The 559,050-nt window shown below is 50.0% G+C and overlaps 17 protein-coding genes, 1 long non-coding RNA gene, 1 other non-coding gene and 2 pseudogenes across 65 annotated transcripts; 13 read left to right on the top strand and 8 right to left on the bottom strand.

Moving 5' to 3' along the window:
* Positions 1 to 1,634: 1,634 nt before the first annotated feature.
* On the bottom strand, positions 1,635 to 2,689 carry LOC101051825 (aldo-keto reductase family 1 member B1 pseudogene; annotated as a pseudogene).
* Positions 2,690 to 36,588: 33,899 nt separating this feature from the next.
* LOC120367065 (small nucleolar RNA U13) lies at positions 36,589 to 36,702 on the bottom strand (annotated as a pseudogene).
* Positions 36,703 to 63,420: 26,718 nt separating this feature from the next.
* Positions 63,421 to 74,198, top strand: TMEM92 (transmembrane protein 92). 8 transcript variants are annotated; one of them, XM_074388620.1, is made up of 10 exons: positions 63,421 to 63,518; positions 64,350 to 64,431; positions 65,438 to 65,511; positions 65,641 to 65,763; positions 68,222 to 68,474; positions 68,694 to 68,788; positions 72,160 to 72,185; positions 72,963 to 73,037; positions 73,199 to 73,394; positions 73,592 to 74,198. In XM_074388620.1, the coding sequence occupies exons 6-10, from the start codon at positions 68,720 to 68,722 to the stop codon at positions 73,712 to 73,714; spliced, it is 489 nt and encodes a 162-aa protein (XP_074244721.1). In that variant the 5' UTR covers positions 63,421 to 63,518; positions 64,350 to 64,431; positions 65,438 to 65,511; positions 65,641 to 65,763; positions 68,222 to 68,474; positions 68,694 to 68,719; the 3' UTR covers positions 73,715 to 74,198. The 8 variants fall into 8 exon arrangements, with proteins under 8 accessions (XP_074244721.1, XP_003931316.2, XP_074244727.1 ...); XM_074388625.1 differs by lacking the exons at positions 63,421 to 63,518; positions 64,350 to 64,431; positions 65,438 to 65,511; positions 65,641 to 65,763; positions 68,222 to 68,474 and adding an exon at positions 69,487 to 69,579 and having other exon boundaries at positions 68,709 to 68,788; positions 70,451 to 72,185; XM_074388622.1 differs by lacking the exons at positions 63,421 to 63,518; positions 64,350 to 64,431; positions 65,438 to 65,511; positions 65,641 to 65,763; positions 68,222 to 68,474 and adding an exon at positions 69,379 to 69,579 and having other exon boundaries at positions 68,716 to 68,788; positions 70,451 to 72,185.
* A 66,479-nt stretch (positions 74,199 to 140,677) lies between these two features.
* Positions 140,678 to 155,563, top strand: XYLT2 (xylosyltransferase 2). 2 transcript variants are annotated; one of them, XM_039476809.2, is made up of 11 exons: positions 140,678 to 140,886; positions 148,343 to 148,835; positions 149,111 to 149,286; positions 149,558 to 149,760; positions 150,182 to 150,262; positions 150,461 to 150,677; positions 150,806 to 150,982; positions 151,235 to 151,497; positions 151,786 to 151,981; positions 152,661 to 152,934; positions 154,401 to 155,563. In XM_039476809.2, the coding sequence occupies exons 1-11, from the start codon at positions 140,752 to 140,754 to the stop codon at positions 154,721 to 154,723; spliced, it is 2,538 nt and encodes an 845-aa protein (XP_039332743.1). In that variant the 5' UTR covers positions 140,678 to 140,751; the 3' UTR covers positions 154,724 to 155,563. The 2 variants fall into 2 exon arrangements, with proteins under 2 accessions (XP_039332743.1, XP_039332742.1); XM_039476808.2 differs by having other exon boundaries at positions 152,661 to 152,994.
* A 1,959-nt stretch (positions 155,564 to 157,522) lies between these two features.
* On the top strand, positions 157,523 to 161,708 carry LOC141581860 (uncharacterized). The gene is made up of 5 exons (XM_074388619.1): positions 157,523 to 158,736; positions 159,322 to 159,434; positions 160,150 to 160,236; positions 160,513 to 160,683; positions 161,016 to 161,708. The coding sequence occupies exons 1-5, from the start codon at positions 158,340 to 158,342 to the stop codon at positions 161,133 to 161,135; spliced, it is 888 nt and encodes a 295-aa protein (XP_074244720.1). The 5' UTR covers positions 157,523 to 158,339; the 3' UTR covers positions 161,136 to 161,708.
* Positions 161,709 to 162,232: 524 nt separating this feature from the next.
* Positions 162,233 to 168,183, bottom strand: MRPL27 (mitochondrial ribosomal protein L27). The gene is made up of 4 exons (XM_003931271.3): positions 168,105 to 168,183; positions 165,114 to 165,245; positions 164,721 to 164,788; positions 162,233 to 162,665 (listed from the first exon to the last, which is right to left on the bottom strand). Exons 1-4 carry the CDS (start codon positions 168,142 to 168,144, stop codon positions 162,459 to 162,461), a joined length of 447 nt encoding a protein of 148 aa, XP_003931320.1. The 5' UTR covers positions 168,145 to 168,183; the 3' UTR covers positions 162,233 to 162,458.
* EME1 (essential meiotic structure-specific endonuclease 1) lies at positions 168,175 to 176,482 on the top strand. Of its 2 annotated transcripts, none has more exons than XM_074388618.1 (9): positions 168,175 to 168,251; positions 170,205 to 171,003; positions 171,086 to 171,213; positions 173,662 to 173,748; positions 173,841 to 173,962; positions 174,118 to 174,274; positions 174,503 to 174,618; positions 175,349 to 175,538; positions 175,800 to 176,482. In XM_074388618.1, the coding sequence occupies exons 2-9, from the start codon at positions 170,229 to 170,231 to the stop codon at positions 175,974 to 175,976; spliced, it is 1,752 nt and encodes a 583-aa protein (XP_074244719.1). In that variant the 5' UTR covers positions 168,175 to 168,251; positions 170,205 to 170,228; the 3' UTR covers positions 175,977 to 176,482. The 2 variants fall into 2 exon arrangements, with proteins under 2 accessions (XP_074244719.1, XP_003931318.1); XM_003931269.3 differs by having other exon boundaries at positions 168,177 to 168,251; positions 174,157 to 174,274.
* Positions 176,272 to 192,553, bottom strand: LRRC59 (leucine rich repeat containing 59). The gene is made up of 7 exons (XM_003931268.4): positions 192,201 to 192,553; positions 190,257 to 190,316; positions 188,048 to 188,206; positions 187,706 to 187,810; positions 182,794 to 182,866; positions 179,838 to 180,011; positions 176,272 to 178,266 (listed from the first exon to the last, which is right to left on the bottom strand). Exons 1-7 carry the CDS (start codon positions 192,303 to 192,305, stop codon positions 178,019 to 178,021), a joined length of 924 nt encoding a protein of 307 aa, XP_003931317.1. The 5' UTR covers positions 192,306 to 192,553; the 3' UTR covers positions 176,272 to 178,018.
* Positions 192,554 to 210,721: 18,168 nt separating this feature from the next.
* Positions 210,722 to 257,499, top strand: ACSF2 (acyl-CoA synthetase family member 2). The gene is made up of 16 exons (XM_003931272.4): positions 210,722 to 210,898; positions 243,094 to 243,289; positions 243,658 to 243,786; positions 244,049 to 244,102; positions 244,547 to 244,665; positions 244,782 to 244,947; positions 245,530 to 245,625; positions 245,766 to 245,923; positions 246,181 to 246,272; positions 246,582 to 246,658; positions 252,958 to 253,065; positions 254,342 to 254,493; positions 255,567 to 255,708; positions 255,796 to 255,906; positions 256,100 to 256,168; positions 256,401 to 257,499. The coding sequence occupies exons 1-16, from the start codon at positions 210,771 to 210,773 to the stop codon at positions 256,449 to 256,451; spliced, it is 1,848 nt and encodes a 615-aa protein (XP_003931321.1). The 5' UTR covers positions 210,722 to 210,770; the 3' UTR covers positions 256,452 to 257,499.
* On the bottom strand, positions 225,891 to 226,009 carry LOC120367028 (5S ribosomal RNA). The gene has a single exon (XR_005581528.1). It is a non-coding gene; the product is annotated as a 5S ribosomal RNA (ribosomal RNA).
* CHAD (chondroadherin) lies at positions 246,854 to 250,874 on the bottom strand. Its single transcript, XM_003931276.4, has 4 exons — positions 250,014 to 250,874; positions 248,049 to 248,212; positions 247,650 to 247,795; positions 246,854 to 247,405 (listed from the first exon to the last, which is right to left on the bottom strand). The coding sequence occupies exons 1-3, from the start codon at positions 250,785 to 250,787 to the stop codon at positions 247,654 to 247,656; spliced, it is 1,080 nt and encodes a 359-aa protein (XP_003931325.1). The 5' UTR covers positions 250,788 to 250,874; the 3' UTR covers positions 246,854 to 247,405; positions 247,650 to 247,653.
* Positions 257,500 to 257,584: 85 nt separating the features above from the next.
* Positions 257,585 to 267,022, top strand: RSAD1 (radical S-adenosyl methionine domain containing 1). The gene is made up of 9 exons (XM_039476803.2): positions 257,585 to 259,929; positions 260,548 to 260,681; positions 260,799 to 261,003; positions 263,168 to 263,533; positions 263,733 to 263,796; positions 264,392 to 264,539; positions 264,749 to 264,803; positions 265,496 to 265,599; positions 265,796 to 267,022. Exons 1-9 carry the CDS (start codon positions 259,795 to 259,797, stop codon positions 265,911 to 265,913), a joined length of 1,329 nt encoding a protein of 442 aa, XP_039332737.1. The 5' UTR covers positions 257,585 to 259,794; the 3' UTR covers positions 265,914 to 267,022.
* Positions 267,023 to 287,872: 20,850 nt separating this feature from the next.
* On the top strand, positions 287,873 to 311,272 carry MYCBPAP (MYCBP associated protein). Of its 6 annotated transcripts, none has more exons than XM_010341893.3 (19): positions 287,873 to 288,085; positions 295,988 to 296,115; positions 296,723 to 296,882; positions 297,012 to 297,115; positions 297,977 to 298,160; positions 298,410 to 298,525; positions 299,042 to 299,189; positions 300,480 to 300,595; positions 300,686 to 300,804; positions 301,335 to 301,443; positions 302,278 to 302,467; positions 302,927 to 303,114; positions 304,219 to 304,365; positions 305,480 to 305,866; positions 306,873 to 306,994; positions 307,722 to 307,837; positions 308,236 to 308,381; positions 308,554 to 308,727; positions 311,106 to 311,272. In XM_010341893.3, exons 1-19 carry the CDS (start codon positions 288,043 to 288,045, stop codon positions 311,205 to 311,207), a joined length of 2,799 nt encoding a protein of 932 aa, XP_010340195.2. In that variant the 5' UTR covers positions 287,873 to 288,042; the 3' UTR covers positions 311,208 to 311,272. The 6 variants fall into 6 exon arrangements, with proteins under 6 accessions (XP_010340195.2, XP_003931327.2, XP_010340194.2 ...); XM_003931278.4 differs by having other exon boundaries at positions 287,976 to 288,314; positions 308,557 to 308,727; XM_010341892.3 differs by lacking the exon at positions 287,873 to 288,085 and adding an exon at positions 288,163 to 288,314.
* An 89-nt stretch (positions 311,273 to 311,361) lies between these two features.
* EPN3 (epsin 3) lies at positions 311,362 to 323,338 on the top strand. 4 transcript variants are annotated; one of them, XM_074388614.1, is made up of 11 exons: positions 311,362 to 312,719; positions 316,046 to 316,253; positions 316,336 to 316,746; positions 317,700 to 317,818; positions 318,469 to 318,549; positions 318,769 to 318,897; positions 319,805 to 319,892; positions 320,350 to 320,619; positions 320,795 to 320,905; positions 321,036 to 321,266; positions 321,412 to 323,338. In XM_074388614.1, exons 1-11 carry the CDS (start codon positions 312,621 to 312,623, stop codon positions 321,741 to 321,743), a joined length of 2,079 nt encoding a protein of 692 aa, XP_074244715.1. In that variant the 5' UTR covers positions 311,362 to 312,620; the 3' UTR covers positions 321,744 to 323,338. The 4 variants fall into 4 exon arrangements, with proteins under 4 accessions (XP_074244715.1, XP_074244716.1, XP_074244718.1 ...); XM_074388617.1 differs by lacking the exon at positions 311,362 to 312,719 and adding an exon at positions 314,247 to 314,326; XM_074388615.1 differs by lacking the exon at positions 318,469 to 318,549.
* A 3,717-nt stretch (positions 323,339 to 327,055) lies between these two features.
* On the top strand, positions 327,056 to 335,077 carry SPATA20 (spermatogenesis associated 20). 3 transcript variants are annotated; one of them, XM_039476329.2, is made up of 17 exons: positions 327,056 to 327,206; positions 327,665 to 327,712; positions 328,228 to 328,398; positions 328,499 to 328,563; positions 328,771 to 328,925; positions 329,004 to 329,147; positions 329,249 to 329,450; positions 329,936 to 330,066; positions 330,165 to 330,269; positions 330,481 to 330,555; positions 330,651 to 330,860; positions 330,941 to 331,133; positions 331,470 to 331,638; positions 331,913 to 332,124; positions 333,473 to 333,672; positions 334,457 to 334,537; positions 334,718 to 335,077. In XM_039476329.2, the coding sequence occupies exons 1-17, from the start codon at positions 327,130 to 327,132 to the stop codon at positions 334,886 to 334,888; spliced, it is 2,409 nt and encodes an 802-aa protein (XP_039332263.1). In that variant the 5' UTR covers positions 327,056 to 327,129; the 3' UTR covers positions 334,889 to 335,077. The 3 variants fall into 3 exon arrangements, with proteins under 3 accessions (XP_039332263.1, XP_039332261.1, XP_039332262.1); XM_039476327.2 differs by lacking the exon at positions 327,665 to 327,712; XM_039476328.2 differs by lacking the exon at positions 327,056 to 327,206 and having other exon boundaries at positions 327,621 to 327,712.
* Positions 335,078 to 340,032: 4,955 nt separating this feature from the next.
* On the top strand, positions 340,033 to 407,501 carry CACNA1G (calcium voltage-gated channel subunit alpha1 G). Of its 19 annotated transcripts, XM_074388593.1 has the most exons (38): positions 340,034 to 341,198; positions 348,420 to 348,540; positions 348,736 to 348,869; positions 349,247 to 349,344; positions 351,551 to 351,710; positions 352,549 to 352,849; positions 353,017 to 353,109; positions 355,499 to 356,282; positions 358,165 to 358,541; positions 370,740 to 370,891; positions 371,711 to 371,896; positions 372,014 to 372,128; positions 372,211 to 372,366; positions 375,282 to 375,350; positions 376,862 to 376,946; positions 377,030 to 377,223; positions 380,208 to 380,639; positions 381,453 to 381,553; positions 381,789 to 381,912; positions 383,584 to 383,652; positions 383,797 to 383,981; positions 384,941 to 385,067; positions 386,653 to 386,778; positions 387,959 to 388,048; positions 388,883 to 389,075; positions 390,848 to 390,901; positions 396,025 to 396,176; positions 396,952 to 397,061; positions 398,109 to 398,242; positions 398,539 to 398,609; positions 398,728 to 398,806; positions 398,902 to 399,023; positions 399,352 to 399,705; positions 400,370 to 400,513; positions 402,342 to 402,476; positions 404,564 to 404,732; positions 404,987 to 405,156; positions 406,400 to 407,501. In XM_074388593.1, exons 1-38 carry the CDS (start codon positions 340,966 to 340,968, stop codon positions 407,132 to 407,134), a joined length of 7,134 nt encoding a protein of 2,377 aa, XP_074244694.1. In that variant the 5' UTR covers positions 340,034 to 340,965; the 3' UTR covers positions 407,135 to 407,501. The 19 variants fall into 19 exon arrangements, with proteins under 19 accessions (XP_074244695.1, XP_074244694.1, XP_074244698.1 ...); XM_074388594.1 differs by lacking the exon at positions 390,848 to 390,901 and having other exon boundaries at positions 340,033 to 341,198; positions 398,064 to 398,242; XM_074388597.1 differs by lacking the exon at positions 375,282 to 375,350.
* Positions 407,502 to 415,158: 7,657 nt separating this feature from the next.
* ABCC3 (ATP binding cassette subfamily C member 3) lies at positions 415,159 to 472,163 on the top strand. 4 transcript variants are annotated; one of them, XM_039476302.2, is made up of 31 exons: positions 415,159 to 415,276; positions 435,214 to 435,390; positions 436,071 to 436,196; positions 436,417 to 436,554; positions 437,460 to 437,585; positions 437,837 to 437,898; positions 438,636 to 438,767; positions 440,300 to 440,491; positions 443,042 to 443,219; positions 443,312 to 443,473; positions 444,164 to 444,256; positions 446,888 to 447,091; positions 447,198 to 447,344; positions 447,767 to 447,854; positions 448,195 to 448,261; positions 448,487 to 448,613; positions 448,723 to 448,872; positions 452,906 to 453,073; positions 453,392 to 453,581; positions 454,655 to 454,769; positions 454,923 to 455,067; positions 455,164 to 455,371; positions 455,561 to 455,871; positions 456,997 to 457,196; positions 457,345 to 457,471; positions 459,291 to 459,392; positions 463,756 to 463,902; positions 464,199 to 464,357; positions 464,979 to 465,145; positions 468,169 to 468,363; positions 471,560 to 472,163. In XM_039476302.2, exons 1-31 carry the CDS (start codon positions 415,232 to 415,234, stop codon positions 471,666 to 471,668), a joined length of 4,557 nt encoding a protein of 1,518 aa, XP_039332236.1. In that variant the 5' UTR covers positions 415,159 to 415,231; the 3' UTR covers positions 471,669 to 472,163. The 4 variants fall into 4 exon arrangements, with proteins under 4 accessions (XP_039332236.1, XP_039332235.1, XP_039332238.1 ...); XM_039476301.2 differs by having other exon boundaries at positions 448,696 to 448,872; XM_039476304.2 differs by lacking the exon at positions 447,198 to 447,344 and having other exon boundaries at positions 448,696 to 448,872.
* A 1,489-nt stretch (positions 472,164 to 473,652) lies between these two features.
* ANKRD40 (ankyrin repeat domain 40) lies at positions 473,653 to 487,950 on the bottom strand. Its single transcript, XM_003931309.4, has 5 exons — positions 487,555 to 487,950; positions 481,235 to 481,383; positions 480,371 to 480,856; positions 477,950 to 478,131; positions 473,653 to 476,535 (listed from the first exon to the last, which is right to left on the bottom strand). Exons 1-5 carry the CDS (start codon positions 487,686 to 487,688, stop codon positions 476,389 to 476,391), a joined length of 1,098 nt encoding a protein of 365 aa, XP_003931358.2. The 5' UTR covers positions 487,689 to 487,950; the 3' UTR covers positions 473,653 to 476,388.
* LOC141581858 (uncharacterized) lies at positions 487,170 to 498,840 on the top strand. The gene is made up of 3 exons (XR_012514637.1): positions 487,170 to 487,272; positions 490,074 to 490,218; positions 498,756 to 498,840. It is a non-coding gene; the product is annotated as an uncharacterized LOC141581858 (long non-coding RNA).
* A 2,920-nt stretch (positions 498,841 to 501,760) lies between these two features.
* Positions 501,761 to 543,725, top strand: LUC7L3 (LUC7 like 3 pre-mRNA splicing factor). Of its 7 annotated transcripts, XM_074388589.1 has the most exons (12): positions 501,762 to 502,017; positions 522,561 to 522,627; positions 525,925 to 525,964; positions 527,060 to 527,204; positions 527,615 to 527,689; positions 530,278 to 530,382; positions 531,185 to 531,346; positions 532,849 to 533,132; positions 533,862 to 534,022; positions 538,101 to 538,241; positions 538,347 to 538,452; positions 539,804 to 543,725. In XM_074388589.1, the coding sequence occupies exons 1-12, from the start codon at positions 501,919 to 501,921 to the stop codon at positions 539,865 to 539,867; spliced, it is 1,449 nt and encodes a 482-aa protein (XP_074244690.1). In that variant the 5' UTR covers positions 501,762 to 501,918; the 3' UTR covers positions 539,868 to 543,725. The 7 variants fall into 7 exon arrangements, with proteins under 7 accessions (XP_074244691.1, XP_074244690.1, XP_010340205.1 ...); XM_010341903.3 differs by having other exon boundaries at positions 538,347 to 543,725; XM_010341904.3 differs by lacking the exon at positions 538,347 to 538,452 and having other exon boundaries at positions 501,764 to 502,017; positions 538,101 to 538,294.
* Positions 543,726 to 544,824: 1,099 nt separating this feature from the next.
* ANKRD40CL (ANKRD40 C-terminal like) lies at positions 544,825 to 552,767 on the bottom strand. The gene is made up of 5 exons (XM_074388591.1): positions 552,698 to 552,767; positions 551,967 to 552,106; positions 548,935 to 549,015; positions 547,857 to 548,032; positions 544,825 to 545,703 (listed from the first exon to the last, which is right to left on the bottom strand). The coding sequence occupies exons 2-5, from the start codon at positions 552,004 to 552,006 to the stop codon at positions 545,560 to 545,562; spliced, it is 441 nt and encodes a 146-aa protein (XP_074244692.1). The 5' UTR covers positions 552,007 to 552,106; positions 552,698 to 552,767; the 3' UTR covers positions 544,825 to 545,559.
* Positions 552,768 to 559,050: the final 6,283 nt, after the last annotated feature.

The following is a 559,050-nucleotide window of genomic DNA, read 5'->3' as shown; positions in this document are numbered from 1 at the left end:
GAGATGCAAACAGGGTGCCAGCTGGAGTCGGGGGGTGAGGGGAGGTTTGGGAGCAGGAATCTCTCTTCGCTTCTGCCTGCATTTGAATCACATACTCATATCTATTCTTTTTTTTTTTTTTTTTTGAGATGGAGTCTCGCTCTGTCGCCCAGGCTGGAGTGCAGTGGCTCAATCTCAGCTTACTGTAAGCTCCAGCTCCTGGGTTCAAGCAATTCTTCTGCCTCAAAGCTTCCAGTGTAGCTGGGACTACAGGTGTGTGTCCCTGCAGGCTAATTTTCCGTATTTTTAGTGGAGACGGGCTTCACCATGTTGGTCAGGCTCCTGACCTCAGGTGATCCACCCACTCGGCCTCCCAAAGTCCTGGGATTGCAGGCGTGAGCCTGGTCTCATATGTATGCTTTATCACTCCATTTCAGATCTCCTTCCGCATGTGGCTCATGTGTCTCTATTTGTCTGTCTCCTCTCTTTCCCTGTCCCTTCACTGTTTTTCAGCTGCTATCAGCCCCTGTGGGGACAACAGATCAGAGCTTGGTCACCAACATGGACATCCATGTCTGAGCCGGGCTCATTGCCCGGGGGCCCGTCAGCTCCATCCCAGCACCTTTCACACTGGCTTTCTCTTCACAAAGGACCACAGGTCCCTCCTCAAGCCTTCCCCGCAGGCTCTCCTTTTCCCTGAATACTAACGTCTAAAGGTCAGCCCAGCTACCACCAGTGTGCGTGTGACGTGTCCTGCCTCCCCTTTGGATGAGAAGAAGAAGCTGTGTCCCTTCCATCAGACAGAGGGGCTCCTCAAAGCTGGGCATTGTGTCCGTGCATTCAGACAGAGAGCTCTCTGAAGTCAGGGAGTGTGTCTCCCAAACAGATCCGGGTTCCTTGAGGGTATAACGTAAGTTTCCCCATCAGACTGGGGGCAGGCCTGTGTCACTTCCTTCCTCTGGATTCTCCTGGTTTCCTGCTTGGGCTCTGCTGGAAAGTACAGGAAGTATTTAGCATGATGCCCTCCCCACCATCCATCTCGCGATCCAAACCTGTCCAAACTGGAACTTTGACATTCACCCCCAATCCAGTAAGCCTAACTTCCTTGAGTCCCTCTTCAGTTCTGTCCGCTCTTTCCCAGATGGGTTCTGCTTCCCTAAGGCTGCTAGCAATGAGGAAAGACAACAATATGACTACCCAGCACTCCACAAAGAATCCTACAGGCGAGGACCTTGCCCAATCACCAATGCCCCGTATCCCAATTCCACCCAAGATTCAAGCTTATTTCCTCCTGAAAGACTTTCTGAACCAGGAAGTCTTCCATCTCATCTCTGGATGTATTTGGTTCTCATTTGCCTGACGGTTTTTGAATGCTTTTTTTTTTTTTTCAAGCTCACAAAAGCACTTTTTATTTGAGGCAAAGAGAAGTCTTGCTGAAAGGATGACAGTTCCAAGCAGTCCAAACTCAGCTGTTAGTGGCACCATTTTGACCTGATAGATTTTGCTTCTCTTTGGTCAGAAAAGGGTATTTAGGTTTTACTTTCCCCAGCGGTGCAAAAAGAAGGGCACAGCAAACTGGAAGAGACTTCTGCTCTACTGACAGACCTCTTCAGATTCAACATCAAGCCAGACACGCCCTTGCCGGCCACTCTACAGGTTGCTGTCCCACTGCTGAGTGACACAGGCTATACTACCTTTGCAAGGAAAAAAATGAGGCAGGAAACACAGGCATAGGTCACTTAGGGACGAGCAGGCATCCACAGCTTCAAAACTCTTCATGGAAGGGGTAATCCTTGTGGGAGGCACAGCTCACCAAGGCACAGACCCTCTAGTTCCTGCTGTAGCTGATTAAGATGGTCAATATCCTCGCTGCTCAGTTCAAAGTCAAAGACCTTAAAGTTCTCAGCAATGCATTCTGGTGTCACAGACTTGGGGATCACCACCAAGTTCTGGGGAACTGGATCAGGACCTAGGCTGTAGTTTTACTGTGCTTGTCTGCGATTGCCTGGATCCTGGGATCCTCCAGGAGAGAAGGGTCCTTGGGCTTGGCCCAGGATCTGTCGGGAGAGCCGAGGGGGCTGTAGGTGGTCACCATGATGCCTTTGGACTGGCAGTACTGGATTAACTTCTCCTGAGTGAGGAACGGGTGGCACTCAATCTGGTTAACTGCAGGCTTATACTTTAAGCCAGGTTTGTTTAAGATCCTCTCCACCTGGAGATGGTTGGAGTTGGTGATGCCAATAGCTTTCACCAGCCTTTCATCCACCAGCTCTTCCATGGCCGCCCACGTGTCCAGAATGTTGGTGTCTCTGGGAACCACGTTGCCTGACTCATCCAATGGGAAAAATTCCTTCCCAGGCTTAAAGCCAGTCGGCCAGTGAACAAGGTAGAGGTCCAGGTAGTCCAGCTTCAGGTCACTGAGCATCCTCAGGCAGGCTTCTTTCACCAGGCCTTTCTCATGGTACGTGCACCACAGCTTGCTGACCATGAAGAGCACCTCACGCTTCACCACCTGCTCCCGGAGCTTCTCCTGAATGGCCACCCCCACCTCATTCTCATTCTGGTACACATGGGCACAGTCGATGTGGAGGTACCCAGTGTTGATGGCCACCTTCACAGCCTCAGTCTCTTGCCTGGGGGGGGGCCTTCCAGATGCCCAGCCCGAGGATGGCATCTTGGCGCCGTTGTTGAGCACGAGGTGGCTGGCCATGGCTGCTGCGCTCCCCAGACCCCCGCCCGGAACCATCTTGAATGCTATTTTTTTAAACCAACTTTTACAGTTTGGGTTTAATAATTTTAGATTTACAGTAAAGTTGCAAAGAAAGTACAGAAAATTCCCATATATACCTTATCCAGTTCCCTTAATGTTAACATCCCACATCATCACGGAACATTTGCCAAAAGGAAGACGTCAACATTAGTACTACGTTACTGTGAGCTAAACTCCAGACTTTATTCAGATTTCACGAGTTGTTCTCCTGAGGTCCCTTTTCCGTTCCAGGATTCCATCCAGGATATCACATTGCATTTGGTGTTTGCGTCTCCTTGGTCACCTCTGGTTCTTGAGAATTTCTTAGTCTCTCCTTGTTTTTCATGACTGACAGTTTCAAGGAGTACTGGTCAGGTATTCCTCTCCCCAGCTTTTTTTTTGAGACAGAGTTTCACTCTGTCACCCAGGCTGGAGTTCAGTGGCATGATCTCAGCTCACTGCAACCTCTGCCTCCCGGGTTCAAATGATTCTCCTGCCTCAGCCTCTTGAGCAGATGGGGCTACAGGCATGTGCCACCATGCCTGGCTATCTTTTGGATTTTAGTAGATACAGGTTTTTGCCATGTTGGCCAGGCTGGTCTCGAACTCCTGCTGGTCAGGTATTCTATAGAATGTCCTACTGTTAGTTTTCAGCAGTAAAAGGCTTTCCTCAAACAAAACCTTCTGCAGAGTCCTGGTCTGTGAGCAGATAACAATGGAATTGCCCTGGTGACAGCAGTGATGAGAGAGAATCTCCTGAATATGAATCTCCATGAAACCCCCTGAAAATTATAAGAAACTAGATACCATGGAACCCAGTTTGAAAGTCATTAATTTAGGCCAAGCTCTATTCGGTACTTGGTTTTGTGCTATAAAACCCTAGACAGGGAATTATAAACTAAGTCTCACATACTTCTGGTGACAGGGTTACCACAAATGTTCTTTCTCTCTCTCTCTCTCTCTCTCTCTTTTTTTTTTTTTTTTTTTTTTGAGACAGAGTCTCACTCTGTTGCCCAGGCTGGAGGGCAGTGGCACGATCTCAGCTCACTACAACCTCTGCTTCACAGGTTCAAGCGATTGTCCTGTCTCAGCCTCTGGAGTAGCTGGGATTACAAGCGTGCACCACAGCACCTGGCTAAGTTGTGTATTTTTAGTAGAGATGGGGTTTCGCCATGCTGGTCAGGCTGGTCTCAAACTCCTGACCTCAGGTGATCCACCTGCCTTGGCCTCCAAAGTGCTAGGATTACAGGTGTGAGCCACTGCGCCCAGCCCACAAATTTTCAAGAAGGCTCCAATGGCTGGAGAGATCTGTGAAATCTGCCTTTCCTCAGCCTGTATTGTGGGGGTCCCTGCAGGACTGTAATACCCTTTTCCCCTGGCTGAGGGGGAAGCTGGAGGCCACGGCCTTGATATTCCTCCCCAAGTATCCCCCTCAGGCAAAGGGAGTCCCAAGGTCTCGGGCAGGACAGTCATCCTAGGGCTGGTTGTTGTGAGGGTGTAAAAGCCTGACTCCTTGTCTCAAGGCAGGGACAACTCCCAAGGGCTGCCTCTGCTCCAGAGCGCCTGTGGGGTCAGCTGAGGCCTTTGTTGTGAATGCACTGCAGTGAAATGTGTGTTTCTGCCCGGTCCCACTGCACTTGCTCCCTCCAAAATTTCTGCACATAAAACTCCATCTTAGAGTCTGTTTCCTGGGGACCTAACCGGACAGCTGGTGCCAGGAGTGGCCTAAAGAAGCAGACTCTGGGCCAGACATGATGGCTCAGTCCTGTAATCCCAGGACTTTGGGAGGCCAAGGTGGAAGGATAGCTTGAGCTCAGGAGTTTGAGACCAGCCCGAGCAACGTGGCAAGACCTCATCTCTATTAAAAACATAAAAATAAAAAATTAGCTGGGTGCGGTGTCTCATACCTGTAATCACAGCACTTTGGGAGGCCAAGGCAGGCAGATCACTTGAGGTCAGGAGTTCAAGACTGGTCTGGCCAACATGGTGAAACCCCACCTCTACTAAAAACCCAAAAATTAGCTGGATGTGGTGGCATACACCTGTAATCCCAACTACTCGGGAGGCTGAGATATGAGAATCTCCGACCCAAGAGACAGAGGTTGCAGTGAGCCAAGATGGTGCCACTGCACACCTGCGTGGGGGACCAAAAAAAAAGGTTAGTCAGGTGTGCTGTCACATGCCTGTAGTATCAGCTACTCAGGAGGCTGAGGAGAGCGAGACTGCAGTGAGCCGTGATCATGCCACTGCACTCCAGCCTGGGTGACAGAGCGAGATGCTGTCTCAAAAAAAAAAAGAGAGAGAGAGAGAGAGAGAGACAGAAGCAGAATCTGAATCACTGACCAGCCAGCTTTATACTAAGTGCAGTAGAAATGCTAGAACTGTCATAGCAGATAGTAGAAGATGGGATCAAAAAGCTCAGAGAAGTGGGCATGCTAGAGCGGATACATTAGGTAAAAACCAAACATTCGCCAAATAGTTTCTAGAGGATGACAGCGGACCAGAGCAAACACAACGGAGTATTAGCCCGCTGACATCTGCTGCGCCAGGTGCTGTGCCTTTGCTAACACAGAGGAACATGCCTCAGGTGCATAGTATGTGGGCATTGATCTGGGAAATGCATTCTTTCATTCTTTCTCATCCTTATTGGAAAGAAATAGAAACAATTTGCATTCACTTGGGAAGGACAGCAGTATACATTTAAGATCTGTTTTAGAGTATATTAACTTTCCCACTCTGTCGTAAAAGTCTGAAGACACCTGGAGCATCTCGACATTCTGCAGAATAGTGCGTTGGTCTATTCTTCTTCTTCTTATTTTTATTTTTTTATTTTTTGAGATGGAGTTTCACTATCATTGCCCAGGCTGGAGTGCAATTGTGAGGTCTTTGTTCACTGCAACCTCTGCCTTCTGGGTTCAAGTGAATCTTCTGCCTCAGCCTCCCAAGTAACTGGGATTACAGGTGTATGCTACCACATCCAGTTAATTTTTTGTGTGTATTTTTTGTAGAGACGGGGTTTCACCATGTTGATCAGGCTGGTCTTGAACTCCTGACTGCAGATGATCCACCTGCCTCAGTCTCCCAAAGTGCTGGAATTATAGGTGTGAGCCACGGTGCCTGGCCACTTTGGTCTACTCTTGTGATGACATCATGTTAATTGAACCAGAAAAGTGCCACGGAGCCTTGGTAAGTACATGCATTCCAGGGGATGGGAAGAAAAACCCCCTACAAAGATTTAGAGTCTTATTAACGTCAGTGAGTTCTTTAGTGGTTTGGCAGAAGCATGCCTAGATATCCACTCCAAAGAAAAGGAGAAATTCTTGGCCAAGAGATAAGAAAGCACATCTGGGCTGGGTGCAGTGGTGCACACCTATAATCCCAGCACTTTGGGATGCTGAGGGAGGCGGATCATGAGGTTCAAGAGATCAAGACCATCCTGGCCAATATGGTAAAACCCCATCTCTACTAAAAATGCAAAAATTGGCCAGGTCTGGTGGCTTGTGCCTGTAGTCCCACCTACTCAGGAGGCTGAGGCAGGAGAATCACTTGAACCCAGGAGGTGGAGGTTGCAGTGAGCCAAGATTGCTCCACTGCACTTTAGCCTGGCAACAGAGCAAGACTCCATCTCATAAAAAAATATAATAAAATAAATTGCACATCTGGTAGGCCTCCTCAGACTCTGGAGAAAACACGTTCTACATTTGGGAATATGTTTACAGATGACACTGAAGGCTGTCAAATTTGAGTGGGACGCAGAGCAAGAAAGAGCTGTTCAACAGTTGCAGATGAGGTGCAAAGGAACCTGACACTTGGACCCCAAGACCCACAGACCCTTTGCATTAGGGGTATTTGTGGCATCAAAAAAGACTGACACCACAGTAGGGGACTCACAATGCAGACCTCTAGAGCTCTGGAGGACTATTCGCTAGTCAGAAACAGCTTACTGCGTGCTACAGGACCCTTGTAGAAACAGAACACCTAATCAGGGGACATCACGGGACCAGAGCTGCCTGTCACCAGCTGAATCCTGACTGACTCTCCGTCTTCCCATGAATCTCCTCCAAACTGAGCTGTCCACTTAAATGTCCTGGATCTCTCTGAATGCCCCTTATGTGTCTATCAAGGTCCCTCACACTTAACATGTCACTTGGCCAGGGATGCACTCTTCCAGCTATAGGTGGCCAGAGACCAGGGCAACAGGACAGTTTCCCCTACCCGACTACATTTCGTGATTCAGACGACCGACTTAATGGCTATACAATTTTCCTAAATCATGGTTCGTGGACCACTGGGGGTCCCTAAAGGTACACAGGTGTCCATGGGAAACCTCTGAGGAAAAAAGACGGAACTGCTCTGCTCACAAATCCGAAATGCAAAATTGATTTAAGATTCTCGCAACAGTCCCATCTTGTTTGTTTGTTTGTTTATCTATCTCTCTCTCTCTTTATTTTAGAGACAAGTTCTCACTCTGTCACCCAGGCTGGAGTTCAGTGGTGTGATCACAGCTTACTGGGCTATGTGATCATAGCCTTGAATTGAGCTCAAATGACCCTTCTGCCTCAACCTCCTGAGTAGCTGAGACTACAGGCACACGCCACTACACCCAGCAAATCTTTCAATTTTTTGTAGAGATGAGGTCTCCCAATGTTGCCCAGGCTGGTCTTGAACTCTTGGGCTCAAGCAGTCCTCCGGCCTCAGCTTCCCAAAGCACTGGGATTCCAGGCGTGAGCCACTTCGCCCAGCCCCATTTTGTTCTTAATAACTGTCACATTCTCCAACATTGTGCATCTCTAATTTGAATGTGGCTGATCTAGCTTGGGTACATCATCTCCAGAGATATATTTTCATGTCACTTATGGGTTTTTGGTTATTACTTTTGTGATGTGTAATATCCTCAACCCAAATAATAAACCAACGATTCAAAAGTGGTTAATTACAGCCTAAGAAGAGTGATGAAAATAGTAACCTAAATACTACCCCTGAGAATCATGTTATAAAAGTAAATAGGTTGTGTCCAGGCATATGGCTGGGCTTAAAAAAAGAAAGAAAGAAAGAAAGAAAGAAAGAATAAAAGTAAATACTTAGTGAACAAGAATCTAGTTCAAAAATATGTAAATCTCTAAGAACTGGGACACGTCTGACAATTTCATACAAGCAGCTGAAAAAGTATAAATAGTGAGTATGATGTTGACGATCTGAAACTAAACTTGCTGGGCTGGTGATCTATTCCATTTTAATCCCCAGTGAGTTGTGTGTTATGAAACTTTGTCAAATAGTGGCATAAAGCCATCAAGATTTTCACATCATTTTCAAACACAGCACAGTGACCTTTCTGGTAAATCATCAGAGACTTTTTTTCTTTTTTTTTTTTCCAGAACAAGAGCAAAATAAGCTTTCCAGGACAAAATTAATGGATTTTCCCCTAGTAAATGCAGGAAGAAAAACAGAAGGACAGAGGCAGTATTTAAAACTGCACTCCTCTTAGTGAAACACAGCTACAAAGTAATGCTATCTGAGAAGATTGTCACACAGCGGGGTTATTAATGATACACATTCCTCTCAGAGAGAAGAAAAAACCAACTTTTGGCAAATTTCATTTATCAAATGACAGTGTTGGCTATCACATAGTATCAATTGCAAATATGAGAAAATAGTTTGATTTTAATAAATCCGGCTATCTTATGCTTCTCAATTAAAAACGTAAGCTTTTGCCCAGTGATAATTTGTGTAATACCAAAATTTTTAAAAAGGTAATAATATTTTGTTACTCTAAGGTGAGGTTTGAACTCTCAGTTATTACATATATTGTCATCTGAGCAAGCTGTTTAAGATCTTAGAATCTATCTTCAGTGGCCTAGTCCATGACTTAAGGAAACGGTTTCATTTCATCTCTTCTCAAATATTTTTGGGGTCCCATGTGAAGTTGGCTAGAAATCAGTAATGTGCTGCTGAGTCTGGTGGCTCATGCCTGAGATTCCAGTATTTGGGAGGCCAAAGTGGGTGAATTGAGTCCAGGAGTTCAAGACCAGTCAGGGCAACATAGCAAAAGCTCGTCTCTACAAAAAGTGCAAAAAGAATTAGCCAGACTTGGTGGTTCATGCCTGTGGTTCCAGCAACTGGGGTGGGGTGGTGGGGAGCTGAGGTGGGAGGATCACTTGAGCCTGGGAGGCGGAGATTGCAGTGAGCTGAGATCATGCCACTGCACTCCAGCCTGGACAACAGAGTGGGACTCTTTCTCAATAAACCAAACCAAACCAAACCAAACCTCCCCGCCACATTTCTTCTGAGTCCACTCAAGACCACTTCTGAGATCCTGAGTGGCTCGCTCAAATGGTAATATATTCAATCTCTGTATTGTACAGACATCACCCATGACGATGTTTACTGTGGAGGAGCAAGTTAGCAGAATTTCTTAAAACCAAACAGCGGTATGACTGCTACATTATGATTTTGATTCTTTCTCAGCACTTGGTGATTTTGTTTCTGAGCAGGAGAAAGGAATCGGTGACATATTATTAAGACTATTTAAAAACCACATCCAAACATTACATCAGAACTTAAAGAATTCTTTCCGGAGTCAAATTCAACCAAAGAAAAAATACGGCTCTGCTTGCTCCCCCCGACCTCCTCTCTCGGTGAAATCCTGAGTCTTCTGGCTTTTGGAAGCGTCGTACCTGTTGGCCTAATATTCGAGAGAGGGGAGAGCAGTTTTCAGGAGGACACAGGTTTGTGATTTCTGAATTCTTCTTTGGTCTGAACCCAGAACCATCTGTCAGAGCCGCCAAACATTTGCTGCCATTTCTAAAGACCTGTAATTGTGGTTTAGGATTTTTCTAATTTGGTACAAATAAGGAATAAGAAAAGAAACTGACAGGATATGAAATCTCTTTATGGCTCCTACTGTCACACACGGCGCAGAGGTACTGGCGGAAATTTTCAGAGGGTATCATCACCCTCCCTGATATGTAACAATTATCCTTCATGTTACTTTCTACACAGTTGCATTTCTAAATGATTTTAGAATTACACTGTTCTTTTTAAGTTTGTTTAAAGTGGGTGGTTGGTATGTGAGCTCAGTGCCCTGTAAGGGCTGCTGATGAGTGTGAGAAACACTCCCCTTGCTGCGGAGGCTGCATTCCACGGCAGATAAAGAAATCCCACAGGGAATCCAGGGAGGCCCCTAGGATCCTGTGAGCCCTGCTTGTCCAGCGCAGCCCTGCGGCGTCAGCTGAGCTGACCCAGTCATAGCCTCCTGGTGGGTCCCCAGCTCTTGCTCACACAAGAGCAATGCTCTGCTCAATGTCCAAAAACTCTGTCCCAGCTGTTCTGCCCAAAGTCCGGTAAGGGAAATCCTAGTGTCCTTATTTTACAGATGAGGACCCAGAAGCTCAGAGAGTTTCTCCCCAAAGCCGCCCAGCTTGGAGAGGAGAGGCTAGGAGGGGAGGCAGCAACTTTGCATGCCCCTTGTCCCAAAGACGCTTTCCCCTATACTTAGATGTCTGCAAAACAGCCTAAAGGACGAGTCCAGAACGCTCCGGTTTACTTAAGACTTAGGTCCAAACACCTGCTTATGCTGTCTCAATCTTCACAACAATCTTCACAGTGAGATACATGGGTCATTAGCTCCACTTTACAGACGAGGACACTGAGGTTCAGAAAGGTTAAGTCACTTGCCCTTGGTCCCGTTGCAGATGAGTGGCAACTTCTTCAAACTGAGGTCTGGCAGCCAAGTGTGAGTTGTTAACTCCCCTCTGCAAAGTGGCCATCAAGTGGGGTTCTCCCTGTAAAATCTCTCCATCCGCGGATTCTCCCTGAGCTGCCTTCTGCCTGCCTTGCAGCCTCTGCGAACTCCTGCCACAGCCTCCCAGCTCCTCTCCCTGCCCCGTGCCTCCTCGGATCCAAATCCTCCGAAAGGCAGCAGACAGGGTGGTCTTGCCACCGGTGCCTCATCCTTCCTCCCCACTCTGCCCCAGTCACCCCCAGGGCCTGCCTGCCCGCTCAGGGCTAGCGAACATGCGGTCGAGCTTTGTGGCCGGTACTCTCACTTCCCTCGGGCCTTCCAGCCGCCTCCATCCAAGGCCAGCAGTATCCGCCCAGTGCGCACCCTGCCCTGTTCTCCCCATCTCCACCTACCATCCCACCCCGATTCTCCCCTTCCCTGCTCTTCAAAGACTCCCCTTGGGTCCCTGGCTGTGGGCTGTCTCCCGGGCTCCGATCTGTCCCTCCCAGTGCCCTACTCTGCCTAGCTGCCCACTCCCATCCTGAGGACCGGAGTACGACTGTCAGGTTCATCCCGGTTCCTATCACAGTGCCTGGTGCACAGAGGAAGCGGTGCAGTTGTGCTATGAGAGCTTGGCCCGCGGGCTCAGACTTCCAGTTCAAATCCCAGCTGCTCCTTTTCCCAGCGGTGTGACTGTTGGCAATTTACTTCCCTTTTCTGTGCCTCAGTTTCCTGATCTCTAAAATGGGGATCATAGATCTTGTTCATAAGGTTGTGAGAACCTAAAGTAGGTAGGTTCACACCGCATCCCCCACACCAGGGAAGCTGCTCCATCTCCCAGCCCTAGCTCCAAAATTCTAAAACTTAGAGAGTTTCAGAAAGAGCTCTGGACTTGGAGAGAAAAGCCCTGTCTCCTGGTCCTGGCTCTGCCCACCAAATAGCTGTGTGACTTAGGACAGATTGCTTGACCTCTCTGAGCCTTACTTTTTACTACTCTGAAATAGTAATGGTCCCAGCCCCACCTGCACCATAGGGTTGTTCCGATGCTCAATCGCACAGTCTGGAGACAGGGTGATTCGTAAACTAAGGCAGGATGAAGAAATGCAGGGCCTGGTGACCACAGGGTTGGAAGGAAAGACCAGGACCAGGCCTGCAGACTTCTGGTCAGGGATGTGCCAAGGGTGTGGCCATTGGGCTCCGGGCTGGGTAGCAACTGTAATGAGGTGGCGCTGATTGGGAATAAGCCTGGTCCCAAGCTTTGTCCAAAGTCACACAAAGACTTCTGCTGGTCACTGTCTCCCTGCCACCTGCTCTCGCCACTTCTCCAAAACACCTTCAAGTGCTTCTCAGGTCCCCAGAACTCCCGCTGGATCCTGATGCTCAGAGGCCCTGCCAAGTCTGACCGTCAGCCACAGCTCTCCCCACCCCCTTCCCACTCTCAACTCCAGCCCAGCTGAATTAGGAATTTCCTAATATTAGTCATGATGTTTTCAGTTGCAAGTGCCAACAGCCTAACTCAAAGTGGCTTAAACAGAAAATTGAAGATGTTTGGCTTATTTAACCAGAAAGGTCAGTACCGTTGGATCTATGGGCTAAAATCAGATCAAGAAGACTCAGTTTCTCTATCTCCTCTTTTGCTTTTCTCTGAAATAGCTTTTTTCTTGGACAGCTTGGCTCTGTTTGGTGGTCTCAGGCAGCTGCCTCGGGCTTATTTTCTAGAAGCTAAGCAACCCCAGGAGAAAAACAGAACCTCTTTCACAATAGTTTCAAGGGGAGAAAAAAAAAATCCCAAGATTTGCCAGGAGTGTTGGTTCATGCCTGTGAACCCAGCATTTTGGGAGGCTGAGGCAGGAGAGTTCAAAACGAGCCAGGCCAACATGGCAAAACCCCATCTCTACTAAATATACAAAAATTAGCCAAGTGTGGTGGCGGGCACCTGTAATCCCAGAGACTGGGGAGGCTGAGGGAAGAGAATCGCTTGAACCTGGGAGGTGAAGGTTGCAGTGAGCCGAGATTGTGCCCCTGCACTCCAGCCTGGACGACAGAGCAAGACTGCATCTCAAAAACAAAATCCCAAGATAGGCCCGTATTGAACTGACTTAAGTCATGTGCGCTTGACCATGGCCAGCGGATGAAATATGCTGGTTGACTTGGGCATGTGCCCACACCAGCAACGCATCGACCAAGAGTGGGGGAAGGGCAGTTCCCTAAAATAAAGTCTGGGCGCTGTTTCTAGAAGAAGGAGAAATAAATGCTAAGGCAGGTAGAAATACTCAATATCCAAAACATTTCACCCCTTGGCTGCTAGCATATATACACACACGTACTTTTCCCATACACATACTTTTTATAAGCTTTTTTGTTATTTTTTCTTTTCATTTGGAAATAATTTCAAGTTTATAGAAAGGTTCCAAGAGTAGTGCAAAGAAGTTGTGTTTCCTGAAGCATTTGATGGTAAATTTCAAGTTTATAGAAAGGTTCCAAGAGTAGTGCAAAGAAGTTGTGTTTCCTGAAGCATTTGATGGTAAATTGCCAACATGATGTTTCATCACCCATGAATACTCTTGTGTGTAAATTCTACAATAATGCTCTCCTAAACAACCACAATGCAACCATAAAAATATAAATACATTACTACAATTTATTTATGTTTTGCCATCGGTCCCAAATAGCCTTTGTCACAAAAAGGCCCATTTATCTGAAGTCTTTCCTTGCTGGTCATGACCTTGTAAATTTTGAGGATCACAGGTCATGATTTTGTTTTTTTTTTTGAGATGGAGTTTTGCTCTTGTTGCACAAGCTGGAATGCAGTGGCATGTTCTCGGCTCACCGCAACCTCCGGGTTCAAGTGATTTTCCTGCCTCAGCCTCCCAAGTACTTGGAATTGCGGCATGCACCACCATGCCCAGTTAGTTTTGTATTTTTAGTTGAGATGGGTTTCTTCATGTTTGTCAGGCTTGTCTCGAATTCCCGACCTCAGGTGATCTGTCACCCTTGGCCTTCCAAAGTGCTGGGATTACAGGCATGAGCGGCTGCACCCAGCCCAGGTCATGATTTTGTGGAGTGTCTCTTGGTTTGGATTTGTCCGATATTTCCTCATGATTAGATTCAAGTTATGAATTTGGAGTAGGAATATCACAGAAGTGATTCTCCTGCCTCAGCCTCCCAAGTAGAGTAGCTGGGATTACAGGCACATGCCACCACACCCAGCTAATTTTTGTATTTTTACTAGAGATGGGGTTTCACCATGTTGGCCAGGCTGGTCTTGAACTCCTGACCTCAAGTGATCCGCCACCTTAGGGCTCCCAAAGTACTGGGATTACAGGCCTGAGCCACCGCACCCAGCCTGCACCCATTAATTTTAGAACCCATTAAGGGCTCTTGCCTGAAATATTTTTTTTTAATTATATTTGTTGCTGTTTTAGTTTGGACTGCTACAGCAAAGTACCATAGACTGGGTGGCTTATAAATAACAGATGTTTACTTCTCATGGTTCTGGAGGCTGGAAGTCTGAGATCGTAGTGCCAGCATGATCAGGTTCTGGTGAGGGCTCTTTTCTGGGCTGCAGATGGCTAACTTCCTGCATCTTCACATAGCAGAAAGAGAGATTGAGAGCTTGAGAGCTCTCTGGGGTCTCTTTTATAAGGCACTAATCCATTAATGAGAGCTCCACCCTCATGACCTAATGTATTAGTCCATTCTCATGCTGTTAATAAAGACATGCCCAGGACTGGGTAATTTATAAAGAAGAAGAGTTTTAAGGGACTCACAGTTTCACATGGCTGGGGAAGCCTCACAATCACGGTGGAAGGCGAAGGAGGAGCAAGGTTTGTCTTACGTGGCAGCAGGCAAACATCCCTTTATAAAACCATCAGATCTTGTGAGATTTATTCACTCTCATGAGAACAGTAAGGGGAAAAACCTACTCCCAAGATTCAGCTACCTCCCACCAGGTCCCTCCCACAACATGTGGGGATTATGGGAACTATACTTCAAAATGAGATTTGGGTGGGCAGCCAAACCATATTATTCTGCCCCTGCCCCCTCCCAAATATCATGCCCTCACATTTCAAAACACAATAATGCCTTCCCAACAGTCCCCTAAAATCTTAACTCATTTCAGTATTGACTCCAAAGTCCAAGTCCAAAGTCTCATCTGAGACAAGGCAAGACTCTCTGCTTATGAGCCTGTAAAGTCAAAAGCAAGTTAGTTACTTCCTAGATACAGTGGAGGTACAGGCATTGGGTAAACACACTCACACGAAATGAGAGAAATTGGCCAAAACAAAGAGGATACAGGTCCCATCCAAATCTGAAATCCAATAGGGCAATCATGAGTTACAAAATTATCTCCTTTGACTCCATGCCTCACATCCAGGGCATCCTGTTGCAAGGGGTGGGCTCCCATGACCTTGGGCTTCTCCACCCCTGTGGCTTTGCAGGGTATAGCTTCCCTCCCAGCTGCTTTCATGGGCTGGCATTGAGTGCCTGCAGTTTTCCCAAGTGCATGGTGCAAGCTGTCAGTGGATCTACCATTCTGGGGTCTGGAGGATGGTTGCCATCTTCTCACAGCTCCATTAGGCAGTGCCCCAGTGGGGACTCTGTGTGTGGGCTTCAACCCTACATTTCCCTTCTGCACTGCTCTAGCAGGGGTTCTCCATGAGGGCTCCACCCCTGCAGCAAACTTTTGCCTGGACATCAAGGCATTTCCATACAGCCTCTGAAATATAGGCGGAGGTTCCCAAACATCAATTCTTGACCTCTGTGCACCTGAAGGTAAAACACCATGTGGAAGCTACCAAGGCTTGCAGCTTGAACCCTCTAAAGCCATAGCCTGAGCTGTACCTTGGCTCCTTTTAGCCACAGCTGGAGCAGCTGAGACACAGGTCACCAAGTCCCTAGGCTCCACACAGCAGGACATCCTGGGCCCAACAAAACCATTTTTCCCTCCTAGGCCTCCAGGCCTGTGATGGGAGGAGATGCCACAAAAGTCTGACGTGCCCTTGAGACATTTTCTCCATTGTCTTGGTAATTGTCATTCAGCTCCTTGTTACTTATGCAAATTTCTTGAACTTCTCCCCAGAAAATGGGTTTTTCTTTTCCGTTGCATTGTCAGGCTGCAAATTTTCCAAACTTGTATGTTCTGCTTTCTCTTGAATGCTTTGCCATTTAGCAATTTCTTCCACCAGATGCTCTAAATCATCTCTCTCTAGTTCAAAGTTCCACAGATCTCTAGGGCAGGGGCAAAATGCTGCTAGTCTCTTTGCTAAAGCATAACAAGAGTCACCTTTGCTCCAGTTCCCAACAAGTTTCTTATCTCAGATCGTCTGAGACTGCCTCAGCCTCGACTTTATTGTCCATATCATTATCAGCATTTTGGTCAAAGCTATTCAACAATTCCAGAGTTCTGCCCACTGAGAAGGCTTCAAAGTAGTGATGTTCCGATGGCAATGAGCACCTAGCATCTACATTTTGTTTTTTAGGTATTATTTTCCACTAAAAGGAATTAGAACCCTTTGGAGAACTGGCTGGTTTTAAGGCTGGGGCAGGGAGTGTACAAAATGACTTTTTTTTTTTTTTTTTTTTTTTTTTTTTTTTTGAGATGGAGTCTTGCTCTGTCACCCAGGCTGAAGTGCAGTGATGCGATCTCGGCTCACTGCAATGTCCGCCTCCTGGGTTCAAACAATTCTGCTGCCTCAGCCTCCCAAGTAGCTGGGACTACAGATGGCTGCCACCACAACTGGCTAATTTTTTGTATTTTTTTTTTTTTTTTTTTTGAGATGGAGTTTCGCTCTTGTTACCCAGGCTGGAGTGCAACGGCGCGATCTCGGCTCACTGCAACCTCCATCTCCTGGGTTCAGGCAATTCTCCTGCCTCAGCCTCCTGAGTAGCTGGGATTACAGGCACGTGCCACCATGCCCAGCTAATTTTTTGTATTTTTAGTAGAGACGGGGTTTCACCATGTTGACCAGGATGGTCTCGATCTCTCGACCTCGTGATCCACCCGCCTCGGCCTCCCAAAGTGCTGGGATTACAGGCTTGAGCCACCGCGCCTGGCAATTTTTTGTATTTTTAGTAGAGATGGGGTTTCACTGTGTTGGCCAGGATGGCCTTGATCTCCTGACCTCGTGATCTGCCTACCTTGGCCTCCCAAACTGCTGGAATTACAGGCAAGAGCCACTGTGCCCAGCCCAAAATGACATCTGATATATTGCCTGGGGCATCTTGTGACAGAAAGTAAGGAACTGCTGAAAGAATGACGGTGACTATCTAAGTCAGCTTGAGCTGCCACAATAAAACACCACAGATGGGAGGCTAACATAACAGTTATTTATTTTCTCACAGTTCTGGAGTCTAGAAGTCCAAGGTCAAGGCGTTGAGAGGGTTGGGTTCTCCGATGCCTCTCTCCTTGGCTTGCAGATGGCAGCTTTCTTACTGTGTCTGCAGATAGCCTGTCTCTGTGCTTACATACTCCTTGTGTCTCTTTCTCTTCTTATAAGGACACTAGTCCCATTAGATTGAGGTCAGACACATATGGCTTCTTTGAACGTTAATTACCTTTTTTAAAGGCTATATCTCCAAATACAGTCATATTGGGATTAATGCTTCAATAAGAATGTTGGGAGGAGGGGGCGTAATTCATTCCATAGCAGGGACGAATAGAAAAGACAAAGAAGCCAGCTCGAAGAGGCTTTCACCAGCTGCATTTGAACAATTTGAGCATTAAAATAATGACCTTGATACTGACAAGAAAGACAGAGAGAGAGGAAGAAAGAAAGAAAAAGTAAGAAAGAAAGAAAAAGAAAGAAAGACAGAAAGAAAGAAGGAAGGGAGGGCCGGGCACGGTGGCTCAAGCCTGTAATCCCAGCACTTTGGGAGGCCGAGGTGGCTGGATCACGAGGTCGAGAGATCGAGACCAACCTGGTCAACATGGTGAAACCCCGTCTCTACTAAAAATACAAAAAATTAGCTGGGCATGGTGGCACGTGCCTGTAATCCCAGCTACTCAGGAGGCTGAGGCAGGAGAATTGCCTGAACCCAGGAGACGGAGGTTGCAGTGAGCCGAGATCGCGCCATTGCACTCCAGCCTGGGTAACAAGAGTGAAACTCCGTCTCAAAAAAAAAAAAAAAAAAAAAAAAAAAAAAAAAAAAGAAAGAAAGAAAGAAGGAAGGAAGGAAGAAAGAAATGGAGGAAAGAGAAAGCTTTTTCAGTAAGTAGAATGACCGAAGAAATGATGTTAGATAATTATCCTTTGGGGCTGGGCATAGTGGTTCATGCCTATGTAATCCCAAAGTAATCCCAGCACTTTGGGAGGCTGAGGTGGGTGGAGCACGATCACCTGAGTTCAAAAATTACCAGCCTGGCCAACATGGCAAAAACCCATCTCTACTAAAAATACAAAAATTAGACGGGTATGGTGGTGGGTGCCTGTAATCCCAGCTACTTGGGAGGCTGAAGCAGTAGAATCGCTTGAACTCGGGAGGCAAACTCAGTGAGCTGAGATTGCACATTGCACTCCAGCCTGAGTGACAGAGGGAGACTGTCTCAGAAAAAAAGAAAAAAAAAAAGGTAATCATCATTTGGCATCTGTCATGGACTGAGTATTAGTGCCTCCCCTAATATCCGTCTGTTCAAATACCAACTCCCAAAGTGATGGTATTGGGAGGTGGGGGATTTGAGAAGTTATTAGGTGATATGGTTTGGCCGTGTCTCCACCCAAATCTTATCTTGAATTGTAGTTCCCATAATCACCACATGTTGTGGAAGGGACCCAATGGGAGGTAACTGAATCATGGGGGCAGGTTTTTCCTTTGGCCTTTTCATGATAGTGAATAAATCTCACAGATCTGATGATTTTATAAAGGGCAGTTCCCCTGCATATGCTCTCTTGCCTGCCACCATGTAAGATGTGCCTTGTTCCTCCTTCTCCTTCCACCATGACTGTGATGCCTCCCCAGCGATGGGAACTCTTGCACTTACACCAGTAGGTTTGCCAGGGGCTCTCGAGCCTTCAGCCACACACTGAAGGCTGCATTGTCAGCTTCCCTACGTTTGAGGTTTTGGGATTTGGACTGGCTTCCTTGCTCCTCAGCTCGCAGACAGCTTATTGTGGGACTTCACCTTGTGATCATGTGAGTCAATGCTCCGTAATAAACTCCCTACCATATGTACACCTATCCTGTCAGTCCTTTCCCTCTAGGGAACCCCGACTAATACACAAATACATAATTCTATACATATTCACAGCTACATTTCTGTATTTACCTGTATATATTAAAAACTATGGACTCCTACAGATGCCTCCAATTCCAGTCCAAGACCACAGTTCATTCTAGTTTTCTCCCTTTCCCTGTTTGTACCTTCCTTCTCCAACAATGAGAAACCTGGCTTCTCTTATCCTTAATATATATACTTACTTGATAAATCCCCCTCTTTGGAACCACTCTCCACCACTCTCCATCTCTGCTGCCACTTCCTTTCCAGCTAGATGCCCTCCTTACTATTCTTAGGCTCTGGTGCCCGCCACTCCCACCCCTACATGTAGAATCCTTTTTTTTTTTTTTTTGAGACGGAGTTTCGCTCTTGTTACCCAGGCTGGAGTGCAATGGCGTCATCTCGGCTCACCGCAACCTCCGCCTCCTGGGCTCAGGCAATTCTCCTGCCTCAGCCTCCTGAATAGCTGGGATTACAGGCACACACCACCATGCCCAGTTGATTTGTTTGTATTTTTAGTAGAGACGGGGTTTCACCATGTTGACCAGGATGGTCTCGATCTCTTGACCTCGTGATCCGCCCGCCTCGGCCTCCCAAAGTGCTGGGATTACAGGCTTGAGCCACCGCGCCCGGCAGAATCCTTTGCTTGTTTGTTTGTTTGTTTGTTTGAGACAGAGTCTTGCTTTGTATCCAGGCGCCAGGCTGGAGTGCAGTGGCACGATCTTGGCTCACTGCAACCTCCGCTTCCTGGGTTCAAGCAATTCTCCTGTCTCAACCTCCCAAGTAGCTGGGCCTACAGGCGCATGTCACCATGCTCAGCTAATTTTTGTATTTTTTTTTTTTTTTTAGTAGAGACGGGGTTTCACCATGTTGGCCAGGATGGTCTCAATCTCTTGACCTTGTGATCTGCCCACCTCGGCCTCCCAAAGGGCTGGGATTTTTTTTTTTTTTTTTTGAGACGGAGTCTCACTCTGTCACCCAGGCTGGAGTGCAGTGGTGCAGTCTCAGCTCACTGCAACCTCTGCCTCCCAGGTTCAAGTGATTCTTGTACCTCAGCCTCCCAAGTAGCTGGGATTACAGGTACACACCACCACACTCAGCTAATTTTTGTATTTTTGATAGAGACAATGTGTTGCCATGATGGCCAGGCTGGTTTTCAACTCCTGGCCTCAAGTGATTCACCTGCCTGGTCCTCAAAGTGCTGGGATTACTGGCATGAGCCACTGTGCCTGGCCTAGAATCCCTCTTAACTCTACTTTGGTTCCGATTTCCCATGCCAGGCCATCCCCACATAGAGACGTGCTCCTCAACTACTAGGGTCTGATAAACTGCATGGGACCCTTCCAATGTGTGGATGCCCTCACCTCAGTCAAGCTGACTGACTGTACCAGATGTCCCCTCCCCTCCCTCATTGCCCGACTGTGGCTCTCGTATCTTGTTCTGGGACACTGTGGCTCCCACTATCATCACCACGGGTGCCAGCCTCGCTCTGGCCTACCTAATGACTTCAGGGCTGAGCTGTTCCAGTAAGGAAAGAGGGAAGAGTAAGCAAAGGAAGGAAAGGGAAGGGAAGGAAAGAGGGAAGGAGAAAACGAGAGGAAGAACAATTTTTTAACCCAGATATATCATACTTATTATAAAGTGTACAGTTTTTTGTTTTTGAGACGGAGTTTCACTCTTGTTGCCCAGGCTGCAGTGCAATGGCACAACCTCAGCTCACCACAAACTCTGCCTCCCAAGTTCAAGTGATTCTCGCCTCAGCCTCCCGAGTAGCTGGGATTACAGGCATGCGCCACCACTCCCAGCTAGTTTTGTATTTTTAGGAGAGACAGGGTCTCTCCATGTTGGTCAGGCTGGTCTTGACCTCCTGACCTCAGGTGATCCGCCCACTTTGGCCTCCCAAAGTGCTGGGATTACAGGCATGAGCCACCGTGCCCAGCCTAAGTGTACAAATGCTAAGTGCATATTAAGCGCATACCTCAACAAACCTTTACAAAGTGAACAATCCGTGTGAGAGCCAACCAGATGAAAGCATGGAACATCCCCACACCCCACACATCTCTGTCAGACCCCATCTCCCAGATAACCGGCTTCTATCAGTATGAAGTAAGTTGGCTCGTTTTTAACTTTAGAGACATGGAAACACTTAGTATATTCTTCCATTTGGGACCGGCTTCATGGTGTTTGTGAGACCCGTCCATGCTGTGGCACGTGGTGGTGGCTTGTCCTTTGCCACATCCTATTCCATGGAATGAACATACCACAACCTATTGACGCATTCTATTGCTGATAGCCCATTTGATTCTTCAAGTGTTTATTTTGTTTTTTGTTTGTCTGTTTAAGAGACAGGGTCTTGCTCTATGGCCGAGACTGGAGTATAGTGGTGCAATCATATTTCACTGCAGCCTCAACCTTCTAGCCTCAAATGATCCTCCCACCTCAGCCTCCCGAGTAGAAGGATCACAGGTGCATGCCACCACACCTGGCTATTTTGTTTTTTTTTCTTGGTAGAAACAGGAGTCTAACTGTGTTGCCCAGGCTGGTCTCAAACTCTTGGCTCAGATGCTCTTCCCACGTTAGCCTCTCAAAGTGTTGGGATTACAGGCATGAGCCACTGTGCCTGGCCTGCTTCAAGTTTTGTGATTTATTTATTTATTTTTCTTTTTTGAGGCAAAGTTTTGCTTTTGTCCCCCAGGCTGGAGTGAAGTCGTGTGATCTCGGCTCACTGCAACCTCTGCCTCCCAGGTTCAAGCCATTCTTCTGCCTCAGCCTCCCGAGTAGCTGGGATTGCAGGTGCATGCCACCATGCCTGGCTAATTTTTGTATTTTTAATAGAGACAGGGTTTCACCATGTTGGCCAGGCTGGTCTCGAACTCCTGATCAGCTGATCTGCCTGCCTCGGCCTCCCAAAGTGCTGGGATTACAGGTGTGAGCCACTGCTCCTGGCCTTTTTAAAAAAATCGTTAGAAGTAACATAGTTGCAAACAAACTCGCACATGCTGCTTTATGCATATATGGATGCACTTCTATTTGGCATATGCTGGAAAGTGAAATTGCTGGATGGTAGAGAGTGCATATGTTCAGCTTCAATCATTATTACCAGAGTTTTTTCTGAAGTGGTTGCACAGATTTACACTCCTCCTATCCACATGAGAGCCCCAGTGGCCACATCCTTATTAATTGACTTGTTGGTCTTTTAATTTTTAGCCATTCTAGTGACTGTGTAGTAGTAACTCACTGTGGTATTTTCATTTTCTGATGCATACGTTGACTACCTTTTCATATATTTATTTAGCCTTTTGGATATCTTCTTTTATGAAAAGCATATTGAATCATTTGACCATTTTCTTAAAAAATTGGATTGTCAATCTTTTTTTCCTTATTTTATAAGATATTTTAAATATGTTCTGGACACAAGTCCTTTGTTAAATACATGTATTGAAATGATCTGCTGGGCGCAGTGGCTCATGCCTGTAATCCCAGCACTTTGGGAGGCCAAAGCGGGCGAATTGCTTGAGTCCAGAAGTTTGAGACCAGCCTGGGCAATATGGCAAAACCCTGTCTCTACTAAAAATTAAAAAAAAAAAATTATCTGGGTATGGTGGTGTGTGCCTGTGATCCTAGCTACTCAGGAGGAGGTTGTGGTGGGAGGATCACCTGAGCCCAGAAAGTTGAGGCTACATGCAGTGGGCCATAATTATGGCACTGTACTCCAGCCTGGGCAACAGAATGAGAACTTGTCTCAAAAACAAGGAGGGAAGGAAGGAAGGAAGGAAAGAAGGAAGGAAGGAAGGAAGGGTGGGAGGGAGGGAAGGAGAAGGAAAAGGAAAGGAAGAAGGGAAGGAGGGAGGGAAGGAAGGCAGGAAGGAAGGAGAGAGGGAAAGAGGGAGGGAAGGATGGAAGGAAGGAGAAAGAGAAAGAAAAAGTAAGCAAGCAAGAAAAGAGAAAGAAGGAAAGAAAGAAAGAAGAAAAAGAAGGAAGGAAGGAAGGAAGTATCTTGCATTCTGTGGCTTGCCTTTTCACTCAGTGATGTCTTTTGATGATAGATGTCCTTAATTTTACTGAAATCCAATTTATTAATATTTTCCTTGTGGTTAGTTGCTTGTGTATGTGGGTCTTGTTAAAAACTATTTCGTGGGCCGGGCGCGGTGGCTCAAGCCTGTAATCCCAGCACTTTGGGAGGCCGAGGCGGGTGGATCACAAGGTCAAGAGATCGAGACCATCCTGGTCAACATGGTGAAACCCCGTCTCTACTAAAAATACAAAAAATTAGCTGGGCATGGTGGCGCGTGCCTGTAATCCCAGCTACTGAGGAGGCTGAGGCAGGAGAATTGCCTGAACCCAGGAGGCGGAGGTTGCGGTGAGCCGAGATCGTGCCATTGCACTCCAGCCTGGGTAACAGGAGTGAAACTCCGTCTCAAAAAAAAAAAAAAAAAAAAAAACTATTTCGTACCTATAATCCCAGCACTTTGGGAGGCCAAGGTGGGCGGATCACGGGGTCAGGAGTTCAAGATCAGCCTGGCTAACATGGTGAAACCCTGTCACTACTCAAAATACAAAAATTAGCCAGGTGTGATGGTGCGTGCCTGTAGTCCCAGCTACTTGGGAAGCTGAGGCAGGAGAATCACTTGAACTCGGGAGGCAGAGGTTGCAGTGAGCCAAGATCACACCACGCCACTGCACTCTAGCTTCGGCAACAAGAGTGAAACTCTATCTCAAAAAAAAAGTGTTTGTCTAATATCAAGATCATGAATATATTCTCCTTTGTTAGTCTCTGTATTCTAAAATATTCTTTTTTAAAAAAGATGTACTTCTAATTTTTACCAAAGGTATATGTGTGCATAATTTACATGCCAGGATGGGGCAAGTTAAAAAAAGCAGTAGTCCCATTCTCCTTCGTACTATCTCCTGCTCCCCAGCGCCAGTGATCTTCAATGCAATCAGCTATTTTTTAGACAGATATTTTCTATATCTCTAAATAACTTGTTTTCATTATGACTTCTTGATTTTTCAGTTTGGGGAATCATCTTTTGACTTCCCAGTATGAAAGATGATGATTTAGTTCTCGTTCTCTCTCTCTCTCTCTCTCTCTCTCTCTCAAGACAGTCTTGCTCTATCGCCCAGTTGGCTCACTGATTTAGTTCTCTTTGACTCCTTACCTTTAGTCACACTTCCAGTGGCACCAGCCTCCCCTGTGTTTGCATGATAATTTTGGTTAGCCAGTACTCAGTGTATATCATACTATAACTACATAATTGCCATTCTTATCCGAGCTGTGCCGTGTGCTATGATCAGTTTTGCTCTTTGTTCTCCTGGAATGAGTACTTATGTTGTTTTGCTGTTGCCGATGTTCATTTAGTTTTCCATGTAATTACCACCACTTCAATCTCAGCGGTCCACATCCCTCGTTAGAATGTTCAGACACATCAAGAATTCTGTTCGTTTCCTTTTCTCGAAGCAATCTCTTCTGAAGGCTTACGATCCACCTAAATCCCAACTGGTTGCAGCCCAGGTGAACAGCTTCCAAGCTGTAATCTCCTGCACCATCCTCCCAAGATCGGATTCCCCCGTTTCCTAAAGCCCATGTCTTCCTCTTTTATGTTTTATTCTCTTGTTTCTTAGGAACTCATCCCCTGATAGATTTGTGAGAAGGTGTCCATCTAAAAATGTCTTTAATCTACCCTTACATTTGAATAATAATTTTACTGGGTATAAAATTTTAGGTGACAGTTTTTTTTAAGAAATTTAAAAGTCTGTTTCCATTGTTCTTCACATTTTGATTAATGATCTACCTAGAACTAACTTTTTTACATGGTCTAAGGTAGTCGTCAAAGGTGATTTTTTCCCATACGAGTATTACATTTATGCAGCGTCATTTATTGAAAAGGTCATTCTTTGCTTATGTCATTTCACTGGACCATATAGATGTGGGTCTGTTTCTGGACTTTCTGTTATGTCCCATTGGTGTATTTGTCTGTAAGTTTGCCAGTAACAACTGTTTTCACTGCTGGGGTTTTGTAATAAGTCTCACTAATAGATATTTTAAGTCTTCCAATTTTGCACTTAGTTATGATTCTTGCTTTTGGCCTTTTGCATTTTCCTGTAAATTTTAGAATCAGCTTGTCAAATTCCACCAAAATTTAAAAGCCTTCAGCTGCCAGACATGGTGGCTCATGCCTGTAATCCCAGCACTTTGGGAAGCCAAGGCACATGGATCACTTGAGGTCAGTAGTTTGAGACCAATCTGGCCAACATGGTGAAACCCCATCTCTACTAAAAATACACAAATTAGCCAGACACGGTGGCAGGCACCTGTAATCCCAGCTACACAGGAGGCTGAGGCGGAAGAATCTCTTGAGCCGAAATTGTCCCGCTGCACTCCAACCTGGGTGACAGAGAGAGACTCCATCTCAAAAAAAAGAAGAAAAGAAAAAAGAAAAAGAAAATAACCTTCAAGGATTAAATTTCTTTTTACAAAATAGATTTATTGAAATGTAATTCCATTATCACACAATTCACTCATGTAAATAAGTGTATAATTCAATAGACTTTTAATATACTTACAGAGTTGTACAGCAGTCACCACAATCAATTTTACAAAATTTCCATCACCCTCTAAGAAAACCTCCATGCCCATCAATAGTCACTGCCTTTTCTCTCCCACTCTACCACCAACCATAGACAACCACTAATTCTATTTTTCTGTCTTTATAGATAAGCCTGTTCTGGATCTTTCATATAGATGGAATCGTAAATATGTGGTCTTTCGTGAGTGGCTTCTTTCACATGGCATAATGTTTGTAAAGCTGACCTATGTTGTAGCTTCTGTCAGTACTACATTCTTGTTCGTGGTTCAGTAATATTTCATTCCACAGATATATCACATTTATTTACCCGTCTGTTGTTTCCACATTTTGTCTATTGTGTGTAATACCACTTTGAACATTCATGTACAAGTTTTTGTATGGACATATGTTTTCATTTATCTTGAATATATGCCTAGGATTGAAATTGTTGGGCCACAGGTAACCTTATGTTTATCCTTTGGAGAAAATGTAAAACTGTTTTCCAAAGAAGTTGTACCATTTTACATTCCCACCAGCAGTAAATGAGGCTATATTAGGTTGTATTGAATCTGTAGGTCAACTGAGGTGAGAACTGACCACGTTGTAATGTGACACTACTGATCTATGAACACAGTGTATCTCTATGTATTTTTTAAAAAGATCTTTGTCCCCTTTCAGTAATATTCTATAGTTTTCTGTATAAAATAATGAGCGTAGGCCAGGTGTGGTGGCTCATGCTTATAATCCCAGCTCTTTGGAAAGCTGAGGAAGATTGCTTGAGCCCAGGAGTCTGAGATCAGCCTAGGAAACATGGTGAGACCTCGTCTCTAAAAAAAACAGAAAAACAAAAAAAGGCCGGGCGCGGTGGCTCACACCTGTAATCCCAGCACTTCAGGAGGCCGAGGCAGGTGGATCACGAGGTCAAGAGATTGAGACCATCCTGGTCAACGTGGTGAAACCCCGTCTCTACTAAAAACACACAAAAAAATTAGCTGGGCATGGTGGTGCATGCCTGTAGTCCCAGCTACTCGGGAGGCTGAGGCAGGAGAATTGCTTGAACCCAGGAGGCGGAGGTTGCGGTGAGCCGAGATTGCGCCATTGCACTCCAGCCTGGGTAACAAGAGCGAAACTCCATCTCAAAAAAAAAAAAAATGTTCTACTTACACAATCATGTCATCAATGAAGAGCCACAGTTTTATTTCTTTTTTTTTTTTCAAAAACTTTACATGTTTTATTTCTTTCTCTTGCCTTATTGCACTGGCTAGGACTCCCATACAATATTGAAAAGAAGTGGTGGTGGACATCCTCAATTTGTTCCAATCTCAAAGGGATCATTTTCAATACTTTATGCCATAAAATGTAGAGTTTGCTGTGGGATTTTTAAAAATTCACTATCAGATTAAGCAAATTTCCTTTTATTCTTACCTTGCTGAGAATTCTTATCATGAATAAATGCTGAATTGTTATCAAATGGTTTTTAAACATCTACTGAAATATTATTTCATTCCTTTATACTTTTAATGCGGTGACTTACGTAACTGGTTTTCAAATGTGAAGCCAACCGTACATTTCTGGAATGAATTAAGATTTGTCATGATGCATTATCGTTTTTTTATATAGTACTGGATTTGATTTGCGATTATTTTTGTTTAGGATTTTGTATCTATGTTTTGACAGAAATTGTTCTGTAACTATCCTTTGGTGTAATGTCCTAGTTCGGTTTTAATATCAAGGTTATGCTGCCCTCATCCAAAAAGTTAGGAAGTGTTCTTTCTATTCTCCGTAAGAGTTGTGTAAAACTGCTGTTATTTCTTTATTTAATGTCCAGAGGAATTAAGCAGACAAACTATCTGGAAGTGTTCTTTGTGGGAAAATGTTTAATTGCTGATACAATTTTTCTAATAGATACAGGACTATACATGGTGTTCCATAAGATTTGCTGTGTTTTTCAAAAGTTTTGACCATTTCATCCAAAATTTCTAATGTATTAGCACAGAGTCATTATAGTATCATAACATCTCAGTTGCCTATAGGATGTACAGTGGATAGATTCACACCAAAACTGCATAGCAGGGTTTTTCTGCCACTCCTGGGGCTACTTGTGTGCTCGTTTGCTGAGGACCTGGTACCTCTTTTGTGAAGCAGCAGCCGGTGCTCGCCAGGACCAACAAAAAACCCGAAGAAGGAGCAAGACTGAGAACAATAATCATATTAATTTGAAGGTCGGTGAGGGGGCAGGAGGGTTCTGAGGTGCAGTTTGTGATGAAGAGGCATACAACACTCAGTAAACTAACAAAAGCCTATTGTGAAAGACAGAATTGTCAATGAGGCAGATCAGATCTGATTTGCCAGGCAACCAGTCAATGAAACAGAGACACCTGCACAGTTGGAAATGGAGGCTGAAGATAGAATTGATGTGTTCCAACAGCAGACGGGAGGGGTCAACTGTGAAGGGAACCTGCTTCTTTACTCCAGAACTCAGTTCTTTAAAGACCAAGATTACAAGATTACATTCTCAATTAGAAAACTGCAATTTGGTTCCACCAAGTCCTGACTATTACAATATAGTTTTCCCTATTCAAATTTGATTTCCCACTTCCCCATTCCTTTATTGTACATGAAGTAACGGTATATGTGCACAAGCACACCACATTTTTAAAAACTAAACAGCCAATGGTATGTTTTGATTGGCATCAAACAGAGACAGGATGGGGAAAATACCAATTCAGTGAAAATAACCCCTTTCTCCATTAGCAGCATGCTCATTCAGCTCTTAGCTCTATATATTCCAGTAAGTTCTTTTGCTCTAGCTGTTTTAATAACAAAAACAACATAAAAATCCCTGTACATCTTGTTCAATTGGAGAGGTTTTTTTTTTTTTTTTTTTTTTTGAGACGGAGTTTCCCTCTTGTTACCCAGGCTGGAGTGCAATGGCGCGATCTCGGCTCATCGCAACCTCCGCCTCCTGGACTCAGGCAATTCTCCTGCCTCAGCCTCCTGAGTAGCTAGGATTACAGGCATGCGCCACCACGCCCAGCTAGTTTTTTGTATTTTTAGTAGAAACGGGGTTTCACCATGTTGACCAGGATGGTCTCGATCTCTCGACCTCGTGATCCACCCGCCTCGGCCTCCCAAAGTGCTGGGATTACAGGCTTGAGCCACCGCGCCCGGCCCGGAGAGTTTTAATGTTTTTCATTTATCATTGTAAAACCAAGGACAATTTTATAACTTTTTTTACATAACTGTTACATGGAGCGCAATCTGGCTTTAAGTAGGGATAAATTACCAAAAAAACCCCAAAAAACAAAAAACAAAAAACAAAACCACGTAGTTTCCCTTTCAAGTCAAGCACTTTGTTTAAATAAACTTCTTGTTAGTTTGTTTGTTTGTTTTTAAAGAACTGAGCAGAATGCACAGATATTTTCCATAAACCCCTTGTTTCCACATAGTCTCTGCTACTATCAAATTAGTACATTTGGACCGGGCAAGGTGGTTTACAACTGTAATCCCAGCACTTTGAGAGGCCGGGGTGAGTGAATCATCTGAGGTCAGGAGTTTGAGACCAGCCTGGCCGGTGTGGTGATATCCCATCTCTACTAATAATATAAAAATTAGCCAGGCATGGTGGTGTGTACCTATAATCCCAGCTGCTCGGGAGGCTGAGGCAGGAGAATCACTTGAACCTAGTTTGGTTTTAATATCAAGGTTATGCTGCCCTCATCCAAAAAGTTAGGGAGGCAGAGGTTGCGGTGAGCTGAGATGGTGCCATTACACTCCAGCCTGGACAACAATAGTGAAACTCTGTCTCGAAAAAAAAAGTACATTTGTTGCAATAGATGAACTCATATTGATACATTATTATAGACCATAGTTTACATTTGGGTTCACTCTTGGTGTTGAGAATTCTGAGTTTGGACAAATGTATATGATATATATCCACCATTGTAGCATCATACAGAATAGTGTCCCTGTCCTAAAAATCCCTGTGCTCTGCCTGCTCATCCTTCTCTCTCCCCACCCCTGACAACCACTGATCTTTTACTATCCCCAAAGTTTTGCCTTTTCCAGAATGCCATGTAGGTGGAATCATACAGTAAGTAGCTTTTCCAGATTCGCTTCTTTCGCCTAGTAATATGCATTTAAGTTCCTTTCATGTCTTTTCACAGCCTGATAACTCATTTCCTTTTAGTACCGAAAAACGTTCCATTGTATGAATGCACCGCAGCTTACTTATCCAGTCACATGAGAAAGACATCTTGATTGCTTCCATGTCTTGGCAATCACAAATAAAGCTGATATAAACATTCATGTGCAGGTTTTTTTTTGTGTGTAGACATAAGTTTTCAACTCATTTGGATAAATACCAAGGAGTAAAATTGCTAGATCGTGTGATAAGAATATGTTTAGTTTTGTAAGAAACTGCCAAACTGTCTTTCAAAGCCACTGCACCATTTTGGATTCTCATCAGCAACAAATGAGAGTTCCTATTCCATATCCTTGCCAACATTTGGTGTTTTGGATTTTGGCCACCCTAATATGTATGTAGTGGTATCTCATTGTTGTTTTAATTTGTAATTCCCTAATGACATGTGATGTTAAGCATTTTTCTCATGTATAATTGCCATCTGTACGTCTTTTTTGGTGAAGTGTCTGTTTAGATCTTTTGCCCATTTTTTAAATTGGATTGTTTGTTTTCTTATGGTTGTGTTTTAAGAGTTCTTTGTACATTTTGGATGAGTCTTTTATCAAATATGTCTTTTGCAAATATTTTCTCCCAGTCTGTGGATTGTCTTCTCATTCTCTGAACAGCATCTTTTGCAGAGCAGAAGTTTTTCATTTTAATTAAGTCCAGCTTATCTATCTTTCCTTTCATGAATCATGCCTTTGGCGTTTTATCTAAAAAGTAATAATCATACCCAAGGTCACCTAGGCTTTCTCCTATGTTATCTTCTATGAATTGAAGATTTATAGTTTTGCATTTTATTTTTCTTCACTTTTGAAGGATAATTTCACAGGTCACAAAATTCTAGATGGACGATTTTTCTCTCACAACACTTTCTAAATACAATTATGCATCACTTAGCAACAGGGATACAGTCTGAGAAATGCGTCATCGGGTGATTTCATCGTTGTGCAAACATTGTAGAGAGAACTTACACAGATCTAGATAGCAGAGCCTGCTATATACCTAGGCTATGTGAGAGCGCCTGTTGCTCATAGGCTGCAAACCTGTACAGCATGTTACTGTGCTGAATGCTGTAGGTGACTGTAACACGATGGCAAGTGTTTGTGCATCTAAATATAGAATAGCTACAGTGAAGGTACGGTGTTATAATCTTATGGGACCACCGTACAATTGTATGTGGTCTATCGTTGACCAAAATGTCTTTATGCAGTGCATGACTCTGTTTTACTCCACTTTGTTCTTGCTTACGTGGTTTTTGAGGAGAAGCCAGATGTAATTGTTATCTTTGCTCCTCGATGAGGAAGTTTGTCTTTTTCCTCTGGTTTCTTTCAAGAATTTGCATTTATCTCCGATTTTCTGCAGCTTGCATAGGATATCCATATATATATATATATATATATATATTTTTTTTTTTTTGCCTTTATCCTGCCTCCTGTTCTCAAATTCTTCCTGGATCTGTAGTTTGGTGTCTGACTTTAATTTGGGAAATTTGCAGTCATTATGGCTTCAAATATTTCTTCTGTTCCTTTACTTCTTCTCCTTCTGGTATTCCCATTATGTGTGTATCACACCCTTTGCAGTTGTCCCACAGTTCCTGGATATTCTGTTCTAGGCTGTGTGTGTGTGTGTGTGTGTGTGTGTGTGTGTGTGTGTGTGTGTGTAATGTACTTGTATGTGTGTATGTGTATGTGTGTATATATGTGTATATGTGTGTGTGTGTGTGTGTGTGTGTGTGTGTGTGTTCAGTCTTCAGAAAGAAGACTGTTTTCTCTTCTGTTCTGGGAAGTTTCTACTGACATATCCTCAAGCTCAGAGATTCTCTCCTCGCTGTGTCTCGCCTACTAATAAGCCCATCAGAAGCATTCCCTGTTTTTGTTACGGTGTTTTTGATCTCTAGCATTTCCTTCTTTATTTTATTTATTTATTTATTTTGAGTATCACTCTGTCTCCGGGCTGGAGTGCAATGGCACCATCTGAGCTCACTGCAACCTCTGTCTCCCAGGTCCAAGCACTTCTCCTGCCTCAGCCTCCCTAGTAGCTGGGATTATGGACACATGCCATCACGTCCAGCTAGTTTTTTTGTATTTTCAGTAGAGACAGGGTTTCACCATGTTGGCCAGGAAGTTCGCGATCTCCTGACCTCATGGTCCTCCCACTTTGGCCTCTTGAAGTGTTGGGATTACAGGCGTGAGCCACCACAGCAGGCTTCCTTCTGGTTCTTTCTTAGAATTCCCATCTCTCTGTCTACATTGTCCATCTATCCTTGCACTCTGTATGCTTTATCCATTAGCACACTTAGCATATATATTTTTTGAGATGGAGTCTAGCTTTGTTGCCCTGACTGGAGGGCAGTGACGCAATCTTGGCTCATTGCATCCTCCACCTCCCGGGTTCAAGCGATTCTCCTGCCTCAGCCTCCTGAGTAGCTGGGATTACAGGCATGCACCACTATGCCCAGCTAATGTTTGTATTTTTAGCAGAGACGGGGTTTCACTGTGTTGGCCAGACTGGTCTCGAACTCTTGACCTCGTGATCTGCCTTCCTCAACCTCCCAAAGTGCTGGGATTACAGGCGTGAGCCACCGTGCTCTGCCCCATTAGCATATTAATCATAGTTATTTTTAAATTCCTGGTCTGATGATTCTAACATCTCTGCCACATTTGAGTCTGGTTCTGATACTTGCTCTGTCCCTTCAAACTTTTTTTTTTGTCCTTAGTATGCATGTCTCGTAATTTTTTGGATAGCCAAACATGATTGATGTGCTAAGCAAAAGAAAGTGCAGTGTCTTTAATAATGTGGTGGTAAGGTGTGGGAGAGGGGAAGCGCTCACTAAACCTATGACTGTCTCAAACTTTTTAACAGCCTGTGAAATTTTAGGCTCTAAAAAAAACAAAAACAAAACAAAAAAAACCAATAGTTGAGGCTCTGGTAAAAGAGTTCCTCTTGAGGGCAGGCCTCATAAAGCAGAACAGAACGCTCTGGCATTTTTCATATGAGAACCTGGTCAAACCTCCTGGAGGTAAGTAAAACTCACAAAAGTGTGTGTGTGTGTGTGTGTGTGTGTGTGTGTGTGTGTGTGTGTCCCTCCTGTAACTAGGTCCCCAGGATATTCTTTTTTCTTTGAGATGGAGTCTTGCTGTGTCACCCAGGCTGGAGTGCAGTGGTGCAATCTTGGCTCACTGCAACCTGTCTCCTCTGTTCAAGTGATTCTCATGCCTCAGCCTCCTGAGAGCTTGGATTACAGATGTGTGCCACCCCGCCAGGCTAATTTTTGTATTTTTTTTTTTTTTAGTAGAAGCAGGATTTCACCATGTTGGCCAGGCTGGTCTAAAACTCCTGGCCTCAAGTGATTCTCCTGGCTCAGCCTCCCAATGTGCTGGGATTACGGGCATGAGCCACCACGCCTGGCCTCCTCCTGGAACTTTTAACTCTCAAACTTGTTCACATTGAGCCTCCAATAATTCATTGATTGCAGTTCAGGTCTGATTCCCAGGGAGGTTTTGTTCATGGATTCCTTCTGCTCTGGTAAATTGTGATTCTCTATATTCACCTATTTCTCCAATTTTGAGTGCAGCAGCTTGCTCCGTGATAAATCCAAGAGGAAGTTATTGATTTTTCAGTTGGTTCAGCTTTTTACTTGTTGGCAGAGTGACAACTTCCAAGTTTGTTACGTATCATAATGAAATCTCCTCCTCTTGCTTCTCCTTCTTGACAGAGTCTCACTATGTTGTCCAATCTGGCCTCAAACTCCTGGGCTCAAGCAGTCCTCCTGCCTCAGCCTCCTAAGTAGCTGGAATTACAGGTGCATGACACCATGCCCAGCTTCTTCGTCTTTTAGAGAATATTTTCACTTTTCTAGTTTGCCAGTTATTTTACAGCATTTCAAATATATAATTTTATTTTGAGACAGAATCTCACTCTGTTGTCCAGGCTGGAGTGCAGTGGCATGATCTTGATTTACTGCAACCTCCACCGCTTGGGTTCAAGCAATTCTCATGCCTCAGCCTCCCAAGTAGCTGAGATTACAGGCGCCTGCCACCATGCCTTGCTATTTTCATATATTTAGTAGAGTTGAAGTTTCACCATGTTGGCCAGGCTGGTCTTGAACTCCTGGCCTTATATGATCCTCCCACCTCAGCCTCCCAAAGTCTGGGATTACAGGTGTGAGCCACCGTGCCTGGCCTTCAAATATATCATTTAATTGTCTCCTGGTTTCCATCATTTCTGTGGAATTACTAGACGCCAATCTTATGTCTAAAAGACAGCATAAAGTTGAGTCTTGTTCTTTGTTTTATTTTATCCAGTTTGATAATCTCAGTCTTAGAGTATTTAGATAATTTACTTTTGATGTAATTATCAACATCATTGGGCTTAAATCTACTATCTTGCCATTCGTTTTCTATTAGCCCCATATGTTCTTTATTTCTTTTTCCTATTTACCTGCCTTTTGAATTAATTGAATATTTAAAAAATATTTCTTTTATGTTCACTAATGTCTCATTATCTATAGGGCTTTAACATTTTTTAGTTTTTGTTCTAAGGCAGTGTGGTAAGCATATGGCCCATGAGCTGTGAATGCTGGTTTTTTTTTTAAGTAATAAACTTTATTTTTAGAACAGTTTTAGATTTACCGAAAATCACAACATAGTAGAGCCTTATATGTCTTGTATTCAGTTTTCCTTATCATTAGCATAGTACATTAGTTACAATTAATGGATCAATACTGATACATTATTATTAACTAAAGTTCATACTCTACTCAGATTTCCTTAGTATTTTGTTTGTTTGTTTTTTGAGATGGAGTCTCACTCTGTCGCCCAGGCTGAAGTGCAGCAGTGCGATCTCAGCTCATTTGCAACCTCCTTCTCCCAGGTTCAAGTGATTCTCTTGCCTCAGTCTCCCAAGTAGCCAAGATTACTGGTGCCCGCCCCAGTGCCTGGCTAATTTTTGTATTTAAGTAGAGATGGGATTTCACCATGTTGGCGAGGCTGGTGTCAAACTCCTGACCTCAAGTGATCCACCCACCCCAGCCTCCCAAAGTGCTGGGATTACAAGTGTGAGCCACAGCACCCGGCCTGATTTCCTTAGTATTTTTTAAACTGTGGTATAATACATTTAACATAAAATGTACCGTCTTCACTATTTGTAAATATAGAGCTCAATAGCATTAAGTATATTCACACTGTTGTGCAACTAATCTCCACTTTTTCATCTTGCAAAATTAAAACTCTATATTATTAAACAATTTCCCATTTCCTTCTCCCTCCAGCCCCTGGCAACCATCATTCGATTTCTGTTTCTCTAGACATCCTGGTTGCCTCATATAAGTGGAATCCTAACAGTCTTTGTCTTTTTGTGACTGGTTTGTTATTTCACATTGCCTAATGTCTATGTTGTAGCATGTGTCAGAATTTCTTTCCTTTTTATTATTTATTTATTTATTTATTTCATTTTTTGAGACAGAGTCTCACTCTGTCCCCCAGGCTGGAGTGCAGTGGTGCAATCTCGGCTCACTGCAACCTCCACCTCCTGGGTTCAAGCGATTCTCCTGCCTCAGCCTCCTGAGTAGCTGGGATTACAGGCCCATGCCACCACGCCCAGCTAATTTTTTTCTATTTTTAGTAGAAACAGGGTTTCAGTGTGTTGGCCAGGCTAGTTTCAAGCTCCTGGCCTCAAGTGATCCTCCCGCCTCAGCCTCCCAAAGTGCTGGGATTACAGGCCTGAGCTCCCATGCCGAGGCTCCTTTGTAATACTGAATAATGTTCCATTGTATGGATATAGCACATTTTGTTTATCCCCTCATCTATCAATGAATGGACACTTGCGAGATTGACTTAGTTTTAACGTAATGCCCATTTTCTGATCCAGGATCCCGCACAAGATAGCACGTTTATTTAGTCCTCATCTCCTCAGGATCCTGTAGTCTGTGACAGTTTCTCAGACTTTCCTTTTTTTATGACCTTGATGGGTTTGAGGAGTATTGATTAAGCATTTTATAGAATGTCCCTCTATTGCAATTTACCTAATGTTTTTCTCATGGTTAAACTGGGGTTGTTGGTTTTATGAAGGAAGACTACAAAGGTGAAGCGCTGTTTTCATCGTACTGTATCAATGATACATACTGTCAGGCTGGACTCTGTGGCTCACGCCTGTACTCCCAGCACTTTGGGAGGCCAAGGCAGGTGGGTCACTTGAGGTCAGGAGTTCGAGACCAGCCTGGCCAACATGCTGAAACTCTGTCTTTACTAAAAATACAAAATATTAGCTGGGTGTGGTGGAGCAAGCTTTAGTCCCAGCTACTTGGGAGGCTGAGGCAGGAGAATCATTTGAACCTGGGAGGCAGAGGTTGCAGTGAGTTGAGATCACAGCACTGGATGACAGAGAAAGACCTTGTCTCAAAAAAAAAAAAAAAAAAAAAGTACATGCCAACAACCTGACTTATCATTGTTGATATTGACTTTGATCACCCAGCTGAGGCTAGCATTTGTCAGGTTTCTCTAAATTTACTCATTTTTCTCCCTTTCCACACTTAGTCTTCGGAAGGAAGTCTTTATGCCAGCTCACATTTAAGGAGTGGGGCGTTATGTGCCACTGCTTGAGGGCAGACTATCTGTGTAAACTATTTGAAATTCTTCTGCCCCAGAGATTTGTTAAGAATAGTTTTTACTTTTTTTTTTTTTTCTTTTTGAGACAGAGTTTTGCTCTTGTTGCTGCTCAGGCTGGAGTGAAGTGGTACAATCTCAGGTTACTGCAATCTCCTTCCACTGGGGTTCAAGTGATTCTCCTGCCTCAGCCTCCCGAGTAGCTGGGATTACAGGTGCCCGACACCACCCTTGGCTAATTTTTTTTCCCTTCTCTTTTATATGGAGTTTCACTCTTGTTGCCCAGGCTGGAGTGCAGTGGCGCCATCTCGACTCACTGCAACCTCCTCCCCCTGGGGTTCAAGCAATTTTCCTGCCTCAGCCTCCTGAGTAGCTGGGATTACAGGCACCCGCAACCATGCTTGGCTAGTTTTTGTATTTTTAGTAGAGATGGGGTTTCACCATGTTGGCCAGGCTGGTCTCGAACTCCTGACCTTGTGATCCTCCCGCCTCAGCCTCCCAAAGTGTTGGGATTACAGGCGTGAGCCACTGTGCCTGGCCTAATTTGTACTTTTTTCCCCTGCACATTGGATCATCAGGTGGGTAAAGTGCTAAGGTCCGCATTATAACAGGGTTGGAGGGAGGTGGGCGCATCTTCCACATGACCATGAATACCTTCTCATCATTCTTACAAGCTGCAGAAGAATCTCTGTGTTTGTTTCTAAGACAAAGTCTCACTTTCTTGCCCTGAGTGAAGTGCTGTAGAGCGATCAGAACTCATTACGGGCTCAAACTCCTGTCCTCAAGCAATCCTTTCACCATGGCTTCTCAAAATGCTTTACATTTTAAAAAAGTTGAAATGGCCCTCAGGGACAGTGGCTCATGCCAGTAATCTCAGCACTCTGGGAGGCCAAGGCAGGCAGATCCCTTGGGGCCAGAAGTTTGAGACCAGCCTGGCCAACATGGTGAAACTCTATCTCTACTAAAAATACAAAAATTAACCTGGTGTGGTGGTGCACAACTTAGTCCCAGCTACTCAGGAGGCTGGAGCATGAGAATCACTTGAACCTGGGAGGCAGAGGTTGCAGTGAGCTGAGATTGTGCCACTGCACTCCAATCTGGGCCACAGAGTGAGACTCTCTCAAAAAAAATTCTTTTAAGTTGAAATCAAAAGAATAATATTTTTGTGATATAGGAAAATGGCATAAAATTCAAATTTCACCAACTACAAATAAAGTTTTATTGGAAACAGCCACGCTCATTCATGAAAATATTGTCTACAGCTACTTTCTTGATAAAATGGCAGAGTTAATGTGTTGCAAAAGAGATTGTATTGCCTTCAACACCTGACATAGTTACTATCTGGCCCTTTAAAGAAAAAGTTTGCCAACCCCTGCTCTAAGGTTTATCACAGTTTTCCTTCAAATAATCTTGTATCACATCATATAAAATTTAGCAACTTAAGCTAGCATATTTTCCCCCTTCTATGCTTTGTGGCATTGTTATCATGTATTTTATTTCTACATATGTTTATAAACCCCATAACATGTGTTATTCTTTTTCTTCAAGCAGTTGATGATCCTTTAAACAAAATTTTAAATGAGAAAAATATATTTTACATTTACTAACATATTTTCCATTTCTTGTTCTATTTATTCCCTTGTGTAGATCCAAGTTTCCATCTGGTATCATGTTCCTTCTGCCCGAAAAACCTTCTTTAACGTTTCCTTTTTTTTCTTTTTTTTTTGAGACAGAGTCTTACTCTGTCACCCAGGATGGAATGCAGTGGCGTGATCTTGGCTCACTGCAACCTCCACCTCCCCATTTCAAGCAATTCTTCTGCCTCAGCCTCCCTAGTAGTTGGGATTACAGGTGTTTGCCACCATGCTTGGCTAATTTTTATATTTTAGTAGAGATGGGGCTTCACCATGTTGGCCAGGGTGTCTTGAACTCCTGACCTCACCCGCCTCAGCCTCCCAAAGTGCTGAGATTACAGGAGTGGGCCACCACTCCCAGCCTCTTTAACATTTCTTATAGCCTAGGTCGACTGATGGTGAAGTCTCTCACTCTTTGTGCGTGTGAAAAAGTCTTCATTTCACCATCATTTTAGAGATATTTTTACTTGATTTAGAGATCTACATTGAGAGTACTTTTTTTCTCCACAACGTAAACAATTGTGTTCTATTACTTCTGGCTTACATAGTCTCTGACAACAAGTCTATGATAATTGTTACCTTTGTCCCTCTCTATGCAATGTCTCTTTTTTCCCTCTGGCTTCTTTTAAGATTTTCTCATAGTCTCAGATTTTCAGCAATTTGATTATAATGAATCTTGCTGTCATTTAGTATCTTTATAAAGATGGTATTGAGATTCTTGGATCTTTGAGTTTCTAGTTTTCAACAAAGTTGGAAAACTTTTGGTCACTGTCTCTTCAAATATTTTCTGTTTTCTTGTTTCTCTTCTCTTTCTGAACTTCAACTACAAGTATGTCAGAGCACTTGATATTACCCCATGAATGACCATGGCTCTGTTGCGTTCTTGGTTTTTTCTCTCTGTATTCTTCCTTTCAGAAGCTTTCTGCTGATAATGTCTTCGTATATCTTCATGTTTACTAACCTTTTCTTCTGTGATATCTCATCTGCTATTAATCCCATCCATTCAAAATAAATCTAAATTATATTTAGCACCAGGCATGGTGGCTCACACCTGTAATCCCAGCACTTTGGGAGGCCAAGGTGGGCAGATCACCTGAGATCAAGAGTTTGAGACCCATTAGGCCAACATGGTGAAATACTGTTTCTACTAAAAACACAAAAATTAGCCAGGTTTGGTGGTGGGCAAGTATAATCCCAGATACTCAGGAGGCTGAGGCACGAGAATTGCTTGAACCCAGGAGGCGGAGGTTGCAGTGAGCCAAGATCGCACCACTGCATTCCAACCTGGGTGACAGAGTGAGACTATGTCTCAAAAAAAAAAAAAAAAAAATTATATTTAGATTTTGTGATTTTCATCTCAAATATAATTTCAGTTTGTCAGTCTATGGTTGATTTTTTGAAGGAATGTGCTTTTGTTTTCGTTGTGCTTTCCAGATTTTTCCTTTTGAATTTAGTATTTTGCAGTTTAACTATCATGTGCCTATGTATTATTTCTTTATATTAAACGTGTTTAGCTTGATGTCTCGTGTTAGTTATAGAAAAATTTTGGCCAGTAATATTGCCTCTACCCCATTCTCTCTCTCTTCTCCTTTTTAGACTCTGGAAATACATATGATTGAGCTTTTTATTGTGCTGCATGTAATGTTAATGGCATTTTTGTGTTCTCCGTCCTTTTTCTGTCTATGCTACAATCGAAGTATTTTCTACTGACCTGTATTCCTATTCATTAATTCCCTCTTTTGGCTGGGCTAGGAGGTGAAAAAAAGTAAAAGAAAAAGAAAAACAAACAAACAAACAAAATTCCCTCTTCTGCTCTATCTAATTTGCCTTTAGTCCTGTAAAATAAATTCTCAGTTTTAGTTATTATATATTTTTTCACTCTAGGATACCACTTGATTCTTCATTTTTTATTAATTCTAATTATCTGGTGAAACTATCCAACTTTTCATCTGTTTTCTTATACAAAGTAATTATAGTTAGCTGAAACTCTGATACCTCCAGTATCTGGATCTCCTGTGAGGCTGTATTTTCTATGGTTTGCTTTTCTCTTGGTTTTCAGGTATTAGTCCAGTTTCTTCTTCATATGCAAGAATTTTTTTTAAATCCCTTCTAAGCCATAGATTTTTTTTTTTTAACTTTGCAGCAGTCTCAAATGTACAGAACGATCACAACTATAGTACAAAGAACATTTTTTTCCTGGAACCATTTGAGATTAAGTTGCCATCACTTAATTAAAAAGAAAGAAAGAAAGAAAAAAGTTGCCATCACTTCTCAGACACTTCAATGTGTAATTCCTATGAACAAGGACATCCTCATAGATAACCATAAAACCACCATCAGGCTGGGCACAGCGGCTCATGCCTATAATCTGAGCACTTTGGGAGGCTGAGGTAGGTGGATCATGAGGTCAGGAGTTCAAGACCAGCCTGGCCAATATGGCAAAACTCCGTCTCTACTAAAAATACAAGCATTAGGATCCAAGATGGCTGATCACTAGCAGCTCGGGATTGTAGCTCCCACTGAAAACGCAAAGAACGAGAGGACGCCACACCTTCACATGAATTCTTGTTGCTCACGCACCAGGAGATTCCCAGCAGAGGAGCCCCACGGGTCGCCAGCGCGACTCTTGTGACCGGCGAGGCGGTTTTGCCGGAGACTCGGAGCGTCGGTTCTTGGTGCAGAGTCAGAAAGGCACCATCCATCTTAACGCCGCTGATTGAGTCGGCGCAGTGGGTTGCTCAGATTTCGGCGCTGAGAATCAGTAAGTTGGACATCCACTCAGAAGCCCAATTACAAAGACGGTAATTATAAAGACCACAGATGGATAAATCTACAATGAAGGGAAGAAAACAGCCAAAAAAGGCTGAGAATACCCAAGATCAGAGCGCCTCTCCCTCAGCAGGGGATCCCAGTTCCTCATCAGCAACGAAACAAGGCTTGATGGAGAACGAGTGTGCCCCAATTACAGAAGCAGGCTTCAAAACGTGGATAATAAGAAACTCCTGTGAATTAAAAGAACTTATGGTAACACAATCTAAAGAAACTAAGAACTTTGAAAAAAGGTTTGACGAAATGTCAACAAGAATACAAAATTTAAAGAGGAAAATAAGTGAATTGATGGAACTGAAAAACACAATACGAGAACTACGTGAAGTATGCACAAGTTTTAACAGCCGAATTGATCAAGCAGAAGAAAGGATATCAGGGGTCGAAGACCAACTCAATGAAATAAAACAAGAAGACAAGATTAGAGAAAAAAGGATAAAAAGGAATGAGCAAAGTCTCCAAGAAATATGGGACTATGTGAAAAGACCTAATCTATGCTTGATAGGTGTACCTGAATGTGACGAAGAGAATGAATCCAAGCTGGAAAATATGCTTCAGGATATTATTCAGGAAAATTTTCCTAACTTAGTAAGGCAGGATAATATTCAGCTCCAGGTAATACAGAGAACACCACAAAGATATTCCTCAAGAAGAGCAACTCCAAGGCACATAATCGTCAGATTCACCATGGTTGAAATGAAGGAGAAAATACTAAGGGCAGCCAGAGAGAAAGGTCAGGTTACCCACAAAGGGAAGCCTATCAGACTCACAGCAGATCTCTCAGCAGAAACCCTACAAGCCAGAAGAGAGTGGAGACCAATATTCAACATCCTTAAAGAAAAGAACTTTCAACCAAGAATTTTACATCCAGCCAAACTAAGCTTCATAAGTGAAGGAAAAATAAAGTTTTTTGTGAACAAGCAAGCACTCAGAGAATTCATCACCACCAGGCCTGCTTTACAAGAGCTTCTGAAAGAACCACTACACATAGAAAGGAACAAACAGTATCAGGCTTTCTAAAAAGTACCAAAAAGTAAAAAATATCAATATAATGAAGAATTTACATCAACTAATGGGCAAAATAGCCAGCTAATATTAAATGACAGTATTAAACTCACATATATCATCATCAATTCTAAATTTAAATTGACTAAATTCCTCAATTCAAAGACAGGCAATTTGGACAAAAACCCAAAACTGTATGCTGCATCCAGACCCATCTCACATTCAAGGATACACAAAGACTCAAAACAAAGGATGGAGATAGACTTACCAACCAACCAGAGAGCAAAAATAAATAAATAAAAAGCAGAAGTTATAATTTTTGCCTCTGATAAAATAGTATTTAAAGCAACAAAGATCAAAAGAAGCAAAGGAGGACATTATATAATGATAAAAGAATTAATGCAACAACAAGAAGAGTTAAAGGTCCTAAATATACACGCACCCAGTACAGGAATACCCAGACATACAAGACTTATAAAGAGACTTAGACTCCCACACAATAATAGTGGGAGACTTCAACATTAATATTAGACAGATCGATGAGACAGAAAATTAACAACGATATCCAGGACTTGAACTCAGATTTGGAACAAGTAAATGTAATTAACATTTATAGAACTCTCCACTTTACACAAAATATACACTTTTATCAGTACCACATCATATCAACTTAGAAGTTTAAACGAAATGTTGGTTGGCTCCTTGTTTGTTACTCTCTTCCCTCATTTTCTTTCATGTCTCCATTATTAAGGACAATTATAGGCATACCCATATTTAGACTGCATTCTAGCCCGGGCAGCAAAGCAATACCCCCATTCTCTCTTCCTCTTCCTCTTTCTCTTTCTTTCTCTTCTTTATTCTTTTTCTTAAAAAAAAAATACAAGCATTAGCTGGGCATGGTAGTGTGCACCTGTAGTCCTAGCTACTTGGGAGGCTAAGGCAGAAGAATCAATTGAACCTGGGAGGCGGAGGTTGCAGTGAGCTGAGATGGTGCCACTGTCCTCCAGCCTAAGCCACAGAGTGAGACTCTGTCTTAAATTTAAAAACAAACAAACAAAAACAATCAAAATCAGGAAATTAACACTGGTAGATTACTGGCAGCTAATCCATAGCACAGACTCTATTCAAGTTTCACCAGTGTGCCTAATAATGTTTTTATGGCAAAACGATCGGATACAGAATCACCTATCACATTTAGTTCTGTTATTTCTGGTCTTTTAAAATCTGGAACAGTTCTTTAATCTGTTCTTAACTTCAATTGCACTTTTATAGATTATGAGCCAGTTACTTCCTAGAATGTCCCTTAATTTGGGCTCATTCAGTGTTTCCTTGTGATTAGATTCAGGTTCTGCGTCATGTGCAGGAATATTGCAGAAGTGATGCTGTCTTTCTCACTGCATCCTATAGGTGGTACCTGATTCTCATTTATCCTGTTGCTGTTGACATCCACTTTGATCACTTGATTAAGGTGGTGTCTGCTATGTTTCTAAACGGTGAAGTTCCTGATCTTCTCTTTGTAGTTACTATGTGTTTTGTAGAAAGGTGCTTTGAGAATATGTGAATAGCCCATTCCTCAACACCCCCCCCACCATGTATTCATTTATTTGTAACAGTATAGAGTCATGGATTCCTATTTCATTCTGTAAGTTATAATCCATTAATATTATTATTTATTTTGATGCTGAAACTTTCCAGCTCCAGCCGGTGGAAGCCCATTCTAGCTGGTTTTAGTTTTTTTTTTTCTGAGACGAAGTTTAGCTCTTGTTACCCAGGCTGGAGTGCAATGGCGCGATCTCGACTCACCGCAACCTCCGCCTCCTAGGTTCAGGCAATTCTCCTGCCTCAGCCTCCTGAGTAGCTGGGATTACAGGCACGCGCCACCATGCCCAGCTAATTTTTGTTTTGTATTTTTAGTAGAGACGGGGTTTCACCACGTTGACCAGGATGGTCTCGATCTCTTGACCTCGTGATCCACCCGCCTCGGCCTCCCAAAGTGCTGGGATTACAGGTGTGAGCCACCGCGCCCGGCCTGGTTTTAGTTTTGTTTTGACATGTCTCCATCACTCATTCTTTGAGCACTTTGTTTTTGAACAGCTTTATTGAGTTATAATTCATGTATGTTACAATTCACCCATCTAAAGTGTACAATTCAACAGTTTTAAGCATATGCACAGCTATGTGCCACCATCACCACAGGCAATTTTAGAACACTTTCATTACCTCTAAAACAAGCCTTGTAGCGTTCAGCTATCATGTCCCTACCCTCCCAACCACTCTAGTTCCTGGTAGCTACTAATCTACTTTGTGTCTCTGTAGATTTCTTTATTCTACATATTCAATTTAAATGGAATTATACAATACGTGGTCTTAGGTAACTGAATCCTTTCACTTAGCATAATGTTTTCGAGGTTTATCCAGGTTGTGGTATGTACAATTACTTCATTCTTTTTTATGGCTGAATAATATTCCACTGTATGACTGTACTAGATTTTGTTTATCCATCCATTGCTAGACATTTGGGTTGTTTCTAACTCATGGCTATTATGAATAATGTTATAAAAATTCACGTGTAGGTATATCTCAGAGATATTGCTAGTTCAGTTCCAGATTGCCACAACAAAGCAAACGTTGCAATAATGTGAGTCACACAAATACTTTGGTTTCCCAGTGCATATAAAAGTTACATTTGGCCGGGCGCGGTGGCTCAAGCCTGTAATCCCAGCGTTTTGGGAGGCCGAGGCGGGCGGATCACGAGGTCAAGAGATCGAGACCATCCTGGTCAACATGGTGAAACCCACCCCGTCTCTACTAAAAATTAAAAAATTAGCTGGGCATGGTGGCGCATGCCTGTAATCCCAGCTACTCAGGAGGCTGAGGCAGGAGAATTGCCTGAACCCAGGGGGCGGAGGTTGTGGTGAGCCGAGATCGCACCATTGCACTCCAGCCTGGGTAACAACAGCGAAACTCCGTCTCGCCAAAAAAAAAAAAAAAAAAAAAAGTTACAATTGGCCAGGAACAGTGATCCTGGCCAAATGTAATCCCAGCACTTTGGGAAGCCAAGGCCAGCAGATCACTTGAGGAGTTTGAGACCAGCCTGGCCAACATGGTGAAACCCTGTCTCTACTAAAAATACAAAAATTAGCCAGATGTGGTGATGTGTACCTGTAATCACAGCTACGCGGGAGGCTGAGGCAGGAGAATCACTTGAATCCAGGAGCAGGAGATTGCAGTGAGCCGAGACAGCATCAATGCACTCCAGCCTGGTGACACAGTGAGACGCTGTCTCAAAAAAAAAAAAAAAAATTTATAAAAAAGTTATAAAAATATTATGTGGGAGGATCACTTGATCACTTGAGCTCAGGAATTCAAGACCACCTTGGGTAACATAGTGAGAACTCATCTCTATATTTTTCAAGAAAAATAAAGAAGGAAAAATATGTTATTGCCAAAAAAAAAAAATGTTAACAATCACCTGAGCTTTCAGCAAGTCATAACCTTTTTGCTGGTGAAGGGTCTTACCTCCATGGTGATAGCTGCTGACTGGTCAGGGTCATGGCGGCTGCTGAAGGTTGGGTGGCTGTGGCAATTTCTTAAAATAAAAGAATAATGAAGTTTGCCACATCTATTGACTCTTTCAAGATAATTTTTTCTGTAGCATGTGATATTATTTGAAAGCATTTTATACACAGTAGAACTTCTTTCAAAATTGTAGTCAATTTTCTCAAACCCTGCTGCTGCTTTATCAGCTAAATTTACAAAATATTCTAAATCCTTTGTTGTTTTCACAATGTTCACAGCATCTTCAGCAGGAATAGATTCCACCTCAAAAAAGCACTTCCTTGGCTCATTCATAAGAAGCATTTCCTCATCTGCTCAAGTTTTACCATGAGATGGCAGCAAGTCAGCCGCATCATCAGGTTCCACTACCAATTTCAGTTCTCTTGCTATTTCTACTACATCTGCAATTACTTTCTCCACTGAAGTGTTGAACCCCTCAAAGTCATTCATTAGGATTGGAATCGACTTCTTCCAAACTCCTTCCCCCATGTTATTGTTTTGACCTTTTCCCATGAATCGTAAATGTTCTCAATGGTATCTAGAATGGTGAATCCTTTCCAGAAGCTTTTCAATTTACTTTGCCCAGATCCAGCAGAGGAATCGCTATCTCTGGCATTTCCTATAGCTTTAGGAAATAAATTCCTTCAGTAATAAGACTTAAAAGTCAAAATTATTCCTGGTTTTGTGGGCTGCAACGTGGATGTTTTGTTAGCAAACAGGAAAACAACACTAATCTCCTTGTGTATCTCCATCAGAGTTCCTGGGTGATGAGGTACATTGTCAATGAGCAGTAATACCATCAAAGAAATTTTATTCTAAGCAGTAGGTCTCAACAGTGGGCTTAAAATATTCAGTAAGCCATTCTGTAAACAGATGTGCTGTCATTCAGGCTTTGTTCAATTCCTAGATTACAGGCAGGGTAGATTTAGCACCATTCTTAACAAGCCTAGGGCTTGGGGGTTTTTTGGGTTTGTTTTTTGTTTTTTGAGACAGGGTCTTACTCTATTGCCCAGGTTGGGGTAGAATGGTGTGATGTAGGCTCACTGCAACCTCTGCCTCCCAAATTCAAGAGATCCTCCCATGTCAGCCTCCCCAGTGGCTGGGACTGCAAGTGCAGGTCACCATGCCTAGCTAATTTTTGTATTTTTTGGTAGTGATCAAGTTTCCCCATGTTGGCCAGGATAGTCTTGAACTCCTGACCTCAGGCAATCTGTCTGCCTTGGCCTTTCAAAGTGCTGGGATTACAGGCATGAGCCACTGTGCCCAGCCAGCAACCCTAGGGTTTCTACAATGGTAAATGAGCATTGGCTTCAACTTAAAATCATCAGCTGCATTATCCCCTAACAAGAAAGTCAGCCTGTCTTTGAAGCTTTAAACCAAGCATTTTCTTCTCTCTAGCTATGAAAGTCCTAGGTAGTATCTTCTTCCAATAGAAGGCTGTTTTTATCTACACTGAAAGTCTGATCTTAGCTGGATCTGAATAACCTGCTGCAGCTTCTACATTACCAGTTGCCTCTTTGCCTTGTACTTTCACATTTTGGAGACAGCTTCTTTCCTTAAACTTCATAAACCAACCTCTGCTAATGTCTAATTTTTCTCTCTCTTTTTTTTTTTTTTTTTTTTTTTTTTTTTTTTTTTTTTTTTTTTTTGGAGACAGAGTCTCACTCTGTCTCCCAGGCTGGAGTACAGTGGCTTGATCTCTCCTCACTGCAACCTCCGCCTCCCAGGTTCTAGCAATTCTCCTGCCTCAGCCTCCTGAGTAGCTGGGACTACAGGCACGCACCACCACACCGAGCTCATTCTCTTTTTTTTTTTTTTGTATTTTAGTGGAGACAGAGCTTCACTGCACTGTCCAGGCTAGTCTTAAACTCCTGAGCTCAGGCAATCCACCCACCTGAATCTCCCAATGTACTAGGATTACAGGTGTGAGCCACTGCACCCGGTCACTTCTGACTTTTCTTCTGCAGCTTCCTCACTTATCTCGGTCTTCATGGACTTGAAGAGGCCTTGTCCTGGATTAGGCTTTGGCGTAAGGGAAGGTTGTGGCTGTTTGATCTTCTATCCAGACCACTAAAACTTTATATGAGCAGCATAAGGCCGTTTCAGTTTCTTATCATTTGTGTGTTCACTGGAGTAGTACTTTCAATTTTCTTCAAGAACTCTTTCTTTGCATTCACAATTAGCTAACCATTTGTCACAAAAGGCCTAGCTTTTGGCCTATCTCGGCTTTCAACATGCCTTTCTTAATGAGTTTAATAATTTTTAGCTTTGATTTAAAGTGAGAGATGTGTAATTCTTCCTTTCACTTGAACATTTAGAGGTTATTGTAAGTTTATTAACTTGCTTGATTTCAATAGTGTTGTGTCTCAGGGAAAGAGAAGGTCAAAGAGAGGGCGAGAGATGGAGAAATGGCCGCTTGATGGAGCAATCGGAACACACACAGCATTGATCAATGATGAAGTTCACCATCTTCTATGGGCATGGTTCATGGCACTCCAAAACAATTACAATAGTAACCTCAAAGATCACTGATCACAGGTCATCGTAACAGACAGATACAGCACTAATGAAAAAGTTTGAAGTATTCTGAGAATTACCAGAAGACACAAAGTAAGCGCGTGCTATTGGAAAAATGGAGCCAGTAGGCTTGCACAATGCAGTGTTGCCGCTAACCTTATTTTTTTTTTTTTTTTTTTGAGATGGAGTTTCGCTCTTGTTACCCAGGCTGGAGTGCAATGGCGCGATCTCGGCTCACCGCAACCTCCGCCTCCTGAGTTCAGGCAATTCTCCTGCCTCAGCCTCCTGAGTAGCTGGGATTACAGGCACGCGCCACCATGCCCAGCTAATGTTTTGTATTTTTAGTAGAGACGGGGTTTCACCATGTTGACCAGGATGGTCTCGATCTCTCGACCTCGTGATCCACCCGCCTCGGCCTCCCAAAGTGCTGGGATTACAGGCGTGAGCCACCGCACCCGGCGCTGCTAACCTTCTATTCGTGAAAACTGCAGTATCTCTGAAGCACACTGAAACAAGGGGCCGTGAAACAAGGTAAGCCTGCGCAAGCTTTGTACGAACATGTGCTTTCATTTCTCTTGGGTATCCTTAGGAATGGAATTGCTGGTTCATATGATCACTCTGTTTAATCATTTCTGAGCACTTTATTTTCTGGCACAAGATGATTCAGGTTTACCTTCTGCTTTCTCTGCCCTATCCCTGTAATTAGCCATTTCATCAAGTAGCCCTGGTTTCTTCCAGAGGATGATGGTATTTAGACATTAAGACTTGGGTGTTATTGGCTGGGCGTGGTGGCTGACGCCTGTAATCTCAGCACTTTGGGAGGCCGAGGCAGGTGGATCACCTGAAGTCAGGAGTTCGAGACCAACCTGATCAACAAGAAGAGGCTCCATCTCTACAAGAAGAAAATACAAAATTAGCCAGATGTAGTGGTGCATGCCTGTAATCCCAGCTACTCGGAGGCTGAGGCAGGAGAATCGCATGAACCCAGGAGACGGAGGTTGTGGTAAGCCAAGATCCCGTCATTGCACTCCAGCCTGGGCAACAAGAGCAAAATTCTGCCAAAAAAAAAAAAAAAAAAAAAAAAAAAAAGACCTGGGTGCCATCAAAGCATGATGTAGACTGATTTAAAAAAAAAAAAGAGTTGGGTGCTAGCTATATTCATTACTATTAAGGTGTCATGGTTCCCAGGCCCTCTCAATGGATAAAGCTGGGAAATATCTGTATGTAGATCCATAAGTGTACATACATTGATGCATGCACACACAACATAAACACATACATACATGAATTTGCCTCAATATTTATTTCTACACCTGGCTATTTTATTTATTCTTGCTTTGTAGAGATGGGATCTCACTATGTTACCCAAGATGGTCTCAAATGCCTGGCCCCAGGTGATCCTCCCACGTCGGTCTCCCAAAGTGTTGGGATTATAGGCATGAGCCACTGCACCTGGCCTCTACTTCTCTCCATGTATTTTGGAAGTAATGAATTCTTCCCGTTACCTCCAATTCTAATCCGGGCGTAGAGGGTTACAGGTGGGAACATCACAGCATTCATTCTTGCCCCTCCCCTCCTCTCTCTTCCCCTCCCCTTCCCCTCTCTCCTTTTCTCTCTTCTCCTCTCCTCTCCCCTCTTGAGATAGGGTCTCACTCTGTCACCCAGGCTGGAATGCAATGGCCTGATCATGCCTCATCTCAGCTTTGACCTCTTGGGCTCAAATGATCCTCCCACCTCAGCCTTCTGAGTAGCTGAAACTACAGACACATACCCCTGCGTCCAGCAAATTTTTTATAGTTTTTGCTGCCCAGGCTGGTCTTGAACTCCTAGGCTCAAATGAACCGCCCATCCTGGCCTCCCTGAGTGTTGGGATTACAGGCACAAGCCCCTGCACCCAGGCTTCTTTTCCATGTTATAATCCTCTTTGCCAACAGTGAGAAATCTAGCTCACTTTCTCACTGGGTCAGTCCCACTGTATGTAACTGTTTTGCAGTGGGCAGGTCCATGCAAAACTATCCACAAAGGCTGAAGAAAAAGGCTGACAAAACCCGTTTCTCAGAAAGAAACATTTAATAAGGAATTAGAAAGAGAAGCCACGTCTGACATTAGCGGGACAAAATGGCGATCCTCACACTGTTGCCCCCAACCCCTGGACTTGTGTACCACAGGGTGGCAATGTAAGGGCAAGATTTAGTTGACAGTAGTTAAAGCAGAAATCTTAGAGGCATCCCTGGAACTGGGGTTACTCAGAAGTCAACATGGTGGATTAATATCCAAGATGGATTTGCTTTAGCCTCCACGGCAACCAATACCCCATGCCCTCCACCCCGCCCAGACACTCCTCAGCTCTCCTGGCTTTGAGACCCTACCCTGGGCCAGCCCACCACATGGATGGCTGTTTGTCCCTGAGACTCCAGCATGCCACCTCTCACGCTACACCGAAGCAACCCTCAGCCTTCATGGGGTCCAACACTCAGCCTCAGGCCACCCTACCCCCAATTCCCCACATGTGCGTGCTCCTCCCTCAACAGGCTCTGACATCCCACATGGAGCTCCCCCCAGGTGCCCTGCCCACTCCTGCAGGAATGTCCTGCTCATCCCCCTTGAACGCCACTTCCTGGGGCTTGGGCAGTACCCTGGCCAGATGCCCTCTTCGCCGTTCTCATGACCCACTCGCCCTTGCTGAGCTGCGCCCCTAGTAGAGGCCCTCCTTCCCTTGCTTGGCTTTTGACATCCCATACCCGCTGCGCTCACACTTGATGTGCTCCTTTGCGCCTCTTTCTCCTGCTCTGACCATCCCCACATCAGAAACACCCTCCTCACTTCGCTTGAGCTCCAGAACCATTTGCTGAGCCGCTGCATTGCCCATCCACCCCGCCATGGGGACCTCTGCTTGCTCCACTCTCCCTAATGTCTTCTGGACTGAACTGTTTTTTTTGTTGTTGTTGTGTTTAAAGTCAACCAGAAGACTGAATTGTTTTTGAAGGGACGGGAAGGAAAGGAAACAGGAGAAGAAAAAGGAGGAGGGGAAGAAGAGAAGGAGAAAGAAGAAGGAAGAGGAAGAGCTGCCTGGCCAAGTTCTGTGGAACGGTGGCTGTTGCAGTGATAGCCCAAAGTGCTGGGATTAGAGATTGCAGAGGCTGTGGCTGATGTCATCTTCTTTCGGGGAGAATTTGATTGGCTTCTGGTAGCCAGACAGCGTACAGGGAAGGCATCTTGATGCAGTGAAGGTGGGCCCAGTTTGCCCTTATTCTTGGGTGTGGCTCTTTCTAGGGTCTCACCTGTAAGCCACATTGATGGAAGTAGAGACCGTGTTTGTAAAAAAGTGAGGCTGGGGTGGGGAGGAGAGAGCCCAGAGGTGATTTTGGGGCTCAGGAGCGCAGGGTGGTGAGGGCCGCTAGTGTGGGTTTGTGGGTGGATGGGAAGGAAGTTCATCAGGTGGGAGGTGGGCGGTGGAACAGGAGGGTAGAGCCCTGAACCTGGGGGAGGGTGGGGTGCGGTGGGGGGAAGCCAGCAAGCTTGCTCGTTGGGATATGGGGTTTTGGGGACCTGTGTGCCTCCCTGTGGAGTAGCTGGAGAGGGGCAGCCCGGGTGGTGTGGGCAGAGTGGGGAAGCGATGGGATGCAGGGCGGAAGGAGGAGCCGAATGGGGGGAAGAGGCTCAGTAGAGGGAGGGACCCTCCGCGGGGACAGAGCTCAGTGAGGAGAGCGCGAGGCGCCATAGACGTCCCATCTCTTTATCTAGCTGAGGCCATCTGAGCAGAGACTGCACCCCCGTCCAACTCTGTCCCTCCCCCAAAGCATGCAGGTCCAGCCCAGGACTTGCATGGGGAGTCGGGAGGCAACCTTTGATGCTCATTCTTGTCCCAGGCTGGGGTGGGGAGCAATAAGCCCCCGGGCCCTCAACTTTCTGCCTCAAGGTGGGTGTGGGCCAGTGAGGTCCCACGCCCAATGCCCACCCCCAAACCAGGGGGCTGAGACTTTCGCCCCGGGGTGCTGGTGCCTAGGAAGGGAGGCAGGGAAGGGGCTGGGGCTCACTCCCCTCCACCCGCGCGCGCTGCAGGGGCAGGCCTCGGACCGGCAGTCGGGCTGGATTTGTTTCTCATTTTGCTCTTGGCTCCTCTGGTGGAAAAATCGAAGCGTTCCCCCTGGTACCGCTGAGGCGGAGAGGGTGAGCGTGGCGGGGAGGCTGTCCTGGCAGGGAAGTCCGGGGGGGCGGGGCCTGGCCTGGAGCGGCTGCCCCTGCTCAGAACCCCCTTTCTAGCCCCCTTGCTCCGACGTGGCTCTCCGGGCCCAGTGGGAAGGCCTGCCTCTGCTGAGGTGGAGGGGCCGGGCCAGGGAGGTCGGAGGAGGCTTGTGTTCGGCCTCAGGCTCACAGCACCCTCCCTCCCTGGGCCTGTCCCCAGAACAGTCTCCCACGGGTGGTTTAAAATTCCCCAGGGGTCCTCTGAGGAAGCCTGTAGAGCTTCGGGAGGACGGGAGGGCGGTCCGAGTCGGACCTGGGACAGGTTTTCTCAGCATTTGGGCTTCTACCTAAGGGGAGGGGAGCTGCGTGTGAGGAGGGGAGGCGTCACCTGACAGCTGCTGGGTACTTCCTGAACATCCGGGGACGTGAGAAGCCCTTTCTGTATATCATCCCATGTCGCCCTCACAGACCCCCCAAGGTCAGCATTAGCTATCCCATTTATTTATTTATTTATTTATTTATTTATTTATTTATTTATTTTTTGAGACGGAGTTTTGCTCTTGTTACCCAGGCTGGAGTGCAATGGCGCGATCTTGGCTCACCACAACCTCCGCCTCCTGGGTTCAGGCAATTCTCCTGCCTCAGCCTCCTGAGTAGCTGGGATTACAGGCATGTGCCACCATGCCCAGCTAATTTTTTTGTATTTTTAGTAGAGACGGGGTTTCACCATGTTGACCAGGATGGTCTCGATCTCTTGACCTCTTGATCCACCTGCCTCGGCCTCCCAAAGTGCTGGGATTACAGGCTTGAGCCACCGCGCCCGGCTTATTTATTTATTTTTAATACACAGAGTTTTGCTCTGTTGTCCAGAGTCCAGTGTAGTGGTATAATCATAACTCAAGGCATCCTCTAACTCCTGGACTCAAGCAATCCTCCTGCCTCAGCCTCCCAAGTACCTAAGACTACAGGCACATGCCACCATGCCTAACTCATTTATTTGTTTGAGGAAGGGTCTCATAATGTTGCCCAGGCTAGTTTCAAACTCCTGGTCTCAAGTAATCCACCCAACTCAGCCTCCCAAAGTGCTGGGATTACAGGCGTGAGCCACCATGCCTGGCCCCATCCCATTTTACAGGTGAGGGACTTGAGGCTCCACGAAGTCAGGTGGCCCACTCAAGGGGCTACCCAGCCTCTAAGTGGCAGGGCTGGGATTTGAACCCAGTTGTGCCTGGTTCTTTCCCGAACACTGGAAATAGGCAGGCCTTCTTCCCCTTCACCCCAGGGCCCGGGAGCCCCTGAACAGCTCCTGGGTGGGGCTGGCCCGCAGGGAGACAGACTTAGGGAAACCCAGGAGGTCTTTGGGCTGTGGCCTACCTCTGCAGCACAGTGGGGTGCCTCGGGAGATCTCCCTTCCACCTACCCTCTTCTTGTGAAGTTGGACCCACCCCCACCTCATTTTTTCAGAGGGCCCCCTCTCGGGCCCTCTCCATCCCGAAGGAAAGAGGAGCCCAACCACTTTCCCTCTGGAATCCGCTGCCTCGGCTCTCCAATGGAGAGAGCATCTGGAGTGCATTATGGGCAGAGGAGAAAGCCGAGAGCAGGAAAATGTGAGTTGGCCCCAGCAGCTCCCGTCTGCAGGGGGGCAGCGGGGGCTCCACACTCTTCAGGGGATGGGCCAGCAACTGCCTCCACCTCCCCAGTCCCTAGAAGGAGCAGATCAGAGATGTGCTCAGGAGAGGGTGGCCCGGGGAGGGCAGGGCCCAGGCCTCCAACACTCCTGCAGAGCCCAGTTTGAACCTGTCCATTTCACAGAGGAGAAGACTGAGGCCCAGAGAGAGGTAGTAACTTCCCCAGGGTCACACAGCAAACCTTCCACGAGCACGCACGCACACGGCAGCAGGCATTGAAAGTCCCCAGTGTTGGGGTAGGCGCAGTTAGTGCTGGGAGCGTGAAAGGGGCCCCGCGTTTTTCTCTCATCAGCTTCCAGAGTAAAGGCACAAAGGCCGACGTGAACATTGAACATCAAGGAATGCCTTCCTTGTTCTGAGGTCTCCCTTCCTAGCCTCCTAAGCCCACTCCCTGCCCCAAGTGCCCCCTTCCCTGGCGCCTGATCCCTGAGAAAGCTGGGTCCCTGGGTCCCGGGGTGGGGACCTCCGGACTCTTCCTCTGGGTCTCAGGAGCCCCCTCCTCACTCCCTCTGTGGCCCCAGCTCCAGACGTGGCAGAGTGAGCATGAGTGAGGTTTCTCTGCTCCCTCCCAAGTGCTGCGCTGGCAGCTCCCGAAATAAAAATCAAATGTGGGCTTGGCAAAGGGAGCGGGGTGGGAGAAGCAGCAGCGGCAGCAGGGCTGGGGCTTCATTCTTTCCATTGTAACTTCACCTCCTAACCTCTGGCATTTTAATTACGTCTCCTACAGAGGGTGAGCTCACCAGTTCCTCTAGCCTGGGAGTGGGTAGCCACTGCCTGGACCCCCCAGTGCCCGGCCCACTCCGAGGAATCTGAATCTGGGTGGGGGCCACGCTGGAGGTGTCAGCCTCAGGCTCCCTCCAGCTCCCCCAGTTTCAGAGGGGCCTGGAGAGGGGCCCGGCCCCCAGGCAGCCACCGGCACCTCAAGTTCCATGTGTGAATCATGAGTTTTCACACCCACTGCTCTGTTTAGTGGTGGCCACCATCCTAAGGCGAGGCACAACAGGCTCACCAGCCCATTCTATGGACAATTTGTCCATCGTCATCTGCAGGGCCAAGCCTGGGCCCAGTCCCATCGCTCCTGGTTCCGTGCTCTTTCCAAACCCAGAAAGAGGCAAGAATAGCTCAGACTCGATAATTTGTCTCGTCTCCTTGAGTGTCCATTTTTCCCAATGGTAAGTGATGGAAGGCGTTATTTTGATGCTAAAACATACAAGGACATAGCATGGGGTAGGAAGTAAAATGCCTATGAATGCTCAAGGTAAGAAATATCCTCAAGGAAGATCTCTTGGGCTGTCTGCAGGCTCTCGGGAGTAGCATCCTTCTCCTTGGCATGGCTGTAGACTAGAGTGAGATGCGGTCGTATGTGTTTGTAGCCGGTTTGTGCAGACTCAAGGCTGCTTCGGAAGATGCCAGTGGGTGTTGGCAGGCAGCCGTGACCCATCCCAGGATGCAGAAGCTCCTTCCCTCCAATGCCCACAGTGGGAGTGCGGCCGACTCTCTCCGTCTCCTGGGGAGGGAAGCCTCCATAGGACAAGCAGCCTGGAGGGTGCAGGCGACCTCCACGGACAGTGCAGGCACAGGGCAACCTTGACCAGGAGCCAGCACCCCAACCACCCCAACTGAGGCTTCCTCTCCTTCCCCTGGGAGCTCCCCCGTCCCTGCCCACTGCCTCAGAGGCCCAGCTCCTCGAGAAAAGTCCTCAGTTTTCCTCTCTCTTGCCCTCCCAGTCTCCTGAATGCATGTTCTATCAGCAAACTCTGCCCCAGGCCTGGCTATGGCCTCGGCTCTGGTGGAACTTCCAGATGAAGAGGGTGAAGTGCTATTCATCATGCTGGATGCTGTGATGGGGGAGATTAAGGTGACAGCAGCTCCCGGAAAGGGACTCCTGACCAACCTTGGGTGTGAAGGACAGAGAAAGCTTCCCAGAGTGAGGGATGGCCAGGAGGAGCCCGCGGGAAAGAGCCTGGAGGGCCGAGGGAGCAGCATCTGCAAGGTCCAGAGGCGAGAGAATGCCGAGTGCGGGAGCTGATAGGGTGCATCTTAGGAAGATTTCCAGGCATGGCTCAGAGGATGGGTTGGAAGGTGCTCAGCATGGAGGTGGGGTGGCCTCTTAGAAGGCTGCCACAGAGGCCCAGGTGAGAGGTGATGGTGGCCAGACCCAGGCCAGTGGCAGCCAGGTGGAAAGAGGTGGCCAGATTGATAAGAGATTTAAAAGGCAGACGTGACCAGGCGCGGTGGCTCACACCTGTAATCCCAGCACTTTGGGAGGCCAAGGCAGGCGAATCACAAGGTCAAGAGAATGACACCATCCTGGTCAACATGGTGAAACCCTGTCTCTACTAAAAATACCAAAAAAAAAAAAAAAAAAAAAAAAAAAAAAAAAAGCTGGACGTGGTGATGAATGCATGTAGTCCCAGCTACTCAGGAGACTGAAGCAGGAGAATCGCTTGAACCCGGGAGGCAGAAGTTGTAGTGAGCCGAGATCGAGCCACTATACTTCAGCCTGGCAACAGAGTGAGACTCTGTCTCAAAAAGGAAAAAAAAAAAAAAGGGCAAAAGCCAGAGGACTTGATGACTGATGGGCAGAAGGATGAGGGCCAGATTGCCACTCAGGCTGGCTCCTGGGCCTCCGATGAATGAATGAATGAATGAATGAACTGAGAAACAGCACCAGATCTGAAAGCCCCAGGTTTCAGCTTGATCATCGTGCTGGGGAGTTTGCTGCTGCACTTCTGTTTGGTATACCTGCAGGGTATCCAGGTGGAGGTGCCCATGGGACACATGGCGGTGCTCTGGGGAAGGTGGAGAGAGAGGAAGGCGGCATCGCCTGCAGAGGCCGAGGCTCCACAGGAGAGTCTTAGACAAGGCACAGCCAACAGTGCCAATGGCTAGAGATGAAGCAGATGAGGCCCAGGAAGGGACATGTGTTCTAGGGACCCAGAGGCTTCTCCCTGCCCCCCAGCCTTCCCTTCTGTTTGTCACCCAACCCTTGCCCACCCTTCTATGCTCCCTCCTCCTCCCCAGGGCTTTCTCCATAGCGCTTTTCCCCTCGGTACCCTCCTCTTTTCTGACTAGAAGCTCAACATCTAAGGGAAACTTTATGCTACCCCCACCCCACTGGGGTCCTGGTTGCCCTCCCTGGCTTCTGAATTACCCGTGACACCCCCAACAACCACCACGAACACCTTTCACCGTAGACTCATCCAGCGCTTCCAGAAGCTGGGGCAGAAAGGAGCACAAACGACAGACCGCCTGCCTCCTGGGCAGTTCACACTTCCTCCAATGGAGCCCCCCCACCCCAACCCCGCAAGGTACCAGCCTCCAGGGTAACTGCAGGCGATCCTGGTCCCCAGGCTCTTATGGCCTAAAGGGAAGAGAAGCCATGAAGCCATCAGGCCCATGCAGAGTGAGAGAAGAGGCTCAGAGAAAAAGCTATGGACATTTATATCCAGTGGAGGGATTTGAGCGGGCTTCCTGGAGGAGGTGACTCTGCATAGGGCACTGAAGGACCGTCAGGATTTAGTCACATGGCAATGGGAGCAAAGGCAGTTGCAGGAGGAGGGAGGGTGGTGAGCAGAGAGGGGAAGGTGGGAAAGGGGGCTGACACCAGGGCAGACTGCTCATAGTGGCTGGTGGCTGAAGACTGTGGCCAGAGGGGCGGGAGGCAGCAAGGTAGAGGGCCATACCACAGAGACTGGGATGCGGAAGGACTTTAGACTTTGTCCACTGCCGCCTCTTGACCCGGGGCTTTCAGGCCTGGTGCTGTTTCTCACTCAGTTCACTCATTCATTCATTCATTCATTCACGCAGGAAATATTGCCTGCTTGGTGCTGCAAGTGCTGAAGATGCTGTGAGAGGCAGATAGAAGTCTCTGCTGCCACGGAGCTTAAGTTCCAGGAGGAGACACAGATATAGAGCGGTGAACAAATAGACTAAAAATTAAAATCATGATGGGGGCTGCCATCATGACTGGCCACTCTGAAGGTAGGGCGTGTGTCCTGTCTCCGCTCAGACTGAGGGCTCCCTGAGGGCAGAGCCTGTGCCTCCTCCATCAGACAAAATACAGCCAGCTTCTCCATCAGCTGGAAGCACCCTGAGGCTTGGGGAGAGGCATGCAGCATCTGGGAACAAGAGCTGAGGTGTCCCGGAAACCTCCCAGGAATGGACCCTGGGAGTTGGCAGGGAACTGGGGAAGGACCCCCTTCCCAGCCAGTCCTTCCGCATCCCTCTCCTCCTCCACCCCATTAAACCTTTAAATTAACTTCAGCCCCACCCAGAGCTACAGAGAATGCCCCAAAATAAACCCTAAATTGCATGCTGCTTGGGGCAACCACAGTTCTCCTTCTTCCCTCTCCAGCAGGCAGACCCGCCTGAAACCTGCTGGGGGAGCGCCCCCAAAACGGGCTATTTATACGGCTCCTGCTCCCCTGTGCGCTCTCTGGCCCTGTTGTCCTTGGGTGAGGCCCAGGCAGGTTACACAGCTCTCCTGGAAGGCTAAAGGGAGTGGGAGAGGCTGTGAGCTTCTCCAGGGTCTGACTGGCCATGAGGGGTATAATTTTTAGTCCAAACTAGGGTGCGTTCGGTGCTCGTAGCAGTGACACCCAGGCAATGCCATAGATCCGAACTGTATCCGGTCACCCAGGGATGGAGCTCAGACTCCAGCCTCTCAGCCACGCAGAGCACTGCCTGGGGCTCCCAAACCACCTGGCAAGGCAGAATGGGCTCTGGCTTCAAGGATCCCCAGACACAGGAGGATCTGAGCAAAGAGGCAGGGAGCCAGATGTGGCTGTTTCGAGACCACCACTGCTTGGGTCAAGGGCCTCCATCTCCCTGGACAAAGCCACCTTCCATTCTGGGAAGCTGGCCCCAGATGCTGGAGCTGCTCCCCTCAGGGAAAAGAGAGAGTGGAGGGAAATGGCAGGAGGGGAGAAGAGACTGGGAGCCCGAGAGAGACAGGCACACAGAGAGAAGAGGCAGGGCACAGAAAGGGAGCAGGGGACAGAGACAGAGACAGAGGTGGGTAATGACAGAGTAGGGGGAAGGGGCGCTTCCAGAGCCCCAGGCTGGCAGCACCCCCTCCCTGCCCACAGGGCCCACTCTCTCTGCTCTCAGCCCCACCGCAGTGACGTGAGGACAGGGCCTCTGGCCTGCCGGCTGCCCAGGAGGACACCCTCCCGCTCCTCCGCTGCCTCCCTCCTCAGGACGGGCAGTGGATGGCTGGGCCCAGATGTCCGCTCCCCGCTGCCGGCTGCCAGCGGGCTTGGGCGTGGGCAGCACGTCCTCCTGCTCCCTGCCATCCCTTGCACGCCCCTCTATTTCAGGCAGTCCGGGTCTAGCCTCTACCTGCCTGCTCCTCCCGTCCCCCTCCCCCCAAGGGGGCTTTGCTTCATGAGGGTGGAGCTAGGGCTCCTCCTCCCTGCGGGGTTGCCCTCGGGGTAGGAGCCTGGAGGGGAGTCGTCAGAGGCCCGGCGGAGGAACCAGAGGCTCCTCTCACTCTGAGTCAGCCCCAGGGAGAGGACAGGGGGCAGCAAGGAGATGGACTGGGAAAGGGCCAGAGACAGAGATGTCCGGGAAATGGGACAGGACTGGGTGGCGGCATCGTGGCGTCTGGATTGCCAGGTACATATCCAGGTGCTCACTGTCACGCGGTGATTTGGAGACGGTGCTCAGCCTCTGCGGGCTTCAGCCTGGATTGTGAACAGAGGGGCCACGCAGCACAGGACCAGCTGGCCGGATCCCAGCCACCGCTTGTTTGCACTCAAAAGTAAATTAGTGCCAAGAACCTGGAGCGGAGGGCTGGCGGGTGTGAGTATGAGTGTGTGTGCGTGTCGGGAGAATAACAGCGGTGTCAACCAGTGTCACCCAAGAAGGGCAGGACCCCGCAGCACTGGGGGCGGGTCACAAAGGCCTTCCCCCCCTTAGAGGAAGCAGCATGCCATCTTCCCAGTTCCACCTGATCATCCATCGGCTCAGCAGCCCCATGACTCCTGCCTCCCCGGAAAACACTGTTTATGGGGCCTGGGGCATCAGGCCTGTCATTTAGCTGGAGGAGACAACCCAAGCCACAACTGGGAGCTAAGCCCTGTGTGGAGAAGCAGTGCCCAGCCTGAGGCAGGCACCAGCCCAGACACTTAGTGCCCTGTTTACCCTGGCAAGGGAGGCTGGCACAGGTGGGTCTCTCCAGGGAGCCATTAGTGGCCCTGCCAGCAGACCCTCCTGCAAGCCAGAGAGGAGGCCAGGACAGCGGCTTTCCGGCGTAGGGAGGGAGAAGCTCACCCGCTGCACACCCTGCACTGAAGTTTGCAGGGTGCCTGCCTCTGAAGCTCAGGGGTCTCCCCAACTGACCTGCAAGGGAGACCATGTGGCCCAGGGCTCAGCAGGAGAAACCACAGCTCCAGGGTGCTGGACACTGGTCCCCAAGGCTCCCCAGGGGAGGCTGAAGGAAGATCCAGGTCTTTGGGGTCCTGGTCTGGCAGGCCTAGATGCCACTCAACTCCCCAGATTTGCAGGACCCACCCTCTGCATCCAAAGGCACATGTAACTTGGCATAAACATACACCCCTTCCCACCACAGCCCCTCACTACACAGTCGCTGTCCTCACAGCCTTTTTCTATCACACAGATGGCATAGAACATGCTCTTGCACCCTGTCACCCAACAGACACACTGTCTTCCAGCACCCAGCTCACAAACACAGCTTACATCCCCAGACACACAACGCTCACCCAACACAACGCCTTCCCCACCCGTGTAACCTCCACTCCAGCATCGAGCTCTCTCTCTCTCTCTCTCTCTCTCTCTCTCGCTCACTCTCTCTCTCTCTCTCTCTCTCACACACACACACACACACACACACACACACACAGAGTCCTCTGCACCCATACACTCGATGGGGCCCAAATAGGGGCCACCGTTTCCATCCTAGGCTTCTCCCTGCACCTCCCACGCTCCGTCCTCCCTCCCACTCTTGGCCCTCCTCCACCTCCTCTGCCTGCCTTCCACTTTCTCCCTTTCCCTCTCTCCTAGCTGAGCCCCTGGCCCTGAGGTCTCTTTCCCAGCACACATGGTGGGACACTTGCGGGCCACACATCTGGGCAGCTCCCAGCAGCTATTAAATACCACTTCGCCAGCCTCTGGGGTTTTGAGGGGCTGCAGGTTCCGGAGGACAGGAGGCAGCAGCTGGCAGATGCTCAGGACCTCACATCCCTGCTCGCCATCCCCCCATGCACCGCCCACCCCTCCCCATTCCAGGCTGAGTCATCCCCACTTCTGGAATCTGCACATCTGGAAGAGCTGAAGCCTGTGCAAGTAGCTCCACGTAGACACCCTCCCCCCACCGCTCCATCTCACCCCCATCCCTACTAGGAGTCAGGGGCCAGCATCCCCACCTGGAGCAGGACCTCGGTCACCTAGCAGCAGGTACCCCCCAGCCAGCCTTGGGGGCCAGGATTGCCCACAGGCCTCTCCCCAATAGCAGTAACAGTGGCATCTCGGTGCCCACTGCAGTAAGCAGGCAGGGCAGTGCTGGCCTTGGAGGAGGCCAGGCTCAAAGCTGGGGAAGGCAGGAGAGCCAGGCAGGGAGGAGGCAGTGGTTTGGCCCAGCAGGCAGAAGGAGTTTATTCTGGCACTGGGCCCTGAAGCTAAACATCCTCCACGAACCTCGCAGACACATCAAAGCCTGCATGGAAGGGGCCCTTCAGTAAAGGAAACCTGCAGTCCTGGAGGCCTGACAACCTGACTCCGGGTGCAGGACCACCCTGCCCCACTCGGCAACCCAGGCTCAGGCTGGGCACAGCAGTCCTGGAGGGGACGGTCAGAAGACGACATTTCTACCTGGAGGCCCTGTCCCCTCACCCCACCCATTCAGCACTGCCACAGAGTGGGGTTTTGCCCCCATGAGGGTGGCAGAGTTGGCACCAGATCTTAGCTTTGGCCCCTAGTATGGGGCTCCCTCCCAAACTGCACCCCCTCCCCCTCCCCAGGCAGGGAAGGCTGATGGGGAGGGGTTCGCTTTGTGTGAGCCCCAGCCTGGAAGAGAAGTTGTGCTCAGTTGTGGGGGGAACCAACTTCCTCCCCCAGGCTCTGATGTCCTGCAGAAAACTCCTCCACGTGGGCAAGGGGGAAATGGAGAGGGCAGGGGGGTTAGGGGTTGGGAGGAAAACCAAGCTTCGAAAAGTAGAAGCTGAAGTGGAATCAGAAGGCGAGAACTGGGCTGCGAGCCACAGGGCCTCTCTCTGGGGGGACAGCTGGGGCTGGAGGAGGAAAAGGGGTTGTGAGGCGCTAACAAGGGAGAGAGGAGGTGCTAACAGGGCCACTGGGGTGAGGGGATCCTGAAGCCAGCCCCCTAAAGGCTGGCCTGGAGATAAGAAAGCCAGGCACTGGTGCTGGGTAAGGGGTGTGAGTGGGAGCTGCCAATCAACACAGGAGGCTGGGACGCTCTGCATCCACACACGTGCACATCATAGACATACATGCACACAGGCATGTGTGCACACAACAGAGCCAAGCCTGTCCTCAGCTGGGAGCCAGATGATGTGGCTGCTTAGAGGAGCTCTGATTTGAGGAAGAATGTGATCTCTGCCGGCCGGAACCCCTCACCCACTGCTCATGCTCATTCTCTGCCTTTACGGCTTCAGGGGTCCTCTCAGGCTGTGCCTGTGCCCCACTGCAGTCTGAGCCCCCATCCCATGGAAAGAGCTCAAGCCTGTGCAAGCAGCTCCACGTAGACACCCCCCAGCCGGCTGCTCCATCTTCCTATGGCTGTCCTGAATCCCTGGCTCCTTTGGATCTGAAAAGTTCTTCCGGGTCTAACTACAACCCCAGTAACATTTGGGTCAGAAACAAAGGCACCCACAAACAGGGTGCAGGTGAATCCTCTTTTAAGGAGCCAAAAAGAACAGAGCTAGAAAGTGGGGATCCCAAATTCCTTTCTTTCCTCTGACTACAGGATCCTGTCTCAGAGAGTAGACAGTGAGGGTAGGCATGGGACTGAGGCTGCAGACTGAAGGAGGGGGCTCCAGGGGAAGGACGCCAGGCATGGGGGCTCTCAAGACCCTCACCCTAGTCTGAGCTCAGCCTCTCCTGCCCACGCCTTCATGGCTCTGCTCCATCTGCCACCGCAGAAGCCAAAGCTCATCCACTCGACCTCCCCCCGCCCCTCCCTACCTGACACCCAGCACAGCTTGTTGAGGTATTTTCCTCTCCATCCCAGCCTGTGCCCCAGAAACCTACACTTTGGAAGAATAATGGCTCCCAAATGCCGTTTTTGTCTCTGCTAAGCCTCCAGGAAAGGGAGCATCAGTGAGTCCCTCCAACCTACTGGTCTCCGGATAATAAGCGCCCTGCACTGCGCATTCTCAGGTGGTTTGCTCTCCCTCCGCCCCCGGGTCCGCAGGTTCAGGGCTTCAGACTTGGAGCTGACTCCAGAATTGATCTCCTCCACCCAGAAGCCCATCACCCCAAGAATGACAAAGGGGCTGGTGGGCTTCAATTTCCAAAAAAAAAAAATGTTGGAAAGGAGACTGAAGTTCCCATCCCACGGCCAAGAAGTCCTATTCTTGGACTCTGCCTCCTCCAGGAAGGTGGACGGTAAACCCAGCCTTCCTTGCCGCACACCCTTAGGAGGGTCCATCCATCGGGAGCGTCTTCCTCACTTGCTGATGGGGGAGTCACAAATCTGAGCATACCCTTTGGAGGGGGTGCGGGAAGCAGAGGAGGTGGATTCCGCAAACCACGCAGCTCCGTCGGTCTGGACTCCTCCGACGCCAACCACAAGTCCTTCCCCAAGGACTCTGGAGATGAATTCTCTGTCCCCTTGGAGAAATCTGGCCCCTGACCCAGGAAGGCCCCTAACCAGCTTGGATTCAGTGACAACACAGCCAGTGTTTACTTGGAACAAAGCGCCAGGGGAAAATGCATGCTGAATCAGAGCTGGCCAGCCCCCGCAGCAGCCGGGTGGGAACACTAGGACATGCCCACACGTCTTCAAGGGAAAACAGCCAAGGGCTGTTAGAGAGGCCTGGGGAAGAGGCCTGGGTAGGGGAGAGCAGGGAGCAGACAATCACTTCCTGAAGGAAGATCCAAGTCCAGGTAGGCTTTCTGGAGGAGGTGGCATTTGGGCTGAGCTTTCAAGGACGGGGAAGGATGTGTTCGGTTTCTGGGAGGGGTTTGGGGGAGAAACTGGGTGGAAAAAAACTGCCTGGGCAGCGGCAAGGAGGGCAAGGAGGGAAGCTGAAAGAGTGAGACGGGGGCTGGAGAACATGGCGGGGGAAGGGGTCAGGTGGGGGACTGGTTATGGAGGACCCTGAAGGTCTCTCCGAGACGGGACTTCATTCAGGTGGCAGTAGAGAGCCACTAAAGATTAGGGAACAAGAGAGTGGTATGCCCCAACACAGCAATGAGGAGACTAAGCCTTGCTGAATATGATTATGACAGTCCTGACTAGCCAGGCTGCACGGGGGGCCGATGGCAGTGGGTGAAGGGAGAGGACACCCGTGGCAGGCACAGCCTCCAGCCTCCACGCACTCTCAGCCCGCGTGGAGAGGCGGGCCTCCTCTGTGAAGCAGACCCAGGCAGTGCTCAGCGGGCAGTGCAGGAGTAGAAATGGGAGGCAAACTGGGAGTGGAGGGAATGGCATCTCCAGTCCCAGCGCCACGGTCAGGAGTGGTCGGCCCCTGGGCATCCTCTGGGATCTGTCACCAGCCCCACCTTCTCTGGCCTGGCTGGCCCTGCAGTAGGGCCCAGTGGACAGCAGAGAAGTCTAGTGAGCAAGGCATCCTGGGGAAACTGAGGCTGGACTCCTGCAGCCCACCCATGGGAGTGAGCCGTGTCTGACAGCAGCAGGACCCTGCACTCCTTGGCACTCCGCCCGCCTCCGTGTGAAATGCAGAGAAGGAACTGTGGGCCCCTTTTCTCTACCAGGAATGACAGCTGGCATTTACTTGCCATTACCATATGCCAGACACTGAGCAGCCGGTTTCATCCTCATGGCCTGTGTAATGAGGCGGGTACCGTTATCCAACTCCTCCCTCTCCTCCCTTTTGAGAGAGGCCCAGAGAAGTTCCATTTCTCGTCTAAGGTCACACAGGACAATCTATTAAGTGGCACACTGACTAACATGACACAATACTGCCCCTACAGGCAGAGGCGGGCTAGAGCAGAGCATCCTGCTGGCTTTGAAAAGCGTTCCCAGCCCAGCGCCATCAGCCATTACAGATATTAGTGTCCACCAAAGTATGGGGGCGGGGGGCGGGGGGCGGGGGTGGGAGGCCAAGTAAAACAGAACTCGGCCTGGCTATTCCTCTTCACCCAGGCCTGGCCCCCTGGGCTGGGCTGAGTCAGGCCAGGCGAAGCCACTCGCCCTGAGAGGTCCTCCATCCGGACCAGTGGAGCAGGGCTCCCCAGGCCCGAGGTGAGTGCCACCTGTGCCGGCTGTGGCGCTGCGTGGTTCGGATCCTGACTCAGCCCCTCATGTCCTGTGTGATCTGGACTTCCTGCCCTCTGGGCCCCTGCTGCCTCCTCTGAGAGGGTGTAAGTGGGCCGGCTGACCACGGAGGCCCTTCCTTCCAGCCGGCCCCGGCGGGATGCACAATCAGCTCATTCTTTAGTGAATGCACTGGGGGGCCAGCGAGCGCATATGAAGACATTTAGAAGCGGCTGCTCTTGGGAAACCCCATATGGAATTTGGCGTGGAATCCAGGGGGACCGCTGCTGACTGCGTGACGCCTCTGGGTCTCCGTGCTTGTGCGTGCTTGGTCACCTGTGCATGATGCCCTCCTGATGACAGATGACAGAAGACACTGGCCTTGTCCAGGACCCTCCATCCTCTAGAACAGCCCCCTCTCTGCTCAGTCTAGCGGGGTCCATGGTGCTCCCACCCCCTTCTGACCTTACCCACCAACAATCCCAGAGCCCCGGGGCCATGATGAATGCTGATAACAGGCCCTGGTGTTCTTGGCCCGGGCTGGGACCACCCACCTCCAGACTCCTTGTCTTGTTCCCATCTGCAGGAAGGAACAGTTTGGTGTCATAGAAGGAACTTGGGGCCCAGATTGGGTCTTGAGAGCCCTTCAGACTCTGCCTGGTGAGTCAAGTGCTAGGGACCTCACTTCTCCATTGGAAGACGTGGGGTGCGGGTGGAGTTTGTTCCTATGACATTGTAGGGATGTGGATAGCATTGCCAGGTTTTATTTTGTTTTGTTTTTCTTTTTAGAGCCAGGGTGGTGCTCTGTCACCCAGGCTGGAGTGTAGTGGTGTGATCTCAGCTCACTGCAACTTTGAACTACGAGGCTCAAGTGATCCTCCCACCTCAACCTCCAGAGTAACTGGACTGCAGGTACATGTCACCACACCCGGCTTAATTGCTTTTCTTTTGTTTGCAGAGACGGGGTCTCCCTATGTGGCCCAGGCTTGTCTCAAACTCCTGGGCTCAAGTGATCCTTCTACCTCAGCCTCTCGAAGTGCTGGGGTTATAGGCATGAGCCACTCTGCCTGGCCTGGTTGCCAGTTTTAACAAAGAAAAATACAGAACATCTAGTTAAATGTGAATTTCAGAGAAAACAGTAAATTTTACCATAAGTATGCCTCAAATATTGCACGGGGTCAGGTGTGGTGGCTCAAGCCTGTAATCCCAACACTTTGGGAGGCCGAGGCGGGCATATCACTTGAGGCCAGGAGTTGGAGACCAGCCGGGCCAAGGTGAAATCCCATCTTTTCTAAAAATACAAAAAAATTAGCCAGGTGTGGTGGCACACGCCTGTAATCCCAGCTACTCAGGAGGCTGAGGCATGAGAACTGCTTGAGCCTGGGAGGTGGAGGGTGCAGTGAGATCGCGCCACTGCACTCCAGCCTCGGTTCTCAAAAAAAACGATATATATTGCACGGGACATCATTATGCTAAAAGAAAATGATTCCTGTTGATCTGAAGTTTGGATTTACTTAGGCCTTCTGTCTTTTCCCCGGCCACCCTATATCTGGCTCAGGTGGATGCCAGAACCCCGGAGAGCAGCCACACCAGCCTCCTCCCCTCCTCCTGCTCCTCTTCAGGGCACTGGTGCCTGCCCAGTTCCCTCACTCCCACCCCTGCTGGCCCCCCACATCTGCCCTGAGAGTTCCCCACGTCCTTCTCAGCACCCTCATTTGGATACCCCCAGGGTATCCTCCTCTTATAAGCTCAGCCATTTTCCCATTTCCCTCTCCCATAAGGGCCACAGCTCTGCAGGGCTCCGGGCCTGGGCAGGATAGCAGGGAGTGTGGGGTAGAGACCCCAGGCCTTGCCGGTGGTGCCGTGGGGACAAGAAGACCCCCAGAAGCTCACCTGGCAACGACTCAAGAAGCGGAGGCTCCAGGACTCTCAGGACTAGGTCCCCCTGCCAAGGTCCACCTGCAGGGGAGGAGGGGGAGGGCGGCCCCTTTCCTTCTCCAAGCTCACAATCACTTCAAACACAGAGGGGCCGGACCCCGGTTCCCGAGACTGGAAGATTATCTTCTTAAGGGCCATCAAGGGCTAGGAGATCATGGGAAACAGGGACAGGGAAAGGGGGAGAGAGCAGGAAACGGCGTAAGAAACAGCCCGAGAGACCGAGGGTGCGGGACCAAACCACGGACAAGGGAGAAGGGACCGGAGAAACCGAGAAAAACCGACGCCTCCGCCGAGGCGGACAGAGGTGAACAGAGACGAGAAGCAGACGGGAGAACAGAGGGAGAGGCAGGGAACGCGAGAGAAACGGGGTGCAGACAGATGGGGAGAAACCGGGACAGAAAAACAGGCTGGGAGGAACGAGGAGAGACACGGAGGGGTTAAATAGAAGGCAGAGAGCGTGACTGGGAGAGAGGAGGGAGAAGGGTGAGAGGCTGAGCAAGGGGAGATTTCTCAGGGGTCGGGACAGATTGGCGACACAGTAGGGGGCGCCCAAGGACCAGACGCGGAGCCTCTCAGGGTTCCCCCTTCGCCGGAACAGGGAACAGAGCCCCAAGCGCCATCGCCCACTCGCCCCCTTCCCGGGGTCCTGGCTGCACCCCTCCTGCACCGCCCTGGCCCAGCGCCCCCCGCCCACCAGCTCCGGCCACGCCCCTCCCGGCTCCCGGGCACCCGCGCTGGGCGACGCTGCCATCTGCCGGCCGCTCCCGGAAGCACCGCGCCTGCAGTGCAGAGGCGCGGAGGCGGCCGCGGGGGGCTCGTAATCCGGCCGCTCCGCACTGGGGTGGCCTCCGCACTGGGGTGGCCTCCGCTAGGTCTTTCCAGGAATGCGGATGGGCCTCCGCACCCCGGCCAGCCTGGCTGAGGACCAGCCCCAGCTGCGGACCCCGGGGCGAGTCTAAACCCCGGGGCCTTGATTTCCTGTTTTATCAAAGGGAGGAAATACACCGACACCTCCCCTTAGGATTTCAAGAGTGGAGGGCACGCGAGGGTACCCAAGCTGTGCTCCTGGTCTTTATTCCTCGACCGGAAATCTCAGGTCACTCTGAAATCAGCCAGGCTGCCCCCTCTCTCCCTTTCTGGCCAAAACCCAACGGGGTGATATCCCCCTACCATAACGCCGCAAAGTCTATCCTAGAACGTTCGCCTTCCGCCTCCCTCCACCTCTGCCCCCATGTGACTTCTCACCAGACCCAGAAGTCCAGATGAGAAGGAACTTCCTTGTCCGTCCCCCCACCTCTGCCAGGCCCTGTATCCCTCCCCGGAGTCTGGGACACTTAGGAGTGGAGGAGTTGCGGTTAGGAAGGCCCAGCTCAGCAGTGTTGAGTTGACCCCACCTCTTGTTAAATTTAGGTTATTTTATTTATTTATTTAGAGATGAAGTCTCTCTAACGCCCAGGCTGGAGGGTATTGGCACAACGTCGGCTCACTGCAACCTCCTGGGTTCAAGCGATTCTCCTGTCTCAGGCTCCGGAGTAGCTGGGATGACAGACGCCCGCCACCACGCCCGGCTAATTTTTGTATTTTTAGTGGAGACGGGGTTTCACCATGTAGGCCAGGCTGGTCTCGAACTCCTAATTTCAAGTGATCCGCCCTCCTCCGCCTGCCAAAGTGGTGGGATTACAGTCGTGAGTCACCGCGCCCGGGACTTCTTTTTTAAAAAATCTGTTAATCTTTTCCGCCTCCCAATTCCCAAAACCCAACCGAGACCTCCGCGCCTCGCTTCCTCCTCCCAGGCCCTCCCTGCCCGGTGTCCGCCCCTCCCGGTGCAGCTCCGCCCCCATCCCGAGGCGGGGCCCCGAAGGTGGAGGGAAGTGGGAGAGGTCGCAGCCCCACCTCCTCTACAGGAAAGCTCAGTGGCCCCCATGCCAGGATGTCCCAAGCTTGGGTCCCCGGCCTCGCGCCCACCTTGCTGCTCAGCTTGCTGGCTGGCCCCCAAAAGGTGAGACTTGGGAGGTAAGGTTGTTGAACTTTCCGGTCAGGAGCCTGCTTTGGGAGCCTGGTCGCTACCTTCCCCTTGTCAGGATTTCCTCCTGACCACACGAAATTAGCAACTTCCTTTCTCTTTGCTGTGGAGGTGGAGGTGGGGGCAGCAGAGGAGGCCCTGGGAGAGCCTGGGTTCTCCCACCTCTGAGGGGGGTCCTGTGGTGGGAATTGGCCGCCGCCTACCACCTGTCTGACACCTAGCACCTCACTGTGGATAGGGACTTTGGACTCCGTATTAGTCTCAGCTCATGCTTCCAGCTCCTTCCGCCCTTGAGGTCTGGACACCTGCGCCAGCACAGAGCCCCAGCTCTCTTCCTCCAGTCCTGGGTGACCCTGGGGATGTCCCCACCCTCTTTGGGGCTGTTTCTCTACTTGTTCCCTAGGGGAGAGGAGGCTCCGTCATCCCCTTCTAGGAGTGAGTAACCCCAGTCTGTGGTGGGATTTGACCTGGCTGCCTGACCAAGGCTGGGGTGACCTCTGAAATCTGTGGTTTGGCGAGGGAGGTGTAGGGTTTGAGCGCCTCTTCGGTCCTTCTGTTCCTCCCAGGTAAACGCTACAGGTGATGGCGGAAGGCAATCCAGTCCTGGTATGGGTGATTGTCCTAGGAACAGAGATGGGTCTAGAAAACGCATTTGTGACTTATTTCCATTTAAGAAGCAGACGGAAGTCAGGACCTGCTCCCAGAACAGCCTAGATAGCTGAGCTTTCAGAGTGGCTCTGCCAAAGCCCTTCCGTGGACCCCAGTTGGTGAGCACCGTGCTCCTTCTGAATCACCGGGTGGTCAGTGTGTGTCCATGCTGGGCTGGGCACCCTCCGCTTTACCCCTCCTACCCACCCCCGGGGCGAGGTGCTGTTAATGCCCTCAATTCTGGAGTTAAGTAAGCTGAGAATTACTCACTCCTAGCCAAGACCACCCTGCTGCTCCATAAAACTCAGCCTCTGAACCACCCCAGACAAGACTACCCCATGGTTAAAATGTGAGGAGGCAGTCTGGGAGAAGAGCTCCTCCCCCTCCCAAACCGGACCTTGAGACTAATTTACTAAACTTGTTACTTATCCATCACTTCTTAGTTGGGGTCCGAGAGGGATGGGGGACAGAGTGAGGTCTGAGGGGGAAGGGGTGCTGCTGAGTGCCTGGATCGACCCCCTTGATTTGTCTCCAAGTTCTCTCTCTCTCTCTCTCTCTTTCTCTCTCTCTCTCTCTCTATATATATATATATGTGTGTATATATATACATATATATGTATATTATATATGTGTGCATGTGTATATATATACATATATACATTTATATAATTTAAATATATTTAAATTGTATATGTGTGTGTATATATGGAGAGATTTAAATTATATACTTATGTGTATGTATATATATATACACGTGTGTATGTGTATAGACATATATATATATATATATATATATATATATATATATAGTTTAAAGAATAAAGATGGAGCCTCACTATATTGGCCAGGTTGGTCTTAAACTCTAGCCTCAAGCAATCTGCCCACCTCAGCTTCCCATCATGCTTAGGATTACAGGCATGAACCAGTGAGCCCAGAGCCTGTCTCCAATTCTGTAGTCATTCTTATGTGCTGTGTGATTTGGATTCACAGACTCACCCTCTCCGGGCCCACCTGCAGGGGTTCATTCCTGTTCCTGTCCCCACAAGGGTACAAAGCCTATGAGAAGATACTCAGCCTGTAACTGAACATGGAAAAGGGGAATCACCCCAACTATTATTGGCTATCACTGGTATTCTTATCTTTACTGTTGTGACTTGCAATTGAAATGTTATTCCCAGCACTTTGGGAGGCCAAGGCAGGCAGATCGTGAGGTGAGGAGATCGAGACCATCCTGGCCAACACAGTGAAATCCCTCCAGTGCTGGGTGACCCTGGGGTTGTCCCTACCCTCTTTGGGGCTGTTTCTCTGCTTGTTCCCTAGGGGAGAGGAGGCTCCCTCATCATCTTCTAGGAGTGAGTAATCGCAGCCTGGGACTACATGGTGGCATGCACCTGTAGTCCCAGCTACTCAGAAGGCTGAAGCAGGAGAATCGCTTGAACCCGGGAAACGGAGGTTGCAGTGAGCCGAGATCGCACCACTGCCCTCCAGCCTGGGAGACAGAGAGAGACTCCGTCTCAAAACAAAAACAAAAACAACAAAACAACAAGCAAAGGATAAAGATAACAGTGGTTCTGCCAAAGCGGGCTTCCTGTTTTTTAGCCTTGGTTGTTTGTCCCAGGAGGCTAGGGTGAGGTGACAGATACCTTCCCCCACCACCCATTTCCTATGTTCCAGCACCTACATCCCTTCCCTACAGTCTGGGAGCAGGCCAAGATGAAATGAAGCCAGGTAATTGATGAATGCTTGTTCATTCATACTGGACTATTGGGTTTTCAACAGTGATGCAACAAAAATCCCTGCCCTCGTGGAGTTTGCCTTTTACGCAACTGATAGACAATTAAGATAAAGTATGTTAGTTGTTCATAAGAGATGTGGAAAAAAATTAAGCACACTGAAGGGAAGGAGAGTGGTTATCATTTTAAATAATGCAGTCAGAGTGGGAGGGGGCGGAGCCAGCCCTGCAGCCATCTAGAAGAGTGTTCCAAGTCAGTGTAGCCTTGACATATAATTGTTATCAATGGAGTGAAATTCTGTAAGATGCCCTGGATGCCCAGCAGACCTAGTACAGAAGAGGGAGGTTTGGGAGGCGGGGTCCTGGCAGCTTTGCAGAGCATGGAATCCCCTAGGCAGGGATCTGAAGGATGAATAGAGGCTCAAACAGGTGTAAAACACCCAGGTATGTTCAGGAAACTTTCAGCGGGTGTGTGTGAGAGGAAGAGAAAGGGGAGGGAGTGGCAGCTGCTCGCTGTACCCCAGGGAGCCACCGAAGTGGGCTTCCAGCAAGGTTCTTTGGTGATGAGATTTACATTATAGGAAGAGTCCTTCTGCCCACAGTGTCTTCAGTGACTGAGGGTGGCATAAGAAAAGTCGCCAGTGCCCTGGGCCATGGATGTCTCGGCAGAAGGCAGGTTGGAAGGGTGGTCAGAAAGGATGGGCTTATAAATGTGTGGTGAGGGAGTGGTTGGGAGGGGAGAATGATCAGATGTGGTGAGAGAGGAAGGGGAGCTGGGGCCAGCCAGGGGTCAGCTGGGCTCCAAGCACTGACCTGGGAACATGGTGGTGAGGTGAGGAGTGGCTTACAGGAAGAGGCTGAGTCTTCTGGGGACCTGCTGGCTGTGAGGTACCTGGGCAGCACCTGAGCAGAGACCCCACCCCAGCTTCCCCAGTTTATGACCCCTGACCTCTCTCTTCTTCCACAGGTTGTAGCCAGATGTGGTCTCTTCCTGTAAGTCTGGAACTTTGGCCGTAACTGCCAATCTGGGGATGGGGGAGGAGCAACCCAAATCACACACTGCATGTCTTGGGGGTCTGGGGGGCCAGAAACCCCATCCATCCTCACCCACTCCCAATCCAGCGAGAAACAGTCCCCCCACTTTCCCAGCCAAAGAGGGAGACCCCACCCTCTCCCTGCACCAACGAACTCAGGACTTCCACACTTGGGGGCAGGTCTGAAGCCTGACCCGTCCTTTCTACTGCAGGGCCAGATCGTCTCCCCTCTGAGGGTCCCCTGGGTTGGAGGCAGGGGGCTAACCCTAATATAGATATCCCAGAAGCCTGAGCACAAGGGGTGGGGCTGGGGTAAGGGTCACTGGGCAGAAAAGCGTTTCCATTAGGTCGGCACCGGGTGTTCTGAAAGCACCTGTTCCCTGATCCCTCATGCTCCACGGGTGCCAGCGATGCCTCAAGGCCTGCCTCCCCGCACCTCCTTAGAGTGGCCACTGCAATGCCCCATCCCCACACCTGCCTGCTGAGGTCAAAGGATACTCCCTCCACCCGTGTTACAGAGGAGGGACGTGGGGCCCAGTAGGGAGCTGTACTGGGCACGAACGCGCAGGCCTTTCCCCAGAGTCCTGCTGAGCTCAGAGGGGCCCGGACGCCCTACCCCACTAAGGGGCAGCTTATGCCATGAGCATATGGTGTATTTTGGGGAGGCTAGGATCCTTCTGCCTTTCCACTCTGGTGCCAACAGCTTCTCCTTCCCCTTTCTGTGCCCTCCAACCAGCACCTGCCCCAAAGGATTCAAATGCTGTGGCGACAGCTGCTGCCAGGAGAATGACATCTTCCCTGGCCCTGTGAGGTGAGCCCAGGGCTGGCTCCTCTGGACATAGTCCTTGGAGGGGCCTGGTCCACACAGGGCCAGGCTGGGCACCTGCTGAGGGAGCGGTGTGGGTGGTAGGAGCAGGGAGGTGTGGCAGGTGGCCTGGGGACTCAGGGTGTTCTTGGTGGTCCTCACCCCAGGATCTTCATCATCACCTTCCTGGTCGTCGTGTCCCTCTTTTGCATCTGTGGCCTGGCTAAGTGTTTCTGTCGCAACTGCAAAGAGCCGGAGCCAGACACCCCAGTGGATTGCCGGGGGCCCCTGGAACTGCCTTCCATCATCCCCCCAGAGAGGGTCAGAGCACCCCTCTCTGCATCCCCACCCCCCTACAGTGAGGTGGGTGTCTCATCCCCATCCCTACCTTGCTTCTGGCTGGCTGTGCAGCAGGACAGTGGAGGGCCCTACGACCCTGGGGGACACTCTGCACCCAGCATTGGGCCACCTCTTTCCCTGGTAACCATGCCTCAGCTGGCAAGGAGGAGTAGTGGCCAGGGCCAGGGCCCAGGAGACTGAACTCCCTCTTTTCCCTGCAGGTGATTCTGAAGCCCACCTTGGGCCCAACTCCCACAGAGCCACCCCCTCCCTACAGCCCCTACAGCTTTAGGCCTGAAGAATATACCAGGGACCAGAGGGGCATTGACAACCCAGCCTTCTGAGTCATCTCCTGCCTGGAATCCTGCCATCAGCAGCCTTCTCCCCAGTGGACCCTGGATCAAGCCAGAGACTGCTGGCACCCCAGGAGTGCCCCTGCCCGACCTGCCACGTCTCCGTTCATTCTCGGATTTAACTTACTGCTTTTTCTGCTTCTGTTTCCACCCCAGCTGCCTCTCTTGTCCTAAGGGTTAGGCTGGAGTGACAGTATCGGCCCACCCCCCAACCCAAGAAAGAGGCTGCCAGGAGGAGAATGCCAGCCATTGGAGGTGCCCAACAGGAGAATGGGCTACTCTGAGGGGTAGTAAGAGCCCCATTTCTGGAGGCATGCAAATCTTGACTGGACAGCCAGCTCTGAGATTTTATCAGGGCACTTCTCTACCTGTGGGAGATTGAACTGGATGAGCTCTGAACCAGCTTCCAGGACTACCTGAATAGAGAACTCATTGTACCCACCCCAACACATGATAAACACATGTCCTCACTGAACGTCATTGATCTCGGCTGAGAGCCTGCCTCTGGTTGTGTGGGGAGGTGCATGGAGAGGTGAGCCCAGGCACTGCTGGAGGGTGTGGCAATGGGGTTGCTGTGCCGAAATCCTACCACTGATGAGTCCTCCAGGTCTGGAAGGACAGCCCATCCATGGGCCGCCCCTGGGGAAAGGCTCTTTCTAGATGCCTTAGCTGTCCGTTTTTTGATGTCTCTGTGTGCCAAAGAGCCTGGAAGTGAGGTAGGCATGTCCCTTGTGTGGGTTTCCCAATCCCTTCTGCCCAAGGCTTTCCTGGGAGACATGGAGCCCAGCTCTCTGGCTGTCTTCCATGACTTGGTGAGAAGTTGACTGCGAGGGGTTAGATCCAGGAAGCAACCCTGGAAACCACCTGCTGGGAGAAGGTGGGGGTAGGGAGGAGCTCAGGAGAGAGCAGTGGGTGGGGCTGGGCATCTGTGGAGTGGGGCTTTAGGAGACCTTGAACGGCCCCACCCTGGAATCTATAGGGAGGGGAGGAGATGGCAGATTCCACCCTTCTGTACCAGCCCTGCCTGTGGGAGTTAACCTCCAGGGGAAAGAATGTTCGCCCCAGCACCATGGGAGAGTCTTCACTGGGGTTCAACCCATGGGGGCCTGATGTGGTCATGCAGAGTGGGGCGAGACAGTGCTGGTGCCTTGGGACTCAGACGGGGCTGGGCGCCTCCACCCTTATTTTTGCCTTTGCACTGTGCCCCCACAGCCCACTCAATGCTAGTCTTCTTCTCCAGGCAGAGGATTCCGAGTCAATGCTGACCAAATCTCCCAGAACGATTGAACTGGCCCTGGTGTGCCAACAGGGGTGCCTCATTCAGTGCTCTCCCGATAATGCCCATCGTCGGGGCATCAGGATGCAGGCAGGTGGCAGAGCTAGGGATAGCATGATGGCACAGGTAGCCCCAGATGCCGGGAAAAGGGACCGTCTGTCCAGGTGTGGGTTCTCTGGAGATACGGCGCCAGAAGGAGTGCAGCATTTGCTGACAAGATAGTGCCCGGGTTAGTGACAAGATAGTGGCCATAAGAGAATGAGCCCAGGTGTAAGTGAAAGTTTCCCTTCAGTTTCAGGGCTTGGTCAGGGGTGGCAGAAAACATGGGTTTTTGCGTAGATGTGTCTGGTTCCAATTAGAGAAGTCCCAGAGCTGATACTGCCCTCACCATGATAGCGGGAGGATGTTGAGCAATGGGCTTGGGAGACCTGGGGGGGAAGTTACCCTCGGCCTGGACGTTGCCTTCCTTTCATCACAGGGCCTGTAACTCCTCCTGTGGAGTAGCAGAGTAGCCCAAGGGAAAGTGGCAGTCCTGAAACCTAGTTTTGCTGTGACCTGGTAACAGAAATGGAGACTTCTGTGGCTTTTCTGGTCATCCTTGCTGGGAGTGGAAATGCTATCAGCTTTCAGAGGGCCATCTGGCACCATGCAGTCATGCCACAGATCTTTACAAAGCTCCTGCTATGTGGGAAGCACTATGTCTGGCACTGGGTATCCATTAAATGTAAAATGCATGTGGCCTGGCAATTTCACTTCTAGAAATGAGCCTTCACAAGTGCTCATGCAGAAGAGCTCAATATAAATACCATGCACTAACCCATTGTGCCACCAGTGCGGAGCTCTCGATGCAGCCTTTTAAACTAATCAAGAGCCAGCCTGACCAACCTGGCAAAACCCGGTCTCTACTAAAAATACAAAAAAATTAGCCAGGCATGGGGCGTGCACCTGTAATCCCAGCTACCCTGGAGGCTAAGGCAGGAGAATTGCTGGAACCCTGGAGGCAGAGGCCAAGGTCTCACCACTGCACTCCAGCTGCCTGGGTGACAGAGCAAGACTCCATCTCAGAAGAAAAAATAAAAATAAAAAGGATTTGTAGCACCAACCCTGCAAAGCGTCCATTACTGTTAGAGAAAAGGCAAGTTGTGGAATAAAAGCCTATGATCTCAGTTTGTAAGGATATCACCCATACATATTTTATTTTATATATATATATATTGCAAAATACAGATAAGATCTAAAAGGATGTGAACCAGTCACTCCCCACACTTCACTTCCAACAGTTGTTGGCACCAGGAGTGGGATGTCGGTGGCGGATTGCAAGCGGAGATTCTTACTTTGTATGCCTTGGCATTGTGTGTTTTTACAATCAGCAAGCATTGCTTTTGCAAATTTAAAGAGATTTGTTTCCTGGAAACTGTAGGCAACTTTAGAAGTTTATGAAGATTCGCTTTGTGAACTTTGATCAATGGCAACTGATAAATTAATCAGGCCTGGTATGCGGAAGAAGGTATGAGAACTTTAGACTTGTGGTACCCACCTGACATGGATGTGACCCAGGGGATACACACATGATGGACATGGGAAAGCCTGGACACCTGCCAGACATATGAGGAGCAGGGGAAGCTCACACGTCAGACCTCTGCAGGACTTATGAGGTGTATAATGAATGAGAGAAACAGTGAGCTGGTTGGTTGGGTGAATAAGCAGTTTCACAGTGACTTGAGAATTCATCCCTCGGCTGGTTTAGTAGCTCAAACCCAATGAGTGAATAATGAAAGATGGAACGAATGAATGAAGATTACATGAGTGGCCAGATACAGTGGCTCACACCTGTAATCCTAGCACTTTGAGAGTCCGAGGCGGGCAGATCATGAGGTCAGGAGTTCGAGATCATCCTGGCCAACATGGTGAAACCTTAGCTGGGCATGGTGGCGGGCACCTGTAGTCCCAGCTACTCAGGAGGCTGAGGCAGGACAATCCCTTGAACCCAGGAGACGGAGGTTGTAGTGAGCCTAGACCATGCCACTACACTCCAGCCTGGTGACAGAGCAAGACTCCCTCTCGAAAAACAAAAAAACCCCAACCCCGCAAGTCCCACTCGGGCCCTCGGCTCCTCCTCCTCCTTCACAGCCTCACTTCCTCGCTCTTAAAATGACTAATTTCATATCTTCTACTGCAAATCTCCGCACCCCCAGCCTCAATTTCAGCGGGCAATGCCACCACAGGCTTCAGAGAACACGGATGCAACCACACAAGCACACCACATTGCCGCCCCCTGCTGCCCCCTACACTTGCCGCCCTGTATCCGCACATGCCTCCTTCCCCCACAGAGCACAGTGGAAGCCCCGTCACTCTCCTCCAGACTGCACTGGGCCCCAGCCCTACCCTTCCTTAGGGCCCAGCCCGGTTCCTCCCACCCCCGCACCCCCCGACCCCAGCACCCTCCTACCCCCGCCCCGCAGTAGCCTCTGCAGAGCCTTTCTCCCCGTCCCGGATCATTATCATCGCTTATAACATGCCCCGCCCTCCATCTGTTCGAAACTCTCCTGAAGGCCCCCAGCACCTCTGACCTCTGCTGTTCCACCGCCCTCCTCCCCACTCATCCTGTGCAGCTCCAATCAGCCCTTTGTCCCCACCATGACAGGCGATGACTCTCGTCCAGATCGCCAGGGACCTTCATGCGGAAGCAAAGGTCCCTTCCTTCCCCGGCTGTGTCTCAGTGGCATTTGACACACTTGGCCACAGCCTCCTTGTGAGTTTCTCCAGCGTCTCTGACTCCACCTTCCCCTATTTTCCCTCTTCCACGCGGCCTTCTCCTTCCCCGGAGCCTTCACTTCCCGCTCTTCCTCCGCCCTCTCTGGGGGATGGCTGCCTTGGAGGTCTGTCTCTGGGTCTCTGGTGGTCATCTTTGTCCATTCCCATAGTGGCTGTCATCCCGATCTGCGGCTTCTCGAGGCTTTCTCTCCTGCCAGACTTCTTCCTGCAACGCCAAATCCACGTATGTAACCACCTCACGCCTCCTCTCGGATGCCTGATGCGCATCTCCCAGCCAAAAGCAGGCTCTAATTTCCCTCGGTGGCCCCTCAAATCCAGTCCTTCCCAAAGTGTCCCATTATAAAGAGATGGCGCTCTGCATTCACTCAGCTGTGCAGGCTAAAAAACTAAGCGACTGTGATTCCTCTTTCCCTCACCACCTCATCCTGACACAGACCCAGGCCCACTTATTACCGTTTCAGGACTATGGCCCTCGACCAAGCCACCCTCATCCCAGGCCCAGCCTATCCTAACCACCCTCTACTGGATTTCTGCCTCCAGGCTTGTCTCCATCTCGCCCCCTGCAGTTCATCCTACACACTGCACTTAGGGAGATCTCCCTAATGCACTGACATGTTATTCCCATGCTTAAAATCCTCCAATGGCCGGGCGCCTTGGCTCACTCCTGTAATCCCAGCAGTTCGGGAGGCCAGGGTGGGAGGATCGCTTGAGCCCAGGAGTTCGACACCAGCCTGGGCAACATAGAGAGACCCCGTCTCTACAAAAAAAAAAAAAAAAAAAAAAAAATCACTGGGTGTGGTGGTGCGAATCTGTGGTTCCAGCGATTCAATGGCGGCAGGAGGTGGGGTGGGGGTGGGGGTAGGTGGGCCAGGAGGAGACTGAGGTGGGAGGAATGCTTAAGAGATCAAGACATTAAGGCTGCCGTGAGTGTGATCACACCACTGCACTCCAGCCTGGGTGACAGAGTGAGACCCTATCTCAAAAAAAAAAAAAAAAAAAAAAGTTGCTCCTTGCACCTGGAATAAACCTCAAACCCGACTGTAGCTGGCAGGACTTGGGCAGCGTGGCCCCTCCCTTTCCCTCCAGCATCTCCTACTTCTCCCTCCCTTCCCACTGCCTGGCAGCCACAGTTGCCTTCTCTCTGGGACTTGCCTATCCCAAATCCTGGCCTGGCCCAGGGCCTTTGATGGCTTCTCTGCTTGGAACTGCCCTCCCTCCCAACCGCTTCCTACCAGTCTTCATAGAGGTGCTATATTTTCACCATTCTGGTTCCCAGAGGGGCCAGCATGTGCAAAGGCCTGAGGAGAGAAGGAGCTTGAGGGCCAGAGAAGCTTAAAAGAGACCCCTCCTTCCTTCAAAATCCCCTCAGATTCTGCCAGCCGAGGTGGCACGTACCTGTAGTCCTGAAGCAGGAAAAGGCCAGGAAACTCCCTGCAGGGAGTCTCCGAAGGGCTGGGAAAACTACATGAAAGGCCGTGCCGGTGGCCGCCAACCAAAACTCGCTTCCCGGTCAGGGAACCAAAAGAAGCACGAAAAGGCCAGGAAACAGACCCCTTGAACACTGAAGTGGGAAGGAAAGGGGTGATTTATTCGGCCAGGAGCAAGGTGGCAGAGCTGCCCAATAGCCAAGCCCGAGCTCACAAAGTCCCTGCCCTTTTAAACGCTCACAACTCTAGAAATTACACATGAAAGGGTCTTGGGCTTACAACTCTATAATTTACATGTGAAAGGGTCTTTGGCCATGGAGTAGGTTGGGGTACAGTGACTTAAGTGAGGGTTCCATCATGTTTTTGTTTTTGTTTTTTTTTTTTCTTTTTTTTTAGATGGAGTTTCGCTCTTGTCACCCAGGCTGGAGTGCAATGGTGCGATCTCGGCTCACCGCAACCTCTGCCTCCAGGGTTCAAGCAATTCTCCTGCCTCAGCCTCCTGAGTAGGTGAGATTACAGGCACGCGTCACCATGCCCAGCTAATTTTTTTTTGTATTTTTAGTAGAGACGGGGTTTCACCATGTTGACCAGGATGGCCTCGATCTCTTGACCTCGTGATCCACCCACTTCAGCCTCCCAAAGTACTGGGATTACAGGCGTGAGCCACCGCGCCCGGCCCGGTTCCATCATGTTTAAGTAAAACAATGCCTTCCTCTATATCACACCTGGAAAGATTCCTCCATATCACGCCTGCGATCTATAGGAGCAACATAAAAATATAAAAACCCTTGTTAGGGCACGGTGGCTCAGGCCTCTAATCCCAGGACTTTGGGAGGTTGAGGCAGGAGGATAGCTTGAGCCCAGAAGTTTGAGACCAGCCTGGGCAACAAAGCAAAACCCCATCTCTACAAAAAATAAATTTAAAAAAGTACTCCCAGGGTCTTAAAAGAGGGTTACATAGCAAAGAACCACAGACTGGGCAGCTTAAAACAACAGAAATTTCTTATCTTTCAGCTCTGGAGGTCAGAAGTCTGAAATCCAGGCATGGGTAGGGGTGCCTTTGCCTGACTTCTGGTGGCTACTAACAATCCCGGTTGGCCCTTGGCTTGTGGCTGTCGTCCAGTCTCTGCCTCTGCAGCACACAGCATCCCTCCCTCCCTTTCTTCCCTCCCTCCCTCTTGCCTTTCCCTTTCTTCCTCTTTCTTTCTCTCCCTTCCCTTCCCTTCTCTTCTTTTTTTTTTTTTTGAGGCGGAGTTTCACTCTTGTTACCCAGGCTAGAGTGCAATGGCGCGATCTCGGCTCACCGCGACCTCCGCCTCCTGGGTTCAGGTAATTCTCCTGCCTCAGCCTCCTGAGTAGCTGGGATTACAGGCACGCGCCACCATGCCCAGCTAATTTTTTGTATTTTTAGTAGAGACGGGGTTTCACCATGTTGACCAGGATGGTCTCGATCTCTTGACCTCGTGATCCACCCGCCTCGGCCTCCCAAAGGGCTGGGATTACAGGCGTGAGCCACCGCGCCCGGCCTAGCCTTCTCTTCTTCTCTCCCTTCCTTCCTTCCTTCCTCTCTCCCTTCCTGTCTCTCTCTCTCTCTCTCCCCTCCTCTCTCTCTGTCTTTCTTGCTCTATCCCCTTGGCTTGAGTGCAGCGGGAATGATTATAGCTCACTTCAGCCTGGAACTCCTGGGCTCAAGCGATCCTCCTGCCTCAGCCTCCCAAAGCGCTGGGATTACAGGTGCAAGCCATCAGGCCCAGCCTGTAATTTTCTTCTGTGTCTATGCCTGTCCTCCTTTTCTGTCTCAGATAAGGACACTCTTCACTGGATTTAGACTTCACCCTAATCCAGGATGATCTCATCGCAAGATACTTATCTTAAAGAGACCTTTTTTTTTTTTTTTTTTTTTGAGACGGAGTTTCGCTCTTGTTGCCCAGGCTGGAGTACAATGGCGCGATCTCGGCTCACCGCAACCTCCGCCTCCCGGGTTCAGGCAATTCTCCTGCCTCAGCCTCCTGAGTAGCTGGGATTACAGGCACACGCCACCATGCCCAGCTAATTTTTAGTATTTTTAGTAGAAACGGGGTTTCACCATGTTGACCAGGATGGTCTCGATCTCTTGACCTCGTGATCCACCCGTCTCGGCCTCCCAAAGTGCTGGGATTACAGGCTTGAGCCACCGCGCCCGGCCGAAGAGACCTTTATTTCAGATAAGGTCACATTCTTAAGTTCTGGCTGAAGAGACATAACATGACATAGGATATATTTCTAGGCATTTTTATCTGGGAAGGACTCTAAGGCAGGAGGACCTCAGAGATTACCTGAAAAAGCGCATCTCTAAGCACATTCTCTAAAAAAACTAGTTTAGGGGATTTTTTTTTCTAGAGTTTTTTTTTTTTTTTGAGACTGAGTCTCTCTCTGTCACCCAGGCTGGAGTGCAGTGGCACGATTTTGGCTCATTGCAACCTCTGCCTCCCAGGCTCAGGCGATTCTCCTGCCTCACCTCCTAAGTAGCTGGGACTACAGACGCATACCACCACACTGTTAATTTTTTGTTTTTTTTTTTTAGTAGAGATGGTGTTTCAACAAGTTAACCAGGATAGTCTTGATCTCCTGACCTCATGATCCATCTGCTGCAGCCTTCCAAAGTGCTGGGATTACAGGCGTGAGCCACCGTGTCTGGTGAGGATTCTTTTTTTTAAGGATGAGGGGAGCATTCTGTGTTCAGATAAATTTGGAAAACGCTGCATACACCTCCCACACTAGAAGATTCACAGTTCACCTGAGTGTATTAAAGGGCCGAGAGTTCACAGTAAAGAAGCATTATGTATTTATATAAAGCAGGCGTCCCCAGACTACAGCCCGGCCCGAGGGCCGCATACGGCCCCCTGAGGCCATTTATCTGGCCCCCCGCCGCACTTCAGGAAGGGGCACCTCTTTCATTGGTGGTCAGTGAGAGGAGCACAGTATGCGGTGGCCCTGCAACCGTCTGAGGGACAGTGAGCCGGCCCCTGTGTAAGAAGTTTGGGGACGCCTAATATAAAGCATAATTTCCCTAGTTTATTTCACCACAAAGCCCATTTTCTTTCTCACAATCTCCATGGCATTTTCAGTTCGTATCAGCCTGTGGAAACTCAAGAGGAATGTTGATGTGGCCCAACCTTGTCTTCTGTGGCTGAGAAGATCAACATCCAGAAAAGAACAAGTGACTCATCCAAGGTCAAACTGCTGGGGGGTGGGGGGTCGGAAGTTGACTTAAAATTCAGCCTCCTCAAAATGACAGCAATGGAGACACATTAGTGGTTGACAGGGAGAGAGTGGGCCTGACTACGCAGGGGTCCCACCAGAGAGATCTGTTTGGTGATAGAGCAATTCTGCATTTTCCTTGAGGTGGTAGCCGTTACACAAATTTGCATGTCATAAAACAACACAGAGCTAGGCACACATATTGTACCCATGTCAGTTTCTTGGCTTTGTTACTTTTCATAAGATGTAACCCTTGGAAGGCTGTGACTTACGCCTGTAATCTCAGCACTTTGGGAGGCCAAGGTGGGTAGATCACTTGAGGTCAGGAGTTCCAGACCAGCCTGGCCAACATGGTGAGACCTCCTCACTACTAAAAATACAAAACGTAGTCAGGTGTGGTGGTATGCACCTGTAGTCCCAGCTACTCCGGAGGCTGAGGCAGGAGAATTGCTCGAACCCAGGAGGCAGAGGTTGCAGTGAGCCAAGACTGCACCACTGCACTCCAGCCTGGAGGTCAGGAGCAAAACTCCATCCCCTCAAAAAAACCCAAAAAACAAACAACAACAAAAACGACAGAGAGAGCTGTAACCCTTGGAGGATAGGTGCCTCATGCCCGTAAACCCAGTGCTTTGGGAGGCTGAGGCAGGAGGGTTGCTTGAACCCAGGAGTTCCAGACCAGTCTGTGCAATATAGTGAGGCCCCCGTCTCTATAAAAAATTAGCTGGGCATGGTGGCAAATACCTGTAGTCCCAGCTCAGGGGCTGGGACTGTGGGACTGCTTGGGAGGCTGAGGTGGGAGGATCGCTGGAGCTCAGGTGTGCAAGGGTGCGGTGAACGATGATCATGCCACTGTACAGCAGCCTGGGCAACGGTGCAAGGACCTGTCCAGAAAAAAAAAAAAGTGAGAGAAAACTTGGCAAAAAAAAATTGGGATCTTTTTGTACTATCTACCTAACTTCCTATGAATCTATAATGATTTTAAAATAAAAAGTTTGAAAAATCGGTTTCCTGTCTCCAGGTTCCAGAGCTTTTAACACTGTCAAAGGTCGTTAGATCAAATTTAGGTTTATGCTATGCTGTTCATATGCTTCTAGTACCCAATAAAAAGCATAGTTTATGGGCGGGGCACAGTGGCTCATGCTTGTAATCCCAGTGCTTTGGGAGGCTGAGGCAGGCAGATTACCTGAGGTCAAGAGTTCAAGACCAGCCTGGCCAACATGGTGAAACCCCATCTGTACTAAAAATACAAAAGTTAGGCATGGTGGCACACACCTGTAGTCCCAGCTACTCAGGAGGCTGGGGCAGGAGGAGCACTTGAGCCCAGAAGGTTGAGACTGCAGTGAGCTGTGATCACTTTGGAGGCTCAATAGGACAATTTTGTGTTTTGACCCAGCAATCACAGAACATTCATCAACAATTAGATTCAGAACAGGTTACTCTGTACGTATTTTTGCCACAGGCCCACCATTTGGCTTTTCTTGGAATTGTCTCAACCTGTCCCCACCCCCAACCTCATTCACGTAATGACTGTGGAACTGGAGGCAGCCATTTTCATTTTGTGCAATATGATTCTGCTTCTCTGGCTACAGCTGACTGGTTCAGGGGTGGGCACTGATCCAGTCTGGGCCAATCAGAACCCTTCCCTGAGAATTTTCAATTTGGAGCTCCGGGAATCTGTCCAATCCTAGATTGCTCAGGTAGTGAAAGTGTGAGATGGAGAAGCTGGGGTCACTGGTGGCCATGTTAGCTCCTTATGTGAAAAAAACCTGAATGAAGCCAACATTCAAAGGAATGAATCTAACATTCAAAGGAAAGTGAAGACAGGAGACAGAGAGAAGGTCCTGATAATCTGGTGATGCCTGGTTCTGTTTGTTTCTGAAATCAAGCTGCCGTGCTATGCCTGGCTACTCTTCTCTTCCTTGGCTACCAAAAGCTAACACAGCTCTCATTCTGGGGTATGTGTGTGTGTGTGTTGTTTTGTTTTGTCTTATTTTCAGTGTTTCAGACAGGATCTTTCTCTGTCACCCAGGCTAGGTGTGCAGTGGTTTGAACACAGCTCACTGCAGCCTTGACCTCCCAGGCTCAAGTGAACCTACTGCCTCAGCCTCCCCAGTAGCTAGGATGACAGACACAGGCTACCAAGCCTGGCTAATTAAAAAAAAAAAAAAAAAAAAAAAAAAATTGTGAGCCAGGTGCGGTGGCTCAAGCCTGTAATCCCAGCTCTTTGAGAGGCTGAGGTGAGGCAGATCACCTGAGGTCAGGAGTTTGAGACCAGCCTGACCAATACGGTGAAACCCCATCTTTAAAAAAAAAATAAAAAAATAAAAAAAAATTATGTAGAGATGAGGTCTCACTATGTTGCTGACTGCCTAGAACTCCTGGGCTCAAGCAATCCTCCTTCCTCACTCTCCCAAAGTGCTGGGATCACAGGTGTGAACCACAGTACCCAGCGCCATCTCTTATTTTGCTTAAGCTAGTTTGAGTTGGTTTATCGTCACTTGCAATTTAAAGAGCCTAGAGTAGCCTATAGACCAACTCCCTCATTTTACAGATGACAAAATGGAATCTGAGAAAGTCCATGACCTCCCTAAGGCTGAGATCAGTGAGTAGCTAGGCTAGAATTAAATTGCAAATATCCTGGCCGGGCGCGGTGGCTCAAGCCTGTAATCCCAGCACTTTGGGAGGCCGAGGCGGTTGGATCACGAGGTCGAGAGATCGAGACTATCCTGGTCAACATGGTGAAACCCCGTCTCTACTAAAAGTGCAAAAAATTAGCTGGGCATGGTGGCACGTGCCTGTAATCCCAGCTACTCAGGAGGCTGAGGCAGGAGAATTGCCTGAACCCAGGAGGCGGAGGTTGCGGTGAGCCGAGATCGCGCCATTGCACTCCAGCCTGGGTAACAAGGGCGAAACTCCGTCTCAAAAAAAAAAAAAAATTGCAAATATCCTGATGGAAACACTTACTTGTTTTTGCACATCCGCTGCTCCTGCCATGCCATGTGACATTTCCAAAGCCTACCAAGATTTTCAAAGTCCTCAGTTGGAGGCAAATGCACCTGGACCTCCTCTTATCCACAAAACAAAGGGGATAGGATAAAAATAGAAGACCCCTGAAATATAACAGGAGACCTGGGACCTGGAGGATTGGTGCAGGAAGCTGAGAATGGAGAGAACAAAGTCAGATTTGTTGGAGGTGAAAACTGAAAGGACCCTACACTCTATTTGTGGCTGAGCTCTCACACAAGGAAGACAGCATCAAAGGAAGTCTTCATCTCTTTGCAAAACTCTCATGCGGGATTCAGATTAAACCGAGCCAACAAATCTCCTCCTAACCGAGGCTAAAAAGAGATCAGAGACCTACTCCAGTGCTGGCTGCCTGTGAGTCCCCAAACCTCCCAGCCTTCCGCGGTCACCTTTACCTTTAATATAAAGCCGGGTGCCTCAAGGGAGGATCCAGATGCTTTTCCTGCATAATTGCACAGTTCCTCGCCAGTCCCCTGGTCTCCTGCAGCTGACATTCTTCTATCCCCCGCACCCCAGCCCAGACACAGAGTTCTTCCTGCTGCACACCGCCCCCACCCCCACCCACAGGCACTGCTAATCAAGCTGCTGTGTGGATCTGACTTTTCCTGAAGTTTCAGGGTAACAGAGAGGGGCGTGATGGGCGCTGGCAGGTTTTCAGGAATTTTGGTTCCTCCTGGGCCACATAATATATAAGGCTAACAGAGTGAGGCTGAATCAGACTGGTGCCTGCTAAACAGATGACTCAACATCCTGGAAATGTGTAGCAAGATGGTGTCTGTAGCCAGCCAAGACCCCATCTCTTGAGAAAAAAAAAAAAAAAAAAAAGCTGAATTCCTGTATAGCCAGGACACACTATTTTCATAAACCTGCCTGCAGTTCTAGAGTGTGGCTTGAAGGCAGAGTCTAAATGTGAGGTCATGGGGCCCAGTAGCTGCTGGATAAAATCAGGGATCTATGAACTGAAACGGAAAAAACGTTACCTCTTGATTTTCATTTTCACAAACCTCTAACTGAAATTGATCATCTCCTTCAGTATGAAGGTAAGCAATAAGCCACAGCGATGTTAGCAGTGCCTGTGGATTTATCACATAGAAACCACGGATACTTTAAACAATTGTTTACATTATTATTTATTAAAGATGGGTTTTCCTCTGTTACCCAGGCTGAAGTATGGTGGTGTGATCATAGCTCACTGCAGCCTCAAACTCCTGGGCTCAAATGATCCTCCCACTTCAGCCTCTCGAGGAGCTGGGATTATAGGTGCAAATCACTACACCCAACAAAACCACAGATATTTTTTGTCACCTTATAGTTGCCCCAAGTTTCTTAAAATATTATTCACATTCCAAACTCGGCTGGGCCTAGTGGCTCACACCTGTAATCCCAGCACTTTCGGAGGTCAAGGTAGGCAGACTGCTTAAGGTCAGGAGTTCGAGACCAGCCTGGCCAACATGGTAAAACCCTGTCTCTACTAAAAATACAGTACCCTGTCTCTACTAAAAATAGCTGGACATTGTGGCAGGTACCTGTAACCCCAGCTACTCTGCAGGCTGAGGCATGAGAATCGCTTGAACCTGAGAGGTGGAGGTTGCAGTGAGCCAAGATTGCATGACTGCACTCCAGCCTGGGGGACAAAGCAAGACTCTGTCTCCAAAATAAATAAATAAATAAGTTTTTAAAAAGTGTTTGGGCATTATTCTGAGAAGGGGTCTATAGGTTTCACCAGCTTAACAAAGGAGTCTAGGGCAAAATAAATAAATAAAAATTTAAAAAATTACGTATTCTTGTAATCTGGGGAGTGGCTTCAGGCCACATAATAAGAATATTATGAGGGGAAAATCTACTTTTTTTTTGTTTTTCAAGATAGCAAGACTGAATAAATAACAAAGAAGACTCAATTACATGCTGCCACAAGAGACTTGCTCCACCTTTAAGGAGACACGTAGCTGGGTGTGGTTGCTCATGCCTGTAATCCCAGCACTTTGGGAGGCCAAAGTGGGTGGAATCACCTGAAGTCAGGAGTTCGAGACCAGCCTGGCCAAGATGATGAAACCCCATCTCTATTAAAAATACAAAAAAATGCCGGGCGCGGTGGCTCAAGCCTGTAATCCCAGCACTTTGGGAGGCCGAGGTGGGTGGATCACCAGGTCGAGAGATCGAGACCATCCTGGTCAACATGGTGAAACCCCGTCTCTACTAAAAATACAAAAAATTAGCTGGGCATGGTGGCGCGTGCCTGTAATCCCAGCTACTCAGGAGGCTGAGGCAGGAGAATTGCCTGAACCCAGGAGGCGGAGGTTGCGGTGAGCCGAGATCGCGCCATTGCACTCCAGCCTGGGTAACAAGAGCGAAACTCCGTCTCAAAAAAAAAAAAAAAAAAAAATACAAAAAAATTAGCTGGGCATGGTGGGGGGGCACCTGTAATCCTAGCTACTCAGGAGGCTGAGGCAGGAGAATTGCTTGAACCCAGGAGGTGGAGGTTGTGGTGAGCCGATGTGGGGCCATTACGCTCTATCTAGGACAATAAGAGCGAAACTCTATTTAGGAAAACAAAAAGGAGACACATAGACTGAAATTGAAGGTATAGAAAAGATATTTCATGCAAATGAAAGCCAAAAGAAAGCAGGAATAGGTATGCTTAGATAAAATAGATTTTAAGCCAAAAATGGTAAAAAGTGACAAGAAAGTCATTCATTACATAATAATAAAAGAGAAGAGAGCCAATTCATCAAGAGGTTATAACAATTATAAATTATATGCACCCAACATCAGCTCATGTAGATATATAAAGCAAATATTAGTAGATCTGAAGGGAGGGATGGACTAATACAATAATAGCAGGGGACTTTAACACCTCACTTTCAGCAATAATGACAGATGGTCCAGGCAGATAATCAATAAGAATACATTAGACTGAAACTACACTTTAGACCAAACAGACCTAACAGACAAATACAGAACATTCGATCCAACAGCAGCAGAATGCACATTCTTCTCAAGAGCACATAGAACATTCTCCAGGATAGATCACACAAGACACGTCTTAACAAATTTAAGGAGATTAATATCATATTAAGTACCTTCTCAACCACAAAGGTATGAAACTAGAAATCAATAACGAGAGAAATTTCAGGAAATTCACAAATATACATACATCAGGAAAACATACAACACGGTCTTGAACCACCGATGGGTTAAAGAAGAAATATAAAAATATCTTGAGACAAATGAAATGGACGCATAAGTTACTAAAACTTACGGGATGCGGCAAAAGCAGTTCTAACAGAGAAGTTTATAGCTATAAATGCCTGTATCACAAAAGAAGAATTGCAAATAAATGTCATAACATCATGCTTCAAGAAACTAGAAAACTACAGGCCGGACGCGGTGGCTCAAGCCTGTAATCCCAGCACTTTGGGAGGCCGAGGCGGGTGGATCACGAGGTCAAGAGATCAAGACCATCCTGGTCAACATGATGAAACACTGTCTCTACTAAAAATACAAAAAATTAGCTGGGCATGGTGGCACGTGCCTGTAATCCCAGCTACTCAGGAGGCTGAGGCAGGAGAATTGCCTGAACCCAGGAGGCGGAGGTTGCGGTGAGCCGAGATCGCGCCATTGCACTCCAGCCTGGGTAACAAGAGCGAAACGCCGCCTCAAAAAAAAAAAAAAAAAAAAAAAAAAAGAAACTAGAAAACTAGAAAATGAAAAACAGGCCAGGCGCAGTGACTTACGCCTGTAATCATGCCACTACACTCCAGCCTGGGTGACAGAGCACAAGACTCCCTCTCAAAAGAAAAAAAAAAAAAATGGAATAAAAGGAAAACAAACAGAAGCAGATAGAAGTAAATAATAAAAATCAGAGCAGAAATAAAGACTAGAAAAGATCAATGAAACTGACTTGGTTTTGTTTTTTGTGACAGAGTCTCAAAAAAAGAGTGAGGTGGTGCAATTTCGGCTCACCGCAACCTCCACCTACCGGTTTCAAGGGATTCTCCTGCCTCAGCCTCCCAAGTAGCTGGGATTACAGGTATCCGCCACTCTGTCCAGCTCATTTTTGTATTTTTAGTAGAGACAAGGTGTCGCCATATTGGCCAGGCTGGTCTCAAACTCCTGACCTCAAGTGATCTGCCCACCTTGGCCTCCCAAAGAGCTGGAATTACAGGCATGAACCAAACCTTGCCTGGCCAAATTGCTTGTTTGAAACAGTAAACAGAATTGACACATTCTAAGCTAGACTAACTAAGGAAAGCAAAAATGTTTTGTTTGGGAGAGGCATTCAGTTTGTGCCTGGAAGTCTAGGCATTCCTAAGGAGTTGCGAGGACCCTGTCTTTCCGTGTGCCTGCCACCTGTCCTGCCTGGGTCAGCACGAGCCTGTCAGTGGACTCAGCTTGTGCCTTCACATTCCCACTGCATGTCTGGGACAGCCTGTCACTTTAAGTCTATGAGTGTCTACACGCGCCATTATATGCTCCCTTCAAAGCTCTGCTGTGTGTCTGTCCAGGGCCTGCCACATGTTCCCCACATGTCAGCTGTATGTTCACCTATGGATTTCATGTGTGTTTCATTTATCCATGGAGTAATATTGCTGTCATAGGTCCTGCATGTTTTTGACACGTAACCATTGAGTTAACTCATGGATCCATTCATTCATTCGTTATTGAGTTTCTAGTACATGGTGGTCTATGTTTTAGGTTCTACAGATACAACAGTGAATAAAACAAACAAAAATACTGTCTTCACAGAGCCTATATTCAAGACATTAAATGTAATGACAAGGTCGGGCACGGTGGCTCATGCCTGTAATCCCAGCGCTCTGGGAGGCCAAGGCAGGTGGATCATGAGGTCAGGAGATTGAGACCATCCTCACCAACATGATGAAACCCTGTCTCTACTAAAATACAAAAAAATTAGCTGAGTGTGGTGGTGCACACCTGTAGTCCCAGCTACTCGGGAGGCTGAGGCAGGGAAATCGCTTGAACCTAGGAGGCAGAGGTCTCAGTGAGCCGCGATAGCACCGCTGTACTCCAGCCTGGGCCACAGAGAGAGACTCTGTCCCCCCCCCCCAAAAAAAAGTAACAATAATAACAATATAGTGGGGGCCAGGTGATTCATGCCTGTAATCCCAGCACTTTGGGAGGCTGAGGTAGGCAGAGTGCTTGAGTTCAGGAGTTCGAGGCCAGCCTGGGCAACATGGCAAAACCCTGTCTCTATAAAAATACAAAAGTTAACCAGGCGTGGTGGCGCACATCTGTGGTCCCAGCTACTTGCGGGGAGTGCTACGGAAAAAAACTGGGTGAAACAAGGGAGGTGGGAGGTGCGGGACACACAGGACAGTGCCCTTGTGAACATTTAAAAGAAAAAAGAAAGAGCAGCAGGCAGAGAGGATACAGTTATAAACAGGGAGGTCAGGTAGTCCCCTTAAAAAGCTGTCTGAGAGTAGACTTGAAGGCAGTAGGTGAAGTGAGCCTTGAATATGGAGGAAATGCTTCTAGGCAGAGCAACAGCAGGAGTGGAAGCTGGAGACAGCAGCTTGTCCGGTGTGTTGGAACAATGTGGAAGCCAGTGTGGCTAGAGTGGAGTAAATTACAAGAAGTCAAACAGGCGCAGTGGCTCACACCTACAGCTGGAATCCCAGCACTTTTTTTTTTTTTTTTTTTTGAGACAGAGTCTTGCTCTGTTACCAGGCTGGAGTGCAGTGGCATGATCTTGGCTCACTGCAACCTCTCTGCCTCCCGGATTTGAGTGATTCTCCTGCCTCAGCCTACCAAGTAGTTGGGACTACAGGTACTCACCACCATACCCAGCTAATTTTTGTATTTTTAGTAGAGACAGGATTTCACCATGTTGGCCACTGCACCCGGCCAATCCCAGCCTTTGGGGAGGCGGAGCGGGGTGGATGACTTGAGGCCAGGAGTTCAAGACCAACTTGGGCAACATGGTGAAACTTCAACTCTACGAAAAATAGAAAAATTAGCCGGTATGGTGGCATGCACCTGTAGTTCCAGCTACTCAGGAGGCTGAGGTGGGAGGATTGCTTGAACCTAGAAGGCAGAGGTTTCAGTGAGCCAAGATTACGCTGGGGCTTTCCAGCCTAGGCAACAGAATGGGACCCTGTCCAAAAATAAGTAAATGAAAGAAGACACACAGGACTTGAATCAGTTTATCTTGGCCTCAATGCATTTCAAGTTTTCAGTTTTCCTCAACCTTTAATATGGTTTAGCATAAACCCATCTGTGGACAACTGTCCTGGAAACCACTGACCACTGTGTCCTCAGGCCATTTTCAAATACTCTGAGTTTAATCTCAAGGAAAACAGAAACAAACCCATCTCCATGTAAAGAGGAGTAGGGCAGCTGGGTCAGAAAATGAAAACTGTGTCACCCAGGGGAGGGAGAGTGGCGGGGGAAAGAATTCAGGTTTTGAGTCCCAGCTCTGCTACTCAACAAGCCGAGTGACAGTGGTCACTGCCAGCCTCGACAAATCTGTTTCCACGTATGGAAAATGGGGTGAGACCCCCACAGGGATGTGCACGTAGAATGTAAAATAATCATTCAGCCCCCAGCCCAAGCCTGATTCTCAAGCCAGCTCAGCCCACAGCCACTGCCTCCCTTCCTGGGCCTGAATGCTTAATGTGCTTCTCCTGTGAGCTTCATTGTCTTGAAACTATAAATGCAGCACCTGAGAGTCAGCTCAGGTGGCAGGTAAAATCTTTGCATGGTTTCTGATGTACTCGCTCTGCGGCCCAGGCTGGAGTGCAGTGGCGCGATCTTGGCTTACTGCAACTTCTGCTTTACAGATTCAAGTGATGCTCCTGCCTCAGCCTCCAAAGTAGCTGGGACTAAGGCACATGTTGCCACACCCGGCTAACTTTTATATTTTAGTAGAGATGGGGTTCACTGTGTTGCCCAGACTGGTCCCAAACTTCTGAGCTTAGCAATCCACGCCTAAGCCTCCCAAAGTGCAAGGATTACAGGTGTGAGCCACCGCGCCTGGCCTCTGATGTACATTTTATCCTGAATTTTCCGTTATAGCGTAGGGCTTCCATTCTTGTGGGGAAGGGGGTGGAAATGCTGGAGTCTAGATTCTAAAGAAATAAGAATGTGAATCTGAATGGCATGGTTCATCTTGTAACAGATTAAATGGACACTGGAAGCATTTATAAGTGCCCACCTGTCACCAGGAGTCGGTAGGTGGCCGCCCTCTGGGACTCCTTGTCTTCTGCTGCCATCGCCTGGAGAGAAGAGGGACTGCAGGGACATAGAGGGACCGAGACCTACAGAGGTGGGAGCAGCCTCCTGGGAGAGCTAAGGCCACCCTGGGGAGGCCGGTGGCTCACCTTTCATGAAAAGGCAGGTGGAGTGACTTGAAAAGCTGGTTTCCTGGCAGAGTGTGGTGCATCACACCTGTAATTCCAGCACTTTGGGAGGCTGAGATGGGAGGATCACTTGAGCCAGTGATTAGAGACCAGCCTGGGCAACAAAGCAAGAGCCCCATCTCTACTAAAAATTAGCCAGGCCAGGCATAGTGGCATGTGCCTGTGGTCCTAGCTACACCAGAGGCTGAGGCAGGAGGATCGCTTGTGTCCGGGAGGTTGAGGTCACAGTGAGCTGTGTTTGAGCAGGTACACTCCAGCCTGGGTGACAAAGAGACCCTGCCTCAGAAAAAAAAAAAAAAAAAAAAAAAGGAAAAGCTGGTTTCCTGGCACATCATTGGCCTAGAAGGCTCCGTGACAAAGGAGGGAGTTTTAACAACTACAGCTCTAGTCTCACCTCCTCCTTCAAAAGGGGAAACAGAGCACTGCCCTGCAGTGAAGTGGTTTTCCCAAGGCAAAGCCACGCTGCTTCCTACAGAACGTGACTGAGGGACAAAGCCGCATTCAAAGCCAGGCTCTGAGGCCTAATTTCAGGGTTGCTTTACAGCCCAGCAGCCTCGGGTCAGCTGGGAGCTTATTAGAAATGCAGGATCACAGGCCCCACCAGCAACCTACTGAACCAGGTTCTGCCCTTCACCAGATCCCCCGGGAAATCCTGCTGTGAGTCAGAGCCAGCGTGAGAGACTGGTTTAGAAGTTTCTAGAAGGCACGTGAAGATGGTTTTATTTCCCCAAATGGAAGTCACAGCGTTGTTTTTTCCTTTTCTTTTTTGAGATAGTGCTCTGTCGCCCAGGCTGGAGTGCAGTGGCGGGATCTCGGCTCACTGCAACCTCCACCTCCCAGGTTCAAGCGATTCTCCTTCCTCAGCCTCCTGAGTAGCTGAGATTACAGGCACGTGCCACAACGCCCCACTAATTTTTTTTTTTATTTTTTATTTTTTAGTAGAGACTGAAAATGTAAAATTCCTGACCTCAAGTGATCCACCCATCTCAGCCTCCCAAAGTGCTGGGATTACAGGTGTGAGCCACCACACCTGGCCACCTCAACAGTTTAAAACAACAAAATATGTATTATCTCACACAGTTTCTGAGGGTCAAGGTCTAGGGGCAGCTTGGCAGGACAGTTCTGGCTTGGGGTGCCTCAGGACACAGCAGATGAGCTCTTGAGTGGGCTGTGGTCATCTGAAGCCGGGAGGGTTCATTGCTAAGTTCACTCATGGCTGCTGGTGGAAGGCTGCAGTTTCTCACCATATGAGACTCTCCATGAGCTGCCAGAGTGTCCTCTGGACATGGCAGCAGGCTTCCCTCCCAAGTGAGTGATTCAAGATAGAGCTGAAGTCTTGATAACGTTTTATATGGTGATATCAGATCATTATTGCCACACTCTACCGGTCTCACCCACCAACCATATGCGGGAGGGAAGGAGGGCACCTCACGAACGTGAGGATACCAGACGCGGGGGTCGCCGGGCGCCATCTCGGTGGCTCTGTCAGTGGGAGACTGCACCAACAGGAACGTGGGACTCAAAAGGAAGTTAATATCAAGGAGTTGCTTGATTAACTCCTCCCAGGGACTTGCACAAACCACACAGTGGGACGAAGCCACCTTACAGTAACAGGCAGGACCCTCCCACCACACTCTCACTAACATACAAAAGCCTTAATACGGCCAGTGAGGTCCCGCACAATCTGACCCCAACCACCAGCCCTCCATGAGCCATCCAGCCTCAGCTTGCGACCTATCCTTCTGACTCATGCAACTACTGTTGACTCAGGAGCCCTGTGGACCGTCACCCATCCCTTTTGCCTGCCTGAAATGCTCCTCTGCTCACCCATTCCACCCCTCCCTCCATCCTCACCCAGTCACTCCCATCCATGTTTAGGCTTGGCCTGAAATGCCAGCTCCTGGGGAGGCCTGGGGACGTCGAGGCTAGATCCCCCTGGGGTTCACTCCTCTAGTGTCCTTTATTTTCTCCTTTGGAGACATTTATCACAAATTCATGATGTTTCCACTTGAATAAGCGTTTGCTGATGTCATTCTTGCATGCAAGCAGGATGTGTATGTCTTGGGGCTTGGGGACTCCTCTGTGCCTAGCACTTTGTACAGAGCCCAGCACACAGCAGGTGCTCAGAACTTGCTTCTGACAGGATGAAGTGAAGCAGGGGATGCTGCGGGTCCTCAGTGTGCCCTCTGCTGGGGTTTTTTTCTATTATATCATGTCGATCAAGCTCTGATTCAGAGCTGCTGGGCAATTGAAGGGCTCTTTGGGGCACTGCCTCTCTGCAGCACCGTTGCACAGAGGGATTTTCTAATCAGAGAATTAGGAAGAGCTTGCCGCAGGATCTGGTACACAGAAAGCACTCTGCAGGCTGGGCACGGTGGCTCACGCTTGTAATCCCAGCACTTTGGGAGGTTGAGGCGGACGGATCACCTGAGGCGAGGAGTTTGAGACCAGCCTGGCCAACATGGCGAAACCTCTCTACTAAAAATATAAAAAAATTAGTGAGGCATGGTGGCAGGCCCCTGTAGTCCCAACTGCTTGGGAGGCTGAGGCTGGAGAATTGCTGGAACCCGGGAGAAAGAAGTTGCAGTGAACCGAGATCATGCCACTGTACTTCAGCCTGGGCGGCAGAGCAAAAAAAAAAAAAGAAAGAAAGAAAGAAAGAAATTTAAAAAAAAAAGAAAAAGAAAAGAAAAAAGCAAGCCCTCTCCGCAGTGGCAGCTCCTTGGTGGCGGTGTGGAGGCTGGCATGGGTGTGCTCCTGCTCGCTCCAGCTTGTAACACCCTCATGTTAAATTCCATGTGTCTTTCCCTCTTTCCAGAGAGGCTGCACTGAACAGCACATAACGGCACATACACCAGACACCAGCAGGGAGATGGTGCTGTGGGGTTACTTCACTGTTCACTAAACGGACTGAGAACTACTCATGTGCCAGGTACTGTTCTGACCCTGGGCCCACAGAGGTGGTAAAAACAGAAACTCTGCCACAGTCACTCACAGCCTAGAAGCAAGGAGACCAGTCAGTCCAATGCGGTGGAGTGCATGTCATGGTAGAGGTGAGTTCAATGCCAGGAGCGGGGAGACCACAGAGGCAGTACTGAGCTGATACTAAGCCCTTCCAATGATTTGTTTTGTTGTTTTGCTTTTTGTTTTGTTTTGTTTTGTTGAGACAGAGTCTCACTGTTACCCAGGTTGCTGGAGTGCAGTGGTGAGATCTCCGCTCACCACAACCTCCACCTACCAAGTTCAAGCGATTCTCCTGCCTCAGCTTCCCAGTAGCTGAGATTACAGGCATGTGCCACCACGCCCAGCTAATTTTTATATTTTTAATAGAAATGGGGTTTCACCATGTTGGCCAAGCTGGTCTTGAACTCCTGTCCTTGAGTGATCCACCTGCCTTGGCTTCCCAAAGTGTTAGAATTACAGGTGTGAATCACCACGCTCAGCCAGCCCTCCCTTAAAATCCATCCACAGATTCCCATATCTCTTAAAATAAAATAATAATTTTTAAAAAGGTATACAATGTTGGGGATGGCCTGGCCTCTGCTGACACCCACGCCGTCACCTCCCGGCCTTGTCCTCTCACTCTCTGTGTCCAGCCACATCCTCATTCTCTCAGCCCCGCCCATGTGCCAGGCTGTCCCACCCGGAGGTCCTCACAGGGACTGGTGCCTCTGGCTGGAACCCTCCCCATGAGCACATGCTCGTGACTGTGCATATACACACATGAGGCTGCTAAGCAAACCGCTTTACTCCTCCAGCCTTCCAGCCTTCAGTGCCCCGTAGAGGGTAGGCCGTCAATAAATATTTGCTGAGCAGACTATCTTTCATTGCTCCTATTCGTGGCAAACAGTTTCCCTAGATTGTGGCTTGCCCTTAAATTCATTGTTTCTTTAACCTTCAGAGGTTTTAACTTTTTTGTCATCAAATCATCCAGTCTCTCTCTTGGGGGGTTTCTCTGCTGCTTTACACAGGGAAAGTTTCAGAGATTTCGTAAGAGCTGGTGCCTGAGTAAAGGCCCACGTCTGAGGGATTCGAATCAGGAGGAACAGGAAGCTAATGACCTTGGTGGAAGCTGACAACCTTGGTGGAAGCTGGAGGGAGTTGTGCAGCAACACCAGGTGCTATGGGCTTAGCCTGTCTTGGGTGTGGCGTTCTGGGTCAAGCATTTTCCTCATGATGTTCACCACCTCCCAAATGGGCAGGAAAGTATTAACACCCTGGCGCATGTTAAGGAAAAGCAGGTCAGAGCCCACTGTTTTCTTTTTGTTTTTTTTCTTTTTTCTTTTTTCTTTTTTTTTTTTAGCCCACTGTTTTCTAAGGCACTGTGCTAAGCACTGCAGAACTGACTTTTTTTTTTTTTTTTTTTTTTTTTTTTTTTTTTTTTTTTTTAAGACAGAGTCTTGCTCTGCTGTCCAGGCTGGAGTGCAGTGGCTCAGTCATAGCTCACTGCAGCCTCCAACTCCTGGGCTCAAGCAATCCTCCTACCCCAGCCTTCCAGGTAGCTGGGACTACAGGTGTGTGCCACTACACCTGGCTATTTTTTTTTTTTTTTTTTTTTTTTTTTGCAGAGATGGAATCTTGCTATGTTGCCCAAGCTAGGGAACTGACTTTAAAAGTTAGTCAGGCTGGGCACAGTGGCTCATGCCTGTAATCCCTGCTATTTGGAAGGCTGAGGCAGGTGGATCACCTGAGGTCAGGAGTTCGAGACCAGTCTGGCCAACATGGTGAAACCCCATTTCTCATAAAAACACACACACACAAAAAATTCAGCTGGGTATGCTGGTGCACGCCTATAATCCCAGCTACTCAGGAGGCTGAGGCAGGAGAATCGCTTGAACCTGGGAGGCAGAGGTTGCAGCAAGCTGAGATTGCACCACTGCACTCTAGCCTAGGCAACAAGAACAAAACTCCATCTCTTAAAAAAAAAAAAGCAAGAATCAGAGAATAAAGTAGTAGTTTATTATATTCAAGCTGTGTGTGTGTGTTTATTATATGCAAGCTGTGTGCATGCACGCATGCATGGTGTCTGGTAGGGATTCTAGACAGAGGAAAAAATATCTGTGAGGAGTCCAAGGTGGGATATAGTCAGATGGTCCTCATTAAATCTCAGAGGAGGCTGCAATTACCAGCTCTCTCATTCAAAACTCAAAGAGAGGTTTTGAGGCAGGGCAAGGAGAGGACATTGTTGACATGACGTCATGACGTGTGGCCATGTTCCCGAGGGTCTCAGCCCAGCCCCAGTTGCCATAGAGGACAGGACCAGGCCCTTCAGGAATCGAGATGTTTAGGTGACTGTCCCCTGACATTGTAATGGGAGGTTGCTTCCCATAGTCCCAGCTCAGGAGTCCTGGGCGGTTTTCATTCAGCTCATCCACATACGGCTATCGCTCTTGGTCGAAAGCCACAGAAACCCAACTCAAATTAACTTAGTCAGCAGGAGAAATTTAGATACCATGGCAAAGACACTACCCAGAACTTGCCCTGCCCAAAGTAAACTCTCCATGTATCTAGTGGGGCTGGGTTAGTATCAATCACAAAGGACCCTTTGATTTTTTTTTTTTTTTTTTTTTTTTTTTTAATAGAGCCTGGGTCTTGCTTCATTGCCCAGGCTGTTCTTGAACTCCTGGGCTCCTGGGCTCAAGCCATCATGTTGCTTCAGCTCCCCAAAGTGCTGGGATTGGGTCCTTTTATCTTGATAAGACGATAGAGATGACGATGCCTTTTATTTTGTTTGCTTGTTTGTTTTGAGACAGGTTCTTGCCCTGTCAACCTGGATGGATTGCAGTGGTGGGATCGTGGCTCAGTGTAGCCTTGACTTCCTGAGCTCAGGCCATCTTCCCACCTGAGCCTCTGGAGTAGCTGGGACCACAGGCATGCACAAGCACACCCAGCTAATTTTTGTATTTGTAGTAAAGATGGGGTCTAACAATGTTGCCCAGGCTGGTCTTGAACTCCTGAGCTCAAGCAATCCACCTGCCTCAGCCTCTCAGAGTGCTGGGATTACAGGCATGAGCCATGCACCCTTTTATCTTTTCCATTGTTTGAGGAGTTGGGTCTTAATCTAGGAGGGCGGCATATCTCCCCAGTAACACAAGTTCAAAAGCAGGTTATTTCCTCCTCCTCCAGCCTTTCATATCTTTCCTTGTTAAAGGTCCAGTTCCCTCAACTTATCTTTGTGAAGTTGCCAAACCCGACTCAGGCAGTTGAGTTGACTCGTAGGGAGGGTGAGTTTGATGCTCACACATGCCGCAGGGAGACAGTGAACTGCCCCTCAGTCCTGCCAGGCTAGATCTTCCCCTCCATGGCTGGAAACCCACCCAGGCCCCCTGACAACCCTGGCCATCTTTTCTCCAGTCCCTTCAGCCACAGAACAGAGTCAAGTGAGTCATTAAAAGGTCTCTTTCTGCAAAAGAGTAAAAACATCCATTCCCCTTGCAGAGATATGTAGGAGACCAGAATATGCCACCCCAAAGTATGCCCCTTTGGCATAAGGGTTATGTTGAGCTTAAGACAATTGAGATGAAGCAGATATAAGGAGCCCTCTGCTGTCCCACTATTTGCCTAAAAGTAGGACATAAACTTACAAAGGGGCCCTCCTCCCCTCTCCACCAGGAAGGACAAAGGTTGGTCACCAGAGACAGCTTTAGGCCCTTATCAGCAACAGAAGAATCTGCATAACAGACCTTATTAGCTAGCCTCTATGTACCATTTATTTGCCTTCTCACAATCTGCCACCCTTAAGATTCCAAGTCCTTTACGCCGGTCTTGTTATTTGTCTAAAAATTTATCGTGGCCGGGCGCGGTGGCTCATGCCTGTAATCCCGGCACTTTGGGAAGATGAGGTGGGTGGATCACTTGAGGTCAGGAGTTCAAGACCAGCCTGGCCAACATGGGAAACCCTGTCTCTACTAAAAATATAAAAATTAGCCAGGCGTGGTGGCATGCCTGTAATCCCAGTTACTCTGGAGGCTGAGACACAAGAATTGCTTGAACCTGGGAGGTGGAGGCTGCAGTCAGCTGAGATCACAGCACAGCACTTCAGCCTGGGCAACAGAGCAAGACTCCGTCTTAAAGTAACAATCATCATCACTGGTTGAGAACCGCTGGGTCAGGTGATTAGAAAGACAAGAATGGGCTCCTCTCCTAGATGCCACAGCTGGAGGAGTTAGGGGAATGCACCCCACCTGGAAAGGAAAGGGCCAGAGGTGAAAGGAAGAGTAAGGCTGTTTCTCCCAGAGATAGGTGTGGTGGCAGGGAGTTAGTGGCAATGCGTGAGTCTATCACTGGGTGGGCAAAGAGGAACACATGTGGCAAATATGTGCTGAATAAGTCTGACTCTGAAGGACGACTGAGAAGAGTTCCATGATGGAATAATGTATACCATGTGGGTGGCATTTAGGAATACCAATAAGGGGCAGGGGTGCACCCTCAGACCAGCATCCATGGGGGGTTCTTGCCTCCACCATGCCTGAGGGCAAGGGCAGGGGGCAGTCCGAAGTCTGTAGAAGAGAGCCTCTGGGCAAGAGCTGTGGCCCTTGGGAAGAGAATGCAGCCACTGCTATGGCCAGCCTGTCTAGTCAAATCAATATCCCACCTTACTTCTGCCTACCCTCTGATCTCCTGATGGTGCCTTTCAAAGACCAAACCCAACTGAAAGGAGGGAAGTGGGCCCTGAGGGCAGATGAAGATTACTTAGCACACACATCATGGAGTACTTTGCAGAGTTGGGAGCGATGGGTTAGATGTACCCAGGGCCACATGGACAGATCTCAGAAATATAAGAACGGGTGCAACAAACAAGAAACAGAATGAGATCTATAACCCGACAGTATTTGTGAACATTTAAAATATATGCATAGAAGGCCGGGCGCGGTGGCTCAAGCCTGTAATTCCAGCACTTTGGGAGGCCGAGGCGGGTGGATCACAAGGTCAAGAGATCGAGACCATCCTGGTCAATATGGTGAAACCCTGTCTCTACTAAAAATACAAAAATTAGCTGGGCATGGTGGTGCGTGCCTGTAATCCCAGCTACTCAGGAGGTTGAGGCAGGAGAATTGCCTGAACCCAGGAGGCGGAGGTTGCGGTGAGCCGAGATCGTGCCATTGCACTCCAGCCTGGGTAACAAGGGTGAAACTCTGTCTCAAAAAAAAAAAAAAAAAAAAAAAAAAAAAAAAAAAGCATAGAAAAAAAAAACAAAACAGCAGTACTCCCTTTACAAGAATACACGCAAGCAAAACATTCACAGAATATTAGCCTATGGCGGGGCACGGTGGCTCATACCTGTAATCCCAGCACTTTAGGAGGCCAAGGCAGGCGGCTCACTTGAGCCCAGGAATTTGAGACCAGCCTTGCCAACATGGTGAAACCCTGTCTCTACAAAAAATACAAAAATTAGCTAGTCCCTGCTACTTGGTAGGCTGAGGCAGGAAGATCACTTGAGCCTGGGAGGCAGAGATTGCAAGAGCCACGATCACGCCACTGAACTCCAGCCTGGGCAACAGGGCAAGACCCTGCCTCAAAAACAAAAAAGAACATGTGTCTATGATGGCGGGGAGGGGTGGAGACTGGGATAGGATATGTGGGTAAAAGAGAATTAATAATTACAAACAAGAGAGGGGATTTACATGGACTAGTGAGGAGAAAGTGTCATGAACTAAGGCGTAGGATTAACTAGCTCAAATGTCTGCACCAGAAGTTTAAAAACAGCAGGGAAAGAAAAGGAAGGAAGAAAGAAGAGGGAAGAGAGCCCATTAGCTCTGTCCAGCATGTCCGGGAAGGGAGGGGAGCAGGTTGCGGGGAGCCACTCAGGGGTGCTCAGTCTGTGGTCCAGAAGGCACAATCCCAGATGGGGAAGGAGTTGCCTCACGGGACCTCTCAGAACCTCTTCATTTTTATAAAAATGGGAGACACATCAAGAGATTGTATAAGGGCAAATGCCGTCCGCATTTTCCAAAATGATTCTAGTATTTTAAACCACCAATCTTGACACCTTTGATTTTGGAATGAATTCAAGTCCAAAGACCCGAATGCAGCCCCAACTTTGTAGCCGGCCGGGTATGAATCATCCAACAGATGGTGGGTGCACATTTAGAAAGCAGCCCGGTGAGCCCTTGGAGACAGGCTCCTGAGACAGCCCTGCCAAGCTCAGCTGATGTTCTCTTCTGACACCAGAGAATTTGTTGGTTCTGCTCTTTCTGGCTTCAGGGATTAGCTGTGACTCCACAAATTCAAATCACGGGGAGTGGGGAGATGGCAACTGTCAGAACAGGAGAGCAAATGCTCGAGGCTAGCTGAGCCTGAGTCACATGTCCACCCTGGAGCAGAAGCCAAGTGGGCACTGTGATTGACAGCATCCTCACCAGGACTGCAGGGAGGTGGGTGCACTTGCTAATAGCAGAAGGCTGAAGAGCACACAAAACCAATCATGTGACAGCCCTCTAGGGTCCCCTTTGGAAGTGGGAATGAAATGTGGGGGAGGGGAGGAATAATTTCATCTTTTTTTTTTTTTGAGACGGAGTTTCGCTCTTGTTACCCAGGCTGGAGTGCAATGGCGCGATCTCAGCTCACCAAAACCTCCGCCTCCTGGGTTCAGGCAATTCTCCTGCCTCAGCCTCCTGAGTAGCTGGGATTACAGGCACGTGCCACCATGCCCAGCTCATTTTTTGTATTTTTAGTAGAGACGGGTTTCACCATGTTGACCAGGATGGTCTTGATCTCGTGACCTCGTGATCCACCCACCTCGGCCTCCCAAAGTGCTGGGATTACAGGCTTGAGCCACCGCGCCCAGCTTCTTTTTTTTTTTTTTTTTTTTTGAGACAGAGTCTTGCTCTGTTGCCCAGGCTAGAGTGCAGTGGTGCAACCTCCCAGGCTCAGCTGATTCACCCACCTCAGCCTCTTAAGTCGCTGGGACTACAGGCACGCACCACCGCACCCAGCTAATTTTTTTTATTTTTCGTAGAGATGGGGTCTCTTTATGTTGTCCAGGCTGACTTGAACTCCTGGGTTCAAGTGATCTGCCCGCCTTGGTGTCCCAAAGTGTTGGGATTACAGGCGCGAGCCACAGAGTGTACCCCTATTCTTACTTTGTAACAAAACAGGCATTTTTGGTTATTTTCATCTGCCATTGCCTTCTACGCTGGATTTCTGTCACTCACAATCAAAAAAATCCTGACTGTTGTAGAAGCAGTATGGGGGAAATCATCTTTACATTTAATGTCAGTATCCATGTGCTTTGTCATAGATGTTTTTAAGAATTTTAAGCTATTTTAATGTATGGTTTATTTTTTTCAAAATTTTGGTGGTTAATTCTTAATTATGACATGCATTTTAAAGACACGCTTTCCGTGGTTTATCATACATTCTCTTTTCCACATCAAACTTTTGAATTATTTATTGGCAAATGTGACTCGTTTAAAGTGTTAATTTCATGCGTTTGCAGGTGCACATTTAGAAATGAGCACAGTGAGCCTGCAGAGACAGGCTCCTAAGACAGCCCTGTCAAGATAAGCTAATGTTCTTTTCTGAGACCAGGGAATTTGTGGGTTCTGCTCTTTCTGGCTTTGGGGGGACAGTCTGACTACAGAAATATTGGCCACCTGAAGAATTTAGGTCCTTGCCACTCGGACAAGTGTGACCTGCCCCAATTCCCACAAAGAAACGTCCATCTTGCTTCATGTCATGGACAAGTTTGCATAGTTTCATTTTACTTTCAAGTACTTGTCTGAGCAAGTCTGTGTTTTCATGGATGGCTGAAAATGCTTTATGAAGACGTACACTTCACAAGATTTAATAACAGAAAGCACTGTGTCAAAACCCAAGACGTAAATACAATTAAAGTCACATTGTATTTCCTGTTGGTTGTTGAAGCAGACATTAAGAAAGTCTTATCTTTAATAGTACATTTAGAATTCCCTGTCATAGAAAATTATCTTTCAATGATAGCTCAGAAAAGAAATACAAAAAGCTCTCGTGCCATTTATTATTAATGTGATTTATGTTAAGTCTCTCAGTGGAATGCTGAAAATGTGCCAATAAATTAGTTCAAGAAATGATACAAAATTAAATATTAACGAAGTGCTCAAACAAGCACCAATATACACTGCAGTAAATATTTCCATAAGCAATTCCCACTCTGTATTCAGACAGCACTATGGAGCAAGAGAAGAACCATCATTAATTTATCCAGAAATCTTTTTTTCTAATACATTTTCCAAATCATAAATTTAATCTTAGCTTCTGATTTTCATTACTTTATTTTATTTTATTTTGAGACAGGTTCTTGCTCTATCGCTAGGCTGGAGTGTGGCGCAACCTCGGCTCACTGCAACCTCCTCCTCCTGGGCTCAAGTGATTCTCTGCCTCAGCCTCTCAAGTAGCTGAGATTATAGGCTCATGCCACCATGCCCGGCTGATTTTTGTATTTTTAGTAGAGATGGGGTTTCACCATGTTGGCCAGCATGGTCTCGATCTCTTGACCTCATGATCTGCCCATTTCGGCCTCCCAAAGTGCTGGGATTACAGGTGTGAGCCACTGTGCCTGGCAGCTTTTGATATTTAAAAAGGCAATAAGCTGTTTAAGTCTGTACTTGGATTCATGGATACTTTTTTTTTTTTTTTTTAAGAGATGGGGTCTCATTATATTGCCCAGGCTGGTCTTGAACTCCTGGGCTCAAGTAGTCCTCCCACATTGGCCTCCCAAAGTGCTGAGATTACAAGCATGAGCCACCATATCTGGCTTTTTTTTTCTTTTTTCTTCTGAGACAAGGTCTCACTCTGTCACCCAGGCCGGAGGGCAGTTGTACAATCATGGCTCACTGAAGCTTTGATCTCCTGGGCTCAAGTGATCCTTCCACCTCAGTCTCCCGAGTAGCTGGGACTACAGGCATACATTGTTATGTCCAGCTGATTTTTTTAAATTTATGGTAGAGATGAGGGCTCGCTATGATGCCCAGGCTGATCTTGAACTCCTGAGCTCAAGCAATCCTCCCTTATCGGCCTCCCAAAGTGTTAAGATAACAGGCCTGAGTCACCATGCCCAGCCCATGGATGGTCTTAATGTTGGAAGTGATAGAAAGCCCGATGCAGATGGTTTAAACACGAAGAATTTTCCTGCATGCTTTAGAGAAAAGTGCAAACGAAATTCTGCTTCAGGCAAGGTTTTATCCAGCAGCAGAAAGCCCAACTCACATGGCTTAAACAAAGAGAACTTGCCCACATGCTTACCTGAGAAGTCTACTTGCAATGTGGCTTCAGGCAAGGTTTCATCCTGCAGCTCAAAGGATGTCACCAAGAACCTGGTATCTTTATGCCCTTCCTCTCTGCCTTCTGCTGGGTCAACCTCTTCCTCAGGGCAGTGGCTTTTAGAGTGCACCACCTCTCTCCCCTTCAAAACCAGAACACTCACTCCCCAGCTGGAGGGAGGATTGGCTGCTGATGGCCCAACGCTCTGCAGCTGAGCCTCTAGGAATTGTTTCATGTTCGTAAATGCCCAGGCTTTATTTATTCCCATCCAAAGACTATCCTCTGCCTAGCCCAAGCTTTATGTGGCCTCCCGGTGATCGGTCAGTGCAGACGTACAAAAGTATAGTCCTCCTGCCTAGATTTGAGACAATTCTGAAGGGTCACCTCAGGTCCAAAGCTCCCTGTAGCATCCATTGAGGCTCTGCTTCAACTGCAACCCGGTTCCACTTCTCCCTCTGCTCAACCTGCCTCATTTATTCCCTTCCGAGTATTGCTTCTGAGACCATGTCCCAGTAAACTTCCAGCATGTAAATATCCATCACAAATCTGTTGGCAGGGAGGCACCCAGACATGAGGCAGCTGAGGCCAGGAGTAATTTTTAGGAAGCAGATTCTAAAATAGGTGTTTGGAGCTGGAAGGTGGAGCACTAACAACCACCGGCATTCTGGAGTGGTGCACTTGTCTGAACCTTCACTGGGGGTGTACAGGGACGGGAAACTGATGGAAGGGAGGCCCTGGTGGAAGCAAATTCCCAGGCATTTGAGAGGTTTGAGTGAACTAGTAATACAAGGACTGTGGAATCAGATGGCTCTGGGGCTAGCAATGCTTAAAGGAAGACAGTGAAAGTTTGAGAGTACTTAATCATCAGTTTGAGACAAAGTGTGAAAATCTCTTGGCAGCACATAAAGACTCTGTAGCTGGAGGCCAGAAAAGGCTGAGGATCAGCCCGAGACTTCATAAGAAGAGTAAAGCAGCTTCAGAGAGGTTAGATTCTCAGCCAGAGCACGTCTGTTCTGTCAGGTCATACCTCAGTAGAGAAGGATCAGAACTCAGAGACATGGGATGTCACATCTGGGTCAATGCACTAAAAAATTCTTGAATCTCCAGATTCCACGGAACCCACGGGGCCTGCAGAAGTGGCCCCTGCCCGCTGTTAAGGGCTAAAGCTCCCCTCATGCTTGAAGATGGTGCAGGGCCTCTGTTGCAAGATGACGTGCGCCTCCCTCCTGGCCACCAGGAAAATAGCTGTCAAGTCACAACAAAAACCTGGCAGGGTCTGCTGCTAAGGAAGGAATGAGACAGTTCCCTGGAGGAGCTGCGGGAACTTGCCGACATGTGCTGACAGGATTCAGGAGAGCAGAGATGGAACGGATTCTGAGATGAGGATCAACGGGGCAAAGCATAAAGCTTGATAGGAAAGAATGTATTGACTAGGAGTGTGCTCCTGCGAGGCAAGATTGTACCCCCTGGCAAGGAGCCCAGGAGAAGGTGCTAGCATGGCTCTTGGAAACCTGGAAACAGCACCGGCCCAAACTAAGTGAAGGAGAAAAGTTCAAACAGCATGGCAGATGGCAGAAGGGATCAAATGGATCAAAGGAGAGGGCTTGCTCGACCGGATCAGCCCGTGTCTGTGTCCGGGCCTGCAAATTCCCCAGCCGACTACGTTCCCTGGGAGAGAGCTCATAAAACACTCTTTTACCAAAGCAATAAAGAAGGCTCGGCCGGGCGCGGTGGCTCAAGCCTGTAATCCCAGCACTTTGGGAGGCCGAGGCGGGTGGATCACGAGGTCAAGAGATCGAGACCATCCTGGTCAACATGGTGAAACCCCGTCTCTACCAAAAATACAAAAAATTAGCTGGGCATGGTAGCGCGTGCCTGTAATCCCAGCTACTCAGGAGGCTGAGGCAGGAGAATTGCCTGAACCCAGGAGGCAGAGGTTGCGGTGAGCCGAGATCGCGCCATTGCACTCCAGCCTGGGTAACAAGAGCGAAACTCCCTCTCATAAAAAAAAAAAAAAAAAAAAAAAAAAAAGAAGGCTGAGGTGGGGCAGGAGCAGCAGCTGTATCGAGAAGTCTATCACTGGCCATCCTGGGTTGGGGGGTAGTCCATGAGGGTGGGAGATGCTGTTATAGAGCAGGGGATCCCTGAGAGTAATGGGAATAAGAGGAGCCCAAAATAATCAAGGCCAAGTGGCAGGGTTACAGGAAAGGGGTCCTGATCCAGACCCCACAAGAAGGTTCTTGGATCTCTCACAAGAAATGATTCAGGGCGAGTCAGTAGAGTGAAAGCAAGCTTATTAAGAAAGTAGAGAAATAGTCTGGGCACAGTGGCTCATGCCTGTAATCCCAGCACTTTGGGAGACCGAGGCAGGCGGATCACCTGAGGTCAGGAGTTCGAGACCAGTCTCACCAACATGGAGAAACCCTATCTCTACTAAAAATACAAAATTAGGGCCGGGCGCGGTGGCTCAAGCCTGTAATCCCAGCACTTTGGGAGGCCGAGGCGGGTGGATCACGAGGTCAAGAGATCGAGACCATCCTGGTCAACATGGTGAAACCCCGTCTCTACTAAAAATACAAAAAATTAGCTGGGCATGGTGGTGCGTGCCTGTAATCCCAGCTACTCAGGAGGCTGAGACAGGAGAATTGCCTGAACCCAGGAGGTGGAGGTTGTGGTGAGCCGAGAGCGCGCCATTGCACTCCAGCCTGGGTAACAAGAGCGAAACTCCGTCTCAAAAAAAAAAAAAAAAAAAAAAAAAATACAAAATTAGCCAGTCATGGTGGTGCATGCCTGTAATCCCAGCTACTCAGGAGGCGGAGGCAGGAGAATCACTTGAACCCAAGAGGCGGAGGTTGCACTGAGTCAAGCTCGCACCATTGCACTCCAACCTGGGCAACAAGAGCGAAACTCTGTCTCAAAAAAAAAGAAAGAAAGAAAGTAGAAGAATAAAAAAATGGCTATTCCATAGACAGAGCAGCCCTGAGGACTGCTGATTGACCATATTTATAGTTATTTCTTGATAATAAGCTAAACAAGGAGTGGATTATTCATGCCTCCCCTTTTTAGACCATATAGGGTAACTTCCTGACATTGCCCTGGCATTTGTAAACTGTCATGGCACTGATGGAAGTGTAGCAGCAGTGAAGATGACCAGAGGTCACTCTCATTGCCATCTTGGTTTTGGTGGGTTTTGGCCGGCTTCTTTACTGCAAGCTGTTTTATCAGCAAGGTCTTTGTGACCTGTATCTTGTGCTGACCTCCTATCTCATCCCGTGACTTAGAATGCCTGACTCTCCAGGAAAGCAGCCCAGTGGGTCTCAGAATCATTTTACCCACCCTCCCATTCAAGATGGAGTTGCTCTGGTTTAAATGCCCCTGATAGTAGCATTTATCTGTCAGAAGGTAGGCATGATTCTCATACTGAGCAGCAAGGTCAGGGAGGCAGCCAGAGGTTCTGACTGCAGAGAACTAAGGAAATTGTGGGGTTTTTTCTTTCATTTTTAAGATATAGTTTTAATAGTAAAGACAAGGTTTCACCATGTTGCCCAGGCTGGTCTTGAACTCCTGCACTCAAGTTATCTGCCAGCCTTGGCCTCCCAAAATATTAGGATTACAAGCGTGAGCTACAGTGCCAAGCCATAAATGGTTAAAAGAATATAGTATTTGCCGGGCGCAGTGGCTCAAGCCTGTAATCCCAGCACTTTGGGAGGCCGAGGCGGGTGGATCACGAGGTCAAGAGATCGAGACCGTCCTGGTCAACATGGTGAAACCCTGTCTCTACTAAAAATACAAAAAATAAGCTGGGCATGGTGGCGCGTGCCTGTAATCCCAGCTACTCAGGAGGCTGAGGCAGGAGAATTGCCTGAACCCAGGAGGCGGAGGTTGCGGTGAGCCGAGATCGCGCCATTGCACTCCAGCCTGGGTAACAAGAGTGAAACTCCGTATCAAAAAAAAAGAGAATATAGTATTCTTAGTGGTAAGATAGATGGGCAGCCAAAGAGAGCTTATTTTAAAACATCAACCACCCAATACAGCAGAGGTTGCAGTGAACCAAGATCACGCCACTGCACTCCAGCCTGGGCGAAAGAGCAAGACTCCAACAACAAAAACATCAACCACTCAATAAAAAGTCGTGATCCCTTGTCCAGTTCCCAGCCCAACTTAAGATCTAGAACCTACCGAATGAAGAAGGATGCTGCATCAGCTGGCACATGGAAGGACAAGGCTCCACCAGCCCTTCCACAGGGAGAACTTGGGTAATTACACACTGCGGAAAGAATGCAGATATTTTTAGAACTGCTGAACATAGAGTCCAAACTGACATTGATATCAAGGAATCTGAAGCATCATCATGGCACCTTGTTATAGCCATGACCAGCTTTACAGTAGGTCCATGAGGTCCACAGACCCACCTGGTAGTCATTTTCCTGTCCTCTCTCTCTCACACTATTTTTTTTTTTTTTTTTTTTTTTGACAGGGTTTTCCTCTATCACCCAGGCTGGAATGCAGAGGTATGATCTTAGCTTACTGCAACTTCTGCCTTCCGTGTTCAAGCAATTCTCCTGCTTCAGCCACCAGAATAGCTGAGATTATAGGCAGGTGCCAGCATACCTGGCTAATTGTTGTGTTTTTAGTAGAAACGGGGTTTCACCACATTGCCCAGCCTGGTCTCAAACTCCTGGCCTCAAGTGATCCACCCACCTCAGTCTCCCAAACCGCTGGGAATATAGGTGTGAGCTGCCACACCTAGCCCTGGTCTTTTAATCTATAACTAGAGTCAACATAACCACTCTTCCAGTGGTTCCTTGGCCTGTGGGGCAAGAGCCATCATAGTGAGGCCAGTGAAATGGAAGCCTTTCAAATGGCCTGCCATCCCAGCCAATCAAAAACCATATCACATCCTGGGGGATGGCAGAAAGTAATGCCACCCTTGCAGATGTAAAATGTGGTTCCCATAATTTCCTCCATTTAATTCCTCAGTCTGGCCCCTTAAAAAACCAGAGAGATCCTGCAGGACAACAGTGGACTACCACAAGCTCAGTCAGGTGGTGGCCCCAATGGCTGCCGCTGTGCTGGGTGTGATCTTGGCCAAAGCAGATTCACACTGACTCAGGTGCCTGGCATGCAGCTGCTGATCTGGCAAGCACATTCTTTTCCATCTCTATAAAGGAAGATCTTCCCTTTTATTTATTTATTTATTTATTTATTTATTTATTTATTTATTTATTTTTGAGACGGGGTTTCGCTCTTGTTACCCAGGCTGGAGTGCAATGGCGCGATCTCGGCTCACCACAACCTCCGCCTCCTGGGTTCAGGCAATTCTCCTGCCTCAGCCTCCTGAGTAGCTGGGATCATAGGCACGCGCCACCATGCCCAGCTAATTTTTTGTATTTTTAGTGGAGACGGGGTTTCACCATGTTGACCAGGATGGTCTCGATCTCTTGACCTTGTGATCCACCCACCTCGGCCTCCCAAAGTGCTGGGATTACAGGCTTGAGCCACCGTGCCCGGCCCCTATTTATTTATTTATTTATTTATTTTTATTTTTTTTGAGACAGAGTTTCACTCTTGTTACCCACGCTGGAGTGCAATGGCGCGATCTCGGCTCACCGCAACCTCCGCCTCCTGGGTTCAGGCAATTCTCCTGCCTCAGCCTCCTGAGTAGCTGGGATTACAGGTGCCCACCACCACACCCAGCTAATTTTTTTGTATTTTTAGAAGAGACAGGGTTTCACCATCTTAGCCAGGCTGGTCTTGAACTCCTGACCTCAGGATCCACCCACCTCGGACCCCCAAGGTGCTGGGATTACAGGCGTGAGCCCCCGCACCCGGCCAGTTTGATGAGTATTTTAAATTAAAGGCCATTAGAGATCAATAGATGTTAGAAGACACTTTTCCCTTGTCTACATAGAGACCAGAGAGACCCACCTAGGAGAACAATTATTTTCCTCCCCTCTCCCCGCTATTTCTTAATCCTCTGATCACTTCACTGACGTCATGGTTTCCTGAATCTTTCTCGGGTATATCTCCCCCTCTCCAGAGCACGTTTTAACCAGGGCTTTAACGTGTTTGCCATTTTTCACTCATTTGATTGGATTAACATGACGTGATCAATATTGTAGTGAACTTGAAATGTTGTCCAGAATGCCCAGAAAATGCTGGTCTCTCTTTTCTTTTCTTCGCTTCTCTTTTCTTTTCTTTTCTTTGCGTGTGTGTGTGTGTGTGTGTGTGTGTGTGTGTGTGTGTGTGTGGTGTGTGTGTGTGTGTGTGTGTGAGAGAGAGAGAGAGAGAGAGAGAGAGACAGAGGCTAGCTCTGTCACCCAGGCTAGAGTGCAGTGGCCTGATCTTGGCTCACTGCAACCTCTGCCTCCCTGGTTCAAGCAATTCTCCTGCCTCAGCCTCCCAAGTAGCTAGGATTACAGACATGTGCCACGTGGCCAGCTAATTTTTTTTTTTTTTTTGTATTTTTAGTAGAGAGGGGGTTCCACCATATTGGCCAGGCTGGTCTCGAACTCCTGATCTTGTGATCTACCTGCCTGGGCCTCCCAAAGTGCTGGGATTACAGGCGTGAGCCCCTGCACCCAGCCCTTGGTCTCTTTTCTTAATCCTCTATTTCAAGCTTGTCCAACCCATGGCCCCTGAGGCAGCATCCAGCGTGGGACAGCTTTGAATGTGGCCCAGCACAAAGTCGTAAACTTTCTTTTTTTTTTCTTTTTCTTTTTTTTTTGTTTTTAAGTCGTAAACTTTCTCAAAACATTATGAGATCTTGGCCAGGTGCCCTGGCTCACACCTGTAATCCCAGCACTTTGGGAGGCCCAGGCAGGCACATCACCTGAGGTCAGGAGTTCAAGACCAGCCTGGCCAACATGAGAAACCCCGTCTCTACTAAAAATACAAAAATTAGCCTGTCATGGGGGCTCAAGCCTGTAATCCCAGCTACTTGGGAGGCTGAGTCAGGAGAATTGCTTGAACCTGGGAGGCAGAGGTTGCAGTGAGCTGAGATCATGCTGCAACCCTCCAGCCTGGGCGACAGAGCAAGATTCCATCTCAAAAAAACCCAAAAAACATTGTGAGATCTTTTTGAGATTTTTTTTTTCTTTTTCTTTCTTTCTTTTTTTTTAGCTCATCAGGGATCGTTAGTGTTAGTGTATTTAATGAGTGACCCAAGACAATTCTTCCAACGGGGCCCAGGAAAGCCAAAAGATTGGACACCCCTGCCCTATTTCTTTTAAAACACAGGCTAAAGTTCCCGTATCTGCCTGAAATCTGGACCCACCAACGAAGAAAACAATTACCTCCAGTCCTTTCTGAGTTTGTATGAACTGAACCCATATCACAGGAAGTAAGACTAAAGTCTGTCAACAAACGGGGACAGACTTTTGTCACAAACCATTGTCCCCTCTGCGGGCCCAACGGACTTTGCCCCAGATTATTATATATTTTTCAAGCCCATTGAATTCCCCTAAAAATTATTTACCATCCCCCTAAAATCACCCACACTTCCCCATCTCCCCTTCCCCTAAGAAGTAGAGTATACAAGCATCCATACCCTGTTAGGGTACGGGGCACAGTAGTAATGCATTTTTAAAGCCTTTTCCCTTACTCATCTGCCTTATTGTGAATTGATTTTTCATTGAACCTTCTGACGGCGAGGGGAAAGTTTTCCCTTGGTCCCTACAAGTACAAGCAGCTCTGCCATTTGGACCCTATGACTCACAGTAGTCTATGGGACTACAGATATCTGTGGGATGAAAAGACGATGTGTGAAGTTTACGGAAAGCACCAGTGGGAGAATCACAACTTAGATCCTTAGGGTTCTGAGCAAGGCTATACCATCCACAGTGGAGAACTACATGTCAGTTGAAAACCAGCTCCCAGGATGCTTCTGAGTCTTGGAAACAGAGCATCTGTATTAGTCGGGGGTCTCCAGAGAAATGGAACCGAAAGGCTATACAGAGATATAAAAGAGGAGACCTCTATGGGCATTGGCTCATGCAGTTAGGGAGGCTGAGAAGTCTGCAATGCTTCTGCAAGCTGGAGAATTAGGAGAGCCAGTGGTATAAGTGGCTTGAAAGTTACACCACTGGCAACCCTGCTTCTCAGGCTTTCAAACACAGTCAGTTACACTGGTGTAACTTCCAGTCCAAGGCCAAAGGACTGAAAACCCTGGCGGCTGCTGGTATCCGTCCTGGAATGCAAAGACTCAAGAGCCAGGATCTTCAATGTCCAAGGACAAAAGAAGATGGATGTGCTAGCTCAAGAAAAGGGAGGTTGGGTGCAGTGGCGTGTGTCTGTAATCCCAGCACTTGGGAGGGTCCAGGTGGGAGTATTGCTTAGGCCAGAAGCTGGACATCAGTGTGGGCAACGTAGTAAGACCTGTCCTAAAAAACCAGACAGACAAACATGGCCAGGCGTGGTGGTGCAAACCTGTAATCCCAGCACTTTGGGAAGCCGAGGCCAGTGGATTGCCTGAGCTCAGGAGTTTGAGACCAGTCTGGGCAACATGGTGAAGCCCCTTCTCTACCAAAAAATACAAAAAATTAGCAGGGCATGGTGGTGCAAGCCTGTGGTCTCAGCTGCTTGGGAGGCTGAGGTAGGAGAATTGCTTGAGCCTGGGAGGTGAAGGTTGCAGTGAGCTGAGATCGCGCCACTGCACTCCAACCTAGGTGACACAGTGAGACTCTGTCTCAAAATACACACACATTATATATACACATATGTATATATATTTAATTATTATTTGTAATTGTATATAGAACTGTGTAATATTTGTTATTACACAGTTTCAGTGCTACCTGCAGGACTGGACACAAGCAGGGCCAGCAGGCGCAAGTGAACTGCATGAGCAGATGTCCACACCCCTCTGTCATCCACCGCTGTTGAATCCCTGCCCCTCCTTAGATCACGTCTATAGCCACCTTGGGGTAGAGGGTCAGGGGCCTAGAACCAGCTGATGGAGGACAAAAGCCAAGCAGGTTTGCCTAGGGGATGAGTCGGCTGGGAACGGGGTGGAAGCCACAGACGGACTTCTGCTGCTCTGTGGCTCTACTCAGGCCAGCCCTGGAAGCACAGGGGCAGAGTTTCAAGTGGAACATGTGGTTGTCCACTGTGTGTGCAGAGAGAATGGCTGGCGGTGAGAATGGCCGTGGACGCAGGGGTAGTGGCAAGTGGCTGGGCTGGATGCTCAGGGACCTAGAAGGAGACGCAACAGATTAGGGAGCAGAAAGTCTGGGGAAAGCCACGTGGATGGGCCCACGAGGGAGGGCACAGAGTGTGAAGATTTGTATCTCACGTTAATGTGATCAGTGAAGCCCATCCAGGGGCTGGAGTGAAGCCAGTCCCACCCAGGCCAGAGAGAAATAAAGAAACAGTTTTGACAGAAGGGATAAAGTGTTCTCGGAGGCGGAAACAGCAGATGTCCATTACGGTGATGAATTCTTTTTTGGAACAAGTAGCCAAGAAAAATTTCCCTAGATCTTTCTAGATAGAGTTGATTGGTCCAGTCTCTCACCAAAAAGATAATTAACCTGCCTCCGTGTGAACAGTTTCAAAATAGGATGTTTATTACCTGTAGAGGCAATGTGTGTCCCTCGAGGATATTTGCCATCGAGTCAGGCTAGGGTTTTCTCTCCTCTCTAGGGAGATGCTTTTACCCTCCCATCTTAGGCTCACACCAAGCAAGGATATGGAAGAAGGGGTTTTTTTGTTTGTTTGTTTGTTTGTTTGTTTATTTTTATTTTGAGACAGAGTCTCCCTCTGTCAACAGGCTGGAGTACAGTGGTGCAATCTGGACTCACTGCAGCCTCTGCCTCCTGGGCTCAAGCCATTCTTCTGCCTCAGCTTTCAGAGTAGCTGGGACTACAGGTGTCCACCACCACACCCAGCCAACTTTTGTATTTTTAGTAGAGACGGGGTTTCACCATGTTGACCAGGCTGGTCTGGAACTCCTGGGCTTAAGTGATCTGCCCGCCTTGGCCTCCCAAAGTACTGGGATCGCAGGTGTGAGCCACCGCGTCTGGCTGGAAGAAGGTATTCTGATAAGATAAGGAAAAGTGACAGATGCTTTGCTAGCAGAATAATCTAGTGAAGTTACACAGCAGGAAATGATCTATTTTAGTAAGAGAATGAATGGTTTGGTAAATGTTTCACTCATGGGTGGAGGGTGGGGACTAAAACTCCCTCCATAACGCAAAACCACCTCTACTTCCATGGAAAGAAAAACCAAAAAAATCATTTGGTGAGAGCTTGTGACAGGGTTGCAAATGGGTAAAATGAGCCGGGGACTGGGATGGGAGTTGGGGGCGGGGTCTATGGGGGAGAGGGAGGAACAAGGAGAAAGCAGACGGAGATTTGCTGAGCTAGTCTCTATACCATGCTTGAGGCTCTGGCTGCAGTAGTGCAGTGGTGTGATCTCAGTTCACTGCAACCTCTGCCTCCTGGATTCAAGCGATTCTCCCGCCTCAGCCTTCGGAGTAGCTGAGACTCCAGGCGCTCGCCACCATGCCTGGGTAATTTTTGTACTTTTAGTAGAAACAGGGTTTCACCATGTTGTCCAGGCTGGTCTGGAACTCCTGACCTCAAGTGATTCACCCGCCTTGGCTTCCCAGAAGTTCTGCGACTACAGGCAGGAGCCACAGCACCCAGCCTCCCCTTTTAAATGGTAAGGGTTATACTTACTTGTAGATGAAACCAGTACTAATTACTTCTGAGTATGATCCAGATGTCTCCTGGTGGAGCCACATTAAGAGGCAGGCCACGGACATTGGAGTGAGCCGAGATCTCCCAGCTTGGGCTACAGAGCAAGACTGTCTCTAAAAAAAAGAAAGGCAGGCCAGCGTGGCAGCCACCTGGGGCAAGCCCTTGGGATTAATCAGAAAGGTTTCCACCTGGGCTTCCTCACACAAGGGGTGAGATGTTAACTATCCCTAATCCACCAGAGTGGGCAATGCCCTGGAGTGGAAATCTTAAAATACTCTTCAACCGCCCCAAAGGGTTCCTTTGGAGTGTTTTCATAGAAAACACGTACATCACGAAGTGCGGCCATGGGCCGGGCACCAGCTTCAACGCTGCCGGCGACGCCGACAGGCCTCCCAAAGTCAGCAGCCACTGAAATGCCAAAACCAAATCACACGGGGGAACGCTTCTCACACCAGAAGGAGAGATTTACTGTGTTGTCTACTATTTAAAGAGTTTAAAATCCTCGCAATAAACTGTCCAGTTCAGACAAGAGGATGTAACAAATGCCTGCAGTAAATCCCTCATTTTTAACGAGAGGGAATATATTTCGTTTTTATTAGCAGAACATCTGTTTCTCTCCATCTCCACTTAATAGGTGTTTAAGCATATTGGTTTGAAGGGTCTCCTGCGTTTTTCAGTCCTGAGCCCTGGCCTTAATAGCCTGTGAGTGCAGACGAGGCCACGTTGTCACTGATGTCCAGCCACAAAGTGCTTTGCAGCACCCCTCTCCCCAGCATCTCTGCACCGGCCTCCCTGTCCCCAACAAGTCTCCCTGTCCAAGCCTCCTCCCCAGCCAGTTGCTACCCATGTGCTTCCTCATAAGGGGCCGAGTACTGCCATGGATTCTGAAACCATGCAGCTCCCCGGGCCTCTGCTGGTGCCACAGGCCAGCTGCTCCGTGCTGGGGGCACCCAGGGCCCTTGGGCCATGAAACAGCTTTCTGTAGTGATCTGGAGGTGAAGCAGAGGGAGAAGGGCTCCAGGCAGCTCCATACCACCCACTGTCACTTGGACTTTGAGGGGCAGAGGTGTCCAGAATGTCCCCACATCCTTCAGCTTCTGGCCTGACCCTTGTCTTCGTGAGGATCCCCAACCTGTTCCCCAGGCGGGTCCAGGAGACAGCCGCTGCATTCCCTACCTTTTCCTCTCCCACTTCCTCTCTCTCCCTCCTGGATTTTCCTCTTTGCTGGTGTGTGTGTGTGTGTGTGTGTGTGTGTGTGTGTGTGTGCGCACTTATGCATGCACATGCACTACTATAAGTTCCATGAGGTCAGAAGTTTTTTCCCCATTTAATTCACCATTATATCCTTAGTGCCCACAACAGTGCCAGTGCCTAGCACATAATAGATGCTCAGTAAGTTCTGTAGACCAGTTGAACAAAAAGTGAATAAAAGAAGTACTCATGCCTCCTCCTTCCATGTAAGAGCCCAAGCCCCTCTATGTATCATTTCAGATAAGCAGAACCCATGGGGTCCCCAGTCCATCAGCTCTACAGGTTGGGCTCATCTAGGAAACCTCCTCTATGGGATGCTGCTATTACCAGCTCGCCCTGGCCTCACCAGCCGGGCTCTACCCAATGGGCACAAGTCCTGAGGGCTCCGATTCGCATTCCACTCAACTCTAGGAAGCCCAGCCTTCCCCAGTACTCCTGGGACCCACTGGGCGCTACTGACCTGTTCCCTGAGCTATCCTTGTGCCTGTGCCACCTCATCCAGGCCTCTGCCCCTACTGCCCCCTCTGCTCTCTCCTCCTACTGCCCCCTCTGCCACAACCCATCCCCGCCTCCTTCCTGGCACTGGCTCAGACCCTTCCACCATAGGAGACGAGGTTCTAACCACTAAGGACTACTGTAAGTTTGAGGTTAGAGGAGGAAAACAGAAGATAGAGAAACACACGCGACAGCCTCTCAGCAAACCTGGGCTCATCCTCCAGGCCGCTGACATCATCTTGACCACCCAGACAGCTGTTATGCGCAGGGTGGTGGCCCTCAAGTACAGGATTTCTCCTTTGCTATCACTCTTCCTTCAGGTCCGACTGCTCCGCTCAGCCCTTCCGTCGGCAGCCCCTCGAGCCTTCCTTCTCTTCCAAGAATGCACCAGACTCACTCCCGCCGCAGGACTGTGCTCGTCCTGGGGTGCACACCCCCAGGGCCTCAGCCTGGCTGGCTCCTGGCTGTGACTTTCTCTCCTCCTGTTGCTGCAGGGGGTGCTTCTCTGAGCACACTGTCCACACTAGCCACCGAGACCTTCTCCATCGCTTCAGCCCCTTTATTATCCTCACTGCGCCTGCGACAGTCTGCCTCACTCTGACTCATTCATTTCTGCTTATCCCCATCTCTCTTTGGCAGACTGTTCTGTCCTGTATCCCAGTGCTTAGATTAGTGCCTGGCCCAGGCGCAGTGGCTCGCACCTATAATTCCAGCACTTTGGGAGACTGAGGTGGGAGGATCTCTTGAGGCCAGGAGTTTAAGATCAGCCTAGTCAAAATAATGAAACCCTGTCTCTGCAAAAAAAAAAAAAAAAAAAAAAGTTTTAATTAGCCGGGCCAGTGGTGTGTACCCATAGTACTAGCTATACAGGAGCTGAGGTAGGATCGCTTGAGCCCCAGAGTTCGAGACTGCAGTGAGCTATAACTGTTGCACTGCCTTCCAGCCTAGGCGACAGAGAGAAACCTTGTCTCAAAACAATTTATTTATTTATTTTTTGTTTTTGTTTTTGTTTTTTGAGACGGAGTTTCGCTCTTGTTACCCAGGCTGGAGTGCAATGGCGCGATCTCGGCTCACCGCAACCTCCGCCTCCTGGGTTCAGGCAATTCTCCTGCCTCAGCCTCCTGAGTAGCTGGGATTACAGGCACGTGCCACCATGCCCAGCTAATATTTTGTATTTTTAGTAGAGACAGGGTTTCACCATGTTGACCAGGATAGTCTCGATCTCTTGACCTTGTGATCCACCCTCCTCAGCCTCCCAAAGTGCTGGGGTTATAGGCTTGAGCCACCGCACCCGGCTAATTCATTTTTTTAAAAGAATGGTCACTGGCACATGGTGGGTGCTCAGTTCAAATCCACTGGGCGATGAAAGCGGAATATCCTCTCTACTCGGAGTCCTGGGCCAACAACAACCCGGCTCAGAGAGGAGAGGCTTTCCCTCCTCCCAGCTTTCGGCGCACCTCCCAGGTTCTGATATTTCATGATGGGACCTAGGTCTTCCCAGCACGCCTGGTGGTGGCACCGCTGACCCTCCTCTAGGGTCACCAGGGATGTGGCCCTGAGCCCCAGTCAACCCAGACAGAACTCCCCAGCATCAGGACTTCTCCTGGCAATAGTCATTCAGGGTTGAAGACCACTCTGAGGAGGGCAGCAGTGGTGGCATCGAAGTTAATCCCTGGCCAATCCAGGCCAGTTTCTTTTCCATGAGTCAAAGCGAAAACTGAGTCAGGCCTATGTGAATAATTAGTGTCGAGGTCCAGTTCTGCACAGCATGATCCCATTACCATGGGGGAACAGGCCACTTTCTTCATCACAGGATGACACTGGATGGCCATGACTCAAGGGTACTCTCCAGGAAGGATGTCGGGGCAGGGAATGGCTTGTCATCCACGTAACTCGACCCCTCCGGGTGCTTTGCCTGGAATATGAATCGGCCTTGGCACAAAGGTGAATTCAAGAGTCCACTGCAATTGCTTACACTTGACCTTTTTTTTTTTTGGAGACAGGCTGTTGCTGTCACCCAGGCTGGAGTGCAGTGGCGTGGTCATAGCTTACTACAGCCTCAAGCTCCTAGGTTGAAGCAATCCTCCTGCCCCAGCCTCCCGGGTAGTTAGAACTATAGGTACGCAGCACAGCCAGCTAATTTTTTTCTTTTTTGGTAGAGACAAGGTCTTGCTATGTTGCCCAGACTGGTCTCGAACTCTTGGCTTCAAGCAATCTTCCCACCTTTGCCTCCCAAAGTGTTGAGATTATTAGTGTAAGCAACTGAGCGGAGCCTGCTTCCACTTTTCAAAAGGCCACGTCTCCAGATCTAGCCCTCAGTTTCCAAAGCCCCCCTCCCCCACCCAGGCCCTTGAGACGCCCCATCCCAGCACTTCCCTGGCTTTCTGTTCCCAGAGTGCTTTCTCCTGCATTATCTCCTCTAATGCACAAACACCAGGGAGGCTTGATTAATGGGGAATGGCTTTAGTTGTTTGAGTCTCTCTATGATAATTTAAAATATGTTAAAAGCACAGAAGATGACTCTTGAAGTGTTTCACAATCAGAAATCAAAGTAGGGGGGAGCCTTTTAAAATCAGAACAGACCAAGAATGGAATACGTGCCTCACGTATGGGTAATCGCGCTGATGGGGAAGTGGGGGCACACGCACCGGGAATGGGGCACTTGTGGTCAGCCTGGCCTGGAGGAAGAACGGGATCTTGAGCTGCACTCAAATGAGATTGTGTGTGTGCCAGGTAACAGCTGGTGAGTGGTTGAGAGGGTGTCCAGGCCTGTGCTCTGCCACCTGATACTGTTTTCATGCAGAAGCTTCCGTCTTCAGAGCCTTTGACCTCAGAATATTGTATCACAGTTACCAGGAAAAAAGGAATCAAAAAGCCTGGAAGGTAGAATATAGAATGTTAAGAATAGGAAGCTCCAACGTGGGCAATGTGGTAAAAACCCCATCTCTACAAAAAATACAAAAATTAGCCAGGCATGGTGGGATACATGCCTGTAACTCCAGCTAACTCGAGAGGCTGAGGTGCACACCACTGCACTCCAGCCTGGGCAATGGAGACCTTGTCTAAAAAAAAAAAAAAAAAAAAGAAAAAAAAAAAAAAAAGCTGTGGTGGCTTACACCTGTAATCCAAGAACTTTGGGAGGCCAAGGCAGGTGAATCACAAGGTCAAGAGATCGAGACCATCCTGGCCAACATGGTGAAACCCCATCTCTACTAAAAATACAAAAATTAGCTGGGTGTGGTGACGAGTACCTGGAGCCCCAGCTACTTGGGAGGCAGAGGAAGGAGAATCGTTTGAATCCAGGAGGCAGAGGTTGCAGTGAGCCAAGATTGCACCACTGCACTCCAGGCTGACAACAGAGCAAGACTCTGTCTAAAAAAAAAACAGTGTTATAAGTAAAATTTCAATGCCACAAAAGAAATAGCACTCGAAGATAAATCCTCTTAGCAAGGCAAATTTACATCTATAAAAGGGTGCAGCCCAGGGATAGAGCAATAGTGGCTGCAGCTCGGACAAGGAGGGAAGGGGTACTTATGCCTGATGGGGTCATCCCTACTGCTGTGTCGTTCCCCTATTGGCTAGGGTTAGACCACACAAGCTATGCTAATCCTGATTGGCTATTTTAAAGAGAGCAGGGGTCTGAGCTGGAGTGGCAGGGTGGGTGTTTTGGTGGGAAGTATGGTTAAGGGCGGGTCAGAGCAGGGAGCCAGGGGTAACCTAGGTCAAAGAAGGTGACCGGAGCAGGCGACTGAAGCAGGTGACCAGGATGAGTCAGGACAGAGCCAGGGGCTGGGAGAACAGATGTGAACTAACGATTAGAACCGGTGGAGAAGGTTGCTTACTGGAATTACAAGGAAGTTAAACTTTAAAATAAAGAATTAAAGAATAAGAGAGCTGAACACACTGACATACTGATTCTTTGAAGAGAAACTTGGGATTCACTCTAACAGAAGTAATTAAGTTTTCTCCTTTTCAAAGTTTCAAGGAGATATGATAACTGTGAATACGTAACGCTTGACTGGAAGCGCCCGACAGACAGGTGGCACAGACACAGCCCCCTGGATATTGTTCTTGGTCTCCCCTGATTCTTAGCCCAACAAAACACCCCTGAAATGGTCGTCTGAAAACGGGAAAACCTTGCAACAGAATTGAAAACTAGCCATCCACACCAAGGAAACTGGAGAATGTCAATGGCACTGTGCTTATGGGGCCCAATAAAAGGCATCATTGAGAGAAAACAAGCTGCCACCTTGTGTGCTCAGGTCAAAGCTGGAAGACCAGGTGTGGTGGCTCACGCCTGTAATCCCAGAACTTTGGGAGGGCAAGCCAGGCAGATCACCTGAGTCAGGAGTTCGATACCAGCCTGGCCAACATGGTGAAACTCCGTCTCTACAAAAATACAAAAATTAGCCGGGCATGATGGCAGGTGCCTGTAACCCCAGCTCTTCGGGAGGCTGAGGCAGGAGAATCGCTTGAACCCAGGAGGCGGAGGTTGCAGTGAGCCACGATTGTGCCATTGTATTCCAGCCTGGGCAACAGAGCGAGACTCCATCTCAACAAACAAACAAACAAACAAACAAACAACAAAACAGGAGATGACAGCTGCCCTAGAAAGTACCCTGCACTCAAGAGCGAGGACTAGAGGCCAGGGCAGCTGGAGGGATGATGAGGCAAGGGCACACCACAAGCTTCTTTCCACTCTGTATCCCCGCAGTTTTCAGACCACCCCAGGTGCACCGTGGGTGCACTTTTCTCTTTGAGAACAAAGCAAAGCAAAGCTCACAGGATCTGGAGAAAGATTCTGTAGCTTGAAAGATAAACATCCCTGAAGGTTCAGAGGAAGCTGCCTCTCTGTGGGGGAGTGGATTTACTACAGAGCAAGTTCCAATTCTCAGTAAGATTCCATGGGGTGCTGGAAAAGATCTAGAAACTAGAAAAGATCCTAATAAAGAGGGAGACATCTGAGAGCAGGAAGTGTAGCAAGGAGACAGAAACCACAACAGCCTGGTCGGAAACCATGATGGAGGCTGTAAATAGCCGACCAGACATGGAGAAAATAAAATTAACATGGTCAAGGGCAAAATGATAAAAAGACGAAAAGAAAGAGGCAGGCGGTCAGACATGGGGGATATAACCTGGGAGTAAGCGGAATTCTGGAGAGAACAAAACAGATGTAGGGAAAGCAGTGTTCAAAGAAATGGGAGGAGAAAACTTTCCTGCTAGAAAGAAAGTACTCAGTTGGAAACAGAGCACGTTCTGACTTCCCAGCAAAGTTAATGAAAAGAGGGCCCCACTTAGGCGCACTATGATGGAATTTTCAAAGTTAAAAAAGTTAAGAAAATTGCCGGAATGTACACACAGACACACAGACACACCCTTGAAATAGGAAACTGAAAGGGAAGAGAGATTTCACTCTACTTTTTCATTTTTATTTTTTGTGACAGAGAGAGTCTCTCTCTGTTGCCCAGGCTGGAGTAAAAAGTTGCAATCTCCACTCACTGCAACCTCTGCCTCCCAGGTTCAAGTGATTCTTGTGCCTCCCCAGTAGCTGGGATTACAGTCCTGTGCCACAACACATAGTTTATTTCTGCATTTTTTTTGTAGAGATAGGATTTCGCTATGTTGCTCAGGCTGGCCTCAGACTCCCGGCCTCAAGTGATCTGCCCGTAAAGTGCTGGGATTACAGGCATAAGCCACCACGTCCGGCCAGAGATTCTACTTTTCTATCTTTTGTTCTGCGGGCAGTTGCTGTTGTTGTTTTAATACCATGTGCATGTATTTTAAAAATGATTTTTAAAACAAGTTTAAATGCAGGAAGGGGCAGTGATAAATAAGGATCTTACAAACAAATGGGGAAAAAAAAATAACAAAGAGCTTAAATTAAAATGATCTCAGACTTCTCCTGAGCCCAAGTGTTCGAGGCTGCTGTGAGCTCTCCCTCCTGAATACACTTCTTGAATAAATCACTTGTTGTCTCAAGACTACAACATCCAAAAGAAGAAAAGGTGAATTTCTTTTTATCTCACATCATCATTAGAAATACATTTTACTTTGGGCCAGGTGCAGTGGCTCACGCCTGTAATCCCAGCTCTTTGGGAGGCCGAGGTTGGTGGATCACGAGGTGAGGAGTTTCAGACCAGCCTGACCAACATGGTGAAACCCCAACTCTACTAAAAATACAAAAAGTAGCCGAGCAAGGTGGTGCACACCTATAATAATCCTGCATACTCAGGAGGCTGAGGCAGGAGAGTCGCTTGAACCCTGGAGGTAGAGGTGGCAGTGAGCCGAGATGGTGCCACTGCATGCCAGCCTAGGCGACACAGTGAGACTTCGTCTCAAAATAAGAAGAAATACATTTTACTTTTAGGCCAGGTATGCTGAGATTACAGGCATGCTGGGATTACAGGCGTGAGCCACTGTGCGGGGCCTTGTTTTTCATGTTTTGCTGAGACAGGGTCTCACTCTGTCACCCAGGCTGTAGTGCCGTGGCATGATCATAGCTCACAGCAGCCTCAAATTCTTGGGCTCAAGTAATTCTTCCACCTTAGCCTCCCAAGTAGCTGGGACTACAGGTGTACATCACCATGCTCGACTAATTTATTTTTATTTATATTTCATTGAGACAGGGTCTCACTCTGTCACTCAGACTGGAACGCAGGGACATAATCACTGCTAACTGCAGCCTCCACATCCCAGACTCAAGCAATCCTCCTCTTCAGCCTCCTTTTACAGGCATATACCACCACATCTGGCTAATTTTCTTTTTCTTAAGTAGAGATGTCCAGGCTGTTCTCGAAACCCTGAGCTCAAGCGGTCCTGTCCACTTTGGCCTCCCAAAGTGCTGGGATTATGGATGTAAGTCGCCATGTCCCACCCCCATTCTATGTTTTTAAAAACATAGCGGCAATCCATTAAATTGGGTGGGTTGTGACCTGTAGTTTGAACTACACTGATCTAGAAAAACCTAAAGGAAAGGCCCTGTTGTCATTCCTGAACGAAGGCAACAAAAAGACCTCAGGAGAGGAAGTTACTTTAAAAAGAAACCCTTCTGAATACTCTTCTGGAATAAATCACTTAAAGATGTATGCTACTATGCTAGGACAGTAGGGAAAAAATCAGATGTAAATACTCAAGAATCAGAAAAAAATCTAGCTTGAATCACCCGCTTAGAGGTTTAGGGGAAGGAGAGTTTTCATGTCTTCTCAAGACTACAGATGCTAGCACTTTTTGCAATGTTCTGGCAATATATGTATTTTTTTTTTTTTTTTTTTTTTTTTTTTTTTTTTTTTTTTTTTTTTAGACAGAGTCTCTCTCTGTTGCCCAGGCTGGAGTACAGTGGCATGATCTTGGCTCACTGCAACCTCTGCCTCCCAGGTTCAAGAGATTTTCCTGCCTCAGCCTCCTGAGTAGCTGGGATTACAGGCATGCACCACCACGCCCGGCTAATTTTTCTATTTTTAGTAGAGACGGGGTTTCGCCATGTTGCTTAGGCTGGTGTCGAACTCCTAATCTTGTGATCCACCCACCTTGGCCTCCCAAAGTGCTGGGATTACAGGTGTGAGTCACCACACCTGGCCTCTGGCAATATCTTTTAAAATGGAAATGTACATACCCATCTCGCTCTTGGAAATCTTTCATGCAGAAATAAAGACACGTATCAGGTGATATGAACTAAGATGCTTCTTGAAGCCATATGTGTAGGGGCAAAATAACTAGCAATGACCTCAGTGTCCAGTAACAGGTGAATGACTTAATAAATTATGGTGTATCTATACTAAAGTATTACGTATTAATCTGGAGGGGTATCCATGATAAAATGATGATTTATTTAAAACACAGTGTTGGATAATTTCTATATGATTTTACTTCCGTAAATCATGGAGTGGAAACCTACCAAAGGGTTGACATCTGCATATGAGATGAGCAGAGAGAAGACCGTGGAAGCAAGAAAGCAAATGGGCCAAGCTGGTTAATTCTAAGTAAGGAGCAGAGGGGAAAGAAAGGGAGACCAATGGCTGTTCTGAAACACTTTTGAATTAACTTGTTGCCTTATTTTTGAAATTTTTGAACTATTTCTTTCTTTTTTTTTTTTTTTTTTTTGAGACAGAGTCTCACTCTGTCGCCAGGCGCTAGGCTGGAGTGCAGTGGCACAATCTCAGCTCACCGCAACCTCCGCCCCCTGGGTTCAAGTAATTCTCCTGCCTCAGCCTCCTGAGTAGCTGGGATTACAGTTGCACGCCACCATGCCCAGCTAATTTTTTGTATTTTTAGTAGAGATGGGGTTTCACCATGTTGGCCAGGATGGTCTCAATCTCTTGACCTTGTGATCTGCCTGCCTCGGCTTCCCAAAGTGCTGGGATTACAGGCTTGAGTCACCGTGCCCGGCCCGAACTATTTCTTTTGAGACAGGGTCTTGCTCTGTCACCCAGGCTGGAGTGCAGTGACAGGATCATGGCTCACTGTAGCCTCACTCTCTTGAGCTCAAGCAATCCTCCCACCTCAGCCTCCTGAGTAACTGGGACTACTGACGGTAGTCCCACGTCTAGCTTTTTTTTTTTTTTTCTTTTTTTTTTTTGAGACAGAGTCTCAATCTGTTGCCGGGTGCCAGGCTAGAGTGCAGTGGCTCGATCTCGGCTCACTGCAACCTCCATCTCCCGGGTTCAAGCAATTCTCCTGCATCAGCCTCCTGAGTAGCTGGGACTACAGGGGTGTGCCACCATGCCCAGCTAATTTTTGTACTTTAAGTAGAGACGGGGTTTCACTGTGTTTGCCAGGATGGTCTTGATCTCCTGACCTCATGATCCACCTGCCTTGGCCTCCCAAAGTGCTGGAATTGCAGGCGTGAGCCACTGTGCCCGGCCCTTAATTTTTGTATTTTTAATAGAGACGAGGTTTTGCCATGTTGCCCAGGCTGGTCTTAAACCGCAGGCTCAAGCTATCTGCCTGCCTCAGGAACTAATTTTTAAAATCATCTACTTGGTAAAGGGCATTGAACAAGTTAATATATATGCATTACTCTAAATATTTTTAAATAATCTCAAAACCGAAGATTAAAAAAAAAGAGAGAGATTATTCCCTTAAAAGAAATTAGCTACCTTATAAACCAAAATGATAAAGTTCATAATCCCAGGTGAACTATTTTATTTATTTATTTATTTAGACGAGGTTTCACCTTGTTGACCAGGCTGGTCTTGAACTCCTGACCTCAGGTGATCCGCCCGCCTTGGCCTCCCAAAGTGCTGGGATTAACAGGAGTGAGCCACCGCGCCCGGCTCCAGGTGAACTTTTCACAAGTGAGAGTGATCCTTGTTTGCATAGCAGAGAGAGAAAAAAAGTAGGGATGAATAGGGAGAAACTAATTTTCTACAGCGGGAAATAAAAATTACAGTTCTTTGTGGATTGTGATCATTGAATATCTGTGAAGGCCAAAGCAACCACACATTGGATGCTGAGCAGCCATGATGACTTCCGATTAGCCCCAGTTTTAGGAATGCCTCTAAGATTTCCAGTCTCTCTATTGTTACCTGTGTAAGAACAGGTACTTACCTCCCATAGGTCAAAACAACCTTGAAGCTATCGTACTTCAATTGTCCTTCACATGCCTTCTGGATCACATATACCCCTTCCCTGTGGTAGATAAGCCCTGGGTCTTGGGGGGTAACATCTTGTCTCCCTGCCATCCTCTGCACAAGACACAGATCTGGCTTCTGTTTCGAATTCCCTGTTGTTTCTTCTAAGAAACTGAACTTGTCAGACTTTTTCTTCAGCCTCTCAGTTTCCTTGGACTTTGGGGGCAGGTTTGCACAGGCCTACCCACTGAGAAACATGTCACATTCAAATTATCTGAAAAGCTGAAAGTACACACAAGTAGAATTTTAGAAAGAATTCTAGAGCTAGGCACATTGGGCACCTGTAGTCCCAGATACTTGGCTGAAGACGGAGGATTGCTTGAGCCCAGGAGTTCAAGGCCAGCCTGAGCAATATAGTAAGATACCCCTTGTCTAAAAAAGGAAAAAAAAGGGAAAAAATTTTTTTTAAAAAACAGAATTCTTACCTTCTAAATTATTGCGGAACATTATAGCAGATAAACAGTCTATATAGCCCTAAAAGGAAAATTAACAGCAAAGTGAGTTTAAGGCCTAAAACTCAGGCCCAATATTAATGTTGACTTTTATATGTGGTGAAATTGGAAGGCTTTGACTGGCCTAACTGCAGGTTCACCTCCTCACGCTGCTCCCTTGGATAAGGTCCCCCAGTCAAACAACCCCCCTTATCAAGGGGACCAGGAGTACTTCCCGGTTACTCCTGAGTAGTGGGTTTCAGTTTCCTGCCATCCTGCTGCCTGCATTAATTATCCTCATAAGTCAGTCACATCCTCCTGCAGAAACTAGGGACAGCTCATCCTCTTGCTGCTACAAAGCCTGCCCCCCACAGCCCTTAGGTGCTCGCTGTCTCTGACTGCAACCCCTGTGTGGCCCTGCCTGGTGTGTGGTATCCTCCCCTGGGCTCTGAGAATATGTGACTGATACACTGCTGTCAATCTCATCTGCCCAGAATCAAATATTGTGTGTTTGGCTATCTCTGTAAACCTAGGACAGGAATCTTTCCCTCTTCAATGGACTGAATAGCACAGAAAATATTAATCAAAGCCATCAAATAAGCTGATAAAAGCAGTACTAACCCTGGTGCTGCTGGAAGAGAAAAAGGAAAATAGAAGATTTTTAATCAATTCAACAGAATATAGTAAACGGAAAAAAAGTGGAGAAAGAAGGCAGTGAGCAGAAAATACGGAATAATCATAATCAAAGAAAATCCAAATAATCCATTAATGGCACTAAATGTAAACTGATTAAAGAAACAGTAAAAAAATGACATGTCAGATTGAATGAAAAAAATAAAAATCCGGCCGGGCGCAGCGGCTCAAGCCTGTAATCCCAGCACTTTGGGAGGCCGAGGCGGGTAGATCACGAGGTCAAGAGATCGAGACCATCCTGGTCAACATGGTGAAACCCCGTCTCTACTAAAAATACAAAACATTAGCTGGGCATGGTGGCACGTGCCTGTAATCCCAGCTACTCAGGAGGCTGAGGCAGGAGAATTGCTTGAACCCAGGAGGCAGACGTTGCGGTGAGCCGAGATCGTGCCATTGCACTCCAGCCTGGGTAACAAGAGTGAAACTCCGTCTCAAAAATAAAGAAATAAATAAATAAGGCCGGGCGCGGTGGCTCAAGCCTGTAATCCCAGCACTTTGGGAGGCCGAGGCGGGTGGATCACGAGGTCGAGAGATCGAGACCATCCTGGTCAACATGGTGAAACCCCGTCTCTACTAAAAATACAAAAAATTAGCTGGGCGTGGTGGCACGTGCCTGTAATCCCAGCTCCTCAGGAGGCTGAGGCAGGAGAATTGCCTGAACCCAGGAGGCGGAGGTTGCGGTGAGCCGAGATCGCGCCATTGCACTCCAGCCTGGGAAACAAGAGCGAGACTCCGTCTCAAAAAAAAAAAAAAAATAAAAATAAAAAATAAATAAATAAATAAATAAATAAATAAATAAATAAAATAAAAATAAAAATAAATAAAAATTCTCTTGTAGGTTACTAATATTTTCCTTGAATTCTGAAATAATCTCAGCTATCATATCTTCAATGTTATTTCCTTGCCATTTTCCGACTCTGCAAATCCTGTTATACATAGTTTTAAGTCTTTCAATCGATTCTCCTGCTTTTCAAACTGTCATTTTTGCATTCTGTGTCAATTCTTTAGAGCTATCTTCCAATTCACTAATTTTGTCTCCAACCATATCCAGTCTAAAGTTCACCCCATCTTTTGAAATATTTTTATTGCTTTACTACATTTTTATTTCTGAGATATATAATTATTTATATTTCATGTGTATATGTTCATTTCATTTTCATCTAAATTTGTTTCATAATTTCTTGTTTGTCAGATGATTTCTTCATTTATTTCTTTGAGCATCCTTATATTCAAGTCTTTGTCATATGAGTCCAAGAGATGAATTTCATGTGGAGAAAGTTCATATTTCAGTTGTTGAATTGCTTGGCTATCTTTTTTAGCATTCCATTTCTTCACATCCTTTGGAATTTGGGTTTACGGGCTCATTATAGTTGAGAAGTTTTGTTTTTGCTTTGTGCTTTTCACTCTCTCCTTTTTTGACTGGTGGGTTTTGTTCTGTCGTGGCATCCACTGTGCCCTAGTCCAGAAACAGTTTTGCGATGGCAGTTGGGAACTCGTGCTCTTCACTGATATTGGGAGGCGTGCAGATCCAGTGTTAGAGGATAGCTTGACCTGAGTCTTGGTTGTGAGGCTGTTTTTGTTCTGCAGCCTTCCTAGGTCCACCGTTTGGGCCATAACTCCTGAGATCTGGTCATCTGCACTTTTTTTTTTTCAGTCTCCTTTCACAAGCAAGATGGCCTCACTTCGGTTCGTGGCTGCTGCAACAGTCTGGTTCTATCCTCCATTCCCTGTGCAACATTTTAGCTCCCATTACCCCATAGGCCATTGGCTTTGGTCCAACTCACCACCTTCCAGTTTGTCCTCTTTTTTTTTTTTTTTTTTTTTTTTTTATGAGACGGAGTTTCGCTCTTGTTACCCAGGCTGGAGTGCAATGGCGCGATCTCGGCTCACCGCAACCTCCGCCTCCTGGGTTCAAGCAATTCTTCTGCCTCAGCCTCCTGAGTAGCTGGGATTACAGGCAAGCGCCACCATGCCCAGCTACTTTTTTGTGTTTTTAGTAGAGACGGGGTTTCACCATGTTGACCAGGATGGTCTCGATCTCTTGACCTCGTGATCCACCCGCCTCAGCCTCCCAAAGTGCTGGGATTACAGGCTTGAGCCACCGCGCCCGGCTTGTCCTCTTTCTTATCCACTTAGATGTTTATCCTGTTTTTAAGCCTGTATATATCTTATCAATACCTTGAAAAACTTTATCTCTCATTGCTGTGTTTGGAGAATAGAGAGTGGGTCAAAGCATGAACTTTCCAACCTTCCTTTCGTTATTTTATTTATTATTATTATTATTTTTTTTTTTTGAGACAGGGTTTCGCTCTGTTGCCCAGGCTGGAGTGCAGTGCTATGATCTTGGCTCATGGTAACCTCCACCTCCGGGGTTCAAGTGATTCTCCTGCCTCAGCCTCCTGAGTAGCTGGGATTACAGGCACGGGACACCATGCCCAGCTAATTTTTGAATTTTTTTTTTTTTTTTTTTTTTTTTTTTTTTTTTTTTGAGGCAGAGTTTCGCTCTTGTTACCCAGGCTGGAGTGCAATGGCACGATCTCGGCTCACCGCAACCTCCGCCTCCTGGGTTCAGGCAATTCTCCTGCCTCAGCCTCCTGAGTAGCTGGGATTACAGGCATGCGCCACCATGCCCAGCTAATTTTTTGTATTTTTAGTAGAGACGGGGTTTCACCATGTTGACCAGGATGGTCTCGATCTCTCGACCTCGTGATCCACCCGCCTCGGCCTCCCAAAGTGCTGGGATTACAGGCTTGAGCCACCGCGCCCAGCCAATTTTTGAATTTTTAGTAGAGCCAGGGTTTCACCATGTTGGCCAGGCTGGTCTCGAACTCCTGACCTCAAATGATCCTCCCGCCTTGGCCTCCCAAAGTGCTGGGATTACAGGTGTGAGCCACCGCGCCTGGCCTCATTAATGTTTAAGTCACTTGGAAGGGAGTGGAGACAGAGTTTCCGCTTCTCACAGTGGAAACATACTAGCCGATAGAATCTGGGGGTGAAAGAGCTGAGCACTGAGACTGCAACCCTGGGAGTTCAAGTAAGGGGCTTTTTTTTTTTTTTTTTTCTTTGTCTAGGCTTAGCAAGTAGGTCAAGGATGTGTATCAGAGCAGTGAAAGCCCATATGGGCAACTTCAAATTATGGACCAGCTTCCTATAGCGACCCCATGTGGCAATAAGATGATTTGCAGGAGCAGAATGCTCCATCAGTAGTGCTCTTCTGCTTGGGTGTGGAAACCCAGGTCATATTCCCGTGTGAATTGCACGCGCCCACCACAGGCTTTTTAGACAACTAGAGGATCAAAGAGGAAGTGAATATTGCATATGGGCTCTCAGCTGGCTAAACAGAAAAATGAAAGAGATGCGGACCTTTCATTTTTGGAATGCTTCATACTGTTTACATACAATATAAATAAAATAACTGCAAAAGAAAAATAAGAGAGACGAAGTGGAGTGTTTATATTTTTCTCTAGAAAATCATTAATAATAATAATGTTGATTCTGTTAAATAAGAATTATAGAGGCCATTGTTTTCTTTTTTTCTTTTTTTTTTTTTTTTTGGCGGAGTTTCCGCTCTTGTTACCCAGGCTGGAGTGCAATGGCGCCATCTCGGCTCACCGCAACCTCCACCTCCTGGGTTCAGGCAATTCTCCTGCCTCAGCCTCCTGAGTAGCTGGGATTACAGGCACGTGCCACCACGCCCAGCTAATTTTTTTGTATTTTTAGTAGAGACGGGGTTTCACCATGTTGACCAGGATGGTCTCGATCTCTCGACCTCGTGATCCACCCGCCTCAGCCTCCCAAAGTGCTGGGATTACAGGCTTGAGCCACCGCGCCCGGCTCGAGGCCATTATTTTCGACTGAGTTCCTGCACTAGGCTACAACAGACCAGACTCGAAATCAAAATGGATTCACTCATGCTGGGGTTTCAAAGTTGATGTTTTGTCCTTTAACACTTCTAATTTTTTCCCCTATTGGTTATTGGTCCATTCAGAATTTTGTGCTTTTTTTTTTTTTTTTTTTTGGAAGGGGATTGAGGGGATGGTCAAAGGTGAAAATTACAACAAACATAGTTTAAAGAATTTAATTGGCTTTATTTGGGATTCTAGAATCAAGCAACACTTCATCCATAAAATAGAAAAGTGTTCCAGCGAGCCCAACAGAGGAGGTGGAGCTTACAGACAGAGAAGGGCTGAAAAAAAGTGGATGCAATGAGCAAAGAGCATCTTCATTAATTTTCAGTTACTTTTTTGTTGTAAGGCAGGAACACAGAAACAGAGTAAAAGAAAAATAGCTGATTTGTGAACATCAGGTTACTTCAGGCTACCTTTGTAATGTAAGGATTAAAGCAGAGTGAACTTTATTATGCCAATTAAAATTTTAAACTGGCCCGCTTGGCCATTATTTCTCTCTTGATTTCTCAGAAGGTCAGTGACTCCATTTTGATTTTTAGTGTGGTCTGTTGAGGTCTAGGCCATATATATATGGTGGGGTTTTTGGGTGTGTGTGTGTGGGGGGGGTTTGGGGTTTTTTTTGTTGTTGTTGTTTGTTTGTTTGTTTTTTAGATAGGATCTTCTTCTGTTGCCTAGGCTGGAATGCAGTGGCACAATCATAGCTCACTACAGTAATCCTTCTGGGCTCAAGTAATCCTTCTGTCTCAGTCTCCCTAACAGCTAGGACTATAGGCATGCACCACCATGCCTGGCTAATTTTTTTTTTTTATTTTTATAGAGACAAGGTCTTACTATGTTGCCCAGGCTAGTCTCAAACACCTAGGCTCAAGCAATCCTCCTGCCTCAGTTTTCCAAAGTGCTGGGATTGCAGGTGTGAGCCACACAGGCCATGCCTGGCCCTTGTATAATTTTTATTTAACAGAAGTTACCAAAGAATTAGCTCTCTAAAGGGTTCCTGTTAGATGCTTTTGCTAGCAAGACTTTTCAAATGCTTAAGGAATACCAGTGTCTATTGTTATATAAATTATTTCAAAAACAGAATAAAAAAAGAATGCTCCTCAACTTATAGACTGGAATAACTGATTCCCAAATCTACCAAAGCTTTAATAATGAGAAAAGAAAACCATAAACTAGGAGTGTCTACAAGACCCAGAAAATAACATAGATAGGTGCAGCCGATAGGGTATGAAATGAAAGGGAAAGGTGGGAGCTGCAGGCACTGGTCAGTGTGCCTGGTCACTGGTCACCCCTTCTTCAGGAATTCAAACTCAAATGCTTCAGAACCCTGTGCTGGTCAAATAAACAAGTCCTGCAAGTCACTTCTGTGATTTTGCAGCCTCTGGTATATCTCCATTACAAACATAGATGTAAACATTCTTAGGCCAGGCATGGTGGCTCATGCCTGTAATCCCAGCACTTTGGGAGGTCAAGGTGGATCCCTTGATCCCAGGAGTTCAAGACCAGCCTGTGCAATATAGTGAGACCCTGTCTCTACCAAAAACTTTTTTTTTTTTTTTTTTTTGAGACGGAGTTTCGCCCTTGTTACCCAGGCTGGAGTGCAATGGCGCGATCTCGGCTCACCGCAACCTCCGCCTCCTGGGCTCAGGGAATTCTCCTGCCTCAGCCTCCTGAGTAGCTGGGATTACAGGCACGTGCCACCATGCCCAGCTAATTTTTTGCACTTTTAGTAGAGACGGGGTTTCACCATGTTGACCAGGATGGTCTCGATCTCTCGACCTCGTGATCCACCTGCCTCGGCCTCCCAAAGTGCTGGGATTACAGGCTTGAGCCACCGCGCCCGGCGCCCAAAAACTTTTAAAAATTAGCTGGGTACGGTAGTGTACCTGTGGTCTCAGCTTCTTAGGAAGCTGAGGTAGGAGGACCACTTGAGCCCAGAAATTCAAGGTTATAGTGAACTATAATCATGCCACTGTACTCCAGCGCAAGTGAGAGAGTGAGACCCTGTCTCAAAATAAATACATAAGGCTGGGTGCGGTGGTACACGCCTGTAATCCCAGCACTTTGGGAAGCAAGGCAGGCAGATCACAAGGTCAGGAGTTCGAGACCATCCTGGCCAACATGGTGAAACCCTGTCTCTACTAAAAATACAAAAATTAGCTGGGCATGGTGGCAGGTGCCTGTAGTCCCAGCTACTCGGGAGGCTGAGGCAGGAGAATTGCTTGAACCCGGGAGGTAGAGGTTGCAGTGTGCCAAGATCATGCCACTGCCACTCCAGCCTGGTGACAGAGCAAGACTCCATCTAAATAAATAAATAAAATATTAATAAATCCAGCTGAGCTTATATTGCAATGGCTGGGCATGGTGGCTCACACCTGTAATCTCAACACTTTGGGAGACTGAGACAGGCAGATCACGACGTCAGGAGTTCAAGACCAGCCTGACCAACATGATAAAACCCTGTCTCTATTAAAAAATACAAAAAGTAGCCGAGCATGGTGGTGCGCACCTGTAATCCCAGCTACTCAGGAGGCTGAGGCAGAAGAATCACTTGAATCCCGAAGGCAGAGGTTGCAGATCATGCGACTGCACTCCAGCCTGGGTGACAGAGTGAGATTTCTTTCTTTCTTCTTTTTTTTTTTTTCTCAAAAAAAGAAAGAAAGAAAGAAAGAAAAAAAGAAACAGCTACTAAGACCAAGTAACATTCACTCTAGGGATGCAAAAATGTTTTAATATGTGGAAATTATTTTTTAAATAATTCATAATCTCAATAGGTCATGCTAGAAAAACCCATATGATCCAGGTGTTAGAACTTTCTGACAAGCAGGAACCCATGGATCCAGAGCTGGCATGGGTGTGGGCTGGCAGAGGGTACCCACAAAGGTAGCATCCAGAGGGAAAGCCAGGATCAGGGCCACAGCAGACAGCCTAGTAAAGTGTCAGTCGGAAGGAACTGGACGGATAAGCTGAAAGCAGATAAAGGCCATGGGACAGAGCCTGGGGAGATGCTTGTAGGCACAGTCTGGAGGTTTTCCTGCAGGGATCTCCATGCCCACTGGTGTTGGGCCAAATCCAGACTCTAGCTGCTGCAAATGCATTTGAAAACATAAAATAGCTCTAAAAACGAAGACTATAAGGATCATTCTTTCACATGAGAAAGAATATATCATGCAGACCACCCAATTATAACTAAAGAATGCTTTCCTAGTCTGCTTTTCTGAACCATTTTGTATTTTCAAGACCTTTTACAGTAAAAGAAAAAAGCACAATGGAATTTATCAGAGAACCTGAAGAGGAGACAGAGGGGAACAGTGATTCCCGCATTTTATATGGTCAAATCTAAACTAGTCTATGCACGCTATACCTCAGTAACAAATTTGGGGTTTGACTTTCAGTTATTTTTTAGTGACATCTTGCCATGTTTCCCAGGCTGGTCTCAAATTCCTGGGTCTCAAGTGATCCTCCTATCTCAGCCCCCTGAGTAGCTGAGAATTACAGGCACCACCATAACCAGGTAACAAATTTGTTTAAAAAAAAAAAACAGTGAAGGTAGGCCAGGCCGAGCGGCTCATGCCTGTAATCCCAGCACTTTGGGAGGCCAAGGTGGGAGGATCTCTTGAGCTCAGGAGTTCAAGATCAGCCTGGGTAACATAGGAAAACCCCATCTCTACAAAAAATAAATGAAAAGAATTTAGCCATGTGGTCCCAGCTACTCAGGAGGCTAAGGTGGGCTGATCAACGGAGCCCAGGAGGTCAAGGCTGCAGTGAACTGTAATTGTGTCACTGCACTCCAGCCTGGGCAACAGAGTGAGACCCACACAAAACAAAACAAAAAATAATAAAGGCCAGGTACAGTGGCTCACACTTGTAATCGCAGCACTTCGGGAGGCCGAGGTGGGAGGACTGCTTGAGGCAAGGAGTTTGAGACCAGCCTAGGCAACACAGTGAGACTGTCTCTACAAAAATAACAAAATTGGTGTGGTGGCATGTGCTTGCAGTACCAGCTACTCAGGAGGCTGAGGCGGGAGAATCACCTGAGCCCTGAGGCTACAGTAAGTCCCCTTGTGTCACTGTACTCCAGCTTTGGTGACAGAGAAGGCTGTCTTAGAAATAATAATAGCCGGGCGCGGTGACTCAAGCCTGTAATCCCAGCTACTCAGGAGGCTGAGGCAGGAGAATTGCTTGAACCCAGGAGGCGGAGGTTGCGGTGAGCCGAGATCGCGCCATTGCACTCCAGCCTGGGTAACAAGAGCGAAACTCCGTCTCAAAAATAATAATAATAATAATAATAATAAATTAAAAGTCTAAGTAGATACTGATAGAATGACTGAGAATAAATGTTAAATAAAGACTCCCCAGCCCCTATTTCATATCATTTAGAAAAACAAATTACAGCTGGATTAAAAACTTAAAATGTGGGCCAGGCATGGTGGCTCATGCCTGTAACCCCAGCACTTTGTGAGGCCGAGGAGGGTGTTGAATCACGAGGTCAAGAGATCGAGACCATCCTGGCCAACATTTAGTAGAAACCCCGTCTCTACTAAAAATACAAAAATTAACTGGGCTTCACGCTGTAATCACAGCTACTAGGAAGGCTGAGGCAGGAGAATTGCTTGAACTTGGGAGGCAAAGTTTGCAGTGAGCCGAGATTGTGCCACTGCACTCCAGCCTGAGTAACAGGGTGAGAATCTGTCTCAAAATAAATAAATAAATAAATAAATAAAACTTAAACGTGAAAAATGGAAAATAAAATTTGTAGCAGAGAACACATCAGACTATATACATCACAGAGAACTGAAGACATCTACCAAACCCAAGTGAGAAGCCATGAAAGAGAAGAGGAACATATGTGATTACAAAAAAGTTCAAAATTTTAGAATGTTCTTAAAAAGTCAAAGTGCAGTAAATTGAGGGAAATTTGGATAGCTAAAACTCTAAAAATTGCTAAGACAAATAATACAACAGCAATAGATTAATTTGTGGAGAATGTGTAGAGGCAGTTCCAGGAGAGCAAATCCAGTCAATAAACCAATTAACAGACACTGCCCAGTAGAGAACTGCAAATGAAAAAACAAGAAGGCCGCTCCTCACCTATGAGATGAGCAAAAATAAAAAATGGAATAACATCTGCTGCTGGAAGAGATGCAGGAAAACAAAACCCTCAAATACTGTTGTTGGAAACTTGAATTGTCTTTGGGAAGCAATCTGACAATATCAAAATTAAAGGTTCCCTAGCCGGGCGCGGTGGCTCAAGCCTGTAATCCCAGCACTTTGGGAGGCTGAGGCGGGTGGATCACGAGGTCAAGAGATCGAGACCATCCTGGTCAACATGGTGAAACCCCGTCTCTACTAAAGATACAAAAAATTAGCTGGGCATGGTGGCACGTGCCTGTAATCCCAGCTACTCAGGAGGCTGAGGCAGGAGAATTGCTTGAACCCAGGAGGCGGAGGTTGCGGTGAGCCGAGATTGCGCCATTGCACTCCAGCCTGGGTAACAAGAGTGAAACTCCGTCTCAAAAAAAAAAAAAAAAAAAAAAAAAAAAAAAAATTAAAGGTTCCCTTTTCCTTATTCCTGGGAAACTCTGCCATAGAAATAAAAGTATCAGTGCATAGGAATAAGCATGGAAGCATGTTTCTTACAGCTGTGTGGCAGGGGCAAAACCCCAGAAACCAAGCGAATGTCCATTCAAGAAAGGAGTGGAATATTATGCAGCCATTAAAAAGGATGAGTGAGACCTGTTCCATCCAACTTAGAGGAATTTCTGTTATGTATTTACAGTTAAGGGAGAAAAGCAAGCAGCAGAGAAATGTGTGAAAATGATTCAACTTTTTAAATGTAACACCCCCAAAATTTAAATTAAACGACTCTCCAAAAATTTAGAAAGAAAACCTATGGGTGTGAATTGTTATGGAGAAAAGTGGAAGGAAGGAAGTTAGGAAGAAACCAAGTGAGGCATGCCAGGCTGTTAACATCGAGGAGAAGAAAGAAATTCTTTAAAAAGTTTATATATTTTAAAACCATGTGTGTGACATGACCCCAACCATGCAAAATTATGTACACATAAAGAAATGGGGGAAAGGGCCAGGTTTGGTGGCTAACACCCGTAATCCCAGCACTTTGGGAAGCTGAGGCGGGCAAATCATGAGGTCAGAAGTTTGAGACCAGCCTGGCCAATATGGTGAAACCCCATCTCTACTAAAAGCAAAAATTAGCCAGGTGTGGTGGCCGGTGCCTATAGTCCCAGCTACTCAGGAGGCTGAGGCAGGAGAATCGCTTGAACCGGGGAGGCAGAGATTGCAGTGAGCCGAGATGGCACTACTGCATTCCAGCCAAAGCAACAGATTGAGACTCTGTCTCAAAAAAAAAAAAAAAAAAAAAAGAGAGAGAAATGGGGAAGAGGATAGCCACCAAAATGTTAATGATAATTATCTTAAGCAATGAGATTGTAGGTAACTTTTACTTTTTTCTTACTTGTTTAGTGTTTAAATATTATATAATCAATATTTATTACTTATATAATCAGTGAAAAATAAAGCTATTTTCATTGTTGTGGGGGGAATTATTGGCAGGTAGAAGTCCCTAGAGGACCTGATTTAATGAGCTCGAAAGATCAATATTTAATTAACATATCAATTGCTGTCGTGTCAACTGATGTTTTCCAAATTCTTTCAAGTGTAGGTTCTCTTAAGTAGCCAAGCTGTCCTCAGAAACATTGTTTTCAATTCTCCGATTTAACAAAGCGGCGGAACAGAATGATCACAAATGCTAAGGCGCAGGAGATGATTAAAGGAGGTTTATTTTGTGCCATCGAATGCCTGTGCATATCCTGTAGACATCAGCTTAGAATTGACTCACCAACCCAACCTTCTGACAGCTTCCAAACCCCTAAACCCCTCCATCATGCCCTTCTAGCTTTTCAAACTTTTTTTTTTTTTTTTTGAGACGGGGTTTCGCTCTTGTTGCCCAGGCTGGAGTGCAATGGCGGTGATCTCGGATTCACAGCAACCTCTACCTCCTGGGTTCAAGTAATTCTCCTGCCTCAGCCTTCTGAGTAGCTGGGATTACAGGTGCGCGCCACCACGCCTGGCTAATTTTTGTATTTTTAATAGAGACAGGGTTTCTCCATGTTGATCAGGCTGGTCTCAGACTCCCAATCTCAGGTGATCCGCCCACTTCGGCCTCCCAAAGTGCTGGGATTACAGGCGTAAACCACAGCGCCCGGCCTCAAACTTTTTTTTTTTTTTTTTGTAAGCCACTTCTCTTTCCAGACCTCCCTGTAATGGTTCCTAAAGTCTTCCCTTTAAACCTTCTAACTCGTATTTGCTATTTTTATGACTTCCTCCTTCTAGTGTCTGGCTTCTCCAGCTGGGGATTCACCTAGCTTTGATGGGCACTGTTTTGCTCTTCTCGCCTCCCCTGTCTCCATGGGCCTTCCATGCTCAGGGGAGGCCGCAGGTGCTTAGACCTTGTCCAATGCGGTGCTTGCACAAGCCAGGCTCTCAAAAAAATGTTAGGGACAGCCAATCAGACAGAAAGCTGGGCCTCGCCTGCTTGCTTTCCACAACATTTCTTGAGCATTGCTGGGTATCCAAGGCAGGGCATGATCCCAGTGCAGTCACGACCGGACGTGTGATTGGTGCTCACTGCACAGTGCTGGGGACGCAAGGGGGGATGTCACCGATGGCGTAGCGGGTGGGGGTGGGAGTGGGGGACAGTTGCTAGGACTTGGCAGAGGGACCAGCACGTGTCGAGGTCTACTGGTTCTGCAAGTTTGGTCCCTGAGCAACGGCGTCGGCATCACCTGGGAACTAGCTGAAAATACTAATGCTCAGGCCCCACTCCGGACCTACCAAAACTACCAACACTGTGGGAGGGAGGAGAGGCCCTAAAATCTGTTTTATCAAGACCTCCAAGAGACTCCGACGCACGCTAGAGTAGTTTGAGAACCACGACTCTGGGAGCGGCCTGAGGATGCTTAGGATGAGCGCCGAGCGGAAAGGAAATTCTTGAAACCTCTCTGATGCCTATCAAGGGGTAAGACTTTGCCCCACAGGTGCGGCCTCCAGGTTTTTAAGCAGAGGCCTGTGGCTCTCACAAGCCCTCTCCCAAGGCGGCGTCTATGGGATCCCTGGCGTTCCCGGGGCCCGCGGGCCGAGAGCTTACCCGCGTGGGACTGAACTCGCTCACGAGCCCCGACACCGGGCAAGAGAGGTTGTGCCGCAGACCCTCCACTCCCCAGCACCAGGCGCTCGCCGTCCAGGTAGAGGGGAGCACACGTGGGAACCAGGGGCACCGGCGGAGACGCGAGCGCGGAAGGCAGGTGCTCAGGCCCACGCCCGCGGCTGCCCCGGCGGGAGGCGCTGCGAGCCGGGCTCCACCCCTAGCCTGCGGGGCGCGGCCCTTTGGGCTCGCGGGCCCCGCCCCCGGCCCCGCCCCGGAGCGCGCCGGACCCGCCTCTCCGGGCGTGTGTGCGGGGGGGTGGGGGGGCCTCAGCCCTGAGCCCGTGCGCGCGCTCGCGGCCGGGTTGCAGGGCCGGGCGCGCGCCCCGCGTCCCGGGCAGGAAGATGGTGGCGAGCGCGCGAGTGCAGAAGCTGGTGCGGCGCTACAAGCTGGCGATTGCCACGGCGCTGGCCATCCTGCTGCTTCAGGGCCTGGTGGTGTGGAGCTTCAGCGGCCTGGAGGAGGACGAGGCGGGCGAGGTGCTCCAACAGCCGAGCGGGCGGGCAGGCCGGGCGCGGGGGCGCGCGGGGTCCTGGCGGGGCTGCGGGCGGCCCCAGCCTGGGAAGTGGGGCACGGGCCGCGTGCGTGCGTGCGGGGCCCCGGCGGTCGCCTGGAGCGGAGCATCCGGCCCCCGGTACTCCCTTCCCCATCGGGCCTAGGGAGCTGCGCGCGGGGGCAGTGCGTGGCCTGGAGACCCGGGCCCTGGTGGACTGGGGGCCGGGGCGGGAGCAGGTCATGCTGGGGTGGTCTCCGGCCCGGGGAGTGATGAAGGTCAGGCGCGGCGAGCGGGGCTGGGAGACTGGGCTGGACCCGAACCTGCTCTGCTCGGAGGTGGGGAGCCCCAGGCCAAACTTTCCGAAGTTGGGAGGGGGCGGGAATGTGCGCGCCGTGGGCGGAGGAGTGGGGCCAAGGGACCCAGGGCGTCCTTGCCCAGCTGATCCTGAGGGGCAGTGGCCGGTGTGGAGCTCAGAGGTGGAATTCAGGCCTGGGACAAAGTGTGTACCCGGGAACTGAAGGAACAGGAGTGACCCCGACGGAGAGAACTGGAGTGTTCCCGAGCTGTGGCTTCCTCAGCCGGGGGTTTGAAGAACCTGGATGGGTCTCCGGAGGGCAAGGGGAGGAGGAAGTGAGCTGGTGAGTTGGCCTCAGGACCTTAGGAAATTAGGGAGGGGCCCGCTGGCTCTAAGAGAATGGGACAGCAGTAGAGTCCCAGGCCCTAGTGTAGGGGCAACAGCCGACCCAGCCCCCAGGTCCCTGCCTCGAGGGTCTTTCTCCCTCTTGGCCGATGTGGTTACAGCTGGAGGCTCAGACACCCCAGCGGTGTGGTGGGGAAGGGTCCAGTGGGTCTGAGTTCATGCTGCAGAGGTGGAAAGGACGGTCCTAAGCTGTGGCCCAGAGTCAGGGCCTCCCTACCTCCAGCACCCTGTTCTGCTGCCTCCAGGGCCCTGGGTCAGAGGCTCTGCCTGCTGCTGTCCTTGGGGACAGGGTGAAGGCCAAGAGAGCCCTGATACCCACGACCCCTTACCACGTCTCGCCAGTCTGGAAAGCCTGGTGTGGAGACAGAAGAACTGCCCTTGCCCTTTTTTTGGGAGAACCGAGAGGGTAGGATGGTGAGGGGGGCTGGAACAGAGTCACTTGAGACCATAACTCCAAAAGGAGGCGGGGGCAGGAGGCGGCCGGCTCTGTGACATCCTCGGGGATTTAGCTCCTGTGTGCACCTACAAGTAGGACGAAGAGGAGAGTGTTCCAGGCCCAGCATAGAAAGACTGGGCAGATGGGACGTTCCAAGATGGTTGGGCTGCGAAGGCAGTTAGGGAGCCCTCTGACCCTGGAATATGTGACCACTCTGGGACACTGCCCCCCCCCCCCCCCCCAGCTTCCTGGCTGAATGAATAGGGGAAACCTGGACCGGAATGTTTGAAAAAGCTTGTGCGGTCCAGGCACCCATTGCTGCTTGGACCCCTCAGCAGCTCCCTCACCTGACTCTGGGGTTGCCAGGCAGCATAACGGGGTGCTTGGGAAAGTGAGTGCTGAAGCTGGACTACCCACTTCACCACTCTCTTCCAGCTCTGCCCCTGAGGAGCCCACCAGCAAATCACTTCACCTCCTCCCTTAGTATCCCTCCCCAAGATGGGGATATTAACGGCACCTCTCGTGTTGGGTGATTATAAAGATTAAGTGAAAATCATGCCTGTGAAGCACTTGCAGGAGTTCCTGGCACATGCTAAGCTGTCAGTAAATAACTCTTATTATCTCAGTACTGTGCATTGGGAATACAGTTCATTCATTCATTCATTCATTCATTCAACAAATAGGTATAAAGTCCTACTTAGTACTAGACACTGTGCTAATACTGGGGATAAAAAAATAAAATAGATGAGGTCTCTGCCCTCATGGGTAGGTAATCTACAGGGAGAGACAGACAGTGAAGAGGAACTCAATTGAATGACAGAGGGGTTGGGTTAGATCAGGAGGTCAGGAAAGGCTTCTCACAGGAAGAGGTGGGCGAGAGTTTGGGCAGAAGGCCCTGAGGAGGATGGGCTTAGCTGGGCACCCTTGAGGAATGGACAGGAGGGTGTGGTGCTCTCCCTGGAGGAAGGTTCCATCCTGCATGGCTGAAAGGACCACAGCAAGGGGCAAGGGTTTTATTCTAAGTGCAGCGGGAGAGCACTGAAGGGGTCTAAGCAGCACAGGATTCAGTGTGCATTTAAGATGTGTGCTCTGCCCATCTATGGAGAGGCTGAGAGTGGATACCAGGGATGGTCACTAACCTCCAAGGAGCTGCTCGATAGTTTCCAAAGCTTTCACAAACACCATCTCACCGCTTGTTTTAAATGCAGCCTGAGTAGTCAAAGGAGGTGGGGTACAGGGGGAGCATTTCAAAGAAGGATGCCAAGGTGGAGCTACAGAGCCAGGAAGTGGCAGAGGATTTTAATTGCCTCCTTGGAGGGCAGGAAGGAGTCTCCGAAGCCAGAACGTATCTAGGCAGGAGGTCAGAGGACCATTCCCACCCTCAGTCATCAGAAGGGCTCCCGACCTCAGGGGCTGCTGGGAGCAGCCTGCGAGGGGCTCAAGGCTGGGGCTGTGATAATGCTCCTTGGACATGCCTGGAAGGGACAGAGGTGGGGGCTGGCTGCCCACCGGGGCCTCTCTGTTCCCTCACTGCTGCCTCCTCATCCCCCAACCTCCTCTAGGATTGTCCTTCTGAGGGTCAGCCAGCTCCCACTGCAGTGCAGGGACCAACATGTTCATTCCTCCCACATCCCGGTCCCCACCACAGCCAACCTGGCCCCATGCCTCATGTCCTACCCTCCTGACCAGCTTCCTGACTCACTGATACTGGCTTCCACCTGGAGAGCCCACAGCGCTCTGCCATCTCTACCCACCTAAGCTTGGGAATGTCTCTGCTTGCTGTGTGGCCAGGTCAGATGTCACCAGGCTGATGCGCACAGTTCAGTGGGGCTGCATTCACTTTTCTTAGGGGGTTCCCCAAACTGGAGTGCCCTCCCCAGTGTGGTTACAGAATAGGGTCTGCTGCCTCCTCTTGCAGGTATCTCTTCTTAGATGGGGATGGCCGCCCCCAGCTCCCACTGGCCACCTTTAAGAGATCAGAGGGCAACCAGGCACTGTGGCTCACATCTGTAATCCCAGCACTTTGGGAAGCCAAGATGGGAGAAGAGCTTGAGCCCGGGAGTTCAAGACCAGCTTGGACAACATAGCAAGACCACATCTTTATTAAAATAAATAAAATAAAAAGATCAAAAGGCTGGCTGGGTGCTGGACACAGAGGGCATGGGTGTAGGGATGGGGCTCTGGCCTGAAGGTGGCTGTCAGCCTGACAGCATGAGGTTCCTGATATGCTCAAACAGCGTGTACAGGAATCAGGGGAAGTCCTGGGTAGGTGAGGAGCACAGAGAACCCAACCCAGCCAAGTACAAGATGTCGAGGGTCTTGGGCCTCTCTTGACTTCACGTTTGACTATTTCCTCCTCTCATCTGAGTAAACATAATGATAAAGATGGCAGCATTGGGCCAGGTGTGGTGGCTCATGCCTGTAATCCCAGCACTTTGGGAGGCTGAGGCGGGCAGATAACTTGAGGTCAGGAGTTCAAGACCAGCCTAGCCAACATGGTGAAACCTGGTCTTTAATAAAAATATAAAAAGTAGCTGGGCATGGTGGCACATGCCTGTAATCCCAGCTACTTGGGAGGCTGAGGCACAAGAATCCCTTAAACTCGGGAGGCCTATGTTGCAGTGAGCTGAGATCATGCCACTGCACTCCAGCCTGAGCGACAGCGAGACTCCATTTCAAAAACAACAACAACAACAAAAAGACAGCAGCATTTATTGAATGCTGTGCCTATGGCAAAAGCTTTGCATTCATTCATTCATTCCACAAATACTAAGGCTGGGCATAGTGGCTTAGGCCTGTAATCCCAGCACTTTGGGAGGCCAAGGTTGGTGAATCACTTGAGGTCAGGAGTTCAAGACCAGTGTGGCCAACATGGTGAAATGCTGTCTAGTAAAAATACAAAAAATTAGCTGGGCCTGATGGTGCCCACCTGTAATTCCAGCTCCTGGGAGGCTGAGGCACGAAAATTGCTTGAACCCAGGAGGCAGAGGCTGCAGTGAGCTGAGATCACACCACTGCACTCCAGCCTGGGCAACAGAGCTAGACTCTCAAAAAACACTTACTGAGTGTATACCATAGCCAGACACTTTCCTAGGTGCTAAGACTACGTCAGTGAACAAAACAGCAAAAAGCCCTGCCCTTGGGGAACTTATAATCAATCTTCTGAGGAGAAAGACATAAAAACACAATGTAAATAAATGGTAGGATGAGAGGAAATGTTGTGCTATGGGAAAAAGACAGCAGAGGAGGAGGGTGGGCTGGCTCTGTAAATCCAGTGGTCAGAGTGGCCCTACTGAGAAGATGCCATCTGAACAAAGAATTGAAGAGGCAGGGAATGAGCTGTGGGCCCATCTGGGGCAGGGTATGCCAGGCACAGGGGATAGTGGATGCAAGGGCTGGAGCCAGGAGTGCCAGGGGGATGAAGGGGTACGAAGAAAGCCACTGTGGCTGCAGGAGAATGAGCATGACAAATTCCCAGATGAGGTCAGAGAGGCCTGGGTGGAGAAGGGGGCAGCTAGACAGCTCAGGAGCCTCTGTAGGCTCCTGTAAGGGCTTTGGTTTTTATCCTAAGCGAGGAAGCCACTGGAGGTTTAAAGCAGGGGAGTGGTGAAATGGGGCTTGAAGAGTTGTAACAGAAACACAGCTGCTGTGATGAGAAAAGAATCCAGGGGAACAAGAGTAGGAGCTGGAAGACCAGGGAATCTACAGGGATGGTGAGGGAGGTGTTGAGAAGGGATCGGATTCCAGACATATTCTGAACGTGGCCTCGACGGGATTTACTGATGGAGTGGATGTGGGGTGTGAGGGAAAGAGTCAGAGATGACTCCTGCCGGGCGCGGTGGCTCACACCTGTAACCCCAGCATTTGGGAGGCCAAGGCAGGTGGATCACGAGGTTAGGAGTTTGAGACCAATCTGGCCAACATGGTGAATTTAGTACCCTGTCTGTACTAAAAATACAAAAAAAAAAAAAAACCAAACAAACAAACAAACAAAAAAACAAGACTTCCAAAAGTTTTTGGCCTGAGCATCTTGAAAGATAAAGTTGTCATTAACTGAGATTGGGAAGGTGAAGTAGGAGCAAGCTGAGGGTGAGGGAGGTAACTTTTGGGCTTGTGGCTCTGAGAGGTCGATCGGGCTCCCACGTGAGATGTCAAGGAGGCTGGTAGTTAAATGCCTAAAGGTTCGAAGGAGCTGTCCGGTCCAGAGAGATCAATCTGTGGGAGGGAATGGAGTTTAGAAACCCAAGCACTAAAGATCACTTAGGAAGTGAAGGTGCAAGGACAGGAAGGGCCCCGGATGTGCCCTGGGAAACAAAGAAACACCAAGAAGACTGTAAGGAGTGGCGGTGAGAGAGGAGAAAAGCCAGGTGGGTGTCCTGGAAACCAGATGCAGAGGGCACTTCAAGCAAGACAAGAGTGGTCCGTTAACCACTGAAAGGTCAAGAAAGAAGAGGACCTGGCTGGGCATGGTGGCTCATGCCTGTAATCCCAGCACTTTGGGAGGCCAAGACAGGCAGATCACTTGAGGTCAGGAGTTCGAGACCCGCATGGACAACATGGAAACCCCATCTCTACTAAAAATACAAAAATTAGCTGGGCATGGTGGTGGGAGCCTATAATCCCAGCTACTCGGGAGGCTGAGGCAGGAGTATCCTTTGAACCCGGGAGGTGGAGGTTGCAGTGAGCCAAAATTGTACCATTGCACTCCAGCCTGGGCAACAGGAATGAAACTCCATCAGAGAAAGAAAGAAAGAAAGAGAGAAAGAGAGAGAGAGAGAGAGAGAAAGAAAGAAAGGAAGGAAGGAAGAAAGGAAGGAAGGAAAGAGGGAAAGAGGGAAAGAGGGAAGGAGGGAAGGAGGAAAGAAGGAAGGAGGGAGGGAGGGAGGAAGGGAGGGAGGAAGGAAGGAAGGAAGGAAGGAAGGAAGGAAGGACGGACGGACACGCTCAGAGAAGTTAGGCAATTGCTGGTGAGTTGGAAGAGCTGGGCCCAAAGCCCTGGAGACTCCAGAGCATTCACACGGTGGCCCCTATTCCTCTGTACATCTCATCCACCAGACACCAGCTAGGTGTCCCCTGTGTGCCAGCTGCTCTGCTGGGCCCTGGGGAGATGGAGCTGACATGTCTTTCATCAAGGAGTTCACTGCTAGAGGAACATCCAGGGCCTCGGAGCTCAGCCCATCCCACTGCAGGGCCAATGGAATGGGTGCGTGCCAGGGGCCTTGGAGCTGGATCTGAAAAGATGGATGGGATTTGGTCAGGAGGGTAGGTAGGATGGCAGGAGGAGGGTAGACATGCTGTTCCATCACCACCATGCCATCTAGGGAAGGGCCTGGATCTGAGGAGAAGCAGCAGGTGCCCGAGCACTCAGAGCCAGGAAGCAGGGTGCAGCAGTGGTAGAAGTGCCCCGGTGCAGGGATCCCTTCAAGGAAGAACGTACTGCACATGCGGTGAGGTGACAGCCTCCAGCCACGGACGCCTCCAGGCCCTGCCCCAGCTTTCCAGCCAGGGACTGAGTGTGGAGGTGGCTCAGGACTCACCAGCCCCAGGCAGTACGTGTGCAGGAGTGTTCCCGGAGCCAGCCAGGACTTCCTCGAGGCTGTGCTGGAGGCAAACGCTCTTCGCACCCCTCCCCTTGCATGGCCGTCTCCTTTGTGGTCCAAAGCCTTTCCCTGCCAGCTCCTGCCCCATTGCTCACGAGGTACCTGCAGTGACCCTCCTGTACTCTCACTTTGTCTCGATCTGCTTCCTAGAGGACCCAAGCAGTATTGGGGTCTCAGGCTTCACCTCCATTCATCCCCACGGGCACTCCTCCTTCATTGTGTGGTGGGCTCAGTCTTCCCACATGGAAATGCTTTGGATTCATCTGGAAGTCAGAGTCTTCTGAAGACCGCTGTCTCCTCCCAGCCCTCGGTGGGAATGCTCGGTCTTAGGTGGACACTTGTGTGTTCGGTGGGGTCTTTGTACCCTTTCCTTGGGACACGTGGATATTTATTTTAATATCTGCTGAAAAAGAAAGTGGTGTCTGAGTCCGGAGCAGAATATCAAGCACAGCGCCATGTGATCTGAGAACCAGTGGGGATGGGGGTGTTGGTTTGATGGAGGGAGGACCAGTGATCCCTCGGTGGCTGGCCAGGGAGGTGGCCCCGTGGTGGTGCTGATTGAATCCTTAGGTGAAAAGTGCTTCTCTGGGTAAAAGGTGGGCAGGAGCATCTAAGTCTGAGGTTGCCCCCAGCTAAGATGGAGGTCAAGGAGCAGGAGGCTTTGAGGGGTTACCCTAGTGACGTGTCTACATATCTCTTACAGAAAGGAAGGCAGAGGAAGCCACGGCCACTGGACCCTGGTGAGGGTTCCAAGGACACAGACAGTTCAGCAGGGCGACGGGGCAGCGCAGGCAGAAGGCATGGGCGCTGGCGGGGCCGTGCTGAGAGCCCAGGAGTGCCCGTAGCCAAGGTGGTACGGGCGGTAACCAGCCGGCAGAGAGCCAGCCGCCGGGTCCCACCTGCCCCACCCCCGGAGGCCCCAGGCCGCCAGAACCTGAGCGGGGCAGCAGCCGGGGAGGCGCTGGTAGGGGCAGCTGGCTTCCCACCGCATGGAGATACAGGGAGCGTGGAGGGTGCTCCCCAGCCCACGGACAACGGCTTCACCCCAAAGTGCGAGATCGTGGGCAAGGATGCACTGTCTGCACTGGCCCGGGCCAGCACCAAGCAGTGCCAGCAGGAGATTGCCAATGTGGTGTGCCTGCACCAGGCGGGGAGCCTCATGCCCAAGGCTGTGCCCCGGCACTGTCAGCTGACTGGTGAGGGACAGGAGTGCTTCCAGGCCGGGGCAGGGAGGTGGCATGGCCCAGATCCTCACTCCCATCTCTCAGAGGAAGAAAGAGCCGAGAGGGGCCTCTCTCCCAGCCTAAGTCTTTGCCCGGTGTATTTACTAAGTGGTAGAGGCAGAGTGGGGACCTGGGAGCGTGGGGCTCCAAGTCTAGGCTTCTTTGGAAGACAGGCAGCCCCTCTTCCCATCCCACCCCCGCCCTGTGACTTAGGGTGGGCCTCGCCAACGCCTGTTCTCTGCTTTCAGGGAAGATGAGCCCCGGCATCCAATGGGATGAGAGCCGGGCCCAGCAGCCCGTGGCTGGCCCCCCGGTGCGAATCGCCTACATGCTGGTGGTTCATGGCCGCGCCATCCGCCAGCTGAAGCGTCTCCTTAAGGCCGTCTATCACGAGCAGCACTTCTTTTACATCCATGTGGACAAGGTACTGTGGTGGCGAGAGGCCAAGGAGGTCTGGGGTGAGCAGAGAAGAGACAGAAGGTTGCAGACAGATAGACTCTCTGACCTGGTGCAAGTATCCTAGAGAGGGAAACTGAGGCCTGGAACGGGGGCAGCCACACGAGCCGGCTCAGCTGCTTAGTGGCTGGAGCCCTGCCCTGTGCTTTCCCCGTCTTGTGTCCTTTGCACTCTGTCCTGGGGTGGTATTGGGGGTGGCGATAACGCTGGGGGCCGGCTGAGTGTCTCCTCCCCACCAGCGTTCCAACTACCTGCACCGGGAGGTGGCGGAGCTGGCCCAGCGCTATGATAATGTGCGGGTGACGCCCTGGCGCATGGTCACCATCTGGGGCGGGGCCAGCCTCCTGAGGATGTACCTGCGGAGCATGCGGGACCTGCTAGAGGTGCCTGGCTGGGCTTGGGACTTCTTCATCAATCTCAGTGCCACCGACTACCCAACCAGGTGTGGGGATTGGGCTTGGAGTCCTCTGGATGGGAGGGGACCCCTGTCTGGGTACCTGGGGTTGGAGGGCTCTGGTGGACCTTCACCCCCAAGCCTCACTCTGGGATCTGCCCTACTCAGAGATGGGCCCCAGGGCCCCAGCCATGTTTTAGGGGAGGGGTTGGCGTAAGATGATCTGAGAACTGAGCGTGATAGGCAATGGAGGGGAGGAGAAGGCAGAGGTCTGTACCTGGTGTGCTGGGTCAGAGAGCAAGGGGCAGAGGAAGGATGGGGTGGTCTTCCTCAGGGGCCTGTGGTACTCACCACCCCAGAGCATCAGCCAGGGTAGGGCACGTGGCCAGACAGCTCTCAGGGTGAGAAGAAAAGCCAGGGGACTGAGCAACTATCTCACATGGCTGGCTGCCACCCATTTCTTCACCAGGACCAATGAGGAGCTGGTGGCATTCCTCTCCAAGAACCGGGACAAGAATTTCCTCAAGTCACATGGCCGGGACAACTCCAGGTGAGAGGCTGGAGAAGGAGGTCCTGGCCCCAGTGTCTTGTCCCAACCCCTCCCACACAGTGGGGCTCGGTGGCCCCAGCCCTGGGTTTCAAAGCCTCCACACCAATCACAGGTTGAGGGGTGTTGGCTGCTGGGCAGTGAAAGAGCTTGGACCCCACCCTGCAGCATCCCCAGCCGTGGCCTCTCTGACCCCCGCAGGTTCATCAAGAAACAGGGCCTGGACCGGCTTTTCCATGAGTGCGACTCACACATGTGGCGCCTGGGTGAGCGGCAGATCCCGGCGGGCATCGTGGTGGACGGCGGTTCTGACTGGTTCGTGCTCACGCGCAGCTTTGTGGAATATGTGGTGTACACAGATGACCCGCTTGTGGCCCAGCTACGCCAGTTCTACACATACACACTGCTCCCAGCTGAGGTGGGTGGCCTGGAGGGCGTGGGCTGGGCTGCCTGCAGCTCACCTTGCACCCAGCTGAGGTGGGTGGCCTGGGGGGCGTGGGCTGGGCTGCCTGCAGCTCACCTTGCACCCTCCCTTGCTGCCTGCAGTCCTTCTTCCACACGGTGCTGGAGAACAGCCTGGCCTGTGAGACCCTCGTGGACAACAACCTGCGAGTCACCAACTGGAACCGCAAGCTGGGCTGCAAGTGCCAGTACAAGCACATCGTGGACTGGTGCGGCTGCTCCCCTAACGACTTCAAGCCGCAGGACTTCCTCCGGCTGCAGGTGCTTGCCCGTAGCCCCAAGGCTGCCCCTTGCTAGGACTTCCCCGCTCGGCTTTTCACAGCAGAACGGCAGGGTGGGCCGGTCAGACAATCTGGGGGGCCTTGGCCTGGAGCAGCCCTCAGAGGTCTGGGGCTACAACAGAAGGAGGAAAAGCCGCAGGAGGCTGAGCCCTAGGCAGTGCTGAGGGGCCAGCCCCGCCATGCCCTCTGGGGCCCCCAGAGCCCTTCACCCGCCTTGCCTCTCCCGCTCCAGCAAGTCTCCAGACCCACCTTCTTCGCCCGGAAGTTCGAGTCGACTGTGAACCAGGAGGTACTGGAAATCCTGGACTTCCACCTGTACGGCAGCTACCCTCCAGGCACGCCGGCCCTCAAGGCCTACTGGGAGAATAGCTATGACGCGGCCGACGGCCCCAGCGGGCTCAGTGATGTCATGCTCACCGCTTACACAGCCTTCGCCCGCCTCAGCCTGCGCCATGCCGCCACCGCTGCGCCCCCACTGGCCACCCCACTCTGCAGGTGAGTCCCCCTTCTGACATACAGCAGGCCCTCGGGGTGCGGTGCCCTGGGGGAGGCCAGCCAGCGAGTGACGTCCCCTGCCCACAACAAGGCCCCAGTCTGAGGCAGGGAAAAATGCAAATGGCCAAAAGAAGGCAACAGCCAGGCATGTAGGCGCCACAGCACCCACGTGTGAGATCTGGGAAAGGAAGTGCCTGGGGATGGGACTCCCCAGAACCCCCTCCCTGGGACTCCAGGCCAAGTCAGGTATGCTGATGGCATCTCCCTTTCTCCCTGCTGGCACCTTAGGTTTGAGCCCCGGGGCTTGCCGTCCAGCGTGCACCTGTATTTCTATGACGACCATTTCCAGGGCTACTTGGTGACGCAGGTGGTGCAGCCCTCAGCCCAGAGGCCAGCAGAGACGCTTGAGATGTGGCTAATGCCCCAGGGGTCGCTGAAGCTGTTGGGGCGCAGTGACCAGGACAGCCGGCTCCAGAGTCTGGAGGTGGGACAGGTCCCCCCCTCGCTTTCTCCCAGCCCCCAGCAAGACTCGGGGTAGTGGGAAGAGAGGGACAGACACCAAGGGAGGGGTAAGGTTTTTTCCCGGTAACGGCAGCCACGGCGGTGCCCCATATAGATAATCCTGTGTCACTCCCCACCCGTGCACACTGAGGAGCAGCTCCTGGTTGGGGCATGCAGAGGATGTGAAGTGAGCAGGGAAGGAATTTGCAGTTCTACTGCGACACAAGCCCAGTCTTCCAGACTACAGAGATTTCTCCTAGAGGGGCATGGACATTCGAGTTAGGCTGTGAAACTCGATGAAACTAAGCTTCTGAGTGGCTCCTCGTGGTCTCTTTCTTAGAGGCTTTGGCTTCATGTGGAAGTGGTCTCTGGGCAGGGCTTTGAACCTCATCCCTGCCATATTGTCCGCAATGAGGACATATTGTCCCCAGTAAGGAGGACTGACCTCCACTGCCTGGCAGTCAGAATGGAAGCCTAGAATGAATCTCAGAGCTGGGAGAGATATAAGATCTCCTAGTCTGACCCCTTCATTTTGCAGATGGGGAAACTGAGGCCCAGAAAGAGAGAGTGACTGGCCTGAGATTACACAGTGAGAAGCAGCCTCAGAGGAGGGAGAAGGACCTTTCTCCCACACTCCTGCCCAGCTGCCTCTCTCTCTACAGGTTGGCACTGACTGGGACCCCAAAGAGCGTCTTTTCCGGAACTTTGGGGGGCTACTGGGGCCGCTGGACGAGCCTGTGGCCATGCAGCGCTGGGCCCGGGGCCCCAACCTCACAGCCACAGTGGTCTGGATTGACCCAACGTATGTGGTGGCCACATCTTACGACATCACAGTAGACACAGAGACCGAGGTGACACAGTACAAGCCCCCACTGAGCCGGCCCCTGCGGCCAGGGCCCTGGACTGTTCGACTCCTTCAGTTCTGGGAACCACTGGGTGAGACCCGCTTCCTTGTGCTGCCCTTGACCTTCAACCGCAAACTACCTCTCAGGAAAGGTAAGGGTGCAGTTCTCAAATGAGGCCCAGAAGCCAGACAGAATAGGACTTGCCAGAGAGGTGACCCTGAGAAGCCAGCTATCAGAGCCGACTCCCATCCCTGGAGTACGGGCAGCATGGAAGGGCTGGGGCCCTGGTGTTCTTTCCTGTAGTATGCAGGGTCCTGCGCTGCAGTGTGGTGGAAAGGGGAGCTTTCTAGTCAGGCAGACTTGGTGTGGAACGTAACTCTGATGGTTTCGTTGGCCTTTTGTCCTTGGAAGTTACCTGGCCTTCCTGGGCCTCCGTCTTAGCACGTGAGCCAGGCACAGTATACCTATCAGGGACCTCCTGGTGCATGTGACACAAATCCACTCAACCTAGCTTGAGTTAAAAAGGGAAGAAGACTGGAAGAATGCAGCGCTGTCCTTCACAGAGCCTAGGAAATGTCTCGGGCCTCACTGTGAACCAGAGGTGCTCTCTCCATCTCTCTGGGACCATCTTGTTCCTCACCCTGCCCTGTCTCTATGCATTGTCTCAGGCTCTGGCTCCCCAGCCATGGCCTCTCAGTGCAACAGACACTGACCAGGGACTTTTAGTCCCCAGGCTCTACATTCTTGGGACAGCAAATCTGATTGGCCATCCCAGTCCACTGTCTGGCCAGGTGGGCAGGGTCATGTGGCCCTCTGCCCACTTGGCTGAGGCTAAGAGAGCAGGCTCTGAACAGAGACACAGGCTGGGCAAATTTCCTGCAAAGGAGGGCCTGGTATAAGCAACTTCCTCTGAGGGGTGAGAGGGATGAGCCTCTGGAGGGAAGGTGGCTGATATGCAGGAGGTGATAATCGGTAGGGGTCTCCTTCCCCCACCACATCCTATCACAAGAAGTGGGTAGGAGGAGGAGGTGCTGGTGGGGCTGCAGCAAATCCAGGGCAGGGAAGCTGTGTGTCCCGCACACCTGGACCTCCCAGTCAAGAGAAGAATGGTGACAATGCACAGCAGGTGGGGACAGGGGCTGCACCTCAAGGACAAAGTCAGAGAAGGTGCTCTAAGCCGAGGGGATGAAGCTGGCCAGTGTCTGCGCATGAAGGGCTGAAGGGCCTGAGTACGGGCTTCTGAGGGCTCCAGGAGCCACCGGTGATGGTCAAGAAAGGGTGTGGGACACAAACCAGACTGTTCCCTTCTTTTCTAAAGTGCCTTGAACCCACTGCTTTACTGTATCCTACAGTTGGGAATCTAGGGCTTATTGCCTTGATTTCATAAAACTCAGTTTTACAGTCACAGAAAGTCCCTTGGATTAGCCCAAGGTCACTCAGCAAGCTGTGACTCAGCAAGCTGTGACAGGAACTGGGGTACCCAGACCCAACTCCCAGGTCTGGCCTCCATGGAGTCTGTCAGGTAGGATGTACTTACTGCCTGCTCTGCCCCCCCAGATGATGCCAGCTGGCTGCACGCGGGGCCACCCCACAACGAGTACATGGAGCAGAGTTTCCAGGGCCTGAGTAGCATCCTGAACCTGCCTCCACCAGAGCTTGCGGAGGAGGCCGCCCGGCAGCACACACAGCTCACGGGCCCTGCACTTGAGGCCTGGACAGATGGGGAACTGAGCAGCTTCTGGTCCGTGGCCGGACTGTGTGCCATAGGCCCCTCTGCCTGCCCCTCCCTGGAGCCCTGCAGACTGACCAGCTGGAGTTCTCTGTCCCCCGACCCCAAATCAGAGCTGGGGCCTGTCAAAGCAGATGGGCGACTCAGGTAGCAGGGCCCCAGCCAGCACCCGTGGAAGACCCAGGGAGTTGCACCTTACAGACAATGGAAGACTGTCCCCTCCCACAGGCAAGAACCAGAGGCTCAGGCCGCACACCCATTTCAGCCATGGAGAACCCACACAGACGGCAGGGAAGGTGGACACAGTATGAACTACTGCTGATGTCTTTGCTGGGGATCAGAGGGCTGGCGGGAACGTGAGAAGGGCGCCAGCAGCATTCCATACCCAGCTCTTCCTCGCCTTCCTCTCTAGTTTGTAATTTTTTTTTTTTTAATTTAAAAAGGAACATGGGTGGTGGGGGGAGAAACTGGAACAGAAGATGTGCAATAGGGCTCGGAGCAGCCCCAGGAAGAGGGCCGTGTCTGTGGGGACCAGGGGCCTGCTGAGCCCACCTCCTGTTCTGGATGAGGCTGGGCCTCCCTCGCTCTCCAGGGCCTCGTCCCCCAGCCTGGGCCTGTGGTGCTCGTGGCTGAGTCTCCGCAGGGGTGCAAGTGCCCTGCCAGGCTCTGAGGCCCGAAGAACAGGTGACTAGGGGGTACTGCAGAGCTGGCTCTAGCAGGACAGTTCTCTTGTAGCCAGGGGACCCTGGAGGGAGTGGGGCTGGCTCCAGGGCTTTCCAGCATACCCTGCCCCTGGATGGGAAAGGCAGGGCATCAGGGGCCACTGAGACCAATGCAGAATTTCCCAGGTACACGCTGGAAGGGTGAGGTTGCACAAGCAGCGTGGAAGAAGACTGTTGAGGCTCTCAGAAGAACCTGGAACAGCATTGTGCCTGAAGCTCAGCGTGAATTCTGAAATATGCAACAGAAGAAATATATCCCTATCTCTCTACTCTGGGCTCTGTGCTTTTCCTCCTGGGTGTCGGGAAGCTATCACTATTCATTGGGCCTTCTCTAGAAGTCTTAGCTGGTACTTTGGTAGCCTTGAGAAGGTTAAGATCTCATTTCCCCAGATTGAGGAGTTTAGAATCCTCCACCCAAAAGGGACTCAAGAACCCATCTAGCCTGGGTGCAGGGTCTCACGCCTGTGATCCCAAACTGGGAGGCTAAGGCAGGAAGATTGCTTCAGGCCAGGGGTTTGGGACCAGCCTGGGCAACATGGTGAGACCTCATCGCTACAAAAAAAAAAAATTTTTTTTTATTAGCCAGGTGTGGTGGCACACACCTGTAGTCCCAGCTACTCAGGAGGCTGAAGCAGGAGGTTGAAGCTGCAGTGAGCCAAGATTGCACCACTGCACTCCAGGCTGGGTGACCCTGTGTTTAAAAAAAAAAAAAAAAAAAAAAAAAAAATCGAATCCAGTTCTTTCTTTTTCTGAGGGATAAACAGGCCCAGAGAGGCTTGAAGACTTCCTCATTGCCATGCAGCAGGCTAGGTGACTAGCAGAACTTGAGCTTAGTTTGAGAGCCCTGACCCAGCACTCCCACCCCCACCACTGGGCCAGGCTGCAGCAGATGCTGGCTTCTCTGTCCCTGGCGTTACCAGGGCCCATCCTAGAAGCCTGGCCCTGCCACATGGGGCACCTTCAACAGAGGCAATCCAGCCATGGCCTGGTGATTATGATTGGAGCTTTTTCCTTTAGGGGCAGGAGTAGCAGCAGCCTAGGTCCCTGGTCACTGTCCTAGGACTCATGTTGAAAAGGGTTGCCCATCCTCCCTCCCTTTCCCAAGCCTCCTCTCCCCCTCCCGCTCTCCTACCATTGTCAGCCAGGGCTCAGTATCAGTCCTTCACACCTTACTTAATGTGGGAGCAACAGTGAAGGTTTCTAGACTTCTAAAGTCACCCTATCGGTCAGCCACCCTGACTTCAGCTCAGCTTGGGGAACAAACTCCTGCCCAGGCTGCCACATGTCAAGTTCTAGTTGCCAGGAGGGGGCACTCCTGACAACCGATTACCAGCATTGGGGTTTTTGTCAGCTGCCATGGTGCTGGCCACGGCTGCAGTATCTCAACCTTGCAACTTGCCAGTATCTCAACCTTGCAACTTGCGGAGGGAGGCATTTTTATTATCATTATTTAGCAGATCAAAAAGCGGAGGCTTAGAGCTGTGAAACGACGAGCCCAAAGTCACAGCTATTAGATGGTGGCAGCAGGCTTCAGAAAGAGGCAGGAAGCCTTCAGAGCCACTCAGTCCCTACACTGTTCTGCTCGCAAAACAGCCTGGCTGGGCAGGAAGGAGCTAACGGCAAGAATTAGAAGGAAAGGGTGCTTAGGTTCAGAGGCTAAGATGATTCATTTTCTCTGGCTCCTATGTTAGTGAACATCCGAAGCTATACCCTGGTTCTCTAGAATGTTGGGGTTTTTGTTTCCCAATGTCAACTCTCAGGTCAATAAAGAGAAAAATTAACAACTAGATTTAGCATATTAGGCACAGGCAGTGAATATTAGAACATTTAGACTGCTGCCCGAGAGCTCACAAACTAGCCTGTGGGTTTAACCTGGGCTGTGGCTGCTGTGTTAGACCAGAACAAAAGTTTTCAAAGTATTATGATCACTTTTTGTTTTAGAGACAGGGTCTGGCTCTGTTGTCCAGGCACAATCAAGATCATAGCTCACTGCAGCCTTGACCTCCTGGCTCAAGCCTAAGTAGCTAAGACCACAGGTGTGCACCACTATGCCTGGCCTTTTTTTTTTTTTTTTTTTTTTTTTTTTGGTAGAACCAGGGGTCCCACGTTGCCCAGGCTGGTCTCAAACTCCTGGCCTCAAGCAATCCTCCCACTCCAACTTCCAAAGCATTGGGATTACAGGCATCAGCCACTATGCCTAGCCTCAAAGTACCATTAAAAAAAAAAAAAAAAAAAAAACTTACGTAGATCACTTCTTGGCCTTTTGTCTAAGATCAAGTGTAAAAAACCTTAGGTAAGACATGCACTTGCTGCATCCTCGTCCTTCTCCATCATATTAGATCAGGTCTTAGTTACCATTATTGTCACCTGCTGTAAACATTTTTGAGTTTACATTCAACTCAGTAAGTCACAATTCTAAAAGAGGATTCTGATTTAATGGCAACCCACTATGGTGTGCTTTTAAAGCTCCTAGGCCTTTCTAACGAGTCAGAACTAGGGAAGCGTAGCCCCACCCTCACTGCTCTGGCAGGCCTGTCTTGGCTCCACTGAATTTGAAGCACTGCAGGACCCAGGACCAGGCTCCAGGACTCCTCTTGACAGGTTCAGAGGCCAGGTTTGGGGGTGGATGCGCTCCTCTCCCATTCTCTCCAGTTCAGGTCACTGAGGCAAGCTTCACTGCTTGAGTTCCTGGCAGAGTGTTCTCTACCCACCACCTTTCTGTAGGGTGAGCTCACCCTGGAGGTTTGGGTTTTTTGAGGTTTCTTTGAAATCCTCTCCTGGCTGGGCCCCTGGGGTCAAGATCAGGATTTGGGCCAGGCAGGATACGGAGTGGGGGCGGGGAACGGGCGCAGGCAGGCTGGGCCCCCAGAGCTGCACAATAACTGCTTTGGAGGGAGGAGGAGAGCCTGGGCAGAGAGGCTTTTGTATTTCGTGGCCTGGCGTACCCGGTTTCCAGGGCAACCATGGACACCAAGGTTCTGTTAGAGGTGGAAGCCAAGACCAGAGGACAGCCAATTGACATCCAGAGCCAAGCTACCTGGGCCAATGGGAAGTGGAGGTGGGCAGTGGGACTGGGAGGGATCGGAGACTGAGAAGTGCAGCGATCTGGGCGAGTTGGAGTTCCACTGGCTGTCAGGTTCAGCAGAAGCAGGGCCTGTTCCCCGCAACTCCTGCTCAGAAGATTGTAGCAGGACCCTCATAGCTGCCAGGTCTGCAGAGGCAGGAGAGCCTGGAAAGCTCATCACAGATGCCCCTGCTCTGAATGGAGTTGCTCCGGACCAGGGTTCCCAGGGAGGGGTGTGGCACCTTGGGGAGGGTCAGCCCTGTGGCCCTGCTGGCTGCCCTCAAGGCCGATGCCCTTTCTTGGCATCCCCTGTCACTGCTTCTCCGTGTGCAGAAATCACCATGGACAACAGCCTCCTAGCCATAGTTGTGGCCACCGGTGAGTACCTGCTGCCATTACGAGTCCTAAGGGTGGGGCAGAGGCACCCTTGGCCCCTCACCATGGGCAAAGCCCAGATAGCACAGCTTCTTCATCTACAGGGTCACCTTAAGCAACAGCCATCCCCAGCCAAGACTTGAAATATGCTGTGCTTGGCTGGTCCGGTCCCTTCCCTGTGCCAGGTCCTATGATGCCACAGTCATTGATAGGAGAGGGGCTGGGCCCCAGGGGCTGTTGAGCTGGGCTCTTGGGTCCTCTCCTGCCTCCTCAGAGCCACTGTTTCTCAGGGTATTTGCTCCATCCCCTCCCTTTATCTCTCTGTAAATGTTCCCTTACACACATCACCCCCTGGGCTGAAGACAGGGAAGGGACAGGGCTACTCTGCTCCCCCTCACAAATCCGCCCCAAGGACAAGGCAAACAGGGAGCTGCCCGCACCAGTTTGCCTTGCTTGTCAAGCTGGTATCAGTCCCAGCCAGGTCATTCCTACACCAGCTTCTGGAGCGAATTCCTATCTGGTGAGGAGATGGGCCCACGTGTGCTGGGTCCGGGCTGCCCCCTGACGGTGCCTCTTGGGGGAGGGCAGCCTCATCCGCAGTGTTCATCATGGCCATCCTGCTGCTGCTACTGCATCAGCGCGAGCCCCAGTGCTGCCAGGTCCTCTGCACCTGCCACTTCTTCCGGAGTCCCAGCCAACAAGTAAGCACCCTGACCCACCAACCCCTTGCCTTCATGCCTCCCACCCCCGACCCAAATCCTGACAAAAGAGCACCAGTGCTCTGGCCAAGGAGAAACAATTATTCAGTATGGAAAGGGCCTTTGGAATCCCTTCTCTGCAGCATCCAGCCTGAGTTCCCTCTGAGTCAGGGAGCAGTGTGGAAAGAGTTAATAAGATCCAGGCCCCTCCCTGACCATTGTTAACCATGACTCAGTGCAAGGAGCTGCTCCGTGAGACAAGGTCTTTTCCCAGCTCCCAAGGGAAAGTGCAGAGCCACGGCACTGTGGGAGGGGGTAAGTGGCAACCACAGCGCTGTCAGTCCTCTCCCCAGGGACAGGGTGCCATATGGCATCCTGTATAGAAAGGAAACAAAATCTTCTGACCTGTAGCCCCCCAGGCTCTGACACCCTTCCCCCACTCTGGGCACCAGGCAGAGGTTTTCTCTGACTCTCCTGCTGAAGGTCGTCAGAGCTGGCTACAAGACAGTGACAGAATGAGCTAGTGCCCAGAAAGGAGTGGAACCTCTACACCCCAGTGCATTTCAGAAATGGTCAGGGTCTGAGCTCTGTGCCTTGGCCCAGGTGGACAGGATTAAGGGGATGGAGAAAGGGGCATGGAGGAAAAGAAAGGGTTTGGAATCTGCTGTCTTGCACACTGACCGTGAGCTTCACCCCGAGTTGTGCTTCATGATCCCAGAACTGCCCGCCTCCCTACTCCAGCACCATGGGACACCATGCTGAGGTCCAGCCAGTGGAAAGGAGCCAAGAGTTCCAGGGGATACAGGTGAGGGAGGAGCCCTGGGCCTGCCAGGGCCTGCCAGGATGGGGAAGAAGTGTGTGCTGGGGTTCTGAAGCCAGGCAAGGGACCTAGTGTGGTTGAGGGGACTAAGAAGAAGGCAGGGGAGGGAAGGATGGGATGAAGACTGGAGAGGCTTCTTGGAAGAGAGGGAGGAGTGTTGTGTGCCTGAACTTGAGCTTGCTCTGGGGAAAAGGATCCAGCCCAAAGCTGAGTAACACTGGCGCATGCCTCACTGGCTCCCTTGACTTTTCTTGGTCACAGGGCCACACTCATGGAGGTGAGGTATTCTGTGTGGGGCTGCCCAGGAGCCACCAGCTGCCCCTGTGGCAGCCAGCTCGTCTGCCCACCTATGAGAGTGTTCGGAAGAAGGACCGGCAGCAGCATATTCACCAGCTGATTGCACAGCGCTTCGGGCTCTGGGCCTGCAGAGAGGTGAAAGTCCAGCCTTCTCAGCCCTGGAGTGCCCTGGGGGAACTGAGCTTTTCACTTACTGCATTTTAACACACAATACCCAATTAGAGGCCCTGGGGTCAAGAAAAGGGCCACTCGTGGAGAACCCAAGGATATGCTGGAGGCCCCAGTTCACATTTGTGTAGATGGTGCAGTCCCCAACCCTGGGAGGCCTAACTAGAGGGGTTTCCACGGAGCTAACATCTCCAGCACCCACCGGGTGATGCAGAAAGCAGCAGTCCAAAGAAAGGGTGTTGCATATATGCGGGGAGGGCAAGCAAGTGGCTAATGCCTTTGCTCTCCCATCTCTCCAGCTGCCGCCAAGCTATGAAGAAGCCGTAAGGTCACTGCCTGCACCAGCGCCCAGCTGTGGCTCCACTTGGCCATCCCAGGAAGCAGCCACCTGCCCTGCTCAGGGAAGCACCACAGTGTAGGAGGGAGCAACCACCTCTGTCCTGCCCTTGCCCTTTCTCCAAGGGACTGGAAGGGAGAGCACTGAGCCTGTGGAGACAGCCCTCATCAATCTCCCCTGCCTAAAGACTACCCCGGCTGGGCCTTGGTACATGATGTCCCCACACAGGGTGCCAAAGTAAACCCCACAAATCCCAGTCTCCTCTGCCAAGGATCTGCAGGAGGTGGGGAATCCAGGGTCATGTCCAGGGAAAACAAGATGACAAGTTCAAGACAGACCTTCAGAACTGGGAGGCTTCTCTGACCTCCAGCCCTGGAGTGTCTGCCTTCAGGGCAGAGTCGAGTCCCTGAAAAGAAGCCACGGGACCCACAAGCCCCTCTCTGGGGCTGTAGCCAATACCACCTACCTCCAACAGCCAGGAGTGACCATCTAAAAATGCGATTTTCTTCCTGGCCCCTCCACTCAAAGCCAAGCCTCTAAAGATCCTGGCTGGGATGACAGCGAAGGCCTGGCCCCAGCCCACTTTAAGCCCTCACAAAGTATTCCTGAAGCCAGATTCTTTATCGTTTGAGATAAACCAAGAAGTAGAAAAGAATGTGGGCTTGCTACGCCTAGCTCTTCAGGTGAGCGGGAAGAAGCCATGTTACCTACTCTGTCCTGCCACTGGAAGGACCTTGGTAGTCCAGGGCAGATGGGGCCTGACCGAGCCTCTCAGAAGCATCTCCTGCCATCCCATAAGCTCTCTCTCTGCCCTGGACCTGGAGAGGCAGAGTCTTCCCTGTGGCCATCTCTGGGGTTGCAGCCCCAACTCCCTTTGTTTGTGGCTACAGGAGAACTCGACTGTGTAGCTTCCTTTACTGGCTGCCCCCACCCCTCTTCCCAGGGCCAGTCCCTGGTCTTTTCTGGGATCTAGGAGGGGAAGCAGCAATGACACCCTCAAGCACAAGCTCCCCTCCTTCCCCTCTGGAGGACAGTGCCAAAGCAAGCCCCCTCCTGCAAAGTGCCCCCTTCTTATTTCCTCACTCGGATATGCGCTTTCCTGCTTTGAGGCTCCCCACTGGTGTGCCCTAGAGAACCCGGGTAAGGACCAACAAAGCACCAGGCAGTTCCATCCAGGTGTCCCTGAATAGCATACGTTCATGACTGTGGTTCACTTTATTTTTGGCCCCAGGTCAGGTCTCCCAAAGGGTTTCCCAGCAGTCACTTCAGAGTCTCCTGCAGAGTCACCATCAAGCAGACATCTTCCTCAGGCGGCTGTGTCACTGCCCCAATCCTTGACTTCTGGTATCACCATCTCCTGTCACTTGGGCTCCAGTGTCTGTCCAATGACCTAATAAACAGGACTTCAAAGCATAGCTACCAGTTTGAAGGTGCCCTCAGGCTTGGTAGGAACCACGTGGACAAAAGTCTTGTAGAGCACAGCACCCTTGGGCAGCTTGGTGATGAGATCCACAGCCTCCGTGTTTTTGGGATGAGGCACGTAGACATCCTTAGTGTAGCGGACTATCCCCTCTTCCAGGGCATATAGACATTTTTTCCTCCCAAGACCCACCTGCAACACACAGAGCTGGTCAGCTGGTCAGCAAGGTGGTCTGTCCCAGGGTTTTGGGACATAGTTCTCACACAGAGTCAAGCCCTGGGGCCAAAGAGAGGGATCAGAGAGCTTCATCTCAGGTTCCCTTTCCCACTGGCTGGCACGTTCATACCTTCTGCTTCTTTACTGACTCATAACAAAGGAGGGAAAAGAAAGCTCCAACAGCCAACACGGGTCACTGCTCAGTCCCAGGGGAGCTGTCACCTGGAGCCATGTCTATGCAGCTGGTCAGAAGCCACACTGGACAAATCCTAAAACCCAGGAAGATGCCCTAAATCTTCATTTAGACTTAAAAACACACTAGAACTGTCACATTAAAACACTAGTTTGATGTAAATTTTCACCTAAATAGTTTAGGCTATCTATCAAGTTTAGGCTCTATGGAAAATACAGACCAAAGTTATATATGGTTAATGCATATGCTAATAATCATACTATTGCATCAGCGAATTCCCATGCAATGAAGTCATTTAATCCTCACCTTGTGAAAGAGGTATTATTTCCAACATCATTTTTCAGATGAGAAATATGAAGCAGAGAGGTTAAACTGTGTTGTATATACAGTTTTTTTGTTTTTTTGTTTTTTTTTTTTTTGAGACAGAGTATCGCTCTTGTTACCCAGGCTGGAGTGCAATGGCACGATCTCGGCTCACCGCAACCTCCGCCTCCTGGGTTCAGGCAATTCTCCTGCCTCAGCCTCCTGAGTAGCTGGGATTACAGGCACGCGCCACCATGCCCAGCTAATTTTTTGTATTTTTAGTAGAGACGGGGTTTCACCACGTTGACCAGGATGGTCTCGATCTCTCGACCTCGTGATCCACCCGCCTCGGCCTCCCAAAGTGCTGGGATTACAGGCTTGAGCCACCGAGCCCGGCGCGTATATACAGTTTTTAACTGTATCTTTTAGCTTTTCCTTTAAAACTTCAGGCTGGATGCGTAGCAAATTTTACCCAGGTAGTCCAGCACCATTGTCTGTCTCCCCCTATTAAAAGAGTGGGCTCTGGAGCCAGGATGCCTGGTTCAAATCCCAGCACTGCCACTTACTCCTGCGTGGTCTTAGGTAAGTTACTTCACTGTGCCTTTATTGTTTCATATGTCAAATGGGGATAATATTAATTACTTCAGAGGGTCATTTTGAGGATTAATGGTCAACACTCATAAAGGGCTTAGAATAGTGTCTAGCTGAAAATATGTTAGCTTTGATTGTTGTTGACATCTAGAAATCTAATGTCTTAAGTTTTAAAAGGCAAAGCTACTATACATATAATCAATTCACATATACAAATTGGCATCTCTGAAATAAATACAGGTTACTATCAGACTTTTTGTACCTACTAATATTATCCAAAAAGGAGCAGGGGAGGGGAAACTGTTTACAAAAGAAACTAATATTTAAAACAATGTGAAAAGTTCAGTATCGTTCTGTCTCTGTTACAAAGAACTGTCCTGCTCCATAAAAATGATGCCAACTTGCTGAAACTGAAACCCCTACCCGGTATGGACCTAATTTGTGGCACACCGAATTCTATTTCATTAAATTCAAGCTATCTTTCAACCTTCGACAAGTAAGTTTATGCAAAGGAAGAATTCTTAGACATAATGAAAAACTAATAAATTGAAATTATTTTTCAAGACTAAAAAAACGTTTTAAATCACCAGGTATCTTGTCCTCCAAGAACTGAGGGTTAGAAAGGAGAACCAAGAATATCAGGCCGATGCGATACCAAGGCAAAACACAGAGATCTGGGAGTTAGGCAGACCTGGTGCAAATCCCAGCAGCCACTTGCTCCTCCCACCCCTGCTAAGTCTCTGGCATTTCACCTGTAAAATGGGAACAATACCCACCTCACAGGGATGTGGTAAGGAAGAAATGAGATCATGCAGGCATGGGAATCTGCACAATGCTTGCCATTTGGGAAGCATCCAGTACATTCAACTGTTATTACCATGCTTAGGGGTAAGGAGAGGTCATCCTTGAAAAAGAAAAAGGGGGGCAGCAACAGAGCAACTCACATGGGCACCTGGGTGCCAGCGGAAATGGCGCTGTGTTCCAAGGATGTTCCCAGCATGAACATAGTGTCCTAGAAGAGAAGCCCACAGTGATTGGGGCAACGTAGCAAACTACCAAGAAAACATAATGGCCCAAAGGCTGCACACCAACCTCCAAGCCTGCCCCTGGCCAAAAACAACTCCCAGACAGTCCAACACAGGAAGTACAGGATCTGCTACCCAGCAGCTCTTATCTCTAATCACATGGCTGTGGCTCACAGCCACCCACCTGATGACCTGTCCTCAGATCTTATCTGTTCCTTTAATCTGGAGCCAATTATGATGGTGAGGAAGAACAGGGCCAGGCACACCAGGGCAAGGTGCAGCTGGGAAGGGGAAGCCAACGCACGTCCTCACCTTCCATTTTCTTAATGCCTAGGCGTCTGCCTGACGACTTTCCACCGAGGTTTTTGGAGCTACTACCCGTCTTCTTGGAAGCATATCTGACAGCAAGAGCTGTAGCCGGAGCGGGGCTCAACAAGGATGTAACTGCAGAGAAAACAGAAACATTGTTCAGACAGACAGGCTCAAACTCCTTCTGCCTCGATGGGCCACTTGCTGAGAGGTGAGAGGCAGTGGGGAGATGAGAAAGATGTGTCAGGGGAGCAGAAGTGTCACTGAGTGTGTTAAGGAATATAAGTCCTTGGCCTTCTCCTTTTGGGGGAGGTGGGGGGAGCAGTGAAACATAAATGGAAAAAAATAAACATCATGTGTTCTGGGTCCTGACACATTCAGTCTGAATGTGCTAAGGAGAAATGGACACCACAGAGCTGCCTGCTTCAGAAGCTCACTCACCCTCATGCACCCTGGAGGGGCCAGAACAGGCCTGGGGAGCCCAGCACATCCAGAGAGACTTCTGCTTCAGCCTTACCCATGACTTTTTTTTTTTTTTTTTTTTTTTTTTTGAGACGGAGTTTCGCTCTTGTTACCCAGCCTGGAGTGCAATGGCGCGATCTCGGCTCACCACAACCTCCGCCTCCTGGGTTCAGGCAATTCTCCTGCCTCAGCCTCCTGAGTAGCTGGGATTACAGGCACGTGCCACCATGCCCAGCTAATTTTTTGTATTTTTAGTAGAGACGGGGTTTCACCATGTTGACCAGGTTGGTCTTGATCTCTTGACCTCGTGATCCACCCGCCTCAGCCTCCCAAAGTGCTGGGATTACAGGCTTGAGCCACCGCGCCCGGCTACCCATGACTTTTTTTTTGTTAGAGTTTTACTCTTGTTGCCCAAGCTGGAGTGCAATGGCGCGATCTCGGCTTATTACAACCTCCGCCTCCTGGGTTCAAGCGAGTCTCCTGCCTCAGCCTTCCAAGCAGCTGGGATTACAGGCACGTGCCAACACATCTGGCTAATTTTTTGTATTTTTAGTAGAAATGGGGTTTCACCATGTTAGTCAGGCTGGTTTCGAACTCCTGACCTCAGGTGATCCCAAAGTGCTGGTATTACAGGCATGAGCCACCATGCCTGGCCTCACCCACAACCTTCTTAGCTACTCACTCATCCACTGCACACCAAATACTAGAAAACCAAAAGGGCAGCTGGTCTAAGGGTGGCTCCCACAGGGTCCTGGCCATTTCAGAAGGCTGGGCCCTTTCTTACCAAAGTCCATCAAGCAGAGGTCCAACCATGACCCACACACTGCCCTTGTTAATCTGACCTCTTCATACTAATTCCGAAGTGCTCAATGCCATTCATTTGAAAAAGTAAAATGAACTAAAATTCATACTAAGATTGTAGTCTCCTGCTGTATGATAAGCCTAGGGGTGGAAGTCCTTTGCCCGCAGAGGTCTCCAGACACTGCCATGATTTAAGGCCCATGTCAGTGTCTTCAGAGTAGCCTTGTGGGTCTCTGGAGCCTGTTAAGTTCAGAGGTTCCTGAAGCCTGGGTTTCTGACATTTCCATGACAAAGAGACTAGCTGGGGCAAAGGACTAGAGGTAAGGACTTAGAAAGACAACAGGTTAAATGTCCAGGACCAGGATATACCTACCTCTAAACATCTATTCATTCATTCATGTACTTACTAAGCTCAGGAACTAGGCTTTTACTTTACTTACATTATCTCATTCACAAATCTTTCATCCTACTCCCCATTCTCCTCCTCAAAGCAAATGGTGCCACCATCCATCCAGTTGCTTGGGCAGAAACCACAGTCACTGAAGATCCCTTCTCTTTGCTGACCTCACATACCCAGTTCACCAGCAAGCTCTGTGGATGCTACTAACTCCACAGTAGTAGTAGCATCCATTTTCAAATTCATCCATTTTCCTCTCAGTTTACTGCCACCACAAACACCTTGGCTAAATCATCTCTCCCCATAACTACTATTATAGCTTTCCATCTGTTTTCCTCATTTCTACTCCTATCCCCTTTAAATTTACATAAAAGCAATTGTTCGCATCTCAAAACATAAAACTGGCTCAAGTCACTCTCCTGTCCCTCACTCTACACAAGGCTAACTGTCCTGTAATTTTATTTTGTTGTTGTTGTTGTTGTTTTGAGACAAGGCTCCATTCTGTCGCTTAGGCTGGAGTGCAGTGGTATGAACACAGCTCACTGCAGCCTCGACCTCCCGCCTCAGCCTCCTAAGTGTCTGAGACCACAGGCACGCATCACCACACCCAGCTAATTTTTGTATTTTTTGGTAGAGACGGGGTTTTGCCATGTTGCTCAGGCTGGTCTTGAACTCCTGGGCTCAAGCGATCCGCCTGCCTTGGCCTCCCAAAGTGCTGGAATTACAGGCATGAGCCACTGCACGCCTTCTGTCATTCTTTAGGTCTTAAATGTTATCTCCTCAGAGGGCTTCCTTCACGGTCCAATCTAAAAAAAGACACACACACACACTCTTTCTTCACAGCACTTGCCAGTTTACAACTATTTTATGTGTTCATTTATTGGCTTATGCACCAGAGGGAACCGTTCGAGAGTTAGAGGCCTACTGTCTTCACGTTTTCTGCAGATTATCCGAACACCTACCTCTGTGTCTAGCACAAAGTAAGACATCAATCTGTGGAAATGATCAGATTAACTTTTTCAGCCCCAGTGTGCCAGTGTTACTAATGCTTCTACACAGAAAGGAAGGATCCACCCAAACCCCCAACCAACAAGGAAGCCGTCCATGCTCCTGAGGGAGGGAAAGGACAAGTGCTCCTCAAACTCCCCCACCCACGGCTTCACGCAGGATGTGTCACGTGACCAGCGACAGCCGGCTTCAAACCTGGCGTGCCCCACAGACTTCCCCTTGCATTCGGGGTCCTCCGCAGAGATTAATGTCACCTCCTTCCCTCCCTGCTGGATCTCCACTCTGCCTCCCCTGCTCGCCCCGCTCTGACTACCGCGTCCCATTACCAGCTGTCCGGATCCTCAGCACCAGCACCGCCAACGCCATGCTTGCGTTCACCAACTTCCGGTCCCCAAAAGGTTCTACTTCCGCTATCAGCAGCTCTACTTCCGGGTCCTGCGTGGCAGTTGAAAGAGCGGCGGGAGAAGTCGCAGGTGAGTATTCCCGGTCGCAGGCCTGCGGATTGGGCAGGGCTTCCCTCCTAAGTACCGCTCTGCAGCGTCTTGGTGGCCAGGGCGTCCAGGAGTCTCTGCAGCGGACTGCCAGCCTGCGAGGCGCAGAGCTTATCGGGCAGGAGCCCGCTTGTGCCACTCCCCTCATTTGCAGATGTCAGCAGAGCCCAAGCGAAGGGTCAGACAGGAGGCTCCCTCCTTAGTCATTCAGCTTACTTTACTCAGCCAGCTGTGTGCCAGATACTGTACTAAGCGCGGTGGATGCATTATTTCATTTAATTCTCACCACCTTATAAAATGGGTGCTGTTATTGTTCCTGTTTTACTAAGAAAGAAACTGAGACCTAGGCAGGTTACGTGTCTCCTCCTGGGTCATACCTGCAGTGCTAGTAAATGTTGAAATAGTGATTAGCTTTGCACATGACCCAGCAATTCTACTCCTAGGTATATACACGCAAGGGATTTGAAAACATACCCCCCACTAAAACTTGTACATCAATGTTCATAGCAGCGTTATTCATAATAGCAAAAAAAAAAAAAAAAAAAAAGGAAACAAATGTCCCGAGTGATTAGTGGATAAACAAAATGTAGCATATCCATACAATGGAATATTAGTCAGTTATAAAAACCGGTAAGTACTGATACAGGCTACATCATAAATAAACCTTGAAAACATTATGCTAAGTGAAAAAAGCCAGTCATGAAAGGCCACATATTGCGTGATTCTATTTATATGAAATATCCAGAATAGGCAAATGCACAAAGAGATTTATGGTTGCCAGGAGCTGGGGAGAGGGAGGAAATGGACAGTGACTGCTTAATGGGTGCAGGAATTCTTTTTGAGGTGATGAAAATAAATGACGATGAATATTGTGAATATACTAAACATTGTGAATATACTAAAAACCTTCTGAATGTACACTTTTCAAAGGATATTATGATGTGCGAATTATATGTCTTTTTATTTTATTTTTCTTTCGAAGCAGGGTCTCACTCTGTCACCCCAGCTGGAGTACAGTGGTACAATCACAGCTCACTGCAGGCTTGACCTCCCAGGCTCAAGCGATACTCCCACCTCATCCTCCTGAGTGTCTGAGACTATAGATGTGAGCCACCACATCTAGCTGTATTTTTTTTTTTTTTTTTTTTTTTTGTAGAGACGAGTTCTCACTATGTTGCCTAGGCTGATAGGCAACGCCTGGGCTCAAGTGATCCTTCTGCTTTGGCCTCCTAAAGTGCTCAGATTATAGGCATGAGCTACCATGCGCAGCCTTTATCTCAGTTTAAAAAACAAAAAAACAGCTTTTGACCATGTGCAGTGGTTCACACCTGTAATCTCAGCACTTTGGGAGGTCAAGGCTCGCAGATCACCCGAGGTCAGGAGTTCAAGAACAGCCTGGCCGACATCGTGAAACCCCATCCCCACTAAAAATACAAAAATTATCCAGGTGTGGTGGCACATGCCTGTAATCCCAGCTACTCAGGAGACCAAGGCAGGAGAATCACTTGAACCTGGGAGGCAGAGGTTGCAGTGAGCTGAGATTATGCCACTGTGCTCCAACCTGGGCAGCAGAGTGAGACTCCATCTCAAAAAAAAAAAAAAAAAAAAAGGGGGGGGTAACTTTTGACATCTCCGTTTCAAATGTGGAGATCAACAAGAGGGTGGAGATGTTAAATCTTGTTACTAGCCCCCATTAAAATTTTGTAATGGTAACTCTACTTTGTTTATATATCACCTGGAAAGAATTTGAGGAGGATTCCTGTTAGACTACCATAAGTTAGAGTTCCAGATTGAATGTGTTGGGGCCATGTCATATTTCTCTGTTTCTGTATTATCTATATCTTATATTTTTCTTTACAAAGCTTGGCTATGGAGCACAGCTAGTGGACTGAATTGAATACTCCAGTCTGTGTTGTATGTCTCTTCTCCTTTTAGGGAATGATTTGATAGCACATACTGATGGCTCTGAAGAAGTCATCACCCTCACTGGATTCTGGTGATAGTGACTCTGAGGAGTTGCCAACATTTGCCTTTCTGAACAAGGAACCTTCAACAAAGAGGAGACGGCCTGAAAGGGAAGAGAAGATTGTAGTGGTTGACATCTCAGATTCTGAGGCCTCCTGTCCTCCATCACCAGGCTTGAAAGATTCACCACCTGTCCTAGACACAGCTGAAACTGTCACACAAACACAGCCAGTCAGTTTGCTAAGCAGTGGAAGTGAGGATGAAGAATCTATTCCTCTAGCTCAGAGACTTATATGTAAGTTTCTAACCCACAGGCAACTGAGCCCTGAGAACTCTAGCTCCCTAATTAAAAGTGTTTTGGATCATCAAAATAATGAAGGTGTGTCATGTGACTGGAAAAGGCAGCCCTTTTCAAAGATCCCTGAAGGTCGCCTCCAGGATACTCCAGAGAGGAGTGCATTAGATAACACGGACCCAATCTTAGATTCATGCCGTCAGCTTCCAGCCTACCAGTATACCTGCCCTGGCCAGAGCAGCAGCTTGGCAGTAACCAAAACAAATTCTGAAATCCTCCCACCCCAAAAGAAAACCAAACAGAGTCAGAAGGTCCAGGGAAGAGGCTCACAGGGATGCCAGCAGCAGAGACAAGCAAGGCAGAAGGAAAGCACCCTGAGACGACGGGAAAGACAGAAAGCAGCACCGGTAACCAGGATGAAAGCCCAGAGGCCAGAGGAATGCTTAAAACACATCATCGTGGTGCTGGATCCAGGTCCTCGCATGTGTCTTTGTCCTTTGCTGAGTTATCTGCCTTCTGGACCACCCACTGACAGTCCCTTTTCCATCTGTTGCAGTGCTTTTACAGATGGAAGGTGGGGGCCAGCTCCTGGGAGCACTGCAGTCCATGGAGTGCCGCTGTGTGATTGAGGTGCAGGCCGTGCCTTGCAGTGTCACTTGGAGGAGAAGGGCTGAGCCGTCTGAGGTAAGGGTTTTCCAGCTGACGTTTCCTCCCCGTCCTCCCCTTACAGTTACAGGATAAATATGCTTTTTTAAAAAAAATGATACTTATTAGTCAGGGCCCCAGCAGGAAAACAGATGGCACATTCAACTCAGGGTAATTGAAGAAAGATTGAATAAAGGGACTGCTTGACCAAGGCATGGGCAGGGTACAAGGAAGCTACCAGGGACAGCATGGTACCTCAGGGTAACAGCACAACTCAGGGCTTTTTGACCTCAGTATTGTTGGCATTTTAGATCGGAGAACTCTTTGTTTTGGGGGCTGTCCTGTGATGTGCAAAATGTTGAGCAGCATCCCTGGCCACTGGCCACCAATATACCCCTCTCAGTCATGACAATAACAAATTCTGCAGGCATTGTCAGGGGTCATTTGTGGGGAAAGAGCACTCCTGTTTGAGAACCACTGGCACAGCTGTGAATATTCCTATGCCTGAAGGGATGAGCGGTGGGAGTGGTTAATAAAATCCAGGAGAGAGAAATGGAGAGAGGGCCACCTTGAGAGAAGCTATGAGCTGCCCCAGAGGGGGACAGCAAACCTTAGGTGACTCCACTGGGAGGGAGCCAGGGAAAAATACCCTGACTTCACTTTCTTCCTTCCTACTAGTCCTCTTCTAGGGTTCTCCGTTGGTGAGACCCAGCTGGGAGCCAGAAGGCATGTGGGCCCTGTGATTTTTGTAGAGATCAGAGAGCAGAGTGGAGCTCGTATTTTTGGTAGAGATGGGGTTTTGCTATGTTGCCCAGGCTGTTCTTGAACTCCTGAGCTCAAGCGATCTGCCTGCCTCGGCCTCCCAAAGTGCTGGGATTACAGGTGTAACCCACTGTGCCTGGTGCTAAGATTCTTTTTTATCTCACCAGAAGCATCTTGTATAAAAAAAGAAAAGATTTTGTTTTCCTCTCTTTGATTTATTTTTTGGACGTGAAAACTTTCTCAGTAACATAGGACAGTTACCCACACTTTTTACTCTGGGGTAGTATTAGCAAGCCTTTATATTCATAGAGCAGCTTACCCTCTCAAGGGACTCCCACATCTTGTCTTTCCATCAGTCATCCTATAAGGTAGGACTTCTCCCCACATCACAGGTGGGGAAACTGGAGCTCAGAAAAGTTAAATGCCTTGTTGAGGACCACAGTGGGAACGAGAACCCAGAGCTCCTCCCACCTACACTTTGCTGTAGTATGCGTCTTGATTTTGCTTATAGGGACCCAATCAGGAAACTTTTTTTTTTTTTTTTTTTTTTTGAGACGGAGTTTCGCTCTTGTTACCCAGGCTGGAATGCAATGGCGCGATCTCGGCTCACCGCAACCTCCGCCTCCTGGGTTCAGGCAATTCTCCTGCCTTAGCCTCCTGAGTAGCTGGGATTATAGGCACGCGCCACCATGCCCAGCTAATTTTTTGTATTTTTAGTAGAGACGGGGTTTCACCATGTTGACCAGGTTGGTCTCGATCTCTCGACCTTGTGATCCACCCGCCTCGGCCTCCCAAAGTGCTGGGATTACAGGCTTGAGCCACCGCGCCCGGCCAGGAAACTTTCTATAAAAGTCCTGCTCCCCAATTACTCTATAATACTGTACTGCTGGAGGATTGTTGGCCTTGAGGCAGTCTTGACTTTGATTATGCCCTACCTGTGATAAAGAGGAATTGCTCTCATAGACTGATGTCTCCCTTATGACTCTTGTCTTTGTCACACACACACAAAAAAGCTATGTGATCGTAAGGGACACTCAGCTCATAGCATCTACCTTCAAACCGGAGTCATTTACTTGTACTAAATCCTTTGGAAGAGTTTCCCTTCCCTCCATCCCCGTATTCAAAATGTACAGAACAAATTGGCAATGACTTCCCAGCCCCTTTCAACTTGCTATGTCCCTTTTTTTTTTTTTTTTTTTTTTTTTTTTTTTTTTGAGACGGAGTTTCGCTCTTGTTACCCAGGCTGGAGTGCAATGGCGCGATCTCGGCTCACTGCAACCTCCGCCTCCTGGGTTCAGGCAATTCTCCTGCCTCAGCCTCCTGAGTAGCTGGGATTACAGGCACGTGCCACCATGCCCAGCTAATTTTTTGTATTTTTAGTAGAGACGGGGTTTCACCATGTTGACCAGGATGGTCTCGATCTCTCGACCTCGTGATCCACCCGCCTTGGCCTCCCAAAGTGCAGGGATTACAGGCTTGAGCCACCGCACCCGGCCAGCTATGTCCCTTTTTTATTCGCTGTCTCTGAGATGCAGGGCACCGGGACTGAACAATTGAGAAGTGGGAGGGAGTGCATCATTGTTTCTTGCCATGGTGACTTCATTCCAGAAGAAAGGGATAATGCACAGGGGTGGGAGTTAGTTCATTCACCTGGAAGCCCTGGGCCACTCTCACAGGTGCTCAATACCTGCTGACCTCCCTCCCTGTGCTGTGCTCCTGGGGCAGGATGGAGAGGACTGGGCAGAGGAGCCAATAGTCCTGGTGCTGCTCCGGGCAGAGGCATTTGTGTCCATGATCTACAATGGAAAACAGGTGGGCAGAGCCAGAGGGTGGGAGGACATGGAACAGAGGGCCGACTCTTACTAGGAAGCAAGAATTAATGCAGTTTCTGCCCCTTCATGCAGGGAAGCCTGGACAGCACTAGGAAAGAGAAGGAAACATTTCAGGGCTTTGTAACTGATATCACAGCAAGGACAGCAGGGAAAACTCTGTCACTGGTGATTGTGGATCAAGAGAAATGCTTCAGGTTTGGATTTGCCCTGATGATTTCATGTTCAAAGGGGCAGCTCTTGGGCCAAGAGGGGTGGGTTTATTCATCACAGATTCTGCAAGGTAGCCCATATCTAACAAGCTCAGCAGGATGCTCTGGGCTAGTCTTCTTGCACATCTGCCTGAGCTCAGCCTGGAGCTGCTGTCCTTTGATTTCCTCCCCTGCACCAGTGCTCAGAATCCTCCGAGAAGAGGGAAACAGGGAACAAATAAACAGACGAAGGAGAAGCAGCAGAGACAACCAGAGGCCAGCACAGGGTCCATGGTATCCAGGGTAGACGTGGAAGAGGTAAGAATATCCTGTTGCCTGAATCGGGCTGGGTACTCACTGGTCACCTAAGGAGATTTGCTACCGATAAGAGAACAAAATGCCTGCTGCATACTGCTTTCTGCCCTGGCACTGAGTAGGAGACAAGGTGCCAAACGGAGCCAAGGGGCTGGGGTATAGCTTCAGTGGATAGTGACTTACAGCTAGTCCCTCCACCCTTCCAGTCCATCGTTGCTTTTGGGTTTCTAGGCATTGGTGGATCTGCAGCTACACACGGAAGCCCAGGCTCAAATTGTGCAGAGCTGGAAAGAGCTGGCTGACTTCGCATGTGCATTCACAAAGGCTGTGGCTGAGACGCCCTTCAAGTGAGCACCCCCAGCAAGTCCAACCTCCATGCGGGGCCTTGTCCTTTACCATGGCTCTTGCAGTCAAAGCAAATGTCCCTTTCTCCTCATCTCTGCAGTCAGCCCATTATCTCTCAAGCTTGAGGCAGAAGGAGCTGACCTCATGCTGGGGATTCTTGGGAAGAATCCTCAAGCCCAGCCCCTTTTCAGATATTCTCCTTTTGCTTATGTGTAAGCGTTCTGTTCTGCAGGTTGGTATCATAGGCCAGGTTACCATAGGCCAAGTAACCAGGATTAATTACAGGTCAGATCACAATGTTATAAACACTAGGAAAGCAAATTTTTAGCTTACTTAGTTCAAGGAATGTTCACTGTCAGAATTTAAAACGAGTAAATGACCTCAGAGACAATCCCATCCAAGTCCCTTATTTTATACTTGAGGGAACTGAGGCCTGAAGAGATTGACTTGTCTAAGCTCCTAGCAGTTAGAAGAACCAGAAATAGACTCCAGATTGCCAAATATTAAAAGAATCTGGTACCTCTTCTACTAAAATGGACTAGATGTAGTTTTTAAAGGAAATCAGCAACTGGCACTATACCTGGGAACAAAGTGAGCAAATTGTCAGAGGCACAATAGGCCAGTTGTAACATGGTGCCCACCTCTTCCAAGGTCAGTTTTTCAGTTCCTACTCGAGGCAACAGGTGCAAGAGAATAAGGAGCAGCTTACAGCCTCCAACTGTGCTGTTGCAGGAAGCTCCGAGATGAAACTACCTTCTCCTTCTGTGTGGAGAGTGACTGGGCTGGAGGGGTGAAGGTGGACCGTGCTGGCAGGGGACTCTCACTGGTCTGGAGGAGACAGATTCAGCAGCTGAACCGAGTCAGCCTGGAAATGGCCAGCGCAGTTGTGCATGCCTATCCCTCCCCACAGCTTCTGGTACAGGTATGCCGCTCCAGGGCTCTGGGGTCACTGCCCATTGCTGGTGGGCTCTGTGGGCCCCCAGATTTCCTTGGATAACTACTGAGGGCCCATGAAGGCCTCACAGGTCAGCAGCGCAGGTCTGCTAAGATCAGAGTTGTTAACACTGACTCAGGGAGGGAGGACAGGTTCTCATGCCCCAAGCCAAGTGTAGCACCCTCCATGCTCATGGAGAAGGGATCACCATGGACGGTACCATATTAAGAGGTCATCTGCCACTTCCAGGCTTATCGGCAGTGTTTTTCGGAGCAAGAACGCCAGAATCTGCTTGCAGACATACAGGTGCGCCGTGGAGAAGGTGTGACATCCACCTCTCGCCGTGTTGGACCAGAGCTATCCAGGCGTATCTACCTTCAGATGACTGCTTTACAGCCAGATCTCTCTTTAGATAGTGCTGACTGATTCTAGCCTTCAGGGATGAGGATGAAAAGCTGGAGACTTCCACCTCCCCAACCTCAGAGCCTGACTGCAGTGAAGAGACTGGCAGCACCTGGAGCACAAGCCTAGGTGAGGCCCAGTCTCTCCTGGGTATTATTATTTGTGACAGTCTCTCTGCCCATCAGCTGGAGCAGAGACTGAAATACTGCCACCCACCTTTGGCATTTAATGTTCCTCTCCTGGCAAAAATTAACTGCCACAGACAAACCACCCCTACTCCTACCCAGCCAGCCCTCAAAACACAAAGGAACAAAGACCGTCCACTCAGACACGTATTTAATAAGAAATCCAAAAGAATTAGCATCAAATATCGAAGTCGTGAGTGAAGCTGCGGATTGGCTTGACTGGGCTCAGCCACTGAGCTGCCTCAACTGGCCAAGGAACAGGATATAACTATGTGGACTTCTATGTTGTCTTAATCTCATTGTATGTATTATGTATTTAGTTTCAATAAAGCATTTGTACCAATGGCTCTGGAGCTCGAAGGAAGACTAAAGGAATGTGTAGTGATTCTGAGTATGGTGTAGACCTACGCAGCAGAGCTATGGGGGAGAAGATTAACAAAGTCCTTTCTTCCAGTACCAGGACGGTCATGAGTGGCAGTCCCATCCAAACAGGTCACTAGGGCTAGAAGGCTGGACCCTGCCTTCTCTGTCTCTGAACTATGATGGCTTCTTGCTCCCTCCGGGGGAGGCAAGGAGCTTGCAACTGGGAGTTTTCAGTGAATGAGCACCATGACACAGTCATTGCTGATCCCTCCATCTAGCTGTTGTGAAAAGATGAAGCAAAGGAGGCAAGAAAATGCTTAATCTAGCAGACAAGGGAATGGACAGTGCGATCCTTGTTTGTGCTAGTCACTGGGTGATGCACCACATTTCGACTCCATGATGCTACTTGTTTCCCTTCATTTCCTCTGTTCCCATTTATTCCCTTCATTTATGGTCTAGAATAAAACAATTCTAAACCTCAGTGTCTTATGAAGCTGACACTTCAAAACCTGCAAAAGCAGGATGCCTTTGAGGTATTTAGTCACACCAAGTACAACTAGAGCTGTCATAGACAGTGTAGGTGTGCAGAGATCCACCTCCTTGCTTACTGGCAATTAGGGAGTTAATGCTCTACAATTGAAGCAAGGAGCCTGGACTGTTGCCATTTTATGGAAGCCACATAAGTTGGGCAGGACTCCACAGGAGCTGCCCAAGACCTGATGATGACAAGAGATTTCTATGTCTGAGTCATGAAATCTGTCTACTATGAAAGATGCTATGCTCCACCTGAGAAATAATTCTGGTGTGAGTTCTCGTCTCTCAGGACATTACGAAGGAGGGAAAATGATGTAAAGGAAAGAAAGAATGTCAGAGTGGGAATCCAGTTTTGCCTCAAACTAGCTGGGAGACTAGGCAAGTCATGGAAGGCCTCAGTTTCTCTACGTGCAAGTGTGTTATATTGGACTGGATGGCCATGAAGTCCCTTTCACAGCCAGATATTTTGTATGGCTGCTAAAATGCTTACATCTCTGAGGTCCTAAAGAAAACAGGAATACCCCTCCCCACCATTTAGACTGGATTTACTGAGTGTGGTGTCCCAGTTCCCCAAAACTTCTGATCTGCCCTGATTGCCCAGGGAGGAATGAAAGAAAGGGTTTGTGACATACAAAAGTATAAATGTAGTGACAGCTGACCATTTAGTAGAAACGAGCCTTGCCTTTACACAGCTTTGTAAAACAACTAGAAAAGGCTATGTTTTCTCTCTCCCCACCCCCAAGCCTACTCCTTTAGGCATGCAGGTAACTGCCCCCCCACCACCTCCCATTTCTCCTCATTCCACCAGGGAACCCTGACTAAGGAATGAAGAAGTCCTACAAAGAGGAGGTCTCATGTACCAATCTGCAGCCATTTGATGATGGCAGGTAGGTCTGATGCTAAAAAGAGGTTGTGTCCAGCAGAACCCAATTCCATAGGAATCCAAGCTCCAAGGTTGGGAGGCAGCAGGTGCTGGGGACAAGCTCACTGCTGAGAATCGGTCTGGAGGACCCACTGGAGGATCTCATGGCGGCGTAGACCCTGGACCGCATTGTCATAGATGGTGTTCACACTGGTGCAGAGGGGCTGCTGCTGTAGCTCTGTCACCCGACAAGCAACCAGCCCTCCCGCCACACAAAATAGCAGCAGCAGCAGCAGCAGCTTCAGCACAGCCCAGGAACGAGTGTGCTTCCGGGGTGGTGGCTTGCGAGGACGGGAGCCGGACTTAGATTCTGGAGGAACAGTCACAGTAGACAAAACAAGTTCTGTCAGTTAGACCTGCTCTATGCCAATCTCTGCTAGTCTCCATGCAGATCTACCTACACCCCTTTCTCAAACAAAAACTCCCCAGGCCCTGAAGAGAAAAACTGTCTCCAGAGACCGAAACAGAAACACCTTTTCCCTTGGCTCTCGAGGGGCTACATTTGAAACTGGGACTCATTCTGCATGTCTCGGGTCGCTCACAGCCCCCAGGGTCCTAAGTTCTTGGTAACACAGTGATCCATGCCCGTTGGGATCACAGAGAGAGGGGCTTATCAGGAGGCATCCAGCGCTGACAGAGTACTGTCCACTTGAGGAAACAGGGTCAGGATTTATCATTATTGTCATTATTATGATATAATGTGTATATAAAAAGAAGCCCAAAAGGTAATACACCATATTGTAAGCAGTGATGACTGCCAGGAATGGGGGAGTACAGGTGATTGCCATTTTCTGATATATGTATCTATATAGATACCTTTTCTAAATTATTTGCAATGAACAGATATTTTTAATTAGAAAAAAATCAGTTTTGAGATTTTTAGACAAAATTTTTAAAAACTCAACTAAACATCCACAATGCCAGGAACTGCATGATCCTATTTCCTCATTTAATCCTTATTACTACCCTGTAAGTAGGTATGATCTTCATTTTCAACAAGGAAATTAAAAACCAGTTAGAGCAGGAGGATGGAGGCCTGTGGCCCTGTCCTGCTCCAGACAAGGGTGAGTAGGGGCAGGGCCACAGGCCTCCACTCTCTGTGCAGAGATCCTTCCCTCACCTGCCTCTCCCTTAAGGGTCCCTTTTCACCCAGAGGGCATCTGATCCTCCGCAGCACATGGAGCCACGTCACTAATGAAATTCAACTACACATATTCAGGTAAAACACAAAAATGTGTTTTCTGTACAATGTGGCTCCCTGAGTGCAGGCCAAATAATTCCTTCAGTGTTCAAGCAGAGAGGGGTCTCACTGTTGCCCAGGCTGGTCTTGAATGATCCTCCTGCTTCAGCCTCCCAAGTAGCTGGAACCACAGCTGTGTGCCACTACACTTGGCTAATTTTTTTAAAAACTTATGTAGAGACAGGGTCTCTCTATGTTGCCCAGGCTGGTCTTGAAATCTTGGGCGCAAGTGACCTCTTCCCACCTTAGCCTCCCAAAACACTGGGATTAAAGGCCTGAGCCACAGAACCTGGCTGTGAGGGCCCTTTAAGAGTAAACTTGACCATTTGTGATCTTTGCATATCTCAATGGTTTTAGAACCTCACCTCTACAAAGAGTAAGACTCTATTCCAGGAATGCTCCAAGACACATCTGACCAAAACAGAAGTACGTGGGCACTTGGGAAAGAAACCAGCTGGACACTAGCTCCCTATAGGAGAGTCCCCCATTTGCTGTAACCGAACCCTCCCATCCACTCCCAGGCTTCAGTGTAATTTATCTGACTAAGGTGTGCAGGGCTGCTCACTCAGTCGTCTATGCCTGGAAACGTGAGTGTCTCCACTGCACCCCTGCTGGAACCTTACGACAGGCAGCAAACTTACTTGGGGCCTGATTTGCTTCCTTCTTAGGTTTCTTCTCCTGCTCCCGCTTGGCTGCTTTGAGGGCGTCATACTCCTTTCTCCGGCGCTCCTTCTCTTCCGCCTTCTCCCGCTTCCGCAGTTCCCGCTCCTGGGCTTCCTTAGCTCGCTGCTTGGCCTCGCGCTTCTTCTCTGCCTCTACAACAAAACACACCAACACCTGACTTCTCTTCCACAAACACTCTGGCAGTTTGCTTTCCCAAGTGATTAAAAGTATAGATTCTGCCACCTTTACCCTGGTGCCATGGATCACATAAGAAATATTCAAAGGAAAAAGCCATCTTTCTGCTCCTGGAAGTAGCCCTCCCTAAAAGCAGCTGCTCTCTGGGTTTGCTGAATGGATTCTGATTACGAGGTTCCTATCCTCAAGCAGCAGAGAAATTAGGGTAAAATAACAAGGAGGCCCTAAGCAAGGCATGGAGGGTAAGTGGTGCTCCTCTAGAATGAGGCACGAACTCAGAACTCAGACAGCAGCTGATAGCCTTCTAGAACTCAGCTATGAAGAGAAAAAAACATGGCATGGGGGGGACAGTGAGAAGAGAAAATGAACACTCAAGTTTACGGTTAGAAACAATGAGGCCAGGAGCAGTCGCTCAGGCCTATAACCCTAGCACTTCGGGAGGTGAAGTTGGGAGTATCACTTGAGGCCAGGAGTTCCAGACTAGCCTGGGCAACATAGCAAGACTGTCTCTACAAAAAATGAAAAAATGAGCCAGGTGTGCTGGAACATGCCTGTAGTCCCAGCTACCTGGGAGGCTGAGGTGGGAGGACGGATTGAACTCAGGAGGTAGAAGTTGCAATGAATGGTAATTGTGCTATTGCACTCCAGCCTGGGTGACAGAGTGAGACTGCCTCAAAAAATAGAAAAGAAAAAAAAAAGTAAAAATGGCAACGTTGTTCTAAAAAAGTGAGTCTGCTTTCTTACTACTGCACAGACTGGTTTGTTTTGCTGTGTTTTTTTTAAGGCTAGTCAACTGAAGGACTGGGAGTGAAGATGGAAGAAGGAAATCTCCAACTGGTTGTGATCAATTAGTTGTAAACACCACTGCACTCAAACCAGCCAACATTTGACTATTCTTAAAAAACAAATAAGCCTAACAGTTTGTCAGAGTAGCCTCTAGACTTGAACTCATGAATCTGAGAACTGAACACAGGTACACATTCAGATTTACTCAGCAGTTCAAGCATGTTTACAAACTTCCAAATTACAACCTCCAAATTATTGGGTTCTAAAATTGCCTTTTCAAATTAGTTATTTGGAAGTCTGAAGTACATTTTTCTAAAGCCAGAATGCCACAAATGACGGTTAAATGTCCTTTTAGGGTTTAATAGCCTATCTGAGCCATAATGTTGCTGAATAGCAGTACTGTAAGTAAGACTGTAGCTTTCCACTGCTTCTCCATGTAGAAACAAGCTCCAAGTTCCAGCTGGGCACCAGGAATGCCAAGAACACACACTACCCAGCCTCTAGGGAGCATGGGCCACTGGGAGGTGAAGGCAGCAGGGGTCAGAGGAAACAGCCATGTCTTGCCACAGTGGCCATGCCACATAAGGGATCTGGGCATCGTGACCTCAGGGACTGCCTGTAATCAGTACTGTACACATCCCTTCTTGAACCACAGTAGTCCTCCAGTGAGGGGCTCAGAAATCAGCCAGCCAGTCAATATAGCACCTACTATATGCCAGGGGTTATTCTAAGTGCTTGAGAAGCAGCAGTGGAGAAAACAGGCCACGTTCCAGTGTCTCTCTCATTTACTTTCTAGAGGAGACACACAATAAACAAGTGAACGTAAAGATGACAGTGATCTGTGCCATAAAGAAACTAGCAGAGGGGCACCTGCAGTCCCAGCTACTCAGGAGGCTGAGGCAAGACAATGGCATAAACGCAGGAGGCAGAGGTTGCAGTGACCTTAGACTGCACCACCGCACTCCAGCCTGGGAAACAAGAGCGAAACTCTGTCTCAAAAAAAAAAAAAAAAAAAAAAGAAAGAAAGAAAGAAAGAAAGAAACTAGCAGAGAGTATGAGAGTGACAGGTAGGATGGTTACTCTCGTCCAGCTGTCTGAAAGCATCACAGTTAACCTAAGGCAACGCTTGTGCAGACATGTGGGGTTATGAGGCCAGCAGGTAGGGACTAAGGGAAAAGAAAACCCAGCAAAGCCCCCGAGACTGCAGCTGGTGTATTCAAACTGACTGAAGTTAACGGCACAGACTCACTTGTGTGTGCAACAAGGCTGGCGGAGAGCAGGCAAACAAGTTAGGGCCAAGGTGGGTTTCACTGGCCTTGTCAATGAATATGATTTTATTCTAAGTTCAGTGGGATGCCACTTGTTTTAAGAAAGTAGCAGCATAATTATTTATGTTTTAAAAAGGTCTCCCAGACTGTTGGGAAGACAATGAGTTTAAGGAGACGGCACTGTCATGGAGACATGTTGGAAGGTGCTGTGGCGGTCCCAGAATGGTGGCTGGTTAGAGATGGCACTGGAGGTGGACAAACAGTCCCATATGGGACTTGCTGACAGACTGGGTATGGAAATTACAGAAAAAAAAAAAGGAGTCTTAATATCTTTTCCTACTTCAGGCTTGAATAACTACAGGAAAAGTAATCTACTACAGGCAACACTGGGAGGGACTGAAGCGCAATCAGGAATCTGCTTTGGCCACGTTTCACAGGAATGCCTATCAGCCCTCCAAGCAGAGATGAAATATAAGCAGCTGACTGCCCTAGAGCTCAGCAGGGAAGCCAGGACTGGAGAGAGATTCATCATATGAAGATGATACCATCTACCACAATGCTGTCCCCCCACCGCCCACCAACTGTTCTTTATGACTCTTCTACTGGATTCCAACTCTGGAAGCATGAGAATCCACTGGCTGGGATGAGGACCTGGAAGGTAACTACAAGAGGGACAGCCACTTACCACGTTCTACTTCTACCCGCCGCTGCCTCTCCCGCTCCTGATCCGCCTGCACAGCCTTCATGTGCTGTAACACCTGCAAAGGGAAAGGAGGAAAGTAGTACTTTTCAGTCACATTTGCACAGGGAAGTCTCAAAAAATAGACTATTTTCAAGCTCCCAGATTATCATGGCAGCAATGTAGTTAGGCTGGATGTGGTGGCTCATGCGTATTATTCCTGCACTTTGGGAGGCTAAGGTGGGAGGACTGCTTGAGCCCAGGAATTCAAGACCAGCCTGGTCAACATAATGAAACCCCATCTCTACAGAAAAATATAAAAAATTTGCCAGGCACAGTGGCACATGCCTGTAGCCTCAGCTACTTAGGAGGCAGAGGAGGGAGGATCACTTGAACCCAGAAGATCAAGGCTGCAGTGAGCTGTGGTCACGTCACAGTACTCCAGACTCTGTCTCAAAACAACCACCACCACCAAACTGTTGTAGTTAATTCTATCTTTGTATCCTAAAATTGCTGTGCCCACCTTAGTCGGAGAAGAGTGATAAGAGCCCAGGTCATTAACTGTCAGAAAAAAGGGAAACAATGCCAGCTCGAATCTGTAAGTTCTGCTGTTTACACTCAGTCTCACATGCATGATTCCACATGATCCTCAGCAACAACGTGGGGCCAGCATTTCCTCCAACACGCTTTCCTGACTGCCCCCACCAAATCCCCCTCCACCTACTCCTTTGGAATTCAACACAGGACATTGTAACCACTTGCTACCTATCTGTCTTGGTCATAAGATGGCAGATTTCTTAATGGCAGGAATGGCTGTCTGGTCTGTAGGTATCCCACAGGAGCATGGCTAGCACAAAGTTTAGCTAATTGCAGGCATTCAACACATATATGATGAATGGCTGATTGGATTCCCATTTCAAAAGGAAGAAAACCAAGACTCATATGGAGATTTGTCCACTGCACATGGCCAGAAAGCAGCACAACTAAGACCTGAGCACAGTCCCCTGTGTTCCTAGGGCAGAGCTTGTTACACGCACTCTCACTGTATGCAGAGGAAAGGTGCAAGAGAGAGGCCTACACACAGCACACTCGTACTGAGCACTCTGAGCTCCCCAGATCCGCATCAAATTGTTCACGGATGACCTCTGACCATACAACCACAAAGATTCTCGATATGATGGGTGGAGGAGGTTAAGGACCTTTTTTTTTTTTTTTTTTTGAGACGGAGTTTTGCTCTTGTTACCCAGGGTGGAGTGCAATGGCACGATCTCAGCTCACCGCAACCTCTGCCTCCTGGGTTCAAGCAATTCTCCTGCCTCAGCCTCCTGAGTAGCTGGGACTACAGGCACGCGCCACCATGCCCAGCTAATTTTTTGTATTTTTAGTAGAGACGGGGTTTCACCACGTTGACCAGGACGGTCTCGATCTCTCAACCTCGTGATCCACCCGCCTCGGCCTCCCAAAGTGCTGGGATTACAGGCTTGAGCCACCGCACCCGGCCGGTTAAGGACCTTTTTTATCTTTTTTTGGAGCTGGGATTCTTTGGCTGTAGGGGACAGAGTATAAGCTTGGGGTCCAATGTAATCCTGACTACCCTTTATTGTATAACCTTGGCGAGTGACTTAACCTTTCTGAGCCGATTTTCTGCTCTGGAAAACAGAGATAAGATATACTTCTAGCGAGTGCTCTGGAGAATAAATCACATAACTTGTATTGGCTGCCTTGGATAATCCCTGGCACTGTATGTGCTCGATAAGTACTGCTGCTTATTTTCTTTACCACACAGTAAGAAAAAAGAAGAAAACCTAAACGATTAGCAAAAGGGCCTTGTTTCACTACTGCACTTAATAATTACATCTGAATATACATGCCCGTGAGACAGACCTGTATATTCAAATATAATTCTTAATTCTAGGAAACTCCAGACACACGTACCCCCAGACAAGCACACACCCATCATAAGAAGTGTTTAGAAGCAAACCAGCTAAAGGATCTTCAAAAGTGTGGTTGGGGCCAGGTGCAGTAGCTCATGCCTGTAATCCCAGCACTTTGGGAGGCCGAGGGGGGCAGATCACTAGTTCAAGACTAGCCTGGCCAATATGGTGAAACCCCATCTTTACTAAAAAAAAAAACAAAAATTAGCTGGGCATGGTGGTGTGCACCTATAATCCCAGCTACTCAGGAGGCTGAGGCAGGAGAATCTCTTGAACCTGGGAGGTGGAGGTTGCAGTGAGCTGAGATTATGCCAATGAACTCCAGCCTGGGCAATAGAGCGAGACTGTCTCAAAGGAAAAAAAAAAAGAAACCAGGTCTGGAACAAGTGTTAGCGCTCAGGGCACTCAGGAATTGGGGAAGTCAAGGGTCCTGTTGCCATGATGCAAGGAGAGTGTAAAAAGTGAGAATCTAGGGTGTTGGCTGAGGAAGAGGAGTAAGGTGAGTGGATCACCTGAGGTCAGGAGTTTGAGACCAGCCTGACCATCATGGTGAAACCCTGTCTCTACTAAAAGTGCAAAAATTAGCCAGGGCTGGTGGCATGCCCCTGCAATCCCAGCTACTTGGAAAGCTGAGGTGGGAGAATTGCTTGAACCCAGGAGGTGGAGGTTGCAGTGAGCTGAGATGGCGCCATGTTCTCCAGCTTGGGCGACAAAGCGAGACCCCATCTCAAAAAAAGAGAAAAGAAAAGTTAACTATCTGAAAATACAGGCAATGCAGAAATGGGACAGAGTCTCCTAGTCTAGAGTCTGTGAGCTCCTGGAGGGTAAATTTTTGTTTAGCTAACCTGAGCTCACAGCATACAGTATCATTTTTAAAAGGTGCCTTAATATGTACCAAGCTGATTAAGACTAACCCATAGACCCACCAGGATTTAAGTCGTACCTGGTCAGTGCTGGTAAGACCTAAATAAATTCCTGCAGACAAGTGACCTGATTCTGACTGACCCAGGCCATTTCCCTACAAAGCCTAAAGGTGTGCTGCAGCTCTAGGACAGCAGTGCCAGGGGCCATGGCTTTAGTTACCACATCCACTGTGTTGCCTGGAGCTTTATGTGAATGAGATATGCAAATACAGAAGGCCTTTGTACTCGATAAAAACAATTTCTATATGTCAAAAACTGTAGAATATCATCAATTTCCTATGGTTCCACATATTATCTACTGAATGCATGGATGAATGGATGGATGGATCAAAGGTGTGTATACGCTGAGGGTTTCTTGTGTCAGAGAAATGAAAGTAATGCCAACTCCCTGGGGCTCTGAGGATTGTGAGACGGTGCATGGAAAGCATCCAGGACAAGGGAAGAGTCATCAATGGTAGCTACTGTTGGCCTTCAGGGTGGACATCACTCCTACAACATCCAGCTTTCTTTTTCTTTTTTTTTTTTTTGAGATGGAGTCTTGCTCTGTCACTTAGGCTGGAGTGCAACGGCGCAGTCTCGGCTGACAACCTGCACCTCCTGGGTTCAAGCGATTCTCCTGTCTCCCAAGTAGCTAGGATTACAGGCGCTTGCCAGCACGCCCAGCTAATTTTTGTGCTTGTAGTAGAGACGGGGTTTCACCATGGTGGCCAGGCTAGTCTCGAACTCCTGCCCTCGTGATCAGCCCTCCTTGGCCTCCCAGTGTTGGGATTACAGGCATGAGCCACTGTGCCCAGCCAGCACCCAGCTTTCAAAAGGGGATTTCATCGCTCACTTACACTGTTCTCATCTAAGGGAAAACTCTTGCCTTAACTACTTGGTTGTTAACTTTGTGCTTGAATTCTTGTAGCAAGAGATGATACAGATGATGAGATTATATAAGAAGCCCTGAGCTAATGATAAGAAGTATCTTACTCTCTACTTGAAACAGTAGAGACTCATCATTCACACATGTAACTTACATTAATTCTAGTATTTAAAGTTAAGTCTTTTTTGTTCAATATGCACCTCAAATATAGCCAAGTCATTCATCTGGTGCTCAGTTGAAGTAGCAGCAATCTGTTCCAAAGCTGGAGGGAAAAAATGTCTACAGCTTAAGTTATTAAGAAATGGGTATAATGGTATTTTTAGTAGGCAGGGTCTGGCACCTTCAAGGTTAGTGGCCACAGACAATGGCTGCCTTGCATGCTGCCTTCAGCTCCTCACTCCTATGTAAGATGACTCAACTGGAACCCAATACCAGGTATGCCCAGAATGTGTCTGCTTACAGATATAAACTTCCAGCTGTGACACCTTTATTATCACTTTTATGATCGACATTCCTATGACTGTGCCTCAGGAAGGCCACAGCCCCTAACCCTCTGGTACTGTTAAAACAACTGTCCTGAGTACAATGATGTGGTAAAGAAAATTAAACAAACAAACAAAACAACCGACCACACAGTGTCATGTTGCATCATGCAAGGTCCTGGCTTCTTGAGAGAGGAAGTGCTACAGTAAAGCAGAAGGCAATCTTGTTCTGCTACTTGTAAAGTAAATGCAGGGTGGGCTCGGCTCATGCCTGTAATCTCAGCACTTTGGAAGGCCAAGGCGGACAGATCATTTGAGGTTGGGAGTTCGAGACCAGCCTGGCCAACATGGCAAAATCCCGTCTCTACTAAAAAACACAAAAATTAGCTGGACATGGTAGCAGGTGTCTGTAATCCCAGTTACTCGGGAGGCTGAAGCAGGAGAACTGCTTGAACCTAGGCGACAGAGATTGCAGTGAGCTGAGATTGTGCCACTGCACTCCAACCGGGCAACAGAACAACTCTGTCTCAAAACAAATAAAAAACAAAAAATTAAAGTAAACGCTTTCTGCTTAACAGAATCACAGTGGACGTATTTCACTGGGACCTGAGTGCTTAACTCCACACAAAGCTCCAGGTGCCCTAGGAGGGAAAAACAGGCAGAGGAGAAGTCCCAGGGGAGAGTGTGAGGAGCCCCCAGGAGCTTTGTGCTCACCTTGTTTGCACACTGCTTACACTGCTTCTCATCCAAGCAGTCACCTGCCACCTTGGCCAGGACAGGATCCAGGGGGTTATCCTTCAGGTCCAGCCACTTCAGGTTCTAGAGAGATGGGCGATGGGCAAAGAGGCTCGTTAAGTCCAAGTTCACACACACAGTCCCTCAGGGTGGAACAAAATGAGCAGGAAGAATGCCCCTCTGTGTTCCACCTATAGGAAGAGCCCTCTGAGGCAGGACCAGCAAGGGGGTACTTCGGTCAGCCTTTCTCAGCGCCATGCACCAGAGTCCCTGAGATCTCTGCCACACCTGGCCATGAAACACTGGTTCATGAACTGTTACCTTGAGCCGAGCAAAGCTGACAGGCAAGGTGACCAGCCTGTTGTTGAGGAGATCCAGGTGCTGGAGGTTGACCAGGCGGCCGAAGTCTGCTGGCAGCTGCTGCAGCTTGTTCTTACTCAGGTCTAGCTTCACCAGGTGTGTGAGGCCACAGAAATCCGACTAGGATCCAAAGAGAGAACATCTAAGCTAAGCTTGTCCAACACGTGGGCCAGGACAGCTTTGAATGTGGCCCAACACAAATTTGCAACCTTTCTTAAAACATTAATTTTTTTTTTCCTTTTTTCAGCTCATCAGTGTATTTTATGTGTGGCCCAACTTCTTCTTCCCATGTAGCCCAGGGAAGCCACAACAATGGACACCCTCATCTAAGCCTTGGGCTCACACACTTTGGTCTAACTGTCTGGAAGCCTTCAAGTCAGAGGTATCCCTGAAAAAATCCTGATTCTACTGTTAGTAGCTATTCTTCCTCAAATGAAAATAGGAGAGAACACTCGCCACTCCTGGTGATAATTGCCAAGAAGAGTATGGAAAAAGGTTTAGCACAAAGTAGGCACAGAACACTATTCCTTCATCCTATCCCTTCATCCGCAGTTCTTGCTCCAGCCCACCCTCCATATTGCTCCTGGAGTGGTGGGGAACCCCTTCTGTCCTTCCACAGCACCCTATGCTCACCTTTCAAAGGATCTGTCCAAACAGCATGCCTGTCCATTTTCTTAAAAAGATTAGGCCCTCCTGGAGTACTCAGTCTGATTCTTGTTATTTGCAGCGCCTTGCACAGTACTTAACGTAGGTGCTCAATGGACATTCTGTGACTAACTGAACTGGCTGGGGCCCATCCTACCCATGTCCTGGCTCTTTCTCAGCACAAGTCAAAACATCCCCCTGACATTAAACCTTTGCTAAGCACCCATCTGAAACTGATGGTACAACCTCAGCTAATGAGGCACTATTCATGATCTCTAGGGACTTGGAAATGCCAGTGGATCTGCAATGCAGGGTGAAATGCAAGTGGTCAGTACAGACAACAGAACAAACTCAGACTGCAAAGTGCACTTGGCTGAAGGACCATCTGGCAAAAGTGTACAGAAGGAGTGGGGCTGCAAGGAATTGCCACCCTGCTTTTATTTTTATTTTTTTAGAGGTAGGGTCTTGCTATGTTGTCCAGGCTGGTCTTGAACTCCTGGGCTAAGTGATTCTCCCACCTCAGCCTCCAGAGTTGCTGAGGTTATAGACAAGAACCACAGCTCCCAACATATTCTTTCACTCAACACAAAATACTTCCTGGAAGAATGGGGATCTTCCACTGGAAGAAGTGGGATCTCAGACGTTTTTGACTGTTAGAAATAGTTTTTGATGAGCTGTGGGAAGATACTATAGACAATGAGCAAGGCCTAGCACAATACTGAGAGGTGAATGGACTAATGATCCGATGAAGGCATTTTGCCAACTTCTGAACTTGATCGCTGAGCCAGAGCCAAATAGAAAGTTACTCTGGAGTACAGCAAGGAGTGGCACGGCCAGAGTGATGGGTGGAAGAGGCAACAACGACACACTGAGGCCTCCTCCGTGCAGGAGCAGTGCTTATAGAGGAGAGGCTGAAGGGCTGTATGAATCCACTGTCTACAGGTGAAGCTGAAGAACTAGCAGACACTGTGCAAGAAGAATCAAAAGGATCTGCTCATCGACTGAATATGCTGGCCAGACTGAGCAAATCTCGAGTAATTCAAGTCCTCTGGGAGAATAATGATAAGACAGTCCCCTAAGATCACATTTTCTCTTGCTCCCCATCAAAAGACGCACAAGGAAGCTGTTCACAGCTTTCTCCCTGGACTGCAGAGCAAGTTACAGAATGGTCTCTAGCACCCTGTATGCAGTAGCGAGGTAAACTATCTTTTGGAAGAACAAAATAATGTAGAAAAAAGATGAGCCCAGTAAGTTACTTAGCATCCTGTTGACTTTAGTTTTCTGTGGCGTGACTTTACGACTGTTCTGAAGAGTGAAGCCTCCACCTCAATTCCGTTTCCACTGAGACTAACCACCCCACTTCACTGTGCCTCCCCTACACACTCAGATTTAGCTATAGCCTGCCTGCAGGCCTACCCTGAAATTATGTCTGATGACACCCTCACACACCCCCCATCCACCCCCGAAACAGGAAGGAGATGCATCCAAGATACCAGAAGGAGTCATGGCTGCTTGCCAATCTTACCGGTAGAGTAGTCAGTTTATTACAAGACAGATCCAGGATGGTGGCCTTTGGAAGGGCAGCCTAGGAAAAAGAGAATGAGAAAAACCTGTCAGACCAACACCTGGAACGATTCAGCGACATCTGTTAATGAAGCATTTTCCAGAGAAAGTTCCCACAATTAGGAAAGGCCTTTTTAAAACCGCAGTAAAGGGTGACGTTCCTGGGAATAAGAGGAAAAATGAGCCAGTCAACTCTGATCTAAGGAAGAATACAAACAGAAGGGATGTGGCTGTAGAACATTCAAGAAAGGAAACCTCAGGCGAGGCACAGGGACTCACACCTGTAGTTTCATAGTCTCAGCTACTCGGAAAGCTGAGACAGAAGGATTGTTGGAGCCCAGGAGTTTGAGGCCAGCCTGGGCAACACACTGAGACCCTGTCTCAAAAAAAAAAAAAAAAAAAAAAGAAAGAAAAGCAAAATTTAGATTCTTAGACATTATTCCTAGCATTTTGAAAATAAATATTACCCTGTGTCCCTCTTATTAGGTTTCAGGGCAGGGAATGTGTCTAATAAAGCGTCTCAATTTCCATTTTCCCCAGTTCAGGGCCTTCCCCAGAGCAGGTACTCAATACCCATAATGTTCCCTGAATCATGATTGATCGGGTAAGTAGCGGAGTGAATAATGAAGTTAAAAAAACAAGGCCCACACAGCCCATCTTTATTTTCCCACGGTGTCCAGGCTGGACAGGCTCAACAAAACTTTCTCCCTGAGGTTAATGCTGCGCTGTTCAGATGCCTGGAGTAAATGGTTTCAGAGAGCAGGCCTAGGGCAGGGTGAAATAAGGAGGGGCATCTTCCTGGGGTAGAAAAGGAGGCAAATATTCAGTTAAGGGTCCTCTGGCAACCTGCACTTTTTCTGTCACGAAGTCCTAAGAGTCAAGTGTGACCACCTATAAAAGTTTTGAATACTACAGTGGGAAAAACAACACAATAACAGCTACAAGTATCAGTATTTGCTACCTTCCAAGCATTTTTAATTACAATGGTATTTAACTTCGCAATAAGCATGAGATAGAAACTATTATCACCATTGTATTAATGAGGAGATCTAGGTATAAAGGCTAACTCGCTTGCCAAGGGCACTTAGCTATTAAGCAATGGAGCTGGGAGGGGCTGGGAACCCGGTTCTAACCACCATAATACCAGTCCACAGTGGAAGAAAGACTGGGCCCAGCGCCCAAGGCTAATGTAATTTATCAACGGCAAAAAGCAAAGTGTGGGTCACCCAAAGAGAGGCTAGCAGGGCGTTGGCGGGAGTAGGAAACGCAGGGATGTGGGAACTAGCTCCACGTTGACAAAACTAGATGCCTAATCTCCCTAGGGCCTTAAGCCTCAGTTTACAGGGGAAAGATGTGGAAGGGGAGCGATGGGGACTCCCACCAGTTTCAGCGGAATTGGGATGAGACTTTACCAGCCAAGCAGTGAAGAGTTCACTTTCTTCGAAGTAGGCAGCCTCAGGGCTCGGGCAGCCAGCTGGAATTGCCAGCTTCCTAGAAAAGCCAGGTTCTGGGCCACACCCAGGTCTACGAGGAGGCCTACTCTCTCGGAACAAGTCACTCATTCATTCTCGAATCTATCCCAGTAACTACTCCGTGGGCTCCTACTCTGGGTCGGGCATGAGTTGGGCGCTGTGAAAGCCCCAAAAGGTGACAGATTCGCTTCTTGGCCTGTAAAAAGCCTAGGGCCAGAGAAGCAGAGCTTCCCTATCCTCTGGAACTGCGCCAAAGTGACACGTGTACATCCCGGGAAGAACCTTGGGCTGGACACGGCCTCCCAGGGAACTTAGTCCCACCACCCCGCTTCTTGTTAAAGAAGAGGAAACTGATGCTTGGGAAAGTAGGCGGCCCACGTAGGGGCCAGCGCCCGGCGAAGGTGGACGCCTAGGCCTCGCGGGACGATACTAACCAGCTCCTTCACCGGGACTTCATTCAGGTCGCTGAGGCTCAGGTCCAGTTCGTTACCGTCCAGCTTGTCGCGGAGGTTCCCGCCCTTGCTACCGGCCTTGGTCATGGTGATGCCGGCTGAGCGGGCCCCGGCTCCGGGGTTCCGACTGGCGGGGGAAAGGAGCTGAAATGCCGCTTGTCAATTCAGCGGGCCCCCACCCAAACGACAACGCCTGAGCCCTCCGTCGCCGCCGGTGCGAGACCGCCTCCGCGAGGCCGCCTCTGCCTGTCCGCCCGCCGACCGCACTCCGAGCCCGGCGCCTGGCTCCCACCGGTGCCGCGACGACGACCACTTCCGTGTCCACGTCACCTTCCGCGACCACTGAGATGGGCTGGGCCAGAGCGCCCCGAGCCTGTACGGGAACGTCCCCTGGTGTCCAGGGTGGTGCACTGCACGTCGCCGCCGCCGGAGGGGTGGGGTTGGAGACTACGTGCTCAGTTCCCCGGTGACCCGCGGGCATCATCGCTGGCAGCTCCAGGGGCAAAAGGGCACGGACTAGGTACCAGAAGACTGAGTTGGCATCCACAACTGACCTCATCAGATCACCCCAGCCCCCCTGATTAGGAGCAGAAGCTAGGTGTCCTCTAAAATTGCTCCCCGTCCTCTGCTTAACCCCCGAATAACCATCATCGGGAAAACTCGACTTCCTGAATTTCCCCTCTCTCCTCCCCACTCACTGGCTCAGCGCTTGTCTCTGTCCTTCCATCCACTTTCACCCAGCTCCCCGGCGGTCTTTCTAAAAATCTGGCCAAGTCTCTCCTTCGGCGTAAAACCCTTCAAACTTCCAGCTACCTCTAGAATCCGAACCACTTTCCTTTTGAGGCTGGGTCCTGCCTGCTTCCGCAGCTTCTCACAAGCTCCAGGCCCTGTCTGGCCTGAATGCTGTGTAGATTTCCGGGAGGTGGCTCCCACGTCTGGCCCTCCCCTGCGATGGCCCTGCCTTCCCCCACTCACCTTCCCTGCCTAGCTAATTCTTTAGTTCTTCAGGCAACACTGTGAATGCCAGACTTGAGTTAGGGGCCTCCCCTAATTCAAGAGGGCCCCATGTGCTACCTTGTCATCCCAGACGGTAGATCCTGATGGCCAAGTGGGACCTCTGGCACTAATACCCATCAACTGGGTATTCACCCTGGATCTGCCACTTGCCACTTATAAAACCATAGACATCCACCAGCTTTAGTCTTATCTATGAATCAACCTACGAGAAATGTAGCTAACAGAGGTCAGGGAGGACTGCTAAACACACAAGGAGCTTACAGCACTCACTGGCACTTAGTAAGTACCCAATAAATATTATCTACAATTCATAATCCACCTTGTAGTATACTTATCTTTATGTGTCTGTCCTTCATTCTGGACTGTGAAGACAGGGGATTATTGTCTTAATCATCTTTGCATGCCCAGAGTTTGCCTATCGATGCAGGGTAGCTGCTCATTCAGATACCTGTTGAATAAATGAATAAATGAAGCATTTTACCCACTCCAAACCTCAGTTTGCCCTTTTTTTTTTTTTTTTTTGAGATGGAGTTTCGCTCTTGTTACCAAGGCTGGAGTGTAATGGCGCGATCTCAGCTCACCGCAACCTCCGCCTCCTGGGTTCAGGCAATTCTCCTGCCTCAGCCTCCTGAGTAGCTGGGATTACAGGCACGTGCCACCATGGCCAGCTAATTTTTTTTTTTTGTATTTTTAGTAGAGACGGGGTTTCACCAAGTTGACCAGAATGGTCTCGATCTCTTGACCTCGTGATCCACCCGCCTCGGCCTCCCAAAGTGCTGGGATTACAGGCTTGAGCCACCGCGCCCGGCAGTTTGCCCATTTTGAAATGGGGACATTAAAGCTTATCTCAGAAGGGCAGGGCAGGGTAGCACACACCTGTAATCTCAATACTTGGGAGGCCAACGCGGGAAGATTATTTGAGGCCAGGAGTTCAAAACCAGTCTGGGCAACATAGCAAGACCCCAACTCTACAAAAAAAAATTAAAACTAAAAAAGCTTGTCTCAGAGGGAAACTATGAAGACCAAATGAAGTAAATGCAATGGCCCACTACTCATTTAATATATCCTTGCTGCGCACGCCCCAACCCATCCCCAGCAAGGTACTGTGCTGGGCTTCTGGGAAACAGACAATTGGATAAGACATACATTAGCATTTGGCAGTCCCTAAATCCTTGAGCATCCATTATCTTATTTTGATAATGCACATGAGGACACCGTGAGGTGTATTTTATTGTACTCCCTCTGTTAGGAAGGAAGAAACCAAAGCTCAGAGAGGAGAAGTCACTTGTCCGCACCATTGGTTGAGGGGCAGACTTTTTAATTCGAAATCCTGTTTCTTTTCACTACACCCTATTTTTCCTACTACAAAGGAGCCTGCAGTCCATGCAAATAATTATTATACAAGGTAAAAGGACAAGTGCCTACACACAGAGAGAGGAAATCTGTGCATGAATGTATAGGGCTGTGTGTGTGATGTGATAACATCAGGCTGACGGGTGCAAGAACATTCTTTGTGCCACAGACTGTGCTTTAACTCGGCCTTCACCACAGACTTCTAAGGCAGACATTATATCAGTTTTACAGGTGAAGTGATTGAGGTTCAAAAAGGTCAGCTATCAGCTGGGCACAGTGGCTCATGCCTGTAATCCCAGCACTTGGGGAGGCCGAGGCAGGTGGATCACCTGAGGTTGGGAATTCAAGACCAGCCTGACCAACATGGAGAAACCCCATCTCTACTAAAAATAAATAAATAAATAAATAAATAAATAAATAAATAAATAAATAAAAATTAGCCAGGCATGGTGGTACATGCCTGTACTCCCAGCTACTTGGGAGGCTGAGGCAGGAGAATCGCTTGAACCCAGGAGGCGGGGGTGTCGGTGAACCAAGATCGTGCCATTGCACTCCAGCCTGGGCAACAAGAGCAAAACTCCATCTCAACAACAACAACAACAACAACAAATCAAAAAGGTCAACTATTTAATGACAATCACAGCAGGAAAGTGAATGCATTCCAAGAAAAATGGGTGCATACCCAGCATGGTGGGGAGAAGGACCCTATACGGAAGAGAGAAAAGGCTCCATGGAGAAGGTGACATTTAGGTTGGGCTTTGAAGGATTGGTCAGATCCAGACAGGCAGAGACGCAGCCCAGGGAAGCAAAGAGGCAGAGTGAGGAACTGACCACAGGTATTGACTCTGGGGAAGATTTAACTCCCTAAGGCTGGAGGCACACAGCCTTGTGAGAAAGTGAAGGCTGTCATCTGTTGGCAGCCTTTTTCTTGGAAACAACAGGCTGGTCCTATGGCGGGTTTTGGGGCTGAACCCCCACAAACCAAATGCCACCTTGTGCTTGGATGTCTGGTTTGGGGAGCTGCCAAACAGAACACAAGTACCAGCAGCCACTGAGAAGCCCAAGATCAAGACCAGGACAGGAGTCATCAGCTGCTTGAAAACCCTCGGGCGTCAGTCCAGTGCAGCCACTGCTAACTCTGGGGCAATCTTGGCAAGCATGTCACACAGCTTCAGTTTCTCCTTCTGTAAAATGGGCATTATAGCCAGGTGCAGCAGCCCCTGCCTGTAATCCCAGCTACTTGGGAGACTGAGGCAGGAGGATCCTCTAGGAGTGTGAGGCCAACCTGGGCAACATAGTGAGTGCACTGCACCCCCTCATTCTAAATAAATAAATGTTTAAACATTGAAAAAAATGGGTATAATAATATGAAGTAGCACGTCAAAGATCCACAGAGAGACAGGTGAGAAAGAGCCAACAGCACCATGCGGCAGGAATCAACCTGAGGGCAGCTGAGTCCCTTCACAGTTTGTCCTCATAGAGGGAGGTGAGTTGAAAAGAAAAGAAAAAGGCGGCCGGGCACGGTGGCTCTCACTTGTAATCCCAGCACTTTGGGAGGCTGAGGTGGGTGTTCAAGACCAGCCTGACCATCATGATGAAACTCCATCTCTACTAAAAATACAAAAAATTAGCAGGGCATGGTGGTGGGTGCCTGTAATCCCAGCTACTCCAGAGGCTGAGGCAGGAGAATCGCTTGAACCTGGGAGGCAGACATTGCAGTGAGCCGAGAGCAGGCCATTATACTCCAGCCTGGGCAACAAGAGCGAAACTCTGTCTCAAAAAAAAAAAAAAAAAAAAAAAGGCAGGCCGGGCAGTGGCTTATGTCTGTAATCCCAGCACTTTGGGAGGTCAAGGCGGGCAGATCACCTGAGGTCAGGAGTTCAAGATCAGCCCGGCCAACATAGCAAACCCCATTGCTATTAAAAAACAAAACATAAATTAGCTGGGTGTAGTGGCATGCACCCGTAGTACCAGCTACTTTATACGGGAGGCTGAGGCAGAAGAATTGCTTGAACCCAGGAGGTGGAGGCCGAAGGGAGCCAAGAGCACACCACCTGCACTCCATACAGCTTGGGCCAAGGAACACGACTCCATCTCAAAAAGAAAAGGCAGTCTCAGGCCTTGAGGATGTGAACCTCCAAAGTATATTTTAATATTGATCTGTGTTTATACAATTTATTTACTAACATAAATTTGCTTTTTTCAAGACAGAGCCTCTCTTTGTCTCCAGGCTGGAGTGTAGTGGCATGATCTCGGCTCACTGAGGCCTCCACCTCCCAGGTTCAAGTGATTCTCCCACCTCAGCCTCCCGAGTAGCTGGGATCACAGGTGTGCACTAATTTTTGTATTTTTAGTAGAGATGGACTTTTGTCATGCTGACCAGGATGGTCTTGAACTCCTGGCCATAGGTGATCTGCCCACCTCAGCCTGCCAAAGTGCTGGGATTATAGACATGAGCCACCACACCTGGCCATAAATTTGCCTTAAATACTTCCACATGTAGAGAGATATACCATGTTCCTGTAAGTCAGCTCTTCCCAAGGTAACCCTCAAATTGAAGCCAACTGCAGTCAGAAATCCTAAGATTTTTGTTTTGTTTTTGTTTTTAGAACTAAGTAAATATTATCTTTTTGTCTCCTTGTTTGAGATAGAGTCTTGTTCTGTTTCTCAGCTGGAATGCAGTGGTGTGATCACAACTCATTGGAGTCTCGACCCCCCAGTGCTCAAGTGATCCTTTCCACCTTAGCCTCCCTAGTAGCTGGGACCACAGCCATGGGCCACTGTACTCGGCTATTTTTTAATTTTATGTGGAGACAGGGTCTCCCTATGTTGCCCAGGCTGGTCTTGAACTCCTGGGCTCAAGAGATCCTTTCACTGCCACCTGGCAAAAGCGGTGGGATTATAGGCAGGCCACTGCACCTGGCCTAATATTATCTTAAAATGCATATAGAGGGACATGACAATAAAAGTACTTTTTTTTTTTTTTTTTTTTTAAGACGGAGTTTCGCTCTTGTTACCCAGGCTGGAGTGCAATGGCGCGATCTCGGTTCACCGCAACCTCCGCCTCCTGGGTTCAGGCAATTCTCCTGCCTCAGCCTCCTGAGTAGCTGGGATTATAGGCACGTGCCACCGTGCCCAGCTAATTTTTTTGTATTTTTAGTAGAGGCGGGGTTTCACCATGTTGACCAGGTTGGTCTCCATCTCTCGACCTTGTGATCCACCCGCCTCGGCCTCCCAAAGTGCTGGGATTACAGGCTTGAGCCACCGCGCCCGGCAAAAGTACTTTTTAAATAAAAATTTTTTTTTTTTTTTGAGACGGACTTTCACTCTTGTTACCCAGGCTGGAGTGCAATGGCACGATCTCGGCTCACCGCAACCTCCGCCTCCTGGGTTCAGGCAATTCTCCTGCCTCAGCCTCCTGAGTAGCTGGGATTACAGGCACGCGCCACCATGCCCAGCTGATTTTTTGTATTTTTAGTAGAGACGGGGTTTCACCATGTTGACCGGGATGGTCTCGATCTCTTAACCTCGTGATCCACCCGCTTCGGCCTCCCAAAGTGCTGGGATTACAGGCATGAGCCACCGCGCCCGGCCTTAAATAAATATTTTTAACAAAAGAAGGCACATAGAGGGAAAAGCCAAGTTCATATGGCAAAATAAATGTGCAAGAATTGCCATGAAGCTGGGGACCATGGCTCATACCTGTAATTCCAGCACTATGGGAGGCCAAGGCAGGAGAATTACTTCAGGCCAGGAGCTTGAGATCAACCTGGGCAACATGGCAAGACCCATCTCTATTATAAAAAGAAAATAAAATGAAGCCTGTAATCCCAGCACTTTGGGAGGCCGAGGCAGGTGGATCATGAGGTCAAGAGATCGAGACCATCCCGGTCAACATAGTGAAACCCCGTCTCTACTAAAAATACAAAAAAATTAGCTGGGCATGGTGGCGCGTGCCTGTAATCCCAGCTACTCAGGAGGCTGAGGCAAGAGAATTGCCTGAACCCAGGAGGCGGAGGTTGCGGTGAGCTGAGATCGTGCCATTGCACTCCAGCCTGGGTAACAAGAGCGAAACTCCATCTCAAAAAAAAAAAAAAAAAAAGAAAGAGCTGGGCGCGATGGCTCACGCCTGTAATCCCAGCACTTTGGGAGGCCGAGGTGGGTGGATCACGAGGTCAAGAAATCGAGACCATCCTGGTCAACATGGTGAAACCCCGTCTCTACTAAAAATACAAAAAATTAGCTGGGCATGGTGGCACGTGCCTGTAATCCCAGCTACTCAGGAGGCTGAGGCAGGAGAATTGTCTGAACCCAGGAGGCGGAGGTTGCGGTGAGCCGAGACTGCGCCATTGCACTCTAGCCTGGATAACAAGATCAAAACTCTGTCTCAAAAAAAAAAAAAAAAAGAAAAAAGAAAAGAAAAAGAATGTCTGTGCACTCTTTACCCAGATCTCCCATTTTACCATTTTACTACGGTTGCTTTATCCTTCTCTCTCTCTCTGTCTACACACACATGCATACACACACACACACACATACACACACACACACACACTTTCTAAACAGTTTGAGTATGCTGCAAATATGATGCCCTTTTATCTCTAAATATATCAGTGGATTTTTCCTAAGTACAAGGAAATACATAATCACAGGACAATTGTAAAAATCAACAAATGCACACTGATCGATACTACTGTCTAATCTATAGACTTTATTCTGATTCCATTAATTGCCCAGCATGATTTTTTTTTTTTAATAAAAATAGCTAGATTTAAGGCTGAGTGAGGTGGCTCACGCCTGTAATCCCAGCACTTTGGGAAGCCGAGGCAGGTGGATCACCTGAGGTCAGGAGTCCAAAACCAGCCTGACCAACATGGTGAAACCCCATCTCTACTAAAAAATACAAAAAAAATAGCCAGGCTTGGTGGTACATGCCTGTAATCCCAGCTACTCTAGAGGCTGAGGCAGGAGAATCACTTGAACCTGGGAGGCAGAGGTTGCAGTGAGCCAGATCGTGCCATTGCACTCCAGCCTGGGCAATAAGAGTGAAACTCTGTTTCAAAAAAAAAAAAAAAAAAAGAATAGCCAGACTTAATGGCTTACGCCTGTAGTCCCAGCTACTTGAGAGGCTGAGGAGGAGAATGGTTTGAGCCGAGGAGTTCAAGTTCAGCTTGGGCAGCATAGCAAGACTTCCTCTCTTAAAAGACAAAATAGAGGGACTTCGGTCGGCGCCGCCTGCGAAGGGCTCCGCGGCCGGCAGAGACGCGGGCGGCCACCTATGGCTGCGGAGCGGGGCGAGCTGGGGTCTGGACCTTGGAGGCTGACGGAAGGCGGTGACTGAGGAGAGGCACCTCTGGTCGAGCTCTCGCCGTGTGTTCTGCACCTGCCTTTCCTGCCGCCGCCTCCCATTAAGATGGAGTTTTGCTGTTGCTGCCCAGGCTGGAGTGCAATGGCGCAATCTCAGCTCACCGCAACCTCCGCCTCTCTGGTTCAAGTGATTCTCCTGTCTCTGCCTCCCGAGTAGCTGGCATTACAGGCATGGGCCACCACACCTGGCTAGTTTTGTATTTTTCGTAGAGACAGGGCTTCTCCATGTTGGTCAAGCTGGTCTCAAACTCCGGACTTCAGGTGATCCACCTGCCTTGGACTCCCAAAGTGTTGGGATTACAGGAGTGAGCTACCGCGCCCAGCCGTAATTGTTAAATTTTAAAGTGGCCAGCATTCTGGGTCTTCACTGTGCAGTAGAAGTATAAGCCAGCCACAGATTGGTCAGCGAGATATGTAATTTAAATTGATTAAATTGTTAGCCTTGTTTAAAATAAAAATTAAAAAAACAGGTAATGTTAATTGTAAAAAAAAAAAAAAGACAAAATAAAAATTATATATATATGATATTAACAGTATGATATATTAATATATAGTACATAAAAGAGATAAACATGTTTGTATGGGCCTAGGAAAATGTGTAGATGAATATCCATATTTTTAACCTTGTTCGCCTTGAAGATTTGCTAAAATGAGCTTATTACTTTTCTAATAAATTATAATTTAGGAAAGTTAATTACAAATAGATAAGCAATGAATGAATGAATAAATAAATCATCATATGTTGAGATGGAACTGAGATCAAATCTGGTTCTACGAACACATTACCTAATCTCTGCAATCCTGGTCCTCAGTCATAAATCTCCACCGACAGAAGAAGCTATTTTGTTTCTTTGCTTATTTAAAAGTTTTTTTTTTAGAGACAGAGTCTCACTCTGTCACCCAGGCTCAACTCACTGCAACCTCTGTCACCCAAGTTCAAGTGATTCTCCTGCCTCAGCTGACTGAGTAGCTGGGATTACAGATGCATGCCACCATGCCCAGCAAATTTTTGTATTTTGGGTAGAGATGAGGTTTCACCATGTGGCATGACTGGTCTCAGACTCCTGACCTCAAGTGATCTTCCAAAGTGCTGAGATTACAGATGTGAGACACTGAGCACGGCCTGTTATTTTTGTTTCTTTGTCTGTTTTGAAACACGGACTTGCTCTGTTACCCAGGCTAAAGTGCAGTGGTGGCGTGATCAGTTCACTGCAACTTTTTTTTTTTTTTTCTTTTTTAAACAGAGATGGAATTTCACCATAGTGACCATGCTGGTCTTGAACTCTTGGACTCAAGTGATCTGCTCATGTCAGCCTCCCAAAATGCTGGTATTATAGGCCTGAGCCATGGCACCCAGCCAGCTTACTGTAACTTCAAACTCCTGTGCTCAAGGGATTCTCCCACTTCAGCCTCCTGAGCAGCCAGGACTACAGGCATGCACCACCATAGCTGGCTAGAAGCTATTTTTTCATAAGGATTAAATGAGTTCTTAGTCCATAGAAGGCACTCGAAAAATCATTCCTGTAAGACTGTTCAACTCATCTCTTCTTTATTCCCACCTTCTCCCCTCTGTTCATTCCATTTGGCTTGGCATGCCCTCTCCTCCCTTTCCATGGTCACCTCCTTTTCATCCTTCAAGGTCCAGTCCAAATGCCACCTCCTCTAAGAAGTCTTACCTGATCACCCTGACCAAAAGTGAGCTGTCCTGCTGATGCCCTGTGGTGTTTTTGGCCACATCATGGCCCACAGCTCTATGTCCCACTTTGCATTAGTTGTTGGCATGGGTAGTAGTGATAGCAGTGGAGCCCGAGGGGAGTCTGCTGGGGGTTTCCAGAGAAAGGCTTTCCTAGCTCATCAAAGGCTGACAAGCTTCTTTGCTGGTTGTGCCTGGATGTGGTGCCTGGAGCTGCCATCTGAAGACCATGAAGGAAGGTACTACCTATTCCAAAAAACATAAAACAAGGAAGGCAGAGGGAGATCCTATAAAGGAGGAGGCAATGTGAGCACAGAGGCGGAGGTTAGAGTGATGTGGCCATAAGCTAAGGAACACTGTAGCCACCAGCCGCTGGAAGAGACAAGGAGTGGATTCTTCTCTGGGGCCTCTCGGAGGAACCAGCCCTGCCATCACCTTTATTTTATTTGTTTGTTTAATTTTTTTTGAGACAGAGTCTCACTTCGTTGCCCAGGCTGGAGTACAGTGATGTGATTGCCACTCACTGCAGCCTCTGCCTCCCAGCTTCAAGCGATTCTTGTGCCTTAGCTTCACGAGTTGCTGAGATTACAGGTGTGCACCAATATGCCTGACTAATTTTTGTATTTTTAATAGAGACAGGGCATCGCCATGTTGATCAGGCTGGTCTCGAACTGCTGACCTCCGGTGATCCACCTACCTCAGCCTCCCAAAGTGCTGGGACTACAGGTGTGAGCCACAGCACCCAGCCAACACTTTAATTTTAATCCCATAAGACTCACTTCAGACTGCTGGCCTCCTAGGAAACTGACATATTGCTGCTTTCCCAGGTCTGGGTGCAAACTTCCAAGAGACTTTCTGTAACTCACCTCGGGTAGGTGCCTCTCCCCCAGCCTCCCTCACACAGCACTGGCCACAGCAGACCACTGTCAGTCTCAGGGTTGGTATTTTCCCTGAGACGGTGAGCTCATTGAGGGCAGACGCCATGTCTCATTCGTATCATGCTTGTCAACATGTAGCCAATGAATGAATGTTGAAACATTGAATAAATAAGGGAAGTTAAATTAGATTTGGTTTAACACTGGGTCTTTATCCAAGACTTCACAGTTGACTTTAGTTCTTGACTTTGACCCAAGAAAAATAAAATATTACACCAGCAAAGAAATAGTTTATCTTTTCCTCTTACAAAAGCAAGACTTTCACAAGCTTTTGGCAGTTGCTGGGATTATGGCTTATTTAGGTTTTCAATTTGGAGATATCAGCAAGAAAATACTGATCATTTGAAAATACATCTACCTGTGTGATCAAGATAATTTTACTCAGCTGGTGTGGTGGCTCCTGCTTGTGAATCCTAGCTCTTTGAAAGGCTGAAGCAGGAGGATCACTTGAGCCCAGGAGTTCAAAATCAGCCTGGGCAATACAGTGAGGTCCTCGTCTCTACAAAAAAAGAAAAATTAGCACAGCATGGTGGCATGCACCTGTAATCCCAGCTACTCAGGAGGCTGAGGTGGGAGGATCACTTGAGCCCAGGAATTCAAGGCTGCAGTGAGCTATGATTGCCCTACTGCACCGCTCCAGCTCCGTCCCAGGTGAAAGCGAGACTCTGTCTCTAAGAAAACAACAACAAAAAAAGATAACTTGACTCTACGAAGTAGTTCAGAGCAAGTTCATTATTTTTACTTTCAGTTTGAGAATGAGAATCATCCATTTTTAGAACAATTTTTTTTTTTTTTTTTTTTAGACTGAGTCTCGCCCTGTCACCCAGGCTATAGTGCAATGGCGTGATCTCGGCTCACTGCAACCTCCACCTCCCGGGGTTCAAGCGATTCTCCTGCCTCAGCCTCCCGAGTAGCTGAGATAACAGGCACGTGCAACCACGCCCAGCTAATTTTTGTATTTTTAGTAGAGATGGAGTTTCACCATGTTGGTCAGACTGGTCTTGAACCCCTGACCTCGTGATCTGCCCACCTTGGCCTCCGAGAGTGCTGGGATTACAGGTGTAAACCAACACCCTTGGCCCAGCATTTTTTTTTTTTTTTTTTTTTTTTTTTTGGTATTGGCTACAGGATCTAATTGGCTTGACTAGCAGAATATACGCATTCTGTTCCAAGTCATATCAATCTCTTTGAAAATTGAAACTTCCTTCCTCATCTCCCTCTCCCTTCTTTTTTCTGTGGCTGTCGGTGGTCTCTTTTTTTTTCCATCTCTCCTTCATGATGACTGTATTTCTTTCTTTCTTTCTTTTTTTAATGGAGACATGAAAGAAAATGAGGGAAGAGAATAACAAACAAGGAGCCAACCAACATTTCGTTTAAACTCATAAGTTGATATGATGTGGTACTGATAAGAGTGTATATTTTGTGTATTTAAAGTGGAGAGTTCTATAAATGTTAATTACGTTTACTTGTTCCAGATCTGAGTTCAAGTCCTGGGTATCGTTGTTAATTTTCTGTCTCATTGATCTGTCTAATATTAATGTTGAAGTCTCCCACTATTATTGTGTGGGAGTCTAAGTCTCTTTATTAGTCTTGTATGTCTGGGTATTCCTGTACTGGGTGCGTATATATTTAGGATCTTTAGCTCTTCTTGTTGTTGCATTGATCCTTTTATCATTATATAATGTCCTTCTTTGCTTCTTTTGATCTTTGTTGCTTTAACGACTATTTTATCAGAGGCAAAAATGGTAACTTCTGCTTTTTATTTATTTATTTTAGCTCTCTGGTTTGTTGGTTAATCTTTCTCCATCCCTTGTTTTGAGTCTTTGTGTATCCTTGAATGTGAGATGGGTCTGGATGCAGCATACTGATGGGTTTTAGTTTTTTATCCAAATTGCCTGTTTTTGGATTGGGGGATTTAGTCAATTTAAATTTAGAATTAATAATGATATATGAGAGTTTAATACTGCCATTTAATGTTAGCCGGCTATTTTGCCTATTAGTTGATGTAAATTCTTCATTATATTGATGTTCTTTACTTTTTGGTATTTTTAAGAAAGGCTGATACTGTTTGTTCCTTTCTATGTGTAGTGGTTCTTTCAGAAGCTCTTGTAAAGCAGGCCTGGTGGTGATGAAATCTCTGAGTGCTTGCTTGTTCACAAAAAACTTTATTTTTCCTTCACTTAGGAAGCTCAGTTTGGCTGGATGTGAAATTCTTGTTTGAAAGTTCTTTTCTTTAAGGATGTTGAATATTGGTCTCCACTCTCTTCTGGCTTGTAGGGTTTCTGCTGAGAGATCTGCTGTAAGTCTGATAGGCTTCCCTTTGTGGGTAACCTGACCTTTCTCTCTAGCTGCCCTTAGTATTTTCTCCTTCATTTCAACCCTGGTGAATCTGACGATTATGTGCCTTGGGGTTGCTCTTCTTGAGGAATATGTTTGTGGTGTTCTCTGTATTACCTGGAGTTGAATATTATCCTGCCTTACTAGGTTGGGAAAATTTTCCTGAATAATATCCTGAAGCGTATTTTCCAGCTTGGATTCATTCTCTTCGTCACATTCAGGTACACCTATCAAGCGTAGATTAGGTCTTTTCACATAGTCCCATATTTCTTGGAGACTTTGCTCATTCCTTTTTATCCTTTTTTCTCTAATCTTGTCTTCTTGTTTTATTTCACTGAGTTGGTCTTTGACCTCTGATATCCTTTCTTCTGCTTGATCAATTCGGCTGTTAAAACTTGTGCATACTTCACGTAGTTTTCGTATTGTGTTTTTCAGTTCCATCAATTCACTTATTTTCCTCTCTAAATTATGTATTCTTGTTAACATTTCATCAAAGCTTTTTTCAAAGTTCTTAGTTTCTTTGGATTGGGTTAGAACAAGTTCTTTTAACTCACAGAATTTCTTATTATCCACATTTTGAAGCCTGCTTCTGTAATTGGAACCCACTCGTTCTCCATCAAGCCTTGTTCCGTTGCTGATGAGGAACTGGGATCCCCTGCTGAGGGAGAGGCGTCCTGATCTTGGGTATTCTCAGCCTTTTTTGGCTGTTTTCTTCCCTTTGTTGTAGATGTATCCATCTGTGGTCTTTATAAATTACCGTCTTTGTAATTGGGTTTCTGAGTGGACGTCCGACTTATTGATTCTCAGCGCCGAAATCTGAGCAACCCACTGCGCCGACTCGATCAGCGGCGTTAAGATCGATGGTGCTTTTCTGACTCTGCACCAAGAACCGACGCTCCGAGGCGCTGGCAAAACCGCCTCGCCGGTCACAAGAGTTGCGCTGGCGACCCGTGGGGCTCCTCCGCTGGGAATCTCCTGGTGCGTGAGCAACAAGAATTCATGTGAAGGTGTGGTGTCCTCTCGTTCTTTGCACTTTCACTGGGAGCTACAATCCCGAGCTGATCAGCCATCTTGGATCTCTCTCCAATGACTGTATTTCTTATTAGACAGCTCAGTTCTCAAACACACAGTGAAGGAAATTCTTTAAAAGGGCCATTTTTCACTTGTTACTTGGAGACACTCAATTACAACAGCGAGCTATAAAAAATTACACCAGAGAAAAGAGATTTGCTCAAGGTCATTGACAGGAAAATCACTAGGGTTGGAATCTTTCCAGCTCTGACACTGAAGCTGACTCCAAGCCCAAGTAACCCCTTTGCACTCGCTTGTTTACAGTGAAGACTTCATCAAACACATTTGTTCCCGTAATGATTGATAGTGCCAATCAGGAAGCCTCCCTCAGGCATGCTAATAAAATATTTTATTAAGAGAAATCACATACACCATCTTAGAAAACAAAATAAGAAAGCAGCTTTTTTTTTTTTTTTTAATTTAAATAAAAGCCTGTTCTGTGTCCTCACTCTTCCTCCCACTGCCATGCCCCGAAGAGAAGCTTTTTTAAAAGCTGTGGGGAAATGGACATAAATATATCATTTTAGCCATTTTTAGGGGTACAGTTCAGTGGTATTAAGTACATTTACATTGTTATATAGCCATCACCACCATCCACCTCCAAAACCCTTTCATTTTCCTAAGCTGAAACTATTCCCAATAAACAAACTAATAACTCCCCAGACACCCACCACACCCCAACCCCTGGCAACCACCCATCCACTTTGTCTCTATGAATCTGACTACCCTAAGTATCTCATCTGAATAGAATCCCACAGTATTTATTCTTTTGTGTTTGGCTTATTTCACTTAGCACAATGTGTTGAAGGTTCATGTGGATTGTAGCATGTATCAGAATTTCCTTCCTTTTTTGAAGGCTGAATAGTATTCCATTGTATGAATATACCACAGTTGTTTATCCATTCACTCATTGATGAATATTTGGGTTGTGTCTGCCTTTTGGCTATTGGGAATAATTCTGTTGTGAACACTGGTACACAAATGTTTGTTGGAGTCCCTACTTTGAATTATTTTGGGTATATACCCAGAAGTAGAATTGCTGGATCATGTAACTCATTTTTAATTTTTTGAGGAACCACCATGCTATCTTCCATTGTGGTGGCCTCATTTTATATTCCCCCCACCAATGCACACATGTTCAATCTCTCCACATCCTCACTAATACTTGTTATTTTCTGAGTTTTTTGTGTGTATTCTTTTTTTGGGGGGAGAACAGGGTCTTGCTCAGTCACCCAGGCAGGAGTGCAGTGGTGTGATCTCAGCTCAAAGCAGCCTCAGCCTCTCAGGGTCAAGCGATCCTTCCACCTCAGCCACACACCACCACACTCGGATAATTTTTGTTTTTTTTGTACAGACAGTTTCTCACTTCATTGCCCAGGCCTGTCTTAAAATCCTGGACTCAAGTGATCTGCCCACCTTGGCCTCCAAAAGTGCTGGGATTACATGCATGAGCACCTGCGCCCGGCCTGTTGTTGTTGTTTTGAGATGGAGTTTTGCTGTTGTTGCCAGGCTGGAGTGCAACGACATGATCTCGGTGCGCTGCAATCTCTGTCTCCTAGGTTCAAGTGATTCTCCGGAGTAGCTGGGATTACAGGTATTGGCCACTATGCCCAGCTAATTTTGTATTTTTAGTAAAGGCGAGGTCTTTCTTTGTTGGTCAGGTTGGTCTTGAACTCCTGACCTCAGTTGATCTGCCCGCCTCGGCCTCCCAAAGTGCTGGGATGATAGGTTCGAGGCACTGTGCCTGGCCTGTTGTTGTTTTTAATTAATAGCCATCCTAATGGGTATGAGGATGGTTTTGATCTGCGTTTCCCTAATTTCTGGTGATGTTGAGCAATTGCTCATCTGTGTATCTTCTTTGGAGATACATTTCTTTGGGGAATATATATATATATATATATGTATATATATATATATATATGCATGTATGTATTGCATATATATGGTGAAATATCCATTTAAGTCAAAAGAGAATCATTTGAACTATTGTAACTATTTTTGTTTTATCTTCTGCTACTTGCCTCAAAATAAGTAACATATTTATTTTGCCATTTCTAGATTTTCTGTTTGATAAGTAGGGATTATCGCCCATCTCTCTTCCCCAAGTCCTTCTGGTATAGTTTTATTATTATTTTTATACATAATGACATACTCCTTTATTTTTATTTCATACTCCTTTATTTTTATTTTATACTCCCCCTGAGCCCCTTCCCTCTCAACTGCTGTCAGATGTAACTTCCAAGGCTAGTGCTATTACATTTACATTCTGTTCTGTTAACTGTGACTAGGTCTTCTGGACTTTATGCATAGGTTGATGTTAACAATGAAAAAAAAAATCAATAAATGGTGTTTACATTTTGAGCCTGCTTTTGGAGCTCAGAAGCAGGATATTGGCAAAGGTGAGCGAATAAGGGCTTTCTCATGGTAGCCAGTGGCATGAGCCAAGTTACAAGGACTATAAATCATGCAAGTCATGCACAGTACAAAGGAGATGTGATGGCGCAGGCAGAAAATCCCTCGGGGAGCCATGGGGCATTGAATTAGTTAAAGGGAAGGAAAGGGAAGGGAAGCTGGGGGGCCTGGGTGCGCCATATGCCCTGCTCCCCGCTTCCCTATACTGGCCCCAAAATGCTGAGTCAGCATAATCTCCCCACCATGATTCACGGACTCCCCCACCAGCCATCTTGACTTTCTCCCAGTCCTCCGCCCATCCACAGAACCAGTGCCTACCAGGATTTTGCAGAAAGAAAATAATTCCCCCTCCTAAAAAAGGTTTGCAATTCCTAACAGAGAAAAGTCTTAGCGTGAAGACAAGAGAGGAAGGAAAAGATGGAGAAGAAACAACCACTGTGAACTGGCCGGCGACCGGTTCTGTGCCACCTACTCAATTCTTACCTAAGCCTCTGTGTGAAGCTGGTATTATTATCCCCATTTGACAGATAATGCAGCTGGAGAGGCCCCATGACTTGCCCAAAGCCACAAAGAGACTACGGGCCTAGCCTTGGCCTTTGTTTCAGAGGCTGAACCTCTTCGGGACTGTTTCTTCAAAAAAAAACCAAAGACACATTCCAAGCATGCCTGTTCCTTGCAAGGTGTTTTTGAGGGTCAGAGAAAAATGTCCTAAGAGCCTGGCATGTACAAGACATCCTGAAATTGGTGGCTAAGATTACACCATCTGTGGTCAGGAAAGCCCAGTGTCTTGAAAAGCCAAGGCTGGAGCTAAGTTCAAGGAGGAACTCTCTTGTCTCCTGCTCTACGGCTGACCCTCAAACTAGCCAGAAGAGTGGACAAACCTACAAGATCAGAACCTACCCCTCACTTCATAGGCCCAGAGAGGGGCAAGAGTTTACCTGGGGTCACCCAGCAAGCTAGAGGTTGAGCCTGCCAGCCAGGGCTGGGACTCCAGACTTTCGAATTCCCCAGCACTCCCTATTACCTGGTCCACTATCAGAGACAGTCCTTGCAGGCCCAGCCTTGGGTGATCTCTTTGTTCCTCTGTCTCTTCCTGCCCCAACCCCACAGAAACTGAAATGTGGGGACCCTCCCTAGGAGCTGGGGCTCCAGGGGGGATTTGAGGTCACCCTCAAGATCATAAAGAGGCTCAGGGTGGACTCCTTCTCATGATCAAAATGGAGCCATAGTTCCCAAACAAGGGCAAAGGTCCTGTCAAGGCAGGCTCCACCCCCAGACACCTCCTCTGCCCTGCAGGGTTTACTTCATCTCCCATCAGGAGAGGGGAAGGCCCTACCCTTGTTCTTCTCCAGCTCCTTCTCTAGAGAAAGGGTCATGGCTAGGTGAGGCAACGCGGATCTGGAACAGGTATACACCGTGCTGCCCTTTGGTGCCCAGTGCCACCTTTCTTAGCCAGGATCAGAGCGGGACTATCGCCTTCTCTGTCCTGCAGCTCTGCCCAGGTCTTAGCACGCCACCCACCCCTGGGCCTCAGGAATCCTAAGGAGAGGCATAGGGTTGCTTTCTATTCACACCTTGGGTAGCACAGGGAACTGTGCCACAGGTCCCAAGACAGGCAGATGGGGGATGAAATACACAGGTCCCAGTCCCTGGGGCCACCTTACAGTGCACCGCCCCCAACCCTGTGCAGAGGGTCAAGGCAGAGGCGCCCAGGAGGGAGGGGAGGATGCCTCCTGTGAGATGGGGTACCAACTGGTGTCCCTTCTGAAGCTGAAATCTGGCCTCCCACACCAGCAGGCCCGGTGGCGGCTCACCGTCGGCACTCTTTGTCACGGCTGCCTCCCCACACCAGCGGGCCCTGTGCTCCAGTTGGCATGCCTCAAGAGCGCTTCGCGCCTGCTCCTTTGGTCTCTGGCTCGCAAGCAGCCGGGCCGGCACGTGACCCGAGAGCTAAAGTGGTAGGGGATGGACGGATCTTGACCTTGCCATCTGGCCCCACACGGATGTGCGGCTGGCTCTCCCTCTAGGAAATCAACAAACTTTTGCGCCTCTAAAGTCCAGACCCCTGAGGATGGTCGCGAGAAAGATCTGTCTCAGGCTGCAGCTGGAGCCTTCAGATCCAGAGGAAACCAAGGCCATTCTTCGAGGATGGGAGGGGGAGGGCCGCGGGGTTCGAGGGGAAGGTGGCCCCGCGCTAAGTCTCCACCGCCGCGCCTCGCCACGCCCCACCCTCCGGGACCGAGTCCGCCGCACCCCATAGGCAGAGGCCACCCTCCCCGCCTCCCCGCCTGCTCCGCCTCCGCGCCCGGCCCGCCTCGGCTCGGCTTTAAAAGTTTTCTCCCGCCGGGACGCTGGGCGAAGCGAGCCATGGCTGTCTACGGCGGGATGCTGCGCCTGGGGAGACTATGCGCCGGGAGCCCGGGGATGTTGGGGGCCCGGGCCGCCCTCTCTCGGAGATGGCAGGAAGCGAGGTTGCAGGGTGTCCGCTCCCTCAGGTACGGGGCCCGGGAAGAGGGGGGACGGGGCAGTTCTCCGGGAGAGGAATTTGGGGGTCCCGCCGAGCTTAGGAAGTCCCATCTCTGGACCTCTGCAACGAGGGGGTAGGTACCAGCCCCTCCCCCGCCCTCCACCGCACCTAGGCAACAGGAAAAGCCGGCTTGGCCTGATGGACCGGGGCTTCAGCTGCTGGCTGCAGGGACTTGGAGTTCTGGTCCAAGGCTCTCGATTCTCTTCTTTATGAGCACAGAGGGCAAGGACTGTGGGCTTTCAGGAGACTATTCCGATGGGGAGGAGCAAGGGCCAAGGCCTGGGCTGGACCCCCAGGACACTGCCTCTGAGTTCTGGACAAACTTGTCCCTTCATGGGCAAACTTGGGGATCAGCCCCAGTCTCCCTGACCCAGGCCACTAAACTTAGCAGTCTCCTCTCTCCTTATGAGCTGCGGAATAACTTAACTTTCATTCTTTGCTGCTTACTCCTGGGCCTGTTTTCCTCTGTCCTCAGTGCGAGGGGGGTGGGATGGAAGCTGCAGATAGAGGAAGTGAGTTCCCAGCAGCTTCGCTGCCTCTGCAGCAGCACAGTAAGTAAAGCTGCCTCCCCGGTGTGGCCAGTCCTGGGGGGACCCCGTGAAAATGCATGAGTCACAGAGAGCAGGCCACCGATGCTATCAGCGCTATTAGCTTCAGCATCACCATGGGGGAGCCCGGTGCACCGCTGAGCCTGTCCTACCACTCAGCTGGGCCAGATACTAAGTCTGTGGCCAGGACACCACTTTCAACATCAGATGGAGTGTGGACCCAGACATGGAAAAGGGAGAGGAAGCCAGAACAAAGCTGTGTCTCAGAGAACTACATTTGTTTTTGTTTGGAAAAAGGCTAAGAGGGAAGAGTTGGAGGGACACGCAGACTCTTTTTTGGCTGGAATCCGAAATCACACGTTTTGAACTTGCTGGTTCCTGAATGCTAGAAAGCATGCAATCACTGCCTAATTTGCTCAGAACACTAAGTGGAAGAAGGCTGGTCAGCAGATGGGATTGAGATGAAGACAGTGCAGTCCTCTTCCCAGTGACCCTGGGAAGTCACTCACTACTTCCTAGGGTCTCCCTAGGCAAGTTCAGCCTTCCCCTGACCCCCTAGTCGCTAATCCTCTCCCCTGGATTCATGGGTGCCCTCTCAGGCTGGGAGGACTGTAAGGAAAGTTACTCTCCAAAGTGTATATATTTTATCATACCCAGTCAGGCCGCAGGGGAGTCTCTCGGCCTACTCTAGCTCTGGAGTCTGCCCAATACAAAACAAACAAACAAATAAACAGTAAGTCCCGCCACCTGGCAGTATTTCTGACCTTTGACTTTTTTGTCTATGTAAAAAATAGGTCACTTAACCTGCTGCAGGCCTGTGACCTCTGAGAGCACCAAGCTTCAAAGAAATTCTTATTGCTGTGTCAAGAAAAGACCCATTTATCCAGAGAGATGATTTTCTGAGTGTTTGGCCTAACTGCTTGCCATTCCTTCCACTCCCTTGTGCTTGCACCGTTTTTGGCTGTGGTGGTTTTACCTGATTTCTCTCCTACTTTCCCCTTCAGAAGCCTTGGGGCTCAGGCCAGACATGCTGGTTCCAGTCTGTAATCTCAGCACTCTGGAAGGAAGAGGCAGTAGGATCACCTGAGCCCAGGAGTTCAAGGCTGCATTGGGCCATGATCATGCCACTGCACTCCAGCCTGGGTGGCAGAGCAAAACCTAGATTCAAAAAATAAAAATAAAGGCTGAGTGGGTGGCTCATGCCTGTAATCCCAGTGCTTTGGGAGGCCCAGTTGGGTAAATCACTTGAAGTCAGGAGACCGTTTTGGCCACCATGGTGAAACCCCATCTCTACTAAAAATACAAAAATCAGCGAGGCATGGTGGCATGTACCGGTAATCCCAGCTACTAGGGTGGCTGAGGCAGGAGAATTGCTCAAACCTGGGAGGTGGAGGTTGCAGTGAGCCAAGACTGCACCACTGCACTCCAGCCTGGGTGACAGAGCGAGACTCTGTCTCAAATATAAATAAATAATAAGAAGAAATAAAGCCTGAGTGTGGTGGCTCATGCCTGCAATCCTAGCTCTTTGGGAGGCTGAGGCAGGTGAATCACTTGAGGTCAGGAGTTCAAGACCAGCCTGGCCAACATGATGAAATCCTATCTCTACTAAAAATACAAAATTAGCTGGGCGTGATAGGACATGCCTGTAATCCCAGCTACTCTGGAGGTTGAGACAGGATAATTGCTTGAACCTGGGTGGCAGAGGTTGCAGTGAGCCAAGATTGCACCATTGCGCTCCAGCCTGGGCAACAAGAGCCAAACTTCGTCTTAAAATAAACAAATAAAAATAAAAATAAAAGAAGCATCAGGGCCGAAACCTTCAGCAAACATTCCTGAGAACAGATTCTGTGTCGTGCACCTAGACTGCTGTGGATACAGAGGCCACAGAACTCAGTTCTCAGCCTGCCAGGAACTTGCATCCTCATGGGAGGGGAAATAAATCAAGGTGAGCACTACTGGGCATTGTAAGTGCCGTGGTGAGGAATGCACTTGGACTTTTGCCCTGTTTTCTCCAATCTGCTCACAGTCTGCTGCCCAACTCCCAGGCCCATTACTTATCAGATGCTAGTTTTGCCTGATAGAAAAGAGCAAGGACTTTGAAGTTAGACTGTCCCAGATGACACAGCCCTGGCTCCTCTATCTGTTGGCTGCCTGACCTCAGCATGTTACCTAACCTCTGAGCTGGTTAGTTCATCACTCATGCAAAGGTTTCTCTTCTCAGCCTTTCCTTTGAGGCAGGGCTGGTCCCTGGAAACACTTGACTGGTGTCTGAGTGAGAATTCTGACTGATTTGAAGGTAGGAGAGGATCCCCTCCTTGGTGGCCTCTTTCTGGAACCCAATTCTTTCTCCTAGCTGGTCACCAAGGTGCTGACTTCCGTCCAGCTACATGTCCAGTCCTTGGCTCTGATGGGCGTCCTCCTCTTCATTTGAGGCAGGACTGTCCAGAGTCTTTTTCTTCTTTCTTTTCTTTTCTTCTTCTTCTTCTTTTTTTTTTTTTTTTTGAGACGGAGTTTCGCTCTTGTTACCCAGGCTGGAGTGCAATGGCGCGATCTCGGCTCACTGCAACCTCCGGCCCCTGGGTTCAGGCAATTCTCCTGCCTCAGCCTCCTGAGTAGCTGGGATTACAGGCACGCACCACCATGCCCAGCTAATTTTTTGTATTTTTAGTAGAGACTGGGTTTCACTATGTTGACCAGGATGGTCTTGATCTCGACCTCGTGATCCACCCGCCTCTGCCTCCCAAAGTGCTAGGATTACAGGCTTGAGCCACCGCGCCTGGCCTTTTTTTTTTTTTTTTTTTTTTAGGCAGCGTTTCACTCTTGTTGCCCAGGCTGGAATGCAAATGGCTCGATCTCCGGTCACTGTAAACTCTGACTCCAGGTTCAAGCAATTCTCCTGCCTCAGCCTCCTGAGTAGCTAGGATTACAGGTGTGTGCCACCCTCCCAGCTAATTTTGTATTTTTAGTAGAGATGGGGTTTCACCATGTTGGTCAGGCTGGTCTCAAACTCCTGACCTCAAGTAATCCACCCACCTCAGTCTCTCAAAATATTGAGATTACAGGCGTGAGCCACCATGCCTGGCCCAGAGTCTTTTTCCCCAGAAGGAAAGAAAAAGCTGTCCTTTGCTCTCTAAAACTCCTCACCACCAATGACTTCCCCTTGTCCACATGCCTCCCTCCCCAAGGAAGGTGGATGGGTTAGCCTGGGGCTTCAGCGAACCTCCAAGGAAGGACATCTAGGAGAAACCTGGGCTAAGCAGGCTTCCTCCAGACCTCCCCTAAAGCTGGCCTATGAGGCAGCTGCATCCGGGGTGTTGAGAACACTCAGAACCGAGAAGGCAGAGAGATCAGTGGCGAAAGCCTCTCAGAATTGGGTGTGATGCTCAGAGCTAGGGATCCAGTGACTCAGTGCTGATGGTAGGAACGGAGGACATAGGCCCAGGCTTCGTGGACCACCCTCCCGTAGGGTCCAGCCCTGCAGAGTCCCGTGAGCCCCTCTACAGTTATGGAGACAAGAAACTGTGGAAATAAAAGACACAAGACACCAAGAAAGAGTTTGGGCCGGCCGGGCGCGGTGGCTCAAGCCTGTAATCCCAGCACTTTGGGAGGCCGAGGCGGGTGGATCACGAGGTCAAGAGATCGAGACCATCCTGGTCAACATGGTGAAACCCCGTCTCTACTAAAAATACAAAAAATCAGCTGGGCATGGTGGCATATGCCTGTAATCCCAGCTACTCAGGAGGCTGAGGCAGGAGAATTGCCTGAACCCGGGAGGCGGATGTTGCGGTGAGCCGAGATCGCTGCCATTGCACTCCAGCCTGGGTAACAAGAGCGAAACTCCGTCTCAAAAAAAAAAAAAAAAAAAAAAAAGAAAGAGTTTGGGCCTAGGGATCCGCTGCCAACCAAAGCACGGAGTGTGGCAGTGGGCCCGAGTGCCTGGATGCTCTGACTTTTACTGGGTACAAAGCAGGGGGCAGGAGAGGGCGAAGCATTGGTGGTCAGCGATAGGGTCAAGTAAATCACGTGCCTTGGAGATAAGCGAGGAGAAAACTTAACGCATCAGCGCTTTTCTCATACTTGTCAAAAATATCACGGGCATTAAGATTCATGTTACTATGACAAATTCTTATCTTCTAAGAAAAAGAGGAACCAGGTGCAGAAGCGGAACATGAAAGTGGACACGGAACGTGACCGCTGAAGCGCAGCATCACGTAGAGACATTTCAGCCCCCCGAATGTCTGTGGGCCTCCCTGACAGCTGTCAGGCCTACCGCAAGAGCTTGGAGAAGCGGAGTTTTCTCCTAACTCCCCCAGGAAGGAGACGTCTCAGCCACTTTGGACGTCTCCTTCTCTAGCTGGCTAAACATCGGGAGCCTTCCCAGTGCTGGTGCTGCCCACACCCAAGGCGCCTTCCGGCAGCCCTGATGCGGGCGTGACAGAGGGCTTAGAGCATCTTGCCTTAGGATCACTTTGTTCACAATGTCACCTCAGTTCCATGCTTCATTACCTGATAATCATTAGTAAAATTAAAAGGTTATGTTAAGTATATATATATATATATATATATATATCTTTTTGAGTATATGTGAATAACTAAATTATTATATATGATTATTATAGTAATAACTGTCTGCTTATATTTCTAATTATTTTCTAATTCAATATTCATATGGGAACAGGCTGAGGCTTCAGACCCTTGCCTCGACACTTGTGGGGTTTCCCCCCGACACCCTCCGTGGCAATGGCTATGATCATATGAGACTGTAGAACTAAGGGAAAAAAGCAAGGCAAAAGTTATTTAAGTAGAGAGTTTATCTGGGCCAAGTTTGAGGACTGCGACCCAGGAGCATTGACTCAAGTTGCCCTGAATATATGCTCTGATCAGCAGCAGTTACAAATGGGTTTTTAAAAGAAAATAAGAGGCAGTTCCTAAGTGACTTACCAAGAATGTACATTAAAATGACATAAGCTATTGATTCGCTATACCTTGTTGTTTATATCACAAATTTCGTTAACATGAAGGTAATGGGTGAAGCAGCTAGTCAAGAGCAAAATGCCTTTAAACAATTACCCCTGGGAAGGGAGGGAAGTCCCACACTCGTATCTCTCTGGGCTTGATAAGTTTCGCACACTTCACATAGCTCAGACAGCTCTGAGCTGTTTTTCTGTTCTTGTGACCAACGACTTAAACACACATGGAAAACTACAAAATGCTGTCTCTATTAAGCCTGGAAGTGATTTGGGTGGTAACCATAAATAGTTACAATAAATAGATTGTAAGTGATTTGGTACTAAATGATTTGGTAACAATATACCTACGCATTCCACTGGGGATCCTCCAGTCTAAATGTAGCAATAGAAAATAACTCTGAACTTGGCTGCTGGATCAGTGAATGGTACACATCTGTTTTAGTTACCCTCCTCTACCTGAAATGCTGTAGGCTGTTGCAGTTGACTGTGAAGGTTGTAAAGGTGATAAAAAGATGAATGAGCTTGTTTTCACTAATAGAGCTATTTTCCTAGAAGGAGTCTACAGGGGAAGACCGTAGGCACACTGATTTAAGGCAGAATGTTTGCAGTACCATTAAGGATGTCAGTCAAAGGAGGAGGAATCTGATTTGTGGAAATGGGAGAAGGAGACTTCTCAGAGAGGCTGGGTTTAATCCAGACTCCTGAAAGGTTAAGTCTGCAGCTTGAAGCTTCTGTACTTCCATGAAATCTCACTGGTACTTGAATTGCCAGGTGCAGTGGCTCACTCCTGTAATCTTTGCACTTTGGGAGGCCAAGGAGGTAGATCACCTGAGGTCAGGAGCTTGAGACCAGCCTGGCTAACATGTATTTTTTTCTACGAAAAATACAAAAAATTAGCCAGGCATGATGGCGTGTGCTTATAATCCCAGCTACTTGGGAGGCTGAGGCAGGAGAATTGCTTGAACCCGAGAGGTGGAGGTTTTAATGAACCAAGATTGTGCCATTGCACTCAAGCCTGTGCAACATCTCAAAAAAAAAAAAAAAAAAAAAAAGAGGGTAGGCGCGGTAGCTCACACCTGTAAGCCCAGCACTTTGGGCAGCTAAGGTGGGCAGATCATGAGGTCAAGAGATCAAGACCATCCTGGCCAACATGGTGAAACCCTGTCTCTACTAAAAATACAAAAATTAGGGTGAGGGGGCAGGCACTTGTAGTCCCAGCTACTGGGGAGGCTGAGGCAGGAGAATTGCTTAAACCTGGATGGTGGAGGTTGCAGTGAGCAGAACCCAGGAGGTGAAGGTTGCAGTGAGCAGAGATCATGCTACTGTACTCCACCCTGGGTACAGAGCAAGACTCCATCTCAAAAAAAAAAAAAAAAAAAAAAAAAAAAAAAAAAAAAAAAGAAAAAGAAAAAGAAAAGAAAAGAAAAGAAAAGAAAAAAAAATCTCACTTGTGCTTGAATCATTATGAACCTTGGTGTGATCATAGTTCACTATAACCTCAAATTTCTGGTCTCAAGCCATCCTCCCATCTCAGCCTCTGTAATAGGACTACAGGCAAATGCCACCATACCCAGATAATTTTTTTTGACACCTGTTATTGAGATTTTTAAATTTTTTATAGAGATGAGGGTTATGCAGTATTGTCCAAGTTGGTCTCAAACTCCTGCCTCAAGCACTCAAGTGATCCTCCTGCCTTGGCCTCCTAAAGTGCTGTGATTATAGGTGTGAGCTGCTGAGGACAGCCTCTATTTTACTTCAATCTGCAGATAGAAACTTTGAAGGCAGGCAGGTCTGGATTCAAATGAACCACTTTCTAACTGAGTAGTTTTTTACTTAAGTTGAACTTGATTTGTTTTTTCTTCTTTTTTTTTTTGGTTGAGACGGGGGTCTCACTCTGTCACCCAGGCTGATTGCAGTGGCACAATCACAGCTCACTACAGCCCCGAACTCTTGAGTGATCCTCCTATCTCAGCCTCCCCAGTAGCTGGGACTACAGGCATGCACCACAATGCCTAGCTAATTTTTTTATTTTTATTTTTATTTTTTATTTTAGAGACAGTGTTTTGCCATGTTGCCCAGACTGATCTTGAATTCCTGAGTTCAAGTTACCTGCCTGCCTCAGCCTCCCAAAGTGCTGGGATTACAGGTGTGAGCCACCACACCTGGTCTTGACTTTTCTTCTGTGTAAGTAGTGTGTTGTGAGGATTAAATGAATGAGCACATAAGAAAATGCTGAACACACACTTTGATGCCAAGGACTCATTACCTGGATCAGTGAGCAACATGTCCTAGTTGTGACATATTTTATGGGAATGCTTGTGTAAGGATAGCTTGGCCCATTCTTACATCGACACCAACCAAGGCCCACAGCATAGTAACTGTGTCTGGGAAGTGGGAGGGAGAAGGTTCCAGCAGAGGAAACTGCCTAAGCAGAAATGGGGCTGCTGGAGATGGGAGGACAGGCCTGAGCTTAGGCTGAAGATGGGAATAAAGCTGGTCGTACATTCAACAAGCCAACATGCAGGCTGTAATTTCATCTGGGTTGGCCTTGCCTGTGGGAGTGTCCAATGATGAAGGGTGTGAACAATTCTGCCAGTGCCTCTCCCTTTAGAACTAAACATATTGTATTTCTAGCTTACAAATCGTGCTTTGTAAACCCCAGTGATACGCAGGTTTTCCTCTATTTGGGAGGTAGCGGACAGGAACCAAACCCCAGGCCTACCACTGCTAACTCAGTGTGGCTTTAGACAAGTTAACCTCTGCGGACTTTAGTTTCTTTGTAAAATAGCCTGTTTGGACAAGATGTGCTCTCCCTTTCTGGGAACATTCTGTGATTTCTAAAGAGGCTGGAGTTTGAGCCTGATCCTTTAACCAACAGGGCTGTGATTTGAAGTATACAGGCTTCTTACCTGTATGAATTTCACTTGGTTTCTTATGAATTCTGAGTATGCAGCCTTCCTAACTTTCTGACATTCTGTAATTCTGTAGTCCTCTGAGCAAAGAGAAACGTCAAGTTTTGTTTTACACACACACACACACACACACACTTAAATACATTTTTCTTTTTTGAGATGCAGGTTTTGCTACATTCCTAAGGCTAGTCTCAAACTCCTGTAGTCAAACAATCCTCCTTCTCCAGCCTCCTGAGTAGCTGGGATTACAGGCACACACCATCATGGGCACTCCACTACATCAAAGGTTTTCATCCTAGAAAACCAAGATCTAGGCTTGTATGTATTTTAGTAATCCTATCAAGGGACAAGTGTCTTGAATCAGCCCCCATCCCTGACTCCTGGGCACTCTTCTCCTGTGGTCTCTGTCCAGCTATTCCAAAGAAAAACCTGCAGCATGGATGCCTCCTTTCAGGCTACTCTGTCTCCCGAGCTGGAGTGCAGTGGTGTGGCCAGGGCTCACTGCAGCTTTGACCTTCCAGGCTCAGGTGATGTGCCCACCTCTGCCTCCCAAATAGCTGGGACTACAGGTGTGCACCACCATGGCTAAGTGTTTTTGTTTGTTTGTTTGTTTTTTGTTTGTTTTTTTGAGACGGAGTTTCGCTCTTGTTACCCAGGCTGGAGTGCAATGGCGTGATCTCGGCTCACCGCCACCCCTGCCTCCTGGGTTCAGGCAATTCTCCTGCCTCAGCCTCCTGAGTAGCTGGGATTACAGGCATGCACCACCATGCCCAACTGATTTTTTGTATTTTTAGTAGAGATGTGGTTTCACCATGTTGACCAGGATGGTCTCGATCTCTTGACCTTGTGATCCACCTGACTCGGCCTCCCAAAGTGCTGGGATTACATGCGTGAGCCACCGCGCCTGGCCAAAAAAATTTTTAATCCTTTTTTGTTTTTTTTGAAACAGAGTCTCACTCTGTGACCCCAGAGCTGGAGTGCAGTGGTACAACCACGGTTCAGTGTGGCCTCAACCTCCCAGGCTCAAGTGATCCTCCTGCCTCAGCTTCCCAAGTAGCTGGGACTGCAGGTGCATGCCACTGCACCCAGCTCTCAGTGGGTTTCTTTGTTATTTGTTTGTTTTTAATGGATCATGTATTTGATGTCAAGTCTAAGAACTTTTTGCCTAGCTCTAGATCCAGATGATTTTATAATTTTTTTTAAGTTTTGCATTTTACACTTAAGTCTGTGATTCATTTTATTTTTGCTTCTATAAAATGTGAAACTTACTCAAAGTTAGGTTTTTTTGTTTTTGTTTTTTTTTCTGAGATGGGCTTTCACTCTTGCCTAGGCTGGAGTGCAATGCAGTGATCTCAGCTCACTGCAACCTCCGCCTCCCGGGTTCAAGTGATTCATTTGCCTCAGCCTCCCAAGTAGCTGGAATTACGGGCGCATGCGACCATACCCAGCTAATTTTTGTGTTTTCAGTAGAGATGTAGTTTCACCATGTTGCCCAGCCTAGTCTCAAACTCCTGACCTCAGGTGATCCACCCACCTCGGCCTCCCAAAGTGCTGAGACTACAGGTGTAAGCCACCGCGCCTGGCCGTTCAATTTCATTTTGAAAGCCTCACTGGCAGCTAGCTAGTATGGTACCCTCCCCAGGAAGCAGTGGGTGGCCTGGGGCTGTTCTGCAGTTCTCTGGGCCTTTTACAAGTCAAGATTCTGAGTCCTTGATCCTCCCTCCCCAACGGCTCCTGAAGAGGCCTTTCCCAGGGCCTGAGGCAATTCCAGTCCCTGGAAGGGGCAGCACCCACCTGTGAACCTCTGGTCCAGGTTCCAAGAACCTCCACCCAGCAGGTAATATGTAACGGGAGGCAAACAAACAGCTTCTCCCCTGTAGATTCTCCATTGCAGACCCGTTTGCACAGGCATTTGCAAGCCTCCCTGCCAATCAGGGCTCCCTTCCTGCTAACCAGGGCTCCCACAACCACAGGTGTGCACCACCACATGTGCCCATGGTCTCTATCAGACCGTGTCAGAACTATGCAATCCACAGTGACCTCTAGCCCCTGACTTTAGTTGCCAGTCCTGAGCGTCACAGAATGCCACTGCTATTTCACCTGCATTGCCCTGAACCAGCCGTCTCATGTTTATTACTCAGTTCCTGCTGGTAGGCAAGGCTGGGCTGGGCAGGGCTAAAGCTGGGGCAGGAGGCTTTCCATGTGTGTCCGACCAGGTGGCTGCACAGGTAGGGCACAGAGCCACTATGGGTTGGTGCCAGGAGAGGTGAGCTGGCTCACGAGAGCAGAACAATGAGAGAACAGGCAGCAAAGGAAAACAGATACCACAGGGAGATGGTGGAAGAGTCAGTGTGTGCTCAAGGGCTGCCAAGGGGAAGGCCAAGTAGGGACGGCTGTTGAAGGGGCTGTCCCAGGAGAGATTCCCCAGGGGCCGGAGGCACTCAGAGGGCTCCCTGCCAGCCAGTTCATGCCAGCAGTGCTTGAAACAAAACTAAACTAAAGGCCAGGTGTGGTGGCTCATGTCTGTAAGGGCCCACAGGGCAGGCTGAGGAGGGGCTGCAGAGCAGAGAGCAGTGCACCCAGAAATGCGTCCAGGTTTGCCATCCATCAGGGTCAGAACCTTAGGAAAATGAACCTCTTGTTTCTTTACCCTTAAAAAGAAATGGCTCGAGAGTAATGTGAGAATCATATGAGACACCCAGGCTGGAGTGCAGTGGCACGATCTCTGCTTACTGCAGCCTCGAGCTCCCCAGGCTCAGGTGATCCTCCCAACTCAGCCTCCCCCGTAGCTGGGACCACAGGTAGGCATCACCATATCCAGCTAAATGTTTTTTGTGTTTTTTGTAGGGATGGGGTTTCACCATGTTGCCCAGGCTGGTCTCTAATTTCTGGGCTCAAGCAATCCACACACCTTGGCTTCTCAAAGTGCTGAGCTTACAGGCCTGAGCCACCATGCCTGGCCTGGAGGTCCTTTTAAGTCAGAAGTCTTAAAAGACTCGTACTGCGCTGGGGTCTTGGGAGCCAGACCGTCCTGGGTTTTAATTCCAGGTTGGCTGTTTACATGCTCTGTGGCTTTGAGGGAGGCGCTGCCTTTCTTGGAGCCTCATTCCCTCATCTGTTAAATGGGTCTGTGTCTTGGTCAGGGAGTGGTTATGAAGATCACGGTAGATAAGGCATGCAGGGTCTTTAGAAGAGAGCTGGCATCAGGACACAGAAATAAACATCAGCTCCATTTTTCTGAAATCTGCTTTTTCACCCACAGTACATTAGACTTTTTCCATGTCACTAAATATAGTGTCTCCTTTTTATTTTATTTTATTCTTCTTGAGATAGGACCTTACTCTGTCTCCCAAGCTGGAGTGCAGTGGCATAATCATGGCTTACTGCAGCCTCGACCTTGTGGGCTCAAGCAGTTGTCCTACCTTAGCCTCTCAAGTAGCTGGGACATAAGCACCCACCACCATGCCCGGCGAATTAAAAACATTTTTTGACTGGGCCAGGTGGCTCACGCCTGTAATCCCAGCACTTTGGGAGGCCGAGGCGGGTGGATCACCTGAGGTCAGGAGTTCAAGACCAGCCTGGCCAACATGGCGAAACCCTGTTTCTACTAAAAATACAAAAATTAGCCTGGTGTGCTGGTGCACACCTGTAGTCCCAACTATTCAGGAGGGTGAGGCAGGAGAATCACTTGAACCCCAGAGGCGGAGGTCGCAGTGAGCTGAGATCTATGAGATCTGAGATCACTGCATTCCGGCCTGGATGACAAGAGTGAAACTCTGTCCACAAAAACAAAACAAGACAAAACTTTTTTTTTTTTTGGTAGAGACAGGATCTGCCACATTGCCCAGGCTGATCTCAAACTACTGGAATCAAGTGATCCTCCTGCCTCAGTCTCCCAAAGTGCTGGGATTACAGGCATGAGCCACCACTCTGGCCTTTTAGTTGAGTTTTGTTTTAGAGAGAGGGTCTTTCTCAGTCACCCAGGCTGGCATGCAGTAGCACATTCATGGCTCACTGCAGCCTTGACTTATTAGGCTCAGGCGAACCTCCTGCCTCAGTCTCTCGAACAGCTGGGACCACACGTGGCTGTTTATTTTTTTGTAGAGATGGGGTCTCAATATGTTGTTCAGGCTGAACTGAGCTCCCGAATTCAAGCGATTTGCCTGCCTTGGCATCCCAAAGTGGTGGAATTATAGGCTGTGAGCCATTTGCCCGGCCACGACTTCATTTTTTAATGGCGTAGTATCGTATTGTATATGCTCTCTAATTTAGTTATCTAATCTCTTACTCATAGGAGTAGTTTTTTCCCAGTTCTTTGCTAAGCAGCAATTAATGTCTCTAATCATACCTCATACCTTTAGGCATTTTTTAGGCCTGTTGGTTTGTTTGTTCTTGTTTTTCAGAATAGATCCCTAGAAGCAGAATTGCCAAGTTTTCAAAAGGTATGCGTATTAAAAATGTTAAGAGATATTATCAAATCAGAAGGGATCCAGATTAGGTTCTGAAGCTAGCACAGTTTGGGATGCCCTCTTTCTAAACAAGAATAAAAAAACCCCTTAAGTATCAGATTTTGTGCAAACTGAAGATGGATTTGGAATAAGAAAAGAATTTGCTGCAAATTGCTTGGAGCTTGAAGATTCTCTTTTGAGCTCTCTTTAAGCGATTTGTCAGAAATGCTGACAGATGAATGCTTCTTGATTTGCAGCCAGCCTTCCTTCTCCAGTTTCCAGGAACTCCCAGCACTAGGGTGGTAGGCAGGGGCCAGGCTGGGAGGCATGCTGAAGTGTAAGTTTCTTAGGCTTCCTGCTTCTGTACTTACTGTCTTCTAAAAAATCTCATACCAATTTACACTCCATATATTTCTCCACATCCTTGCCAACATTCCATATAATCAGTAACTCTTGTTTTTATGTTGAAATTCATAGCTGTTTTATTAATCTTCTCTACTTGGGGAGCTTTATTTAGGCCCTATTGAATGCAGCGTGATAATCTAGTGCTGTAGTGTATCCTAAAATAACCTCTCCCACTGACTGCATAAAGCCAGCACAAACACGAACTTATGGGGGTTATAAGAATGAACTCTTACATAGATGCAACTGCTTTCTAGTACTGCCTATTCTTTGACAAAAGTGCCTATCATGGAAATTTGAAATTAAACTTAGACTCCTCTAGAAAGACAGCAATCTTTGGTTTGGGTAGAGGATTACTGATTTATTGTATTTTCTCTTCTCATAATGTGTCATTTATTACAGTGTCAGACAGGTTGAATTATTATATATATATATATATTTATGTGTGTGTATATATATGATTTTTGCAATAGCAGCTTTTTGGCCCTGGTAGTATAATAATTTAGATAAATGATCAAAAGGAAATGACTTTGAAATATCAGCTACTGGCTAGGCACAGTGGCTCACACCTGTAATCAGCACTTTGGGTGGGCGGATCACTTGAGGACAGGAGTTTGAGAGTAGCCTGGCCAACATGGCAAAACCTCATCTTTACTAAAAACACAAAAAAATTATCTGGGTATGGGGGTGCATGCCTGTAGTCCCAGCTACTCGGGAGGCTGAGGCAGGAGAATCATTTGAAGGGGAGACAGACGTTGCAGTGAGCCGAGATGGCGACACTATATTACATCCTGGGCTACTCAGTGAGATTCTGTGTCACAAAAAAAAAAAAAAAAAAAAAAAAAGAGAGAGAAAAGAAAAGAAATATAAACCACTAAAAAATCAGATATCTTCCTCAGCCCCCACACTTTCTCTCTGTAAACACACACACACACTTTTGCCACCATTTGAAAATAAGTTGCAGGCATCATAATATCCATATTTTACTGGTCATATGTCTTCCATCTTCTGTGACTTTGTGGCAGATTTGGTCATTATTGTCTTCTTTTTTTTACGCTTATTTTTTTTTTTGTCTTTTTGTTTTTTTCCTTTTTGTGGAGAACGGGGTCTCGCTATATTGCCCAGGCAGGTCTCGAACTCCTGGGCTCAAGCTATCCTCCCGCCTCTGCCTCCCTAAGAGCTGGGATTACAGGCGTGAGCCACAGCGCCCGGCCTCATTATTGTCTTCTGTGTGTAAGTGTCACTTTGTCTGTTTTAGTGAAAAAGTGTTTGCAATGATGATGTGGGCTTTTTTGTTTTTAAGAGACTGGGTCTCACCCTTGCCCAGGCTGGAGTGCTGTGGTGTGATCATAGCTTACTGCAGCCTTTAAGTCCTGGGCTCAAGTTATCCTCCTGCATCAGCCTCCTGAGTAGTTGAGACCACAGGTGCATGCCACTACCCCTGGCTAATTTTTAAATTTTTCATAGAGACAGGATCTTACTGCATTGCTCAGGCTGGTCTTGAACTCCTGGACTCAGGCAATCTTCCCACCTCGGCCTCCCAAAGTACTGGGATTACAGGCATGAGCCACCATGTCTGACTTACGTGAGGCTGTTCATCAACCTTTTTAGCAATGTCTTGGACCAGTTGTTTAATGTTTTCGTCTCAATGTTCTCCATCTTTTTTTTTTTTTTTTTTTAAGCCTACGGCACCCGGTATTCCCAGGCAGTCTCCCACCCAAGTACTAACCAGGCCCGACCCTGCTTTGCTTCCGATATCTGACGAGATCGGGCGCTTTCAGGGTGGTATGGCCGTAGACAATGTTCTCCATCTTTAAAACCAAAATAAAAGTCCATGTCTCCTGCAAATTGCTGGGACAATTTGCCTTGAAAACCTGTATGATCGCATTGCAGAGTAGATACTCAGTGTTCTTTTTCTCTTCTTTTTAGATACCCTGCAATGTACCCATCTCTGCCTTTCCCTCTGAGAGTGCTTATCTTTTTCATAAAGCAGACTCATTACATTTTTGACTTGTCATCAGATGTGTCTACAGGCTGGGCATGGTGGCTCACGCCTGTAATCCCAACACTTTGGGAGGCCAAGGCAGGAAGATTGCTTGAGCTCAGGAGGTCAAGACTAGCTTGGGCAATATAGGGAGACACCCTGACTCTACCAAAAAAATTTTTTTTTAAAAAATTATTCAGGTCTGCTGGTGCATGCCTGTGGTCCCAGCTACTCAGGAGGCTGGGATAGGAGGATCGCTTGAAATTGGGAGGTCGAGGGTGCAGTTAGCTGTGATCACGCCACTGCACTCCAGCCTAGGCTTTCAGGACAAGACCCCATCTTTAAAAAAAAAAAAAATATATATATATATATATATATATATATATATATATATATACACACACATACACATATTATGCTGTGAACATGGCAATGCAAGTGGTCTGAGCATGCGGGCTGTGCTCTGTAGCCTGTGCGCAGTCCTGGCACCTGCTGCGCCCTGCCTGCTGAGGGCCTGGCAGCTGGGGGCTGGTGTCATCCGGATGCTGTTCTTGGGACTGGCTCTGCTCTCGGCGTGTAAATTCATAGAGAAACATGAATGGACAACAACAGAAAATGATATTGGAACAGCGGGAATCAGCAATTTTGCACAGGAAGCATTGGGAGATGTTGTTTACTGTAGTGTGCTTGAAGTTGGGACAAAATTGAACAAACAAGATGAGTTTGGTGCTTTGGAAAGTGTGAAAGCTGCTAGTGAGCTCTGTTCTCCTTTATCAGGAGAAGTACCTGAAATTAATGAAGCTGTTGCAGAAAATCCAGGACTCGTAAACAAATTTTGTTACGAAGATGGTTGGCCGATCAAGACGACACTGAGTAACCCTTCAGCACTAGATGAAATTATGAGTTAAGAAGCTTATGAGAAATACATAAAATCTATTGAGGAGTGAAAATGGAACCCCTAAATAAACTAGTATGAAATAACACAACCCAGCAGTGTTATCTTAAATTAGTGGCAGATAGAAGACTTAGAATAGCAACTTTGAGCATGACTGATGGGGGAAAAAAAACCTGCTAAAAAAAACTCTACTGGCCAGGTGCGTTGGCTCATGCCTATAATCCCAGCACTTTGGGAAGCCAAGGCAGGTGGATCACCTGAGGTCGGGAGTTCGAGACCAGCCGGACCAACATGGAGAAACCCTGTCTCTACTAAAAACATGAAAATTAGATGGGTGTGGTGGCACATGCCTGTAGTCCCAGCTACTCGGGAGTCTGAGGCAGGAGAATCGCTTGAACCCAGGAGAAGGACGTTGTGGTGAGCTGAGATCGTGCCATTGCACTCCAGCGTGGGCAACAAGAGCAGAACTCCATCTTAAAAAAAAAGAAAAAGAAAACTATACTAAAAATACAAAAATTAGCTGGGCATGGTGGTGGGCACCTGTAATCCCAGCGACATGGGAGGCTGAGGCACGAGAATCACCTGAACCCAGGAGGAGGAGGTTGCAGTGAGCTGAGATCATGCCACTGCACTCCAGCCTAGGCGACAGAGTGAGACTTTGTCTCAAAAAAAAAAAAATTATAAAAAATTACGTTGTAAAGCTGCCCTCTGGATCTTGCTAGAGCCTTGCATTCGGTAAGCCATACTCTAAATGAGAAATTCTGTGTCATCAGCTGCTCTGTGCTCCTGAACCTGCAGAGTATGCATCCACGTCTGAGACAGGTTGGCAGGGCTAACAGTCAGATTGTACTGTGACTGTCCAGAGAACACATCCTCAGGAAGGAAAAGCCCAGGACATTCAATAGGACTGTTTATTTTCTTGAGTAATTTAGATATCATGAACAGATGTGTTTTCTCGGCTTGCCCAGCTTGATTCATTAATGTATATAATTTGCACAGACATGCTATGTGCTGCTTTTGTCTTTCTGACAGAATGTTGAATAGATGCTACAATCTTGTAAATTTAGTTTATTAATTATGACTATACTGGAAGTAACTTAAGCCCTAGAAGGTTTTTTAACCTCGTATTGAAGTATATGACAGATTCAGAAAAGTATAGCGGTTTTTTTTTTTTTTTTTTTTTTGAGACAATCTTAGCTCACTGCAATCTCTGCTTCCCGAGTTCAAGCGATTCTCCTGCCTCAGCTTCCCGAGTAGCTGGGATTGCAGGCACATACCACTATGCCTGGCTAAATTTGGTATTTTTAGTAGAGACGGGGTTTCACCTTGTTGGTCAGATTGGTCTTGAACTCCTGACCTCAAGTGACCCACCTGCCTCGGCCTCCCAAAGTACTGGGATCACAGGTGTGAGCCACCATACCTAGCCAGAAAAGTACACATATTTTAAGGCCCACTGGATGCACTTTTGATAAACTGAATACACCCACATAACCAGCACTCAAATCAAGACACAGAACATGAAAAGAAACCAGGAGTTCCCTTGTGACTTCTTTAAGTCACTGACTCACACCACCTGACCACTCTCCTGACTTCTAATAGCATAAATTAGTTTTACCTATTTGGTACATATAAATGGAATTAGACAATATACCTTTTAAAATCTGCCTTCTTTCATTAAACGTTATTTTTATGAGATTCATTCACATTTCTGGGTGTAATCATAGTTCCTTTGCTCTCATTACTGTATAATTACAAAGAAGTCACCATTTATTTCGTTGTTGATGGACATTTGGGTAGTTTCCATATTGGAAATGATACAAATATCCTAATACCTGTCTTTTGGTGAGCACATGTTTGATTTCTGTTGGATATATGCCTAAGAGTGGTTTATGTGCATTACTTTTTAAGTGTACATTCAGTGGCTTATAGTATATTCATTTTATTTATTTATTTTTTTGAGACGGAGTTTCGCTCTTGTTACCCAGGCTGGAGTGCAATGGCGCGATCTCTGCTCACTGCAACCTCCGCCTCCTGGGTTCAGGCAATTCTCCTGCCTCAGCCTCCTGAGTAGCTGGGATTACAGGCACGTGCCACCATGCCCAGCTAATTTTTTTTATTTTTAGTAGAGACGGGGTTTCACCATATTGACCAGGATGGTCTTGATCTCTTGACCTCGTGATCCACTCGCCTCGGCCTCCCAAAGTGCTGGTGCTTCTGAGATGGTTGCAGTGTTTATCATTTCTAGGAATAATTAGTGTTGTGTTATTTTGTGCCTTTGGTGTCAGTGGTTTCTGTACCTATGTAGGTTCTGTGAGCTAAACATCGGTAACAGCTCTGGCTGGTCCAGACACATCCTGATTCATATCTGAAGGCTGGTTGAATGCAGCGGCTTGACAGACCTGTTCATGGTTGTGCCAGCTCTGGGCCCACAGGCAAGCACACTCACCTCCTGCTGCTGTCCTCAGGGTGTGTAGTAGAGTGAGACCATCTTGCCCTTCTTCTTTTTTTTTTTTTATCTCTCAGCAAATTTTTAGAAAGATGCACTTCTTTCTTGACCAGTTTAAAGCACTCTCTGAAATGTAAAATTCTGGCACTGTCCCAGGCAGCTCCGAGAGATCCTGAGCTCTGTGAGATCCTGAATGGTTGCGTGTGAGCAGGAGGAAGTAGGGGCTCAGGATAGACCCAGAGGGCCTCAGCAGAAGGGGAAGAGCCTGAATTTGGAGTCTTAGCCAGTCCTGGGCAAGTCTGGGCCACAGGCTGAGTCTTCCAGCATCATCTAGGAGTTCTTTCTCTCCGGCCTTCTGAACCCTCTTCCCACTGCTCCTCAGACAAGGCAGGCAGAGCCTTGTTCAAGCCCACCACATGGCCCAGCCAGAATAAGAGCTTGGCCTGAGGCTGGTGGAGGCACATGGCCTTTTCTCTAGTTCTTTCTGTGTCTGATGGACCAGGTGACAGCCTTCTGGCCAGATAATAAGTGAAGTGGGAGGAAGTCAGTGGATGGGGGTGGAAAGCACCCAGTTTTAGGAGGCAGCTTACTGAGGGAGGCCACACCCACCCCTAGGTGTCCTTGGCTTCAGGAAGTCCTCGATGTCATCTGATGCTTGTCATCTGTCACTTCCTGGCCTGGTCACAGTCCCTGCTGAGGGCAGCTAGGTGCTTCCATCATGGAGCACTTTGTCCCGTTTTCAGTAGATTATCTCTTCCCAGCTATCCACTCAGATCTGGGGTGTTGAAATAGAAAATGCCTGAAGCTTGGAGTCAAATTCAAAAGACACATTAAACTTCAGCTCTGTACCTTGTGCTTTGGGGCAGGTCTTCTTCAAGCTTTGTAAAAATGAGACTTGTGGCCGGGCGCGGTGGCTCATGCCTGCAATCCCAGTACTTTGGGAGGCCGAGGCAGATGGATCACTATGTCAGGAGTTCAAGACCAACCTGACCAACACAGTGAAACCCCATCTCTACTAAAAACGCAAACATCAGCCAGGCATGGTGGTCTGCACCTGCAATCCCAGCCACTCAGGGGGCTAAGGCAGGGGAATCACCCGAACCCGGGAAGCAGAGGCTGCAGTAAGAGTCAAATTCACTTATAGTATATTCACAGATATGTACAAACATCACTATAGTCAACTGTAGAACATTTTCATCACTGCACAGAGTTACCCTATGCCCTTGTAGCTATTATCTCTCTGTCTTCTTATCTCTCTCTGCCCTAAGCAACCACTTAATCTGCTTTCTGTCTATAGAATTGACTATTCTGGACATTTCATACATATGGAATCATACTGTCTTGTATGATTAAAATAAGGATGGCCAGGAGTGGTGGCTCACTCTTGTGATCCCAGCACTTTGAGAGGTTCAGACAGGTAGATGACTTGAGCCTGGGAGTTCAAGAACAGCCTGGGCAACATGGCTATATGCCACCCATCATAAGCCCTGTCTCTACCAAAAATACAAAAATTAGCCGGGTATGGTGGTGCCCGCTTGTAGTTCCAGATACTTGAGGGAGCTGAAACAGGAGGATCTCTTGAGCCCGAGAGACAGAGGTTATAGTAAGCTGAGATCATGCCACTGCACTCCAGACTGAGCCACAGAGTGAGACTCTATCTCAAAATAATAACAACAATAATAATAATGAGATGATCAAAGTATGATTTCACGAATCACACGGTTTATTGCCATACAAAGAGATTTTATCGTTGTTGTTGTTCACATTCTTAAAGCGGGCAGAATGAGAAAACAAATACATTCAATGGAGGAGGTCCCTTAGCCACATAGTGAGGGAGTTCCAATCTGCTGGAGTCCAATTATTAAAGTTTGATTGCTCACTTAGGATGAAAGCAAGCCTCCGTGGGAAGTAAAGTCTAGCTGAAGCTTGAGGCTACCTTTAGAGGAGAGATTCTCCACTAGATTCTCCGCTAGGTGGCTTGACTATGCTAGAGGGTGTACCAGAGTTGGTTGAAGCTGTGGAAATTAGCTCAAAGGTTAATTGGGTGTGTCCTTAGCGCAGCCTGAGCTCTCAATCTTCAGAGAAGCACTCAGACAGCGTGTAGCCCTGCCACAGCCCAAGGTCTCAAAGTGTCTGTCAAACTCTTGGGTTTATCTGTACAGTCATGCAATGCTTAATCTCGGGAACACATTCTGAGAAATACTTCGGGTGATTTTGTCATTGTGCAGACATCATCAAGTGCGCTTACACAAAGCTAGGTGGTAGCGTCTACTACATACCTAAGCTATGTGGCACTGCCAATTGTACCTAGGCTGCAAACCTGGACAGCATGTCACTGTCCCAAATCCTGTAGGCCATCGTAAGTATTCGTGTATCTGAACATAGCTAAACGTAGAAAAGCTATAGTAAAAATACAGTATTACAGTATCTTTTTTTTTTTTTTGAGATGGAGTCTCACTCAGTCACCCAGGCTGGAGTGCAGTGGCATGATCTCAGCTCACCACAACCTCTGCCTCCCAGGTCCAAGCGATTCTCCTGCCTCAGTATCCCGAGTACCTGGGACTACAGGCCACCACGCCCGGCTAATTGTTGTATTTTTAGTAGAGACAGGGTTTCACTGTGTTAACTAGGATGGTCTCAATCTCCTGACCTTGTGATCTGCCCACCTTGGCCTCCCAAAGTGCTGGGATTACAGCCATTAGCCACCGTGCCCAGCCCAGTATTCCAGTATAATCCTATGGGGCCGCTGTCGTATATGCCATCCATCATAAGCCACAACATCATTTTGCAGTGCGTGACTGAATTTTAGAGTCCAGTAGTTGAGGTCAGTAGCTCACAAATGGGGCCTCAGGAAGTATGGTGGTGTCACATTCTTAAAGGGAGAGAAGTACATCCCATGTTCTTGTCACAGCAAAATATGTCACTCCCATAGCAAACGTCAACATAAATAACAAATGGAAAAAAATTCTTCAGGTATAATGAGTTTAATCGGGAATAAGCAACAAGGAATATGCATGCCACAGTAAACTACGGGCATATTCAGGGGGGCAAAGAAAGATAAGGATTTTTTTTTTTTTGAGATGGAGTTTTGCTCTGTTGCCCAGGCTGGAGTGCAGTGGCATGATCTTGGCTTACTGCAACCTCTGCCTTCTGGGTTCAAGCGATTCTCCTGCCTCAGCCTCCTGAGTAGCTGGGATTACAGGCGGGTGCCACCATGCCTGGCTAATTTTTGTATTTTTAGTAGAGATGGGGGTTTCATCATGTTGGCCAGGCTGCTCTCGAACTTCTGACCTCAGGTGATCCACCTGCCTCGGCCTCCCAAAGTGCAGGGATTACAAGTGTGAGCCACCGCGCCCAGCCAGGAAGACAAGGATTTTTAAAGGTAAAATGAGGGTTACATATGTTGTCTTGAAATAGTCATCCTCGGCTGCAAGGATCAAAAGCAAGGGTGGCAACCATCCAGGGCTGGACAGGCAGTTGCTGCGCAGATGTCCGCACAGAAGTATTTTTTTGTGTAAGACTGAGGTGACCTTTGTGCAAGATTGTTGTGGTTTTGGCAAAGTCTTTTATGATATCTTTTTTATCAGGTAGTCATGCATGAGAACCCTCCCTGCACGGTCTTACCTGGCTCCATTTTGTCAGGGTTTGACACAAGTGACTCCATTTTGATTCTAACAACTTCTTCACAAACTGTGTATGTGTTTGGAATTATTTAAAAGCTTTGTAACATACACAATACGTAGTGGGTTTTTTTTGTTTTTGTTTTTGTTTTTTTTTTTTTTTTTTTTTTGGAGATGGAGTCTCGCTTTGTCACCCAGGCTGGAGTGCAGTTGTGCAACCTGGGCTCCCTGCAACCTCCGCCTCCTGGGTTCAAGCAATTCTCCTTCCTCAGCCCCCCAAGAAGCCGAGACTACAGGTACCTACTACAATGCCTGGCTAATTTTTGTATTTTTTTTTTTTTTTTTTTTGAGACGGAGTTTCGCTCTTGTTACCCAGGCTGGAGTGCAATGGCGCAATCTCGGCTCACCGCAACCTCCGCCTCCTGGGTTCAGGCAATTCTCCTGCCTCAGCCCCCTGAGTAGCTGGGATTACAAGCACGTGCCATGATGCCCAGCTGAATTTTTGTATTTTTAGTAGAGACGGGGTTTCACCATGTCGACCAGGATGGTCTCGAACTCTCGACCTCGTGATCCACCCACCTCGGCCTCCCAAAGTGCTGGGATTACAGGCTTGAGCCACCGCGCCCGGCCCAAATTTTTGTATTTTTAGTAGAGACAGGGTTTCAGCATCTTGCCCAGGGTGGTCTTGAACTCCTGAGCTCAGGCAATCTGCCTGCCTTGGCCTCCCAAAGTGCTGGGATTACAGGCATGAGCCACCATGCCCTGCCCAATATGTAGTCTTTTGTTACTGGCTTCTTTCACTTATAAATGTTTTCAAGGTCCAACCATGTCATGACATGTATCACCACTTCATTTCCTTTTTAAAAATTGCTTTATTGTAGTAAAATACACATACCATGCAATTTGCCATCATAATTAACTATTGAAGTTTGCGGTTTGTGGCATTAAGTACAGCACACTCACACTTTTGTACAACCATCAGCACCACCCACCTCCAGAACGTTTTCATCTTTCCCAACTGAAGCTCTGTACCCATTAAATGATAAGTGGCCATTCCCCCTCCCTAGTCCCCAGCAAACAGCATTCTACTCCTAGACAACTTTTACGTTCAGTTTCTTCTTTCACTTAATAAATGAGAGGGTCCATTGCTGACTAATGGGATTGCTTCTCTAAGTGGAGGCCTTCTTGCGTATATACAATGGAGTTTATCATAAAGAAGGGTACAGAAAATGTGGTTGTAGAAAGACAACAGGTGGAGACACAAACTGGCCAAGGGTTTTCTTTTTTTTTCTTCTCTTTTCTTTTTTTTTTTTTTTTTTTTTTTTTGAGACAGAGCGTCACTCTTTCACCCAGGCTGGAGTGCAGTGGCATAATCTCAGCTCGCTGCAACCTCTGCCTCCCGGGTTCAAGCAATTCTCCTGCCTCAGCCTCCTGAGTAGCTGGGATTACAGGCACACGCCACCACACCCAGCTAATTTTCCAATTTTATTAGAGACAAGGTTTCACGATGTTGGTCAGGCTGGTCTCGAACTCCTGACCTTGTGATCTACCTGCTTCGGCCTCCCAAAGTGCTGGAATTATTGGTGTGAGCCACCACGCCCAGCTGGCTGAGGGTTTCCATACTGGGCATCCTGTCCACAGGCCACAGCAACCCTGCTGCAGATCCGTCCAATTCTTTGACATCAAGAAATTGATCCAGGCCAGGAGTGGTGGCTCATACCACCAGCACATTGGGAAGCCAAAGCAGGTGCATCACTTGAGGTCAAGAGTTTGAGACCAGCCTGGCCAACATGGTGAAACCCCATCTCTACCAAAAAACACAAAAATTTAATTAGGCATGGTGGTGCACGCCTGTAATCCCAGCTACTCAGGAGTCTGAAGTGGGAGAGTTGCTTGAACCCGGGAAGTGGAGGCTGCAGTGAGCAGAGATCACGCCACTGCACTCTAGTCTGGGAGATAGAGTGACACCTTGTCTCAAAAAAAAAGTTGATCCTGTGAGCCATTTCCATGTTGTGGGTTTCCTGGCAGGTTTCATAGCTCTCCTGCTGTCACTGTCAGCATGGCTTCTCCTAGTACCACCGATGCTTAATGTCCTCAGTGAGTCCCTCCGTGATGAGGACTCTGTTTAGGGTCCTGAATGTGCCTTCTGTATTCCCTTCCTGTGCCATCCTAAGTCCTGGCAATGAACTTCAGGTTTTAAATCCACGAGCTTAGATATAAGTCTCCACTGGCAGGCCTGATGTTCCATACCCAGATGATCCCTGTAATCGATTCCATTGTTTAGATGGATATACCACATTTTGTTTATTTATTCATCTTTGCTGGACATTTGGTTCGTTTCTACCTTTTGGGTATTGTGAATAGTGTTGCTGTAAACATTCATGTACAGGTTTTTGTTTATTTATTTATTTTATTTTTTTGAGACCGAGTCTCACTCTGTCACCCAGGTCAAAGTGTAGCCGCAACATCTCAGGCTCCAGTGATGCTCCTACCTAGGCCTCCAGAGTAGCTGGGACTACAGGTGTGCACCACCATGCCCAGCTGATTTTTAAATTTTTTTGTAGAGATGGAATCTCACTATGTTTCTTAGGCTAGTCTCAAACTCCTGAGCTCAAGCAATCCTCCCATCTCAGCCTCCGAGAGTACTGGGCTTACAGGCATGAACTACTGTGTCTGGCCTGAGTTTTTGTTTGAACACATGTTTTCAGTTCTTTTGGGCATATATTATAACTAGGAGTGGAATTGCTGGGTTGTATGCTAATTCTATATTTAACTTTTTGAAGAACCACCACACTATTTTCCAGGCAGCTGACTCATTTTACATTCCCACTGGCAATATACTCCCATGCTTGCCAACATTTTTTTTTTTTTTTTTTTTTTTTTTTTTTTTTTGAGTCAGAGTCTCGCTCTGTCGCTAGGCTGGAGTGCAGTGGCGCAATCTCGGCTCATAGCAACCTCCAACTCCATGGTTCAGGCGATTCTCCTGCCTCAACCTCCCGAGTAGCTGGGATTACAGGCATGCGCAACCTCACCCAGCTAATTTTTGTATTTTTAGTAGAGATGGGGTTTCACTCTGTTGGCCAGGATGGTCTTCATCCCCTGACCTCGTGATCCGCCCGCCTCTGCCTCCCAAAGTGCTGGGATTACAGGCATGAGCCACCGCACCCGGTCAACATTTGTTATTTTGTTTTTTGATGTTTGTTTTTTGAGACAGAGTTTTGCTCCTGTCACCCAGGCTAGAGTGCAATGGCACGGATCTCTTAAGCCAAAGTGCTGGTATTACAGGCGTGAGCCATCGCACCAGTGAGCAGTAATCGTGCCACTGCACTACAGCCTGGGTGACAGAGTTAGTCTCAAAACAAAATGAAAGAACAGAAAAAGAAGTAGTGGCTTGGAGGGTGGGGCAGAGGGAGGGAGAGCAACAGGATACATAGCTAATGCATGCGGGGCTTAATACCTAGGTGACAGGTTGATAGGTGCAGCAAACCACCATGGCAAACGTTTACCTATGTAACAAACCTGAATGTTCTGCTTATGTATCCCAGAACTTAAAATAAAATTTTAAAAAGAGAAATAAAGAAATGGGCTGGGCATGGTGGCTCACATCGGTAATGCCAGCACTTTGGGAGGCCAAGGCGGGCAGATCATGAGGTCAAGAGTTCGAGACCAGCCTGACCAACATGGTGAAACCCTGTCTCTAAGTAAAAAAAAAAAAAAATACAAAAATGAGCCAGTGTTGTGTCTGAAGGCTAAGGCAGGAGAATTGCTTAAACCTGGGAGACGGAGGTTGCAGTGACCCAAGATCGTGCTGCCACTGTCCCTGGGCAATAGGGCAAGACTCTGTCTCGAAAGAAAGAAAGAAAGAAAGAAAGAAAGAAAGAAAGAAAGAAAGAAAGAGAGAGAGAGAAAGAAAAAGGAAAGAAAGAAAGAAAGAGGAAGGAAGGAAAAGAAAGGAAGAGAGAGAGAGAGAGAGAGAGAGAGAGAGAGAGAGAGAGAGAGAGAGAGAGAGAAAGTGGCCACCTGTGTGCCCAGACATTTGGGATGTGGTAAGGAAGGAGAATTGGTTTGTTGTGCTCCCTCTTTCGAATTGATGGGTGGTTCCTACATTGCATTGATGAGTTTGTAGAACTCTTAATTCTTGGGAAGAGCCACCTGTTTCCAACTCAGCCCTGCCCTACCCTAGTCTCAGTTTCTTGGAATCAGTTAGCAGAAATTGCAGAAAAATAAAATTGAGGCTGTATTATCTCTGATGATCAGACAGGAGATAAATTCCAAACCAGAAGGAACAGGAATCGCCTTTCTCCCAGCTCTGAGGGCGGGGAGTGCGCAGGCATGGCTGTAAGGGAGGCAGGCGCGGCGGGTCCTCTGCTCCTGGCTCGGGCGTTCATCAGCCATGTGAGCCATTTGACCACTTGGCACTTCAGCTTCTTTACCTGTGGAATGGGAGTTCATGATTCTCACCTGCATTAAAATATATATATATATATATATATATATATATATATATATATTTTAATTTTGAGGTGGAATCTCCCTCTGTTACCCAGGCTGGAGTGCAGTGGCGCAATCTCTGCTGACTGCAACCTCCACCTCCTGGGTTCAAGTGATTCTCCTGCCTCAGCCTCCTGAGTAGCTGTGATTACAGTCGCCCACCACCACACCTGGCTAATGTTTTTGTATTTTAGTAGAGACAGGGTTTCACCATGTTGGCCAGGCTGGTCTTGAACTCCTGACCTCAGGTGATTTACCCAGCTTGGCCTCCCAAAGTGCTGGGATTACAGAAGTGAGCCACGGCGCCCGGCCTCACCTGCATTTTTTTGTAGGATTAGATTAGTGTGTTTCAAAGAAACCCAAACTGAGAGTCACTGAAAGAAGATGGGGCAAGGCAATGGCTGTGTGTCTTAACTATTATCAATATCAACATCCTGGCTATAATATTGTATTATAGCTCTGCAAGATGTTAATACTGGGAGAAATTGAATACTGATGGTGAAGGGTGCAGGAGATATTTCTGTATTGGTTCTTTTTTGTTGCTTTTTGTGGATTTTGTTGTTTTGGGGATTTTTTTTTTTTTTTTTTTTAAGAGACAGAGTCTTGCTCTGTTGCCCGGGCTGGATTGCAGTGGGCATGATCAACCTTGAACTCCTAAGCTGAAGAGATCCTCCTGCTCCAGTGTCCTGAGTAGCTAGAAGTACAGCTGCATGCCACTATGCACAGCTAATTAAAAAAAAAAAATTGCCACCCTTGGGAACATGGCAAAACCACATCTCTGCGAAACATACAAAGCAATAGCCAGCCATGGGGTCATACACTTATATTCCCAGTGTGAGCCCTGGAGGTCAAGCCTGGGAGGTCGAGCCATGACTGCACCACTGCTCTCCAGACAAAAAAAAAAAAAAAAAAATTCAATTTTTTTCTGTTCGGCTTTTGTCTCAGTTGTGGCATATACCTCTACAAATTTAAAAAAGTGTGTTTTTTAAATTTATTTTTAATTTTTTTGAGATACAATCTTGCTCTGTTGCCCAAGCTGGTCTGGAACTCCTGGGCTTGAGCAATTCCCCTGCCTTGGCTCTCCAAAGTGCTGGGATTACAGGCATCACCTACCGTATCTGGCCTCGATATTATTTCTTACATCTGCATATGAATCTACAAATATCTCAAAATAAATAAATAAATTTTCAAAAACAAAAAAAAGAAAAAAGAAAAGGACGGGAGTTTCTTTGTCTGGGAGACCGCCAGTCTGGGACTGGTGTGGTAGCTCCTTCCATCCAGTGCCAGGCTCCTCTCTGGTTGCTCTGTGGCGCCTCAAAGCACTATGTGGTCCAAAATGCCATCAGTCTTTTCCCATCACAGACAGGCAGCCTTCCGGCCTAAGGAAGAAGAAGAAAAAAAGAAATGTCCCCTCCTTTAAAAGTTTCTTGGAAGTTTCATACATGACCCCTCTTTAAACCCCTCTGGGCAGAACCTCACCATCTGGCCAGACTGGCAGCCTGGGATGCTTGGAAACCCGGTCTTAATTCCACACAGTGTGGCCAGCTAGATGTCCGAGGGTGCGTCATGAGAGAAGAAGGAGCTATTGGGGTCTCTGTCATACCACCTGTCAGAGTACAGTGAAGGCGCAGGAGAAAACACATGTGCCAGCTGAACTGGATGTTTGTTTGTTTCCCCAGAAATCAGCCTGTTGACTTCCCAGCTAGAGTTTCCAGGAGGCCACTATTTGGTCTGCAAATCATGGCAAATAATGGAAAACCAAGTTCCAAACTAAATGGGACTCCTGGTCGTTGTGAGAATGGGAGGCTTGTCGTGAGGCTGAACAGCTGTCATCCCCGCTGGAGTGCAGTGGCACCATCTCGGCTCACTGCAACCTCCACCTCCCAGATTCAAGCGATGTTCCTGCCTCAGCGTCCCAAGTAGCTGGGATTACAGGCATGCGCCACCATGCATGGCTTATTTCTATATTTTTAGTAGAGATGGGGTTTCACTATGTTGGCCTGGCTGGTCTCAAACTCCTGACCTCACGTGATCTGCCGGCCTCAGCCTCCCAAAGTTCTGGGATTGCAGGTGTGAGTCACCATGCCCGGCCAGTTATCAGACTTTATAGGTGGGGAAGGTGAGGTCTAGAAAGGAGAAATCCTGTGTCTTAATTTGAATTCCCCTGAGAACAAGGATTCGGGTGCAGGTAGTTTATTTCGGAGAGTGATCCTAGGAAGTAGGGACAGGAAGTAGAGAGAGAAAAACAGGGATGGGCAGAAGCCAATGAGGGGCATGTTATTAACATCATCACCCTAGGCAACAAGAGCTTCATTCACCTGGACCTCCGAGAAGGTACTGATACCGCCCAGAAAAGGGGGGACTTGAAGCTCTAGCCCCACAGGGTTGAGGGCTGTCCTTAGAGGAATGAGCCTCTCCTCTTTCAGGCTGGCTTCCAGTCTGGGCTGGCCTGCAGAACCAGGGACTCCTACATTGAGGAGGTTCCTGAAATGATTTGTTTACAAACCTTTCTCTTCCTACCACACTGTGACTTCTTAAAGGGCTGTGAGCAGTGTCTTATCCATCCCTGTATCCCTAGCACCTGGCACAGGGCTGGCACATAGTAGGTGCTCATTAAAGCCTGCTTGAATAGATGACTCAAAGGCAGTTGGGTGGCTTAGATTGCCAGGAGAGTGGTCATGATTCATGGACTCCTTCTCGCCCACTCCCACATCAGAATCACATGGAAGTCCGTTAAAAATTCAGATTTTCCCGGTCCACTCCCCAGAGGCTCTGCAATGAGTAGGCGCTGAAGAGGCCCAGGAACTTGGATTCTTTGTGAGCTCCTGAGTGATTCTGAAGCAGCTATCCTTGGACCACATCTTGAAAAACTGTCACTTGGGGGAGGGAGTGACACTGGTTGAGAAGGTTTCATCTGGTGTCCCTGAAGGGACAAGGGAGGGATCAGCCCGTAAACATAGATCCTGGATCCAACACCCATCCATCCCTCTTCACTTCATAAATGGTGTGGAAACACTTAGGCCCATGGGTGGAGAAAACCCCAACCCCAGGACCTGGAGTTTTGGGGCCCTCGTCATTCTTCCAGGCCCAGTCCTCTGCTCTGGACCCTTTGGTTTCAGCTGGCTTCACGTTCCAGTCCCCACTCCTGTTCTCACAGCACTCCCTCTCACTTTCTGTGCTCCAGCCACAGCGACAAGCTCTTCTCTGCTGGAAATGCCCTCCTCTGCGGGTTAATACCTCCTCACCCTTCAGCTCTCAGCTTAAGCATAACTGTCTTAGGAAGTTTTCCTTGGACCCCTAGGTGATCGCAGATTCCCTCCTACAGGTGCTCATAGGACCACGGCTCCTTCCTTATCCCCACTTTCTAAACGTACATTCCTCATTACTAAGGTTGACGGCACCCCCCCTCTTTCCCACCAGACTCTCAGCTCTGCAGGGACAGGGACCGTATTTGGTTTTGTTCATTTTTTTAGCATTGAGCCTTCGGTGTGGTGGGTGTTTCCTAAATATTTGTTGGAGGAATAAATGTTGGCTAATTACTCTGTAGGGCTGAGGAGGCCATAGTGTGGGTGGCCCCAGGGCCCAGCTCTAAGAGAGGCTTCCCTAACCCAGCTTTGAGGGGACAGAGAATGGGCCTCAGATGGGGTGGGATTACCCCCACAGTCTGCCTCATGGCTCCTATTTCCTGATTTACCAGGCTGTTCCCACCCACGAAGAGCTAATGTTTAATTCCCCCGGAGACAGGGAGTATCTCAGAAGAAGGGCCATGGCTTGTTCTGTCTCTAGTCCTAGCATAGTACTTGGCACATGTAGGTGCTCACTGAATGTGTGTTGAATGCATGGTCAACAAATGCCGTAACAGACGGTAAAATGCCAGTCGATTACAGAGCACTTCACCGTTCCCAAAGCACCTTTGCAGGCCTGTTCACACTTGAACCTCATGGTCCCCCTACGGAATAGGCAAGGCCGTCTATTCATCCCCTTCTGGCCGGAGAGTAAGCAGGTAACTTGCCAGGTCCCACTGGGTTTTGTTTGTTTGTTGTGTGAGACAGGGTCTCTCTCTGGGACCCAGGCTGGAGGGCAGTGGTGCATCCATGACTCACTGCAACGTCTGATCCTCCCACTTCAGCCTCCAGAGTAGCTGGGACTACAGGCATGCACTCCCATACCTGGTTAATTTTAAACTTTTTTTCATAGAGACAGGGTTTCCCTATGTTGCCCAGGCTGGTCTCGAACTCCCGGGCTCAAGTGATCCTCCCGCCTCAGACTCCCAAAGTGCTGGCATTACTTTACAGGTGTGAGCCACTGCGCCTGGCTCAGATGCCACAGTTAATAAAAGGTGGGGAAGTTGGATGGAGCAGTAATGGAAGTGCAGGTTCTCCTCCAGCTTGACGTGCCCTCACTTGGGGATCGCCTCTTACCTGGTAGGGTTGGGAGGAGATGGGGAGTTTCTGGAAGGAACTTCTTTCCGGTGGAGAAAAGTGAAAAGTAGGTTACTCCTGGGACTGCCTAGGCCTCTGCCCAGACCTGTTTCCACCTGTGCCCTGAGACGGACAGGCAGCCGCAGGTGAGAGGTGAGGAGTCCCTGCCCCAGACTAGAACCCGAACTAGGTCCTGAGCTGGCTGCGTCCTCCACTCGACATCCCCAGCTTAGTACTCTCAGGCTCTCGGTGCCCCTTCCTTGTTTGACATCTGGCCCCTTTGCCTTCATTGGCTGCTTTCAGCCAGCTTCTTGATTCCCTGGAGACAGAAACTGCCTGCTTTGTGACATTATCTGAGAGTGGGAACTGGAGCCCAGGTGCCATTTGGCATCTAGGGGCTTTCTTCATCCGCAGGTGCCCGGGATCTTGCAATACTGAGCACTGGGCACCTACAAGCCTGAGGAATAACCGGGGCCTCCCAGCTGCCTCTCTTAGGGCCTCCATCCACCCTCTCCTTAATTCCTTTCCTATTCTATCTTTGGCTTTCAGGCCCAGAGGAGAAAAAAAATGGCCCACCAGGGAGCCTAAAATCCTAAGGCCGTGGATTCCAGCACTGGGTCCAGCCGTGGCTTCACTGGTTCCTCAGGAAGGACCCCAGTGACCTGTTTATTTTCTAGGAGGCGGCGGCTGGGGGCAAAGGCGTGCTTGTGCTTTCTAAGACCTGTCTGTCTGTGCAGCAGGCTCTCCCGGCCTTCCCTGGGGCATCTCCTCTTTCCCTGGAAAGTGAAGGAGGGCCCTTTGCCCCAGCTTGGTGTAAGCTTGTCCCTGTTGTTCTGCCTTGGGATTAGGCTTGAGGTTGGGAAACAGGTCTGGGAGATTTTAGGCTTACAAGAAGATCTGGAGAGAACCTAGTGGTCTCTGACACATTGTCGGCAGCCTGCCCCCTGGCTTGGCTGGGTGTGCCACGTCCTCGGTTCCAGGGAGGCTGATCTGGGAGTGTCAAACCCATAGCTCCTCTCCCCACAGTTCCAGAGAGGTGGATCGCATGATCCCCCTGCCCATCGGAGGCCTCAGCTACATTCAGGGGAACGTCAAAAACCAACTTATCAGCAAGACTGTGGGCCAGTGCCTGGAGGCCACAGCACAGAGGGTCCCAGAACGAGAGGCCTTGATTGTCCTCCATGAAAACGTCAGGTTGACCTTTGCCCAGCTCAAGGAGAAGGTGGGTCCTGACCTGGAAACCACAAAGTGGGCAGGTGCTAGCTCCCAAGCTGCCCTGGCTGGGCAGAACCAGGAGCATGGGCACCTGGCTATGGGGTAATGTGCTAGGGCTGCTGGAGAACCCAAGGGGATGGCAGGAGAAGGGGACGGACTAAGGCCCAGGGGCCTGACGCCTCCTGCATCAGCAGCTCCTGGGGCACTTGTTAACTATGCAGGCTCCAGGGCAGACCCACTGAGGCTGGGAATCTGCCACCCCTTTGTTCCCAGTGATTGTGATGAGAACCCCAGGGCAAAGGGCTGAGGGTGGGAGCTGAGTGCCCCTTCCTGCTTGCCCCCGTCTCACCCCTTGCACCCCATCTTTTACACCAGGTGGACAAAGCTGCTTCTGGCCTCCTGAGCATTGGCCTCCGCAAGGGTGACCGGCTGGGCATGTGGGGACCCAACTCCTATGCATGGGTGCTCATGCAGTTGGCCACTGCCCATGCGGGCATCATCCTGGTGAGGAGGGGCTTGCCTGGCACAGCTGGGTGTGTGTGGGGAACATCATTCAAGGGGAGCCCCTCAGGCCTTCAGCCCCAGAACCAAACCAGTGCCTGGTTGGTTTCTAACCAGGTGGTGCTTTCTCCCGGCTTGGTGGACACTCACCAAGGAGGCCTCCAGGGCCGAGGGAGGTGTAGAGTCTACACCTCCTGGGAGTGGAGGGCCACAGGAGGGACAGGGTCTGCCCAGAATACTGACATGCTCTCGCCACTTCCTCCAGGTGTCTGTGAACCCAGCCTACCAGGCTATGGAACTGGAGTATGTCCTCAAGAAGGTACAGCTCATTTGTCCTGGAGGGCCCGGCTAGGGCCTGGCACAGGGGGCTGCACAGACTCTGCTTGTCAGAGTCTGATGGTGTGAGCAAGGGTGTGCATGGGTGGGTGACAGGCAGAGTGTTCTTCCTTAGGCCATGTGTGGTTGGAAGATGGCCCCAACTCCATGGAGAGAGTGGTTGGTCAGACACGAGCCTGGCGTGAGTGTGCAGGGGAAAGTGTGTGTCCTTGTATGTGATGCATATGTGTCTCAGGACGTGGTGTGTGTGTCTTGGGGCTGGTACATGTGCGCATTGGTCTCGGGTTGTGGTGCCTGTGAGTATGCTGGAGGTGTGTGTGTCAGATGTGGGTGCATCTGTATGAGAGCAGCTGATTAGAGAGGACTATCCCAGAGCTCTAGTCTGGGGCTCCCTCCTGACTGCAGGTGGGGGACTCCCTTTCCACAGGTGGGCTGCAAGGCCCTTGTGTTCCCCAAGCAATTCAAGAGCCAACAATATTACAACATCCTGAAGCACATCTGTCCGGAGTTGGAGAATGCCCAGCCAGGGGCCTTGAAGAGTCAGAGGTGGGTGTGTCCTGGGTTAGTGGGGGTGCATCATTCAGCATCACTGATTCCTTCACTTTCTGGCCACCCTACCCCATCCCTCAGCCCCTGCCTCTCACCCTCCTGCCCACCCCCAGGCTCCCAGATCTGACCATGGCCATCTCAGTGGATGCCCCTTTGCCGGGGACCCTGCTCCTGGACGAAGTGGTGGCAGCTGGCAGCACACAGCAGCATCTGGACCAGCTCCAGTACACCCAGCAGTTCCTGTCCTGCCATGACCCCATCAACATCCAGTTCACCTCGGTAGGGCAGAGGTCTCCAGGCCTCAAGCCCAGGCTGACACGTGCCCCCTGCCCCTGTGACGCTTCCTTGGGGATGGGGAGACAGCAGAGGAGGTCAGAAAAGCATGCATTCTTTCCTGGGACTGGCCTTCAGCTGTCCTCTCTGCCCTGGAAAATATCAGCACCTGGTGTCCTTGTCACATTCCCTGCCCTGGCTCCCTGCCCTCTCCACTCCAGGCCTCTTGTTCCCGGTGCAGTGGCAGATTCAATGAACCAACACAGGTAGGAGCCGGGTAGAGGCTGCCCCTCATTTAGCTGATGGGGAATCAGAGGCCCAGAGAGGGAATTTGCCCAAGCCAGCTAGTGGGTGTCAGAGTTCTCTGGGCCATATAGGTGGCATGAGAACAGAGACCTTAACTTCTGCATTGCTGGACCCTGACACCTGGCATCACGGTAGACCTTTTGCAAATAAACTGAATGAACAGATGGATCTGGGGCAACAATCCCTGTCTCCTGATTCCCGGTCCAGTGCTCTTCAAGGCAGTGGCCCAGGGTGGGAAGGAGATGAGAAGGAGGCCAAGCTGTCCCCCACTTGCCTTGTCAGGGGACAACAGGCAGCCCCAAGGGGGCCACCCTCTCCCACTACAACATTGTCAACAACTCCATCCTGATAGGGGAACGCCTGAAACTGCATGAGAAGGTGAGGCGCACTAGGCCCGGGGCAAGGCTGCAGGAGGAGCGGCTCAGGCAGGGGTGGAGGGTTGGCTGGGCTCCCCTTGCCAGCTAGAGGAACTGGCTTCCGGCTCCAAGGCAGACCCAGCCTCCTGTCTCCATCATCAGACGCCAGAGAAGTTGCGGATAGTCCTGCCCTGTCCCCTGTACCATTGCCTGGGATCCGTGGGAGGCACAATGGTGTGTCTGATGTTCGGTGCCACCCTCATCCTGTCCTCTCCCATCTTCAACGGCAAGAAGGCACTGGAGGCTATCAGCAGAGAGAGGTGGGCATTGGTGGCCTGTGGGCTGATAAAACCCTCTTGTTCCTCACTCCTGGGCCTTGATACCTTTTGAAGCTGCCTCCTCCCTCCAGCCAGGAGACTGGGGATGGGGACAGTGGATGACCCCCAAGAGAGGACCAGTTCCTGTCTCAGGAGCTTCTCCTGCCTGTTCTCTTGCTGCAAGTTCATGGCGGGGGTGGGTGAGAAGAGGGAGTTCCTTTCCACTTTCAAGCCTAATTTTGAGAACTCCTCTTATACAGAGGCGGCTTCTTATATGGTACCCCCACGATGTATGTGGACATTCTGAACCAGCCAGACTTCTCCAGTTATGACATCTCATCCATGTATGGAGGTGGGGTGGGGCCAAGGGCAGCCAGGTATGGGGAGGGGGCTGCTTCCCCCACAGTAATGGCCTGGGTGACTTAGATATGCTCCCAGCCTTTTATTTAGGGGACAGGAAGGACACTGTCAAAATATGGGTGGGAGGGAGGGAGATCCCCAGTGTCCCTGGACACCAGCCCAAGGCCACCTTGCCAGGTGTAGGAAAGGCTCGGGGTCAGGGGAGAAGAGGGAATGTTCCTCTCTTGAGTGAGCTGTAGGTGAGAGGACTCCACAGGGCTTGGAGAAGTGGGAAGCTGGGTCAGCCCTCTCTCTGATTCAGGTACGATCGGTGGGTCCCCTGTAGCTCCAGAACTCGTCCGAGCCATCATGAACAAGCTGAATATGAAGGAGCTGACGGTGAGTGGTGACCGGGGCCCAGGCTGTGGGCAGGCCAGGCCTGGGGTGACAACAGATTGGCAGACACGGGGATGAGCCCAGACCAGATGTTCCAAGGAGACCCTGTCAGCAAGCCCTCCTTCCAGAAAGTAGATGTGAGGAAAGATAGTCTGACCTCATCAGCACCTGGTGGGTGAAGGAGCAAGGTGGCAGGGGAGTAAATATCATACATACATACATTTATATTTATAGAAATCTGAGGGAGAATTGCAGCATGGGCAGATGGGCAGCAAAGCACCGATGTCCTGCTAGAGTGTCCTGGCAGGTGGGGGCTGGCAGAGTTGGGGCATGGGCTTAAAACCCTTTCTGGAAGCAAGGGGCGGGGGCAAGGGTCTGATGATTTTTCCATGTGGCAGGGAAAGAGGAACAGAGGAAGGATGATTCTGGAAGGGTAGCCATCCTGATGACCAACCCATTCTGGTTCTGATTGACTTGAGGGGTCTCAGCAACAGCTTCTCTGAGAGGAGCTGGAGGGTGGGGAAGGCATGAAGTTGGGGAGGGGCTCAGCCTTCCTCCTCCCCAGGACACCGCCGAGTGGAACTGGGTTGGTAGTTGAGTGCCCGAGGCCCCCTGCCAGGACGTGTCTAGGTGTGGGCAGCTCTGTGCATCAGCAGAGGCTGTGTGGAGAAGGTAGGAGTGGAGGTGGGTGGTCAGTAGTCTCTCCGGTGGAAGGCAGAGGCCAGTCACCAGGACTGGCTGGGTCAGGACCTGCAAGGAGACAAGGATTGACTCAGTACTCTATCCAACAACCCAGATGATGCGTGGAGATGCTGGGGATCCTGGGCAGGACCTTTTCCTCCCTTCAAAAGGGGCCCCAGTCCTCCCCTCTTCTCTCTCTAAAAATGGAGGGTCTGCCTCCTCCTCCAGGGGGAGGGAGTATTCTGGAAGATACCAGCTCACTTGCTGGAATTGCCAAAGAGGAATGTGGGGGACCTGTTTACCCAGCCCCCACCTGTTTAATGGCGGCCGGCTTTCTTGGACCTCTTGGTGGGGAACTTGCAGTTTCGGAAGGCGTCCGTGTCACGGATGTGCTGGCCCTTGAACTTGGCAGGAGAGGCACAGGTGGCATCTGGGCGGGAGGCCTTGGCTTCCAGCCACCTGGAGAGACAGAAACTTGCTGGGGCTGGAGGAGGGGGTGGGAGTGCTGGGGAGAAGGGCAGTGAGCTATGGGGCCAGGACTGACTTGGCCGCAGGATAGTCTGAAGCTGTCATCTTCATTTTACAAATAAACCGAGGCTCCCAGGGTCCCATGCCTATTAGGTAGTGGACCTAGGATGCATGTCCCACATGCCTTAGTGCAGGGCTAAGTGCTTAGTGGTGGGCTCTGGGAGTGACACGGGGGTGTTCTCACCGCCGAAGGCCCCGGAGCTGGCAGGTGCACTTCCAGGGGTTGTTGGTGAGGGTGAGGGTCTCCAGGCTGTCGAAGGGGAAGTTGGAGGGCAGCTGGTTCAGGCGGTTGTTCTCCAAGTGGACATGTTTCAGCGTGGTCACACCCAGGAAGGCACCATCCGAGAACTGGGGAGCAAGACGGCTATGAGTGAGCACCCCAGTGCCGGAGGGGCAGGGTCCTTTCCTGGACTGAGCCACGGCACCTGGAGGAGTTGCCCAGTTTTCAAAGCAGTGTGACCAAATGGTCTCAGATGATCCAATCTACACAACCCCCTTTGAGGTTCGTGGTGTTAGTTCCAATATGCAAATCGAGAAATGGAAAAAGTGCTGTCCTTTGCCCAGGGTCACAGCAGTGGGTAAACAGTAGCCACAGGACCTCACCCAGCTCCTCTCCCCCTGGCACCGCAATCCCTGCACAAACACTGGGACTGTGCAGCAGCCAGTTTGGCCCCAGCAACCCAAACTGGTACATGGTGAACTCGATCTGTGCTTGGTGGGGTGGGCAGTGGGCCCAGGCTCCCCACAGCCCCAGGGTCCTGGGACTTCCCCCAGCGCTGTCCTCACTGCGCCCCCACTTCCAGCCAGATGCTATTTGTGAAGCCACCTTGGTAGAGCCTTTGGCGAGGTTGGACGGCTCCAGGGGAAATGTTCTATTGGTGCCCACATCTTTGCCCTGACGCCACAATTCCTGTCTGGCCCAAATCAGCCCCTGATTCACTGCTCTGCTGCCCACTGAAAGACCACTTTGGCACTGGTGGGCCACAGGGGACTCCAACTTCAGCTGGAGAGAGGCAGGGCTGAAGAAGGGCAGGCTTGAGCAGGCTCCATCCACCTAGACAAAGGTTGGCTGCTGCCCAGGTAGGACTCTGCCCGCATCTCCATGCCCCTGTCCTCCTCTCCTGTGGTCCACATTGAGGTATGAAAGTCTCCAGTAGCCAGACTGTCCTCTTCCTTGTTGGTCCCCACCCAAACCTCCTGGCTGAAGCCCCTGTAACCAGGGTGACTTTTCCAGTCCCAGAGAAGGGAGTCTGCTCTGGTTCCAGGCAGCCCCACCTGGCCAGACCCTGGGCACCCCAGGGGAGAAAGGAACCAGTGAGGATACAGACAGGAGATGGATCTGGTGACAGAGGAGGGCAAAGGGCAGTCAGCAGTCTGGAGACACTGAGGCATGCCAGCCCTCTCTGTGGGGAGACACCTGGGGTCTTGTGCCAATGGTTGACAATGGTGGTCTTGCTTTATACCTTCATGGACCCAATGGACACCATGCTTGCAGCCTGGGGAAGCCCTTGGTCCCATGCCTGCTCAATTGAAGTGGACCTGAGAAGGCAGTGGATTGTATGGATGTGGACTGGGCAGAGCCGTCCACCCGGGCCTCTGTGGGGCATGGAGAATGTCTTCCTCAAGCATTTGCTTCCCCTCACTCCCCAGCCCCACACTCCACCTTAGCACACATGCACAGCCCCCACCAGGAACAGGGTCTCTTTGTGGGCCTGATCTGCCCAGCTCCTCTGGAAGGCTCCTCAATAAACAAACCTTCCTTTATGGGATGGTAGGTTTACTGGAGACAGGAAACACAGCAGAGGAGGGGTGGAAGGCCCGACAGGAAGAGGTGCCTGCTGCTCACAGTGGGGAGTTTGGGAGCACTGGTGATGGCCCTGGGGGGGGGGCATTTGTGGGGCCAGGGCAGCCCCACTCCTTTCATATGTGGGAATCCTAGGAGGGTGGTGGTGAGACTGGCAGCAGGACAGGGATTAGGGTAAGGATGTGACAAGGTGAGGAAGAGAGGTGGCAGAGCTGCTTGCCTTGGAGATAGTCAAAGGGACAGGGAACCTGGGGACAAGGGATGGTGCCAGCAGTGGCCCTGGCTCCTGGGGCCTCCAGGAAGTGAAGAAGGAACCAGGGCAGAGCCCTGCAGCTAGAAGCTCACCTTCTCCAGGTTGGTGTTGTCCAGCCAGAGGGTCTCCAGGTATCTGCCGAAGGACTGGAAGGCATTGTCAGGGATGCTTTTCAGGGGGTTGTGGGACAGCTTCAGCTCCTCCACCACCCGTAGCTTGCTCAGGGCAGCCGACGGGTAGCTGGACAGCTGGTTCCTGTCCACGTGGAATTTGGCGAGATTCTCCACGTCGTCCAGGGCCCCAGGCTGCAGGGAGCTAAGCGCATTTTCGGACAGGTAGAGCCAGCGCAGGTCCTTGGCGCCCTGGAAGGCGCCTGCGCGCAGCTCTCGAATCTTGTTGTTGTTGAGCTGCAAGATGAAGAGGTTGACCAGCGGGGAGAGCAGCCCCCGGGGCAGCTCGGTGACCTTGTTGTGGTCCAGGTAGAGGTAGGTCAGCTCGGTCAGGTCGTCGAAGGCGCCTGCGCGCAGCACGCGGATGTCGTTATGGGACAGGTACAGGTAGATGAGCTGCTTGAGGCCACGGAAGGCACCGGAGGCCACCTCGCGGATCTGGCAGTGCTGCAGGTGCAGCGACACGAGGTTCGGCATGGCCCGAAACGAATTGGCAGCCAGCACCGGGAAGTTGTTGCGCTGTAGGTTGAGCAGCTTGGTCTTTTCTGACACCTTAGGGATTTTCTGCAGCCCCACCTTGTCGCAGATGACGTGCTGCAGGTCGCCGTGGCAGTGGCAGTTCTGGGGGCAGGCGGCCAGCGCCGGCAGCAGACCGGCCAGGAGGCCGAGGCTGAGCAAGAGCGTTGGGCGGACCATGGCCGGGGCGCCTGGGGCCGGGGCTGGGGGCAGCAGCAGCGGCAGGGCGCGGGCAGCGGCGAGTCCTGGGCGCTCGGGTCTGCCGCCCTCTTTATACGGTGGCCCCGACCGCAGCCGGCAGCCGAGCCAGCTCCTACGTGGAGCATCGAGGCCACTGGGCTTAACTCCCTCGCGCCCAGAGATGCGCCCCCGCCCTCCACGGGGAGGGGGGCGGGGCCCGTCCCCCAGCCAGCGACCGTGCCTGTGGGACTGGCACCTTGTCCCCCGAACCCTGGCTCCAGCCCCCTACTCTCCTATGCTGCTCCTCTCCCTACCGCCTTTCCGGGGCTTTTCTGGGAAGGGGGAATGGGTGTTACTGGAGCCCTGAGTTTACATCGGAGAGAGGGAGGTGTTCCCTGAACTTAGTTGTTTGCTCAAGTTTGAGCCTCCACGCCGCGCCGTCCACACGCGTTCGGCTGGGTGCCCTGGACGCCAGGCGGGAGGAAGCAAGGCCGGACAGCCCGACACGTCTCCCCGCGGTGGGCCAGCTGGCGACGTCGGCGGAGCGTGAGAGCCGCCCCAGAGTCGGTCTCCCACTTCGGGCTGGAGGTGCCAAAGCTGGCCCTGGGGAGACCCGAACTCCTTCTATACCCTCGGGTGCACCCCGGCCCCTCTCTCCCAACCCCGTTTGCGTTGCTGTCCCCTGTGCCCCCCATCCCCTTTTTCCACCGCCGAAGGCTAAGCAGAAAAGTGGGAAGTGGAGGAGGGTGGCCCACGGGAATGGCAAACACAACTGAAGACCACAGGCCTCAAGCACAGTCGCGCCATCCCCCTCCTTCATCGCCCGGAAATATCCCCATCCCTCATCCCCAACCCCAGTGGTCAGAACCCGCCCCTGAGGGGTCTCAGGGTGGCGGCTGAGTGGCGCCGAGGTGTACTTGGCAGAGGCCACATTCGGGCAGTGGCCCCAGGACTGCAAGGACGGTTTCAGGGGGAGGAAGGGGGAGGCAGGTTGAGGGACCAGCCCTGGACGGCTCAGGCTGCCAGACCCTAAGTTCTGTGGGCAGTCCCGCCCCAGCCCGCCAGATTTCTCTGTGCCCACTTGCCAGCCACGATGTCCGGATTCCTGTGGAAAGAGGAGGGTGAGCAGGCAGGGTCACAGCTCTGGCCTCAGGGTGAGCTCCAGGCTGCCTGGCACAGGGTATTGTCTGCAATGAGGGGTGGAGGAGAAACTAGACCCCACATTGAAGCAAACCCCAGCTGTGCCAGAGCCAGACCAGCTGATATGGGGGAAGCTTGGTGCAGGGAGGATGGTTGAGATCTGGTGACCGTAGATTGAAGGGGACCTAGGATATGGGGTAGCTAGCCCCTCTCCCCTTACCCCATGTGTTGTGGCCTGGTTTCCAAGGCCTGCCTTTTCCCCAAACCTCTCTGCCCCTTACCTCTAGGATAGGGGGGATCATACTTGGCTTAGAACATTCCTTGATGGTACTTAGGCTTCTCCAAGGCTGGCTTCCAGTTTTTCTGTCGCTCAGGGTTTCCAACCACTGGAAATGGGGAGGGGGGAAGGGTGCCACTGGCTTTTAAAATCACTGCTTTGGTTGTTTTTTATTTTGACGGAAATGAATTCATGGGAAACTCTCCAGAGCCTGGGAGACGCCTGCCCCAGGGCCAGGCACTTGTTCAGGGTTTGTGGGATGCAAGGGCGAGGTTGTCTATGTCACTCCTAGCTGGGCCAAAGCAGGCTGGCTTTCTCATCAAGCTTTTGGGGCCTTCAGCTTGGAGGGGAGGGGAGGGGCAGAGGGTGTGGCCTGAAATCAAGAAGGAGGGGTTGAGGCAGCCAGGGGATGGGGAGAGAAGTGTGGGGTCTTGATAATACTGGAGCCACAGGCACAGACAGGTGGCTGCTCCAGGGAAACGGGGTACTGAGAGAGCCCCAGCTGGAAGAGAATGGTGTGTCCCTGCACTCAGTTTTCTTTCAAATCTGGGGCGCTTCAGAGACCTAGCCTGCTCACTCCCAGCGCCTCTGCCCCCTGACCCCTGGCCCCTACCAATGATGTCTGTTTCCACCATTCGGCTGCCCTCCACTTCCCCTTTTCCTTTATGAATTCCTCCCCATTTCCCCAGGTAGCTCACCCAGTCCCTCTGCAAGCGCTGAGCCCTCTCCAAACACCCTTTCTGCCCCCTCTAGGTTGCTTATGGAACCACAGAGAACAGTCCCGTGACATTCATGTGCTTACCCGAGGACACTGTGGAGCAGAAGGCAGAAAGCGTGGGCAGAATTATGCCTCACACGGAGGTGAGCCCTTCACAAAGACCCCCAAGCCCCACCTCCCAACACCCACCTGGGGTGCACCCATTGGGGACATCTGTTGCTTTCAGTGAGAGAGCCAAATGGCTCACTTAGGATGCGGAGAGCCCCCCAGCCACAGGGGCTTGCTAGACCTGGCCCGGAGCACTCTCTGTGGGCTAAGCATGAAAGGGGAAGAGCTGGAACAGTGGCCATGAGCAGCTGCCAGCTGAACCTCTCCGCAGCCTCCCTTCCTGTCTGAGGTGTGTTTTTGCCAAGCCCACTGTCTGTTTCAGGGCAGCCAGGGTAGCCTCGCAGAGGAGCCAAAGCACAGAGATTTTTCCTACACAGCTTCTTTTCCTCCAGTGGTCCCTGCCTCTCGCTTTAGCAGAGTTCCTCTTCTTGCTTGGCGTAAACACTTTATTTCTCAAACAGCCTATCCCTCTGGGGGTCCCTTTGCCCCTCAAAGACTGCCCCAGAGTGCATCTCAATCACAAACACCCGGCCATGCCTCTTCTCCTGCTCCAGCACCGGGGCTTGCCAGCCAGCTCCTGATTTCCCTTGCGCTTCTGCTCCTGCCCCTGGGGGATCGCTGCCTCTGGGCGCAAGCAGCTGCTTCCCCTGGGCCTGGCCACTGTCCTGGTGTGAATCTGCCCTGCCCTCCCGCCGGAGCAGTCCTGCACCCCGGGAGTGAGCGCAGATGTGAGCCCCCTCCCATGTGTCCTGCAGCTGCACCGCCACTCTCACTAGGATGCCCACCTGGAAGGGAAACGGGCGGGCATCATTTGCCCCATTTCGCAGATGCAGACATTGAGGCACACAGAGGCTCAGCTTTCCTTGGCACAGCAGCCACAGCTCTTTTCTCTACCAGGCTTTCAGACTCTGCCTCTCCTATTCACATGGTGTTGTCAACGACACCCTCTTTGGTTATTTGCTGCTTAATGGGGAGTAAGAGGAGACTCCCTTCTCCTCCACACCGTTTACCATTCTTCGGCTGGCCCCGCTCCACAGACCTCTTTCTCTGCAGCAGCTGCCTGCCCGCTGTCTCCTCAGCACTCTCAGCCTGGGTCCTAGCTGTTCTTTCATGCCCAGCTCAGGTCTCTGACTGGCACTGGGTTGACTCCAGCCTTTGTCTCCCTTCTCTGGATGGGGATAGGCAGAGCCAGAGATTCTCATTCCTGGGGGGTAGAGGGTTGGGGGGAGGCAAAGCTCTCTCCATTTCCAAGGACTACCTATCCTGAAACAAAAGGGTAGGAAGCCCCAACTTGAGGCTGTCCTGTCCCAGGCCCGGATCATGAACATGGAGGCAGGGAAGCTGGCAGAACTGAACACGCCCGGGGAGCTGTTCATCCGAGGGTACTGCGTCATGCTGGGCTACTGGGGCGAGCCTCGGAAGACGGAGGAAGTAGTGGATCAGGACAAGTGGTATCGGACAGGGTGAGAAGGCAGGGTGGGGTGGAGGCTCTGGCTGCTGAGGGGAGGCTGGAGGTCTTGAGGCTGAGCCGGGAACATTAACCTGGCACAGGGAGGATGCAGGTACCAAGATGACTCCTCACAGGCTGGAGACTTAATTTCCAAAATGTACATAGTAGGGATGATCATACATAGCACAGAAGAAAGCGACTGGGTCATTGCCCTATACCAGCGGTTGCAAAATCTGAGTCCAGATTCAGTCACTCATTGGTTACCCCAGCAAATTCTTATTAAGATTCCCTATGTGCTAGCACTGTTCACGCCGCTGGAGGTCCAGAGGAAAGTAAGGTGAGAAGGATCCTGGTTTTTGGAGGAAAAGAGACGATTTCCGACATCGATAAACACCAAGTAAATAAGCCGGGCGCAGTGGCTCATGCCTGTTATCCCAACCCTTTGGGAGGCCGAGGCCGGTGGATCACCTGAGGTCAGAAGTTCGAGACCAGCCTGGCCAACACAGCAAAACCCTGTCTCTACTAAAAATACAAAAATTAGCCAGGTGTGGTGGCACATGCTGTAGTCCCAGCTACTTGGGAGGCTGAGGCAGAAGAATCGCTTGAACCTGGGAGGCAGAGGTTGCAGCAAACCGAGATTGCGCCACTGCATTCCAGCCTGGGTGACAGAGCAAGACTCCATCTCAAAAACAAACAAGCAAACAAAAAAAAAAAACACCAAGAAAATAAAATAGGGTTATAGGAGAGAAAGTGGCTGTGGTGGGGAGGGGAGCTTCCCTTAGAATGGATGGACAATGATGTCTGGAAACATTTGAGCTGAGACCCAGAAAGAAGCCAGCTGTGAAGAGCATATGTACAGATATGTTGAGAGAGAGAATATGTTATAGGTATTGGCTGGTTTTTTTTCTGCCTTCCCTCCCTTTACTAGACTATTATTCCAGAGACTGTGTCTTGTTCCTGCTATGTCTCCCAAAGTCTAGAGCAGTAGAAGACACATAGTAGGTGCTCAATAAATGTTTCACGAGTGAGCGAGCCAGTGAGTGAACAAGGCAGAGGTGACAGGTCGCCCCTGGGCTTTCTTTACAGAGATATTGCCATGATGGACGAACAGGGCTTCTGCAAGATTGTGGGCCGCTCTAAGGATATGATCATCCGGGGCGGTGAGAACATCTACCCCGTGGAGCTCGAGGACTTCCTTCACACACACCCGAAGGTGCAGGAAGTGCAGGTGAGGCACCCGGCGCAGGGGAGTCCCCAGAAACAGGGACCACACATGAACATGGTGATGTCTGATATTTTTCCCTGGCCCTGGAAGGTGGTGGGAGTGAAGGATGATCGCATGGGGGAAGAGATTTGCGCCTGCATTCGGCTGAAGAGCGGGGAGGAGAGCACGCCAGAGGAGATCAAAGCTTTCTGCAAAGGGAAGGTGGGAGTCTCCTCCCAACCAAGCTGATGCTGCCGGGTTCTTCGCCCATCCCCTCCTCTACCAACCAGCCCGGGGCGGGGATTGCTCCTCCCTTAACGAAGCTGACTCCCAGCCAGGCGAGCCCTGGTCCCCTTCCCGCAGCCCTGTGAGCTTGCCCAGCCTCACGCCCGCCCTCCCTGCCTCTGGTCCGCAGATCTCTCACTTCAAGATTCCGCGCTACATCGTGTTTGTCACAGAGTACCCCCTCACCATTTCAGGAAAGGTGTGTAAGGTGGAGGAGACTGGGAAGGGCAGCTGGGCTCTGGGGGCCCACGGGGCCCCAACTCTGTTTCCTTCAGCAGTGGGTGTGGAGAGGCTGGCAGTAGGGTGACCGAGTCACCTAATTCTGGTTTGCCTCGGGACTTGTCCTGTTTTGGCACTAAGACGGGAGAAGCCCCTCAGTCTTGGGCAACCCAAGATAGCTGGTCACCCTAACTGCTTTTCCTTTCTCCTAGGTCCAGAAATTCAAACTTCGAGAGCAGATGGAGCGACATCTAAATCTGTGAAGAAAGAGGGAGGAAGGATCCACCCCGGCCCTCCTCCTGTCCATCCCCCACACTCCCCTTGTCGGTCCTTGTGATTTGGCACAAAGAGCTTCTGTTTTCTTTGGCCTCTTGCTGGTGGGCTCTCTTGGCAGCTGCTATGGGTTGGAAAAGAGAAGACACCGAAGGGAAACTAGCACGTTCAGACGTCCTGTTCCTTGTCACCGAGAGTGCAGAGCACCTTGATGTGATTTGGCTACTGAATTTAACCCTCACCTTTGGTATTCCATTGAGATACCAACCCATTTTTTTAAAAATTTGAGACGGAGTCTCGCTCAGTCACCCAGGCTGGAATATAGTAGTGTGATCTCAGCTCACTGCAACCTCTGCCTCCCAGATTCAAGTGATTCTCCTGCCACAGCCTCCCAAGTAGCTAGAATCACAGGTACCCACCACCACCAACTAATTTTTGTATTTTTAGTAGAGGTGAGGCTTCACCATGTTGGCCAGGCTGGTTTCAAACTCCTGACCTCAAGCGATCCACCTGCCTCAGCCTCCCAAAGTGCTGGGATTACAGGCATGAGCCACTGCATCTGGGCCTCGATTTTTTATTTTTAAGCTACTCTAATTTAATTTTTCTTCACATTGTTGCCAGATTAACAAGAAGTATTCTTGTTTTATGTAACAGCTTGATTGAGACATACTCACATACTATCCAATTCATACCCACACCCCCGTTTTTTAGAGACAGGATCTCATTCTGTCATCTCTGCTGGAGTGCAGTGACATGATCATAGCTTAATGCAGCCTTGAATTCCTGGATTCAAGCAATCCTCCCACCTCAGCCCCCTGAGTAGCTGGGACTGGAGGAATGTGCCACTGTGTCCAACTAATTTTTAAACTTTTTTAAAATAGAGACAGGATCTTGCTGTGTTGCCCAGGCTGGTCCAGAACTCCGGGGCTCAAGAAATCCTCCTGCCTCAGTCTCTCAAAGTGCTGGGACAATCCACCATTTAAAGCATAGAATTCAGTGGTCTTTAGTATATTCACAAATAAATATGTGTAACTATTACCACAGTCAATTTTAAATATTGTCATCGCCGAAGAAAGAAACCCCATACCCTTTTACTACTATCTCCCATCCCCCAAGAAATAAAAACAGCTGAGTTCCAAGAGGTGCAGGTTCCCAGTTCACAGGAATGGAAACTCTGGCCTACCTGCACCCTTCCCTCGCAGTGTACCTGCCCGCAGCCGCAGCCTCCTCTTCACTTTTTAAGATACAGACGTAGGTTTAAGACGCTTTCAATACCAGCCTCTACGCTAGGTACTTTCACATAATTTTCTCTCCAAATCTTCCCAACAATCCTATCAAGTAGCCGTTGGTCCCACTTCACAAATGACTCAACAGAAACTCAGGGAGATTCAGTATCTTGCTCAAGGTCGCACAGCTGAGTCAGAACCCAGTTGTCTAAGCAGGTTCACCGCGCACTGGGTACCAACTTTTCTGAGTCCAGTGAAGCAAACACCCACAAATTCCAGTGAGGCAAACACAAGTGACGTGGAGCATGTTTATTACCTACAGGTAGGCAGTCAGGGACAACAGAAGGCTGGGATTCATTTGGAGCTGGACCCCCAAGACTCAGGAACGCCGCCGAGGCAGATGGAGGATGGACTCTCATCTGTGCATGCCCGACTCGTTTTCTGTTGTTGTTGTTTGTTTTGAGATGAAGTCTCGCTCTGCTGCCCAGGCTTGAATGCAGTGGTGTGAACCCTGGGGTTTAAGCAACTTTCCTGCCTCAGCCTCCCTAGTAGCTGGGATTACAGGCATGCACTACCAAGTTCAACTAATTTTTTTTTTTTTGTATTTTTAGTAGAGACAGGGTTTCGCCTTGTTGGCCAGGCTTCTCTCAAACTTCTGACCTCAGGTGGTCCACCTGCCTCAGCCTCCCAAAATGTTGGGATAACAGGTGTGAGCCGCCGCGCTTGGCCAGCCTGACTTGTACTGAAGCTGAGAGACCCCAGAAACTAGCCGCCCTGGGTTTTATACCCTGGGGCCATGTGACATGTTGGGCTGAAGTGCTGAAGGACATCCTTTTTCTAGGGGGACTGGAACAGAGCCTAGCCAGTCCCTCCTTCCCTCAGGATGTTGCATTTTCTGCACACTCCAGAGTTATTATTATTTTGAGATGGAGTCTCGCTCTGTCCCCCAGACTGGAGTGCAGTGGCACAATCTCTGACTGCAACCTCCACCTCCAGGTTCAGATGATTCTCCCTGCTCAGCCTCCCGTGTAGCTGGGATTACAGGTGTCCTGGCTAATTTTTTTATTTTTAGTAGAGACAGGGTTTCACCATGTTGCCCAGGGTGGTCTAGAACTTCTGATCTCAAGTGATCTGCCTGCCTCAGCCTCCCAAAGTGCTGGGATTACAGGCATCTACAGTTATTCTTGAGAATTATAAGCAAAAAAGGAGGGGAGAACCAGGTCAGTTCAAGGCCACTGGGAGAACTGTCCTGCACCACCTGACTCTGAAGCCCATGATGTTTCTGCTCTGTGGGACAGTTCTTCAGATGCCTGCTTCCCTAGGCCTTCCCCGGCGCTCTGTCTCTCCTGCACACACCACCTGACTGTCCTCCCAGCATGTGCACCTCCCGATGCGTGGGTTGGCCTGACCCACAGCAGTCTACTCTCCCGGCCAAGCCAACTGCCCCTGGGATTTTCTGCTCCTCCAAGATCCAGCGCATTGCCCTGGTGGTGGCTCATGCCTGTAATCCTAGCTACTCTGGATCCTGAGGCAGGAGGATCGCTTGAGGCCGGGAGTTCAAGACCTCCCTCCCTTCCCCCAAATATTTTTTAATGAAATTAAAGGAAGATCCAGCCCAAGTACCTCTTCTCCCCCACTGACTCCCACACTCTTGTAACAGACGACCTCACAACAGCACTGAGCGCACAGCTCTGGTGTCCAGCAGGCACGGTATTAACACGCCTTGCCTCGCTCCTGTCAGACTGCAACCTGGCTTCCTGCACCTGGATGTCCTCAGCACGCAGTTCTGAGGCAGGCACATAAAATGTCAAGGAATTGACTGAACGAACTAAGAGTTCCTGGATGGGTCCGGGAACTCGCCCGGGGACAGGGTGCCAGAAGGCAGGCAAGCCCGTCCCGCGGTCTGGGGAAGAATCGCCAGGCGGCCGCGGTGAGCGCCCGGGCGCCCAGCAGGTGGCGCCGCAGCCCCGGGCCGGGCCCTCTCGGCGCGCGGTCACGCAGCTCCTCTTCCTTCCGCCGCGGCGGCCCCAGGGTCCGGCTCCGCGCTCACCGTGCGCCCCGCGCGCGTCTCCGGCTCGGGTCCCTGCCCCACGCCGCGCTGGGCGCCATGGCGCTCCCCGGAGCCCGGGCCCGGGGCTGGGCGGCAGCAGCCAGAGCGGCCCAGAGGCGCCGCCGCATGGAGGGAGCGGCAGGGTCCCCGAGTCCTGAGCCTGCGGGCCCGCGCGCGGCGCTTTACGTACACGTGAGTGGGGGCCGGGGTGGAGCCTGCGGTGTGTGGCCGTAGCCGTGGCCGTGACCGTGGCTGTCCAAAACCCAGTTGGCGGCTTGTCACTCTATGAACCCGCCTGCCGTGTTTCCGTGCCCCCGTATGAGGTCTAGGATGGGACCCAGTGCCCTGGCAGGGAAAAGCCTTGGTCCAGAAACCTGACGCCTCTGCTACTCACCAGCTCGGTGACTTTGACCAAGTGGTTCAAATTTCCTAACAGTTTTCCTCTTAGCAAGACAAACTTTTTGTACAGAGCAATGGTCTGATTCGGTAGCTGGGAAAATGACTCACAGGAAAGTTGTATGAAAATTCTATGATCCCAGAAAGAGCTTGAGTTGAGTTCCGCCGTCCTGACGTCTGTTGGTTGGAAGAGGCAGCGTAACAAAGGAGTGAGCCTCAGATTTCTCACATTGAAGTGCTTATAATAACCCCAGTGCGACCTGTCGTGGGGAGTTGTGTGGCTTAGATGTCCTGCCTTCTGTGGAAGGACCTTGGTATGGGGGTGGGGATGGGGATGTGTGCAACTGAACCCTGGAAGTGGCCAGGGCAGCTCGGAGTCTCCTCTCACCTCGCGCGTGCACTCACTGCCCCCAGTGGCCGTACTGCGAGAAGCGCTGCAGTTACTGCAACTTCAACAAGTACATCCCTCGCGGCGTGGAGGAGGCTGCCATGCAGAAGTGTCTGGTGACTGAAGCGCAGACATTGCTGCGGCTCAGCGGGGTGCAACGGTGGGTAGTGGGGGCTGTAGGCCGCGTTTTGGGAATTATTTGGAGGAGTGGTGGGGGATAGGTGCAGGCATCCTAGAGAGCTCCCCCAGGTTTCATTTCTCCATCCTCTTTCCCCAGCGTGGAGTCTGTGTTCTTTGGTGGGGGGACCCCCAGTCTAGCCAGTCCCCACACAGTGGCTGCTGTCCTGGAGGCTGTGGCACAGACAGCCCACCTGCCTGCAGACTCGGAAGTCACATTGGAGGCTAATCCCACTTCAGCTCCAGTCTCCAGGCTGGCGGAGTTCGGGGCAGCGGGGGTCAACAGGTTGTCCATAGGCCTCCAGGTAACCCATGGCACCCACCCCATCTCAGTGCACCCCACCCTTCAGTGCTCTCTCCCCTTTGGTGACATTCGTTCATTCAGCATTGACTGAGCTCCTTCTGGATGCCAGGGACACTGTAGGGCCTGGTGTGACACTTTTGTAGCTCCTTGTCTGCTGCTGTCATAGACAACAAACTTCATGAGAAAGGGATCAGACATGGCTTTTTCTATTTCAAGCACCCACCATAGTGCCTGGCACGTGCTCAAAAAGGATTTGCCACATGACTGGAGACATGGGGGAGGCAGACATGTAGCTACATCATTGCAGCATGGTGAACGCTGCCTGTAAAGGGGTCTCTGTAAAAGGCTTTCAGAGTACAGCCTGAAGGGAGCTCAGTCTGATGAAATCACTGAAAATTCCTGGAGGAGGTAATGTTTGAATGAAGAGGAAGAGTTCCCCAGGTGGGGGCATGTGGGGGGAAATGACACAGGACATGGAAGAGCCTGGCATGTTTTAGGGGAGTCATTCCTTGTGACTGAAGAGGCTGGAGACAAGGCTTCAAGGTAGAGTCCAAAATCTTTGGTGCCTACTAAGAAGTTTGGGTTTTTTCCTAGTAGTGATAGGGAGCCATTGAAGGTTTTTAAGTAGGGAGAAACCTATTCCTCTCAGGTTGACCTCTGATATTTCCATAGGGCTTCCGGGTTGTGGGCTTTGTTCTGATGGGATATACTGACAGAAACACATCATTTCTAAGATATACTTACCCCAAAATGCATATCTTGAATCTGATTGTGAGGAAACATCGGGTAATCCTAAATGAAGAGACGTTTGAAAAATTATTGCAGTAAGAACAGATAGCATGAGATCTACCCACTTAACAGATTTTTAAATGTACAGCAGTGTTAACTTTAAGCAGTGTTGTGCAGCCAATCTCTAGAAATTCTTCATTTTAAAAAACAACTGGCTTGTATTCTTCAAAAATGTCAATGTCACGAGAGACAAAGAAAGGCTGAGAATCTGAAGGAGACAAGAGACTGCTGACTGCAAAATGTGGGCCCTAACTGGGGAGGAAGGGAGAAATTACTACAGTCGATGTTATTGGGACAATTAGCCAAATTTGAATATGACTATGGATTACGTAATGGTATTGTGTCAATGTTGCATTTCCTGAACTCTGTAATTGGATTGTGGTTATGTAAGAGAGTGTCCTTGTTCTTAGGAAATACACACTTAAGTATTTAGAGGTTAGGGAGTATAACATCTATAACTGCTATTCAACATAGTGGCCACACTACCCACAGACTAGTGAACGTTTGCAATGTGGTAAATCAGTTTAATTCAGTTAAATTTAAATAACCACATGTGGATACTACCTATCATATTGGACAGTACAGCTATAGAGCATTTCCACCACTGCAGAAAGTTCTTTTGGACAGTGCTGGTTTATACCTTACTGCTAAATGACTCAGCATAATAACATGTATGTTTAAAGAGACACAAATCTGGACAAATATTGGTGAATCTAGATGAAGGTGTTTTTTGTGATTTTCTTTCAAGTTTTCTGTAGGTTAGAATTATTTAAAAATGAAAAGTAGGCAAGGCATGGTGGCTTATGCCTATAATCCCAGCATTTTGGAAGGTCAAGGTGGATGGATCACCTGAAGTCTAGAGTTTGAGACCAGCCTGGCCAACATAGTGAAACCCCATCTCTACTAAAAATGCAAAAAATTAGCCAGGCATGGTAGCAGGCATCTGTAATCCCTGTCTCATCCAGCTACTCGGGAGGCTGAGGTAGGAGCATCGCTTGAACCCGGGGGGTGGAGATTGCAGCGAGCCAAGATCTTGCCACTGTACTGTTGGATTTGGAGTCAGACAGCCCTAAATTCCAGGTCGAACTTTGCAACTGTATGGCCTTGGGCCTTAACACCTCCGAACCTCAGTTTTTTCATCTGTAAAATGGAACTGATAGTGGAGGGTTACAAAGATTAAACATTGCATAAACGTGCTTGGCACATAGCGACCCTTCCGTGAACAGCAGCTCTTGGGCCAGCTTGACCTTCCCCCTCCTGCCTTCCAGCTGCCTGCCACATGCTGTGTTCTCCCTGTATCTGTGTCTACAGTGGGGTGGAGCGTTCTGGTCTATTTCTGAGCTGCGGGTATGCTTATACGCACCCTCTTTTCCCAGTCCCTAGACGACACTGAGCTCCAACTGCTGGGACGGACGCACTCGGCCAGCGATGCTCTGCGAACGCTGGCAGAGGCCAGGTGCCTCTTTCCCGGGCGCGTGTCCGTGGACTTGATGCTGGGGCTGCCAGCCCAGCAGGTGGGACCGTGGCTTGGGCAGCTACAGGAACTGCTGCACCACTGTGATGACCACCTCTCCCTCTACCAGCTGTCCCTGGAGCGGGGCACTGCCCTCTTTGCCCAGGTGCAGCAGGGCGCGCTTCCAGCCCCTGACCCGGAGCTCGCGGCTGAGATGTACGAGAGGGGCCGGGCCGTCCTTCGTGAGGCTGGCTTCCGCCAGTATGAGGTCTCCAACTTTGCCCGGAATGTGAGTCCTGGGGCTTATGGCTGGAGGTGGAGAATGGGCAGACTGCGGTGTTACCGGGGCCTTGTGACCTTCTGAAGAGAAGGATCCCGACTGGGCACTCTCAGACCTGAGATGGTGGGATACTCTAACCTGGGGGCCCCTTACCTGAGCAGAAACGGGCCCGCCGTCTTCACTCTGCACTATTTCCTCCTCCCTGCAGGGGGCGCTCAGTACACACAATTGGACTTATTGGCAGTGTGGTCAGTACCTTGGCATTGGACCTGGTGAGTCCCGTCAGCTACAGAAAGGATGACTCAGGAGAGGAATGTCGTGGCTGTGAGAACTTGGGCCACATTAACCTCTCCGGGCCTCTGTTTTCTCATATGTAAAATGTGGCAAAAAGTAATACCTCCCTGTAGAACTGTTGAGCATGAATTACAAGGGACTTGATGTCACGCTTTGCACTGTGGTTCTCAGCCTTTGGTGTGTGTGAGAGCCTCCTAGAGGGTTTGTGAAAACCCAGGCTGCTCGGCCCCACCTCCAGAATTTGCAATTGGACAGGGCTGGAGGAGAGCCTAAGAATTTACATGTCAGCATTTGGGGGTAGATGATAAAAAAGAAAAAAAAGGGAGGGGGTGGTGTCACGTGCCTCTAATCCACACTGCTTGGGAAGCTGAGGTGGGAAGAGCGCTTGAGCTCAGGGGTCCAAGACCAGCCTGGGCAGCATAGTGAGACCCCATCTCAAAGAAAAAACAAAAGGAAAAGAATTTACATTTCTAGCATGTTAGAGGCAGTTGTTCCAGGAACCACATGATTTAAATCTGGTGAGCACATAGTATTAGCAGCTGTTAATGTGGGGATGGGTGTTGATGTCGTCAGGGGCCCATGGGCGCTTTATGCCCCAGGGGGCTGGAGGCCACACCCGGGAGGCTCGGATCCAGACACTGGAGCCTGACAACTGGATGAAGGAGGTGATGCGGTTTGGCCATGGCACCCGGAAGCGTGTGCCCCTGGGCAGGCTGGAGCTGTGAGCATCCAAGGGCAGAGGTCTCCCCTAGGGGCCCCACCACCTCCACCTGTGCTTGTTTTATTTCCTGCCTTGCCCTGGCCCTGCCCTGCCACATACTGACTGCATGGTCCCTGTTAGCCTCCTCTAAACGCATCCCAGGGTAGAATGTGAAGAATGGGAGGAGCACAGGGCTCCTCTCTAAGACTCCTTGATGATTTTTCTTTGAGGCTGGAGGAAGTTTTGGCCCTGGGGCTACGCACTGATGTGGGGATCACTCACCAGGTAAGGAGTTGGGATTCCTGCACACCACTCCCTCCTAAGTCGTGCAGAATCAATTCTCCCTCCCTACCATCCCCCCCCACACACACACACATATACACCTCTAGTTCCTGTGGGATTGGCAGCTAGAATTGGGGCCTGGGTCTAGCTGAAGCCCGATGGGCAGAAGCAGTGGGCAGTGTGGTGCATAGCTAAGAACCCTAGACCAGGGCCGCAGAGACCCAAGTTCCAGGCCCCATTCTACTGCAGCCTTGGACACAAATCCTTCCACCTCTCTGAGCCTCAATTTTCTGAGCTGTGTGAAGCAATAGATAGATAAAGCGTTTCCAAATGTTTTTAAGGAGCACTGAGACCTCTCATAGGAAGCACAGTAGATAACGATCAAGCAAACCCAGAGCAGCTCCGGATAAAGTCAGAGCCATAAAGCCCTGGCTGGGGGTGGCTGAGAGGAGAAGGAAGAGAGGGGTAATAGAGGAAGGCCTGGCTTGCCTGGAAGCTGGGTTCCAGCCTCAGTGGAATAGGCGTGAAGGTGCTCACCTCGCTGCTGGCCCATTGGCCTGGTTCTGGTTTCATGCATGTCAGCTGCTGAAATCTCCATATTGGACCAGCCCCTCCCCCATCTCATACCACCACCCAGCCATGTGGCCTGGAATAGCCAGGCCAGCTCCCTACCTCTGACCCTCTGGCTTCCCCAGCACTGGGAGCAGTTTGAGCCCCAGCTGACCCTGTGGGATGTGTTTGGAGCGAACAAGGAAGTGCAGGAGCTGCTGCAGCGGGGCCTACTGCAGCTGGATCACAGGTGTGTGGGGGTGCTGGGCAGAGGGGGCTGAGGTATCCCAGGGAGCCCTGACTACAGCTTCACAGACCCAGGAGAAGTAAGAAAGACTAAGGAGGTTAAGGAGGGGCCTGTGGGTGCTGGGGACTTGGCCCTGGTGGGGGATGGACTTGAAATTGGTAAGATGAAGTAGTCACCTTTGGGCCTCTTGGTTTTCCAGGGGTCTTCGGTGTTCCTGGGAGGGTCTAGCTGTGCTGGACTCTCTCTTGCTGATCCTCCTGCCTCAGCTCCAAGAGGCCTGGCAGCAGAGAATCCCCTCCCCCGTGCTAGGAGGATGACCAGATGTTCCTGTGTTCCAGGGTAATGCCAGGTGGGCTTTGAGGGCTGGGTCGGCCCTGCAGGCATCTCTTCTCCATTGTTGGGAGCCATCTCTGCTCCATGTGGCCATTGCGCAGCCCTGGCATCTCCAGGGGCATGGCAGCAGTGAGGTAGATGGGAGGACGTTTCTGGTCCGGGAGCTTGCATCCCATTCAGCATCTCCAGACTCGCAGGCCGGCGTGTGTTCCATGTCTGGGAGTTGCTTACCACCCACGTCAGCTTCTGTTTACCTTTTGGCATCAACGAATGAACAGTGTTTGGAAATCTATCTACAGGCAGTTACCTCCTGAGGCGAAGCCTTCCTTACTTTGGAGTAAGGTCCTAAGACAGCTGGATGAATCAGGAAAACCATGTCCCCTCTAGGTATTATTAATATAAGCAGGAAGGATCTACTGTAGGAGTGAAGTATTTATAAAACCATCGAAAGGGACAGAGAAATGAAAATTAGAGAAAGCCAGCAGCAACTGTCAGAAATCAGCAACGTGCAGGAGGCACAGAAAACTCCTGCTGATGGTCTCAGCTTCCAGCAACACAAAAGCAGATGATGTACAGGAAAACGCTCAGAAGATGCTGCAGAACCTCATGCCTCCTGCCTGCCATGGCTGGAAACGGAATCGTGGTTTCTAGAAGTGCCTCTCGTTAGTGGACTTTAAAGCAAATCCTGGCTGGCAGGAAATGCTGAGGAATGTAGTTCTTAGGCTTCAAGCCTGGACCGTAAGGGAGAGAACACAGAAGGACTGATGGATGCTGGTGGATCCACGTGTGTCCAGCACAGCGGCCTGCTGGACTCTGAGGACTGGGAAAGATCAGAGCAAGCCTTGCCTCTCATCTTTGGGCAACCGGAATATGTTTGGGGTGTCAGGAGCCACACAGACTCTCCTCAGTCCCCTCACCCACTCCCTTCCCCCTGTGTCTTTCCCTTGAGAGTGAAGGCGGGTGGAGTTGACCAGAGAAAGGGGAGAGAATTCGGGAAAGACCCAAAGTGTTTGTAATTCTTCTTTGTCTTTTTACCTACAGAAATGGTCACATGGTTCTACTTAAATAGCCTAATAAACACATCTGGAGCCTGCCTTGACTGTGGTCCCCTCCTTTGTCTGAGCTCCTTCTTAGAGCACGGAATCCTGATTTCAGGACTAGAAGCTTAGTCTAGGGTCCTTCCTCCACTCCCTACATTTTATTTTGAAAGATTTCAGACCTGCAGAAAAGATGAAAGGATAGTTCAATGGAGACCTTATATTCTTTTTTTTTTTTTTTCAAGTTGGGGTTTCACCATGATGGCCAGGCTGGTCTTGAACTCTTGACCTCAGGTGATCCACCCACCTCGGCCTCCCAAAGTGCTAGGATTACAGGCGTGAGCCACCGCACCCAGCCTGAAGACCTTATATTCTTTGTCTACTATGTATCTAGAAAGTCTGGAAATAGGTAATTTTTCCTAATGCCATCAGAGACATCTTCAATCTATTGAAAAATATGATAGGCCAAACAGAGTGTCTCATGCCTGTAATCCCAGCACTTTGGGAGGCTGAGATGGGAGAATCACTTGAGCCGAAGAGTTTGAGACCAGCCTGGGCAACATAGCAAAACTCTGTCTTTACAAAAATTAAAAAATAAAATGTTTCCAGACTCTGTGGTCACCCTGTAGATTCATCAATTGTTAATTTTTGGTCACATTTACATCATCTTTAGATGGATATGTGTGTATAATTTTTTTTGACTGAATAATTAAAAAGTTGTAGACATGAGGCTGGGCACGGTGGCTTATGCCTGTAATCTCAGCACTTAGGGAAACTGAGGTGGGCGGATCACTTGAGGTCAGGAGTTCAAGACCTGCCTGGCCAACATGGTGAAACCCCATCTCTACCAAAAAAACATAGAAGTCAGCCGGGCGTGATGGCATGCACCTGTAGTCCCAGCTACCTGGGAGGCTTAGCAGGAGAATCACTTGAACCTGGGAGGCGGAGGTTGACAGCGAGCCGAGATCATGCCACTGCACTCCAGTCTGGGCAACAGAGCAAGACTCCGTCTCAAAATAAATAAATAAATTCATTAACCGCATAATCATTATAGGTAATTTTAGTCTTTCTTTCTTAGAAAAGAGCTTTCCATTTTTTGAAGGGCTGATACTTTTTGGGCGGCGGGGACAGGGCCTTGCTGTGTCACTGAAGCTGGAATGCCATGGCATGACCACAGCTCACTGTAGTTGTGACCTCTCAGGTTCAGGTGATCCTCCCACCTCAGCCTCCCAAGTAGCTGAGACTACAGGTGTGCACCACCATGCCTGGATAATTTTTTAATTTTTTGTAGAGATAGGGTCTCCCTATATTTCCCAGGCTGGTCTCAAACTCCTGGGTTCAAGTGATCCTTCCGCCTCAGCTCCCGAAGTGCTGGGATCCAGATGTGAGCCACTGTGTCTGGCGAAGGGCCGATACTCTTAACCTGGACTTGGTGTGTTGTATGTGTGAGACAGAGGGAGTGGGAGGGGCATTTTCCTGGGAAGAGGCTCCGTAAGTTTCATACCTTATGTCACGGGGTACCGCGATGCCAGAAGTAATCTAGTACCACTGCCAAATGAGGCATGCTAAGCTCAGCCTCTAGCTGGGTGACTAAGGATGGGGCTCCCCACCTCTCAGGTAGGCACGTGCGTTTCCCATGTGCCCAGTGGGTGTGAATATCAGTCCTTCTCTGACCCTGTGGTAACATGGTAAGTGTTACTACCTCCCCTTTATTCATGAAATATTAAGCAAGCACAAATGTTGTGCCAGGGGCTGCACTGGGTATGCAGGGAGGAACAAGACCTGTCCTGGCCCTCGAGGAACTCGCTGCCAGGTTGATAGATGTGTAAAGAGATTAATTCCAGACTTGTCCGTCAAGGTATGCAGGCAGGTCATGGGAGCCAGGGGCACATTTGGTTCTGAGGGGCTAGGAGCAGGACAGGGGATACCATTTTCTTACCACCTCCATTGCCCCTGCTGACCTGGAAAGCCTGGCCCTGGGGCAGCCTGTGGGGTGACCCGTGCTGCTTGGGGAGCTGCTTCCTGAGACTTCCTCTGATCCTGACATTCAAGAAGTGAGCACGGGGCCGAGGCAGGTGCACCATCAGATAACCTGGGACCACTCAGGTTTCTCCCCGCTGCCAGGGCTTGTGCCACCTGAGATGTCCAGGCCTCCCTGCTGGGACACCTCATGAGACCTGTGCAGAGGAGCTGGGTGGGAGCCAGGGCCAAGTGGGGGTGGCACAGATCACCTTCTGTGACTCAGTCTGGTCTTACCCTCACCAGATGAATCAGAAGCTCCTGGAGGTGGAGCCCGGGAATCTAGTTTTTCAATGCTCATATGTGGCCCTAATGATCATTCCCTTTTGGGAATCCCTGATTACAATCATTTCTTGCCTTCCATCCCAGGAGGCTGGGGCAGGAGGAAAGGGAGATATGTCTATTTCCAGTGTCCCATGACAAAGTAGGAAGCGGGTCCTTCATTTCAGGTCCCAGCCCTTCCACCGCTCATCCGTCAGGGGGCTTCTCCTTCCCCATTGTGGGACCTGGGTTGTCATCTTTTCACCTGCCCTACACGGACACAAGTAAAGGGGATGAACAACGCCCCTTGCTGATGAAGTTGGGGACATATAGTACGTGTGGGTATGTGGTTACAGCTTGAAGCACCAAACCTTCTGCGTGCAGGTAGAGCGCTGATCATTTTAAAGCCCATGAGCCACCCCTCCCTATTGCTGAGTAGTGTGAAGTAGACAGGACAGCTGTTTTTGTTTCCATTTTACAAAGGCACACTCACAGAGGTTCCCTAACTTGGCACAACACTTCTGGGCATCCAGAAGTTTCTGTCCCATCACTGTTTTATCCTTGTTGTAGGTAAAGTTCAAGTGACTTGCCTCTTAAATTAGGCAAAGTCCAGACCTCTCAAATTTGGGGGTGGGGAGAGTGAGAGTCTCACTGTGTCTCCCAGGCTGGAGTGCAATGTTATGATCACAACTCACTGCAGCCTCAAACTCCCAGGCTCAAGTGATCCTCCCACATCAGCTCTCCAGCCCCTTGTAGCTGGCATTATGCCTGTGAGACCACTCACCTCTCCTCTCACCCCCTTCTGCGAAGAAAAGAACTTTAAATAATAGAATGAAATAACGTGTGTGGTAGATTGTATTATGTCCAAAGCGTTTGCTACCCCTCCTTGGCACGAACCTCACCTGAGGGCCTTGGGAGGATTATATGCCCCGACCTTGTTGAGCCTGGAGGGGCCGTGGAACTTGCCTGGCACTGGTTGTCAGAGCCGGTGGGTGGTCCATCAGCTGTCTGTTGCAGCGACCTGCAATGTCCACACGGAGACTGTTTTGTCAGCCCAGATCCCAGGGTGAAGAAGGTGGTCAGAGCAGCCAGCCACAAGAGACATGAACAGCAGAGAGAAACGAACCTCTGCCATTGTAGACCAGTAGGCTTCCCAGTTGTTGCTGCACCATAATTGAGCCTAAACTGCCTGATTCAGTTTGTAATCCCACCATTCAAAGATTAGCCATTGTTAAGATTCTGGCATATATCTTAGCCGAAATTCTGATATACAAATGAATGTATTTAGATACACAATCTTACAAACATGGGATAATATTACCTCTTACTTTGGAGCTTTCTTGTCTTATCTAACATGCAGTGAGTGTCTTTCCATGGTAAAGTTATATCTATATCCAGTTTTTCAGTGTTGGGATCACAGCGTTTCTCCATTGTTACTAATGCATGGTTATGCCAAAAAATATAGTTTCCCCAGTTTCGTTTCTTTTCTTTTCTTTCTTTCTTTTTTTTTTTTTTAGACATCTCTGTCACCCAGGCCAGAGTGGAGTGCAGTGCACAGTCACAGCCCACTGCAGCCTCAACCTCCTGGGCTCAGGCAGTCTTCCCACCTTAGCCTCATGAGTAGCTGGAACCATCACGCGCAGCTAATTTTTAAAGTTTTTGTAGAGACAGGTTTCTGCCATGTGACCCAGGTTGCTTTTGAACTCCTGAGCTCAAACAATCCTCCCGCCTTGGCCTCCCAAAGTGCTGGGATCACTGGGGTTACAGGTCTGAGCCACCACACTCAGCCTCCAGTTTCTTTTCTTCTTTCTTTCTTTTTTTAAGACAGAGTAATGCTCTGTCACCTAGACTGGAGTGCAATGGTGCGGTCTTGGCTCACTGCAACCTCTGCCCCCCCAGGTTCAAACAATTCAACATCAACCTCCCAGGCTCAAGTGATCCTCCCACCTCAGTTCTCCACCCCTTTGTAGTTGATACTACAGATGCACACCACCGTGCCCAGCTAATTTTTAATTTTTTTTCTTTGAGATGGAGTCTCACTCTGTCGCCCAGGCTGTAGTGCAGTGGCACAATCTCAGCTCACTGCAACATCTGCCTCCCAGGTTCAAGTGATTCTCCTGCCTCAGCCTCCTAAGTAGCTGGGACTACAGGCATGCACCACCACTCCCAGCTACCTTTTGTATTTTTAGTAGAGAGAGGGTTTCTCTCTACTAAATGTTGGTCAGGTTGGTATTGACCTCATGATCCACCTGCCTCAGGCTCCCAAAGTGCTGGGATTAGAGGCATGAGCCACCGTACCTGGCTAATTTTTAAATTTTTTACAGAGATGCAGTCTCACTATGTTGCCCAGGCTGGTCTTGAACTCCTGGCTTCGAATGATCCACTCACCTCAGTCTCCCAAATTGTTGGGATCACAGGCATGAGCCACTGTGCCCAGCTTAATTTTTGATAAATATAAACTCTTTAAGTTATTGCTAATATATGTGTGTGTGTATATATATATATATATACTCTGTGATGAACATGTTATGTAAATATTTTTGTACACTGGTTTGATCATTTTCTTAGGTTTAGGATAAATCCCATGAAGTGGATTTGCTGACTCTAAGGATTTGCACATCCTTTGTTTGGATACACAATGCCAAACTACCCTCCAGGAAGCCTGCCCAGTTCACGCTCTTGCCAGCCTGCTAGTGCTCTTTTCTCTACAGCTTCATCAATAGCAAGCATGATCAATTTTTCTAGATGATTCCAACTTGAAAAGAATTTTTTTTTTTTTTTTTGAGATGGAGTCTTGCTCTGTCCCCCTGGCTGGAATGCAGTGGCTTGATCTTGGCTCACTACAACCTCTGCCTCCTGGATTCAAGTGATTCTCTTGCCTCAACCTCCTGAGTAGCTGGGACTACAGGTGCACGCCACCGTGCCTGGCTAATTTTTTTTTTTTTTTTAAGTAGTAGAGATGGGGTTCCGACATGTTGGCCAGGCTGGTCCCAAACTCCTGACCTCAGGTGATCTAGCTGTCTCGGCCTCCCAAAGTGCTGGGATTACAGGTGTGAGCCACCATGCCCAGCCTGAAGACCATTCTTGATCCTAGCTTTATCATCAGTACTGCCTTGGCAACTGTTTGGTTCATCTGATTATCACTGCCAAGTCATAAAGCAAAGGGAATACAACCTCTGGGACCATCTAGGTAGAAGACTGAGCTGGAACTCAGTCTAATTTCCATGTCTTGTACATTACCTCTGAGTTCCTCTGACTCAGTCGTCCCCCTCCTGGGAGAATTCCAGATCTCCCTTTTATCCTTCTCTCCCTGCTGGCCCTTCTCCCTGAGGGAATTTTTGAAGCCATTTTTAAAATTATTATTATGAAACAACAAAATAGAAATATTGGACAGAATTCTAAATGAAAAAGAAAAAAGGATCAGCCGAAATCAGTGGTCCCAGCAAATTACACCGTTTTTATTTGCCTGTGTTCCCTTCCAGTCCTAGTCTAAATGCATGCCATATTTTTACCCAGATGTGACCCTGGCCCAGATCTAATTTTGCATTCTGCCCCTTTCAGTTCTCATTGTCCTAAGCAGTTTTCCACATTGCTACATGGTCATCATCTTATTCTAATTGTTGCACAATGTTCCAATGAGTGAATAATTTAATCTTCATTACCCTAATGTAAGTCACTTACATGGCTGCTTAGTTTCCCTATAATAAATACTGCTGTAGTGCATGTTGTTTGTGGATATGGCTTCTTCCTTCATTTGAATTATTTCCTCAGGTCAATTCTCAAGAGTGAGATAGGTCAAAAGGTATGAAGGCTTTAGTGATTGAGGGCATGAGAACTGGAACACTGTTTTCCAAAGGGTTTTTCTTTTGTTTATTTTCCTGCTCAAAAGTTAATACATGCTATCTTTCAACCATCTAGAAGAAAGTAAAAATTCTACTACCCAGAAATTACCACTACTAACATTTGGCCAACCATTCCCTCAGGCATCTCTGGATATACATACCCATCTATATGTATAATCTGCATAGATATACATATAGATGTAGACATAAAAATAATTTTTCACAAAAGGGATCACATCCTCGTGCCAGTTTTGCAACCTGTTTTTTTACTCAACAACATGTCCTGGGTTTTTCTAATTGGTTCTGCCACCACCAGTGCCTAGGTGGTAGCAAAATGTAGTTACAGCAATGGCTGTAAGCCATGCACCATACCAAGAATTTTATGCACATTAGCTCATTTCAGCTCTGCAAGAACCCAGGAAGTTCTATTATCATCATGCCCATTTTACAAATGAGGAAACAGGCTCAGAGAAATTGATGGCACAGGGTCACAGAGCTAGGGAGTGGTGGGGCTAGCACTCCAAAACAGACAGACAAGTAATACTCAAACACATTTCTATTGTAAAAAAAATAATAAATGCAAGCAAGAGCATAGCATAGAAACCAAGGCGTGAAAGTTGCATTTACACTTCCACAGAAGTTTGGTGTGTGTATCAGTTAAGTTTAGGTTCAATTGCATATAACAGAAAACCAAAATAGCATAGGCTTAAACAAGATAGGATTTATTTTTCTGCACATTAAAGAAGTCTAGACCTCACATTTCAGGGCTAGCATGGTGGGCTCATGCTCATTAGTCATGAAGAGCCCACTTTCAATTTATGGCTTCATCCCTAAGCTCTCCACGTGGACTAATATTGTCCCTGGAGCTCCAGCCCTCATGCCTGCATTCCAGGCAGCAAGGAGAAGGCTGGAGGGGCAACGCCATGGTTTTTCCCAGTTGAATCAGCCCCTTTCTAAAGAGCTTTCCCTAAAGCCCCCGTACCCTATGATATCTCTTTGTTTCTTTTTTAAAAAATTATTTTTTTTGAGATGGAGTCTAACTCTGTTACCCAGGCTGGAGTGCAGTGGCATGATCTCGGTTCACTGCAACCTCCGCCTCCCAGTTCAAGTGATTCTCCTGCCTCAGCCTCCCAAATAGCTGGGACTAAAGACGTGAGCCACCATGCTCAGCTAATTTCTGTATTTTTAGTAGAGGCAGGGTTTCACCATGTTGGTTGGCCAGGTTGGCCTCGAACTCCTGATCTCAGATGACCTGCTCACCTCAGCCTCCCAAATTGCTGGGTGTATAGGCGTGAGCCACTGTGCCTGGCCTGGTATCAGTTTATTTCTAACTGGCCACCCTTATCCATAGGGAGGCTATGCAGTGTAGTTTTTAAACCGAGCATTTTGCAGCTTCTCCACCCTCTGTTCCCCCCATAATACAAGTGCTTGGTTAATTTTTTTTAAGGGGAAAGAATAGATCTTTAGAGAAAATTAGACAGTTCTGCCACCATGTATATCCTTCCCAATCCTTTCCTATAAATTTAAATATGTATACACTGTGAAAGGTGATCGTACAAATTGGGTCATTCTTGCCATACTCAACTCAATCAGAGTCAAATGCGTTGGGGAAAAAGCACCTGGGGCACATAACAGCGCTCCAGGGAGTAAATTTTCCACAAGCCTGGCTGCTGAAACTGCCTGTTGTAACCTGAAACTAGTTTTATCGAATGGCTTTTGAAACAACCTGCTGCGACTCTAAGACTAGCTTTACCTACCACTTTCACTCACCAATCAGCACTTGCCAGCTCTCCCAAACCTTCCTAGCACCAATGAACTGTCTTTAGAAACAATTCTCCTTTTCGTAAAACCCCCAAACATCTCTTTGTTCTTTGGCTGTACCAGAGACCACCAAGTCTGTGTGCATGCCCCAAATTGCAATTGTTGCATCCGAAATAAAATGTTAGAGATTCATTGCTCCATTTTTATTTTGACTTTGACAGTGTGTACATATATAATAATATAGTTTTAATTTACATTTTAAAGCCTTACTGACCAGATTAAACATTCTCCATTAAGTATTTGTTTCCTAATTATTGTGTTGTATGCACATGTAAGTTCTTTGCTTATTTAGCCAATTACAGCCTTGAAGATTTCCTGATGGAGTTGAATGGACTGTCAAGGTAAAGAGATAAAAGATAGATGGACAGATGATACAGAGGTGTTACAAGTAAATTAAGTGTTTTATTTGCTGCAAATATTGCTTCTAATATGCTATCCTTTTTATCTTTAATAGATTTTTGTCTTTTTGGAAGTGAGTTTTCCAGAAATTTCAACTACGTTAATATATTTCAGTCCATCTTTTGCCTTTGGATGTTTTCTGTTAGTCCCAGGCCCAGACATTAGTTCCACCTCCAGAGATGTGGTTGGTGTTGAAGCTGGCCTTCTCCTCCCGAGAGAGGCAGTCTCATGTTGGTGGCTAGGCCTGCCTGCATTTGAATCTGAATCTTGACTGTCACTTCCCACTATACAACTAGGAAGGACACGTCTGTCATCTGAGACCTAGTTTTCTTGACTGTTGGTGAGGGGGTTGGACCAACTCCAGGTTCTTAAGAGTGTCTATGCATCAGAACAGTCAGAGGCTCCAAAATGCTCATTCTGGCCCCCACCCCCACTCCACCCCTGCACCTCGGCTCAGATCTACAGAATCGCTGGATCCAGGAGTCTGTATTTTTTAAAACGCTCCCCTGAGCCTGACATTCAGACATGTCCAGAATCACCGCACCAGCCAGGGTCTGAGAGTGGCTCGTAGGCTGGACTTTCTGTGCAAGCGGTGAGAGGAGGGTGGCGGTTCTCGGCCACTGTGTCTCCCGGAGCCAGTTGGCCCTGCCTTGTCCTTTTGGGTCGGAGTTCCCATTTTACATCCAGCTTGAGCAACAGTCCATTCTCCCTGCTTTCTCAGGGCTGGAGCTGGGGGTGAACGAGTGGCAAGGATCCTGCAGTGTGAGTGGGGTTGGGGGGCTGCCACAACAATGCCCCTAGGAGGGGGCCAGTGTTCCTTACTGGCTGGCTACCCTAGTTAAGTTTCTCACCCTATGAATCTCCACCTATTTACCTCTGAGAGCAGGACCAGGACCATGCCTTCCCTGCAAGGCAGTTGTAAGGTCTGCGATGATGGATGGATGAAAAGAGCCTCAAACAGTTCCTGCCACAAAATGTGGTAGAGATTACTATTAGTGCTTTTTTTCTTTTTTCTTTTTCTTTTTTTCTTTTTTTTTTTTTGAGGTTGAGTTTCACTCTTGTTGCCTAGGCTGGAGTGCAATGGTGCGATCTCAGCTCACCCCAACCTCTACCTCCTGGGTTCAAGTGATTCTCCTGCCTCAGCTTCCCAAGTAGCTGGGATTACAGGCATGTGCCACCACACCCAGTTAATTTTTGTATTTTTAGTAGAGATGGGGTTTCACCATGTTAGGCTGGTCTCAAACTCCTAACCTCAGGTAATCCACCCACTTTGGCCTTCTGAAGTCCTGGGATTACAGGCATGAGCCACCATGGCCGGCCATCTACTGTCGCACATGACCACCTACTGCTTTTAAGAAACAGAAGAGGCTAGGTGTGGTGGCTCAAGCCTGTAATCCCAGCACTTCAGGAGGCTGAGGTAGGAGGATTGCTTCAGCTTAGAGGTTTGAGACCAGCCTGGGCAATATAGTGAGACATTCATCACTATAAAAAAAATTTTAAAATAGCTGAGTGTGGCGGTGCACCTGTGGTCCCAGCTACTTAGAAGCTGAAGTGGGAGAATGAGTTGAGCCTGGGAAGGTCAAGACTGCAATGAGCTATAATCATGCCACTGCATTCCAGCCTGGGTGACAGAGTGAGACCCTGTCTTAAAAAAAAAAAAAAAAAAAAAAATTAAGAAAAAAGAAAAGCAGAAGGAAGGTTCACATGATCTTCTTGCACCTGCTATTTTTCAAATGCTTTTAACTCAAAATAGTCAATAAGCCAGAGCAGCAGATTCTGGGGTAGCATGTTCTTAACTCCTTCAGTGCCCTGGGCATGCTGGCTCCAGAGAACACAGGTCTTGAACAGGAATTCCTGCTGCCTGACAAGACAGAGAGAGACCTGTTATTTCCCTGTGTTGCTGAAACTTCAGTAGGCAACCTTGACTCCTAGAAAATTTTCCCTCTGGCTCAGCATAGAACTTGTCACCTCCTGGGTGGCTGGGAGGCTGTGCCCCATGAGGCCAGCTGGCAGCTCCAGGCAGCAGGCACTCACACGGTGACTCCTCACACCAGTGCTCCTTGCCTTCTCCCAGCAGGTCAGGCAGGAGTGGCTCCATTACTCAAGTGGCTGACTAATCCAGGCAGGGACTGCCCCACCTGCCTCCCATATGCCTGACACCCGGGACACCCCGGAAGGTGCCTTTCCTCTGCCCTCACTCTAGATTAGGTCTCTCTTGGAGCCCTCCCTGCAGACAGGGCCTCAGCTCAGGGAGGCTGCTTTATGTCCTTGGGGAAGTTGCTGAGGAAATGTGCCCCTTCTCCCAGTCCCCACCAAGCATGGACCCTTTAGATTAATCCATGAAAAATAATAAAATGAGCTGTGGGCGGGGTGTGGTGGCTCACGTCTGTAATTCCGGGACATTGGGAAGCTGAGGCAGGAGAACCATAAGGTCAAGAAATTGAGACTATCCTGGCCAACATGGTGAAACCCCGTCTCTACTAAAAATGCAAAAAAATAGCTGGGCATGGTGGTGTGTGCCTGTAGTCACAGCTAGTTGGGAAGCTGAGACAGGAGAATCGCTTGAAACGGGAAGGTGGAAGTTGCAGTGAGCGGAGATCGTGCCACTGCACTCCAGCCTAGAGACAAAGCAAGACTCTGTCTCAAAAAAAAATTAGTAAGAATTTAAAAAAAAATGAGCTGTGAAAACCATCAGGCTGGCAATCCTCAGCTTGAGCAGAGTTCAAAGGTTGCAGGACAATTTAAGCATCCTGCCCACACATCCTACATCGAGCACAGGAGCCCTGGATGATCCCACCTGGGTCCCGGAGTGTGCATGCTGTATTCAGATCCCAGTTCTGCTGCCCACTCACTGCTTAATCAGGGCGGGGTACTTAGCCCTTCTCTGCTTCAGTTTCCTCGTCTGCAATATGAGAATGCTAATGATATTCTCTACCTCATGTGGTTGTAAATGTTCAGGAAGTTAGCACCCATAACTAAAACAACCAAAGAAAAATAAATACATGATTTCATCAGAACTTGTAAAATTTTATACATCAAAGGGCACTATTAAGAAAGTAAAAAGAAAACCCACAGAAAGGGTGAAAATATTTACAAATTATATATCTGATAAGAGTTTTTTTCCACCAGACATCCTCTGAAACTGATAAGAGTTTAATATCCTCAATTTATAAAGAACTCCTACAACTCAGCAATGAAAACACAAACAACTCAATTTAAAAATGGGCAAAGGGTCAGATGCAGTGGCTGACTCCTGTAATGCCAACACTTTGGGAGGCCGAGGCAGGCGGATCACTTGAGGCCAGGAGTTTGAGATCAGACTGGCCAACATGGCGAAACACTTCTCTACTAAAAAGACAAAAATTGGCTGGATGTGATGGTGCGCGCCCGTAATCCCAGCTACTCAAGATGCTAAGGCATAAGTATTGCTTGAACCTGGGAGGCAGAGGTTGCAGTGAGCCAAGATCATGCCCTGTACTCCAGCCTGGGCAACAGAGCAAAACTCCGTCTCAAAAAATAAAATAAATAAAAATAGGCAAATAATTTTAACAGACGTTTCTCTAAATAAAATATACAAGTGACTAAGAAGCACATGAAAGATGCTCAACACCATTAGCCATTAAGAAAATGTAAATCAAAACTATGAGATTACCACCCCCAAACCCACTAAGATGGTTATAATAAAAATAATAATAATAACAAGTGTTGGTGAATACGTGGAGAAATCAAAACCCTCATACACTGCTGGTAGGGATGCAAAATGGTGCAGCTGCTGTGGAAAACAGTCATGCAGTTCCTAAAAACGTTAAACCTAGTGTCACTGTATGACCCAGCAACTCACTCCTAGGTATATGCCCAAGAGAATTAACGACGTGTAGTCATATAAAAACGTGTGCACAAATATTCATAGCAGCATTATTCATAATAGACACAAAGTGGAAACAGCTCAATGCCCATCAGTTGATGAATGGATGTAGAAAGTAAAAAGTTCCTCTTCAAAGTTTCCCTTCTTGTTAAAAAATAATAAATAATAAATTTTAAAAATAATAGTCTCTTTTAAAGACTAACTTTCTTCAAAGCCTTCTTGCTTTTCATTAGTAACTCTTCGTTAAGCCCTATCCTGCATAGCTGTTAGGTATAAAGGAGTAAGTACATTCTATGTCCTTGTACTTTAACCAAGATATTTATGTTATTACTTTTCTAAGTCCTTTCACAAGCAACTTCCTCTCCCTTCCTTATTTGGGCTTCCTCTTTTCCTTTGTTCTCCATTGCCTTTACCTATTTAGAAAGTTTTAAGTTGTTAGCCAATCAGGTTTTAGTTCAACCAACAGAGATCAGACACAGCAGCCAGGACCCAATGCGTAAGGAATAAATATGCCTAGCTTTCCTTTGTTCATTGTACTCTCATGGCAAGACTGTCAACAAGGAGTACCCTTTCTGAAGAAATTCAGAAAGTAAAATGGCCTTGCTGAGAGATCCTTTGTCTCAGTGCTGATTTTTCTTTGCAGCACCTATCATGTTTCCAACAACTGATAAATAAAAGATGGCATCTTCATATAATAAAATATTATTTTGCAATGAAATGAATACATGAAAACATTATGCTAAGTGAAAAAAAACAGACACAAAGGACCATATATTGTATGATTTCATGTATAGAAAATGTCCAGAATAGGCAAATTCATGGAGACAGAAAGTAGATGAGTGGTTTCCAGGGATTAGCAGGTAGGGAAGAATGGGGAGTGACTAGTGGGTACAGGGTTTCTTTCAGGGTGATGGAAGTGTTCTGGAATTGAACAGTGGTAATGGTTGCATGATCTTGTGAATATACTAAAAAAACCCCATTGAATTGTATCCTTAAAATGGTGAATTTTATGTTACAAAAATATTTTTATGTAAATTATCTCAATTTTATTAAAAAAGTAATTACTACACATAAAATGATTAGTAGGCTATGCAGGCCATGATACGCCTTCAGTACGATGAGTTATCATTTAGTTTGTAAATGCCACTGAATTTGTGGGTTGGTCCAGATCCCCAGAAGGGAAAACATAAAAGGAACATCATCTTTAGAAATTGAATTTGCATAGTTAATATACATTAAAGTATTTATTTGCATGTAGTTTCTTCTCTAATTTATTTCATACTCAGTCTTGATTTTACATGCTTTATATATGTGCATACATAATATATAAGCATTTATTTGTGTATTGTTTTTACATTTTATTTTCAGGATCACTTCTGATATTTCTGAGGTGTGTCCAAGGCTTAAATGGCATTTGTTTTTGAGGCCTCAACTGGATTGAGTATGACTGCCATGTAGCTCAGAGAATATACTTACGGTTGGGCCTCTGAAACAGTAGGATGCTCATTGACCTTGGGCTGAAAGCCTGAGATGGAGGCTTAGCTCTGTTGCTTACAAGCTATGTGACCTGGGACAAGACTAAGGTTGTCAGATTTAGCAAATAAAAATACAGACACCCAGTTACATTTGAATTTCAGATAAACGATGAATACATTTTTTGTGTAAGCACATCCCAAATATTATATGGGACATACTCAAAAAATATTTGTTTTATCTGAAATTAAAATTTATCTGTAAGAGTTTTCGAGGGACTCATATGTAATTCCCTCGAAAACTCTGCTGCCCTTTCCCATTTTTGTCATGGAAGAAACTGACTCGGAGAGGTTAAGTAACTTAGCCCAAGGTCATCCAGCTAGAAAATTATTGAGCTGGGATTTGAAGTTGGGTGTCTCAACTGTAGCACGCTCTGCCGCTGGGACTCGAGACAGATAGGCAGTGACCTACTTAATGATAGCCTGGGAGCCATGAGCTAACTTGGTAAAAACAGAAGCTTTCATGGACTGAGACGGACTTCTGAATAGGAGTTAGAGAATTATATCTGAAAGCGTTTCTATGACCCTGTCTGTGTTAGTTTCCTGTTTCTGCCCTAACGAATGACCACATATTTAGTGGCTTAACACAAATTTATCTTGCAGCCTCTGGAGGTCAGAAGTCTGAAATGGTCCAGGTGCCAGCAGAGCTGTGTTCCTTGTGGAGGCTCTAGGGGAGAATCTGCCTCGTGCCTTTTCCAGCTTCTCAAGGCTGCGGCATGTCTTGGCTCAGGGCCGCACACTCTGACCTCTGCTTCAATCAGCACATCTCCCTCTCTGACTGTGACCCTTCTGCGGCCCTCTTGTAACGACCCTTGTGATTACATGGGGCCCACCGGATAATCCCGGATCATCTCTGAATCTCAGGATCATTAATCACATCTGCAAAATCCTTTTTGCCTTGTAAGGTAACATATTTACAGCTTCCGGCGATTAGGAGGTGGACATCTGTGGTGGAGCCGTTATTCTGCCTATTACACTGACAGAGAAATGATCTGGTTGACTCGAGTGTCCCAGGCCTTAACTATAATCCCTTTCATCTGTATCGTTTTCACACACATTCTTTTTCCACCTTGCATCCATCCTGGAAAGCAGATGAAGGCTGTGCCGAGCCCATTCTGTAAGGGAGGAAGATGAAACTCAAAGGGGAGGCATCGTGCCGGGTGACACAGCTAAAAAGAGACTCGGGCCCAGGGCTTTTGATTCAGCATCTGCCCCCGCAGTTCCCAGTCATGCATCACTACAGCAGTATTCTCACTGGCGGAGCAGGACCATTCCTCAGCTACCCCACAATTTAAGATGAAGTCCCCAGGGTGGGGTAGGTCCCTCAGCCCTGAATCTGCCCTCAGAAAGCGGCCTTCTGCCCAGAACGAGGAAGGAAGGGTGCAGGCAGACAACCGTGTTTTTGGTGGAGGTCTACGGGACAGAGCCCAGAACTCATCGTCCATCCATCTTGGGCGTGACCTCCCCAGCAGCCCAGGCCGACTGGACCTGCACAGGATCTCCTGCATGCCCGGAGGGAGCCCTGGTTCTTAGAGCTGCTTTCCTATAGCAGTCCTCTTAGGAGCATGTCACCATGGTTTGTGGATCTGCCCCTGGGTGCTGCTGCATGGGAGGAGCCAGCTCTCTCCCTGCCCTGCGGATCATGGAAGGCAGTGACCATGAGCCCACTGACGCTCCTGCAGGCTCCCCCCACCCATCCATTAGGATGGCCCACATGTGCCAGCCAGGAATGGGGACACAGCCATGAATCCGACAGGCAAGGCTCCTGCACCCCTGGCACTTGTGCATTAGTGGGGCAGACAGATCCCACAGAAGTGTATATGTAAGGGTTCTGAGGATGACGAAGAGGATAAGGCAACAGAAGGCGCCGGGGACCATGTGAGACAGGCACTGTCCCCACTCTACCACTCTATGTTTGTTCCTTTGGGTTTTTTTGAAACAGGGTCTCGCCCTGTCGCTCAGGCTGGAGTAGTGGTGTGATCATAGCTTACTGCAGGCTTCATCTCCGGAGCTCCAAGCAATCCCCCTGCCTCAGCCTCCTGAGTAACTAGGACTCCAGGCACGCACCACCACCACACCCAGCTAATTATTTTTATTTTTAGTAGAGACAGGATCTCACTATGTGGCTCAGACTGGTCTCAAACTCCCGGGCTCAAGCGAACCTTCTGCTTTGCCCTTCCAAAGTACTGGGATTACAGGTATGAGTCACCACGCCTAGTCCACTCTCCCCACTCTAAAGCCCCAGTGTGGGCAAAGTTGTGAAACAAACACATATTTTACTCCAAAGCCTCTGAAAATCCCCTTGTGTCCTTCCTCAGAAGGGTCCCAAAGTCTGTGTCATTGCTGAAGCTGAAGTCATTCCATTCTGGGAGCAGAGTCCAGCTGCGTCCTGTGTTTGAGGCTAAGAAGAATGCAAGATTTCTGCTGAGTGTGAGCTGAGCGAGATTGTAGTAAGGAGGGGAGTGATATGATGCATCGTTTAAGGGGTGCGGCTGCCAGATGTGAGTAGGTGAGGGCAGATGTGGGGGACAGGAGCCAGCTATGTGTGGGGTAGCCAGACCTGGTGGGGGGGCACAATGGAAACAATAGGGGAGCGGCCCAGATGGGTGTGCGGAAGTGAGGCACAGTGGCAGGATGAACCGGGAGGGGTCCAGATGTGAGGACTGGAGAACAGATGACCCCCAGCCTCAGTCTTGCGGAGTGTGGCTGTCCCTGGGGAATGGATGATGCAGGCAGTGGAGGAAATGCGATTTCTATTTAGGGATGCTGTTGAGGAGGAGCTGACGACATGCCCAGCACCTGGATGGGTGGAAATAAACAGACATGAAGCAATCATTTATGCTGTGTCCTCTGTCAACCTAGCCACCACCTCCTCCTCCCTGGGCTCCAGGAAGTTGCTCAGAGTTGTGGCGCTGGGAGGAGACTGCGGGAGCTGTGCTGGGGAGGCGATGCTGTCATCTGAGCTTGCGCTTTACACGTTCTGGGCTTTTTTTTTTTTTTTTTTTTTTTTTTTTTGAGACAGAGTCTTGCCCTTCACCCTAGGCTGGAGTGCAGTGGCACAAAGCTCAGCACAGCCTCAACCTCCCAGGCTCAAGCAATCCATCTACCTCACTCTCTTGAATAGCTAGGACCACAAATGCATGACATCACACCTGGGTAAGTTTTAGAATTTTTTATTGTAGGGACAAGGTCTTACTATGTTGCCCAGGCTGGTCTCAGACTCCTGGGCTCATGTGATCCTCCTGCCTCAGTCTCCCGAAGTGTTGGGATTACAGGCACAAGCTACCATGCCCAGCTCCCTCCAGGCCTTTGTACCTTCTCATCTAGAGTACCTGCCCCCCTGAACTACCCATTGAACTCTTAATTTAGTGGCCCACCTCATGCCACCTCCTCTAAGAAGGCCCCCCTCATACCCAGTCTGTGGTTCCTAAATTGCAGCTAATCACCACCTCCGGAGCTCACACATCAGAGTTAGAAATCTACTTTCAAATGATCTGACCTCATCCTACCCCCACCCAGGAGTACATGAATGAGCTTCAGGGAATCCCTGGAATTGAATTCGAAGTCATGTGCAAAAACAAATGTGCAGATGACTGGATAAACACAGCATACCCGTAAAATGAAATATTATTCAGCCATGAAAGGGAACGGAGTCACTGACAGGTGTTAAGTGAAAAAAAAAAAAAAAAAAAAAAAAAAAAAACAGACAGAAAAGGCCAAGTACTGTATGATTCTACTTATGTGAAGTACGAAGAATAGGCAAATCAATAAAGAGAAAGGAGCTTAGCAATTGCCGGGGGATGGGGGTCAGGGCCTGGGGAGTGACTGCCTCTGGGTATTGGGTTTCCTTTGGGGCTGATGAAAACATTCTGGATGTAGATAGTGGTGATGGTGGCACAACATTGTGTATGTACTAAATGTCACTAAATTGAATATGTTAGGCTGGGCACGGTGGCTCAAGCCTGTAATCCCAGCACTTTGGGAGGCCGAGGTGGGCGGATCACGAGGTCAAGAGATCGAGACCATCCTGGCCAACATGGTGAAACCCCGTCTCTACTAAAAATACAAAAATTAGCTGGGCATGGTGGCATGCGCCTGTAGTCCCAGCTACTTGGGAGGCTGAGGCGGAAGAATTGCTTGAACCCGGGAGGCAGAGGTTGCAGTGAGCTGAGATTGTGCCACTGCACTCTAGCCTGGGTGACAGAGAGAGACTCTGTCTTGGAGAAAAAAAGAAAGAAAGAAAAGAAAAGGAGAAAAGAAAGTCAAATGCACATTTCCCAGGAAAAAGCTCCCAGATTTGATTGGATTCTCAAAAGGCAAAGCAGCTCTGATCTGGTCTGGACTCCTTCATGATGCAGACGTTGATACTGGGACACAGAGAGGGGTGAGACCTGTCCAAGGTCACTCACGGGCTGGCAGCAGAGCCTAACCAGGTTGCATGACTGCCTGACCACATACTCTCCCACCTGCTCCTTCCCTTGTCCTCTGATCTCCACTGAACCTTCCCTGCACAATCCCCAAGGCTCCGTCCTGCTCCCAGCCATGCTCCCCACAAGCTGTGTAACTCCCCAAAGTTAAAAGACCTTCCTCCTAAAACCGGGTGCATGGATTAGAGTTTCATGAGCATTTGTCTTTTGCTCTAGAGTAGACTCTGAGCTCCTAGAGGGCAGGAGGAAATGTTTCTTATTTTCCTCCATATCTTACAGAGCTTCTGGGACAGCCACGGAGGTGAGCCATTCCTGTCTCTCTTCAAGAAAGAACTTGCTCTTCACGGGCAAGGAGGGCAGTTAGCTGACAGCTTTTAACAAACATTCCTTGCCCAGAGGACACGCTGGGTTGGCCAAGACTTTGTTAGATCCGCAGCACAGTCTGAGGATCTCCCAGCCCTGTCCTGATTCCTCCCCTTCACTGGCCTTGCCACTACTACGTCTCCCCACAATAAACCTCTTGCACTCCTATGTTCATCTCAGTGCTTGCTTCCTGGAGGACCCACATGGTACAGCAGCTAGCCTGCTGTATCGTAAGTGCTCAGTCGTGAAGTAAACGGAACTGGGGATCCTCTAGAGGAGAGAGAGAAGCCAGTGCCTGAGCCTCAGAGAGCAGAAGAGGGGCTGTCCATGGAGGATGCCTCAGTCATAAGGAGAGCAAGGTCCCCCAGGGTGGGGCCTAACACGGGGGAACACACAGGGAGCTCAGGGATTCACCAATCCTGCTGGCATCCTCTCTAGCTCCTCTGCTGTCTGGTGCAGCTGTTGCAGACTCAGCAGTGGTCCAGGAGACAGGGTCCACAGAGCCCTGGCCTTGGACTTTTGAAAACCAGGTTTAATTTGTGCTCCCACTAGTCAGATGACTTTCCACCCTTCTCTCCAGAGCTCAGTTCCTCCATCTGTAAAATGGGTACAAAATGTGTCCCTTCCCTTCAACCCCAGCATGATTTTGAGAATTGACTGAGAATATACTACAGTTTATGCACCCTATTGGGTAATTTAAATGCACAGTCAAGCCAGGTGACGTAGCTCATGCTTGTAATCTCAACACTTTGAGAGGCCAAGATGGGAGGATCACTTGAGCCCAGTAGTTCAAGACCAGCCTGGGCAACAGAGCAAGACCCTGTCTCTACAGAAAATTTAAAAATTAGCTGGGTGCAGTGGCACATGCCTGTAGTCACAGCTACTTGGAAGGCTGAGGCAGGAGGATCATTTGAGCTCAGAAGTTTGAAGCTACAGTGAGCTATGACTGTGCCACTGCACTTCAACCTGGGCAATAGAATGAGACACTCTAAGAAAAATAAATACATACATACTCATTTAACCCTTGCAGTGGCCTTGTGAGGGCAGCATTATAACCTCCATTTTATGTATGTGTATATATAAATGGATGAATGGATGAGATGGGGGTCTCACTTTGTTGCCCAGGCTGGAGTGCAGTGGTGCAATCAGAGCTCACTGCAGGCTAGACCTCCTGGGCTCAAGCAATATTCCTGCCTCAGCCTCCCGAGTAGCTAAGACTACAGGTGTGGGCCACCAAAGCCAGCTAATCAAAAAAAAATTTTTTTTAGGCCAGGCATGGTGGCTCACACCTGTAATCCCAGCACTTTGGGAAGCCAAGGCGGGTGGATCATGATGTCAGGAGTTCGAAACCAGCCTAACCAACATGGCGAAACCCCATATCTACTAAAACTACAAAAATTAGCAGGGCGTGGTAGTGCAGGCCTGTAATCCCAGCTACTGGGGAGGCTGAGGCAGGTGAATCGCCTGAACAGGAGAGGTGGAGGTTGCAGTGAGCTGAGACTGCACCACTGCAATCCAGCCTGGGCAACAAACGGAGACTCCATCTCAGATTTTTTTTTTTTTTTTAAGAATGGAGTCTCCCTACGTTGCTCAGGCCAGTTTTGAACTCGTGGCCTCAACCAATCCTCCCTCTTCAGCCTTCCAAAGCACTAGGAGCCACTGCGCCCGGCAGAAAAAAACGGTGGCTCTGTAGGTCAAGGAATTAGCTCAGGAACGCACAGCTAGCAACCCGGCACAACTGGGATTAGAACCCAATTCTATCTGGCTCTAGAACCCCTTCACTATTTGAGATACAATTTACTATGTGACTACTGGTACTAAACTTTAGGGTGGGCGGGGCCTGAGGCAGCCCCTGCTCTCCTACATTGAGAGTGAGTATGACAGTAGGCAACTACATTAAAAACAACAACACAAAATTCCAGAACGCGTCAGAGCTCCAGGGAGAGGGGAAAATAGAGGGTTCGTATATAAACTTAAAATAATCAGAGGCAGCATCTCCAAGGACTGTGAGGATGCCCCAAGTCGGGGCAAAAGTTTTGGCTGGTTCGGGAAGTGATGAAAGGCCAAAGCGGCTGCAGCGAACGTCGACCCGACCCGGGAGGTCACTGGGCGCGTTGGGGCGGGTGGGGAGGCAGGCAGGAGCACCTAGACCCCACGGGAGGCCACGTAGGGGGGTTCAGCAGGTCCTGAAAGGCCCGATCCCCCTGGACCGCTGTGACGGGCAGAGGGAGGTCCCTCTCACAGGACAGGGCCTTAGACGACGAAGGCGGGGGGCAGGGGCCGGCACCCGCGACGCCCCACCCGCCCCCCGTGGCCTAGCAGCAGGGCGGGGCGAGGCGGGACACGCACCCCCACCCGCCATCCGCTCCCACCCAGCCCTCGGCTCCCGCAGCTCGCGGGGGTCCTTGCCCCGGCCCCCCGCCCCGCGCGGCTGGTGACGTCACGGCGCTCGTCGGCGCCGTCTATGGCGTCACGGGCCGGGCCCACCGGGCGTTCCAGGGGTCCTTAGCTGGAGGCGTCGCCGGCGGCGGGCGCGCGCGCGGCGGGATGAAGAAGGTGGTTTCCAAGCAGTCTCCGCCCAGGTTGATCGGTGGGTGCGCGCCCTCGCGCGGGGCGCTGGTTGTTATGGACACGGCGGCGGCCGCTGGCTGGCGGGCGTGCGCGGGGTCGCCGCGGGTGCGGCGCAGCCTCGGTGTCTCCGGGCCCGGTGGTGCAGGGTCACGCTCACCGCCCGGGCGGCACCATGAAGTCTCTAAAGAAGGAATCCCGCCTCAGAATAACTCCAGTCAAATTATTAGAAGCCGCAGAGAGCTTCAAAGGTTGGCGCTGGCTGCTTTAAAAGGGCGCTCAGGAGAACCCGACAGGAGAAGCGGTCCCTGGGATGAGTTCAGGACACGGGGCCTAGAGGATGGGGATGGTACCAGGGATGGAGGAAAGATCACGGGAAAGTGAGGGACTGGATACAGGACTCTTAGAGGTGGGGGCAAGGCGGGAAGAGCCTACAGCGGCACACTGGGCCTTGGGGATGGACCATAGGAAGAGGGAAACTGACAGAGGGGCCTCAGGGACCACTGGCTGGGAAGATGGCCTTGCGCAGGTAGGGGTACCTCTACCTCTAACTACATCTTAGGGTGGCTTGCGGGAGGCAGGATCCCTGGACTGGATGAGGTGCAGAAGAGCCAGGAAAGAGTTTAAGGGTGGAAGGGCCAGGAACTGGGGTCCCTGGGAAGAGGAAAGAATGCAGTGGTGAAACCAGCCACCTCGATGGGGTTCTTTAGTGGAGGAGGATGGGGTCAGGTGTCACTTAGGATCCCTGCTGGAAAAACCCAAAAGAAAGGCCTTGCTTGGCTAGTTCTGTTTTTGACTGCCTTTTCCTGCCACGTGCACTTTCCAGCTGGATGACACTTACCCAGCTCCTTTAGCCTGGTAAGAGTTGCTAGATGTGACTGCATCCTGGCCTCTGCAGCTTTCTTCTGGTTGCAGGTGGGAGAGCCACAGGGCGTCTGATAGCAGACTCTGCCATGGATATGTTCCCATTTGCAATCCACCCCACTTTTATCCTTTTTGCTGTTTCCATTTATTTATTTTTAAATTTAATTTTTAGCAATTTTGTGGAAACAGGGCTCTCGCTGTGTTCCCCCAGCTAGTCTAATTCTTGGCATCAAGCGATACTCCTGCCTCAGCCTCACAAGATTGCTGGGATTCCAGGCATGGGCCACTGCACCCAGCCTATTTTTGTTTACTGAGAGCTTGTTATGTGTGGTACTGTGGCTCACAACAAGGGTATCAGTGTTAACTGTGTGACCCTGGTCCTCAAGAAACTCAGTCTCGTGAACAACCAGAGGATTAACCAGACAAAGGTGGAAATACAAATGCTGTGATGAAGGTGCCCATCGGGCTTTAGGGGCCCCAGAGCACCTGAGCCAGACCTGGGATGGTTGTGGGGGGACGTTTTCTAAAGAAGGTGACATCTATGGCAGACAAGAAAAAAGAGGAAGGTTTGCTCCTCCGGGTCTAGGAAGCAGCATGAGTTTATGGAACTGTAAATGTGGGAGCCAGAAGAGGCTGCACAGGTGAGTAGGGCAGGGGCCAGACCATGAAAGGGCTGTGTGTGCTGAGTCAGAAAGCCTGGATGCGCTTTTGCAGGCCCTGGGGAGACCCAGCCTCAGAATTGTGAAAGCTCGGTGTGAGGAGAGGGGACGCTCAGAAAACGAACAGGAGCTTAGTTGCTTTTCAGTAAGGCTTTATGTTTCATCATGTATAAAAGTCCAGCGTTGAGCCGGCCATGGTGGTGCACATCTGCAGTCCCAGCTGCTCGGGAGGCTGTGGCAGGAGGGTTGCTCCAGGCCAGGAGCTCATGGCCACACCTGTGAATAGCGACTGCATTCCAGACTGGGCAACACAGTGAGACCTCCATTATTAAAAAAAACAAGTCCAATGCTGTTTTATGACATACTTTAAATATATGTATATTTATTTATTTTTTGAGACAGGGTCTCCCTCTGTCACCCAGGATAGAGTATAGTGGTACAATCAAATCATAGCTCACCTTGAACTTCTGGGCTCAAGCAATCCTCCAGCCTCAGCCTCCCAAGTAGCTAATTACGGGTACACACCACCATGCCCAGCTAATTTTTACACACACACACACACACACACACACACATATATATATATATATGTTTTTTGTTTGTTTGTTTGTTTTTTGTAGAGACGAGTTGTCCAGGCTGGTCTTGAACGCTTAGGCTCAAGCAATCCTCTCACCTTGGCCTCCCAAAGTGCTGGGATTATAGATGTAAGCCACTGTGCCTAGCCCATGACATACTTTTTTTTTTTTGAGACGTAGTTTCACTCTTGTTACCCAGGCTGGAGTGCAATGGCGCGATCTCGGCTCACCACAACCTCTGCCTCCTGGGTTCAGGCAATTCTCCTGCCTCAGCCTCCTGAGTAGCTGGGATTACAGGCACGTGCCACCATGCCCAGCTAATTTTTTGTATTTTTTAAATAGAGACGGGGTTTCACCATGTTGACCAGGATGGTCTCCATCTCTTGACCTCGTGATCCACCCACCTCAGCCTTCCAAAGTGCTGGGATTACAGGCTTAAACCACTGTGCCCGGCTTGACATACTTTTTATTAGTTGAGAGAGAGGGAATATCAGTCCCCTTTCCCAAGGACAGTCAAGGGCTTTCCTAGCTACTGCCTCCTCCTCACATAGTTTCTGGAAGATCTTATCAGATTTGAACTACTGTAAACAAATCAAGGAAAGATTTATTACTGCATATTTATTTTTAATAAGAAGAAAATTTAGTATGTTAATTAACCCTTGAGTTAAGCACATGCACCAGAGTGAGGAGGGAAAAAACGAAGTGTTTAGCATGCAAGATGTCTTTTTAAAGATATCTCAGGGACGCCTCTAATGTTGTAGGGCAGCACTCTCCCCCAGCCCGCTTGTAACCTTGTGTGATGTTTCTCCAAAGTCTCTGACTCATAAGCAAAAAGGAAAGCAAAAACAGTGACTTAAATCTGCTTCCGGACCTGAGAGCCCTTTGAGTCCCAGTTCCCCCCATCCCTGTCTTGCTTGCTTAGAAACCAAGAACCCTCCCAGCAGCATTAGATTCCCCTCCCCAACCAATTAAAGCCCTGCCCTGGTAGGGACAGCCCCTCCATGGTTGATTAAAGACTTTAATCAACACTAAAACTGAATAATACTGAGATAAAACAAGAAGCAGAAAAATCGAGTCCAATTTTCTTCTCCCTCCATAGTTCACCCCTCCCTATTTCTCTTCCTACCCCCACCTGAGCAGCTTGCTTCCAGCCCTCTGGTCCAGCTCCAACAGAGACTTGACTGATTACCCCATGCAAGGGGGGGCGGTCTCTTTTACCTTCTCACTGTCAGCATCAAGGGAGAATTGTCAGCTGGGTGGCTCACTGGGAGCCTTAGTTTGGGATTCCAGACCAACGAACCAGAAAGAGTGGGGCCTCTACAGGCTCAGTAGTCTGACGTACCTCAGCCCTGTGGCGTCTTCCTGCAGGTCCTGAAATGCTCCCTGGGGCTCATCCTTCCCTGGTCTTTTCCCAGCTTGTCTGCCCCTCTGGTCCATCTGGCTCTCCTCATCTGATGAATCATTCTGAAATGCACCTCTCACCAACTCACTCCCCTGGACCAAAGATCAGATGCCTGAGCCATGCTTTACAGAGCTGGCATGCCCTGGTTTCCCTCTCATCCCTAACATCAGCACCTCCCCACCTCCCCAGCAAGTTTTCTGTCATCGTGCCACACACATGCTGTGCTCAGCCTTGCCCCTAGCTTTGCTTGGACTTCAACTCACCTGGAGCACCTCGGTTTGCTGCTGTACCTATGCAAAGCCTCCCTCTCCTTCCCCAGCCTATGGAGCCACCTCTGCACCTGTTCCTCTGAACCCTTCTTCAGAGCCCTGAACTGTGTAATCCACATGGATCCATGGATCTGTTCCTTTTTTGATGTGTAACCAAACCTATTGCCTGTATCAAGAATGTAGGAACTCCTTGTTATGATTGGTGTGTGTTCCCATCTGTTATATTTTTCAGTCCCTCAAGAGAAGAAGCCATATCTTAACCTTTTATACCATCTTTGTAGTTTATAATACATAGAAGGTGCTTGGTAAACACTCTCTAGGAGCAATTTAACTTTAAGATGTATGTATTGCTGGGACAGTGGCTCACACCTGTAATCTCACTTTGGGAGACCGGGGCAGGTGGATCACCTGAGTTCAGGAGTTTGAGACCAGCCTGGCCAACATGGTGAAACCCCGTCTCTACTAAACATGCAAAAAATAGCTGGGTGGCTGGTGTGGTGTTTCATGCCTGTAATCCCAGCACTTTGGGAAGCCTAGGTGGGTGGATTACCTGAGTTCAGGAGTTCAAGACCAGCCTGGCCAACATGGTGAACCCAGCCTCTACTAAAAATACAAAAAATTAGCTGAGTATGGTGGCATATGCCTGTAATCACAGCTACTTGGGAGGATGAGGCAGGAGAATCGCTTGAACCCAGGAGGCGGAGATTGCAGTGAGCCAAGATTATGCCATTGCACTCTAGCCTGGGTAACAAGAGTGAAACTCCCTCTCAAAAAAAAATCTCAAAAAAAAAAAAAGAAAAAAAGTAGCTGGGCGTGGTGGCACATGCCACCTGTATTCCCAGCTACTTAGGAGGCTGAGGCAGGAGAATTGCTTGAACCCAGGGGTGGAGGTTGCAGTGGGCCGAAATCGTGCCATTGCACTCCAGTCTGTGGGACAGAGTAAGACTCCGTCTCAAGAAAAACAAAGAAATATATATCATTTTAATGAATATTTTATTAACTAGGACATACCACTCCCTGAATATAGGCAGTAACACAGCATTTGTTGGATTACGTTAAAGATAACTTTCTCAGAATAACCTCAGACCAGAGTTTTACTGTTTCAATCTAAACCAAACATGGAAGGTGAGCTTCTCTATCACTGAAGGAATGGGAGCTTTGGCCCCCGGAAATCTTCAGCAGTGTTGAAAGTTTGTATTGACATGTGCTAATTATGTACCCACCGGTTAAAAACACACATCTGGAGATGTTCAATCACTTGGGAAGATGTCAAACCAGCCAAGGTTATGGATAGAGGAAGCAAATGTCCTGAAAAATTCAGATAATACCAAAATATTTACAAAAGCAGACCTTCAACTGATCTCATTGCTCATAGGCTGCCACCCACTTTGGTGAGTTTGTGTAGAGGGAGAGGGGAGGTAGAAATCAAAACCCCAAGGCAGCATCTGCACACATGGCAGGAGATGAGACTGGAACTTGGGGTTCAGCCGTCAGCCCTGCATATGTGCTTGTGTGCACAGAGCCATGCACTTAACAGACGGATACTCCCGAACCTCTGCTGACCCCATTACAGAAACAGACTGTGGATGATAGGCCAAGTTTATTATTTTTTCTAATAGAAAAAACAAATTTTTTTAAGGATGGCGTCTTCTGTGTTACCCAGGCTGTTTTGAACTCCTGGCCTCAAGCAGTCCTCCCATCTCAGCCTCCCAAAGTGTTGGGATTACAAGCATGAGCCACTGTACCCCACAATAGGCTGAATTTAGAACTATGTTTGGAATGATGTTGGTGTGGGGTTTTTTTGGCCACCAACTCTATGGAAATTTCCTTAGGAAAAAAAGTTTGATTTTGTTAACCAGAACACCTACCTTTATGTTTTAGTGATGCTGCCTCTCAAAGATTAGGGTGCTGTGAGAAGCAGTGGATAAAACCAAATTTTGTTTTAAACTCCCTAAAGGCAGGACTTAGGTTTTCTTTTGATTGTTTTGTGTAGGGCCATACATCAAACCATTCTGAACCAGAGGGAAAAAGACAGGGTTGACCAGCCAGAGAAATGAGATGTGTTTGAAACTGTTAAGCCATCTCTGTGGAAGGAAGGCAGGGAGTATGTCCTCATTGGAGAGTGACCCATGACCCCCTCCTTCTGCCCCGTGTGTTGTCAATGTCATGCTCTGGCTGCCACAACAGACTCCTAAATACATTTATATGCTCATCTTTGGTCTTTCGAGCCTTTTTTTTTTTTTTTTTTTTTTTTTTTTTAAAGGCAGGGTCTTGTTCTGTCACCTATGCTGAAGTGCAGTGGCACACTCATGACTCACTGCAGCCTTGATCTCCTGGGCTCAGACGATCCTTCCACCTCAGCCTCCCAAGTGGTTGGGACTATAGGTGTGTACTACCATGCCTGGTTAATTTTTGTATTTTTTATAGAGCCCGGACTAGCGAACTCCTGGGCTCAGGCGATAGGCCTCCCTTGGCCTCCCAAGATCTTGCAGCTCTTAATCCATTCCTTGGCATGCCATTGCCCATGGGGTAAGCCTTCACACAGCTCACTGAGCTATTCACGATACGGCTCCTGCTTCTTTCTCTGGGCTCTGCCTCTTCCCTCCCACCTCACCACACTCCAGCTATTTAAAAACACATGCTTTGAGTTCCAGGGATGTGCCCCTTTCTCTTGCCTCTGTGCCTCTTAATGTTATTTTCTTTGGAAAGCCTCTTCCCTAGACCGCTTTCCTTTCTCCAACTTCTTTCTTCAGCTCTGTTTAAACATCCCCTTCTTAGGAAGCCCTCCCTGACCACCCCCCTGCCCCCCACACCAACTCTGGGCTGGGTGTTCCTCCCCACCGTGTTCCTGGTTCAGTCTGTTTTACAATCTTGTTTCCCACTGGGCATGTCCTCTTTAAAGACAAGCTCTGACATGTATCTCCAGAACCTACCACAGTGCCTGGCACGTAGAAGCTGTTTAACAATCTTTATTAAATGAAATAGTATGCAATAAATGGCCAGTGGTGAATGTTCTGCTTCCCCCACAGAGATTCTGCATTTTAACCAGTGTCTTATGAAACCTGATGCCTTCACCCAGAAACCTGGGTCAGTGCCGGCACTGGAGGAAGCTGGCAAAACATCCAGTTCAGTTGTCCCAAACCACTGTGCATCAGAAACACCTAGAGAGTTTAAAAAATTACAGCTCCCTAGGCCCTGGCTCCATGCAGCAGCCAGGAAGCTGTATCCATAAAACCCCCGAAGATGCTGAGGCCGACATTGGACTAGTATTTGGGAACCACTGACTTAGTCCAACTGACTCTTTCTACACGTGGGAAGACTGAGGCCTAGAGAGGTTAAGTGATGTGTGCCCAAGACTGTCCAGCTTAGAAATAGCATAGCCTGAATGGAACATCTTTTTTGTATATTTTAACAAAAAAATCTTGTTTGTGCAGATGGAGTCTCAACTATGTTGCCTAGGCTAGTCTTGAACTCCTGGGCCCAAGCAATCCTCCTGCCTTGGCTTCTCAAAGTGTTGAGATTATAAGCATGCACCACTGCACCCGAAATTAAACATCTTTTTGTTTTGTTTTGTTTTGTTTTGTTTTGTTTTTGAAACAGAGTCTCACCCTGTTGCTCAGGCTGGAGTACAGTGGCACAATCTTGGCTCACTGCAACCTCCATCTCCTGGGCTCAAGTGATTCTCCTGCCTCAGCCTCCCGAGTAGCTGGGACTACAGGCATGGGCCACCACACCAGGCTAATTTTTATACTTTTAGTAGGGATAGGGTTTCACCGTGTTGGCCAGGCTAGTCTCGAACTCCTGACCTTGTGATCCGCCTGCCTCAGCCTCCCAAAGTGCTGGGATTACAGGCGTGAGCCACTGCACCTGGCCTGAAATGAAACATCTTCTGACCTCAATTCTGGCTACAGAAGACTTCGTCACTGTAGTGAGCCAGGGGGTGTGGGTAGGGGGACCCTCCAGAGAGAACTCCCATTGTCCCAGCAAAAAGTGCTGCCCAGGCCACCTTGGCAGCCTCTGCTGTCTATCCAGCTGGTCAGCTCTACCCCCCACTATGGAGTCTAGTATATACTTACATTTTTATTTTTATATTTATATATCGATATGTACAGAAGGAGCTCTTTAAGGACTTAATCACTTTGTGCTTCTCTTCAGAAAAGAAGCGGGCAAAGGGACCTGAACAACCCACACCCCCAATTCAGGAAGAGCCTGAACCTGTTAGCAATGTCCTCCAAGGAGATGACATTCTTGCCTTGGCCATTAAGAGGGAAGACTTGAAGGAGGTGAGGATGAAGCCCAAGCTGCCCTTACTGTGGAAACTTCCCTGCCAGCAGCCTCACTGGTCTAGAATGCCAGCCATGTCCACTCTTCTCCCACCGTCTCCCTACTCACGGGGAGTGGCTAAGCCCATGGAAAAATCCACTGAACACAGATTCGTTTCACTTTACCACCTAAAGAAATTCACTGTGTTGTCTGTTTTAACATTGCTGAGATTTGTGTAGAACTACGGGGGGAAATGGGTTGATGAGGTATCTTGTTTCCCATAGAGGTAGGTGCCATCATTCCCATTTCACAGAAGGGAGGACGAGTTTAAACAGCAAAGGTACAGCTGTGGGTAAAGCTGCTAAACCCCAACCCCATGCTTTATCTGGGAGAGTCAAGCCACCTCTCACCTGAACTGTCTGGAGGCATGGATGTAATTTTTTCCCCTCCAGGATATTACTAAGTCACATGTCTGTTACACAGGCGTTTCCTCGACAGAACATATGGACAGAGCTGAAGAAACAGATCTGTCAGCCTTCAGGAATTCACCCAGAACTAGAAGAGAGGAGATGGGTGGTACTCCCCCTCCTCCCACCACAGGTGGAATTCTCCTTTGTTTCGTTTCAGCAACACATTCCTCGCCTTACTGAAAAGGAAGGTAAACCTGTCATTACCCAGAGATGTATCATCCGTAAACTCAAACCCACGGACCCTAGGCGGAAGGTCTGCCACCTCATAGCACGCCCTGCGAATTCCGATGCGGCCACAAAGCCTCTGGACTACTCTGGTATGCCCAGTCTCGGCCCTGGCTTCCCTGTGGTTGAACTCATGGGTCAGCCTCGAGAGAAAGCCGGTCTCCATCAGAAAGTTGCCCACCCACAGCTTGTCTTTCCCCTTTCTTTGTTTATCCTCCCAGGTCCCGGTGACAGCTTCGATGGCAGTGAGCAGATCCTGCCCCACCACATCCTGGGGAGTCTCCAGGACTTTAAGAGAATTGCGCTTGCTCGAGGGAACACCCAGGTTTGTTTGCACTTAACTGCCTAGCTAAGAGAAGTCACTGCAGTCATTTCGGTCCCCTACCTGGCAGAGTCAAGCAGGACTGGGGTTAAAGAGACCGTCTAGTCTCTAGGTTTCGAGTCTGAGCTGATGAGTGACCCTCTCCCAGAATACTTAGACACTTCAGTTGCAGGGCACAGAAGGTAGTTAAAGCTGGCTTCAGTCAAGTCAGAGATTTACTGTAAGGATTCCAGAGATTGCCTCATGGAACCCAAAGGCAAGAATACCTGGGTCTGAGTAGACTGCACCCAGAAAGGCATCAGGACTCAGGGCCTAAATGCCTCATTTTCCTCTGCTCTTTGCACTGTCTGGATTTTCCCTTCTCTGGAGATGAGCCTGTTCTCCTCAGTCCACATGGCGGAGGAAGGTGGCTTCCCACTGCTCCTTGGGCCACGGGAGGATTTTGCGTCTTTCCAACCTTCCCATCAAGCTGTGCTTCTCCTGTCTCTTTCCCTGGCTTCCCTGGTTCCAGGCTGACTGATTGGTCAGGCACTAAGGGTCCTAGGGCCATGTAAGAATGCTTCCATTTGCACATGGGTGAAGGTGTCAATCAACGGCAGCGGTGAGGAGGACAAATACACTAAAAGGTGTTGACCGTAATCTTGAAACAGAGGTTCCCTTTCTGAGGGAGAGTGGACTGACAGCTGCGTTCAGGGCCCCTGGTTCTGGAGTTTCTTTTCTGTCACTGGCTACCCTGGAGTCCTGCAGAGGAGGGATTCTCAGCACAGTGGGATGACAGCAAGGGTTTAGGTCTCAGGAAATGTGTGCTCAGCCCCTTCCAGAGCCATCTCACTGCCCTCCACGTGCCCGTGCTGTACTTTTCAGCTGGCTGAGCTGATACCTACCTCACCCTGTCTGATGACCCTCATCTCAGCTAAAGAAGAGTCAAAGCAAAAAGCCCCAAAGGAAGAGAAGAGACCTCCCTGGGCCCCACCTCCTCAGCACAACTTTCTGAAAAACTGGCAGCGTAACATAGCCCTGCGGAAGAAGCAGCAGGAAGCCCTCAGCGGTGAGCAGAGCAGACAGGGCTCCCGCCTGGCCTCCATCTGGCAGCCAGGCTCTGCTGCTTTTTTTCTCTCCTCCAGAGCCTGGCCTTGGGCTGACCACATTAGTGCTGTTCACTCCCGAGAGCGTCTCACTCTGAAGCTTCAGTGGGTCCTGAAATCAGCCCCGTGATGGGGGCTGCCCGATGCAGAGTGCCAAGGCCCCTGTTGGTTCTGGTTTGGCAGAGCGGCTGCAGTCTTGCCTCTCTCCCTAGAACACCTGAAGAAGCCGGTCAGCGAGCTGCTCATGCACACTGGGGAGACCTACAGACGGATCCAGGAGGAGCGGGAGCTCATCGACTGCACACTTCCAACCCGGCGTGATAGGAAAGTGAGGATACCTGTCCTAAGTGCTGGGGGCAGGGGGGTGCACAGAGGAGGGGGGCCGGGCTAGGGGTCTGGACACAGGGATGCTGGTCTCAGGTGGCACAGCTGGGGAGATAAAAACCCTGTCCATTGCAAAGCATCATTAAGCCCTCAAGGCTTTTACTAAATTGCATTGTTAGTAAAGTCATTTAGTTATTAGAGTAGTCTTAGTGTTTGTCTCCTAGAAGCTTAGACTGAGTGGAGCCCACACACTAAGGAGAGAGGCTGAAGAGGCCCCCACCTTTGTTCTGGTATACCAGTGCAGTCTGTACCAGCCCACACCCTCTGGCTGGGGGCAGGTAAAGATGACAACGGGGCCTCCAGAAAACACGACAGTGGGTACTTCTCTTCTGCGGCCATGGCAGCATTGAATTCCCCAGAGGGAGCATCTGTAGCCTGTGGTACTCTTGTCTTCCCATGTCTCTACCAGCATCTGACCGAGGTGTCCTGGTGATCTGACTCCCCTGTCCTTCCTTGCCAGAGCTGGGAGAACAGTGGGTTCTGGAGTCGACTGGAGTACTTGGGAGATGAGTTGACAGGTCTGGTCATGACCAAGACAAAAACTCAGCGTGGCCTCATGGAGCCCATCACTCACATTAGGAAGCCGCACTCCATCCGGGTGGAGACAGGTGAGGTACAGGGCCGTAAGCCAGCTGGCATCTTGTGCCTGGCCCAGCGGTGGGGTAGTGTGGCAGCGGCTAGCGTGGCTCTACAGTGAAACAGGCCCACGGCCAAATCCTGGTTCTCTGTGGCCTTAGGCAAGTCCTGGAGTCTTCCTGAAGTCTGGTTCCCTCTTCAGTAAAACGGGGAGAGAGATAGGAAACCAGTGCAGCCGTAGGACCACGCTGTCCAGTGTGGAGTCTTGAGCCGCGTGCCACTGGTGAGCGCCTGGACTGTGGCTGCCTTGCACTGAGAAGTGCCGTCAGTCAACTGCACCCTGGCTTTCCAAGAGTGGTGTGAAAATATGTTTTATCCATCATTTTTATATTGATTACATGTTGAAATGACAAGATTTTTGATACATTGGGCTAAATAAACTATATTACTAAAATGAGGCTGGGCATGGTGGCTCATGCCTGTAATCCCAGCACTTTGGGAGGCCAAGGTGGGTAGATCACCTGAGGTCAGAAGTTCAAGATCAGCCTGGGCCAACATGGTGAAACCCCCATCTCTACTAAAAATACAAAAATTAGCCAGACGTGGTGGTGTGCGCCTGTAATTCCAGCTACTCGGGAGACTGAGGCAGGAGAATTGCTTGAACCTGGTAGGTGGAGGTTGCAGTGAGCCCAGATCACACCATTGAACCACAGCCTGGGCAACAAGTGCAAGACTGTCTCAAAAAATAATGATAAATAAATAAATCATATTACTAAAATGAATCCCACCTCTAGAATTTTAACTTTTTCAGTGTGGCATCTAGAAAACGTTCAGTGACACATGTGGCTTGTGTTTATGGTTTGCATTATATTTCTCTTCGGCAGCACTGATTTAGAGCCTACCAGGCTGCCTGGGTTCAGGTCACAGCTGTGTCATGTTAGTGAACCCCAGAGTGGTTGAACCTCTCTGGCCCACAGTCTCCTCATCTGTAAAATATGCACAGGGTTGTGATACGGCTAAATGAGATGTGAAACGTATTAAGAGGTTCTGGCTTCTTGTTAAGCCCTCAGTGAAAGGTAGCTGCTGTTGTTATTTTTATTATAATCCAGAGATTTGGCTATTTGGAAGCTAATATTGCAGGAGTCCTGGGTAGGGCGAAGGTATGGGACCGGAGGACTGGAGTCTAGCTGCGGCAGGGAAGCTGTGTTTTTCATCCTTCCTAGAAACGGTGTTGGGATAGGCACTCTCAGAGCCCTTGAGAAGTGGGTGAGCAAGGGGGCATGGCAGCAGTCTGTGCTGAGGGTCCTTGGACTTCGTGCTAGGATTACCAGCCCAGAGGGATGCTTCGTACCGCTACACCTGGGATCGGAGTCTGTTTCTGATCTACCGACGCAAGGAGCTGCAGAGAATCATGGCAGAGCTGGATTTCACCCAGCAGGTTGGTATGGCCTCCGTGCCTCAGTCTGAAGCCCCTTGGGGCAATGCCTGTCTTCAGTCAGCTCATCTTTCCTTTCTTGGTCTCTTGGAGGATATTGATGGCCTGGAGGTGGTGGGCAAAGGGCAGCCCTTCTCAGCTGTCACTGTGGAAGACTACACAGTGTTTGAAAGGAGCCAGGAAAGCACTTCTGAAGAAGATACAACATCCTTGTGAGTGCAGCCCAAACCCTAGGGAGAGAGGCTGAAGAGTTCTCCAGTACCTACCAGCACTAAAGAGCAGGCTTCCCTCCCTGAGATCAGGGTCCCTCCAGTCCAGCTGCTCTCCAGTGGTTGCCACCCACTCCTCAAACCCATTCCAGCAGCTGTGCTGGCTTTCCCACTGCCATCTGCTCCTTTCCAACAACGAACTCCTAATGGGGGTTTCCCAGACGTCCCCTTGCTGGTCTCCGGACCCTCCCACTGCTGTGCCATCTTGAACGCCTCTGGCATGAAGAGTCTGTGTATTTCTGTGACTGTGAATGGCTCTGGCAAGACAGCTTAAAGAGTGTGCATTTCCAAGAACCTCCCACCTAGAGGAAGGGGTCAGGAAGAAGCTGAGCAGGAGAGGACTTGATCACACTCCATTGCAGGGCGGAGCCGGTTGTGTTTCTAGACTTCCTGGTGACCATTTCCATGGGGTTCCACATGGCATGAGCGTGGCAGTCTGAGGGAAAGTAAGTCATTGGTTTTTTTTATTACAGAAGCTCATTGGCCAGTTCCTCTGATGTCCCCATGCCTATTCTCGGCCCTTCTCTGCTGTTTTGTGGGAAGCCAGCTTGCTGGATCAGAGGCAGTAACCCACAGGACAAGGTAAAAGTGCCTCCACCTGCACCTGCTGGGAGAGCCTCCCTCGGGGGTGCAGCCCCGAGGTGACTGTGGCAGTTACAAGCAGCCTGCACAGTGTTCTGTCTGGGTTTTTATCTGGTCGTGCATTCAGCATGTCTGAAAATGGTGACAGCTATACCAACCTGAGCAAGAGTAAAATCACAAGGCTGCAGCGTCATCAGCCGCTTGGCTCATACCCTGTCCCCGAGCATGTAAGCAAGCAGACTCTCTCAAGTAGGTATGGCTCTACAAAGGTTCTAAAATATTTCTCAGATGCCAAGGAATAGAAATGTTCATTGGATATAAAATGTGTTTTATCTGGCCGGGCAGGATGGCTCATGCCTGTAATCCCAGCACTTTGGGAGGCTGAGGTGGGTGGATCACCTGACATCAGGAGTTCGAGACCAGCCTGCCAACACGGTGAAACCCCTCTCTACTAAAAATACAAAAAATTAGCAGGGCATGGTGGCTGGCACCTGTAGTCCCAGCTACTCAGGAGGCTGAGGCAGGAGAATTACTTGAACCCGGGAGACAGAGCTGAGATCGTGCCACTGCACTCCAGCTTTGGTGACAGAGTGAGACTCTTGTCTTAAAAAAAAAAAAAAAAAAAGTTTTCTTTTCTCTTCTTACTATTGAGGGTGACCTCAGAAATGGCCACATTGGAGTAGGATACTACTCTGTGTGACAGTGGCCAAGCCCTGGAGGCCTGGGACGCGAGACTTGCAGTGCTAAACCCAGAAAAGTCCTGGGCAGCCCAGAAGAGTTGTTTCCTCTTGACCATGGTCTCCAGCAAAGAGACCATGTCTCTCCTCCTTCCAGAGGCAGATCGGGATTGCTGTTCACTTGACCTTTGAAACCCTAGAAGGGGAGAAAACCTCCTCAGAACTGACTGTGGTCAATAATGGTACTGTGGCCATTTGGTATCACTGGCGACGGCGGCACCAGCAGGACACTTTCCAAGACCTGAAGAGAAACAGGATGCAGCGGTTTTACTTTAACAACCGGGAAGGTACTTGGGAGAAGCCACCCTATGCACTGGCTCCTGTCTGGGGCTGGTTTTGTCCTCAATGAGACGTCAAAGTGTAAGCCATGGCCCAGCTCCTGCAAGCTGGAGCCCCTCTCCCCTGCCTTGTCCCTCTCATTCCTTCCTTGAAATATGTGGCCTGACTATTCATGTCTGTTGAGAGACTGAGGGAACTTGAGAACCCGGGGAGGTGAGCCACCAGGGAGCAGAAACCTTCTAGGGGCCCAGTTATCCAGATGCACAGGCCTGGGGCTAGGATGGCCAGCTGTCTCTGTTTGCCTGGGACTTCAGCACTCAGAATCTCACATTCCAGGAAACCTCTTAGTCCTGGGTAAAGTGGGATGGTTGGCCACCTGACCTGGGGCTCAGTTAACTGCATAGGAACACTCAGGCCTGGGGCTCAGCCAGCTCCTGCATGTAAACCTCGGTCTCTGTCCCTCTCAGGTGTGATTCTGCCTGGAAAAACTAAAAGCTTTACCTTCTTCTTCAAGTCTTTGACTGCTGGGATCTTCCGGGAATTTTGGGAGTTTGGAACCCATCCTACTCTGTTAGGAGGTGCTATGCTGCAGGTCAATCTCCATGCAGTCTCCCTGACCCAGGATGTTTTTGAGGATGACAGGAAGGTACTGGAGGTAAGGGACCCAGGACCATGGCCCCTGTGGACATCAGGTAGGGTATCCTGGCGTTCTTCCTGGCAGTGCCTACAGGGATCGTATCTCTCACAGCTTAAGAGGCGAATTGAATTTTTCACAAACAGGTAACTGCTTTTTCTCCAGAAACATTTCTCAGGGCTTGTGCTGTAGAAGATGGGTGCACTGGCTAGGCAGGCGAGGACTAGCTTGCAGCAATGCTATGCATGGCCTCGCTGAGTTAGAAAGAAACGAGACTGAGCCTTAAGAGGCAGATTGGATAAAGTACAAACAATGCATGGCCCTGTGCACTGGTATGTTTTGTTCCCTGCTGTCTAACACTACACAGTGGAGTTGCATGTAACCGACAAGACTTCAAACCCAGGGAGAATAATGTATTAATAAACAGCAGGGTGAGTCTGCCCACCATCCTACTCAATCAGCTGACAACTCTGGAGGGAGTGTGAGGTGGCAGCCAGGAGTTTTTTTCAGTGTGGCCATTTGAGCCGTGCATCCTGGGATTTGGCAGAAAGCTGTGCTTCTTTATTCATTGTGGCCCCAAGCACAAGGCCGGCTCCTTCAGCTGGGGCTCAGCCAGTGGTCGTCAAAGGTAAATTTGACAATGTCATGCTTGCTTTACTCACTGACTGTAGGACTGATGTCTCACACAACGTGCCCCTCCCCTGTGTTTCTATGACAGTGACTGAAGCCTGATGAAGGTTCACCACTATCCTCAGGAGCACCCCCCCCCACTGTGTGCCCCGCCCCATCTTGCTAATCTGGTGCCATGCTAACTGTGTGACCACCAGACCCCATGCAGCAGCAGCCTTCCCCGGAACTGGCCTCCTCTGGATCCTTTTCATCCTTCTTCAGGGAACAAGGATCTGGAGAAACTCAGAGGTTTTTGGGTCTTAGAACAAGGTTTTCTGTGTGTGTGTGTGTGTGTGTGTGTGTGTGTGTGTGTGTGAGAGAGAGAGAGAGAGAGAGAGAGAATGGCAGAAGCTCAGACCCTAGGAAGGCACAAAGTCCTGAAGGCTCCAACTTCCTGAAGGATGCATGGGTTTTGAGAGCCTGGGCTGCCATCCTCTGTCACCTTCCCTTTTGCAGAGCAAGCTGACTGCCCATGAGGCAGTCACCATCGTTCACGGAGTGCTGCAGGAGCTGCTGATGGGGATCTTGACCCCAGAGCGCACACCATCACCTGTGGACGCCTGTCTCACCGAGGAAGACTTGTTCCGGCACAGGAATCCTGAGGTGAGGCCGAGCGCCAGCCCCTGCCCCTTTGTGTGTGCCCCACAACAGGGGTCCCCAACCCCCAGGCCACACAGCAGGAGATGAGCAGTGTGTGAGCAAGCATTACTGCCTGAGCTCCGTCTCCTGTTAGATCAGCAGTGGCATTAGATTCTCATAGGAGCTCAAATTCTATGGTGAACTGCGCATGTGCAGGATCTGGGTTGCACACTCCTTATGAGAATCTAATGCCTGATCATCTGGGGTGGAGCAGTTTTATCCTGAAACCATTCCCCCACTCCCTGCCATCTGTGGAAAAATTGTCTTCCAAGAAACCAGTCCCTGGTGCCAAAAAGGTTGGGGACCGCTGCCCTAGGTGACAGTAATAGCAAACTTTTATGTGCCAAGACCTGTTCTGTGTATCTTCCATGAGTAACTCACTTCTCCTCACAGCAGTCCTATGAGATGGCTACTACTTATTTTTGTTTATTTTTTTTTTTTAGAAATAGTGTGTCACTTGTCACACTCCAGGCCCAAGTACAGTGTCCCACTCATAGTTCAAACTCCCCAGCTCAGGTGATTCTCCCACCTTAGCCTCCTGAGTAGCTAGGACTGCAGGCACGCACCATCATGCCCAGGTTATTTCTCTATTTTTTTTTTTTTGGTAGAGATAGGATCTCTCTATTTTACACAGGCTGGTTTTGAACTCCTGAGTTCAAGTGATCCTCCCGCCCTGGCCTCCCAAGGCACTGGGATTGCAGGCTTGAGCCACTGCGCCTGGCCCTGGTGCTATTTATATCCTCATTTACATGGAGGAAACTGGGGCCCAGAAAGATGAAGTAATTTGCGCAGGGTAACTTTGCTCAGAAGTGGATTCCTGGTGAGAACAGAGCTTCACAACTCCTTCATTCAAACCCAAGCTTCCTTGGAAGCCCAAATGCAAAAAAGCTTCAACTTGGAGGTTCCCGGGTTGAAGAGGAAGTGGGGAGCCCCTCTGGCCGCAGCCCTCCTGCTGGCTTCCTCCCTGTCTCCTCCATCAGTGCTCTCCAGAACCAGAAGAAGCCAGGGCCAGCTGCCATGGGCTCTGGTGCCTGCACCCCAGCCTCCCCCTCACAAGCCTTCCCTTCGTCTGTTGCAGCTGCATTACGACCACCAAGTGGTGCAAAGCCTGCACGGGCTGTGGCACCAGTATGTGACTCTGCCCTCAAAGGCTGAAGAGGCCAGGTCAGGGGACGAGGAGCCCCTCAACCCCACAGCCACAGAGAAAACCTCCAGAAATGCCGAGCTCTTACCACACCTTAGGAGCCCCATCTCAGAACCTCAAGTGTCCCGGCCCGAGAACGAGGCCCTCAGGGAATCTGGGTCCCAGAAGGCCAGAGTGGGGACCAAGAGTCCTCGGCGGAAGAGCATCATGGAGGAGATCCTGGTGGAGGAAAGCCCAGAAGTGAACAGTGCCAAGAGCCCCTGGGAGCCGAACGGGCTTCCCCTGCTGGAGTGGAACCTCTGCCTGGAGGACTTCAGAGAGGTGCTTCCAAGACCCTGGAAGGCGTGGTAGAGAATGCTCCTGCCTTGAACCAACAAGGGAGGCCCCAGCAGCCCCTCTTGCTCCACGGGCAAAGAACCAAAACCTGAGAGCTCAGAGAAAGTGATCTCTTGGGTTGTCTTTTTTTTTTTTTTTTGAGACAAAGTCTTGCTCTTATTGCCCAGGCTGGAGTGCAATGGCATGACCTCGGCTCACTGCAACCTCTGCCTTCCGAGTTCAAGTGATTCTCCTGCCTCAGCCTCCCAAGTAGCTGGCATTACAGGCATCTGCCACACCCAGCTAATTTTTTTGTTTGTTTGCTTTTTTTTTAGACAGTCTCGCTTTATCGCCCAGGCTGGAGTGCAGTGGTGTGATCTCAGCTCACTGCACCCTCTGCCTCCTGGGTTCAAGCGATTCTCCTGCCTCAGCCTCCCGAGCAGCTGGGACTACAGGTGCCTGCCATCACACCCAGCTAATTTTTGTATTTTCAGTAGAGATGGGGTTTCACTATGTCGGCCAGGCTGGTCTCAAACCCCTGGCCTCGTGATCCACCCACCTTGGCCTCCCAAAGTGCTGAGATTACAGGCGTGAGCCACCACACCAGGCCAATTTTATATTTTTAGTGGAGATGGGGTTTCACCATGTTGGTCAGCCTGGCCTTGAACTCTTGACCTCAGGTGATCCATCTGCCTCAACCTCCCAAAGTGCTGGGATTACAGGTGTGAGCCACCATGTCTGACTGGGTTACCTGTTTTTGTCTTGGGTGCCCAGGAAGTGGGCCCACTCTCTGACCCTGGCAAATCTTGGAGAAGGGGTTCATGGGTACAGATTTCTGAGGTCGGCCCTGACTCCCACCCAGGGCACAAGGCACCTTAGACAGCTCTCTGTGGCTGCATCCCCTGCTGGTTTCCTGGTCCCCTGCCATTCATCCCCATGTCACCATACCCTTCACTAGAGGACACAGAGAGCCTTGGTGTCCTGGTGCAGAATGGTGCCATGACCTTGCCAGGCAGTGATGGTGCTCCCTGATGAGAACCAGAGAGAGGATGCGCTGATGAGGCTCAACAGAGCAGCCCTGGAGCTGTGCCAGAAGCCAAGGCCACTGCAGTCCGACCTCCTGCACCAGATGTGGTAGGCACCCTGCTGGGAGAGCCGCCCCGTCGCCTTCCCTCTGTGGCATCCACAGGGGTCCTGGGCAGGCAGTCCTGGGACTCCAGGGGTTGGAGCTTCTCTTGAGCTCGCGTTCCTAGAGCGTGCTGCAAACATTCCACGTTCTGGAACCCGGCAGTGCCTGCTGCTCACTGGAGAGCAAAGACCTTATCTTTTTTTGCCTTCCTCTTTTTCCCTTGTTCCTTCTCAATGAGCAGAGGAATGAAAAAAGAAAACTCCAGAGGGCAGAGAGAAGAGAGAGGGGGGCAGATTCCATTAAAAGCTTCACTTTTCTGCTGTCACCCTCCCCAGAGCCTGTTTGGAACTTGCTTGTTTAGGCGTGGTGTCTTTTTGAAGGCCCTCAGGACAAGCCCCAGGAGCCTTATGCTGGAAGTCTCATGCAAGGTTCAGCCCCTCCAGTGGGACTGGGCCCAAGTCTGGCCATGGCCTCCAGCCCTCTGAAGTAGGACTGAGTTCATGCAGGTCTCCTAACCTGGGCCATGTTTTTCTTGGCTGCCACCCAAGGCAAGCCAGAACCCCGTCCAAGCACTTGCCCTGGCGGGGAACAGTGACGATGCTGGCTGCTCGGGTGTGGCATGTCCGTGGCAGCTCCTGGCACCAGGGTCTTTGAAAGGAGGGACCCAAGCCTCTGCAGGTTCAAGGACAAATGAGGAGTGACAGCATTTCTCCACTATGTCTTCCCCTCTAGTTTGCAGCTGTGGCGAGAGGTGATTGACAGCCTGGTGAGCCATTCCCTGTGGCTGAGGGCTCTGCTGGGCCTGCCCGATAAGGAGACCATCTATTTGAATGTGCCCGAAGAGCAAGGTCAGCTCTTGTGTAACCGACCACACCTCTGCGTAGCCCTCCCCCTCTCTCTGCATGGACGGCAGCAGTGCCTGGGCCAGTCATACTCATGGTGGAAGCTCTGCTAGGTTGAGACCATGGAGTGGGTCCTCTCCCCACTTCTATCGGCTGCCAGGATGTGGTACCCAGAAGCTACCCTTAGTGACCACATGGGTTTAGTAATCCCAGCAGTTAAATGACTTATCCATGGCCATTCATGGCAAAGCTCAGACCAGAACCCAGGTACCACAGTCCTGTTTCATGAAGCCACGCGCCTGCCAGGGCTCAAGGCTATTACCCTGTCTTTGCTTTCCACCTCCCCCCGAGCCTCCTCACTAGGCTGGGGGCCTGCCACATTTTCTTCCACCCACCTCCCTTAGATCAAAAGTCACCTCCCGTCATGGAAGTGAAGGTGCCTGCTGGGAAAGTTGGGAAGGAGGAGCGAAAAGGAGCAGCCCAGGAAAAGAAGCAACTGGGGATCAAAGACAAAGAGGACAAAAAAGGAGCCAAGCTGCCTGGGAAAGAGGCAGGCCGGGGCGTGGCCTGGGCCAGGCGGGGCTGGGGAGGGCACTGGAGGGGCGGCGGGGGTGGGGGCGGCGGGGGTGGGCGTGTGCTCAGGTTCTCCCAGTGAGCTTTTGTTGAGGATGTCCTGGGCCTACCTCTGGAGCTCCTGAAAGCTGTGTGTCTCCCTCTCCCAGCAGGACCGTCCCAACAGCAGGAAGCACAAGGCAAAGGATGACAAAAGAGTCATAAAATCTGCAAGTCGGGACAGGTTGTCCTTGGAAGACCCTACCCCTGACATCATCCTCCCTTCTCAGGAACCCATAGACCCCCTGGTCATGGAGAAGTACACCCAGAGGCTGCACACTGAGGTGAAGGGAAGTGCCCAGCAGCCACTCCCCTGCCTCCCACCTGCCTCATTCATGCCTTTAGTCTGCACACAGTAAGTGCTCACTCCATCACGGTGGAGGCAGAGCTGCTTCAGGAAGGGCATCCTCAGGCGTGAGGCAGACCTTATGAATAAGGAATGCGCCTAGCATGGTAGGCGATGGGCATGGTGGGAAAGAGAAGATAGACCAGGTTGGGAAGGGAGGCACAGAGGCCTCAGTGAGGAGGGGACAACCCACAGAGACTTGAAGGGAGGGGTACGTGGCCAAGTGGACATCCAGTGAAGAGTGCTCTAGGCAGGGGGAGCAGCTGAGGCAGAAGAATTGCTTGAACCCAGAAGGCAGAGGTTGCAGTGAGCTGAGATCCTGCCACTGCACTCCAGCCTGGGTGACAGAGTGAGACTCCGTCTCAAAAAAAAAAAAAAAAAAAAAAATCGACATGTTCTGATAGGCTTTAGAAGGTGGCTCTGGCTGCCCTTTGGAGACCAGACTCTAGGGGAACAGAAAGGAAGGAAGCCCTTCTCTTTCTGCTGCTTCCACTTCCTCCCCATTAGGTGCATCCTGCCAGATGCGTTCCTTGGGAGAACACCACGTAGGGTGCATTTTCCTCACTTGTAAGGGTTTTGAAGGACTAGAGAGACTTCATCCTAATCTGTTCTTAAGTAGCAGGTCCTTAGAGATTCACCCAGGTTTTCCTTTCTGTTTTTTGTTACTGTTGTTTATTTTGGAGGGGAGGCCCACAAAGCCATGTTCAATACGTCAGTGTGTCTAATGGCGACGCCTGTCTTCTTCTAATGTGGACAGCTGGGGATGTGGGATTACATCAGGCATTGTGGTTAGCTACAGATCTCATTTCATCAGAAGTTCATTTGCCACTGGTGACATCACTAAGATACCTGATGGTTGATGGGGTCTAGAAAGCAATTAAAGGGCTCTGAGGAGCCCTGGAGGTCAACTCTTCCATAGCTCTTTTGATATTAAGAATCAAATTGCTGGCGTGAGGTGGCTCATACCTGTAATCCCAGCATGTTGAGAGGCCAAGGTGGGGCAGATTGCCTGAGCTCAGGAGTTCGAGACCAGCTTGGGCAATGTGGTGAGATCCTGTTTCTACTAAAAGTACAAAAAATTAGCCAGGTGTGGTGACGCATATCTGTAGTCCCAGCTGCTTGGGGGGCTGAGGCACAAGAATCGCTTGAACCCAGGAAGTAGAGGTTGCAGTGAGCCAAGATCACGCCACTTCACTCCAGCCTGGGTGACAGAATGAGACTCTTAACTCCAAAAAAAAAGGAGAGATAACCAACTTGCTGGCCAGGCAGTGGTGGCTCATGCCTGTAATGCCAGCACTTTGGGAGGCCAAGGCGGGTGGATTGCTTGAGCCCCGGAGTTCAACACCAGCCTAAACAACACAGGGAGATCCCATCTCTACAAAAAAGTACAAAAAAAAAAAAAAAAAAAAAAAAATAGCTGGGTGTGGTGGCGCACACTTGTAGTCCCAGCTACTCAGGAGGCCGATGTGGGAGGCTCATCTGAGCCCAGGGAGGTCGAGGCTGCAGTGAGCTGTGATTGCACACTCCAGCCTGAGCAGCAAAGTGAGACCCTGTCTCAAAAGCAAGGATCAGCTTGCCTGGGCTTGTATGGTCCAACCCCATTGGAGAGCTCAGTCCCAGAGACCTTTCAGTATGTGAATCTGTTATCTTACAGGAAGGAAAATTGGTCTTCAGGAGGCCAGAGTAGAATTGGAGCTGAGCCCAGGCCTACCCCAAAGGGCTAAGTGGACCCTACTCCATAGGCTCCCTGGAGTTGCCCCTTTAACAGCTCAGCTCTAGTGCCTCAATATATCAAAGGTGCCAGTACAGGGCCACCTCCCCAGACTGGTTTGAATAATAAAACTGCAAAAGCAGGCTGGCTCACGCCTTTAATCCCAGCACTTTGGGAAGCCAATGCAGGTGAATTGCTTGAACCCAGGAGTTCAAGACTAGCCTGGGCAATGTGGTGAAACCCCATCTCTGCAAAAAATACAGAAAATTAGCCAGGTATGGTGGCACACACCTTAGTCCCAGCTACTTGGGAGGCTGAGGTGGGAGAATCACCTGAGCCAGGGAAGTCAAGGCTGCAGTGAGCCATGATACACCACTGGACTCCAGCCTGTGTGATAGTGAGATCCTGTCTCAAAAAAAAAAAAAAAAAAAAAAAAAAAGTCTGCAAAACCAAAAATTCATTCACAAGAACTTTGGTTGAACCTGTGAAATTCTTTCACAAACAACCTGGGCTTTTCCCCCTCTCCAGCTGTTCTCTCACGGCACAGTTGATATATAGGAGCTTCCCACAGAGCAAACCCTGCCTGTAATGGCCTGTTCTTCTAGGTCCATGGGCTGCTGGACACCCTGGTGACCAACCTGATGGTCCTAGCTGACGAGCTCAGCCCCGTAAAGAATGTCGAAGAGCATTTGCGCCTCTGCACATGACTCGGGCCCAAGCAATCTTCTGGAAAATGGGTTAATAAATAAATCTGTTGTGCCTCTGTGTCTTCCATGTTGGATCCTGGCTAGGTCAGCTCCTGGCCCGGGTCCTCTCGTGTCCCACCTGCCCTCAGATCCCCTCCTGCCAGCAGCTGCCAGAGCCCTCCAGCAGGAGGAGAGACAGACAGAGCTGGGGAGGTGAGGTGTGGGTTGCCGAGCAGAAGAGCAGGTGGTAGCAAGACAGGGAGTGAGGCGGGTGACGGGACACCGCGTCACCCCTGGTAGTCTCTGCCTCTGGCTTCCTTGGCCCACACTTTTAGGGTGATGCTTCCTGGAGCCAGGTCTTCCCGACGTGTCATCACCAAGTATGACAAAGTGTGAGACGAGGAGTAGAACTAGACCCATGGGACCTGGCTTCCTGCCATCTCCCCTCTTCAGCTGTGTCCCAGGGCCCCAAGTCAGTCCCTGAAGATCATGCTGACTGCACCTCTCCAGCTCCAGAGGCCACATCACCTTGTTACTTCAGGGTCTAGGCTGCCTTATCCCCCTCCTCATCTCAGACCATCTGGCCTTGGGCCATCTTTCTGCCTTAAAAACAGCTGCTGATCTTCATGCCACCTCCCTTGCTCAGGGGAACAGGAAACAGGCTGGAAATGGCTCTCAGAAAGGACGGTATTGTCAGCTCAAACTCAGACCCGTCATTGCCTCCTGTCAGTCATAACCATTTGGGGCTGGGCTCCCCGTGTGAATGGCACTCCAGGCTCCCAGAGTTTGAAGAACAACTTTGGTTTTTGGGTGGGTAGGCGTCCTTAAGTGAGCCTCAGGCATCTTCCAGTTGAGACGCAGGAGGAGGAGGAGGATGGAGAGAGCAGGACTCTGACTCCCTGTGGGAGAGGCCGGAAGGGAGATGTGCTGGAGTCCTGACGCCCTCCTCCCCTAGAAGGCAGGGGCTCCACCAAAGGGCCAGTCCCAGGAAATAGCCCTGCCCTCTCCTTTAACATCCTTCTGGCCCAGAGGAGGAAGGGGAGGGTGTGGTGGGGGTGTTGGAGCCCCCCTTCTTTCCTGCCGAAGAGGCAGGGGAAGGATTAACTCAAAGCAGTGGGTCCCCAGCACTGGCTCCAGATCTGCACTTCCTGGGGGCAGCCAGGAGGCAGGCCTCCCACGTCTCAATGCACGACCTGCCTGGCCAGCAGGAAGGGGTTAACCTGCCCTGCGCTTCCTCCTGTGTCCTGTTACTGCTGAGGCAGACCTGCCGGGCCAGCTGAGCAACTTTCCTCCGAGTGCTGCCAGGCGCTGGCTAGGAGGCAAACGCACGCGGGAAGAGCTGCTACCCATTCCAGGGACCCTGCTGCTGCCCCTCTGAGGGGTCCACGCCACCTGGGAGCAGGTGGGGGTCTCTGGGACAAGGGTCCACGGTGGATGGCTCTGGAGACGCTCCCGAGGCTGTGCAGTTCCCCTGCCGCACACATCAGAGGGTCACCGCAAAGGCTACTCAGGCGGAGGGAGCCCGCACTGGAGGTAAGCTTCCTCCCTGGACCCCTCCCTAGCAGTGGCGGCCTGAAGGTGGGGGTTGGTGGGGAGCAAAGAGTGGGCTTGGGGCTTAGTTTCTTTCCCAGGTGGAAGGAAGGAGGCTGAGCTGTAGAGGACCTAAGGGCTTCTTTCCTGCCACCCCTCCCTCCCTGCAGCGCCCGGAAAGGGGACTCGGGGCCCCCTCCCCATCCCATCCTGGGACTCGGGATCTTTGGTGGCATTCCTCTTAGATTCCTTCTGCACATCTCTGCGTTTCCTCTTCCTCAGCCCTTCATGCTTATCTCTAGCCTCGGGGACACCCCCTCCCCCGCCCCACACCTCCCATGCCCCCAGGATGCAGCTATACCAGGGCTGATAGAGTGGCCAGAAGCTTAGAGCTCAAGCTCAACTCCTGTCCCTACAGCGTTAATAAGGGCACTGTCATTCCCTACTGCTCAGGCTGGACTTGATTTGGGGGCAGGGGCTAGAGCCCGCCTTAGCAGAGGACGGGAAGGGGGTGCGACCGGCGGGTGGGTGCACAGATTTTGCACAAACTCAGGCACGTGTGACTGGACAGATCTGGTTCTTTCCACGTCTCTGAACCCCTCGATGGGGATGAGCGAGCTGCATTTTTCGGTCCTGACTTTCGGGAAACACTCCAGGTCCCCCCATCCTGCAGGTCCTGAGAGGAGCAGCCCCTCCCCACTACGCAGTTCTCCTTGGGACCCTGTATGTAGAGAGAGCTGATACTCCGTGCCCATCCCACCCCTGCTGGCCCTGCTCCCATCCCCCCAGCCTCCTCCCTCCTCTGCCCTCTCCCTCGTCTCTGAATTGGCCTCTCACGCCCTGCCTTCTCCGTTCCTTTCCCTCCACCTGACAGGGTCTGGCTCAAGGTCACTGCAGTAATTCCATACCCAGCTGCCCAGGGCTGCCGCTGCTACCGCCACCACTGCTGCCTTATCAGCCACTGGGTTTCTGTTTCACTCCCTTTTATTTCTGGGCATATTGTGTTCGATAAAACCCTTTGCTTGTAACACTACTGGCAGCGCTCCCAGCTGCTCCCTCTCGCCTTCCTTTCCTCCTCCCCTCCATTCTCTGGCAGCCTCACTTTGGCCCCTCTTGCTCCTTGTCCCCTCAAACTCCGGAGACGGAAAGTCAAGGTGCCTCACTTTGTCTCTGACCCCGCCCTTCCCCCAGCTCCTGCAGGGGTGTGCAGAGAATGCCCACCTTCTGGGAGAAAGGTTCAGGCAGGGCCGCTGGGCCCACACCAAGAGTCCCCTCCCACTGAGGCTGGTGCTCCCACCAGGGCCAGGCAGGAGGGCCAGGGCAGCCAGGTCCAGGTAGGGCTCTGGTGGAGTCACAGTGCCCAACTGGTTCTGCTAGTTCCAGCGGCCAGCAGATAGGGGCGGCCAGCAGGGAGGGGCGTGTGCTGGGCGGGCTTTGCTTCGCACTATTTCCCATCTTCACTCTGCCACCCCCAGCCACGGGTTGGGGAGGTGAAGGCAGGTCTGAGTCACTAGCAAAGGGGGAGGGCAGGAGTTAAACAAATTGTGGCCGTGGCATCCCCACAGAAGGCCCGCCACCCGCTGGAAGGAAAGACAGACGGCAGACAAAAGGTAGGCCAGGCTGTGGGCCACGCCCTCCACTGCGCTGGCTCCCATGGGCTCCTATTCTCTGGGCTCCCAACAAAACCTGCCAAGGCCTGTGGGGCTGCTTTGAACGGAGCCCAGCACTGGCCAGGCCGGAGTGGAAGGAGCGTGGAATTCGGTGGGGGAGGAGAGTCTCCTTTAGATTCCTGCTTCTGGCAGCCTGGGGACCAGCTGGGCCATGGGCTGGGATGGACAGTGGGGCCGAGAGGTGTTTGGTGGTTGGGGGCAGTTCACGGGTGAAGTGAGGCCCAGCTAGTGTGTGTCACACACGCCAGTGCGAGCCAGGGAGGAAGGACACTGGCCAGGGCCTTGGGAGGACCTTGGCCTGGGGTTGCATTCAGCAGCCAGCCTGGACCTGCAGCTGCGGGGAGGGAATTGGGCTGGCCCAGCTCCTCTCCCTGCTGGGGTCCCAGAGGTTCACCATGTGTTCAGGGCTTTGGGGCTTTGGAGAACCCAGACCGTTCCTACTCTCAGGGAGCTTCCATTTCAGCTCAGAAGGTGGGACTGAGACAGTAAAGCAATCCGATGAATTAATGACCAAACTGGGTAACACTGACAGTAAGCATTGGATTAGTCTTCTGGAGACCTAGATGTTAGTCAAGGCTCTGCCACCCTAGTGACATGGGACACAGGCAGGTCCCATCCCCTCTCTGGCCTCAGCGCTTTCGTGTGTACATGGGGGTGGCACTGGTAGTGGCAGTGGCCAGATCTCTGAGGGGCAGCATTCTTCAAATGATCTTTGCTCTCCTGCCTTCTGGCTGAGCTCACAGCATTTCTTCCGAGCTGCCTTCCTCGACTTGCTGGTTCACTCCTCCTCACTCTTCTCTTGGATCTTGGATCTCAGCTCTGCCACCACCTCCTCCAGGAAGTCTCCCCTGATTTTCCTGGCTTGGGTCTTCCTGTGCTGCTCTGCACTCCCACACTGGACTGTGATTTTCTGTACCCTCTCAACTGAACGTGGGTGGACCAAGGCGTGTGTTCTGTGCCTGGCATGGTGCCTGGCTCAGAAAAGGCCTCCAGGAAATAGGTGTTGAATGCATCAAACTACAAAAATTAACAATATGAGAAAAGTGAGCTGGGGAGCTGGAAAGGATAGGTCTTAAGCTAGAGCTCGCAGAAATAGAGGAGGTGGCCAAGCAGAAGCAAGGCAAGCGGGTATTCCCAGAATCCTGTTAGTGTGCCCCCATGAGGCCGTGCCCTCTTAGGTGGGGCTTCCTGGGATCATCCCAGTCCCCCACGTAGCAGCTCTGTGATCTCGGACAAGTCACTTAATATTACAGGATCTCAATCTGTTGCCCAGGCTGGAGTGCAGTGGCATGATCACGGCTCACTGTGGCCTCCAACTCCTGGCCTCAAGCAGTCCTCTTGCCTTGGCCTCCTGAAGTCCTGGAAATACAGGCATGAGCCACCATGCTGGGCCCATTTAATACTCTTTGAGCCCCACCTTTCCCATCTGTGGATGGAGATAACGATAATAGCATCTTTGTGGTGTGACCGTGCAGATAGACAGATGAGCATGCACGGCTACAAGTGCCTGCTGAATTATAAGTGAAATAAGAACGTGTGCTGCTGAAGGCTTTTCCTGGATGCAGGAACACTCTGGCCAGGCCTCATTTAGTTGGTCAGTAGCTGAGTGACCCGTGAGGTAGGCCTGTGCCCCTGAGTTCCAGGCTCTCTCTTCCTCAGCCCCATGTGGAACCCAAGGACACAGCTGCTCTGCTAAGAACACGGCAACCCATCCTTCGAGGCCGTGACCTCGCCACGGTGGCCCTCAGCCCTCCACCTCCAGCGGGGGCGAGGGCTGCCCACCTCCAAGTCTCCAGCTATGACGACCTCCGCGCTCCGGCGCCAGGTGAAGAACATCGTGCACAACTACTCCGAGGCGGAAATCAAGGTGCGCGAGGCCACCAGCAATGACCCCTGGGGCCCCCCGAGTTCGCTCATGTCTGAGATTGCTGACCTGACCTTCAACACAGTGGCCTTCACTGAGGTCATGGGCATGCTGTGGCGGCGGCTCAATGACAGCGGCAAGAACTGGAGGCACGTGTACAAGGCCCTGACATTGCTGGACTACCTGCTCAAGACGGGCTCCGAGCGGGTGGCCCACCAGTGCCGCGAGAACCTCTACACCATCCAGACGCTCAAGGACTTCCAGTACATCGACCGCGATGGCAAGGACCAGGGCGTCAATGTGCGCGAGAAGGTCAAGCAGGTGATGGCCCTGCTCAAGGACGAGGAGCGGCTGCGGCAGGAGCGGACCCACGCCCTCAAGACCAAGGAGCGCATGGCACTGGAGGGCATCGGCATTGGCAGCGGGCAGCTGGGCTTCAGCCGCCGCTACGGCGAGGACTATGGCCGCTCCCGGGGCTCCCCGTCCTCCTACAACTGTGAGTGCACCCCCTGGCATTTGGCTGGGACGGGGAGGTGGCCTGACTTCCGATCCTGGCTCTGCAAGCCGAGCCATAGTTCATAATACCTATTACCTCTGAGGGGTGTTACGAGGATTCAGACATAAGGAATGTAACATGCAAGGCACAACATCCGGCACACGGGAGGTGCTCAACATGTCAGCTCAGATAATAATGTTGTTGATTCATTATCATTTGTTAGCTGCCTGATAGGATGGGGGATGGTGGAAGCATGGGCTTTGGAGTCAGATAGCATTCTTTATTCTGCTTCCTCCAAGGTGTGTGACCTGGGCAACCAGTTCTCTGAACCTCAGTTTCCTCATATGTACAATGGGGATAAGTTCACCTACCTCCATTGTCTGATCTGAGAATGAAATGAGACCAGACAAAGGAATTACCTCTACCCCGTGCCCAGACACGTGGCCTCCCTCTTCATCCCCTATCTGAGGGCAGCTGCCGGACAGCCCCTGACTCTCCTGCCCCCAGTGGTGGGGGCTTCCTGGATCTGAGGAGTACTCAGAATGGCCCTCCTTCCATAAAGCCCTTGACAATTTGCTGAGGGCTCTGAGCCTGTGACCTTGTTGGACTACAAGCTCCTATCCTTGCATTCCCTTTTCCCCTCAAGCAGGATGTGGTCTGTCTGGAAGTCCAAGAGCTGGAGTCAGGAAACCTGAGTTCAAGTCCTGCTTCAGGACCCTGGTCCGGTGCCCTGTGGCTGCCTGTGCATCTGCCAAGGAGGGACTGGAGCCATCCCACTGGGGAGGGACGGGGAACTTACAGTGGCCGGCACACTGCCTGGCCCACGGGGGCCTCCACGGCCTATTGCTCCTTTCCTCTCAGTTCTCCTCCTTGAGCCTCAGCTTCCTGGCAGGCAGGGGGTGTGGGAGCCGCTGGGTAATGGCCTGGTCACAGAGCCATGATGGTCATTGCAGCCTCCTCTTCGTCACCCCGCTGCACCTCCGACCTGGAGCAGGCCCGGCCTCAGACATCAGGGGAAGAGGAGCTGCAGCTGCAGCTGGCCCTGGCCATGAGCCGCGAGGAGGCGGAGAAGGTGAGGCTACATGGCTCCCAGCTGTGGTGGGGAGGGGATGGGCTAGGAGGGAGAGTGCCCCTCAGCCTTGACTCAGGCTCTGTCACCTGAAGCCTGACTCTTGCTCCCAAGGACAGCACAAGGCCCACTAGTTCCTTTGGTTTGTCGCAGGCAGGGACTGCCTCCCTGCCTCTAGTCCTTTCCACTGGACCTGGGAAGAGTGGCGAGTGTGCCATTAGGGGCATATGGCATGTCTTGGGGGGGTCTGCTACCACCTCATGGTGGGGGAGTGTGCTTAGACACTGACATATGCTGCCCCCCCAGCAGCTGTCCTTTTGGGGAGACAAGGACGGGCCCCGATATCATTATCTTTGCCGTTACCTCTGTGGATCCAGGAAGACAGGGCAGGAGGCAGCTGGGCCCCACACAGGAGGGCGGTGGGGATCTCTCAGAGGATTCAGAAGCTAAAGACCAGTCTTCTTGATCTTTAAACTGCATTTCAGATGCAGGCAGGGAGAAAGCCACACTCACCCTGCTGAGGGGCAAACCGCCCATGCACAGTCAGGGTGGGCATCTGTCTCTCCATCCCCACCACCCAGGCAGGGCTATACTGCCCTTCCGGTCCCAGGGTGGGGGTACAGGGCCAAGCTCACCCCTCTCTTCCTCCGCAGCCTGTCCCCCCAGACTCCCACAGGGACGAGGACTTGCAGCTGCAGCTGGCTCTGCGCCTGAGCCAGCAGGAGCATGAGAAGGTAGTGGCCAAGCCCACAGGGCCTCCGGTGCTGCTGCCGCTGCTGGTGGAGGTGCTTCCGGGCACTAACAGGCTCCTCCCACTGCACGCGGTGGCCCTGCTGCTCCTAACCTCTCAGCTGCCTCCCACCCTGCACTCGCTCCTCGACTCCAGCCTCAGGTGCACAGGTCCCGGGAGTCCTGGCTGCTCATGCTCCTGACTCCTTCTGTGCTTTCTGCAGGAGGTGAGGTCCTGGCGGGGTGATGGCTCCCCCGTAGCCAACGGTGCAGGGGCTGCTGTCCACCATAGGCAGGACAGAGAGCTCGAGAGAGAAGAGAGAAAGGAGAAGGAAAAGCTAAAAACCAGCCAGGTAGGGAGTGGGCTGTGGCGCATGGTGGGACAGGGCCTAGGAGATGGGCTGAGTATTTGTAAAGAGAGAGCAGAGCAGTGCTTGGCATATACTAAGCACTGAAGTGTTTATGAGATGAAATGGGGGTGGGGTGTAGCAGCCCTAGTCCCACACTGCAGGGGCTGGGGACTGAGCTGACAGCAAATGATCGGAGACCCCTGGATTGGGTTCTGGATTTGCTGTCACTTACTCTATGACTTGGGGCATGTCACTGTCATGGCCGCAGTTTCCCCTTCTGCACAGTGTGCTTGTTGGATAGTTCCAGCTCTGACATGTGAGGATTATGTGATACTGTCGATCAGGACTAGGGTGGCCCAAGCACATGGTGCTGAGCACACCTTGGGCTCATGGACGGATTTTCCCTGAGTTGGGGGCAGGCCACTACTGAGTGCACGGCTGCCCTCCTGAGCCGCCCCTGCTGCGCCCAGGTGCTGTGGTCTTCTTTCCGCCATGTTCACTGTAGCCAGTTTCTCTTGGACACTGACCCAGGGAAGTAGGCTGGTTGAAAAACATCTGCCTTTGTCCTTCCTGCTCCTTCCTGCTGGCCTGAATTCTATCCCAGCTCTGCCTCTCCCTGGCTGTGTGACTTCAGACAAACCCATTCCACCCTCTGGGCCTGGGCTGGCTCATCTATAAAATGGGTACATCACCTGCCCTACCTACCTCACAGGGTTGTTATGAAAATCAGGTACTCTGTGGATGAAGAAACATTATAAACTGTAAAGCACTGTGCAGAAGAGAGGGATTGTGACTAGGTATCTGTGGAATGAATAAAGAGAATGAGCTGCCATTAGGCTGATGGGTCAGGGCCTGCCCTCCCTCCGAGCCCCGCCCACTTCTGAGCCCTGGCTGCCTCTCCCCTCCGCAGTCCTCCGTCCTGGACTTGGCCGACATCTTCGTACCTGCCCCGGCCCCGCCCTCCACACACTGCTCTGCTGACCCATGGGACATCCCAGGTGGGCATGCAGGGCTGCAAGAGACTTCCAGGCTGGCCCCAAAGCCCTCTCCTTCCCAGACACTTGTTGGCAAAGCACCTCCCCCCAACACCTGTCACCGGGCAAGTCGCTCACCACCATGCGCCTCTGAGGCCCGTGGGACAGGCTTTTGTAGTGCGTGCTGGGGAGCGTGTCTGAAGAGCTCAGCTCCTAGGAAACGCAGCAAATGTTCTCTCGCTGCACTCACTTGCTCAGCCCGTCCCTGCCTGGGAAGGTGGCCTGAGTCACCCATGCCTGCAGGTCCCAGCTTCTGGGGTCACTCGCCAAATACGGGCTCCAGCCTGCTGGGTGATTCTGAGGCCGCAGTCCCTCTGTGACATGGATCCCCTGACTCCCAGCTCGGGCTGGGTAACTGGGAAGGGCCCTGGGCGAGGGCTAAGGGTGGGCCTGGGGTCATGTCTGTGCTGTTCCATTTCAGGTCTTAGGCCGAACACAGAGACCAGTGGCTCCTCCTGGGGTCCTTCTGCAGACCCCTGGTCTCCAATCCCCTCAGGAGCCATCCTATCCCGAAGCCAGCCGTGGGACCTGACTCCCATGCTATCCTCCTCTGAGCCCTGGGGCAGGACCCCAGTGCTGCCTGCTGAGCCCCCCACCACAGACCCCTGGGCACTCAACTCTCCCCATCACAAACTCCCCAGCACTGGGGCTGACCCTTGGGGGGCCTCCATGGAGACCTCCGACACGCCTGGTAAGAAGAGGGCCAGAGGGTGTGAGTGAGGGGCTGGGGCACTTCCAGGTCGCCTTCCCTCCAGGGCCAAGGGGGCAGCAGATGCCGTTATGAGGGCAGCTTCCCTGGAAAGGGGTCAGACCAGTACCTGTCCTCTTTACCATCCCATCTCCTCTCCCTCTCTCTCTTCGGCTAGCTGTAGGTGATGCCTCGGCCTTTGACCCATTTGCCAAACCTCCAGAATCCACAGAGACCAAGGAGGGTCTGGAGCAGGCCCTGCCTTCCGGGAAGCCCAGCAGCCCTGCGGGTGAGCAGGACAAGGGGATGGAGCGGCTCTGGAGAACTAGCGGCCCACCCTGGCCGGCCTCTATCCTCTTCCTCCCACGTCGGACGCCAATCCCTCTCCCCACCAATGAGCTCTAGCATTTCTATTCCAGAGCTGGACCTGTTTGGAGACCCCAGCCCCAGTTCCAAGCAAAATGGCACGAAGGAGCCAGATGCCCTGGACCTGGGCGCACTGGGGGAAGCACTAACCCAGCCAAGCAAAGCGGCCCGAGCTTGCTGGACTCCCGAGTCCTTCCTGGGCCCGTCGGCCTCTTCCTTGGTCAACCTTGACTCGTTGGTCAAGGCGCCCCAGGCTGTGAAGACCCGGAACCCCTTTTTGACAGGTAGGACATCCCCCTGACCCAGGGCCCCTGCTTTCAGAGCCCAGCCTCAGCGGGAGAGCTCCCTCTCCTTTCCCACTTCCAAGACTTCCTGGTATAGGATAGCGATCGGTACCCCGGGCCGCTCCAAGCCACTCTCGTTCTGCAGGTCTCAGCGCTCCGTCCCCCACCAACCCGTTCGGCGCAGGCGAGCCGGGCAGGCCGACGCTGAACCAGATGCGCACCGGGTCGCCGGCGCTGGGCCTGGCAGGCGGGCCCGTGGGGGTGCCCCTGGGCTCCATGACCTACAGCGCCTCTCTGCCCCTCCCGCTCAGAAGCGTGCCAGCCGGCTTGACCCTCCCCGCCTCGGTCAGCGTCTTCCCGCAGGCCGGAGCCTTCGCGCCGCCCCCCGCGGGCCCGGGGCAGCCGCTGTTGCCCACGCCCAGCTCAGCCGGGCCGAGGCCCCCGCCCCCGCAGAGCGGCACCAACCCCTTTCTCTGAGCGCCGCCCCGCGCCGGGCCGATCTGCGCCTGCGCCGGGCACCGCGGCCCCGCCTCCGGACCGGGACTGGGCGGGGCGGCGGGGCTCGTGGATCGCGGAGCCAGTGGCGGCTGGATTCCCGCGGCGGCTCCGGAAGCTGGACGTGGACCATGGCCCGGGAGCTAGAGACTGATCGCTCCCATAATAAAGACTGGAACGCTCGTTCTCAGCTCTCACCGGGTGGACTTTTTGCGGGGTGTGGCTGCTGGGTCCGGACCACAGCGTGGATCACCAGCTGCCGAGGATACTGCAGCTGCACAACGTGGGGTGCAAAACTGCCCCCACTTCCTTTCCAGCTTCTCTCAACCCTCACCTCCATCCCCCGTCACCCTGGCACCTTCGCTTCCAGACGCTTCCAGGCTGTCACTCATTCGGTCATTTCATTCATTTATCACACACGGGCACTGGGGCTGAGCTAACAGCCAGAGACAATAGGCCTTCGTTCCTATTTATTGGGTACTATTTACGTGTTAAGCAGATCAGTTTATTTAATCCTTGCAATGACTCTCTGAGGCAGATAATATTGTTAATTCCGTTCAGGACCCCAGCTACATCATTTGTGGGGCTCAACACAAAATGAAAATGTGAGGCCTCCTTGTTTAAAATCGGGTGAAGATTTTCAAAACAGGGACAGCAGGGCATGAAACCAAGCGCAAAGCCCACCGAAGTGCGATGGCACAGGTCTCCCACCCCTGCAGCTGGCACTACTCCCATTTTTCAGGCGAGGAAACCGAGGCTCAGAGAAGTTAAATGGCATGCTCAAAGTCACAAAGCTGGCATGGGGCGGGGCTGGAATTCAAAGTCAGACAGTCTGGCTCCAAGGCCAGGAGCTCCCAGGCTGGGCCTCAGATTTAATTCAGCAAATATTGACTGACGGCTGCGGACAAAGTGCTCAGCTCACCTGGGAGGGATCCAAGAATTGCTAAGCTAAGCTCGAGCGCAGCAGGGTAGACAAGCCAGGGGTTTGTGATGCGGCTGTAGCAGGAGCCAGGTGCAAGAGCTCTTGGGCGCCTTTGCTTTACTGAGTCACCTTAAATCTAACTACCCTCTCCCTTGCTTCACCAAGGCTGGCGAGAAACTCAGTCTCAGCCACGCAGAGGGAGTCGGACACCTTCTGGGGGTTTATGTGGAGTCTGAGAAGCCAAGGGTGGGGTGGGGCTTGGTACTCAATCCAGGAGGGGCCCCTATGGTCACTCTCACCTCTTTTTCTTCTCAATGCTCCCTGATCACTGGACCACTGGACACTGATGTGTCCTCAGTGCTCAGAGTCTGGCTCTACAGGCAGCCTGCAGCTAGCCCCCATCCTCCTTTCAGGGACAAATGGCCTTCCACCAAAGTCGGTGAGTGGAAGGACACAATGGCACTCCCCTTCCTGAGGTGGGGGTAGGGGAAGGGAGCCCCACAGTGGCAGTTACAGACAGGATGGACAAGAACACCTGCTCAGAAGTCAGACTGACAGGGTCCAAAGCTCTGTTCCAAGGTCTGACCCTGACAAGAACCACTCAGTAATAAGTGGTTATGCTCTGTGACCTTGAGTAAATTCCTTACTCTCTCCATGTCTCTGTGCCTGTGTTTCCTTACTTGTCAAATGGGATCAGAAGTTTCTTCCACATGAGATTGCTCTGTGGACGCCCCCAGGCCACTGTCCACTCAGCTCAGGGCCCACCCTCTTCAGAGACTGACCATGAGGCACGGACCCATCGTGCCTTTCAATCCTGGTTTTGCCAGGCAATACCTAAGTGCAGCATCCATCTATTAATACCTCTGCCACACCCAAACCTGGGGTGAGTCCATCCTTCTTGGGCCCTGACCCATTCTTTTTGGCCCTGCCACCCAGGCTCTCTTCTTCTAAACTGGATCCCCTGAGGACTTCCAAGGGGAGAGCTGCTTTGTCTCCCACAAAGAAGAGGTTGGGGCCAGGTGATGTGGCTCACGCCTGTAATCCCAGCACTTTGGGAGGCGGAGGTGGGTGGATCACAAGGTCAAGAGATCGAGATTATCCTGGCTAACACAGTGAAAACCCATCTCTACTAAAAATACAAAAGAATTAGTCAGGTGTGGTGGCGCACACCTGTAGTCCCAGCTACTTGGGAGACTGAGGCTGGAGAATCGCTTGAACCCGGGAGGTGGAGGTTCCAGTGAGCCAAGATCATACCACTGCACTCCAGCCTGGACAACAGCTCGAGACTCCATCTCAAAAAAAAAAAAAAAAAAAAAAAAAAAGAGGTTGGTAGCCTTAATTCCTGTCTCCCTTCTTGTAAGACCCCTTCTGCTGGGAGGTTTGGTGCCATAGGTCATTCTGTCTCCTCCCTGCCTGGGGCTGCCACTCCACCTCATTTCTGGAATGCTTCAGTCTTCTCTCTCCAGCTCTTACCTCAATTTCATGTCACTCCATTATCCAAGGACTTTCCTGCCCCTTGACCTCTCAGTGACCCTCAGCATGGTCACACTTGGAGGCTTCTCATCACCCCAAATTCCTCTACATCCAAGGCAAGCTTCCAGCTCTCTGAACTTAACCTCGTTCCTTCTACCCTGAACATGTTCCCTGGAGCACCCGCTGGACCCTCTGGCTAGCCAACCCATCCAGTGACACACCATACCCCACATTCTCAGAGCCACCCAAAACCACCATCTTTTCTATCTTGATGGCTTCCAACACTTTTTCTCAAATGAATCCTTCCCATCAAAATGTATCTTAATTAGCTCCATCCATCTTGGCAGTGTCTTCCCATCTTTCCCCTCGTGTCAAGCCCCCATCATCCCTCCATCTCCCCTCCCTTTCCTCTTCCTCCTCAGCCCACCAGTCGACTTCTGCTCTCAGCCTGACTTCACTGGAATAACGCCCGCTGAAGCACACCAATGGCCTCCATGTTGCTGAAGCCAATGGACGTTCTTCAGTCCCAGCCAGGCTGGTCCCTCAGCAGTCTGACATGTAGACGACACTCTGTCCTTCGTCTCTGGGGTGCGGCCCCGTGTGGGTTTCCTTTGCACCCTGTCTGCTCCCTGTCTGTGTCTTTCACGGGCTCACTCAAGCCTGGACCTGAGCCCTCTTCTCTGCTCCGGCTGCACAGTATCCCTGGATCAGCTCCACACCCAGATGGTCTCCAGAGTCAAGACCCCCAATTCTCTCTTCCAACAGCCCCTCCTCTGTGCTCCAGGCAGTGTCATCTCTGTCTCCATGTGCACATCTCAAACCCACAGGTCCAACAGTGAACCCCATGTGTTGTCCCCCTACCCCCACACCATGCCCTCTCTTCAGGGAATGGCCCCACCTTGCAAGTCACCCTGGACATCGCCCTCTGCATCACTGTCAATCCTGATGACGCTTCCTCCTCCACCGGCCTCCAGCCCATGCCCTTTTCTGCATCTCCACTCCCCCATCTCCCTGGGTGCTGCTGGAGCCTCCTATCTGCCCCTGCTTTCACTCTTGCCCCCTTCCATTTCATTCTCCACTGGGCGGCTGGTGGGATCTTTCCATAATGCAGATTCAGCTGGGTCACCCTCCTGACTAAAGCCTCTCAACAGCTTGCTTCTACTCACATCAAAAATCCCCTTCTCTGGCTGGGCTTGGTGGCTCACACCTGTAATCCCAGCACCTTGGGAGGCTGAAGCGGGCAGATCACTTGAGGTCAGGAGTTCTCGACCAGCCTGGGCAACATGGTGAAACCCCATCTCTACTAAAGTTACAAAAATTAGCCGGGCACAGTGGTGTGTGCCTGTAGTCCCAGCTACTTAGGAGGCTGAGGCACAAGAATCACTTGAATCCAGGAGGTGGAGGTTGTAGTGAGCTGAGACTGAACTACTGAACTCCAGCCTGGGCAACAGAGCAAGACTATGTCTCAAAAAAAAAAAAAAAAAAAATGGGTTGGATACAGGGGTTCAGGCCTGTAATTCCAGCACTTTGGGAGGCTGAGGTGGGTGGATCACCTGAGGTAGGAGTTTGAGCCTGGCTAACATAGTGAAACCCTGTCTCTACTAAAAATACAAAATCTGAGCTTAACTTTGTTCTTTCTAGCCAGAATATGTTCTCTGGCTAGGTATGTACCACCATGCTAATTTTTGTTTGTATTTTTAGTAGAGATGGTTTTTCACTGTGTTAACCAGGATGATCTCAATCTCCTGACATTGTGATCCACCCACCTCGGCCTCCTAAAGTGCTAGGATTATAGGCGTGAGCCACCGCCCCCGGCCCCAACCTCTGGCCAACATGGTGAAACCCTGTCTCTACTAAAAATACGAAAATCTGCTGGGTGTGCTGGAATGCACCTGTAATCCCAGCTACTCAGGAGGCTGAGACAGGAGAATTGCTTGAACCCAGGATGCGGAGGTTGCAGTGAGCTGAGATTGCACCACTGCACTCCAGCCTGGGTGATAGTGTGAGACTCCATCTCAAAAAAAAAAAAAAAAAAATTCCCCTTTTCACAGTTCACAAGTCCCTCCAAGACCTTGTCCCTGCCCTCATCTACTCCCTGTCTTCCCTGCTTCTGCGGCTGCTAAGCCCAGACTCACGACAAGCCACGGGGCCTTTGCACAAACTGTTCCTCTGCCTCCTTCCCCAGCAGTCCTCCTGAGCGCCCTCCAAGTTCCCTCCCCTCATTCTCTGTGGCTACACAAATGTGATTTCCGCAGGGAAGCCTTCATCCCTCGCCCTTTCCATCAAATCAGGTCACTTGTTACATGGGTGTTTGTATGTTCATCACTTTGGGTGTTGAATTAGCTTCCGGCGCTCTCAACAGACTGTAAGCCATGTGAGGGCAGCAGCCTTGTGTCTCTCTGCCCACCATTGTATCCCCAGTGCCTTGCACAGTGGCAGGCAGCGGGCGGACACTTAATAAATATTGGCTGAATGTAGCCAATGAGGTCACGTGTAACCTATGAGACGTAAGATAGGTACATCAGTAACATTCGAGGAAGGCTTCCTGGAATGGGTAGGATCTGAGTAGGACCTAGCGCTGAGGAGGCTGCAAAAAGCAAAGCTCCTTAGCTGGTGGACCTGGCCAAGGCATGCCTTCGTCTTGGATTTCATTTCTTGTTTGTAATATGGGCAGGGGTTGAATAAAATGAACTGAAGCTCTGGCATCCCACGGCCCTCCCTATTCCCACGAGAAGGGCCATCCTCCCTAGACAGGGGCAGAGCCCCATTTTATGCACAGAATGGGTCCCCCCAAGCCCGGGCTGCCTGATCTGCAATTCTGCGCTCGGCCGCAGGGCGACGCTCGGAGACCAGCCACTGTCCCGAGTTCCAGCGAAGACCCGCCCGCGGCTCCATGGGTGACCGGCCCGCCCCTCGCAGCCTCCTGCCCGCCCTTCCTGTCCGTGGCGGCCGGGCCTACTGCCCCGAGCAGCCATGCTGAGCGCGCGGGCCTGGCTGGGCCGCCTTCTTCTGCTGCCCCGCGCCGGTGCAGGCCTCTCCGCGAGCCGCAGGTACGGGCTGGCCAGTGGGCCCCTAGGGCAGTCCCTGCGCCTGCCTGTGGCCCCAGTGTAGGGTCTTCCGGACACCGGTCCCCAGTGTCTGCCTGGACCACCCCTGCATGCCTGGTCTTCCCCCACCCCACCTCCGATCTGCTCGAGAGCTGGCCCTGGCAGTAAACCCCTCTTCCCCTCCCCTTCCCTCCTCTCCCCTCCCCTTCCCTCCTCTCCGCTCCCCTGCCCTCCTCTCCGCTCCCCTGCCCTCCAGTGCGGTGCCAGCTCCCCAGACTGCTGACACCACCTCCAGGAAGCCTTTCTTGCACCTCAGTGCTGGATACTGGGTCAAGGGCCTTTCTCCAGTAGCACCCTGTGCCCTGTTACAGCCCTTTATTGCGGCATGGAGCTTTTGTCATTTAGGTCTCCCCACAGTGCCCACTTCCAGGCTGAACTCCCTGAGACCTCTGACTGCCTAGGTGTCCCAGGGTCTGGCCCCAGACCTGGCCCCACAGGAGTCCCAGCAGGTGGGCATTGAGTGAGGAAGTCCCTGTGTCTGGTTTCCTTTGTTTGTCCCTCACCTGGTCCAGTCCCAGACCCTACAGATCTTGGCCCGTTCAGCCACCACCACTAGGCCACCTTCTGGTGGGGCCACACCCAGGCCTGCCAGACAGATGCCTTCCTGCAACTGCTCCAGGAAGGGCCCCGGGAGGGGCCCAGGGAGGGGAAGGAATGGAGCCCCAAGAACCATTCTGCCCATTGTGACACGCCCTGACCTCACAGCCACCATTCCCATCGCCAGGCCCAGGAGGTTGGGGGAGACTAACCTGGCAAGGAGCCCCCAATGAGCCACCTCTCCTCACCCCCCAAAAAACATAAGGGGGAGCACAAAGGCCACAATCCCCCCCGTGGTTCAGAAAGGTGGGTTGGGCTGGGCGCAGGGGTTCTACAGGGGTGCTGAGTGGAATGGGGCAGGTGCTGGGGAGCCTGGGCGAAGGTGGGTGGAAGCCCTTGGCTTGTCTGACCCAGTGGTCCTCACCAGGGGTAGCTCCTCCCGGGACAAGGACCGAAGTGCAACGGTCAGTAGTTCAGTGCCCATGCCTGCTGGAGGGAAGGGAAGCCGTTCTTCCTCTACACCCCAGAGGGTCCCCAACCGCCTGATCCATGAGAAGTCACCATACCTTCTACAACATGCCTACAACCCCGTGGACTGGTGAGCACCAATCCTGGGGCCCTGCCTAGAGTTGCTGGGGTCCTAGGTCCCTCCCAGACCCCTTGGGTTACTGAGTGATGCCCCACCCTGCTGGGCCTAGGTACCCCTGGGGACAGGAAGCCTTCGACAAGGCCAGGAAAGAAAACAAGCCGATTTTTCTCTCAGGTGAGGCTCTCATCTTCTCTGATTGGGGGGTGGTGGGTTTGGTGCGGTGTGCACAGGGAGTGGCAGTGGATGGGGAGGGTCCCCTGGGCCTGGTGGGTCTCCCAGGAGACCAGAGGCCAGGACCTCTTCCATCCAGCCAGGGTCACTTGGCCAGCCTCCCTCTGACCCATCGCTGGCCCCCTGACTTCTTCCCGTGGTCCTGTTCAGTTGGGTACTCCACCTGCCACTGGTGCCACATGATGGAAGAGGAGTCCTTCCAAAATGAGGAGATCGGCCGCCTGCTCAGCGAGGACTTTGTGAGCGTGAAGGTAGACCGAGAGGAACGGCCCGACGTGGATAAGGTGTACATGACGTTCGTGCAGGTGCGCAGCCCTTCTTGGGAGTGTGCGTGCCATGAGAGCTCAGGGCGGCTTCCCTCACCCTCGCCCTCTCTCTGCCAGGCCACCAGCAGCGGTGGGGGCTGGCCCATGAATGTGTGGCTGACTCCCAACCTCCAGCCCTTTGTGGGGGGCACCTATTTCCCGCCTGAGGATGGCTTGACCCGAGTTGGCTTCCGCACGGTGTTGCTGAGAATACGGGAACAGGTGCGTGTGCCTCAGAGAGTCGGGAGGGACCAGGCTGGGGGGCTAGGAAACAAGAGCCCCTCCCCTCGGCTGACCTCCAGGTATGCCCCTACTGCCCACAGTGGAAACAGAACAAGAACGCCCTGCTAGAAAACAGTCAGCGTGTCACCACCGCCCTGCTGGCCCGATCAGAGATCAGCATGGGCGACCGCCAGCTGCCACCCTCTGCGGCCACCATGAACAGTCGCTGCTTCCAGCAGCTGGACGAGGGCTATGATGAGGAGTACGGTGGCTTCGCTGAGGCCCCCAAGTTTCCCACACCGGGTCAGTGCCCCATGCCTGGCTTTGGACTTCTGATTTCTGCACTGGTCAGGGACTTTATGGCTCCTGGCTTCACCTGTAGCTTCCTGTCCTCCTGACTGGAAGCGACCTCCTTGCCCCTAGACTGCCGGTGGCTATCAGTGAAGACCTGACTGCCGGTCTCAGCAGTGACCCTCTCACCTTGACCTAGATAATGGCCTTCTGTCCTCTGACTTGGTCACTGACCCAGTGACCCTGGCTTGACTAATGACATTTTGGGCTCTGGGGTGACAAGTAACTTTCTGGTTCTCTATGAGCCAGTGATATTTTGACCTCTGGCTTGGGCTGTGACCTTCTGTCCTCTGGGTTGACTGCTGACCTCTCAGCCTGTCCAGAGACTGCCTGTTGAGTAAACTCCTGGCCTTTGCCTGGCCCAAGGCCTGCTGCCCACCCCCGATTTCCGTTCTGACTTCGATTCTCTCACCCCCATGTTCTTGGTGCCCGCACAGTGATCCTGAGCTTCCTGTTCTCCTACTGGCTCAGCCATCGACTAACTCAGGATGGCTCTCGGGCCCAGCAGATGGCCTTGCATACCCTGAAAATGATGGCCAATGGGGGCATCCGGGACCATGTGGGGCAGGTGACGGGCACTGGGTGTTCCCTGGAGGGGCAGCAGGAGGCCGTGGGGCGGGACAGAGGCTGGGACCGGCCTCCAGCTTTGCATCCTACCTGGCACAGGGCTTTCACCGCTACTCCACAGACCGCCAGTGGCACGTCCCTCACTTTGAGAAGATGCTCTATGACCAGGCACAGCTTGCTGTGGCCTATTCACAGGCCTTCCAGGTGATCCCTGATCCCGGCCCAGAGAACAGCCTGGCTGTCTCTCACAAAGCCTTACTGGTGATGGTGACTCTTCTTAATCTGCACCCCCAGTTCTCTCCCATGCACTCATTACCCAGGCTCCCCTCCCCCACCTGTCTCGGAGAATGTTGCCCCTTCCACCTGGGCCGCCCCAGTGACCGATTTTCACAGCCTCCCTTCTTCCCTTTCTTAGATCTCTGGTGATGAATTCTACTCTGACGTGGCCAAAGACATCCTGCAGTACGTGACTCGGAGCCTGAGCCACCGGGTGTGTGTCCATGGAGGCAGGCGAGCCTGGCTGCGGGAGGGGTCGGGACCGCCACTGCCCTGCGGGCCGGGGCAGCCAACTCTCCCCTCCCACAGTCCGGAGGCTTCTACAGCGCGGAGGATGCCGACTCGCCCCCAGAGCGGGGCATGCGGCCCAAAGAAGGCGCCTACTACGTGTGGACGGCCAACGAGGTCCAGCAGCTCCTCCCAGAGCCTGTGCTGGGTGCCACCGAGCCGCTGACCTCAGGCCAGCTCTTCATGAAGCACTACGGCCTCACGGAGGCTGGTAACATCAGCTCTAGTCAGGTGAGGACTTCTGGGGTCACCGGACGGGCCCTGGTGCCTGCCAGTCTTCTGAGCTCGCAGACAAAGGCCGTTCTCCCCAGGACCCCAAGGGGGAGCTGCAGGGCCAGAATGTGCTGACCGTCCGGTACTCGCTGGAGCTGACCGCTGCGCGCTTCGGCTTGGATGTGGAGGGCGTGCGCACCTTGCTCAATACGGGGCTGGAGAAGCTCTTCCAGGCCCGGAAGCATCGGCCCAAGCCGCACCTGGACAGCAAGATGCTGGCCGCCTGGAACGGTGGGGCTGCGCGTCTGAGACCCGGCCTGTCGCTCGGATCCCCCTTCACAAAGCCCCCGTCTGTCAGGCACCTGCCAAACGCTCACTCTCCCTTTATTGGGGTTATTATTCTCAGTTGACAGAGGCTTAGGGAGTTTGCATAACCCGCCCAAGGTCACACACAAGGGCTGAGAAACCCGCCGTGCCTGGGAACGCCCACCGTGCCTGGCTCTGAAGGCCAAGGTCTTAGGGCTCAGCCATGGCTCCAGGGAGGTGTTGGGGCTTGCGGTGTCAGGGTGGACATGCCGGGAGGGTCCTGGCTAGCTTCTCACCACTACTTGTCTCTCCTGCCTCCAGGCTTGATGGTGTCAGGCTATGCTGTGACCGGGGCAGTCCTGGGCCAAGACAGGCTGATCAACTATGCCACCAATGGTGCCAAGTTCCTGAAGCGGCACATGTTTGACGTGGCCAGTGGCCGCCTGATGCGGACCTGCTACACCAGCTCTGGGGGGACTGTGGAGCACAGGTTGGGGGCTGGGTAGAACGGGAGGGTCATCTCCCCACGCGTCCCCAGCCTACCTCTGTCCGACTTCTCCTCTCCATGTGGACTCCAGTCCTGGCTCTGCCAGGTGCTTGCTGTGAGTTCGTAGCCTCCCTGGGCCCATTTCCTCATCCGGGAAGTGGGCTGATGGTGCCTGCCTGGGAGGGTTCATCGGGAGGATTCAGGGAACACATGCATGAAAGGGCCTCCTCTGGGAAAGGGCCTCTCCCCAGCCCCTCCCCTAATGCCTGTCCCCCAGCAACCCCCCGTGCTGGGGCTTCCTGGAGGATTATGCCTTTGTGGTGCGGGGCCTGCTGGACCTGTATGAGGCCTCACAGGAGAGTGCATGGCTCGAGTGGGCTCTGCGGCTGCAGGACACGCAGGATAGGCTCTTCTGGGACTCCCAGGGTGGCGGCTACTTCTGCAGTGAGGCTGAGCTGGGGGCTGGCCTGCCCCTGCGTCTGAAGGATGGTCAGTGGGGGTGCAGGGCTAGTCCGGGGTCCTGGGAGGTGTGAGTGCAGCGTGGGTGATGGGATGGTGTGGGCAGGAGCCCTCCTGGCTTCCTGTCTCTGCTACTTATTAATGGTGTGATTTTTGGCTGCTGTGATATTTCTGAGTCTCAATTTCTTTTTTTTAAATAGTGACAGAGTCTTGCTATGTTGCCCAGGCTGATCTTGAACTGGGCTCAAGCGATCCTTCCACCTCGGCCTCCCAAAGTGCTAGAATTACAGGCATGACCCACTACCACTCGGCCTGTTTTATTTCCCTTCTCTTTTCTTTTCCCTCCCTCCCTTCCTTTCTCTCTCCTTTCTTTCCTTCCTTCCTCCCTTCTTTCTTTCTTTCTTTCTTTCTTTCTTCTTTCTTCTCTCTCCTTCCTTTTTTTTTTTTTTGAGACAGGGTCTCACTGTCACCCAGGCTGGAATGCAGTGGCACAATCTTGGCTCACAGCAACCTCTGCCTCTGGGGCTGAATCAATTCTCCAACCTCAGGCCCCTGAGTAGCTAGGACTGCAGAATTTTTTGCGGAGATGGGATTTCTCTATGTTACCCGGGCCAATCTCAAACTACTGGGCTCAAATGATCTGCCTGCCTCGGCCTCCCAAAGTGTTGGGATTACAGGCGTGGTCCACCGTGCCTGGCCATTTTTTTTTTCTTTTTTTTTTTTTAAAGAAAAGAGATGTGGTCTTACTATGTTCCCCAGGCTAGTCTCAAACTACTAAGCTCAGGTGATCCTCCCGCCTTGGCTTCCCAAGTGCTGGGACTATAGGCATGAGCCACCATACCTGGCTGGCAAGGAGGTTTGAAGCAGATTGTGGCCTGTTCTGGTGTGGGTTTAAGGTTACTCTGACCACTGGTGGAGAGAAGGTGGGTAGGGGAAACAGGTGGCCAGTTAGGAGGCTGTTAGTCATGCTCAGCCCAGGCAGGCACTGGTGAAGGCTCAGGCCACGTGGAAGTATGAGATGGGGACATGTGGTGGGACTTGGATCTCTTCTGACTGCAGCCCTGGCAAGACTCATAGGTGGATTAGAAGCAGAGGGAGAGGGAGAGGAAGGGGACAGGATGATGCCACTCGAGCTGGGTGGCTGGACAGAGGTATCAGCAGTGAGGAGGGAGCCTGACTGACAATTGAGGCGAGGACAGGTGACGTGGAGGGTGTCATAAAGAGAGCAGCATCCACAACCAGAACGGGGAAGGGCGGGATGGCCGGGGCCTTTTCTCTGTCCCATCCCCCACGTGGCCCTGGATACGATCCTGGGACAGGGTCCTGGCACTCAGTGACCTACCCTTACCCATACTCCCTGCTTCCCTGTGTGCTGCAGACCAGGACGGTGCAGAACCCAGCGCCAATTCTGTGTCAGCCCACAACCTGCTCCGGCTGCACGGCTTCACGGGTCACAAGGACTGGATGGACAAGTGCGTGTGCCTATTGACCGCCTTCTCCGAGCGCATGCGCCGTGTCCCGGTGGCACTGCCCGAGATGGTCCGTGCCCTCTCAGCCCAGCAGCAGACCCTCAAGCAGGTGGGGGATGAGGGCACCTGAGTTGAAACCTCGGGCAGGAGGGAAGCTGAGGCTGTGATGGCAGATGGGAACAGGGGGTGGGATTCCTGGGCTGTCCCCAGAGCTCAGGTCTGTGTGTGTGCATGTGCGTGGATGTGCCTGTCAGGGAGGCAGAAGTTCATGTGAGTCTCTGGTGGCTGGTGAAGTGTTTCTCTGTATGTCTTGGTGTCAGTGTAATTGCTTCTGTTTGTACTCTATTATTGGTGTGTGTGCATCCGGGTGTGTGTGACCCTGGAGGTGTATGTCTATGCACTTGCCTTTGAGGGGGGTGCTGGTGTGTTTGTCATGTGTGTTTGTCTGTCTGCGTGTGGATTCCCCCATCTGCAGGTTTGCCTCTGTGTCTGCCTGCATGCATGTGTCTGGGGTTTGTGTGTGTGGTATCTGCCTCTGTGTGGGCATCTGCTGTGTGTGTGTGTGACTACTGTGTGTCTCTCTGGATGGATCTCTGTGTGCTCCGGGTCTTCTGGGTGTGTGTCTCCCCATGTTTGTATCTGTATCACTGTGTATATGTGTGACATTGCCACTTTGGTATTCTCGTGTGTGTGTGTGTGTGTGTGTGTGTGTGTGTGTGTGTGTGTGGTTTTCCCACTTGCCAAGCATTAACTCATCCTGGCAGCTGAGATGAGTCCCTGTTCTTTCTTAGGGCTATAGGGTGGGGTGGAGGGAGGATGGGGAAGCCCTGGTGGTCTAGGGCTCAGCTGCTCCCTCCCCTGACATAATGGCGTGACCTTTCTATTGCGGTCAGATCGTGATCTGTGGAGACCGACAGGCCAAGGACACCAAGGCTCTGGTGCAGTGCGTCCACTCTATCTACATTCCTAACAAGGTACCCCATCTGTGAGCCCCACTTGCCATCTCCCCGGAGCTGCCCCCTCCCATCCTCAGCTCCTCAACATCTCCTTCCCCTTAGAAGGTTGGGAAGAGGAAAATTCCCTGTGGGCCTTGCCGATGGACAAGAGGGAGAGTCACCCCACTGGTGAATCTCCCTGCTCTGCTGCTGCCCTAGGTGCTGATTCTGGCCGATGGGGACCCCTCGAGCTTCCTGTCCCGCCAGCTGCCTTTCCTGAGTACCCTCCGACGGCTGGAAGACCAGGCCACAGCGTATGTGTGTGAGAATCAAGCTTGTTCGATGCCCATCACTGATCCCTGTGAATTACGAAAACTGCTACATCCGTGACTGCCCCGACCCCCTTGGGCTGGGGCAGAAAGTGGAGCTTCCCAGCTCACTAGAGACTCAGGCCCTGCAGGGTCCTGTAGAACCTGTGGCCATCCCTGAGACCTTGCCACCAGGTGACCTCGGCCATACTCACTGCCCCCCTTGGGTGCCCACTCACCCTAGAATAAACTTAACACTGTCCCGCGGTAACCTCAGGGTCTCAGCTTTCTGGGAACCAGTAGCTCAGGGTCCCTTCCTCTGGGAGCCCACCTGACCCCTCTGCCTTCTCCCATTTCTCCTTTATCCTCCAGGGGTCAGCAGCCTGACCCTGTCCCATCCATGGTCATTGCAGCCTGAATGAATTTACTCCTCTGAACTGAGGTCAGGGGACTAAAACCAAATAAAGATGCCCAGTGGTGGGCATGGAGGTGTGGACTGGCCCAGGAGGGAGAAAGCCCAATCCTTGCCCTCAGAAGAGGTTAAGAAGGGAATCTGGGCCGGGCGCGGTGGCTCAAGCCTGTAATCCCAGCACTTTGGGAGGCCGAGGCGGGTGGATCACGAGGTCGAGAGATCGAGACCATCCTGGTGAACATGGTGAAACCTCGTCTCTACTAAAAATACAAAAAACTAGCTGGCGTGGTGGCGCGTGCCTGTAATCCCAGCTACTTAGGAGGCTGAGGCAGGAGAATTGCCTGAGCCCAGGAGGCGGAGGTTGCGGTGAGCCGAGATCGCGCCATTGCACTCCAGCCTGGGTAACAAGAGTGAAACTCCGTCTCAAAAAAAAAAAAAAAAAAAAAAAAGAAGAAGGGAATCTGCCCTCCCCTCCCCATTGTCTTCTTGTGTTGAGCTGGAAAAGGACAGAGATGCTTTATGTGAACTTTTATATTTCACAGAATGGTGACTTTGCATATGCCCTGGTGCACTGTGGGAACTGATACTGCCAGGACTCAGACATTTCTTTTGGGGTATCCATCTAGCCCCAGCCTCGAAAGGATGGAAGCAAGGCCTCCTTGCAGGAGGCCATACTGTCCATTCGTCTGCTTTCACACAAGCTGGTCCAAGGAAAGAGTTCTCTTTCATTTGGAGCATCTTTTGGGTTGGAAGTCCTTCCCCAAATCTATCTGAGTCCTCCTTGCTGCAGAGAAAGCCTTCCTGTGACCTCATCCTTTTCCCTAAATGTTGGGAGACGTTTCTGAGCCCTGTCCTTGGCACATACAACTTCTCAGGCTCCAGAAACCCCATGTAGCTTCCGTGGGTTGAGGGATGGGGACTGGGACACATGGTTTGGGAAGGGCAGGTGCAGAGTGATGGGGCTGACGGAGGTGGGGGAAGCGGGGGGAGGAACTGTCCCTCTGAGCCCTTTGGGACTCTGCTGAGCCAGGCATCCTCATAGCCCCCCAGCTAAGCAACACAGAGAGCTGAAAGAGGCTGCTAGAGACAAGAAGGCCTTCATGGGGCCGCCGCTTGCGGAGGATGTCAGCAGTGGGGAGGAGTGAAGCCGGAAGGAACCAGGAGACTGGATGGAGTTGCTCCCTGCACACGGTCACACACAGCCACACATGGTCACTGGGACCAGAGTCAGCTCTGTCTGGGCAGCCGGGCCCTCAGTGCAAGCCACCGGCCCATCTGGAGGGGATTAGTGCTCTGGCCAACAAGGTCAGCTGGCCCCTTTCTAGCTGGAGCCCACTCAACCTTGCCAGGAAGTGAGAGCTGGACAAGTGGAGCCTGGCCTGGGGAGGAGGCAGGGAGGGAGGATGGAGCATGGTGAAGCACAGGTGGCCTTTTTGGCAGCCCCAGCCCTGGCTTTGGAACAGTCTGGGCAGCATGCCAAGCCCTCTTGCCACCATCGTCCCATTGACCCTCATGAATGAGTTGGCAAGGCAGGTACCTTCAGGCTCGTATGTATGATACTCAAGGCCTAGAGAGGGTAAGAGACTGGCCTTCGACCCCTCAGCACTTCTGGTTCTCTCTAGGGTCTTCAGGGTACAATAAAGAACCCTAAGGCTTCCTATTCTCACAAGAGGTCCAGGCACCACTGTGGAGGAGGTCTGTCCCCGCAGCGAGTCTGCTCGGCAGCTCCTCTCTCCTTCCTTGGATGAGATGTGCACACGATGATGGGATTCTGTAAATGGGTTCGGAAGAAGGAGTTACCTCCTTAAAAGGGTTCGTTCTTCCAGGAGCGCTCAAATTTCTGAAGAAGGCAGGGTCCCACGTAAATCTCGCTCAGATGCAGGATTAAGAGTTCCTGCAGCATCCCTTCTCCTTTGCTGGTCCCTCGTGCGTGTGCACTGGTTCTCCCAGCAGAACAGCTGTGGGCCAGGGTCACTGGAGACAGGGCCATACTGTTTGGGCAGTCACTTAGGTAACTTCGTCTTTCTGAGCACCCCCCTTCCTTATCTGAAAAGTGGGGTCCACCCACCCAGTTCTCAGGGCTGTTAAGGTAACTAAATGGGAATAATGGTTGTATCATCCCTGAGCAAAGGGTATCACAGATGGGAAGATTATCTCAGCTCCGCAGGGAGCCAGATGGGCTGTGAAGGAGGGGTAAAAGCGGGGCTGCAGGGGCTGGCTGAGCAGGGTGTATATGGGGGGTTCTTCCTAAAACCCAGAAAAGCTCTTAGACAGTTAGGCTAAGCGTCTTTGTTGGGAAACTGAGGCCCAAAGAAAAGAATTTCTTGTCCCTTTGTTTCCCTTTCCCTGCCTGAAGTCATTCATTCACCTAACAACTTTGTGCCGACACTACACGAGGCCCTAGTGAGCAAAATGAACATAGCCCCTCTGGGAACACAGAGCCTAGATGGGGAGACAATCATTTCATTACTGCAAACACAAACATATAATCCCAGCCTGGGTTAAGAGCTGTGAAGTTCCAGACTTACGTCTGGCTCGGTGCTGTATCCTGAGCACCTTGGCACTTAAGAGGCATTGAAATACTTGCTGGAAAGAAGGCTACTCTGAGGAGGTGATGTCAGAGCTGAGGCTTGGAGGGCTGGAGTTAAATAAAGATGGTTTCAGGTGTTCCTTTGCCTTCCCTGTGGCTCCTGCCTCTGCCTGCTCTCTGGCACTCAGGCAAAGGGTAAGCATCTCCGACTGGCCATCAGCCCCAACATGCCCAGTACAGGGATGAGATCCTTTCTTGTGGAGCCAGTCTTCCCTAGGTCCTGAACCCAGGGAGGTACACGTGGATCTCTGTTTATCCAGATGGTGCTTTTGTGCCTGCCCTCCTTTCGGTCATATTCTAGAACAGAGTTCAGCCCACAGTCCAGGGGTGGTCGGGATGATGGATGGGGTGTGGAGCCTGCTGACCACCAGGGGACCTGATCATTGGGCTGGGTCAGTCTTTCTGGCCTCATTTTCCCCTCTGCAAAGAAGGAGTGATGAGTGTCCCTACTTCTCGCGCCAGCCCCTGGACCTCTACCCTGGCGGGAAGGGCAGGCCGACCCGGCAAACTGCCGACTCACGGGAGGGAAGAAGGTGTCAGACGCGCGGAGCAACCATAAATAGTCCCCCTCTCCCAGAAGACGGCACGGAGTTCAAGACTCTGGCGCTGCATACTCAGAATGAGAGCAGAGACTCCCGCCAGGAAAAAAAGGCACTTAGGGGATCTGCTCGTTAGCATGAAATGCAAATGAGCCCGCCCGGCCTCATTTGCACAACTCGGTGCGTGGATTCAGCGAAAGGGCAACCAGGGAGACGACGGCGCAGCAGCCACTCTGCCACTTCCCCCATCCCCTCCTCCCATCGGCCGGGGCGGGAGCTGAGACGACCCAAACCCCCTGCGGTGGCGGTGGCGGGAGGTGCGCAGGGCTGTGTGGGTGGCGCAGCCTTAGGAGAGCGAACAACGCCCAGGAGTGGGGGATGAGGGGTGGTGATGCAGGTCATCCCGCCCATCCCTCCGCTTCTCCGCAGTGCCGTAAGCGCCCCAAAATCTCCGGAGAGGGAGCTGATTGACCCACCAGGTTTCGCCGTGTCTACCTCTCGAAAATGCTGGGGAAGCGCTTCCCGGCGTCGAATCCTCGATGTTCCCCACTCCACCGGCGCCCAGCATACCCGCGGCGCTCCGCTCCCGGGTACCCACAGCTTTCTGGAGTGGCGCAGGCGGCAGGAGAGAACTAGAGTCGACTGAGCCCCAGAACTCGGGGAGGTAGGCGGGGCAAGGGCCGGGGTCTGCGCTTGCGTGTGCGAGCGTGGAAAGGACAAACCCACGAGGATCCGCTGCCGGTAGGGTGGAGGTGAGCGAAGGCGGCAGGCCCGCTAAGTTCCAGTTCCGCGGACACTCTTTCCCTAGACACATTGGGACTTAAGAGAAACTGAGGCACGACGTTGGGAGATGGCGCTGGTGGGGACTTTGAAGGTCGAGTCGAAAAAGCCCAGCTCTGTGCTTCTGCCCCTCCCACACACTCGAGACCCCCACAGGTTTCTTCTTAGGGGTCCTTGCTCTGCTCCTTAGCCGCTCCTGGGGATCCGGGCTCTGCAGTCCAGCGCGACATGCCTTAGGCCACGTGTTTCAGCACGAAGCCCCTGCGTGGAGTCCACGCCCTTCAAAACACCCCTAGGGGCAAGGAGATGAAGCTCAGAAGCGTCAACCTGAGGTCAGGTCCAGCGGGTTAGGGTTACGAGGTCAGGGTCAAAGTCTCAGAACTGGACTTGGGAGCACGACCAATAAGCCCAAGAGATTGGTGGAGGCCACGCCCAGACCATGCCTACCCGAGCCTTTCCCGAGCTCCGCCCGTTTCTCCAAGACCAGCCCCCTCCAGCCTGAAGCCCCACCCCCGGGACGTCCAGCTCCGCTCCTTCCCTTCCCAAGTCCCGCAGCCAGGCTCAACTCCGGGGTAGGAGATTAACCAGGTGGAGACCTGGGAAGCTCTGAGACCCTGGTCACAACCCTCAGCCCCGTGCCGCCGGCCTCCTTTCTTCCCCAGGCCCGCCCAGAGCTGAGCTCCGCCCTCAGGCTGCGGCGCGGATCTGGGGTCGTGGACAAAGGATACCCGGGGCCTGCGGCGCCAAGACAGGACCCCGCGCCGAATACTCTGATTCTTCGGGCTCCCTCCAAGGGAGTCCCAAAGACCCCAACGGCCAATAGGAAAGTGGGTTCGGTCTGGGCAGCAGTCTGATTGGCTCCAGCCTTCGGGAGCGGACCCAGGGGCAAGGGGAGGGGAGAGGGGCGGTCCTGGGTTTTGGGGTGGGAATCGGATTCCAGCTGTAGTTCCCTCCCGGCGCTCCCGCCCGCACTGCCACGGCGGCCGGCCAATGGGCGCGCGGCTCGGGACCGGCGGCGTGCGGCGATTGGCTGCGGGGCTGGCTGGGGGCGGGGCCGAGGCTTGAAGTTGGAGTGAGGGATCCAGCTGTGGTGAGCGCCGGGCTCCTCGCCGCCGCTTTCGCTCGCTCGCTCCGCGTCTCGGCCGGAGGAGGAGGCAGTGGCGCCGGCGACAGCTACGGCAGCGGCAGCCACCGCGGCGGCTGCGGCGGCGGCATCTCCGCCTCCACTCTCGCCCGGGACGGCCCCCAACCGTCTCCCCGCCCCTCCCGGACCGTGAGCCCGCCGCGGGGCGGGGGAAGAAGCCGCCCCCACCCCCTCCAAGCCCACCCCTAAAGAGATCCCTCCTCCCCTCCCCCGCCGCCTGGCGCGGAGCCGGGACGATGCTGACCCCTTAGATCCGGCTCCAGCTGCGGCGCGGGAAGCGGGGGCGCCCCTCCCCGGACCCCCGCCCTCCGCCGCTGCCCCCCTTCTCTCTCGCCCTCTCGGGACCGCTTCGCCGAAGGTAGCGCCGAATCGGGCAACCGGAGCCTGGGCGCGAAGCGAAGAAGCCGGAACAAAGTGAGGGGGAGCCGGCCGGCTGGCCCGGGGGAGCCCCAGGGGCGCAGGGGAAGCGGGACTCGCGCCGGGCGGGGTTTCCCTGCGCCCCGGCGCTCCGCGGGCAGCATGCCCCTGCGGGCAGGGGGAGCTGGGCTGAACTGGCCCTCCCGGGGGCTCAGCTTGCGCCCTAGAGCCCCCCAGATGCGCCCCCGCCGGGGCCCCCGGGTTGCGTGAGGACACCTCCTCGGTGGGGCGCCGCTTGCCCCTCTCCGGACCGCCCGGGGCCCCGGCTGGCCAGAGGATGGACGAGGAGGAGGATGGAGCGGGCGCCGAGGAGTCGGGACAGCCCCGGAGCTTCATGCGGCTCAACGACCTGTCGGGGGCCGGGGGCCGGCCGGGGCCGGGGTCAGCAGAAAAGGACCCGGGCAGCGCGGACTCCGAGGCGGAGGGGCTGCCGTACCCGGCGCTGGCCCCGGTGGTTTTCTTCTACTTGAGCCAGGACAGCCGCCCGCGGAGCTGGTGTCTCCGCACGGTCTGTAACCCATATCCTTCGGGGCACGACGGCCAGGCGCGGGGTCTGAAGGGGGACGGGCCGCACCGCCCGGGGTCGGGGGGTGGAAGAGAGGACCCACCGTCAGGCGAGTCGGAGAAGTGAGCTCGGAGGGTGGGCGGACGAGAGGGGGGCTGCCAGGGAGGGGAGGTGGCATCAGAGTGGGAGCAGAGACGCGAGCAGGTCTCGTCGGTAACCCGGGCTTACCCCACCTCCATACACACACCTCAGTCCTCCTGGGTGGGGGGTGGGGTGGGATCCAGGCCAAGAGAAGAGAGCTGTGCCCCGCTGGTTCGCAGCTGGACGCCCTCCAGATGTGAGCAGGGGAGGGTCGTCATCCTCCAACTGTGGGAAGCTTCGGGAGCCTGGGAGCTGTACTCTGCCCGCGCCGGTTAGCGAGCTGGGTTTGGTTTCCGAGTTTTGAGGGGGGGCGCGGTGGGGAGGAAGCTGCGGGGACGGAGGAGGGGGAACCGCAATCTCCTGGGTTTCCCTCCTTCCCCCGCCCCAAAGTTTGCGGCGGATTCTAGGGTCGGATCCCCCCACCTGGTCCTTGAGGCTGAGGTTTTCACTGACCCAGAGGGAGATGTTGGGGGGGCGGGGACCAGGTCCTGGCCCACCTCACCCCCCACTCACGGGTTGGAGGCACAAGGAGATTCCGGCGGCGGCTGATGTCAGGGGCACAGAATGAGAACAAGATGTGGTGGAGGGGAGCTGTCTGCCCCCAGAGCTGGAGTGAAGCCCCTTTCCGCTAGAGCTCAGTGCCGCGAGTGCCTCCTTCCACCCGATCTCCATGCGATGCAGGGTGCTTAAGGTTGGGTTGGGGAGTTTTGTGCTGGATTTTTCTTGTGAAGGGAAAGACTGTGGCAAGAGCTTTTTTAGCAAGTGGGGGATGGGATTTTGCTGGTCCAGGTTACTCCTCCCCTTTCACAAATAAAGAGTGCTCCTGTAGACCAGGTATGGGGGGCTGCAGGCCTGCGAAAGTACTGGGGGGATCGTGAGACTCTAAGTGCATTCGCTAAGGAAGACTCGGGTCCATCACCCCAGGGTAGAGAGAGGTTTGGGGAATGCAAGCCCCAAATTCGAAAGAGATGGATTTAGCACTGCCCCCATCTGCCCAGGCTGGAGTGGTAGGGGAGACCCCCAGTCAGCCCCGAGCACAAAGTGCCCCTTGACACATGCCTGGCCCCAGGCTCCCCGGTGGGTCCTGCCACCGAGGGAAGGAAAGGTGGGATGAGGTTTTGCTGCCGTCCCGGGTCTGGACAGCTTCTCCTGGTTCATTCCTTCCAGCTCAGAGGTTCTTATAGACTGGGGTGGGAGGCCCCAGGTCTGCCTTGCAGCCCCTGTGAGCCTAACCGGGACTCTGCTTTGGGGAAAGGGGGTTGGAAGGTTGGTGCCGCCCTCACTCTCTGCAGCTCTGCTGCCTCTAGTGCGCAAAGCAGGGATGAGCTTGTGCCCCCCCCCGCCCCCCATCCTCTACACGCTGTGGGTCTCCGGGAAGCTCCCCTCGTCACACCCTCTCCTCATCCCCTGCCCCTTCTTCCTTTCTCTCTGAGATGCAGAAAGAGGGGTGCAGGGCTCAGAGGTCTGTGGTCCTGCTGAATAGGCACAATCTTGAGGTCTGAGCCCCCTTCCCCAGACCCCTTTCTCCAAGGCAGGGATGGAGATGGAGAACGGATATGGCTGGAAAGGATGGACTCTGAGCAACTCTCCTCTCTGCCCCTAGCCATTTACCCTTTCCATGAATGGGAAAAAGCATCAACCTCTATGTCCTCCTTCTCAAGGGTCCCAGGGGAGAGAGAGAGAGAGAGAGAGAGAGAGAGAGAGAGAGAGAGAGATATCTTCTGTCCCTTCCCCCTGAAAACAGACCTCTAGGCTAGCATCTTTTCTCACCTGCCTTCTCTCCAGGTGCTAGTGGAGGCTCTGAAGGCAGACTCCTTCGATCTGAGGTATGGATGGGGGCAAGTGTTGAGGAATGACCTGAGAGAAGAGAGGTGGGAGGCCAGCACTCACCTTGGGAGTCGTGAGCAGCTTCCCACAGGGGAGTGGTAGTCTGGGGTGTGGGGCATCAGCATTACTAGGTCTGGAGGAGCAGCTAAGCCTGGGTTGCCTGAGGATGGGTTGAGAACAATTTTTTGGCAGGGGGCTGCCTAAACTGTGGCCCCTCAGCACTTCCGTCCTGCCCAAGTGCCAAGAGACACCTGATTTCTGCTGCCAGAGGGGCTCTGAACTGCCTCCTGGGCCTCCCTCTTTCTCTTTGTGGTATCTGTGACTCCCCCAAGGCTTCAGGAGGTCCTTCTACACCTCTGAGCCTGAGGAACATGACACTCCCCTCTACCCCCCAACTAACTGAAGCTAGTTAGGCTTTTCTCAGACCATTCTACTCTTGGTCCCTCCTTTTTAAGAGACCAGGTTTCCTAGAGAGGAGATCTAGACCCAGGTAGGAAGAGAGTGCGTGTGTGTGCGCGCGTGCGCGCGTGTGTGTGTGTGTGTGTGTGCGCGCGTGCGTGTGTGTGTCGGGAAGGGAGGGCAACAACAGGCACAGAAGTGCAAGTTTTGGTGTGGAGAGCAGGGTACTGGCAGACAGTCACCCCTGCGTCGGACGACGAACGTGCTGGCCTTTCCAGTGAGTGTTCCTGCGAGTGTAGGGCGCGCACTCCCCTCCAGGGGAGGAGTTCCTCCGCATTCCCTCTCTGGCTGTTGTGTCACATCTGGAAGTTTGTGTAGGAGTTTCTCCAAGCTCAGAGCCCAGCACAGCTTTTTCTCATTTGGAAATCACAGGCTGGCATTTGGGATGCCGAGAGAGGGGGAGTGGGACAGGGGCCAGAGGGGGAGAGGGGAGCCTGCCAGGAGTCGGGGGAGGAGAGGGGGGAGGCCTGAACGGCAGGAGCCCTAATGGCTTCCAGAAGTGAGTGTGAGTGAGTGACTGTGCGTCACTCTGTGTGTCTGAGTGTATCCCTCTAGAGGGGTGGGGGCATCACAGTTTCTGGAGCCTTCCTTGCCACACTGTCCCAGTGCCCCAAGTCGGCCTATTTCTCTTACCTAGGGAGAAGTCTCCATTTCTGTCCTCAGAGGAAATGGTGGTGGGTGGGGGGGTGTTCTTCCTGTGTCTTCATCAATTCCCTCCTCCAATTTCCAAAGCCTAAGCTTGCCGGAGGAGATTCTGGGTAGAAGGGCTGGGGCTGGAGAATTGAATGGAATTGAGGGGGGCCAGATCACCCCTTGGCATGGTTCCTGCCCCAGGCCCACTTTCCTTCTGGGACACACACACACACACACACACACACACACACGCCTTCCCACCCGCTCTGCTCCACCGCTCTGCTGGGGGACTCCCCATCACCCGTAGTGCCAACTGGAGCCATTCCTGGGATTACCCCCACCACATAGCCCCCCCTCACCCTCGCCTGCTCCCACCCAGCACTCACCCCGCCCTGCCTGCCTCAGCCAGGATGGCGACAGACACAACTGCTCACACGCAGACATGCGCATGAGCGCGCACGCACACATACACACACACACACACGCACACACACACACAGAGTCACAGACGTTTGAATCAGATTTCTGGCCTATTTCCTCTCCCAAAGATTCCAGCGGACCGTCTCTCTTGTGTCTCTACATCTCATGTCTCTGTCTCTGGGTGGGGCCGGCTGCCGTTCTGTGAGCTTCAGTTTTCAATTCAGCTGGAAGCCTCTTTCCCCCTACACCCACGCACTGGATCATGGTGAAGGGGGAACCACAGGGAACTAGGCTTGTAAGAGTCTGGGCTCTGCTGGGGGAATCCCCCTTTGTGCTTCAGAGCAGGGTGGAGCTCCTACATCCCCTGTAACCCTAAGGACTGCCAACAGACACCAGCCTGTCTGTGGGATGGGTGAGGCAAGGACCTGCTCTCCTGCTGCCTCACTTACTAGAAGGCCAGGACTCCTGGGTCCAGGCCCACTTTCTCCTCAACATTCCTTAGTCTCACATTTCCAGGCTCCTAGGAGGGAATGGGGCGGCTGGAGGGCTTGCTGCCCTTCTCAGCTCATGCTCAGAGCCCCGGTGCCCCGGGAGGCGTCCTGGCCACCCCACTCCTCTCCCTACTTCTCTCACCCTTGCAGCTGCCAGGCTAAGCCAGGGTTCTATCTAGATAAAGCCCCACAGAGAGGACTCATTTGTGGAGATAACATGCTCTAGTTCTCTCTCCCAGGAGGGAGGAAAGGAGGAGGGATGGAAGTGGGGTTCCTCTCTCTGCCGTTTCCTTTTTCTCTGCTTTTGATGGTGGGTTGTGGGGAGAAGAAAGAGCCTCCCCTCTCCTACCCCCTCTTTGGGATCCACTCCAGCCTGGACAGTCACCATAGCAACAGTAGACATGTGACCGCACAGGTCTCTCACAGTCACTATGGCAACCAGTGTCCCCCGTTCCCTTGGTTACCATGGGGATCTGTCACATGGTTTCCCCCCCAACCTGATAACCTGTGTGTCTCCCTGATTCTCCTCCCCTGCCTGAGGATGAGACAACAGCCTCAGTAAGGGGAGATCATGTGAGAGGGGTCTTTTTAATTACCATGACAACAAATCCACACCACCTGGTGACACATCCTACTGTTGTTAATGGCAACAGAAGAACATCACACAGTGACATACTGCCATGTTCCCAAGGCAACGAGTCCTACTCTGAGAAGGGTGAAAGACTCCCCCCCCCCCATTAATTATTCCTCTATTCAGATTGTCCCAAATTGTCTTGTGCCTTGGTCTCTTCCCTGTCTGTTTATGCTTACTTGTCATGGAGGGAGAGGTACAAGGGGGACAGGGCGCTACCTGGAAATAGGCTGAATTGCCAAGGGGACCATTAAGTCATTAAGCAGGGGCTGCCATGGTCAAGAGCTGCGCATGGGGTTATTTAGGGGCATCCTCTGCCTATAAGAGGCCTCCATTCTGAGCCTGTTTAAGGTGGGGACGGAAAGAGGGACAGCTCCTCTGTGGAGTCACTTCTGTACCTTCTCCCACAGTTATAATCAATTCACCTCTATCAAGGGAAACAAGGTAGGAAAACCTGAATGGGGAGACACATCTGGCTTCTAGGCAGGGAGATTGATTGATTGTTTGATTCATTCATTCATTCGTTCAGTCTTCCCAGGTATTGATCATCTGCTCCGTGCCAGGCACTGCAGCAAGCTCCATAGGGGATCTAAAGACATATCAGAATGCCCCTGCCTGTCAGGAGCCCCAGCCTGGCAAGTGCACAGATGACTAATATGGTGGAACTGTGCCATTAGAGGGGTCCAAGCAGATGTCCTGGGAGCCCCTCTTCCTCAGAGAACTACCCCCTCCACATAGCGACATTCACTCACATGGGCTCCTTCCAGACCCCCTTTCCCCTGCAGAGGAGGGGAGGAGAGCTGCGTGGGGAAAGCAGACCAGTTTTTAAGGGTAACTGTGTCTTTCTCTTTCCAAATGATGGCTCCCTTCCTGTCCCCCTTTTTCCGGGGTGACCCCTGGCTGACCCCCATTCTGGGGAGAGATCCACTGCGCTACAGCTCTGCTCAGAAAAACAGTTCCATGGAAACAGAGCATTCTTTTTATTTCCTCCCTCCCATCTACTTACCCCCCAAAACCTAGAACTTAAAAAAAAAAAACAAAAAACTCTTACTCTTGTAAGGGGGTGGCGGTTAGGGAAACTGCTGTGCCTTAGGACTCTCGGGGTGTCACAGACAGTGGCGAGCAGGGATGTGAGTCTAGGGGAAAGAGCCTGGTGGTGGGGAGGAGAAGGGGGCTGCCAGGGGCTTGAGAGAGTCATGGGCTGCGGGGTAGGGCATGTGGGCCTGGGAGTCAGAACAGAGATGGGCTCTGGCTGGGACCAGCTGGGAGGAAGGTCCATAGGTTCCTGAACATTCCTTAGGGCCTCTTCATGCCTGGCCAAAGCCTTCTCATTCCAGAAGCAATATTTCACCCACTTGGGGCCCTACAGAGTCTGGCTTGGTGGGTCATGCCAGGAGCTGCCCCAATATCTCTCCCATCCCCATCCCCAGGTGGTCTCTGGTCTCCTTTCCCCAATCCGCTGCTCTCTGCGAGTTTCTAGCCTCTACTCTACCCCACCCTTCTCATATGTTCCTTAAGGAAAACAATATACTTGGTCATTTAACTGTGAGTCTAGTGCCTGGAACCTTCTAAGGTCCAGAGGCCGTTTTGTACATTTTCCCGCTGATGGGCTGGAAAAGAGTCACTCCATAGGATCCACTGTGTGGAAAGACCCAGGGTTTAGAAAGAACCCCTCTCTCCTGCTTGCTGTTTTGGCTGGTCTGGGCTGGCAGCCACAAGCAGGTGTGATGGCAGCACGGCCTGTGGGGGAGGGGGTGGACATTGTCCACTCTGCACCACTTGGGAGCTGTGCCTAGCATCGCACCTGACACTTAATGAGTCCTCAATATTTAAATGTGTGAATGTGCCTAGTGGTCAGGTGAGGGTGTTGAAAGGTTGGGAGGCCGGTGATGGAGGAGGGAGCCTTGGGCTCTGGTGCTGTGGCAGGGGGCACTGCAGCTTTGGACCTCTGCCTTCCACCTAGTGCCAGGGCAGTCATGATGGCCCCTTTCTGCCCGCCTGAGCAGCTAGGGTGTGCAGAGGAAAGTATCATAGCTCAAGAGTTGGAAACCACCGTCCCATTCTGGCTTCCTGGGTGACCTTGAGCACATGACTTTGGCACTCCTCAGCCTCAACTTCCTTGAGTTCCGGGGAAGTAAATGATCTACCGTGGATACCTCGTAGGGCTGTTGTGAGCATCAACTGTGGCATTGTGTGAAAGTGCTTGGTAAACTGTAAGGCAGGCATAATCCGACTTTAGGTTTGTATAACACATTCACATACAGTATCTCATTTGCTTCTCACATCTACCCTGTGAGGTAGGGAGAATAGGATTCAGATTCTGCAGCAAACTCAGAGTGTCTGGCATTTCCACAGGCATGATCGATTCTATTCCCCAAATGGCTTGTGCAAATAGTCAGGGTATTTGTGGCTTGTCTTCCTTTACAGATGAGGAAGCTGGGTCCAGAGAGGTGAGATGACCAAGGTGGGACTCCCCTTCTCGGATGGGGAGTCTGGAGCAGGGGGCGGGTCAGGCCCCTGGTGCCACACTTGCTTAGCCTCAGATGGAGTAAACAATGAGGAGGTGTCAGGGCGGGCCTGGGGGCCAGCCTCAAGCTCCAGCCTTGGCCAGCTGTTTCCTTGACTGCCAGTACCTGGTTTGAGCGCATCAGCATGTTGGTCATCCTTCTCAACTGCGTGACCCTGGGCATGTTCCGGCCGTGCGAGGACATCGCCTGTGACTCCCAGCGCTGCCGGATCCTGCAGGTGAGTGAGTGTGTGTGTGTGTGTGTGTGTCTGTGTGTGTCTCTGTGTGTGTTGGGGGTGGGCCCTTCCTAATCTTAATACCCCCTACTCCTTCTCTGCAAGAGGCCCTGACACAACTGGTGGGGGCTAGGATGGGACCAGAAGGTATTCCCTCACTCGCTTCTCAGTTTCAGCAGCCTCTTGTCCCCACATCAGGCCTTTGATGACTTCATCTTTGCCTTCTTCGCCGTGGAGATGGTGGTGAAGATGGTGGCCTTGGGCATCTTTGGGAAAAAGTGTTACCTGGGAGACACTTGGAACAGACTTGACTTTTTCATCGTCATCGCAGGGTGAGGGCCTGGGCTGGGGTGGGAGAGCAATGGACCAGATCGGTCCCTTCCCCAGGGACCTCCCGGCTCCAGCCCAGTTATAGCTCTGATTTCTCCCTGGCTATCTCCTGAGGGTCTGAGACTGCCCTGCCTCTAGCACTGTGGCCTATATTCTAAATTCCAAGGCCCTCTTCCTAATTCTGCCCCCTTCTCTGATGGGCAATCTATCCTCGTCTCGGGGGTAGCCTTGCTTCCCAGACAGAGGCAGATCTTCAGGGTCCCTTGGTGAAGGAGAAGAGGTTGTCCCGCTGTCCGTAAAGCAGGGTTCCTCACTGACCTCTTTTGACCCCACGGTGGCCTCCGACTCAAAGGGCCTCCCTTTGGGCCCCTCCCTGCAGGATGCTGGAGTACTCGTTGGACCTGCAGAACGTCAGCTTCTCAGCTGTCAGGACGGTCCGCGTGCTGCGCCCGCTCAGGGCCATTAACCGGGTGCCCAGTGAGTACCCCTCGGCCCTCAGCCCCTGAAGAGAGTCCCAGGAGCAAATGTGGAGATGTCAGACCCAACCTCTACCACTGTGTCCTCACCTGACCCTTCACAGGCCCCGCCACAGAAGGGCTTAGCGGGGAGCTGGGGTTGCTGGAACAAAGTGGAAGTCCTGACCACGGGACTGTGGGAGTTACCGGGGAAGACCCCTCCTCATTTTAGCCTGGCTTTAGGCCAGAGTCTCAGAAACATCTCAGCTGACCCTCTCCCTTCAGCTAGATGATCACTCACCCCGCCCTCGGAGGATGGGGAGTGGGGACTGGAGAAGCTGAAAGGCAGGGAGAAGATGCAAGGTGCGAATGGCCTTTTCTAGCCAGAACAGCCTCTCATGCAATCTGGTTCTCGCTGGTGAGCCACGCTGGCCATGCTGAACATGACTTCTCTCAAGACAAGGCCACTCCATGTCTCACCCTCTGCCTCTGTCCCCTTCCTCCTTCCTGCCCCCTTCCAACAACCCATTGCAGTGACTGCCGGGCCCATTATCCAAATTAAACTGCATTGGTTTCTGGAGCCAGAGAGGCTTTGGCAGCTCTCGCTCCCCCTACATCCTGCCCCCTCCTTCTGCTCAGGCCCCCTTTGCAACTCCCCAACCTACACGAGCTGCACATGGTCCCTGCTGCGGTCCCAGGAGTGGGGTGATGGAGGGTGAATGCATGTTTCTGGGGCTCGGTACCTGGCTGTGTACCTGATGTAGCAGCAACCCCCTGTGCTGTGCATGTGCGTGTGTGCGTGCGAACGCGTGAGTGTGCGTGTGCGTGTGTGGGGGTGTGTGTGTGTGTGATGTGTGCTGCTGCCCCTGGGAGGGCAGAGCTGTTGAATGTGTCCTCTGGGGCTTGAGGCATGTTGGTGTTAACAGTAGCTCCAGAAGAGAGGCGTGCCTTGCCTCCTCTCCCGCCCCAGGTGATGGCTGGCAGATTTATAGGCCTCTGTCTAACCACCGGTGTAATTCCCTTAATGCAAACCCTGAGGAATTGATCTCAGTTGGGGCACAGAGAAGCTGAAGGGGGATGGGGTAGGAGGAGGGGGAGGGAGACGGAATGAGAAGACTGGGCTGGCAGGGGCGGGGCTGGGTGCTGCAGTCACCAAGAGGGTTAATTAGCTGCTGCTTGGCAGCTTTTGCCCTGGAGGGGGCAGGGGGTCATAGATGGCAGTTTGGGGGTGAAACCAGCCATTAGAGATCTGTCTGCTTGACGAGGGCTTGGTGGACTGGGGGACGGTTCAGACCATCCTGGCTGGTTGGGTTCTAGACCTGGAATGGGGAGAGAGGGAAGTGACCCTAACAGGGCTTTCTTTTGTTGAGGGAGGGGCTGTGTTTCAGTGGCTTTCCCTATGGAGGGGGTTGTAAACTGATGGACTTCTGAGAAGACAGTATTGTATTTCTTCAGATCCTGATTTGGGGATCTGGATCAAGCAGGGAACAGATTCAGGACAGCGGGGCTCAGAGCTCTAGGGAAGCACAGGGCATATTGGCCCCTGCTGCGGAGCTGGCTCTCAAAATGAGATTCCTGCCTGCTGATATTCCTCCTGGAGTTCCCTGCCTCATTTTCCCTAATGACTCCAATGGTGATAACAAAAAGGTCAAGTGACCACGGCTGGTTAGAGAAGGAAATAGGTAGGGAGTGTGCATGTGGGTGTGTGTGGCTGTGGGTGTGTGTTGGAGAGAGTGTGCATGTGGTGTATGTGTGGCTGTGGGTGTGTGTTAGAGAGAGTGTGCGTGTGGGTGTGGGTGTGGCTGTGGGTGTGTGTTGGAGAGAGGGATTGGGTAGCCCAAAGCCTGGGTTCAAGGTCTGGTGCCTACACTTAGTAGCTGTGTGACAGTGGGTAAGTTAAGTCATTTGTCCGAGCCTTAGACTTCTCGTCTGTCAATTGGGGTGATATTATCTGCATGTGACGATGTGGGGCCACAGTTTTCCTGGCTCACTGTTGGTGGTACTGTGCAGATTACTATGGGCAAGCCACAAGGGGCAGTGGGTCGGGGTAAGGGGCTGCAGGGCCTGTCTGGGAAGTTAGAGGTGTCTGTTGGTCTCCCCTCCAGCTTGAGCCGGGCCGTCTCAGCCTCAGAGTCCCCGGTGGGGCCCCTCCGGGATTACTGCCGGGCCATGGCAGTCAGCCTAGCCCGGCCAGCCTGGTGTCCCCAGCGTGGCTTCTGCCCCCACAGGCATGCGCATCCTCGTCACGCTGCTGCTGGACACGCTGCCCATGCTGGGCAACGTCCTGCTGCTCTGCTTCTTCGTCTTCTTCATCTTTGGCATCGTTGGCGTCCAGCTGTGGGCAGGGCTGCTTCGGAACCGATGCTTCCTACCTGAGAATTTCAGCCTGTGAGTGGTGGACAGGGGCCGGGGAGGACCCGGGAATGGTTGTGGGGCTGGGACCTCCCCTAGTTCCTTACTTCTGGTTGCTACTGGCATATCTGTTCTAACATCTGGGACATATCTGCTTCTCAAACTTGGCTGCTCATTGGAACCACCTGGGGAGTTTTTTGAAAAGTACTGATGCCTGGGTGCCACCTCCAGACATTCTGATTTCATTGGTCTGGGGCTCAGCTTGGATGTAGGGACTTTTTTTTTTTTTTTTTTTTTTTTTTTTGAGGTGGAGTTTTGCTCTTGTTGCCCAGGCGGGAGTACAGTGGCACGATATTGGCTCACTACAACCTCGGCATCCCAGGTTCAAGTGATTCTTCTGCCTCAGCTTCCCAAGTAGCTGGGATTACAGGCATGCACCACCATGCCTGGCTAATTTTGTATTTAAGTAGAGACAGGGTTTCGCCATGTTGAACAGGCTGGTTTCGAACTCCTGACCTCAGGTGATCCACCCACCTCGGCCTCCCAAAGTGCTGGGATTATAGGCATGAGCCACCAAGCCCAGCCAGATGTAGAGATTTTTTAAACCCCTCCGGTGATCCTAATGTGCAGCAAAATTTGAAAACCACTATTCCAGCATGTGACCATCCAACATCCTGAGTCTGGAGTTTTCCCACTCAGGCCTCACGGTCCTGATGCCCACAAATCCTTGCCCAGCCCAGTCCCTCCCTGACTCTCGGTTCTGCCCTGCTCACCCTGTGTGCCTCGAGCACTGACGCCATCTCCCCCTTCCTGGGCCCTCTCCCTGGAGAGCCCACTTCCCAGCCTCACCCCTGTTCCCCTTCCCATCCTGCAGCCCCCTGAGTGTGGACCTGGAGCGCTACTACCAGACAGAGAACGAGGATGAGAGCCCCTTCATCTGCTCCCAGCCTCGCGAGAACGGCATGCGTTCCTGCAGGAGCGTGCCCACGCTGCGTGGGGAGGGGGGTGGTGGCCCACCCTGCGGTCTAGACTATGAGGCCTACAATAGCTCCAGCAACACCACCTGCGTCAACTGGAACCAGTACTACACCAACTGCTCCGCGGGGGAGCACAACCCCTTCAAGGGCGCCATCAACTTCGACAACATCGGCTACGCCTGGATCGCCATCTTCCAGGTGGGGCAGCCTGGGCCCCAGGAGAGTCCCCAGAACAGCAGCCCCAGCACACAGCCAAGGGGTGGAGTGGTCGCTCTCAGGGTTGGGGTGGGGGTCAGGGCCTCTGGAGGAGACTGGAGGAGGATTTGGTGGGCCTAGAGTCAGCCTGCCCCTCTGCACCCCTCTAGGTCATCACGCTGGAGGGCTGGGTCGACATCATGTACTTTGTGATGGATGCTCATTCCTTCTACAATTTCATCTACTTCATCCTCCTCATCATCGTGAGTGACTCCTCAGATCCCTGTGGGGATGGGCGATCCTGGGGACACCAGTGGTTGCAGTCCAGAGAGGGGATAGTTGGTTCCGTCTGAAGTTTCTAACTCAGACAAGTCCTGTAGAGAGGGCATCTGTCATATAGTAGGAGGGACCCCATACTCGGAGTCAGGAGGAAATTCGAGGTCAAGGCGGAGCTCGCTGCTATTGCCACCTTGGGGGAGTCATTCCTCACGAGGCCCCCAGCCCCGCTCTGGACCTCTGTCTCTTCATGGGTAAAATGGATGGTTCTCAACATGGGATGATACCACTTCCCCCAGAGAGCATTTGGAACTGGGAAGGGTGGTTCTGGTTTTGATATTTTTTAAAAATAGCTTTGTTGAGACATAACTCACATATCATTCAATTCATCCCTTTGAATGAATCCAGTGGTTTTTCAAGTATGTTCACAGAGTTCTGTTTTTTTTTTTTGCAAGCACAAGGGGAGTGCTATTGGCATTTTTTGTTGGTGGAGGGGAGAGAAGCTAAACATCCTGAAATGCTTGTGAATAAAGAATTATTCCACCCAAAGTTCTGATCAGTGATCAATTGGTGTTAAACACTGCCTGATCTTTTATTCCTGCCAGTTCAGAAATTGCAAGACTTTACGAAGGCGGAAGACAGAGGCAAAAGCAGCAATATTTAATAGTTTTAATCACTACCATTCATAGTTAATAGCTTCATTGCTACCACTTTGAGCTAATATTTATTGAGCACTTACTATGTGCCAGCCCCAGATCTAAGCACTTTTAATGTGCTGGTGCATTTAATCCTCACCGTGATCCTCTCCATTTTACAGACAAGGAAACCGATGTTTCCTCATTTATCTGACCCTACCAGGCTCTTTGCCTATGCTGTAGATTAATCTCCAAGGGTGGGGCATCGCTGCTGACGTGTGCTGTAACATCTGCTGCCTGTTTAATCCTTGCCATACCCTGTGAGATGCCAGGGCAGGGATTGTGGTCCCCATCTCTTAAATGAGAATGCAGTACCCCAGAGGGTTGGTCACTGGGCCAAGATCACACAGAAAGTAAATGGCTGGGGCTGAGAAATTAGTCCTAGGCTGACGACTCCACGTTCAGCCTTTTTCCGTGCCACCAAGAGGCCAATGACAGAGTCAGTCAGAGAGACAGATAATGAGAGAAAGAGATTAAGAAAGATTAAGATCTACTCAGGACCTAGGACTAGCTCCAGAGAGAGATGAAGACAAAATGAGGCAGCTCCTGGTGAGTGAGAGACAGAGGGTAGGCCCTGAGAAAGAGCAAGTCCCCAAGGCCACCCCCTCCTGCCTGCGTAACTTCCCCTGGTGCGGAAGAGTGGGCAGGCTCGGGCGAAGCCTGGCTGGAGGCCCGTTCCCAACCCCGGCCACCTCTTCAAGGGTCGAGGCCAGTGCTTCAGGGAAGTGGGGTCTTCTCACCATGTGGCCCCCGCCCCCACTCCCCTTCCCTCCTGGGCTTGAAAGAGAGGGAAGGAAGCAGACAGGGAGCTAAGGGGCCTAGTTTCCACCCTCCCACACACCCCCTGAAAAATCTTTCCTAACAGCTCTCTGGAATCACACTAGTGAAGCTAATTATCATAATTACTAGGACACGATCTAGAAAAAAAAATCTGCTTTGTCACCATAAATATTCATTTCCCTCATTCGGGATTGTTGTCCAAGCAATGGCTGTTCCAGAATTCTGGGGAAACTGAGGCATGGAGCTGGGGACTGGAGCAGTGTGAGCAAGTCAGGTGGCAGCTTGGCTAGTCTTATAGGGTCTAGGGTTCAGGGAAAAGGAGGACAGGAGAGGCCATTGGTCCCTGTTTTCAGATGAGGATATGAGGCCCCAGGACTAAGGGTCTCTTGCCCAAAGTCACACAGCTAGAATTGGGACTAGAAGGAGGAGTCTTGTGAATGATGTTTTTGTCAAGATCTCAAGGTTCAATACAATTTGAAAACCCCATGACCTTGATATTGCATTCATTTCCACAGCATTCTCTACTCCTAATGGAAATTGTGGAAGGGGTGCTGCATCTCTGCAGGTGTGCATGTTTGGGGACAGGGGATTTGAGAGATTGCAGGGTAACGCCATGCGCAATTGCAACATCTAGCTTGGTTCCAGTCTTAGCCTTTCTCTGAATTAGCTGAGTGATCTTGGGCAAATGCTTTGACCTCTCTGGGCCTCAGTTTCCTCACCTGTCTGTTTGGAGACTACAATAGCATCACTTCCTGAGCCTGTCTTATGAATAAAATGAGATAATGCTCGGAAAATAATTGAGCGTGGCGCCTGACACTTAGGAAGTCCTTTGTACCTGACGGCTGGCATTGTGATTTGCTTTTCTTCAGGACATCTCCTCTTCCTGTCCCCACCCCTACAGGTGGGCTCCTTCTTCATGATCAACCTGTGCCTGGTGGTGATTGCCACGCAGTTCTCAGAGACCAAGCAGCGGGAAAGCCAGCTAATGCGGGAGCAGCGCGTGCGGTTCCTGTCCAACGCCAGCACCCTGGCTAGCTTCTCTGAGCCTGGCAGCTGCTATGAGGAACTGCTCAAGTACCTGGTGTACATCCTTCGGAAGGCAGCCCGCAGGCTGGCTCAGGTCTCTCGGGCAGCAGGAGTGCGGGCTGGGCTGCTCAGCAGCCCAGCACCCCTTGGGGGCCAGGAGCCCCAGCCCAGCAGCAGCTGCTCTCGCTCCCACCGCCGCCTGTCCGTCCACCACCTGGTGCACCACCACCATCACCATCACCACCACTACCACCTGGGCAATGGGACACTCAGGGCCCCCCGGGCCAGCCCGGAGATCCAGGACAGGGAGGCCAATGGGTCCCGCCGTCTTATGCTGCCACCACCCTCGACACCCGCCCTCTCCGGGGGCCCCCCAGGTGGTGCAGAGTCTGTGCACAGCTTCTACCATGCCGACTGCCACTTAGAGCCAGTCCGCTGCCAGGCGCCCCCTCCCAGATCCCCATCTGAGGCATCCGGCAGGACTGTGGGCAGCGGGAAGGTGTACCCCACCGTGCACACCAGCCCTCCACCAGAGACGCTGAAGGAGAAGGCACTCGTGGAGGTGGCTGCCAGCTCTGGGCCCCCCACCCTCACCAGCCTCAACATCCCACCCGGGCCCTACAGCTCCATGCACAAGCTGCTAGAGACGCAAAGTACAGGTGAGAACTCTGGGTGGAGGCCTGTGGGTGCCTTCGTCTGGGGACTGGAGTCCCAGAGGGAACTAAAGGGTCTGGAATCAGAGGGACCAGGGCTCATATTCCCATGCTACCTCTCATGGCCTAGGCACCTTCAGCCAGCCACTTCCCTGCTTTGAGTTTGAATTTTCTCATCTGCTAAAGTGGAAATCACAATTCCTACATTGCAATAGCAATAACTGTCATTTCATGAGTACCTGCTTCATGCTGTTTGCCATCATACCTAGCAATTGCTGCACACAGCAATGGCTGTGTGCCTGGCACATGCTTTGCAGGCAAAATCCTATTGGATCCTCTACTCGTTAGGTGATAGGCTTTCTTATTATCCCCATTGTGTGGATGAGACCCAGGAGGCTTGGAGGGGTTGCATGACTTGCCAAAGCTTTGCTGTTGGTGAGGGGCAGACTCAGGACCCACACTTGGGACTCCTCATTGTGAGGCTCAGAGAGGAAATGGTGTGTGACTGTCCCCAGCTTCATGCCCTGCTGGCTAAACCTGAGTCTCATTCCGTCTGCACAGGGAGACCCAGTTCAGGGAGCTGCTTGTCTGATGAGTGGAACTCCCAGTGTCGTGGGGCCGATGAGACACATAGGGATGTCGGGCTCTCCCCAGCAGACAGGTTCACTGTAGCTGCAGCCCACGGCCTGTGTTTCAGGAAGGATGTGGCACGTGGGGAGCAGCGGGATATTCGTGGGGATGTTACGTGGGAATGTGGGCTGGGACCAGAAGGTGCTATCACAGAACCCAGAGCGAAAGGTTTCTATGCCAGCTCCTCCACTACCCTGCCACGGGACGTGGGCCAGTCACATGCACCCACGTTTTTATTTCCTCCTGTGTAAAAGGCAAGGCTGGGCCCATGATTACTGTCAGTGGGTGCTTACTGACTCCCTCCTGTGTGCAGGTGCAGTCAAGGGGGAAATGTCACTAAGAGCCCACCTGGGGCCAGGCCCAGAGCTGGGGGCCTCTACATCCAGGCTTTACCTGGTGGTCTCTGAGGTTCTCATATTCTGTGTTTAAAGCTGGATTTAAAGGGACAATGATGTCTTGGGCTAGGTCCCTGAGTGTGTGCACACGAGTGCATCTAGTATGCTTATATGTGTCTATGTCCATGAAGGGGTTGACTCTGTGTGTGTGTGTGTGCACATGTGTGCATGCATATGTCTGGTGTTCATGTGCTTATGTGTGCACATGCGCTTGATGTGTGTAGGTGCATGTGCGGTATGGAGCTCTTTCCTTGGTCTGTGTGCATGCATATGTCTGCATGTGTCTGGCATATGTGCTGTGTGTGTTGTGCACACGTGTTAGGTATGTGCGTGTATGTGTGCCCAGATGGTGGCGTGCAAATAGTATGTTTGTGTACACAAGCATGTACATCTGGAGCACGTGTGCATCTGGAGCACGTGTGCATGTGCACGTGTCTGTTGTGGGTGTGTGTTTGAGTGCACGTGTGTGGACGGGTCTTAAGGATCCCTTGGAAAGTGCTGCTCAGAGCAGTGTTGATGCAGACCTGGCCTCTGGGAAGGGGAAGGGGAGTGAGACTCCTTGTGCAGGCGCCTAGGATATAGGAGCTGTCCAGGACCTCAGAGGACATCCAGGCCACCTCTCTGAGCCCTAGGACAGTCAGCAGTGACTGTCAATGAAGTGCTGTTGACATTAGGACATCTTGTGCATCAGGACTGCCCACCTTGCAGGGCATTCAGCCCCCTTGGCCCACTAAGTGCGTGGCACCCCATCACTGCAACAACCCCAGACTCCCTGACTCATTTTATACATACTCTGAGGGCGGGGTAGCCCCAGGTACAAGACTCTGGAGCCTCTTACCTCTACCTCTACTCTCCTGTTCCAGGTGCCTGCCAAAGCTCTTGCAAGATCTCCAGCCCTTGCTTGAAGGCAGACAGTGGAGCCTGTGGTCCAGACAGTTGCCCCTACTGTGCCCGGGCGGGGGCAGGGGAGCTGGAACTCGTCGACCATGAAATGCCTGACTCAGACAGCGAGGCAGTTTATGAGTTCACACAGGATGCTCAGCACAGCGACCTCCGGGACCCCCACAGCCGGCGGCAACGGAGCCTGGGCCCAGATGCAGCACCCGGCTCTGTGCTGGCCTTCTGGAGGCTAATCTGTGACACCTTCCGAAAGATTGTGGACAGCAAGTACTTTGGCCGAGGAATCATGATTGCCATCCTGGTCAATACACTCAGCATGGGCATCGAATACCATGAGCAGGTAGGGGTGTGGGCAGAGGCAGGGCTCCTGCCAGCTGCTCTTCCCCTGGGGCTGGGGCCTTCTACCTCCCACCGCACCCCTCCTGCTGTGCTCAGCTTCCTCTCCATGCTGCTAGCCTGCCGGGCAGGGAGGAGGGGAGGTGGGTGATGGAGCAATGCATGGAGATTCTCTAGACGGAATGCGAAAAGTCTCTGAGTATGGAAGTCGCTCCGGGCAGGCCAAAGGGCATGTTCTACCCAGGAAGGCTTCTCAGGCAAGGCTGGCTTTGAAGGATGTGAACAGTGGTGAGCATCAGCGTGTGGGGAGATGCGTCACTGGGAGAGGTTTGGGTTTTTGGAGAAGGCATAGTGGGGAGAAGGGGGTCCCCTAGCATCCATCTGACCCACTAAGTCAGGGTATGACTGATCGGAGGCAGGAGGGGCAGTGTAAACAGGGGTGCAGAGGTGGGGTTTGGTGCCTGCGCCGGGTGGAATGAAGGCCTGTTGGGGTCAGGGAGGGAGGCAGTCTTGTCCTGGCCTCCCGTCTGGGAGCTGTGCTGTGAACCAGGGCAGCTTAGGGTGGATGAGAGTGCCCAGCATGGCAAGGGGACTTGAAGCCATTGCGTTTGAGGAATCATTCTAAGAACCGGGATGTTTAGTGAGGAGGAGAGAGGGCTCAGCAGGGACAGGCCAGCTGTCTTCAAATATTTGAAGGGCTGTCATGTGGAAGAAGGAGCAGGCTTGTTCTGTGGAGCTGATGGCTGCACGCAGTAGGCTCAGGGCTGAGGGAGGAAGCTGTTCTAACCCTCGGAGCTATGCAGAGACAGAAGGATGGCCTGGGGGACCCCACTGATCCCCCACCATGAGCTGGGGCTGCACGCTTGTTGGAAGTCCAAGCAGGCACCATGGGTCCTCCCAGCTGGGTTTGGCTCCCTCTTCCACAGGGTTCTTTCTGGAAGTCGCACCCCCTCCCTCGAGTCTGGCCTTCTAGGTCATCCCCGTGGCTGATTCTTGGGAAAGGAGGGAGGCTAGTAAGCAGGTGCTGCGGCTCACGGTCCTCTCAGGCTCTTCTCGCCTGGGTGTTCTGGCCTCCCTGGGGTAGCAGGGAGGGCACTGGGCCATCAGAACCCAACCTTCCCTGGTTTGGAACGAAGGCCATGCATCTCCCCACCTCTGCACCCTCCCAATCAGGAGCGGAGGCTGAGGGGGCCAGAGGTATGGAGGGCCCCTATGCCAGCACAGCACTCTGTGGGAGGGGCATCTCAACCAGGTGGTACAGGCAGGGTGGCACAGGCATGCCGGGAGGTCTGGGTTGAGGCTGAGGGCCACAGGTCAAGCTGGGTCTGGAGCAGACAGTGAGGTGTTCACTTTTCCTGGGGGATTCGAAGCCCCTCCACCTGCAGTATTTCCAGCACCTGCAATATTTCCAGCACCCAGCTCTTATCCAAGACTGCCCGACCTGGCCAGGCGCCCCCTCCCCATCACCGTCACTGCACAATGACACCCCTTCCTCTACTTCCACAGCGCCCCCTTCAGGCAGCCATGCAGTGGAGAGGGAGCAGGACCCCAATGCAGTGCCAGTGGGTGGGCACGCATGACACCATAGTGGGCGTGTTTTGTCTGGGCTGCGTGGGTGTGGGTGTGTGTGCACATGCCCACTCTGCCAGCTTCCCAGGGAGAGATGCTCCACTCTTCGAGACTTGTGACAGTGGGAGGTGGGCAGCATTTTCTGCTTCCAGGACCCACATGGTGACAGCCCCTCACCTCCCGTTAGTCAGGGTCCCCGAGCCTGAACCTCAGCCTCCTTTCCCTCACCCCTGTCCTGGCCATGGTCAGGCGCCCCTCCCCCACGGGGCACCTTCTTAGTGCTCTCTCCCTATCCCTTGGGGGGGTGCACCCAGCAGTCCCTGTCCAGCCAGATGCTGCGGGTGGAGGCTTTGATGACACTGGGAAGAAGCTGAGTCACACAGACCTAGGGCAGATGAAGCCTCGGCAAGAGGGCTTTCAGTTAGATGTCAAGAAGGACACTCCTTTGGAGAGGAGGTGGCAGCCATCAGCCAGGGGTGCCTGCAGCATCTCCTTGCTCAGGTTCCTGAGGAAGGGCGGGGACAGCCCAGGGCTCCCCCTAAGTCCTCAGCAGCAGGGAGGTCTCACTCAGTGGCAGCAGTTTCTGCTCCAGGGAGGGTTATGTCCCCATAACTGGTTGCTGAGGGCCCCAGGGGGTGAGTGGGAGTCCCCAGCAGGCTGGAAAGATGACTGACAGCTGCCCAGCGGGCTCAGGGGCACGGAGTGTGAGAAGTCCCAGAAGCTGCCATGGCCCTGTGCTCGCAGGCACTGCGGCGTGAACGTCCCGCCATCTGGACCCTGGAGCCTGAGCAGCCTGGGGGCGGGGGTTGCCAGGGACGGCAGCGAGGAGATGTGGGGGGCTGAGGCAGAGACATAGAGTGGGCACAGAAGGGGAGACAGATACATGAGGGGATGGGGACACAGAGGGAGACAGAGAGGAGACTGATGGGGGCGAGACAGAGGCACAGAGGGCAAGATGGAGACGGGGGAGGAGGGCAGGGAAGAGAGACATGCAGGCAGGGGAGAAAGCATATGAAGGCAGAGATGAGCCACAGTGGAGTCAGACAGAGACAAATGGAGCAACAGAGACACATGCGAGACAGAGACACAGAGAGGGAGCTGAAGACAGACAGAGTCCCAGATGCAAATGAGGACAGAGATGGGGCGGGATGGGGAGACAGAGACTCCCCTGGTGCTGGCTGCGTGAGGTGGTGCTGCGTGGAGGGAGAGCAGCTGCTGACAGAGGAGGCTCATGGCTTCCCTGCGGTGCCCTTAATGAGGCAATTGTGTCCATTGATTCTGGAATCGATCAGATTGGAGGGGCACTGGAGAGGGTGTTGCTGGCGCTTCTCCAGAGGAGGAGCCCCTGCCCGCCTTCCCAGCCGACAGGCTTCCCTCCGCAGGCCCTGCCCTCCCCCAATACCACCCCGTGCCCTGGCTGACTCCTCCGGTTATCCTGTCCCCCGTCCTGCGCTACCCCACCATCCCCCTGACTGAGGAAGCACCTACATGTCATATCCCACCCCACCTGTTTTGGAGCTGTATGCTAAAGTGTTCTCTTGTTCTTTGAGGCATTCCCTGGCTCCAGGCTCCCCCAATTCCACAAACAAGGGGAGCATCTCCTGTGCACAGCACACTAGAATCGAATACTAGAATATCAGGGGGCTCGGGGCTGAGCCAGAAACACCCAAGAAATGTAGGTACTCGTGGAAAAGTCGTTCTTTCATGGATGATTATTACCACCAGCTGGAGGAGAAATGGCAGGCTTGGCTTGTCCAGAGGGCTGGTGAGGAGGACAAGACCCCAGGAGACTGAGGAGGGAGCTAGAAAATAACTTGATGTCAAAGTGTGATGTGATGTGGGGCCAGCCTCCGTGTGTGCCCCTTCCTCTAGGGGCGGTACATGGAGCCCAAAACCTTTTTCCAATTATCCTTCCGTTTGTGTCAGAGTTGGGTCTAAGCAGTGGTGTGCTGATAAATGTTTAACAACCAGCCCTTCTAAAACAATAAAGTCCTGATCTGTAGCATTTGCCAATTTCCATGGTGTAAATACTCCCATCATAGCTGGTTTGTAGCTACCAACACAATTCCACCGAGTGTGGGTTGGGAAGAGACGTGGACAGTTGGTTCCCCCGAGCCAGTGAGAAGCCGCTCCAGCACACCGCTGGGCCCAAGGCACTGTCCTTCTTTTTAAAGAGACCACCAACAAATAAACAGTCATATTTGCTTGATGTGGCACATGCTCAGAGAGGGATGTGTGGAGGAAGAGGCCGTAACCCAGACTGGAGAAGGGATTCAGGGAGGGCTCCGTGTAGGAGGTGACCTCTAGGCTGAGTTTGAAGGAAGGGTGGGACATGGCCAGTGAAGGTGGAGGGTAGGGCACAGTATGAGGGCTTCTGCAGTGGTCCAGGCAGTTTGTAATACATCTTTTATCCCTGGAAACGGAGCAGAGGGCTGGGGAGAGCTGGCTGGAAGCTGGATCCGCAGGCCTCAATATCAGTTGAAAATGTGGGTTGAGAGGAGGCAGCAAGGATGACTTCTGGGTTCTACCTGGAAGGGGGGGAAACCTGACTGTCCCTGTGGGAGCAATATGGCTTGAGCAGATGTGGGCTGGGGGACATGTTGCAGGCGAGGTGCCTGTGGGTCACCCTGGCCATGTCCAGCAGACTGTCAGAGCTCCGAAAAGAGGTGGCCTTCTCTTCTTGTCCCCCCTGGGTCTGCTCTGGGGCCAGACTTCTCCAGGAAGAGGGGACAGTGCAGGATTGGGGCCTCGGGGACACAAGAGCTTCCTAACATCTCCTTCCTGACTCTGAGTCATGGTGGGGCGGGGGGCAGGAGCTAGTCTCATATTCTAGAAGAAGGACAACAGCATGTGGGGAGAGGGGACAGCAGGGAGCCCAGTGGTCTCCTGGGCTGTCGATGGGGAGAGGCGGGGAGGGACCAGGGTAGATGGCCTTGCAGGCCAAGAGAGGACAAGGCAGGTGATGACTCTGCTCATTGCTCACACTCTGGGCCCATCCTGTCACTCCAGATACATGTCCAGAGAGGGTTTCTATTTATAAGTGAATGAGGTTGGCTGTACAAGGCGAGAGAAGCTGGGGGTGGGGCAGGGGGAGGTGGTCCAGATCTGGTAAGTCTTAACTTTTGAAGGAGGTCATAGACTCCTTTTCAGTTCTGCTGAAGGCTGGGGACCCTCTCCCCAGAAAATACACACATGCATGGACACCCTAAATGTGGCCTTTGAGGGCAAAGATTTATTGATACCTCACCCCGGCCAGTCCCTTGGTCTCCAGATAGAAGAGCGATGGCTGAAAAGCTGGGGCTGAGGGCCAAGCAGAGCTTTGGGGGATGGGCCTTCATAGCTGACTGGCCCTAGACGTTCAAAGGCTCTCTGGTGTGGGAGGGAGAGGGCAATTTTTGGAGCTGTCTGCTAAGGTGTTCTCTTGTTCTTTGAGGCATCCCCTGGCTCCAGGCTCTCCCAATTCCACAAACAAGGGGAGCATCTCCTGTGCACAGCACACTAGAATCGAATACTAGAATATCAGGGGGCTCCGGGCTGAGCCAGAAACACCCAAGAAATGTAGGTTCTGTGGAAAAGTCGTTCTGTTTCATGGATGATTGTTGCCAAATGCCGAAAGAGAGGCTTCAGGGGACAAAGGAGAGCTGCTCATCCCCGGCTCACCTTTGGAAGGTCTTCATGAAGGTGGTGACTTTTGAGAGGAGCCTGAAAGATGAATGGAATTGACAGTGGCTTGGATAGTGGGGTCGGGGGAGGTAGGCGATGGGGTAGGGTGGATAGGAGCAGAGAGATCTAGGTGGAGGGATTAGGGCAGGGGCCCAGGGTGGCACAGGATGCTCTGAAGGACAGTCAGGTTTTCCTCCCTGCCCTGGCCTCAAGGTGTCTGAGCAGGGAGTGATGTGAGCCCAGCGGGGCTGAAGGAGGCCTGTTCTTCACGTAGGTGCAGGCTGGGTAGGGGAGGGCCTGGAGGCTATTTCTGTTGTTTAGATCAGAGGCAACGAGGGCCCCAAGTAAGGCCACAGCTACGGGAACGAGGGGGTGGGTAGGACGCAATTTCATTGGCAGGTTCTCTGGGCCAGGGCACCTCAGTGTCCAGAGGGATGACGGGCGGGCAAGGATCCTAGATAACCCGAAGGTTCTAAGGCAGAATCCCGAGAATGATGGCGCCGCTGGGAAGGAGCAGGTTTGGGAGAGGAGGTGAGAGGGTTTGTTTTGGATGTGCTGAGTTTGAGATGGCTGTGGGCCATCCCGGGAGGGAGATCAGGCAGACTCTGGATCTCTGGATGAGAAGCCAGGGGCTTGGAGAGATTGCTTAGTGTCGTCTACACCCCAGTGACAGCCAGAGAGGTGGGAGTGGGGGTGCTGGTGGAGGAAGCGGGCTTAGACTGAACTCTGAGGAATGCTGGCCTGAGGGAAGAGAGGCGGTGAAAGGAGCGCTGGGAGGGGGAGGAGGTGGTTGCACAGGGTCAGGGAAGCCAAGGGAGGCTGGGCTCCCAGAGGGGAGGGGCCGGCCCAGCCTCAGCTGCTGCCCAGGCAGCCAGTAAGAGGAGGGCTGGGAAGAGGGTCCCTGCACAGAGCTGCAGCTGTGGGGCCCAGGGTTCAGGACTGAGTGGGTCTGGAGTCCCACAGAAGCTTTCTGCTTTTAGGCAGAGGGGCCGGAGACTGAAGTGATGGATGTAGGCGTAACTGATAGGCCAGGGCCCAGGGGAGCCTCGGGTGGTGGGGGGTGTGTCAAAGTACAGGTGGAGGAAGAGAGACAGTGGGGTGCACGGCACAGTGCTCTTTGGAGGAGGGGCGTGGTTCCCCCCACCCCACCTGTGTGAGCCTGCAGCAAGGGGCCCGGTGGGGAGTAGGGCAGGGGGCTGCAGACTCCCGAAGGTTTGAGGCAGCTCCTGGAGAAGATGGGAGGCCCAAGAAGGGAGGAGCCAGGGACTGAATCAAGGCATTCGGCAGCCATGGGGCTGCCACCCGCAGGGAATCACTTGTCCAGTCAGCACAGGTTTGTGCTTCTCTCTAGCAATACTCAGCACTTCCAGAGCCGCAGAGGAGGGGAGGAGGGCAAGGGCACTTACCTGGGCTGGGGCTGGGCAGGGCCAGAGCCCTCGAAAGTCTTCATCAGGAGGGCAGCCTTTATGTGGCTTGCTGTGGCCCACCGTGGGCTCGAGGCTGTCCAGGTGGGAAAGGGGCTGCAGCTCCAGCACTTTATTATTTATTCATTTTAAGAGATAGAACTTGATCTGTCCCCTGAGCTGGATTGCAGTGGCTTGATTATGGCTTACTGCAGCCTGGAACTCCTGGGCTCAAACAATCCTCCCACCCCAGCCTCCCCAGTAGCTGGGACTACTGGTACCTGCCACCAAGCCTGGCTCCAGCTCCGGAATGTTAAGTAGCAGGGTCCTTGTGTCGGCCACCTGGAAGCTGAGCAGGCACCACGAGTGTGCTGTGCCTAGTTAGCTCATGTTGACTTTTGAGGGCTTCAGGGAGCTAGGGAAGATCATGTCACCTCTACCGCAATGGCAGCTGGAGAGGTAGGAGTGAGGGCACTGGTGAGGGGAATGAGCTTAGAATGAACTCTGAGGAATGTTGCCCTGAGGGAGAGAGGCAGTGATCTCGGCTAAAGCCTCTCCTTGGCATTGCCTCTGATTAGGAGGCCCTGGGGCACCATGACACCTGGCAATGTGCCCAGTGGGCAGGATGGCACAGGAGGGAGGATCCAAGCTGGAAAGCTTCCAAGGGGCTGCAGAAGACCTGGGCCCCAGTCTACATGATGGGGCCTGAGGTTTCCGGGAAGCTTCCTGCCACCTGCTGCCGAGGTATCCCTGACTTCCCATGCCTCCTTGAAGACTTGCTTCCCACTGACTCAGTAACCCTCCCGCCTCACTGCAGCCTGTCTGCGCCCCTGTCCTGGGTGGGTGGGAGCAGTAGGCAGGCCCGTCAAAAGCAGAGGTAAGGTGAGCCGAGGAGTCTGAACGGAAGAGCAGAGATTGGAGGGTCAGCGGAGGAAGTGGATGCTGGGGTGATCAGGGCTGGCTGGGTGGGGCTTGGGCAGGGCAGGAGTGACTGGTCCAAGCCTCCACTCAGCTCTGGCCAGGTCTGTGCAGCCCCTCACGGCCTTCCTGCAAGAGGCACATCCCTGTCTGCCAGAGCTGGCTCCCAGGCCTCCTGCCTGGACCACTGCAGTATCCAAATTGGTCTTTGTCTCTACCCTCCAAGCCGTCCACACGCTGCCACCACTGCAGCCAGATTAATCTTCTTAATACACCGCTTTGCACATCTCCCTCCCTCCCCACCCCCGCAGAGCCTCAGTGGCGGTGTGGTAGGCAGAGGCAGTCCAGCCGGAGTCAGGGAGCAGAGGAAGGCCATTCCACGTGGCCCTGCCGGCCTAGCAGCCTCCTCTCCGACAGCCCCTCTCACCCTCCGATCCGGGCAGACCACTTGACTCTCGGTTCTGCAGTGTGCTGTGCACACCCCTTCCCTTGCTGCCTCTAGCTGGGGACACCCTCCGTGGACATCCTCCCATCCCCCCTCCCGACTGTCCCAGTAACCTCAGCCGGGATGGAGCTCCCATAGCTCTTGGGTTTTGTCCCCAGTGCGGTGTTTAGCCACAGCCTTGCAGATATCGGTCCTGCCATGTGTGAGCTTGGCCCTGGGCTGGGGTTTCTCACAGGGTGTCCCTCCTTTGTTCTGCAGAGCAGCCTCCCAGGAGGTAGTGTTACCCTGAAGAGGCTGCTGGGGATCTGACTTGCCCAAGGTCACGTAGGAAGAAAGTCTCAGAGTTGGTGGCACCTTTTAACACCCGTGTTCTGCACACAGAGGGCACTTTTAGGGTTAGTTGAGGGGGCTGCTGTGGGGCTTGGGGAGCCCTGGTGCTGGGAAGGACCGAGCAGCTTACCTTGCTGCAAGGAGACAGCCTGAGGGGAGGGGGAGGTGTGGGACGTGGGATATGGAGATGTACAGTCAGCGTAGGCACAGACAAGAGACCTGGGCCCTCTGGGCGGGAGAAGCTCAGGTTGCCTGGCCACATTTCACAGAAACCTTCACTGGGTCTTGACATCTGTGAACAGTGGGAAGGATGCAGGCTAGACCTGGGGAAGAACATCCACGACTGGGGGACAGCCAGTGAGGGGAGGCTGGCTCCCGCCTGATGGGTTTTGTGCTCTCTGCATGGGCTCTGGGTGTACAGTGGGGGCGACATTGTGGAAAGGGTCTTGAGGGCAGAGATGTAGAGGGAGGCACAATGGACCCGGCTCTGCACCTGTCCAGGAGGGCGGTGTGACCTCCATCAAGACACCACACTCCTCAGAGCCTCAGTTTCCCAGACTTGTCTAGGAGGCTCACAGCCCTCCCTCATTTTGTTGTGAGCAGGGAGGAAATGACCTCTTCCACCAGGAGGAGGTCCTCAGCCTACTGGGCCCATGGTGGGCACTGGCAGATGTTGGCTCCACCCCTGCCCCTTTTCGGCCGTAATTACAGCTCTGGTCCCTGGGGCAACCTTGTTGCTAAGATTGTGTTTCTGTGTCCTCGTCCTGCATTCGCAGACCGTTCCCAGCCTCCGATTTAGTAACTTGGACAGACCTGACTGTCTGGGGGAGGAGGGCTCTTTTTCCATGGCTCACTGGAGGGAACACCCGGACCCCGGAGAAGAAGAGGCATCGCCCCTAAGTGTTGCCGGAAGACTAGAGACAGAGAGGCAGGGCTGGGGGAGTGTGCCAGGCCCCTTTCCACCGGCATCAGGCTGCCCTGCTTCTCCAGTCCCAGAGCCACTTGGCTGGGTAAGGCAGGGGTTCCAGCCTTTGCTGGCACCGCTCTTGACAAGGGCCAATGAGGCAGGCCTTATGGGGCAGCCGGTGCCTCGCAGGGAGCCCGGCATTGTCCTCTCCAGGAGCCTCTCAGTGGTACGCAAGAGAGTGAGGCGCGCACATGTCCACCAGCCGTCGGTACAGACTCCTGAGAGCCCTGAGAAGAACATCAGGGAGTGAAGAGGACAGGCTCCTTCTCCACGCACAGTAGTAGTTGGACTTTTAGAATTCACTGATTGAGTAAATACGTGATATCAAAAGCTACTGTGTAACGACTTTTAAAAGAACGTTTCATTAATTTTTGTTTTTAGCAGCTTTTGGGGGTATAGTTATATGCCATCGAATTTGCCCATTGTAAGCGTACCTCGCTGTGCCGTCACATCGAGTGGGTCTTTATTCCTAGGACTCTGTTGATTTGAATATAGTTTTATCTACATTAGAAGACACATTGTGTATCCAGTCCACTGTGTATTTGGATTCACATGCCCCTCACTGTCAGCATGGCTTGGTTCCAGATCCTGACTGCCTAATGTTCTTGGAGTCAGAGGGATGTGGGATTGGGCCCCACCCCAGCTCTTCCAGCCCTGTGACTTTGAACTGGGCACTCTCCATCTCTTGGCGTCTTTTGCTCCTCTGAGACTAGCATGGCAGGACTACTGTGTGAATGACAAGGGAGAGGTGCATGGTGGGCCAGAGAACCCGCAAAACATCATACCTGCGGGGTCTGTGCTCATTTTAATCTAATCCAAGGCCTGAAACACGGTGAGTGGCAGAGGGACAGGGAGGCGGGTTCTCTGACCCCCACTCCCTGGCAGACCGGACCGGACTTGGGAGCGCAGAGTGGGGATCCACTTGGCCAGGCGGGTTCTGGGCCCTGGGCTTTCTGTGCATGGATTGCGGCCCTGCCCTGCCCTCTATCCTGTGCTCACGCTAGAGGGACTAATGGCTCTGTGTGACCCAGCTAACGAGGTCAGGTGGCAGTGCCCCCACTCACACTCCATGGAGCAGCAACTGGCTTGAGATCCACTGGCACAACGGTCTCCATGCCATCCCGGCCCCTCTGCACTCCCCCTCTGCACAGCTGGCTCTCTGCCTGCCTGCTGGCTCTGGCTCTGCCCACCCCCCCAGGCCTGCCGTTGTACAGTCTCAAAGCTTATCTCCCTCTGAGTAGCTGTTGACCCTGAGGCCCCCAAATACACTCACCTGCTAGTCAGAAGCCCCTTGTTCCGGGTCTCTCCACTTCTCACCCAAGCTGGCCGCACAAACTAGGGCCATTAGGATACATTTGGTTGTGCCCAGGCCTGGCTGCAGGCTTGGTTGGGCAGCTGGCCAGATGAGGCAGCGAGAAGCAAGGAGAGGTGTCTGATGGAACGCGGGCCTCATTTGACTGTTTCATTAACCCAAACTTTTTGAGCAGCTGCTATGGACTTGGGCTCTGCCCTCCAGGCCAGACACCTAGTTTTTCCTACACCCATCAGGTGGACATCGGGGTCCGTTGAGCCAACCGTATCTCTTCTTGCTTCTGCCGCCTTCTGCCTGCCACGTCCCTACCTTCTCCAACCAGAACCAGGCTCAGGTTGGCCATAGTTCCCCACCCCGTGCCACCTCACCCAAACCTTTGCCTGGGGAGACTCCGCAAGCCCTTAGGCATTCAGGTGCTGCCTCTCTTCCGACAAAGTCTTTCTCTGTGTGTTCACCCCTCACCTTCTCTGCCCTGAACTCCCAGCCTTGCTGCCTGGATAATTTATTTTGGCACTGAAGCATTGAAGGCCTCTTGTGGTTATTCAGCTGTTTTGTGTGTGTACAACTTGTTTCTAGCAGACACCGAGCTCCTGGGAGGCAGGGCATGTGGCTGGCGTGTTTTTGCAGCTCCTTGAATGCCTGGTGCCTTGCTAGGCACTTCATATTGTAAGTGAGGTCACTAGTGAGCTGGAATGGCAGATGAGACAGGGTTCATCATGAGTCTTTCTGACGACTCTTTAGGCTGCATCCTTGGTCCCAATCCCAGACTCGGGTAGGGAACATGAGGGGAATTACCTCCAGTGTTTCACATTTGGCCAGAGAGGTTGAGAATCTTGCTGAAGGTCACGCAGTGAGTAGTAGGATAGGCTGAGAATTAACCTGGGTGTCCCAGGCTCAGGTTGAGGCTCCAGGTGTCTCCTCAACTGTGACAATGCTTCCTGGGTGTCTGGGTAGCTCCCTTCTGACTGTCACCATGTGTGTGACTGGGAATGCGTGCATGCCTCTGTGTGTGTGTGTGTGTGTGTGTGTGTGTGTGTGTGTGTGTGTGTGTCTGGAAGGAAGCAAGAGTAGCCAACTGTTGTCCAAGAGAAGGCTGCCAAGTCCACAGAGTAATTGTGGAATATGTGTGACGTTGTGTGGGCCTCTGTGACCGGGTGTGCTTGTGAGGCCTTGGCGATCACCCTCTGACATCTGCCAGCATTGTCGTGCTGCTGGCCTGGGCCTGCCGCACTGGCATTGTAGCCTAGGTCAAGATGAGCCACTCAGCTCCCAGCAGGAGATAGGGTGGAATCCACAGCACAGAGATTAAGGGGTGCCCCCGTTGAGCTTGCAGCCCTTGAATCTGAGACCCCAGAGCTGGGGAATGGCTGGGGCTATGGGTTTCATGTGGCCCTTTCCTGGGGCCCCAGTCCCTGGGTGCATTTCCTCCTGGAGCCTTTGGGGCAGGGTCCTCCCCATGGGTTTGAGCATCCAGCACCCCCTCCCCAAAAGCTTGCTGTTCTTGCTCCTCCTCTCCCTGGTGTCCCATGTTTGGAGGACTTGGACGAGGGGCTCAGGGATAAGCCAGCTGCCTCACGTCCCCCCCTGCCCTGCAGCCCGAGGAGCTCACCAACGCCCTAGAAATCAGCAACATCGTCTTCACCAGCCTCTTTGCCCTGGAGATGCTGCTGAAGCTGCTGGTATATGGCCCCTTTGGCTACATCAAGAATCCCTACAACATCTTCGATGGCGTCATTGTGGTCATCAGGTATGGCTACCCCCTGCCACTGCCTCTCACTTGAGGAATGCCAGCAGGGGTGGCATGGGGCCAGGGGCCATGCCACCTATTCTCATGGGTGGAGGGGTCTGGAGTCAGGCCCCACTGACCCTGTAGGACCTGCTACTCCCTCTAGGTGTGAGGGGGCTCTCTATGTCCTTGTGCCCCCTCCATCTCTCTCTTGGCCCCACCTTGCTCATGTGGACCTTGGGCTCACATCTTCATTGCCCAGGCCCCTCTTTAGTCTCCTGTCCCCACTCCTACCTCTTGTACTTGACCCCACCCAGTCTGGGATGGGTGAGGGTTGGGGATTGGCTTTAGAGAGGAATTGGAGGAGGTATGAGGCCCAGCCAGCTGCCCTGCTCAAAAAGTGCTTGGAAATCATCTCAGACACCAGCAACTTGCTTTAGGGTTTCCAAGACCTTGGGAAAGGGCTCCATCCCCTCCAGGCATGAGGCCAGGAGAACCACTTGATTGCTTTTGGAGTTGGCTTTAGATTTCATTAGAAGAGAACAGAGCAAATATTCCATAAGTTGATGCAGTTGCATTGGCCAGATTTAGGGAGGGAGCTGTGTGCTGCCAGGATGTGATCTCTGGCGGGGAGGAGAGGGCGGAGGGGGCTGGGGCTGTCACTCAAATCCTCACTATCTTGGAGGCTCCTGCTTGGAGGTCCGGGGGCCCACCTGTGCCCCATTTTCTCTCGATGGGCCCGCCTACCCAGGCCCTTGGGTGCTATGGAGTCCTCTCCAACGGAGGGCTGGGGGAGAGGGCCAAGGTGCCAGGGGCTCAGGCTGCCTTCCCCACTTGCAGCGTGTGGGAGATCGTGGGCCAGCAGGGGGGCGGCCTGTCGGTGCTGCGGACGTTCCGCCTGATGCGCGTGCTGAAGCTGGTGCGCTTCCTGCCAGCGCTGCAGCGGCAGCTCGTGGTACTCATGAAGACCATGGACAATGTGGCCACCTTCTGCATGCTGCTCATGCTCTTCATCTTCATCTTCAGGTGAGGGTGGCACAGCACTGAGCCGATGGAGGGACCAGCCAGGCTGGGGGCAGGAGGGCCTGAGGGGCTGGGAGCACTGGGCCCTTAACCCTGGCTGTGGCCCCCTTGTGCCCTCAGCATCCTGGGCATGCATCTCTTCGGCTGCAAGTTTGCCTCCGAGCGGGACGGGGACACGCTGCCAGACCGGAAGAATTTTGACTCCCTGCTCTGGGCCATCGTCACTGTCTTTCAGGTGCAAGAGGAACAGGCAGGGCATGGGCAGGGGCCATCAGATGCCCCTGGCATAGGCTCTGATTCCTGTCCTCTGCCCACAGATCCTGACCCAGGAGGACTGGAATAAAGTCCTCTACAACGGTATGGCCTCCACGTCATCCTGGGCAGCCCTTTACTTTATCGCCCTCATGACCTTCGGCAACTACGTGCTCTTCAATCTGCTGGTCGCCATTCTGGTGGAGGGCTTCCAGGCAGAGGTAACCCCCTGCCCTGCCCACCTCACCCTGCCCACAGCAGTCCCACTTCCGGGAGGAATTGGCTGCCTGTCTTGAGTCTCCTCCCTCTGCTGCCAACTTTGGGGGCCTGGGAGGTCCCACAGCAAACGCCTCTTAGACTAAGCCAGGGTGGGCTAGGGGTGGGAGGCTCTGGGTCTCATGCAGCCCCTCATCTCATGGGACACAGAATGGCTGTGTGGGTCCCTGCACCAAAGCTTAGCTACCGAGTGGATATGCCCTTCAGAATGGGCTAGACCCCTTCCCCAGAGAGGCAGACCAGATAAGGATCTGCCCGTGGTGCAGCTGGACTCCTGGGCACAGTGCTCTGCGGAACACCGGGGAGGACCCTTCTGAGCTGAGGGGTGCAGGAGGCTTGTGTGCAAGTCAGCTGAGCTCTGACTGAGCAGATGAAGATGGCACTAAGACCAGGGCAGGGCTGAGCTGCCCAGGGTGAGAAATGAGCCCAATTAGCTACGGGCATGGCAGAGATGAGCGTCCTATTTCCAGCCCAGGCTCCGTCATCTTCGTCACAGGCAGCGTCATCAATTAATATTGATTTACATTGATCCTGCCCTTGCCGTGTCCGCGAGCAGCCTCTGCCCCAAGGACTGCACCCTCTTCTCTCCCTCAGCTCTGCCTTTTCCTACCCGAGCCCCTAGACCCACCCCAGCTTGCTGGGGCCTCAAACAGGGCAGTTTGACCCAACCTAGAAATGTTCCAGGTTGGGTCTGGAGAAGCTCTTGGTCCAGTTCTCTCTGGGTGACCCGGATGGAAACTCCCGCTGCGGCCTGGTCTATAAATACCCGGCACACGGTGGAAAAACAAAAATCTATTTTCCGACTCCTTCCCAGTCTTGCAAGGGAGGGCTGTCCCTGTGGGCCGGCTGGGTTGGTGGGGTGCAGCATGCCTATCCCACACCGGCCTGTCTCCCCACTGCCCTGTCTCCCTGCTGCCCTTTTCAGTCTGTATCTATTAACGCATTTCCTCCCTGCTGTGGGGCGGCCAGGACAGCTGGGCCGGGAGGCTTTGGTGATGGCTGGGCCTCTTGCAGGGAGGGAGGGACGCCGGCACGCTCTCTGGAATGGGACACTAATTTGGGGGTTCCCTGAGGCCTGAAGAATTAAGGGGTGCCATGGTGCTCCCACAAGAGCTGGTAGACCCATTCTGCTACTGCGCAGGGCCTATAAGAGGAGCTGAGTGAGGACCGGGCCCCTTGGCCCCTTCCAAAGGCAGCTCCTGCCAGCCACGATTCCCTCAGAAAAATTCCCGTGCAACTCTGGGGAGGGAAATGCAAAGCACTGAGAGCCTCTTCCCCTCCCATCCTGTGCCACTCAGCCACCAAGGCAGTCTGGAGGTGCCCAGCACAGACGGCCCCCTCCCTAGCACCCCGCCCTTTCAGCAAACACCTTGTTAACTTGAGTGCAGCCAAGCGGCCTGGTTGCTAGGCAACAACAAAGCTGGAATGTGAGAATGAGAGCAGCCTGGCCTTGGGGCTGCCCGGTCACTCTGGCCTTGCCGGGGGCCCTGGAGCTGCCCCAGTGTGAGGGCTCAACAAGGCCCGGGCAGCCATACCCTCCTCAACCTTTGCAGTATCAGGACCTTTGCCAGGAAGGGTTCACTCAGGATGTGGCATCTTGTGCTGTGATGCTTCAGGCCTGGGGTGGGATGGAGAAAGGATTTGAAGAGCATCCCTGACTCCATGGGAGCATGCAGGGACTGTGGCCCTGGAGTGTCCATGGGAGGGGTGGGACCAGTTGCTCCACTGTCCTGCATGTGGTGGGCATGGATGGGGAGTGTCCTTCGATGCCCATGGCCTGGACATCTCCAAGGCACCTGTCCTCTCCTGGGTAAGGTTTCAGGGGGCCCCACGGTCTGGCAGGGGAGGCTGGTTTTGCTGTCGTGATGGCCTGGGATTTTTGCTTTTATTTTGTCAAATAAGACAACCTGCCTTGGCAGAGGAAGTGGCTGCCCCCACTTTGGTGGGCTTCTGCAGCAGGAAGCCTCAAGGGTAGCCCCTCAGCTAGCCTTGCTACCCTGCCAAGAGCTAGGAGGGGGTAGTCCAGGGACAGAGCCTGCTTGGCTGGTGATTTCCTGACTTGCAGGGGGCAGCGCCCTGAATCCCTGTGTATTTATCATTCACACACTTAATTAAATGAACAGGCAGCAGACCCTGTGTGAGGCCACTAATTGATACTAAACAACATCAGAGCCATCATCTCAGCATTACTTGTCACATCCCATCCCAAACAGAGCAGCCGGATCTATTCTGATCTGAAGGGACTTAGGCTGAGAGCATGAGACGTGATGAGGCCTGACCTGGTTTCGTGTCCATTCTGACTTTGGTCCACCCCTTTCTCTGCTTCCCACCATTCCCCAAGCCCACTGCCTCCGAGCCAGTGAGAGGAGAGGGGTGTTCTGAGCCGCAGACTTGGGTTCCAGGCCCAGATCCACCTCTTACTCTACGATTTGGGGCAGTTTTCTCAACTTCTCCAAATCTCGGGTGTCTCCTGTGTAAGATGACGATCCTGGAACCTACTTCCTACCTTGCAAGGAAGCCAGCTGGTGTTAAGGAGGCAGCTTCCCATGCCAGGCACACCTTCCATGAATGGTGGCTGTTATTATTAGGATTATGGGGGACTTGATTCTTTCCTGCCCTCGTCCCCATCTTTATGGCCTCTGCCCTCACCCTTCAGATTCATTCTGGCCTGAGGGCCTGTAGTTGAATTCTGGAAGGCTGTTCTGTCCCCTCTCTGCCCCTCATGCCCCATGTCTCTCATTTCCCCTGTTGTGGGGTTTGCGCCCCTCCTTTTCTTCATTCTCTCTCAACACTGCCGATATATGAAGGCCCCGAGCGCCTGTGACCAGCGGCCCTCCCCTGCCTCCCCCTTTCCCTGTAGGAAATCAGCAAACGGGAAGATGCGAGTGGACAGTTAAGCTGTATTCAGCTGCCTGTCGACTCCCAGGGGGTAGGTACGCGATCATGAGCCGGCATGCCTCCCGTGCCCCGTGCCCTCCACTCTGCCTCCATGTCTCTGTGCTCGTGTTCACGCTCCGCTGCTGTGTAACCTGTCATAGCCGTGATGGTCGTTGGTGTTGTGAGGTTTGCTTCGATTTTAAGTCCCTTCCCCCTTGAGGACACGGAAGGGAGGCACCTCCTTGCCTTTGCCCCCATCAACCCACCAAGGGCACCATCTCCATCCTTGCCAGACCGGTGGATGGGCCGGAGAAGGAAGGGACTTAGAATCCTCTGTGTGCACGTGTGTGCGGCACCCTGTGTTTGGGGCACCCCGTGTGTGCCTGCCTGTGCTGAGGTCCCGGAGGAGTCCCAGACGTCCGGCTTCAGTGGAGTCAAGATCCGTGGCCGTAGACCATACTCCCCCATCTCCCACCCCTTCGCCCTTTGCCCCAGACCCCTATTGGAGACTCCACAAGCTGCCTCAGCTCAGGACAAGTCCTTGGAGGATGTGGGGATGGGATGTGGCTCTTGCCAAAATGCACCAATATTTTAAATCACCTCTGAGCCTCTGGCCCCTTCATCACCCAGTTAGATCCAGCCTGTGCTCTCAGGGCTACGCCCCCTCTGGCGCCACGATAAGCCTGTGCTCTGCTGCTCCCCACCCTGGCACTAGAATTCGGGGCGAAGCCAGCATTCCTGTGGGACCCCATGGTGTTGCGTATCCCGAGCAGCCCCCTGGAGATCCCACTTGATAATTAAAGGCCTCGTTAGGGCTGTAAACTGAGTTAATGAAAATGATCCCCTGAGATGCCAATTACCCAATATTTATGTCCTTATCAAAAGTAGCAATCAAGTATTTTTTAATAACTTCTTAAGGAGAAGTGTGTAATTACTGGGAAACCTACTGACCTGCTAAGAAGAAAGAAAAAACTGTCCCAGAGACAGGGAGAGAGGTAAAAATGGGGCCAGGGAGGGGGCCGGGACTTGGGGAAGATGAAGGGAAGACACAGAGGGACTGAAGCGGCGTCCTCGGGCTGAGCTGCTCTGTCTGGGGTCTTTCAATTTCCTTCCAGGGTCCTCGGGTCTGAGGCTCAGGGGAGGGGAGCCATGGAGAGAAAGCAAAGGGCCTCGAGTGGATTTTTGCAAGAGAGGCTCGAGTGACCACTTCACTCAGGTCCCCAGGTCCCCAGCCCCCTCTGGCCTATGCCACCCACCCAGCCAGCTACCCCTTCCCTCCCCAGCCAGCCTTGATGACGGTTCAGCCAGGCTGGTTGTGCTGTGGGATCACGTAAACCGTGGCCTTTTCTTCGGTGTGGTTGGCGAGGCAGAGGTGGTGGGGCCCTGGGAAACCTTGGGCCCCAAGCCTGGGGGGTCTGGCCTGCGCCGGTGCATGCCTCGTGCCGTGGTTGCTGGTTCCTGTGGCCTATATGTGGTGTGTGTGTGTGAAGAGAGGGAGACCCGGTCCATCTGGGGTTGCCCCAGCCTGGCCTGGTCCCTAACTCTGCTGCTCCCCTGCCCTAGGGAGATGCCAACAAGTCCGAGTCCGAGCCTGATTTCTTCTCACCCAGCCTGGATGGCGATGGGGACAGGAAGAAGTGCTTGGCCTGTGAGTACCTCTCCTGGGGTGCAGCCTTTGGCCCTGGGCCAGCCCTGAGTGGACTCGGGATCTGTCCCTCTCTCCTCCTGCAGTGGTGTCCCTGGGAGAGCACCCGGAGCTGCGGAAGAGCCTGCTGCCGCCTCTCATCATCCACACGGCCGCCACGCCCATGTCGCTGCCCAAGAGCACCAGCACAGGCCTGGGTGAGGCGCTGGGCCCCGCGTCTCGACGCACCAGCAGCAGCGGGTCGGCCGAGCCCGGAGCAGCCCACGAGATGAAGTCACCGGTAAGGGGCGCATGTGGGCACCCCAATGGGGGAAGATGTTCCAAGGAGGACAGGAGGAAGAGACGATGGAGACAGGGGGGTCCAAGGGCACAGCTCCAGGGGCGTGGGCTGGACAGGGCCTGGGTGTGCCTGGACGAGCCTCTGGGGAGTCCTCGCTGGTGATGCAAGCCAGGGAAGGAGCCCTACCTAGCCTGGGGCGGTGGGGGGGCGGTGGTGAAAGAGCAGGATCTAAGCTGCGGCTTCTGTTCCACTGCTGAGTGACCTCAGGCAAGACGCCACCACCCTAAGCTGCTTCTGTAAAATGGGAGTGGGAGGGTCCCTACCTCCTTAAGACCGAATCATAGTAATAGGAGACCCTCATCTAGGTACTGATTCTTTGCCAGATACTGTTCTAAACACCACTCCGAAACATTCTAAATGCATTTAATCCTCACAGCAACCCTGGGAGGCAAGTACCACAATGATCCCTGATTTACAGAGCGGGCCTGAGCCTCAGACTGTAGAAGGGAATGGCAGAGCCAGCATTTTAATCCAGGAGGCTCGTGTGGTGCCCATGCTCTCATGATTTTATTTATTTTTAATTTTTTTAAACTCGTTTTTAATGGACAAATACTAATCGTGTATATTTATGGGGCACGATGTGATGTTTTGATATATGCATATATTATGGGATGATTATATCAAGCTAATTAGCATATGCATCACTTCACATACTTTTTTTTGTGGTGTGAACATTTAAAAATCTACTCTCTTAGCAATTTTGAAATATACATTATATTATTATTGACTATAGCCATCATGCTGTGCAATAAATCTCAAAAATGTATTCCTCCTGTCCAACTGAAACTCTGCATCCTTTGGCTAAGGCCTCCCCATTGGTCCCACCTTTACCCACTGAAAAACCCAGCCTCTGCTAATCACCATTCTACTCTCTATTTCTGAGTTCAACTTTTTTGGATTTCACATAGAATTGAGATCATTTGGCATTTATTTGTCTTTCTGTGCCTTGTATATTTCACTTACCATAATGTCCTCCAGTTCATCCATGTTGTCACAAATGACAGTCTTCTCTTTTTTTTTAAAGACGGGTTTCTCCATGTTGGTCAGGCTGGTCTCGAACTCTCGACCTCAGGTGATCCACCCGCCTCGGCCTCTCAGAGTGCTGGGATTACAGGCGTGCGCTACCGTGCCCAGTTGACAGTCTTCTCTTTTAAAGCCGACTAGTATTCCACCACGCATATATGCCATATTTTCTTTCTTTTTTTCCAGCTCTGTCGCCCAGGCTGGAGTGCAGTGGCATGATCTCAGCTCACTGCATCCTCCACCTCCTGGGTTCAAGCGATTCTCTTGCTTCAGCCTCCTGAGTAGCTGGGACTACAGACGTGCACCACCATGCCCAGCTAATTTTTTGTATTTTTGGTAGAGATGGGGTTTTACCATATTGGCCAGGCTGGTCTCAAACACCTGGTCTCAAGTGATCCACCTGCCTCAGCCTCTCAAAGTGCTGGGATTACAAGCATGAGCCACCGCGCCTGGCCCATATTTTCTTTCTTTTTTTTTTCCTTCTTTTTTTTTTTTTTCTTTTTTTTTTTTTTTGAGACAGAGTTTCACTCTTGTTACCCAGGCTGGAGTGCAATGGCACGATCTCGGCTCACCGAAACCTCTGCCTCCTGGGTTCGGGCAATTCTCCTGCCTCAGCCTCCTGAGTAGCTGGGATTACAGGCACGTGCCACCATGCCCAGTTAATTTTTTGTATTTTTAGTAGAGATGGGGTTTCACCATGTTGACCAGGTTGGTCTCGATCTGTTGACCTCGTGATCCACTCGCCTCGGCCTCCCAAAGTGCTGGAATTACAGGCTTGAGCCACCGCGCCCGGCCATATTTTCTTTAGTCATCCACTGATAGACACTTATGTTGATTCCATATTTCGGCTATTGTGAATAATGCTGAAATGAAGATGGGAGTGCCCATATCTTGTCCACATACTGATTTCAAATCCTTTGGATAAATACCCAGTGGTGGAATTGCTGGGTCATATGGCAACTCTATTTTTGTTTGTTTGTTTGTTTTTGAGGAACCTATATACCATTTTCCATAATGTCTGTACTAATTTACATAGTTCCAACAGCAGGCACAAGGATTCCATCTCCACATCCTCACCAACACTGGCTATCTTTCATCATTTTTTGTAGTAGCCAGTCTAACAAATGTGAGATCGCTCATTGTGACTTTAATTTGCATTTCTCTGCTGATTAGTGAGGTTGAGGATTTCTTCATATTTGATACACCTGTTGGCCATCTGTGTCTCTTTTTTTTTTTGAGACCGAGTCTTGCTCTGTTGCGCAGGTTGGTTTCTCCATCTCAGCTCACTGCAAACTCCACCTTACAGGTTCAAGCAATTCTCCTGCCTCAGCCTCCCGAATAGCTGGGATTACAGGCACGTGCCACCATGCCCAGCTAATTTTCTTGTATTTTTAGTAGAGACAGGGTTTTATCATGTTGGCCAGGCTGGTCTCAAACTCCTGACTTCAGGTGATCCGCCCACCTTTGCCTCCCAAAGTGCTGGGATTACAGGCATGAGCTACCACGCCTGGCCCTGTGTCTCCTTTTGAGGAATGTCTATTCAGGCCCGTTGCCCATTTGTTAGATTGGGTTGATTTTTTTGCTGTTGAGTTTCTTTGCCCCATTATATATACTGCCACTTAACACTTCTCTCACCAATTAAATGAGGAATGGGCTCTATTGCCATACCTATTTTACAGATGAGAAAACAGAGGCACAGAGAGGCTTAATAACTTGCCCCAGGTCACACAGCTGGTTGAGGGAGAGCCAGGATCTCTACCAGGCATCAGAGTCCAGAACTCCTGCTCACACCCCTACACTTGATGTGTTGCCAGTGAGGCTCCCGGGAGGCCAAGTGTGCATGTGAGAGGATAGGGCTGCTCGGCCCTGCCTGAGACCACTCCTCCCCTGCTCACCCACAGCCCAGCGCCCGCAGCTCCCCGCATAGCCCCTGGAGTGCTGCAAGCAGCTGGACCAGCAGGCGATCCAGTCGGAACAGCCTGGGTCGAGCCCCCAGCCTGAAGCGGAGGAGCCCCAGTGGGGAGCGGCGGTCCCTGCTGTCTGGAGAAGGCCAGGAGAGCCAGGATGAGGAGGAGAGCTCGGAAGAGGAGAGGGCCAGCCCTGCAGGCAGTGACCATCGCCACAGGGGCTCTTTGGAGCGGGAGGCCAAGAGCTCCTTCGACCTGCCTGGCACACTGCAGGTGCCGGGACTGCACCGAACTGCCAGTGGCCGAGGCTCTGCCTCTGAGCACCAGGACTGCAATGGCAAGTCGGCTTCAGGGCGTCTGGCCCGGGCCCTGCGGCCCGATGACCCCCCACTGGATGGGGATGACGCCGATGACGAGGGCAACCTGGTGAGGCCCCCATGGGCACAGTGACCCCTGACCCTTGGCCTTGAAAGACAGGAGCTGTGCCCGGCCCAGCAGGGTACAAGGGAGTTACCATTCCAAGTCCAGGGATATCAGAGGACAGCTGGAAACTGAGCTCCAAACAGTCCCTTTTCTCCCTCGGCCCGCCTTGCCAAGCCCCAGATCCTTGTCATGCCTGGGGCTGCGGCTCTGCCACCCTTGGTGGATATGAATGATTTCGGGCAGATGTGTATGAATCTTTCATGTGACTCAGAAAGACCCATCGCTCATCTCTCCAAACGGATGCCCCCATCCCCCCTTCTCATCTAAACCTCATCACAAGCCTTGACTTCCCACTCCACCCACACCCATGTGCCCCTCCCCCAGCCCCCTCACCACCACCATTACCCCTGAGGTTGGGATGCAGTGACCTCAGGGTTAGCACGTGAAGGGCCAGTGTCTCCTTAGCTCAGGTGTGTCTGAACAGACAGCTGTGCGGGGCCAGTGTCTGACGACTGGTGCTGCTTCCCAGCTGGGCTGAAGGCAGGGGTGGGGAGAGGGGAGAGCCAGGGCTGGGGCAGCCAGGGAGGAGAGGGAGGAGATGGAGAGGCAAGGGGTCCTCAGGGGTGGGGAGGCGGCCTGGCAAGGTTGACAGGGAGATGGGGAGGTGGCTTCAGGAATTTAGGAAGAAAAGCAGGGCAGAGCTTGGCCCCCAGGTGGGAGAGGGTAGACAAGGAGTGAGGGTGACGCTGCTGAGGAGCCAGGAACCGGGGATCCTGGAGGCCTGGTCCCGCTCATACTCCAGTGTTTGTTTTGCAGAGCAAAGGGGAACGGGTCCGCGCATGGGTCCGAGCCCGGCTCCCTGCCTGCTGCCTCGAGCGAGACTCCTGGTCAGCCTACATCTTCCCTCCTCAGTCCAGGTAAGTGACGGGGCAGAGGTCTGACCTGTGTCCCCATCTCTTCTTCTCATGGGTAATCACCCTGGTGACGCCATCAGGGATTGGGGAAGTAGCGCCCTACCTGGGGGTGTGAGTGAGGGCCTGGAGGCGAGGGGGCCTTGGCTGGGAGGCTCTGGAGGGGTATGGGCTGCAGGCGGTGCCTCTCGTCGCCACCTGCCCTGCCCCTGCCTCAGCCGTTGCCTCCGTACCTGGGCAGGTTCCGCCTCCTGTGTCACCGGATCATCACCCACAAGATGTTCGACCACGTGGTCCTCGTCATCATCTTCCTCAACTGCATCACCATCGCCATGGAGCGCCCCAAAATTGACCCCCACAGTGCTGTGAGTCACCAGCCCTGCCGAGGGCCAGGCCCTTGACAGGGTTTGTACTCAGGAGCAGGGAGGGAGGCGAGGAGGCCACAGTTGCTGACCTGCAGGTCACACAGCAGCGAGTGAGGGAGCCAGGACTCTCCCTTAGGTCTCTCACCAGATCCTGGTCCCCAGGACACCCCCTGTGTCCTCTCCTGCCTCAGTTTCCCTTCTATGCCTTCTATGATACACCAGCCCAGCTGGGTGCCTTGTGTCACTCCAGGCTATTTCTCAGGAGCCAGAGGCTTGTGGGGCACACATGTGAGTCGGGGAGTGCTGGGGCAGTGTAGACCCTGTGTGCCGATGGGGAGGCATCTTGCCCAGTTTGCTGCGGGGCCCTCGGGGGCATGCAGAATGGCCAGGGAAGCCACTCTTTGCTCCTGGTGGTCCTGCAAGGTCAAAAATAAGTAGATTTTCAGGGGCCTTAGTGGGGACATGGGTCACTTCTGCTTGGCTGTGAACCTGTCAGTCCTTCTCAGAAGGAGAGCCAGAGGCCCGAGTACTGGACATACCCAGGGTCGAACCCAGGGTCCAACCCCTTCAGGGTGGGCCCAGCTGGTCCTGGGAGCTGTCTGTTTCCAGCTTGGCTTCAAAGCCCTTCGCTGTCGACAGCGATTCCGGGTCTAGAAGGATGGGTGCGGGGCGGCTGTTTCCCCTCATGGTATCCGGCACCCCTTGCTTAGAGGTGGCCAAAGTTTGCCTCTCATCCCTCCTTGCCACCTCCCACACTATTGTTTAGATTTCAGTGCTGCTGAGGCTTCTTTTTTCCATCAGGGTGGGGGAGGAGGGAACCTGAAGAATGGAGGGACCAGCCCAGGACTAGGCGGGTGAGGGAACACCAGCACTGGGGACCTCACACCTGGAGCCACAGGGTACGGCAGGGGCACTGGCCGCACTCCGGCCTTGGCTGCCTCCCACCTGAGGCCCTGCTGTGGAGCTGTCACCATGTCACTCCCCATCTTCACTCTCCCCCCGTCTTTCCACGCAGCTCCTCCATCTGAAGCTCTGTCACTGTACCTGCTCCTCTCCTTCCCTCCTCTGTGCTCACACGCCACCTGCCACCTCTCTAGAGATCTAAGCCCGTCTCCTGGACACCCAGGGAGGGACTCAGTCCACAGATCCCCGGGAACTAGCTGGCCTCCCTCCCTGCCCTGCCCCAGCCCATGCCTGGGGGTGCACAATCTGTGCCAGGCCCCCAGTTTCCACTGCTGCTCCAATTCTGGGGCGCACAGCGGGAAAGCAAGTGAGGAGGGTGGGATGGCGAGCAAGGGTCAGGGATCAAGTGAGATCCTGCCCCAGTTTTTAGAAAGGAAGAACCAGGGAATACGGCTCAGGACGTGGGACGCAGATCACAGCACTGCGGTGCAGACACTCTCCCCGTCCTGGCTACGTGGCCATGGGGGTTGGGAGCTCTGGTCACAGACAGGGTTGTGACTGTCCACAGAGCTGCAGGGGAGTCGGGGGCCTGGCACTGGCTCTGCGCCTGCATGAGAAGGGCGTGGTCTGCATTGTTGTGGAGGGTGGGGTTCATTTTTCTGAGTCAGATGTTAGAAGCAGGTTTTGACTTGTGTATAGAAGCAGAGCAGACCTGGGCCAAGGGCGGGGGCTTCCTGGCAGGCAACCCCTGCCTCCTCTGTCTTGTAGGAACGTATCTTCCTGACCCTCTCCAATTACATCTTCACCGCAGTGTTTCTGGCTGAAATGACAGTGAAGGTGATGGGGCCGGGGTTGGCTTGGGTGCTCTGGTTCCTGGTGGGGGTGGAGAGGCACTGGCTGAGGGTGGGAGGGTTGGCCGCAGCACAGCGCAGGGCTGAGGCTGGCAGGTAGGGCAGCCAGTGACGCAGCGGCGGTCCCCAGGTGGTGGCGCTGGGCTGGTGTTTCGGGGAGCAGGCGTACCTGCGCAGCAGCTGGAACGTGCTGGACGGGCTGCTGGTGCTCATCTCCGTCATCGACATCCTGGTGTCCATGGTCTCTGACAGCGGCACCAAGATCCTGGGCATGCTGAGGGTGCTGCGGCTGCTGCGGACCCTGCGCCCGCTCAGGTGACCCCCTCCCCAGCTCCAGAACACCTCCAACAGGTGTCCCCCTCTGCAGGGACACCTCCGACCACCAGCACCCCCTGCCACAGAACAAAAACTCACACAGGCCAGCCTCTTGTCTGTGACCCCCACAGGTGATCCTGTCCCCTGCTCCAGACAACACTCAGATTACAGCCCCAGTAATTTCCCTCCAGGTTCAAACCTGCTCTCCTCCTCTTCAACATGACATATTCCTCAGGGCCGCTGCCCCGTGTGATGTCAGGTGACAGCCACCCCGAGCGATGCACAACACAAGGGGCCATGGGCAGGACCCTCACAGGTTCCAGCTGCAGCTCTCCCTTGGGTGGCCCCCAGGGGTGACACTTGGCCCCTCCCTGTGAGGTGACAGACTCCTCTTGCTGGCTTTCCCCATCTTCAGGCCCCTGCCAGGGATCACCCCCAGGTGACATTTCTCCTGGCCAGGGATCCACCCTCTCAGGAATCCTGCTCCAATCAGCCAGTCACAACCCCCAACTCAGAATTTTTCTCGGACAGGGATGATGCGGGCTAATGGGGATGCTTCCCTGACAGTGACAGCAGTCCACATCCCTCTGCCCATCCCCTCTCTGTCTGCTCCCGTACAAGTTTATCTCCCAGTGTCCCCAACCCACAATGCACTGCTTCCCTGGGGAGCACCTCACTTGAGTTGAATGCCTGCCACTCCCAGCCCAGACAGCTCCTACATTTGGCATCCTGGGGTGGGGGTGGAGGTGGAGACATCAGGCATGGGGATCTCTGCAGCCTGTTTTGAGAGATTACGGTGGGGGTCCCGAAGGCGTGGGGTCCTGTGGAAAGAGGATTGCGTTCTGCCACCAAAGCCCAGGAAGGGACCAGTGGCCAAGGTTGGGGGTGTAGAGCAGGGTCAAGGGACAAGAATGTCTGGGCTGGGGGAAGCCCTGTCACCCGCCTCCTTCCCTCCCCAGGGTGATCAGCCGGGCGCAGGGGCTGAAGCTGGTGGTGGAGACGCTGATGTCCTCACTGAAACCTATCGGCAACATTGTGGTCATCTGTTGTGCCTTCTTCATCATTTTCGGCATCCTGGGGGTGCAGGTGTGTAGGGTTCTGGGGGACAGCTATAGGTGAAAGCCTGAGGAGGGCTCCTCCCCTTGGCCCCTGGGTCCTGAGGCTCCAGTTGCTGCTGCTGCCTTCATTCCAGAAAGGAATCAGCAGGAATACTTAGGCCCTAGGCCCCTTTACCTCCTGGGCATTTCAGAGAAAGCTGGGAGCCTAGAGGAGGGACCCAAGAAGGACCGGGGCTGCAGAGAGGTTTTAGGCCATGGGAGCCACAGGCTGCTGTTCCTGCCCTCTGCACGCACTCCCTGAGCACAGACGCTGGCCTGAGGTCTACTCTGGGATCCCCTCCCTTCCTCCCCAGCTCCAGCGGGCTGCAGGCCAGGTCTGGGGATCCAAGGCCCAGACAGCTGGGCCAGGTTAGCCTCGTGCTGGCAGGCAGGCGGGTGCAGACCCCAGACAAGGCAGGAAGTGGGGGCTGCTGGGGAAACCTGGCTGTGGGCCCAGGGAGGAGACTTGGCTTTGGAAGAGAAAGTCAGAGCTGCCTGCAGGATTCAGCAGACGCCTCAGGGGGCCAGGGAGCCCCTCATTGAAGTCTTCCAGGGCCCTTGGCTCCAGCTGATTTGGCTGCAGGGTAGACAGCTGGCTATTCAAGCAGCATGGGAGCTCCTGGGTGGCTCTGCCCTCCCCTCCCCGCCTTCCTGGCATGTCCGCTCGGCCCTGGGTGGGGGGCTGTTCCCTGGTTTTCTAGAAATTCTCTAGCCCTAGGAACCGGGCTGGGGTGCATTTACCAAAGCTGTGTGGTGCCTCTGTGTACACCCTCCCCACTCCCACCCAGTGCCCTTCCCCATCCCTACTTCCCAACCTTCTTGGGTCAGTAGAGTGAACCATTGTTGAGCCAACCTTCCGGTGGATTGGGGTCTGTTTCGAGCAGTTTGCTCAGGCCCCGTCATCCCGCCTTCCTGTCTCCACCATTAGTGATAACCTGGTTTGTACAGGAATGAGGGTGAGCTTTCCAATCAGAGAGACCTTGGTTCGAGTCCCCTTTTTGCTACCTGCTGGCTAAGGGGCCTTAGTGAGTGAATTAACTTCTCTGAGCCTCAGTTGTTCTTATCTGTAAAGTGGGGTTGATGATACCTTCTCCCCCACCTAGAGCTGCTGTGAGAAATTAAGTGCCTAGCTCAGTGGATCTCAAACTCGAGTTTGCATCAGAATCACCAGAACAGCTTGTTAAAAGATCGCTTCGCCCCCACCTCCGAGTGTGTGATTCAGTAGATCCGGGCTGGGCCTAGAGAATGTGTGTTTCTAGCATGTTCTAAGATGATGCTGGGACCCCCACTTGGCACAGGCCTGGCCTAGCCATTGGTGGAGAAGATGCCTGACTGCTATCGCCCTCCCACCCTTTCCCACTGCCTGCCCCCATTACTTTTTCTCCCCCTCTTGGAAAGCAAGGGGCATCTGCAGGGGAGGCTCAGGTCAGTGTTTCCCTGACTTCACTAAGCCCCAAGCAGAGCACCCCATACTCACCCAGAATGTGCCCAGGCTGGTGCAGGGTGGGTCTCAGGAGTCCTGGCTTCCTTCGGCCACAGCTGACTTTTCTCTTTCTCTGGGATTGTGTGTACAGCTCTTCAAAGGGAAGTTTTTCGTGTGCCAGGGTGAGGATACCAGGAACATCACCAATAAGTCGGACTGCGCCGAGGCTAGTTACCGGTGGGTCCGGCACAAATACAACTTCGACAACCTCGGCCAGGTGAGCCCCAGGCTCAGAGGTGGGGCCGTGGCAAAGGAGCTGGAGGGGGCACAGGGCCATGCTCAATGATACGTGCTGACTCCAGTGGAGGTGGGCTCCCGCGGAGAGATGCGCCTGTCACATCCTCTGCTGCCTGACCACCAGCATGTCTTGAAACCCAGTCCATCCTGCAGCGCCCCAACAAGGGGGCCCATGTGGTCCCTAGCCCTCCTTAAAGATGAAGAAACAGGCTCAGAGAGGGTAAGGGGCTTGCCCAGGGCCACGGAGCTGCATGGCAGAGCAGGAAGCACATGTGACACAGGGGGGCAGGCAGCCCTGGATGTGAACCCTGTGTCAATCCTGACCCCACCATTGTCAGCTCAGTGACCTGGGGCAGCTGACTTCCCAGGGCCTCAGTTTCATTAACTGGTGAATGGAGTCATAATAGAATCTCCTTGAGGTTGCAGTATGGATACAATGAGAGGATGTGTATATTTGTTTAACATGGTGGAGGGGACAGGCATATTGTCAATACAATTTCTTTCCTCACTCCATATTGGCAGAAACAAATGTAGAAAATGAAGTTGCGGCCAGGTGCGGTGGCTCTCGCCTGTAATCCCAGCACTTTGGGAAGCTGAGGCTGGTGGATCGCCTGAGGTCAGGGGTTCAGAACCAGCCTGGCCAACATGGTGAAACGCCGCCTCTACTAAAAATACAAAAATTAGCCGGGTGTGGTGGTGCACGCCTGTAATCCCAGCTACTTGGGAGGCTGAGGCAGGAGAATCGCTTGAACCTGGCAGGTGGAGGTTGCAGTGAGCCAAGATCAGGCCATTGCCCTCCAGCCTGGGCAACAGAGCAAGACTCTGTCTCAAAAAAAAAAAAAAAAAAAAAAAAAAGAAGTTACTCAGTTTCCCAGACTGATGCTGGTTTTGGTTTCTGGTATTTCCAGGTTTGTGGGTCCCTTGTCCTACCTTACGGAGGGCAGAGGGTGTGACCATCTCCCAGGGCCCCTCCAGCTGCAGCTCAGCTATGGAGCCCTGAGTTGGAGGGCTCTCCTGGAGCCTGGGGTGTGACTTCAGCTTGACCCCTCGAGGGCTGGGGGTACTCTGAGCTAATGCAGGAGGCACTTCGGGGACAGGTGATAGGTGATTCAGCCACACATCCTACACTTCAAATGCCTCCTTTTCCTCCTCCCCATCAGGCCCTGATGTCCCTGTTCGTCTTGGCCTCCAAGGACGGTTGGGTGGACATCATGTACGATGGGCTGGACGCTGTGGGCGTGGACCAGCAGGTAGGGCTGAGGCGGGCAGGCTCCAACTGTGGGCTCAGGTCACTCAGCATGGGCTGATTCCAGGACAGAGTGAGCAAGGCAGGTTGGCTAAATGCCAGGAAAGAAGCATCACATTTTACAGCAGAGGCTGTTGCTGGCGGCCTGGGGGCCCAATCTGGGCATGTCTGATTGGTCTACAACATGTTTAACATTTTTTGAATTAGTGGTGAACATTTTTAAACTGTGAATTTTGGCTGTAAAAGTGGCTCACACCTGTAATGCCAGTGCATTGGGAGGTCTAGGCAAGAGGCTCTCTTGAGGCTGGAGTTGGAGACCAGCCTGGGTATCATAGCAAGACCCCCATCTTTACAAAGAATAAAAACAATTAGCCGGGTATGATGGTATGCATCTGGAGTCCCAGCTGAGGTGGGAGGATCCCTTGAGCCCAGGAACTTGAGGCTGCAATAAGCTATGATCGTGCCACTGCACTCCAGCCTGAGCAATAGAATGAGACCCTGTCTCTAAAAAAAGAAAAAAAAAATGTACATTTTACACAAAAGTCCAGATTTGTGCCTACTCAGGAAAAAGTCTGAAGGTCTGGGAACACTGGGCTTGTATTCTCTCAGGCCAGGAGGCAGCCAGAACAAAGAGGCAGTTTTTGGATGGAGAATCTACTCTTCCCTTTGTCACAGTCCCCACCCCTCCCTATTGCCTCACATCAAACCTACACCATTCATTTCCATCACCTGTCAGGTTGCTGTAGCTATTTGGGTTTGCAGGAACCCAGGCTGTGGGCAGCTTCTAAGACAGCCTGACCTCGGGCTGATGCCGCCTGCCCTTCCTGCTCCCCACCAGCCCATCATGAACCACAACCCCTGGATGCTGCTGTACTTCATCTCGTTCCTGCTCATCGTGGCCTTCTTTGTCCTGAACATGTTTGTGGGTGTGGTGGTGGAGAACTTCCACAAGTGTCGGCAGCACCAGGAGGAAGAGGAGGCCCGGCGGCGGGAGGAGAAGCGTCTTCGAAGACTAGAGAAAAAGAGAAGGAGTAAGGAGAAGCAGATGGCTGGTCGGTAGTCTTTACACCTCTCTCTGGGTCGTGCTTGACCTTGGCCTTGCGACTGCAGGGGGCTGGGTGCTGGGGCCGGGGGCAGGGAGAAGAGGCTCCCACCCCCTTCCTCACCTCCTTCCCCCCAAGAGCATGTCTGCCTTTAGAGCCAGCATGAAGCAGACCACTTCAGCCCCATGAGTAGGGGGAGCTGCCTATGGGGGAGCTCCTGGGATCTCAGCATCATCCACCCCAGATGATGCCAGGTGGGGGTTGACACCCGGTTTCCCCAAGCTTGACTCTCAGAGGAGCCTCACTGGCTGCTCCACTGCCCCATGCCAGCATCCAGAGGCCCAGGTGCCAGTCTTGCCCACCCCAGGATGGGCAGCGAGCATCTCCACCCTGTGGCCGCCTAGCGTCTGCAGCTGCTGAGCAAGGCAGAACTTGTACAACAGTGTGAGAGAGAACCCAGACACCCCTCCCTCCCCATCTCCAACAAAACTTTTCACCACCATGCATTTTCTTTCCCAAACTGAGCAAAAACCCAAAACTAAAACAAAAAAAGAAAACTTCCCTTGGCTTGGGGAAGTTCTGGAATAACCTGGGGCCCTGCAGCCCCTTACCTCCTCACTTGTGCTCCCCAGCATCTCTTGGCATTGGGTGGGTGAAGCCCCATCCATCCCTCCTCATGCCCTTATGCCACGGGTGGGCTAAACTAAGTGAGACGACAGAGGCCAGGAAGGATGTGAGAGACGCAGCAGGCGCCCTTTGTTTCTGGGGCACCCCCAGGTGCGTGTGCACCTGCCTCCCTGTCTCCCTGTCTCCCTCTCTCCCAGGCTCCCGTCTGCCTCGGTGCCTCTCTCTGTCAGTCACAGCCCACGTCTCTCTAAGTGTCTGTGTGTGGGTTTCTCTAAGCCTTTGTGTGTCTGTCTGTGTCTCTCTCTGTTTGGGGTGAGGGTTTCCCATGCTCTCTTCACCTTTTCACAAACCATCTTCCTTCCGCCGATAAGATGCGTATGGTGGCCTGTATTCCCTTTGGTGTGTTCAAATGTGAGTACCACCAGATGAGTGAGGGGCTGCAGTGCCCCTGCCTCCCCTCTGCCCTCTGCTCTATCTACTGCGGCCTGGGAGAGGCACCGAGGGTGGAGGTGGGAGGGGGCCTGTGTTCCCTGTGGACAGCGGGAGCTGCTCCAGGATGTGGGAAGGCGCTGGCCTCTGGGTGGCAATGGGGGGGCGCAGTTCTCCATGTCCCCCACCCTCACTATCAGCCCCCCAAGGCCTGCTCGGTGCCGGGTAGGGGTCAGGGCTCAGCCTCCCTGTGGATGTCTGAAGCTGAGCAGGTGCGCTGTCCCCCGAGGCCACGCTCCCGCTCCTGCTCCATCCTCCCCACCCCCTCCTCACAGTCGGGCACATGGAATTCTTTTGGCAGGCGGCCCTTGTGTTTGTGGCCCCTGTCTGCCCAGCTGGCTCCCCTTCTGGGGTCTGTGGCTGTCTCAAGTGCAGCTGAGGCCACAGCACAGAAGAAGCGGACATCTGTTCTGATGACTGGCCGCCTGCCCCGTGACCCTGACCCTGTCTAGCCACATCGTTTGTCTTCCTCAAGTGCCCTGTGCCCCCAGCTTCGGGCTGGACATTCAGAGCCAGCCACCCATGCTCAGCGCACCCTGGCCATAGGCAGAGCGAGGTCGGAGCTGAGGGGAAGCAGCCCATGCAGGGCCCTGCCCAGCGCACCTGGTCCAGCCAGTGACCAATGTCGTGTTTCATTCTTTTAGATCTAATGCTGGACGATGTAATTGCTTCCGGCAGCTCGGCCAGCGCTGCGTCAGGTACTGCGTCTGGGGTGTGGGCTTATGCGCGTGGGGACACGCTCTTCACTCCCTCCCCATGGCTCATTGATTCTCTCCTCTTGGGGTGAAGGGGTGAGGGTCCCTGGGGCCCCCACAAGGGCAGGGGCTGAAGCACTGGGCTCTGTGGTACCCCGCAGGCCTGCGCCAACTGGACAGGAGGCAAGGGCCTGATGCCTCTCTGCCAACGCCCCTCGGAGGGCCCACCTTCCCAGCAGCAGCTTCCTTCGCTGCGCGCCCCACCTCCTGCTGCCTCTTCCCTCCTGTGCCTCCTCCCTGGAGCTCACCGGTCGATTATTAGAGCTGCAAATCTCTCCTGTCTCCTTTTGTTTGAGGGGAGACTTTGATCCAAGGGAGCAGGATGAGAGGAGCAGAGAGGGGAAGGATTTGTTTTAAAAATGTAACGATGAATAATTGAACAGACTCATTAATAGTCAAGTGATCTCGGTGGCCGCGTCATCGCTACAAACAGCAGGAATTGGGAATCAAAGGCCTGAGTTGGCCACAAGCTTCTCCCAAAAAAGCCAAAGACATGGGAGTGAGCTGAGTCCTTATCTTCAAGAGCCATGTCTTTGGGAAGACTCTCCTGGTCCAGCCCATCTCCATGGTCCCTCAGTTCCCTGCTCCCCTCTCCCCCACTGGCCCCCAAATGGAGGGGCAGAGGCTCCCAGAGCCCGTGACAGGGCTGTGGGGCCTTGTCACACCATGTCTCCAGCCTGTGGTTCCCAAGCTGTTCAGTCCCAAAGCCCCCAGTTACAATCATCTCCAGCAGACCCCACATTTTAGAAGGCTGTTGGTGAAGTTTAGAGCATTTCAATAATGACTTTCTTTCATCACTTTTACTAATCAGAGGCGCATCTAATTGCTAATCACAGCTTCTTAGCTGCAGAAGGTTACACACGAAATGACGGCAAAGAAAGACCATTTTGTCATTAAATTAGTCATGGGGTCTTAACACAGGCAAATATAGGGCTTCTTTCAAGCCTTCTGAAGTATTGGAAAGAACATAAGGACCCCCATGCTGCTGCAGGCTTGGAACTTCAGTCTGGAAACCACACGCTGTGCTTTCTCCACTTCTCCCCCACCCGCCAATCAGGCAGATACTGCCATGGGGATGTTGGGTTGCATGATCTGTGGGGCCTCAGGGCCCCGCCCAAGGGAGAACCCCTGAGCCTCCATTCAGTAGGTCATCCCTGAGGCCCTCGGCGCTGCGGCCCCACGGTGCTACACAGTGGTGTTTGGCATTGAGAGACTGTCTCTCTGGGGCTCAGGAGTCTCTGGCTGGTTTGTGACTGGGTTGCCAGGGTCCCCACATCTCTGCATCAGGCTGTCTTGCAAATTCCTGAAGTACTAGGGTATGAGGGGTGGGGGGAGAGGTGGCCTTCAGCTTTTCCCTTATGGGCTCACCTGGTCTGTAGACTGAAATGTGCACACTTCCACACGCACCCCAAAACATCCTAGCACAGGGCTGGCCCACAGAGGCTTTTCCACATGGGGGTTATCCCAGAAACCAACACATGCAGACTCTCATAGCCCCTAAGACACGACGCGCCCACTCAGTGCTAAACACTCTTGTGACCCTTGACCCTTGCACCATACTCCCATTCCGGGGGTATTCTGCTGGGGTGGACATGCTGCTCCTGGAGTGGACAGACCCTACTCTACCCTGGGGTGGCACATGCAGTCGTGTATACCAGTTACCTTCCCTGGCTGTTCATGAGGACTCAGAGACCCCGAACCATGGCTTAGATCATCCCATATCCCACTTCCCAGGTCCTGGAGTTCTGCGTGGCTGTGCCAGAGCTTTTCAGACTTCCATGTACAGCAGAATCACCTGGAAAGCATAAACACAGATTCCTGGGTCCTACCCCAGAGGTTCTTCTACAGTGGTGCAGATGCACTGGTCTACCCACCAGGGGGATGGGGACAGAGTCAAACCCAGTCCAGGGCTGCTGGGAATCAAACATGTGCGCCACACCTCCCTGGCCAGTACACTTCTGTGCTGGTGCTGCTCCCAGCAGGAGGGGGAGAGCCAGACCCCAGGGAAAGGCAGAAGAGCAGAGCCTGTGATTATCAGGGGAATGGGCCTGGCCAGACACCTGGGTCCAGCCCAGCTTCCCAGATGGAAGGAGGGACCGGGGCTGCTAGGTGATCAGACTGCCCCATGGGACTGCTAAGCCTCCAACACCAGCTCCACTCTCCTTGGCCACCTGCAACATTGACCTCCACTCACTCACTCACCCTTTTTCCTTCCACCAGGCCGGGACCCAGTGATCAGGCCTGGCCACGGCAGCTAAAGGTGTGGCCTCTGCCGTGGGGGGCCTGTGTCCTTGGGAGTGACCCCTGTCTTCCCCTTATGCATCACCACTCCCCTTTGCAAACCCTCCGCCCTGGCTGTGTCTCGGGCTCCCCATGACCCCTACTAACTCACTGTGCCTGTTGCCTTGCAGCCCTCCTGCACCCCTCTTCTCTCCCTGCCCCTAACTGGGGGCCTGGACTGCCCTAGATGTGCCCCTCCCCCCACTGTCTGACTCTGGTATTTTCGCCACCTAAGGCAACTTATCCTGGTGGGATGCAGGGAGGTGGGGCCACAGCTAACGATGCCTCAGTGACCACAGGTCCAGGCCCCTCCTGGGCTACGGTTGGAGCTCTTAAAGCAGCAGGCTCTCCCAAGACTCCTCCCAGGGGGATTCTAATTCTTCTCCATACCCGGGTGCTTGCCTGCAGAGCTGAGGTCAAGAGAGCAGCAAAGGGGGGTGGCATTGCCCAGGCCCCAACAGTGGAGATCTTTGGGCAGATCATCCAGGGGCATCCTCTGGGCTAAAGCCTGAAAGCCTGGTATCTGCACCCACCTGGCAGCTGGCGAGGGACTCGGGCTGGAAGTTAGGGTCCAGCTCAGTCATGCCTCGTAGCTAGCTGAATGACTCACTTTTTGCCTGGCTTCATTCTCTCCCACTGGAAAAAAAAAAAAAAAAAAAAAACGGGGGTTTCCTGAGAAGATGCTGATCAGATTGGCCTGTTGCTCTTTGGACCTGTGCTCTAATGGGGGATTTCTGGCCGCCTCAGCACCTGCTGTCTGGGATAGGGGCCAGAGTGGAAGGGCCTTTGTACAGACCCCAAGGGACTGGGACCTGTCTAGAAGCAGATGCCCTCCCTCAGTCCTCCTGGTCTGGGCCTCTTGGAGGAGGGCCTCGGCTGAATTTAAGCCCACCCACCCCTCAGAATCCTAGGGCAAGGCCGGAAGGCAGAGTTGGTGGGAGCAGCGGCTCCCTTTGGCCTGGAGCTGCCTACAGAGTCAGGCTGGGGTGACCGGGAGAGAGGGCAACTCTCCCAGCCTTTCCTCCGCATTGTCTCAGCTAATAATGGGGCTAATAAGGAGCCACTTTTTCTAACCTAATTGTATTCAAACATTTTAGTTAATTCTCCATTCATATTTTAGCATAATGGGATCGGGTGCTGTCGGCATTTATGGAGATTAATGCAGAGAAAGCGTTCCAGCTGCTCAGGCAACGCAGGGCGACTAGCGCCCTCTGGTCCTTGTGGTACTGAAGGAAGGAAAGAAGAGGCCCGGCCCTCCCAGCCCACCCTCCGCCATCGCAGTGTGGATGACCCCTGGCCTCCCGTCCTCCCCTGCCCCAGGCTTTCCAGCCCCACACTCTTGGGGCTCTGTTCTTGAACAAACAGAGCCACAGTTGGCTGGCCGATCTCTGAACACGGGAAGATGGCCTCATGCACACCTCAGGCACAGCAGAGTGCCAGTGCCAGGGACTGCCTGCCCTGTGGTCATCCACATCTCAAGGCCGATGCTGGAGAGTGGCCGGGTGGGCCCCAAGCATGGCAGCCCATGGGGCTGGACGTGCAGTTCCCAGGTGCTCTTCTTCCTTCAGCCTCGGGTGGGGGCCCACCCCAGGCTGCTCCTTGCCTCAGTTTATCTCTCTGTTCAATGGTCCTATGCATGGGAAAGGACAGTTACATCTGAGCTGGCCTGGGCCCAAAGCTTCCTGCTGCCCCTGGGCCAGTGACTCCCTGGCTCAGGCCTCAGAGGCCGCAGCCCTTGCTGGCTGGCTTTCCCCTAGACCTCCTGAGAGGGGTAAGGGCTGTCTGGGACCTGTGGCTGCCACACACCTCCCTGTGAGGAGACTCTCTTCTTTGTGGCTTCATGGGAGACCACTCTGTCAACCTCCTCCTGAGAACACGAGCCCCAACTTGGCCCGGGCCTTCCTCAGCGCCTGGAAGAGGGCCCCGAAATCTCCTGCCCCAGATTTATTCTGCCTCCTTGGCAGCCCAACCTGGCTCCGTGATTTTCATAACTAAGTGGTTCACTAATTACAAGAGAAATATTATGCCTCTGACAGATCTCAGACAGTGCCTCCAACCCGGCCTGCAGTCTAGGGCTGCCCAAACACCCAGGAGCAGGCTGGGCAGTGCCTCATTAGAAACTGGGTGAGTCCAACAGGTGGGGCATCCCAGCTTGAGTCTGGGATGGAGCAGAGCCCCAAGGCCTCCCCTCTGCCCTTGCTGACATGAGGGTGCAGGAGGCCCAGGCCCTGCCCTCTGGAGGCCCTCTGGGTAGGTCAGTGCAGCCAGCCAAGAAGATGTCCAATTTCCATTCTCCGGTTTTATCTCCCAATCCCAGCTCTGTGTAATCTCCTTTGCTCCCCTGAGGAGCTGAGCTTGGTGAAGGAGCAAAAGCCTTTGCCTCCCCGTTGATGGAGCATCCTCTGAGCCTGAGGAGACCAGTTGTTTTTCATCGTATTGATCTGGCCTCACTGCGGAACACCGAGTCAAGGGTGTTCTGAGGGGCTGGTGGATTTTGGAGGCTGCCTAGGGGAGGGGGCTCACCTGGTGTCTAATGAAGGTGGGGAGCTCTGCATGTCCTGATCCATCCCGCCCTCAACTGCAGCCAGTACAACCGATGCTTGGAGAGGGGCATGCCCAGGTGGCTGCCCCCACCAAGGGGCAGTGTGGGGAGGGCGAGGATGGTGATGACTCTGGAATGTTTCAGCTCTGGCGTTAGAGGCTGGTGGCTGTGAGGGACTGGGGGTGGAGGGGTGCAGGGGGCAGAGGCCTGATGCCTGCTCTGCTCTTCCGCCCCACCCCCTCAGAAGCCCAGTGCAAACCTTACTACTCGGATTACTCCCGCTTCCGGCTCCTCGTCCACCACTTGTGCACCAGCCACTACCTGGATCTCTTCATCACAGGTGTCATCGGGCTGAACGTGGTCACCATGGCCATGGAGCACTACCAGCAGCCCCAGGTAGGAGCGAGTGGACCAGCCATCTGCCCCTCCCACCCCCACCCGGCCTCCAGCTGCAGAACCTCTGGGCAAGGTTAACCCAGCCTGACCCAGGGTACCTCTGTGCCACGCAAATGCTGGGCATGCTACATGGGTTCCTCCTGTGCCTCTTGGAGGTGGGTATCATCTTTGTTTTATAGATGAGGACGCTGAGGCTCAGAGATGTTAGTTGATATGGCCAAGGTCACACAGAAAGGGAGTGGAGGACCTGGTTTCTTCACTCAGCAAATATTGAGTGTCTACTAAGAGCCACGCCCTGGATCTTTGAGGGTAAAGAAGGCAGATTGATGCCTGCCTTTCTGGAGTTGAGAGTCTAGTGAATGTCCAGCTCCCAGTTTCGCCTGTGACCTTGCCGATTTGCCAATCAGCCTCCCTTGGCTGCCCTCCAGCTCTCAGTTTCTTCATCTGTCCAATGAGGGAGTTGAATCTGTAACGCACAAGGCCCCTTCCAGTCCTGGCATCCTGTGCCATCTAGTGCATTCTCATGTGATCTCTTCACCATCTCCCAAGGAGAAAGAGCCTTTAGCATAAGGTTGATTCATTCATGTGAAATACCCTACTCCCCTCTGGGGTAGTGGCTAATGGCCAGCCATCATGGTGGGAACAGGGAACACAGGGCTCCTTAGAGTCCCCTGCTTCTCAGACCTGGGCAGTGTCATGGGGGGGGGGGGCGGCGTGGAGCAGGCCCTAGCCCTGGGCCTTAAGGGACGCTGCATCTTGCACCCATCCCTGCCAGATTCTGGATGAGGCTCTAAAGATCTGCAACTACATCTTCACTGTCATCTTTGTCTTGGAATCAGTTTTCAAACTTGTGGCCTTTGGTTTCCGTCGGTTCTTCCAGGACAGGTAACGGAGAAGCGGGGTGGAAGCTTGGGGGCTTGGGTAGAGGTAGAAAGGGATGAGTCTCTTGGGGAAATACCCAGGAAGACCTAGTGTCTAAAGACCTTTCTTAACTCTTGAGGTCGAGCCCCTACCCTATGGCTGATGTAGGGGACTAGGGACCATCCAGTACCAGGAGATGGGAAGGAGAGAATCTGACAAGACAGGGTCCGGGCGGGGGATGCTGGCAGCTAGAAATCAGTGTGACCTAGCCTGGGGCTTAAGAGCACAGAGCCTGGAGCCAGACTGCCTGAACTGGATTTGAATTCTGGTTTCACCACTTAGTAGCTGGTGGCCTTGGGTAAGTTACTTAACCGCTCTGTGCCTCAGTTTCCTCATTTGTAAAATGAGAGAAAATAATAGTATCTACATCACAGAGTTGTGAGATTATGAATTTCTCTTTGGTTTTGAGGGTTCTGTTTGTTTGTTTTAGGAGACAGAGTCTTGCTCTGATGTGTAGGCTGGAGTGCAGCAGCTCAGTCTTGGCTCACTGCAGCCTTGACCTCCTGGGCGCAAGCTGTCCTTTCACCTCAGTCTCCCGAGCAGCTGGGACTACAGGCACCCACTGCACACCCAGCTAATTCTTTTTTTTTTTTTTTTTTTTTTAGTAGAGATGGTCTCACTATTTTGCCCAGGCTGTTCTCTAACTCCTGAGCTCAAGTGATGCTCCCACCTCAGCCTCCCAAAGTGCTGAGATTACAGGTGTGAGTTCCTATTTGTAAAGCCCTTAAAAATGCCTGGTGCATAGTAACGCCATATAAGTGCTAAATAAAAAAAAAAAAAAACAAATGAATACTAAGGAAAAGCAGAGGCCTTGGAGCTAAAGTTCTAGTCCCACTCATGCCACCAGTTGGCTGTGTGGCCTTAGATAAGCCACGCCTCTTCTCTACAGGATGGGAGGCTGGACCCACTGACGTCTGCCCTCCTTTCCAGCCTGTCTTTCTGTGCCACAACTGCCCCCTCCTCCAGGACCCCCCTCCCCCCACTCAGGGAGCTGTGTCCTGGGCTTTCCAGGTGGAACCAGCTGGATCTGGCCATTGTGCTGCTGTCCATCATGGGCATCACGCTGGAGGAGATCGAGGTCAACGCCTCGCTGCCCATCAACCCCACCATCATCCGCATCATGAGGGTGCTGCGCATTGCCCGAGGTTGGTGCCCAGCTGCCTGTTCAGGCACCTGCCCCCGCAGGGTGACCAGCCCAGAGAGAGAGAGAGCAAGGGTCAGCTTTGTGGCTGGTCAAGGCCTGGGTGTCTGTGGGTTCCCATGGGTCTTTCTCCCAGCCTCTGCCAAGGGAGGCTGGGGACAGGGCCGAGGGTGGGGATGCAGCCTGGCTGGCCCAGGGATGGCCATCCCGGCAGCCCCAGCCCAGGCCTGGCACTGGCTCTGCCAGCTGTCTGGCCAGGGACCCAAAGGGGCCAGCTCATGACGTTGTCCTGTTCTGCAGTGCTGAAGCTGCTGAAGATGGCTGTGGGCATGCGGGCGCTGCTGGACACGGTGATGCAGGCCCTGCCCCAGGTAGCCGGAAGGTGGGGGGCCTCCAGGGAGGGGAGGTGCTCTCCAGAGGGGCAGGGGCTCAGGGAAGCTGACTGGGAGACCCAGTGGTATCGTTTCTATTTCTTCTCCTCTTTTCCAGGTGGGGAACCTGGGACTTCTCTTCATGTTGTTGTTTTTCATCTTTGCAGCTCTGGGCGTGGAGCTCTTTGGAGACCTGGGTGAGTTGGAGTAGGAGAGGGCGGAGGAGCCAGGGCTGGAGACCAGGAGGCTCCTGGACTAACATGAGCCTCTCCCCCTTTCCTTCTTCCTGCAGAGTGTGACGAGACACACCCCTGTGAGGGCCTGGGCCGGCATGCCACCTTTCGGAACTTTGGCATGGCCTTCCTAACCCTCTTCCGAGTCTCCACAGGTGACAACTGGAATGGCATTATGAAGGTAAGCGCCCAGGACTGGCCCAGGCTCCAGGGAGGCAGCCCTACTTCCTGAGCTAGGATTCCGTGGGAAGATGAATTGGCCACAAATAAAAGCATGTGACCTCTCCCCCATGCCAGAACACTCTGGAGCTTCCTCTCCCAGGAACATGCTCTGGCTCATACTTCCTCAGGCAGCATCTAATGCTCCTCTGCCCCCAAACACTCCTCCTCCTCCTCCTCCTCCCCCTCCTTCCCCTCCTCCAGTGCTCTGTGATACCTGTAACTGATTCTCCACAATAGCTCCACCCACTGCCCTCCGCAGCCTTACCCTTCTATCCCGCCTGCCCCAGGACACCCTCCGGGACTGTGACCAGGAGTCCACCTGCTATAACACGGTCATCTCGCCCATCTACTTTGTGTCCTTCGTGCTGACGGCCCAGTTCGTGCTGGTCAACGTGGTGATCGCCGTGCTGATGAAGCACCTGGAGGAGAGCAATAAGGAGGCCAAGGAGGAGGCTGAGCTGGAGGCCGAGCTGGAACTGGAGATGAAGACCCTCAGTCCCCAGCCCCACTCACCGAGGGGGAGTCCCTTCCTCTGGCCTGGGGTTGAGGGTCCCGACAGCCCCGACAGCCCCAAACCCGGGGCCCTGCACCCAACGGCCCATGTGAGATCAGCCTCCCACTTCTCCCTGGAGCACCCCACGGTGAGCTGACACCCACCCCTGCCATGAGAGGCACTGGGACAGGAGAAAGGTGTGGAGGGTGGTGGTCGGGAGCCGAGCAGGCAGCGCACACACCGTAGGGCTCCTCCTGGAGCCTCCTGCCCTCCTTCCTGGATGCTGAGCGAGCAGTCACTGCCCCTCCCCAGGGACCGCGGCCTACACTCACCCACCAGGGCCACCCTGGCAGGCGGGCCCGCTTAGCAGTGCCCTGCTCTTCCAGCCTGGTCTGGCCTCCCCTTCCTGACTCATGGGTTCCAGGCTAAGTTTTCTGTTTCCTTCCTGTTTCTTTCTTACCCTTGCCCAACTGCCAAATCTCTTTCCTACCCACCCTTAACCTGCCTGGTTCTCTTCCATCTCTCCATCCTTTTATCTTCTCTTTCCCCCTCTCTCTCTTCCTCTCCCTGTGTGGGCTCTGCTCATCTTCCATCTCCCTCTCTCCTTCCTCCCCATACCTTCCCTCTTCCCCACACCTCCTCTTTGTCTCTTTGTTGATGTGTGTGCGTGCGTGTGTGCATGTGTGTTGTGTGGGTCTCACTTCTTTCTTCTCCTGTGTCTCTGTCAATCCCCTTTCATGACACTTCCCATCACTGCCCTCTGACCCCCGCTCCCCTGCCTCTCCGGCTCCCCTTACGGGCTGGCTCCCCAGGACAGGCAGCTGTTTGACTCCATATCCCTGCTGATCCAGGGCTCCCTGGAGTGGGAGCTGAAGCTGATGGACGAGCTGGCAGGCCCAGGGGGCCAGCCCTCTACCTTCCCTTCTGCCCCCAGCCTGGGCGGCTCCAATCCACAGGTTACTGTGCCCCTGTGCTGTGCCCTCTCCCTTGACCATGCTGGGCTGTGTCATGCTTCTGGGGAAGCTGGGGGTGTTGCCTGCCCACTGGGTATCTGTAGAAAGTGCAGCCTCAGGGCCTCAGTTGAGTGTGGGAGCCAGTCAGGGGGTCTTCTAGGCTGAAATCACCTCCAGAAAAAAGCTGGAAGGCAGGGCTGTTGAGATTGCCCCCTTCGATGAGAAGGGTGGGTGGAGGAGGCGCTTGGTAGGGGAGAGGGGATTTGTAAGAACCTGGAAGAGAAAAGGGGGATGGGCAGAAGATAAGCAGCAGTGAGACCTTAGCAGGTGGAGGGAAGAAGCTGTTAGTCCAGGGAGAAAGGCCTCCGGGGACAGTGGAGGTAGCCAGGCAGTCCACTGCCAGGCTGCAGCCTGTCTCTCCTCTGGAGTCCAGCACCCACTTGCCGGTCCTCAGTTTGGTGGCTTTTTAAGTCATAGAGCCCACTGGGCATGATGAGTGCTGTCAGGAGCCACTGATGTCTGTCCTGAGAGAAAGAGAAGGCTCCAGCTGGGAGAGGGTATTGAGACCTTGGTGTGAAATAGGACTTGGCTTCCTGCCCAAGCCCAGCCCCTTCCTGTAGCCTCAGGGCCCTTTCCCACAGTCTCATCCAATGCCAGGTCTTTTGCTTTCTGGGCTACTCCTGCCCTCCTCCTCTCCCCTTGACCGCCCCCACCACCCACTACCACGTGACAGAGGGCCCCACCCTCCCTCCACCTAGGTCAGAGGCTGCAGAGACAGGTGTCAGTGGGAGATAGAAAAACCAAGTCCTCCAGAGGCCCTTTTGAGTGGCGGGGGAGGGAAGTTCTTAGGAAGCCTTTAGCCTGATCCAAAAAAAAAAAAAAAAATGGACAGTGATCCCCACGTGGGAAGGGACCTTGCCTCTTGTTGGGATTCAGTCTCAGACCTGGCGCTGACCTAGAATGATCAGTGGGAAAGTGAGTCCCTTTCTAAGGCCTCCCCTTCCTGAAAGAGGCTCACAGGGGCAGGTTGTCGGCGAAGAGGACACAATGGGAAGGCGATCAGGGCAGCCCAGTCCTCTGGGAGGGAGGCCCGACTGTCCCCTAGCATCCTGTGGGCACCAGGGCACCACCCGGGTCCCAGATGAGCCAGCCAGATGGTGTGGCAGCCTACCCGAGTGTGCCCACTTCAGGCTGACGGGGGCAGAGCACCTCCCAGAGCCCAAGTTGGAGGGGAGGGCGGGCAGGCTGCAGGCAGGCGGAGGAGAGTCTGTGAGGGGAGAAGCCAGAATCTGGGGGCAGGCCAAGTCCTGCCAGGCTTTTGGAAGCTGAGAGAATAGGCAGAAAACAGCCGTCAGATTGGTGGCATTGTCCCCGGCGCCCCCCATGCCGCTCTGTCTGTGCGGAGAGGAGAGACAGTGCTTTGCTGGCCTTTCTTCTTTTTTTTTTTTTTTTTTTGGTATCATCTTTTTGTGAGTCGAAAGCCCTCGGCCCTCCCGCTCCCTCCCTGGGTGGTGGTAGTGTGGGAGGGGCTGGGAAGGCTTCTGGGGTATCTTTAGAATGCGTTTCTGTGTCTCCTCGCTTTGTCAGTGTTTGCTCTGGCTCTTCGGTGCCTGCTGCAGCCTCTCTGATCAGAGCAGGGGGTTGAAGTGGGTGCGGGGAGGCACTGTCAGCCTGTCTGGGAAAAGGGTGGGGAGAGAGAAGGGATGCCTTTTCTCCCCCTCGTGCTTCGTGAAAAGGGGGAAGTGGGGACTGAGAGCGAGCGCGTGCGTGTGTGCGCGCGCGCCTGCGCTGTCCTGGTTTCTCATGCCTGATCATCTCTCTCCCTGTCTAGATCCCTCTAGCTGAGATGGAGGCTCTGTCTCTGACGTCAGAGATTGTGTCTGAACCGTCCTGCTCTCTAGCTCTGACGGATGACTCTTTGCCTGATGACACGCACACACTCTTACTTAGTGCCCCGGAGAGCAATGTACATACACGCTGCCCTCACTTGCTCCCGGCCACCCCCGGGGCTGGGCTGGCTGCAGGGCTCCAGATCGGCCAGGGGAAGGTCCTAGCCGCCTGCTCTCGGTTTGCCCCAAGCTCTGCCCAGAGACATCCACCCAGGTGCCCCAGGCTTTGCTGGCATGAGGTCTTCAGGTCCCCCACTGGGGACAAAGAGATTAGATGAGATTAAATTGGGGCCTTGCCCTGAAGGGTATAGGGGCAGCCGTTATGAAAAGGTGAATCCAGACACCCAGGAATGCCACAGCCCAAAACAGAGGTGGCATCAGAGTCAGTCTATGAATTTGGAGCCCTGTGCAAGCCAGCCCTCCCTGTCCCTGCCCCTCCTCCCCACCCCTCAAAACATGAGACCTCCACACCTCGTAGTGGGTGAGAGCCACCTCTCTGCCACCCCCCCCCACCATGCCCTTCTTCACCCGGGCACTGTCCCTGTCTTCTCCGTCTCCTCCGTCGCTGTCCCTGCGTGTCCCTGTGTCTTCGCCAAATTCAGTGGGGTGGGAGGGGCTTATCTGCGCTCTGACTACTTCCCCCCCTTTCCCTCCTCCTGTGAGCAGCCCCCTCCTCCTGACTGTTCCTCTCCTGTTGTCAGAGGAGGGCCCAGCTGGGGCAGGGCCTGGACCACCAGCTGGGCGGTCCCTAGGGGTCTTGGGTGGTTGGCAGAAGTGGAACCTGGGGCTGAGAGGGGAAGTAAAGTAAGATTGTCCTCCAACTTAGCCATCCTCGGGCCTGCTGGGAGTACTTAACTGGCTGGGCCTGCATGGGGACAGGACCCCTACAACCTCCCAGAGAACAAGGAGTGAGGAATTCAGGGGGAAGGGGGTCACAGGGTGATGGAGAAACCTCTTGAGAGCAAACCTAGGCTCCCTCCTGCTGGGGCCCAAGGCTGAGTACCTCCCTTCTCTCAACCAGAGCAAAACCCTGCTCCCACCCCAAGTCTGTCCACTAAGGCAGCAGCTGAATTTGGCCTCCACCTCCACCTGCCAGAGACATCATATGGTTAAAGTGGAGGTCAGGCAGCCGGCTGTGACACACCCCTGGTGGTCATCTGCATTCAACCCACGAGAACCCAACCAAGGGCCTGTGCTGGGACCTGAGGCTGCTGTAAGAAGTGGATTAACAGTCTGCAACCTGCAAGCTCTCCTGAGCTGCCTGGTCCCCAGCTCCCTGGGAGGGTCCTCTCCCTGTTACCTCCCCCGACAGCACAGGGGCTGCTGTTTGCTTTTTTTTTTTTTTTTTTTTTTTCTCCTGAGACAGGGTCTCACTCTGTTGCCTAGACTGGCATGCAGTGATGTGATCCCAGCTCACTGCAGCTTTGACCTCCTGGGCTTAAGCAGTCCGCCCACCTCAGCCTCCGAAGTAGCTGGGTTTACAGGTGCCACGCGACCACTCGAGCTAAATTTTTTGTCTGTTGGTTTTTTTTTGTTTTGTTTTGTTTTTTTTTTTTTTTTTTGCAGAAATGAGGTTTTGCTGTGTTACCCAGGCTGGTCTCAAACTCCTGAGCTCAAGCCGTCCGCCTACCTTGGCCTCCCAAAGTGCTGGGATTACAGGCATGAGCCAGCGGCCACTGCACCCAGCCTGCTGTTAGCTTTTAATCCTCCCCTGGGCTGCTCTGAGTCAGGGCCCTGGCCCCTCCCTGTGGACACCAGGCTCCCATCAGACCCTCTAAATGGGGCCTTTAGAATGAGCTAGTGAACCAACTTCTAGGCTGGGGGCTGGGGGCTGCTCTCCCTTTCTGGATACCTCCTCACCCCTCCACCCCCACAGTGGGAGCTTACAGGTGTGCAGTTTTGCAGGGGGTTGGGGGCAGGGCCTGCAGATTCTCCCGGTGCCCAGTCCCCCTCCTACCTGCTTCCTCCCTGCTTGTGGAGGGCTCATCCATGTGCCTGCCCCTCTCCCCAGCCACGCTCATGCCCATCTCTACCTTGTCCTGGGAGGGCACGGGGGTGAAGGCTGGGGGGTGGGGGGCTGCTGCTTTCTATTGTCAGCTCTGCCTCAGTTGCCAAACCCAGACACGCCCTCTTCCTCCACCTCCCTCCCCTGTTCCTTTTGCAGATGCAGCCTCACCCCACGGAGCTGCCAGGACCAGATTTACTGACTGCACGGAAGTCTGGGGTCAGCCGAACTCACTCGCTGCCCAATGACAGCTACATGTGTCGGCACGGAAGCACTGTGGAGGGGTCCCTGGGACACAGGGGCTGGGGGCTCCCCAAAGCTCAGTCAGGTATCAGGGCTGGAGCAGGCCAATTTGGCTCACACAGGGAGACTCCATTCTGGGGATCCGAGGGGATTGGGGACTGGGGTAGCCAAAGAGGTCTCTCTGACCGTAGGGGAGCTTCCAGCCTGGGGGGGGTGGCTTTCAGTCCAAGGGGTAAGGGTAGAGGCCCTGATGAGGGGGAGAGAGTGGAAGGGAGGGCTCAGCTGGGAGCCTGCTCCATCCTCCCCCCCTACCCTTCCCCTTCTTCCCTCTCTCCACAGGCTCCGTCTTGTCCGTTCACTCCCAGCCAGCAGACACCAGCTACATCTTGCAGCTTCCCAAAGATGCATCTCATCTGCTCCAGCCCCACAGCACCACCGCCCGGGGCACCATCCCCAAACTGCCCCCACCAGGTCGTTCCCCTTTGGCCCAGAGGCCACTCAGGCGCCAGGTGAGTGGATGTGGAGAGGCAGGCACAGGCCTGGGGACTGGAGCCTCTGCTGGGAATCCTAGGCTGCTGGTGATGACCCGGGTTGACACTTTCATTCCTCCGGAAAACATGTATTTAGTGCCAGTCATGTACCAGGATCAGTTGCAGATACCAGGGACACAGTACTGGGCAAAGCAGAAGCGGTGTGTGCCTTCTTGAAATTTGCACCCCGTTCCTTGTTCCATTGAGGAGGCCTGGAGACCAGAGCGGGTAATGCTTGCCCAGGGTCACCCCTATCTGGTCGGAGGTAGAACCCAGGTCTCTGGACTTCGCTTCCTCACCAACCAGAGCTGCCTCCCAATTCTTCTCCACACTTTGAACTGATCTGAGGGGCATAAGGCAAATTTTAAGTGTCTTCATTTTTGGCCAAGCCTGGGGCCCACCTTCCAGAGCCTACGTTCTAAGGACACAGAGCTCAGCCACAGGTAGCCAGGTGAGGCTTGTCTGCTCCACCGGCGACAAGGCCACAGCCCATGTCATGTGTGCATCCTGAGGCATGAGCATGGACACATGAGAATCTCAATCCCACATGCTTGGGGGAGCAGATACAGTCCTTATCCATTTTGCAAATAGTCACTCAGCAGCCTCTGTGTGCCAAGCACCGGGGACACAGCACCTGCCCCCTGAAGCTCACAGTCTAATAATGGAGATGTACCTGCCATCAGATCACAGCTCAGGTCACAGCTGCCAGACGCACACGTGTGGCGGTCAGCAGGGACACAGAGGAATGGGTCAGTTTTACTTGGGGACAGAGACTGTCACACACTGTGTCACAGAGCACCTGAGTCCGTAAAGTCGAGGGCTTCTTGCCAATCAGGAAGTGCATTCAGAGCCAAAGGGGAAGCATACGCAGAGGCAGGGGGCGTGAAGGAGCCAGCTCAGCGAGCAGAGAGGGCCTGGCTTCTCTCATATCCCCAGAGGCAGGGGCTGCAGAGGGAGCTGTCCGCACAGGCTTGGGGGAGACCAGGACTTGCGGGAGGGAAGATGGGGTTTATCAGGGAGAGGAGGCATGGTGCGCTGCAGAGGTCAGAGGTCAGGCTGCAACGACTCGTATCTCCTAGTCAGAGCAGCTATCAGGACTTCGGCTTAGGGTGGTTCTGCTGTACATGGTGGTGGTGGGCAGGGGGCACAGCCAGCTTGACAGGAGGGACAGTCCATGTTGGAGAGGAAAGTGCTGGACTGAGCCCTACCCCACCCCATATAGGCAGCAATAAGGACTGACTCCTTGGACGTTCAGGGCCTGGGCAGCCGGGAAGACCTGCTGGCAGAGGTGAGTGGGCCCTCCCCGCCCCTGGCTCGGGCCTACTCTTTCTGGGGCCAGTCGAGCACCCACGCACGGCAGCACTCCCACGGCCGCAGCAAGATCCCGAAGCACATGCCCCCGCCGGCCCTTCGCCCCGGCCCAGAACCCAGCTGGGACCAGGGTCCTCCAGAGACCAGAAGCAGCTTAGAGTTGGACACGGAGCTGAGCTGGATTTCAGGAGACCTCCTGCCCCCCGGTGGCCAGGAGGAGCCCCTGTCCCCACGGGACCTGAAGAAGTGCTACAGCGTGGAGGCCCAGAGCTGCCAGCGCCGGCCTGTGTCCTGGCTGGATGAGCAGAGGAGACACTCCATCGCCGTCAGCTGCCTGGACAGCGGCTCCCAACCCCGCCTGGGCACAGACCCCTCTAACCTTGGGGGCCAGCCGCTTGGGGGGCCTGGGAGCCGACCCAAGAAAAAACTCAGCCCGCCCAGTATCTCCATAGACCCCCCTGAGAGCCAGGGCCCTCGGCCCCCACCCAGCCCTGGCATCTGCCTCCGGAGGAGGGCTCCGTCCAGCGACTCCAAGGATCCCTTGGCCTCCGGTCCCCCCGACAGCATGGCTGCCTCGCCCTCCCCAAAGAAAGATGTGCTGAGTCTCTCCGGTTTATCCTCTGACCCAGCAGACCTGGACCCCTGACCCTGCCCCACTCTCCCACTCACCTTTCTCCACTGGGTGCCAAGTCCTAGCTCCTCCTCCTGGGCTATATTCCTGACAAAAGTTCCATATAGACACCAAGGAGGCGGAGGCGCTCCTCCCTGCCTCAGTGGCTCTGGGTACCTGCAAGCAGAACTTCCAAAGAGAGTTAAAAGCAGCAGCCCTGGCAACCCTGGCTCCAGGCAGAAGGAGAGGCCCGGAGCAGCTGAGGTTCCCGACACCAGGAGCTGTTGGGAGAAAGCAATACGTTTGTGCAGAATCTCTATGTATATTCTATTTTATTAAATTAATTGAATCTAGTATATGCGGGATGTACAACATTTTGTGACTGAAGAGACTTGTTTCCTTCTACTTTTATGTGTCTCAGAATATTTTTGAGGCGAAGGCGTCTGTCTCTTGGCTATTTTAACCTAAAATAACAGTCTAGTTATATTCCCTCTTCTTGCAAAGCACAAGCTGGGCCCGAGAGCGCGTGGCAGCCCCGACGGCGGCCCATCTTCAGCGGAGAGCGAGAACCATTTTGGAAACTGTAATGTAACTTATTTTCTCCTTCAACCTCGTCATCACTTTCTGTAGGGAAAAAAAAAAAAAGAAAAAGAAAAAATGAGATTTTACAAATGAAATGGAACCTTTTTATATATACATACATACATATCTATATCTATATCTATATCTATATAAAATAAAGTAATTTTCCTAAATAAAAAGCTAATCACGGTCCAGAGTAAAAGCAAAAGGGATGAGAGCTAGGCATGTCCAGATGGCACTGAAGAGAGAGATCCTGGAGATGGGGAGTGGGCGGCGGGGAGGGAAGGTTCAGGGCTGCCTCTTTGTGTACATATGAGTGTGTGTGTGTATGAGTGTGTGTGTGTGTGTGTGTGAGAGAGAGAGAGAGAGAGAGAGAGAGTCAGAGAGAGAGAGAGAGAGAGAAAATCTGGACACCTTGCTCTGGAGAGTTGCAACCTCTAGCCTGCCCTCCCCAGCCTCGAAGGAGAGGAGAAGCCCCCGGCCTCTTGGGAGGCAGGGTCTCCTCTGCTGCTCTCAAAGCTTTATTGCTTCCTCTAGCTAGGCAGCTCAGTGAATGGGAGTAATTCCAGATTAACTCTTATTTCTGCTGACAGCTATCAGCCGCACAGTGAAAGCTGGAAATTGGCATAATGAAGCTGTTTGGTTAATGGGGCTGACTGAGGCTGGGGGAGGCTGCCTCAGAGCTGCAGATCTGGAGCTGTGGGGTGGTGGGGGAGGGGAGGTGTTTCTGGGTTTTCCTTCCTGAAGCTTCAGCACGGATTTGCCACACTTCTGGCTGGATGCATCACCTGAGCTGTCTGGACTTCAGCCTCCTGCCTTGGGGGCAGCTTCAGCTGGCCAGCACTACAGGCACTGTCTGATGGTGGCCTTGGCCACCTGCCCACAGTAGAATTAAGCTGTGTAAACAGAGTGGGCTGCCCCTCCAGAGGATGTGGGTCTAGGGCTGGGCATCCAGAGGCAACCTCTTGGTGGAAGTGGTAGGGCCAGAGGCCAGGCTGCTGAGTGGGGAGCTGGCCCCCTGGGCGGTGTTAACACATGCTGCTGCCTGCCCAGGGAGAGCTAGTGGAGGAGGGAGGTGTGAAGGTGGCCAGGGGCAGGGAGGCAGGAAGAGGGGGAGTGGCATGGCCCAGGCCACCTGTCTGGTGCTACTGCAGACAATATTCTTTTGTCTGAAATCTTGGTGCCAAGAGGTGGTGAGCATGGGTCCAGCCAGCCTGTCACCTAGCCACTCCCAGACATCTGTCCCAACCCCACTCCCTTGAACAGCACTATCCCCTTGTTCCCAGGGCCTTCAACCCCAGGATTGAATTGGGTTCTTGGAACCTCAATGGCAGAACTCGCTCATGCCCTGTCTGACCCAGTCAGCTAGGAGCTGGGGGCACCAGGCTGCCGGGCGAGTGGACCTGGAGGCTTGTCCAGCCTTGCATTTTCTAAGCTGGGTGAGGGCTTCTCTTCTTGCTCTTTTGGGCAGAACGGATACCACTCCTTGAAGCCAACGCCTGGTTTTATCCTTTTAGGGTGTGCAATAATGTCAAACGTCTTCCCCTGGCCTCCTTGGGTTGAGGGGGGAGAGGGAGTGCTTATAGGAGCTGCCATTTAAGAAAAAAGGGGAAAAAAGCAAAGCTGTACAAAATTCCTGGAGTTCTGTCACCTGGATCTGCAGACTAAGCTTTTATATTTTTGTAGAATTCTGTAGCTGCCTATTCCCTAATGAGGTTGGAGGATATGGGGAGGGGGTTCTGGGATCTTTTGTTCTTCTAGTGGTCAGAGGATTCTGGGTCAAGGTGAAGCCAGAGAGCTGGAATCCTACCCCTCCCCACCCTTCCGGCACTCCCCACCACCCCCCACCACTCAGACAGCCCAGCAGCACTGTAGTGCTGGAGAGTGGCTTAGGATGAGTTGTAGCATGCCTGGTTCTTTCTGGGTTCCCCTACTCCTGGCCTCCTCTTCCCAGCAGGGACCAAGGAATTTGAGGTGCACTTACTATGCTTTTGGGTTGCTCTCTAGAGATCTGTAGGGACCGGCCTGGTGAAAACAAAAAGGCTCCCCTACTCCCTCCCTAGCAGCCCCCTCTGTGGCCTGAAGGAGGGGGGCCTCTGGGTAGTGATGTGGAAATATTAATAGCAGAGTCAAAGTGGGTATTTTGGGGGAGAGAACTGTGACCTCTCCCCCCAGCGACGTAAAATCTTTATCAATGATGGAAACTGTTGTGTCTCATTAAAAGGGATTTGAGGTGGAAAAGCAGCTGCCGCTGGATCTTAATAATAATATCAAGACTGCTAACCTCATGCTGCTTGTCTGGGTGGTTATTTGATGCGGCTCCAGGATTTGTAGTGGGTGGGGGTAGGGGGTGGAGAAACTGGAGGAGGCTGGAGGCAGAGTGGCTGATGGGGGCAGCAGGTCTTGGACGAGGGCTCCGGGGGAGGAATGGAACTGGCTAGGGGCTTCAGGGATAGGGGGCTTTTTGAAGGAGGAACATCCACCCTGGCGCCTTTGTCCTCAGCCTTCCCCTTCGGTGTTCAGAAGAAATTGTGTCAGCGGCTGCAGGCCCCCACCTCAAGCTTGGCTCCCTCTGCTTCCTCCACCCCCAAGACTCCAGGAAAAGGTCTGTCTGGGGGTGGGGGACTGGGAAGAGGAGTGAGCTGAGCTGGGGCTAAAAACAAATCTGAGGCTCATACGCAGTCTGTCACTCCTCAAAACACCCAACAAGGGAAGTCTGATTGCTGTCATTTCTCCACGAGGCAGTGGGGTTCAGAGAGCTTAAGTGAATTGCCCATGGTCACACAGCCAGGGAATGGCAGAGCTGGGATTTGACCCCAGGTCTGGCCAACCTCCAACCCACACTACCCCTGTCTCTTCTTGGTGTAGAGGAAATGGGGCATGATGGGACGACTCCTGCTCAAAAAATGACTTGCTGGGGGGCCCTTTTCCAAAGTAGTCACATTCATGTTCATACAAATGTGCACAAGTGGTCCCCAAAGGGCAAACTCAGAGGCTTAGGGAGGCCCCCAGCCTCCCACCTGGCCAGACACCAGACTTCGGCCGCAGGGAATGGTGGCTAGAGGCGTTCAGTCCTGGGAGAAGGCATCCCTCAGCTCCAGGCATTTGTCCAAGAGCGGGCCAAGCGTAGCTCTGCAATCACTCTGGGTTCCCGGGCACCACCCTTTCCCTGCATAATGCTGCCCTTGAACTCCATGGGACCTGTTCTCCCCGCCCTCCCACCCTCTTCTCTCTTCCTCTCCTCTAACCCTGCCCTACCCAAACCTCACCCACTTTCTAAACAGCTGTCACTTCCACCTTCACCCCTACGCCCCACCTGCCACAGCCTGGTGCCCCATGGCCTCATTTCTCCTCCTTCCTTCTCCCTCCGGCCAGTTGAGCTGCCTGTGGCAGGGGGGCTGGCGGCAGCAGCGCAATTAGGGCATCAGACACCAGGTGGCAGCACAAGGCACCCTCACCTGGTGCCACCTGGTGCCCCTCCTGCAGAGGGACCAAGCCAGGGAGAGGGCACCAACACCGATGGCCACCTTCTAGGAAGCAGGTGCTTTGCATAACCCCGGAAGGAGGAAGCAGGCTCCCAGGGCCCAGTGAAGGACTTTGTGCATGGAGAAGCCCAGACAGGAATCCCTGCCATCTGAGTACTGAGCCCACGGTGTTCAATGGCCCCTGCCTAAAGCTAGGAAAGACTCAGGGCTGATCCAGGGCAGTGGTGCCAGGAGGGAAATGAACTCTCAAAGAAAGCTGAGTTGTGTCCTGGAGCTCTACTCCAGGGCATAGCAAGTCAGGTCAAGGAGGAGCTGCTCCAGCTAAGCCCCAAGAGGGAATTCTGCTAAAAGCTTTGAAACTCCATGTCTTAGCCCTGGTTCCAGGTGTGGGAGCTGCTGACTATGGCCCACAGAGCTAATTAATTCTTCTTGCTTTGAAAACTCCAGAATCGGGCACAGCAGCCAGCACTCTCCCCTGCATGCCAAATCAGATCAAGTGCAGCTTGGTGGCAGAGGGGCAGCCTCACTGAGGGCCATGAGTGCGGCCAGTGGGGCCACCACCAGGCTGGGGTCTGGAGGAAGCAGGCCCCACTGCAGGGGAGAGGACAAGGGGGAGGCTGGGGCATGAGGGCTGCAGCCCGGTTTGGGGGTGCTCCAGGCCTCCAAGGAGCCACAAGAGGCTAAAAGGAATCCGGCAGTGGAGGGGAAGCTTTGCTGTTCCACACCCCGCCCCTCTGCCCTGTCAGTTCCAACCTGCCTCCCCACCACCACCTTCGAAGCATTTCCTGTGCCTGGGTCTCCCTGTCCCCTCCCTGCCACCGGTTCTGCTTTCTTCTCTCTGCTGTCATGCCTGCTCTGAGCTGTACCTTGCAATTATTTTATCTTTCCATCTCCTTGCCAGGAAATCCCTGATGCCGGGTTCCCCTGGGACACTCACTGTGGGGGAGGCACCGCGCATGCTCCATCCGTCCTGCCTGGAGCAGCCTTCAGCTGGGGAGGGAGGATGGGGCTTGGGCCACAAAGGCTGGGGGAGGTTTGGTCCATTTCTCTGCTGCAGCCCAACCCGCAAGGTCATTACCGCTTCTCCCGGGAGCCCTCCAGCAGTAACCATCTTGGTTCTGAACACTCAAAAGCAGAGTGGGCACTGCCCACTCTTGGGGCTGTACCTAACGCCACAGTGGCCTTGGTACTATGACTTCTTAAGAAATGAGTGTTTGGTTAATCAGTCAACAGCACATCCTGAGGACCAGCTTCTCCAGGCCCAGTCCTGGGTGCTGAGGATACAGTGATAAACAAACCTCAGTCCCTATCCTCAAGGTGTCCACAGTCCTCTTGGGGTAGGTAAGCATGACAATCAGTGATTACAAGAAGGGGAAGCCTCCGAGCCCAGGACTGGGTTGGGGAGGTCCAAGGAAGCCTTTGAGGGGGAGAGGGGCTTGAGCAGACTCTTGAAGGTTGCCACGTGCAGAAAGGGAGGTAGGGTGTAGGTCGGAGAGTGCTCCAAGCAGCCTTAAAGACAGATACGGGAAATGTATCCCACTCAGGGAGACTTTGCAGAAACCACCTCCTCGGCAGGTGTGGGGCGCCTCCTGCTTGCGCGGGATAAGCTCTGAGGCCCTGGGCAGGCTGTAGGGTGTCTCAGGGTCTCAGATTTCTTGCTCTGGTGAGAACCCAAGCAATCACATCTTAGGAATATTGTAGTTATTATTCAAGGGCTCTGTGAAAGGGGACACACTTCCTGAGTGGCCAGGAGGGGTGAAGCCTCAAGAGAGATAAGGGAAGGTGAGGCTCACCAAGGGCCCCCACCATGCCCTCAGAGTCCCCAGCCCAGTGCTGCTGCCTTGGGAAGGCCATGGCAATAGAAAAGCCTGGGGTTGCAAGGGATGGTGCTTCAGCTCTGATGCTGAAGCCGGAACCCAAGCGTCCTGGCCCAAAACTAGAGCTCCAGTCAGTGAGTGGACTGCCTAGCCAGCCCTGGGGGTGGAGAGTCCCAGGTGGGGGACTCTAGTCTAGTTCTGGGCTCTCCCTCTCAGGAAGGGGGTCTGATTGGGGAACTCACCCCTCAAAGGTCCCTAAAGGAAAGTCCCCAGGTCTCCCCAAGCCCAGGTCTGGTGCCTCTGACCCCAAAGCCCTAAAGAAGGAATGGGTGAGGAGGGAGAGTTGGAGGAAGCTGGTGGGTAGACCAAGGTCAAAACACTGGGGTGGTGGTTGCTGATGAAGCCATGACCAGGGTCAGGGAAGGGGTGGAGGAAGAGTCCCAGCTGCCCAGGCCGGAGAAGCTGGTCCACCAGGGCTGGAGGAGAACTTAGATATCACCTTGCCCACATTTCTGAAGAAATGAAGGCCCAGAGACATCAAGGAGCTTGTTGGGGTCACACAGTACACAAAAGGCATGCAGGGGATTAGAGGTGTCTGCGCTTGGGAACCTCTCAGAGTAGCAGGGAAGATAGACTCTTCATAACTAAACATAACCCAAGACATACTGTAACAAGGTGTACAGCTCCGTTAAGTCTTTTGCCCAGAGATGGAGGTGGGGGGGGCAGGAGAGGGAGGGTGTGTGTGGATGAGTGGAAGGGAAGGGGGCAGATAAGGAAGAGAATATTTGCCCAGTGGAGGAGTAGAAGTCCCCAGTCGACTGCCTGGGAAGGGGGAGTCTTAGCCACCCCACTCCCACCCCTATCCCATGCCCAGCCAGATCTCGGTTCTGATAGCCCATAGCCGAGGAGACTGCCCTTCTCTTGACCTCCTGCCTGTCCCGAGAGACAGGAGGTGCTTGCCACCTCTGCGCTAACTGACTCCCGCCCACACCTGCCGCTGAGCAGCCAAGTAAGGAAACACCTCTTGAAAACAAGAGCCAGAAAAGGAGTCACCAGGGTGAAATTGAACAGACCTGTGGGCAAAGGCAGGGAAGAGAAGAGCCAGGGAAAGATCTGCTCAGGAGATTTCCTTCTGAGCCACAGCAAGGAGTGCTGAGTTGGCTTCTGGGATTGTGTTAAGGAGGACAGGGCAACCGGGGAATTGAGAGATGGAAGGATCCCCACCTGGCCCAGCTGGGTCAAGCAGGAGAAGGAGGCCACTGACAAGCCCATTTTACAGATCGGGAATGTAGAGTTTCAGCCACAGGAGGAGGACCAGGACACACATGGGGCTCCTTCCCCCGACCCTGATCAGGCTGAAACAGAGGGCATTCACACATGTTGGGTGCCCACGAAGTGTGTCAGGCAATATGCTTTGCACAATTTTTCCATTCAATCCTCAGAGAACCCTGGGAGGAAGATTCTTCTATGATTGTCCCTATTTTGCAGATGTGAAAGTGGAGGCCCCGAGAGATGCGGAAGTGACGTGGCAAGGCCAGGGAGCCACAGAGCCTCGGGGCAGCCGCTTAACAGGACACAGGAAGCCCCCCCCCCGCCATGATGCTGCGGCCCCCACCCACGCCACGAGTACACACCCGGGCAGCACACTGAGGTTCCCACTGTGTGGCCCTGCCAGTGGTCTCGACCTGGTGAGGAAGGGGTCACCGTCCCAATGGGGCACAGAAGCCCGTCCCATTTTACAGATGAGAAAACTGACCTCCGGAGAGGAACGTGACCTTCTCCAAGATTCCTTCTTTACTAGGAAAAGGGAGTCTTGGAAAAGGAATCTTGTTGAATCCCCCTCCCTATCTCCCGGACTCCATGACTCATCAGGCCCCACCGAGTTGTTCGGGGGGCCGGAGCGCCCGTGTATCCCAGCTCCCCCCTGGATAGAGACTCTGCTCTGGGCTTGTCCGCCTCTGGATTTAGGGGGACATTTCCCTGCACGGTCCAGGGGCCCCTCGCAGGGGCTGCCGCCGAGTCAAGGGTCCCCCACCTCTGCCCCAAAGACCCTCCCAGGGAGACGCTGCAGCCACCCGCGGGACGGGGGCGGGCGGGGAGAGCCGGGAGCCCCAGGCCTTGGGGTTGGGCTCGGCGGGGCGGGCCCGGGCGGAGCGCAGGGTGTGGAGGGCGGAGGCGGATCCGGCGCCCGCTCTGCCAGCAGCTGGGTCGGACCGCGCTCGCCTTTCTCGCCGCGGCGCCTCGGCCCCATGGACGCCCTGTGCGGCTCCGGAAAGTTCGGCTCCAAGTTCTGGGTAAGGCGCGGGCTCCGGGGTCACTGCGCAGGGGCCGGGGTCGGCCGGCCTCACCCGGTCCCCGCCGCCTGCTTTCCCACGGGGCCGGCAGGTGTCCCGAAACGGAGCCCCCGAGACGGCCTGGGCGCCTGGGAGGGGGCGATGGGGCGCGGGAGGGAGGCTGGCGGCGCCGCCCGGAGCCGGGTCCCACGCGGGGTCCCGGACCTGCCCGCTCCGCCCTTCCCGGCTGCGGCACTGAGGAGCCCGGGAGAGCGAGGCACGGCGCGTGGCGGGGTGAGTCGGCCCCATCTTAGCCCCTCTGCCGGGGGCGGAAGGGGCGTTTCGCAGTCGGCCGCGTTCTCGATGGAGGGTCCTCCCTCAGCAGCTGCCGCAGACTGGGACTCGGTTGCCCACCTGGGCAGGGATTGCCTCCAGGGCATCCAGAGCACCTGCTCAACCGGGTGCCTTGGGAGGCTGGCTGTGCCGTGCCCCACCCTTCTTGGGAAGGTTTCCTGCTGCCTTCTTTTCTCTGGATAAGGCTGAGGTCTGAGTGCCCGCCATCCTCACCACCCCAGACTCTGGTTGGGAAAAGCAGACCCCAGCCTGGAGACAGGTACAGGGTGTCAGGATTCCTGTAGTCCAACTCTCTTCGTTTACAGATGGAGAAAGGGTGGCCCAGAGAGAGGAAGGAACTGGCCCAAAGTTAACTCAATTCAATGAAGGCAGAGCTGGGATAGAAAAGCAGGCTGTAGGCCAGGTGCAGTGGTTTATGCTTGTAATCCCACCCATTGGGAGGCAAAGGTGGGAGGATCACTTAAGCCCAGGAGTTTTAGATTACGATGAGCTATGATCACACCGCTGCACTGTGGCCTAGGCGAAAAAGTGTCTCTTAAAAAAAGTAAATAAATGGCCAGGTGCGATGGCTGAGTCCTGTAATCCCAGCACTTTGGGAGGTTAAGGTGGGAGGATCACCTGAGGTTCAAGACCAGCCTGGCCAACATGGCGAAACCCGTCTCCACTAAAAATACAAAAATTAGTGGGGGGGAGGGGCACAGTGGCGAAAGCCTGTAATCCCAGCTACTCAGGAGGCTGAGGCAGGAGAATCGCTTGAACCAGGGAGGCAGAGTTTGCAGGGAGCCGAGATCACCCCCCATTGCACTCCAGCCTGGGTGACAGAGCGAGACTCTGTCTCAAAAAAATAAGGATAAATAAATAAGAAAAGAAAATTAGGCCTTTTGTGACTCTCACCCCAAATCCCTAAGACAGGCTGCTCTTCAGCCTGCCGACTCCAGCCTCCAGCACAGTTCAGGTGAGCCCAAGAGCTTTCTTACCGGCTTATAAAACCCGCTTGTCTCTATGAGAGGGAGCTCAGATTACAGAGTTTAGACTGTAGAGGGAGCTCCGATTAAAGGGGCTTCTCTGTGGTCATCCAAGGGGTGCCCACAGCCTCTGAATTCCAATCTCTAAGTCTTTATCCTATTTTGAGTATTTGTACAAATATGCCGTGTGTGTGTGTGTGTGTGTGTGTGTGTACGTACGCACACGCAGGCATGTGTGCTGTCCACGCATGTGCATAGGTGTGTACATCTGGAGCCATGCTCCTGGGCTGTGTTTAGGATGGGGTGAAGGCGTCATATGAATTTTTTGAAACTTGAAGCAATGGAGGTTTAAAAAAAAAAAAAAACTGTAAGCCGGGTGCGGTGGCTCAAGCCTGTAATCCCAGCACTTTGGGAGGCTGAGGCGGGTGGATCATGAGGTCGAGAGATCGAGACCATCCCGGTCAACATGGTGAAACCCCGTCTCTACTAAAAATACAAAAAATTAGCTGGGCATGGTGGCACGTGCCTGTAATCCCAGCTACTCAGGAGGCTGAGGCAGGAGAATTGCCTGAACCCAGGAGGCGGAGGTTGCAGTGAGCAGAGATCGCGCCATTGCAATCCAGCCTGGGTAACGCGAAACTCCATCTCAAAAAAACAAACAAACAAACAACAAAAACAAAACAAAACAAAACAAAAACTGTAAGAAGACATCCTTGGGATTCTCTCTGTGGGTGACCCAAAGGTTAATCGGAGATGGTGCAACTTCTCCGCCACTGTCCACAGGAGCTTCCTCTATTATTCAGCATGGACAGGCCACCTGCCACCACGGTCCAGAGGTTATACCTTGGCCTCGTGAGCACACTTCCTTTCACTGCTTATTGGGCCAGGCTGGTGTGACCATGGCAGGTTTGTGATGCTTGGGTTGCCAAGAAGAAAATCATGAGGGTCATTGTACCCAAGCCTCAGGCGCAAAGGCTCCTCGTTCCTGGGTGGGCGTCTGAACCCTGGGAGCTTAGGACTCTAGAAGAGACAGGCCTCCTGGAACTCGGAGTTGGGAAATTCAGGACTCCCTTTTTGTCCTGCATTCAGAGATCCTCTGGCTCTACCTTAACACGGGATTGTGCAATCCAAGAAAGTGGGAGCTTAGGAGTTTGAAGCAGCTAGTCCAACCCCTCAGTGTAGAGCTGGGGAAACTGAGGCCAAGAGAGTGAAGGTCACAGGGCAGTGAAAGACAGAGTGCTGGGCTGGGAAACAGGACCCCAGGGCTATGGTTACAACCTTGCCATTGCCTGGCTGTGTGCCTTTGAGCCTCTGGGCCCTCGGCCCCTGCACTTCTCCTTGATGCCTGTGAGCTATATACCTCCTCTGAGGACTCAGGCTCCGTGGGAGTCAGCTCATCTATATTATGAAGCTCTTGTGGGATCTCTGCTTGGATATCTTAAATGACAGGAAACTGACCACACCCCTTCCCACCCCAATCTCTAAACATGTTTCATGTTCTCTTCTGGCTCCTGAAAGCTGTTCCAGACCCCACCTAGTGTGGTTGGTGACTAGGGGAGGGGTGTGGAGAGAGAAGGGGGGCTCCCAGCTCATCCTCTAAGGGAATGGCAGGGTTTGCTGAGAGGAGAAGGGATCTGCACTGGAAGCTGGAGTCTTGGCCACAGCTCAGTTACAAAAAGGGCCTGGAGTTCTGGGCTTTTTTTTTTTTTTTTTTTTTTTTTTTTTTGAGGCAGAGTTTCACTGTCACCCAGGCTGGAGTGCAGTAGTGCAAGCTCGGCTCACTGCAACCTCTGCCTCCTGAGTTCAAGCGATTCTCCTGCCTCATTCTCCCAAGTAACTGGGATTACAGACACGCACCACCACGCCTGGCTAATTTTTTGTATTTTTAGTAGAGATGAGGTTTCACTGTGGTCTTGATCTCCTGACCTCATGATCTGCCTATCTTGGCCTCCCGGAGCGCTGGAATTACAGGCATGAGCCACTGAGCCTGGCCAGTTCTGGGCTATTCATTTGTGATGGGCTGTGCTGTGTCTCATTTGCATGGCATATTATTCTGGTATTCATGGCATATTATTCATATAATAGAGTGTGCACTACTGCACTCCAGCCTGGGCGACAGAGTGAGACTCCGTCCCAAAAAAAAAAAAAAAAAAAACCCAGAACTCCAGGCCTTTTTTGTAACTGAGCTGTGGCCAAGACTCTAGCTTTCAGTGGAGACCCTTTCTCCTCTCAGCTGTGCAAACCACAAAAAAATTTCCACAAAAAACTTTACCTTAGAGACCTGTGGGTAACCCACTTTGTGGGAATTGGTTCAGGGCAGCCCAGAAGTACCTAAACCAGGAGTGAAAATGCAAGGAGGGGTGGGGTGTTCAGGCCCCTCTGGGCTGTTCATGTAATCCACCAAGACGTTCAGTAGCTCACCTTCATAGCCTCAGTTTCTCCACCAGTGAAATGGAAAATAACCCACCCCCTACCCATCCCCTGCTCACAAGATTCTTCTGGGGATCAAATAATACAGGGAATGTGAAATGATTTTAAGAACTAAGCAGCTTTCTATGGGTGGCAAGTCGTGACATTCCCCAGAAGAGGGAAGAGAAAGAGAAGTGGGGTTAGAAGGGAATGTCAGATATGGGCAGACCTGCAGGGAAAGGCCAGTGGCTCCCATTTCAGCTCTTTGCTGGGGAGCGGTGGCGGGGGGCTGTTCCTGGCTAAATCGGAGGGTAGGAGACTCGAGGGGGACCATGCCCCTTGGGACATATGTACACACATCTGTGAACTCACACACCACCTGCCAGGTGAATGATTTGTATGAATCTCTCTCTCTCTCACCTGTGTCCACTTTGAAGCAGCTTACCAGCTTCCCTGAATGTGCCTTGGGAGTTTTTGTGAAAATAAATTCCAAAAGGGTGAACTGTGTAATCAAACCACCTCACCAGTCAGGAGGCCAGAGGTGCCTCAGAACAAGGGAGGGGGTGGTATCCCTTTGCTCTGTCGTGCTAGCCCCTGCCTGCAGGATTCCTCTCTGTGCTGAGCCATAGACATTGGGGAGCCTGGGCAGGGAAGGGAGTACGTGGAGGAAGGGGCTGGATCTATTTACCCGCTAGGCAAACACCTGTTGGCAGAGTTAGCCTTGATCTGACCGCCCCAGGAAGCTTAGGAATCTGAAGATCCTGACCATGGAAGTCATCCAAAGATGACACGGACTGCCTGAGAAGTAATGAGCTTCCCGTGACTCGGGGGTATGTAAGGACAGGGTTAGTGGCCGCTTGCTTGGTGGGGATGCTAGAGAGAGGATTCAAGCCAGGAAAGAAGGTGGAGTCCTGAGATTCTGTGGCTGGGAAGAGGGAAGATGCTGCCAGTGGGGATTCAGCAGTTCCTCCTCTGAGATTTCTGCCCTCCTCCTTCCCCAGCTTTCTCCCTGCTCTAGATAGGGAGTTTACTTGGCAGCTGCTCTTGGTAGAGGCCTACGAGTCTCCCTTGGTCAGGCCCACATGGGGAAGGTGACCTCACTGTTCGCTTAGCTGTTTACCTGTCCTAGGGAGGGTCAGAGCCCTGGTCCCTTGGAGGCTTAGCTCCCTGTGTCTCCTGCCCTGTTTTAGCTAGCCCCAATTCTACCATTCACTGGCTGTGTGACTTCGAGCAAATTACTCACCTTCTCTGGGCTTCAGCAGGGCTGAGGTGGGCTCTGGGCCCTGATTCAGGTCTAAAGTTGCCCAATTTTGGAAGGATGAGCCTTGGGCTTGGGAGCCAAGGCCATGCATGATTAAGACCCTTCAAAGTTTAGAGCTCCTGGGTATCAGGGTCTCCCCTGGCCTCCCAGTAGGCAGCCACCCAAATGTATGAGTCATGGGCAAGGCTCCTATGCCAATGTTTTTTGACTCGCAAATGAAGACCATGACTTGCACATCCCTGGGGAAGCTGAGTGGAAGATAGACACCCCTCAGCTTACCAGACACCAAAGTTCACCCTGTCCTCGGGAACCCAGTCCTCCCTGCAAGGCCAGTGCTCCCGGGGTGCCTTTCCTCCAACTCAGCTGGTACAAGCGAACGCCATGCTGGGCGTCTTTGACCTCTGAGCTCATGGCTTCTGGCTATGGCATTTCATCACTTGTGGCCCCAGATTGGCTTTCTCCCAGTCCTGCTATTCCCCCACGTTCCCTGGGCCTGGGTCTCTGAGAGCCAGAGACATGGGGAAGGAAGTGAGTCAAGGAAGTGGCATTCAGGAGGGAGCTTTGCCAAGCCTGCCTTTGGCCTCCAGACGGGGAAATGGTCTTGAAACACTGGCTGGGCAGGCTTCCAGGGAGGAAGGTCCTAGCAGGGATGACCAGCTGAGCCACCCCAGAGGTAGGGCCAGAATGCCTGGACTGCGTTCACTCCTCCCCATTGGGGCAGGATCCCTGAGGAGTTGGGGGTAGGATGAGACCTGGTGTACCATTGCTGGGGTGGCTGGGCCCCTCCCCTCTCCGATCTGGAGTTGTTTCTGTTTCTGGTACTAGGTACAGTGGGTGGGGCTGGCAGGGGGCAGGGTGGGAGACCCAATGAGAGTCTAACTCTAGGTTTGGATTTCTCCTTTTTTTTTTTTTTTTGTTGAGACAGAGTCTTACTCTGTCACCTAGGCTGGAGTGCAGTGGTGTGATCTTGGCTCACTGCAATCTCTACCTGCTGGGTTCAAGGGATTCTCCTGCCTCAGCCTCCCAAGTAGGTGGGATTACAGGTACATACCACCATGCCCAGCTAATTTTTGTGTTTTTAATAGGGACAGGGTTTCACCATGTTGGCCAGGCTGGTTTTGAATTCCTAACCTCAAGTCATCCAGCCACCTTGGCCTCCCAAAGTGCTAGGATTATTGGCCAGATGTCTCCTTCTAACTGGATATTCAGGTTTCTAGTCAGGGGCTCCCAGAACCCCAGCTAAGCCGCTACCCAGGTGTTAGCTGCTTCACCCCCTCAGCTCTGTGAAAAGGATTGCAAAAAGCAGGTGATAAGAGTGAGGATGGGCTTCGTGGCTGAAAGGTGATCTGGAAGCAAGTATTCTATCCCCGAGGTGGGACATCATGCTGGAATCCTACCAGGCGTGCAGGAAACACTATGGAATCCCATGGGAAGGGGCTGGGACCCGGAGTGAGGCTCCCTGGGTCTAATCCCAGCATCAGCGCTGAGCGTCAGCTGTCATGAGCCTGAAATGATCATCCTGGCACACAGCAGGAGCTGAGTGAATCAAAGCCCCTTCCAGAAGCAGGATGGCCTGTGAGCCTGGAAGCCAGCAGGCACAGCACAGCCAGATTTGTTTGTTTGTTTGTTTGTTTTTGTTTTTGAGATGGAGTCTTGCTCTGTCACCCAGGATGGAATACAGTGGCGCCATCTCAGCTCACTGCAACCTCCGCCTCCCAGGTTCCAGCAATTCTCCTGCCCCAGCCTCTGCTGGCTGGGATTACAGGCACGTGCCACCACGCCCAGCTAATTTTCTGATATTTTTAGTAGAGATGGGGTTTCGTCACGTTGGCCGGGCTCACCTCAAACTCCTGACCTCAAGTGATCCGCCGGCCTTGGCCTCCCAAAGTGCTGGGATTATAGCGCAATCAGTTTTTGACCCCTGTTCCCAGGCCTTCCAAAGGCGGAGTGAGGGTGAGTGGAGATCAGTGCATGCCATCACTCTCTCTGTGCCTCTGCTGCTGCGGAGTCAGTGGTCTTGTCCGTCCATCCCTTTCCAGAGGGCTCGGGGTCCTCACCCCCACCTACCACCTATGTAAGTCTGCAGTGGTTTGAGCACCATTGACTGTAAAGCCTGCAGTGAGGGGCCTCTGCCACGTGCTCCATTCTGGATGCCGGACCTTTCCCCTTATCAGCCCCATCCAGCTGTTTAATCGCATTATTAAGGAAGCTGTTGTTGCTATGGAAACTGTGTGGGTGATGGCGGGGGAAGGGGTCGTGGGCTCAGCTCTTGCCACCCAGCAGTGCTCTTCAGAATGGGAACGAGAGGGGAACCGTGAGAAGGGATCATCCATCCTGCCCTGTGGAGACTCAGCAGGTGTTCTGGGTCCAGGGAATGACCTTCGCTGGCCCTGTCCTCACCTTCATCTTGCACTGAACTTGGAGTTGGAGGCCTTTCTGGATGCCAAGAACTGCGGCCTTGGTACCAAGGAGAGAACACGCTCTGCTTCTGGACACGAAGCCGCAGAGGCTGGGGCTGGAGTTGGCACCCTCCATTTATCTATTGATTTGTTGATTTATTCTTTTGTTCAGTACCTTCTCTGTGCCAGGCCCTGCTCTAAGCAGCAGGAAATACCAACAACTGCAGAATACAGGGCTAAAGAGCCTGTCCTCAAGGAGCATATATTCTAGTGGGAAGAGGCGGTAAAACAGTGACTATCCTAGAGCCAGGGGTGGTGGCTCATGCCTGTGATCCCAGCACTTTGGGAGGCCGAGGCGGGCAGATCACAGAGTCAGGAGTTCGAGACCAGCCTGGCCAATATGGTGAAGCCTTATCTCTACTAAAAATACAAAAATTAGCCAGGCATCATGGCGGACGTATATAATCCCAGCTACTTGGGAGGCTGAGGCAGGAGAATCACTTGAACCTGGGAGATGGAGGTTGCAGTGAGCCGAGATCACACCACTGCACTTCAGCCTGGGTGACAGAGTGAGACTCCATCTCAAAAAATAAATAAATAAAAATTTAAAAAATTAGCTGGGTGTGGTGGCACATACCTGTAGTCCCAGCTACTCAGGAGGCTGAGGCAGGAGGATTGCCAAGAGGTCAAGGCTACAGTGGGAAAAAGAAAAAAAAAACAGAACAGTTGCATATGGCACTGTCATGTCATTCAACCTATAATTTGAAGGTATCGTGGACAGGGTTAGCTGAGAAGCTGGATATGGGATGGGAGCAAAAGAGAAGAATCGGGGGCAACTCCAAGGATTCTGGCCTGGGGAGGGAGACAGGAAGGAGGAGCTGCCACCCCCGGGCCAGGCAGGCTGGAGAGGCGGGGATGGCGGAGAGCTCAGTTCTGGATGTGTTGTATATGACACGTCCCATGGATGTCCTGGCTCAGGTCTGGGGTGAACCAAATAGCGAGTCAGGAGCGAGGTCCTGTGTGGGCGGGTGCCCCCTGCCTGCTGGGGAGGGCTCTGCCCAGCTGAGACATGCTTATTTCAAGGAAAGAAGTCGAGGCCGGGTGCCTTTGCAGGTCAAAGCAGCCACTCAGTTCTCACACCTCAAGGTCCCCTGGTTGTTGCCACAGATCGGGTGTCTGTGAAACTGAAACAAGGGCCCACCAGCTGGAGGCTCCGTAGCCTGCCTCCCTGAGCGCTGTCCCGCTGCAGTTGGGTGCTTTGCTGTTCACTCTGCCCACTTTGTCCCCGCTGTGGGGAGGCGATCGAATGCTGTCATTACTCCCATGACTCACGGGTGGAGACTGACGTTCAAGGGCATGAAGGGGCTCACCGACAGCTGCATGGCTCAGAAGTGGCAGAGCCCTCCTGGGTCCTCCGCATCAGGGTGGGGTTCTTCCTGTGGCCGCTCCCTGCCCACCTTACAGAGCCACGCCAGCAGCCTGCAGGCCCGCACAGCGATTCCCGTCATGTCCCCACGCCTGGGCTCCTGTCCTCAACATGCACACCCCCTTTCGAGTCAGTGCCTTCGTGTGGCATCACAAAGCCTGGGCACCTGTCCTGGCCTCGCACGGCCAGGGGTCCTTCAAGCTGTTCCCAAAGCGGGTGGAGCCACTTCCTCTTTCGTACACTGGGCCTAACAGTGTCCCTCCTACAGGCCTTTGGAAGTTGTTCTGAGACAACCTCCAGATAACAGCTAGGTAAGTGCAGTCATAAAATGCCGGAGAAACAGTAGGGGCCTTCATTTCCCTCACTTACCTGGCTGCCAGCGTAAGGCAAGGGCAGGGCAGAGGCTGGGTGCCCCAGAGAGGCCCCCGGTAGGAGGTAAGGCTTGGGCTGGGCCTGGAGAAGGGGGATGTGCACTCCAGGCCCAGAGACCTGAAGATCTGGATTCAGGGCAGCTTTGGGACAGGTTCTTTAGATGGCAACTAACTGGGGTCCCTGACCGTGCCTAGAGGTGTGTCCTGTGACCCAGTGCCCAGACCTGGGCCAGCATGTCAGGGACTCAGCCAGAGTATGTGGGTCCTTGGCTCACATTGTTTGAGCAACTACTGAATACCAAATAGGACTCTAGAATACAAGATGTACCTGGTACAACCTCTGCCCCCCTGGGCCTTCAGTGAAATGCCCCCACGAAGCATGGTCTGACTGTGTGCCCCACAGTGCAGGGATAGGTCTGCCCAACGTTCCGCTGGGCCCACAGAACCCAGCCCGCTGCCTGACTCACCAAGGCCCTCGCCAAGCATTGTCAAGGACAAGAATGACGCTCCAGGGAACAGGGTCTCTCTAGGAGGAAGGCTGCTCAAGATGGAGAAGGTGGTTTTCAGCCAGGCCCGCCACCCCTCCCTGAAGGCTTAGGTTAGGATTTCGACAAGTGGAATCAAGAGGGACTAGGTTGAACAAAAGTGTAGGAGCGAGAATCTCAGCAGGTTTGGGATGAAGTGAGCTGGCTGTGCGGAAAGGGAGCAGTGGGAAAGGCGGCGGGAGGAGGTGCCATGGGGGGTCTGGAGGGCCAGCTTGGGTGCTAGGATGTGGCTTCATGAGCAGGAGTCACGGCACGTTTGCGGGCATGGGGTAAGGGGCACAGAGCTGTATTTCAGGAAGAGCCATCTCGCAGGTGCACAGGGGCACTGGAGGGCAGAGGGCTGCTTCAGATGGGATTAAGGGAAGGCAGGCTGGGGAAAGGAAGCAGGATATGCAGATCACTGCCCTTCCATGAGTCATTTTCTTAAGATGCTAGAACTCGTGCAGGCGCAGTGGCTCACCCCTGTGATCCCAGCACTTTGGGAAGCCGAGGCTGGTGGATCACTTGAGGTCAGGAGTTCCAGACAAGTCCGGCCAACATCACGAAATCCCATCTCTACTAATAATACAAAATTCATCTAGTTGTGGTGGCACACACCTGTAGTCCCAGCTACTTGGGAGGCTGAGGCAGGAGAATTGTTTGAACCTGGGAGGTGGAGGTTGCAGTGAGCCGAGGTCGCGCCACTGCACTCCAGCCTGGCGCCTGGTGACAGAGTGAGACTCTGTCTCAAAAAAACAAACAAAAACAAAAATTAGCCCAGCATAGTGGCATGCACCTGTAATTCCAGCTACCCAGGAAGCTGAGGTGGAAGAACCACTTGAACCCTGGAGGCAGCAGTTGCAGTGAGCCAAGGTCACATCACTGCACTCCAGCCTAGGTGACAGAGCAAGACTCCGTCTCAAAAAAACAAACAAAAATCAGCAGGGCATGGTGGTGCATGCCTGTAATCCCAGCTACTCAGGAGGCTGAGGCACAAGAATCACTTGAACATGGAAGGCGGAGGTTGCAGTGAGCCTAGATTGTGCCACTGCACTACAGCCTGGGCAACACAGCAAGACTCCATCTAAAAAAATAAAGATAAATTTTAAAAAAGAAAAAGACAGGAGAACTCAGAACTCAAACACATAGATGATTCAACAGTTCACAGAGCTAGATAGTTCAAGGCCAGCTGTGGGCTTCGAATGTCATAGTAAAATGTTTAGACTTTGCCTTCTAGGCAGTAGGGAGCTGAAGGTTTAGAGGGATGGTATACTATTATCCTTTCATTCATTCATTTATTCAAAAACATATATATTTTAAGAGTCTAGGTCTTGCTCTATTGCTCAAGCTGGAATGCAGTGGCATAATCATGGCTCACACCAGGCTAAAACTCCTGGGCTCAAGAGATCCTCCTTCCTCAGCCTCCAAGTAGCTGGGACTACAGGTGCATGTCACCAGACCAGGCTAATTTTTAAAATTTTTGTAGAGACAGGGTCTTGCTATGTTTCCCAGGCTGGTCTCAAACTCCTGGACTCAAGTGATCCTCCTGCCTTGGCCTCTCAAAGCACTGGGCAATGGCCCTGGTCTTCAATAAACGTTTAGTTTATTTAAGCAAATCTTTTTCTGAGCACCTACTATGTGCTAGGCACCATTCTAAGTTAGCATACATTGATAAATAAAACAAAGGTTCTTCCCTTCAAAGAGCTTACATGTCGGCAAGTAAAGGAAAAGATGAGAGAAAATATAATAAATTAGTAAATTATATGTCATGTCAGAAGGTGATAGGAGCTATAGAGAAAAGAAAATGCAAAGAAAGGTGCGGGGATTGGGAATACGGGGCTGGGACACAGTGGCAGTATTAGACAGGATGGTCAGGGTAGGCCTCGTTGAGAAAGAAAGACTTCAGGATGTCTAGGGAAGGAGTGTCCGGGAAGAGAAAAAAGCAAGAGCAAAGGCAAGCACATCCAGAAACAGCGAGGAGGCCAGCGGCGGCAGTGAAGCCGTGAGAGGGTCACGGGTTGGGGGAAGGGACATCGTGCGGGTCCTTGCAGGTGACTGTGGGGTGTATGGAGTGAAGATGTCAAGTCAGCAGTTAGATATAGAGTTGGAGATTTGGGGAGCAATGAGCTGGAGAGAGAGACTTGGAACTCATTGGCATATAGATGGTACAGACTGGGTGAGATTGCCAAGAGGGTGAGTGCAGATAAGAAGGAGGCAGAGAAGAAGAAAGGACTGAGCTCTGGGGCCCTCCCACACCAGGCAGGGGAATCAGCAAAGAGACCACAGTGGCATGACCAGAAAGGAAGGGAAGACTGAGAGGGATCTAGGCCCCCAGGGAATCGGAAGGGAAGAGACCAGAAGTCCATGGCAATTGCTCATGAAAAGGTGAGGGTCCAAGGGGCCAGGTGGGAGGAACCAGGTGAGAGATATTATCATCCCAATTTTACTCTAAAAGAAACTAAGGTCCAAAGAGGGAAGAGGTTAAGCGCCTCGGCCAAGATCACACAGCTCAAGTATGACTTCTTTTAAGCTGTGTGACCTTGCCTAAGGCTCTTAAAGTGTCCCTACCAAGTCTCCAACACCTCTTTGTCCAGCTGCGATGCTTCCATCAAGAATCAACAGGCCTGTGTCTCTCCGGTGTAAGGGTAGCCGGGAGGATGCTGATGCCCTTGGCAGAGGCAGGCAAGGCCAAAGGAAGGGATGGTCCTGGCAGGGAGTGAAGGAGCTTAGTTCGAGGTGTTGAATATGAGGTGGCTGTGGACAGATGGGGACACCATCTGAGAGGCAGCAGGAAATAGGGGCTGAGGCTCAGGAGGTGAGTTGAGCTGTTGATCTGGATTTGAGACTCCTCAAGACAATCTGTGAACAATGATGAGAGAGGGCACCAAGGGAAGGTTGGAACTTGGGGGCTAGGGCCCATGTCTGCAGGGTGAACTAAAAGGGAGATAAGGAGACAGCAAGGGTCGCTTGCCAAGAAACCAGGATACCAAGAAAGAGTCGTTTCCAAGACATGCGGGAAGCCCATACTGTTGCAGGGGTTCCTGCGTGAAGTCTGAAATAGGTCTATTTAATTCGCCTTTGGAGACTGGGTGCAATGTCTCATGCCTGTAATGCAAGCACTTTGAGAGGCCGAGGTAGGTGGATCACCTGAGGTTAGGAGTTCGAGGACCAGCCTGGCCAACATGGTGAAACCTCGTCTCTACTAGATATACAAAAATTAGCCAGGCATGGTGGTGGGCATCTGTGATCCCAGCTACTCGGGAGGCTGAGATGGGAGAATCACCTGAACCCGGGAGGTGGAGATTGCAGTGAGCTGAGATCACATCACTGCACTCCAGCCTGAAAGACAGAGGAAGACTCTGCCTCAAAAAGAAAAAAAAAAAAAAAAAAAAAAAAAAAAGCCAGGTGCAGTGACGTGTTCCTGTAGTCCCAGCTGCTTGAGAAGCTGGGGTGGGAGGATCGCTTGAGCCCAGGAGTTCTGGGCTATAGTGCGCTATGCCAATTGGGTGTCCACACTAAGTTTGGCATCAATATGGTGACCTCCCGGGAGCGGGGGACCACCAGGTTGCCTAAGGAGGGGTGAACGAACCAAAGTCAGAAACGGAGCAGGTCAAAACTTCTGTGCTGATCAGTAGTGGGATCACACCTGTGAATAGCCACTGTACTCCAGCCTGGGCAATATAGTGAGACCCCATCTCTAAAAAATTGTAGTTGGAGGGGGTTCTGGTTCTCCAGGGTGAATTGAACACAAGAATTTATCTCCAGTCCTTCCTGATTTTCCACCAAAACGACAATAAGGAATAAGAAATGTAAACCTACAAGGACATAGAGAAGAGGAGACAACAGCAGACAGGATATTAACACCTTTTTGGAAATTGGAAAACAAAAAGTCGAGGAATGATCACTAACACAGCAGAGAAGAACAGCTGAAACCAAAGGCCATATGGAGTCTGAAAAAGCTCAGGGACCGGCGGGCTGAAGGAGGCAAGGGGAAGAGCGGGGCTGAAGGCAGCGGAGAATGCGGAAGAACAGACGAAACACCCAAGTTACTCACCCATTCCTCTCAAAGCCAGGCAAATTCCAGCTGCTTCACAGAAGACCAGCAGTTTCTTCTGTGCAATTAAGTAAAAGTCTGCATACTGAAGGATAGAACCCTCAGCCCTCATTCCTAATTGGTCCCAGAGAGAAGACCTCCAAATTCTTCCAGTTGTCGGGGCAATCTTTCTTTCCAAAAGGACCAGGCTCCTACTTGATCACTCTGCAGGGAAGCCCAGTAGCCAATATGCGTGGTCCTTGGTACTCTGCCTTCAGCCACACTCTCTGTCTTGGTTCTTGGTCCTGAGGAGTCACAGATCCGGTCCCAAATCCGCCTGCCCCCAACATACAGAGCAGCCAACTCTTTGGTGTCTCACTCCAAAATACTGAGACAGCCAAGCCTCAAGAGTCAACGCAGCCTGGGTGTTGTGGCTCACTCCTGTAATCCCAACACTTTGGGAGGACAAGGTGGGTGGATCAGCTGAGGTCAGGAGTTCAAGATCAGCCTGGCCAACATGGCGAAACCCCATCTCTACTAAAAATACAAAAATTAGCCAGGTGTGGTGGTGGGCACCTGTAATCCCAGCTACTTGGGAGGCTGAGGCAGGAGAATTGCTTGAACCTGGGAGACAAAGGTTGCAGTAAGCTGAGATTGCACCACTGCACTCCAGCTTGGGCAACAGAGCAAGACTCTGTCTCAAAAAAAAAAAAAAAAAAAAAATTCTTAACCCTTAGTGACCTTAATTTCCATGGACATTAGAAAGTAAGCATTTGGGGCCGGGCATGGTGGCTCAAGCCTGTAATCCCAGCACTTTGGGAGGCCGAGACAGGTGGATCACGAGGTCAAGAGATTGAGACCAACCTGGTCAACATGGTGAAACCCCGTCTCTACTAAAAATACAAAAAATTAGCTGGGCATGGTGGCGCGTGCCTGTAATCCCAGCTACTCAGGAGGCTGAGGCAGGAGAATTGCCTGAACCCAGGAGGCGGAGGTTGCGGTGAGCCGAGATTGCGCCATTGCACTCCAGCCTGGGTAACAAGAGCGAAACTCCGTCTCAAAAAAAAAAAAAAAAGAAAAAAAAAAAAAAAAGAAAGTAAGCATTTGTAGGCCAGGCATGGTGGTTCATGCCTGTAATCCCAGAACTTTGGGAGGCCAGGGACAGCAGATCACGAGGTCAAGTGATCGAGACCATCCTGGCCAACATGGTGAAACCCCATCTCTACTAAAAATGCAAAAATTAGCTGGGTGTGGTAGCACGTGCCTGGAATCTTAGCTACTTGGGAGGCTGAGGCAAGAGAATCACTTGAACCTGGGAGGCGGAGGTTGAAGTGAGCTGAGATTGCACCACTGCACTCCAGCCTGGCAACAAAGAGAGACACCGTCTCATTAAAAAAAAAAAAAAAAAAAAAAAAAAAAGTAAACATTTGTGAATTGTGTGTCACACCAGCAATCTGTAGACTGGTAAATCTATGAACTGTAATTTCTAAAGCTGAGCTTTCTCGTAGTACAATTTGTCAGTGTGGCACAGAGCATGTTTATGAGTGGTCCACAATGTCTTTAGTCTCTCTGTAACAGCAAACTGTAAAGGAGGCAACATTTCATTTATATCCTTTTAGGTTTTTTGTTTGTTTGTTTTTTGAGGCCTGAAAACTAAATTGTTGTTTGTACAGATTTCCCTCCTCCTCAACTTTCTATTCTTGATAATAAGAGTGTTAAAACCTTCTGGTGGTTGAGCGGGGTGGCTCATGCCTGTAATCCAAGCACTTTGGAAGGCTGAGGCGGGTGGATCACTTGACCTCAGGATTTCAAGACCAGCCTGGGCAACATGGTAAAACCCCATCTCTACTAAAAATACAAAAATTAGCTGAATGTGGTGGCTCATGCCTGTAGTTCCAGATACTGTGGGAGCTGAGGCAGGAGGATTGCTTGAGCCCAGGAGGCAGAGGCTGCAGTGACCGAGATCTTGCCACTGCACTCCAGAGTAAGTGATAGAGTGAGACCCTGCTTCAAAAAAAATAAATAAAAAATAAAATAAAACCTTCTGGTATAGGAAGGACATCTTTTACAAGGAAATTTTATCTTACTTACATTCCATTAATTCACTTCTTCTCTTTTTTTTTTTTTTTTTTTTTTTGAGACAGAGTCTCACTCTGTTGCCCAGGTTAGAGCGCAGTGGGTGGTGCAATCTTGGAACCTCCGCCTCCAGGATTCAAGCAATTCTCCTGCCTCAGCCTCCCAAGTAGCTGGGACTACAGGCACCCGCCACCACGCCTAGCTAATTTTTGTATTTTCAGTGAAGACAGGGTTTCACCATATTGGCCAGGCTGGTCTTGAACTCCTGACCTTGTAACTCACTTATTTTCAACACTTATGCTTGGACTGTCTAAAAAGATGAGATAATAAACAACTAGTCATCATTTTGTTTTTCTTGCTGACAAATGTTATAATATAAAGACAACCTAAGCTTATTTTCCCAGTAAACCTAGATAGGAAGTCATGCATCTGTGTGATATTTAATCCCAAAAACTATGAAAACATGTCTGTCTTAATTAAACCAACAATATTCTTATTTGCCAAAGATTACCCAAGTCAGGTAAGCTACAAAAGTATTCAAGGTAGTTCTTAATTTTCTGAGAGAATACTTCATTTATATAAACATGTATTTTTCTTAAAACCAGCAAAATAGAGCTCTTTTATAATTTAATTTTAAAACATTAAAAGGAAATAGAAACTATCATACCTATATTATATATAAACGTAACCAGCAACATATCTTACAGCTTTCGTTTAAATATTTTAGCCATGTGCCAGGTACAATAATATAAAACTCCTGAATTTATTAAAGAATATTTGGGCCGGGCGCGGTGGCTCAAGCCTGTAATTCCAGCACTTTGGGAGGCCGAGACGGGTGGATCACGAGGTCAAGAGATCGAGACCATCCTGGTCAACATGGTGAAACCCCGTCTCTACTAAAAATACAAAAAACTAGCTGGGCATGGTGGCGCGTGCCTGTAATCCCAGCTACTCAGGAGGCTGAGGCTGGAGAATTGCCTGAACCCGGGAGGCGGAGGTTGCGGTGAGCTGAGATCGCGCCATTGCACTCCAGCCTGGGTAACGAGAGTGAAACTCTGTCTCAAAAAAAAAAAAAAAGAATATTTGGATCCAAATTGTTCTTCTGTCCAGTGGAACAAGATTTCTTGCCTAGATGGCTAAAGCTTTTGAATGAGATTTGTGAAGGGACTTTTAACATTTTTGTTTGTTTGTTTGATTTCTGTAAGGAACCTTATAAAGAAGCAATTTTATTCATTTAATCTTTTAGATGACTCTGTGTACCAATTACAGAATGCAGCCCATTGCTTTTGTGGCATTTTTGAACCTTTCTTTTCTAATGCACCTTGCAAGTGAATGATTTTATCTAGGTCAAAACTTTCCCACTGTGGCCACTGTAACTCTTAGGTTATCCTCAGCAAAGTTAAATCATTTTTCCAAAAATACACATGTTTCTCATAATTTTTGTTCATGAAGTTAGCCACTGTCCCAGAAGGTGGAGTCCCAGACTCCTTAGATTTGGAGGAACTTGCTTTCAAAAGGCACCTGCCTGAGGCTTCTAACTGGATCCACTCCAGTTAATGATCAGATCTGATTTGCTCTTAAGAATTGTTCAAATGAACTTGGAGAACTCAAAACACAAATTCCTGAAGCTTGGAATCTGAGATGGGACTCATGCATGACCTCCAGTTGCTGCAAGAGAACAATTGGCACAGTGTACCCTGTTAGGTACCTTTACTTGGTCACTCCGTGGTCCTGAGGGTCACTGGATTTCTACTTCAGATCCCACTTCTGACACCAATCTGTTAAAAGAAAAGCTTTTGACAAATTTAATGTAGCAGAGTTTATTTGAAAAAAGAAGCAATTCATGAATTGGGCAGCATCCTAAACCAGTAAAAGCTGAAAGAACTCCACCTAACTATGTGGTCAAGTAGTACTTACAGACAGAAAAAAAGGTGACATATAGAAATAGCCTGATTTACAACCTGGCATTTGCCTTATCTAGACAGGTCTGTGCAGTTTGCAGTCTGTGATTGGCTGAAAGCTCAGTTGCAGTGATTGGCTGAGACTCAACTACTTGTTACAAGAAACTCTCAAGTTAGGTTTCTTTACATATTAAGTTGGGTTTCAGTTCACTATGTAAGGAGGGAGCTTTAGGCCAAATTGAACTTAATGCCTCCAGCTTGAAAGACAAAACCAGGGCCGGGCGCGGTGGCTCATGCCTGTAATCCCAGCACTTTGGGAGGCCGAGGCGGGTGGATCACGAGGTCAAGAGATCGAGACCATCCTGGTCAACATAGTGAAACCCCATCTCTACCAAAAATACAAAAAGTTAGCTGGGCATGGTGGTGCGTGCCTGTAATCCCAGCTACTCAGGAGGCTGAGGCAGGAGAATTGCCTGAACCTAGGAGGCGGAGGTAGCAGCGAGCCAAGATTGCGCCGTTGCACTCCAGCCTGGGCAACAAGAGTGAAACTCCATCTCAAAAAAAAAAAAAAAGAAAGACAAAACCAAACCAAATCAGCAAAGAAATAGAAAAAAGAAAACTCAAAGATTTATGTGTATGTATAACTTTGATAAAAATAAAAAAGATAATTATTTAAATTGGCAATTGAAAAATAAGTAGTTATATCCTCAGGTAAAGATGTCTCTAGGTGGATAGGATTGTGGGTGGTTTTTCTTGTTGATGTTTTTTAGCAGCTCTAAAAAACAGCTAGTGCTTTGCAAAAAAGGTAAGAAATAGATTAGTACATTGGTGGCCTGGGAGGAAACAATCTCAGTAAAACATGTGTTTATTAATGAATGGGTGTCTCCAGTCCCTTATTGCTCATGGACATGCATCTCCTGGGCAAACTCAGACACTGGTGGCAGCGCAGGCCCCAGCCCCTGAAAAGCCATCACGCCACTTGACTGACCATGCCAACCTTAAGCCTTTTAGATTAACTCCTGTCTGCCACAGATTCTTAGGAAAAGATAACATCTTTGGCTGGGAAAAAAAAAAAAATCTTTCAAAAAAGCTTTCAGCCTATCACCCGTCCCCTTCCAAAAAAGTTCATAGGTGTAGTTATAGTCAAAGGTAAGAGGCAGTCTTGTCAGGACCAGTAAAGTAGCCAACCATACTGATTTGCCCAAGACCAAGCAGTTTCCCGAGACACTGGACTTTCAGTGCTAAAACCAGAGAAGTCCCACCCATATGGGAGAGTTGGTCACTCTAGTCTATGTTATTTGCAAAGACTTCCCATTTCCCTTAGTTCCTGTGAGTCTCACATCTGCCCAGTGTGGTATAGGTGGGTCAGTGGATGATCACCTCCATTTCAAAGGAGAGGTAACCAAAGCTCAGGGAAACTCCTTCTCTCTGGCCCAGGAACGGCCTTGAGAGAAAGTGGTCTTTTAAGCTATTGTGCATATATCACTTTGATAAAATTAAAACTTAGTGGTTTTTTTTTTGTTTTGTTTTGTTTTTTTTTAATGAGAGGGAGTTTCGCTCTTGTTACCCAGGCTGGAGTGCAATGGCGTGATCTCGGCTCGCCGCAACCTCTGCCTCCTGGGTTCAGGCAATTCTCCTGCCTCAGCCTCCTGAGTAGCTGGGATTACAGGCACGCGCCACCATGCCCAGCTAATTTTTTGTATTTTTGGTAGAGACGGGGTTTCACCATGTTGACCAGGATGGTCTCGATCTCTTGACCTCGTGATCCACCCGCCTCGGCCTCCCAAAGTGCTGGGATTACAGGCTTGAGCCACCGCGCCCGGCTAAAACTTAGTTTTAAAAAAGAATGAGAAGCCTGAAGGCTAGAACATGAGCCTGGGAGGGATGGGCTGCAAAGGACCATAAGGTAACATGGCAGCAGTTTTGCAGGTGCAGCCAGCTATCAAAATTCACTGAATTGTACGCTTTAGATGGGGGCAGTTTTTGTTGCTCTTAAATTATGCCTCAAGTAGAGAGAAAGAGAAAATAAAAGGAAACGGGGGCAGTCATGGCATCCTTGGAGAACGCACACTTGGGACCATGACTGCTCATTCGTGTATCTGGTCTCTCTTCTCATCTGTCTTCCACTCCACCCGTCTCTGTCTCTGATGGAACATCTCTCTAGCTAAGCCATCTTCCCAGAGACAGCCCAGTTCTCTGCGGGGCTGCCACAGCACTGAACTGTTCTCTCTGTCCCCAGGACGCCAACCTGTCTGTGCACACAGACAACCCGGACCTCACTCCCTGCTTCCAGAACTCCCTGCTGGCCTGGGTGCCCTGCATCTACCTGTGGGTGGCCCTGCCCTGCTACCTGCTCTACCTGCGGCATCACAGTCGTGGCTACATCATCCTCTCCCACCTGTCCAGGCTCAAGACGGTCAGTGGCTCAGGGCTCTCCTACCAGTGGGGCTGGGTCCTGGTGATTCTGCATTTATTTTATTTTATTTTATTATTTTATTTATTTTAAGACAGAGTCTCTCTCTGTCACCCAGGTTGGAATGCAGTGGCACAATCTTGGCTCACTGCAACCTCTACCTTCTGGGTTCAAGCAATTCTCCTGCCTCAGCCTCCTGAGTAGCTGGGATTATAGACACGTGCAACCATGCCCAGCTAATTTTTGCATTTTTGGTAGAGACGGGGTTTCACCATGTTAGCCAAGCTGGTCTCGAACTCCTGACTTCAGGTGATCTGCCTGCCTCAGCCTCCCAAAGTGCTGGAATTACAGGCATGAGCCACCACTGTGCCTGGCTAAGATTCTGCTTTCAGTGAGGCCCTCTCCCACCTCCTCGGCTGGACTAGGTTCCCCAGTCTCACCTCCGCCGCAGCTTGGGGCCATGGCAGTCTGACAGCTGGGAATATATACGCAGCTGGCATATTCCCCGCTTGGGAAAGTTTAAGCAGATTCAGCAACACTCCCCATCCCCAACAAGCTTCTGGCCAGCTCCCAGACCTCAGTGCCAGGCCCAGGCAGGCCTAGTGGATTCTGCTGGCTTCCCCTCCCAATGAGGACTGTCCTTGCCTCTGGGGATGGAGACTCCAACCTCTGCTCTCTCCCAGGTCCTGGGTGTCCTGCTGTGGTGCATCTCCTGGGCGGACCTCTTTTACTCCTTCCACGGCCTGGTCCATGGCCGGGCCCCTGCCCCCGTTTTCTTTGTCACCCCGCTGGTGGTGGGCGTCACCATGGTTAGTGTGGGCCCTGGGAAAGTAGGTGGGGCGGTCTCCAGTGGGTTGTGGACTGTGATAAGGAAACTGAGGGCTCTGGGGAGAGGGCTGCACAGGTTGGGAATGGGAAGAAGAAGGGGGTGGCCCCAGCAACTTCTGGTCATGTGGGTTGGGGAGAAAGGAGGCTGGTCTAGATGTGTGTGCTCTGCCCGGGCCTTCCCCGCCCACCCTCTCTGCACAGCTGCTGGCCACCCTGCTGATCCAGTATGAGCGGCTACAGGGGGTCCAGTCGTCAGGGGTCCTCATTATCTTCTGGTTCCTGTGTGTGGTCTGCGCCATCATCCCCTTCCGCTCCAAGATCCTTTCAGCCAAGGCAGAGGTAAGGTGCAGGGAGAGGGGAATCTGCCAAGTTTAGCCTTGAATAGGAGGGTGATCTTAGCGTTCAAAGTCACTGCTGGGTCCCAGGTGCCTCCCTGAGGCCCACCCCACCTCCACCCCTACTCCCAGGGCCTCTTTGCTGTTCAATCTGTTGTTCTCCACTTGCCGCACTTCTACCTGGAAGCAGGCTGAGGAGGGGGCACCAGCATGCCACAGGAATGAGCAGAGATGCCACCACTGTTGGGCCATCATGTGAGGGAGGGGCTGTTCCATGGCACCCACCACCAAGAGCAATGTCTGATGCGGGTGTCAGTCGGGGCCCGTGGAATGCACATGTATGCAGACACGTGAAGAGCTCCGGCTTACCTAGAAGACCCATTAGCATGTTCTCTTCCTTTCTCCCCACCTCCCTCAGTTCCTGGCCTTCCTCTTGATCTTCAGCGGCGGTGGTGTTGGGCTGGTGGGATGGAACACGGGGGGCCCATCTAGTGCCTCCCATTTCTCCATCTCAGCGGAAAGCAGGCAAGGAGAGGAGCTAAGAACATAAGCCCTGAACCACCCACTTGCCCCCCATGCGGGCTTGGGAGGGTTGCTGAAGCCATTGGAGCCTCATTTCCTTAATTGCAGAAAGGGCATCATGAGCTGTCCTGCCTGTAGGCTGATGTCCCAGTTAGACAAGTTCGTGTACGTAAGGTGCTGGCCCCACACTTGACTCAGGTGCCACACCTGGTCCTCGCTGAACCACAGCCCCTTTGCGATCCTTCCCCATCTCTTAGAGTCCTTTGAGAGGAGACTGGAGGCCCCTGGGTGCTGCCTCCTGCTCCAGAGGAGCCTGATGCCCCAAGGGACTCCGCAGGGCAGGGGCTGCAAGCAGAGCTTCTGATGCCCCTCCACTCTCCCACCCAGGGTGAGATCTCAGATCCCTTCCGCTTCACCACCTTCTACATCTACTTTGCCCTGGTACTCTCTGCCCTCATCTTGGCCTGCTTCAGGGAGAAACCTCCATTGTTCTCTGCAAAGAATGTCGACCCTGTGAGTTTACCATGGAGGGTGTGGGGGTCCCACAGCGCAGTCCTCAGCCCAGCTCCAACCAGCAGCCCTCAACCCCTCGAGTTCCTTTCCAAGGGGGAGAGAGGTCATCTCCACAATCTGTAAACTGGGGCTTGGAGAAGGAAGGAACAAGGGTCCCCCTCCATTTCCCTATTCTGCTTTGAGAGGGTGGTGGGCACTTCTGATCCCCCCGTCCTATTATGATTCCCCCATCCTATTCTCTCACCTTCTAGAACCCTTACCCCGAGACCAGCGCTGGCTTTCTCTCCCGCCTGTTTTTCTGGTGGTTCACAAAGTGAGTTGGCTCTTCCACCAGCCCGGGCCAGAGGGAGGAGAGCGACAGGAGGTGGGAGGGACAGAAGGTGAGATGGAGGAAGGGGATCTGGCTGGCTGCCTACCCAACCCTCACCCCAGTGCCCATGGGGCAGGGGCAGAGAGGGTGGGGAAGTAGTCTGGGAGTGGGGCTGAATGCAGAGGCCTGGCCTGGCCCAGCACTGCCCCCAGGCTACAGGCCAGCCCTGCATCTGACAGGCTGTGGGGACAGACCCCAGAGGCTGGAAGGAGACTGTCATTAGTTCAAATCTCTTTTGTTTGGGATAGACTTGCCAGCCCATCATCTCCTTGGCTGCCCCTCAGAGCTGTGTGAGCAGGATAATTGTGTCTGTGACCTCGGTGACAGCTCATTAACCTCACAGCACTGAGGAAGCACCCAAGGCTGGGGCCGAATTCCCCAGGCCTTGTCCTCACTCGGGGCCCCAGCCAGCTTGGATTCCATCACCAGGGTCTGGGATGGGGAGGAGATGGGGCACCCAGGGAGAAGGAGAGGGGGTAGTGGTAGGAACTTGGGAGGGAGAGGCAGTGAGCTCCAGCCTGTTCACTGAGGAAATGAAGGGGACACCTTTCTTGGTCACAGGGCCCAAAGGAGACCCTCCTTTCTGGAGACCTGGGGCCCTGGAGACACTGGCCCTTGGCTCCAGGCTGCTAAACTCTGACCTTCTGTGGGGCTGCCTGCCTGCCTTCACCTCCCCCCAGGATGGCCATCCACGGCTACCGGCATCCCCTGGAGGAGAAGGACCTCTGGTCCCTGAAGGAGGAGGACAGATCCCAGATGGTGGTGCAGCAGCTGCTTGAGGCGTGGAGGAAGCAGCAGAAGCAGACGGCACGGTGAGGCCCTCCCGCTGCCCACAGCCCACCACCCAGCCCCTTCGCTTACCCCGGGTCTCCTGCAGATGGCGCTGGGAGGCCTGGGAGGGTGGCATTGCTGGGGTGGGCAGCAGAGCAGGACCAGCTGACTTCGTGGCAGCCTCAGCACCATTCTATGGGAATCTTAGGCCTGGATGGGGCTAGTTCTCCCGCCCTGGTGGGGGCAGCAGAACTGCTGGCACTTTGGAGCACCTTCTCCATCCCAGGTCCCATCCTAAGCATGTAGATGGCCTCACCTAATTTTTCAATAGCCCTGCAGGGTAGATTCTCGTGTCCCTGTGTTACCGATGGGGACACTGGGGCCAGGTGTAGTGGCTCATACCTATAATCCCAGAACTTTGGGACATCAAGGCAGGCAGATTGCTTGAGTCCAGGAGTTCAAGACCAGCCTGGTCAATATAGTGAGACCTTGTCTCTACAAAAATATAAACCAAATGAGCTGGGTGTGGTGGCATGTACCTGTAGTCCCAGCTATTTGAGAGGCTAAGGTGGGAGGATCGTTTGAGGAGAAGTCAATGCTGCAGTGAGCTGAGATTGTGCCACTGTATTCCAGTCTGGGCAACAGAGTGAGACCTTAACAACAACAAACACAGATGGGGATGCCAAAGCACAGAATTTTAAGAGAGGACCTCCCACGGTCCCCAAGTTGGTGGTGGCAGAGCTGGAATCTACACATAGCCGACTAGCCCCAGAGGGCCTGCTCTTATCACTGCACTAGCCTGCCTGCCTGCAAGGGCAGATGCCAGGGCCAGGAGCCAGCACACCTCTGCCATTCCCGCCTCTTCCTGTCTGGAGGCAGGGGCTGAATGCAACGATCTTCCCCTGAGGAGTCTTCCCACTGGCAGCCTCCCATCAAGGGCCCACAAACCTGTCTCTGGCCAACTGCCTCACCAAGAGAGCTGGGCTCAGCATCAGCCTTCCCCACCCAACTCCGCCACCCAGATTGAGCACCCCCCGTCCCATCCACAATCCAGTTCAGTGTTTGCTCAGCCAAGAACGTCCGATTGTCAGCAGCTGTTTGAGGAGCCTAGGCCTGGGCATGCGTAGCAGTATCCTGGCTTTCATGGCTTGGAGCCTCCAGGAAGACCTATGGGCCCGCATCTGCCTGCTGCACCCCCCTCTCTGTCCCTTCCTGTTCAGCTGCCCAGTGGCCAGACCACCAGCCATCCTCGATCTTATCTCCCCTTCCCTCATGGCATCCTCCCTGGAGCCAGCCCTGGAGAGGCAGGGAGAGGGCCAGACACGGGGGCGGCGGGGGTAGCTGGGTTTTACAGTTCTTGCAGTAGCCATCTGGCCACCCCTTCCGATGCCCTCTGGCAGCTAAGGACAGAGTCACTTGTGCATTTCTCACACTGTCTGTCCCCCTCCCAGCTCCGAGAGCCAAGAAAACAGCTCCCGCCTCCACCTCACTCTTAGCCAGCCCAGCCTGGCTCTTGGCTTCCTGCGGCCCTTATGCCCATTCCTAACCCACCGCTTCTTCCTCCCTGGACCAGACACAAGGCTGCAGCGGCGCCAGGGGAGAAAGCCTCCAGCGAGGACGAGGTGCTGCTGGGGACCCAGCCCAGGCCCCGACAACCCTCCTTCCTGCAGGCGCTGCTGACCACCTTCGGCTCCAGCTTGCTCATCAGCGCCTGCTTCAAGCTGATCCAGGACCTGCTCTCCTTCATCAACCCGCAGCTGCTCAGGTCTCTCCACAGTCTGGCTGGCTACAGCCCTACCCGGGGCAGCGGGGCTGGCTGGCTGTCCCAGAGGGCTGGGACCAGAGGAAGGAATAATGTACAATGGAAAGAACCCCAGACCAGGAACCAGAGGGGCTAGCTCCACTTCCTGTGTGCCCTTGGGCAGTGGCCTTGCCTGACTTGTTTCCCCACTCACATTCAACTTATCACTGCTGTACACATACTACGTGCCAGGCACCGTGGTGGATGCGTTAACAAGCATTGGGTCTTTAAACCTTTCCAACAATCCTATGCAGAATTGCCCCATTCCTGTGTCACAAATGAGAGAGCAGGAACTCAGAGAGGTGAAGTGACTTGGCCAAGGGCACCCAGCTAGCGAAGAAGGCATCGGGTCTGAGTCCAGGGCTCTGAGCTCCGACTGCCGCGCACTGTCCCCCGCATCAGGCTCTGACACCTGTCTCTGGAGTGGCTTGGACTAAAAAGAGCTCTCAGATGACAGAGCGGGAAGGAGAGCTGCCTTGTAGCTGAGCCCCCACCTCCTTGCCCCTCTGTGTATGCATTAATCTGTTCAGCAAACACTTATTGAACCTCCAGGGTACCAGAATGATGCCAGACACTAGGAATACTGAGGTCAATAGTATAAAGTCTTGAGGTCTTACGAGAGAAACGAACGCGTGCATCAGTTAGAATTCAGTGGAGGCAGAAGTGTTCTCAGGTGTCTGGAAAACCCTGGGGGGGGGCAAAGCAGCCAGCCTGAGGTGGAGTAGGGAGCACTCACTGGCTCAGGAGGCCAACAAATTTGGAGGGACACGTAGGGGAAGAAAGAGGGGAAAGTTCAGCCTCGGCTTAGTCACAAAGCCCTGAAACAGCATGACTCAGGTGTTTCTGAGTGGCAGAGGAAATGGCAACGAGAGGGAGCGGCAGGAAAACAGAGAGAGGGAGAGCTAAGGATATCCGTGAAAGATCTGAGCCAGGGAGGGGCATCTGGCTTCAAGGATCTCCTGCCAGGAGTGTGGGGGATGTAAGGCAGGGTGGCTGGATGGAAGTGGGCCAACCCGGTCAGACGGAGTCCAGGCCAGGAATGAGATAAGCATTCAGGAGCTATTCGGGAGATGGGTATGTGCGCCAGAGAGACAAAGGCGTGCCAGGCAACCTGGGTCCTGGCCTGGGTAACTAGAGGATGATGGATCTTTTGCTGAGACGATGGGCTCAGTGGGAGGAGGAGGCTGGGCGTGGGGCAAGCTGGTGGATGCTGTCTGGTCACTTTGGGCCAGTGGTGCTGGTGGGCTCTCCAAGGGGAGATTCCCTGCTAGCTAGAGATCAAACTCTTGAGCCCAAGAGTTTGAGACCAGCCTAAGCAACACAGCAAGACCCTAAAAAGTTAAAATATTAGCCAGGCATGGTGGCATATGCCTAGAGTCCCAGCTACTCAAGAGGCTGAGGTGGGAAGACTGCTTGAGCCCAAGAGGTTGAGGCTGCAGTGAGCCATGTGATGGCCACGGCACTGTCGCCTAGGTGACAGAGAGAGATCCTGTCTCCAAAAAAGAAAAAAAAGAGAGAGAGAGAGCCCAGTCACTGGGCTGGGGTCACTAGGGCCCACGCTACTCCAATATGACCTCAACAAATGGGGCCATGCTCACAGGTCCCAGGGGCTGGGAGGCACACCTCAAGCTATCACAGAAGGGGAGGCATGGCTATGATTATGGCTGGAGGGCTCCATGGGGTGGAGAGGAGCATGTCCCAACAATGAAGAGACCCGGTCGTGTCAGTAGGGGAAGGTGCAGAGCTTCCAGTAGAGGTGGCCAGGGTGAAGCTCAGCGGCAAGGGGGGCAACAGCCCAGCAAGCTCCTGAAGAGGCAGAGGAAGACCGGGCTCAGGGGCAGGGGCAGCCTCCCACAGTCTGAGCACCCAAAGAAAGAGGACAAGCCACTAGAGGGCAGTGTGTGGGTGGCAGGGAGTTCTCAGTGGGTGGCTAAGCGAGAAGGCAGGTAGCTGCTGAGAGGGGTGGGGCTGGGACAGGCCTGAAGGCAAGAGAAGAGAGGCAAGGAAGGCCCCAAGAGCAGAGGCAGATCAGGGACCCAGAGAAAGTCGCTGGGCAGTGTTGGGGCTGCTAAGGTTGGGAAGGTAGATTGAGCGGTGAGAATCTTTGTGGTCATGTGGCAGAATCCAGAGTCCTCAGCAGCCTAGGAGAAGTAGCAGGGAAGTCCAATCAATGGAAACGTGGCGTTTCTTCCTGTCATGTGGTTCGGGAGGTAGGAAAGCAGGCAGGTGAGGCCTGGGGGGGAGACCATGATAGATGGGGCGCACAGCAGGGTCCATGGTGGGTAGGGAAGGAGGTGAAGGCAGAGTGGAGCCAGGAGGTCGTGGTCTTGAGGCAGCACTGGGCTGACCCTCCCTGGCCCAGAGGGTGGAGGGGGTGGAGGTTTCAGAGGCCAGGGGTGTAGTGGAGGCTGCAGGTAAAAGTGGAGGGCAGCAGAGGACGGGGCAGCTGTTGGGGGAGCACTCCCCATTTCACCCCTGTCTCCTCCCCACCTCACCCCTGTCTCCTCCCCACAGCGTCCTAATCAGGTTTATCTCCAACCCCATGGCCCCCTCCTGGTGGGGCTTCCTGGTGGCCGGGCTGATGTTCCTGTGCTCCATGATGCAGTCGCTGATCTTACAGCAGTATTACCACTGCATCTTTGTGACCGGACTGAAGTTCCGTACTGGGATCATAGGTGTCATCTACAGGAAGGTTAGCTGGAGCAGGGCCTGGGGGAGAGGCTGGCCCTGGGCAGCTTGCAAGAGGCTGGCAGCCAAGTCCACCTGCCTACTGTCTACCTGCAGGCTCTGGTTATCACCAATTCAGTCAAACGTGCGTCCACCGTGGGGGAAATTGTCAACCTCATGTCAGTGGATGCTCAGCGCTTCATGGACCTTGTCCCGTTCCTCAACCTGCTATGGTCGGCACCCCTGCAGATCATCCTGGCAATGTACTTCCTCTGGCAGGTGACTCTCCAACCCTGGCCTCTGCCCCCTCCCCTGACCTTGCTGCAGAAGTGACAAGAGAGGGTTATTTTGAAACTGGGTACATGGCACATACTTGTAGTCCCAGCTATTCAGATGGCTGAGGCAGGAGGATCACTTGAACCCAGGTGTTCTGGTTGCAGCGTGCCACGATTGTGCCTGTGAATAGCCACCACACTCCAGCCTGGGCAACCTAGCAAGACCTCGCCTCTGAAAAGAAACAAAGAAAACAAAAAAAGAAAGAGGGTTATTCTGGGCTAGCAGAGGGGATATAGAATTGGCACAAGAGCTTCCCTGGGCATTGGTGGGGATGGAGGAACAGGACTTGGTGGATGCTGGTGTCTGCAACTGAATCTTCCCAGCATCTGCTGCTATCCTTCCCGCAGAAGCCAGGGAGGAAAGAAAGACTCGGAGGGAGGTGGGTGTGACTCTGGCTGTCATCGTCTGTATTTGCCTTCATATCTGCTATTTGTCCCTGTCGTTGTATCTAAGGGCTGGCGGCTTCTCCAAGCGTTGTGGTCATTCTGACTTTCTGTTTGGCCGACTGCCCTCTTTTGCTTCCTGCCCATATACACATTTCAAGCCAACAGGCCTCTGTCTGTCTGTTGGGTTCTCTCTGTAGACTTTGGTAATCCATCCCTATGTGTCATCTATCCACCGGTTCCTCCTCAGAACCTAGGTCCCTCTGTCCTGGCTGGAGTTGCTCTCATGGTCTTGCTGATTCCACTCAACGGAGCTGTGGCCATGAAGATGCGCGCCTTCCAGGTAGGTGCTGTCCTCCTGCCTGGAGCACCCGGCCCGCTGCCTGGGGACAGGATCCACTAACCTTGGGGCCTCACAACTACCTTGCTTCCTAAGCACTAGCCACTTGCACAAACCATAACTCTCTCTGCTCTCGCAACTCTCGGAGGGTTTTGCTGACATTCTCATTTTGTAGCTGAGGAACCAAGGCTTGGAGAAATGGCAGTCCAGAATCAGGCAGAGCTGGGACTCGAACCTGAGTATCCCAGTCTAACAAGGACTTTTCCCACTGCACCGTGCTAAGCATGAATAGCTAGTCACTCAGTCTACTATTTGCAAACATTTATTGAAATATCTTTTCTCTTTTTTTGAGACAGGGTCTCATTCTGTAACCCAGGCTGGAATGCAGTGGCATGATCTCAGCTCACTGCAACCTCTGCATCCTGGGTTCAAGCAATCCTCCCACCTGGGCCTCCCTAGTAGCTGGGACTACAGGCACACACCACCATGCCTGGCTAAGTTGTGTGAGTGCATGTGTGTGAGTGTATGAGAGTGTGTGTGTGTGTGTGTGTGTGTGTGTGTGTGTGTGTGTTTGAGACAGAGTTTCACTCTTGTTACCCAGGCTGGAGTACAATGGAGCCATCTCGGCTCACCGCAACCTCCGCCTCCTGGGTTCAGGCAATTCTCCTGCCTCAGCCTCCTGAGTAGCTGGGATTACAGGCACGCGCCATCATGCCCAGCTAAATTTTTTGTATTTTTAGTAGAGACAGGGTTTCACCATGTTGCCCAGGATGATCTCGATCTCTTGACCTTGCAATCCACCCACCTCGGCCTCCCAAAGTGCTGGGATTACAGGCGTGAGCCACCGTGCCCGGCCTGTATGGTTTTTTAAGCAGAGAAGGGGTTTCACCATGTTGGCCAGGTTGGTCTTGAACTCCCGATCTCAGGTGATTAGCCTACCTCAGCCTCCCAAAGTGCTGGGATTACAGTTGTGAGCCATCACGCCGGGCCTATTGAAGTCTTTACTAGCTTCTCACTTCCTGTAGGAAAAATGACAAACCCCCTAGGTAAGGCTCCTGCTTACCTTACAAGTCTTCACCCGCTGTGGAATGACCAAGTTTCAGCCAGTCTAGCCTTCTTTTCTCCACAGCACCAAGCTCAGGGTACCTCTGGGGGCCACCTCATATACTGTTCCCTCTGCCTGGAACGCTTGTCACCCCCTCCTCACCCGCCTAACTCCTTTCCTTCCCTCCCCTCTCCACATAAAAGTCATTTACTCGTCTGGGTGCAGTGGCTCATACCTGTAATCCCAGCATTTTGGGAGGCCAAGGCAGGCGGATCACCTGAGGGGTTCGAGACCAGACTGACCATCATGGAGAAACCCCATCTCTATTAACAATACAAAATTAGCCTGGTGTGGTGGTATGTGCCTGTAATCCAGCTACTCGGGAGGCTGAGGCAGGAGAATGAGGCAGGAGAATCACTTCAACCCGGGAGGCGGAGGTTGCAGTGAGCTGAGATCGCGCCATTGCACTCCAGCCTGGGCAACAAAAGCGAAACTTCATCTCAAAAAAAAAAAAAAAAAAAAAAAAAAAAGGCACTTCCTCCGGAGGCCCACCCTGACTGTCCAGTCTAAGTTACTTTTCCTGCCACCACCTCATCACTTTCTTACAGGATCTGTGATTTTCCATCAGAGCACACATAATGATTAATAATTAAGCATTTATTCAGATCATTTTTTGCGTATTATGCCTCCCCCATCAGACTGTCAACTGTATGATGGCAGGGTCCTTGTCTGAATTCATTGTGACAAATTCCACATGTAGCCCATGGCGTGGCATGTAGTAGGCACTCCATAAATAGGGGTTGAATGAATACATTAATCTGGTGTGCCACACCTTGGGATAAGGTCTCAGAGAACAAAGAGAAATAAACAACCCATCTCCTCAGGAAGCTCGCAGTCCGATTAGAGAAACATACATAAAGGGATGGTTATAGAACAAAAGGAAAGTGCAATGTGCTTTAGAAACCCAGGGAAGGGCCAGGTGTGGTGGCTCCCACCTGTAATCCCGGCACTTGGGGAGGCCAAGGTGAGAGGATCACATGAGGCCAGGAGTTTGAAACCAGCCTGGGCAACATAGTGAGACCTCGTCTCTACAAAAAAAATTAAAAATTAGCTAGGCACGGTGGTTCATGCCTGTAGTTCCAGCTACTTGGGAGGCTGAGACAGGAGGATCAAGTGAGCCCAGGAGTTTGAGGCTGCAGTGAGCTTCGACTGTACCACTGCAGTCCAGCCTGGGCAACACAGTGAGACCCCATCTCTAAAATAAATAATAATAGCAAGAAGAAGAAGAAGAAATAGGAGAAGCAACCCAGGGCAGGGGACAGAGGATCTTCCCAGGATGCTTCCTCGGAAGGCCAGTGACAGTGGCACGAAGGGTGGGGCTGGATCTTGTCAGGCAGGGGACACAGGGAAGTAGGGGCTGTGCATTCCAGGCTGAGGCACAGCGCAGGCCCGGCAAGGAGGTGTGAGAAGGAACGGTGGGTGGCGTGGAACGGCTGCGATGGACGAGAATGGACGGAAGATAGGACCCTGTGGGCAGGACGTCAGGGAGGGTAGCAGGTGTGCCACTGCCGCTGTTTCTGTCCACACAGGTGGAGCAAATGAAATTGAAGGACTCACGAATCAAGCTGATGAGTGAGATCCTGAACGGCATCAAGGTGCTGAAGCTGTACGCCTGGGAGCCCAGCTTCCTGCAGCAGGTGGAGGGCATCAGGCTGCGTGAGCTCCAGCTGCTGCGCAAGGCGGCCTACCTCCATGCCATCTCCACCTTCATCTGGGTCTGCAGCCCCTTCCTGGTGAGGCTCAGCATCAGGGCTGGGTCCCTGCCTCTGGGGTTCTGGGTGCCCAGGCATGGCCAGAGCTCAGTGGACTCCACCCTGACACCACCCCCACGCTGCTCAGGTGACCCTGATCACCCTCTGGGTGTACGTGTTTGTGGACCCAAACAATGTGCTGGACGCCGAGAAGGCCTTCGTGTCCGTGTCCTTGTTTAATATCTTAAGAATTCCCCTCAACATGCTGCCCCAGTTAATCAGCAACCTGACTCAGGTAACCCTGGTTAGGGCTGGGGGCTCTATTGGAAGTGGAGCAGGTTGTTGGGGTCGTCAGGGAAGGGTCACTGGGGATAAGGGATAATCGGGAAGTTACTGGAGTTGGGGGAGGGCCGCTGGCATTATGAAGAGGTATTCAAGGTTGAATGAGGTCACTAAGGTCAGGGGTCATTTGGAGTCACAGTAGGGGTGAGGTCAGGTCTCTAGAAACCTGAGTTCTGGAGATCGCCTCCTCTTGCCAACCTGGACTTTCTCTTTGGCAGTGGGAGCCAGGGAACGCTCAGTCGTGGGAGGGGCCCCAGCGCTAGTGTCTGGGCCCTCAGGGGGTCCTGCCTAGCCCAGGACGCTGGGGACAGGGTGAGGGTAGGGGTTGGGGGTGGGGAAGTGCAGTCTCTAGGGCTGACTCACATCCTCCTGCAGGCCAGCGTGTCTCTGAAACGGATCCAGCACTTCCTGAGCCAAGATGAACTTGACACCCAGTGTGTGGAAAGAAAGATCATCTCCCCAGGTCTGGAGAGCCCTTACCTGGGCTGCCTGCCCCAGTCCTTGCTCCAGAAAACCCTCTGTTCCAAGCTTTTCCACTGTTCTCTCCTGACCCCTTTTTTTCTTCTTCCTCTTTTCATGTCGGCTTCGACTCTGTGACCTCCTTCTCCCTCTGCTGGGTTCTCTGCTCAAGTCCACCCTCCTCCACGGGGCTCCCCACACCTCTCTCTTCCTTCCTTCTCCCAAGGATCCCCTCCCCATGGGCCAGGCTCCTTCCCCATCCTCCTTTCCCTGCCCCCAGCCTTCCTGAGGCTACACCATCCTTTGGGCTCTCTCCCTGACCCTGCCCACCTTGGTCCTGTCAGGCTATGCCATCACCATACACAGTGGCACCTTCACCTGGGCCCAGGACCTGCCCCCAACCCTGCACAGGTACCAGCTTCTCACACTCCCTTCCCAGCTGCCCACAGTGACCCAGAAGTTCAGATCAATAGCAGCACCCACCCTGCAAAGCCCTTTGACCACAAATGCAGGAAGAGCTTCAGTTTGCCGGGGTGGTGTCTGGAAGGGAGGAGGGCTTGGCTCTCCGGTGGAGGGTTGGAGACCAAAACCCTGATCCCTGCCTCTAACTGGACTCCTGGGCTCCTTGCCCCCCAGCCTAGACATCCAGGTCCCGAAAGGGGCACTGGTGGCCGTGGTGGGGGCTGTGGGCTGTGGGAAGTCCTCGCTGGTGTCCGCCCTGCTGGGAGAGATGGAGAAGCTAGAAGGCAAAGTGCACGTGAAGGTGAGAGAGGTAGGGGCTCCTGGGCGGGATGTGGGGTTCAGCCAGGCCTGGGCAAAGCCCAGAGGTAAACTTCTGTGGCCAGGGTTCCGTGGCCTACGTACCCCAACAGGCATGGATCCGGAACTGCACTCTTCAGGAAAACGTGCTGTTTGGCCAAGCCCTGAACCCCAAGCGCTACCAGCAAGCTCTGGAGGCCTGTGCCTTGCTAGATGACCTGAAGATGCTGCCTGGTGGGGACCAGACAGAGATTGGAGAGAAGGTACAGAATCCGCTCCCATCCCTGAGGAGCTAGCACATAGAGCTGCCCCCTCAGCCTAGCCCAGATCCATATATTCATCCATCCATTCACACATTGGTGTAACATTATGCCCAACTCCGTGCCAAGCACTGGGAAAACAGCTCTATTAGCAGATCGGTTTATTTTTTCTTTTTTATTTTTGTTTTTGTTGTTGAGATGGACTCTTGCTCTGTCACCCAGGCTGGAGTGCGGTGGCATGATCTCAGCTCACTGCAGCCTCCTCCTCCCAGGTTCAAGCAAGTCTCCTGCCTCAGCCCCTCCTGAGTAGATGGAATTACAGGCATGCACCACCAGGCCTCGCAAATATTTTTGTATTTTAGTAGAGATGGGGTTTCACCATGTTGGTTTGCCAGGCTGGTCTCGAACTCCTGACTTCAGGTGATCCACCTACCTCAGCCTCCCAAAGTGCTGGGATTACAGGTATAAACCACCATGCCCGGCCTCACACAGATCTGTTTAGTGAACAACTAGGGGCTACTGAATATTCCAGGGGCCAGGCTGAAGGCCTGTGCAGGGTACAGGCAGGCCACAGCAGGGAGCCCACATAAGAAAGAGCATCACTTTTATTTTCTTTCTGAGACAAGGTCTCGCCTGTTGCCCAGGATAGAGTGCTGTGGTGAAATCACAGCTCACTGTAGCCTGGAATCCCTGGGCTCAAATGATCCTTTACCTCAGCCTCCTGAGTAGCTGGGACCACAGGCACGTGCCACCATGCCCAGCTAAATTTTAAATAATTTTTAGCTACAGCATCTCACCATGTGGCCCAGGCTGGCCTTGAACTCCTGGGCTCAGGAGATCCTCCCACCTTGGCCTCCCAGAATACTGGGATTAAAGGCATGAGCCACTACACCTGGCTGAGCATCACTTTTTTTTTTTTGGATACAGAGTCTCACTCTGTCACTCAGGCTGGAGTGCCATGGCACGATCATGGCTCACTGCAATCTCCACCTCCTGGGTTCAAGCAATTCTCGTGTCTCAGCCACCAGAGTAGCTGGAATTACAGGCGTGCACCACCACACTCAGCTAATTTTTGTATTTTTAGTAGAGACAGGGTTTTGCCCTGTTGACCCATCTGGTCTTGAACTCCTGGCTTCAAGTGATCCACCTGCCTCAGCCTCTCAAAGTGCTGGGATTACAGGCATGAGCACCGTGCCCGGCCTTGAGCACCACTTTTGAGCTGAATTTTAACAACTAAGGAGGAGGAGCCCATCATTTATCTATTCATTCACTATATTCCAGGAAATAGTATACAGTAGTAAATACACCAGGCTAAAATCTCTACCTTCATATAGGACACATTCTAGTGGCAGGAAGAGGTAATAGGCAAGATAAATAAGTACTGTATATGGTATGTTAGATTAATGCTCAGTGGAAAAACTTAAGCAGGGAATGCCTGCAGGGTTGAATTGTTAAGGTAGCTTGGGAAATCCTCACTGAAAAACAGAGGACTCAACAAAGAGACGGTGTGAGCGTTGTCTGGAGCAGGAGGCACTGTCTGGGGCTACAGAACCCTGTGTGGGACCTTGAGGTTCTCTGGCATGACTGGAGGTTGGGAAGTGGAGGGAAGGATAGAGCAATGGGGCACCCTGATTACCTTGGTTAAGATTTTGGCCTTTCCTCTAAAAGACGTGGAACATTGGGAAAAGTTCGGCACTTTGCTTTTTAATTAATTATTTTTAACTGTGGTAAAATACACATAACATAAAATATATCATCTTGCTGGCCATGGTGGCTCACACTTGTAATCCCAGCACTTTGGGAGGCTGAGGCAGGTGGATCATTTGAGGTCAGGAGTTCAAGACCAGCCTGGCCAACATGGTGAAACCCTGTCTTTACTAGAAACACAAAAAAAAATTAGCCAGGTGTGGTGGTATGTGCCTCTAGTCCCAGCTACTTGGGAGGCCGAGGCAAGAGAATTACTTATACTGAGGAGGTGGAGGTTGCAGTGAGCTGAGATTGATTGCATTACTGCACTCTAGCCTGGGTGACAGAGTAAGACTCTGCCTCAAAAAAAAATCTTAATCATTTTTTAGTGTACAGATCAGCAGTGTTAAGTACATTCATACTGCTGTGCAACCAATCTCCAGAACCTTTTCATTTTGCAAAACTAGAACTACTCATTCCCCACTGCCCCTAGCCCCTGGCAGCCACCATTCTATTTTCTGTTCCTAGGAATTTGACTACTTAGTATATTAGTCCATTTTCTGTTGCAGATAAGAGAATACCTGAAACTAGGTAATTTACAAAGAAAGGAAATGAATTTTGTACAGTCACACAGTCCAGGGGCTGCATCTGGAGAGGGCCTTCTTGTTGATGGGGAATCCACAGAGTCCCAAGGCCATACAGGGCCTCCCATGGCAAGAGGACCGAGCATGCTAGCTCAGGTCTCTCTTCCTTTTTTTCTTTTCTTTTCTTTTTTTTTTTTTTCTTCTTGTGACAAGGTCTCACTCTGTCGCCCAGAAAGCAGACTGGAGTGCAATGACACAATCTCGGCTCACTGCAACCTCTTCCTCCCAGGTTCAAGCAATTCTCCTGCCTCAGCCTCCTGAATAGCTGGGATTACAGGTGCACACCACTACCACTGGCTAATTTTTGTATTTTTAATCGAGATGAGTTTCACAGTGTTGACCAGGCTGGTCTCAAGTGATCCACGCACCTCAGCCTCCCAAAGCGCTGGGATTACAGGCCTGAGCCACCGTGCCTGGCCGCTCTCTTCCTTTCTTATAAAGTCACCAGTCCCACTTCCCCAGTAACCCATTCATTCATCAACCTTTTTTTTTTTGAGACGGTTTCGCTCTTGTTACCCAGGCTAGAGTGCAATGGCGTGATCTCGGCTCACCGCAACCTCCGCTCTCCTGTCTCAGCCTCCTGAGTAGCTGGGATTACAGGCACGCACCACCACGCCCAGCTAATTTTTTATATTTTTAGTAGAGACAGGGTTTCACCATGTTGACCAGGATGGTCTTGATCACTTGACCTTGTGATCCACCCGCCTCGGCCTCTCAAAGTGCTGGAATTACAGGCATGAGCCACCGTGCCTGGCCTCTCTCTTCCTTTCTTATAAAGTCACCAGTCCCACTTCCCCAGTAACCCATTCATTCATCAACCTTTTAATCCATGAATGGATCAACCATTCATAAGGGCTCTGCCCTCATGACCCAATCACGTGGTAAAGGCCTCCCCTCGATCCTGCCCCATTGGGGAGTATGTTTCAACATGAACTTTGGAAGGAACAAATATTTCAAACCTATCATCTAGGTACTTCATATGAGTGGAATCAACCAGCATTTGTCTTTTTGTGACTGGCTTATTTCACTTAGCATAATGTCCTCAAGGCATATCCATGTTGGAGCATGTGTCTGAATTTCCCTCCTTGTAAGGCTAAATGATATTTCATTATATGTATATACACATTTGTGTGACCATTCATCCATAGATGGGTTGGGCAGGACACCAAGCTGGGCAGGGTGGTGACCAAAGGAGCAGAATGGCTTCGCCTGCCCCAGGAGGAGCTACCCTTTCCTCTGTCCCTCACAGCATTGCAGGGACAGACTAGGTCTCACATGAAATGTAGATTCAGAAGTCTGCAGTTCTGGCCAGGCAGTGGCTCATGCCTGTAATCCCAGCACTTTATTTTGGGAGGCTGAGGTGAGCTGATTGCTTGAGCTCAGGAGTTCGAGACTAGCCTGGACAACATACAGAGATTCTGCCTCTATAAAAAAAATATTTAAAAAATTAGTAGCTAGGCATGGTGGCGCACGCCTGCAATCCTAGCTACTCGGGAGGCTGAGGCACGACAATTGCTTGAATCTGGGGGGCAGAGGTTGCAGTGAGCCGAGATCGCACCACTGCACTCTAGCCTGGGTGACAGAGTGAGACCCCATCTCAAAAAAAAAACAAAAAGAAAACAGTCTGCCATCCCAAATAACAGTGGACAAGCCATTGTCTCCCTGTTCCTGTCTAATCCCATTTCTCCCACCCCCGCCTCCCCCAGGGCATTAACCTGTCTGGGGGCCAGCGGCAGCGGGTCAGTCTGGCTCGAGCTGTTTACAGTAATGCGGATATCTTCTTGCTGGATGACCCACTGTCTGCGGTGGACTCCCATGTGGCCAAGCACATCTTTGACCACGTCATCGGGCCAGAAGGTGTGCTGGCAGGCAAGGTGAGGCCTGCCGGAGGCTAAGGGGCTAAGGTGAATCTGAGGCCCACAGAGAGAGCTGATGGGAGGCAGAGGGGTTTGGGTGAGACCTGGAGGTGTGCAGGACCTGAGAAGGGGGCATGTGGGTTGGGCATCAGGAGAAATCTGTAGGGACAACTCCCCGACCCACAAGGTTCTGAGCAGGCTGTGGCAAGCACAGGGTGAGTCACCCACGTGCCTGTCCAACCTCCCTGGCACACCTCACACTCACTCTGGCTCCATGCCTGTGCCGGGGGTGTGTTGGGAGGGTGGTGGGGTGAGAGCCTACCACCTTCTCCCCAGACACGCGTGCTGGTGACACACAGCATCAGCTTCCTGCCCCAGACAGACTTCATCATCGTGCTCACTGATGGACAGGTGTCTGAGATGGGCCCCTACCCAGCCCTGCTGCAGTGCAATGGCTCCTTTGCCAACTTTCTCCGCAACTATGCCCCCGATGAGGACCAAGAGCGCCGGGAGGACAGCCAGACCGGTATCTGCCGTCCTTGGCCCTCCGAGTCCCATGCCCTCCCAGCATCCCCGCTGTCTGGGGTCTCTGAGTGTCTAGACTGGCCTAGTGTTGTGCCAGGCAGGTTTTGGGAAACCTGGGCCATCTGTGTGATGGTCACCAGCAGGAAAGTAAACTGGACATCGTCGAGTCCCACTGCCTCCTCCACCCTAACTATGGGACCTCAGATCCTCAACCCAGGTCTCAGAGCCTGTTTTCCATCTGTTGAAAGCATAGGAGGGCCCAGGCCCAGCTTGAACGGCAAGGCTGCTTCACGGATAAATAGTTTGGCAAGCGTGCAAGTGCTTGGCATAGCCATTTATTTATCAACCAAATTTATTGGACAATCACTACATCCAGGCACTGTTCCAGACACTAAAATATAGCAGGCAGCAAACCAAAAATTACAGTCCTCATGGAGCTTGTTGAAGTCTCTGGGCTTATAACACACGCCTGGCTCCCTGTTGCCCCGGCCCAGCTCCCCAGCCCCCCAGTTGTGGATTGACTCACAGACCTCTTCCTGGGCTTTCTTGTCTATGGCTATATGTATAGCCAGCGTGCCTGAGCATTTACCAAGTGCTGTGCCTCGTGCCTCCCGGGTTCAAGCAATTCTCCTGCCTCAGCCTCCCGGAGAGCTGGGATTACAGGCACCCGCCACCACACCCAGCTAATTTTTGTATTTTTGGTAGAGATGGGGTTTCACCTGGTTGGCCAGGCTGATCTCAATCTCCTGACCTTATGATCTGCCCGCCTTGGCCTCCCAAAGTGCTGGGATTACAGGCATGAGCCACCGCGCCCAGCCAAGGATGTGGGATTTAAGCTCAGCCAGTCTGACTCCAAAGACCAAGTTCCTAACCCTTGTCTTTGGGTCCTTCTCCATCATTCGTGAAGGGAAGTTTTCCTTATTGCCTAACCCAAGGCTTTCTTGTTGTCTTTCAATACCCCTCATGTTATTTTCATGCTTGTCCACGGAGCCCCTTTCATTCGAGTGGGGAATGGGAGATCCCAGGCGCCTGCGGGGAGAACTAGATGAATTCTGTCTCCTTCCTCCCATGCAGCACTGGAAGGTGTCGAGGATGAGGAGGTGCTGCTGGTTGAAGACACACTCAGCAACCACACAGATCTGACAGACAACGACCCAGTCACCTTTGCAGTCCAGAAGCAATTTATGAGGTGAGCTCCTGAGAGCTCCCAGCTCTCTGGAAGGCTGGGTCAGGGCTCCCCAAGCCCTGCCAGGTGGGATGCAGATTTCTCCCTGACACTCCCAGCCTCTGTCCTGGGGGGTGCCTGAGGCCCTTCCCTGGGCCTGACTAGCTGACTCCACAGACAGCTGAGTGCCCTGTCCTCAGATGGGGAGGGACAGGGTCAGCCTGCACCCCGGAGGCGCCTGGGTCCATCAGAGAAGGTACAGGTGACAGAGGCGAAGGCAAATGGGGCACTGACCCAGGAGGAGAAAGCAGAGACCGGCACTGTGAGTCAGTGGGGCAAGAGGGGCTGGAGGGGACAGACAGGCAGCCCAGGGCTTCTGGAGTCCCCTGCCCCTGACCACCATGGCTGCTCCCTACAGGTGGAGCTGAGTGTGTTCTGGGATTATGCCAAGGCTGTGGGGCTCTGTACCACACTGGCCATCTGTCTCCTGTATGCGGGTCAAAGTGCAGCCGCCATCGGGGCCAATGTGTGGCTCAGTGCCTGGACAAATGATGCCATGACAGACAGTAGACAGAACAACACTTCCCTAAGGCTGGGTGTCTATGCCACCTTAGGAATTCTGCAAGGTGAGCCTGTGGGGGTGCACAGAAGGGGCTCCCACATCCCTTCTTCTTCTCTGGGCTGCCAGGTCCCCCACACCATGCCCTGCATCCAAGCCTCCCTAACCCTCTCTGGTCAACCCGTGTCTGTGATTCTGCCCCTTCATGCCCGCTCCCTAGTCCAGGTGAGCCAGTGCCCTCTGCCTCCTCCAACAGGGCTCCTGGTGATGCTGTCAGCCATGGCCATGGCAGTGGGTGGCATCCAGGCTGGCCGTGTGTTGCACCAGGCACTGCTGCACAACAAGATACGCTCGCCACAGTCCTTCTTCGACACCACACCCTCAGGCCGCATCCTCAACCGCTTCTCCAAGGACATCTATGTCATTGACGAGGTGCTGGCCCCGGCCATCCTCATGCTCCTCAATTCCTTCTTCAATGCCATCTCCACTCTTGTGGTCATCGTGGCCAGCACACCGCTCTTCGTCGTGGTCATCCTGCCCCTGGCTGTGCTCTACACCTTGGTGCAGGTGCGGGGTGAGCATGGCCCCAGTGTGGGCGTGGTGCTGGTGTGGGGCGAGGTGTTCACATGGGTGGGGCCAGCACGGGTGGGAGGCTTCAGGCCACCATCCTTGCAGGGTTTTGTAATGGACAGTCATCAGTTACTTAACCTCTCTGAAACTCATTTGCCTCAGCTGTAAACTAGAGTAGCTCATAGATCTTCCTCACGGGGTTGGTGTGAGAATAAAATGAAATACTTATACATTGTAGCTGGCACTGAGCCTTTCCTGTTGGCTCTTTTTTTTTTTTTTTTTTTTTTTTTTTTTTTTTTTTTGAGATGGAGTCTCACTTTGTCGCCCAGGCTGGAGTGCAATGGTACAATCTCGGCTCACTGCAACCTCCACCGCCCAGGTTCAAGCGATTCTCTTGCCTCAGGTAGCTAGGATTACAGGCACATACCACCATGCCCAGCTAATTTTTGTATTTTTAGGAGAGATGGAGTTTCGCTATGTTGGCCAGGCTGGTCTCGACCTCCTGACCTCAAGTGATATGCCTGCCTTGGCCTCCCAAAATACTGGGATTACCGGTGTGAGCCACTGTGTCTGGCCCTCCTGTTGGCTGTTTTCTGATAAAACATTGACAATAGTTCGGGACACATTATCCTTTCCTTCTTTTTATCCATATCTAAACATATGTGTATGCATGTGTTTAACATAGATGAGCTGCTAACCTTCAGATGCAGCTGACTGTAAAAGGCTTTTGCACACCCTGAACTCCTGTTCTGAAATGAGTTGGTTCCTGTGGATAGATGCTCAACACCTGGGTATAGCAACCATGCTCCAGGCTGTGCTCTGTGCTGGGCTAGGGGAGCATCAGATACACATCGTGTTTAGTCCTGACTGTCTTAGGCCACAGAGGAGAGGATGGAAACTGGAGGCAGAGCCACGTGGTTGTGGGGTTGAAGCAGAGATGATCAGAGGGAAGGAATGAATGACACATCAAGGCCCCAGGTCTTGGGTCCTAGGAGGTGGGGAATGTCTTGTGGTGGGAGTGAGGCTGGCCGGGGGGACTATCTGAAAATGGATGAGTTCAGAGACAGGGAGGACTGAGTTGGGGGTGCCACAGCCCTGACCCCAGACTCCTCCCTCCATCAGCGCTTCTATGCAGCCACATCACGGCAACTGAAGCGGCTGGAATCTGTCAGCCGTTCACCTATCTACTCCCACTTTTCGGAGACAGTGAATGGTGCCAGTGTCATCCGGGCCTACAACCGCAGCCGGGACTTTGAGGTCATCAATGATACTAAGGTGGACATCAACCAGAGAAGCTGCTACCCCTACATCATCTCCAACCGGTCAGAAGCCGCCTCCCTCGCCCCCGGCTCCTCCACGAATTCCCACCAGGCTCTCTGGTGTTAGGGGTCCTCGTCCTTCCTTTCCCTGAAGCAGAAAAGTGCCCCCTCCCTGCCCCTGCCCCATTTCCTCCTCATCTGATCCCCACAGGTGGCTGAGCATCGGAGTGGAGTTCGTGGGAAACTGCGTGGTGCTCTTTGCTGCGCTCTTTGCTGTCGTTGGGAGGAGCAGCCTGAGCCCAGGGCTGGTGGGTCTCTCCGTGTCCTACTCCTTGCAGGTACGAAGGGCCTGGACCCCAGGGCTGGGCCACCACTGGGACAGACACCACTCAGGTGTTCTAGGCATCTCCCGAGTGCCCCTCCCTGCCCGGTGTGGGCACCAGCCACAGGGGCTGTTCTCAAGGACTGTGAGCAAAAACAAAACAAAACAAAAAACCTTGCAGGAGAAAAATCACTGAGTGACAAGTTGATAACCACACACCATGGCTGGATGTTCCTACTTTGCTTCCCCAAGAAGTCCGTGTCCTCACGTTCCGAAAGACTTCTTTTGAATAATCTCTGCCCTCAACTCCACATCTCCCTCCTGCTTAGCGGGCGACCTTACCTGATACCTCACAATCAAGCTGGAGAGACCCCCATTGGCAGGGATTGTGCTGCAGGCTGAGCAGGTCTTTGTGGCTGGAGAAACATGTTTTAAAAGCCCAGAGGAGGGCCGGGCGCAGTGGCTGACACCTGTAATCCCAGCACTTTGGGAGGCTGAGGCAGGCAGATCACTGGAGGTCAGGAGTTCAAGACCAGCCTGGCCAATGTGGTGAAACCCAGTCTCTACTAAAAGTAACAAAAAATTAGGGCATGGTGGTGCATGCCTGTAGTCCCAGCTACTTGGGAGACCGAGGCAGGAGAATCACTTGAACCAGGGAGGCAGAGGTTGCAGTGAGCCAAGATCACACCACTGCACAGAGGAGTATCTTAGAGCTTAGCCCCAAAGGGCAAACAGAATTTGTCTTGTCTCTGGGCAAGTTGTAGGCTCATGTGACGGAGATCAGCACAGTGTAGGTCTGGAATACACCTCATGTTCACATGCTTGCAGAGAAAGTACACAGATGAAGCAACCAAAGCCTGGGCTGCAGGTCAGGCGGACCATCCTGAGGCCAGCCTGCTCTGCCAAAGAGTCACCTAACTATAAATGGAATTTTTGTAAAGCAGATCACATTTTTAATGCCTCAGGTGGCTCAAGTCTTGAACACATTGGCAAACAAAAAGCAATCCAGAAAGGTCAGTTTTTCACAAACGTCAGTGTGCATATGAATCAACTTGTTAAAATGTACATTTTGATTCAGTAGGCCTGGGGTGGGCTCAGGACTCTGCATTTTGATCAAGACTCCTTGGTATGCCATTTGTGGCCCATGGGCCAGTTGCATCAACATCCTCTAGGAGCTTGCTAGAAATGAAGGATCTCTGCCGGGCACAGTGGCTCACACCTGTAATCCCAGCACTTTGGGAGGCTGAGGCAGGCGGATCACCTGAGGTCAGGAGTTCGAGACCAGCCTGACCAACATGGAGAAACCCCGTCTCTACTAAAAATACAAAATTAGCTGGGCATAGCCGCACATGCCTGTAATCCCAGCTACTCAGGAGGCTGAGGCAGGAGAATTGCTTGAACCCGGGAGGCACAGGTTTCGGTGAGCCAAGTTCATGCCACTGCACTGTAGCCTGGGCAACAAGAGCAAAACTTTGTCTGAAAAAAAATTATAAAAATAAAAATAAATGAAGAATCTCAGGTCCCAAGTCCCACCTCAGACTATGGAATCCTGCGTTGCATTTTAACAGCATTCTCTGGGAAGTCTTACACATATTCAAGTTTGAGGAACTGCAGCAAAGTGGTCCTTGGTTAGGTATACACTGTCACTGCCCAAGGGAGCCGTTCATGATTACAGCCCCAGCTGGCATGCCTGTGGACTTGACCCAGGCCTACTTGGGTCATCATGGGATAGAGGTCCATTGATGGGCACATGATCCAGGAGTCTGAACTCCTCCCGAAGCCATTGCAGTGGGGAGGGGAGATCGCTGTACCGATAACCCAGTCCCTTTGGCCAGGTGACACTTGCTCTGAACTGGATGATACGAATGATGTCAGATTTGGAGTCTAACATTGTGGCTGTGGAGAGAGTCAAGGAGTATTGCAAGACAGAGACAGAGGTGGGTACCAGGATGGGCCTGCGGCAGGGGAATCTGAAGTGGCCGGGTAAGAAAGCTTGGTGGCCCTCCCTCCCTAAACCTCAGGGCCAGCCATGTATCTTCATCCATTTATCCATCCACCCCTCACTGAGCATCCCTCACCCCTAACACTCTGTGCTAGAAGGTGGAGAGAGATGAGTCGGCAGGACAGGGTTTGCCCTCAGGCGATTGTGATGTGGAGGGAGGGGTGAGGCACACTGCACGGCTCTGCAGTGGATGACCCGAGCTCTGGCGTGGCGCACCAGAGAGGGCAGATGAGGGAGATCCTCCGGCTGGGGTGAACAGGGGAGGCGAGCTTAGATGAGAAGGATGAACAGACTTTGGTAGACTAAGTAAGATGGTGGGGTGGGCAGTGGGAAGGTGAGCATTCCAGTCAAAGAGGCCAGCCTGGGCAAAGGAGTGAAGGTGGGGCAGCATGCCCTTTGTTGGGGAAAAAGAGTTGTTCCCTACTGGGGGTCCCAGACTTTTCTCTCCACCACCCCCTCTCATGGTCACACCTCAGACCTCTTCATGCCCCGAAGCTGCAGCATCAGTATCAAGCATCCTACCTTTGGACCACGCTCCTACCCCTCCTCTCTCTCATGTTCCAAGTCCCCCACTGCCACAGCAGTCTGTCTTCGTTGGGACCCCCAATCCCATGGCCCGCCTTTGTGTCTCCATCCATCAGCTTCTCTGGCTTCACCTCCCTCCCCGGCCAGCCTAGAGTCTGTGCTTCACCAACAGAAGCGCTCTCCCCTGCCTCGCCCTTCTCCTCCTCTCTCAGTTGTCCTCACCTCCAAAACCCCACCCCGCTGAGCCTACCAACCTGCCTTCCTCATGCCTGCATGGAGCACTTAAAACCTTGCAGGAGGCTGGGCGCGGTGGCTCAAGCCTGTAATCCCAGCACTTTGGGAGGCCGAGGCGGGTGGATCACAAGGTCAAGAGATCGAGACCATCTTGGTCAACATGGTGAAACCCCGTCTCTACTAAAAATACAAAACAATTAACTGGGCATGGTGGTGCGTGCCTGTAATCCCAGCTACTCAGAAGGCTGAGGCAGGAGAATTGCCTGAACCCAGGAGGCGGAGGTTGCGGTGAGCCGAGATCGCGCCATTGCACTCCAGCCTGGGCAACGAGAGCGAAACTCCGTCTCAAAAAAAAAAAAAAAAAAAAAACCTTGCAGGAGGCTGGGCGTGGTGGCTCATGCCTGTAATCCCAGCACTTTGGGAGGCCGAGGCAGGTGGATCACTTGAGGTCAAGAGTTCAAAACCAGCCTGGCCAACATGATGAAACCCCATCTTTACAAAATTAGTGGGGTGTGGTAGTGCACACATGTATTCCTAGCCACTCAGGAGTCTGAGGCAGGAGAATTGCTTGAACCCGAGTGGTGGAGGTTACAGTGAGCTGAGATTGCACCACTGCACACCAGCCTGGGTGTCAGAGCGAGAGACTGTCTCAAAAACAAAACAAAACAAAACAAAACAAAAATCTTGCAGGGAAAAAAAATCACTGAGTTGACAAGTTGATAACCACACACCATGGCTGGATGTTCCTACTTTGCTTCCCCAAGAAGTCCGTGTCCTCACGTTCCGAAAGACTTCTTTTGAATAATCTCTGCCCTCAACTCCACATCTCCCTCCTGCTCAGCCGTTGACCTTGCCCGACACCCATGAAAAAGTAGGTTCCAAGATGTGAACTCCCTCAGCCTCCTGCCTCTCGGCCTTTCAACCCGCCTGTGTCCCCTTCACCATTGTCATCTTTTCACTTTCAGCAGCATTCACCCCTTTGGTTTCAAAGTCCAGCCCTCCACTTCTCCCGGCTGGTTGAGGACCTGGCTTCCCGGTCTCACCCTCCAGCTCCTGTCATTCTTGCTCCCTCTGTCGGACACTTCCCATCCACATGCAAAAATATTCCATCGCATCTTCCATTCCAGACACACACGTGAGCCCTCCCTGCTGACTCCACTGCCCCGTTTCTCTGCTCTCCTCTGTCATGAAGCATGGTTTAAAGTGTGGTCTCCACGAGCTCTCTCCGCTTCCTCATCAGCCTTGATCTCATCTGCCTCCTGCAGTCTTCTTTCTGGCCCTCGCTTCCCGGAGACAGCTCACCGTGACCTTCCTGGTTCCAAATCCAGGGGACACTTTTCTGTTCTCATCTAATTCAGCCGCTCAGCAACATCCCAATAAAATGACCTCTCCCTCATTCTTGGAGTCCTTGTGGATTCTATGGCCTGCCTTGCCCCCGCCAATTGGCCTGCCTGACCCCAGCCTGGCTTTTCCTGCCCCTGCCCTCCCGAGGAATCACCCTTCGGCTCCTCACCCCTCACTCTAGTTCCCTGCTTCACATCTAGCAGCCCAGTTCCTGTGTGGATACCCAGGCTTCTGTCTCTGCATCCTATAAACATCTTCCCTCAACCCCACGGCACATTCTATTCGCCAACGCCTCCTCGAAAGACTGGGATGCACCGGCTGCTCTGCTTTTTCACCTCTGGCCACGTGGTTTCTCCTGCCCCGAAGCAGGGCTGGCTCCACGGGGACGTAGCCTGAGCAGTCGCAGGGTCTCCATTCCCAGAAGGGCTGCGCCCTTGGAGTAAGGCTCTGTTGTCAGCACCTTGACATTCTCCATCAAGCCTCAGGTTTTCATTTTGCCCTGAGCCTCCCAAATGATGTAGCCAGTCCTGTCCCAAAGCCACCAGCATCTTATGTACTGCTCGTCTATTTTGCTTGTAGCAGTCAGAGATTAAAAAAAAAAAAAAATCAAATCACGTAATCCCTCTGTGCACAGGCCTCTAATGGCTTTGCATCTTAATCAGAGTAAAAAAAAAAAAAAAACAAAAATTAAAATAAAAAAAAACATAGTCCTTAAAATGGCCTAAAAGGCCCTACATGATGTGGCCACCATTACCTCAGCCTCTTACTCTCGCCTTTACCATTGCTCCAGGACACACCTAGGGGCATTTACACCTGCTCTTCCCTCTGCCCCGCATGCCCTTCCTCCAGATGCCCACTTGGCTTGTTCCCTCACCCCCTTTAGCTCTTTTTTTTTTTTTTTTTTTTTTTTTTTTGAGACGGAGTTTCACTCTTGTTACCCAGGCTGGAGTGCAATGGCGCGATCTCGGCTCACCGCAACCTCCGCCTCCTGGGTTCAGGCAATTCTCCTGCCTCAGCCTCCTGAGTAGCTGGGATTACAGGCACACGCCACCATGCCCAGCTAATTTTTTTTTGTATTTTTAGTAGAGACGGGGTTTCACCATGTTGACCAGGATGGTCTCGATCTCTTGACCTCATGATCCACCCGCCTCGGCCTCCCAAATTGCTGGGATTACAGACTTGAGCCACCAAGCCTGGCTCCTTTAGCTCTTTACTAAAGTCTTTGCCTCCTCCAGGAGGCCTTCCCTGACTACTCTGTATAAAGCAGCAACACTAAGCACTTCTTGGCCCGTAGCACTCATCACTTCTTACATTGTATAGATTTGCTTATCTGCTGATTACTTGCCTCCTTCTACTAGAACATAAGTCTCATGAGGGTGAGGACTGTTTCAATGGGGATACCATTGTGTCCCCACTGCCTGGCACTATGCTGCCACCAAGTAACAATGAATGGGTAAAAGTCATGATGGTGGAGTTAGGGCAGGCAGGGAGGGCGCCTCAAGGAACATAAGGTGTGGTGCAGTGGCTCACGCCTGTATTCCCAGGACTTTGTGAGGCTTAGGCAGGAGGATCGCTGGAGGCTAGGAGTTAGAAACCAGCCTGGTCAACACAGCAAGCAGTCTCTTCAGAGTTTTTCTTTAAAAAAAATCAGTGAGGCGTGGTGGCACAGGCCTGTAGTCCTAGCTACTCAGGAGGCTGAGGCAGAAGGATGGCTTGAGTCCAGGAATTCAAGGTTGCAGTGAGCTATGATCACATCACTGCACTCCAGCCTGAGTGACAGAGCAAGAACTTGTAACAGAACAAAACAAGTCACATGGTGGCATGTGCCTGTAGTCCTAGCTACTAGGGAGGCTGAGGCAGGAGAATCACGGGAACCCAGGAGTTCAAGGCCACAGTGAGACATGATTGAGACTCTGTCTCTCAAAAATTAAAAATGTTAAAAAAAGAAAAGAAAAACATGGGCAAGCAGAGAGGCTGGGAGGGGAAGATAGAGAGTGTTGGAGTAGCTCTGTGGGGAATAAAGGCAGAGGGGTAAAGGAGTCATTGAACACAAGGCCCAGCCACGGGGATGCCAAGGACCCTCCCAGGGATCATAGTGGGACAGGATTGAGGGGCCTTGGGGGAGAGAGACTGAAAGGTGGGCGAGGGTCACACTAGGCAAGAGCTGATGTGACCCCATCTGCCTCTCCTGCCAGGCGCCCTGGGTGGTGGAGGGCAGCCGCCCTCCCAAAGGCTGGCCCCTACGTGGGGAGGTGGAGTTCCGGAACTACTCGGTGCGCTACCGGCCGGGCCTAGACCTGGTGCTGAGAGACCTGAGTCTGCACGTGCACGCCGGCGAGAAGGTACGCGTGGGGTGGGCAGGCCTGCGTGTGCTTGTGCCTGCTGTGCGTTCGTGCCTGCGCGAGCTTTTGCGCCTGCCTGTGCGTCCGTGCCTCCGTGTGCGTTCTTGCCTGTGTGTGCGTTCGCGCCTGCGTGTGTGTCAGTGCCTGCGGACGCGGCCACCGCCCTTGTGGGGAGGGTGGGCCTTTTGGGAGAGCAAGTGCTCCAGCCAAATGTCTGCTCGGCCTCCAGGGAGGTCCTGGAGATGCCCCTGTGACATCTCAGCTTCCCCTGAGAGCCCCTTCCCTTTCCTGTCCAGGTGGGGATCGTGGGCCGCACCGGGGCTGGCAAGTCCTCCTTGACCCTCTGCCTGTTCCGCATCCTGGAGGCGGCAAAGGGTGAAATCCTCATCGACGGCCTCAACGTGGCAGATTTCGGCCTCCATGACCTGCGCTCTCAGCTGACCATCATCCCCCAGGTAGGAGCCTGGCAGGGACTGGCCACACTCATCAGCGGCGCAGGAGGCAGGTCCTACCCTGTTCTGTAGCTTGAGCATAGAGGCGGGGACCTCAGTCTCAGAGGCTTTGGAGGGTGGGGAGGAGCAGACAGCGGGGAGCAGAGCCACCAGTGAGCCACCCCAGCCACAGATCTGGAAAGTTCAGATGTACCCTGCCCAATCAGGCCCTGTCCTTTGACTTCCTGGGCCAGCGCATGGGGAAGGACCTCTCCAAAGTCCCCATCCCCTGAGACGTTCTGTCCTGGTCTCTTTGCACAGCTCTAATTATATTTCACTTTTTTTTCGTCTCCTCTGGGGTATTTTTTTTTTTTTTTTTTTTTTTTTCTGCTGAGTAGACACTTTGGAGTCAGATTAGTGGCTCTCCTTCCTGCTTCAGCAGAGGGCTTCGTGATTGGCAAAGCTGAGGTTTATCACTCCCCCACAGGCAATTTGCTATCTCTTCCACCAATTGTCTCCTCTCGGGGCCTGGGGACAGAGTGGAAATGCTGCCACCTTAATCCCTCTCTTCTTCCCTGGACCTGGGACCCATGGCTCCTTCTAGGGCCTGAGCTGCCTCCCTCTGAGGCCATGCTGTATCCTCAGGACCCCATCCTGTTCTCGGGGACCCTGCGCATGAACCTGGACCCCTTTGGCAGCTACTCAGAGGACGACATTTGGCGGGCCTTGGAGCTGTCCCACCTGCACACGTTTGTGAGCTCCCAGCCGGCAGGCCTGGACTTTCAGTGCTCTGAGGGCGGGGAGAATCTCAGGTAAACGCTGGGAATGGAGAGCTCAGGAGCCGCAGCCCTCCCTGGGGAACCCTGGTGGGTGCTGGGAAGCCCACCACCAAGTGACGCAGAGCTGAGGCCAGCCAGGGGTGTGCACAGGGCCGTCCTTTTGTACTGATCATATTCTGTGTGCCAGGCATGGTGTGCTGCCTCACCGGCTCCTCATGCAAGCCCCAGCGGTGCTCTGTGATCCCACTACACCCATCAGGAAACTGAGGCTCAGAAACAGGAAAGGGCTTGACCTAAGTTGCACAGCTGGGAGGAGGCATGTCTGGAGTTTGGACCAGGTCTGGGAGATTCCACAACCCTTTTCAGTGAGGTTGTGGAGGCTGTTCTTGGGCCAGGGAGCATGGTTCTGGATGGAACCCATGAAGCAGGTGAGAGGAAGCCCTCTCCCCTCCAGAGCTTTCTTACAGCCCCAGATTTTATGTCCCCAGCCACTGGGCTATGCATTGGAGGGATCAGTAGTCACCTCTTACTGAGTTTACAGGTTGGAGATACCCATACCTATGTTAGCTGTGTGATTTGGGGCAAGTTGCTTAACCTTTCTGTGCCTCCTTTTCTTTTACTTTAAAAGGCAGGTAATAACAGTCCATACCTCTTTGCATTGTGCTGCCCAATAAAAAACAATGCAAGCCATGCATATGTAACTAACATTTTTTTCTCATAGGCATGCATATATATATATATATTTTTTTTTTTTTTTTTTTTTGAGATGGAGTTTCCCTCTTGTTACCTAGGCTGGAGTGCAACGGGGCGATCTCGGCTCACCACAACCTCCGCCTCCTGGGTTTAAGCAATTCTCCTGCCTCAGCCTCCCGAGTAGCCCAGCCTCCCGAGTAGCCCACCATGCCCAGCTAATTTTTTTGTATTTTTGTATTTTTAGTAGAGACGGGGTTTCACCATGTTGACCAGGATGGTCTCGATCTCTTGACCTCGTGATCCACCCGCCTCAGCCTCCCAAAGTGCTGGGATTATAGGCGTGAGCCACTATGCCCGGCCATAGCCATATTTTTTAAAAAGGGAAAAGAAACAAGTGAAATAAAGTGTAATACTATATTTTATTTAGCCCAATATATCTAAAATATTATTTTAACATGTCATTGATATAAAAGTATTGGAAATATTTTGCGTTTTTTCATCCAAGTTTGAAATCTAGTGTGCATTTCATATTTACAGAATGTCTCAATTTGGACTAGTCACATTTCAAGTCCTAATAGCCACATGGGGCCAGTGGCTACCATCTGGACAGAGCAGTGTTAGGGCTGCTGTGATGTCAGGAAAAGCACTTTGCTTGGATCCACTCCTGTGACATGTCAGCAATTCCCCTCCTCCCTTCCCTCCCTCTTCTCCTCCACCTCCTCCTCTGCCTCTTCCTCCTCCTCCTCCTCCTCCCTATTTTCATTTTTATATTCAGTCCATACTCATGCACCCTCCCCAGACCTCAAAAACTAAAACAAGGCTGGGCGCAGTGGTCATGCCTGTAATCTCAGCACTTTGGGAGGCCAAGGCAGGTGGATCACTTGAGGGCAGGAGTTCAAGACCAGCCTGGCCAACATGGTGAAACCCCATCTCTACTAAACACACAAAAATTAGCTAGGTGTGGTGGTGGGTGCCTGTAATCCCAGCGATTCCAGAAGCTGAGGCAGGAGAATTGTTGAACCCGGGAGAAGGAGATTGCAGTGAGCCAAGATCTTGCCACTGCACTCTAGCCTGGGCAACAGCATGAGACTCTTGTCTTAAAAAAAAAAAAAAAAAAATTGACATTTGCCCAGCACTTAACAATATTCAAAGCACTCTGGCCTCCACTTTCTCCTCTAATCTTTATCGTGGTCCTGTGGGCCAGAAATGAGGCTCCACGATTTGAAATGATTCCCCATGGCAGCTCAACTGGTAAGGGGCAGAGCGGGGACTCGGGCTCTGTCCCAGACCTTTCCTTGCTGGATCACAGCCACCTCCCTCGCCTGGACAACTGGTAGGACTCCCCCGCCACCCAGGCGGCCCTTAAGACTAAATGTGCATCTTAACTGGCTCTCACTTACATAACCACGTGGGGGTGGCTGACCATCTCTCAATCCAGTCTTCTAACCTGCTTGTGCTCAGCAGTTACCCCAGAGCATGCCCCATCCCCACACACACTAGGATCAGAGACAGAAATCCGCTCCCCTCCTTCTTCACTGAGTTTGGAGCTGCTTTAAGTATAACCTGTGTCCTGTGCCAGTTCTACCATAAATCAGCCCTGAGTTCTATCCGGAGGCTCATTCTGCTGCCAAAACCTTCATTAGTTGCGGGAATGGGCCAGGGAGAGCGCCTGGACTTTACACCGGCTGTGGTGACTCACCCCTTTGGGAAGGGCTGAGGTATTTGTCCTTGGATGTGGGGGTGCTGCGGCCTCTGTGGTTGGGAACACAGCCTCGTTTTTTCTGCCGGCTCTGGCTTCCGGGGCAGGAGGCTGAAGGCTGTGTCCTGCCCCTCCTTTACCTCCTCCGTGACCAGACACAAGGAGCCCCCAGGTCTTCCTCTGCTCTGCCCTTTTCTTGTACCCAACACGGAGCCCTGGCCTGTATTCCCTATGGGGTGGGAGATGACTGCTTGAATTGTGTGATATTAGGCTCAGCAAGATGGCATCATGTGGCCTCTATGCAAATAGCTGGGAAGAGCAATGCAAGCATGTTCTTACTAAGGTGTAAATGACTGATAGAGTGAAGCAGAGAAACATCACGGCACTAGCTGAAAAGCAAGGATGGGGAAGAAAGCACCAAGAGAGGAGGCCAAGGGTGTCAAGAGCAGACTAGGAATTTCACAATGCCTTTTAGCCCTGCTTCATTCCCCAGGGCCCTCATATCCCAGTGGTGTCCAGACCTCTACTCCGTTCCAGGAGGGCTGGGCTGTGGCAGAAACGGGAGAATTAGAAAGCCGGCCCTGGGCCGTTGAGGAGGGAATGAGGCCTGGAGGAGGCAGGTGGGAAGCCCCCATCTGGAAATGCCTGCCTTCTCCATTCCCAGCGTGGGCCAGAGGCAGCTCGTGTGCCTGGCCCGAGCCCTGCTCCGCAAAAGCCGCATCCTGGTTTTGGATGAGGCCACAGCTGCTGTCGACCTAGAGACTGACGACCTCATCCAGGCTACCATCCGCACCCAATTTGATACCTGCACTGTCCTGACCATTGCACACCGGCTTAACACCATCATGGACTACACCAGGTGGGACATAGAAACCCGAGCAATGGGGAACCTGGTGGGGCCACCTGGGGCATCAGGAATGGGCAGGGCAGATTAGGGTTATCTGGACAATGGAATGTTCCTAGGATTGCTAGGACATAGTGGGCAGAGCAGAGATTCCCAAGATCTGGATAAGGGGCAGACCACAGCGGGGTGGCCTGGGGTCAGAGGTGGGAAAATGACATTTTCTTTTTTCTTTCTTTCTTTTTCTGAGACAGAGTTTTGCTCTGTTGCCTAGGCTGGAATGCAGTGGCTCACTGCAACCTCCGCCTTCCAGGCTCAAGCAAGTCTTCTGCCTCAGCCTCTCGAGTAGCTGGGATTACAGGCGTGCACCACTCCACCAGCTAATTTTTGTATTTTTAGTAGAGACAGGGTTCCACCATGTTGGCCAGTCTGGACTTGAACTCCTGACCTCAAGTGATCTGCCTGCCTTAGCCCCCAAAGTGCTGGGATTACAGGTGTGAGCCACCACGTCCGGCCCCCACGATGACATTTTCTAAGACATGGGAAGGGCACACTGGGCTCCACAGGCACTGTGTTTGTGCACAGGTCATCCGCATCCTGCCTCCTCTGTGGGGTGATGTAAGGGGAACTGGAGGCTCCATGCTGAGTCCCATCTCTTCCTGAGCGCCCACTGGCAGAGTGCCTGCATGTCCCTCACCTCACTGGTGTCTCACAGTCACCCCGGTCACTGTGGTGATGAAGCAGCAGCTCAGGTGGTAGTGGGGCCCTGACAGCACCATGAGGAGCTGAGCCTTGTGGGGAGAGCCCTTGCCCCAGATCACACAGTTAACGCAGGTATGGGTATCTCCAACCTGTAGACTCAGTAAGAGGGCTCGAGGTCCCAGGCTGCTGTGTGACCCTGAGCAATTTGCAGAACCTTTCTGAGCCTGTTTCAAATGAAAATGATTCCTCTTGGCATTGTCATAAAGAGTCAGTGAAGGCCAGGGATGGTGGCTCATGCCTGTGATCTCAGCGCACTTTGGGAGGCTCAGGAGAGGGTGGTTAACTTGGGGTCAGGAGTTTGGTGGTGGCTCACACCTGTAATCCCAGCACTTTGGAAGGCCAAGGCGCACAGATCGTTTGAGGTCAGAAGTTCAAGACAAGCCTGGCTAATGTGGTGAAACCCCTTCTCTACTAAAAATACAAAAAATTAGCCTGGTGTGGTGGCAGGCGCCTGTTGTCCCAGCTACTCGAGAGACTCAGGCAGGAGAATCACTTGAACCCAGGAGGCAGAGGTTGCAGTGAGCCAAGGTCATGCCACTGCACTCCAGCCTAGGCACAGAGCAAGACTCTGTCTCCAAAAAAAAAAAAAAAAAAAATCAATGAAATGTATTTAAACTGCAGGTGATCCTGAGAAATGACAGTTGCATCTTGCTCTAATTCTTGCACTAGGCCCTCTAGGGATGAGGGGAGGGGCCATGCCCTCAGAAGCTTATGGCTTCCTTGTTGAGGCAGACCTCTCCTTCATTGTCCCAGATGTCAAGGTGTGGTGCCAGAGGTGGAGGAGAAAGGGCTGGGTGACTCAGAAGCCTCTTGGAAGTCAGTTGGCTCTCACCTGGCAGGCGGGGCTCCCTAGAAACTAGAGGGGAGGAGGAGGCAGGAGGCTTGGACAAGTCTCCTTTGAAGGAGTATGGTGGGAGTACCCCAACAGGCCTTCATTCACTCAAGAAACACTTGAATGACGGTGGCGTGGGGAGGGTGCCATGGACAGGGCAATGGGTCAGACCTTGTATCTCTTGGAAGTGCCCCCATGCAGCCAGCCGTGTCTTGGGAGCCAAGCTGAGAATGCCTGATGCTACCCTCTGTCTGTTCCATCCCTCCCCTACCCTCACCCCTGACTCCCACTTAGGACCCCCCTGGGAGGAGAAGGGAGGGTGGGCAGGAAGTGCTGAGCCCTGGGTTTGGAGGAGGAACAGGGCTGGGCTGAGAGGACCTGTTCCCAGGGCTAATCAAAAATGGTTCGTTCAGCAGCCCTAGGGTGGGAGGCTTGGATCGACCTTGGAGGTTGGGAGTTCATTCATTCTAGTGCGACGGGCAGAAATTAATCCAATGATCACATAAATAGGGTCCACAGGATGGAAGCAAAGGCCTGTGTGTGCAGGCCAGAGGACGGCTATCCACACAGGGTGGCCAGGGCGCCTTCTCCTCTAAGGAAGGGCTGCACCAGCCAGGCCTGAAAGAATGAGTAAGAGTTGGGGGATGGAGATGGGGAAATAGGGAGGGAGCTGAAAACTGCAGGCAAAGGATGCAACACGTGCCCGAAGGCAGGAGGGTGCAGGAGACTGGAGTGCATGGGAAGGAAGCAGTGGAACCAAGATGGGGGTGGAGAACAAGCCCCATTATGCTGCACTTTGAGGACCATGGGAGAGCATTCAGGCCTTACTTACCCAAGAGCAATCAAAAGCCACTGAAGACCCTGATTTTGGAGTCAGGGCTGGGGTGGGGGCAGTGGCCAGGCAGTGATGTGACAGACACACTCCTTCCCAGGACACATCTTGGAGCCCAGTAGACTGAGAATAGAATAAAGTCAGCCCCCTCCCATGGAGAAGCACTTCTCCAGGCTGGGGAGAGCCTTTCCCCTCCCGCTGCACCCTGGTGGAGCCAGCCCAGTGGCCTTGTACCAGGTGCACCCAGTGAGTGGTTGGTGGGAGATTCTAACCCTGGGCCCAGGCCTGGCTGTTTCTGTGTGAGCTGGAGACCCACCCAGCAGCAGCAGCAGAGCAGCAGCAGCAGCAGCCAGATTTGCAGCCCAAGCCCCAGATTCCAGTGTCAGCCTCGCTGCAGCTGGTTTCCTGCCGTGTGCTTTTGTGAGCCGGCACAAAGCAGATGGATGTGCACAGAGCCCAGCGCACAGGCCCATGGCTCCCTGCGCACAGCCTGCTGAAGTCCTGTGACCCCGGCAAGGGGAAGGACTCATTAGGGAAGGTTTTCAGAGCCCCGACTAGCAGCGATGAATAGGACCTTGTGTTTGATCCCAGAAACCGCTTTACTTGCCAGAACTAACAGAATGGCTAAAATAACCAGCTTTGCAAGCGTGCACATGTGGTGTGGCAGCTGTGTTGGGTGGGTTGGCATGTTACTGTGGACCTGAGCAAGTACCCAGAAGAGCAGGATTGGACTCAGTGACCAGGTCTAGGCTGATGGAAACCTGACCACTTTTCTCTTTTGTGACTAGGGTCCTGGTCCTGGACAAAGGAGTCATAGCTGAATTTGATGCTCCAGCCAACCTCATTGCAGCTAGAGGCATCTTCTACGGGATGGCCAGAGACGCCGGACTTGCCTAAAACAGATTGCTGGGATCTCCCCGTCTTTTCCTGGTTTTCATCAGGAAGGAAATGATACCAAGTATGTCTGCAGAATGGACTTGATGGCAAACACTGGGGACATCTTAGATTTTGCACCTGTAAAGTCCCTCACAGGGTAACTGTGCTAAATGCTTTAGGTGAGGAAGTGAGCCCCAAGAGGTGAATGACATGCCTAAGGTCACAGCTAGTTTGAGGCAGTTAGACTAGTCCCCAGTCTCCCAATTCCCAACCTAGTGTTATTTGCACACTGCACTGTTTTCAAATAATGATTTTATGAAATGACCTCTGTCTTCCCTCTGATTTTTCATATTTTCTAAAGTTTTTCTTGTTTTTAATAAAAAGCTTTTTCCTACTGGAACAGGAGACTGCTGCTGGGTCAGGCCACCCCTCAGAACTAAGTCCTATACTCTGGGGTGCTGCCTGAATCCACTAAAAATAGAGCACTGATGAAATAAAACTACATGGTCAACAGTACGTCCACACTAGTCTTTTTGTGCTTACTCACAAGATTTGGGGATTAGGATCTTTGGAGGAGGCCAGGAGGAAGACTTTGTACACATGTACATGGTTGTAGTTACCTGAACTTCAGACCCAAGAGCTCTTGGCTGCAAATATTGCCTTCACAGCCAAAATTCCCTGGGTAATTGCCAGCAGTTCCTGTTCTGCTGTGCAGATACTGTAAAAAGGTGAGAAAGAAAGGCCCTGAAATCTGACCTGAGGCCTCTTGGGAAAGCTGCTGTGAACAACTCCACGTTCATGTCATCCCTCAACACCTGTTTCTCTAGGGACTAAGAAGGGCATGATGCTTTATTGCCTTGCTCATTTCAAAGTCTGTTCCAGACAGTTCCCATAACCAGTGAGGCCTCCAAGTCATTCCTTTTCCTCAGTCTAGCCAAAGCTGAATGTGTGAGCACAAAGAAGCCGGGAGGCCACCTCTTGAGCAGAGAGAAGCCCACCCACAGTCCCAGGCTGGCAGACAAGATGTGAGGGATGAATTAAGTTTGTTTGCTTGAGCAAGCCAACAGAGTTTATTTCCTGCAGGTCAGCATCCTCCTGGCACAGGCGTTCGATTTGGAATGGATCTCTTCTCTGTATTCCTAAGTGTTTTTGGTCTCCTCTGTCTCACTCTCATTTCCTGTATCTTTGTCTTGGTATGATGCGAGTGGCTGTGGGTGATGCTGGTTTTTTCCCCCAACCCTAAATGGTTTGCAGTAGATACGGACGGAGGTGGCTCCTCTGATTGGGCTTTTCTATATGCTCTGGGTCAGCCTGTGCTACAGGACCATTTGTTAAAGGTTAATCGCATTTTTTTGGCAGGCTGTTTCTGCCCAGGATGTTTATGAGTATATGGAAGATGACTTCCATCCTTGTGATAAAGCAAGTATGAAAGCACAAATGCCCAAATTATTCTGCCTCTCCTTGGTGCTAAGAAAAGGTCTCTGTTATGCTCTCTGATTTATTAGGCCAATTTGGCTTGACGTCTGCTTTGTGAGGTGCTAGCTGGCCTGAACCAACAGAAAAGCAAACTCATTCAGCATCATTCTCAGCTAAAGATCTGGAAGTGTAAGGCTGTGTTTCCTCTCCTGTCTTGTGAGTTTGCTTCTGAGCTTGTTGAGGCCCTGACAGGTGCTGACAACCCAAAGGAGAGGCTCAGTTGGGTAAAGTAAACAGGATAATCAAAACATGTGGTTTATAGAGGATGACCTCCATCTAACTGGCTCAGCTACTCCTGGGAAATGAAGCCTACTGCTGTGAACTGGAAGGAAAGACGCCACACAAAATATCCATCTCCAGGTGCTACCGACAGGGTATGAGCTGGGGTGGAGGAAGCTCAGGTGGAGAAAGGGCCCTTCTCATCTTCCTCCAGGGCATCTGGTCTATGGGACTGTCCAACAATTTGAACCCCCTATGATTAGAACTATAGTGCTGTTTAGGAAGCCAAAATGAAGGCGTACAGGATTGGTCAGTTAATATTTAATTTTAATGATACTTGTTATGTTTGAACAGTCAGCAATGCACAAAGAGAAAATCTTTCGTGAATGTTTACACACAGTGTGAACACATGCTTTAAATATGCAGTGGAGAAGGAGGGGTGAATTCACAGTTAACAAAGCTAAAAAAAAATCATCCTTGTTATAAATTACACAAAGCATATAAAAATATTTCTCTGAATGCATAGATTAAGACTTTAAACTCACCTACCAGCAACTGTGCAGTCTTATTCCACCGTGATATGCAGGAGTCAGCTGACCATAGAGGATTTTATAAAGGAGAGACAGCATAGGGCAGAGCCACTTCAGACCCACCTCTCACCAGAGACACCAAGTCGCCTCTGTGTCTAAGCCCAGAACATTCCCCACAGCTGCTCCTCTGTAGGCCATCTCCCAGCCAGGGGCCTCCACTGCTCCACTTTAATTAATCTGGACGGCTGAACGACTTTTAACCCAAGTAATTTAGACGTGAATTAATACTGAATTTATTTCCTCTAGGACAGAACCAGACCTAACTTTATTAGTAAATGGTAACATTTTTAGAAGCAAAAAAAAAAAAAAAGGTTACTACATCTAGTTAAAATTGCTTTCAATTGGTTGAAACACAAGAGTGGCTGGCCACGGTGGCTCATGGCCATAATCCCAGCACTTTGGGAGGCCAAGGCAGGTGGATTGCTTGAGGCCAGGAGTTCAAGACCAGCCTGGCCAACATGGTGAAACCTCGTCTCTACTAAAAATACAGAAATTAGCTGGGCATGGTGGTACATGCTTGTTATCTCAGCTGCTCAGAAGGCTGAGGCAGGAGAATCGCTTGAACCCGGGAGGTGGAGGGTTCAGTGGGCCAAGATCATGCCACTGCACTTCACCCTGGACAACAGAGCGAGACTCCAACTCAAAAAATAAAAAAAAAAAAAAAGAAATACAAGGGAGGTTTCTTCTTTAAAGCACTTGAGAGAAAGAGTGTAATAAGTAACCTTCACTCTGCTGTGCAAACACTGTACAAGACTAAGTCACCAGCAGTAATTGTTGGGATACAATTAAGTCACTAAACAGAGTGATTTCATGAAGTTAGCCTCGAGAAACATCTCAACCTCCTTTCAGCATTTAGGCAGCAGCAGGAGGCCATTATCTTAGCACAACATTTTCTTCCGTTGACATCTTCTGCACGTTCTCACTCAACTGTAGTGTTCTAATAAAATTAAGTTAACACAGTTAGGAAGTTGAGTTTCTTTAGAAACTATAGGCACTATGGGGAAAAAGCTTCTTAAGACAGCAGGGATGCTCTTCAACAGCTGGCTTCGAACCCCTGCTCTCCTGTTTGTCTAAGTGTGCTAGTTCTTATTTCTGAAGTTAAGCTGTTTGTTTCAACAAAACAGTGGCTTTTCTTTTAACATTAACGACACTGAAGGAAAGGAAAAGTAATCCTTGAATGCATTCTTTAAAAAAATTCCTATGCCATACTCAAGAGTTTAATCCGGTGTTTGTTTTGTTTCCGTTTTTCAGAACAAAGTCTGGTAGACTCATACTGGCTTTGTCAAGTGAATTGGTGGTGGTAGTGGGGGGATCACTAAGTTCAAACAATTTGTTTATAAAAGCAACAGATTTCAGAATTGTGTAAAAATCCTAATAATTTCAAAATAACCTTTATCTTTGATACAAAAATAAAGATGCTAACTCCTTTACCTCAGTTTCCCACAATAACCTTTAAAATAGCAACAGAGTCAGTCTCAAAAATTGCTTTTCATTTGTGGTGGAAAATGAAAGTGGAGACCATGGAACAGCAATGTTTGTGCTCTTCTCATAAGATGCAGTTACACAGAGATGACTGGAATCGCTTCACAGTAAAAAAAAGTGGGCTGGGTGCAGTGCTCACATCTGTATTCCCAGCATTTTGGGAGGCCAAAGGTGAGAGGATCACTTGCGGCCAGGAGTTTGAGACCAGCCTGGGCCACATAGTGAGACCCTGTCTCTTTAGGGGGCAGAAAAAAAAGCAGTTTCTCTTTTAGAAGGCATCAGAGAGCCCTCTAGCGACCACAAAGGGGAGTTAATGCAGAGATGACTCCAGAGACAGAGAAGCAGTCATGAGTGTTTACAAAGGAAAAAGTGGGGGAGGGAAAGCTCTTTTGGTTAACAGCATATTTACAATTAGGTAACTGTATTCTTAAATACTTTTAACCTGAGTAACATTTATAAATATGTCCTAGGAAACCTCACAGTCACAAGTCACACTAGAATTCATCTGTCCAGTACCTGTGCTTTCCCCAGTTTTCTCTTATCAGTTCACTATGTCAGGAGAGTTGTGAGCATGCAACACCAAGAAAAGCGCATCCCGGCCCTTCAGGTGCACTGTCAACAGGAGTGGCTAGAAATTGGCTCCGCTCTCTCTCAGCTTCTGCTTGGACAACTCTCTTACGTTCTGTACATAAAACACACTGGATATAGAACCTTCAGCTTCTGCCTCTCCAGACCACTTCTCAGCTGTTCAAAGCTTCAAGCAATAGGTTTATTATGCACCAAGAGGCTTGGAAGAGTGGCACCACTGCTTGGGGGTCAGGGGCTTCCTACCTTGGCAGAACGATGTTAGTATACACTATGCAGTGGCACCAGAGGCCCTCCTGGGCATCCGAGGCATTTAGATCAATGGCTTGTCCTTGGCCCAGAGGTGATGCACACTGTCATCATACTCAGTGATAAAAGTCCCTGCTGCATTAGTAAGTCAGTTTTGAAGCTCTCCTGTTATAGCAAGGCCTTTCAGTCAGTGTGGATGCAGCATTTCTGAACAGAAAATTGTTTTCACTTATCATCAGAACCAGTTCCAGCTCCTGGAAATCTTGGAGTCGAGCAACATCCTTGTCCTAAAACAAAAATATGTTAAACAGATTAAGAGGAGCCACCTGTCTCCATATGTTTGGTACACTATATTGATAACGGTATCTTGGCTCATTTCAAAACCTAGAAGAAAAAAGAAGAAAAAAAAATCCCTGTGGCAGGCTAAGTCAGTGATATTGTAACTAAGGCCCCAGGATGAGGTGGGTTGGAAAGTGGAAGCCCTTAAAAACAGCTCAGCAGGATGCCGGGTGCGGTGGCTCATGCCTGTAATCCCAGCACTTTGGGAGGCCGAGGCGGGTGGATCACGAGGTCAAGAGATCGAGACCATCCTGGTCAACATGGTGAAACCCCACCTCTACTAAAAATACAAAAAATTAGCTGGACATGGTGGCACATGCCTGTAATCCTAGCTACTCAGAAGGCTGAGGCAGGAGAATTGCCCGAACCCAGGAGGCGGAGGTTGCGGTGAGCCAAGATCACGCCATTGCACTCCAGCCTGGGTAACAAGAGCGAAACTCCGTCTCAAAAAAAAAAAAAAAAAAAAAAAAAAAAAACAGCTCAGCAGGCTAGGCACAGTGGCTCAGGCCTGTAATCCCAACACTCCTGGTCTCTAACTCAGGAGTTCGAGACCAGCCTGGCCAATATGGTGAAACCTTCTCTACTAAAAATACAAAAATTATCCACGCATGGTGGTGTGTGCCTGCAGTCCCAGCTACTCGGGAGACTGAGGCAGAAGAATCACTTGAACCTGGGAGGTGGAGGTTGCAGTAAGCCAAGATCACACCACTCACTCCAACCTGGGCAACAGAGTGAGACTCTGTCTCAGAAAGAAAAAAAAGCAGCTCAGCAGCTGCTACAGCATGAGCACATACCTCAAAGGGAGAGGCAATGCAAAGATCACTTCCCCAGATGTCCTGAGAAGCCTGATGTTCAAAAAACCCAGAGATGCATGGAAGACCACATGTGCATCTATGTGGATTTGCTCCGTAATTTAACTGGGTTCTTCACTTGTAAAACACGAGGCACATCTAGTAGTGCACTAAGTTAATCCTCACAGATCACTACAGAAACTGAAAATAGGAACACGTGAATGATAATTCAGAAAATTCTCTCTGGTATCAACTTCCAAAATGCCAGTGTTGGCTGGTCTGAATGCAATGGTGTTTACAACTAGTTTGTAAGACAGTAATGAGCCAAACACCAGTTACAGATTTCTTTGTTCCTTCTCCACTCTACTGCTCACTTGACTTGCCTAAAAAAAAAAAAAAAAAAAAAAAAAGCCAGTGTCCTATGGACTCAGTAGAAGGAAATGATTACATTTAGAAAATCACTCCTATTCTCTGTCTATTTCTTTAACTATGACTCATACAACCAAGGAGAGAACTAGGTATTTTCCAAATGCAAAAAAGCAGCCATTCATGCTTAACAGACTTTTCTTACCTTTCTTAACAGAGTATTGGGTAACTTTCTGATCTTCTCCACTTGATCTGGATTAACACCCAGCTCACAGCAACACACTCTGAGCAACTCTTGGTAGGTGAGCTCCTGTCGGTCCAGTTCAATTTCAATGAAATCATTTTCTCGAAGAGATGGGTTCTGAATTCTCACCTTCAGTACCAGCTCTAGAAAAAAAAGGAGAAATGTTAATGAATAGTTCTGGCACAGCATAGCTCATGTTGTTTAAGATCTTTTCCAGAAGATGGCTACACTTAATCATGCCAAAGGTCTGTGCATGATTAACAGACCTGCTTCGTGGGAAAACCAAGTGCAGCCAGCAGGGTTTGCTCAGGCCCAGTTCTGGCTCTGCTGGGGCAGTTTCCTGCATTGTCGTCTGTACTTCTAAGGCTATGGTTCACAAAGTAAGAGCAAGGCAGGGGCAGCCATTCCAGCTATGTAGAAGGATAATTTACTTCTGCCACTGGAGCTAAGGAGCCAAAGACTTAAGAACCGGTTTGGATATCAAACAATACATGAACAGGGGAAGGGGAAGAAGGTTGGAAAGAAGGCATGGGCAAGATGCGAGTTACCCTAAAAAGACTGGACAATTATGAACTTAAAGTTATTTATAAAATATGAAACTCCTTGCAGAAGACAGTAAAACAGCCAAATGATAAGCCACTAATAAAAACAAAAGAATAACTTGATTTGAATGTAGCACACCCTCATAAGGAAGGGGGTCTTGGCTCATTATTCATAGGTCTGGGATCTAAGCAATCTGCTCCTTTATTCTGAACCTGGCTGCCCAGACAGCCCGAGTTAAGCACCCATGTACATTTGGTAGTTCTGCTTTGTTCCCTGTATATAAATCCCTTATGGCACTCCGGGTCACTGTTAGCACCTATAGTAGTAACTCCTCAAGAACAGGGAAAAAGGAGAAGTAAGACTAGTTGTACCCTATTGTTTTTGATTGGAACTGGAAGAATCAGGATGAACTTGCGGTTTTTAATATTCTCAAAAAGATATACATAGATATAGAAAGACAGATATCTTTCCTGGCTCTGTCCTCTCAGCAAGTCTAGAAGAAATGATGTACCTATAGCAATGAGGACACCTAGTGCCAACATCCTGGTGTCTAAATACCATTCTCGGTGGGCCCAAGTGAGGGGCAAGTTTGCTGTGTGTTCTAAATACCATTCTCCACCAAAAAGAACCAGGGCTCCCTGGAGAAATGACTTGATTCCGGGGTTGAGCAGGAAAAGTTCTGCTATGAGCCTGGAACACCTTGCTGCACCAGAAGGTAAGGCAGCACTGCAGGAACAACAAAGGCGTGTCAAAAGGACAGAAGAACTAGCCTGAAGGGGCTCCCACTGGCCACATCTAGGATACTTTGAATATTTTAAAAATGATAATAACAGATTATAACCCATTAAATAACATAAGAATCTATGAGTCAATGCTGATACTAATGAAGGAGAAGGGAAAGCCCTTCTTTACAGTAAAATACCAACTAATAAGTAGAGATAGAATTAAGAAAATCATATTCCACAGAAATGATTGGCCTGGACTCTTCAGAAAGATCAAGATCAAAAATGATAAAGGGTAAAAATTCCAGATTAAAGGATACTAAATGACACGGTAACTACATGCAATGTGTGATCCTGGGCAGGGGCAAGGGGCAGGGGGCAGGGGGCAGCAGAGTACATAGTACAGATACATATCAATAGTACCAACAGTACATATAGTAGATAAGGGAATACAAAAGGCATTGGTTGAGACAACTAACAAAATTTAAACACGGACTACAGATTACAGAATAGCATTACCTCAAGGCTGTATTTCTCAAATTTGATCATTTGTACTGTAGTTATGTAAGAAAATATCCGGCTGTGTGTGGTGGTTCACGCCTATAATCCCAGCACTTTGGGAGGCCCCGAGGCAGGCGGATCACTTAAGGTCAGGAGTTTGAGATCAGCCTGGCCAACATGGTGAAACCCCATCTCTACTAAAAATACAAAAAAAAAATTAGCCGGTATGGTGGTACGCTTCTGTCATCTCAGCTACTTGGCAGGCTGAGGTAGAACGATCGCTTGAACCCAGGAGGCCGAGGTTGCAGTGAGGCAAAATCGTACCACTGCACTCCAGCACTCCAGCCTGGGTGACAGGGTGAAACTACATCTCAAAAAGAAAAAAAAAAAGAGAATATCATTGTTTTTAGGAAAGATATTATAATGGAAAGAATACTGAAGTATATCAGGGTAAAAGAGCAAAAGTTAATTTGTGAATCTAAGTAAAGGGAGTTCCTTATGCTAGCCATGTAACTTTTCCGTAACTTTGTGATTATACCCAAAAACTCCTAATTAAATCCCACCCCTCTGGATGCCAACCCCCTGTTGCAGAGGCTGTTTGCTGATGAGGGGTTACCTTGCATATTAAATGGAAATGCTCCAGTGAAGAAAAATGGCTGGAATGCTGGCGCTGGTCCTGCACATGTCCCATTTTGAGACTCCAGAGACACTGGTGGCTTGGACGGGACAGAAGAAAACAGGGAGCGGCTCTGACTCACTGGTGGCTGACAAACAGGACCCGGTTTTGTGCTTTCTGGTGTTCTGAGTATGGCAGAGGGGGCAGACACATCACCATTCTGAACTAGTGCCAAAGAAGTATGGTCCCGGGGAAAGGCCCCTAACAGGGGAGGTTCTCCAGGGGAAAGCCGTGGAGGTGAGCCATTTGCAGGGGGTGATGCAGGAGGTGTGGAGGGGCCCCCATTCTGCATCGGGGCTGAGTCCTCTGCTGTGGGTGTGTAGATAAAAGGGAAGGCTGGGTTAGCCAAATAGTTGGGAATAAAGGGCAGTTCTGACTCCTTCTTCAGCTGGGGAAGGTTGTCATCATCGTCATCATCTTCTTCCACTTAAAAAGAAGAAAACAGAACATTTACACAGCCCTTTCAAAACTATCAAAAGAAAGGTGTCTTTTGGAAGTAGTGTCTTTTGGTATGTGACAAGTATTTTGGTCAGTGTTTATTGCCTCTTCAGGTCAGAAGAAAAAAATAATATTTTATTAGGTTTATGATTATCATTTTTCTCATGATCTTAAATTTTACAAATAATTTTAAAAACCTTACAATGCTGACCTCCCCAGAAACAACCTGGAATTACTATCTTGGCACGGTAATTTGCTTTTAGAAATAGAACAATTGTTTGACCAGCATTAAGAATGCAGCCAATAATATCACATGTCTTAAATGAGTCTGACGAAATCAAAAGCTCCCCTAAAACACAGACTCACCTCCCATAATCTTCCTGATTTCTCTCCTTGATGTTAACTGAACCGGCATTTCTCCTTTTGTGGTAAGAATTTCTTTGTCAGCTCCTGATTTTAGCAGGTAAGAGACTACCTGACCATGGTTGCGTTTGCATGCCCAGTGTAAACAAGTCCTGTCCCAAAGAAAAGAACGATTTAAAAAGAGGAGAGGTGATTTGGGATTTCACATTCTAAACATTCGTAAATAATGTATATAAGCCTGTCAAGAGTTCAGCTAGAACCAGGTATCCGGGCTGGTAATCTCAACTTTTCACAAAGCAGATGATCGAAAATATTTAATATACTTATATTTTGTTTAAATTTCATTTCTGGCACCTGGGAAAAACTACCTTATCCTAGAAGTTTTCATTTCAATGGCCTCCAGAAGGTAAGCTCACTGGCTGGCTAACTCCAGTGATACCGTGGAGTATTACTCTATCAATATCGCTCATTAGATCATCTCAGGCTCTTTGAAACATATTTTTATATTGCTATACTCCTTTTCAGGGACTATAGAAACTCACTTCATATGCCACCTGAAGGTTCAATATGATCAGGCTAATAACCATCTCCCATCTGCAGCTTGCTCTGTCACTTAAATTATTATTACGACAGCAGATACTCCTGTCTGAATCCCAGTTGCTCACTTTCTTTTTCCTCCTTTTCTTTACTTAACACACACACAAAAGATTTCCAAATTTCCATTTTTAAAAAGCTGGCTTCTCTAGTTCTCTCCAGAAGGCTACAAACATATCCTCTTCTGCGTAAACGTAAGGCACTGCACACATACTTTAATTCCTAAGGTACTTAAAAAACATACATCAACAACCGATATTCTTCAATAGGCTCTAACGTATCAAACTCATTTAAATGATACTAATCACTCAATATTGTACACAGAGGAAGCAAATTCTACACATACTGAAGGGCTACTATTTTAATATTGTACAGAAACATAATTAGCACGCCAGCAAAAACTCCATCTTAAAAGAAATGAAAGATTCAGAGCAACTAAATCCATCCCTAGGTGCCAAAGCTGAATGGATACTATAGAAGGAAAATACTTCCCCCCTGTGTTTTGAAATGTCTTCTTTTACCAAATCTATAATTAAACTGAGATAAATATCTTCACAGCTCTTACAGCCAAATACAGAAATGAAGATTAGAACATATGTTCAGTAGTGAAGGTTAGGTCACTAACCTGGGAATTATAATTATCTGGAAAGTTTCTATGGTTCCAGGAAAAAGCTGATTTGCTTACTTACTATAATGGCTTAACATTAGTAATTTACAGAAAGTTAGCAGGTCTGGCTGGCTAGGAGTAATTCCATTAATGTCTCAGAGTGACATTCTACACCATGGTTCATTAGAATAAGATTATCCAGGTTCCTTTAAGGTGTATTCCATGATGCAATGACACAATCATTGCTAATTTGGGAAAAGTAAGAACCTTTTTAAGTTTGGGAGAGAAGAGTCTTCCCTGAAGGCAAGGATGTATTTGCTTGGCACATATACATGCTTAATTAACATTTCCTGAATGGGCCAGGCACAGTGGTTCACGCCTGTAATCCCAACACTGTGGGAGGCTAAGGCAGGTGGATAACTTAAGGTCAGGAGTTCGAGACCAGCCTGGCTGACAGAGTGAAACCTGTCTCTACTAAAAATACAAAAACTAGCGTGATGGTGCACATCTGTAATTCCAGCTACTTAGGAGGCTGAGGCAGGAGAAATGCTTGAACCCAGGAGGCAGAGGTTACAGTGAGCTGAGATTGCACCACTGCACTCCAGCCTGGGCAACAGAGCAAGACTCCATCTCAAAAAAAAAAAAAAAAAAAAAAAAATACTGCATAAGTAAACTAAGGATAAGGTGGACCTTGCTTGAAGTAGAAGAATCCAATCTAACTTCGATTCTGGCCAAATTGCAACTTTGAGTGTGTTTGTGTGTGGATGTCTGTGGCACAGGCTTAAAAAGTGAACAATTATAATGGCTGAAGGAGGATGAATGAAGCAGGATGTGAAAAATATGCTCCCTTTTGGAAATAAAATGCTCACTTGGTAGTAGTAGATCACTTGTTCATGGCTTGAGAGTAAAGGAAATAATTTACTGCCAGTGGGTCTGAGAGACTCTCAGACAAACCAACTTGCTAAACTATCACCATGTTAAGCAGTGTTAAGTCAACATGGCATGGCCCCCACAGGTACCTTAGTGATCATCACTTACAGTCCAGAGCTCTGTGGCTCTGGGCAGCCATAACTCAGAGCCACAGCAGCCAGGTAATATTTTCAAGTTCTTCATGAAGCATTATCCTTGGTCCTTAAAACCAAGGGTCATGCATGACACTTGATTTACAACTGATGTGGCAGAATGATTAGTAATCAATCTAATTGATACATTACTCTATCTTTGAACTTCAACTCCTTAAGCTTTACATTTGCAGTCAGAATATCTTATTAGTGTCGGAAACTATTTCAGACCTGAGGCACTGGGTGTCATTCATCAACTGGGCATCACTCCTGGTGCTCAAATTATGGTTACTGAGCAACTAAGAATTGAAAGCAGTCACCATTCTGCTTTTCAATGCAAGAGTGTAAGTTTTTTGGGGTAACCTTATATTCCATTACCCAGTGCATTGCTTCATAGTAACAACAATAGCTAACACAAGTATAATGCTTTACATGTTGGACACTGTTCTAAAGGCATTACATGTGTTAACTTATTTAATCCTCTAAACAACCCATGAGGTAAATACTATTGTCAACATTCCCCCAATTTTACAGAAGAGGAAACAGTTATCAGCAAACAAATAAGCAAAGCATGCAGTACGCTAGGTGGTGATGAAGTGTGACAACAACAGTAAAGCAGGGAAAGGCGTTAGGGAACGTGAGAGGTTGGAGACGGGCACTGTGCAATTTTAAATTGAGGGGCCAGGAAAAGCCCTGCCAAGAAGGTGATATCTAAACTAAAATCTGAAGGCCATGAGGGAGCAAACCACGTGACATCTGGAGGGAAAGCATTTAGGAGAGTAAGATGACAAAACGCAAAGCTCTTGAATCAGGACTGTGTCTGCTATTCCTGGGAAAGCAAGGAGCCCAGGGGAAAAAGGTAAGCAGAAGGACAAATCCCATGAGATGAGCACACAGGTAAGCAGGGAAGATGTGGGGACAGGGAGTACAAATTGTAGGACCCTGTAGGCTTCTACTGAGTGATACAGGAGCCATTTCTGAGCAGAGTGAAATGATCTCACTTATGTTTTAAGTCAGGATCCCTCTGACCACTGTGCTAATTAAGAAGACTATGACATAAGCTTAGGAGCAAGGAGACTAGTGAGAAGGCCACTGCAATAATTCAGGTGAGAGAAACAATGATGGCTTTGCACCAGAGCTGTAGTGAGAAGTAATCAGATTCTGACTGTATCTGAAGCTGGAACTCACAGCATTGGCTGACTGGATGTCAGCTGTGAAAGACAGAAGGCAAGCAGAACGTCAAGGGTTCTCGTCTGAGCACCCGAGAGGTTGAAGAGGACTCAGAGGAGCAGGCTTGAGGTGGTAGAGGGATGAGCAGAAACTTGGAATTCAATCTTGGACATGTTGAGTTTGAGGGGCCTATTAGACACTTCCCCCAATTAAATCTGTAAGAGGCTGAGGCAGTGGCTCATGCTTATGATCCCAGCACTTTGGGAGGCCAAGGTGGGCAGATCACCTGAGGTCAGGAGTTTGAGACCAGGCTGGCTAACATGGTGAAACCCCGTTTCCACTAAAAATACAAAAAATTAGCCAGGCATGGTGGTGCGCAGCTCTAATTCCAGCTACTCAAGAGGCTGACGCAGAGCTGCTTGAACCTGGGAGGTGGCGGTTGCTGTGAGCCGAGATTGTGCCATTGTACTCCAGCTTGGGCAACAAGAGCAAAACTCTATCTCAAAAAAATAAATAAATAAATACACATACACACACACACACACACACACACACACACACACACACTAAGCCTCTTCGGGCTACCTCAGCTTCACATTATATTTACGAAACACCTGCTATAGGGCAGACATTGTGTTTAGGAGGGTAGAGTCTAGAGTCAGATGCCAGGTTCTTTTCCTGCTTCCACTAGTGACTGTCAATCCTATGATCCTGGGAAGGGGTATTGTGCAAAGTGAAGAAATGACTTAATCTTTCTGGGGCTCAATTTTTTCATCTGTAAATGGAGAGAACAGTAATTATGTCCCCAAGTAGTTGTGAACGAGCTAACACAGGTGTATCGTTTAGAACCCCATCTCTGCTACAAAGCAAGTTCAATAAATGTTAGCTGTTTATTTTATGCTTCATCTCATTAAATGCTGACAATACTCTTCTGGAATAAGTAGAAAATGAAGCAACTTGGGCAAAGCCCCACAGCTAGGCAGGAATGGAGAAGAACCTGCAGGAAAGACCGGGCTCCTTCTACACAACACTGCCTCCCAGTGCCAAAACGGTAATTCACAGCTTTGAACCAGAGCAATGCACAGAAAAGGTACATATACAACAGCAAGTCTACAAAGACCTGTAAACAAAACAGAAAAGCTTGTATCTACTGTTTCCTGGCTTTCTGGACAGCTGTCCAGGCTGTTTTCTTTAGGGAAATTAGTTGGACAGACTTTTTTTTTGGAGACTGGGGTCTTGCTATGTTGCCCAGACTGGTCTCAAACTTCTGAGCTCCAGTGATCCTCCTGTCTTAGCCTCCCAAAGTGCTGGGATAACAGGCATGAGTCACCAGGTCCCACCAAGTAGACAGACTTTTTTTTTTTTTTTTTTGAGACGGAGTCTCGCTCTGTCACCAGGCTGGAGTGCCGTGGCGAGATCTCGGCTCACTCCAAGCTCCGACTCCCGGATTCAAAGTGATTCTTCTGCCTCAGCCTCCCAAGTAGCTGGGATTATAGGCACATGCCACCACACCCAGATAATTTTTGTATTTTTAGTAGAGATGGGGTTTCACCATCTTGGCCAGGATGGTCTCGATCTCCTGATCTCATGATCCGCCTGCCTCAGCCTCCCAAAGTGCTGGGATTACAGGCAAGAACCACCACGCCCCGCCCAGGTAGATAGACTTTTGAGAGAGTTTTGTTCTTGTTCTATCATATTAATAGTGATGTGGCCTAGGGCACGTTATTCTCTGGGGTTGAGCTTATCTGCACTGTCCCTTACAGTTCCAAAATGGATGATTCCACTAAAAAAAAAAAAAAAATGTAAACTCACTTTAAGCTAGCAAAATAGTCTGGCTAAGCATTACTTGAATCAAATAAAATTTTAAATGCAGAGTGTGGAATAATACCACACTCAGTAACTTCAAGTTTTGACCACCAACAATATCTTATGATGAGACTCCTTATTTAACTGGTGAGAATTCAATCTGCAGGCAGACATCTAAAGCCTTGGATAACATGTTGTATTTGAAATTGTAATAAGAAAAGAGGCTGGGTATGGTAGGCTCACACCTGTAATCCCAGCACTTTAGGAGGCAAAGGTGGGCGGATGACTTGAGGCCAGGAGTTTGAGACCAACCTGGCCCCATCCCTACTAAAAATACAAAAAGAAAAAAGAAAAAAAATAGCTGGTGGCACTGGCCAGTATTCCCAGCTACTTAGGAGGCTGAAGCAGGAGGATCACCTGAGCCGGGGAGGTGGAAGTTGCAGTGAGCCAAGATCGTGCCACTGCACTCCAACCTAGGCGACAGAGCAAGACTCTGTCTCAAAAAAAAAGAGAAGAAAAAGAAAGAAAATAAAGCAAAATACTTAATAGGATAAACAAATGAGCCTTCCCTCAAACAGGCAACTGTAGGCAGCAGCAGCAAATCGGTTGCACTGAAACAATGGAGAAGCAGAATGGTGATGCAAATGTTTTTTTTTTCCCTGGTCTTGGCTAAGGAAATTGTGCTAGTTTATAAAATTCGTATATGCTCAGTTGCTTATGCTTTTAGCTCTGCAAGACGTGTTCTTCGGAAGCTCCAGCGCACAGCAGCTGAGAATCATAGGCTCCAGCACTGCTCTTACCAAGTGAGCCAGGGGGCCAGGGGGGAAGCGGGTAGGGCAACAGGGTCCCAGTGGGCGCTGCTCCGAGTGGACCACGTGGGCCGGGATTTGGGTAGGACGCGCTCCTGACCGCACGAGGCATGGGGGCCAGGGCTGGCCTCAAGAGGGCACAATCTCGGAGGCCCGAGGTGGCAGGTGTGGCCATAGCCCGGCGTCCAGAGGCAGCGCTGGGCCCAGGTCGCGGCTGACTGCCCCACGCCTCGGACCGTTCGCCCTGACCCTAGGCCTCCCCCGCTCCCCACTTACCAGCCGTTGACCTCATTTTGGGAGTTCACATCCACCCCGCTCTCCACCAGTTTCTGCACCTCCCGAATGTCCCCTAAGGCCGCGGCCTCCCGCAGCCTCTCCTGCTGCTCCTTCTGCTCTAGGAGGGCGCTCATCTTCCCCTCGGCCCCAGGCCCCCGCCCGGGCCCGCCTGCCCCGCCCCGCCCGGGGCCTATCAGCGCCGCCGCCGTCGCCGCGGTCCGCTCCCGGCCATGGGGAGGGAGCGCGGAGCTCGCCCGCCCAGCTCGCGCCGCCGCCCGCGCCCGTCCCGGGACTTCCGCTCCCTCCCGCGGGCCGCCCCTGCTGCTCCCGGCCTGCAGGCCTAGGCCTCCTCCCCGGCCGCACCTCCCGAAGGCCGGCTCCGGGGGACCCTATTCAGTGTGACAACCCTGACCCAGATATTTTCCGTTCCGACCCGGGGCCCCGGCGCGCGGGCTGGCTGTTTATGTAACCACTGCACAGTGTTATCTGCCGTGACTCACTGGCTATTTTTAGACCTCCCCACCCCGCAGTTTCAGGGGAGGAGGACAGACACATGAAAAGAGAAAAAAGCGTAGTGGAGAGCCAGAAAAGCCTTATCCTCTGCTGCAGGTTGTTTACCAGGCCTCCAAAATAATCGATGGGTCCTTTTTGATGGGATGTGGGGTTTTTTGTTGTTCTTTTTTCCCCAGTTTGGTTGACTCCCTTTCCTTATCTGAGCCGATTCTTGCCCAGCAGGATGGGGAAACGGGCTTAAAACGGCCCTGCTATAAGACGCCCATTGTTACAGAGCTAAATTACACTGTTCTTTCTTCTTTTTGACAGTGCTTGGGGACAATTCAGTTCGAATCTTTATTTCAATTGTTGTTGTTTTACATCTCATTTTAGACAGGATTTCTCCTAACCTGGCTTTCAGGAAAAATATTTTTATTGTGCTCACAGTTTATGCTCTGTAATTACTGCTTACCGATTGTAATTAGTTACTCTTCCTGAAGGCCATATAAGGAAAAAAGAAAGGAAAAACACTAAAGAGGCTTTGGAGGTGTCCTGGTGCTGATTCCAAGTGCTCACGGAAGAGCTGTTGTGTACATGTAAACAACACTTTGACTTCTTGCCCCATGTATCTAATGAGGCTCAGAGCCTCATTTGGCACTGTTTTATACCCAGTGGGAGAAAAAGGAAATCTTGTTTTGCTGGGCCCAGGTGCCCTGAAGAGATGCTCCGATGTGGCACAGGATGGAACTTTGCAGATGGGGTCAGGATTAAGGAAATAGCCCTGGGGTGTAAGGGAAGAAGGCCTGGACAAAGAGAGATGAAATAGGAAGGGATAAATTTAGGCATGGAGTTTTCATTTCCGTCTCTTGGGGCTACTAGGATCTGCACAGCAAGGATTTTTCTTGCTACAGTTTAAGAAAAACCAATGTCTGTTTAGTATATTCAGTAGTTCACACAGTAGGCAGTGCACAGCAGGTGGTGCTGAATATAAACTATGTACTTAAATTGACCCCCAAGGCAAATTGTAACCCTGCTTGAACTCACATTTGTTCCCCCAATTTAAATTTTAATTCTTACGTCCAACATGATACTCCATCTGAAGCTGATACGTATGGCACTGGAATTGAGCCCTTCACAATTTGAGTGACGTGGGAGTAGGCAGTGGCTTGTTTATTTGGTTGGTTGGTTGGTTGGTTGGTTTGTTGAGACAGAGTCTCACTCTGTTGCCCAGGCTGGAGTGCAGTGGTGCGATCTCCACCTGCAACCTCCACCTTCCATTTTCAAGCAAGTCTCCTGCCTCAGCCTCCCGACCAGCTGGGATTACAGGCATGTGCCACTACGCCCGGCTAATTTTTGTATTTTTAGTAGTGATGGGATATCACCATGCTGGAATTACAGGTGTGAGTTATTGCACCAGCCTGTTTTTGTTGTTGTTTGTTTTAATGCAGTTAAAAAAATTGTTAATCCCAGCACTTTGGGAGGCCAAGGCGGGCGGATCAGAGTTCGAGACCAACCTGACCAACATGGAGAAATGCCATCTCTACTAAAAATACAAAAATTGGCTGAGCATTAGTGGCACGTGCCTGTAATCCCAGCTACTCGGGAGACTGAGGCAGGAGAATCGCTTGAACCCAGGAGGCGGAGGTTGTGGTAAACTGAGATTGGGCCATTGCACTCCAGCCTGGGCAACAAGAGCAAGACGCCATCTCAAAAAAAAAGAAATTGTTCCTTATTGCACTCCATGGTCTCTGAGTTTTCTTTATGAGAGGTTGTCAACTTCCTTAAAAGGATTATATGTCCTTTCCTTAAAAGGATTATAGTGCGTACCCTACATAACTGTTGTACCAGTGAATATTAGTAGATCTTCTTAACCTCTACTTACTCTGATTTCAATCTTCTGTTTATTATCTTCAGATTAAAAAAAACTTTATCTACAAACGAAACCTCTGATCCTCAATATAACCGAATGTAACCTGCTGAATGTTCTATTACTACTTCCATTTATCTCTCCTTTGTCTTGTCTCTAGGGTACTACCTAACTCACGGGGCGTATTAAGCGTGTACTGCTTGCCAGGCATTGTTCTAGTCACTGAGGTTGCTGCTTCCAGTAAATCAGAGTTCTTGACTTCAAAGAACAGTTTATCAGGGGAGACAAGGCAAACAACACAACGGGTAATGCATTACAATGGAAACAATGTAGCATAATAGTAGTTAGCATGGAGATGGATGCCAGACTGCCTGAGTTTGTATGCCAGCCTTGCCACTCATATAATCTTGGATGAATTACTCAACTTTCCCATGCCTTGAATTCTGCATCTGCGAAATAGGAATAATAGTAGCACCCACCTTGCAGGATTGTTCTATGGATTGAATGAATGGATGTGTGCAAAGCCTAGACATCTTAAACATTCATTGCATCATAGGTGGGTTACAACAAGGTTTACATTAGGGAAACTTAACCTGGCAGAATGGGAGGGCAGTGGTGGTCAAGAAACAAGGATAACATTCAGGTTTCTAGCTGATTAGATGGTGATGCGATTTAATTCTTTTTTCTTTTTAAATAGAGATAGGGTGTCACAATGTTGGCCAGGCTGGTCTCGAACTCCTGACCTCAGGTGATCCACCTATCTCTGCCTCCGAGAGTGCTGAAATTACAGGCGTGTGCCACCGCGCCCAGCCTGGTGGTGTGATTTATTGAGATTTGGGACAAAGGATGAAGAGAACGTTTGAGGTTTGTCATGAATTCACTTTTGAATCTGTTGACTTGAGCTTTCTGAGGACCTTTTAATTACTACTACTCTTTACTATCTGCTACTATCAACTCATTGCCAGGCACTGTAGGAAGTGCTGTATGTGAATTATCTCATTTAATCCTCACAACTCCTTGGTAAGACAGGACCATCATTATTATCTGAAGCTCAGAGAGGTGATTAACTTGCCCCAATGCTGGCCAGGCACGGTGTCTCACGATTAGTAATCCCAGCACTTTGGGAGGCTGAGGCAGGTGGATCACCTGAGGTCAGGAGTTCAAGACCAGCCTGGCCAACATGGAGAAACCTCATCTCTACTAAAAATACAAAAATTAGCTGGCTGTGGTGGTGGGTGCCTGTAATCCCAGTTACTCAGAAGGCTGAGGCAGGGGAATCGCTTGAACCCAGGAGGTGTAGGTTGCAGTGAGCCAAGATCGCACCATTGAACTCTAGCCTGGGCAACAAAGTGAGACTCCGTCTCAAAAAAAAAAAAAAAAAGTCTGGGTATGGTGACTCATGACTCATGCCTGTAATCCCAGCACTTTGGGAGGCGAAGACAAGTGGATCACCTGAGGTCTGGAGTTTGAGACCAGCCTGACCAACGCAGAGAAATCCCATCTCTACTAAAAATACAAAATTAGCTGGGCATGGTGGTGCATGCCTGTAATCCCAGCTTCTCGAGAGGCTGAGGCAGCAGAATTGCTTGAACCTGGGAGGCGGAGGTTGGGTGAACTGAGATCATGGCATTGTACTCCAACCTGGGCAACAAGAGCGAAACTCCATCTCAAAACAAACAAACAAACAAAAACTTGCCCAATGCTATATACATTGTAGCTTGTGATAGAGCAAGGCTTTGAACTCAAGTTCAACTTCTGAGCCTGTGCTTTCTTTTCTGAATTTCATTTAAATGGCGACGTCCAGTAAATAGTTGTGTCCATGGGTATTGCATTTAGAAAGGAGATCTGGGCTGGTGAATTGTATTTTTGCAGTCAGCCAAAGGTGCTAGCTGAAGTCATGGGAATAGAAAAGAGATCCCCAAGAGAGTCTGTGAGTGCTGAGAGAAGACTGCTGCCAGGCACGGTGGCTCACGCTTGTAATCCCAGCACTTTGGGAAGCCAAGGCAGGTGGATCACCTGAGGTCAGGAGTTCGAGACCAGCCTGGCCAACATGATGAAACTATACCTCTAACTAAAAATACAAAAATTATATGGGTGTGGTGGTGCACACCTATAATCCCAGCTAGTCAGGAGACTGAGACAGGAGAATCACTTGAACCTGGGAGGTAGAGGTTGCAATGAGTTGAGATCATGCCACTGTACTCCAACCTAAGCAACAGAGCAAGACTCTGTATCGAGAGAGAGAGAGAGAGAGAGAGAGAGAGAGAGAGAGAGAGAGAGAGACAGAAGACAGCCAGGCATGGTGGTTTGTTCCTGTTAATCCCAGCTGCTCAAGAAGCTGAGGCAGAAGGATCCCTTGAGCCCAGGAGTTCCAGACTAGCCTGGACAACATAGCGAGACCCTGTCTTAAAATAAGTAAATAAATAATATTTAAAAAGAAGGCCGCCAGAGACTGAAGAATACAGATGGCTCCCAACTTATGATGGTTCCAGTTAGGATTTTTTACTTTACAATGGTGCAAAAGTGATATACATTCAGTAGAAACCTTACATCAAGTACCCAAATGACTATCCTGTTTCATTTTCAGTACAGTATTCAATACATTATATGAGATATTCAACACTTTATTATAAAATGGGCTTTGCGTTAGATGATTTTGCCCAACTGTAGGCTGATGTAAGTGTTCTCAGTACATTTAAGGCTAGGCTAAGTTACAGCGTTTGGTAGGCATTTTAGTCTGTTTTCACACTGCTATAAAAATGACTGGGTGCAGTGGCTCATGCCTGTAATCCCAGCACTTTGAGACACCAAGGCAGGTGGATTACTTGAGGCCAGCAATTCGAGACTAGACTGGCCAACATGGAGAAACCCTGTCTCTACTAAAAAATACAAAAATTATGCGTTGGAACCAAATTATTTTCTGTGTGCAAACAAAAAAAAAAAAAAAAAAATTAGGCCAGGCGCGGTGACTCACGCCTGTAATCCCAGCACTTTGGGAGGCCAAGGCAGGTGGATCACAAGGTCAAGAGATCAAGACCATCCTGGTCAACATGGTGAAACCCCGTCTCTACTGAAAATGCAAAAAATTAGCTGGGCATGGTGGCGCGTGCCTGTAATCCCAGCTACTCAGGAGGCTGAGGCAGGAGAATTGCCTTAACCCAGGAGGCAGAGGTTGCGGTGAGCTGAGATTGCGCCATTGCACTCCAGCCTGGGTAACAAGAGCAAAACTCTGTTTCGAAAAACAAAACAAAACAAAACAAAAATTAGCTGGGTGTGGCGGCGCAAGCCGCCCTCCAACTCTTGGGAGGTTGAGGCACAAGAATCACTTGAACCTGGGAGGCAGAGGTTGCAGTGAGCCTAGATTGTGCCACTGCACTCCAGCCTGGGCAACAGAGCAAGACTTTGTCTAAAAAAAAAAAAAAAAAAAAAAAAGCCATGCACAGTGGCTCAAGCCTGTAATCCCAACACTTTGGGAGGCCGAGGCGGGTGGATCATGAGGTCAAAAGATCGAGACCATCCTGGTCAACATGGTGAAACCCCGTCTCCATTAAAAATACAAAAAATTAGCTGGGCATGGTGGCACATGCCTGTAATCCCAGCTACTCGGCAGGCTGAGACAGGAGAATTGCCTGAACCCAGGAGGCGGCGGTTGTGGTGAGCCGAGATCGCGCCATTGCACTCCAGCCTGGGTAACAAGAGCGAAACTCCATCTCAAAAAAAAAAAAAAAAAAAAAAAAAAAGAGCTGGGTGCAGTGGCTCAAGCCTGTAATCCCAGCACTTTGGGAGGCCGAGGTGGGTGGATCACGAGGTCAAGAAATCGAGACCATCCCGGTCAACATGGTGAAACCCTGTCTCTACTAAAAATACAAAAAACTAGCTGGGCACGGTGGTGCGTGCCTGTAATCCCAGCTACTCAGGAGGCTGAGGCAGGAGAATTGCCTGAACCCAGGAGGCAGAGGTTGCGGTGAGCCGAGATCGCGCCATTACACTCCAGCCTGGGTAACAAGAGCAAAACTCCGTCTCAAAAGAAAAAAAAATAAAAAATAAAAAGAACTACCCAAGAATGGGTAATTTATAAAGAGGTTTAATTGGCTCACAGTTCCACATGGCTGGAGAAGCCTCAGAAAACCTACAATCTGGGCTGGGCGCGGTGGCTCAAGCCTGTAATCCCAGCACTTTGGGAGACCGAGGTGGGTGGATCATGAGGTCGAGAGATCGAGACCATCCTGGTCAACATGGTGAAACCCTGTCTTTACTAAAAATACAAAAAATTAGCTGGGCATGGTGGCTCGTGCCTGTAATCCCAGCTACTCAGGAGGCTGAGGCAGAAGAATTGCCTGAACCCAGGAGGCGGAGGTTGCGGTGAGCCGAGATCGTGCCATTGCACTCCAGCCTGGGTAACAAGAGCGAAACTCTGTCTCAAAAAAAAAAAGAAAAGAAAAGAAAACCTGCAATCTTGGCAAAGGCAAAGAAGCAGCAAGCACCTCCTTCACAAGGTGGCAGGAGAGAGATCGAGAGAGTGAAGGGGGAAGGGCCACACTTTTAAACCATCAGATATCGTGAGAACTCACTCACTATCCCGAGAACAGCATGGGGAAAACCGCTCCGATATCCATTAACCCCCCCCCCACCAGGTTCCTCCCTGGACACATTGGGATTACAATTTGAGATGAGATTTGGGTGGAGACACAGAGCCAAACTATATCCATAGGCTAGGGATATTAGATGCATTTTCAACCTATGACGGATGTATTGGGATGTAACCCCTTTCTAAGTTGAGGAGCATCTGTAGTCAACATTTTAAGGATGGACAGAAGAGAAGAAATTCTCAAACGAGACTAAAGAGGAGCAGCTATTCATAGAACAGCAGGAGGAAAAGCAAAGGAGTGGGAGGGTTTGGAGACGAGGGAGTGATCCACAGGGTCAAGTGCTGCAGAAACGGCAAGAAATGAAGGGCTGAGACACATAAAATAGGTTTAACCGTAAAGAGCTTGCTGGTGCCGTCGCAGAAGAAAGTTGCAGTGAAGTGGTAGGGGTAGACCCCAGGCATTGGTAGTGCATTTGGGCGGCTATAACAAAATACCACAAACTGGTTGGCTTATAAGCAACTGAAATTTATTTCTCACAAATCTGGAAGCTGAAATTCCAAGATCAGGGTGCCAGCATGGTCAGGTTCTGTCGAGGGCCCTCTTCTGGGTTGCAGACTGCCAGCTTTTCCTCACATGGCATGGCAGAAGGGGCAAAGGAGCTCTCTTGGGCCTCATTTATGAATGGCACTAATCCCATTCCTGAGGTCTCTGCCTTCATGATCTAATCACATCCCAAAGGTCTGCCTCTTAATATCATCACCTTGGGGGTTAGAATTTCAACATAGGAATTTTTTTTTTTGAGACAGGATCTTGTTCTGTCACCCAGGGTGGTGTGTAGTGGCAAGATCATGGCTCAGTGCAACTTCTGCCTCTTGGGCTCAAGCAATCCACCCACCTCAGCCTCCCAAAGTGTTGGGATTACAGGTGTGAGCCCGCACCCAGCCCAACATATGAACTTTGAGAGGACACAAACATTCAGACATAAGCACATTATTATAATGAGGTTAGGAGTGACCATGAGCTACCTCCTACATGTTATATGCTGTGCTAGAATCTGAGAATTCAAAGATGAATAAGAAATGGCACCTAATCTAAAAAAAAAAAAAAAAAAAAAAAAAAAAAAAAAAAAAAAAAAACCTGTCATTCTAAGGGAAGAGATTGATATTTGCAGTATTGTGTGACAAACCCAAAAATGTATGAGGATGCTTCCAGTGGAACTATGGTACAAAGAAGAAGGTGATCAGCGTGTAGCAGGTGGAGGGCCAGGATCCGGGTTGGCATTGTAGAGCTGCTGAAACCGGGGCTGTGAGCTGAAAGATGAGTAGGGCTCATGTCTCTAACCCCTGCTGCTTACGAGGCCAAGGTAGGAGTGAGCCCCCATCTCTAAAAAAAAGATGAGTAGGCGGGGCACAGTGGCTCACGCCTGTAATCCTAGCACCTTGGGAGGCCAAGGCAGGCAGACCGCCTGAGGTCAGGAGTTCAAGACCAGGCTGGCTGACATGGTAAAACTCCATCTCTACTAAAAATACAAAAATTAGCCAGTCATGATGGTGGGTGCCTGTAATCCCAGCTACTCAGGAGGCTGAGACAGGAGAATTGCTTGAACCCAGGAGGTGGAGGTTGCATTGAGCCAAGATCTCACCACTGCACTACAGCCTGGATGGCTGAGCGAGACTCCGTCTCCAAAAAAAAAAAAAAAAAAAAAAAAGATGAGCAGATGTTGCTTGCTACTGGAGTGGGGAAAGAGCATGCCATGCCTGGAGCGACATAGATGGTGAAATGCAGGAAGCAAGGGTCTTCCGAGTACTGGAAGCGGTAGCAGATGAAGGTGGAGAAAGCAGATCAGAGCATGGACCAGCTCGTGGTGATTGAATCTTAGAGTGGAGATAATGGGGAGCCATATACGCTCTAACGTTGGAGACTGTTTTTTTTGTTGGTTGTTTGTTTTTTCCTGGGGACAGGTTCTCACTTTATCACCCAGGCTGGAATGCAGTAGTGCCATCTTGGCTCATTGCAGCCTCTGCCTTCTGGGGCTCTAGCAATCCTTCCACCTCAGCCTCCTGAATAGCTGGGACTACAGGCACGTGCCACCACACCAGGCTAATTTTTGTATTAATAATAGAGACAGGGTTTTACCACATTGCCCAGGCTGGTCTCAAACTTCTGAGCTCAAGCAATCTACCAGCCTCAGCCTCCCAAAGTTCTGGAATTACAGGTGTGAGCCACTGCACCTGGCTGGTCGGAGGCTTTTGAGCAGGGATGAGAAACAACTAGATTTACATTTAGAAAGGTGACTGAGGCAGCAAGATAGACGGAGGATGGGCCCAAGGGACCCACACTGGAAGCTGGGAGGCTGGAAGCAGTCAGAAGGCCTATAGTAACTGCAGCTTCCTCTCTATATTAGCTTGCTGGGGCTATCATAACACTAATAACCACAGGCTAGATGCTTAAACAAAAGAGATTTTTATTTTCTGGAGGCTATGAGTTCATGATCTGAGTGTTGGCAGGTTTGGTTTCTCCGAAGGCCTCTGTCTTTGGCTTGTAGATGGCGACCTTCTTGGCCTTTCCTCTGTGCAAGAGCATCCCTGGTGTGTTTTTGTGTGTCCAAATTTCCTCGTATAAGGACACCAGTCTGATAGGATTATGGGCCAACCTAACAGCCTTGTTTTAACTCAGTCACCATCTTCCAAGGCACAATCTCCCAATACAGGCACATTCTGAGGTTCCAGAAATTAGGCCTCAACATATGAGTTTGGAGGTGTCAGGAACACAGTTTAGCCCATAGCATTTTTTTTTTTTTTTTTTTCGAGATGGAGTCTTGCTCTGTCATCCAGGCTGGAGTGCAGTGGCACAATCTCGGCTCACTGGTTCAAGCGATTCTCCTGCGTCAGCCTCCCAAGTAGCTGGGACTACAGGTGCGTGCCACTAAGCCCGGGTAATATTTTTGTATTTATAATAGAGACGGGGTTTCACCATGTTAGCCAGGATGGTCTCAATCTCCTGACTTCATGATCCGCCTACCTCAGCCTCCTAAAGTGCTGGAATTACAGGTGTGAGCCACCACGCCTGGCCTTTTTTTTTTTTTTTTTTTTGAGACAGAGTCTTGCTCTATCACCCAGGCTGGTGTGCAATGGTACAATCTTGGCTCACTGCAACCTCTGCCTCCCGTTCAAATGATTCTTCTGCCTCAGCCTCCCAAGTAACTGGGACTGTAAGCATCTGCCAACCACGCCCAGCCAATTTTTGTATTTTTAGTAGAGACAGGGTTTCATCATATTGGTCAGGCTGGTCTCGAACTCCTGACCTTGTGATCCGCCTGCCTTGGCCTCCCAAAGTGCTGGGATTACAGGCATGAGCCACGGAGCCGGGCCAACAATTTCTATTAGTAACAGGTATGGAATGGGGTCTGGAAACTGGTAAGATTAAATCATTTTCCATTCCATCATTAGGAAATAGCCAACTCCTATAATCCAACAAAATTTTCTGTAAACTGGGCTTTTCAATCTGTTAAAGACTAATTTTTTTACCTCTGGATCCTGAGACACAGCGGAGAGTCTCATACAGATCACAGGGGGGGCTCACTGAATTAATGGAGGATGAATGGAGGAATTCATTATCTGCAATGGTAATGCACACTGAACTGTGGCTTGTCCTCAGACTCTAGGGAAAAGAGAGTCGTAGAGTAAGACTTGCCTGGTGTATGACAGGGCCAGGAGCTCTCACCTCTGTGATTCAAAGGCATTTCATCTTTTCTTTTTGAGATAGGCGGGCAGATCATGAAGTCAGAAGATTGAGACCATCCTGGCTAACATGATTATCTCCCTTGCCAATGCACAAGTTTTCTTTCACTCTGTTGCCCAGGCTGGTCTCAAAGTCCTGGGCTCAAGTGATCCGCTTGCCTTGGCCTCCCAAAGAGCTGGGATTACAGGTGTGAGCCACCATGGCTGGCCCAAGTATTTGCATTTCAAGACCAATGTGTAATTGTGACATTTTTGTCTTCTATAGATCAGGAGCTCCTGGAGAACTGGGTTTTATACATCTGCCTTTGCATTCCCAGCCAGTAACCCAGGTTTTCACAAAAAGGAAGTGTGCCATTTTTGTTTGTGGAATGAATGAGATAATTAGATTAAGAACCCCTGATAGGCGGGAGCTGTAACTTTGCAATCAGGTTGTGTGTTTGTTTGTGGTTCATGATGTGTGCAGTCCAGTTTGTGGTTCATGTTTTATTGTTTGTTTGTTTGTTTTGATTGTAGGAACAGTGGAGAGCCCTCAACAAATGCTTCATTGGGAAAACTGCAACCAACAGCCGAGAACTGCCTCATCTCACTGCTAAATCTGTAAACTGATTTTTTTTTTTTTTTTTTTTTTTTTGGAGACGGAGTTTCGCTCTTGTTACCCAGGCTGGAGTGCAATGGCACGATCTCGGCTCACCGCAACCTCCGCCTCCTGGGTTCAAGCAATTCTCCTGCCTCAGCCTCCTGAGTAGCTGGGATGACAGGCATGTGCCACCATGCCCAGCTAATTTTTTGTATTTTTAGTAGAGACGGAGTTTCACCATGTTGACCAGGATGGTCTCGATCTCTTGACCTCATGATCCACCCGCCTCGGCCTCCCAAAGTGCTGGGATTACAGGCTTGAGCCACCGTGCCCGGCCTTTTTTTTTTTTTTTTTTTTTAAAGATGGGGTTTCACCATGATGGCCAGGCTGGTCTTGAAATCCTGACCTCAGGTGATCCACCCACCCTGGTCTCCCAAAGTGCTAGGATTACAGGTGTGAGCCACTGTGCCCAGCCTGATTTTCTTCTTTCTTGTTTCAGTGGAGAAGATCCTTTCTTCTACCAAACATCAATGATTTCAACTATGCCCTGGAGCCTACCCCTCACCTTTTTAAGATTTTAAATCATTAACTATCCCCCTCTTTTATTTTCCACCTCTCTACTGGATATCCATCCCTAACATTAAACATACTCTAATTTCCCATGTTTGTTTGTTTGGTTTTTTTTTTTTTGTCTTTTTTTTTTCCTTTTTGTGGAGAACAGGGTCTTGCTATGTTGCCCAGGCAGGCCTCAAGCTCCTGGGCTCAAGCTATCTTCCTGCCTCTGCCTCCCCAAAGTACTGGAATTATGGTGTTAGCCACCATATCCAGCTTCTCATTTCCTATCTTAAAAAAGGCTCTGGCCGGGCGCGGTGGCTCAAGCCTGTAATCCCAGCACTTTGGGAGGCCGAGGCGGGTGGATCACGAGGTCGAGAGATCGAGACCATCCTGGTCAACATGGTGAAATCCCGTCTCTACTAAAAGTGCAAAAAATTAGCTGGGCATGGTGGCACGTGCCTGTAATCCCAGCTACTCAGGAGGCTGAGGCAGGAGAATTGCCTGAGCCCAGGAGGCGGAGGTTGCGGTGAGCCGAGATCGCGCCATTGCACTCCAGCCTGGGTAACAAGAGCGAAACTCCGTCTCAAAAAAAAAAAAAAAAAAAAAAAGGCTCTGTATCCCATCCCATGCCTCCTTTCGGTTCTCACCCTATTTTGCTGCTTTCCTTCTTTTTTCTCTTTTCTTTTTTTCCCCTTTTTTTCTTTCTTTTTCTTTTCTTTTCTTTCTTTCTTTTTTTTTTTTTTTTAAGATGGGGTTTCACCATGATGGCCAGGCTGGTCTTGAACTCCTGACCTCAGGTGATCCACCCACCCTGACCTCCCAAAGTGCTAGGATTACAGGCGTGAGCCACAGCGCCCGGCCTGTTGCCTTCCTTCTTAAAAAGAGCTGTCCACGACTGGGCGCAGTGGCTCACGCCTGTAATCCCAGCACATTGGGAGGTTGAGGTGGGTGGATTACTTGAATTTAGGAGTTTAAGACCCGCCTGGGCAACATGTCAAAACCCCATCTCTACCAAAAATACAAAAACTTAGCTGGGTGTGGTGGTGTGCGCCTGTAGTCCCAGCTACTGGGGAGGTGGAGGTGAGAGGATCACCTGAGCCCAGGAGGTCCAGGCTGCCGTGAGCCGAGATGGTGCTATTGCATTCCAACCTGGGAGACAGAGCAAGAAACAGTCCAAAAAAAAAAAAAAAGTGCTCGGCTTGTTATCAATGTGTAGTGCCTTACATTGTATCAACTCATTTAATCTTCACAATAGCAACATGGCTTGGGGCCCAGGAGGACTACTGTAAACCCCATTTTACAGAACAGGAAACGAAGGCACAGAGTGGCAGAGCTGGGATTACAACCCCAGGCAATCTGGCTTTAGAGACCATACCCTTAACTGTGCTAGAGCATTATCCCAATGAATGTTGATATATTTGTGACTTCATTTCTTCAGCCATTATCTCCCTCACCAACGCACAGGTCTGCGGGAGCATGAACTGTCTGAAAGGTTCTGAATTTAGCTTCAAGCACAGTGCCTGGCAAATATCATTTGTTGAATAAATGGATCTATCCACGTATATCTATGTCTCTATCTATCTATCTATCTAATTTTTTGGAGACGGAGTGTCACTCTGACACCCAGGCTGAAGTGCAATGGCATGATCTCGGCTCATTACAACCTTTGCCTCCTGGGTTCAAGCGATTATCCTGCTGCCTCAGCCTCCCGAATAGTTGGGATTATAGGCATGCACCATCACACCCGGCTAATTTTTGTATTTTTAGTGGAGACGGGGTTTCACCACGTTGGCCAGGCTGGTCTGGAGTTCAGGAGACTTCAGGTGATCTGCCTGCGTTGGTTTCCCAAAGTGCTGGGATTGCAGGCGTGAGCCACCAAGCCCGGCTTGGATCAACATATTTTTAAAAAATTCCCCACTGGGAGGGATTCAATGTAGGACTGAATCCCCATATTTTAGAAACCGCCTTGTTCCTTCTTGCCTCGATTTCCCATCCTGTTACTCAAAAGGCTCAGGGTGGGAGGATAAAGTCAGGTACAAGAGGCAGCGAGCGCAGGGACTAGGAAAATGGAGTTGGAAGCCGGAATCTTCAGTTTCCCCGGCTGCATGAGGCACCATGTGCACCACGTGGACTACAGAGGACACTGTAGTCTCCATTTTGAAGCGGTGTCCAGCCTTGAAGACATAGGCTCCAATTTCTCACTGTGAAGAAGCCCGGGAAAACCGGGCGCGTAGGAGGCGCGCGACTGGCCGTAACCCGGCTGCGCGGCCTCTAGGTAGGGGCGGAGTCCGAACCCGGCCTCCACGGGCCCCGCCCACGGACGGCGGAAGCCGGGCCCGCCCTCGCCGCCCGGGCCTGGGCGTGTCCCGCAGCCGCACGGCATGCTGGGAAGGCGTCCGCGCGGCGGCCATTTTGTCTTGTCGGCTCCTGTACAGAGGAGGCTTTTCGGCCTGAGAGCGGGCGGAGGAGATTGGCGACGGTGTCGCCAGTGTTTTCGCTGGCTGGTGCCTGGGCTGGTGGGAGCAGCCGCCCGAAGGAAGCACCATGATTTCGGCCGCGCAGTTGTTGGATGAGTTAATGGGCCGGGACCGAAACCTCGCCCCGGACGAGAAGCGCAGCAACGTGCGGTGGGACCACGAGAGCGTAAGTCCCGCGGGCCTTGGGCCTGAGCCCGGGCTCTGTGGGGGAGGGGAACGGGCGCGGGCTCTGGTCCGCCGGACCGCGGCGGGATGTGGAGCCAGGGCCGCGCTGGGGTCGAGCGTCTGACCCGGTGCCCAGGGAGCCAGGAGGGAGGATGGCCCAGGAGGGAGGACGGTGTCCGGACCCGGGGATGGGGGTGATTCGGTTTTGTTGTGCTACTATCAAGGGGGTCCGGGAGAGCCCTTGGCAGAATTGAAAAGCACCTTGGTGAGGCGGCGAAACGCGGGAAAAGGAAGGATATCAGCATCTTATTAAATCTAGCGGCTCCGAGGTTTCACCTCATTATGAAATAGGGAGAAGGGCACATTCTTCTGTAGATTGGGTTGAGCGTCGTATTTAGACTGAAATTTTTGATCAGGTTTCATGGTAAAAATCGTGGGGGTATTTTATTTCAGTAATTTCAGTGTGACGCTTATACGGAGAAACAGAAATGTAAAAGTAGTAGTTACTTGTTAGAGTTTACCGTGATGATTTACAAATACTGTTCGTTAACGGTATTCTGATAAGTCCCCTATATAGGCAGTTGTCAAGGTTTTTTTCTTCCACGTAGAACTCATTTGATGCTCTTAGCCATGTGAGTAAAGGTAAATATTATAACCCCCGTTTCACAGGTGAGACGTAGAGGTTCACCCAAAGTTCTTGGCAGCTGAGGAAACTAATCTTTGTAGTTCTGTTGCTTTCCAGAATCCTATGAAACTGGTTCTCCGCAAATACTGTAGCGTATTTCAGGTGTTTTAATCTAGTTTTGAACATGCAGTGTAATGTTTATTTTAGGTCTTTCTTGGAGAATAGATACGAAATTTAATTGGACTTTGCGGTTGTAATCCAACATGCTAATTTTAAAACAATTACAAATCATAATATGAAGGAATAGTTCAGGTAATGCATGCTTCTTTAGAAATGTATTTTCATACTCTTTTTAAACGTAGGCTTTGGTTAAGGTAAAATTTCTTTTTTGCAGTGCAGGAAAGCAAGTTGGTCCTAGATGACTCCTTTTAGTTTAAGAAAGAGTAACTTTGTGTCAAGTTGTATTGGGGGGGGGGGTCCTACCTGGTTTCAAAGTAGTATGAAACATTCTTAGACTAGAAGTCACTGTTTTTAAAGAGGTGAGTTTTTTGTTTTTAACAGTTAGGCTCCCCCACCCCCACCCCACCGTTTGTCACAATAGGAGACTAAGGAACTGCTCATCTTGATCATCTTTCTTTTGTAGACCTCTTTGTTACAGAAAAGTAACTTTTTCTTTTCTATTGTTTTAACTACCTAACTCTAACCTTTCAGTCTTGAGCTTTGCAAAGGTAAAAGACAAACCAAAACATTGTGGCGATTCAGTTGATGGGCAAGTAGGATATTTGTGTATTTTGAGTTCAAGAGAAATATGCTTTCTTTCCATTGCACTGCTCATCAGTTGGAGCAGCCTTGTGTCTCTGCGCCCTTGGTTTTGAACACGTTTTAGAAAGACTGTTTTCTTTCCCGGGGTAATTTGTTGCTACATTGCATTGTTTGTCATGGGCTTATGACTCTGCAATGATGAGGTTCTCAGAATAGCAATTTAGGTTTTATGCCATCTCAGCCATAATCTGCCTTGCTTTCAGTTTTAGTACTTTTCACTGATTTTAACTTTCAGTGTGTGTTACTAAAGTATTTAATACCTTAATGACAGATTGCACTTTATTTTGGATTGAAGGATTTCATGTCAGTTACTGGCATTTCAGATTCATATCTGCAGGGAGAATGTCGGTAGTGACCAAAAACAAAGCACATGGTCTCATCTAAATCAGTGGAATTATTGTGTAATGAAGCTGGGGAAGCTCTTGATATCATTTCCGGGTTATTTGCATATTGTTGTGCTGTTGGCTGTTCGTGCTAAAGCTGCAGGAATGGGCAAACTCAATATGCTGAAAAGGATTCACCATCACTATAGCCTGATATTTTAACGTATTTTTGCATTCCTGTTCTATCTGGAAATTTTTCTTGGCCATACTTGCATTAGATGGAAAAAGCCACTTCAGCTGGATGGGATCCTTGTTTTTTTCTTTGGAATAGAGATAAATAGGGAAGTAACCGTTGATTAAAACGACAGTTGCCGTGGCATCTGTAGATATTTAACAGTCAAAATGGAAACTTTACCTTAGTATTAAAAGTAGTCCCTAGATAGCTGTATTTGACCTGTGGAATTGGTTTTAAGTGCAGAATTCTGTATTTCAACCCCTTCAATTCCCCTTCCCAGAGAGTCTGATTCTGTCTGTCTTGGGGAAGGGTCCCAGTGTCTGCATTTTTTAAAATGGCTCCTCCTATGCATTCTAAAGTTTGTGACCTACTGTTTCCTGACCCATCCTGATAAATGTTGGGCTTTTAATTCTTATTAATTTGGTAGTCGATTTTAATACTCTTTTTCCTTTTTGTGACGAGTGATTTGTGAGCAAGCAGTACTTGGGAAGCTCAGTTTTAAGTAAAGGATGCATCTGCGATGCAAATTATCGGCCGTTTATTTGTAGTGATGTGTATGTAACCGTCACCAAGGTGTTTTACTAGAGTTAGTGCTTTTACAGCCATTTCCAACTTTGTAGCTTGCTGCCTCTGGGTCTGAGAAAGTTTGCAGCTCAAGTCAAATCGGCTTTAATACTGTTTCATGAATTCATTGGTACACCCTCCCACCGTGTTTATATTTATATTTTGCAATTGTTTGAGACTATTGTTTTGGCTTTTTGAACTAAGCAGTTGCTTGGGTAATCCTAAACAACCACAGTGATGAGAAAGCATGTGATTGTAACTGACTGCATAGGGTGAGTACCTTTCAGTGAGGGTTTGATTTCAGTGTTTGCCAGAGAAGGTACTAGTAGCCGTATTATTAGAAGATTGTAGTAAAGTTTAATCTGGCTCTTTTGTTATTTTTTATGTAGCAAGACAGAAATGTTGTAGTTCAAATTAAGGTTTTTTTGAGTGCAGTGGCGCAATCTCAGCTCACTGCAATCTTCGCCTTCTGGGTTCAAGCAATTCTCCTGCCTCAGCCTTCCTAGTAGCTGGTACTACAGGCATGCGCCACCACGCCCAGCTAATTTTTGTATTTTTTAGTAAAGACGGGGTTTTACCATGTTGGCCGAGATGGTCTCAATCTCTTGACCTTGTGATCCGCCCGCCTCAGCCTCCCAAATTAAGGTTTTTATATTCTAGATCTCAACCTGGAAATGAAGTTACAGGTACTTAACTGTTGACTTTGATTTTAATGCTATCTGAAATGAGATTCCATTTATGAAACTCAAGCCTACCCTTTGTTTCATGAAGATTTAATAATTATGAAGGAAATTGAACTAAATGTTCTCTTCTAAAGAAATCTTTGGAGTGTTAGCAGATATTGTCATTGCCACGGAAAAGTTGTTTAGAAAAGGAAAAACAGCTAAGGCGTATGTCCACAGTTCTTCCTTGTAAACTTTCTTTCTGCTTAAAAAAAAAAGTTCAGAATTTGGGAGCGAAAATTGAAAGGTGAAAAATAGTAATTACAATGCATGACATTTATCAATATGTATTTTATTAGTTTTCATTCAGAGTCACCAAAATGTTCATAGTTAACTTACTAGGTTACTATGGAGTAACTTAGAAAAGTTAGCATTTTTTTACCCCGTCTCGGCCTCCTCCATTTTTTTTTTTTTTTTTTTTTAAGACAGAGTCTCAAAAATTAGCTGGGCATAGGGGTGCATGCCTGTAATCCCAGCTACTCCAGAGGCTGAGGTGGGAGGATCCGTTTAACCCAGGAGGCAGAAGTTGCAGTAAGCCGAGATGGTGCCACCACAGTCCAGCCTGGGCAACAGAGTGAGACTCTGTCTCCAAGAAAAGCAATAACCACAATACCGTAATCACACTAAAAATAATAGTAAGGTATTTTCTAAATCTTTGGTTGCTTTAGGAAAATGTGTTTGTGTGTATATCATTATATACATAGTTAGACTTGATTTCCTTACAAAGGGAGAAGGCAGCTTAGGTTTGTAACTGATACTTTTGCTCATGCAGTGCTTCATTTTATGAAATATTTTGTCTTTATTTCTTACTAGTAAGTTGGGAAAATTCTCATTTATGCAACAAAAATGTATTGCTCTTAGGTAGATAACAGGAGGATAGTACACATGGAGCACTTGGTCCTAGAGAGGCATCAGGTGCTGGTGAGAGATAGGAAGGAGTAAATGCCCTTGGTTTTGTTTTTTCCAATTGAATGTAAATGTATTTCCCTAATGGAATATTATAAATACCACCATTAGGAAAAGTAAAATTGACCCTTGAACAACATAAGTTTGAGCTGAGTGGGTCCACTCATGGATTTTTTTCAGTAAATATATTGGAAAAATTTTTGGAGATTTGTAACAATTTGAAAAAACTAGACAAACTATAGCCTAGAAATATTTATAAAAATTTATGTATGTGGCCGGGCACGGTGGCTCAAGCCTGTAATCCCAGCACTTTGGGAGGCCGAGGTGGGTGGATCACGAGGTCGAGAGATTGAGACCATCCTGGTCAACATGGTGAAACCCCGTCTCTACTAAAAATACAAAAAAATAGCTGGGCATGGTGGCACGTGCCTGTAATCCCAGCTACTCAGGAGGCTGAGGCAGGAGGATTGCCTGAACCCAGGAGGCGGAGGTTGCGGTGAGCCGAGATCGCGCCATTGCACTCCAGCCTGGGTAACAAGAGCAAAACTCCGTCTCAAAAAAAAAAAAAAAAAAAAAAAAAAAAAAAAATTTATGTATGTATTTATTAGAATTCTGGGTTTTTTGTTGTTGTTGAGATGGAGTCTAGCTCTGTCACCAGGCTGGGGTGCAGTGGCATGATCTTGGCTCACTGCAACCTCTGCCTCCCAAGTTCAAGCGATTCTCTCCTGCCTCAGCCTCCCAAGTAGCTGGAATTACACTCATGTGCTGCCACGTCCAGCTTACTTTTGTAGTTTAAGTAGAGATGGGGTTTCCATGTTGGCCAGGATGGTCGTGATCTCCTGAGCTTGTTATTCACCTGCCTCAGCCTCCCAGCTGGGATTACAGGCATGAGCCACCTCGCCCTGCCAGGGAAAAATATTTTTAAAATTAAAGGAAAGATGAGTACATCATGAATGCATAAAATATATATATATATACTAGTTCATCATTTTCCTACCACAAAATATAAACTAACCAATCATAAAATGTTAAACTTTATCAAACGGTATGCACACAGACAGTACGTGGTGCCACTAGCGACTGAGAGAAAGTCAAGATGGACTGTTAAGTAATAACTGTGTAAAATTAACTATAGTACATACTGTAATACAGTAATAATTTTGTAGACACCTGTTGCTATTATAGTGAGCGCCAAGTGTTGCCAAGATCCGCTTAAAATGCCCTGTGACCTGTGATGCTAATCATCTCTGCATGAGCAGTTGGTGTCTGCATATCACCGTGAAAAATGATCTCTTGGTTCTTGTGTATTTTCATCATGTTTAGTGCAAACCATGAACTTTTGTTGTTACTGTTTTGTTTTTTGTTGTTGTTGGTTTTTGAGACAGTCTTGCTCTGTCACCCAGGCTGGAGTGCAGTGGTGGCATCTTGGCTCACTGCAACCTCTGCCTCCCAGGTTCAAGCAGTTCTCATGCCTCAGCCTCCCAAGTAGCTAGCATTACAGTACCACTATGTCTGGCTCATGTTTGTATTTTTACTAGAGGTTTTGTCATGCTGGCCAGGCTGGGCTCAAACTCCTGGTCTTAAGGGATTCACCCATCTTGGCCTCCCAAAGTGCTGGGATTAGAGGTGTGAGCCACTGCCCCTGGCCTACGATACCATAAACTTTGAGTAACGCCCTGAGACCCATAGGAAGTACAGCTAGTGACATTGGAAGTACTCCCAAGAAGCAGAAAAGTCATGACAATACAAGAAGTTAAATTGCTTGAAATGTACAGTAGACTGAGATTTGCACTTGGGGTTGCTGGCATTTGAGACAATGCATCTTTTGTAAAAAAGATGACGCAAACTTGGGATATTGATAAAGACAGGACTATGTGTTTTCACATTTTTTTTTCTCTAGCTTACTTATACTTATTTTTTTCCCTAAACGTTCTATTATCCACATCTCTAGCTTACCTTATTGTAAAAATACGGTATATAGCCAGGCACGGTGGCTTATGCCTGTAATCACAGCCCTTTGGGAGGCTGAGGCAGGCGGATCACTTGAGGTCAGCAGTTCGAGACCAGCCTGGCCAACATGGTGAAACCCTGTCTCTACTAAAAATACAAAAATTAGCCAGATGTGGTGGTGGGTGCTTGTGATCCCAGCTACTTTGGAGGCTGAGGCAAGAGGAGAATCACTTGAACCCAGGAGGCGGAGGTTGGAGTGAGCTGTCACGCCACTACACTCCAGCCTGGGCAACAGAGCGAGAATCCATCTCAAAAACAAACAAAAAAACAGTATATAGTACAAATAATATACAAAATATGTGTTAATCAACTGTTAATATTATCAGTAAGGCGTCTAGTCAGTTGTAGGCTATTAATAATTAAGTTTTGGGAGAGTTAGGGTCAGTACCTCTTTTAGTTGTTAAAAATGAATACCTGAGGCTGGATAATTTATAAAGAAAGGAGATGTATTTAGCTCACTTCCACAGGCTGTACAAGAAGCATGGTGGCTGGTACCTGTCTGAAGAGGGCAGAAGGGGAGCCAGCATGTGCAAAGATCACATGGCTAGGGGTGCCAGGCTCTGTTCAACCAGTTTTCCAGTCTACTCCCACAAGAATGGTCTGTTGGGGCCAAACAAACCGTATTCAAACCATAGCAGTGCCCCTAGCCCCCCAAGTTCAAAGGTCAACCATATAGTGTACACTGGAAAGGAGTGCATAACCCAGACTGGGATGGATGGATACTCAGAAAAGTCCTCTGAGACAAAGTTGCCCTTAAATACAGTTATCTAAAGGATTGGTAGGAATTAGCCTGAGGGAGAGGAGAGAGAAGACACCAGCTTGAAGGAAGAGCTGGAGAAAATCAGTGAATTTGCCCAAGTTGTAAATAGTATTGTAGAACCTTTTTTTGTTGTTGGGTGGGGGAGTGTAGGTAGATAGGCAAGAACTTGGTTTTGAATAGTTTTTATAACTCTTGTTAAAAGTTCAGATTTTTTACATTTGGAAATAACTGAAGGCTTCTAAGCAGAAGAGAGATGTTTACTAACTGGCTGCTATGAAAGATTGATTGAAATTTTTTTTTTTTTTTTTTTTTTTGAGACGGAGTTTCGCTCTTGTTACCCAGGCTGGAGTGCAATGGCGCGATCTCGGCTCACCGCAACCTCCGCCTCCTGGGTTCAGGCAATTCTCCTGCCTCAGCCTCCTGAGTAGCTGGGATTACAGGCATGTGCCACCATGCCCAGCTAATTTTTTGTATTTTTAGTAGAGATGGGGTTTCACCATGTTGACCAAGATGGTCTTGATCTCTCAACCTCGTGATCCACCTGTCTCGGCCTCCCAAAGTGCTGGGATTACAGGCTTGAGCCACCGCGCCCGGCCTGATTGAAATTTTTACTAGAAGTTTGTGTAGGCAATAAATAGTGAATCATGCCTGGAAAGACATATGTAATAAAATCTAAAGGCATGGAAATGAATGTGCCTTGCTAATTGTTGTGTTTTTAGTAGAGATGGTGTTTCACCGTGTTGGCCAGGCTGGTCTCGAACTCCTGACCTCAAGTAATCTGCCTGCCTCGGCCTCCCATAGTGCCAAGATTGCAGGTGTGAGCCATTGCACCCAGCCTGTGTTCCTTTTTTTAACAGTAAAATTTCAAGGTGTTGCTGAATTTTAAATTTGTGTGTGTGTGTGTGTGTGTGTGTGTGTGTGTGTGTGTGTGTGTGTCAGTGACAGTTGAGGTATTCCAGTAATGTGTCCTATTTCAAAATACAGTAAGTCTTCATTTAACTTTGTCAGTGGGTTCTTGGAAACTGTGACTTCAGTTGAAATGATATATAACATTTTATCATAGATTAGTTAATGTAAACAAGAGTTAGGTTCCTGTGGCACTTTTCTGGTTACAAAACCATAACTAAGTTTCTAAATAAAGGCCAAAAACATTTCTGATATCAAATATTGAGCTAAATTTGAGGTATGCTTACATTTAACGAAGATGACTAAAAAGATAATTACGTACCCAGTTTTTGGTGAATTAGTGAGTGATGGCAGTTGTAGTGGTGTGGGTTAAGTCAAGGTATAAATGTTTACAGTTTGAACATTGTCAGAAGCACCTGCTACCTCCATGCAGTTCCAACACAATAATAAATATGGCAGACTCACCAAGGACTTTTGGACTACGTCATTTATCATGCGTTTGTATGATTCTCATATGCTTTACAAACTTTTATTTTACAATAATTTGTATTCATTCTTTCCAGCCTCCTTATTCCAGTTAAGGGTGGCAGTGGCCGGAGCTGATCCTGGCTACCCAGGATGCAAGGCAGGAACTATCTCTGGATAAGATGCCTTCTCATCACAGGGCATACTCACTCATACTCACTCAGAGTGGAACTTAGGCATGCTGGTTAACTTACTGTGTGCAGCTTTGAGATGTGGAAGGAAACCAGAGTACTGGGAGAAAACCCATGCAAATATGGGGAGAACTTGGCAGACTCCTACACAGATAGTGGCCCCAGCTGGGAATCTTTTTCCCCTCATCACATTATTCAAGAACTTACTGTATATAGTAGTTATGATTGGCTATTTACATTTTTAAAATTTAAGTCTTGTACAGATTTACTGTTTCCAACATGAGTTGTGTTGCCAGTATTTAGATAATCGGAAGTAGATATTGAGTAAATTACCTTTTTTCTTTTCTTTTTTTTCTTTCTTTTTTTTTTTTTTTTTTTTTTTTTGAGACAGGGTCTGGCTCTGTTACCCAGGAGTGGCACGATTTCACTTCAGTGCAACTTCAACCTCCTGGGCTCAAGCAGTCTTCCCACTCCAGCCTCCTGAGTAGTTGGGACTATGGGTGTGTACCACCCCCAGCTAATTTTTTGTAGTGGTAGAGATGGGGTCTTGCCACCATGTTGCCCGGGCTGGTCTCCAACTCTTGAGCTTAAGCCATCTGCCTGCCTTAGCCTCCCAAAGTGCTGAGATTACAGTCGTGAGCCAGCACTTCCAGTCTATTATCTTTTTTTTTTAAATTAATTTATTTACTTTAGGTGCATACTATATCTGGCGTTTCTCCCCATGCTATCCCTCTCCACCCTCCCCACCCTCCTCCCTCCCTACTCCTTGATGTCTCTCCCTACCCCCCTCAACTGCCCCCAGTGTGTGATGCTTCTCTCCCTGAGTCCACATGTTCTTGTTGTTCAACACCCACCTATGAGTGAGAACATACGGTGTTTGGCTTTCTGTTCTTGTGTTAGTTTGCTGAGAATGATGGTTTCCAGATTCATCCAAGTCCCTACAAAGCACACAAACTCATTTTTTATGACTGCGTAGTATTCCATGGTGTATATGTACCACATTTTCTTTGTCCAGTCTATATCATTGATGGGCATTTGGGTTGATTCTATGGAAGTCTAGTATTTCTTTTCTTTTCTTTTCTTTTCTTTTTTTTTTTGAGACGAAGTTTCACTCTTGTTACCCAGGCTGGAGTTGCAATGGCATGATCTCAGCTCACGGCAACTTCTGCCTCCTGGGTTCAGGCGATTCTCCTGCCTCAGCCTCCTGGGTAGCTGGGATTACAGGCACGCACCACCGTGCCCAGCTGATTTTTTGTATTTTTAGTAGAGACGAGGTTTCACCATGTTGACCAGGCTGGTCTCAATCTCTTGACCTTGTGATCCACCCGCCTCGGCCTCCTGAAGTGCTGGGATTACAGGCCTGAGCCACCGCGCCCGGCTATTTCTTTCTTTCTTTTTTTTTTTTTTTTTTGAGACAGAGTTTCCAGTCGACACTCAGAAACAGGTTGTTCAGTTTCCAAGTGGTTGTGCGGGTTTGTGTGTGTTTCTTGATCCTGAGTCCTAGTCTGACTGTGCTGTGGTCTGATAGACTGTTTGTTATGATTTCTGTTCTTTTGCATTTTCTCAGGAGTGATTTGCTTCCAATGATATGGTCAATTTTAGAGTATGTGCAATGTGGTGCTGAGAAAAATGTATATTCTGTGGATTTGGGGTGGAGCGTTCTGTATATGTGTATTAGGTCCACTTGGTCCAGCTCTGCATTCAAGTCCTGGATATCCTTGTTAATTTTCTGTCTCACTAATCTAATATTGACTGTGGAGTTTTGAAGTCTCCCACTATTACTGTGTGGGAGTCTAAATCTCATTTTAGGTCATTAAGAACTTGCTTTATGTATCTGGGTGCTCCTGTGTTGTGGGTGTATGTATTTAGGATACTTAGCTCTTTTCCTGTTGGATTTATCCTTTTACTATTATGTAGGGTTCTTCTTTGTCTCTTTTGATCTTTGTTGAAGTCCATTTTATTAGAGACTAGGATTACAACCCCTCCTTTTTTTTGTTCTCCGTTTGCTTGGTAAATCTTCTATCCCTTTATTTTGAGTCTATGTGTGTCTTTGTATGTGAGATGGGTTTCCTGAGTACAGCACACGGATGGGTTCTGACTTTTTATCCAGTTTGCCAGTCTGTGTCTTTTGATTGGAGCGTTTAGGCAATTTACATTCAATGTTAATATTGTTATGTGTGGATTCGATTCTGCCATTTTGTTACTGACTGGTTTTCTTTCCCATTTAGTTGCCTCATTTTCTTCATTGCATTTTTGTTCTTTGCCAACTGGTTTGCTTTTGCAGTGATTGGTACTTGTTCCTTTCTATGCTTAGCGTTTCTTTCAGGAGCTCTTGTAGGGCAGGTCTGGTGGTGACAAAATCTCTCAATAATTCCTTGTCTGTAAAGGATTTTATTTCTCCTTCACTTAACGAAGCTTAGTTTGGCTGGATATGAGATTCTGGGTTGAAAGTTCTTTTCTTTAAGGATGTTGAATATTGGCCCCCACTCTCTTCTGGCTTGTAGGGTTTCTGCAGAGAGATCTGCTGTGAGTCTGATTGGCTTCTCTCTGTGGGTGACCTGGCCTTTCTCTCTGGCTGCCCTTAGCATTTTTTCCTTCATTTCAACCCTGGTGAATCTGATGATTATGTGCCTTGGGGTTGCTCTTCTTGAGGAATATCTTTGGGGAGTTCTCTGTATTTCTTGAATTTGAAATTTGGACTGCTTTGCTAGGCTTGCTCCTGGATAATATCCTGGAACATGTTTTCCAGCATGGATTCATTCTCCCCATCATATTCAGGTACACCCATCAAGTGTAGATTAGGTCTTTTCACATAATCCCATATTTCTTGGAGGCTTCGTTCATTTCTTTTCACTCTTTTTTCTCTTGTCTTGCCTTCTCTTTTTATTTCATTGAGTTGATCTTTAATCTGTGATATCCTTTCTTCTCCTTGATCAATCTGGCTATTAAAACTTGTGTTTGCTTCACGTAGTTCTTGTGCCGTGTTTTTCAACTCCATCAAGTCGTTTATGTTCTTCTCTGTGCTAGTTATTCCAGTTAGCATTCTGTCTAACTTTTTTTTTCAAGGTTTTTGGTTGCTTTGCATTGAGTTAGTACATGTTCCTTTAGCTCAGAAATGTTTGTCGTTAGCCACCTTCTGAAGCTTGTTTCTGTCGATTCGTCATACTCCTGGGTCAAGTTGTGATCCTGTGTTGTTGAGGAGTTGTGATGCCTTGAAGGAGAAGAGGTGTTCTGGTCTTCGATGGTTTCATCTTTTTTGTGCTGGTTTTTCCCCATCTTTGTGGATTTACCTGGCTGTGGTGTCAGGGAGCTTCTTGATGAGGTTACCTGTCTGCCCAGGAAAGCCAGGTTTCTATAGTTCTGTAACATCACATTCCTATATAAATTCCGCTGTGCGGTGTCCAAGCATTGCTGCTACTCCAGAGAGAATTCTATGGCCATATCCCTAAATTTCTAGGCTTCCAGGGGATCCTGGCGTCTTAGCTGTGGATCTCCAAAACCTGCAGGTCACAGGGCCACACAAGCTAGGTGTCTAGGAGAACAGGTCACAGAGCAGTGGAGACGAGACCCAGAGCTGCAGCTACAGGGAAAGACAAAGGCCCTGCCATCCAGTCTATTATCTTTATGATGACCAGTTTAACAAAAATAGTGCACACCGGCCAGGAGTTTGAGATCAACCATGGTAAAACCCCATCTCTACTAAAAATACAGAAATTACCCAGCCATGGTGGCAGTCGCCCATAATCCCAGCTTGGGAGGCTGAGTCATGAGAATTGCTTGAGCCTGGGAGATAGAGGTTGCAGAGCCAAGATCAAACCACCACACTCCAGCCTGGGCAACAGTAAGACTCTGTCTCAAAAACAAAACAAAAGAAAACAAAACGTAAAAATAGTGCAGACAGCATTGAAAATATTTGATTAGATTAGAGGAGAATTTTATTGCTTAGTGTTGGATCTAAGTAGATATAGAAAGACAAAAATCATTAAGATGTCCTTAACAGGCCTGGTGCAGTGGTTCATGCCTGTAATCCTAGCACTTTGGGAGGCCGAGGTGGGCAGATCACTTGAAGTCAGCTCTTCGGAAGGCTGAGGCAGGAAAATCACTTGAACCTGGGAGGGGTTGCAGTAGGCCAAGATTTTGCCACTGCACTCCAGCCTGGGCAACAAAATGAGGCTCTGTCTCAATTAATCAAGCAATAAATCTTTTGATGAGATTGAACATTTCTTGTCACTAGTGTTGCCTTAAGTTTATGAAGAGGATACGTCACAATTATGTTAACAGAATTCTGGTGTGGTGTTCCACCCCCACCACCCTACCATGCCTATGCTTTCCACTTTTGATTATTAGGTTACTAGGTCCATGGTGGACATTTAGTAAAAACATGCTAAATGGATGACTGAATGAATGAATTAGTAGGTATTTAGAGAATTTGCTTTGGTGTTAATCTGTAATAAGCATTTACATCTTTTAGGGATTACTATTCAATGAAGATTGCTAGTATTCTAAAACTTGAGCAATTGTCATGATTATATCTAAAAGTAAGGTAAGAGCTCTCTGGGTTTATTTATCCCCCCCTCCCCCCCAAGACAGAGTCTGTCACCTAGGCTGGAGTGCAGTGGTGCCTGACTACAACCTCCGCCTCCTGGGTTCAAGTGATTTTCCCACCTCAACCTCCCAGCCTTCCAAGTAGCTGGGAGGATTACAGTCACCCATCATATCTGGCTTATTTTTGTAGAGGTGGGGTTTCACCATGTTAACCAGGCTGGCCTTAAACTCCTGACCTCAGGTGATCGCCAGCCTCAACCTCCCAAAGTGCTAGGATTGCAGGCGTGAGCCACCATGCCTGGCCTCTCTGGGCTTATTCTTATTATCATCACTGATGACTTTATTTGAAGCACCCATATATGTTCTTCCCATATTTTTGTAGCCCTTGTTAATATTTTTAGTTAAAATCCTCAATCCCTGGGGAGAGTTAAAAGAAGCAGTCCAGGTGTAGCTAATTTATCTATCGGTAGAGTAACAAATAATTTTGATGTACCAAATGGTAAAGGAGGAGAGTTGGAGTAGAAAGAACACTTCGAACTGGATTGGGGAAATGGATTCTAGTCTGGATTCTGTAAGTATAGCTGGATGCCATCAGGGCAGGTCACGTGGTCTCTAATGGGGTAATTGGACTAGATTAGGTAGCTCCTGGTTAGCCCACAGACAGACATGTCTTGTCTGCATAGTGCCTAAAAACATTTAAAATAATAATCAGTAGTAGTTTAAAAATCAGGATGTTCTGCAGTGGGCAGGTCTACGGAAACCTACCCCTAGAGTGCAAAGAAGCTGAGAGGCCAGAGAAAGGCTGACAAATCCAGTTTCTTAGAAAGAAACATGTAATAGGGACCTACGAACAGAAGCCAGATCTCTGTCTTGGGCAACTGCTGGCGGCAAGACAAGATGTTATCTCTCCAGACCCCGGGCTTATATACCATAGGGAAAGGGTATCTGCCTCAGAAGGCAAGTGTAGGATAATTACTCATGGGCAGGATTTATGTTAAGGACAAAATCATCAAAATTGTTTTGACCCAAGGGCAGGATTTACAGTAAGTGCATGTTCTTAACACAAAGAACAGTGGATAAAATAGAAATCTTAAGGGCATTCCCGGAATTGGGATTAATCAGAAGTCAGCCTGGCAGTTTAGCATCCAAGATGGAGTTGCTTTATCCTTCACCTTATTCTTCCAGTTTAGCAAATGTATACAGTTTAATCTTTGCAATCCCACTATGAGATATCTATTACCTCCTTTTTATTTTTTAATTTATTTTATTGCATTTTAGGTTTTGGGGTACATGTGAAGAACATGCAAGATTGTTGCATAGGTACACACGTGGCAATGTGATTTGCTGCCTTCCTCCCCTTCATCTATATCTGGCGTTTCTCCCCATGCTCTCTCCCCCCAACTCCCCACTCTCCGCTGTCCCTCCCCTATTTCCCCCCAACAGACCTCAGTGTGTAGTGCTCCCCTCCCTGTGTCCATGTGTTCTCATTGTTAACACCTGCCTATGAGTGAGAACATGCGGTGTTTGATTTTCTGCTCTTGTGTCAGTTTGCTGAAAATGATGGTTTCCAGGTTCATTCATGTCCCTACAAAGGACACAAACTCATCGTTTTTGATGGCTGCATAATATTCCATGGTGTATATGTGCCACATTTTCCCTGTCCGGTCTATCATCGATGGGCATTTGGGTTGGTTCCAGGTCTTTGCTATTGTAAACAGTGCTGCAGTGAACATTCGTGTGCATGTGTCCTTATAGTATAACAATTTATAATCCTTTGGATATATACCCAGTAATGGGATTGCTGGGTCAAATGGAATTTCTGTTTCTAGGTCCTTGAGGAAGCGCCACACTGTCTTCCACAATGGTTGAACTAATTTACACTCCCACCAACAGTGTAAAAATGTTCCTGTTTCTCCACATCCTCTCCAGCATCTGTTGTCTCCAGATTTTTTAATGATTGCCTTTCTAACTGGTGTGAGATGGTATCTCAATGTAGTTTTGATTTGCATTTCTCTGATGACCATTGATGATGAGCATTTTTTCATATGTTTGTTGGCCTTATGTATGTCTTCTTTTGTGAAGTATCTGTTCATATCCTTTGCCCACTTTTGAATGGGCTTGTTTTTTTCTTGTAAATCTGTTTTAGTTCTTTGTAAATTCTGGATATCAGCCCTTTGTCAGATGGGTAAACTGCAAATTTTTTTTCCCATTCTGTTGGTTGCCAGTTCACTCTACTGACTGTTTCTTTTGCCGTGCAGAAGCTGTGGAGTTTGATTAGGTCCCATTTGTCTATTTTGGCTTTTGTTGCCAATGCTTTTGGTGTTTTGGTCATGAAGTCCTTGCCTACGCCTATGTCCTGGATGGTTTTGCCTAGATTTTCTTCTAGGGTTTTTATGGTGTTAGGTCTTATGTTTAAGTCTGTAATCCATCTGGAGTTAATTTTAGTGAAAGATGTCAGGAAGGGGTCCAATTTCTGCTTTCTGCACGTGGCTAGCCAGTTTTCCCAACACCATTTATTACTGCCCAAAGTAATTTACAGATTCAACGCTATTCCCATCAAGCTACCAATGACCTCCTTCACAGAACTAGAAAAAAACACCTTAAACTTCATATGGAACCAAAAGAGAGCCCGCATAGCCAAATCAATTCTAAGCAAAAAGAACAAAGCAGGAGGCATCATACTACAGGACTTCAAACTATACTGTAAGGCTACAGTAATCAAAACAGCATGGTACTGGTACCAAAACAGAAGTACAGACCAATGGAACAGAACAGAGGCCTCGGAGGCAACACAGCATATCTACAACCATCTGATCTTTGACAGACCTGACAAAAACTAGCAATGGGGAAAGGATTCCCTGTTCTTTTTATTTTTTTTATTTTTGTTTTTATTTTTTACATTGTCAATGTGTTTGTTCTTTAGGTTTTGGGGTACATGTGAAGAACATGCAAGATTGTTGCATAGGTACACACATGGCCGTGTGATTTGCTGCCTTCCTCCCCTTCACCTGTATCTGGCATTTCTCCCCATGCTATTTCTCCCTGTTCTTTTTATTTATTTTTATTTTATTATTTTTTTTTTTTGAGATGGAGTTTTGCTGTTGTTACCCAGGCTGGAGTGCAATAGTGCAATCTTGGCTCACCGCAACCTCTACCTCCTGGGTTCAGGCAATTCTCCTGCCTCAGCCTCCTAAGTAGCTGGGATTACAGGCACGCGCCACCACGCCCAGCTAATTTTTTGTATTTTTAGTAGAGACAGGGTTTCACCATGTTGACCAGGATGGTCTCGATCTCTTGACCTTGTGATCCACCCGCCTAGGCCTCCCAAAGTGCCGGGATTACAGGCTTGAGCCACCGTGCCCGGCCCTGTTCTTTTTATTTTTAATTAAAGTCTCACTCTTGTCCCCCAGGCTGGAGTGCAATGGTGTGATCTTGGCTCACTGCAACCTCTGCCTCCTGGGTCCAAACGATTCTTCTGCCTCAGCTTCTCAGGTAGCTGGGACCACAGGCGCCTGCCACCATGTCCAGCTAATTTTTGCATTTTTAATAGAGACAAGGTTTCACTGTGTTGACCAGGCTGGTCTTGAACTTCTGACCTCAGGTTATCCACCCACCTGGGCCTCCCAAAGTGCTGGGATTGCAGACGTGAGCCACTGCACCCAGCCTTATTTATTTAATTTGAGAGAGTCGTACTCTTTCACCCAAAATGGAGTGCGGTGGCATGATCACCACTCACTGCAGCCTCAAACTCCTGGGCTCAAGCGACCCTTCCACCCTAGCCTCCCAGGTACCTGGGACTGTCGATTTGTGACATCATACCAGGCTATTTTTTTTTTTTTTTTTTTTTTTTTTCATTTTTTTGAAGAGATAGGGTCTCACTATGTTGCCTGGCTGGCCTCAAGTGATCCCCCTTCTCTGGCCTCCCAAAGTGCTGGGATTATAGGCATGAGCCACTGAGCCCAGCCTATGTCCTTTTTTCATACTGTGAAGAAACCAAGGCAGAATTATGACCCCTGGTTCTTTTTTAGACAGTTTGTGTTCTGTTACCCTAGCTGGAGTGCTGTGGTGTGATTACAGCACACTACCACCTCTGCCTCTGCGGCACAATCAGTCCTCCCATCTCAGCCTCCAAAGTTCTGGGATTACAGACATGAGCCACTGCGCCCCACCAGGTACCCCTGCTTATTTAGCAGATAAGTGGCGGTGGCCAAGATTGCAACTGCTATGTTGCAGTGTACCTATTTCACATGCTTGAGAGTCAGGAGGGACTGTAGAGATGTGTTTATTCTTTTTTTGAGACAGAGTTTTGCTCTTGTTGCCTAGGCTGGAGTGCAGTGGCACCATCTCAGTTCATTGCAACCTCCACCACCTGTGTTTAAGCGATTCTTCTGCCTCAGCCTCCCAAGTAGCTAGGATTACATGTCTGGCGTATTTTTAGTAGAGACAGGGTTTCTCCATGTTGGTCAGGCTGGTCGGAATCTTCTGACCTCAGGTGATTGCATGCCTTGGCCTCCCAAAGTGCTGGGATTACACCACGGCCTGCCTTTTTTTTTTGAATGGTGAACCTTTCTGAGGATCGCAGACATTGTGGCTTGCCTAGCTTAAACTTACAGGACAGTAGTCTTAAATTGGTCATGAGGCCAATAGAAGTACTATTGAAAAAAATAAAATCAATCTTTGGATAGAATCATCTCCAAAACCCTAGAATGTATTAGTGTAAAAATGGGAAATAGAAATGTTTAATAGTGAAACTTCTATGTCTATGAGGACTGTACACAAAATTTAGTTTCTGTTTTATAACCATACAGTTTATGGCTTTAAATAATAGCAGATTCTGGCAATAACTTTTACTAAACATAGTTGTGTGAAATTTTGGGATCTAAAAAACAGAGTTCATACAATTGGAAAGGTAAGGTCACAGTAAAAGTGACATAATTGTTGCCCCATCCTCCCTCCCCTAAATAAAATAAATTCTCAAATAATATTTTTAAAAATTGAGCATTGGCCTTTTAAATTTTATTGTGATGCACTTAAAGTCAACACAGAGTTTAACAAAATGAATGTTTTAAGATGTAGAAAATCATATGGCATCACATGCAGTGGAACTTCAGAAATTTTTTTTTTTTTTTTTTTTTAGTTGGAGCCTCCCTCTGCCTCTCAGGTTCAAGCGATTCTCCTGCCTCAGCCTTCCTAGTAGCTGGTACTACAGGCATGCGCCACCACACCCAGCTAATTTTTGTATTTTTAGTAGAGACAGGTTTTCACCATGTTGGCCAGGATGGTCTCGATCTCTTGACCTTGTGATCTGCCTGCCTTGGCCTCCCAAAGTGCTGGGATTGCAGTCATGAGCCACTGCACCCAGCCTTTAAAACTTTTCTTAGAGTTCTTAGAGACGAGTTTTCACTTACGTTGCCGGGGCCTGGAGTACAGTGGCTGTTCACAGGTGTGGTCCTAACACAGTACAGCCTCAAACTCCTGGGCTCAACTCATCTTCCTGCATTAGTCTCCCACGTAGCAGCACTGTAGGCATGCACCACTGTGCCCAGCCTAAAAGAGTCATCTTAAAAATCAAGTATGACAAAGTCTAAAGGAACGAAACAGCAGAAAGATACAAAGACATAAAGCTATATTAGGGTAATATTGATACGAAACTAGATCTGTTGTTTAGGCGTACTTAGATACATTTTATGATTTTCATCCTGGATGCACTTTATGGAGTATAAAGCCTTTGAGGCAGGAAAAAAAAACCTATTTCAGATTTAGCATCCAGTCCTGTCTGGAAAGAACTTTCAGGTTTAAATTTAACACTGACTTGTTTTCCTTTCCTTTCCTTCCCCCCTCCCCCCTTTCCCCCCTCCCCCCCTTTCCCCCTTTTGCTTTCCTGAGACAGGTTGTGATCAGTAGCACGATCACAGCTCACTGCAGCCTCCACCTCCCAAGCTCAATCAATCCTTCTGCCTCAGCCTCCTGGGTAGCTGTTTCTGTGCCACCATGCCTGGCTAATTTTTGTGTGTTTTATAGACATGGGGTTTCACCATGCTGCACAGGCCAGTCTCAAACTCCTGAGCTGAAGTTATCCTCCTGCCTTGGCTGGCCTCCTAATGTGTTAGGCTTACAAGTGTGAGCCACCTTACCTTGCCAACACTGCCTTTCCTTTCATGTGTTATAGTTGTGCATTAATAACCTTTCCAAAGCTGGGCACAGTGACTCACACCTGTAATCCCAGCACTTTGGGAGGCCAAGGAGGGCAAATCACTGAGGTCAGGAGTTCGAGACCAGCCTGGCCAACATGGTGAAATCCCGTCTCTACTAAAACCCCATCTCTACTGTATTTTTGTATTTAAAAATAGAAAAATTAGGCTGGGCGTGGTGGCTCACACCTGTAATCCTAGCACTTTGGGAGGCCGAGGTGGGAGGATCACTAGAGGTCCGGAGTTCAAGACCAGCCTGGCCAACATGGTGAAACCTCACCTTTTAAAAACAGAAAAATAAATAAAAATAAATAGAATAATTAGCCAGGCATGGTGATACATGCCTCTAATTCCAGCTACTTTGGAGTCTGAGGCAGAAGAATTACTTGAACCTGGGAGGCGGCAATTACATTGGGCTGAGATGGCGCTACTGCACTCCAGCCTGGATGACAAAGTGAGATTGTGTTTAAAAAAAAAAAAAAAAAAAAAAAAAAAAAAAGATGATAATCCACCTAGTAACACTTAAGTTTTATGTGAAGGAAGGGAGATATTTTGGAATTTGGAATTTTAATTTACATGGTTTGGTTTGTAGTGTTATAAAATTAAATATGGAATAGCGTGGTTTTGGAATATATCTGAAGGAGTTACGGAAGTACCAGTGGGAGAGAATTAAATATTGGTTTTTATGTTAATAGTTTTTCCCCGTACCGTAGGAACCCACCAAGAGTCTTAATTGTGTTGGCATGTATGAAAATATCCAGTGGCTAGGAGCAGTGGCTCATGCCTTTAATCCCAACACTAGGAGACAGAGGTGGGAGAATTGCTGGGAGCTGGGAGTTTGAGACCAAGCTGGGCAACGTAGCGAGACCCTGTCTCTCCAAAAGATTTTTTAAAATTTGCCAGGCATGGTGGCTCGTGCCTGTAGTTGTAGTCACTTGGGAGGCAAGTTTTTTAAAAATGTGAAAATTGCCCTTTATTTTGGGATGTCTTTCCCATATTTGTTTTTTCTACTGGGGAGGATCAGCAGATAATGACTAAAATCGATAATAGAAAATACGAGTAACTGCCAGTATTGCACATTTTTTCTTTTATTGAAATTCAGGAGTCTGAAAGTCACTAATTTACCTAATATGATTCAACAAATGAAATTCTTAAACTTTATTGGTTGAAAGATACATATTTCAAGAAATAAGAAAATAGTTGGCAACCCTCTCCAATATAGTTTTAAAACCAGTTTGTTTTTTTTTTTAAGTTAAATACCTTTGTTTTTCTTTACTAGGTTTGTAAATATTATCTCTGTGGTTTTTGCCCCGCGGAATTGTTTACAAATACACGTTCTGATCTCGGTAAGTGAATTTTCTGTTTAACTTTTATCAAATGTATGATTTTTAAAATGTTGAATAGAAGTGATGAGGGAAAAAAACTGGTTCTTTATGATTCTGTAAAGTTTTTTCTTAAAGATTTGCTGATAAGTAATTTCTTACTTCGTTTAGATATTTGAATGTATTAATAAATGTCAGTCTGATTAAACATGGTGGCTTTATTAAACATACATGTCTATTTCCACTCCCTCCCAAAACTCCACTTAAATGAAAAAATTTTTAAAAAGATGTAAATGGAAGAGGAAATAACATTAGAGATGTCAGCAGATTTTTGGAAGATGACAAGTGGATGGAGGAGTAGCAGCAAACGCAACAGAGCAGAGCAACCTGTACCCTGGGGATACTAAACAGAAGCGAGTGTTTGATCAGCAGAACCCTGGACAGGCTCAGGATTTGGAGGCACCAGGTACCACAGAAGGCAGGGCTGAGTCATGGGGCTGAAAATGAGAGAGATGAGTCTATAGTCTATAGTTCAGGGTTTCTCAACCTTGACATGGTTGATGTTTTGAGCCAGTTTTGGAGGGGGCTTTTCATGCATTGTGGGATGTTAAGCAACATCCCTGGCCTCTACCCACTATATACCAGTAACACCCCCTGTTGTGATACCCAAAAATGTCTTCAGACATTGCCAGATGTCCCCTGGGATGCAAAATTGCCACTAGCATAGGTAGTCCTGTGCATCTGTTGACCCTACCTCTCCCACCATATACTGCAGGAGAAGAGAGGGTTATTTCCTCGAGAAATTGGACTAGAGAGACTAGTTTATCTCAGCCACAAAATACAGAAAATAATTGACTGTTGCCTCAGTCTTTCAAGGGTGGTACATAACCAGGATCATTCTGGATACGTAAAAGAAGCCAATTCATTATGTATAATGTTTGCCTTAGAGCTTTAGGAACATTTTAAGGCAGGACTCGTCCAGATCTTGAGATTTCAGACACAGCGGGGGCAGTAGTGAGTAAAAATAAGAATGTAAAAGAGAGTAAATGAATCTATATTTTTATTGGTGGGGCTCTCCTCTGCCCTGTTCCTAGAAGGATACAGCCAGATGTTTTTCCCCAGGCAGAAGAAAAGAGGATTCTTCTCTAGAGAAAGTGAACAGTTCCTGAGAAGTGATCTCTACAGGTACTGACCCTTGGGGAATCTCTTAAAACAAAGTCTTACTGCCTGGTTTTCCTGTGGTACAGCCCATTCATGAGTTGACAACCCCTGCCCAATCCCTACTAACTTCCAGTCAGATTTTGGAAGTGTCTTTTTAAAATTAGTTGTCTGCCAAGGACCACCAGCGAGACGTTCGAAGAAGTCTTTCAACACGAGAGATTTAACAAAAAACCAACAGAGAAAGAAGAATTTAGTGGAATTGGAGATAATGGGGAAAGCAGAAGAGAGATTTTTCAAAATCTTAAGAAATTTAGTATCTTCAGAGAAATATGGGAAGATACTATATTCATCAGCATTAATAGGATGCCATAAAAAGGGAACTTGTGGAAAAGTTTGAAAAATATTTTTTGAAAAAAAGCTCTTAGAAATTAAAACTGGAGAAATCGGAACTAAAATCACTGGAATGATTTGAAAATAAAATTAAGGAAATTTGCTGGAACGTTGGCAGTAGGACAGAGGATTTAAAAAAAAAAAAAAAACAGTCCAGGAACTCTTAATACCAGCTTAATAGTTGTGGACAAAATAAAAACAGAGGGAATTGCTTAAGAAAAAAGAAAACTGCAACTAAAGGACATTCGTCTTTAGGTTGAGTAGGCCCTACAAGTGATCAGGGCAGTGAATGAAAAGATTCATACCTAGGCATACCCCTGTATTTTAGAACATGAGGGTGGTGGGGGTGGGTGTAGGTCACAGAATTACCTAAGACTGGTTAGTAGCAACGGTGGAAGTTGAAGACCATGGAGAAACATCCTCAGGCTGAGTGAAAATGTGTCTGCCAGGCTTAGCTGTATAGCCAAACATCAAAACGTGAGGGGAAAAAAGACATTTTCAGATACACATGGTCTCAGCAGATTTATCTCCCACGGACCTTTTCTCAGGAAACTCCACCAAAACCTGTCTATAAACCAAGAAAGAGGAAAGAAAAAACATGCATCATGAAGGAGGGCAAGAAAAAAAAAAAGATCTAGCAATTCTCTTCTACTACAGAGCAGAAGAGGAATTCATCAAGATAATAATACTGTAGTGAGCTTAGAAAATAAGTGTCACAGATTGAAGTAAGGCAGAAGGCCTTGGAAGAAAATGAAACTGATTATCTGATATATTTTGAGTCATAAGAGGAATTAGTATCAAAATAGTTTCTATAGCTTAGGTGAAATGTTTGAGAAGAATTTGAAAATACATAGAAAAAACTAGGCTCACACCTGTAATCCCAGCACTTTGGGAGGCAAAGGAGGGTAGATCACTTAGGGGTCCGAGTTTGAGAACAGTTTGGCCAACAGGGTGAAATCCTATCTCCACTAAAAATACAAAAAAATTAGCTAGGCGTGGTGGTTGGCCCCTGTAATCTCAGCTACTTGGGAGGCTGAGGCAGGTGAATCCCTTCAACCTAGGAAGCGGAGGTTGCAGTGAGCTAAGATTGCACCACTGCACTCCAGCCTGGATGACAGAGTGAGACTCTTGTCTCAAAAAAAAGAAAGAAAATTCTGAGAAAAGTACATCAGAAGTTTCTCATAATGCACCTTTGTTTGCCTGATGGTGAATAGTACTCGCTTAATATAAACACTAAATGTTTATTTATCCTAAAATTTTGATACCTAGGATTGATAAATAGCAAAATAAGCATGGAATTTAGAGAGGTGGATGTAAATTTGAGAAGAAATAACAGAGTTAAGATAATTGCTTTTTAGAGTTGGGAAGGAGTAGGACTAGGGTACTGGTCTAGTGCTATTTGACTGTATAAACAGATTTAAAAATAAGGTCCGTAGTGGTTCGGTCCAGTGGTTTACCCCATCAGTTTTCTTTGGTGGCATTAAGGAACAATTTCATTTCACCTTCCCTCCTTTTCTCTTTCCCTCCCTCCCTTCTCTTTTTACTGTATATTGTTGCTCTCTGTTGTATTAACTTTGAAGACTGAGCAGATCAGTTTTATGTGCTATTTGAGTATGATGCTTCATGATTCAGTAGGATCAATTTAGATGTCTACAAACTACTCAGTGATAAGATGAATCTTTTTAAAAAGAAAAATAACTTTTTTTTGGCAAGAGAAAAGGTTGCTAATATCACAGATAATTCATACCATTATATTTCCTTTTTCCCCAGGTCCATGTGAAAAAATTCATGATGAAAATCTACGAAAACAGTAAGTCATTTTGGCCCCTCCCCCCTTATTTGGTTTAAGGGGACAAGGGTTGAGGAAATAATTGAAATTAAATGTCAAATGAGTGTCTGAGAGAAATCCAGTCACTGGCTGGGGATAGTAAGAAAGTTATATAGCTTCAGAAATAGTACTGATAGCCACTGCATGAGTGCATCCTATATGTCAAGATTTTTTTCTATAGCCCATTTGATTGGTGGTTTTTTTTTTTTGTTTTTTTTTTTTGGAGGGGGGCGGGAGATAGAGTCTTTGTTGCCAGGCTGGAGTGCAGTGGAGAGATCTTGGCTCACTGCAATCTCCACCTCCTGGGTTCAAGCGATTCTCATGCCTCAGCCTCCTGAGTAGTTGGGATTACAGGCACGTGCCACACTCAGCTAATTGTTGCATTTTTAGTGAAGATGGGGTTTCACCATGTTGGCCAGGATGGTCTCGATTTCCTGACCTCATGAATCCCGAAGTGCTGGGATTATAGACCTGAGCCACTGTACTTGGCCAACTTTTTTTCTTTTCTTTTTCTTTTTATTTTTTTTAAGACAGCCTCATTGCGTTGCCCAGGCTGGAGTGCGGTGGCATGATCTCGGCTTGCTGCAGCCTCTGCCTCCTGGGTTCAAGCAGTTCTTCTGCCTCAGCCTCCCAAGTAGCTGGGATTATAGGCACTCACCACCACCCCTAGCTAATAATTTTGTATTTTTAGTAGAGATGGGGTATTACCATGTTGGCCAGCTGATCTTGAACTCCTGACCTCAAGTGATCCACCTGCCTTGCCTCCCAAAGTGCTGGGGTTGCAAGCATGAGTCACCATGCTCAGCCCCAATTTTATAGATGAGACTTGCCCCAGGTCCAGGGGACTTGTCACAGATCGAGTACAGTGGTAAAGCTAGTGGTTAAACTCCTGTGTAAAGCCTGTGCTATTAACCAAACATAATGCTCTATGATGAGGAGCAATCAGAAAGTCACTTCAGATACACGTGGTTAACCCTTCAGCCTAAATGCAGTAGTCATTGATGCTAGTTAAGATAGAATATTTGAGTTGTAATGGATAAAGATTTGGAAATTAGTACGTGTTTTTCATTTTATCAGGTATGAGAAGAGCTCTCGTTTTATGAAAGTTGGCTATGAGAGAGACTTTTTGCGGTACTTACAAAGTTTACTTGCAGAAGTAGAACGTAGGATCAGACGAGGCCATGCTCGTTTGGCATTATCTCAAAACCAGCAGTCTTCTGGGGTGAGTGAAATACATTCACAGTCTTTGTGAAGGGTCCTTGTTCTCTGGACACTCAGAGACCTCCCTAGTATTTTTGGAACTTACCTCTATTCATTAGTTTGTTCTTTTAGAATGATATAAAACTTACTAGGCATTTTTTTTTCAGTCTTTATTAGCAAGCATAACATTGATTTCGCTAATCATAAGATTTTTCTCTTAAATAGTAGTAACTGACATGTGATTGACCAACAGAAGTTGAAGATAATTGAATTACTGTCCTTTCAATTAAACATTTTAATTATTTTATTTTTTTACTTCTGTTAAACTGCATAGGGAACATTTTAACAAATAGAAATACTATGGTATGTGAGAATTTGAATATTTATCTTTGTTTTATACTTGTTGGTAATACATTTTATTGTCTTCAACAGGCTGCTGGCCCAACAGGCAAAAATGAAGAAAAAATTCAGGTTCTAACAGATAAAATTGATGTACTTCTGCAACAGGTGAGAATTGTGTGCATTAATGTCGGGAAATGCTTGAAACAGACTTGTAGCCAGCAAAAATAGAAAGATGGGCTGGGTATGGTAACTCGTGTATAATCCCAGCAATTTGGGAGGCTGAGGCAGGAAGATTGCTTAAGCCCAAGAGTTTGAGGCCAGCCTGGGCAACAAACTGAGACCCAGGCTCCACAAAAATTAGCCAGGTGTAATGGCATACACCTGTAGTCCCAGCTACACAGGAGGCTGAGGCAGGAGAATTGCTTGAGCTTGGGATGGTAAGACTGCAGTGAGACCTGTCTGTGCCACTGCACTCCAACTTGGGCAACAGAGTGAGAGAGAGAGAGAGAGAAAGAGAGAGAGAGAGAGAGAGAGAGAGTATACACATACATATATAGGTATATAAAAGGATGGCAAATATGAGAAAATGCTCAACACTATTAGTCGTTAGGGAAATACGGATTAAAACTGTGATAAAATACCTATTTGACACCTGTTAGAATAGCTAAAATTTAAAAATCTGATTATACCAAATTTTGGCAAGGATGTTAACGAACTAGAGTTTAATATTGCACAACCACTTTGGAAAAAAATAGTCTGGTTTTTTCTTTCTTTTATATTCCTGCAGATCATATTGGAGTCTGTTTTGTTATTGTTATTACTGGTTTGTTGAGACAGTCTTGCTTTGTTGCCCAGGCTGGAGTGTAGTGGTGCCATCTCAGCTCACTGCAACCTCTGCCTCCTAGGTTCATGTAATTCTAGTGCCTCAGCCTCTTGAGTAGCAGGGATTATAGGCGTGCGCTACCATGCCTGGCTAATTGCTGTATTTTTAATGGAGACAGGTTTCATTGTGTTGACCAATCTGGTCTCCAGCTCCTGACCTCAAGTGATCCCACCCGCCTTGGCCTCACAAAGTGCTGAGATTACAGGTGTAAGCCACTACCTAGCCCTGGAGTCTGATTCTTAAAAAGTTAAAAATGTACCATGAGCCACTCCACTCCCAAATACTTATCCAGGAGAAATAAAAACATGTCTACACAAAGACTTGTACTCCAATGTGCTGTAGTTTTTTTTTTGTTTTTTTGTTTTTTTTTTTTTTGAGATAGAGTTTCGCTCTTGTTACCCAGGCTGGAGTGCAATGGCGCGATCTCAGCTCACCGCAACCTCCACCTCCTGGGTTCAGGCAATTCTCCTGCCTCAGCCTCCTGAGTAGCTGGGATTACAGGCACGCGCCACCATGCCCAGCTAATTTTTTTGTATTTTTAGTAGAGACGGGGTTTCACCATGTTGACCAGGATGGTCTCGATCTCTTGACCTCGTGATCCACCCGCCTCAGCCTCCCAAAGTGCTGGGATTACAGGCTTGAGCCACCGCGCCCGGCTGTGCTGTAGTCTTAATAGCAATTTAAAAAAAAAAACAAAACCCGAGGCTGGAATCAAAATATCTTTCAGCAGGTGAGTGGATAATGAGATTATGATATATCCATATGATGGAATACCTGTCAGTAATAAAAAGGAATTAGTTATATGAGAGGATATAGATGAATCTTAAAATACTTAGGTTGAGTGAAAGGAGCCAGACAAAGGAATATAGACTATATGACTTCTTATATAAAATTTTAGAAATTGCGTATTGACCTATAGTGACAGAAAGCAGATTTGTGGTTGCCTGAGGATTGTGTTTGGGATTGAGGCTGGAGGAGGTTCTGTAAAGAGCGGGCGGCTCACACCTGTAATCCCAGCACTTCGGGAGGCCGAGGTGGGAGGATCGAGGCCGAGGTGAGAGGATCGCTGTGGCTTGGCAGTTCAAGACCAGTGTGGGCAACATAGTGAGATGCTGTTTCTCCCTCTCCTCCTCCTCTCTCTCTCTCTCTCTCTCTCTCTCTCTCTCTCTCTCTCTCTCTCTCTCTCCCCTTTTTTTGCAGGATAAAGTCTCTGAATGCATCTCCTTTTTTTTTTTTTTTTTTTTTTTAGGTGCATTTTTCTTTTCTTTTTTCCTTTTTTTTTTTAAAATTAAGACAGGGTTTCACCATGTTGGTCAGGCTGGTCTTGAACTCTTGACCTCAGATGATCCGCCCGCCTTGGCCTCCAAAGTGCTTGGATTACAGGCATGAGCCACCATGCCCAGCCTGCATTTTTTTTGAGGCGGAATCTCGCTCTGTCACCCAGACTAAATGAAGTGCAGTGGCGTGATCTCAGCTCACTGCAGCCTCCTGAGTAGCTGGGATTATAGGTGCCTGCCACCATGCTCGGCTAATTTTTGTATTTTTAGTAGAGACGGGGTTTCACCATGTTGGCCAGGCTGGTCTCGAACTCCTGACCTCAGGTGATCTGCCCACCTTGGCTTCCCAAAGTGCTGGCGATTACAGGCATGGGCCACCACACCTGGCCGAAAGTGCATTTTTCTTAACATATCAGTTATACTTTATTGAAGTATAAAAAAAAGAAATTGAGGATAAATTAAACCCAAAGAAGCTTTTGTAAATAAAACCCAACAAAAAAGATGGAAAACAACCACTAATGAACTGTGGGGAAAAAAGGAAATAGTTTGGTTTGAAAGAAATCTTACCTGTTTTTTTCCTCCACTTTTCTAAGATTGAAGAATTAGGGTCTGAAGGAAAAGTAGAAGAAGCCCAGGGGATGATGAAATTAGTTGAACAATTAAAAGAAGAGAGAGAACTGCTTAGGTCCACAACCTCGGTGAGTAAACCTCATTTCACATTATCTTACCTGTTCATTGAGAGCCTTTGAAAACTATTCTGATGTCCTAAATTTAGAGTCAACACAACTTGTAGGCCACAAGTTCCCTGGCACCTGCTAAACTCTGCATTTGTGTAGTGTGCAAGCAACTTAAGTATAGGAAACAAATGGGTATGGTTATGTCCCAATAAAATGTTAGGAAAAGAGGTCTCTCTGTTTGTTGGCTTGGCAATCACTACCTTAAATCATAAATTTTCATGAGCCTGGGTTTTATTCTCATTTTTATTGTAATAAATTACTCAGTACATGCTTATATCTTTGTTAAAAATTAATACACTCTTCATTCATTTAACTGGAGAACAGAATTCAGATATTAATTGATTGCTGAATATGATTGGTCATTGGTTCCTCCATATTGAATAGGATATGTTCAGATTATAGTTAGTGAACGCAGCTCCTTAATTAGTTTTGTGTATGGACATCATATCCCTTGAACCTATGCAAGGAGTGAATTCATACTAAAGTAGATGGCTTTCTGAAATGTGGTTTAAATTTTTTAAGGTGATGTGGGTGTTGAACATTGAACAGTGGGTCTCAGCATTTCACTTGGATGATTCAGCAAGTTAGTGTTGTCTTACATCCCTCTCTAAAAGTTGACCACTTGTAGCTCAATATTACTGCTTTGGGGAAATGGAAAGGAGCAACTCATACACATTAGAAATCTTTTCTGAATGTTGAGTACTTTCTTCAGATTTGTTTCTCTTCCTCAGATGTTCTTATGTTAACTGATTTATCATTTCAGACAATTGAAAGTTTTGCTGCACAAGAAAAACAAATGGAAGTTTGTGAAGTGTGTGGAGCCTTTTTGATAGTAGGAGATGCCCAGTCCCGGGTAGATGACCATTTGATGGGCAAACAACACATGGGCTATGCCAAAATTAAAGCTACTGTAGAAGAGTTAAAAGTAAGATTTGTTTGTTTGTTTGTTTTTGAGACAAATTATCGCTTTGTCACCTAGAGTGCAGTGACATGATCTCAGCTCACTACAACCTCCATCTCCCGGTTTAAGCAATTCTCATGCCTTAGCCTCCTGAGTAGCAGGGACTACAGGCATGCGCCACCACGCCCAGCTAATTTTTTGTTCAAGACAGTCTCGCTCTGTCACCAGGCTGGAGTGCAGTGGCATGATCTTGGCTCACTGCAACCTCCTCCACATTTGGGGTTCAAGCAATTTTCATGCCTCAGCCTCCCGAGTAGCTGTGATTGCAGGTGTGCACCACCATGCCCTGCTAATTTTTGTGTTTTTTTAGTAGAGGTGGGGTTTTGCCATGTTGGCCAGGCTGTTCATGACTCCTGACTTCAGGTGATCTGCCCTCCTCGGCTTCCCAAAGTGCTGAGCTACTGCACTTGGCCAACATAAGATTCTTCTTCTTCTTCTTTTTTTTTTTTTTTTGAGACGGAGTTTCGCTCTTGTTACCCAGGCTGGAGTGCAATGGCGCGATCTCGGCTCACCGCAACCTCCGCCTCCTGGGTTCAGGCAATTCTCCTGCCTCAGCCTCCTGAGTAGCTGGGATTACAGGCACACGCCACCATGCCCAGCTAATTTTTTTGTATTTTTTTTTTAGTAGAGACGGGGTTTCACCATGTTGACCGGGATGGTCTCGATCTCTCAACCTCGTGATCCACCCGCCTCGGCCTCCCAAAGTGCTGGGATTACAGGCTTGAGCCACCGCGCCCGGCCCAACATAAAATTCTTATAAAGATACATTTTAGCTATTTTTTTTTTTAAGTATTTTAGCTATAGATAAAAATAACTATATTCTAATATGGCTGAAGTAGAGATATGATCCTCTCATTGATATTTTCCAGTGTGTAATTGTTTGAAGCATTGCGAGTTCCCGTGAAATTTTGCTGTTTATCAAACTATGAAAGCACTTAATTTTCTTTTTTTTTTTTTTGAGACGGAGTTTCGCTCTTGTTACCCAGGCTGGAGTGCAATGGCGCGATCTCGGCTCACCGCAACCTCCGCCTCCTGGGTTCAGGCAGTTCTCCTGCCTCAGCCTCCTGAGTAGCTGAGATTACAGGCACGCACCACCATGCCCAGTTGATTTTTTTGTATTTTTAGTAAAGACGGGGTTTCACCATGTTGACCAGGATGGTCTCGATTTCTTGACCTTGTGATCCACCCGCCTCGGCCTCCCAAAGTGCTGGGATTACAGGTTTGAGCCACCGCGCCCGGCCAGCACTTAATTTTCTTAACTCTCAAATGCCAGATTTGGGAAGAATATTCCTGAGGATTTAGTCAAATCATGGTATCTTGTGTATGTACATGGTGTTAGAATGCCTGCATTGCCCTTGAGGGTATCAATTCCATAAGTTCGTCTACAGGTTACTTCACATTAGTTGACCATTGTTAACAGTGCTTTAAGGTTATAGTTGTATAAAAATCCAACTTGATTTTTCTAGGAAAAATTAAGGAAAAGAACCGAAGAACCTGATCGGGATGAACGTCTAAAAAAGGAAAAGCAAGAAAGAGAAGAAAGAGAAAAAGAACGAGAGAGAGAAAGGGAAGAAAGAGAAAGGAAAAGACGAAGGGAAGAAGAAGAAAGAGAAAAAGAAAGGGCTCGTGACAGAGAAAGAAGAAAGAGAAGTCGTTCACGAAGTAGGCACTCAAGCCGAACTTCAGACCGAAGATGCAGCAGGTCTCGGGACCACAAAAGGTCACGAAGTAGAGAAAGAAGGCGAAGCAGGTATATATAAAACACCTGAGGCTGATGTCAGTTCATGATGAGTGTTCAGAAACAATAGTAATTACCAGTATTATTCCTCGGGATGGTACTTGGGAAACTCTTAAGGATCTTTAAGTGATGGGATGGGGTGTGAGAGTGGAATCAGTGAATAAATAGTTCCATCTTCAGGGCAACTTCTGTGGTATTTCCGATCTGTCTAGGAAATTTCACACAATCTTTTTACAAAGTCAGAATACCTGATGGTCTCTTAAATTCTTATCTTACTGATTCCAAGAAATAAAATATGAAATCAGCCATACTGTTTTAATTAAAATTAACAAATTAAAGACCCTTAAAGAGCACAGTGATAACTATCTTAGCACTACTGAAGATAAACTGAATTTAGAAAGATTTTCAATAATTTTCAGTTCTTTTTTTTTTTTCTTTTTGTTTTTTTCCTTTTTGTGGAGAATGGGGTCTCGCTATATTGCCCAGGCAGGTCTCGAACTCCTGGGCTCAAGCTATCCTCCCGCCTCTGCCTCCCTAAGAGCTGGGATTACAGGCGTGAGCCACGGTGCCTGGCTAATTTTCAGTTCTTAAGATTTCTGTTGTAAATATGTAGTTCTGTTCATTTGCTTGGTAAGGCTGTTTTGCTTAGTCTTGTTATTAATAGCAGATGCTATTAATTCAAGGCCTTTACTCAGCTGTAATGCTGGCTGAAATTGTCTTTTTGTTTTTTAAATTATTAAGAAGTAGAGATCGGCGACGAAGCAGAAGCCATGATCGATCAGAAAGAAAACATAGATCTCGAAGTCGGGATCGAAGAAGATCAAAAAGCCGGGATCGAAAGTCATATAAGCACAGGAGCAAAAGTCGGGACAGAGAACAAGAGAGAAAATCCAAGGAGAAAGGTTAGTTTATGTGGGAACTCAATTCAGTTCATTAAGAAACTGTTTTCACACCCTAATTGCCCACCCACTTTTCTCCAAACACAGGCAGAGTTCCATTTCATACATACTCCTTTTCACTTCGAGGAACACCGTTCAGTAGGAGACAGGCATTCTTTCCCCCTCTCCTACTTAGATTTGTGAGAATGACAGTTTACTTGGTATTTTCTTAGAACATGTTAAACCACATCTTTCAGTTGATAACCTGGAGGTTTTTCATGTAGATTCTTTTAAGTATTATATTACCTTTCAGGATTATTAGGCTGCAGGATTTATTACATTACCTTGGTTATTTGCTACTTTTTTTTACCCACTGCAGTGTTTCATAATATGTCTCATAAAGTAAGTGTACATTGTTGCTTTAGTCTTCATTTATAGCATTCATTTAAATCAGTACTTAACGTCTAAATATCCAGACCTTGAATACCTTACATATGTCTTAACCTTTTAATGGAGTCAACATGCTCTTTCCCCTTTTTCTTTTTTTTTTTTTGTGGCATCCCAAGAGCCGATTTGTTGTGCTGTTGACACTATTAATGGACTTCTTAATTTTGTGTGACACGTTTTCAGAAGAATATTCTCATCACACTTGGCCTTTATTGGAAGATAATTATTTTAACCATCAGGGTCTCCTTTCTGAATTTTGTGTTCTTCAGATTCTTTTAGTGTCTTCAATTTTGTATTGAATGAGCTGTTCTGCTTTCCGTGGTTTTAGGAATGAGAGAAGGGGCCTACTTCTGATTTTCTCAGCTCTCCGTTTTCATTTCATTCTGCCTATCTGTCTCCATGTTTAATCACCAGCATAATATATGTGCTGTTTTTAGGTTTATTATACTAGTATTTTATGTGTTGCTTGTTTATTACATCCTTTAATAGAACCGTCCTGGTTTTTTGTTTTTGTTTTTCCTCTAGACTGAGCTAGAACTAGCAGCAGAAACCATGGACATATTTTTTGGTCTCTGCTTTTAGTTTCTTAAAATAAGCACACTGTTTTTGGAATATTTAACATACATTGGCCTTTTCTGTCATGTGGGAAAATAGTGAAACAGTAAGAAAAATTTTGCTTTGCTGCCAGATGCTCTAGTGTTTGCCATTCAAGTTGAGAAATTGCTTCTGTGATTCAAAAGGCAATTGCTACAAAGGGTTACTGATTTAGCATTAGTTTTAAGAATGTTTTACCCATTCTTTTTGCAAGACTTTCTGTGTAATATTTTTTTTTGGGAGTTGAGAGGTCAACTCTCAAGAGCCAGGTATGACTCTCAAGTCAAATCAGTAATTTTTGTTTTGAGAAAGTTTCTAGTTTTACATTTCCTATTGTTAGCTTTAGTTGCTCTATTCTATGTTATCATTTATGCCACTTACAATAGATGGGTTGGTTCTTAGGGATAAAAGCTAGCTAACCTTCATAACTACTTGAAATCAAAGTTGAGTGGTAAATGACACTGGCCTTACTAAAAACAGGCAGATTTGTGTAACTTCTGGCTAGAGCAAAAAGATGCTCCAGATTGCTTACCTTTTTTTGTAAATTGTAATGATAATGTCATGAAATTCAGTAAAACTTTTTTTTGTTTTTTTTTTTCAGACAGGATCTCACTGTGTCGTCCAGGGTGAGTGCAGTGGCACTATCACAGCTCACCTCCTGGGCTCAGGTGATCCTTCCATCTACCTCAGCCTCCTGGGTAGCTGGAACTATAGGTGCACACTACCATGCTTGGCTAATTTTTTTATTTTTTTGTGTAGAGATGGGGTTTTGCCATGTTGCCCAGTCTAATCTCAATCTCTCCTGGGTTTAAGCAATCCTCCTGCTTCAGTCTCCTAAAGTGCTGGGATTACAGGTGTAAGCCACCATGCCTGGCCCCTAGTAAAACTTTCTTTTTTTTTTTTTTTTTTTTGAGACCGAGTTTCGCTCTTGTTACCCAGGCTGGAGTGCAATGGCGCAATCTCGGCTCACCGCAACCTCCGCCTCCTGGGTTCAGGCAATTCTCCTGCCTCAGCCTCCTGAGTAGCTGGGATTACAGGCACGCACCACCATGCCCAGCTATTTTTTTTGTATTTTTAGTAGAGACGGGGTTTCACCATGTTGACCAGGATGGTCTCGATCTCTTGACCTTGTGATCCACCCGCCTCGGCCTCCCAAAGTGCTGGGATTACAGGCTTGAGCCACCGCGCCCAGCCGTAAAACTTTCTTTAAGCAGAATAAGCCTAGTTATGTTTAAATTGGGAACAGACAGGGATTTTCCGTGTGAGACTTGGTGGAAAGAGAGAAGATACCAAGAAAACTGTGTCAGGCTTGTCTCCCATGATTGGGTATGCCGTGATAGAGTTAAACGTTGGAATCTCTTTAGAAGTTACATCATTTGTTGGCTTTTGAAAATGCCATGTAAAAATAAATTAATTAAAATCAGTATGCAGATGAGTGGATTTTAAAAAGTATTTTTAAAAAATGTAGCCATCTAGGCTCCCTTAATAAGTGACTGAAGATCTGGACTTTGGGGCCAGATGTGAGCCACAGTGGACATTCAGTAATGGCAGATGTGAAAGAGCAAGTTTATTACTCCAGGTGCTTTGATAGAGGCAGTTTATCTCATTCCACAAATAGAAAGTGGTTTCCCATACAAAGCTAGCAGCAACCAGTGTAAGGTACTCTCTTCATCAAGAGAGTTTCCTTTTTTAATCCGTAGCCCTAAAATCCACCACACATTGTGGATGTCCTTAGGACTATTAAGATCTACCCTATTTACATAGGGCAGAAGATAAGATTATTGGACTGACTACTAGTCCTCTACGGGACAACAAGACGACTCTTCGTCATTGAAGCTACCTGTGCACCGGAGAAGCCCATAAGGCACAAAGGGAGGACTTTCCCACAAGGTCAGTTAGAGCCCACTGTCCTGGCACAGTTCTCACAAGTGGACAGACAGACATGAAGCAAGTCTTGCACTTAACTAGTTGGACATTGCTTTGTGTAATTTGCGAGTGTTACGGACTAAATATGTTCCTTTACATAAGAACTTCAGTTCTCTGAGTGGGTGCCCCTCCCATGCCACATTTTGTTTTCATTATTCTTTCCTAGATACTTGGTGTTGTGTCTTAATAACTGTACAGAAACTTTGTAGAGCGTTCTGTTTTTCTTAAAATGTCTTTCTGTCTTATTAACTAACTCTGTCAGACCAGCTATTCTGAGTAAGGGAAAAAATAATTTTTCTGGGAAGTTTCTAGTTTGCTTTAGTATTTTCTGTAGAAATCTTTTGTTGGGTGAATAATTGGAACCAAAAAAGCTAGACTGTGCTTGCTCTGTGTACCACTTTTATCTCTAGTCTGAGGTCTTATCCATCCAAAGAATAGTAGAGGAAAAAGTTGTTTACCTTTTTCATTCTTCATTTGCAGCTGAGTTGAATTTTAATTTCTCTTTTTGGAAAAACAACTCTCAGATGGCATATATATTACTTTTCTTAGCAAAGCACAAAAGTTCAGTTGTTTAGATTGGGATTTAAGATCCTTTTTCTTCCATTAGGCTTATCCTTCTTGGATATTCAAATATAAAAATTTTTTGCATTCAAAAATAAGTAGTTGTTTTTGTTAAAGCATGCCTGTTATAAATATTCAACTTCTTTTCACTTTTTGGGGTCACCATTTTTACCCTTCTGACTTAGTAATTTGACCTCATGTGAACATAGTTTTGTATGCTGTCTTTTATACCTTTCCCAGTGCTTTTTGATGTTTTTTTACCCACAATGAAATTTACTTAAATACTATATTCCGCAGTGTACTTAATAGCTTCTTACCAGTTGAGAGAATTTACCCACTGTTTTTTATTTTGTTTTTTTGTTCTTTACCCACTGTTTTACCTTTTGCTTCCTTGAATTCCCCTTCCTGCCTTCTCTCCCATATATTACAAATTTTGTCCCTTTGGTAAATTCACCAAACTGTTACTTGCAGTCTGTGGGAAATGATTGTCTTTTATCTCTCAGTTGTTTTTCAGAGTCATGTTCTTATTGTATAATACCTTAAAATCCGTGGTCAATGTCTTCTTTTATGGCAGAAAAGAGGGGATCTGATGATAAAAAAAGTAGTGTGAAGTCCTGTAGTCGAGAAAAACAGAGTGAAGACACAAACACTGAATCGAAGGAAAGTGATACTAAGAATGAGGTCAATGGGACCAGTGAAGACATTAAATCTGAAGGTGACACTCAGTCCAATTAAAACTGATCTGATAAGACCTCAGATCAGACAGAGGTAAGTGTATTGTTTCTCACTTTGATTAGGGCTTTTTGTTACTGTTTGACAGTGCAGCGTAAGTATGCACAGATGAAGATGGAACTAAGCCGAGTAAGAAGACATACAAAAGCATCTTCTGAAGGAAAAGACAGTGTAGTCCTGCAAAACATTTTGAGGTACATTGTTTTGTCTCAGCTATTTTGTAGCAGACTCGTGTCCCCATTAGTGTGCCTCTTTGGAAATTATTGCCCACATTTGTAATATAGTCGCCATTGAAAAGTTAATTATCCTTTTTTTAGGGATTTTGCTGTCATTTCTTTTTTTTTTTTTATATAAAAAGGTTGAACTGTTTTTTTTTTTTTTTTCTTTTTGGTATTAAGTCCATCTTGTGTTGGTACATTGGCAGAGACATATGCTTTAAAAACTTAAATATTTCAGAGGCACATGTTGGACTACTTTGTTTTAATTAAACTGCTAGTATTTCTTTGTCAAGGATGTTTCTAGTTTTTTGCTTTATTGCCTTGCATTCTAATGCAGTTTGTTCTGTAACTCGAGAGCCAGTAGCATTGGATTGATGGAAGTGTAGGGTTTATGAATTATTGCAGCTGACTACCATACCTCACACAGCGTTGGTGTTGTGAGCGGCCCATGAAAAGCCAAATTAAAAATCAAGGATTCAGTCAAACTAAGCAGGTACTCATGCCAGGTACTCCTTTCTCTACCCACATCCATGTTTGAATGCTCTTGCCTGTGATCTTTACGCTTAACTGTTGTGTATCTTTTTGTTCTTTACAAGAAGTGCAGGGGGTTTTTTGTGTATTGCGTGGAAACTGATAAAACAAATGTTAACAGAATGGAATTTTTTTTCAACTGTGTGTAGGGCTGCAGTGGTGGCCAGAATTAGATATCTTTAAAGAATTTTAAATACAATAAACACTTCATATTATTCGCCTTGTTACACTCAATGCAATTCTCGAGTCTATAAGAGGTATGTGCTTAATATTTCCTACTGTGTAGGAGAATTTGCAGTCAGCCGTAGGTAGCAGGAATAGTCACTCACTGGCTGATACATTTAAAGCAGCAGTGTGAATATTAAGGACAGACACCTTCAATTTGTGAAATCAAAGAACTGGTGCACTATGTAGAATGAATTTGGGTTTTTAAAGAACTGTTAAAAGTTAGGTACTGTAAGTGTTCTCAAAACCTATAAACTTCATTCTGTGGGCTAGTGGCGTGGGACAGAATATTACTAATGAAAGGAAGTACCAATTAGTTGATTTGTTGATGGCATTCCCCTTTTGGGAAAGCAATATAAGGGTATGTCTGTGTGAGTCATTGACACGTAGGCAGGCATACACAGGCACATGGCTTTAAGAACCACACTGATGCCTTGATAATTAAAAAGATTGCAAGCATTCCATGTACACATGTTAATTAGCAGTTAGTGACTGGGCCAACACTTTCTCATAAAAATTGGCTTTTTACATGTTGTCTAATTATCATTTTTCCCCAAATTTTGCATTGTAGGACTACTGTTCGAAGATTTTTGGAAGAATACTGGGAACGACATAAAGTGAAGATCGACATTTAAAAAATGAGGTGAAAGAAAGCTATAGTGGCATAGAAAAAGTATAAAGCTCAGTTAGTTTTTTTATTATTATTATTAAAAGTTAATTCAGGACTGATGTGACATAACAGATTTCAGAACATGTGTTAATAGTATATATGCCACTGAAAACTTAGGTCCTGTATCATATTTTTTTCTTTAAGACTTTTTAAGAAATATTACTTAAACATGTGGCTTGCTCAGTGTTTAATTGCAAGTTTTCATTCTTGGACTTTGAAAACAGGATTAAACGTTAGTATTCGTGTGAATCAGACTAAGTGGGATTTCATTTTTACAACTCTGCTATACTTAGCCTTTGGATTTAGAAGTAAAAATAAAGTATCTCTGACTTTCTGTTACAAAGTTGATTGTCTCTGTCATTGAAAAGCTTTAGTATTAATCTTTTTCTAATAAAGTTATTGACTCTGAACTAGTCCCCTGTTTTAAATACAAGAGTTACACCATTACTAGAGGTGTTGGTGTACAGTTTTAACTAATTTGTTCTGTTTAAGACTAATTTTTATAGAATTTCTAGTTAAACGTTTTAACTAATGGTGCTTCAATTTTAGGTGGTTATGGATAATTTGAATTTTGCTTTTAATAGCAAAGATGTACAGTGAACTAGAATATATTTTTACATCCCTCAGAGATTCCTTCAGTAGTAGAAAATTCCAAGTATCCTTCTGACAAGCACTCTTTAGCTAGCTAGTTATGAAATAATGATGTAGAAAAGCATTTAAGAGCTAGTTTTTGTTCTTTAAGTCCTGTATCAAGATTTCTTCTAGCCCGGTCTTGTCAGTTTATAAATGTGCTTGTGTATAGGGTTATATAGCTAGGGTTCCCCCAACCCCAAGCAAGTGATTATTTTTGTATTACATCTAGGAAAACTGGCAGCATGTTACTGTCTATAGGCAGCTTCTTCAACTGTATAAAAGTATTCTCTCCAGCTGCGTATATATACACACACATACATATCGTAGCAATTCCTTGTGGTTTATAACTTTCTACTGCTATCAGTTTATAGGTAAAGAAACTGAGTGTGTTAAAATGACTTACCCAGGGAGGGTCCTGTGGCTTCATGTTTATGGAGTTGCTAGGTCTCTGCCTCATAGTCCAGTGCCTAACTGTTAAGCCACTGTGTTCATTCTAATAGGCATAATGAATTATTAAAAGAATTTACAAAAATCTCTTCCACTAAACTTTGAAAAATAATGAAGCCACCACTTTAGAGGCTCGCTGTGGAGACAAAGAGTCCTGCTAGCTCCCTAACTGATCCTGGAGATGCAGCAATAGATGAGTGGGTTTTTAAAGTATTAATTAAAAAAAACTTAGCAAGTTATTAAAATACCGGATTTTTTCTGCTTTGCCTCATCTAGAATCAGCATCTAACTTAAATGAAGTACAGTAAATGAGCTCCTATGAAAAGGCTTCCTCTGTGGACACTTAGCTCTATTATAACGATTGAAGTTACCTGGGATTTGGGGGGGAGGGGAGAGGAGGACCTGCCTCCTCAGGGCATCCATGACTAAGGCCTGTCTTTAGTCATGAAGAGAGGCCTAGAAATTGAGTTTTATTCCCAAAATTGATAATGGATGAAGAGGAACTGATTATTGTCAACCATCTCACAAGAATACAATATTGAGACCAATTCACTAGAAGAAATAAACATGTCTGCCATACACACCAAAAAGTTACTAGTTGGTGAATGTATATTTTCTCTTTGGAAAGTCTTTTAGGGGAGCAAACAAGTTTTAATTAATAAGATTGCTTGGTAAGTTTGAAATCTGTAATCAGTTGGTCCTTTTTTAAAAAAGCAACTTTATTTTGGAAATTTAAAGACACGCAAAAGTGGAATGGTCTAATTAGCCTCTGTTAATTCATCACCAACAAGAGCCATGGCCACTCTTACTTCATGAGTGATTGTATTTGTGTCCTCTGCCCCCTATTATTTTTGAGTAAGTCTCAGACATACCATTTAATATGTAAGTAATTCAGCACGTATCTCTAAAAGCAAAGACTTCTTAAATAACAGTTTATTAACATAAAACAAGTAGGGTAAACTTTTGTCAGCCATCAGACATTTTATAGCACTGGTCCAATAGTTTAATTTCCATTGAGCCTCTCAGGAGCAGTCTGCTGCTCAAGACATCCTCTCCTCTGGAAGGTAGAGATAGACTATATATATATGTGTGTGTGTGTGTGTGTGTGTGTGTACACACACACACACACACACACACACACATGTATATATCGTGCCCCTTTTTGTTAAAACTTTTTTTTTCCCACCCCCTTCAAACAGTGTTTTTCAATTTGGGATGAACCATCCTCCTTGTTTTCTTGATCTTGAGCTTATAATAACCTAGTCATACTGCTCAGCTATTTTTATCCCCTCTCCTTAGGCACTCTGGTTTCTTAAATATAGTTAGTGTCACAGAGGATAACCAACGTTATTTCCGAGGTCTGGGAACGCTTGGATTGCATATTGGTTGAGCTTGGCCACCTTCTGATTAAAAAGTTTTCAGAGTTGTAAGAACTGAACATTTTTATGATGGGAATTCTCTGAGCCCTCGTCCATTCTGTTTTTAAAAATGCATTGCAGATGGGCTATGTGAATGTGTTATTAAACATCTGTTATGTGCATGAAACAAAAAACACTTGCAGTTACTGTGTATATGATTCTGTGGGTTAGGACTTCATTCAGGGTGGGTTTTCAAGTTTGATTTCTTGAGGGATTTTTAGTTGTGAAAGAACCCCAGATTTACTTCTGAAATTTTGTATTACAATTGTAATGTTGCATATGGTTTAAAAAAAAAAAAGTGTTCAGTGATCTATGTCTCCTACTCCTACCCTCTCTTCTTAATCTCCAGGAGCTGCTACTGTTTAACAGTTCTTCCAAGTTTTGTTTTGTTTTGTTTTGTTTTGTTTTGTTTTGTTTTGTTTTGTTTTGTGGGAAGGTGGGAGGAAATATAAACATATATGTATAGATTCTATAAAATATATGATGGCATATCCATATGTTCTGAGTCTTACTGTTTTCACCTGGTAATATTTAGAAACAGTTATTTTGAGATAAAGGAGACAGCACTTTTCAGTTGAACCTGTAGTTTTTAAAAGTACATTTCAAGTAAGCCAAAGCAGAGAAGTAAATTGTATTTTTCATTGTCGTATCAGAATTTTGAATTTACCATTTTAAAAATTCATGAGTTTCATAGCTGATCCATTTCTTCCCCTCAGCCATTCCAAATAGATCATTTGTTAACAGATTTGACTGTTTAGAAACAACAACTTTGGGAAACGGGAAACAGTTTGGCATAAGTCCATAACGTCTCGTAGCCATTTACTCCTGGGTACATACTCTAGGGAAACTCTTACACACGAGTACCAGGGGATGGATTTAAGAATGTCCTAACAGCATTATGTGTGATAGGAAGAAAAGAAGAAAAAACCTGGGAAGACCCCAATTGTCCACCAACAGTGTGTTGGATAAATACTGTGGTATATTCCAACAGTGGAATTCCACAGAAGTGAAACTGAGTGCAGCCCTGCATGTGAACATGGACAAAACTCAACAGTCAAGGGGTCAGAAAAAGCAAGTCACAGAAGAATACATCCACTGTGATTCCATTTCGATGAAAGTCCAAAAACAGGCTGTCCAATACATGATAAAAGGAAACGATAGCCGTTTTGATGAAGGGAGAGGTGATGATGAGGGCAGAGAGGGGTCTTCAGAGGAACTGGTGAGGCTCTTATTTCTGAAGCCCTGTGGGCATTTTCTTTTTTAAGCTGTATGTTTATGTGCTTTTGTATGTATGATATTTCTTAAATAAAAATAATGGGAAAATATCTTTGTGTATGTAGTTACTAATTGATATATAAACTGTAGTGTATTTCATAAAATCCTTCAATGAGTGACAAATTTAAAGATGCTGTTTCTTGAGTGCCCAATTTTGAGTTTTTTTGTTTGTTTTTTGAGACAGGCTGTCACTGTCACCCAGGCTGGAGTGCAGTGGCATGATCTCACCTCACTGCAACCTCCTCCTGGGTTCAAGCAATTCTCATGCCTCAGCCTCCCCAGTAGCTGCTATTAAAAGGTGTGCGCTACCACCCCTGGCTCATTTTTCTGTATTTTTAGTAAAGGGGGGTGTTTCACCATGTTGGCCAGGCTGGTCTCAAACTCCTGAACTCAAATAATCGGGCATGCCTTGGCCTCCCAAAGTGAGCCACTGCACCCAGCCTTCAAATTTAAGGTCTTAATTGTAGTTCTTAAAAAGCTAGAAAACAAGACCTAAATAAATGTTTTCTGTGTGATATTTTCATCTTAACATAATTTTTACGTGGCTGCCAGCCAGGGAGCTGATGCTTTTGTCTTCCTATTTAAGCAGTTTCCAAAGAAGATTTTCTCAGATTTGTGCCATTCTGGGAAGGAAAACTGGTGGACTGTGCTGGACTCCTTCCCCTGGCTCAAGTCAGATTGTCACCTCAGAGAGGCAGCCGCTTTGGCCTCGTTCTGGTCTTAGTAGGGGTACCGTGAAGTGTTAACAAAAATGTTTATTCTTTAAAAGGAGGAAAGTGAAATTTGAATTGCACTTGCAAATTCATAAGATTCATGTAACTAAGGCCCTATGTCATTTTACAGTAGTCTTGTTACTGCTCAGCTATGCTCCCAGGTGAGACTTGGATCCCCTCAGTATGAGCCTAGGGCTTGGCTGTGAGCTCATCCAACACATCCTGAGTGCTCCTACGTGCCATGGAGTAACTGATAGCTTTAGATACACCAAGAACAAAATAAGTGCAGCTCCAGCTCTCTCCACCTGGCTAATTTTTATATTTTTAATAGAGATGGGGTTTCACCATGTTGGCCAGTATGGTCTTGAACTCCTGACCTTGTGATCCACCCATGTCAGCCTGTCAAAGTACTGGTATTAACAGGCATGAGCCACGACACTCAGCTTTCCCCCTAGCCCCCTTCCCTCCCTTTCTGAGACAGAGTCTTGCCCTGTCATCCAGGCTGGAGTGCAGTGGCATGATCTCAGCTCACTGCAATCTCTGCCTCCTGGGTTCAAGCGATTCTCCTGCCTCAGCCTCCTGAAGTGCTGGGATTACAGGCATGAACCACCACACCTGGCCTGACAATCTCATAAGGGACACCTATACTCATCAGGATTAGGGCACAACTCTACAAAACAAACTGTCCGTGGTGTATTATACCTTGGAATTTTGTTTTATAGCTGTTTATCAAAATACCAAACCTCTCTCAGCCCAGAGAATTCGGAGGTGAGGAAACATTTCTCACAGTTCAGACATGAAGTTGGTCAAACTTGCATGCATCCGGACTTATTTACAAAATAATTTCAGTTTTTTTATTCCTGAGGTTATTTATTTCAAGAGACAATTTCTCTGTTGCCCAGGCTGGAGTGCAATGGCACAATCTCAGCTCACTGCAACCACCACCTCCCAGGTTCAAGCTATTACCCTGCCTCAGCTTCCCGAGTAACTGGGACTACAGGTGTGTGCCACCAAACCCAGTTACTATTTGTATTTTTAGTAAGATGGGGGTTTCACTATGTTAGCCAGGCTGGTCTAGAACTCTTGACTTCAGGTGCTTTGCCTGCCTTGGCTTCCTAAAGTGCTGGGATTACAGGTGTGAGCCACCATTCCTGGCCATTCCTGGGATGATTTAATAAGTCATTTTTGCAGCTTTGCTATTGTAGCAGGATCTTTCTGTCAGAGATGGTATATACTCTGTCAATTCAGAGCTTCCATTTTTCATTAAAATGAGTTCTACTTCCTGAAAGTCCCGCAGTCTTCGAATGTCTTGGTCCTTAATTTGGAAAAGAAATTATATCATGCTTAATACATATGAATGTATTTAAAAGATTTAGTATTGCTCAGCATCTTGGATTCTGAATTCGTAAGTTTTGGGGGTTTTTTGTTTGTTTGTTTGTTTGTTTGTTTAGACAGTCTTACTCCTGTCACCCAGGAGGCTGGAGTGCAATGGCATGATCTCGGCTCACTGCAACCTCCACCTCTCAGGTTCAAGCGATTCTCCTGCCTCAGCCTCCCAAGTAGCTGGGATTACAGACACCCGCCATCATGCCTGGCTAATTTTTGTATTTGCAGTAGAAATGGGATTTCACCATGTTGGCCAGGCTGGTCTTGAACTCCTGACCTTAGGTGATCTGCCCACCTCGGCCTCCCAAAGTGCTGGCATTACAGGCATGAGCCACTATGCCTGGACCCCATAAGGTATTTTTGTTTTTGTTTTTGTTTTTGTTTTTTTTGAGACAGGCTCTCCCTATGTCACCCACCTTGGAATGCAGTGATGCAATCACAGCTCACTGCAGCTTCAACTTCCTGGGCTCAAGCAATCCTTCCACTTCCACCACAGCCTCCCAAGTCCACCACGCCCAGCTAATTTTTGTATCTTTTTGTAGAGAGGGTTTCACCATGTGCCCAGGCTGGTCTCAAATTCCTGAGCTCAAGTAATCTGCCCACCTTGGCCTCCCAAAGTGCTGGGATTACAGGCATGAGACACCACACCCAGCAGGTTTTTGTTTTTAAGGCATCTGGAAAGTGGGATCATCCCTTGACGTGTTAGTTTACAAAGAATGTACACTATAAGCCAAAACACCAATAAGAATTGCCAAAGGCCACCCATGGCTTACGCCTATAATCTCAGCACTTTGGGAAGCTGAGACAGGCAGATCACGAGGTCAAGAGATCGAGACCATCCTGGTCAACATGGTGAAACCCCGTCTCTACTAAAAATACAAAAATTAGCTGGGCGTGGTAGCGCACGCCTGTAATCCCCGCTACTCGGGAAGCTGAGGCAGGAGAATTGCTTGAACTCGGGAGACGGAGGTTGCAGTGAGCCGAGATTGCGCCATTGCACTCCGATCTAGGTAACAAGAGGGAAACTCCATCTCAAAAAAAAAAAAAAAAAAAGAATTGCCAAAGGCACACCTATTATCCTAGCACTTTGGAAGCTGAGGTCTGGGGCTTGAGAACAACAGCCGCAATATAGCAAGACTCATTTCAAAAAAAAAATTTTTTTTTAATTAGCAGAGTGTGATGGTGTGCCCCTGTAGTCCCAGCTACTCTAGAGGCTAAGATGGAAGGGTTGCTTGAGCTGAGGATTTCGAGGCTCCAGTGGGCTATGATCATGCCATTACATTCTAGTGTGGATGACAGAGTGAGACCCTGTCTCAAAAAAAATTAAAAGTTGCCGAAAGAATTTTGAAAGCTTAAATTTTCCAAATAAGATTTCCTTTCCAAAATTAAAAATTAGTGTATCTATTTTGAATCTGGGAAATATATAAAAATGCAAAACAAGCTTTGTTTCCTGAGATTTGCTAAGCAAATAAGGGTGGGTTTGTGTTTTCTCTCCTGAGGACCATGCCATTTTTTATTAACCAGTCAGTTTTGCAGAGATTGGTGGAGCCAAAAGTACTGAACTAGAGTCTTAAATTGGGGAGTCACTTGTCATTGAGTTTTTTGGGGGGAGGGGAGACGGAGTCTAGCTCTGTCACCAGGCTGGAGTGCAGTGGTACCATCTTGGCTCACTGCAATCTCTGCCTCCCGTCTTCCCAGGTTCAAGCGATTCTCCTGCCTCAGCCTCCTGAATAGCTGGGATCACAGGCAGGCACTGCCACGCCGAGCTAATTTTTGTACTTGCGGTAGAGATGGGGTTTCACCATGTTGTCCAGGATGGTCTCGATCTCTTGACCTTGTGATCCACCCACCTCAGCCTCCCAAAGTGTTGGGATTACAGGCGTGAGCCAACACACCTGGCCCATTTACAGGTTTTTAAAAGGTTTATGGATTTAGCTGTGCAAATCTATGACCTACCTACTATGTTTGGCCATTCTGTAGCCAGGATTTCTGGTGTCATGAAATGCAAAAGGTAAACTGTTGGCTCCTGCAAACATGATGTCACCCACTGTGACTCTGCATTTAGAAACTCACAAACCTTACCTTTCTGAGCAGGGTGTTTGGTAGCTTTCTGATCTTCTCCACTTGCTCTGGGTTAATCCCCAGTTCACAGCAACTCACTTTTAGTAAATTTTGGTAACTCAGTTCTTGTCTCTTCAGTTCAATTTCAATGAAGTCATTTTCTTTGGGGCTCTGAATTCTGACTTTAAGCACCAGCTCTAAATCACCCATAAATTCAAAATACGGTTTGTAAAGGAAACAAAATACCTGTTAGAGATTTTCATATATGTTATGATAGCATAAGTAATCCTAAAAACTGAATGTTAAGTAGACATGGAGCTTTCGTGGGCACATACACACTTTGCATTAACTGAGGCTGCTTTTCTTGGAGCACTGGGCAAGCTCCAGGAGGTATGCCCCCATTATATCCACTGAAAACAGAAAGTTTGCCGCTTTAAGCCAGCCAAGGATTTAAAGTATGCAATGGGGGCCAGGCGCGATGGCTCATGCCTGTAATCCCAGCACTTTGAGAGGCCGAGGCGGGTGGATCACGAGGTCAAGAGATTGAGACCATCCTGATCAACATGGTGAAACCCCGTCTCTACTAAAAATACAAAAAATTAGCTGGGCATGGTGGTGCGTGCCTGTAATCCCAGCTACTCAGGAGGCTGAGGCAGGAGAATTGCCTGAACCCAGGAGGCGGAGGTTGCGATGAGCCGAGATCCGCGCCATTGCACTCCAGCCTGGGTAACGAGCGAAACTCAGTCTCAGAAAAAAAAAAAAAAAAAGTATGCAATGGATATTTAAACACATTACCCTTAGGCAGTACGTAGCAGTGGCTCATACCTTGTTGCTTATCTGGAAAGCTTCAGGGAAATGTGTAGCCCGGGGGCCCTGGTATCCTTAAACAAGCTGTGGTGCAGAGGAGCAAATAGCTCTTGAGATTCCTCCCCACCGCCCCCACTCCTCCAGAAATAGGATAATTCTACCATCTTAGGACAGTGGCATTGTATTTCAACTTAACTGTCCTGAGAAGATGCAGAACGAACTAAAAGTCCAAAGAAAAACCAGATGGTTGGTTTGGCCTTGCAACAGGGTCACATAGGGGCCGAGTCTTCACCTAGACAGGTGTCACTGGGTTTGTTGTTATCACTCGGGTCCATTGGCAAGTGTGGATTTGTGCCTTCTTGTTTATCTTTACCTGGGAGAGAATTAGGAGAGAACTGAGAAGCAGCAGGACCTCACCAGTTGGCTGTCTGCCAAAGGACGCGGGTGCCCCACTTCCACTTCCTGTCCTGCAGCTTATCCTCCCCTTCTCGAGGGAAAAGGCAAGTCAGGAAAAGGGCAGCAATTACTTTCAGTCTTGAAGAGTCATTTGCTTTAATCACCACTCAAATCATGAAAAGGAGCTGAGGCAGTATTTTTAAATGGTGCGTAATCTGGGGAAGAAATATTTATAATCTCTGTGCTTAGCTCAAGTTTTTACTTAAATATTTTTGGCACAGAGTGCTTTATGTCTTCAGTTCTCTAGCAGAGACAGTTAGGAGGGTGCCTTTATAAGGAGAAATGTTCTCACCCAGAGGGAAGGGAAAGGAGTGAATATTTGGAGTGCTTTGCATATGCCAGGCCTTTTGGGTACTTCTTTCTTTCTTACAATATCCCCTGAACATGTTGAAAGCCTGCTTTGCACCAGGCACTGGGCTAAGCCCTGGGGAACTCATGATCAAAAACCCCAAAGATGTCTCTGTCCCCCCGGAGTTTGCAGGCCAGCAGAAGAGACAGATGTTAATAAATGGGAAATCACAGTTGTTGAGGACATGGTGAATGTGAAATATACAATTCTTTGAAAGCACGTTAGGGGGTCACAGGAGGCCTCCGTTAAGGTTGACATTTGAGCTGACATCTGAAGGATGAATAGGCTTAACTAGATCCAGAGGGCAGAGGAGGTGAAGAGCTTCCAGTAGGGCCCTGTGGAGAGTTCAACATGACTGCAGGGCCGAGAGCATGGAGGGAATGAGCGTCAGACAGGCCAGCAGGGGCTGGTTAGTCCAATGACGTAGCTCCTGGTTGCATGAGATAAGACACACAATGAGCGTGAAATATACCCTGGACTTTGGAGGCAATAAAAAAAATTCATACTTATATGTTGATACGATTTGTATATAGTGGGGACAGTATATTATTAAAATTCCTTTTACCTGATTTTAGTTTTTGAAATGTGGCTACTAGCAATTTTAAATTACATGTATGGCTTATATTACATTCCTATTGGGCAGCATTTGTCTAGATGAAAGGTTGTAGTCTTTGTCCTAGAACACCACCAAGCCATTTTAGTTTTTAGCAGAGAGCTGTCAAAATCAGATTCGTATTTTGGAAAAAAAGAAAATCTTCACTGTCCCCAAAAGAATCCTGTGGGGGGCCAGGCGCGGTGGCTCACGCCTGTAATCCCAGCACTTTGGGAGGCCGAGGCAGGTGGATCATGAGGTCAGGAGTTTGAGACCAGCCTGACCAATATGGTGAAACCCTATCTCTACTAAAAACACAAAAATTAGCTGGGTGTTGTGACGCCTGCCTGTAATCCCCAGCTACTCAGGAGGCTGAGGCAGGAGAATTGCTTGAATCCTCAAGGCGGAGGTTGCAGTGACCCCAGATCACGCCATTGTATTCCAACCTGGGCAAAGAAGTGAGACTCCATCTCAAAAAAAAAAAAAAAAAAAAAAAAAAAAATCCTGGGGGATATAGACATTATTCTTTTCCTTTTCAGACTGGAAAATTGAGGCTTAAAGGGGAAGTAATTTGCTTAGGTTGGTAAATGGACGGACATGGATGTGGCCAGGGCCAACTATGTAATTTGCAGAGCCGAGTGCAAAAGGAAAATGAAGAGGAATCCAGCTTCCTCTTCTCACAAGCCTCGGCTCCAACCCCCGGCAAACGAGTGACGCCCGAGGGATTGTGACCTCCCCACTTGAACGCACCAACTACCTGGATGGGGGTGGGTGAGAGAGTCCAGGGCTGCCTGCCACTTCTCCACTTCTGATCCCTGTTTTGCCTGAGCTCCCGAGGGGGACAAAGGTGACAGTGGAATGAGGGACTGTGGCAGAGGATTACAGCAGTGGTGGGGCTGATCTGGGTGTGGAGACCACATGCGTGAGCTGAGGCTCCAACTCCCAACCCCGGCGCATGCTTCACTGTCTCATCTGATGCCACTTACGAAACAAGTTCAAGGCTAAAATTATGACACATTTCAAGTCCACAACCACAGAACATGGAACCCCAAGCCCAGGGCCTTTCTGAATGTAGGGCCCTGGGCAACTGCACTGATCACAGCCTCATGAAGTTAGCCCTGTTCGTGCCACCCTGCCAAATGCCTCTAAGGAGAGGAGACGCTCCTGCCCAACTCAGCCCCGTCCCGGGACAGCAATAATGTCCCCTCCCCTAGTGAGTGGGGATCTGCAGTCTTCTCTTTGCCTTTCAATTTCGGGCCCTGGAGGCAGCTCAGGGCTGTGGCCCCTTCTCAGGTAGCCCCTGGGGAGCTGGGCCCCGGCCCACCTGCCAGTACCTGATCTGATACTGATCCCTGATACAGATACCAGTACCTGACCTGAAATGAAGCCTTCCTGCCTGGCCAACTCACCCAGCACAGCCTGAGAACTTTCCCTGCCCAGTCCACTATGTCTGAAAGCATTTTATTCTGTGATTAATGTGTCAGCTCTGTGAATGGACAGGGTCTCATGGAGGTCAGAAAGCATGCCTTTGCACTCAGGCAGATTTGGGTCTGAATTCCTCTGCCACTTAGTAGCTTTGACACCTTGAGCAAGTTACATAACCTCTCTGATCTGGAAAATGGGGTTAACAATCCTACCTCACAGGACTGTAAGAAGTCAGTGAGAAAGTACACAGAAGGTACAACTTCCCAGCAGTGGTGAGCACCAGTAATAGCTGGCCGCTATTATTATTTACTGTAGCTATGGACACTTGCTTCCTTCCGAAAGGACCGGGGATCTAGTTGCGCTCGGCTTCACTACCCCACTGGCAGAGCAGGGGAGGCCATGGGGCACTGCTGGCCACAGCGTCATCCCTGTTCCAGCCTTCCCCAGCCCCCTGTCCCATGCTTCTTGAGGACCATGTCCGGAACAGGACTCCCAGACTCACCTGCTGGCTTCTCCCTGATGTCCTGTTCCGGTTCAGCCATGAGTCGCCTCTACAGTCTGTCAGATGTGCAGCCTCTCTCGCATTTATTCAAAAGCTCCCAGCCAAAGAAAAAGCACTTTCTAAAGCCTCAGCACATCTGTCTGCAATGCAAGAACAGTGTGTTCTTGTCAGCCCAGTGAGACAGCGCAGGGTCATTTATTTTATAGATAGGGAAATGGAAGCTCCGGTGAATTACATGGATTGCACAGGGTGATGCAAGTGAAGAGAGGTTCTGAAGTTCAAGGCTCCATACTCCCTTCTCAGGCAGGCCAGTAGTACTCACCCAAGGGAATGGTGCCCTTTGGAGGAGAGGCCTGAGAGGCGCAGCAGGAACCCAGCCAGACCCTAGAAGGAGCCAGGCCCTCCTTGGAAAAGGTTGCTAGCTTCTACATCAAGGGTAAGACCAAAAAAAAAAAAAAAAAAAAAAAAATTCCAGGCCTGGTGGCTCACGCCTGTAATCCAAGCACTTTGGAGGCCAAGACAGGTGGATCACCTGAGGTCGGGAGTTCAAGACCAGCCTGACCAACATAGTGAAACGCCATCTTAAAAAAAAAAAAAAAGGGTAAGACAAACCGAACACTTTGTTTCTTGGTTTGAATGGACTCTTTCTTCTCTCCATTTTGCTCTTTTCTCCCAGCCCCTTCCTCAGTAGCTGTGCATGACAAGAAAGAAGCAGGAAGACCCCTCCATACCTGGGAAGGTGGCCCTGGTGATGATCCTGGATCCCCTGATTCTAGACATTAAAATGGAGGAGGCAGAGGCTGGAGCAGGAGGCTCAGTGAAGCATGGGTGGGGCTGGTCAAAGTCCGCGGTGAGGCTGCTGCCCCAAAGGCAGGCTGAAGACAGGAGGAGGTGCAAGGATAGGAACCCAGATGTTCGGGTGACGCTCACATTTCATTTAACCCTCCAGTGACAAAAGACGGTGCAATTAACCCTCCAGTGACAAAAGACGGTGCAAGCAGACGGGGCATCAGGGTGGGCCTCAGCATCAAAAAACTGGAGAGATCTGGCTGGGCGCAGTGGCTCACACCTGTAACCCTAGCACTTTGGGAAGCCGAGGCAGGTGGACTGGCTGAGCTCTGGAGTTTGAGACCAGCCTGGGCAACTCGGTGAAACCCTGTCTGTACTAAAATACAAAAAATTAGCTGGGCTTGGTGGCATGCATCTGTTGTCCCAGCTACTCGGGAGGCCGAGACAGGAGAATCGCTTGAACCTGGGAGGTGGAGGTTACAGTGAGCTGAGATTGCGCCATTGCACTCCAGACTGGGCGGCAGAGCAAAACTTCGTCTCAAAACAACAACAACAAAACAAAACCAAAAAAACGCTGGAGGGAGCTATGGAGATCATAGCCCAAGGGCTCTCAAACGTGACATGCGTTGAAGTCGCCGGGGAAGCTCTAAAAACTGTGGGTGCCCAGGTCCCATCCTACAGTCTGACTTAGCTGGTCTGGATGCAGTCTGAGCCCCAGAACTTTATAAAGGTTCCCAGCTGATTTCAATGTGCAGCCAAGATTGTGAACCATGGATTTGGTCAAGCCGCTTAAAGGAGCAAACAGGGAAACTGAGGCCTTAAAAAGTGAAATGTTTACCACTAGTCCCATGGCCAGCCAGGCACAGGCCTGGCACTGGACCTGGCTCACCTGGCTGCCAGGCTGACGCTGCCTTCTCAGCATGCTGGTGTGTCTTTCTTCAAGAACCCGGACAGGTGGGGGCAATGGAAAGGCAGAAGTAGCAGGGATCCCCTGGCCTGGACTCCTGAAAAAATGCACTTTGGCCAGCCCGGCTGCCAAGGTGTGGTCAGCCATAAAAAAGGCATCTTGAGCCTCTGCCCTTGAGTGGGCGTGGCTACAGGTGCCGGGGAGCTGTAGATGAAAAGGCTTGGCACCTGAGGGGCAGCCTCAGTTCATTCTCATTTTACTCATCTGTTTGGTCTATTTCACTCCCCATTCACTGATTCACTCATTCACTCAACAACACTCATTTTTTTCTTATTTAGGGGAACACACTTTCTTCTTTTAATTTATTTGAGAAGGAGTTTTGCTCTTGTTGCCCAGGCTGGAGTGCAATGGGGGGATCTTGGCTCACTGCAACCTCCCGATTTCAAGTGATTCTCCTGCCTCAGCCTCCTGAGTAGCTGGGGATTACAGGTGTGCGCCACCACACCCAGCTAATTTTTTTTTTTTTTTTTTTTTTTTTTTTTTTTTGAGACGGAGTTTTGCTCTTTTTACCCAGGCTGGAGTGCAATGGCGCTATCTTGGCTCACTGCAACCTCCGCCTCCTGGGTTCAGGCAATTCTTCTGCCTCAGCCTCCTGAGTAGCTGGGATTACAGGCATGCCCCACCATGCCCAGCTAATTTTTTGTATTTTTAGTAGAGACGGGGTTTCACCATGTAGACCAGGATGGTCTTGATCTCTTGACCTTGTGATCCGCCCGCCTCGGCCTCCCAAAGTGCTGGGATTACAGGCTTGAGCCACAGGGGCCGGCATTTTTTTTTTTTTTTTTAAGATGAGGTTTTGCTATGTTGGCTAGGCTGGTCTTGAACTCCTGACCTAAGGTGATCCAGCTGCCTTGGCCTCTGAAACTGCTGGGATTACAGGTGTGAGCCAACACGCCCAGACTTTTAATTTTAAGGTTTAAAATTAAAGTAATACATGTTCTATTTTTTAAAAATCTTACTGGTACTAAGAATCAGGGCCAATTAGCAAGGAAGAAGGCCAAGTGTGTTGGGGGAAGTCACCTGCCACACAGGCATGTGACTTGTTCCACTCCTTATGCTGGGCACTTAGTGGGACCTTTTATCTATGTATTAGTTTTGCCTGCGTGTGAGCCTGTGAGAGGTAGCTTTTAATTCTGGCATAGTTTCAAACTTACAGAAAGCTGTGCCAGGAATAGTGGCTCATGCTATTAGGAGGATTGCTTAGACTAGCCTGGCCAACATGGTGAAACCCCATCTCTACAAAGAATAAAAAACGAAAGAGCTTTTCTTCTTATCCATTCATTCATTTATTATCATTGTGAACTCGTGGATTCTTATTTATCCAGTGGTTCCATCACTGCCATGATCTACCCTGATGCTTAAATCATCCCAACTTTGCCCAGCATTTTATCCTAACAGCTATTCCCCATATCCTTTGATGTATCCCCATTATTTTTTTAGCACTTTATTTATTTAATTTTATTTTTTAGATGGAGTCTCACTCTGTCACCCAGGCTGGAGTGCAGTGGTGCGATCTCAGCTCACTGCAACTTCCGCCTCCCAGGTTCAACCAATTCTCCTGCCTCAGTCTCTCAAGTAGCTGGGACTACAGACACGTGCAACCATGATGAGCTTTTTTTTTTTTTTTTGAATTTTAAGTAGAGGGAGGGTTTCACCATGTTCATCAGGCTAGTCTCAAAATCCTGACCTCAAAGGACCCGCCCTCCTCGCCTCCCAAAGGGCTGGGATTATAGGCATGAGCCATCCCGCCCAGCCTGTGAGCACTTTCTGATTTCCTGGCACATCAAGATGTTCTGGGTTCCATTGCGCTTTCTCTGCCCCAGCCCTGCCATCAGGCACTTCTCCAAGGAGCAAGGTTCTTGTCCATGAGACACAGGTGTGATCATTCCCACTGAGATGACATTGCTTCTAGGCTTTTCCCGTGTGTAGAGCTAGAAACACACATACACACCATACATACATGCACATATACACAAACACATGCATCTATTTCTGTATATGAATGTATGTTTTAAAATCAATTTAATTTATTTAGTTTTCTCTTGTGTGTGTATATATATTTAAGAGAACAACTTCACATTTTCAATTCTATGCCAGCACCAAAGGATTCTCCCTAGCTGGCTTGCTTGCCTTCCTTTCTTCCTCCTCAGCTCTCTCTTTCTATTTTAAACAACAGAAATGTATTCTCTCACAGTTCTAGAGGCCAGAAACCCAAGATCAAGACATTGGGAGGGTTGCTTCCTTCTGGAAGCCCTGAGGAAGAATCTGTTTCATGCTGCTCTCCTATTCTAGTAGTTGCCAAACTCATGGTTCCATATTGTAACTCTTCTCCAGTGGGGGAAATCTGGCTCCTAACATATATTTTTTCTTTTTTTTTTTGAGAAGGAGTTTCGCTCTTGTTACCCAGGCTGGAGTGCAATGGCGCGATCTCGGCTCACTGCAACCTCTGCCTCCTGGGTTCAAGTGATTCTCTTGCCTCAGCCTCCCGAGTAGCTGGGACTACAGGCGTGTGCCACCATGCCCAGCTAATTTTTGTGTTTTTAGTAGAGACGGGGTTTCACCATGTTGACCAGGACCGTCTCGATCTCTTGACCTTGTGATCCACCAGCCTCGGCCTCCCAAAGTGCTGGGATTACAGGTGTGAGCCACTGCGCCTGGCCTCCTAACGTCTTTTAGAGACGAGTTTTCACCATATTGACCAGGCTGGTCTCGATCTCCTGGCCTCAAGCAATCTGCCTGCCTTGGTCTCCCAGAGTGCTGGGATTACAGGCATGAGCCACTGTGCCTGATTAATGTATTATTTCTTGAACATATTCATCATTAAGTGGTTCTGTAAGTAGAGTCAAACACTGATATTTTAAAAAGTGTTATTTTACTTTTTCATCCCTTCCATTTCATTCCCATCTATCTATGCCCTGTAGGAAACTAATCTATTTCGTTTCTGACTTATCCTTCCGATGTTTCTTTTTGCAAAATTAAACAGATTCCTTTTTTTCTTATTCCTTTCTTAAACAAAAGAAGCTACATATATTCTTTTCTGCTTTGCCTTTTTTTTTTTTCTTTGAGACAGAAGTCTCATTCCGTCACCAAGTGCCAGGCTGCAGTGCAGTGGCACGATCTCAGCTCACTGCAACCTCTGCCTCCCAGGTTCAAGCAATTCTCCTGCCTCAGCCTTCTGAGTAGCTGAGACTACAGACACACACCGCCACACCCAACTAATTTTTGTATTTTTAGTAGAGACAAGGTTTCACTATGTTGGCCAGGATGGTCTTAATCTCTTGACCTTGTGATCCGCCCAACTCAGCCTCCGAAAGTGCTGGGATTACAGGCGTGAGCCACTGACCTACTTTGCCTTTTTTTAATGAAATAATATTTCCTGGAAATCATTTCGTATCAGTTCATAGAGACCCTACTCACTTCCCTAATCCAATAGTGTGGATATTCTGTAGTTTATTCAAAAATAGCCTATGTATAGGGATTTAGTATGTTTCTGGTATTTTGCAATTACAGACAATGCTGCAGTTAATAATCTTGTGCCTAAGTATTTTGTGTTGTGTATCTTCTGGGTCAGTTCCTAGAAGTGGGATTCATGAGTCAAAAAGCACAAGGCTGGGCGTGGTGCCTCACGCCTGTAATCCCAGCACTTTGGGAGACCAAGGTGGGTGGATCACTTGTGGTCAGGAGTTCAAGACCGGCCTGGCCAACTTGGTGAAATCCCATCTCTACTAAAAGTACAGAATTAGCCAGGTGTGGTGGCATGTGCCTGTAATCCCACCTACTTAGGAAGCAGAGGCAGGAGAATCCCCTGAACCCGGGAGGCGGAGGCCAAGATAGAACCACTGCACTCCAGCCTGGGCAACAGAGCAAGACTCCATCGCAAAAAAAAAAAAAAAAAAAAAAAGAAGTAAGTACATATGTAGTTTCGTTAGACATTAAACATTTTTCCTTCATGAAGTTTAACCATTTTGCATTCCCATTAGGCATGCATGAGAGTGCCTGTTTCCCCAGAGCCTCGACAATAGTGTATTGTCAATTTTGTGGTTTTTGCCAATCAGATGGTAAGAGATCGCATGTAAAATGTGGGTTTATTATTCAAGTGTGGTGAGACCAACAGAGCAGGGATGACTGGCAATGGAAAGGCAGTTTGTTGCTTACAGTTCCAAGAGGAGGGGAGCACCACGCTGTGCGGGATACACAGGAAACAGCAGGTTGGTCAAAAGGCAGAGGGAGTGAGGAGAAACTGGACGCAAGCCTTTATTTCCTGGGAAGGAAGTGGGTGAGGCAGGATAGGCAGGTTTAGGATTGGCTAGTTTGGACAATTTCAGTGGGCTCTGGGGTATAGGGCCTGTCCACAGTTGTTTGGTGCTCAGCCCTGCAGTGATGAGGGGAGGTGAATACTGGTTTGGAGTGTAGCAGTCTGCTCCAGATTGGGTAGTTTGTATATGAAAGGCATACTCGCAGGTGAGTCATTTACTAGGTTTAGAAATTGGCCAGCCCTGGGAGGGCCAGTGAGTGAGGCTCCAGGTGTCAAAATATCAGACGAACAAGACATGCTTAATACCAATGATATCACAGTTTTGTTTTGTTTTCCTCTTGTCATTGAAGTTGGACAGCTTTTCATATGTTAAGGACCATTTTCGTTGTATATATCTTCTTTTGTTGTTTGTCTCTTGTGCTTCTATTTCTTTTTTTTCTTTTTTTGCCTCTGTTTCTATAGGATTTTTCTTCCTTCAAATTTTGGGAGTTCTTCACGTATACTGTACAATGCTAATGTTCTTAGGGATCGATAGAGATAACATATTAAAAATATGTCCCCCCATTTTGTCATTTGTACTTTGACTTTGCTTATGGTGTTTTTTGTTAAGTTTTAAAAAATTTTATATAGCGAATTTATCAATCATTTCTTTGACTGGATCTGTATTTTGATTTGCTGTTAGAAAGCCTTTCTTTACCTCCAGATTACAGAGGAGTTCATCGCCGTTGTTTTTCCTAGTACTTGTATAATTTTCTCTTTATACATTTCCGTCTCTAATCCACCTGGAGTTTATTCTTAGAGTGTACCGTGAGATGTGGTTCTAATTTTATCCATTTTACAAATGGTTATCCTGTTGTCTCAGCATAATTTATTTAAAAATCCACCTTTGCTCTGTTGATTTGAGAAGTCACCTCTACTGTGTGCTAAATTTCCATATGTACTTGGGACTGTTCCTGGACTTTCTATTCTGTCTGCTGGTCTCATTGGCTAATTCAGGTGCTAATATAATGCTGTTTTGTTTTGTTTTTTATAACGCTGTTTTTTAATTACAGAGGAGTTTTAGTATATTTTTA

Source organism: Saimiri boliviensis, chromosome 17 (genome assembly GCF_048565385.1).
Source record: "Saimiri boliviensis isolate mSaiBol1 chromosome 17, mSaiBol1.pri, whole genome shotgun sequence".
Lineage (NCBI taxonomy): Eukaryota > Metazoa > Chordata > Mammalia > Primates > Cebidae > Saimiri > Saimiri boliviensis.
This window is presented reverse-complemented; position numbering and strand designations above follow the sequence as displayed.

What these genes read in the sequence shown, in the direction of transcription:
- RSAD1 (XM_039476803.2), top strand. Translation starts at nt 259,795, where the DNA reads ATGGCGCTCCCCGGAGCCCGGGCCCGGGGCTGGGCGGCAGCAGCCAGA. An exon ending in GCGCGGCGCTTTACGTACAC is followed by an intron (nt 259,930 to 260,547) that starts GTGAGTGGGGGC and finishes CACTGCCCCCAG; the next exon opens with TGGCCGTACTGCGAGAAGCG. An exon ending in TCTCCAACTTTGCCCGGAAT is followed by an intron (nt 263,534 to 263,732) that starts GTGAGTCCTGGG and finishes TCCTCCCTGCAG; the next exon opens with GGGGCGCTCAGTACACACAA.
- LOC141581860 (XM_074388619.1), top strand. Translation starts at nt 158,340, where the DNA reads ATGGGAAGTGGAGGTGGGCAGTGGGACTGGGAGGGATCGGAGACTGAG. An exon ending in AGCCATAGTTGTGGCCACCG is followed by an intron (nt 158,737 to 159,321) that starts GTGAGTACCTGC and finishes GGGGGAGGGCAG; the next exon opens with CCTCATCCGCAGTGTTCATC. An exon ending in GGCTCTGGGCCTGCAGAGAG is followed by an intron (nt 160,684 to 161,015) that starts GTGAAAGTCCAG and finishes CCATCTCTCCAG; the next exon opens with CTGCCGCCAAGCTATGAAGA.
- ANKRD40 (XM_003931309.4), bottom strand. Translation starts at nt 487,688, where the DNA reads ATGAGCGCCCTCCTAGAGCAGAAGGAGCAGCAGGAGAGGCTGCGGGAG. An exon ending in CAAAATGAGGTCAACGGCTG is followed by an intron (nt 481,384 to 487,554) that starts GTAAGTGGGGAG and finishes TCTTTGGGACAG; the next exon opens with GACTTGTTTACACTGGGCAT. An exon ending in AATCAGGAAGATTATGGGAG is followed by an intron (nt 480,857 to 481,234) that starts GTGAGTCTGTGT and finishes CTTCTTTTTAAG; the next exon opens with TGGAAGAAGATGATGACGAT.
- MYCBPAP (XM_074388611.1), top strand. Translation starts at nt 294,118, where the DNA reads ATGCTGAAGTGCAGTGGCACACTCATGACTCACTGCAGCCTTGATCTC. An exon ending in TTACTTTAACAACCGGGAAG is followed by an intron (nt 302,468 to 302,926) that starts GTACTTGGGAGA and finishes TGTCCCTCTCAG; the next exon opens with GTGTGATTCTGCCTGGAAAA. An exon ending in TCCGGCACAGGAATCCTGAG is followed by an intron (nt 304,366 to 305,479) that starts GTGAGGCCGAGC and finishes CGTCTGTTGCAG; the next exon opens with CTGCATTACGACCACCAAGT.
- ACSF2 (XM_003931272.4), top strand. Translation starts at nt 210,771, where the DNA reads ATGGCTGTCTACGGCGGGATGCTGCGCCTGGGGAGACTATGCGCCGGG. An exon ending in CCCATGCGGGCATCATCCTG is followed by an intron (nt 243,787 to 244,048) that starts GTGAGGAGGGGC and finishes CACTTCCTCCAG; the next exon opens with GTGTCTGTGAACCCAGCCTA. An exon ending in GAGGCTATCAGCAGAGAGAG is followed by an intron (nt 245,924 to 246,180) that starts GTGGGCATTGGT and finishes CCTCTTATACAG; the next exon opens with AGGCGGCTTCTTATATGGTA.
- EME1 (XM_074388618.1), top strand. Translation starts at nt 170,229, where the DNA reads ATGGCTCTGAAGAAGTCATCACCCTCACTGGATTCTGGTGATAGTGAC. An exon ending in GAAGGGCTGAGCCGTCTGAG is followed by an intron (nt 171,214 to 173,661) that starts GTAAGGGTTTTC and finishes CTCCTGGGGCAG; the next exon opens with GATGGAGAGGACTGGGCAGA. An exon ending in TGATCTACAATGGAAAACAG is followed by an intron (nt 173,749 to 173,840) that starts GTGGGCAGAGCC and finishes CCCTTCATGCAG; the next exon opens with GGAAGCCTGGACAGCACTAG.
- LRRC59 (XM_003931268.4), bottom strand. Translation starts at nt 192,305, where the DNA reads ATGACCAAGGCCGGTAGCAAGGGCGGGAACCTCCGCGACAAGCTGGAC. An exon ending in AAGTCCCGGTGAAGGAGCTG is followed by an intron (nt 190,317 to 192,200) that starts GTTAGTATCGTC and finishes TCTTTTTCCTAG; the next exon opens with GCTGCCCTTCCAAAGGCCAC. An exon ending in ATAAACTGACTACTCTACCG is followed by an intron (nt 188,207 to 190,256) that starts GTAAGATTGGCA and finishes TTTGGATCCTAG; the next exon opens with TCGGATTTCTGTGGCCTCAC.
- XYLT2 (XM_039476808.2), top strand. Translation starts at nt 140,752, where the DNA reads ATGGTGGCGAGCGCGCGAGTGCAGAAGCTGGTGCGGCGCTACAAGCTG. An exon ending in TTTACATCCATGTGGACAAG is followed by an intron (nt 149,287 to 149,557) that starts GTACTGTGGTGG and finishes CCTCCCCACCAG; the next exon opens with CGTTCCAACTACCTGCACCG. An exon ending in AGGACTTCCTCCGGCTGCAG is followed by an intron (nt 150,983 to 151,234) that starts GTGCTTGCCCGT and finishes CTCCCGCTCCAG; the next exon opens with CAAGTCTCCAGACCCACCTT.
- TMEM92 (XM_074388620.1), top strand. Translation starts at nt 68,720, where the DNA reads ATGTCCCAAGCTTGGGTCCCCGGCCTCGCGCCCACCTTGCTGCTCAGC. An exon ending in ATCTTCCCTGGCCCTGTGAG is followed by an intron (nt 73,038 to 73,198) that starts GTGAGCCCAGGG and finishes TCCTCACCCCAG; the next exon opens with GATCTTCATCATCACCTTCC. An exon ending in CCCCACCCCCCTACAGTGAG is followed by an intron (nt 73,395 to 73,591) that starts GTGGGTGTCTCA and finishes TTTTCCCTGCAG; the next exon opens with GTGATTCTGAAGCCCACCTT.
- SPATA20 (XM_039476329.2), top strand. Translation starts at nt 327,130, where the DNA reads ATGCTGAGCGCGCGGGCCTGGCTGGGCCGCCTTCTTCTGCTGCCCCGC. An exon ending in CTCGGAGCCTGAGCCACCGG is followed by an intron (nt 330,556 to 330,650) that starts GTGTGTGTCCAT and finishes CCCCTCCCACAG; the next exon opens with TCCGGAGGCTTCTACAGCGC. An exon ending in CTATCTACATTCCTAACAAG is followed by an intron (nt 334,538 to 334,717) that starts GTACCCCATCTG and finishes CTGCTGCCCTAG; the next exon opens with GTGCTGATTCTGGCCGATGG.
- ABCC3 (XM_039476301.2), top strand. Translation starts at nt 415,232, where the DNA reads ATGGACGCCCTGTGCGGCTCCGGAAAGTTCGGCTCCAAGTTCTGG. An exon ending in CCGGGAGGACAGCCAGACCG is followed by an intron (nt 453,582 to 454,654) that starts GTATCTGCCGTC and finishes CCTCCCATGCAG; the next exon opens with CACTGGAAGGTGTCGAGGAT. An exon ending in GAGGGCGGGGAGAATCTCAG is followed by an intron (nt 465,146 to 468,168) that starts GTAAACGCTGGG and finishes CTCCATTCCCAG; the next exon opens with CGTGGGCCAGAGGCAGCTCG.
- LUC7L3 (XM_010341903.3), top strand. Translation starts at nt 501,919, where the DNA reads ATGATTTCGGCCGCGCAGTTGTTGGATGAGTTAATGGGCCGGGACCGA. An exon ending in AAATACACGTTCTGATCTCG is followed by an intron (nt 522,628 to 525,924) that starts GTAAGTGAATTT and finishes CTTTTTCCCCAG; the next exon opens with GTCCATGTGAAAAAATTCAT. An exon ending in AGAGAAAGAAGGCGAAGCAG is followed by an intron (nt 533,133 to 533,861) that starts GTATATATAAAA and finishes TAAATTATTAAG; the next exon opens with AAGTAGAGATCGGCGACGAA.
- MRPL27 (XM_003931271.3), bottom strand. Translation starts at nt 168,144, where the DNA reads ATGGCGTTGGCGGTGCTGGTGCTGAGGATCCGGACAGCTG. An exon ending in GCTGAGGATCCGGACAGCTG is followed by an intron (nt 165,246 to 168,104) that starts GTAATGGGACGC and finishes TTTTCTCTGCAG; the next exon opens with TTACATCCTTGTTGAGCCCC. An exon ending in AGGCATTAAGAAAATGGAAG is followed by an intron (nt 164,789 to 165,113) that starts GTGAGGACGTGC and finishes CTTCTCTTCTAG; the next exon opens with GACACTATGTTCATGCTGGG.
- EPN3 (XM_074388614.1), top strand. Translation starts at nt 312,621, where the DNA reads ATGGCTCTGGAGACGCTCCCGAGGCTGTGCAGTTCCCCTGCCGCACAC. An exon ending in GCCGCGAGGAGGCGGAGAAG is followed by an intron (nt 317,819 to 318,468) that starts GTGAGGCTACAT and finishes CTTCCTCCGCAG; the next exon opens with CCTGTCCCCCCAGACTCCCA. An exon ending in GGAGACCTCCGACACGCCTG is followed by an intron (nt 320,620 to 320,794) that starts GTAAGAAGAGGG and finishes CTCTTCGGCTAG; the next exon opens with CTGTAGGTGATGCCTCGGCC.
- CHAD (XM_003931276.4), bottom strand. Translation starts at nt 250,787, where the DNA reads ATGGTCCGCCCAACGCTCTTGCTCAGCCTCGGCCTCCTGGCCGGTCTG. An exon ending in ACAACACCAACCTGGAGAAG is followed by an intron (nt 248,213 to 250,013) that starts GTGAGCTTCTAG and finishes CTTGCTCCCCAG; the next exon opens with TTCTCGGATGGTGCCTTCCT. An exon ending in CAGCTCCGGGGCCTTCGGCG is followed by an intron (nt 247,796 to 248,048) that starts GTGAGAACACCC and finishes CTGTCTCTCCAG; the next exon opens with GTGGCTGGAAGCCAAGGCCT.
- CACNA1G (XM_074388592.1), top strand. Translation starts at nt 340,966, where the DNA reads ATGGACGAGGAGGAGGATGGAGCGGGCGCCGAGGAGTCGGGACAGCCC. An exon ending in GGCGTCATTGTGGTCATCAG is followed by an intron (nt 370,892 to 371,710) that starts GTATGGCTACCC and finishes CCCCACTTGCAG; the next exon opens with CGTGTGGGAGATCGTGGGCC. An exon ending in AAATTGACCCCCACAGTGCT is followed by an intron (nt 381,913 to 383,583) that starts GTGAGTCACCAG and finishes TCTGTCTTGTAG; the next exon opens with GAACGTATCTTCCTGACCCT.
- ANKRD40CL (XM_074388591.1), bottom strand. Translation starts at nt 552,006, where the DNA reads ATGGCTGAACCGGAACAGGACATCAGGGAGAAGCCAGCAG. An exon ending in ACCCAGTGACACCTGTCTAG is followed by an intron (nt 548,033 to 548,934) that starts GTGAAGACTCGG and finishes TGGGTGATTTAG; the next exon opens with AGCTGGTGCTTAAAGTCAGA. An exon ending in CAAACACCCTGCTCAGAAAG is followed by an intron (nt 545,704 to 547,856) that starts GTAAGGTTTGTG and finishes TTCCAAATTAAG; the next exon opens with GACCAAGACATTCGAAGACT.